The 566623-nt window shown below is 40.0% G+C and overlaps 15 protein-coding genes, 1 long non-coding RNA gene and 1 pseudogene across 24 annotated transcripts; 6 read left to right on the top strand and 11 right to left on the bottom strand.

Moving 5' to 3' along the window:
* Positions 1–12822: 12822 nt before the first annotated feature.
* On the top strand, positions 12823–29424 carry tnnt3a (troponin T type 3a (skeletal, fast)). Of its 4 annotated transcripts, none has more exons than XM_041795548.1 (13): positions 12823–12899; positions 14907–14947; positions 16559–16572; positions 17172–17180; positions 21364–21382; positions 21481–21526; positions 21622–21738; positions 23885–23962; positions 24077–24190; positions 24320–24432; positions 24553–24643; positions 25321–25361; positions 29126–29424. In XM_041795548.1, the coding sequence occupies exons 2-13, from the start codon at positions 14928–14930 to the stop codon at positions 29160–29162; spliced, it is 699 nt and encodes a 232-aa protein (XP_041651482.1). In that variant the 5' UTR covers positions 12823–12899; positions 14907–14927; the 3' UTR covers positions 29163–29424. The 4 variants fall into 4 exon arrangements, with proteins under 4 accessions (XP_041651482.1, XP_041651481.1, XP_041651483.1 ...); XM_041795547.1 differs by lacking the exon at positions 17172–17180 and adding an exon at positions 17674–17832 and having other exon boundaries at positions 12833–12899; XM_041795546.1 differs by lacking the exon at positions 12823–12899 and adding an exon at positions 17674–17832 and having other exon boundaries at positions 14913–14947.
* A 5539-nt stretch (positions 29425–34963) lies between these two features.
* Positions 34964–40606, bottom strand: myod1 (myogenic differentiation 1). 2 transcript variants are annotated; one of them, XM_041794607.1, is made up of 4 exons: positions 39736–40606; positions 37471–37552; positions 36134–36391; positions 34964–35394 (listed from the first exon to the last, which is right to left on the bottom strand). In XM_041794607.1, the coding sequence occupies exons 1-3, from the start codon at positions 40324–40326 to the stop codon at positions 36171–36173; spliced, it is 894 nt and encodes a 297-aa protein (XP_041650541.1). In that variant the 5' UTR covers positions 40327–40606; the 3' UTR covers positions 34964–35394; positions 36134–36170. The 2 variants fall into 2 exon arrangements, with proteins under 2 accessions (XP_041650541.1, XP_041650540.1); XM_041794606.1 differs by having other exon boundaries at positions 34964–36391.
* Positions 40607–161766: 121160 nt separating this feature from the next.
* LOC121515292 (voltage-dependent calcium channel subunit alpha-2/delta-4-like) lies at positions 161767–256076 on the top strand. Its single transcript, XM_041795985.1, has 40 exons — positions 161767–161875; positions 170327–170408; positions 173553–173669; positions 175551–175610; positions 179766–179928; positions 180008–180139; positions 180861–180921; positions 184465–184615; positions 186729–186803; positions 187228–187317; positions 187465–187578; positions 189693–189771; positions 190112–190245; positions 190413–190430; positions 190634–190711; positions 190987–191067; positions 192808–192882; positions 192993–193079; positions 193360–193431; positions 193529–193590; positions 195198–195265; positions 195700–195745; positions 196451–196548; positions 196735–196825; positions 199284–199376; positions 199483–199604; positions 199796–199864; positions 230173–230234; positions 236917–236931; positions 238890–238934; positions 239028–239090; positions 251482–251552; positions 251682–251757; positions 253398–253450; positions 253758–253813; positions 254060–254080; positions 254170–254287; positions 254582–254697; positions 255590–255672; positions 255855–256076. Exons 1-40 carry the CDS (start codon positions 161775–161777, stop codon positions 255954–255956), a joined length of 3300 nt encoding a protein of 1099 aa, XP_041651919.1. The 5' UTR covers positions 161767–161774; the 3' UTR covers positions 255957–256076.
* LOC121515293 (leucine-rich repeat and transmembrane domain-containing protein 2-like) lies at positions 202303–223581 on the bottom strand. The gene is made up of 4 exons (XM_041795986.1): positions 223523–223581; positions 203893–204032; positions 203057–203740; positions 202303–202784 (listed from the first exon to the last, which is right to left on the bottom strand). Exons 2-4 carry the CDS (start codon positions 203936–203938, stop codon positions 202303–202305), a joined length of 1212 nt encoding a protein of 403 aa, XP_041651920.1. The 5' UTR covers positions 203939–204032; positions 223523–223581.
* A 5282-nt stretch (positions 256077–261358) lies between the features above and the next one.
* Positions 261359–264881, top strand: LOC121515638 (kinesin heavy chain-like). The gene is made up of 4 exons (XM_041796513.1): positions 261359–261610; positions 261696–261772; positions 261853–261962; positions 264666–264881. The coding sequence occupies exons 1-4, from the start codon at positions 261448–261450 to the stop codon at positions 264682–264684; spliced, it is 369 nt and encodes a 122-aa protein (XP_041652447.1). The 5' UTR covers positions 261359–261447; the 3' UTR covers positions 264685–264881.
* Positions 264882–267242: 2361 nt separating this feature from the next.
* afg3l1 (AFG3-like AAA ATPase 1) lies at positions 267243–283010 on the bottom strand. Its single transcript, XM_041796045.1, has 16 exons — positions 282657–283010; positions 280059–280143; positions 279649–279743; positions 279250–279399; positions 278845–278916; positions 278218–278342; positions 277862–278132; positions 276811–276948; positions 275541–275694; positions 274479–274586; positions 274130–274255; positions 271852–271962; positions 271601–271716; positions 271188–271388; positions 270912–271106; positions 267243–268918 (listed from the first exon to the last, which is right to left on the bottom strand). The coding sequence occupies exons 1-16, from the start codon at positions 282786–282788 to the stop codon at positions 268691–268693; spliced, it is 2307 nt and encodes a 768-aa protein (XP_041651979.1). The 5' UTR covers positions 282789–283010; the 3' UTR covers positions 267243–268690.
* A 2191-nt stretch (positions 283011–285201) lies between these two features.
* On the bottom strand, positions 285202–289982 carry LOC121515459 (5-hydroxyisourate hydrolase-like). 2 transcript variants are annotated; one of them, XM_041796242.1, is made up of 4 exons: positions 289911–289982; positions 287787–287920; positions 287342–287477; positions 285202–285443 (listed from the first exon to the last, which is right to left on the bottom strand). In XM_041796242.1, exons 2-4 carry the CDS (start codon positions 287918–287920, stop codon positions 285354–285356), a joined length of 360 nt encoding a protein of 119 aa, XP_041652176.1. In that variant the 5' UTR covers positions 289911–289982; the 3' UTR covers positions 285202–285353. The 2 variants fall into 2 exon arrangements, with proteins under 2 accessions (XP_041652176.1, XP_041652177.1); XM_041796243.1 differs by having other exon boundaries at positions 287787–287923; positions 289911–289961.
* Positions 289983–293732: 3750 nt separating this feature from the next.
* LOC121515787 (RNA-binding Raly-like protein) lies at positions 293733–364411 on the bottom strand. The gene is made up of 9 exons (XM_041796766.1): positions 364335–364411; positions 353716–353931; positions 345158–345230; positions 329431–329481; positions 317970–318157; positions 302142–302255; positions 299087–299226; positions 296675–296726; positions 293733–294761 (listed from the first exon to the last, which is right to left on the bottom strand). The coding sequence occupies exons 2-8, from the start codon at positions 353750–353752 to the stop codon at positions 296688–296690; spliced, it is 642 nt and encodes a 213-aa protein (XP_041652700.1). The 5' UTR covers positions 353753–353931; positions 364335–364411; the 3' UTR covers positions 293733–294761; positions 296675–296687.
* LOC121515786 (E3 ubiquitin-protein ligase TRIM39-like) lies at positions 310382–313543 on the top strand. Its single transcript, XM_041796765.1, has 2 exons — positions 310382–310516; positions 310626–313543. Exons 1-2 carry the CDS (start codon positions 310419–310421, stop codon positions 311956–311958), a joined length of 1431 nt encoding a protein of 476 aa, XP_041652699.1. The 5' UTR covers positions 310382–310418; the 3' UTR covers positions 311959–313543.
* On the top strand, positions 360444–369826 carry LOC121515646 (fibulin-7-like). Its single transcript, XM_041796527.1, has 7 exons — positions 360444–360527; positions 364310–364508; positions 364957–365127; positions 365388–365642; positions 365752–365889; positions 365973–366108; positions 369399–369826. The coding sequence occupies exons 1-7, from the start codon at positions 360444–360446 to the stop codon at positions 369757–369759; spliced, it is 1344 nt and encodes a 447-aa protein (XP_041652461.1). The 3' UTR covers positions 369760–369826.
* Positions 369827–383277: 13451 nt separating this feature from the next.
* Positions 383278–446689, bottom strand: glg1a (golgi glycoprotein 1a). 3 transcript variants are annotated; one of them, XM_041795282.1, is made up of 27 exons: positions 446327–446689; positions 414736–414765; positions 413118–413204; positions 410172–410387; positions 404521–404724; positions 404042–404113; positions 403101–403287; positions 402408–402622; positions 401325–401446; positions 400648–400749; positions 399283–399436; positions 398928–398969; positions 398148–398372; positions 397686–397748; positions 396036–396149; positions 395537–395625; positions 395249–395366; positions 394853–394945; positions 394533–394670; positions 393125–393248; positions 392218–392360; positions 390805–390906; positions 390616–390723; positions 388975–389095; positions 388371–388477; positions 388033–388196; positions 383278–387940 (listed from the first exon to the last, which is right to left on the bottom strand). In XM_041795282.1, the coding sequence occupies exons 1-27, from the start codon at positions 446657–446659 to the stop codon at positions 387871–387873; spliced, it is 3543 nt and encodes a 1180-aa protein (XP_041651216.1). In that variant the 5' UTR covers positions 446660–446689; the 3' UTR covers positions 383278–387870. The 3 variants fall into 3 exon arrangements, with proteins under 3 accessions (XP_041651216.1, XP_041651218.1, XP_041651217.1); XM_041795284.1 differs by having other exon boundaries at positions 383278–388196; XM_041795283.1 differs by lacking the exon at positions 398928–398969.
* Positions 446690–451777: 5088 nt separating this feature from the next.
* On the bottom strand, positions 451778–488195 carry LOC121515642 (annotated as a pseudogene).
* Positions 488196–494835: 6640 nt separating this feature from the next.
* Positions 494836–514963, bottom strand: rfwd3 (ring finger and WD repeat domain 3). The gene is made up of 13 exons (XM_041794565.1): positions 514752–514963; positions 510794–511089; positions 507187–507455; positions 504950–505005; positions 504588–504788; positions 504398–504489; positions 503557–503671; positions 503162–503405; positions 500266–500416; positions 499930–500106; positions 499641–499855; positions 498341–498555; positions 494836–495028 (listed from the first exon to the last, which is right to left on the bottom strand). The coding sequence occupies exons 2-13, from the start codon at positions 511087–511089 to the stop codon at positions 494885–494887; spliced, it is 2175 nt and encodes a 724-aa protein (XP_041650499.1). The 5' UTR covers positions 514752–514963; the 3' UTR covers positions 494836–494884.
* Positions 514964–515304: 341 nt separating this feature from the next.
* On the bottom strand, positions 515305–518132 carry LOC121514654 (nuclear factor 7, brain-like). The gene is made up of 2 exons (XM_041794870.1): positions 517677–518132; positions 515305–517553 (listed from the first exon to the last, which is right to left on the bottom strand). Exon 2 carries the CDS (start codon positions 517550–517552, stop codon positions 516164–516166), a length of 1389 nt encoding a protein of 462 aa, XP_041650804.1. The 5' UTR covers position 517553; positions 517677–518132; the 3' UTR covers positions 515305–516163.
* Positions 518128–522125, top strand: LOC121514656. Its single transcript, XR_005992319.1, has 4 exons — positions 518128–518206; positions 518484–518555; positions 521204–521324; positions 521408–522125. It is a non-coding gene; the product is annotated as an uncharacterized LOC121514656 (long non-coding RNA).
* A 1928-nt stretch (positions 522126–524053) lies between these two features.
* LOC121514548 (E3 ubiquitin-protein ligase TRIM39-like) lies at positions 524054–529064 on the bottom strand. Its single transcript, XM_041794697.1, has 2 exons — positions 528975–529064; positions 524054–528885 (listed from the first exon to the last, which is right to left on the bottom strand). Exon 2 carries the CDS (start codon positions 528878–528880, stop codon positions 527477–527479), a length of 1404 nt encoding a protein of 467 aa, XP_041650631.1. The 5' UTR covers positions 528881–528885; positions 528975–529064; the 3' UTR covers positions 524054–527476.
* Positions 529065–530145: 1081 nt separating this feature from the next.
* On the bottom strand, positions 530146–543669 carry LOC121514682 (mixed lineage kinase domain-like protein). 2 transcript variants are annotated; one of them, XM_041794911.1, is made up of 12 exons: positions 543564–543669; positions 539886–540339; positions 539695–539793; positions 535772–535949; positions 534449–534508; positions 533088–533188; positions 532866–533001; positions 532438–532522; positions 532207–532349; positions 531932–531981; positions 531612–531752; positions 530146–530526 (listed from the first exon to the last, which is right to left on the bottom strand). In XM_041794911.1, the coding sequence occupies exons 2-12, from the start codon at positions 540331–540333 to the stop codon at positions 530477–530479; spliced, it is 1491 nt and encodes a 496-aa protein (XP_041650845.1). In that variant the 5' UTR covers positions 540334–540339; positions 543564–543669; the 3' UTR covers positions 530146–530476. The 2 variants fall into 2 exon arrangements, with proteins under 2 accessions (XP_041650845.1, XP_041650846.1); XM_041794912.1 differs by lacking the exon at positions 534449–534508.
* Positions 543670–566623: the final 22954 nt, after the last annotated feature.

Raw genomic sequence — 566623 nt, 5'->3', positions numbered from 1 at the left:
TGCTGCTGCTCGTCTTTAAACAGGCATGCATAATAATGAACACATGCCCCCAGTCCTGGCGTCCCTACACTGGCCCCCTGTTCATTTTAGAATTCATTCTGAAATTTTATTGTTTTCCTTTTTAGGTCTTTAAAAGATCAGCACTCCAGTACATTGCTGACCCCTTAAATGTCTACATCCCCTCACGGTCCTTTGGGTCTGCTGATCAGCTTTACCTCGTCGACCCTAAAACCAGATTAAAAACCTAAGGGGATCGAGAATTCTCTGCAGCAGCTCCCAAATTGTAGACCAAACTGCCACCGGAATTAACAATTTCTAACTGTTACTAGAAAAAAGAAAGCCCTCCTCAAGGCTCAAGAGCAGACAGTCTTAAGGAAAGGAGAGTGAGCCAGACTATAGGTCCTGAGAAATCCTTTACAACCAATAATAAATAAATTCATGAAGCATTGTAAGGTGTGGAGAAAAAAGGTGGTGCACTCTATATGCCAAGCATCACCTGCAGCCCCTGGGGCTAAGCCCCCCTCCGTCTTTCAGTCCTAGTGATGTCCCTGCCAGTGCACAAAAAATCTAGATAAGTGTTTCTCAAGCTTTTTCCTTTTTGAGGCACTCTTTAAAATTTAAAAAAAATCTCAGTGAAAAGGTAATAAACATCCATTCCCTCTGACTGCTGAGGGATCCATGTTGTAAAAAAATTAACAAGATAAATGAAGACATTTCCTCAGAATGAACTGAGTGTGTTTTATCTATGATGTATTTTGCTGATATACAGAATAAATTTCAGGGTGGGGGGAGTGGTGGTGTGGGGGCGGGGTTAAAGGGTTGAGTAGAGTGGGTTAGGGTCATATTTCCCTTTATCTCCTTTAATTTATCTGTTCAGATAACACTGTGTGCTACACTGTCTTGTATGAAAAAAGCTATATAACTAAAGTTTGACTGACTGATAAACAATTTCTCGTAACAATGGTCATGAACACATTAAAGACTCTGTAAAGTGAAATTGAAAGTTTGTGTCTTAACACTCTAGAAATGTTGGAATCTGGTTGCTGTAAACATGTGAAAACACTGAGGTCTACATGTGATTGAATTCTGGATTTTCCTGGCTGGGTTTCATGTGGGCGGGGCCAATATGTGGGCTGATGATGTCATGAGCCCACAGTGGGGAATGACCCCGCCCTTCTAACAGTACAATATAAAATCACAGAGCAGTTCATCTCAGTCCAGTCTGTTGTTAGCTGCCTTTATTGAAAGTTAACAGTCAGTGAAATGCGTTTTTTTTGTTCATTGTGAGGTAAATTTACCAAATCTAGCAGCCACAGTGGTCTATGGATCATTTAAAGCATCAGAACAGAGATTTGAGACAGAAAACAGACTTTGTCTCTTCTCTGGACCAGAGCCAGGCAGGTCAACATTCAGATTGTGAGGTTTTTTAAATTTGAGAGGATGGTATTTCTCCTGAGTGGGCGTGGCTTCTGTTCATTCAACAGACACGCCCACACCATCCTGGAGCAGATTTTACTCATTTTTCATGATTTTGAAGCTTAATTTTACAAACTTAGAGAGGTTTTATTTGACTGAAATTTGACCTAGGGGTTCATAACACAGTGACCTGTCATAAAACAAACCTAAATACAGATTAATTTCCACTTTACAGGCTCTTTAAAGGGTGAATAAATCCTAGAGCTTTAGCTGAGGTGGAATAAAATAAATATATATATATATATATATATAAAAGCCATAACAACATAAACATTTAATGTAGATGTACCACATGCTACCTGAGGGTTAAACGATAATATCTGGTCAAAAAGGGAAAAGAGCTTCAGATGTTCTTGAACTCATTTTAAGAAAAAAATGGTTTATTTGGGATCTCGGCCAAAAGCACTACACTATCCACAATCCTTATGTGGCACAGCAATGCCTCCGATTGGCTGATCCTGCTTTTCTGGATTAGTTGTGTAGCTCTGGAGGGAGTTTTAGAGATTAATGTACTCTTAAAGTGATGAAAAAAGAAATCTGTATTTTATGTATTTCATGTTACAAACTACTTTGTTACGAACCCCCAAGCAAAATTTTAGTCATGAAAAACATCACTAAATTTATGAATCTAAGCTTCAAAATCATGAAAAATGAGGCAGTAAAATCTGCTCCAGGATGGTGTGGGAGTGTCTGTTGAATGAGCTGAAGCCACGCCCACTCAGGAGAAATACAATCCGCTCACAAAAAAAAAAAAGAATAAATGAAAAGAATGCTACAACCTGATAGGAGGAATCATCTGCCTGCTATGCTGGACCTGTCAGCTCTAAACCTACTTCTTTAATCATCCAGGACTAAAGACAAGTGAAGCATGGATTAAAACACGACTTCAGATGTTTGTTCCTGCTGCGCCTGGTTCAAGGGAAAAAGAGACAGGCACTCCAGCAATTAGCCTTCCCCCTGACCTTAGGGTGCCAGAGCAGCGGGAAAGAAGTCTGTTTTCTGGTACGAATCTCTCTGTTATGATGCGTTTAATGACCCGTAGGCCACTGTAGCTGTAGATCTGGGAAATTAACCTCACAATGAGGAAAAACACAGCATTTATCTGAGGGCAGTGGCATCAGCTAACAGCACACTGTATTGAGATGAACTGCTTTGGGATTTTATATCGTTGCAGCCCTGGGGGGCGGGGTCATGGCGTGGTGCTATTTTAGCCCTGCCCAAATTAAACCAAGCTAAGAGAGTGGTGAACAACTTTCTAACAGTCACACATTGATCTCAGTGTTTTCACATTTTTACAGCAACCTTATTCCAACATATCGAGTGTGTTTAGACACATATTTTGGATTTCAGTTTACAGGGACTTTAAATAACCCAGATATCTTCAGGGTTTTTTGCAATAAGGAAAAGTAGGAAATATTCAGGACCTTGTGCTCCAAAGGAACACCAAGATATTGTCATTATAGGTGTGTGTCAAAGAAAGCACATGTCTAAATTACTTTTAGTGGTAGAGAAGTGTACTGTGAATGTAAATAAAGGACCAAGAGTAAATAAAACAGCATCAAAATAGGTTTCATGATTTAAAAAAGTCCTGAGGAGAATCCCTGCTCCCTGCAAGGTCCAAGCTCCTTCATATCAAGCTTCATATCATCAGATAGACCCCTATGGACATGAGGAATAATACATTGGTGGATTACTGCGTGACATATATTTTTAAAAAGTGCCTGATTTGTGTGAAAAGAAGGGATGCGTCAATAGAAAGCATATATTTGTATTTTCCCAAGTACTAGGATGTGTGGAGTTATAATAGGAGCTGATAAAGGATTGTGTCTGGTGTTTGCATACTTCCTGGAGTCCTCTGACTTTTTTATTAAAAATACATGCTTCTTAATAATTTTAACACTGCTTTCACATAAATGTGGAAGTGCCTCAGGTTTGTCTTTGTCCTTGTTCTTCAAATGATTAAAATCGCCGCTGCAAACTGTGCAGGATCCGTGGGATCCAGCAGGATTATAATCTGTGAAATGACATCAGACAGCAGCTTTTAGATCATGCCTGGTACCCATGTTAATAAAGTTATGAGACAATAAGGTATTATTCCCTACCAAGGTGACGACAGTGCGGTCTTCTTCATAATACTGAGGTCAAAAACTAATTATTTCTGTGGTGTGTTAAAATGTCGTCTCTACATTTACACCATGGACGGGTCAGGCCAGCTGTAAATCAGAAACAGAATCAAACAGGAGGTCCTTGGCCTCTCCGTGACACAGAAACATTCGACACTCCCCCCTTCAGGCCTCCACATTCTCCTCTGGCATTCCAGCGCCCCCTAGAGGACATTAGAGCTCATTCAGGATCACTGAGTCACAGAGGGAGTGTAAATCAAGCCCAGGAGTCTGATGAATGATAAGGCTGCGGCTCGCCAAGGCTTAGAGATAAACGGGAGACATTTGGAACGGATCATAATGGCTCTGCCTGGGAATTTTAAGGAAGAGATGTTTGGCACAGAAAATAAAGGCCTTCAGTGACAATTATCAGCCCAGGCATGAACATCTCAGCCATTCCTGCAGCAGCAGACGGCTGCAGATCAATGAGTCTGGCTCTGTTAAAGAGGGTCTCTCCTCCCCACCATTCCTAATCTCTCTCTCTAACACAGTGATACTCAACGCGGGGCACCTGAGCCACATGTGGCCCTTTTGTGATGATTTGTGGCTCTTTTATGTTTTCATTTGAAATATTATCCCCCAGAAAACCTCATAAAGGTCCACTTTGACCTCGGAAGTTATCCATTGCAAGTCACATTAATCAGTTTGTTTCCCACACTTCTACAGTTGGCTTTAATTGCCAACCCTTATTTTTGTCTGTATATTTCCATTTCCCCTATTTGCAATTTTACCCCTTTTTTGCCAATTTTTTTTTACTGCTTTTTTAACCGAAGTTTACCACTTCATTTTGCTCTTTTTTATCCTGCTGTTTGCTCAGTTTTTTTTTTTTTTTTGGCCATGTTTTGCCCCGTCTCACCCATTTTAGCTGCCTTTTTCCATTGAATGCCACTTTTTCAATTTTTGCCAATTTTGCCCATTTAAGTGTCTTTTTGCCAAATTTTTACATTTTTTTCCCCAATTTTAACTAATTTTTAATCTGTTTTTGCCTCCTTTATCCTGCTTTTGCTCAATTTAGTCTCTTTTCTCTCATTTTACCACATTTTTACTGTTGTATTTTCCTTTTTTGCCACTTTTAATCCATTTTTTAATCAGTTTTTGCCTTTTTTATCCTGCTTCTGTTCATTTGAATCCCTTTTCACTCATTTTTACATTTTTTGACCATTTTTGCCACCTGTAACTCATTTTTGACAATTTTTGCCACATTTTCTCCCAGTTTTTGCCACTTCTTTGCCGCTTTTTGAACGTTTTGCCTCTTCAACTTATTTTTTTTAATTGCCACTTTTCTGCTTTTTCACCACTTAGATTGTGGCTCTTGCAAATGTATTTTTCAACAATCTGGCTCTTTGGTTGAGCAGGATTTAGTAACACTGCTCTAACACAGCACAGATGATTTTACCTGACGGAGCAGGGCTTCAGCTTCTCCATCACCAACGAATCTGCTAATTATTTCCATGTTTAACAAAGTGGTCCTTTAACACTTTAAAACTGTTGTTTTCTGATTTTTTATCCTGTTGAACTCTGAGCTAAACTCCAAGACCTTTCATTTATAAAGAAGTATATTAAAGAAGAAAAGCAGCAGTTCCTTAGGTCACGTGAAAAATCAGTGACATCAGTGATCAATTAACAAATGCAGAAGGATTAAATTTCTTTTAAAAAATTATTAAAACACATGCTGATCTGCTGAGACAGATATAGAGTTAATCAGAGGGTTTTAAAGCTAGAATTATTAATTTACTTAAATCTAAAATGTAATTAAGGAGAAAAGTTCTGTTATCTATTGACTATTGATTGGTATTTGCACATTTGATCTTTATCTTGTTTTTTCTGATGCTGGAAGTTTCTATCTTGTTTTCTATCATTAAAAACAAACTGTTGTTGTTCTCTTTGGTTGGCTCTGTTTGACTCGTGAAGTTCTTAGCCAGCCTAGGTAGACAGGGCTCCACTTTTAAGTCAGATTCTGTTCATGGTTTCTGCATGCCACTTTTCCCCCAGTGTTTGCCCCCCCCAAAAAAACCTGAAACCTTGAAACCAATCATTGACCTCCAGCGCTCAAATAAATGTTTTTGAATATTTTCAGGCTTAAATAAACACTGATGATGACAACAAGTCCGTGTTTAGACATTTTGGTCATAAATAAAGGTTAAATAAATAAAAAATGAAGATATTTATGTAAGTCTTCCAAATACTTTTTCTAGTTTCATGATTGTTTAAAAGCGTTAGTGTTTTATTCTAACATATTTTACTACATGACATGTTTTGTGGCATGCATGCAGTAAACAGCCCTGACATCTGTTTTACAATGGCTTCTTTAAGCCATCTTCTTTATTTTTTGCAAACCAGCACATCAAAGAAAACATAAAATCTGAAGAAATTATAAATAACAATTAAAGATTTTTTGCATTAATAATCTGAAAGGACCGTATTGTTTGTATTTGTTTTTTGGAGGATTGTATTTCTACTACATAAAAGATGCAGGCTAGATTTCTTAGGGTTGTGAATATTGGCCTAAACTGACTAAATATTGGCCTGTAAATATCAGCTATGAATATTGGCCTATAACTGCAGTAAATATTGGCCTATAACTGCAGTAAATATTGGCCTATAACTGCAGTAAATATTGGCCTATAACTGCAGTAAATATTGGCCTATAACTGCAGTAAATATTGGCCTATAACTGCAGTAAATATTGGCCTAAACTGACTAGATATTGGCCTGTAAATATCAGCTATGAATATTGGACTATAACTGCAGTAAATATTGGCCTATAACTGCAGTAAATATTGGCCTATGACTGCAGTAAATATTGGCCAATAACTGCAGTAAATATTGGCCTATAACTGCAGTAAATAATGGCCTATAGCTGCAGTAAATATTGGCCTATAGCTGCAGTAAATATTGGCCTATAACTGCAGTAAATATTGGCCTATAACTGCAGTAAATATTGGCCTATAACTGCAGTAAATATTGGCCTATAACTGCAGTAAATATTGGCCTATATCTGCAGTAAATATTGGCCTATAGCTGCAGTAAATATTGGCCTATAACTGCAGTAAATATTGGCCTATAACTGCAGTAAATATTGGCCTATAGCTGCAGTAACTATTGGCCTATAGCTGCAGTAACTATTGGCTTATAACTGCAGTAAATATTGGCCAATAACTGCAGTAAATATTGGCCTATAACTGCAGTAAATATTGGCCTATAGCTGCAGTAAATATTGGCCTATAACTGCAGTAAATATTGGCCTATAACTGCAGTAAATATTGGCCTATATCTGCAGTAAATATTGGCCTATAGCTGCAGTAAATATTGACCTATAACTGCAGTAAATATTGGCCTATAACTGCAGTAAATATTGGCCTATATCTGCAGTAAATATTGGCCTATAACTGCAGTAAATATTGGCCTATAGCTGCAGTAAATATTGACCTATAACTGCAGTAAATATTGGCCTATAACTGCAGTAAATATTGGCCTATATCTGCAGTAAATATTGGTCTATAGCTGCAGTAAATATTGGCCTATAACTGCAGTAAATATTGGCCTATAACTGCAGTAAATATTGGCCTATAACTGCAGTAAATATTGGCCTATAACTGCAGTAAATATTGGCCTATATCTGCAGTAAATATTGGCCTATAGCTGCAGTAAATATTGGCCTATAACTGCAGTAAATATTGGCCTATAACTGCAGTAAATATTGGCCTATAACTGCAGTAAATATTGGCCTATAGCTGCAGTAACTATTGGCTTATAACTGCAGTAAATATCGGCCTATAACTGCAGTAAATATTGGCCTATAACTGCAGTAAATATTGGCCTATAACTGCAGTAAATATTGGCCTATAACTGTAGTAAATATTGGCCTATAGCTGCAGTAAATATTGGCCTATAGCTGCAGTAAATATTGGCCTATAACTGCAGTAAATATTGGCCTATAACTGCAGTAAATATTGGCTTATAACTGCAGTAAATATTGGCCTATAGCTGCAGTAAATATTGGCCTATAACTGCAGTAAATATTGGCCTATAGCTGCAGTAAATATCGGCCTATAACTGCAGTAAATATTGGCCTATAACTGCAGTAAATATTGGCCTATAGCTGCAGTAAATATTGGCCTATAACTGCAGTAAATATTGGCCAATAGCTACAGTAAATATTGGCCTATAACTGCAGTAAATATTGGCCTATAACTGCAGTAAATATTGGCCAATAGCTGCAGTAAATATTGGCCTATAACTGCAGTAAATATTGGCCTATAGCTGCAGTAAATATTGGCCTATAACTGCAGTAAATATTGGCCAATAGCTGCAGTAAATATTGGCCTATAACTGCAGTAAATATTGGCCTATAACTGCAGTAAATATTGGCCTATGACTGCAGTAAATATTGGCCTATAACTGCAGTAAATATTGGCTTATAGCTGCAGCAAATATTGGCCTATAGCTGCAGTAAATATTGGTTTATAGCTGCAGTAAATATTGGCCTATAGCTGCAGTAAATATTGGCCTATAGCTGCAGTAAATATTGGCCTATAACTGCAGTAACTATTGGCCTATAACTGCAGTAAATATTAGCCTATAGATGAAGAAAATATTGGCCTATAACTGCAGTAAATATTGGCCTATAACTGCAGTAAATATTGGCCTATAGCTGCAGTAAATATAAGCCTATAACTGCAGTAAATATTGGCCTATAGCTGCAGTAAATATTGGCCTATAGCTGCAGTAAATATTGGCCTATAGCTGCAGTAAATATTGGCCTATAACTGCAGTAAATATTGGCCTATAACTGCAGTAAATATTGGCTTATAACTGCAGTAAATATTGGCCTATAGCTGCAGTAAATATTGGCCTATAACTGCAGTAAATATTGGCTTATAACTGCAGTAAATATTGGCCTATAGCTGCAGTAAATATTGGCCAATAACTGCAGTAAACATTGGCCATATCACTTCAGTAAATATTGGCCTATAGATGAAGTAAATATTGGCCTATAGCTGCATTAAATATTGGCCTATAGCTGCAGTAAATATTGGCCTATAGCTGCAGTAAATATTGGCCTATAACTGCAGTAAATATTGGCCTATAGCTGCAGTAAATATTGGCCTATAACTGCAGTAACTATTGGCCTATAGCTGCAGTAAATATTGGCCTATAGCTGCAGTAAATATTGGCCTATAACTGCAGTAACTATTGGCCTATAGCTGCAGTAAATATTGGCCTATAGCTGCAGTAAATATTGGCCTATAGCTGCAGTAAATATTGGCCTATAACTGCAGTAAATATTGGCCTATAACTGCAGTAAATATTGGCCTATAACTGCAGTAAATATTGGCCTATAACTGCAGTAGATATTGACCTATAACTGCAGTAAATATTGGCCTATAACTGCAGTAAATATTGGCCTATAACTGCAGTAAATATTGGCCTATAACTGCAGTAGATATTGACCTATAACTGCAGTAAATATTGGCCTATAACTGCAGTAAATATTGGCCTATAACTGCAGTAAATATTGGCCTATAACTGCAGTAAATATTGGCCTATAACTGCAGTAAATATTGGCCTATAACTGCAGTAAATATTGGCCTATAACTGCAGTAGATATTGACCTATAACTGCAGTAAATATTGGCCTATAACTGCAGTAAATATTGGCCTATAACTGCAGTAGATATTGGCCTATAACTGCAGTAGATATTGACCTATAACTGCAGTAAATATTGGCCTATAACTGCAGTAAATATTGGCCTATAACTGCAGTAAATATTGGCCTATAACTGCAGTAAATATTGGCCTATAACTGCAGTAGATATTGACCTATAACTGCAGTAAATATTGACCTATAACTGCAGTAAATATTGACCTATAACTGCAGTAAATATTGGCCTATAGATGAAGTAAATATTGATCATAACTGCAGCAAATATTGGCCTATAACTGCAGTAAATATTGGCCTATAGATGAAGTAAATATTGGCCTATATTGGCTGTTGTTATTTAACCTATACAGACTGTGAATATTGGCCAATATCAGCTGTAAAATCAGACTTTACTTGCTGTATAAATTTGCTGTTAAAGGCTCTATGCACGGCAGGATGTGACGTGTTTCTGGTAGAATATGGGCACTATACAACTTCCGCCCAATGGTACATGCTAAGCCAAAACAGAATGTCTTGTCTTTTTTTTTTGTATGTTTGTTTCGTTTGTTGTTTGTGGTTACTCTATCATACTGACATCCAAACGTGCTAAAATGATGATTCAGAAACAGGTTAACAGCACTTCTGGATATCATTGCCGTGTGCTGCAATGTACATCTTCAGCTGAATTTAAAGGTCACATATTTTAGCCCTTTAAGACAAGTTTATATGGGTCTCAGAGGTCCTCAAAACATGCTTGTGAAGTTTGTTGCTGTAAAAACCTCCATTATATGATTTTTGCATGTCTAAAAACCCCTCTGTTTCAGCCCTGTTCAGAATGAGCTGTTTCTGTGTCTGTGGCTTTAAATGGAGCTTTTGATGCTCCAAGCTCATGGAACAAACTCCAACAAACTCTTAAGATTGAAGTCCTACCCTCTCTTGCAGAGTGTAAGACCTTGGTTTCCAGTCATTTTGTTTCCAGTTGTGATTGTTTTAAATTAATATCTGCTGGTTATGACTGATTGTATTTGAATGTTGTTTTTCCTGCTTGTCCTGATGTGCTTGTAATCTCGACGACATTGGAAATGAGGGAAACCTCAATGTCCTTTCGAGAATAAATAAAGGTTTGAAATAAAATGAAATGAAAATGTTACTGTGCTGTCTGACTCTACCCTCCCAGGGAATGGATGTGGCTTAATGGATGAGGAACTCCTGATCCTGATCTCAGCAGCCGGGGGTGGGGTGGGGTGGGGGGGTCTGATTCTTAGGGGGGGTTGTGGACAGGCTAGGGGCCTGAAAAACGCCTGAAAAAGTGAGTTTTGCATAATATGTCCCCTTTATCTCATCTCTAGTTTCTCTGGTGAAAAACCCTGGCCCTGATAGCAAAGTCCAAGGGTCTCATAAAGTCCCAACATGTCTGTGATGAAATAGACGGGCTCTGTATGATAAGTTAAAGGATTTAGTAAAAAAGTGACATGATCTGACAAAAATCAGTCACCAGTGTAGGCAGATGGCTAGCATTTTGTTGAGTTCTGTCCAAGTTTCTGCACCAGCATTACTCAACCTGGTGCAACCAAAGAGCCAAAATCTAAGTGGTGAAAAGCGGCAATGAAAGTAAGTTAAAGGTGGCAAAAGTGGTCAGAAAACAACAAACACTGGGAGAAAATTGGCGATAAAGGGCAGAATGTGGCAAAAATTGGTGGGAAGTGACCAAAAAATAAGTTGAAGGTGCCAAAAATTGTCAAAAAGTTGCAAAAATAAAAAAAAAGTGGGAAAATGGGCAAAAAGTGGCATTTAACTGCAGTAGGCAGCTCAAATGGGCGTGAAGTGGCAAAAAGGCAAAAAGTGGAAAACACTGGGGGAAACGTGGCAAAAATGGCAGCAAGTGGCAAAAATGGGTGAGAAGTGGCAAAAATGGTCCAAAAGTGGCAAAAAATGAGATCAAGTGACTAAAATGGGTAAAAATAAGAAAAAAGGTGAAAAATGGGAATTTAGTGGAATTTAACTGCAATAGGCAGCTTATATGGGCAAGAAGTGGCAAAAATAGGCAAAAAGGGGCAAAAAATGGCAAAAAGCAAGATGAAAGTGTCAAGAATGGGTGAAAAATGACAAAAGTAAGTGGCAAAAATGGGCTAAAAGCAGCAAAACCATGGCAAAAAATGAGTGCAAAGTGACTAAAATGGGCAAAAATCAGCTAAAAGGTTGGAAAATGGGCAAAACACATCAAAGAGTGGCAAAGTGGGAAATAGGTGCCATTAAATTGCAAAAGGAAGATTAAATGGGAAAAAAAGGGTCAAAAAAAGGCAAAAAAGGGGCAAAAATAGCAAAAAGTGTCAAAAAGAAGTGTCAAAAATGGGAAGAATGTTTCAAATTAAGACATAAAGAGCCACAAATCATCACAAAAGAGCCACACGTTGAGTATCACTGTTCTACAGGATTTAAGAAAGTATTCCTTCTCTTTATGCTCCTAGAGTGGTTATCAGTCTGGTACCTGTATAACCAGCACAATCTACAATAGTAATATTTATACAGCTTCTGAAGCGCCTCACAGAGAAATCTTAATCGACTTGCGTTGATCCAGGAGGTTTGAGGGATTCTAGGTGAGCCCTGCTGTAAGCATGACAGACTTTTATAATTCCTGGTGATGGAGAGCGGTGATTGCTTTCAGCTAAAGGGGGTTGGGCCTCCTGATGGTCTTTGCCTCCTCATTTCTAAAACTGCCTCCGTCATCGCACAGTCATTTATTTACATGCCATTTCTATTACTCAATAACCAAGATAAGGGTGCTATTTTTTTGAGCAATGGTACGACAGCTCTAAAACTCATGCAATATGCAATATTTCTCCTTTCAGAACAGTTGCAGTTTTTAAAAGTTTAAGATACTGTCATTCTATCTAAAACTACAAACTGAAAGCTGATGATTTTCTTGATATCCCTTCTTTTCAGCTGTAACTACAAGTATATAAATGCATAGATTTAACTATCAGGGCAGTTTTAATGATGGTTTTGCAGGATTCAAAGTGTCTGATTTTGTCTCTGTAGATACTTCTCTCCCCTCCTGGTTGATTCCTGCAAACCAGAGTGTCAAAGAAAACATGCAACCTGAGTAAAACCTGGATCCACGTTCAGGCTTTACAGCTTGTATAGACACATTATGGGCGTTCTTGTCCTCCGATGACCACGCCGCCGTGTACATTGTGTTTGTGTGTTTTCTCTGAGACGTTCAGGATCACCACCTGCCTCCCGGCCCTGACGTCCTGCTCTCTTCTCACCCTCACATGAAATTTGCTTGCCTAATGCAGCCGCCCCAGAATAGCATCCTGGGGGCGTCTTGGCTGCCCCCTTCTCCAAACTTGAGCCTCCCTCCTTAGCCCTCGACCCTTCCATCTCCTTATTGAGTGCCAGCGGAGGGAGGGTGGGAGGGCGAGGGGGACCGGAGTCGCTGAACCCTGCCCCGTCCAGGGTCCTGGCCTCGCCTACGAGCCGGGCCGACCGTCCAATGGGGAGGCCGAGCGGATCATGTGTCACTATAACAGAAGGACATAATCAGCGCGGTAAGTTTGCAGAACCTTACAGCCTGTCTTGGCCAGCAGGGAGCTCGCTTCTGTCAGCTTTTCTGAGGTAAGAATGACCTGGAGAGAGTGTGAGTGTGAGTGTGGGAGTGGAAGATCAAGTGCAATGTTCACAAACATCACATGCAGAAGATCAGCTCAGTCCACATGTTAAAATCACTGACATGACTCTGGAAATTCTGAGAGATTTATGGCAGTCTGATGCTTCTTAAATCCAGCTTTTGTTGTACTTTACTGCCTGTAAAGCTTTATTTAAAAGTTTACTTTTTATCTCCAAAATAAGCCTAGAAATGTGAGCCATCGTTGGCATTTCTCACTGTGCAAACCTTCAAAAAAGGCTGAATTTGAAGCTCTGAGTGTTGTTGAGATTTTGCTTAATCAGCTGCTGTGTTGTTGTTTTTGTGCCTGCTTTGGTTCGAGTCCAGCCACCCGGCCGACTTTCATACTTTGGGGATTTACAGATGGCTTAAAAGCCTTTGAAGCAGCTCTCCGCTCTGGGAGACACTAATGAGTTATGCAACATCTCGCCAACAGAGGCGAGGAATTGTGTTGTTATTTTTGATATTTTAATCATAGGATGATGCTGCGGGTTTTTCTCTGGGTTTTCTCCACTTGCACTTTTAATTTTAAGCCAATTAGAGATGCTGTAAATGGGCGTGGCATGCGTTATCATTAATACCTTGAGGATAAACACTTTAACATGTTGAAAAGGAGCCAGGAGCATCCACACTGGATGTAAATAATAATTTTGAATGTTTGTGCCACAAATTAAGACTCAAGAATTTACACGATTCAAATAGAAACAAGCAGGCATGAGACCTTTTGGCCTTAACGCCCCAGGGTTCAAGGTTTATTTTAATTCTCGAGCAAAGTGTCCCCAGTCAGCAGGGAGCTTTTAGGGAGGGATGATTGAAGGAACCACATGAGAGCGGGACGTCCAGAAAAGGACATGAAGGTGGAATTATGGTCGCTGGAACCCAATCTTCAGCGGCTGAAACCGGAGCTGTGGAGACGCGCAGCTGTCCGATGGAAATAGTTTTGATGTCGGGACGCCTTCATGGTGGCCCCTCGCTAATGAGGCTAATGTGCAACTAATCCCATGTCTAATCACTTTTAGATTCAATTATGAACACATTTAGGTCATCTTTACGGTTTTAAATATTTGTACGGAAAAGTCAAGAAAGTTCGACTGACAGTTTCACATTTCTGATGAATCAAAGAGCCCAACACTGAAATATTCTTCATTTATCAGCCGCAACAGTGGAGAAAAGCAGCTACTTCTCATAACGTATGTTTAAAGCTTAAATATACCTGAACCAGGAAATCAATCAGAAAACAGAGGGGTGCTGATTGTCTCCTGAATAGCTGGTGAGTTGTGAAACTGCTGCAGCTCTAAAAGGGCTTAAGTGGGAGGTTATAGAGTGTAAACATCCATTAACATGCCATTTATACCACCTTTTCTCCCCACTTGAAATTAAGATGACTTAAAGCACTTAAAGTAAACCCCTGTGCATCCAATTTCAACCTTTATGACACATTTTTATTCTAATTTAAGAGGATTTTTAGTGTTTCTCTAAAGATAAAACATCTTTGCATGAGCAGAAAGTTGACCTTTCTGTATTTCTCACTTCCAGCCACGACATCAATCTCCTCCTTCAGCTGTCAGAAACAGACTTTGGCATAAATCTAAGTTTGGCTTCCTTCTCATTTATCATCAGAGAAGCAGATTCAGGTCTGAGGCTCCGATTTCAGTCTAATTATAAAAGCAAAGATGTGACAGATTTTGTTTAGATTAAAAAAAAAAACATTAAAATGTTTAATGCAAGGAGCCAAATCCTTGAAATCAATCTTCCTAAAAGAGTAATTTTCTAGTTCTTCAAGGTGGTTGTGAAATATGCACAGGCAGGGAGCAGGTGTGGTTTGAAGGGTGGGGTGGGCGGCAGAAATTTAAGACATTTGCAACTTAATCCTGAGCTATAAATACAGCAGGACGCTTGAGTCGCTCCTTGCAGACTGACTTTAACATTCCTCTTTCCTCTTTTTTTTTTGCCTCCAGGTTGCAAAGTCCACTGTCACCATGTCTGACACTGAGGAAGTGTAAGTCTCATTCAAGTTTTACGCACAACTTCAAACCTAAATCCACTTTTAAAGACAAGTTTGATGAATTCAAGTCAATTTAAGGGGATTGCATTAGCCAATAATTTTATAGTTGTGACCTTATAGTCGTAGCCCTTAACTGGTTATAATTAACTTCCTGTTTGGATACATTTTATTTTGAAAGAATACAAGGAACTAAAGAATAGGACATTAACTTAACCATGGAAAAAGGAGCTTGTTATGGATTATAAAGGAAGTAATTCAACAGTAAAAAGGCAAATGTTTGATATGACAAGGTGCATATGAGCTTTGACTGGTCCGCTTTAGCACACTTGACCACAGAGTGTGCTGCAAAGGACAAAAAAAAAAGCATGCAATTAAAACATTAATGCTCTATTACAAACCTAAATCAAGAATGTAGTCATAATTTCTTTTAAAAATGAAATATAATACAGCTCTAATCTTAATTTAAAACATATTTTTCCATTATTCTTTACTGGCACCTGGTTTTCACGCTGTAATAAAGCCAGACTGTGGCTGTAGAGCCTCTTAAACCTGACACAGCTGACCTAAACAACAACCTTCACTTCACTTAACTCAAGAAAAGATCCATCTTAATTAGGGCTGTCAAGATTAATCTCATTAACTGGTCCACAATTAGTGCACTAATTGTTTTTATTGCAATTAATCTCATGCTTTATTGCCCCTTCAGGCACACTTTGATTGACCCATGCCAGCATCACAGTGATGTTAAATATGTCCACCTCTGCTCCTTACTGGCTCATTTTACTTTAAAAATTCACAGACAGCTCAGTGGACAAGTAAGAAGGCATCTGCACCTTATGATATCAAACATTTACCTCTTAAAGTTCAATTATTTCCTTTTCAATCAATGAAAAGTTCCTTTTTCCATGGTTAAAATCATGTTAAATCTTCAGTCAACCTATAGCAGCAAGTCCAGACAGGAAGTAGGTTAAACTTTAAGACAGTAAGAAAATCCAAAATGATAGAGGCATTTAAAAATACAGTGAAAAGGATGCGATTAATTCTGATAAACTATAGAAATTCAGAGATGTTTTTTTTTTTTTTTTTTGCTTTGACGGCATTCATTTATATGTACATGATCAATTTGCACCAGATGACTAAAGTTAGTAATGTCTAGTAAAATAGACTTTTTCTTTATTTATGATCAGCACGAGCAATGCTTAATCTGGTAGCCCATAAATGGCAATTACCATTATGTGTTAGCATCAAGCTAACAACCCAGATGTGCATCCTAAACCATCTCTTAAAATCTTCAGATTGTTACAACCTTGAGTGTTTTAAATGTTATTTTCTTGAAATGCACATCTCCTTCTGCCAACATGTATGGCAGACAACGTGTTTGTAAATATTTGCAGAAATCTTCATATCTGCTGGTACTGATTAGTAAGTTTTTATGCCGATATGATGCAGACAGTATTGCGCAATCCTAATTTGCACACTTGTGCAAGCTCTAGAGAAAGCTTCAGTGCACCAAATGTATACATCCTTTTCAAGCATTGATTGTCAAACTGTAGCTATTTTGAAAGCTTCATCTGAATTTCTCCCTTCTTTCCTCTTGTTTTGCAGTGATCAGGTCGAGGGTAAGTACCACCATTTTTCCATTTTAACAAACAAATAAACTCTCCCTAAGTAGGTCCAGGTACAGCCCGGAGCTCCATGCTGAATCCAAGTATCTTTTCTGAATCTTGCCTAACTGATTTTCCATCCTCTTCAGAGAGTTATTTGCACTGGATAAATTTCGTACGTTTGCAGGTTTGGCTTGACTCCTCCAGATTCATCTTGTGCAATAATGCCCTCTCTCTCATTAAAGCAAATCTGCACATTTATTATCCTGCTGCTGTAGCATGGCTGCAGGCCACACTGTTGGCATCAGGACAGTGTAAAAACATGCTCTGTGAAATCCAAAATTATTCACTGAAGCCTTGCACTGACCTGTTGGCAACAAGTCCTGCAGCTCTGCATGATCATCTGCACCTGCACCGTCCTCCTAAGCTGAAACAGAAAGAGAGATTTGTCACATTAAATGTCACTTTTTATCAGCCTAAGAGGACTGTGCTGTGTATGCTTAGCATGGATCCCCAATGTACCCAGATTTTGCATTATATTCTGTAAAAATGGGTACAAATGGGATCTTTTGATAATGTTCTTCTGCTCCTTTCTTTCTCGGGCGGACGTGAAGAATACGATGGTAAGACGCAGCCCGCAGACTCCGGATGAACTCATGTCATTGATACTAATTTGTCGGTCACTTTTGGACACGTGTGCTTTTACTTCCATCTGTACTTCTTTTGTGGCATGCTGGTTAACACTAACGTTATCTGAGATGAATACAGAGGCACAGGTTCAAACAGCAGATCACGTCAGAGCAGATTATCTCTCTTTGCAGTGAGTTGAAGTGCAGGTATCCTCAGGAACCAATCACCTTTCATCCATCAATGACTGACCATCAATGACTTACCTTTTCCCTCTTGTTAACCGCTTGCTGTCTCACTTGCTTTAGCGCCAGCTGGTGGCAGTTCCCCCAAACTGCCCTGCAGTGAACCTCCTCATTTCTCACATTACCCCTCTCGTCTAATCCCCCCGACCATCTCCACCTCCTCCCCTCTTCCCTTTCTCCCGCTTCCATTAACCCTCTCACCGCCCTTCCTCTCCCCCCTGGTGACTCGCTGCATGTCGTGTAGCTGTAGAAGAGGAGGTAGTAGAGGAAGTAGAGGTGGCCCCAGAGGCGGCCCCTGAGCCAGAGCCAGAGCCAGAACCAGAACCAGAGCCAGAACCAGAGCCAGTGGTAGAACCAGAGCCAGAACCAGAACCAGAGCCAGAGCCTGAGCCTGAGCCTGAAGGTATGTGGCATGGACGGGGGATGGGGGTATTCTATCATCCTTTCCCAGGCGACAGGTGCGCTCCACCGGCTGCAGCCAGCCAGACAGACCCCGCTAATCCTGATATGCACACATGTCCACCATGTCTGCTAATGCTAACGCTACCTTCCTTTCACCTCTGCGCAAGATAAAGCCCGCTGCTGCAGCACTCAAAGGGCAAAAGTACAATAATATCTATTAATATAAAATACATTTACAAAATCTTACCCAAAGCATTTTACAATCACACAACTAATACTAAAAGGCCGGTATTTTGCACTAAAGCTCATGTTTTAGGCTGAAATAAAGAGCCAAAGTCTTGACTAAAGTCTATGTTAGCTTCCTTTTAAACCGCTTTCACTCGCTAAAAAGTTAGTATGAATAAAGTACCTTTACATAGTCTCTATCTGCTGTAGAAACACCTGCCATGCTAACAGGTTAACATACAGTTTAGCTAATCAATTCTAAAAAGTTTTTAGAAACATAAAATATAAATATTACAAAGGGAAAGTTTATAAAAATTGAACATTTAGATTCACAAGCTCTTAAAATATCAAACTAAAGTTTAAAACATTAGCCTCCTAGCTAAGCTAGTATTAGCTTATTCGCAATAACTGAAAGCCAAAGCTTAGCTTTCTTGCTAATTGAACTTACTGTCGGGGGAAAAACATCAAACAACTTTCAGTGTTCACTAAATATATAAATATATAATAAACATCTAAATATAAGCAGATTGCAGCTTAATGAAAACATAGCCAGTATTACTGGAATGCTAAATGGTTCTTTTGTGGTAAACTGGCATCACACACTTTAATTTGCAATAAATAAAACATTTAAATTTAGTCTCTATGCAGCAGAACCCCTTCATGCTAACAGTTTAGCTTTTAATAATTACAAAGTAATGAGAAAGCTCTCAGTGTCAAAAATAGGGTATTGATCCTCTGTAAGAAAATATAATTTTTAACCTCATGTCATTTTTAGCATTTTGATTTAAAAAAAACAACAAAAAAACAAATCTAACTACCAAACTTTAGCTTCCTGGTTTCCTTACTTAGCTGGTTTGGCTAAAACTGTAATTTCCTAGCTAGCATAACTTTCAAACCTTAGCTGGTCTCTTTTACAAGTTAAAGATAAAATGCGCGTTGTGCTAACAGCCTAGCTCAGCTATGGCAGCATAATTAGTTAATGACTATATTACTATAATCTAGCCTGCTCAGCCTTAGCTTGCTAGCCAATGCTACATACGTCTGTTTTCCTGTAAGCTCAAAATATTGCTTGCTTTCTAACTCAATATAAATAAACAAAGAAATAAAACAAATAAGTACATTTAGTATTTAAAAAGGGTGACTTTAATTAATGTGTGACCCACAAGTAGCTTAGCTGATACAACTACGTAAAGAAAGAAATACAATTTAAGCTAGTCTACATAGAAACCACTCTTTTGCTAACATATTAGCATCCAATAGGATATAACCACATTCTTTGGATAGTTTTCAGTATAACGCCATATATTTCCTTTTAGAATAATAATTTAAATGACAGAAATTTAAAGAATTTAGATCCGCAGCTTTTAAAACACACAGGACTCATCTTAAAAGCATTAGCTTCCTAGCTAGTGTTCGCTTCTTCCTTGTTAGCTGTAAGGTAAAATTTTAACTTCTTAGCTAACGTAACTTACTTTATACGTTAAAACAAACAAACAAACAAGCAAAAACAGCCCAGCATTCTAACAACTTATTTTTCCATCACTTTGTTAGCATTTGTTTCTAACAACAACCTTAAAACAGGCCCATATTTGTAGTTAATTAACAACTTTTCTTTATGCTAAAATGTTAGCATTCGTTTGGCTAATCAAGCTGGTTTTTATCAATATAAGACACTTTAAGGGCTCTTATTAAAAGAATAGAGATATTGGCCTTTTTTCAGTCTAACGCTCTTTATACTACTGTTCCACATGTACCCTAAATATCAGTTTATTTAGTGTACATGGTTGTTTTTTATTATTTTAATATCTGATGACATTAAACATCATATCCAACATATGGTGTTTCTTTAGCTGCTCCTTAAAGTGAACGGCATTGACTGCTAGTGTGAAAAAAAACAAAACATGTAAACCCAGAATCAAACATTTTCATGCTCTTTTCCTCCAAACAGATGAAGCATTCACGTGCCGTTTGTTGAAAAAATTAAAACTAAATGTCCAATTTAGGCTAAATTTGCTAATTTATAACTTCATAGCAGCCTTAGGCTGGTGTTAAGCTTAATATTTATTCAAATTTAGCCTTTCCAAATTCTCTGCATGCTTCAACTCCTTGAATTTTGCCTCAACAACGTCACGTAAATGCAGGGTTTAATGTTCATACTTGCTGTATACCTTCTGTAACCAGCAGTAAATTCTCAAATACTTACTGTAATCACGAATGGGTTGCAGAGACCCTTATTTTTGAGTAGATTTTGCAGCATTTTGCTGTTTTTGCACTTTAAGCTAACGAAAAAATTAAGATAGTTTTCAAAGTGCAAAGAATTCAAACCAAGCTATTCAATGATGCTGGGGACAGATAATTAAGACATGGCATTTATTTGAGAATTTACACCTGTTGAAGCAGCTCTAGGTTGATCATTTCTCTGTGTTTAGCTTATGAGATGTTCCGTTAGCTGCTCTTAGCGTGCCTGCTAACGCCTTTGTCTGTTCTGCTCTTGTTTTGGATGCTTGCTGCATGCAGAGGCCTATGAAGAGGAAGGTATGTTCATTTAAAAATTTAATCTAAAATCTGTCATTCTGGTTTTGGGGAGGGACCACAATGTCCAGGTCTGACGTCTGTACTCGAGAGAACAAACGCCTGCTGTCTGTCCAAAATTTTATCTGTCTGTCACAAAAATAAAGGAGCGCTGCCCAATTGGCACAGAAAGACTGAAACTGGCACAAAGAAAAGACACAATTTTAAGCACTTGTTGATGAAATTTTGGGAAAAGCTAAAGTGGAGAAAAAGGGTGAAAGAATATGAAATGCTAACACGTGCTACACTGCGCAGCGACCCCACCGTTACTCTTGCTATACCCCTCGTCATCTGCATGGCATGAGCCGCCAGAATCTGGGTTGTAGAAAAGAAAGAAAATCGGGGATTTTACTCGGTCTTTGCCTGTGTAAAATGATTTTGGGGTCAAGCCAAAAGAATCATGACACTTGCTGTAGGTACTGCACATTAACGTAGAACAAAGAAGCCTTTCTAAGATGTCACTTTCTGCTGAAATACTACACTGCGTTAACATTTTAGATACAGCACGATGGTTCTCATGAAAATCATGAAACTTCTTAATCTTTTCTTTAAAACTTCTCTATTGTTTGTTCTTACAGTATTTACCTCTTGATCTAACTCTTACTTAACTTTTTGACATGTAACGTAGACAAAACCATGCATTTTAACCATGAAATGCCTGAGAGAATTGGAATACTCTGCTCTGTTTCTAACCCCATGACATGTACTTGTCCCCTCTTCATTTCCTAACCCACAGAGGAGAAGCCAAAGTTCAAGTAAGTTTCTCCTTCTTACTGTTTGGTAGTAATTACTGCTTGATATCACCTATAGAATCAGCACAGTGAACTTAAAACCTAATTCTTTGTCCCTGTAGGCCCAGCGCTCCCAAAATCCCTGATGGTGAGAAAGTGGACTTTGATGTAAGTGAGAAAAAAGTTTTTAAAAAGTCTCATTTCTGATCATTTTAGAGAGTTCTGTTTGGCTGATTTTTGTTTTCTGTTCTTACCTTATGCAGGACATCCAAAAGAAACGTCAGAACAAGGATCTGATCGAGCTGCAGGCCCTGATCGATCAGCACTTTGAGTGCAGGAAGAAGGAGGAGGAGGAGCTGATCGCCCTCAAGGAGAGGATTGTAAGTGGCACAACTGGCGTTCGCATTTTCTTAATTCCTTTTAATCTTAGCCACCATATCCCTGTGATATCCTACGTGGGAGAGACTTCCAGAGTCTTCTGTCAAACTGGCGTTTTCTATAGTAATGAGACGCTTAACCTGATTATTGAAGATATTTAACTAAACATCAATATTCAATAAAAATGTGGAAAAAAAAACACTTGTCAAACCACAAAAATATTTGAAAAATTTCAAAAACTTTCACAAAACAATTCAAGTCATTCTATTTTATGAAATATCAATGTATTCTTTGGAATTTTTTTTGGTTTAATGAACATTTTTTCATTGAATAATTGTGTAGTTTCATAAAATATTGTATGTTTCATGAAATACCTGCACCTTAAACTAGTGTCACTCAACCCTGATCAACCAAAGAGCCAAATAGTTGAAAAATACCTTTGCAAGAGCAACAATCAAAGTGGTGAAAAGTGGTTTAAAAAAGATAAAAGTGGCAATAGAAATCAAGTAAAGGTGGCAAAAATAGCCACAAAGTGACAAAAATGGGTTTAAATGGGCACAATGGGGATAAAATGGCAAAAACTGGGTGAAAAGTGGCAAAAATGGATGAGAAGTGACAAAAAAATAAGTATGGGTGGCAAAAATGGTCAAAAAACAGCAAAAACATAGGAAAAAAATTAATGAAAAGTTACTAAATGGGCCAAAAGCAGCAAAGAGCACCGACAAAGGGGAGAAAAGTAGCTTTAAATGGGCAAAAAATGGCAAATAAAGGGGGAAAATTGCAAAAGCAGGATAAACATTGCAAAAATGAAATGAAAGCAGCGAAAATGGAATAAAAGTGGGGAAAAAAGGAAAAAGGGGAAGGTTTCAGGTCTTCTGGGGGAATAATATTTCAAATAAAGACAGAAGAACCACAAATCATCACAAAAGAGCCATATGTAGCTCCAGATCCACGCATTGAGTATCACTTTAAACGAAACAATTTTTGCACTTTCTGATTATTTCTATAAAATGTTGATGCACTCAGTGAATTAATTTATGCTTTTGCATTTCTGAAATTTATGGAATATTTATGCTCTTAAATACCAGTTTTTGTTTTTCAAGAATAATTTTCCATTTTCATTTAAGGCTCGGCAATTCATAGAGATTAAGATTAAATCACAATATAGTTTATTTCTCTAAAATGTGTGTCAAAATTCCAGTTTATTATTTTTTTCCAGCAGACATGATATGCTTTATGCTTTATGCATACATTCCCGTCAATTTTTCCCAAAATAGTTTTAAAAAATTTCGAATTGCCTTGTTCCCTTCAACTCAGAAATTCCCATTGCATTTGCAATGTGAGTCAGTAAGTAATTATAATTGGATTTTTTATCCCAAAAATCATTCAGCCTTGTTTATTTACTTCTGTGACTGAAATAGATAAATAAAGATATTTCAATTATTGATTATTATTATTATTCAATTATTAAGCCTAGCTTTCATGAAGAAACAGTTTACGTTTAATCAAATACTGTGTTCGTTATGATAAAGAATAATTTATTGGTCACTTGAAAAAAAAAAATATAAATACATATATATATATTTATATATATACATATGATGGGATTTTTTGTTTACTAATGAAATTTTTTTTTTTAAAAAGTAAAAAGAAAATAATCGCAATCATATTTTTTCCTGAATCGTTCAAAGTTTCACTTAACTTTTAAGAATGTTTTACATAATTATTATTATTATTATTATTATTATTTGCTTTCTGATCGTTTTTGCATTTTATTAATTTTTTGGGCATATAGTAAAAATTATGCTTAATATATTTTTTGCATATTTTGACTCTGCATTTTATATCAATGAAATATTTCTGCATTTACAAAAATGTATTTTTTAAAATTTTTTTCTAATTAAGAAATACTTTAATGTTTTGTTGGACATTTAATTTTTTTTTATTGTACATTTATTTTTTGTATTTAGTGAAATATTTTTGCTGTTGACCTTCTAGGGCCTCCGTAGTCATAGGGATTTTTATGTGTATTTCTACTAGATTTAGTTTAAACAAAATCTTAAGAGTAAAGACCAGAGCAGAAGTGACATGTCATCAGATTATGCAGATTAAAGTGTGTGTAACGTCGTGTTTGTTTGCCGCCTGCAGGAGAAGCGTCGTGCTGAGAGGGCCGAGCAGCAGAGGATCCGCGCTGAGAAGGAGAAGGAGCGCCAGGCCAGACGTGAGGTGCGAGAGCTGCCTGAAAACCAACTACCTGTGCATTTATGTAAATATCACTGTGACCTGTGTTACTTGGACATGACTGTGAGGTCTCACTCTGATCTTTTTTTCGGAAACCAGGAGGAGAGGCGGATCAGGGAGGAGCAGGATGCCAAGAAGAAGGCTGATGAGGATGCAAAGAAGAAGTCAGCTCTGTCCAGCATGGGCTCCAGCTACAGCAGCCATCTGCAGAGAGTCAGTAGAACAACAACTAGGTTTTATTTACCTTATTTAACCAGGAAAATCTTCTGTAATCAAGTCAGGCTTCATGTGTTTGCTGCTGGTATGAGCTTTTTTTTAAATGTGTGTTGTGTCACTGAACAGGCTGACCAGAAGAGAGGAGGCAAGAAAGAGACTGAGAGAGAGAAGAAGAAGAAGATCCTCGCTGCCAGGCGCAAGCAGCTCAACATCGACCATCTGAATGAGGACAAGCTGAAGTATGCAGCAGCGCTTTAACTCGCAGACTTGTTCACCTGTGTTTATGTACCTGCTATGCCAGGGTTTGTCAGAGCTGAATCAGCCTCATGAAAACGGCCTGGTGTTTGTTCTTCCTGCAGGGATAAGATCAATGAGCTGTACGAATGGATGAAGCAGCTGGAGTCTGAGAAGTTCGACCACATGGAGAGACTGAAGAAGCAGAAATACGAGGTGAGTCAATATGTTCCTCCATACGATCAAAGATCATTTTAAACTTTAATATGATTCTAGTCAGAAAAACAACAATCCTGATACCTATGTCAATAATTCAGCGACACACAAAAGCCATAGACACTTAGTATTAAGTATTTTTATGCTAATTACCTAAAATATAAGGCAAATAAAATGCTGACAATGCATTTGTGCGGCTTAGAAAGTATGCAGCAGCAACAACCTTTTTGGATCTAAAAGTTTAGCATTTGGATATTATGTCTTGGTATTTTGTAGTTGAAATAATATTCTGTAAGATTTAGATCAGATTTTGTATTAATGCAGTATTTTATGGGCTAAATAAGCCTTTATTTCTGATACTTTTATGTATTACATTACCCTTAAATGTCTTAACTGTAAGTATCTTTATTCACAGGTTTGTCTTTTGCACGTCAAAGATTTCTGCAAATTTTAAACAGACTTTGCAGCTTTTTTTCCTTTAAACAAAACTGTCTGAGCCCCCTTTCAGCTTGTGGTGATTCAAGTTTGGATTTAGCATCTGAAAACCTTTAAATCCACATTTTCCTTTAAACTGTAGCAGCTCCACTCTGCTGTTGTTTGTTGTTGATGTCCGAGTGTTGAGCGTGGACCCGAGCGTTCGGACTCAAACCTTGGCTGTGCTCTTTGATTCCCTCCAGGTTACAACCCTGCGTAAGAGAGTTGAGGAGCTCAGTAAATTGTAAGTAGAGCTGAGCAGGGTGTTTGCCTGTTAGCTTCAGGCTAGCTGCATGTTAGCATGGAGGAAGGCCGGAGCACTGGGGCGCCACCAGGTGGAAGAAGAAGGAGATGACACAACACCTAGACGATAAAACTTGATCAAACGAAGAGTTTGATACAAAAATGGTCAGCTGTTTGAAGAAAATAGGATTTTATGATACAGAACACTATATTGGATCAACTAGGCCACTAGAACGCCCAAAACACCACAGTTGTTTTTTCTATTTTATTCCAAATATCAGATTTTCTGTTGGAGATAGAAGCATGGTCCTATGAGTCTTTAGTAGATCTCCCCAAGCTGCATCTACTCACCAGATTTCATGAATCTAGGTAAAACTGCTTTTTGACAGTGGTCTGTAAAAGAACCAAAGGTGGAGATTAGGTGCCTGCCAATTTTTATGGGTTCAGGTGAAATTCCCCAAAAATGGGCGAGAGTGGGAGAAAAACAAGAACACCTATGATTACAACAGGGCTCTAGTATCCATTGTCAGGCCCTAATAATAATAATAATAATAATAATAATAATAATATAGATAATAATAATAATTCAGAAAAATAAGCAACAAAGAGCCACATATAGCAAACATTAGATTAAATCACAAAACTTCCTACTGCAGTTTTCAAATTGCAGATGGTGCAACTTTTCTTTAACCCTGAAGTGTTTCTCAAAATAACATTTTAATTCAATTTCTTTTCAACAGAGCTGTTATGTTCTATATATTCTGCAAAGATTTAAGTGTCAATGTTGAACTGAGCAGTATTTGGATGCATTTATGCCATAAATCTATTAATAATAAAGAGGAAAACAATATTTAAAAACCAACTTTAAAAGTGAAAGAAAGGCAGGAATAACATCTAGCACCTCTAAAGACTGATAACTTCCCTATGTTATTATAGCTAAGCTCTAAATGTTTGTTTTTCCCTGAACTGCCATTTTTGAATCAAACTCTTCACTTGTCAATCGATAAATGATCTAAAGTGGACGTAAAGGTGGTGTTGATGATGACTGAGCTCCTCCACATCCTGTCCTGGATGCTCTAGCTTTCAGCATCTCAGGTATTCAGCCAGGTGTGTGAGTGAGCGGTCAAACAGGTAAGTATGAGCCTGAGGAGCTGAGTCTTTCCTAAATGTCCAGGTTCTTAGGGGAAACCAAAACGAGGAACATGGTGCTTCTTCTTCTGTGGTTTCTGCTGCAGTGGGAGATCAACAAACACCTCAAAGTTTAAATTATCATCGTCGTTTAGATCAAACCTAACGACATGACAGTATGCATGACCTCGTCTTGGTTTCCCATGATGCCTCAGTCTGCAGCTTCAGCTCATGGATCGTCCTCAGGAGAGCAGAGAGGAGTCGTGGTTCTCCTCGGAGGTAAAGGTGTCCAGGTGTGTGCTAAAGCTGCTGCTGCTGTGTCGCTCTGCTTTCAGGTGCTCACGTACAGGAACCGCATTGACCTGTTACAGAAGCAGTAAGTAGAGCTGGTCACGGTGCATTCACTGACAATCTGACAACCCTTCCCTTTCAAAACTACTTAACCTTTTAGATAGTTCATGGCAGGAAAAAGACTTTCACGGGCGTAGATGTGTCCTTTCTTTAATAAATATAAAGCAGGGATGTGGTTTTGGTAACTGAAGTAGGTTTCAGTGTCTTTAGTCTTCTTAGCTCTTATTTTTGTAAATTTTTTTCACAAAGAAGCAGCTTGAACCAGAATTTCTGACAGACTCATTTTTATTTTTGGCCAACTCTTATATGCATTTGTGATTTTTGGGTGGAATTGTTGAGCCTAAACAGCCATAAATCAAAATTCCTCACTTTCATGAACTGTGGACATTCAGGCATGATGTTGGCTTCTGAAGAAAATGTTTTTGAGTTAATTTTTGGTCATCTTGATTTAGCGTTTCATGTTTTAAAGTGCTATCAACGCAAATTTAAATTCACATTTTTTTTTATTTGTTGTCTGAGGTGTTTTATTTTTCCGATTTTAAAATTCCCCCTTTTTTGCCTTAACGATTATTATCAAGATCAAACCTGATCAAACATATCAAATATTGATTAATTATTAGGAATTCAACCCTTTAAATGCTGATTTAAGTGAAAAATTTATTTAAATGTAAAAACACAAAAATGAAATATTTTTCATATACTACAAGCAAATTGGATTTTTAAAGGGATTATAACAGACTTGAATATGTTAATAATGAGCAACAACTCTGATATTTATGCTTTTTTTTAACATGTTAATAAAGTTTTACACGCATGATGTAAGTGGCAAAAAATGGTTGCCGTACATAAAAGGCAACAAAAATACTATACATGTTTAAAATGTCCCCTTTTTTGCATGCATTTTTTTGATCAAGATCAGACCTGATTATAAATATTAAATAGTAATTCATTCTTAGGAATTTAACCCTTTAAACCTCAGTTTAAGGGTAAAAACCGGATTTTTGTCACGTAAAAAAACACCAAAAATGAAATATTTTTTCTATTATATTTTCTTTGAATTTTAACATTTTGTTGCACTGAGCCCTGATGGGAAACCGAGAGAAAGCATCCTGCCAAATATGTGAAAATGGCGGACGTTTAAAAACTAGCAGGGAAAACTGCAAATTTGAAGCAATGACTCCAGAATGAAATATCATAAAATGCATGTTTTTACTGTGATGGCTGGAGGATCAAAATTTTAGTTTTAATGGGACATTTTTGGTCCCCAACAGCCCAAGTGATACAAAAAGTCTACAGAGTTTATTATTGGCCTGTTCCAGGTTCTGATCTTCAAGTTTCAAATTTCTATTAAAGAAAAAAATGTCCCCTCCGTAATGTATGTTGCTAGCATTAACACAGAATAATCAAAAAAGAGAAAATGACCAAAACAGACACAAAACAGCCGAAACACCCTCTAAGGGTTAACAGTCGAGTTTAGCTGTAAAGCTAACAGCTAAAAGTTTGTTTTTATCAAATCTGCCCTTGATGTTTTCCTCTAAACCCCAGTTTAATTCACTCACAAAAACAGTTACATGCATAAATTTGTGGACTAAACCTGATATTTCAATAATAGAGAAATACATTTACTAACGTTACAACACCAGTAAGGATAGTAAGACGATTGGTTGCTCTTGGACCTAATTCTTCTGATCAGGTAAGTTCTGCATGAGCCTGCCGTCAGATATTCAGCTCCTGGACATTTAAGAAGTGAAATACTGCTGCATGTAGCCCTAAATCTGCTGTGAACATTTAATATATGAAACGTTGTTGTGTTTTATTTGGTTTCCCATAACCTAAAGAGTCAGTCTTTGCAAAATCCACTTGGAAAACATACATTTTCTCTTCTTTTTGGCTGCTTTGTTGGCTCTATTTGTCCATTTTTAGATAAGATTTTATACTTCACTTACTTTAGAAATTGGTTCTCACAGGAAAATGCTTTATAAAGAAGAAAGAGGATTATAAAGGGTTAGCTGTGAAGGTCTTTTAGTTCAGTTATAGAAACACTTTTAATGCAACAGCAAAGAAAGCTAAACATTTAATATTTTAGCAGTTTGATTGGACTTTTGGGCTAAAAATAATATTACTATGATGTTTTTCATATTAATCAGCATCTATGAAGCAAATGCCTCAAATTAAAGCTCATTACTGAGGTTAAAGTCAGTGCTCTCAGCAGCTTTTGCATCTTTAATTTTGAAAAATGGCCAAATTTCTGACGTGTTTCCACACTTTGTGTTTTCCATACTACAGCAGCAAGAAGGGAGCTGCCGCCCGCCGCAGAAAGTAGACTGGCACGCCCCGCCGCTGCTCAGAAGCCAAACTGCAATCGTCTCGGACACACGCCTGATGAAACTACACACAATGAGGCGAAGGTCGTAGCTCAGAAGAAGCCAGTAACGCTGAGGTTAACTCTACGGTTATCCACACTCGTCCTGAAACATGCAACCAGGAGCCTTTAGCTGCTACTTTGAACCCTGATCGCCATCTCGCTTCCTCGCCCTCCACTGTTTGGTTCTCAGTATTTTTGTAAATAAAGTGTGACTCTTCAACCATGTCTGTAGATCTGTTCTCATTCAGAAATCAATAAAGTTCCGTATTTTTAGCCGTGTAATTTTAAAGTCGTTTGTTCAACACTGTGTTTTCTACTGCAGAGTTGAATTTAACTTTGATTAACAAAGTTATTAGGATACGGAGGCTCTGCAGTGTCACCACCAGCTAAATAAATGTCAATTTTTCCCTTTTATTTAAACACTAACTCCAAATATTTCACATTATTAAATCAACAGAGGATCCTGTGCAGGGAAAAGCCACAAAGAAGAGTTTAAACCACCTTTTAGGTTTTTATTGTCATCTTTAATGTCTAAATGATGTTGATGGGATCCAAAAAAATAAAAGTTTATAAATGTCCTAACTTTAAAGGTTTAGCATGAGCTTACTGAGCATCCAGTATGAACGAGCTGTTGGCTTAAACGGCTTTTAGAAAAGTTGAGGAGGTACGTTTAAGCACCAGTCATTTATGAAGCAATTTAAAGTTCCTAACAGAGTATAAGGAGGCAAGACCTAAACGTCTAAAGACAAGAAATAGATTTAATTCATAGAAAATGTTTGAAATAATCAAAATGCATTGAATCTTAAAACAGGTCACTAGCTAAGCCAATTCAACATTGAAAAAAATATTAATTGAATCAAATATGATCAAAGTCATTGGTTCTTGGCCAAAAATATCAGATTAGAATAATGAGGGTCGTTTTTAATCCGGTCTGAAGGTGAACCAGCTGATTAACACAATAAGAGACAGGTGTGGTGGTTGATTATGAGCACCTGTGTGAGCAGGTGTGTGAGCAGGTGTGTGAGCAGGTGTGTGAGCAGGGAGACGTCTAGAAAGGTGAGCAGGATTCAGACACCTGAGGAGAGTCTGGAAATGTTTATTCAGGCTCGTATTTAACCAGGAGAAAACCTCGAGATTAAAAATGTCCTGGCCAAGACTGCAGCAGTGAACAGAGTTTCAGACATACATAGAAACAGTCATACAACAAAATACAACATATGCAGTCCATATGCAGAGAAAAAAAACATACACACAAGAATTTAAGCAGCAGCTATTTACCAGAATCAGCCAGAATTAGGAATTAATTAAAGCATCTGCATCCAGATGTGTCTGCCTCCAAGTCTTTCAGCTTTCTCTTCAAAGTGTCCAACGAGATCAGTTCATTGAGTTTCAACTCTTTGTAAATCATTCCAGGCAGAGGGAGCAGCAGATTTAAACGCCTTTTTCCCCAGTTCAGTTCTGACCTTTGGGACGGACAGTGAATAAAGATCCTGGGACTGAAGATTATAAGTTTCTGTACTCTTCTGAATGATGTAGGTCTGAAGGTAGGAGGGAAGAAGGCCAAGATTATCCTCATAGAGAACAATATGCCAGTGTTTTAGTCTATGTCAGCGTTACTCAACCCTACTCCACCAAAGAGCCAAATTGTTGAAAAATACCTTCGCAAGAGCCACAATCTAAGTGGTGAAAGTGGCAAAAACAGCTTTGAGTAGCAATAAAAATATGTTGAAGGTGGCAAAAATGGGTGAAAATGGGTGTAGATGGGGAGGAAAGGGGTCAGAAAGAAGCAAAAATGGGTGAGAAGTGACAACAAAATGAGTTACAGGTAGCAAAAAATGGTCCAAAATTGGCAAAAAATGAGTGAAAAGTGACTAAAATGGGCAAAAAGCAGTCAAGAGTGGCAAAAACGGGCAAAGAGTAAGAAAAAAGTGGTATTTAATGGCAAAAGGTAGCTTAAATGGGCAAAAAGGGGTTAAAAAAATGATGGATAAAAGTGGCAAAAAGAAGTGGCTAAAATGGGCAAAGACTAGGAAAAAAGTGGTATTTCCATCCCACATCCCACACGGTTGACAACAGGCAGAGATGAGTGAGCGATTTAAAGTCAGGGATGAACCTCAGAGCTCCTTGATACATGGTGTTAGAGCATGTAAGCTCTGAGACGATGCATTTATGTACAAAACATCACCATCCAACACTGACATTAAAGTGGCACTAACAAGTTTCTTTCTAGATTCAACAGACAGCCAGGATTTGATCCTAAAATCAAAACCAGCTTCAGTTTCAGCCTTTCTACCAGCTCCTGAATGTGAGGAGTAAAAGTCAAGTACATAAGGACGAGGAATAGAATAAACTGGCTGAAACGTTTAAGATAAAAAACAGAGTGCTGACGATTAAATCCACACTTTTAAACCTTTATTTCCACAAGATATTAAAAATCTCTTCTCCTGCTTTTCTCCTGGTGGGTTTACTGAAGACATGATCTGATGTCAGTGTGATATTTCAGTTTTTTATTTTTACCACTTTGTTATGATTGAGTTCTGCATGCAGATTATTGAGAATAAAAATGATTTTTTTCACTCAAGCATGAGGCTGAAACAACATTTAAAGGAAATAAGGGGGTCTGAACGCTTCCTGGATGAAATGATGTTGAAGCTGCAGTTCTAGAGGGTGATCACAGGGTGGCGCTGCTGCTCTATAAGTCTTAAATGACAGACTGAAGTTTGATGGTCTCTTTTTTTCTGGTGTCTTAAACATAATAAAGTTAGAGAGTATAATATTATAAAGGTGACTAATTATCATGTTTAGTTAGAGGATGACCAAAATTCTGTTTTTTAAAGCTTAAAATAAAATTCCTAACACAATCAGGTGTTTCAAAGCCTTACTTATAAAATTTTAAAAAATGTGAATAATGCAGTCGAGTGTAGTTAATGCAGAGAAAATTGAAATGAATGAAGAGGAATGTTTAATATTTTTTTTTTGTATGTTCAGGGGGAATAACACAATAAACCTGCAGCTCTTTCAGTTACGTTTATAATCATGCTCTTTTTTTTCTTTAAAAACACAAATAAAAGCCAGAAAATTCAATTTTTTTGGAACTGAAATGTTTATTTAACCTTCGACTGAAATCCAAAAAAGAAAAAAAAAATCATAAAATGTAACATCTATTTTTTTTGTGTCACATTTGATTTACTAGGCATTCTGGCCACTGATAATCCATTTTAGAACATTTTTTAAATCATTTATCTGATTGTATTCAAAAGCTTTGTGAGTAATTTATTGATCATATTGATTAGATGGAGGCGCCATAAAAGTAGGTATCAAATACGACACAACAGCCTTTAAGGGGTTAACCCATAAAGACCCACTGAGGTGTCACATGACCTTTAAATGTCCCGTAAGAGACCTTGCATAGCTTTTTTCTTGTCTTTCTTGATTGGTTGAATAACTTTAAGGTGGGAAAATATGAAAAAGGTGTAGGAAAAAGTGGCATAACTTGTGAAAGCAGTGGTGAAAACAGTTTAAAAGAGGCAACAACAGGATTAAAACTGCAAAAAATGTTTGTATACATAAGCAACAAGAGAAAAAATTGTGAAGAAAATTTTGAAAAGTGGTTAAAAGCAACAAAAATGGGCTTAAGAGGCAAAAACAGGTAAAAAAAAAAAAAAAGTCAGATAGGCTGTTTTCGAATTCGCCTACTATACTAGCAGTGCGTACTGATTTGCCCAAAATGTATGCAGTATGCAAACAAATGTGAAAGTTGCAGTATACCAAAAATACCTGGATGACGTACTGATTTGGGAAAATTTCACAGTATTCATCGGACCAGTCTGCTTCACCTACTGTTACCCACAATGCAAAGCGCCGGGTCAGAGTTCGTAATGGCAGAGAGCGGTGAAACTTTCACTGGAGTGGCTGACAGTTACAAAAAGTGCCATTACCTTTTATCTTTATCTTTTTAACATGTACTATAGCGAAATAAGTTGTAGTAAGGTCACTGTTGCTTTTGTTTTGCCGTTACGGCTCGTAACGGCTGAAAAGTCGCTGTCAAGTGTGTCCTTTCACTGAGCTATACATGCTAACCTAAAAACAACGGCTATAAAAATCTCCAACAATCACATAAAAATACTTCCCAGATATTTTTCTGGACATAAATGGATTGAAAACACTATAGCGTCATTTAATATTGACCAGGGTATGACGTACTTCTGTACACCGGAAACCAGCTAAACCGGGCCAAGCGTACTACACAACAACGTCTGACTGGCAGCCATACTGCATACTACTGTCGAATGCAGTATGCAGTGCCCAATACGTACTGCATACTGCATTTGGCAGTAGGCTGATTTGAAAACAGCCATAAACTTGTAAAAACAGGTCAAAAGGGGAAAAATAGCTAAAAGCTTTTTTTTAAAATAGGCAAAAATTGGGAAAAGTGTCAAAAGTGGGTTACAGAAATGCAAAAAGGGTGCCAAAATAGGAGGAAAATGGTGAAAAGTTGTTAAAAAGTGGCAAAAAGGGTATGACGTGGAAAAATCTTGCAAAAATTTGCTAGATGGAGTAGGAAAATGGTGTTCAAAATTGAATTAAAAGTGGAAAAAAATTGGCATAGAGTGGGAAAAAGTGGCAGAAATGAACAGAAACAGTGGTGAAAAGGGGTTAAAAAGCACCTATTTCACTGATCCAGCACACATGCATTGACGTCATCAATAAATCATGACTGTGGAGGGCCCATTCACCAGGTTTATGTTGAAAAAAGCCCCTGAAAATGTATTTTGTTGTTAAGTCTAATAGATTTTGACTTACAGAGCCTAACAAATGTATTAGACCACCCTAACCCTAACCAAAGTAAGGTTTATGCCACAGCTGTCCTAAATTAACAGCATTGGTAATTACCAAAATCATTTCTTATGTTTCTGCAATGGTTAATACACCAATATGTAGAAGCTCTTTAACCCAAATGATATTTTTAATGCTAAAATAGAATTATTATTGTTAACCATGAATTATCAAATTTACTGATTTACAAAAAAGCAGAAAAAATAGTAAAGCACATTAATATTTCTTGATTAATATGTCAAATTATAGTTATTTACTGTCATTCCTGAACAGAAAAATGAGTTTTAGTGGTTGAATGTTATGCTTGATTCATTTCTGACTTCTCAGAGAAGCCCAGTGAGCCGGCTCAGATTTGGGTATAAAAAGGTGAATTCAGTTTGAAATTCCTCATTCCTGTTCAAAATGGTAAAACGTGGAGAGCTGACTGAAAATGAAAGAGTCCGCATTAAAGCACTTCATGATGCTGGATGGTCTCTGAGACAAATGTAACAGGTGGTCTAATACATTTGTTAAGCACTGTTCATCTAATTATGACAGCGTCGGGAGGCAGAGTGCTTCGCCTGAGATCTTTGCCGCCCGCCCGCGGGGTCCTGGACCCCAGGTTGGAAACCACTGCTGTCCAGGCCTCTGTTTCACTACGCTGACTCAGACAGGAATAAAAGATGTCGTTTTTGTTAAGTCTGACAGTTTGTGAAGAAACTCCAGAGCGTTGCCTCTCTAAAAAAATCCTCATTTGTGCTTGAACTACAAACAGAGTGTTCACTTTAATATGGATATTCCCGAACAGGAGTTAATCACTGATTTTACCCAGAATTCTGAGGGGTTAGTGAGCACAGAGTAAAAATGCTCTTGTGGATTTTGACATCATAAATGAAAGGATAAATCTGAGTCGTGCTTAAGTATAAATAAGTTCATTTATTTGACCGTCACTCTGTTTTCAGATGTATAAATATAAAGTTTAACATTTTCACAACAAACAAAAGCACATACAGACGGAACATTAAATACATAATTAATACTTTCACTTGGAACAAATCCGCTCTTATTTACATGAATATGTACACAAAGAGAAAAGTGGTCCTCCGCTGCAGTGAGTGAAAACTCCACCGGCATTTTTAAGTTTGACTTGGAGGTCTCGGCATTAACGCAGGTTTTTAGTGAAATATTTTTGTAGGTTTTTTTTGTCCTTTGGGAATTGAACAGCTGGGGCATCTCAGGCTTCAGATGGACGAACGTGGAGGAATGTAAATGGATGATTTTCTTTGTTTTGGGCCTCCGTCCTTCATCGAATCAACGAACATCACCAACGGGAAGAAAAATCCATCTGAACCGCTCAAAATCGGACTTTTCTTAACTTAAAAAAACAGATAAAACAAGAGTTGAGCTGATTTAGATCCTGTAGTAGTTCTGTTACAGTGTAGCCTAACTACATTTCCCAGCATTCCAGTGGCTTTGTCCAAAATATACAAATACAGCAGGAAAAAAGGAGAATTCAGCAAAGCTATGGAAGCTCAGTCATGCCAGGGGAAAAAAATACGACAACTTTTGAATGGTAAATAATTATCTGTTAATTATTTCTTAAACTAACAAACTAACTTGATTGGGTAAATTTAAAAAAATGCATTTTTGAGTATTTATTTATATCACAATTTAATCAAATTTGCCTATTTTTGTTGCTTTTAAAGCTGATGACTTAAGACTAAAAATATTAAGAAACTGCAATTTAACAATAAACATTAAAACATATTTTATTCTGTATTTACAAAAAAATAATTTTTTATGTTTTATAGTTCCACAAAAAGTCTCTAAAGAAGGTTGAAAATGGTTTAAAAAAATTAATAATAATAATAAAAAAAACTTTTGGGACATTTGATTTTTGTAAGTCAATTTTTCTCCTGGCAGGATTGACCCTCCGTACTTTCAGCTTGAATCAATAAAATTAGGCAAGAAAGTCATTTTAGATCATTGGTTTTAAATAAAATAACACTGTCTGATGAAAAAAGGAAGTAAATTCTCAGTCCAGCCCACAATCTTTCAACAATACCTTTAAAAATGTTTAAAAATGTCGTGTTTCTGTGTTTTAATGACTGTACAGTGTGTCGTTGGTGTAAATGTCCCGGCTCTGAGGGTCTATAGGACTTGGTAGATGATGTTGGGGTCCTGGCTGGCGGTCGGGGAGGGGATCTGGACGGAGCCGGGGGCCGCTGCCTCCGCGGCGGGCTCTGTGGGCGGGGACCCGGGGCCGTCGGCGGGGGGCAGGAGGCTGCTGTTGTCGGTGGAGATCCGCTCGACAATGCTGGACAGACAGTCGAGGCTGGAGACCACCGAGCTCCTCTCGCTCTTCAGACCGCCTGAATGACAGAAAACAGAAACATTTATAATATGATAGAGAACATATGAATTAGATATATTTCTGATTCTTTTTTATTTAAATAGTAAGCCTGAAACTAAAAGTCAAGACTGTTTGCTTTGAAAACACTTAAATAAAGGACCAAAAATCTGATCTTTGATGTTTTTTTCTTCTTAAACTTACAGCCACAAATAAATTTCACTCTGCCACACTCTTTTGCATAGTTTAATTTAATTTAATCTAATTTAATCTAATTTAATTTAATCTTATTTAGATTCATCTTTAATTCAGCCAAAGTTTGAAGCTTTGTTAAAACTTCTTTGATAAAATAAAATTGGCTGTGATTTCCTGAGCCTTTGCTGGATTTTTGGCTTCACTTCTGTGATTTTTTTTGTTTTGTTTTGTTTTAATTGTGAATTTAAGATTAAATACACCCATAAATGTCAACAAATGAACAACAAAATGTGGAGTTTATTTTTTCTTAAACTTATGGCCACAAATAAACCTCACCCTGTCACACTCTTTTGCATAATTTAATTTAATTTAATTTAATTTAATTTAATTTAATTTAATTTCAACTTTAATTTGGAAAAAGTTTGAAGCTTTTATTTAAACTTCTTTGAAAAAATAAAATTGGCTGTGATTTCCTGAGCCTTTGCTGGATTTTTGGCGTCACTTGTTTGATTTTTTTTATTTTAAATTGTGAATTTAAGAGAAAATACGCCCATAAATGTCAACAAATGAACAGCAACATGTGGAGTTTGTTTCAAGATGAAGTGAAATTAACCAAAGTTGGCAAAAAAAAAAAAATCCTCTAAAAATACTTTTTAAAAAATCTTGTAAAATAGTGTAATATAATGAATAATAATTTACCAGATTAAATCACTGCACTGTTTTCTTAAACAGTTCTGGTTTCCTGTTTTTATTGGCCTCATTTGTTTCTTTTACTGCCTTTCTTTGACTGTCAGGCAGAATAAACATCACTCCCAGCTCCACTGCTGTCCTGATTGGCCTGTTGGCACCTGGTGTTAATAAATAAAGTCACTTTTGTCCCTTTAGCTGTCCTTCTGGTTTTCTTACCGTTTGGAGTCTCGTTGAAATAAGAGCTGCTGTCGTAGCTTCCTCTTCTGTTTGTCTGACAGCTCGGTCCGTTAAAATCCGCCTAAACAGAGAAAAAAAACAAACTATTTAATTTAAATATTTCATATTAAAGCAGGAGAAGTGTGTTTTTTGTTGTGTTTTATATTATTTGTCATTGTTGTGTGTCTTTGGTGACAGACCCCATCTCAGAGTGTGAATGACAGACTCTGTCCATTGCTCTGCTGTCTGGCACCTTTTCTAGCGATTGTTTCTGTGTTGTTGATATTGTTCAATGTTTTCATGTGAAAATTCAATAAATATATTTGTTTAAAAAAAAACAGGAGGAATGTCATTTAGTTCATGTTCATTTTTGATCCGTTTATTTGCCTGTAAATTATGTTAAAGGGAAATAATCCATAAAAAGGCAGTTAATTGGGCCAGTTTCAAGTTTAGAATAAACAAGTAAAGCTCATAAACTGTGTCAGAATTTGTTATTTCCAGGATAAACGTTGTGGAAAGAAATTATTTTAAAAAGGCCCAAATCAAAACCAAGAGTGTCCTGCGTCAAATTACGCATGAACTTATCCACTCCACTTTACTTTTATCCTTTTTAAAGCAAGCTTTCAATTTTTCCTGGACGCCTCATTTTTTTAAATAAACATCTTTATTTAAAGTATTGACATCGACATTTCTTCAGGCCCGGACTGAAGCGAAGAAACGACTGAACGAACTCCAGGCTCCAGCGCAGACGAGAGGAGTCTGGACGACTGAATTAAAGCTGATATATTTTTATTTTCATGCTGCAGCTTTTAACAAATAACTGCTGAGACTTCTGTGCGTAAAAATGTCTGAAACTGTTGAGAGTGAAAGAGCTTTAACTGAAACCTTCACCGCGAAAATAATTTTAAAAAGATTTTAAAGAATCCTGGTAGATTTTTGTTTGGTGTTTATTTATGATATCGATGAAGATAAAAAAAAAAAATTAAAGGATCCCAGACTCACACAGGACAAGATCTGGAGTCGAGTCAAGTCTTTTCTGTGCGTAAAAGCGCACTGGGACGAACTTTAAATGCGTAAAAATGACTGTGACGCATTTGGCACACCAAGATGGATTTTTTATTATCGATTCACCTGGTATAAAGAAGTGCCACAACATGAAATTACGCGGGAATTTATGTGAAGCACATTAATAAAGCTCCATGAATCCGCTTCTCATCACTTTGTCCTTTAAAATGAGGAAAATCAAACTTTAAAACTTTAAAACCGAAGAATTTTACTCGACAAGCATTTTTACTTTAATCATGAACATCGATTTTCCTGCTCCAGGCCTCAACGAAAGGGAGGAGGAATGAATAAAGTTTGAGTTTACACGAAGAAAAAAAACTGAAGTTAATATAAAGTGGCCTTTATGTTTTTGTTTTGTCCATTTGCCTCTTTGACACATGATTCCATTAGCTCAGGACTGGCTGACACATTTTAAACAAAGAAAAACTTTTTGTATCTCCCAAAGAAAGGCCCAAAAATATTAAACAAAGCGTGAACGACCCTTTTCAGAAACAAATAAAGGGAAAAAGTGTGCGTAAATAAATGAATCTGGAATTATAAATGGAACAGGCCCAGATTTGGAGTTGGTAAAGATCTTTTCCGTGCGTAAAAGCGCACTGGGACGAACTTTAAACGCGTAAAAATGACTGCTTCACATTTAGCACTCAAAGATGGATTTATATTATCCAATCACTTGATAAAATCACAACATGAAATTACGCGGGAATGTATGTGAACCACGTTCATAAAGCTCCATGTATCCGCTTCTCATCGTTTTGTCTTTCAAAATGAGGAAAATAAATCTTTAAAGTTTGAGTCTACAGGAAGAAAAAAACTCAAGTTTAGTTAAAGTGGTCTGTATGTTTTTGTTTTGTCCATTTGCCTCTTTAAAAAATAATTTCACTCGCTCAGGACTGGCTGAAACATTTTAAAGCAAGAAAAATCAACTGAAAACGCCATTTAAACTTTTTGTATCGTCCAAAGTCAGGCCCAAAAATATCAAACAGAGTGAACGACCTTTTTCAGAAACAACATAGAGGGAGAAGAGTGTGTGTAAATAAATGAATCTGGAATTATATATGGAACAGGCCCAGATTTGGAGTTGGTAAAGACCTTTTCCGTGCGTAAAAGCGCACGGGAGACATTTGGACACATAAAAACGTCAGTCTGAGGGCACACACAGCCTCCCCTCCTCCAACATCTGTCCGTCCGTGAACTCACCATGCCGTCGGAGCAGTTGGACCGGGGACTGGAGGCGTCCGAGTCCCCGCTGTAGTGCTCCAGGACCGGGTAGAACCCGTCCTCGTGGCCTCCTCTCAGCAGCGCCTGCAGAGACTCGATGTAGCTGATGGCGTTGCGGAGGATCTCCACCTTGGGCAGCCTCTGGTTGGGGTTGGCGGTGGTGCAGCGCTTCAGGGTCTCGAAGGCGTCGTTGACCTTGCTGAGCCGCCGCCTCTCGCGCATCGTGGCCGCCTTCCTCCGGTCCGCGTTGGTGGTTTTCCTCTTACAGGCCTTGCAGGCCCACAGCAGGCAGCGGCCCGCCGCGTGGTGGCCGCTGGGAGCGCGGACGTGCTCGTCGTCCTCCACCTCGGCGTGCTGATGGAGGTGGAGGAGGGAGGATGGAGAGGAGGAAGAGGAGGAGGACGGAGAGGGCGAGGATGAAGAGGAGGAGTCGTCCGGCTTCAGGAGGCTCACGTGGACCAACCTGGGGTCCAGGTCCTCGAAGAAGTGCATGTCGCTGGTGTTGAAGCAGGGGTCGTCATAGAAATCATCTGCTGCTGGGAGGGGGAAAGAGATATCCGACAGCTCCATGGTCCAGTCCAGAAAACAACAACCAGGCCCGGAGGAACAAATCCAGAGAGAGGAAGAGGAGGCTCAGAGCAGAAGAAGAAGAAAACAACACTTTTATGGAGAGGAGAAGAAGAGTGGAGGAGAGATCAGGGGGAATGTAGAGTCCTGTCACTAACTGTTCTGCCCTCTCAGCTGTTGACCTGGATCTTTTTATACCTGGGACCACGCTGGGGGGCGGGGACATGTCCCTGATGTCCAGTGAGAGCTGACCAATCATGGCGCAGCAGGAGGGGTTTACAACTTCACGGTAATTAGTGTACAATTACCCCTAACAGAGCAGTAAGAGCAGGGTGATATAGAGCCGCTCACAGCAGGGTGTGTGTGTGTGTGTGTGTGTGTGTGTGTGGACACATGGAGGCACTCACCGGGCTGTTCCATCAGAGAGAGAGAGGATAAACATGCTTTTCTGTTTCTCTTCACATATTTTCTTCTTCTCTGATGTTCTAATCAGACTTGTTACTAAAACATAAACGGTGGGATGTCAGAAGACTAAAATCCTTCATCCTCCAATCCTGACTTCCTGTTTGGAAGGAGCTGCTTTTAAAGTTTAAGATTTTAAAATCAACTTATTTAAGACAAAAGGAACTTATGATGGATAGAAAAGGCAATAAGGGAACGCTTAAAGGGTCAAAGGTTGCTCCAGTGGAGCTAGGAGACAGCTTCAGAGTTCTTATTCTGTCAGATGTGCTCTTCAACATCTTTAACCCTCCTACAGCCTTTCACGGCTGTTTAATTGTATTTTTTGCTCTTACTTTGGCAGTTTTCATGCTAAGATGATGATATCGGACCAAGATGTTCATTTTTTAATGAATTTTTGAAATTTCACTGTCAACGCTGTGTTGACAGGATTTTCCCTGCTAAAGCCCTTTTAGGCCTCACTGACTACCATTCAAACCTCTGGTTTTCATTTTACTGCCACTGCAATACAGAAATAAGAAATCCTGTTAGTTCCTCTGTCACTCTGTCATTCAGAGGTAAAAATATTTGCTCACAAAAAAATGTTGCCAATTTTCAGTGTTTGCAGAGAGGCATTGTGGGAGATAATGGCCTTGTTTGAACTGATCAGATATAACAGTGGGGAGACTGAAGTTTTTCATTCATTTTAATACTTTTAAATATATCCGATGTCCTAAAAGGGCTTTAAGAGGAAGAGTGTGATGATTTTAAAGGAGAGTGTGAGGATTAAACATGAGGGCATACGCTGGAGCGCATGTACAAAATGACTCACATCCAATGACCCTCAGTTAATCTGAGGAGTTCATGTTTAGCTGCTTTCTCTCTGTGATGAATCCACTCAAAATAAAAAAAATGAAGCTGCAGTAAACCCTCTTTGTTCTGCTTTTATTTTAAAATTTGTTCTGTTTTAAGATGAACAAACTGCACTTCCTGTTTAGATGAAAATTATTTTATTTTACAAGAAAATTTGAAGCTCCTGTAGATCAGAAGAAATGTTTGCAAATGAAAATATTTAAATTAATTGATAAAATAAAAATAGAAACAAATCAATACAAAAGGGTAAAAAATCCACCTGAACAGAGAAAAGGAGACAAAGTTTTTCATTTAAATGTTTCATATTAAGACATGAAAAACGTAATTTAGTTCATGTGCATTTTAAATCAGTTTATTTGATTGTAAATTAATTTAAAGGGAAATAATCCATAAAAACAGTTAGCTGGGCTAATAAGGCAGATTTAAATTTAGAATAAAGAAAGCAGCTAAATGTTTGATTACGCAGCATGCAGATGACTCCCTCCTTTAACAGGAAGTCATGCAGGAGTGCATGTACAAAATGACTCACTGGCATCTAATGATCCCTGGTAAATAAGGCAGCATATACACCTTTCAGGAGTTCATGTTTTGCTGATTTCTCTGTGTAGGTTATACAGTTAGGATTATAGAAAGGGACTTCCTGTTTGGATTTTCAAAAGCTGCTTTTATTTTGAAAGAAAATAGGGAGCTTCTTTTAGAGCAAGAGTAACAACATATGTAAAATTCAGCTACAGATCGGAAAGTATAACAATAAATAAATAAATAAATGAAAAAACAAATAGTAACAACTTTGTAAAAAATAAAAAAAGTTTTACTTTGGGGCTTTTTGTCTTCTATTTAGAGGTGAATGGAGCCGGACACAGAGATGAGAGAGTGGGGAACGACATACGAACGGACCTGAACCAGGGCCGCCCACATACATGGGGGACAACCAATCCTGTAGACCATCTGCAGATGACTCCCTGCTTCAGAGGCAGCAGACAGCTTCAGAGGGTTTATTCTGTCAAATATGCTGTTTAACATCAGGAGCGCATGTACAAAATGACTCCGACATCCAGTGATCCCAGTTAATGTGGCATTCAAACTTTTCAGGAGTTCATGTTGATTTCTCTGTAGAACAGTTAGGATTAATAAAAGGTTCTTAACTTCCTGTTTGGACAAGAAACAAAAACAGAAACGCATCCAAAGATTTATTTCTAACAGTGATAACTGGTCAATTAACAAGTTACCTCAATACTCTAAGTCTTTTATCTCCTTTTATACCATAAAAATAATTCCCCATGATAATGAGGTAACTCCTTAATTCTCTGGAAAATTGGCATAAAGGACACTGCAACTGTTTTATTAAATAAACCTGCATCCTTGACCATTCTGGGATTTGAGTGGGGATTCGTCATTTAAGAGGCTGGTGGGTCTGAGGTAGAACCAGTGTCCTAAATATAATATAAAGAGAAATAAAAACCTGGTTCCATAAGGCCTGTTGGGCCTTTCAGCTAGGCCGCCTTTAACTGGTGGAAAAGGGAGAACCAATCACATGAGGGGGCCCTGCAGGTCAGTCAGAGTCAGGCTGTGAGGACCATCTTTTATTGTTCACCTTAATAAACATCTACACAGCAAAAATACACATTTATTTACTGCTGCTCCTGTAAAATATAACCTGTTTGAAAATATGGACCCTCGTTTTCTTTAAAATGCCTTTTCAACCGTTTGGCCGGATATGTCAGACGCCATGAACGCAGCACTAAAAGAGAAGAAACAGGAGAAACTTTTAGGGAACCTGGTAATAATTTAAGACACACTTCAGCACCCAAAGGAGATGAATGTTAGCCAGGAGGTTAGCACCAACCCGACTGATCCAGCACACATGCAATAGCATGACTAGACCAGGTCTGGGGAGGCCCCATTTACTGTGGTCAGGCCTGCTATCAGCTCCAAAGGCCCTGTGGACCAGGGCCGAAGATTCAAAGGTAAAAAGAGGATGAAATAAATCCAGATGATTTTATAAATAAAGTTTAAGCAAAAAAAAGTGCTTTACAGTCCAGTTGAGGTTTTATTTCTACACATTAAAACATAAAAAAAATGCAAAAAATGAGAGAGAAAATCAGTGAGCCAGTGACTAAACACAGTTTAAATGTAGCAGAATAAGAGAAACATATGAAACAGCAGAAAGAATATTTAAAACCATAATAAAACAAAAGTTTTCCTAGATACAAGTCGGGGCATGGGTGCAGCACAAGGGTAAAAAGGGTACTGATTACCACAGTAGGAGGGGCCCTGAGAAGCCCTGATTGAGGATTCTGCAATAAAAAGTGTTTAAACTTATTTTTCTTTGTAATTCGTGTCATTATTGAATCCAAAACCACTTAAATGAATCAGTCAAAAGACTGAAATTTGTATTAAACAGAGTCAAATAAAATCCTGGGGGGCTCCTCCCTTAAAAATGTCCACCTGGTTTAGTACAGTGCTGTGAAATAATGCAAGTACATTGAATTTAACCTTAGTAAAATATTGCTCATAAATGAAGAAGTAATGGTTAAAAAATACATCAAAATGCAGAGATGTTTGTACGGTTATGGTTCAGGGGGGTCCTGTGTAATATCCTTTCTGGGGGCCTGAGCTACGCCCCTGAGTAGGGGGCTCAACGGGAAAAAAAATTAGGACCCACTGATTTAACAAACCTCAGAAAGCTTTATTAAACCAGTTTAAACATTTGATACAAAACTGAATTCTTAAGTTATTGTAAAAAATATAAGACGCTACAGCTCTGACTTCATTCTGTCTGGTAAACCCCCACAAAAGAAGAAAATTAAAAAGTCTAATTCTTGAGTTATTTTATGATTCTTACATCCAAACTGGGAGAAAAAAACTCCATAGATGGCTGATTTTAACCTCTTATCCTGTCCTCAGACAGTTCTTTAGATCAAGAAATCCTGAGAGGTCACGGTGATGATGTTAGAGGTCACAGAGTCAGAGCCAAACTCCTGCCTGTTTTTATTCAGAACATTAAACTGGAAACCAAGAACATAAAAATGTATGGTTTTTCTCATTCTTAGAGCTATATGAGATGTTAAACATCCAAAATCAGCCAAAATGACCTCTGATTGGGCGTGATTTTATCATATATTACTGTTAATGATCACTTTAAAGACTTTAAGTCAAACATGTGGGGGTCATGTTCGTGATAAAGTTCATTATTAAGTTTTTTTTATTAAATAAAAGCTGATATTTCCTGATTTTTAAATTATGGTAACAAAAAAAAAACATAAGCATTGGAAGCACTTTGAGGTATTTCACAAACCAAATAACAAAAATAGACTTTTTTTCAGCTCTCATTTCCATGTTTTACTCCAAAGCCAGTGAAGAGAGTTTAAATCCTGCATTCAGTCATGAGTGAGCATTCTGGACATCATTTACAGCAACAAGGACCAAAAAATATACAGAAACCTTCAGGCAAATCTCTTTGGGAGCTTTTTATGAAATGTTGCATACACAATGTCCAAAAAAGATAAATCAATCAATCTGTAACTCTGATGAAGACTACGTTTAAGGCTGGACATCATGCATGAGGAGAAGCATGCATGGTAAATCTCATTAAGTTTATTTATAAGTATTTATGGTAATGGCTGTATTAAAAATGTTTTTTCTTGGTCCAACACCATTTTTAAAGAACTGACATCATGCATGACAGAGAAATCTTAAAGTTAAACATCTGTAGAGTTTACTCTACCCTGCTCTTTCTTCCTTTACTGTCTCAATAGAGACACTAATTCACTCTAAATATCAAAATGAACTTTAGTAAACCATGCAGAGGTGTCTCTGTTCCGGTGTAGTACACCGGTGTTACAGCTGGAGGGCGCTGCAGAGCAAATCCTGCATCATACAGCTCCATAACTCTCCTGCAGAGCTGTCATGTGTTGTCTGTGCCCTGAGCTGAGTCTCACAGGCTGAGAATAAGGGCTGTTCCCGCTCTGCCTGCAGCTGGTTCAAAGCTGTGGATGCTTTAAGGAAATATTCCAACCCTCCAATCTCACAGGATTAGCACCATCAGTCCAGAAGTGACTGACAGCTCTTTAAATGAAAGGATGAATCCTCGACAACGACTCAGAATAAACAGTTTAGACTGGAAATAAAGCCTAAATCATCCTGGAAGAATCAGAGCATGTCAAAGTTTTTTTTACTATGAAACAAGGTGCTGAAAAAAACTTTGTACTGCTTTATTTTTTAAGACTATTTGGACTTTTGCCTTTATTTTGAAAGGACAGCAGAAGAGAGCCAGGAAACACAGGAGAGGCAAAAGTATGCTCTAAAGTTCCATGCTAACATAGGAGCCCTTCTTTGATATCACCTTCACTATTCTTGTGTTTATTGAACTTGTGGGTTTTTGGAGAGTTTCTGCTTGAATTTGAGAAGGCACGGTTCTTCTTTTTGTACCATGGAAGAAAGTGGCCAGTCAGAAACTCTAGAGACTTTGCCGAGGTCGTTTTCACACCTTCAGGGACCCTAAAGGGGCCTACCAGCTCTCTCCCCATGACTCTGGGACTATTTATGACCCCGCCCCCTCTTTGCTGATGTCACAGCCTTGTTGGAACATGGTGGCCGTCCACCAACCATCAACTACTTCATCCATCTGCAACCGTTTCTGCTTGTGAGCATTGGTTAGGGCGGGCTGAATAGTAGGTTTATGCACGACTGCAAGCCTCTGGAGGATCCTACACCTTGAGGTTGGTGGGACTCAAGAGGCACCAGCAGCTTCAAATACCTGTTGGCTGCTTTGTAATGACATTTTAGCAGCTGCTCTCTTAATCCAATAAAAATGTCTGTCAGAAACCTTCCTCATTATGCCTTTATCTGCAGGAACCAGTCTGAGCTCTGTTTATATTCTTTCTAGGATGAACAGCTTCATGTGTTGTAGTCAGAGTCATAGCAGAAAAGCAGGACTAACTTTAAACTCCTAAAACTGAAACCTCTCAGTCAAACTCCACTGAGCGGTGAAGGACTCGGTTTGTCGTCTCCGCCGTCCACGACACTTGAGAGACGATAACAAGGTGTCCCAAACTGCTGCTGACTGGGCCTGAGGCCTCGGCCCTGGAGCGATTTTACACGACTCATAAACCCGGGCCGGCGGTCCGAGGCCACGCTGCGACGCGCCAATGCCACCGCTGACCATCTGGAAACGCCATCAGCAGCACCGTCCCTCTGCCACAGCATTAATCTCGCCAATTTTCCGGAACTCAGGGGGGGAAATGTACACCGTGAGCGGCTTTAGGCCAAGTCTCCGGGGCTTTAACCTCCCTCCTCTCCTCAGTCTCCCGCTCCCCCCCTGCCTTCCTATCGCCAATGCCTGGCACAAATGAAGAGCTTCTTCACAAAATGAGATCTCTTCCAGCTTGAAAAAAGAAACAGAGACACCTGCTCTGACAAAATGAAGGATGGCACAGGAGGGGAATAAATCGTGGAGGTTTTTCTGGCAGAGTAAACGGAGAACGCTGTTACACACTGAAGCGTCTCTGTCCCACAGATAAAGTTCAGATCGTAAATTTAGTTTCAAAATGGATCCACAAAGCAAGTCTTCATACCGGATCATCTGAACGACCCCCGAGACCCCGGAGGATCCACCAGAGGAGCAAGGTTCAAAACAAGAGCCCCCACCAGGCCTGAGGAGGGCTTAGAACGACAAATGCTCTTGACCCTGAACTGTGGCTGACTCCTCAGAGTCTCTGATGAAGAATGACTCTGATTTTCGCACTTTAAGACTCTTTCTGACGACTGTTCTGTTCCACTGATAAACCTTCCTCTACCTTAGATCCTCTGTTGAAAGTTTGTTCTCTCAGGCCTCAGATTCAGCAGCTCCTGAAGAAGTTCAAGTTGAAGCTGGGTTTTAGTTTCAGAAACAAGTCTGATTTCTCTCTGCTGTAAAAAGGAGACTCATTTCTGTGACCTTAATGCCTCTGATCACCTATAGTTTAGTTTTATTAGGTTTATCAGTCATATGCTTTTCTATCCTTATAGACGCACCATAGTTGAGCTATGGTGACCAGGCAAAGCCCCAAAACCCTGGCGAAATGGGCAGAAAGAGTGGTGGAAAGGGTTTAAAAGTGGCAAAAATGGCTTCAAAGTGGTAAAAATACTTTCAGAAAGTGGTCAAAAGTGGCAAAAATGGCTTAAAAGTGGTGTCAATATTTGGATCAACAAAAGCAGCAATAGGTGGAGAGAGGGAAAAATGACTGAAAGTGTGCGGAAAGGTGGTGAAACAGGATAAAAATAATGGATTTAAAGTTGCAAAAATGGGCAGAAAAGTTGGTGGAGAGGGTATAAATGTGGTTAGAATGGCTCATAAGCTGGCAAAAATGTGAAGAAGAGGTGGTGAAATGGGATCGAAAAGTTGCAAAAATAGATTTACAGTTGCAAAAATGGTTAAAATTGATCAGTTGGGCTAAAGATGAGGTGGAGAGGGTTTGAAAGTGGCAAAAATGTGTTGATGGGTCTAACATTGGCAAAATGGCCTGAAAGTGGCAGTTGATAGTGGCAAAAGTTGGTGGGAAAAGCTGTTAAAAGTGGCACTCATAAATAATTTCAACATCAGGACCCAATGACAGCTTGACACTCTAAAATGGGGGAACTGTTAGCCAGAGAGCTTGCTAGCATCAATGCTAGTGGTAGAACAGTCATAGTTTCAGGGGCCCAGCAGAACTGGTAGTGAGATCGTAGCTATGATACTCATGTCAGCGTCTCTCTGCTGTCACAGAGGTGTAACTAAACTCCTGAAAGTCTACAAGCTCTCACATTAACCAGAGATCACCAGGGAGTCATTTTGTACATGCACTCCTGCATATTTCTTCATGTGTGTCGGTGGTAAACAGACAGAATAAGCTCTATGAAGCTGACTCCTGACATCAAAATGTTAGAGGATGTAGATCTTTGACTCATGACAGTCTGCTCTGGCTCCGCCTCCAGAGCCTTCACTGTTCTTAATCTGACCTCAGAAATTAAGTTTACATTTTCTGCTTTTAGACTCTTATATGTTTTATAATTCACTGACAGTCACGCTGCAGACGGACGTATCAGAGGCCCCCTCGGCCTCCTGCGGCTTCCTGTAATCCTTCTCTGGTCCAGGTGATTACTGAGGTGTCTGAGGGTCGGGTCAAGGGTGCGAGTCTCTGCGACCCCGGGGTTTCTCCGGGATGAGAGTGGCTCTTTCTTCTCTCCTGGACCAGCTGACCCCCCTGCAGAGCGAGCAGCCCCTCCCGTCACTCATCCAGAGCTGAAACAGGAGAGGAGGAAAGACCAGGAGGTCGCCTGAGAACGAGGGGAGACGACTGATGACGGTCAGCTGATCAGAGCTCAACATCACCTCAGAGCTTTGGGACGACACGGTCCAGACAACAGAAGAGTTAGAAACCGAGGGTCGCTGTTATTGGGCCAGAATTCAGAGAAACCGACAACATTTACGCGCACAGCTTTCATGTTGTTGTCCTTTATGTGATGTTTTCCAGTCTGATCCAGCTTCATGTCATTCTTATCCATTTTTAACACAAATATAAAAAGTTTTAATGATTCTATTGTATAATATCTAAGTTTAACCTTTTTGCTTTGTCATGTGTCTAGGTGGCTGTTTTACTGGTGGACACAGCTTGCAGTCTTTATTTCTAGCATTATTTTAGCATTTTTTTAACCCTTTATTTTCCTGTTTCACCACTTTTTTAATGTCCCTTTTTGTGATCTGCTGTTGTGGGTGAATCATGTCTGTTAGAAGTTGTCTACCACAGAGTACTGACAGCAGAGGTGTCTGCCTTCACACCTGCTGCCTGCTGTAAACCAGTAACAACACTAAACACAACCATTACACTGTCCTGAACAGACTGGGAGCACTGGGAGATTTACAGCTCAGTAGGGCGGTTTGTTGTTGAGACCAAATAAACGTCTCAGACTGAATTCTAACACGTCATAATGTTGATGTCAGAGCGGATGGAGGGTAAACTCTGACATTGTTGGTTTAAATTGAGCTCATCATAGCTAATCCTTCTTTATCATCAACATTAACTTTGGAAAAATCACAACCAGGACAGTAAAATTCAGCTTAACCCTGTAAAAATAAATCTGAATGAACTACTGAGAGTCAGAGCCAACACTTTTCCCACTTATGTCGTGTTTTATTTTCCATATTCATGGAGCAGCCGCTGAATTTCTGTTTACCAAGCTAACACAACAAATATGATCACGCCTTATAACAATATAACCCCGTTCAGACCAAGCTGTGACAAAATGACTTTTGTTCTAATATGCCTTAACTAGCCTATTAGCTCAAAATCCCCCTGAGACCTGAGCCTGCGTAAGGAGAGCATCTTTAGTTTCTCCCACTTATTTGGCATAAGTACTGTATGATAAGTTAAAACATCAGCCTTGTCTTTGAACAGGAATTTCTTGGACATTTTCTTTTCCAAAACCCAAACTCAGTAAAAAATTTTTTAAAATTACATAAAATTTATCTGAAAATTCTTAAACATGTTTTCAAAGTATCCCATGAAAAGAACCCAAATATTTCTTTAGATAGTCCACAAATATTTCAATGAAACTTCCTCATAAGGCCTTAAAATTACCCCCAAATTCCATGCACATTACTAAAAATATTCAAGCATATATATATATATATATATATATATATATTTTTTTTTTTTTTTTTTTTTTTTTTTTTTTCTTTTTCCCGGGGAGATCATAAACATTTCAAAGACAAACCCAAAACCCAAAATCCCAATCCAGTTCCCCCAAAATTTGGTAATAAATTTCCCATATTCCCCTGGAAATGCAAAACAAAAGAAAAAACAAAACAAAACAAAACAAAACAAAACAAAACAAACAAAAAAAAACTTTCAAGAAAAAAATTCCTAAAATATCCAAACAGAAAATTATCCCAGGATTTCAAGCAGATCCCTTAAGCTTATCTCATCATTTCTAATACTAAAAATGATTACTATTATGTGGAGAAGAGAAATGCTATGTCCCCATATGTGGACGCAGGGTCTTAGGAGGATATAGGACTCCTCTACACTCTTGACTCCCTTCATCTTGAGGGTTTGGGATTTGATCACCTTCACACCAGGTAAATAGTGGACAAAAATCACCATTTTTTAAAGTGTGAGGATAAAAGCCAGAGCATTTAATAATTTTCTGATGATAACTGCAGTCTACAGGTCCGTTTAGAGCTGTAAAGTACTAACTTTCCTCCCTCACATTAATGGCTGTCCACCACTTCCTGACCCAAAAAGACATTCGCACATCATCAGAACCACATGACTGCAAAGACCTAAACCAATTAAAGTGGAGTGTTGCAGGCCTCTGTGGGTGTTCCACAACTTTCCCAGTCTTTTCTCATGCCCCTGTCCCATCTTTTTTGGAACATGGCATCAAATGAAGGGCAAAATAATAAGTAGGAGTTATCAGTTTGATCATTAAACATCTCATCTTTGTGCAGGATTCAGTTGAACAAAGGTCTAAAAGTATAAAAGTAGTAGGAGTATTTTTCAAATCATCAGCCGTTAGAGCATAATTCAAAAGTTTTCAAACAAACTTCATAATGATAATCATTATTTAAAAAATAAAACCCTCAAAATGCACTGTTCCACATTATTAAGCACAACAGAGCTTTAAAAGATTTTTTGGGTTGTAAAGAACTGAAAATGGTCATTTGTTGAATGTGCAGCATTAGGAGGTCATATTTACTGAAATCAAAGCTATTTCAATCAAAAACATCTGAACAGGCCATGCTCCATGTTAACATAGGAGCCCTTCTCTGATATCACCTTCACTATTCTTGCATCCATTGAACTTGTGAGTTTTTGGAGAGTTTCTGCTTGAATTTCTCTGCAGGATGTCAGAATATCCTCCCAGAGCTGCTGTTTTGATGTGAACTGCCTCCCACCCTCATAGATCTTTAGCTTGAGGATGCTCCAAAGGTTCTCAACAGGGTTGAGGTCAGGGGAGGATGGGGGCCACACCATGAGTGTCTCTCCTTTTATGCCCATAGCAGCCAATGACACAGAGGGATTCTCTGCACCATGAGATGGAGCATTATCATGCATGAAGATCATTTTGCTACAGAAGACACTGTTGTTCTTTTTGTACCATGGAAGAAAGTGGTCAGTCAGAAACTCTAGAGACTTTGCCGAGGTCATTCTCACAACCTCAGGGACCCTAAAGGGGTCTACCAGCTCTCTCCTCATGAATCTGGCCCAGAACATGACTCTGCCCTCTCCTTGCTGATGTCACAGCCTTGTTGGGACATGGTGGCCATCCACCAACCATCCACTACTCCTCCATCTGGACCATCCAGGGTTGCCAGCACTCATCAGTCAACAAGACTGTTTGAAAATGAGTCTTCATGTATTTCTGGGCCCACTGCAACCATTTCTGCTTGTGAGCATTGGTTAGGGGGGCTGAATAGTAGGTTTATGCATGACTGCAAGCCTCTGGAGGATCCTACACCTTAAAGCTGGTGGGACCCCAGAGGCACCAGCAGCTTCAAATACCTGTTTGCTGTTTTGTAATGGCATTTTAGCATCTGCTCTCTTAATCCGATGAATTTGTCTGTCAGAAACCTTCCTCATTATGCCTTTATCTGCAGAAACCCGTCTGTGCTCTGAATCAGCCACAAATTTCTTCACAGTACGATGATCACGATGAATTTTTCATGAAATATCTCATGTTTTTATTCCTTGTCCAAGGCATTACACTATTTGACACTTTTCAGCAGCAGAGAGATCCTTTTTCTTTCCCATATTGCTGAAACCTGTGGCCTGCTTAATAATGTGGAACAGGGCACTTTGAGGTTTTAATTAAAAAAAAAATTGTTATCATTATGAAGTTTGTTTTAAGACATTTGAATTATGCTCTAACGGCTGATGACTTGAAAAATATTCTGTCATTTGCATTAATTTTTAGGAAAATAAGAGAAAAATGTCATTTGCATAATAATGTGGAACGGGGTGTATACTGTTTATATTCACATTTTACACAACATCCCAACTTTTTTGGAGTTAGAGTTTATGGATCAAACATGTCATGCTGTACTTAAGCTTCTATATGGCTGGGATATACCAAAGGAAGTTGTTGAATGCCATCAGCAGGTGTTCAAAAACAAGACATTATTTTCTAACTGTTTCCTAGCTCATAGCTAAACCAGGGGTTCCCAATAGGAGGCTCGGGGTCCCTAAAAGGGGCCTGAAGTCAAGACTCTAATGGGGCAAGGACAAATAAATCTATGCACAACATTCAGCATGGTTATCAAAGCATTGCAATTGTTTTTGTTCAGTTTTAAGAACATATGCGTGGCTTCACCGGCACGACAGGGGTCAGTGAAAAACCACACTGCTTCTTTAAGTGTGTATCGATGCATGCAAACGGGCCTGGCATAAAAGTACAGGAACCAGCGAGGCTGGAGCAGGGTCGGACGGGGAGTCTGAAGTATTTGGTCCTCCTGTTGAGCATGTTTGTGTTTGAAAGAAGCTGCTGCAGGAGATCAGACCAGCTCCGTAGTCATTATGCATTCCTGTCTCTCATCGCACCACTCGGTGTATAAATGTGGGCTCATGTCGGCCTCATGTCTTTAGGCTTCAGACAGAACAGCTGGTGAAGCAAACAGAACAAAAACAGGATCGTCTGATGCCTGTAGGGAGAAGAAGAGGCTGCTGAGGATCTGATGTTTACAGCACTCATCTCATCATCCTCAACTCTGAAAACCTAAAATACCATCAGGTTTATGTTGTGGATTGTTTTAGGACTTTGAGTCTGGAGCATGTGACCTTTGTTTTAGCTCAGTAGCTCATTTAAAGAGAATAATCTTCATATACTTCAGATCCTAAGCAGACAATCGTCTATTTAACGTTAATGACACGATAAGAGCGTTTGCGGGGCCTGCAGCAGGTCACAGCTGTCAAACTGTTCAGCAGGACGTCTCTTTACACCAAACCAACAGCTGTCCAATAAGAATCCTCTGGATCGTCATCAGCAGCGTTCTCCTCATTCACAGCTCGCCTCATTACCACCCTTAATGGAGGGAAGACAGAGACAAGGTAAATACAATTACTGATCAGAGTATGGAGCCTGCTGCAGCGCCCTGAGTCTGCCTCGTTACCGCGACCATAACCCCATCACAGCACCGCTCCGGACTTCATGAGCGCCCCCGTTCTTCAGTTGTAGAGGCTCAGAGTTAGGATGAAGGATGTTGTTGCCCTCTGAGAAGTGAATCTGAGTTTGGACGCCGAGGCCCGCTGAGTCCCCACAGATGCCTCTTGTGCCAGACGCTGTGATTACCCAGAAGCCTCTGGAATGCCCCCTCCTCATTACAGAGCCAAATATAGCTCGGTGTGGTCCAGGAGGGATGGGGGTAAAAGGATGCTGCAGTGTTATGTGGCAGAAATTAAACAATGATGAATGATGACGCTCAGAGGCGGGAGAGATGAAGACAACCACTGTTTCCAGAGATGGCAGAAACACGCTCTTTATGCATGTGAAGCGTTCAGTGTCTGTGGGAAATCAGACCGCCATGAAAGAGGTGAGTCCTCAAAATATATGAATATTACAAACCACCAGAAAAAGGGACATATAAGACAGAAATGCTGACCTTCTGGAAAATTCTATTCATGTATGCACTCAGTACTTGGTCAGGGCTTCTTTTCCATCAATTAAAACATCAGTGTAACATGGCATGGAGCCTGAATATGAACATGCTTTAATACAGCACTCAGAGAACAGTCTGCACTTTCACCAGCGACTCTTTGTGGCTAACTCTCCATAAATATGCCTTGAAACAGCAATCAGATTACAGTCTAGTCTTTCAGCATTTATCCATTGTGGCTTACCCTCTATGAAAATGCTTAGATACAGCACTCTGAGAACAGCCTGCCCTTTCACCAGTGACCTCCTGCGGCTTACCCTCCATAAAAATACAGCACTCTGGGAAAAAGGTACCATTGTACCAACCTTCTGTTGCTTACCCTCCATGAATATGCCTTGAAACAGAACTCTTAGAACAGCCACCAATGACCTTCTGTGGCTAACCCTCTATGAAAATGCTTAAATACAGCACTCTGAGAACAGCCTGCCCTGTCACCAGTCACCTTCTGTGGCTTACCCTCCATGAATATGCCTTGAAACAGGATACAAAACTCTGAGAACAGTCTAGTCCTCTAGCAATGACCTATTGTGGCTTACCCTTTATAAATATGCACTCTGAGAACAGGGTGACGTTGAATACTGACCTTCTGTGGCTTACCTTCCTTTAATATACTTTGATAAAGTACTCTGAGAACAGTCTGGTCTTGCACTATTACCCTCTGTGGCTTACCCTCTATGAATATAATTGATGCAGCTCTCAGAGAACAGTCTGCACTTTCACCAGTGACCCTTTGTGGCTAACTCTCCATAAATTTGCTTGGGTACAGCAATCAGAGAACAGTCTAGTCTTTCAGCAGTGACCTATTGTGGCTTACCCTTCTGCTGCACTCTGAGAGCAGCCTGCCTTTTCACCAGTGACCTTCTGTGGCTTACCTTTCACAAATAGGCTTTGATAGAACACTCTGAGAACAGCCTGCTCTTGTACCATTACCTTCTGTGGCTTAACCTCCATGAATATAATTGATGCAGCACTCAGAAAACAGTCTGCACTTTCACCAGTGACCTTCTGTGGCTGACTCTCCATAAATCTGCTTGGACACAGCAATCAGAGAACAGTCTAGTCTTTCAGCAGTGACCCATCGAGGCTTACCTTTCTCGAATAATCTTTTATGCAACACTCTGAGAGCACCTGCCTTTTCACCAGTGACCTTCTGTGGCTTACCCTCCTTGTGCAGGATGTCAGTGATTGGACAAATGTCCAGTCAGCAGTAATGATTGCAATTGTGTGTACCGAACCACTAGTAGGCAAGAATATTCTAATATTTTGAGGTCATGAAATTTAGATTTTTGTGAGCTGTCAGCTGTAATCATTAAGATTAAACTAGTTTTTAAATATTTTATTTTGTATGAGACAAATCTAGAGAATATGGAAGTTTCACTTTTTGACTTAAATTACAGACTAAAGTGAGCTCTTTTTGTGAAACTCTTTGTGTTACATGCTAATGAATTTAAAGAAATAAAGGTTTACACAGTGGTAGAGTTCATCATCGATGTAATATTACACAGTATGTGCTGTGATAGCTGTTAATGCTGAGCCCTACAGAGCTGAGCTTCTCCTGTTTCTGTGAATAGTGATGATGACCCAGATATCATGTTAGAGATGATCGCTGTGATTCTGACTGCTGCTGTTCCTCTCTGACTCACTCTGACTGCAGCAGATGAAATATCAACACCTTTGACTAAACTGGGCTTCAGTCTGATGCCTACAACATGCATTTTACTTCACTGACAGTCTTTTTAAAGGTGCAATGAGAAGTTTATAAATGAAGCAGTGAGATGAAGTCTGCACCCCCTGATGTGCCATCGTAGGTGGAGACAGAGTAAGCAGCACCAGAAAAGACATTTCAATGCTCTGTAGTTGGAGACATCTGCATCCACAGGTAGACATATGAAGGACAGAGTAGACCGTGTTGAAATAGTGACTCCTAACAACAACAGTCTGCTGATCAGAGCAGCTCTGGTTGGTTTCTGTGTTTGCTGTGACTGTTTAAAGAGATTTGCAGGTAGCAGTAAACCCAGCGAGCGGTCATTACACAGCACTTCATGTTGTGATGAGCAGGGAGCAGATCACTCTCTCACTAATGAGACTCACGTTACACTCGCTCTGTTAGTGTGTGGCCGGCCTCTCCTCCCCTCTCTGTGTGGTCCGTCACCCTTCAACCCAGCGGCCGTCTGAGTCAACACCCCGCTGCTGCTGCTCTTCACACATTAGACACACGTCATCATCACCATCATCATCATCACTACCTTCATTATCATCACCATCACTATCACGCTCACACTGGACGTTTATATTTAAGCATTTTAGACTGTTTGCAGGAGTCTGCCTGCATTTTTGACAACTGGGAACAAGAAACTACTTTTGATTCTATATCTATAGCAGGGGTCTTCATGTACATTTGCACAACGGCCAGATTTAGTCTTGGCAGAAGCTCTGGAGCCAGACTTTCAAATAAATAAAAAATAGATAAATATTTTGGTCTCATTAAAAATATTATTGTGCAGCAGGCCACAAGGAGACAGGCCTGCTCACAGAAAGGGCTGGGCCCCTGAAAGTCCTACAGAATGGGCCCTCCCCAGTAGTGATTTAGCACCAGTATTAACTCATTTTTGATGCTTTTTGCCTCTTAAACCCATTTCTTGACATTCTTTAACATCTTTGAACCACTTTTCCTGCATGTTTTATCCACTTTGTGTCACTCTTTTATACAATTTTTGACACTTTTCTTCTATTTTTGCCACTTTTTAACCCCTTTTCATTACTTTTTTTGCATCATTTTTGCCACTTTTAAACCATTTTTTTCCACTTTTTACCTTCTGGCCCCTCTTCAACCCCTGTTTTTTGCAACTTTCTTGCTAATTGTCGCCCTTGTGTGCCTCTCTTTAACACCTTTTCACTACTTTGTCAGGCTATTTGTGCTGTATTTCTGCCCCTTTTTGATAGATTAACTAATTTTTTTCCCCATTATTTAACCCCTTTTAAATCACTTTTCTTGCATGTTCTATCCCCTTTGTGCCACTCTTTTATCCATTTCTGCAACTTTCCTTGTCTTTTTACAAGTTTTTAACCCATTTTCATTGCTTTTTAGCACTTTTTTGCCACTTTTAACCCTTTTTTATTTCTTTCCCCCTTTCACCAGTTTTTTTACCCATTTTAATCTCTTTTCACCACTTCTCCTGTCAATTTTTTGTTCCTCTGTGCCACTCTGCAACACATTTTGCCATTCTCTAACCCCTTTTCAACATGTCTGCCAACTTCAACCCTATTTTTTAAAATGTTTTTATTTTTTTTACTAATTTATTAATTATGGCTGGCAAGTACATTTCTATAGAAAATGATCACATATTAAGTCATTCTAAAACTATTTTAATTTTCACCCTAAAGATGAGTCAGTTAAAACCAATCAGCATAACTGTGATTTAGTTATCCTGCCTCGTAGGTCTGATTTAGTCTTTCTGTTGCCAGAGCTGACTGCAGTGTGCCCCCCAGTCTACAGACCCCCTCCAGCTCCCCCCTGCAGGACTCCAGCAGACCTCAGCTAAGATCACAGCAGCTCCACGTTTACCTTCACCACCGCTCGTTTGATTCTCCGCGTCCTCTCTGACTTCCCGCTGGGCTCCTGGGGGGTTTGAGGCTCTCGGAGCGAGGTAGCCCCCGGATGGCTCTGACTGGCCCAGCAGCTGATCAAAACCCAAACACAGTCAGAGGATGGTCCTCTGGATCCTAACGACGGCTCAGAGTCAGCCTGGTGGTCTAAACACTTTGTTACATTCTGCTTTAGTCCAAATGGTGAAGTATCCGTGGAACATCGACGCCTCAGCAGGGCCAAATGATGAGCCGACACGTGGACCAAACAGTCCTGAGGTGGTTAGACAAACTCAAGTTTCCACCAAACTTTAACAGAGACCTTTGAGACCAAGACCAGAAAGACTGGGACAGGGACCACACAGAGAAACTGGTGAATATTCCTCCAAATCAGCTGATGTCACAAAAGCTGCTTATAAACCCTGAATTTAACTTCCAGAAAACACCATGAAAGTCACCAGATTAGACCTGACGTAGTTTCTCACACCAAGAGTGCCGCACAGTTAAAGCAAGAGTTCTCAAACTTTCCAGCCCAAAAATAAAGACACCAGAGACCAGAGACCCCCTCTGTACCTGAAGTTGGTGGAACAGCCATGAACATTGTAGAATAGTCATGTGTAGACAAGGCTGACCTTAAGGGGGATAAAGGGGAGAGCTTTCAGGGGCCCAGACAAAATGGGGGTCAGAAAAACATGATCAAATCAATATTTATTTTTAGTTACCTAAATAAAAACAATTTTATAAAAGCAACAAATATCATTATATATTCATTTATGCAGTATAGCGCTCATACAATGTAAATCCCTTTTCCTGAAAACAGAATTAAAATGAGTTAAGAATGGCAAAATTGGCTTAAAAGCGGTGAAATGGGACTTAAAAAGTGGCAGAAATGGGTTAAAGTGGTAAAAATGGGCATAAAAAGTGTTAAAAGCGTTTAAAAGTGGTAGTGTTGGCTAAAATTGGTGCAAACGGTGGTGGAATGGGAATGAAAAGAGGGAAACATTTGCTGGCAAAAAATGGGCAAGACACTGAAATGTGGTTAAAATGGCCAAAAAAAGGGAGTAAATGTGGTGAAGAGGTTAATACTGGCAATGTTGAGAGGCAACAACAGGTCAAAATGTCAAGAACTGGTTAAGAGAAGATGGAAAGGGGTTTAAAAGTCACAAAAATCACTTAAAAGCGGCAGAAATGGGTTCAAAGTGGCTAAAATTGGTGGAAAAAGTGATGAAACAGTTTAAATGTGGCAAAATTGATGTAAAGAGGCAACAATGGCTGAGAAAAAGTGCCAGATATTAACCCTAACCCTAACCCTAACCCTTGTGCCCTCCTTGGGCATTTTTGGCCATTTTTCTTGACTTTTTTTTTAAATTTGTGATCATTTTGTTAATTTTACAGCTTGTGGCATGAATTCTTACAGGAACTTTTTTTTCTAGTTAAATTTTTGAAGTCCAACATGTTTTTACTCTTAAATGTCATTCATACTCTCTCAGTGACTTTTGTACCTTCAAAAATGTACACGTACAAAAAAACTGCCATTAAATCAGCATACATCAATGGTTTTTTCTACTTTTTTTTTCATAAATCTCTTAAACAACTTAAGACCTGCTCAAAACTACCAAACATTCAATAATTTCAAGATTTTAACCATTTAAATGCCAGTTTGATTATTTGAAATGTTTTATTTTTTACTAAAAACAGAAAAAGTGAAGTTTTTTCCATAAAATAAATAGAGGAAAGATGAGGTTTTGGTGCTGATGAGAGTCTTGGATGGGTCAAAGATTAGCAACAAAATTGATTTCATTGCACTTGTATTCTTTTATGTAGCACCAGCTTTAACATGAGGGCTCCCTCTGGACACCTTTGAGGCAAAATGTACATGTTAAAAAAAACTGCCATTAAATCAGCATACGTCAATATTTTTTCTACTTTTTTTTCATAAATCTCTTTAACAACTTCAGGCTTGCTTAAAACTACCAAACATTCAATAATTATCAGAATTTTAACCCTTTTAAACTTACACAAACTCTCCATAATAAAACTGGCAAAAATACAAGAATGTGGTGCATGGTCCTACAATGAGTAAATGGTTGAATCTGGTGGAATACGGTAAAAATGTCAAATTTCACTAGACTTCTTTACATTGAAATGCTGACATTAAAGAATGCATGATTTTATACTGCAATGAAAGTGAGATTAAAAAACATGATTTTAATGGAAGTCAATGGGGGCATTTTTGCCCCAAAGATGTCAAGAGGGTATTTCTGACATTATGTAAAAAATACAAATGCAGTCAAATCATTTGGTTGCTAATCTTTGACCCATCCAAGACTCTCATCACCCCCAAAGCTCCATCTTTCTATTTTTTATTAGATGGAAAATAATTCACTTTTTGTGTTTTTTTGCGGTAAAAAATGAAATATTTCAAATAATCAAACTGGCATTAAGAGGGTTACAATTCTAAGAGTCCAGTCAGTTTGAGGTGGACCCCAACCAAGGTGTAGAAATATCTCAGCATTTTCATTTATAATACAAACATTGCAAACATTTCTGAAATTGAGTTTTTACTTTGTCCTGATGGGGTACTGAGTGTAGATGAATGAGAATAAAAATGAATCTGACTGGAGCATCAGGCAGCAACATAATAAAACTGATAAGTGAAGGTGGTCTGAATACTTTATAAATGCTCTGTAGTTCTAGTTAAATGACATATTAAGAGAATTCTCTGTTTTTATTTTCTCTGTATAAGTAGCAGCAGTGTGGAGCAGCATTTCCTCGACCAACAGGAGTCAAACTGTGCCTGAATTGCTGCAATCAGGACTCGTCACACCTCCAAACTTCCAGGGTTGTTTTCCTGTTTCACACTTCCACGCCACGGCGGTCGTTTCCAGAGAGACCACCATCAGAACCTGCACCATGGAGGGTAGTCAGTGAAATGAGCGATCATAGACGTCTGATTTCTGACAAAAAAAAGCAACTTCAGTAGCTCTTTTAGAAAACAACAACTATAAAAAACAGTCAAACAGATCAGACATGCTCTCTCCGTTTTTCATCCATGCTGGAACAACTGCAGCGACCATTCCCATCTCCAGGACAGCATCCATGTTTAGGAAATAAAGTCCTGCAGACTCAGACATGAAGCTGAGGGGCTAGTATAAATGTAGGTGGGCATTTCTGAAAACAAGTACACCCATTTTCAGAAATAATCCCATCCAGACATGCTTGTTCTCAAATAAATCTTTGTCCTCAGACAATGCAGAACCGTGACGAAGGAGTGTGTGCACAGCCGACATGTTAGAGCTGGCAGCATCCAGAGTGTTTCAGAGTGTCTCTAGCATTTATTGCTGCTTGTTAAAGGGGCTCTATGTAAGATTTTTGCTTTAAAACTTCCCACTTTTGAGTATATAACGGTGTGCACTTTATCCCAATGTGAAGAATGAGGCTCTTTATGTCTTCCTTGTTTGCCTGTATAAGCCTGTGGAGTCATTTCTCTGTGAAGAATCCGGGACGAATTTTCCGTGATATCTCAACGGAAGTGACGTCGGGTACTACGTAACGTGTGCACCCCCTTGCTCTGTTTATACCAGTGGTGTGTTGAATGGAGAAGGCTGCGAGTAAATGACCGGCTAGCTCAGCCCAAACACCCACACAAACTCTGCAATGACATAAAAAGCTAAGATAGTTTTATCTGCTGAAGCCCGTCAAGCTAAAAGAGTGTGACCGACGCAGGGGGAAATCGAGGGTAAATATCGGTGGAGCATTTGAGAAATGGAGGGAGCTTAGCTCGGTGCTCGGGATAAATACCGATCCAAAAATGGCCGTCTTTCTGTGGAAAAGGTAAGGCATCACTCCTGACCATGAAACACAATGTAGTGTTTTATGTTGCATAAACCATATGCTACATCACGTTAGCTTGCTTACGAAGATGCTATCCAAACAACGAGAATGTCACATTACTCATTTAGTGTTTTAGGGATAATATTTCATCTTTTTCTTGCTTCCTGGCACTGGACTCAACTTACTGAGTTTATTTTTTGATACTTAGTTCGTAAATTATCTTCAACACATAATGTCAGCTATCTGATATCTGCGGTCGTGAAACCATTATCAGAGCTAAGCAATGTTGGCCCTGTTGTTTCTGCTCTAAAACGCGTCTCATTCAATACACTTTACACATTACACACGTAAAAAAGACAATAAAAATGGTCAATGCTGCACTAAGTCGCGAAGTTGTTCATTTATAGAAATGGTCTCAAAAATATCGTCCTTTTTTAGTCGCCTTATATGAACCAATATATAATTTTGTGCCGTGTCCGTACTAGAGGTTCAAATATACTTTATTCATTTTCATTTTTAGTTAGTGGAACTTTGAAGTGTTACTTCACTTACCTCCTCTGTGTACATGATGCCAGTGAATCACCTTGGTCTGCGTGTGTATCAGCTGATAAACCAGAGGCTCGTTCATGAGCAAGGAGCACAACAACACAATGTTGTTGTAGTTCGCCTAATAGCCAGCGGTGAGATTACACACTGCTATTTTTCTAAATCTTGCATAGAGCCCCTTTAAGTTTACTTGCGCTCCTCACAGCAGTATCTGTAAAGTCTGTTTGAAAAAGCTCAGCGTGTTTTACGTTCTCTTTATTTAAAAGTGAAAACATGAAAAATGTAGAGGACTCTTGACTCGGCTTTAGGAGCAGCTGTGGGTATTTATACCCTCAAAAAGACTAATCAGGTCAGTATTTCCTCAGGCAGGGGTATTACACCATTACACCATTACACCAGCAGGGACTGTGATGACATTGTATTCAAATCCATGGACTTAAATTTAAAGCTGGCCTCACTTTTGCAGCTCTAACAGCCTCCACTCTTCTGTGAAGGCTCTCCGCAACATTTTGGAGTATAGAGCATTTATGAGGTCAGGCACTGATGTTGGATGAGATGGCTGGCTCACAATCTCCGTTCCAGTTCATCCCAAAAGGGCAGGATGGAGTGGAGGTCAGACCTCTGTGTGGGCCAGTCAAGTTCTTCCACACTGAACTCATCAAACCATGTCTTTATAGTCCTTCTTTGTGCTCTGAAGTACAGTCATACTGGAAAAGAAAAGGGCCTTCCCCAAACTGTTGCCACACAGTTGGAAGCATAGCATTGTCCAGAATGTCTTGGTCTGCTGAAGCATTAAGATTGGCCTTCACTGGAGATAAAGGGGCTAAAAGCAGCCCCATACTATTAAACTTCACAGTCAGGCAGGTACCGTTCTCTTAGCATCCTCCAAACCCAGACTCACCGATCTGACTGCCAAACAGAGAGGCGTGATTCATTCCTCCACAGAACACGTTTCCACTGCTCCACAGTCACTCCATTGATGCTTTCATTGGACTTGGTGATGTGAGGCTTGCATGCAGCTGCTCAGCCATGGAAACCCGTTCATGAAGCTACAGAGCGTTGATGACTTTTACGCAGCATAGTCCTTAGCAGTCGTTGTCTTGGATTTTACATGGTTTTCTGCATCCTGGCTGAGCTGCTGTTATTCCTAAACTCTTCCACTTTCTAATAATATCACTTACAGTGGAATATCCAGCAGGGAGGAACTTTCACAAACTGTCTTATTACAAAGGTGTCCTCCATCACAGTAGCCCGCTTTAAGTCACTGAGCTCTTCTGAACGACCCGTTTAGGATCAGAAAGGGAGACTGCATGGCTAGGTGATGATTTTAAACACCTGGATTCAATGTTAACAGGTGTATTTGTCCACAAAGTGTGTCTTGGCATTAAACTAAGTTTCTGAGTTTAGTTCAGCAGGTTAAATTTCAGATCTCAAAAATGTCAAACGTGATCATCTGCAGAGCGCTGTGTCCTCTCATCTCTCAGTGAGTGGGACGTGCGAGTCAGCAGAGCTGTTTATAATCTTTTACACGGCTGAAGAATGTCCTCAGTCATGGAAACTGAAGCCGAGCCTGATCCTGCTTCCTGCCCTCCTCTTCTTCTTCTTCTTCTTCTTCTTTCCTCAGTGCAGCAGCGGCCTGCAGCGTGGCTGTGACAAAAGCAGAGGAATGTTTCGGCTGGCTGCAGTAAAAAGCCGTCCACGCTCGGGCCTCGAAGCTGTAACTAAAGCACGCTGCCCATAAACGCTGGCGAGGGCGAGGGAGGCCCCCAGGAACCAACAACGATCGGGTTTCAGCATGTGCACCATGAAGAATTCTACATAACCAGATCCACAAACCGAGACACAAACTGCTGTTAACAGCAAATAAAGCTGCAGAACAGAGACTCTGGACAACAACGGCGTCTGAGAACAGTTATTGATCAGATTTGATCAGAGATTTCACCCACTGGAGGAGGCGAAAGAAATACTGAGCAATAGAAGAAATAAATCTAAATCTAAAGAGCTGCAGCCTGCGTGTAATCACTACAGAGCGTGCACATAAATGCATAGAAAACAAGCACAAAAATGCGTGTGGAAAAACGCAACCCAAAGTCCGAAAAGGTTAATAAATGCATCGTAAAATGTTAATAACAGAATGCAAATACAGATACATAATATACATATACATATATTATATACATAATACATAATAATACATAATACATATACATTTTCCTCAAATTGTGCCATAATTTTTAGAAACACTTTTTCCTCTGATGTTTTTTTTTTTTTTTTTTTTTGCTGTTGCTGACCTGTTGATAGTGAACGTACCTTGCAAAGCTCCAGTCTACGTTTGTGCCTAACCGATCAGCATCATTTGAGAAGACTGAGGCAGTAGCTACGAGTTCAGCTGTACTGTAATATGCTTGCAAAGGCTGCCTCCAGTGTGGCGATTTACTAGGGTGTAGCCACAGGGTAGCAGCAGTTTTATTAGAATAGACCACTTTTCTTCATCCAAACAAGAGAAAAGAGCCACAATATAGGCCTAAACATACTTGGGCGGAATGTACGCCGAACGGATGCCGCGGAGGTCCGCGCGGACTCAAAGCAGATGTCTGCAAGGCCCGTGCGTGAAAAGCTCAAATTTTACGACCGCACGGACTCCACTCTGCGTACTGGTGTCACACAAAACACTGCTCAGCATGTATTTTTCACAATGACCTGCATTAAATGTGACACTGACCTGCAGTTCACTCTTATTTTTCCACGTCAATACTTTGCATGTCCTTCACCAACATGGCAAACTCCCCTTCCTCATCTCATGTGGCATTTAATAGCCGTACATACCGCCGTCTCTTAATTTTATTGCTTTGCAAAGCCAGCAGGCAGAGCAGCTCCTCTTCCTCGTCGTCAGTGTAGGACGCCATGACAGAAAAATGTAAACAACGCCCAAGGATTGTGGGATACAACGGAGTATTAGGTTCACAGAAAGAGAAAAAAAAGAGAATAATTTTATATATATATATATATATATATATATATGTATATAGATAATAGGAATAAAGTCATAATATTACAATAAAAAAGTCATAATATTACGAGAATAAAATATTACAAGAATGATATTCTGCCGCGGCGCCGTAGATCTACAACGGAGCATTGTCCTGATTCTGATAATAAGTTGATGCTGATGTGTCAAAAGATGAAGTATTTCCTTATTTGTGAAACTGATACTAAAGTATAGCTTCACAACATGCTCAACATTGCTCATTTTCACAGAGGTGGCTCCCCGGCAGACTTTCTTTCTTGTAATATTTCATTCTCATAGTATTACGACTTTATTCTTGTAATATTACTATTTCTTTTCTCGTAATATTATGACTTTATGACTTTTCTTTTATTTTTTTTCTCTTCTTGTGGCCCTAATACTCCGTCGTAGTAGGAAATGTAGGATTTCACAGAAATTTCACAGGAAACTACTACGTGGCAGTGCACTCGACTATGAAAGCTCTGATGACTGTGGACATTCTGAGCAGAGTTCGCTCCGCTCACAGTACGCTCGAGTATGTTCAGGCCTTAAAGCTTCTCTTAGCAGAAAAGATGTTTTTGCGTATCTCCTGATAGGCTTCGGCATGAATTTTAACTGGCATCATCGCTAAAAGTAGCGCTAGCCTGAATGGATCAGATCAGCAATGGCGCTGTGCATGTCTGCTACCTTGTTTTGATTGGCTTATCATGAATGTGACAGACAGAAAGTTTGTCCAAGCACCTTATTGAAATTTTTTGACAAGTCCTGCCCTTCCCACACACTTTCTCTGGGAGCTTTCCCAGAAGGAATGTGGAATAAATCCATGACATGAAGATATGAAACCGTCCATCTGGTGTCGCAGGTTGCCCGTCCCTACTTTTTTGAGATGTGTCAATGCCATCAAACTCAAAATGAGCTAATATGTTCCATGAAATGGTAAAATGTCTCAGTCTCAACATCTGATATGTTGTTTGTGTCCCATTGTGAATAAAATCTGGGTTTATGAGATTTGAAAATCATTGCATTCTGTTTTTGTTTACATTTTACACAGCGCCCCAACTTTTTGGGAATTTGAGTTGTATTTTGATGCTCTTTAATTTTCAGTGATGCATATTTGGTGCACACCTTTACCAGCTATATCTTGACTCTATCCTTGGAGCATGAGGCCTCAGGCAGCTCTCCAGTGATCAGCAGCCAAGCCCAGAGTATGACAACCACAGCACACATGACAGAATCTGACCAGCTTTGTTGTCTTGATGCTCTGATTATTTTTAAATGAGTTGACGTGTACTTATTTTAACACTTGGTACATCTTCAACAGTTCCTCCTTGAAGCACCTTGCAGTAGCGTCCATGCAGATCTCTGCAGCTCCAGTGGGAATCAAACCCTCAGTCATCGGCGTGCCTTGCTCGTCCAGTGGAGCTGCACAGGACACATGATCCCCGTCATATCTGAGGGTTTAAATGGGTTTAAATGAGGGCTCAGGGGAGCAGTGGGGGGAGAGAGGAGATGAATGGCTGCCGTTGGGGAACAGCAGAGGGGCATTCTGGGAAACAGTCACACTGAGGCCTTCCTTATGGCTCTGAATGAGAAATGGAGAGAGTGTGAGAGGAGCCAAATGGAGCTGACAGCCAACTGCTTTGACTTCCTGTCAGATCTCTCCCACTTCCACTCCCTGTTTCTGCTCTGGTCCATAATTTTGTTTTGGAAAAACACCAGCTCGTGTTTCGTCTCTCTGAGAGCCACCAGCGCTCTCAAACTTTCATGTGTCCGTCCCGCTCTGACGATCCGCTACTTAAAGACCTTTGTTTGGCCGCTGCGGGGCCCGAGGGCAGAGTTTGGCAGGCGGGCAGGTGCTGATAGGGACAGACACCATAACGCAGGGAGGGACGGAGCCAAGAGGCTAATGGTAGCTGAAAAAAAACCACATAACCCAGAGGAGCAGTGTTTGAGTGTTGGTTCTGTTGAGTCTGCCAACGGAAAAATATCCTCTGATGAGCTCATGTTAGAGTTGTTTCCTCTCTGGTCGGCACTCACAGGTTAAACTAGAATAATGAGGAGTTACAGACACAGAGGGGGTTTTAAATCAGCTGTTGCTCTAAACAAACATCATCAGAAACTGCTCTTAAACTCCTGAGAACGCCGGTTTTTCACAACAACAGTGGATAGGAATCAGGAAGTAGACGTAGCCACCTTCAGCTCACATATTCACTGTCATGTTTGACCTTTTATAATGGTGCTCTATGGAGAGGAACTCACTTTGAAGCGAGCCTCTAGTGGACACTCAGAGAACTGCAGCATTTTACATTTTCAAGTCAGTTTTTGGATCTTGAGGAGACGATGTGTGCACTGAAGGATGGAGCAGGAGGGAAAAGATGGGTGAGCGCAGTGTTTTTCAAAGTGTGGGTCCTGGCCCCTCAGAGGTCCCCAGAGAGCTCAAGAGTGGTCCTAGAAACTTGGAGACAAGAGAGACAAAAGAAGAAGGAAAATAAAAATCAACTTTTGAGATAAATGATTTATTTTCAAATATAGAATAAGAATGTTTGCATGTGATAAATGATAAAAGGAAATGTCTTTTAAATTACATATACAGAATAAATGTTCATTTAAGTCATATTTGCTATTGCAGTGAACGAGCTAAAGGCTAAAGATCTAGCTGTCATTCTCAGACACATGTTTTGGATGTAATCCAATCAAAAACATCCTGAATCAAACCTTGCGCACTGAATCCGATGCGTCCGTGTTCTGCAAAGATGTGCAAGAGATCCTGGCTGCAGACGGCAGACTTCTACAAATGCATGCACGTTTGGACCTCCTAAACCTAAATTCCACCAGATACTCGTTCAGTCCGTCTCAGTTTTGTCCTGTAATGGAGCAGATAAGTTTCAGTTTTAGTCAACGAGTGTGCTTCCACCAGCGTCACTGCCTCTTAGTGCCTTTTGCAGCAGATACACAGGGGGGTTTCATTTTTGCTGGATGTTTAGCACAGAGAAGATTGGGTGAGGCAGAATGTTTTTCCAAAACCAAATCAAAACTAGAAAAGCACTCGGAGAGCACAGACCTCTGCCATTAGCCCTATCTCCCAATAGTGAGGAATCCTTGAAAAATTCCTGGATTCGTCCCCATGTGCCCCCCACCACGGCATTCGCCGATTACTCTACCCCCAGTGGGGTGGAAACACGGTGAGGCAAAGCATTGGCTTCTCTACAGGTGGACTGTCATGGTGGACGCATTGCCTGCCGGTGCCAACAGATGCACTGACAGTCTCACCCATGGTCTCACCGGACAACTGGAAGTCATGGCAGAGGGTGAATATTCCTCTATTCCTCCCAGCATTGTGAGTATTCTTGCTACAATTCGCTGTCTTTCTCTCTGTTACGCTTACGTTAAACTCCAAAACTGAATGGAAGCACACCCAAACATATTGCTGGGATTGGAGTTACTCATGTCCGCCATCTCCTGGTGAAAAGTGGTAACAGCGCAGACCTCCACCATTAGCTCTATCTCCCAATAGTACAGAATCATTTAAAAAATTCCTGGATCCAGATGGTGATCTGGATCAGTTCCAAAATCTGATCAGTTCTTCCTTATGCCATTTCTGACATTTCCTGGAGATTTCATCAAAATCCTTCCACAATTTTTGAAGTTATGTTGCTAACAAACGAACAAACCCACCCAATCACATCACCTCCTTGGCGGAGGGAATAATTGTTTAAATTTCATAATAAAATACTGTGTGTTTAATCAAGCATCATGATGGCGTAGTCAAGCCTGGAGTCAACCGGTCAGAGGGACGAGAAGAACTGGTAAAGTAAATCTGATTCATACTCCTCGAACACATATCATTAAAATGCTTCGGTGCATATATTTATGGATAAGTTACTAACCTCAGGTAAAAACATAACAATCCAAATGAAAGGACAAAAAGAGAGACAAATCCAAGCAAGTCTACTCTTCTCTGACCCTGCAGTTCAGAACAACAGCTTCACGTGTGTTTGAGTTTTTACAGAACTTCAGTATTTTCCCTCATGGCCAGGTATGATTCTTTATTAACCCTGTGAACTCTTCCGGGGTCTCTCCGTACCACCCACTCAAAATACCGTCAGTGGATATGGACAGATGGGGCATGCAGACAAACTTTTAACCTGTTTTAGAGGGAACAGTTTATTAAAAATCACTTTTTCAGGCTTCTCTAACAAAAACATGTCTCCTGGTCTGTCCACAATCCCCCCAAGTACCAGCCATTTTCCCCTTTTTGACCTGTGTTTACAATTCTGTTTATTTATTTTTTTACCTGTTTTTGCCCCTTAAGCCCATTTTGTCACTTTTAACTACTTTTCAAAATTTTCTTCATATTTTTCTCTTGTTTTTTGGCCATTTTAATCCCATCGTTAACTCTTTTGAACCCTTTTCACCATTGCATTCATAAGTTATGACACTTTTTTCTACACCTATTTCATTTTTTCCCCCTTTTAACTTATTCAACCAATCACATGACCATATCAGAAAGTTCACTGTGTTTCAATCAGGGACTTTATTAGTTTAGGTTGAGCAAAAAGCTCTGCAAGGTCTCTTACAGGTCATTTAAAGGTCATGTGACACCTGTGTTACAGTGGGTCCGTATAGGTTAATTTTCAACAACTCTTTCAGATGTTTGCATTTCTTCACCAACTTTATTCAGGATCATTGAACAGTATTTTGTATCTTCAAGCTAGAAAAGCCTCCTTTTTCCTCTCTGTTTGCATCAGTCTCTTGCTTTCTGCTTAAAACACCCCCCCCCCCCCCCTCGCTATTATTCCTCTGAAAGCTGCTGCACAGACTCTGCAGGAGCATGCACCAATAGAAGTCAACTACGTGTGTGTTTATGGACGTCAAATATCTGTAGACAGGAGCTTCTTATATTTTACAGTATGAAGAAAAATATTCTTGCACTGCTGTTTCACTCTTGAGAAGGACAAACAAGACAGTGGCAGCTGTCTTCATACAGGTTATATGCCTGAGCTTGTACATCACGGCGTTGTTTCAAGTTAGAGCAAGAGCGCAGTTTTTCTCTTCTGTCTGTTATGAAGCTGTGAGCAGAAATTTTAGCTTTGATCCATCATGATAAACCGTTAATGTCCATGTAAGACAGTGGCAGAGCTCAGAGTTTAAAGCTAAAGGTCAGAGTGAGTGGGTGGGTTAGGGAGAGAGAGAGAAAGGGAGCTGCTCTGATGTGACAGTAACGCATTTAAATGACTTGGATGCATGCAAAAAGAAAAATCAAACCTGCTCTGAGAAGAAAATAATGACAGAGTTTGTGTGCAAACATGGTTAATACAGCATGAGGATGCATTTCTGATTGTAGAGGCCTCAAGGCCACATTAGGTTCCTTGGTTTGGTCCTGTATGATCTAAGACTGAGCAGATTCTGAGCTACATGTAAGTTTGCTAATAATGTGTCTCTCACTTGAACTGATGTGTTGTTATTTTAAGGACAACATAAAGTCCACAGAGTTCGAGGGACGTGACACCTGCTCAGATTTGTCTCTAAAGACAAAGCATAGATAATTTGTCTTATATTTACTGGACAAATCTCATAGAGGCTCCAACATTGCAACCACGTCCCTGAGGTTAAAGTTCAGTGACTGAACAGAGAGCTGGCAGCTTCCACCTGCAGACAAACATTACATTTTCTCCTTCTCTTCATTGGAGTGTCTTTATGACTAATTTCCATCCATGATTTCTGTATCAAAACAAGGTCAGCCTCGGTGCAGCGGTACATCAACTGTTTATATCATTAAAATGTTTGAGTTTCAGCCTCATAAAGCTCCACCTGCTGCAGTCAGTGCCCGCCGCTCTGCTCTCGGGCCAGCTGAATACCTCAAACGTTGGGTAATCACACATCAGCTCCGAAAACCACACTGAGAGCTTTTCTTTTCCCCGGCTCTCTGGATTTAGACAAACCACAGGATATAATCCCACTTTTTTCACTTTCAGACGGAGCTGTGAACCCCCAAAATTTTGTGCTCTAAGTAGTGGAGGCGCCGATCTGGCCTCTGCAGCCCGGCACTCTGCCAGGATGGAGGGTGGGGGGTCCTGGGTCTGAACCAACCAGGAGAGAGGAAAGAGTTGGGGGGGGGGGGGGGTAGGGTGGGGTCCAAACGATGAAAGAGATGAAGAAGCTGCAGAGGGAGTTTGGAAAACTAGAACTAAATTTCTGTTGCTTTTAACTTCATGTTGATAAGAGTTAAAAACTGAAGGATAACCTGATTTCTGTGGTTGAGAACAGGTGGGGTCTGATGTGTTTCACAGTCTCGTCCTTTTATACAAACACTCCGGATGTTACGACCACCAGCCGGTTTCAGGTTTAATATCAAACCTGCTGAAGCTCACATTCACAGCACCTCGGGGAGTCACAGACTGGGCGGGGGGGATGCTGGGTACAGGAGGGGGTAACATGAGTGGGCGTGGAGAATCAGGCTGCATGCTCAGGTGTGTTTACACCATGATTCAGGTTTCTGTAGACCTCCTTTTGCTCTGAATATTCCTCCATGGTGAGAGAAACCATCATACATACAGTGCCTGTAAAAAGTATTTACCCCCCTTGAATGTTTTACCCCTTTATTGATTTTATAAAGCAATTATGGTCCATATAATTTGGCTTTTCTGTCAAAAAATGTATAAATAATCTCTCAACCTCAGCAGAGGTTCAGCCAACTGGTGCTAGTAGTCTCACAATTAGTAAAACCAGGATCACCTAAGGTCAGCGAATGTGTCGCAGTGATTGTAGTAAATACACCTGTGTCTGGAAGGTCCAGTCACTGGTTCATCAGTATTCCTCGCTGCCATTACACCATGAAGACAGAAAGAACACTCTGAGCAACTTAGAGAAAAAGATATTGAAAAGTATTAGTCAGGGGAACACCAGAACAGAACACCAGAAGTATCGCAAGACCACTGCACGGGTTCTCAACACTCTAACTCCTCGAAAGTTTGCTCAATCTAAAAAATTCCAACACTGACAGAGAGCTGAGAATCTGTGCTTTCCGGCAATATATGATGTGTGGTATATATATTACGGTAATGTCGAACAGCTCTGCGAAAATGACAGCTTTGGCAGAAGATGAGTGAGAAAGGAGAGTGAAGAAAGAGAGTAAAAGGAGAGCAAGCAAGAGCGGCGTTTTGTTTTCAAAAAATAGCGTTAGTGGCATTTGTGCGTGTCTGTCATGTGCAATAATGTTACTTGAGAATGTTGAGAATGCATTTTTCCACCTTTATTTGCACTAATTGCACTAAGAGTCCTAGACAAAAAAAAAAATGACTGGTGATTGTTCTAAACATGTATAGGTTCACATTTCAAATGTCAAATCAAAACTTCATGAGCAATAACAACATTTCTTCTCATAAAAGTTATGAAAAACAAATCAGTTTTTGTGTTTTTCCTCTTTTAAACTGCTGACAATGCCATATAATGTGCAATAATCATTAACCAGATGTTGAAAAGTCAAATTCAAGTACTCCTGGGAAAAGGGACCAAAGCTCTCAGACGTAGGGCATTTCCAGACTATTTTACAACCATAATAACTAAATATGTCCAAATTTTTAGACTCAGTAGGTAAAGGGTTAAACTATAAAAAAAGGTGCAAAAAGGGGCAGAAATATAGCAAAACTAGCCTGACAAAGTAGTAAAAAGGTGTTAAAGAGAAGCACACATGGGCAATAATTAGCAAGAAAGTTGCAAAAAAGGGGTTGAAGAGGGGCCAAAGGGTGAAAAGTGGAAAAAATTGGTTTGAAAGTGGCAAAAATGATGCCAAGAAAGTAATGAAAAGGGGTGAAAAGTTGCAAAAATAGAAGAAAAGTGGCAAAAACTGATGAAACAGTGACACAAAGGGGATGAAACATGCAGGAAAAGTGGTTTAAAAGATGTTAAAGAACGTCAAGAAATGGGTTTAAGAGGCAAAAAGCATCAAAAATGAGTTAATACTGGTGCTAAATCACTACTGGGGAGGGCCCATTCTGTAGGATTTTCAGGGGCCCAGCCCCTTTCTGTGGGCAGGCCTGTCTCCTTGTGGCCTGCTGCACAAAAATATGTTAATCAGACCAAAATATTTATCTAATTTTATTTAATTGAAAGTCCAGCTCCAGAGTTTCTGCAAAGACTAAATCTGGCCCTTGTGCAAATGTACTTGAAGACCCCTGTTATAATGTTTTTGGAAATAATGGCTATTGGATCAACTGGGCTGAAGAGATTGCTATCATAGTTCTAAAGCCAGCATTTGTGATGGTGTCGGGGTGTATTAGTGCCCATAGGTCACTTGCACATCTGTGAAGGCTCCATTAAAACAACATGTTTTTCAGAGATGTCCTTGTTTATTTCAGCGAGACGATGCCAGCTGCAATCTGCATGAGTTGCAACAGTATGGCTTCACAATGCACAGATGTAGACTGACCTGCATGCAGTCCAGACCTGTCTCCCACTGAAAATGAAGCTCATTATGAAGCTCAACATTCAAAAAAACAGAAAACTCTGTGCTATTGAGCAAATTAAGATTAATTCCATTTTCAGTACTTTGACATTCAGTGTCTTCAGTCTCCAGATGTCATTAGAAGAAAAGACAAAAACAAAGGTTTATCAGTCTGAACATTAACGATCATCGCTGTGCTCTATTAAGCTTAATATATGTTTATAATCCCTGTACTCAGATTCAATTATCTGTTTTTATACACATGAATGATGTCATTGTCCCAACTTTTTTGGAATTTAGGTTTGTAAGAGCAGTGGCCCCACTTGTTTTCTCTTTTTTTTAAATTCCAGTTTTATCCCGTCTTATTTAACATATCGTATTCTTCATGTATTTTAGTTTTCAGTATTTCTAATGTGGTACAGATTTTCTGATTCCCTCTGTTTTGATTTGTTTACATGTAAATGTCCTAAAACTTCCTGGGTCTTTTTCCTGCAGTATATCCTGTGGTTTTGACCCGGGACCATACAGACTCTCCCTCGTACTTCGTGCTTGTTTCTGGTTCCCATGGAGGCTGCGCAGAGATTGGTCTACCATATTGAGTCTGATGTAGAAAACAAGACTTCCAGGTCGCGGCGTCCCGTTCCATAACATGGCAGGATCGTTTGTCCCCTCCTCCCCATGTGAGAGTGTCCCCCCTGGACTCTTCCCTCTGGTCTCTAGGCTGGCTGCAGTCCCCTCAGAGCCCCCCACCCTGCAGAGTCCCGGCCTGCAGCCTGCGGGGGGTGCAGGGTGGAGGCAGAGTCAGAGGTGGGAGTGGATGAAGTTTCCAGATGCTCCTCCTGCTGACGGTGCAGCTCCGGTCTCCCTCTGAGCACTTTAGTCCAAGATTTACGATTTATTGTGCTGGTGTGACTCCAGGACGACATCGTTCACGTCTTTATTTTCATCCTGGACTCACCTGTTCATCCAGACCTTTCTAAACGTAGTCTGAGCCCGGGTGTTCACAAAGTTCCCTCTGTTCTAGAATGATCTAAATGTGAAAATCACCTCTGCAGGTTTACAGCTCACTTTTTAGGTTGTTTCCAGATTAAACCAATTTATTCAACCAACTTTGACTTTAAAAAACAAATATCCACCGGGACTAAAGATCCTCGGGATACCTTCAAGTAATAAAGTCTGTGTTTGGCATAGGTTATTTGGTGGACTGTTTAATGTGGGGGAAAAAAATCCTTTTTCATGACCATAAAGGCTGCGATACAGCGGTATATATCATAAAATGATCTGACGCAACACAACACAATACAGCAGGATACTTACCATACAAAACAATACTTACAATACGAAATGATACAATGATACGATACTTCTGATGCAGTAGGTTACAATATATGATACGATAGGACGGTGGTATCCCCTACCTGCATCTAAGACAGCTAAGACTCCCTGGACCCACTTTAAAAAGTACACATCCCTTATAACTGTTTTCATTGACAAAATCCTGACATAGCAGTCCTGCACAGGCTGGTTCTCCACTAAAAATCTATGTCCAAACCATCCAGGATTATGGCAGTGTATCAGGGCCACTCTAGGAAAAATAAATGCTCATCTAAAGAAAGAAAAACTAAAAATTTTCAAGTTTAAAAAGTTAATCTTTGAGATTTTTTTTTTTTTTTTATGACTTTAACGGCAGTAAATGTGCCTAAACCCTGGATTAGACTTTCTGAGATTAAAAAGCCCAAAAGTCAAAACCTGAACACTGTTTTCAGTTTGGTTTCTTGTAAATTTTTGCAGGGTTGTAAAAAAATGATTAATAAAACTCAAAATTTTAGAGTTTCTAATGTCAGAATTTAGGCCTTTTTACAGTCTAAAATGTTGATTTTTTTCTTGTAAATTCCTGACTTTTAAACTCTGAAATGTTGTAAATATAAGATTTTTTTATCTAAATAATATGCAGTTTTTTCACCCAAATTTTGACCTTTTTGGTCAAAAATCAACAGATTCTCTTATATTTTAGTCTTTTAGGTTGGCTTCATTACACATTACCTTTCTAATCATGATCTTTTTTTCTTTTTTTCTTTTAAATGTGAACATTTAATTTGTCCTGGACAGGAACTGTGGGCAGCACTTGACTTCTCACTCACCACTTTTTCTTTCATTTTCTCCCCCTCTTATCCTCTTCCTGTCCCGTTTCTTCCCCAAAGGGGAGCAAGGTTTGGGTAAATGTCTTCATCTCTGTGAACATAATAATCACCCCTCTGTCCACAGCGGTATTATACTGACAACGTTAACATTTATTTCATTCAAGTGAAACCAACATCAGTTACGTGACATCAATATAATTTAACGTTAACGTTACGTTGTCAGCACATTTTGGACGGATCAGATGATGTTTATCTGGGGTGGGAATAACGTTAAATGTAAAGTGAACTTCTATTGCGTTACCTTTGCTGGACTCTGTTGTGGCGGTCTGTACATTAGAAATCAGGACGAATCTGGAGGGTTTTTGAGGCAGCCCACCCACAAACCACTGTGATGACCAAAGATCATATACTTACGAGAGGATGATCCACCGCACAGTGATGTAGAGGCGCAAGTGATGTCCGACACAAAGTATATTTGCAGTCAGTTATATCACCTGCTTTTTGTCACTTGAAAAAAATACAGAGGACATGACCTCGGTGTCCTCAATGGTAGTTACGGCCATGTTCCTCGGTAGCTGCACACGCGCAGCTCGATAGAGGCTACATCCTTTTGTTGCTCTGATTGGCCCGTAGAGATGTGACAGACAGAACATTCATCCAATCACACTCTGAGTTTTTTTTTCAAAGCCTTTGCCTTTTCTCAAACGTTTCCTATTGAAGCTTTCCCAGATGGACGTGTGAAATAAATCCATCTGGTCTGTCAGGTTAAGGATTCTATACAATACAATAGAATTTGATATGACGGTACAGTAGATTATAGGGGTGGGCATTAATTTTCATTATGATTATTATTTTAGCCTCTCATGATCATAATATGAAGCCAAATGGGAGTAAATGCTAACTGTGCCTCATGCTCTCCTCATGTGTGGTAAACGGAGCATGCACACTGTCCCTTTAAAGCTCAGCAAACACTTGCAGTGTCATGAATGCAAAATGTTCAGTTTACACGTAATCAGAGGGAGCATGAGCATTACAACACTATTTCCAAAAAGTTGGGCCGCTGTTCACAATGCACAATGCAACATGGGGGCACGCCGGTAGTCGAGTGGCCAAAGCGCTCACCATGTACGCAGAGGGCCAGGGTTCGAATCCGCCCTGAGGCCCCTGGCCGCATGTCTCTCCCCCACTCCTGTCCCCATTTCTGAATCCACTGTCCTCCTCCATCTAATAAAAGCATGAAAGGCCCAAAATCAAATCTAAGAAAAAAAGCAATAATGAGCAAATCTACTAAACCTTTATTTAGTTCAAGTGGCACTAATGAAAAACAGCTGGAGGAGCATTTTGCAACTAACTATGTTGATCAGCAAAAGGTCAGTATCATGACTGGGTGTAAAAGGAGCGTTTTAGGGGGGTAGAGTCCCTCAGAAGTAAAGGACGGCCAAAGGTTCACAAATATGAGAAAAACTGTGTCTAAAACTGTGGAGCAACTTCAGAGAAATGTTCCTCAACATTAAATAGTGAAGACTTCGAATCTCCCACCATCTACAGTCCATAATATCATCAACAGATTCAGAGAATCTGGAGAAATCTCTGAGCAAGGCTGAAGGGGCCCTCAGGGGCCACTGCATTAAAAACAGGCATGATTCTGTACTGAAATCACTGCATGGGCTCAGGAACACTCCAGAAATCATTGTCTGTCGACACAGTTGGCCGTGCCATCCACCAATGACAGTTAAAGCTGGATCATGGAGAAAGAAGCCATATGTGAACAGGATCCAGAAACACCGCCGTCTCCTCTGGGCCAAAGATCATTTAACATGGACTGTGGCTACATGGAAAACTGTTCTGTGGTCAGAGTAAACCACAGACGCCGTGTCCTGTGGACTAAAGAGGAGAGGGAGCATCCAGCTTGTTCTCCTGGCTCAGCTCTAAAGCCTGCATCTCTGATGGTATGGGGTTGCATTAGTGCCTATGGCGTGGGCAGCTCTAACATCTGGAAAGAAATTATCAATGTTGGCAAGACAATGTAGCCTCTTTCACAACAGCATGGCTTCACAGGACAAGAGTCCAGGTCCTGAACTGGTCTGCCGCAGTCCAGACCTTTCACCAGTAGAAAACATTGGGAGAATTATAAAACTAGGAAGACCAGGCACTGTTCAGCAGCTAGAATCCTACATCAGACAAGAATGGGACAACATTCCTCTCCAAAACCCCCAAATGTCCCAGAAATGTTCAGACTGTTGTTAAAGGAAGAAGAGATGCTACACAATGGTAAACATGGCCCTGTCCCTACTTTTTTGAGATGTGTTGCTGCCATCAAATTTAAATGTATTAAAATGTATTCATATTTTTAAAGAAAAGGTAAAATGTCTCAGTTTGTGTTGTTTATTTTCTGTTGTGAATAAAATATGGTTTTATGAGATTTGATAATCATTGACTTCTGTTTTTTACATTTCAGCGCCCCAGCTTTTTTGGACCTGGGATTGTACAAGCTGGGATGAGGGATATGAGATGTGTGCTTAGATTTATATTTAGGTTTAGTTTGGGGTTGTTTTGCTGTCAAAGCCACATTAGTAATAAAATGAAGCAGTTTCATTGATCCTCATTTATCCTCATCGCTGCTGCTTTAAGTCTTGAAGATTAAATTCAACTGAATTTTAACCCTGAAGAAAAAGTCACTGTCTGAAACTGTGAAATGTTCACAGACTTGTAACGTTGCTTATGAGTAAATAATGTTAATCTGACATAAAACCTACTAAATATTCATATAATGGGTCTATTTACCTTGTATTCTATATTTACCCCCCATAAGTGGAACAGTGTTTGTGTCCCTTTGACCTCTGACCTCCTGACTGTGGGTCATTGTCTCAGTACAACAGGTGTTTGTCCATCTGTGAAACCCATAACAGCTCAGAGACTGTTACAACATCAGCTCAGACTCAGTGGCTCAGATCAGGGGTTTTCAGCTGGTCTGCCTCAGACCACCACCAACTCCTTCATGAGAAATCTAGACCCAGTAAATCCCTCCATGTTGTCCCGGGTCAATTTAGACCACTTTTTAAAAGTCTGTAATTTTTTTTTTTTTGTCTTTGACGATTTTCTCAGTCTAACTGCCCAGACATCATGGTTGGTTTCCTCTCACACCCTTTACAAAAGCTCTTCATAATCAGTACTTTGAATGAATTATGGGAGCTTTATAAAAATGTAAACTCTTTGTTTTCTTGGCGGTTCAGGAATCATAACTACAGCCAAAATAATTCACAATAACTGATTCTAAAACTAGGTGTAAGGTTTCAGTTGTGCTGCCTCTCCTGTCAGGCTCCATCACTGATCAGTCTCAGACAGGTGTGCTCATTAGTTTACCAGGTGAGTCGAATTAAAGGAGAATGACTGAAGGAGGATGATCCACATTATTAACTAAGTCCCAGGTTTCATGCAACATGGGGAAAAGGAAAGATCTTTCTGCAGGTGAAAAGCCTGAAATAGTGCGGCATCCTGGTAAAGATATGAAAACACTGAATATTTCAGGAAAAATCAAGAGAGATCTCTGTACTGTGAAAAGATTTGTAAGTGATTCAAAGCACAGACGGGTTCGTTCAGATAAAGGTTGATTAAGGAAAGTCCCTGTAATGCTGGGCTTACTCCAAAAGATTTTCACAGTCACAGACTAAAAACGGAAAGTCTTTGGTAAATTTTAGGAGTCTTACTGGAGTCACAGCGCACTCCTGTCATCTCTATCGTCAAGTTTAAGGTGGTAATCTGTGCTGTTTTATGTCAGTCTTTTCCTAGTCTTGGACTTGTGATCATATCAAACATGTTTGATATGATCACAAGTCGCAGTGACGTAACACTATCAACAACCAATAGATGAGCTCTGACAACAGGAGACAGGAAACCTGCCAGTCAAAACAACCACAAAAGCGGCAGAGCGGGAAACAAGAAACACGGGCAGCGAAACGTCAAAGGTCCCGACCAGTATGGACCGTCCAGAAAGAGGAGTCAGGAGTAGTAGTCTTGTAAATAGTGGCCCTGCAAGATTCAGTCTTTGTAAAATCTCAGTCTGAGACTAGGCTGTGACTAAAAACTCTAAAAACTTGTCTTTAGATGTGAGCAGGTGTGAACTGATAGTTTTCCAAGAGTCTTTTTCAAATCTTTTCAAAGTCTTCTGATGTATGGGTAGCTTTAGGCAGGATCCTTCCAGAGGCTTGCTGATGTGTGTAGAGCTGTATTTCAGCCACCCTTAACCAATGCCCACAAGGAGAAACAATTGCAGTGGGCTCAGAAATTCATGAAGACTTATTTTTAAACATTTCTATTCTCTGATGAATGCCGTGCAACCCTGGATGGTCCAGATGGATGGGGTTCTAGATGGTTGGTGGATGGTCACCATGTCCCAACGACGTCAGCAAGGAGGGGGCGGAGTCATGTTTTGGGCTGGAATCATAGGACGTGAGCTGGAAGGCCCCTTTAAGGTGCCTGAAGGTGTCAGAGTGACCTCAGCTAAATAGGTGGAGCTCCTACTGCCCATTTCCTGCCATGGTATAAAAAGAAGAACCATGCCTCTGGAGTAGAAACTATTGAGTGTTTTTAAACTTGTTTAGAAGAATAATTTGGAAAACTGCATTTTAATTTATTTTGCAAAAAAAATGTCATTGTCATCTTTGGTAATTTGTCAAAGTAAAATCCAGATTACTACAGAATTGCTGAGGAATGAAAAATCATATAAACTGCCAGTTCTATAGACTATTTAGGATAAAATGAACAAAACTGTATATGCATAACAACTTGGAGCAGGGTTAAAAACAAAAAGGAGGAGTAGAAATGGTGTTAATTATAGAAGAAAGCTGTTAAAATGTGAGTGATGAATTATATATGCTCTTTAAAAAGAAACACGGATTAAGGCAACATGGCGGCGACATCGGCGTCCAGCCAGTCAGCCAGTCTCCTGTTGCATATTATGTCTGTGCTCAGTGATACGTGAATTTGGATCATAAATCAATTTATTAAAATTAATGTAACATTATTGCTGTGCTTGTTAGTCTGAAAACTTGCATATTTTTTGTCTACTTGTATTTCCTTATGTGGCGGACTTTCCTCTATTAACGTGGCGGCAATGCACGAAGAAAACAACGAAGAAGACGTTCAGTTCAAGTGACTTCCGGTATTAGAGGACGAGATGTGGCGGCGAATTTCCAACTTTCGATGTGAGGTGGAGGTCCTCGGCTGCATCCAGGTACTCTTGGAAATATTCAACTAATATATGGCTGTGATAAAGAAACTGATCTCGCTGTTCAAGCCTGAAAAATTTCTTTCATTTGAAAGAAAATAAAATATGTCTATACGTCAATTTTTTTTAAATTCTGAAGTTTTTTTGAGGGTTCGTCCCCTTAAAGAGCGTGATAAGGACAAAAGCTGTCCCTTGTATGAATGTAGTTGTGTACCTGTGGTTTGTCTGTCATCACCTGTTATGTTTAGATCTTATACAGTGCATTCATGAAGTATTCAGACCTGCATCACTTTTTTTACACTTGTTAAAATGTGTTTTTTCTATCTAATCTACTCAGTGCTTCAACATGACAAAGGGAAAACAGAAGTTTAGAAATGATTGCAAATGTATTAAAAAATAAAAACTGAAATACCACACTGACATAAGACCTTTAGAAACACTGTAAATGTAGCTCAGGTTCCTCCCATTCTTCTGATCTCTGCTGAGATGTTTCTACATCTTGACTGGAGTGTGCTAAATTAACCTGATTGGACATGATTTAGAAAGGCTCACACCTCTCTGTGGAAGGCCTCGTAGCTGACAATGATATCAGAAGACATGAGGTCAGAAGAGCTGCAGAGCTCAGAGACAGGACTGTTGACAGGCACAGATCTGGGAAAGACTACAGGAACATTTCTGCTGCTCTGAAGGTTCTAAGAGAACAGTGGCCTCCAGGATTCTCAAATAGAAGTTTGGAGCAACCAGGAATCTTTTTAAGAGCTGGTCATCCAGGCAAACTGAGCAATCAGGGGAGAGGGGCCTTAGTGAGAGAGGAGACCAAGAATCTGCTGGTCACTCTGAGCCCCAGAGATCCTGAGTGGAGATGGGACAAAGTTCCAGAAGGACAACCATCACTGCAGCTGATCTGGGCTTTATGGCAGAGTGGCTAGTCAGAAACCTCTCCTCAGTCTAAATTTGAATGAAAACATATAAAGCATCATGCTGCAACAGATGAAAACAGAAGAAAGTTAAGGGGTCTGAATCCTTTCTAAGTTTAACCTGATACTTGGGAATCAGAAAGTCACTCTGGGCCCCTTTCTCAGAGTCCTTGGCCAAAGGTAAGACCTTCATTTTGTTAGAGAGAGACAGGCAGACCCTTATTAGAGTCAGAGACCTCAAATTATTGTGTTTAAAACAAATAATTAACCAGCGATCCGAGCTAAAGTGAAGGTGTGTTCAGACTCTTAACACCTTCTCTGACCTGGACCTGAGCCCAGTTTGACACTGTGATAATTGGGGAGAATTACAGCTGTTTCCCCCTAAAAGCACTTTATTCTGGAGGGCCGGGGGCCACAGGAAGTAACCTGTAACTTAAGGTCTGACCCCCCAATGGTAGCAGGACAGAGCAGAGACAAAACATCATCAGAGTATGATTTACAATGTTAAATGTGGAAACGGCGTGTCTCAGTGATGGAGATTAATGAGCGGTGGTGAGAAACACGACTTTAGCAGGGGAGTGTGTTCACTGATGGATCATTAATGGAGCTCAGAGGGGTTTAAAGGCACAGAGACAAGGGGGACGACTAAATACAGACTAGAGTTAGTCAATCTGCATCCACCAAAGTTTGTAACAGGCCGCTGATATGTTTACTGCATCCATCACCAACATCAGGAGTAAGCAGGTCTACGGTTGGACTCTCGCTGCCTTTAAAACAGATATGACAAATATTCCCGGGTCTCCGCTCGGTCCAACACTGCTATGAAGAAACCGCCAATTAACCGAAGTGTAAATTCCTGCAGATAGAAGCTCCGTGGCCTCAGAACGTCTCTCTTCTCACAGCACGCTATTTTAAGGTTGAATCTGGTCCTGGGGCTTAGAGGGCGTCCATAGCTCACATTCCCAACCAGAGGCACTGAAGTCTTTGGACTTTATTTTAGGAACATCCAGTTACCCTGACTCCTCTTTGCTCAGATCTGAGTCCTGGTTCAGAGAAGTTCTCCCTCACTTCCTCCTCTTATGTCATGTAGGGTCTGAGGTTGATAAAAACCTTATTTCTCTCACACAAAAGTAAAGCTAAGGAGGATACTTTAGGCTTATTTCATTAACATCAGTGTTAGTATGAGACTGCCAGACTAACTCAGACAAACCAGATCAGCTTTAGTGGAGGATCATATTGAAAAATGGATGGTCTTTAATTGACCGTTAAGTTTGCATGAAGTTGAATCATAACGAGGCTGCATGGTGGAGAAGTGGTTAGCGCTGCTGCCTCACAGTAAAAGGTTCCTGGTTTGAATCTGTTGTGGAGTTTGATGCTCTCCCTGTGCACGCATGGATTCTATTTGGGTCCTTCCACTTGTTAGATCAGATGATGTCTCTAAATTGCCCGTAGGTGAGTGTGTGTCACACCCCTGAAAAAGGGGAAAAATAATCACACGATTATTGTGCTTCTGTGCTGTTTCTTCATCAAGAGCTTTTAGAAGAATGAGGAAAAGACCACGTATCCCCCTAGCATTTCCGTGAAAAGCAAAAGCAATCGATCACAGATGATTGCAGCGCAGCCTACTGAGTAGAGCAAAGATAAACATTACCAAATCTCACTTTTAACATTAAAGAACGAGGTGAATAATTTATCTTTAACCCTCTTTTAGTGCTTAAACTATTTCTCCTTACATCAAACTGGTTTTAAAAGTATTTTTAATGTTTTTAATGTTTTTAGTGAACTGTTTTTGTGCATATATCATGCTCTTGAACTAAATCAACTTTTTAAATAGTCTTGCAGATCATTAACTTGTTTTTATCCTAACTTATTTATGCATAACTTTTCACCTTGTCACATGAGCAGTAATGTTTGTTTCTGTATTTCAGCCCTGTGATTGGCTAGCCATTAGTCCAGGGTGTACCCACCGCTTAACCAGTAACGGCTAGGATTAGCTCCAGTCCCCCACAACCAGGACAGGATAAAGAGATCGGATCTGTATGATTATATAGGGATGCACAAATGTATCAGTTTAACATTGGTATCAGCTGATGTCAGCCATGTTTGGAAACACTGGCTATTAGCAAAACGATGTGGTATGAAAAGATGCCACTTACCAACGTTTATCTGTTGTGGCCAATCACTTTTACAGTGCATTCCAAATTATTATGCAAATTATATTTTTCCCAGATTTTCCTAAATAGTCGATGCAAATGACAGACAGTATAATTTTTCAAGTATTCAACCGTTAGAGCAGGGATTTTCAAAGTGTCAGAGAGTGAGCCTCCCCCAAGAAGAAGTTATTGATTGAGAGGCATCTGGATGCAGCCCTCGGGCAGACCTCTACGCTGGGGCGTTGGGTTGGAGACCTCTACGCTGGGGCAAAACCTCTCCGCCCCAGATTCAACCCTGACCCCTAACCCTAACCCTAACCCCTAACCCTAACCCCTAACCCTAACCCTAACCCCTAACCCTACCCTAACCCTACCCTAACCCTAACCCGCTGGGGCGTGACGTATATTGCCCGAGCCGAAATTTCAGCTCTATCCGCTTGCCGACAGGCCGACCCTAAACCTAACCAGTCGGACTTTAATGCCTAAACCTAACCAGTCGGGGTTTAATAGTGTGGACCCATACGCTGGGGCAAACCAGCGTATGGGTCGGCGTCTGCTACTGCAGCATACAGGTAGGCGTCTGCACGGTCCAGCGTAGACCACTATGCTGGGGCGAAGCCCCAGCGTAGGGGTGTGTTGCTGCATGCCCAAATATAGTATGGTTCTGGTTTATGGTTCCGCGTCTCCGTGTACTTTTCCACATTATAACAGTTTCAGAACATTTTATAGGTTGTGAAGAACTGAAAATGGTCATTTGTTGAATTTGCAGCATCAGGAGGTCATATTTACTGAAATCAAAGCTATTTCAATCAAAAACATCTTAACGGCCAAGTTCCATGTTAACATAGGAGCCCTTCTTTGATATCACCTTCACTATTCTTGCATCCATTGAACTTGTGAGTTTTTGGAGAGTTTCTGCTTGATTTTCTTTGCAGGATGTCAGAATATCCTCCCAGAGCTGCTGTTTTGATGTGAACGGCCTCCCACCCTCATAGATCTTTAGCTTGAGGATGCTCCAGAGGTTCTCAGTCGGGTTAAAGGTCAGGGGAGGATGGGGGCCACACCATGAGTTTCTCTCCTTTTATGCCCATAGCAGCCAATGACACAGAGGGATTCTTTGCATCATGAAGATCATTTTGCTATGGAAGGCACAGTTCTTCTTTTTGTACCATGGAAGAAAGTGGTCAGTCAGAAACTCTATATACTTTGCCGAGATCATTCTCACACCTTCAGGGACCCTAAAGGGGCCTACCAGCTCTCTCCTCTTGATTCTGGGACAAAACAAGACTCCGCCCCCTCCTTGCTGACATCACAGCCTTGTTGGGACATGCTGGCCATCCACCAACCATCCACTACTCCTCCATCTGGACCATCCAGGGTTGCACGGTTTGAAAATGGACTGAGGATAATTGCCTAATTTGGCTGAAGTGTGTCTACTAAAGGCTGAGAGCTTTTCTGTCACCTCTGTGTCGTCTCAGGACAACATTACTGCCCTCATCATAAACAGAGGTCTGACCAAAACCTGAGAATACCTGCAGGGCTGTGTGCTCATGGTCCAGCAGGTTAAAAGTGGGACTAAAGAATATTTATTGTCAGAGCGTTTATGTCTCACTTACGTCTGTAGATGTTCTCTATGTTCAGAATGCAGCCTCCTTTCCTCACCTTCACAAACATCTTCCTCTGACGCTGTAGCTGCAGTCTGCACGGAAAATAGCTCACTATTGAGGAACAGGATCAGGGTTTTTCTCCTCTGGCCCTACAGGATTAGAGTTTACCTCCTCTGGTTCTACGGGATCAGGGTTTACCTCCTCTGGTCCTACGGGATCAGAGTTTACCTCCTCTGGTCCTACGGGATCAGGGTTTACCTCCTCTAGTCCTGCGGGATCAGAGTTTACCTCCTCTGGTCCTACGGGATCAGGGTTTACCTCCTCTGGTCCTACGGGATCAGAGTTTACCTCCTCTGGTCCTACGGGATCAGGTTTTACCTCCTCTGGTCCTACGGGATCAGAGTTTACCTCCTCTGGTCCTACGGGATCAGGGTTTACCTCCTCTGGTCCTACGGGATCAGAGTTTACCTCCTCTGGTCCTACGGGATCAGGTTTTACCTCCTCTGGTCCTACGGGATCAGAGTTTACCTCCTCTGGTCCTACGGGATCAGGTTTTACCTCCTCTGGTCCTACGGGATCAGAGTTTACCTCCTCTGGTCCTACGGGATCAGAGTTTACCTCCTCTGGTACTACAGGGTCAGAGTTTAGAGCAGGGGTGTCAAATTCAAGGCCCAGGGCAAAACCCAGCCCGCATGATCATATCTTATTTTTATTATAACTGATCCGTTGGTATGAGGTCTACAGATTCCCTCCACAATAAAAATGTAACTTTAACTCCAATGATTTCAAATATCCCTGTGAAGTCATGAAAAATTGAAAATGTAGAGAGTAAAAATTGTTGGATAAAAAGTCAGGAATATGTGTGTGTGTGTGTGTGTGTGTGTTGGGGGGGGGGGGTAATATCATTTCATATTTTCAATTTTGCATCTCAGAATTATGACTTAAACCTCGGATTTTGACTTTTTATTTAATATCTTAACCTTTTCAATCCATAATTTTCACTTTTATCACATATTTCAACTGTTTTTGGATTCTAACTGTTAAATTAAAAATCATATTTTGAACTTTTAACTAAATATTTCAAATTTAATCTCGTTTTTTGACCTTTTAACTTCTAACTTGACTTTTAAGACTTATTTTTACCTTTTGGACTCAAAATGTATAATTTGAACTGATGTTTTGACATTTTAATCTCATAATTTTGACTTTCTATCTCAAAGATTTTCTTTTTTAAAACTTTTTTTTTTTAACTTTTAAAAATGTATTTTGACCTTTTGAACACATACATTTATTTATTTTTCATCTCCGAGTTTGAGATCATCATTTTGACCTTTTTAATCTCATTTTTTTCCTCTCTATTTTTTTTTCTTTTGCCCATAATTTATCACCGGTGAAAATGAGGTCAGCAGTTTATGGTTGAATGTGGACCCTGTTAGGCCTTCAGGTTAAACCTAAATTCAGAATTCGGCCCCTGCTGGGACTGAGTTTGACACCCCTGGTTTAGAGGATCAGAGTTTCCTCCTCTGGTCCTGGATCAGAATTTACCTTCTCTGGTCCTACAGGATCAGAGTTTAGATCAGGGGTGTCAAACTCAATCACAGAAGGGCCCGGATTCTGGATTAAAGTCTAACCTGAGGGCCTAACACTCAGCAAATTCAGGTCACTGGAATAAACTCTGTGTGAGTTAAAATCAACTCAATCTGAGCGTACATGTGAGACCATCAAATAAACTCTGGAGCCGAGTTAGAGTAACTCTTTTCTGGGAGCTGATTTTTAACTCTTATCAGGAGTTAAAATAAACTCTTAGGAGAGTTAAAATACTACTTTCACTCAGAGTAAAATGAACTCCCATCTTGAGTTACGTGAACTCTTCCTCAGTGTGTGTAGTTAATACTTCACAGTGTTATATATTTTCATGTCCAGAGTTATATTACAGACTGCTTTAAACACCACCAGATGAAGCTCTACCATGCCACTAAAACCTGCCAGTTCCCAGTGGTCATTGTGGCTAAGCTGGAGCTCTCTGGTCAGGATAGGGCGACATGACAAAACGCTTATCATTCCTAGTAAAGGGGCAGTCAATGCCACGTGTGGGAAGTGTATGACTCCATGGACAGTGTCACTCATGGTGCAGATGTGTCTAATAGCAAAATCAACAATAGTCCACCAGAAACATGAGCCAATGAAACACAGCAGTGATAACAGTACAACAGGCAACATCTAAATACATCTAGACACACATAAATACATCTAAACACACATAAATACATTTAAATACATCTAAACACACATAAATACATCCAAACACACATAAATACATCTAAACACACATAAATACATCTAAACACACATAAATACATCTAAACACACATAAATACATCTAAACACACATAAATACATCTAAACACATATAAATACATTTAAATACATCTAAACACAAATAAATACATCTAAACACAAATAAATACATCTAAACACACATAAATACATCTAAACACATATAAATACATTTAAATACATCTAAACACACATAAATACATCTAAACAAACATAAATACATCTAAACACACATAAATACATCTAAACACATATAAATACATTTAAATACATCTAAACACAAATAAATACATCTAAACAAACATAAATACATCTAAACACATATAAATATATCTAAACACACAAATACATCTAAACACATATAAATACATCTAAACACACATAAATACATCTAAACACATATAAATACATTTAAATACATCTAAACACACATAAATACATCTAAACACATATAAATACATCTAAACACAAATAAATACATCTAAACACACATAAATACATCTAAACACATATAAATACATCTAAATACATCTAAACACACATAAATACATCTAAACACACATAAATACATCTAAACACATATAAATACATTTAAATACATCTAAACACACATAAATACATCTAAACACATATAAATACATCTAAACACAAATAAATACATCTAAACACATATAAATACATCTAAACACATATAAATACATCTAAACACATATAAATACATTTAAATACATCTAAACACATATAAATACATCTAAACACATATAAATACATCTAAACACAAATAAATACATCTAAACACACATAAATACATCTAAACACATATAAATACATCTAAACACACATAAATACATCTAAACAGACATAAATACATCTAAACACACATAGATACATCTAAACACACATAAATACATTTAAATACATCTAAACACACATAAATACATCTAAACACACATAAATACATCTAAACACATAAATACATCTAAACACATCTAAACACATATAAATACATCTAAACAGACATAATTACATCTAAACACACATAAATACATCTAAACACATATAAATACATCTAAACACATATAAATACATCTAAACACATATAAATACATCTAAACACATATAAATACATCTAAACACATATAAATACATCTAAACACACATAAATACATCTAAACACATAAATACATCTAAACACATCTAAACACATATAAATACATCTAAACACAAATAAATACATCTAAACACATATAAATACATCTAAACACAAATAAATACATCTAAACACACATAAATACATCTAAACACATATAAATACATCTAAACACATATAAATACATCTAAACACATATAAATACATCTAAACACATATAAATACATCTAAACACATATAAATACATCTAAACACACATAAATACATCTAAACACATATAAATACATCTAAACACATATAAATACATCTAAACACACATAAATACATTTAAATACATCTAAACAGACATAAATACATCTAAACAGACATAAATACATCTAAACACACATAAATACATCTAAACACACATAAATACATCTAAACATAAATACATCTAAACACATCTAAACACATATAAATACATCTAAACAGACATAAATACATCTAAACACACATAAATACATCTAAACACATATAAATACATCTAAACACAAATAAATACATCTAAACACATATAAATACATCTAAACAGACATAAATACATCTAAACACACATAAATACATCTAAACACATATAAATACATCTAAACACATATAAATACATCTAAACACATATAAATACATCTAAACACACATAAATACATTTAAATACATCTAAACAGACATAAATACATCTAAACACACATAAATACATCTAAACACACATAAATACATCTAAACATAAATACATCTAAACACATCTAAACACATATAAATACATTTAAATACATCTAAACAGACATAAATACATCTAAACACACATAAATACATCTAAACACAAATAAATACATCTAAACACATATAAATACATCTAAACAGACATAAATACATCTAAACACACATAAATACATCTAAACACACATAAATACATCTAAACACATATAAATACATTTAAATACATCTAAACACACATAAATACATCTAAACACATATAAATACATTTAAATACATCTAAACACACAATGCATGATGGGAAAACTCCACTCCCAGATTTGAAGTGGCAGTGTAGGTGTGGCAACAAAGCTGTTAGGAATGAACTCAGGAACAGTGTTGATTCTCTGCTCTCAACACTGAAAATGAACTTTGTTTTTTTTTAACACTGCCCAGGAGCATCACTGAACTCTAGCTGGAGTCTAAGAGCGTGAATGTACCCTGAAAATCTAACTCTTTCACTCTTTTTTGTGTAACTCCCAATTTTTTCCCTCTGGGAATTTGCTGTGCAGGATCCACATTTAACCGAACTGTCAGCCTCATTTTTTGCCAGTTAAATATTATGGGGAAAAAATTAGCTTTGATGATAAATGATTATGAGATTTAAAAAGTCCAAATGATGAGTTAAAAGGCATAAAATCTGAGATCTGAGGGGCATTTAAAAGGTCAAAATATGATATAAAGTTGGAAATAATGAATTGGAAAGGTCAAAATATTGCATAAAAAGTCAAAATAATTAATTGAAAAGGTCAAAATTTGAGATAAAGTCAAAATTTTGAATTTAAAAGGTTAAGATATGAAATAAAAAGTCAAAACAATCAATTGAAAATGGTCAAAATATGAAACAAAAGTCCAAATACTAGACTGAAGTCATAATTGTCATAATTGTGCAATGCCAAATTGAAAATATGAAATGAAAACACAGATTAATTTGTTGCTCCATATTTCTTTTTATTTAGTATTTTTACTCTTTATTTTTTCACATTTATATGAATTAAGGATATTTCATATCATCAAGGTAAAGTTTACATTTTTATACTGAAGGAAATCTGCAGACCTCGTATTTTAGGGCCAGTTATAATAAGATTATGAGCTGATTGTGAGGGCCGGATGTAGCTGTACCACAGGCCGGATTCGGCCCCAAGACCTTGAGTTTGACACCCCTGGTTTAGAGGATTAGAGTTTAGAGGGTCAGAGTTTACTCCTCTGGTCATGTCTGTGGTTAACCCATGTCTCTCAGGGTGCAGAGACAGGAAGCAGAGCTGCTCCACTGATTTAAACTCAGCAGTCATCTTACCAGCCCTCACCTCTCTTATAAACTTGACCATGAACAAAGAAGTCCAGTTCAGGGTTCCCTTACATGCCACACACTGCCACAGAAAATCCTCCAAGATGGCCGACCTGTCATCGAGCAGTCGGCCTGCTCTCTGAGTGCTCTGAGCTGTAAGAGGAGAGAAGTCGACCCCCTCCTCGATGAAAAGCTCATTTAAAGCTCCGGCCTGCCGTACATATGGCCGCTCCATTTTTAAGAATCTCTCTTTTAACACTTGGCAGAGAAGTGCAGGAGACTGCAGCTAGGAGTCGGGTTATAAATGACTCCCAGGGGCCCGCTCCTATCTGATGAGGTCCAAACTCTGCAGAAGGGGGCCGCTGGTCAGTCTGGAGGGGGCACCCAGGGGACGGAGTGGTACGAGCTGCAGGATTCAGGATGGTGAAGAGCTGAAACCCAAGCATCATTGAACATTTCAGCGGGCGTGCGGAGAGCCACCGCTGTTTTGGAAATGTGATAGTTTAGTGTCAAACAGAGGACTAAAGACGTGCAGGAGGACGCCAAGTTCAATGTCAAAGCAGACCAGCAGGGAAACGAGCTTATAGAGGATTCTACGACTGAGGAAGACCTCTGAGGAACCACGGAGGAAGCTGGTCTTTAAGTTTAGGGTCTGGATCTTACAAATGATGCAGAACTCATGCAGCTTCTCAGAGTCATCCTCTTATTTTTATGCCCTTTTAATCCTGATGACAGTGGATCACAACCTCACACACAACAGTCTCTAAACCAGCGATACTCAACCTGTGGCTCTGGAGCCACATGTGGCTCTTTTTTGTCTTCATTTTAAATATTATTCACCCAGAAAACCTTAAAAAAGGAAACGTTGATGCCACTTTTCACCAATTTTAGCTACTTTTTGACATTAAGTATCACTTGTTTTAAGTCTTATTATTGAATATTATTATATATTTAAATACCACTATTTTTCCCCCCATTTTTCCACTTCTTTCTGCCACTTTTATCCAATTTCTCCCTTTTTTACCATTTTTTTCCGGCCACTTTTCACCCATTTAAGCTACCTTTTCGCAAATAAATACTCCTTTTCCCTTTTTGGCCAGGCTTGCTTCTTCTTTTTGCCACTTTTTTTTCCCAATTTCTTGCCCATTTTCCCCCATTTAAGTTACTTTCTACCATTAAATAACACTTGTTTCCTATTTTTCCCCGTTTTTCACTTCTTTTTGCCACTTTTATCAAATTCTTTCCCTTTTCACCATTTTTTGCCACTTTTTATCCGTTTAAGATTCCTTCTGGTATTAAATACCCCTTGTTTTTACCACTTTTTTCCCAATTTTGCCACTTGTATCACATTTTTTGCCCATTGTTACCAGTTTTTGCCAATTTCCGTCCAATTAAGCAACCTTTTGCCATTAAATACCACTTGCTGTCTATTTTTCGCTTATTTTCTGCCAAGCTTAACTGCTTTTTGCCCATTTTAGTCACTTAGCACTCTTTTTTTGCTTTGTTTTTGCCACTTTTTGCCACCTATAACTCATTTTTTGTCAATTCTCACCCATTTTTTTTACTTTTGACCCTTTTCCCACTTTTTCCTCATCATTTTCACCCATTTTTGCTGCTTTTAGACCACATTAGCCACATTTAACTTATTTTTATTGCTACTTAAAGCCATTTTTGCTACTTTTCACCACCTAGATCGTGGCCCTTGCAAAGGTATTTTTTTCAACAGTTTGGCTCTCTGGTGCAGCAGGGTTGAGTAACACTGCTCTAAACCAACGACCAATGAAAACGACCTTTGCTTCTCAGCCTTCTGTTTTCAGATCACTCCTTAATAAACATGTTATTTTAAACTGTATTTGGCTGTAGTTTTATGGCTTTATTATATCTAAAGATAGTCTGCACTAAAGTTTTGTTTTGCCTGGTTAGAGTAGAGCTGCATCGCCTGAAAAGGAGCCAGAAACATTCACCATCCAGTCAGAATAACAGCAAACCAGGCCTGAAACAAACGTTTACGACACTGGACTTAGACTGTCTTTTCAATCATTATCAAACTTCCAGTATAGTTAGAAAACAACCAAGATTTGAAGTTTTCACAGTATCAAACTGACCTCACCCTGGCTAGATAGCGATCGTGCTGAGAGGTCATACTGACGGTTTGACTTCCTGTCAGGCTCAGACCAGCTGAACAGCAGAGCAGCTTGTTGACGCGCTCAGAAACCCCGAATCTCTCCTCGGCGTCCGTGACCTTCTGAGTGGACATGTATCCGACGGCTGAAAGGTCGTGACCTCTCTGACCATTTCCTCTGTTTGGCTTTGAAGAGTTGATACTTCAGGGCCAGCTGGGAATTCAGAAACACAAACACTTCAATCTGCTGACCCGACGGACTCTCTGAGAGAGAACGAAAACACCTCAAAGAGAAGAGGACGAGATTTTATCAGACGTGGACGAAGATCTGGAACACAGTTTGGAAATGTTTCTCCCTTCAACGGCTCATTACTAACTGGTGTTTCTGTTTTCCCTGACCTTAAACACAACATTTTAAAGAACAGCAGAGGTCTGACCCACTGTGTATAGGGGAGAGTGGGGTGATTTGTGCCAGGGGGGAAGTAGTGCCACCCCTTGTTTATAGAAAACCATAGAAGAAATTGGTCATGTGACCACATATTTTAGACACATTTTACTCATCCTGCATAAAAGAGAGACAAATGGCATGAGAGGGAAGCACATTTTAGCTCAAAAACTGTTTTTTGCCTTTCAAAGTAAAATTTCTATGATCAAGCTTTCTTGATTGTTGTGTCTGAACAATTATAGATAAATTTGGAAACATTTCACATGCTTTAGTGCTTCAGTAGGCTACACAGTGAGTCTATACAGTTAGCATGATGTTAGCTCTAAGCTGCTGGATCATGCTAGTTTGTCAAAATAGTGGGGCTGGGGTGATTTGTGCCAAAGGGCCTGGGTTAAGTTATGCTACACCCACAAACCCAGACACACCCAAACCCCGACACCCACACAACCAGACCCAAATACCCACAAATCCAGACCCACACACCCAGACACACATCCGCCCTTACAAATCCACACAACCACACACCGAGACCTACACACCTAGAACCCAGCGAAGAAGGGCCAAGAACAGCTGGAGAAGTGAGGAGCTGGGCCTCATCAGTGTTTGATTAACCTGCCATTTGTTTAATTTAGCTAACACTGATTTCAGTTTAGAGGTTGCACTGTTAAAGAGCAGTTTTATTCAGGTTTTAAGTGGCCTAAGCCACTATGGGATGTTCAGAAACTGCACTAAATCATTTTATTCATATATGTTACATAATTGACAGACAGCGTTCTATGTATGTCAACAAGCATCTATTGCCAAAGCCTTTTTGCCTGAAATAATTCACAAATATCATATATTGTGTATTGAAGTTTTTGTGTTTTCCCATAAAACTAGAAAATTCGACTTATGCCATTAGTTTAATAGGGTGACGATATCTAAATAAACCTTCAGTGAGTAATTTTGTATTGAATTGGTCTTGCTTTTATATAACATTACAGTTTATGAGATTAAAATGATCTGTTTTACTTCAATAATCTTCAATAATCACTGGCACAACTTACCCCGCAGCGGGACTTACTGTAAAAACAAATGGAGAAGATCAACATGGAGATCCATAGTATGATGGAGATGGGTAAAGCTTTATTGATAACACAGCTGGTTTCCATCAATGTGTGATGATGAGCAGCAATCAGGTGGCGTCTCATTTCTTAATGAACTGATTGTTTAATTGTTTAAGGTGGAATTTAATATCTCTACAAGATTAATCTCTCAACTAGATAGTTCCATATCCAAATCTAAATTTTAATATTTTAAATATTTATGATTCAGATAAAAACCGTGCACGGCTGCTGTGTTCACAAAGAAACAATGAGGTAAACTCTAGTTCATCTTTAAGACTGACACGTTTGTGTTATATTATTAAAAATGCATGCTCATATCTGTGTTCTTTAGTTTGTCTGAATCAGACCAACAGATCAGGCTTGGTCCATTATTTGGGGGGACAGTTCAGGTCCAGCAGGTCACAGACTGACCTGCAGAGAAAGCCCCTCTCTCAGACACCAGATCTCATTATCATCAGAGAGCAGACATAAACACGTCCTCATCGTCTGTCTGACAGAAAGGACGACCTTTTTAGTTTCAGATCCGTCTCCGTCTGATACCTGAGTGCTGGACCAGGACTCGGCCTCTGTTTACCCCGAGCTGAGCCCAGCAGCCGCTCTGAAAGCGATACCATCCCTGATGTTTACTCAACTGCTGCGTCCTAACCTCAGTACCTTTGCTGGCTCCCGACATGATCCACCTTAATACTGACAAATGACTTTCTGACCAGGAAGTCCCACAAACAGAGGGGGGTAATGGGTAATCGATCCGTGAGGAGGATGATGAAGGTTTGGGAGAGTTTCACTGTGAAGTTGAAGTTCAGCTGATAATGAGGAAGCTGGTCTGATCAGGATTAACCCTCAGAGAAACTCATTTACTTCATGGAGAATCAGCTGATCCCTGCAGGGTCCATAAAACTCTGCACATTTCTCTATCAGAGATTTATCACTTTGATACATGCACGATCGCTATTCACACTATATGGACAAAAGTATGTGGCCACCTGACCGTTACACCAGCAGGGACTGTGATGAGATTGTATTCAAATATTAAAATGGAGTTGACCCCTTTCTGCAGCTCTAACAGGCTCCACTCTTCTTGGAAGGTTTGCTGCAACATTCAGGAGTATTTCTACAGAAACTTGTACACTTTCATTCTGTAGAGCATCAATGAGTTCAGGAGTCCTAGCTCACAATCTCTGTTCCAGTAAATTCAGCCAATTCAAAAGAGAAACTACTTTTTGTGAGCGCTTTGCTCTGCTCTTTCTCCTGATATCTGGACCTTGGCCTTGACCCCATCTTGACCCCCCTCCTCTGACTAGTTAGTGTCGGGTTTCTCTGTCCAGCCACAGCAAAGCATGCTGGGACAGCAGAGGAGGACCAGGTGGACCTTTTCATGGAGCAGTTAAGGAGTGATTCAGAGTAGAATGAACTCCTCTGAGCTTTTAAATGTGTTCAGTGAATTCTGACCGGGCCTTTTAAACCAGGCGATGATGCAGAGCGTTCACATGTTGGCAGGTGTTGTTAAGGATCTGCTCTGTGACCCTGTGGTGAAAAAATAAAGAAAATATGAGAAAATCAGGCTTTATTTCAATGAGAAGTCAGACAGCATCCCCATACTGCAGAGTTTGAACATTTTTGTTTGGTTTGTCTTTAAGACAGGTGTTTGTGGATCTGTTTATATTTCTGTGTAAAAAAGACAAACAAAAGCTCCATGAAAATATCACTTTGTACAGGTTTGAGAAGTTGAGGGTTCCAGCAGGGCCGTCCATAAGGGGGATAACAAGGGGAGATTTCTGGGGCCCAGCCAAACTGGGGGACCATGGAGGTCAGCAAAACCATGGTCCATTATAAAGTTAAGCTGTGATAATGATATTTTATTTTCAGCCTGAATAACGACTAATGTTAATGATGTGCATGGGCAAACTGAACGAACATATTTGGAAAATAATGTCAGACTTCAGACCTAAGTCATGATGGACATAAACAGCAGGATGGCAGAGAATAAAGAAGAGCGAGTGAAATAACTTTAAGTGGAAAATGATGAAATAATTGGGGGGGAAATGCAAAAATGGGCCAAGAGACGAAAAACGTGTGAAAAGGGCGAAAGAAATTTGAAAATAATGGAAAGAGGTTTAAAAGTGGCTAAAATGGGATATGGGTGGGAAAACCTGATCAAGAAGGGCAAAAGTATGTGGGAAATGGTGAAAAGTTGCAAAAAATTGCAACAAAAGAGGCAAAAATTTGTGGAAAATGGTGGCAAGTGATTAAAAATGGTAATATGGGTTTAAAAGAGGCAAAAATGGGTCAAGAAAGGTAAAAAGGGGCAAAAAATTGGAGAGAAAAAGGTGAAAAGTTGAAAAAAATGGTTAAAAGGTCACAAAAGGGACAAATTTGAAGCAAAAATGATAAAAAGCAGTTAAAAAGTGGCAAGAAAAGGTTAAAAGATGCAAAAATGGGTCAAGAAAGGTTAAAAAAGGGGCAACAAATATAGAGAAAAAGGTGAAAAGTTGAAAAATTGGTTAAAAGGGCACAAAAGGGACAAAATTTAAAGCAAAAATGATGAAAAGCGGTTAAAAATGCCAAAAAAAAAAAGGTAAAACGAGGCAAAAAAGGGTCCAAAAAAGGCAAAAGGGGGCAAAAAATGGAAAGGAAATGGTGAAAAGTGGCAAAAAGTGTGGTGTATTCAGACCGTGAGTTTTATTTTGTATTTTATTTTGATGATACTTCCGGTCGTCGACTTCCGGCGTCCGTTGTTTTGCTGGGTAACTTGCCAGTGCTTCTTCTGAGGTTCACCATCCCCCACGGCGCTGCAGAGAAGGATCACACCTGCTACTAATCATCCAATCTGGACTACCTACAAGAGGCTGCTCGTGATTCTCTGCAGTGCCAGAGTTTTGCTCTTACTCACCTGTGGTAAACCTCCAGCGCTCGGCCTTCTTACCTTCGTGCATTATTGTATGATTCCAGTACCTACCTGTTGGCTGTTTTCTAATGTGTCTCTCTGTTCTTTTCCAGTGCCTCACTCCACGCTCACCTGCAGCTTTGTACAGCACTCTCTCCCACAACAATTCACTCCCTGGACCATTCCCCTGTATCAATAAAACCTTTAAAACTGCTTCATCATCCGCATTTTGGGTTCTAACTCCACTCACACATCACAAAAGAAGTCAAAAAAGGGTAAAGGAAAGCAAAAACGGGAAAAATTGGAAGGCAAAATGATGGAGAGTGTTTAAAAAGTGGGCAAATGGGATAAAAGTGGAAAAATGGGCCAAGAAGGCATAAAAGGGGAAAAATGGTTGAAAAAATGGTGAAAAGTGGTTAAAAAGTGTGGGAGTATTTGTGACTGAAGTGTGGGAACATCAGAATCCGTCTCAGAGTCTAGTTTTAGTCCAGCCTTAGCAGCAGAGGAAACAAAGGTCAACCTATCAGTTCATAAACTGTAGTTGTAGTTTTATTTCCATCAGTATGAAAGTGAGGAGTGTTAGAGAATCATTAGAAACTCCACACAGACGAGCCGCCATCAGACACCTGTCTGTCAACCTTGAGAACACATCAGCCGTGGCCCTCCACCTCTTTCTGATCACATCAGCACTTTTTCCGGCAAGAGGTTACGACTCGATTGGACACCGTGTTCAGAGGTGTCGGGTCACTTCCTGAAGAGCAGAGGTCACAGCCTGTCAGTGCAGCATCTGGACAATCACTCCGTGTTCTTCATTCATTCACCTGGTTGAAGGTGAGAGAATGAAGGTTAACCAGACGGTTTTAGCTCCACCTGTCTGCTCAGGTCTCAGGTCTCAGGTCCCAGGTCTCAGGTCTCAGGTCCCAGGTCCATGGAGGATTCATCTCCACAGCAGCAGCTGCCATCTAAGACTTCACATCCACAGGATTTCTCAGCTGATATCTATCACCAAATGGTCTTCAGATTTTAGTCGTCTTTTCTTCAGTGATGTTTGTTGGACTGTGATCGATGGATTAATGTTGAAAAATGAAGCAGTGAGCCTACATGGTAGATTTATGCCAGAGGGGTCTCTCTCTGCTTCTGTGAAAACTAATCTTAAAAACCGTGAGGTGATTTTTGACCAGGCAGTGCTTCCTCATCAACATATCAAAGTCATTAACTTTTTTTTGTTTTTGAGATTTTCATTAAATTAAATCTGTTGTCTCCCACTGAGTTAGAAGTGTGAAGATCCATGTTTTCATTATAACGCCTTAGATTAGAAGAATCAAATTCACAGCCTGGGGCCCAAATCCGGCCCCTGGTACAGTTAAACCCGCACCACAAGATCATATTGTCCTTTTATTATAACTGACCCACTAGGATGAGGTCTGCAGATTGAGTGATGTAGCATATCTACAGTCCTGGTGTAGCTGAGTGATGAAGCATATCTACAGTCCTGGGGTAGCTGTGTGATGTAGCATATCTACAGTCCTGCTGTAGCTGTGTGATGTAGCATATTTACAGTCCTGCTGTAGCTGAGTAATGTAGCATATTTACAGTCCTGGTGTAGCTGAGTGATGTAGCATATCTACAGTTTTGCTGTAGCTGAGTGATGTAGCATATCTACAGTTTTGCTGTAGCTGAGTGATATAGCATATATACAGTCCTGGTGTAGCTGTGTGATGTAGCATATTTACAGTCCTGCTGTAGCTGAGTGATGTAGCATATCTACAGTCCTGGTGTAGCTGAGTGATATAGCGTATCTACAGTCCTGCTGTAGCTGAGTGATGTAGCATATCTACAGTTTTGCCGTAGCTGAGTGATGTAGCATATCTACAGTTTTGCCGTAGCTGAGTGATGTAGCATATCTACAGACCTGGTGTAGCTGAGTGATGTAGCGTATCTACAGTCCTGCTGTAGCTGAGTGATGTAGCATATCTACAGTTTTGCCGTAGCTGAGTGATGTAGCATATCTACAGACCTGGTGTAGCTGAGTGATGTAGCATATCTACAGTCCTGGTGTAGCTGAGTGATGTATCATATCTACAGTTTTGCCATAGCTGAGTGATGTAGCATATCTACAGACCTAGTGTAGCTGTGTGATGTAGCATATTTACAGTCCTGCTATAGCTTGGTGATGTAGCAGACATACAGTCCTGCTACAGCTGTGTGATGTAGCATATCTACTGTAGCTCAGTTTGTTTGTACACATCAGTAGAAACAGCCTGTTGGAGTGGCGGTCAGGCGTGCGTGCTGACTGTAAGTTTACACCGTTTAAGCGAACGCTGCGTCTCGTCCCTTCAGGCCCTTCACACGTCCAGCTGCTAACTGCACCATCACACTCTGAATTATGTTCCCTTGTTGTTGGAGCACCATGGAGTCTTTTCTTCTGCCTCAGAGGGGCTGGAGGAATGGTGTTTACTGTTCAGAGCCAACTGGACTGGAGCGCAGCACACACAGGCTGAATACACACTGTGAACACACACACAGATACACACTCTGAACACAGACTGAATACACACTGAAGCGCACATTCAAACACTCATGCAATCACAGGCTGTGCTTTGCTTCATGTTCTCGTCCAGGTCTTTATTCCATGTTCTCATTATTTATTCCTCTGTATTTATTTACACCTTAAACCGACTCTACTGATCCCAGCCACTCGATACCACCAAAGCTACACTCACACTAACGCAGGCCGACTCCCCCTCCCCTACCCGGCCCACCCACTCCCTCATTGGCCGATTGTGTCGTCACGGAGACAACAGCTGTCTCCAGGATGAAGAAGCTACTTTGAGGGTGCCAGCCAGTCTGCAGGCCTGCAACTGGAGAGTCCCATGGGTCTGTTCTGGCCTTCAAACCACACAGTGAGCCAAGCACAAACACACACAAGCACACACTGGTCCTAAAGCAGGATTAGCGCCCCCTAGAGACAGCCAGGGGGATTTCCTCTGCAGGGAACATTGTGTTCGTCCTTCGTGTCTGTCCTCAGCGGAGGGCGAAGGTCTGGGCAGGTCTGAGCACGCACAGTCACAGCGTTAGTCAGATCATTTTATAGAGTATGGTACAGAGGTTTAATGTTGATATACAACAGCTGACATCATCACAACAGGACAAGTTTCACACAAATAAAATAATCTGTGCTGCTAATGGAGGTAAATGTTTATGCACAGGAAGAGATTTACTGCTAACACAAGAGGAAACACCTAAACCCAAAGGCTGTGCAAAGTAACCAATTTTTCTTCATACTTTCACCCAAAGTGAAGCCAAGGCCGCCAATGATGGGGGTAGAGGAGAGCTTTCTGGGGCCAGACTGGGGGCCATACTGGGGCCCATGGAGGTCAGCAAAATCAGGGTCCATTATAAAGTTCAGCTGTGATATCCATATTTTATTTTTTATATTTAACCTGAATAATAACAACTATGATCAAAGCCACTAAAATAGATTTTATTTGTTCTGTAGTACAATAAAGCTATTTTTTTAAAAAAACATAAACCCCTTTTCTTAAAACAGAATTATGTTTTTATAGTTAACAGGGTGGACGGGCACACTGAAATAAACGATTAAGAAACTAACGTCAGACCTCACAGCTCCGCCATGATGTGCACAAACATCAGGATACCAGAGGGAAAAATACAGGAAACTGAGAGAAATTTAATTAATATAATAACATAAATGTGAAAAGAGGCAAAAAAAACCTGTAACAATGGGTTAAAAGTGCATAAAGAAGTGGTAGACATGGGTGAAAATAGGAAAAAAGACAAAGAAAAATAGTAAACAGAAGCAAAAATGGATTAATTTGGCAAAACTGGACAAAAAGTAGCAAAATGGGTTCAACGTGGCAAAAATATTTGGAAAAAAGAAGCAAAAAGGGTAAAAAGACACATTATTGTGGCGAAAACATGGACATAACAAGGAAAACGGGTGGGAAAGGATTGTAAAAATGGATAAAAAAATGTTCAAATGGGGCCTTAAGTGGAAATAACAGTCATGAAAAGGGGAGCAAAGCTGAAAAAATAGGACCAAAGTGCTAAAATTAAGAAGCAAAATTTGTTACAGTGGAAAAAAGTGGTAAAAAAAAAAATGGGCAAAAAGTAGCAAATTGGGTTACAAGTGGCAAAATATTAGAAAAAATAATAGTTTTCTGTGTTATTTGCCTGAATCACTTACTGGGTTGCTCTTACGTCTCATTTTTACTTTACAGAATTTCAAAAGATACTTGAATTGAAAAATGTTGATGTAGAACAGAGATGATCGAGAGATAACAGCATTATTTTATTTTATTCTTCCTTTTTTCTTTTGGATTGTCTTGTCTTCCTTTGGCATTAAGAACATATTTTTTGTATGATGACTGCCGTTTGCTCTCTTGTCTTTGTTTGAGCCATAAAAAGCTCTTGAATGTTGTCAGACTGAGTTTGGGAATGTGCAGCAACCCTGACTCACTGCTGATTGTGCTGACAGTTTAAAAAATGCTGACAGTTATCATACTTGCCATCCTGGTTGTGATTTCAGTAGAAACATTGAGATGTATGGTCTACAAATATGGACTGGTTTTAAGTTTAATGGTTTAGTTTTGACATGGATTTAGACTGGGGCTGCACGGTGGTGCAGGGGTTGGCACTGTTGCCCCACAGCAAGAAGGTCCCTAGTTTGCTTCCTGGTCAGGGCCTTTCTGTGTGGAGTTTGCATGTTCTCCCCCTGCATGTGTGGGTTCTCTCTGGGTACTCCGGCTTACTCCCACCACCAAAAACATGCTTGATAGGTTGACAGAAATCTATTTGCCCATATTGTGTATATTTCACTTATTTTTAGGCTTTAGGAAGTTCAGTTTTAAGCAATCTCAGCTTTCTGCTTGTTTTAAGTCTTTTGAAGGGTTCTGTTGGCTTACTTACTTCTAGATTTAACAATGTTATTTCAAGATATCTTAAGTCAAATTATCTTGGTGCATTGGCTGATAATTTCATTTTGAGTCCCTTTCTTCTCAGATTTAGTGTTTTTATCTCATATCAGGGCACCCATACTTTGCAGTGCAGCCTTTTAATTTCATTGTATGCCGTCTGGAGGCTGTAGTTTCTTATAAGAATCATTCTCGGTCTTCCTAGAGTTCAAGTTTCTAGGTTGTGGTTTAGTTTGCCCTTTGTCTCAGCTGTGAAGAACACTGACTTGTTTTGTGTGTTCCTTCTTTCTCTATGAATCGTAGCCATTGTGGAGGATTTTAAAATACCCAGGTCCACAGTCGTGTCTCCTCCTGACATTTTGGTTGCTGCATGGGGTTGGTGATGTCGCGATGCAACAAGAAGATCCACGTTTTAGCAGGATTCAGGAATATGAATGCTCTTTCTGTAGTTCTTTCACACAAATGTTCTTAGAAAGGCTGCTTTGTAAGGAGTGATTTGAAAAATGTCCAAACCATTATGTTATAAAGTTTACATCAGGTAAGCATGAAAACTCCAGTAATGTCTGAACATGAGGGAAGTGTCAAAGGTCAGTATTGATGCCACAGTGCTGACTCAGTGAAGGAGCGCTCTGTGCTGCATGTGTTGTTTTGGGTCGACTGCAACTGTCGGGACAGCGAGCGTCTAATCTGCACCTGCCACTGACACAGCAAATGTCCGTCTGCACTCACACAAGCACACAGAGACGGAGCCGAGCCTCCGGCTGCAAAGCATGCTGGGAAACTGTTTATCTTTCTGTAAATAACCGGTGTTCAGCTCATCTTAAAAGTGCATTTTATACCCTGTCTGCGTTTTCTTCTCAGTCACTTCCTGTGCTCCTTTACCCCCTCCGCTCACCTCCTTTCTCTCTCAGTGTCTCTCAGTTTTTTCTCTGCACAGCCCAGTTAAACTTTGACTTTTAACAGACTGAAGTTTAGGTCTGACTACATTTATAAACCCATTTTGGCTAAAGTGAAAGAAGATCATGAAGCTAAAAGAACCAAAGTTCTCCTGTTAGTTTGCTTCTGCCTCCTCATTCATAAAACTCTCCTGCTCTGACTGTAAGCACACACTGGAGGCTGGACAGTGATTGACAGGCGGGGCAGGTGTGGCCGGTCTGCTGCAGCGCCCCACCTGTTGAATCGACCCCCTCTGCACCCTCCAAACACTCACAGAGTCCTTACTCCACCCCCTCCACCCCTGACCCTGTGACCAACTTCCTATTCCCGGGGGCCCGGTAACGACCGCCCCCCCCCTCTCCTCCCGGTCGCCCCCGTCCGTGCCTGCAGCTTCATAAATAAAAGCCAGGCCGTACCTGCCCGCTGAAGCCCACCACTGCTGTTTACTGCCTCTACGTCACCCATGACCTTTGACGTCTGCTGGGGGCTCACCCCCACACCGACACCCTGAGGAGACAGAGACAGAGCTGCGGTACAGTCAGACCTTTATCCTGTAAGGAGCGGGACGACCCCTTCAGCTCAGTTTAGAGCTAAACAGTCTAACTAGGCCTCTAGAACGGGGATAACCTGGCTAAACACAGGTTAAACAAAAGCTGGCATACCAGTTTCAGGTCTCTACTCTGGGCCTGCCTACAGAGTGAGTCCTAAAACCCCAAAGAATGGCCCTCCTCAGTTATGATTATGTATGCCTATGTGTGTGTTTTATCATTAGCATTGGTGCTAGCATGCTAGCTAACAGCTCCTTCACTCTGGAGCTAAAAAGTCTGTCAAGTTATGATTGGGCCTGATCACTTTTTAACAGCTTTTCACCACTTTTACGCCCATTTTTGCCATTTTCACCATGTTTTTGTCATGTGTTTGCCTCTTTTAAACCTCTGTTTGCAACTTTTCATGGTCCTTTGCAACAAACATTTTTGCTACCTATCAGGACTTCCAATGCATTTTGCTGTTTTTTTGCACCTCTTCCCATTTGCCACTTTGAATCCATTTTCTGGCACTTACAATCAATTTTTGCTATTTTGACCAATTTCCACCACTGTTGCCATTTCTAACCCCTTTCACCACTTTTTGCCTGTTTTTTTTTTAACAATTTTCAGCAGTTTTAACTCATTTCTGTCAACATTTTTGACACTTTCAATCCATTTTGCCACTTCTTTACAACTTTCAAAACCCTTTTACCAGTTATGCCATTTTAACCAGTTACCCCCTTTTTGCCAGTGAAAACCCATTTACACCACTTTTGCCTTTTTTTCCCCATTCGAACCATTTTGAAGGCCGTTGTGATTTTAACCCTTTTCACCACCTTTTCATAATTTCTACCAATTTCCAACACTTTTAACCCATTTCACCCACTTTTGCCTCTTTTAATCCATTTTTGCCACATCAACCCATTTACACAATTTTTGACATTTTTTGCCCATTTTAACCCGTTTTCACCTCTTTGCCAATTTCAAACCATTTTTTAAAATCATTTTTGCCATTTGTAATCTCTTTGTTACAACTTTTAACCTGTTTTTGCTACTTTGTGTCCCCTCCTTTTTTTAATAACCTTTTGACTATTTCAATCCAATTTGCCACTTTTGCAACTTTTAACCTATTGTTGGCCACTTTTAGCCCATTTTCACCTACTTTTTGCTTCTTGTAACCTTTTCTTTGTGGTTAATTTTTAATCCATTTCTACCCCTTTATGCTACTTTTAACCTACTTTTGTGATCCCCTTTTCACCACTTTTTCATCTATTGGGACCTCCAATGCATTTTGCTGTTTTTTGCTATTATACTATTCCCATTTTCCCATTTTAATCCATTTTCTTTTGACACCTCTGCCTTTTTAACCAATGTTTGCAATTTTCTTTGCCTTTGTAAACACATTTTGGCCTTTTTTGCCCTTTTAAACACATTTTGACTTTTTTTAACCACTTTTAAACCATTTTTTAGCAACTATTGCAAGTTTTTATCTGTTTTGCCACTTTTTTTTGCCATTTTTGTCACCTTTTGACAATTTCAATCCATTTTGCTACTTCTTTGCAACTTTTAACTGTTAAGCCCATTTCCTTTTTGTCACCTTTGCACTTGTTTTCAGAACTTTTTGCTTCTTTTAACACATTTTTGCAGGGTTTGTCAACTTTTAACTAATTTCCACATCTTTCTTACACCTCTAGCCCATTTTTGACACTTTTGACCTATATTTGCATTTGTTACTTATTTGCCAGTATTAGCCCAGTTTTGCCCATTTAAACCTCTTTTTTCACCCCTTCCTGCTAATTTTTGCCTCTTTTGTACCTCTTTCAACCCCCTTTTACCACTTTCTGCAACTTCTAACCAATTTTCACAACTTTTTCCCTCTTTTCTTATAGCACTTTTAACCCCTTTGGGCCACTTGTATCCCATTTTTGAGTCATTTTGCAATAATTTAATTATTTTTTCCACTAAAGTTCTCTAACTTTCTTCTTTTTTTATCCTGACATCTGGCATTAGCTCTCCACGTTATCATTACCTAAGAAAAAGCATTTTTATTAAGAAAGTGGTTATTATCTTTAAAATGCCTTCTGCAATAATAAATAAAATTCATTTTTGTTTTTGATGAGACTGGTTTATCCCCCTTATGGACGGCCTGGCTCATCCCTAGAGTTAATCTGCTAACATTGATGGGGGTGGAGCTTATGACTCTGCAGCCAGTCAGAAGAGGGAGCACCAGGAGTTTTGGCGTCACTTCTAGGACGCTGTCACGTCGTCCATCTTTTCACAAAGTCTATTCTCTTTTAATGATAAATTTCAGGCAGAGTGTAATGTTGGATAGGAGGTTTAATATAACTCTAACCCTGCTGACACATGTTTGAAGCCACAGATTAATGCAGATCAGTGCCAAACATGGAGGCTGTCTCCACCACAGGCCCTCGGAGCAGCTTTAACGCTCCTTGTCCTGGATTTAAAGTCCCAGGAGGACTGAACAGAGTCGTTACCCTCCAGCTCAGAGAGGATTGTCTCCGTGTTCGGGCCCTGAGCTGCTGTCCTCAGCAGGCTCTTTACCGTCCCGGCAGTAAAGTGGAAAGAATGTCTCTGTCGGAGCGTCCGTTCGGCCTCTTTACCGTGCAGAATCGGTGAGGTAATCGGCATTTTTTACAGCCGCTGACTGCACTCTGAAAGCATGAGGGAGTTTTCACAGTGATGAGTCGTAACTGCAGAGGAAGACAAACTGCTGGAGAATATTAATCTCCAGAGTCTCTCATTCAGGAGGATTCATGTGCCGAGACTGATGGACATGCTCACATTTACTGTGCATCCATTTCACATGCAGCTCTTTGCATAAAATCCACCAGGGGGCGTCATGTTGGGGGAATCCCTGGGCTCACATTCTCTAAAACGTTTTCTTTAACCCGGCTACTGGTTTTTATATTTAATATCACATATTCTCCCCTTTCTCTGTCTGCACTTTCACCAGTTTTCCACCACTTGTAACCCATTTTCAAAAACTTTATTTGCCATTTTCACCCCTTTTTTTGTCTTGAAACTTTTTGGCTGTTTTGTAGCCACTGCTAACGCATTTTTGCCATTGCATTTTTCCGGACACCTCTATTGTAGCTACTTTTAATCCATTTTAATCCTGTTTTTAAGAAAAGGGATTTATAATTTTCAGAAGGCTATACTGTATTAAAAAAATCAATCTGGTGCTGTGATAACAGAGGTGTCAAAAGTATTCACATTCATCACTCAGGTAGAAGTATAGATACTAGGGTTTAAAAAGACTTCTGTAGAAGTTGAAGTATCAACTCAAGCTTTTTACTCAAGTAAAAGTGTAAAAGTTCTGGTTTCAAAACTACTTAAAGTATAAAAGTAAAAGTAATGTAAGGGGAAAAATGCCATTAAGGACAAAAGTTTATGCTGTGCCACAGGGGCCTATAGAGCACTACCCCACCTCCCCAAAAAACATTCTTCTAAAGGCCATAATGACTATAATGTTACATTAAAATATTAATGCTGAAACATTTGGGATGCACCTGTTTTGGGTGTTTTTAGTACAATGTAAATTCATTCAAGAACCATACGTGTGTACTACCAACCTCCTTGCTGGTGATTGGTTGGGACATTTCGCTCCAGTTCTCTTGAGTCTCTGCCACGGACATCTTCGTACTAGGCTACATACGTCTGCTATTTCCTTGCTGGAGTGTGACGTGATTTGTGTCGTGCGCAGGTGCAATGGATCGCGTACAAACCAACAGGGTGTCAGAATGGTATTATGTTTATACTCTCATCGAACCACAATCAAATTATGCTGTAAATGCTGGTTCTTTCAGTTTGGCCACGCCCACTGCTGCGCTACATCTCTGAGCTGATTGGAGCTCACAGGCTGACAGAAAAACCTCATGATTCATGAAGTTTTTGATGATTCATTATGTCCCATGAATGGAACTCCCATCAAAACAGGCTTTAAAATCTGTTATTATCAGTCTCAGGGCATGTTTGGTAAAAAAGGACCGTGACACCACCGTTTGGCTGAGTCCTGAGTCTGGAAGCTTTTTTCCTACGTCTGTCAGCCCACGGTGCTCCACAGAAAACACTTGGAGGCACAAACTGCATTTGTATCTTTACTCACTTTCACTGCTGCTGTCCGACCAGGTGTTTAATTCTCCCGTTCACTTCTGTATGTATATAATCGCTCCGGCTGGAAGTGTTTGAAGCAAAGAGCAGCCCCGCCTTCCTCTGCCTCTGATTGGCTCTAAGTCTTAGCTGCCCAATCCAACTGACAAATGCAGCGGGTATTAACCAATCAGTGGCAGAGTAGGACGTTAAGGGTGAAAATACGGAACAAATTTAATCCGTGATGCCTTAAAACGGGACATTGCATTTAATTGTCAAATACGGGACGGTTGGCAACCCTAACAAGCCAGAATGAAAACAAGCTGAAATGAAATAGGAGTAACGAGGCTATTTTTAAAATGTAAGGAGTAGAAGTAAAAACTCAGCTGAAAAATAATTACTCCAGTAAAGAACAGATACCCCAAATTTCTACTTAAGTAAGGTAATGAAGTATTTGTACTTCAATACTTGACACCTCTGTTTGATAAGAGTGGTTGTTATTTGGGTAAAAATAAAATATTATTATCACAGTTTAACCTTATGGACCGTGGTTTTTGGCACCAGAAAGCTCTCCCCTTTCTCCCCCCTTATGGACGGCCATGTCTGCACATGGTTATTCTTGAATGTGCATGGCTGTGTTCAACCATCCTCAGGTACAGTGGGGAGCCCTGGTCGCTGCCCCTGTTATCTTGGGGGTCCCAGGCTGAAAAGTTTGAGGACCTTTGCAGTAGAGAGGTAAAACCGTCTTGGATCAGAACCAGACTTGGATGTTCTCAGACTGATGTCTTTCTCATGTTAGGGTTATTTTTCCTGCGGCTCTAAGTTGTTGCTCATGCCGACAGTCATCCAACCCTCTCTAAGAAAAGCTCCTGGAAATGTCGGCTGAAGTTTCGCCACAAAACTAAAAAGTACCCAGAATGCCGAGTGCTCTTCACCTTGGCTTTCATGGGTTTTTTTGTGTTGTGACCATCTTGGCCTGGCACGCCGCGGCCCCGACGACCCGCAGGCGCTCAGCCCGCGAGGGATTATCCAGCCACGCCCGGAAAAGACGTGTGAAATTGTGACGGGCACGAAAATGAAATGACAAAGTTTGCAAGGCTGTGCGTGGAGGAGCGTGTTAGCTGTTGGCACGCACAGCGCTGTGTAAGCCGATATGTATGCATGCGTCTGTGCTGGTGTGTTTTTGGTGTGTGGGTGCCCCGCTAGTGGACGGGCCAACTGTGGGGCCGCTGTGAGTCAGAGCGAGCTGTGATCACGGCTGCTAGCAGGTGCTCTGAGTGGGAAACTCGATCGCCTCCACACACTGCCGCTGTACGCTTTAATTGATTAGAGTGAGTTTTATGACAGTCAGGCCTCAGGCATGCAGCACCACCGACAATCAGACAGAAGCTCGACGTATCAACACTTCAGCCCCAAAACATCCCAGACAAACAGCGAGCTCATTCTGAAACAACAGAACATGGAACGTCTGAGAATTACAGGACATCATCAGCGAGGTTACGCTCAGGATTAGGAGATTAACCAGAATCGATGTTGTTATTCACCTCTGAAAGGTTAAAGCAAGAGCTGCTTAAAAAATCACCAAAGAAAAATCAAAATTAGAACTTTACAGCTCTTAATGGACCTCTATGCTCCTTTATCATCAGATCAAATCTATGCACACTTAATATGATCCCTACACTTTACAAGAAAGGGATTTTTTTTCAGAAACACCACAAAGCTTCAGCATTTTGAGTGTTTCTCTGTGCAGAAATCACTTCCTGCCCCCCATCTGGAGTTCTTCACTGATCTGACATTATCTGCAAACAGTCTGATACAAGGATGCATGAAGTATTTAGAGCTCACAACAGTGTAGACCCAGTAACTGATAACTTCAAGTTTATATGACAACCCTGCATGTTTCCTGTGATTAGAATCAGAAAACTTTGTCAGGTATTCGAGCATTGATTACTGCAGGAAACAGTTTAGTGAAACGTGCCGAGTCGCTGTCTCTTTAACGCTTTACCTACTGACCCTCGCGGCGCTGTGTTTTATATGTCTGGAGTATTATTACCGTAACTCTTTCAAAGTTTGTCCGACCAGAAAACTTCCAACAGTGTTGGAAAGCTCAGAATTGTGGGCATGTGCACATATATGGTTCATTACAGTACTCACAACCATAAGACGTGGGCATTCATAGCAAAACACCAGAAGTATCATGAGACCACTACACAGATTCTCAACACTGTAACTCCTCGACAGTTTGCTCAATCTAAAAAATTCCAATGCAGACAGAAAGCTGAGAATCTGTGCTTTCCAGCAATATATGATGTGTGGTATATATATTACGGTAATGTTGAACAGCACCACGAAAACAGCAGCTTTGGCAGAAGACGAGTGAGAAAGGAGAGTGAAGAAAGAGAGCAAAAGGAGAGCGAGGGAGAGTGGCGTTTTGTTTAAAAAAAAATAGCGATAGTGGCATTTGTGCCTGTCTGTCATGTGCAATAACAATATGTTATTTGTGAATGTTGAGAATGCATTTTTTCCACCTTTATTTGCACTAATTGTTGCCTATGTATACACAGTAGTTATCTTTTGCACACCCAGGGTCCTAGACTCCAAAAATGACTGCTGATTGTTCTAAACATGTATAGGTTCACATTTCTAATGTCAAATCAAAACCTTATGAGCAATAACAACATTTCTTCTCATCAAAGCCACGAAAAACAAATCAGTTTTTGTGTTTTTCTTCTTTTAAACTGCTGACAATTCCATATAATGTGCAATAATCATTAACCAGATGTTGAAAAGTCAAGTTCAAGTACTCCTGGGAAAAGGGACCAAAGCTCTCAGACGTAGGGCATTTTCTGACTATTTCACAGCCATAATAACAAAATATGTCCAAATCGGCATTTTTAGACTCAGTAGGTAAAGGGTTATACCAGCGGTTTAACCTCGGGGTTGAAACCCCTTTGGGGTTGCAAGAGACTAAGAGGGGGTCTCCATAGGGATGCACCAACTTTTTTTCAGTTCTGATCCGATTCTGAGAAATATGTGCCGATACCGATACTGATTCCGATTTTTTTTTACAATTATTATTGTTGTCGGTATAACGTGTGAGGTTACATGAGGCTGTAGTAAACCACCCAGCTCCTCTTATTAAAAAGCAAAAAAAAAAAGAACTGAATTTAAATGTATTCCAAACAAATGTATTTGAACTACTACTGAGTATAAGTTATAAATGCCTGTCTCTACTGTCTTTAATGAACCTCCTGCCACTAGAGACCGCTGTAGCTTCAGTTAATGGCCGCAGACTTCCTCTCTGACTCTACCCAGATGTAAACAATGAGAATCTCGGCAGTGGCTAACCTGTTAGCGTATAGTAGGAAGACCGCGGCACGACAGTTTTCCAAAGTAGTAAATGGAAATAAAGCGGTATGTGGGCTGTCGAGGGTTAAACTCACGTATGACTACTCACTGAAGTGAAAAGAGGCCAAATATCAAAGCAGGATATTAATCTGCAAAGAGGAACGAAGGCGGACGGTGCTAGCTTTCAATGCTAGCCATGCTGTAGAGAGTATATCAGGCTAACGTCACACCAACTCTTCTTTGTGTTTTCTCGTCTTTAGACTAGTTTTGACTATTCTAAATATAGATTTACGTTTAATCTACTGGGTAATTTTACCACTTTGAACATCCCTAACTAATACCAGCTCAGTTACACACAGACCGTCTCCTGTTAGACTGCGGTGCGTTCATGGTCTACCACAAACTGTAGGATGGATTTCAGTCAGATATCCGATCTATTAATTACGTCCATATCGGACCCGGTACCGATATTGGATCAGATTGGTCCAATCCCTAGGTTTCCAGATTCCCTTAAAAAAACTAGGAGTATTTTTAGAATTTCACTGTTGCCACTTTACTCCAATTTTTCCAAATGTTAACCAGTTTTCATCATTTCTTCCCACAAATTTTAACACATTTTTGCCATTCTAAACCCTTTCCACCACCTGTGCCTGCTTTTGCCACTGCTAAACCAGTTCTTGCCATAAAACCCAAATGTTTTCTCTGTTAACCCATTATTGCCACTATTAACCTCATTTTACCACTTTTTATGTCCCATTTGTCCCATTTTAATCACATTTCACTTTCTGATATGCTCAATTTTGCCAGTTTTGCCAGTTTGACCCATTTCTGCCCATGTCTGCCTGTTTTTCTTTCTCAGTTAGCAATGTATTGATAATTTATATTGATTTTCTTCCCATTTCACCAGATTGCCACCCATTTTGCCAATTTAAAGCCTTTTCAGCCACTTTTAAATTCCCTTTTACCACTATTTTTGCCCATTTTTTCCACTGTAACCCATTTTTGCCTTTTTTTTATTTTTTGCCACTTCCAGCCCATTTCTGCTACTTTTTAGTTCCAACTTCACCATCTTTTCCACCATTTTTTGCCTTTATTAACCAGTTTTTTCAATTTTTAATTATTTTTTTTTTTACAAAATAGATTTACATTTTAAGAAGGCTATATAGTACACAAATGATTTAAAAAAGAGATTTTTCAATGATAAGACGGTTTATTTTTTCAGGTTACATATAAAATAAGGATATTGCAGCTTAACTTTACAATAGACCATGGTTTTGCTGACTTCCATGGGCCACAGTTTGACTGGACCCCAGAAAGCTCTCCCCTTCATCCCCCTTGTCTCCACATGACTGTTCTTGAATGTGCATGGCTGTTCATCCACCTTCAGGCACAGTGGGGGTCCCTGGTCTCTGGCACCTTTATTTTGGGGGTCATGGGCTGAAAAGATTGAGAACCCCTGCTTTAAACAACGCTGGTATGAAAATAAAATCTTCATCTGGTCGGAGATATGAATGACACTAGCAGAACAGAAACCAGTGTAGTCCACCACACAGACAGGTGTTTACATGCCCACTGACCTCATGGCTCTGTTGATGCGGTCATTGTCCTGGTTGGTCAAACAGAGATGGAGCTATGACCACATGAATTCCTGGATCAGGGCTGGGAAATGAATCCTCATCATAGCCTCGATATCAGAACAATGAGTCACAGCATGGCAGAATTACCCATCAGGTTTCAGGGGCTTCACGGTGTCGTCACTTCACTGTGAGTCATCTCTTATACACAGATATGGTTTCACTTCTATGGGCTGTTTTTCTCTGAGAGTCTGAAATGTTTCTACATGTCAGAGGAAGGTCAAAGGTCACAAACAGGTGGCTGCAACCTAAAAGTTAAAGACAGTCTCCTAATTGAGTAGAAGTTTCTCAAAGCCAATGCATGAATAAAACTTTAGCCATTAATATGATAGTAATTTCAAAAAAGACAGAAATATTGGAAACATTTTTCATGTCATTTAATTAACTAACCTTTATGAAATTTGTAGGAATCAGAAACAAACATTTATTTACTAAAATTGACTAGTTCCCACATTTTTTCACTAATAATCTAAAGACCCTGTTTTGGTCGGGTGAGTCAGTCCACATTTTGTTATGTTTGAATGAACAATCCGGGTACAAACCCGGGTAGTGGCAGTGATACGAATCAAAACAACTTAGGTGTCAGCCCTCATGCTTGCAGAACGGTATATTCATGTCAACTGGTGTGATTCTATGACTGTATTTAAGTTTAGATTACCCTTTCAAATCTTTAAACTCTGAGTGTTCCCACAACATCAGAAATGATAAAAGAAGTGGTGAAAACTTCAAGAGGGGTCTGGCTACAGACCCTAACTCTCGTTACTGTGAGATGGCTCACCTATCAGAACAGAAATGCACACAAAAACCTTCAGAATAAACTTCCACTTATGTTAAGGGTTGAGGTAAGGGTAAGCTTACCTAAAGTTACAAGTTAAAAAATGGACCTTGCAATACCTGATTACAAAACTTTTAAAAGTAAAGAGTCTGTCCTTCTCTAGCATGTTTTAACCATTTTGTCTCACCTGGACTTTTTGTCTTAAAAAGCTTGTAAAACGTCCATCCTGTGGTGCACAGTCAAGCTCTAAACAGCCTGATTTTCAGGACAACCTGGGCTTTAAGTGTGGTGCAGTAATGCCACTCTATGGGACTATGAAGACAAAAGAAAGAAAAAAGAAATTAAAATCAAAGAACATAACAGGTTTCTTTTTTGCACACACTCATTCCCCCATCACTTGGGAACCAAAAAATGAAAAAAAAAATTCTGTGGCAAAAAAAGTCTTCAAAATATTCACATATTTACTAAAAGTAGCCCTTTTGGGAATTTGAGTCATCAACCCTGTCTGCAGAAACACAGACGGCCACACCACAGCCTTAAGTGTTTACACATGCACTGCTCAGCAAAATATAACATGACCACAGAACAGCCTGTCATTGGCTGTCATAGCTCAATCACTATGCACTGTGGGTAACAAGCAGAGAATATGGCAGACAGTATTAGCCTCTAACTGCAGGAACCATCAAAAAAATGGACAGACGTTAAATGTGGAGTTACTGTTGTGGATTTAATCTTTACAGATCCTGGAAAGTCACTCATGTTCCTGTCTCGCTAGAAAACCTTCAGTAAAAGCTAGAAAGGCATGGATCATGACATTAGAAAGGCACACCAGAGGGCTTTCAGAAGATAAGAACAAGTAAGCGGCTATGATTAGTGGTTCAAAAGTTATCTAACTTTGAATAACACCTGTCTCCTCTGAGCCCAGCTTTGTCGTGTGGGCTCAGGAAATTAAAACACTCCATCACAGCCAACAAAGTTTGATGATTGTGTGTTACACTCATTTTATTTTGTTGGACTTTGTTTCCAGTGTTGCTGCTGCTTGTCACCTTTACTTTCTCCCAGAGGCTGCTCCCTTCCTCCACAGCGCTGAAGCTGATTGATCACACCTGTGGCTGCTCTGCAGTCATTCACCCTACATGACTGCTGCAGACTCATGCCTCAGCGCCAGAGTATTGTTTGCTCCAGTCAGCAGTACAACGGCTCTCCTTCGAGACTCTCTAGTGAACCTTTTGTAAGATTGCAAATTTTACCTGTGCTTTTTGAACCCGTTTTTGACCCCGTGTGTCTCTCCTTTTTTCCAGTGCCTCACTCCTCGTCTCACATCAGCCCCTAAACCCAGCACACTCTCAAGAAGCCTCTCAGTGCCTCTCACTCCTGTTGGATGTCCTCACCCCCCTGGACCTGTGGATTCCTCTCTGATTGCACTATTCATCTAATAAATCTGTTAAAACTTTTCCAGTCTGGTTTGCGTTCTGGGTCCTCGATACAAAACCATCATACATAGCTTAGCTATGTAGATAGTGGAGCTAAAGCTAAAGCTCATAAAGCTCATGGATATCTGTGCAAACAAAGCTACAAAGCTAATGTTAGCCTCATAGCACCATTATCAAGGTAACTTATGTAGCCATGTTAGCTTTAACTAGCTGCTAAAGCTCACATTGCTAAAGCTTACATAGCTACATTGGCTTACATAGTAACATTATGTCGTTAGAGTAGCTGTTAGTGTTAGCTAATGCTACAAAGCTAAAGGTAGCCACTGTTAACGTTTCTATTTCTAGAATGGGTCAGTATATCATTTTCCCCAGTTAAGACCTCATTTATAAAATGTTGTTCGGTCTGTAATGTTAGAAATTTAGTTATTTATGGATGTCACTGCCAGACTTTGATGTTAGAATACAATTTCATTCATAAACAATCTAAAATTGGAAATTCTGGAAAACTGCAGCACTGCCATTCCGACAGAGACGGCGTCCCACATCAGTGTCCGATATCTCCATATCGCTCTCATTCTGTTCCTCTTTTTTTCTTTCGATGCAACTTCTTTGCCAGGACAGCCAGCTGGTTCTGTTGAAGCTGGTTCTCATCTCCACAGCTCCACTCTGCAGGTGTTCAGCTCTTCACACATCATCTCTGACCTTTGACCCTCCATCTTGCCTCTGCTTATCCCCTCCTAATGAAGCAGTTCTCTCCTCAGCGGCTGACAACCAGCAGATTTAGGGTGATAGCTCTTTCCTCCTGCGCTCGGTCTCTTCATACCACCGACATCTTTTTCCTCTCAGAGAGCCAATTAGAGGAGGCGAGGAGGACAAACGGCGTTCTGGGACTGGGCTGGACGTGTCAACAGGTCTGTTTTGATCAGGGGATGAGAGTGTCTTGGTCGCCGAGCTTAAAGGATTGGTGAAGAATGTAAATTCAGCTCCGGTGAGGGGTCAGCGAGGACAAAAGGGGAGGGGACGCGCAGGGCTAAGGTTACTGAGAGAAGAAAGGACCAAAGTCAAGGGTAAAGACTGAGACTGAGACAGATGTTGACTGTGATCCTTTCAGCTCTTAGTCCAGTAGATCAACAATCAGACAGAGATGACCAGGGCTAAGGTTTTTATACTTTGATTTAACTTTATCTATACCTGATTAGATACCACAAGTAAAAATCAAGAATTCATTGAGTTATTTCTTTATTTTGCTTGACCAGGACTGCAGGAAAAAACCTGCACTTGCACAAACATGTGGGCTAATGTTTTACTACCGATCATGTATGAGCAGTTTAGACCATGCTACTGCTGTCCTGGAAGCTTTTGGTTCAAATTGCAGCAGTGTGATTTTTATGTCAGTTCCTGGTTCCGCCGCCCAGGGCCGTAGCTAGGCCCCAGAAAGAGTATTACACAGTCCCCCCTTAACCAGCTGGGCAACCAACAAATGTTGCATAATGTCTCGCAAATATCTTTGCATTTTAATGTATTTTTTAACCATAATTTTGCCATTTATGAGCACTATTTTTACTGGACTGATTCATTCAGTCGCTTTTGATTCAATAATGACACTAACTACTAAGAAAAGATAAATAAAAACTCTCTTTTCATTGCAGGCTTTTCAATGGCCCCTCCCTACTTTGGGCCCAGGTAATCACCTGGTAATCATCTTTTTGTCCCCTGTGCTACACCCATGCCACCATCAGGTTTCCTGCTTGTTTGCACACAGGAATGGCCACTAAAATCAGCATGTTATGTTGGAGTTGGAGCTGACCATGTCTGATCATTAGGTGATTATTCTGCAATCATTGCAGAGAAGAAAAGAGAGGAGACATCAGAGGAGACATCAGAGGAGACATCAGAGGAGACGGAAAGCATGGCTGCTGAATCAGCTGAGGCAGAGGATGGGGAATGTTTTTGCACTCATTCAGCCCAAGCGGCAACCTCCGGTCCTGAATAATGAAGCCAATGCGGAAGTGCAAAAAAATGCTATACCGTGAGTGTCCACTTGAGGCTGACTGCAGGATCACTGGAAGTCCCGTCTGCACACGTGTTAAACAGCCGGTTTTGACACACAAAATAAATTGGTTTACAGCCTGGTTCAAACACCAAACGTCTTTCATTAGCTAGTGTCTTATTGTGCTCCCACTGTATGGGGGGTGAATTTTTTGGTACCACTATCGTTTGAGTTATATTTAGGATGAAAGCTGACTGGCCCATCTCATTTGATTGACAGATAGCTCGGCAGGCAGAGGCTCCGTTTCTGTCAACCGGAATGCTAGCTAGCAGGCTGACAGGAAGTTGTGCTTAGTGGGTGGGCCGTTAGGTTAACCCAAAGTTCGGTTGAGACCACGATTTCAATGTGGAAGCCTCCACGGATTGGCTTTAAGAGCCGTTTGAGTCTACCTATACTAAGTAGACGACTGACGTCATATGGGGTTTGTCCAATTCTTTCTACAGTCTATGTTCAGCCACTGAGAGAGACACGAATGAGGAAATGCATGTCTGATTTTTCTGCGAGTACATTTGTATCACTGTCTGCATCCATTTATCTCACATCAGAGCTCATTACTCAGAGACTGATGTCAGGCAGCAGAAGTAGACTTTTTAAGTATCACTTAAAATGCATGCTTTTATGATTGTTTTTTAGTGTTTTATCGGTGTTTATATTTCAAGCCATTTATTTATGCATGATTTTATGTCAAAATTGGTTTTAATCTACTTCTGGCCACAGTAACTGGACTGTTTTAAATTATTGCCCACACCTGCAGACATGCTGCCACTCTTGATTGACAGTTTGAGGAGCCAACGACAGGGGGAGCAGGGACCACTGCAGCCAATGGCAGCTCAGGGCTGCCCTTTTCAGGAAGTGAGGAGCGACATGGAGCAACGTCGAGGGCAGCGGGGTCGAGCATCAAGAGAGAAAGGAAAAGAAACACACGGCGGCAAGGTACCGACAGGGCGGCAGGACGCGCGCAGGGGAGGACACGTTCGAGGGATCCCAGGAAATCCAAATGTTATGACGCGACATTACGACTGCAGCAGAGCGAGGAGCTCTGCCTGGTGCGTAGGTACCACCTAGTAACACCTTGGAAAAAGTAGAGAGTGGACCACGAGTGTTTGTTGCCTGTCTTCCCCCACTGCCACTGTGATCTGTGTTCCCTCAGGGCAGACCGGGGTGCCACCGAGGGGAGCGCGGGCGACGAGTCCTAAGAGGAAGAAGATTCCTGCCTACTTGCACTTTTGGATTTTAGTTGCTCTTAAGACTGTTTTTATAGTTTTACCAGACATTTTAGAAAACCAGATTTTTAAACAGGCACTGCTTCGTTGTCCAGATTATTCTAAATAAATTCTCCCTGGTTGCACCTTACTTACTGTTTCCTCATTGGTTTTAACAAGTTTGCTCACTCCTTGATTTTCAGAACCATAGCACCTTTTAAAAATAATTTTCTGGTTTTAATTAATTAAAAAAATCCCAACCTACCCCCCTTTTACACTGGCAATCATCAGTGCAACCTAGCCGACCAATCACAGGGCTTGTTGTCCACAGTAAATCAATGCATCGTTCCATTTTTGTACAGGTGCATGTTGGCTATGAATGCTGGCCTCTGCTTGGGTTCAGGGCAAAGATTTGTGAGTCAAACAGTTTTAAAGCTGTCAAAAAATGCATTAACTGCAATAGATCAAGATACAGAATTAGTGCGTTAGTTTATAGTTGTTTTCATTGCATGCTTCTCTTTAGAGTTCTGTGGGGGTTCAATTTTGCAAACCTACATCCCTTTGCACCCCGAGAGCTCAGAACCGAGACCCAACCCGTGATTGACCAAACTATTTAAAAACCATACCCATACATAATACCTTTTTACTACTGCTTTTCTCTTATTTAAGTGGTACGTTTTATCAGTTCTAAGTCTTACTTTTCCCCTGCTAATACCTTGTTCCCCTCTTCCTCTAATGAAGCTGCTGTGCAGGTTGTTGATCCTCAAAGAGGCTGTCAGCATCTTAAGCTTCTCCTTCAGGACATCTGCTCTATATCAAACACACTCCTCTGTCCTCATCCTCTCTCTGCTCTCCTTTCAGCAGCTCTCGGATCAGAAATGTGCTCTGCTCTCCAGCTGCTGCTGAGGACTTTTACTTTGAAAGGTGACACGGCTGCAGAGATGTTTGCATTCAGCTAGCAGAGGAACATGGAGGACCTTAATTATGAGGCAGGGATCGACAGGCGTCCCCAGAGAGCGGCACTTCCTGTTTGGTGCTTAGCTCTTAACCTTCTCAGTGAACCTGTGAAGTGGATCACACTCTACACGAGGCCTCAGAGGAGTCCAGCTACACCTGGACTTAGTTTTCTGACCTGCTGCACAGGTTGATGGTAGACTACTGATGTTTATTAAACCAACAAGTGGCTGGTAGCAGACTTAGACCATCAAGAAACAAAATCACTGTCTTAAATAACAGTGTTCTTATCATCAGTGCCCAGCCTACCTGACTCACTGTCACTTCTTCATGACACCTAACAGCAGCTCCAGTAAATGGGGTTAAACATAGAGGTGAACATGAAGCTAATCAGTGAAAAAGTCAGCAGTGGGACCAAACAGAGGAAGAAGACCACAGGCTAACATCAGCTGTGAAAAACAAATATAGATATAAAGTGTGAAAAGAGGTAAAAGTGTAACCACACTGTGGAACTACTGGCAGCTTTCAGGCCTTTGGGACATCCAAAGCCCGACAATGGCCTTATCGCAACCCCACAACCCACCTGGACCCTAGGCCAGGGGTGTCCAGACTTTTTCCACTGAGGTCCTCATACTGAAAGTTCTAAGGTTGGTGTGGCCACTTTCATACCCCTCACCTTTATGCTGCTGAAGTCAGAAAATCCAGTCTAATTTAGGTAAAGATGGGCTTAGTGATTGGTTATGCTTAAATCTAGTTATTAGCTAACAGTGCAAATAGCCAGTCAGTTCAAGGATTTTAAAAGAGCCTATCAGATTTCAGTCAAGCCTTGGTTGGCCCTAACCTTGCAAAGCAGATGGACAGGCCTGTTTCTGTGTTTCTCACCAGTGAATCCATCTTGCAAAGCTCCTGTCTGAACCGTTTGGGCCTGGTTAAAAAGTGACAGGACCAAACAGCGTTGAGGTAACCTGACACATGGAAAAGCTTCAATAGGAAACATTTGAGAAAAGGCAGAGGCTTTGAAAAAACTGAGAGTGTGATTGGGTGAATGTTCTGTCTAGCAACAAAACACGTGACATAGCCACTATCAAGCTGCGCATGCACAGGTACTGAAGATAACGCGAAACATGGCGACTATAGACATGTAAGTACTCGACTTTTGTCATTTTTGAAAAAAAAAAACAACTCACTGCTGTTCTTTGTTCTTCTTTTATTGAAGAAATGTTGTCAAGTTTTGATAAAACTGGCTCTTTAGCAGCATCCACGCTAATCTCCTCCTCCATAACAGCACCAGTTCTTGCTGCCGCTTGTTAACGACTGCTGCGCCTGAAAGTACTGCCCCTCGATATTGATTGGTCCTGTTACTTTCTAACTGGGCCCAAACGGTTCAGATGGGAGCTTTGCAAGATGGATTCACCAGTGAGAAACAAGGAAACGGGCGTATCCATCTGCTTTGCAAGGTTAGCATCGAGGGGCAGTATTTCGGGCACAGCAGAGTAGTGGCGTAAGCAAGCAGCAACAAGAGGCCGATGCAATAATGGCAGGGAAGGGGAAGGGGAAGGGGGAAGAGCCAACAGCCTCATCTACTCTTACCGCAGTCAGGTGCCTGGTCCACTCTGTATAAGGTGTGGCCTGCTAGCTCCAAAGCTAGGTCTGGAATGTTTTCGTGCAGCCAGGTTTTTGCTCTTATCAAGACACAGTCAACCAAGCCATGGTTAGAAATCCCCAGCCTTATGTTGTTCATCTTGTTGGTGGGGGAGCGGGCATTTGCGAGAAAGATGTTCAGTACGGCAGGTTTGTGTGGGGCTGCTCTTAGCCTAGCCTGCAGCCCATCTCGCACAATGCCGTCTCTGCCTTCGCCCCACCCAGCTGTTGGTGTCCTGCTGCCTCCATGATCTCCTCCTTTCAGTCTCTGAGCACCCTGTTCTCTGGATAATCTCTGTCAGGGAAAGATGCAAACTCTGCGGGCACGCTTCCTTTGCAGTAGTCAAACATGCGGTCCCTTATACACAGAATGTCAGTTCTGGTATGAGTGTAGGGCTTTGTTTTGCTGCTAGTGATGGCTGCTGCCTGAGTGTGCACCTAAATAGGTAGGATGCAGGATAAGAATGACCCTCTATGTATCAGAGAATTTACAGCAGAGGTCATCAAGTACATTTGCACAAGTGCCAGGTTTGGTCTTGACAGAATCTCTGAGGGCCAGACTTACAAATAAGGAAAAACTAAATTGATATTTTGTTCTGATTAACATAATATTTTATTAGTATTTTTATTTTCTTTCAAAACACAGGACATTTTAGGCATTATCAGTGAGATCTACCCTTATCTGTAATGCCGTAGACCACAAGGAGACAGGCCTGCCCACAGAATTGGCCACGCTTCTGAAAATCCAAGAGAATGGACCCTCATAATTGGGATTTAGCACCGATAAGAACTCATGTTTCACACTTTCCACCACTTCACTGCTTCATTCTGCCATTTCTACGACATTTTGTGCCATTTTTAACCCATTTCTGCCACTTTATGCTATTTTTTCACTCTCTAACCCACTTTGGTGCCTTTTCACTACTTTGCCATTGGCTTTTTTTGCACCATTTTGCCACTTTTAACCCATTTTTGATACTTTTTGCACTTTTTTGCCTCTTCAATCTGATTTTTGCCATTTTTTAACTCCTTTTAACCACTGTTCTTGCCTGTGTTATCCCTCATTTATCCATTTTTGCCATTTTTTATCCATTTTGCCACTTTCATTTCTTTATTCTCAATTTTTACCACTTTTAAACCATTTTTGATATACTTTTTGCCCCTTTTTTCCTTTAATACTAATGTTTCACCTATCCTGCAAGTTTGTGTCCCTTTGTGCCACTCCACAACCCCTTTGGATGCTTATTGCCCATTTTTGCAACTCTCTAACCCCTTTTCATCACTCCATCTGGCCATTGTTGCCAGTTTTAAAATGTTTTTAATATCTACTAATAATGTCTGACAAGTGAATTTCTGTGAAAACAGATCAAATGTGAAGTCATTCTTAAACTATTTGAATATTTATTGCTTTTGGGGTGGATTTATCAGCTGCAGACATTTAAAGCCAAAGATACTCTTATGGCCACAACATTTTCTTTTCCTGCTTTTCTGACTTTAATGATCTTCTGGGGGCCAGACAGGAAGCTTTGGGGGACCTGATTTGGCCCCCGGGCCACCAGTTGATGATCAGTGATTTACAGTGTTGTCTCAGTTTAAGTCCTGAGTCCATTTTTCTGTTACTGTCCCAGATGAGCCCCCAAGGTAACACAAAACTACTCTCATCATTCAGTAAGAAAACAGATCAGATGTACACTACAGTCAAGCTTGAGCTTCTAATGTGGGCCATATTTCATTTTTGTTATAGAATTTGCTGCGGGCCAAATTTGGCCCTGTGCCAATTTTACTGGACAGTCCTGCCCTGGGCCAGTGCATACTGGCCACATCCATCCCCTGTCAGAAGGCACTGACATTTCTATTCTTCAGCATATTGTTTTCCCATGCCCCTGCAAGGACATCCAGAGCATTACCAGGGTTGTGTCAGTCCTCTCCACCTGATGGTGCCCCTGTGTGAACTCTAATGAACTTAAAAACACAAATGACTGGCTCAGTGTAAAGTTGACCGGCAGATTAATCAGCAGAGAGTATTTTAATCATCCACAGCTGCAGCTGGCTCCTCATGAACACTTCTAAAGTTTGATTTCTGTTTCTGAGAAAAGTCTCTCTGATGTTTTTAGCCAGTGTGGACTGATGTTTGGTTTGTGCTCCAGCAGTGCCAAGGTACCAGAGTCACATCCCTCCTCCTCCTCCTCCACCTCCTCTTCCTCTTCGTCTCATTATCCCGTGCAGATGTTCAGCGCCCGGGCCCTCGCCGTATCAGGTGACCTCAAATCTAATTGATATCAAAACTGTGGCGGGGGAAGCCTAAGCCCCTCTGTGCTCTCAGGTTTCGTCCTGTTATAAGCCCAGCCCGACTTCTGACAGCCACTTTGAGGAAACATGCACTGTCCTCACTTCAAAGAGGGCTGACTTGGAGAAAAACCGGCCCAGTACCACCTAGGACGAGCCTGAAAGATCCTGGCCGTGCCTGTTTCCAGTGATCAGATCACGCCTCAGACTGGATCTACCCCAGCGGAGAGCATTTGTTTTGGCACGGCGAAACAAAAGCATTAATAAGCTCATCGTCAAACAGTGAGTTTAATAGGGGAAAGTGATCCTCGGTGGAATTACAATGCAGCTGAGAGGGGGAATTGGAAGCTTAAGGAGAGGATGTGATGGTAATGACTTTAAGGCGCCATAATCCTCCCCATCTGGGCCGGGCGATTGTTTGATATTTATGCCTGATGATCAGCACTAATAGGTTTGTTATTGTCTTATGGGCAGAATATGAATGAGGGGGGCATGGGAAGAGGCTCCGCATTTGTTTAGTTTTCATTTTGTTTTGAGTCCAGACCACAGATCAGTTTCAGACCCAGACGGGTCTGGTCTTAGCCAGACTTTTCTCATACTGGATGGTCTTAGAGCTCAGACTGGAGGTTTTTCTGTCAGAAGAGATTAAAATGGGTCTGAAGGACAGAGTGATGTAACAGGATCTGATTTCTACCACAGTGAAGCAGCAATGATCAGATCTCTACTGATGTCTGCTGCAGCAGACTTAAACTCTTCAGAGTCTCAGTAGCTGGTCCAGCTCAGTCATTTAGCTGCCAGTACTGAGGGTAAGTAAACGAAACTTCACATTACCGTAAAGTCCAGAATAGAGGTCCTAACAGATTATGGGGATCTGTCAGAGGAAAACTGCGAGGTGTTTATGCCCCTGTGAGATATACAGATGCTAGACAATGATGCAGACTTGGGGGACAAGAGTATGGGAGAATGTGGTCGGTTTCTAAGGAGGAGTGGAAATGTGTGCAAAGTTTGAAGACAATCTCTCAAAGCATCCATGAGATATCTTGACCTCGACAGAGAGACTCCAGTAGTGACAACAACCTGAGAATAGAAATAGGGAGACATTTTAAAAATTCCGACAATTCAAAATAATTAGGTATAATAAAAGGTATCAGAGTCGGAGCTGAAATTTGTGCAAAGCAGAAGACAGGCCCATTACAGGGGGGTGGAGCCTATCCCAGCTGTCATCGGGTGAAAGGTGAGGTACACCCTGGACTGGCTGCTGGTCAATCACAGGGCTGACATACAGACGGATAACCGGGCATGCTCACACTCACACCTACGGCCAATTTAGAGTCACCAATTAACCTAATGAGCATGTCTTTGGTGGTCGGGGGAAGCCAGAGAGAACCCACGCATGCACAGGGAGAACATGGAAACTCTGCATAGAAAGACCTTTACCGGAAAGCAAACCAGGAACCTTCTTGCTTTGAGGCAACAACACTAACCCCTGCGCTGCCATGCAGCCCCACTAAAACCATATAAATTTTAACTGACCAGGTTTGCTTTTATTGATGCATTTTGGTAAATACAGTGTTACAGAAACAACTGCAGCTGACTGCAGTCACACACAAGTTTTAGGCACGTAGGCTCTTAAGGATATCCCTTGATATACCACAACTTGAGCCTGGAGAGGGGCTGCAGCCAAGGTCAAGCTCGATGGCATCTTTTTTTGTCCTGGCCCTTTCACCCCTGGTAATATGCCCGGAGACTGCTGGCAGTTTTTGGACCTTTGGAACTTCCACAGTATGACCAGGAGTTTGTGGCATCCCTACTACCAGTGTTAATTTTGGCATCTATTTTTGATTTTAGTCTTGAGATGAAATGTATTTTTGTTTTAGTCACTTTTTAGTCAATTCTACCCTTTTGAGTTTTAGTTGACGAGAACTCAAACACATTTTAGTCTAGTTTTAGTCCATAAAAAGTCCTCACATTGTAGTATTTAGTGTTACTCCAAGCATTTATTCTCGAGCCCAAAGGTACAAAGTCATGGTAGTGAGTTCTCTGCACGCTGCCAAACCTGTGGTCCCTGCTTTTCTACAGCTGAGAGACAGAACAACCACAGATGCATTGTATGTTTACAGATTTACTCACAGTGGAGAAAATATCACAGATTTTGAATGTCTGACAAAAACTATATTACATTTGAGTCTACTTTTAGTAGTCTTGATGAAAACTAAACTTAGTTTTTGTCAGTTTTAGTCATCACAGATCTATTTTTGTTAGTCTTAGTCTGGTTTTTGTCATGGAAAAAAAGGCTGTCGACAAACATTTTTAGTCATAGTTTTAGTCAACAAAATTAACGCTGCCTACTACCCTTCCAGACAGTACCCTATGCCATGCTTAGTCACCACATCCACCTCTTATTAAGCCTCAAAGGTGTGGACGCTGTTATTTTTTCATCATTATTTTCCTATGCTCTGGTAATATGCAAGGACAGCCAGACCATGACCAGGGTTGTGTCAGTCCTACTTCCAGCCCAATGGAGCCTTCAGGCGGCTTACTCACCACAGCTATGCTTTATTTCAGCCTCAGTATATGTCCCTACAAGTTCTACCCGGTACTGTTCATCTACAGGTCTCTTGCAAAGAACTAATCATAAAACAGTGAGAAGAGGAATGTTTCGAAGTTGCAGGGCTTCATGGCAAGTTTAGTCTTTTTTTCATGTTTGTGAATCATGGGTGAAGGCCTGCATGTTCATGTGTCATCAGATGGCATCTCAGCCTTTAATACTGGTATTCTGACAGTCTGGTGTATGGGACGCCTGCAGAAGTGCGTCCTATAGGGGCACTGATGGCCCAGTGGTTAGTCCTATAGGGGCATTGATGGCCCAGTGGTTAGTCCTATAGGGGCACTGATGGCCCAGTGGTTAGTCCTATAGGGGCACTGATGGCCCAGTGGTTAGTCCTATAGGGGCACTGATGGCCCAGTGGTTAGTCCTATAGGGGCACTGATGGCCCAGTGGTTAGTCCTATAGGGGCACTGATGGCCCAGTGGTTAGTCCTGTAGGGGCACTGATGGCCCAGTGGTTAGTCCTATAGGGGCACTGATGGCCCAGTGGTTAGTCCTATAGGGGCACCGATGGCCCTGTGGTTAGTCCTATAGGGGCACCGATGGCCCAGTGGTTAGTCCTATAGGGGCACTGATGGCCCAGTGGTTAGTCCTATAGGGGCACTGATGGCCCTGTGGTTAGTCCTATAGGGGCATTGATGGCCCAGTGGTTAGTCCTATAGGGGCACTGATGGCCCCTTAATCTCAAATGAGCTGAACTGGGCAAATCTTACAGTGTGCAGAAAACAAATAAGATCTAAAAAAGAAGCAAATTTACCATTGTTAAAACTGTAATTTATCCTTTAAATTTATTTTCTAACTAGGTTTCGTGTACCAAAAGAGAAAACATCTTCTGAAGGTGCTGCGTGACTCAGACCCTGCTCTCTGCCTCTCTGGAGGAGGGAGAATTAAACTGGTATGAAAGTTTAGGATTGGAAAAAGACGAGTCCAGTGGAAGATTCTGGACCTCACCCCTCGTTAAAGCTCTGCATGCTCAACATGATCCGTGGATTCATTAAAGCGGCCCTGACGCACGCTGTCCCGTAAAGACATACCCACAGAAAGGTCTCATGCCCTGGGCACGGGCGGCCTGGCCCTCTGTGACGCTCCAGACTAAAAATAGTGCCATAAAGTCATCCATCAAACAAGTGGGCCAAGGGTCAGTCCCCACAACGGGAAGGTCCCAGAATACTCCAGAATTCACAGCCAACAATATTTAGACTGTAAAGTGATTTTCCTTCCTTCCTTTTCTGTTTTATTTCTGTAAAGGTCACAGCGTCTGAGTCTGCACATCGATAATTAAAAACGGTTATGGCTGCATTATTTAGAGCCCAGGGCTGATGTGGCTGCAAGCACAGATCGCTTCAGACCTCGTCTTCATCCTGCATGCAAGCACATGCAAATTTAAATTTATTCATGGCTGTAAGAGCAAAATCTACCAATTATTCTTACAGGCTTAATTTGCCTTTTTTTAACTAAAGCATCATAAAGACTCATTTTTAGTAGACCCTTCATATCTTTTTAAGAAAAATATGATTTAATTTGCCTCTATTATTCTTATCAGAATGTTATATTTTGAGAAGTGTCAGCTCTGCAGTGAACTTTTCTTTCGTGCAAATTGGAAATTTAAAAAAGTATAAGGCTAAATTAACCCTCTGAGCCCTGAGTTATTTTTAACTCTTGTGTCTCTCCTGGACAGACTATAAAGGCAAAAGAAAAAAATAAACAGGAATTAAATTTCAAAGATTTTTACATGTAACCCTAAAAAATAATGACTTTTTTCACAAACTTGTCCTCCTGTCTCTCTGGGACCAAAAAGTGATAACTAACCATTCTGTGACCAAAAAAAGTCTTCAAAATATTCACACTCTTAAAAAAAAAAGGAATTTTGCTTCTTTGTATTGGCTGTTTTTGTGCCATCACTAACAGTGGTTTCTGTCTGCAGAGACACATCACAGCCTCTCTGTGTCTCTTTCTCTTTTATGAGCTCTTTAGGCCACATCCTGCATGATCTGCCCAGTTTGACATTTGCAGTTTGGCAAAGCATGGTGCAACGACATCACAGCCTGCTTTTGGTTGTCACAGCCCATTCTACGAAGCAATATGGTGGGTTAGCATGCTAAACTAGCAGCAGAAATGATCAAAAATGGATAGAAAAGACATTCATTATCAGAGCTACTTGGTTGGATTTAATCTTTAAGACCCCAGAATGTCACCAAAGTTTCAGGCTTACTAGAAAAACCTCCTTTAGGGCTCCAGAGGATGAATAGCGTCATTAGAACGGCACACAAGTAGGCTGCAAGAGAAAAGAAAGTAAGTGGATATATGGTTTAAAAGTTATTTGACCTGTGTCTCTTCTTGAAACTTCTGTCTCAGAGGGTTTAGCAGTTTGGATTGTCCAGGAGGTCATTGTTTGTTGCTGTGGTATCAAGCAACAACATGATCTGCTGGCAAACCGCGGAGAAAATCGTTTCCTCTCTAGTCAATCTGAGCACTTCCAGTGCCTGCGCTCCAGTCCAGCACCGGCGGGTCCCTGAATCGACACTCTGCTGCGTTTTGCTGGGGATACTCTGCAGGTCTATATTCAGCGCCAGCTGCTGCCAAACCATGTCACTTCCCTTTAACCAGAAAGCTCAAGACAGGAAGTTAAAAGTGTGGAGAATCCAATACTTTCAAAATACAACACAATGCACGAACTCCTGATTGTAAATCATCACTATATCAACATTACGTCTCATCCTGCAGCGAGAGCGAAGGGTCACCAGGAGGTCAGTGAGTCACAGAGCTATAACGGTGCCACTGAAGAGGAAAGTTGACTTTTGTGGAAATCTCTGCCCACTGACCGGGGCTGTGAGTGGTGGCCAAGCACTCTAGAGGGCGAGGGCATTCGCGTTCTATCGAAGCAAAACTGTGGAGCTGCGGAGCACAGCACAGCCGTTGTATGTGTAAACTGTGGGTAATGATGCATTCTATTAGCAGCAAGATATCGATACCAGCAGATCTGAACATTTCTGCCACTATTCACAGATGATGTATCGGCAGTATAAATCTTAATCGGCCTTAAATATTTTTAAAATGTTCCACTGTGCCATCAGGTTGGGGTGGTTGCTTAAGACAGGAGTTCAACCTTTTCAGCCCATGACCCCCAAAATAAAGGTGCCAGAGACCGGGGACCCCCACTGTACCTGAAGGTGGCTGAACACAGCCATGCACATTCTAGAATAGTCAGGTGGAGACAAGGCTGTACATTAGGGGGGGAAATGGGAGAGCTCTCTGGAGCCCAGCCAAACTGGGGCAAAATCATGGTCTTTGTAAAGTTAAGCTAAGTTATTTTATACGTAACCAGAAAAATAACCACTCTTACCAAAGGAACAAATTTTAAGTCATTTTTGTAGTAAGTAGTCCTCTTAAAAGCAATCCTTTTGTTAAAAACAGGATTAAAATATTTAAAAAAAAAAAAAAAAAAACTAAAATGAGTTAATAATGGCAAAAAATGGTGGGAAAGGTGGAGAAATTAGATTGTAAAAGCAGCAGCAATGGGTTAGACGTGCTAAAAATTAGGGTTAGGTTTAAAAATTAGATAAAAGTGGCAATAAAATAACCCAGAAATGACAAGAACGGTTTAAAGTTGCAAAAAAGAGCATATAAATGGTAAAAAGGGATTCAAAAGTGACTGAAATGGCATTAAAGTGGCAAAAATAGGTGGAAAATTTTGGCGAAATAGGATGAAAATTGATTAAAAACTGGCAAAAAGGGTGAGTTGAGGCAGAAAAAGTCATAAACTGGCAAAAATGGGCATATCAAACTGTGAAATGTAGCTTTAAAAGTGGTGAAAATGTCAATTATGTGTCAACAGAGCCAACAATAGGCAGAGAGTTGTAACATTTGGTTTAGAAGTGGCAAAAACAGGCGAAAGGGTTTAAAATTGACAAAAATGGGTTTTAAGTTGCAAAAATATGTTAAAATTGGTAAAATTAGTTGGAGAAAGTGATGAAGACGTGTTATAATTGCTTAAAATTGGTGGAAAGTGGCAACAGTGTTATTTAAAAATGTTCTTAGTTTTTCTTAAGGCATCTGGAGATCTTGCAATGCCCAGTGGGGTCCCGACCCCAATGTCTAGAACCTCTGGCTTAAGGTGCGACACACAAGAGGGCCACTGTGAGCTCTGAAGATTCAGAATAAACCTCCAAACCTAAAACCAGACTGTCTGCTTCCCCATTCTCTCAGCTCAGATCGACTCTGTTTGCTCAGGAGACACTTGAAGTTCTTCACTGTAATATGCACATCAGATTTCAGCAGTTTCACTTGATTTTATCTGGTATCAAATTAAATTTAAAATTCTGGTACTGTGACAACTGAACTGGGCGATATTTTAATCTGAAAATGATTTACAGGAAATCTTTTAATGGGTATCGATCTGCATTTCCTGGATTGTTTACCTTCCATATCCTGATATATTATATCAGCTGCATCAGAGGCTGCTGCTGACTCTGATGTTGGAGGAATTCCTTCATACAGCTTGCATCGCTTTCATTTCTCTTCTGCCACTCACACAACAGGTAGCATTCAGACGTTTGGTGTTACAGGGTCAGATTCCAGAGAGATCTGTGAGCTTCTCATTCATGATTTCCCTCACAGCTGCGGAGACGACGATACTTTCTGCTCCTCTTTATTCCTCCCTGTGCTAAAACAGTTTCTGCTCTATACAGGGAGAGACAAATCCAGGATAAGATTCAACATGACATGTGCTTCCACGATTCTCCAGAGCCGTTTCAGATGAGGAGAGTCAGCGAAATGCCTGAAATGTAAAATGAGAGAGCCAACTCTGAGCGTCATCAATCATCAGTACGAGAGACGTTCAGGTGCTGCTCGTACTGCAGGACGCCGGCGTGTTTGTGTAGGATGTGGTTACAGGAATGGCAGACACTTTTTGTGGAAATCTTGATAAAATAAAAAGACGAATTTCTTTGATTTAAGAGTGTGATTAAATTTTGAGCTGAGGAGGTTCAAAGGAGATTTGACACCTTCACACCATTTTGGACTAACACTATCGTTGAACCCTAAAAGTTTAAATCCTCGTTAAGAAAAAGACACATAACCTTTTTTTCTGTGTCTGACATTAAATCAGACTAAACTTTTCCTGTCGTAGGTCAGATTACTATGCCTTTGAACGATTTGGGAAAGCCCAGATGATGATGTCATGGCTGTGGAAGCTTCTGATAGGTTAATTGACAACATCTGAGTTAACTGGAGGCCCACCTGGATGTATTTTAAGGTGCACCTCAAACACATTGGACAAGAAACCAGGAAGAGAACTGTGGATCTCCACAAGTCTGGTCCATCCATAGGTACAATAATCAGCTGCCTGTAGTCGTCATGTTCAGCCATCACATCGCTCAGGAAGGAGGCGGGTTCTGGTGCAGAACGTGCGTATCAACCCTAGAACCAGAGCTAAAGATCTTGTGAAGATGCTGCTGAGGCTGGTCAGAGAGTGTGATTATCCACAGTGAAACCAGTCCTGGACCCACATGGACTTAAAGGCCACTCAGCCAGGAAGAAGCCATCAGTCCAAAAGCAACATAAAAAATCCAGATTACAGTTTGCAGATGCACACAAGGACAAAGAGCTGAATTTCTGGAGACATGTAATAGACTGATGAAACTTAGCTGAACAGTTTGGTCAGAACAACCTGAGAACACCATCCCAACTGTGAAGTAAGGGTTGGCAGCATCATGCTGTGGGGGTGTTTCAGTGCACTTCCCAAAATAGACGTCATCATGACGAAAGAACATGATGTTGAAATGTTGAAGCAACATCTCAAAACATCAGCCAGGAAGTTGAAGCTTGGGAACAAATAGGTCTTCAAATGTACAATGTCAGTAACAAAGTGGCTCAAGAATTTGGAGCGGCCACCACAAAGCCCTGATCTCACTCCTAGAGAAAGTTTGTGGGCAGAGCTGAAGGGGCTTAAAAACCTGATTCAGTTAGACCGGTTCTGTGAGGAGGAATGGACGAAATTCCAGCAAACTCTTCTGAGAAGCTTGTGGAAGGATACCCAGAATGCTTGACCCCAGTCATACAGTTTAAAGGCAGTGCTGCTAAGGAGATGTATGCAAACTTCTGACTTTGAAGAAAGTCATAAAAAAGTTCTCTCTCACACAATTCTGGCATTTAGCGAATAGAAATGATGTTTGTAATCCTAACTGACCTACAACAGAACAGTTTAGTCTGACTTCATGTCAGACAGAGAGAGAGAAAAAAAGGTTATGTGTGTTTTTATGAGAGGTTACACACATGCGCAGCTCCAATACAAATGCTGTTGGAGTTAATGTATGAAAAATGAAACATGATGTGGATCAAACTTATGCCAAGGCCGTGGCACGGCTCTGATAAAACTGCCGCTGTGGCTACATACGAGCTAACTGCTACACAAGCAGCCATTGTACAGACTGACCCCCATGCAGTTAACCCTTGGAGCTCACCCTTTGTAACATCCCTTTGTAAATTGCTTGGTAACTTTCGAACTGTAAGTCGTAGACACTAGGTCGTTCTTTTCTTGTGAAAGCTCTGTGTTTTGACTGTCTAAATATGTTCTTCATGCATTCATAGCTCTTACAGAACATTTTCTAGTGAGCCTGGAACTTGGCTGGCTTGGCAGCAAGAAGTGACACAGTTTAGGAAACTTTTGATAACTTTTGAACCATAAGTCACACACTCTTACTCTTTTTTTCCCTGAAAGCTGACCATTTTGCCAATCATTTGCTACTCTCGATGACTCTGTAGCCCTTAAGGACGCCGTTTTAGCGAGCCCAGAACTTTGGTGACTTTTCAGGGTCTTTAAAGATGAAATCACCAGCATGAGATCCAATAAAAAAGCATCTTTTTGTCAATTTTTAATCCATTTTCGATCATGTACTTTGGCTTTCTTCGGTGGGTAGCACCATATTTGTTGAGGGCAATGATTACATGCAATGCATTGTGGGAGGGGCTGTCCTCCAAAAGCAAGATGTTGCGTCTCTACTGCTTAAAGGAATGGCACAAATGAATCTAACTGCACAAAAGCATATGAACTTTTTTTGAATATATGTAGATATTTTGAAAAGTCAAAGAATGTTTATTTTTTCACTATTTGTCCCCAAAAGATGAGAACAAGTCTGTGCAAAGAAAAGGCTTACTCACTATTGTTAACTGTGTGTTATCAGTACAAATCTTTGAGTTTCAACTTCCGATTTGTTTTTTCCTTTTGTCTTTAGAGTGCTATAACTTTTTCAAAATTCAAGTGAAATTGCTGTGGTAGATATATTCTTAAAGCCCAGGTTGTCCTGATAAAAAGGATGTATAGAGCTTGACTGTGCACCACAGGGTTGATGTTTTACAAGCCTTTTAAGACAAAAAGTCCAGACGAGGCATGATGGTGAAAAAAATAGCTGTGAGCTCCAAGGGTTGAAGCGTTGCTAAGGATTGCTTTGTGCTCCTTTCGTTAGGCCATGCTGCCCCCTGTTGGAGGTCCCAGTACACTGCAGAGCTAAGTAGACTGACCAACCACTAAACCAGCTGATATGAACACATGTGATCAGTGTCAGTAGCTCTCACTGCTATAGGGGCCTCAAACAGACAAAAGAGCATTTCCAGGGTACAGTCCTCCCTCTTCTCCAGTGAGATGGATCTCTGATGCAAAACACAAAACAAAGATGGCAAAAATACTAAAGTCAAGTCCTTGGAGTATCCTAAACCAGCTGGTGCTCTCACAGTAGCTATATAAACCTTCTATATTCAGACTATTGTAGCGTATGCTGTATGACGTGTTTGTCACAGTATGTATGATTAAAAATACCTCATTGACATCAAGGGATCTCATCAGAGTTATTTATAGACGTTCCTGCAGATCAGGAGGGTCTTTTAGAACCAAACATGACAAAAACCCACCAGTCAAAGAGAGGAGGTTTATCTCTCATCCTCAAGCCTCATATAACACAATTTTTACAAAGAAAACTAACTTTATTTGTTTAATAGAAAGTTATCTCCACGTGGACTCTGTCAGCTCTCTGTCCCCCCCATGAGGCCCAGAATGACGCTGCAGCCTGGCTCCTCAGCCATGTGGTATGTTGGTTAATGTGTCGTCTAATGCTCAGTAAGACCACGGACACGCTGGGAATGTAGGACACACACTCACACACTCCAGGTTTCATTTAGAGCTCAGAAAAGCTTGGAGGAAACTAAAAGTGAAAAGGTAATTCTGCTCAAACATGTGAAGAATCCTGCAGAGGTGACTACCACAAATTAAACCAACGATGACCACTTTGTTTTTTATTCTGGTAGCTGTGCTCTGTTCACCAGTGTGACCAGTATCCCAGTGTAAGATGCTGGCATGCTGTTACAACAGCCACCACCATTGCACACTGGTGGGAGTGGGCAGTAACGGTCAGAAATCCAGAGGTAGTGGGCATGGGCGTAGCACAGGGGGGTAAAAGGGTACTGAATACCCGGGCCCACAGCAGGGAGGGTCCATGAGACGCCTGTATGGAAGCCCATTTCCACCAAATAAAAAAGCAAACGTGAAAGTACGGCAGTTCTTGAAAAAAATGCTATGTCATCATTATGAGAAAAAAAGTCAAAATTATGAGTTAAAAATTCTTAATTAGGAGATAAAATTATGAGATGAACAGTGAGAAAAAGGCATAATTGACAAAATGACTTATCTTATATTTTTTTACTTTTTGTCTTATAATTATTATTTTTTTAATCAAACTTTTTATCTCATACTTTTCCTTTTTTTCATTATGACTTTTGTCTTATAATAATAATTTTAACCCACATATTTGACTTTTTATATCATAATTTTGACTTTTTCCCTTATAATTATAACTTTTATCTTATAATTATGAATTTTTAACTTATTATTTTGACTTTTATCTCATACTTTAGTCTTTTTTCTTATAATTTTGAATTTTTGTAAAAATTAAGATTTTTTAACTCATAATTCTGACTTTTATCTCATGATTTTGTCTTTTTCTCTCATAATTTTAACTTATATCTTTTAATTATGACTTTTTAACTCATTATTTTGAATTTCATCTCATACTTTAGTCTTTTTATCTTATATTTTGACTTTTTGTTATAATTAACATTTTTTAATTCATAATTTTGACTTTTTATGTTATAATTAAGATTTTTTTTAACTCATAATTTTGACTTTTTCTCGTGATTTTGACTTTTTATCTCATAATAATGACTTAGGATTTATTTGTCAAGAATTGCTGTTCATTCACATTTAAAAAGTCATAATTATGAGATTAAAAATTCATAAATGACTAAATGACTTTTTATCTCTTAACTTTCACTTTTTGTCTAATAATTTTGACTTTTTATCTCAAAATTATGACTTAGGATTCTTTTTTGTAAATGTCATTACTTCCACATTTTTCTTTTTCAAGTGGCAGAAATGGGCTTCCATATGCCTGCAGTAAAAGTGTGTTTTTATTGAATTTTTCTTAATAATTAGTGTCATTACTGACTAAATGAATCAGTCAACAGACTGAAATTTCAATCAAATAGAGTCAAATAAAATCCTGGGGGGCTCCTACCTTAAAAATGTCCAAATGGTACAGTCCAGCTCTGCAAAAAAATGCAAGTAAATTTAGTTTAACCACAGTAAAAATATTGCTCAAAATTTGGGAAGTAATGGTTAAAAAATTCATCAAAATGCATTGATATTAGTAAAAAAGATGCAACATTTGCTGCTTTGCTAGCCGGCTAAGAGGAGCCCTGTGTAATATTCTTTTTGGGGGCCCTAAATCCCCAGCTACACCCCTGGTAGTGGGACTAAGAAAAGAGTCCCAGGCAGGGTTGATTTTCCAGCCCTAGATGCTGTTTCTTAAGAACAATATCATCCAAAATGCACAAATGCATCAGGTCTCTAAAGCACGTCTGGTCTTAAAGGTCTTAAAGGTCTACACATGCAAATCTTGCATGTTTTCTGAATGGGTTCAATGCTGGTGTGGCTTCTACTCCAGATTTTATGGTAGCATGCTGATTTTTTAATTGATTAAATGCTGATCATATAAACGTGGTAGCTCATTTATTCGTCAGCAGTCATACGACTTCATCCCTCAGTGTCGGTTTACTCCACGCCACACGACCTCGTCAACCCCGTCCACACCCACGCTTACACAACCACAACACCACACACTGCTCTCTGTGCTATCCAACCTCTGCAGCCCCCCCCCCCCCCCCACTACACATCATACCATGGCTGTGTATGTTGCTCTGTGTTTCTGCGAGCTTCAGGACGCCATCTTGACTTTTCATTTGCCGTGCTCCGTGACATTTGTTCCTGCAGCTGAACATGTGCGGGACAATTTCTCGATTCTTCCAGCAGCGGACAGCTGCGGCGTGAATTACACTAAAGCCGCTGCTTTTGGGGGGGGATTAGCCCGCTGAAGAGTGTGCGCCTGTCTTCTGGGACGTGTTAACCTCCTGCAGTCAGAGGTCGACCATGTTCTGGACTAAGATCTGAACCTTTACTGTCTCTGGTTGGGACTCCAAACTTTGCTTTAATCTTTCTGCCAAACTGATTAAAAAACAGAGTCAGGAAGGACTCAGACATCTTCATCTAAAGCAGTGTAGAAGTGGGAAATGTGTTCCACAAACTGACGGTTTGATTATTTTAAAGTGGAGCAGAAAAGTTAGAGATGAGCCTAATTAGCATAACAACAGTCAGATCTGTCAACCAGCACCAGAATTAGAACAGAAAACAGTCAAAAGTCAGCACAGTTTGGTAGAAACAACCTCATGGTTAGGTCTCTCCTCATGTACACAGGCAGCTCTGGTTGGGGTCCAGCCTTCACTGGCTCCTTTCTCACATGTCATTCCCCACTCCCTCAGCTCCGGTTATCTGCTGTCATCCTCTGAAATTAAGGCATAACAGACCCAAAATAACCCTCAACAAGACTAGGTTAAAACTTAGTATATGGCTGACTGAATCTATCTGGGATGCCTGCTGAAAATCCTGACTGAATGGTGTGTTCCAGAAGTTTCAAGCATAAAGCCCTAGCTAACCTCACACACACCAGATCGACTCATATCCATCGCATGAATATGAAATTCATCTGGAAAACCTCTCATAGACAGTGTTTGGGAAAGGGCAGAGCCTTTGAAAAAAAACTTGGAGGGTGATTAGATGAGCGTTCTGTCTGTCACATCTTTACAAGCCAATCAGAGCAACAAAACATGTGACATCATAGCCCCAAACCAGATAATAAACTCCGTAGAGAAATGCATAACGTGAACCATGGCGACTGTAGACATGTCAGTATACGAATTTTGTCATTTTTGAAAAGAAAACAACTCACTGCTGTTCTCTGTTCTTCTTTTAATGAAGAAATGTTGTCAAGTTCTGATAAAACTGGCGCTTTAGCAGCATCCACGCTGATCTCTTCCTCCATAATTGCACCGGCCTCCTGCTGCTGCTTGCTTACGTCACGACTCCGCCACGAAAGTGCTGCCCCTCGTCGCTGATTGCTCCTGTCACTGTCTAACTGGGCCCAAATGGTTCAGATGGGAACTTTGCAAGATGGATTCACCAGTGAGAAACACGGAAACGGGTGTATCCATCTGCTTTGAAAGTTTAGAAAAGAGCCACAATGAAAGCATCTCTCCCAACAAGAATCAGCATGAGTTTTATCCACCAATAAGTTGTTAATAAACTTTTGCCACACCTGTCTGTCGAGCTCAGGTTACTAAAGGAGCTGTACATTTGTCTTGTTGCTCTGGTCAGCCTAAAATGCATGCCACAAATAGAACATTCCTTCCTTCTGTGTGTTTTTTAAAAGCCCTGCCCTTCCTAAACCCTTTTAATGGGAGCTTTCCCAGATGAATGTGAAAAATATCCATAAAGTGGAGATATGGGATACTCTGTCCGGGGTGTCAGGTTAATTTAACGCAGAAAGTCTGGGATTTGTTTTAACGCTGTGTGACTTGCTCTGCATGTCTAATTTAATGGAAAAGATTTGCCTGTTGCCTCGGCTTCCTTGCAGGAGATTTTCTCTCTAGTACTGAAGAGGAGCTACTGAGCATGTGCAGATGACAACAACAATCAGAAAGTTTTTACATTTCATTCAGTGGTCTCAGGATCTGTCCTCTACTCCTGCAGTATAAGTTGATATATGAGACATTTAAAGAGACAGTGTATGGAGCAGTGAATATCTGAGTCTAGGCACTGACAGTTCAAATTTTTGTTCTTTATTTACCGCTGACTGGCTCTGCTTCCTGTCCAGGATTACAGTAGTACCTTCTAGAAAATCTCTGCTGGTATCCCATGTCTACACAGAGAAGTCAAAGTCAGTGGACTTCCTGCTGTCCGGGTGTTTCAGGGTTAATCTGAAGGTCCCGGGACGAGCACTTTGAAGAGCGTCCTGTCAGCAGCAGCGGCGGGGGGCCGCTGAGCTCAGGATTGGCTCTGGTCTGTGAATCGTTTTCTACCACAGAGAATTTATTGATTTCCACAGGAAGACGCTAAAACCCCTGAAATTGTGCTGGGTAAGAGGACACCGAGAGGCAGAGAGGGGATTTCTGCCGCTCTGAGAGCCTGTTGTGTGTTAATCATGGGTTTAATCTGCAGAATCTGAGCGCCATGCCAACATGCGATCCTTTTATTGGTAGTTTGCAGAGGCAGAGGTGGAGGCTGAGGCTGGGCCAGAGGTTTGAGGCTCAGTTTGGTTTGGAGTTAGGGTTATATTCTGCAGGAAGTGACCCTTTGTACAAAGGTCAAGGTAGATGCTTTTTTTCTTCATTGATGATGTTTAGTGGCTGAAGCCCGACTGGCAGGAAGTTACTCAACGGTGGCTGGAGATCAGCTCACATCAGAAAGATCTGGAGCATTAAGATGCCTCCTCTCTGCTGGTCACTCAAAACATTGTCAGTTGAATTCAAACTGTCTTGCAGCGACTACCTAACCCTTAGCAGTGGGCGGGGTTTCCTTAGCCATCCTCACTGTCAGCTCATCAGGTCAAGCATCTGAGGACGGCCATGTTTGTTTATCTTCTGGAGAAATGCAGCCTCTATAGTGACGTTAAACTCAATACACGAGGTCTGTACGGTTGAGTTCTTGGTGCTCATGTCCAGGATACTGGATCCTGAGATTGTTCAGATGTTTGTTATGCACTGCATATTGCAACAAACTAAAATTAAAGTGGACTATTTAGCAGCATGAGTGGCATCAGCTGCATTGACATTGAAAAATGTCTGAGGAGGTTCATGACTAATGTGAGGCATCTCACCTTCATCATTACATTAAAGAGAGGAATGTAAAGCTGCTCCTCTGTCCTGCTCTCTCTCTGCACACCTATGAACACTAAACCTCAACATGTAAACTGAGGAGAGCAGGAGAGGATCAGACATGACTTTACTAATCATGGATGGCAGGCAGATAAAAAAGTCTGATCTAAAGGCTAAGCTCGGCTACAGGGTTGTCTACAGTAAATTCTGATAAACAGTGTAGGCGAGCTACATAATGTAACTGTCACGTGCAACATGCAAAGTGTAAATATCCTTCTTAAAGGGGTTTAAGAAGAATAATGTGCTGTGCAACTTTGATTGCTGCAGCCATGCATTGCTTTAACATTGAAAATCAAAAATGTCCGTTAATTTAAGAAGATTAGGTAATTCTTTATTGATTCACAGAAGGGAACCTGCAGCAAACAAGACAACAAAGAAGATGAAAATACAGTAGAATTCAAATTAAGGAGGACAATAATAATATTAATTTATGAAGAATATGGATGCCTGGATTGGGGGATTTTCTGCCATTCTTCTAAAATCCTCTCAGGCTCAGTCAGATTCAATGTGAACCGTTGGTGGACAGACATTTTCAGGTCTCCAGAGATGTTGATAGGGTTCAGGTCAGGGCTCTGGCTGGTCCAGTCCAGGACATTTACAGAATCGTCCCTGAGCCACTCCTGTGCCGTCCTGGCTGTAGTCTTAGGGTCACCTGAAAGTCCGGGCCAAGGTCCGTGTTTTTGTTACACTGTATACATTTGGTTCGGTCTGTTTGGGTTTCACACTGTCATTATTGCAACCGGACTAACAGACTTTACATGACCTACGTGATATCGTCATCAACTACGAGATTTGCGTGTCTCTGTAGTTTACAGTGATTGGTCATTTGGTCGGTGGGCGTCTGACGTCAACACGTTGAATAATGCAAGTCTTGAATGTTGTAACAATGAATGAAATCGTCATTCCTACCATCATATTATTGTTGATTTTCTACTACCAAAAGCGACAGCTTGAAGAGCTGTAAATAAGGCTGGTCCAAGTTCATCTTATGAGTTTAATCATTAGACGACAACTTTATCGTCATCGACAGGAAAGGAAGAAAGTATGCAATCCTGCGAGCCACTGCAACACCGACTCAGGAGACAAGGTACGTGTTGTAAAACTCTTGAAAAGATGAGCTGTCGATAGTGAGGTGTAACTTTATCTACAATTTTATGAAATTTTCCGTGCTTGGACATTTTAACATAATAACGGACATTTCTACTCTTTACGTAACGTAAAGCAGCTACCGTTAGCCCACCCTGTCCAGGCTTAAATTAAAGTCCTTGAGATTGTTGCGGGCTCTTCTGCGGCTCTTTTTGTTATGGTGATGGATTTCCTTTCATTGATGCGAACGTCCGAACCTTTCAAAATAGTGCTTTCAGACCAATAGTGGTCAGACCAAGGTCCGGCTGTTTGGTCTGGACCACGGTCCAGGGGAGGTTTCACACCTATCATTTTGGTTCGGACCAAACGACGTAGGTGTGAAAGCCCCCTTAGGGTCATTGTTATGTTCGAGGTTGAACTTTCCGCCCAGTCTGAGGTCTTTCCCTCAAACCTAACCAGTCTAACAGATCCCAGCTCCCCACATCTGGGTCTAAGACTACGCTTATGTAGGGCACCAATGCATTAAGATAGTCTAGAACAACTTTAAAAGGTAAATATTTCTATCTTGCCCCCTTGATTTGGTTGATTTGGTAGCACGCAATGGACTTTGCATATAAAAACTTAAGAAGTATATTTTATTTAAATGCAACTTTGACCATATCTTGGTTTGAATCTTGTTTGGGTTTTAGCAGGAACTATCCATAGACTGGTCCTGTCGAGCTACAAGTCTTTCTGGGTCTTGCATTTTCTGTGTCATTTAGTCGTATTCAACTCTGTGTCAAACAGAAAAATTACTCAAACTTCACAAAAACTCTCTGGTCTCCCACAGACAGATAGTTCCCCAGTCCTAATTCTAACTGTTTCTTTTTCTTTGCTGTTGTTGTTTCTTTCTCGCTTTCCTCCATGTTTCTTCATGCTGTTTGTTGGTGGTGGGCGGGCCCTTAACCTGCCGCATCCCAGTTTGATTGACGTGATCACACGGCCCACCCCCATCTACAGGCAGGCCTCGCTGCTTTCTCCACACTTTTGATGAATGCCATGCACACTTCACAATCCATGTAAAAAGTAATGAAAATGCAGGACTATCAAAGCGGGGCATCTGGTCACCCCCACAGCATGATGCTGCCACCACCATGCTTCACTGTTGCGAGTGTAATGGGCAGGTGATGAGTGGTGCCTGGTTTTCTCCAGACATAACATTTAGAACTCAGGCCAAACAGTTCAATCTTGGTTTAATCAAACTGGAGAATTTTGTTTCTCAGTCTGAGAGTCCTTCAGGAGCTTTTTTGCAGCTTTCATGTGTTTTTATCCCAGATCAGTGGAGGGCTGCTGTGATGGTTGTCCTTCTGGGACTTTGTCCCATCTCCACTCAGGATCTCTGGAGCTCAGAGTGACCATCAGGTTCTTGGTCTCCATTCTTGCTAAGGCCCTTCTCCCCTGGTTGCTCACTTTGGCCGGATGACCAGCTCTTGAAGAGTCCTGGTTGGTCCAAACTTCTTCCATGTGAGAATTCTGGAGGCAGCTGTGCTCTTGGGAACCTTCGGCAGCAGATATGTTTTTCTAGCCCTCCCCAGATCTTCTATAGAGAGGTGAGAGCCTTTCCAAATCATGTCCAATCAGTTTAATCTAGCACAGGTGGACTCCATCAAACATGTCAGCAGAGATCAGGAGAAACGGGAGGATTCTAAACTACATTTACAGGGTCTTATCAAAGGGTCTGAAAATGTTTGTCAGCTGGATATTTCAGATATTTTTATAAATTTTCAAACATTTCCAAATCTCTGTTTTCACTTTGTCATGACAGGATACTCAGAGTAGATCCAGGTTAAACTAAACCATGTAAATAGTTCTTAAGAACCGCTGGAGTCTGTTTTTCACATCGAGTCTCTGACAAACCCCAGAAACATTTTTACTGTGACTCTGAATCATCAGGTCGGACTAACTGAGCTCTGATTCAGACCTACCTGCTGTAAAAACACATGTGGTCAGAGACTTCTGCCTCTTTACTGTTCAAAACCACACAGCTTTATTTCAGCCGACAAACAAACAACCACACGTCGGCCTCTTAGACCTCCACTCCTCTAACTTCTATTAAAATCAAACACCACAGAAGAAGAGTGGCGCTGTAAAGACAGTATGTGACCCGACTGTAACTCAAGCCGGCCCTTTACTTCCTTTAACAGGTGAATGAAACTACATCTGCAGCCGGAGCTCTTTGTGTTTCTGAGATTGTTTATCTGAAGTAGAAAACCATCTGCACGTGTTTGTGAGCAGAGCGCCACGCCGCCCAAAGATAACAGGCTCTTTAATGAGCGCTTTTACGCGATAGGCAAGTGGTAGCGCCACGGGCCGCCACGAGGACGAGTTTACGGGGGACCTCACAGGGAGACGGAGGGCCAGCGGCCCCGGTTTGATGGAGGGCCCCCGATCTTTACTGGGAGTCTGTTTGGAGGCTTTATGAAGGCGATATGAGGATCAGGTAGACAGAGCGAGGAGGAGCTGGCGTCTCTGTGATGATGTTTGAGCTTTAACAGAGGAACAACTGCAGCATGTTAAAACTCATCCAACAGTCAGAGCAGGATTGACCGACAAATCCTCCAAAACAAACTAGAACCAGGACGGATTCAGCGACTCAATAAAGGACTGTCCTTAGAATGTTTAAACCCAAATCTTTCAGCAGAAAACAAGTTGATTAGACCCAAAACAAACTTTTGTTCTTGTCCTGGTTTCCCCAAATCAAGCCATGAACTAAAAAGTCAGACTGGTTTTTCTTTCATTGTTCCACTGGGACATTTATGATGCACCAAATTTCCCTAAAACTTGTAAAAAAAAAAAAAAGTGCAAAAAAACTCCCTGAGTTCAAGCCTGTTAAACTACTATACCCAGGGTCTGAAGACAAAGAGTTTCCAGTTGAAGTAATTCTGTTTTGTAGGTCAAAGTTCATTGGGCCTCATGTCCATCCTTTGCTTGTGGCATCTCAAGAAAGCTTTGAGGCATTTTCATGAAACTATACACCAATATTCGCCCTGACTCAAGGATGAAGCCAGCAGACTTTAGAGGTCAGAGGTCAAAAGAAGTGAATAATGTTTGGGGGAAGTTATTACAGCATGGGTCTGGATGCTTTTAGAAACAATGACCTACCCAATCATGGCCGACTGTTCCTCCAACCCCACTGTGGTTTAGAGTCAGATAGATGGTGGGTAGGTAGGCAGCCACCTGTGAAAATGTGAGTTTACCTAAGTATTTCCCAGAGCAACAGAGCAAAGAATTTCCAAACATCCTAGGTTTATTTTGGATGCTAACATTATTTTACTTTGCACACAGAATCTAAATTACTTCTACCAGGGTCTAAACGATGATCTCCTGATGCTGACAGTCGTGTCTCCTTGTTGCTGGATAACAGCCTGCAGTCGTTTGTTGTAGTTTTAGTCTCAGACTCGTCTCCTGAGGAATCCCAGCCCAGTCTTCTTTGGCCAGTCTCTCTCTATGGATGAACACAAGTTGGAGTCAGTGAGAGGAGGTGCAAAGGCAATAAAAGTCTCCTGTCACCTCAAAAACTGCTGTATCTGTGCAGAGCGAATAAATTTTACTTGAAGCTAAACAAAAAGCAGCAGACTAGCTGGCTAATGTTGCTGCTGCTGCTGTTAGCAGCCTGTATGATCCATCAGGAGAAGGTTTAGTTGGAAGTTAAACTCAAAGTGACTCTGAGACTTTTTAACCACAATGCTGACCTACACTGAGAGATCTGAAAGTTTCATTTTGACTGAAAAAGGCCAAACTAAGAGTGAAAGTCTCTGCAGCCTGTAGAGATCAGCTCGTCCTGTCTTCAGCCTCACGCCACGGCGGTTTGGTGAAGTGACAGCTCCAGGTGGCCGCTCAGAGAGGACAAGAGGCCGAAGAGCAACTGTTGGCCCACCGCCGTCAGATAAATAATAAACCAACTGTGAGCGCAGCGCCGCTCTGCAGCCAGCACAGAGAACAAGACGTGATGCAGCGGGAGGAGGAGGAGGGCGACCGTTTAAACCTCTGCACTTGTGGTTTGGCGCAGATCGATGAGGATTTTTAATTGAGCAGATGTCACCGCGAATATTTCAACTTTTGAGCAATGCGATACAGACGGGGGTGATGTAATACGTGGAGGGATCAGCCAATAAGCCGAGGAGCACGTGCAGAAGGCCAGCGACCACGGCTACGCGACTGAAGAGGGAGAACAGGGAGACGCTTCCTCTGCTGGTTCTGATACTTCTCTAGGTTCTCCTGCTACTCAGTCACATTTTTAAACATCCACCTATCAGGATGTTTTAGAGACAAAAGAGAATTAAAATGCCTCACTGTAGAGTTTCCAACAGATTTGCAAAGTTAGAGATGTTTGCGTTGGTTTTCAGAAGGTCATTTTCCTCATAGACGATGTTTGATAGGTAGCAGTCTGCTGCAGGTCTACAGCTTAGATTTGGCTGTTTTTCACTTATTAGTGGTTGACTTATGAATAACCAGAGATGAGCAGCTGCTTCATGAAATGTCAGTGCAGAAACATCTCAGCAAAGATCAGAGGAATGGAGGAACCTGAGCTATATTTACAGAGCTGTAGCCAAACATCTAAATACTCATGTCAATGTGATATTTTAGATTTCTATTTAATAAATCTGCAACTTTTCCTAAAGTTCTGTTGTTACCGTGCTGAGGTACTGAGTGTAGATTAATGACAATAAAATGATTTTTGTTTCATCAGTATCATCAGACTGAAACATAAAATTAAGAGAAAATGATGAGGGTCTGAATCCGTTGGTGCTGTTTAGTTTGTGACCATTTTAGGGTCACTGACAAACAAATGATTACTAATAGTAATTTTTGAGCTAGTTAATTCTGCAACAACAAAAACAAAGAGGTTAAAATAAAGGCAGTTTTAAGAATTTTATCCAGACTTAAATGGTGATGTCTCCTGCTGAGATTGAGTGTTTTTAGATGCACTAATGTACATTTATGTTCTGTGGGGTGGAAAGGTTGTCATATCCAGAGAACCTGGGTCTGTCGTGGCCCATGGTTGTGGTGGTATTTTATTCCTTTTAGATCTATCAAACACTTTTAATCTCCACTGTTTCTTGTATCTGATGTTTCTCTTCTCTTGAACTGTGGTTTGTTGTTCGCTCCTCTCTGTTTCGTCACTCTGATTACTCCTTTAAATAAACTGGACTCAACCTGACTCCTCAGTTATTTTGGTCTCTAACCTCAGTGAAGCTGTACGTAAGAGCGCAGGGCAAATCCAGTCAGGAACCAGTCTGGACAGGATTAAGAGCCCAGTGACCCAGAGCTCATGGTTTAACTGGTTTAATGGTTTAAGGTTTCCTTGGTGTAACCATACACAAACACCACATGTTTGTTTCTAACATTTAGGATTCAATCAACAAATAAAACACTTTCAAATTGTCTTTCTGCTGCTTCCTGAAATGTTTTAGTATCAATGAAACACTCTGTCAGTGATTCTTCAACCTATCTGAAAAATGAACCACCACTGTTGTGATTTTGGAGAAAAGAAGTCATTCTTTTCGTATTATGATTCTACTACTGCTGCTGCTGCTAAGAATAATAATAATCATAATAATAATAGTAATAATAACAATGATAATAATATTAATAGTAAAAAAAAATAAAATAAAAAAAATAATAATAATAATTATGATGATAATAGTGAAAATTATAATAATAGTAATAATAATAATAATATAATAATAATAATAATAATAATGATAATAATTATGATAATAAAAGTGAAAATTATAATTATAATAACAGTGATAATAATAATAATAATAATAATAATAATAATAATAATAACCATAAAATTTATAATAAATTTATAAAAGTAATAGTACAAGATTTCATAAAAATAATAGTAAAAATAATAAAAATAAATTATAATAATAGTGATAATAATAATAATAATAATAATAATAATAATAGCAGTAAAAATAATAACTATATTAATAGTAATATAATAATAATAATAATAGTAAAAATAATGATAATAATAATAGTAATAATAATAATAATAATAAAAGTTATAATAATAATAATAATAAAATATTATTATTATTATTATTATTATTATTAACAATAATATTAATATGGTGAAACTACTACTTCTACCACTACTACTGTTATTAATAATAATAACAGTAATATATATTTTAAAATGATCACTTTGATTATTATTATGATTATTAATTATCATTATCATTTTTATTATTAGTAGTAGAAGTAGTAGTTTCATTATTATTATCATTATTTTTTAGTTTGGTCATGTTTTGTGCACTTGGAAAAGGCTTATATCGGGGCTCTGGGACGTTTTTTCTCAGCAAAAGTTCTCGGTGTGTTGGGCTCCTCCAGGGCTGTCCCTTATCCCTGATTCTGTCTGCAATCATCGTAGACCGGATCTTTAGGTGAGCTGGGAGGAGGAGGGTTTCCCGTTCAGGAACCTCAGGATTTCACCTCTGCTTTTTGCAGATGATGTGGTTCAGTTGGCTTCAGCTGGGGGCCTCCAGCAGGACCAGGGGCGGTTTCTGGCTGAGCGGTAAGTGTTTGGGATGAAGTTCAGAGGCCATGGTTCTCTGCCAGAAAACTGTGATTGGTCCCTCTAGGTGGGGAATGATCCTCGTCCTCAGGTGAAGGAGTCATCCGGAGAGAAGTGGGAGTAGAGCTGCCTAACTATGGATGGTGGTCTATGGATGGATAGATGTTTGAAACAATTTGGTTAGAAATGGCTACTGTTTTCTAAACCTTCAGGGTGCATAAAAATATTCATCTGCATAATTGTAATTCTAGATACAGAGAGCTAGAGCAGCATTTTAAAGACTCCTCATGTTAGCTGATGTTTTCATGTCAGCTACTGAGGACGTTTGCAGTGTTTCCTGAAACCGAGCTGGTGGCTCGTCTACTTTGCGGTAAAGATTGACAGCTGCTGGTTTCGACGACAGATCGAGCGTGAGCGGCGTAAACGGCGCTCTAACCGTGACACGTTCCGTCTTAACGGGGCATCAGAGGGCGAAGCAGCTGGGTGACACGCAGCCCAGGGGTTAGAGAGGGAGGGGTGGCGTTCTGGATGTGTTACGGTGGTGGTCACTGGCCCCCCTCCTCTCATCGGACCCCTCCAGATGCCCCATGATGACAGAGGCCCCCGCCATCAGCCTCACCAGGACACTTGGCCCCGACGTGAGCTGTGGGTTCTCCCCGAGGCCGGAGCGTGCCAGGCGACAGCTGCACGGCTCAGGGTCTCCACGCAGAACAACCGCCCCCCTCAAAAAACAGCCTTTCAGCCCCCCCACCCCAAAACCCTCCATAACCCCCCGTCCACACCAGGCCACGCGGGGCAGCATCCTCCTCAATGCGACCATTGTTGAGCTCCGGGCCAGTTAAGCCCTCCATATCACTCTGACAGAGCCGTGGTCATGCGTGTGCTGGCGTGTTAACGTGGAGCTGAAGATGATGGACTGGACTCTGAGAGATCAGCAGCTGTTTGCTCTGCAGAGAAAATTCACCGTTCAGGAGGAACAAAACAGCACAGAGGAAGAGAAAACACAGGAACAGGAAGCATGAAAGCCGTCAGTGTGCTCACGAGGGTTGTGCAAAAAATCAGTCGTTGTTTTTGACTTCACAATTAAAGCATGGCTGAAATCTGAATTTATGTTAAAAGGTGTTACTCTTACTCAGCATGCAAATCTATGGTGGCATATTAGGGCCACAAGCAAATAAAGAGGATCCTCAAATTTTCAAGAAAAAAAAACAAAATTTTTGAGATTAAAAAGTCACAAAACTGAAAGAAAAAAATGTTTAAAATTTTAGTTTAAAAAGTTGTAAATTTAACAAGAAAGATATAAACTCTCTGAGACCAACAAGAATGGACACATGTTACTGAAAGATCAATAATTTTTAAATCATAAATCGCAGCCACGTTTTTTTTTTTTTTTGTCTTTTTTCATTGTGCCGTTCTAATGTCGCCAACCACACATCTGCAGCTCCAAATGAAGGTTTTCTAGTGAGCCTTGAACTTGGCTGATTTTCTGGGGTCTTTAAAGATGAAACCCACACTAGTAATTCTGATATTGGACGTTTTTTTTTAGGGCTATCAAAATTTAATGCGTTAATGTGGATTAATCCATCATCATGGTTAATCTGATTACAATTTTTAATGCAGTTAACCCATCTACAGCGCAGATTGACTCAAAATCCCTGAAATATCTCAGCCACCAGAAAATTTATAAATGCAGAGAAAAAATATGTTATCTTTAAATCCATACAGCTATTGAAACAACCCCAAAACTACTGAGACTGAAACAAATTTTATTACTTAACATTTTAGTTAAATTCCTGTCAGTCAATAATAAGCACTTATGACGCTTGACCATCTCATACTAGCCCGTCCATCCTTGGTTAAAACTGCAGTTTTCTGCATTAATTTTCGGACTTAGAACCACTAGGAGTGTGATTCTTTTCTTGCCTGAGAATCAAAATTAAAGGTCAGTTACTTGCACATTTTTTTTCACCAATCACAACACAGCATCTTAGCATCAAACCCAATGATGGCCAACATGACAGTCCCAGAAATACAGAACCAGAATATCTCAATCACCACCTCATGTCTCACTGAACCGGCAACCTGACTGATCTCACTGCTAAAAGATTATTGATGCACATTTGGAAGAAAATACAAATATTTAAACATAAAAACGTTGATTAGACTAAAATGTTTGTTTTAGTTTATTTAAAGTTCGGCCCCTAAAGTGTCTGTCAAGGAAAAATCCGGCCCTTGTACAAATGTTGCTGAGTTACATCTGAAAATTGTTCATTTTTTAAAGTTGTTAATTTATGAGTTATAAGAAAAGGATGCAAATGTTGAGTTTAAAAGGCTGCAGATTCATGAGAAGTGATATTTAAATCTCAGAGATTTGAATGCTATACATTTGCAAGAAAACCTTGATTGTTTTTACCTGATATGCCAGACGGATGTGTGAAACGTTTGGGGAAAAGCAGAGGCTTTGAAAAAAAACTTGGAGTGTGATTAGATGAACGTGCTTTCACATCTCTACAGGCCAATCAGAGCAACAAAAGACATGACATAGCAGCTATCAAGGAATCATGTGAAACATGGCGACTATAGACATGGAAGTACCTGACTTTAGTCGTTTTTGAAAAGAAAACAACTCACTGCTGTTCTTTGTTCTTCTTTTAACAAAGAAATGTCATTAAGTTCTGATAAAACTGGCGCTTTAGCAGCATCCACACAAATCTCTTCCTCCATAAATGCACCGGCCTCCTGCTGCTGCTTGTTAACGTCACTACTCCACTGCACCAGAAAGTACTGCCCCTCGTCACTGATTGGTCCTGTCACTTTCTGACCGGGCCCAAACGGTTCAGATGGGAGCTTTGCAAGATGGATTCACCAGTGAGAAACAAGGAAATGGGCGTATCCATCTGCTTTGCAAGATTGTTTTGAATTTTTAAATTTTTCAAGTCATAAAAAGAAGCTGAAACTGTTGAGTTTGAAAAGTTACAGATTCACAAACAAATCTTAAAATTTGTTCTTTTAAAAGTTTTAAATTTGAAAGAAAAGCTTGATGTTTTGAATTTCATTTCAAGTGCATAGGTTTTAAAAGAAAAATAATAAAATACTGAGTTAAAACAAATGCATTTTCACAATGAAAATATTAAAAATGGAGTTTAAAAAGATGAAAATTTATAATAAAAACGCTTAAATTCATGAAATTTTCAGGAAATGTCAGAAATGGCATAAGGAAGAACTGATTAGATTTTAGTACTGATCGGGATCACCGTCTGGATCCAGGAATTTTTTAAATGATTCTGTTCCACTGGGAGACAGGGCTAATGGCCGAGGTCTGCGCTGTTACCACTTTACACCAGGAGATGGTAGACATGAGTAACTTCAATCCCAGCAGCCTTTGTGGGTGTGTTTCTATCCAAAGTTTTGGAGTTTATAGAGGTAGGAAGACACACGTCCGTTCAAAGAGACGACTTGGAGCATAATAGAGAGAAAGACAGCGAACTGTAGCAAGAATACTCACAATGCTGGGAGGAATAGAGGAATATTCACCCTCTGCCATGACTTCCACACGTAGCGAAGCCAATGCTTTGCCTCACCGTGACTCCACCCCACCGGGGAGGGATTAATCAGCGAATTAGATCCGGATCAGCGTCTGGATCCAGGAATTTTTTTAAAGGATTCTTCACTATTGGGGGATAGGGCTGATGGCGGAGGTCTGTGCTCTCTAAGTGCTTTTCTAGTTAATTTAGTTTTAGTTATAGTCTTTTCCCAAAAATATCTTTTAGTTTGAGTCATAATTTAGGCATCTAAATTGTTTTAGTTTTAGTCTAGTTTTAGATGATGAAACTTCCCAACATTTTAGTTGACATAATTTTAAGTAAATTTAGTCGACTGATTGGATCTCTCCCCAACTTACACCGCCACCACGCAGCAAAAGCAGTTATGATTGGATCTCCCCATATCTCATCCCACCTTTCCACACAGCCAAAGTAGCTGTGATTGGATGTACGCCTCACCTGCCCCTACTTTCTACATGACGAAATGAGGTCTGATTGGATGAAGTCTCTGTCAAACATTTTCCTCTCGTTTTTATTTGTTGACTTATGTGTCAGTTAATTTTGTTTTATTTTTTGTGCATGTGCACTTGTTTTTATTAGTTACTGTCTCGTTTTCATCAGGGGAAAAGGCTATACACAAAAACTATAACGAAAATAATTAGTTGACAAAATTAACACTGGAACAAACGTCAGTAATCAGCTGATCATCAGAGCAGAAGAGAGAATCCATGTGAACTTGATCTGAGCTTCAGTCCTGCTCCTATCACAAGTTTATTAATTTTAAAACGTTTTAACCCTTTCACTAACACTGATTTTTAGTGTTTACTGAAAGTGAGAGCAGCGCCACTGTGTGAAGATGTTATATAACCAGCATGTTTCTCTGGACACAGCATGACCTTTGACCTCAGGGTGGGGGTGAAGAGAAGGCCATATAATGATCCTTCATGCCAAACTGTGTGTCACATAACTCAGGTGTCACAGTTATGTACAACTGAGAGGGCGGGGAGGTGTACTGAGCATGTGCAGAAGACGCTTACACAACCAGAGAACAAGCTGGAAACCAGAGAAGTTCACATGTTCTTACTCAGCTTTACAGAAGCAGGTCAGAGTCATGAGAGGAGGATGAATCTGATGATGATGGAGGAGTTTACAACAGAAACACAAGGACTGAATCTGTAGTATAGAGCGGATTTATTCTAGGGATTCATGTTAGTCAGCTTTAACCCTTTCAGACCTGATGAAGAGTTCACATGAGCACACCTTTAAGTCCTGATGGAACCCAGACCTGACTGTACGTGTCTCCACCTTTCTCTTCGTGTGATATCATCTAAGAATGAGGAGTAATCATCTGAGCATGTGCAAAGAAACAGACTGATTTGAACAGTTTTTACTCCAGAGCAGACGTGTAAAAGGAAAGTTGGTGTTTTTGTGATAGTGTTGAATGAGGAAGTCGTCAGTGGTGAGTAATAAAGTCCAGATCACTGACGTGGACTTTGCTGATCATGCTGTGATCCTTGCAGAGACTGTTGAGGTCCTCATGTGGTCTCTGAACCTGCAGAGTGAGCCTGAAGCTTTGGGAATGCACGTCTCCTGGACCAAAACAAAGATCCTGGTAGTCAGGGATGCCTCGGATGCTGAGTCTGTGAATGGAGGTTGCAGAGCAGTTACCTTGGCAACGTAATCCATGGATCTGCTGACTGCGAGGCTGATAACAACCACAGATGTGGACCCGTGCATGAGGTGATGGGTTCACTGAGAAGACTGTGGTCTACCCGGTATCTGAGTCTTCTACTGGTCTTACTGGGACTGAACTTCTCTCTGGCACATCGTTGGGTATCGCTGGCAAGACAAGGATGGCAGGGGTCAGCCGCCTGATACAGGTGCGCTTTTACATGCACCCAGTGGGCTGGTCCAGACGGGATGCATCGTGAAGGGGGATATCTGCAGAGATGGGGCCTGGTGCAGGCCTGGATGATGGACACAGGGGTGTAGCACAGGGGGGACAAAGGATACTGATTACCCGGGCCCACAGTAGGGAGGGGTCCTTTGGACGCCTGCAATGAAAAGTGTATTTTGATTTATTTTTTCTTAGTAATAAGTGACATTATTAAATCAAAAGTGACTAAAGCAGTGATCCTCAATGCTCATTTAAGCTGCCTTGTGCAGTTAAATGCCACTTTTTGCCAATTTTCTCAGCTTTTTTTATGATTTTTGCCCAGTTAAGTCACTTTTTACTCATTTCTGTCATTTTTTTTGTCACTTTGGGATCATTTTTGCCACCGTTAACTAATTTTTTTGGTCACTTCCCACTCATTTTTGCCACTTTCTGGCCTTTTTGTCATTTTTCTCCCATTGCTTGCTGCTTTTAGCCCATTTCTGCCACTTCTTTTTGTCACTTTTGCCCATTTTTGACACTTTTATCCTGCTTTTGCAGTTTTTGTCACTTCTTGCCTATTAAAGCTGCCTTTTGCTATTAAATGCCACTTTTTGCCCATTTTTCCCACTTTTTATGTTTTTTTGCCCAGTTAAGTCATTTTTCACTCTTTTTTTGCCACATTTTTGTCACTTAAGGACCATTTTTGCCACTCTTAACTAATTTTTTGGTCACTTCCCACCCATTTTTGCCACTTTCTGCCCTTTTTTGTCATTTTTCTCCCAGTGTTTGCCACTTTCAGCCCATTTTTGCTACCTTTAACCTATCTTAATTTCCACTTTTCACCACTCAGATTGTGGCTCTTGCAAAGGCATTTTTCAATAGTTTGGCTCTTTGTTTGAGTAACACTAGACTAAACGAATCGGTCAACAGACTGAAATCTGCATAAAAAAAGAGTAAAATATAATACTGCTCCTCCCTTAAAAATGTCCAAATGGTATGGTCCAGCGCTGTGAAATATTGCAAGTAAATTTAATTTAACTATAGAAAAATGTTGCTCACAAATGAGGGAATTATGTTTCAAAAACGTATTAAAATGCAGAGATATTTGAAAAAAAAGAAAAGAAAAAAAGAGAGAGAGAGAGACTCTATGTTGCTTGTCTCACCAGTTGTGTAAATTCTTTCTAGGGGCCCAAAATCCCTAGCTACACCCCTGGATGGACAGCAGGAAGCCTGAGCAGAACAGGACCAAGGTTGACTCTGTGAAGTGTTATTGTTGCTTTGATGCCATTATTTTCTAATCTTTAGAAGTAGTAGAGATATTGTTACTTAAATTCCTGTCTGCATAATCACAAAGTTCTGGAGCCAAAGGGGGTCAAACTAGGACGAGCGATCACATGATTTTACTTTTTTATTTATGCAGACCAGATTATGAAAGTGGAGACCAGATCAGGCCTACATGGAAATACTTAGGGAGCAGTGCTCTGAACCGTCTTCATGATGTTTTCCTGAGAACCACTTCTCAGCACAATTACATGAAGGCTGCTTTTACATGTGTTTGATGCTATTCCAGATTAAATTCCAGATTAAACCAGAAAAACATGCAAACCCACAAACTGAATCAAACTGGAGCAGAGTCAGCTGAAGCGTGCATGTGTGGTATGGTGGGCGTGTCAGTGATTTACTCTCCACTCTGACACTGAAACCATCGTGTTACCAGATCCTCCATGACACCGGGAGTACCTGGAACCCACCTCATCAGCACCTCACGCCTCACACCGAGTTCTGAGAAGTCAGCGTGGAGAATGTGCCGCTGCGAGGATTCAGTCAAAGATGATCGGAAAAGTCAGGAAATCCAGTTTGTGCTTTAGATTCTGCAGCTCTGACACACAGAGGTCGACATCAGACTGCTGCATGAGGCTGCTGTCAGATAAATCCACATTTCAAAGATCTAGATTTCTCCAAAATAAGAGCACAAAATCAACAGTCCAACCACAGAGCATCAAGTGCAACAGGGATGAGATTTTTAGTTTATTGTCTTGTATTCTAGTGCTTTATTGTGCAGGATCCTGTAGTAGATTTATCTGTACGGCAGATTTAAAAACAGTCCATGTTGACTCAAAGTATGGAGCAACTAAAAGAGAAAATATTATTTAAGGAATTTCACAATAAGATAATTTGTGTAGGGGTGCTGGTTTATGGATTTTTTTTTCATTTTTGCTATTTTGATTTTGTCATTGTCCTACCTTGTATTCCCAGTGTTTCCTATAGGTGTCTGTATTTTATTCATACTAAATAAAATACTGTGCTATTTTGTCATTTTCTTCTTCTTCCTGTCTTCTTTACGTGCATAAAGTTTGCAAGTTTGGTTTCTCTCCTTTGCTGCATGCTGTCATTGTCCTTCTTAATCTTATTTTATTTTGAAGTTTCTGTCACTTTTTATAAAGTCTGGATTTCCTTCCTTGTGTTTCCCTCCACAGAGATTGCATAATGAGTGTCACCTGAGTGCATTAGTGCAAGGCTTTGTCCACAGATGGGTGGAATTTTTAAAAATGGAGGGATTTTTCTGAGCCTTTTGTAAACACAAACAGCCTTATAGGTAACTGAGAACCTGCTCCCTTGCAGAAACTCCTTTACAGATTGCACCAGGTCCTCTGCTGTTAGTTGGCGCTCAGATGGACTACAGAGGTCTCTGCTGCTTTATACAACACTGAAGACTGAAGAATGAAGACGACCAGCTCAGGTTGGTGGAACAACTACAGCTGCATCTCAGAAAATTAGAATATCATGAAAAAGTTCAATATTTTTTGTCACTCTTTTCTGAAAGTGAAACCCATATATTATATAGACTTGTTACACATAGAGTGAAATATTTCAAGCCTTTATTTCTTGAAATGTTAATGATTATGGCTTACAGATAAGAAAATCCAAAATTTCAGTGTCTCAAAAAATTTGAATGTTACATAAGATCAATAAAAAAGGATATTTTCAACAGAAATGTCAGGCTTCTGAAAAGTACGTTCATTTCTATGCCTTCAGTACTTGGTTGGGCCTCCTTTTGCATGAATTACTGCATCAATGCGGCGTGGCATGGAGGCGATCAGCCTGTGGCACTGCTCAGGTGTAATGGAAGCCCAGGTTGCTTTGATAGCGGCCTTCAGGTCATCTGCATTGTTGGGTCTGGTGTCTCTCATCTTCCATGGATTCTCTATGGGGTTCAGGTCAGAATCCAGCACAGTAACACCATGGTCATTGAACCAGCTTTTGGCACCTTTGGCAGTGTGGGCAGATGCCAAGTCCTGCTAGAAAATAAAATCAGCATCTCCATAAAGCTTGTCAGCAGAAGGAAGCATGAAGGTCTCTAAAATGTCCTGGTAGATGGCTGTGTTGACTGTAGACTTCAGAAAACACAGTGGACCAACACCAGCAGATGCCATTGCAGCCCAAATCATCACTGACTGTGGAAACTTCACACTGGACTTCAAGCGTTGTGGATTTTGTGCCTCTCCACTCTTCTAGGTCCCAGAGTCTGGAGGAGGAGTCTGGAGGAGGTCCCAGAGTCTGGAGGAGACCATTCTGATCCACTAGCTTGATAGTTACTCACTGGTTGGTATTTCTCTCTGTCTTTTTCTCCCGTCACTCTACAACCCATGATAAAGAAACACGCTGTGGTCAGAGCTCCACAAAGGTCTCCTCTATCTCATCTGACAACACCTCCATCACTCTTTTCAGCTTTACCGTTTGGTTTGTTTACATCTGTGACTGCAGAGTGCCCTGTACTTTAATGGTTGACTTCTGTGACAAAACAAGAAACACAAAGCTATCTTTAAGGCCTACAGGATCCCTACGACTTTATCAGGCTATAATTATGCTGAAAACATGCAGTCTGACCTCGGCTATAGTCTCTTTAGTTGCACGTCTTTCCTTTTCTTTGGAGACTTTGCTCTGTGATTTTCTGAGAGGTCTCACATCTTGCTTTTTTGTTTCTCAGTCTATTTTGTACAACTTTGTTCAGCAAGTTTCCTATTTAGTCTTTTATACAAATATTTTCTTCCTCTTTTTTTAAATGCTTCTTTTGTTGTTATAAGTAATATTTAATTCAATTTAATTTAGAATAATATAATTTAATTTAGTTTGATTTAGAATAATATAAAAAAATATAACATAATATAATATAATTTAGAAAAATATAATATAATATCATGTAATATAATTTATTATAATATAGAAACATATAATATAATATAATATAATATAATATAATATAATATAATATAATATAATGATAAAACAACTAAGAGCAAAGAAAAAACCTCAAGGGCAGAATAAAACACCAGCTTTAGTGAAAAAAATAAATAGAATGCACTGATATTTGATTTAAAAATGCTCATCTAAAGCAGAAATAGTGAAACCTGTTTAGTTTAAGTTTTTAAAAATGTCTGTAAAGACATTTTTATAAAAGTTCACAGTTTGTCCACACATAAAGACCTCTCTAGTATCTATTATGTCCACTAGGAGACAGCAGAGATGTTTTTTAATTCTCCACACATCCTTCAGCTGCAGGTGGCAGCTGTGATCCCTGCGTTTGTCCACTAGAGGGAGCTGTTGATTAATAAGTGGTTTCCTCTGTTGCGTCTGCCTCTACACTAAGGCTGTTTAAAATGTCTTTATCACATCTTTTCTCACTGTTAGGATGATTTAGAAACCCAGAATACCACAGGAAGTCTTTCTCACATTACAAGTCTTTTCTGCTGCAGGAGAAATGAAGAAAAACATTTATAAAGAACATTTTTTCATAGAAAATGGAGACTGAGCCACATGTTGATTATGTGCAGTAATGGCTTTCTCATTTTGTGCTCTATTGTCTTGTTTCATGTAAAATATCAGATTTACCGTTTAAATGTGTTTTCAGTGTTTGAATATGATGTGAGGTAGTCCTTCTCCATGTTAAGGTTACACATGAGTACAGCCGTGGTCAGTGTTTCTTTCCATCCCTGTTCCTACCATGTGAACTGTCCTAAAGAGGAAGAGTCCCACTCCTCCTCATCATACCAGTGAAAGGGTTCAGTATCAACGCAGCGTGGTCGATCAGAGCGGTGCAGGATCAGATCTTCTCTGATTGATCGATCACGCCGTGGTTATTCTGGTGACTCTGATCAATAATTCATGAAGTGTGTGAGACCTTCAGACTGCTGTTCACTTTGACTTCAGGTGGATTTTAACTCTGTGGGGGCCCCGGGACCCAACTGGATCCTTTTATATATATTAAACGTAAAAATAGATAACAACTTTATAGTTCTGATTAGGGCTGAAGCTCGTTTAAAGAATACAGCGTTTGGGTTTCAAGGGTCCTAAGGGTGAGTTTTTGTTACAAACCTGAACAGCTAAGGAAATAATAATGCAACAAAATAAGTGTTTTTATGTTTTATTGACAAAAGCAAGGCTCTAAAAACTTCACCCCTAACATTCCACTCTGCAATTCATCACTTACAGTTTGAAATAGGAGGTGCTATGATGACGAAATGACATAAAATGTAAAATATATGTCAAAAATGAATAAAAACTTTAAAGTTTTAATTAGGGCTGATGCTGAGTAAAAGATTTCAGCTTTAAAAGTGAAAAATATGAATTTATGTGATTTTTATAGCATTTTTTTCTGAAGGAACCCATCAGGGCCCCAGGGTCCCAAGTGTGAGTTTTTCTGAAGGACCCCATCAGGGCCCCAGGGTCCCAAGTGTGAGTTTTTCTGAAGGACCCCAGAGGGTTAAAGTTCTCAGAGCCAGATTTTTTGATGTCAGACACATTTGCATCATGAGTGAAGTTATCCACTGAGTTAGGGATCCAACTTGTGACTCTTAAGTGACCTTGAAGGGATACTTCAACATTTTTCCAACTCCAAAATGCTCTCATGGACAAGTTGTGACCTGCACATTCACCACACTATGAAATAATCATGGAACATTACGAGACTAAGTTGTTTTAGAGTGAAATGCAAAGCCAGAACCACACTCCAGGCATGGCTGCTGGGGGGAGTGATTTCAAAAGCGTACATTTGGTGCAGGTACTTCCATCAACAAAACTTGAGAAGAAGCCGTTTCTGCTACGTCCAGCCAATGATACTCCAGCTGAAACCAAGTAACTACGGCACTGCCTGAGGTGCGCACTGTGTCACTCCGCCCAGTGGTTACTCAAGAAATAGTTCAGAGTATTTGCTTCATGTGTCGTAATGTTACATAATTATACGTTATTATTTCATAGTGTGGTGAATGTACAGGTCACAACTTGTCCCCGAGAGCGTTTTGGAGTTGTTGGATTGTGTATTTGATGAGTTTGATGAGGGAAAGCCGGAATATCATAGGTCTCCACAGCGTTAGCTGAGCAGCTGGCATATCAGCCCCCAGATCTAAAAACAGCTTGCACCAACAACTAAAGGTAACAAACCTATTACTAAGAGTATAGGAATTATAGCAATGGGCGAATTTGCCAAAATGTTGAAGTATCTCTTTAACACCAGAACTGCCAATGGGTGAAATTTACCCAAGGCTGTTCTTCAGTTGTATCTTACTTGGTGTGTGTACAATGTTAAAGAAGGTCAGGTTTTTACTTTTCTAAAAGTTAATTTTATAGCATCTGGTGTCATAAAAAAATTGTTGCTTCAACACAAATTTTGTTAATAGACATTTACATCTAGAACCACCATGCAGGTCAAATTTACCCCATTTGAAATCCCTGATAATCCCACTGTTTTATTTCACACCAGCAATGAATAGATGGCGTAATGGAAATACATTCTCTCTATTGCAATAATACCTAATCAGAAGTCAACAGACTAACCTTCAACAGTACAGCAGGGGAAACAACAGTGATCTGGTTGGCTGTCTGTGGTTAATCAGCTGTTCTATGTCAGCAGTTAAATAACAGTCCTTGTGAAAATCAAGGCACTTTAATGACAGGTAATGGTGAGGCAAAGCATTGGCTTCACACGGGTGCCAACAGATACAGTCTCAGCCATGGTCTCACTGGATGACTGGAAGTCATGGCAGAGGGTGAATATTCCTCTATTCCTCCCAGCATTGTGAGTATTCTTCTTCTGTTACGCTCCAACTTGTCTCCTCGACCAGGCGTGTGTCTTTCAAACTCTATAAACTCCAAAACTTTGAATAGAAACACACCAAAAACATGCTGCTGGGATTGACGTTACTCATGTCCGCCATCTCCTGGTGTAAAGTGGTAACAGCACAGACCTCCGCCATTAGCCCTATCTCCGAATAGTAAAGAATCCTTTAAAACATTCCTGGATCCAGACAGTGATCCAGATCACTCCCAAAGTCTAATCAGTTCTTCCATATGCCATTTCTGACATTTCCTGAAAATTTCATCAAAATCCATGCATGACTTTTTGAGTTATGTTGCTAACAAACTAACAAACCCTGTCGATCACATAACCTCCTTGGCGGAGGTAAAAAGTTGGGACAGGAGCCTGTTCACCACTGTGTCCCGTCTTCTAACACTCTGCAAACATCTGTGGTTGAATTGTTGAAGCACTGAAGGTGGAATATTTTACCATCATTGCTAGTTTACATCTGAAGGTGCTCAACAGTGCAGGGTTTCCATTCTGGTCATAAAGCATTTTACATTTTCAGGGCCATTCTAGGCCCCGCCCTCTTCCACTGTGAAGCCAGGCTGTTGTAACTCCTGCAGAATGTGGCAGGGTAATATCTCATTGCAATAAGACGGGACATCCCCAGAAAAGACGTCATCAGTGGAGCCTTCACAGAAGTGTCAGTGACCCGTGCCATCGGCACTGATACACCCCCACACTGCCACAGATGCTGGCTTTGAACTTTGACAACAATCTGGATGGATCTTTTTCTCTTTAGCTTCTGAAATGTGGACTCTCCAGATCACAGCAGTCCGTCTCAGACGAGCTCAGGTCTAGAGGAGCGAGGTCGTCGATGGCTTCGCCTTGCAGGTCACAGTCTTAGCGTATTTCTGGGTGCAGTGGCGTGCTGTGTCCCTCTGAGTCCGTGGATGATTTATGGACTTTAAACGACTGAATCTCTCAGTGCATTTCACTGTGATTGAGCCAATTCTCCCTTTACTCTCCTCAAAATATATGCAGTAGAAAAATGTCAGCATTTACAGCATCATTTTATCTAAAAATGGGTGCCAATCTTGTCCTGAAAACAGCAGTCAGTCATGTTTTCTTTTTAATTCTTGTGTAATGGAAACTCTGTGGAGGCCTGCTGATCACTGACCATTTTCTCATCACTGAAGTCAAAGATCACTGAGGTCTGGACCGTCCGTGTCTCAGGGCATCGTATCACTGTCTGCCCCCCTCTCTTTCAAACCTGAGAGTTCCTTCTCCTCCTCCGCCTGCTCTGATTGGTCAGAGAGGAGTCTGTCTCCACAAATCACTCTAATCCTCTTAGATAAAACCAAGCCCTAGTCCAATCCTGCTCCAATCCCTCCCTCTGGCTCTCTCTCTCTCCCCCTCTCTTTCTCTCTTTCCATGGGGAAGAGCAGTTTTTAATCCAAGTGGATTACGTTGCAAATTGGGTGACAGTGGAGGCGAGTGGCTGCAAAATCTGCTGCAGACTGCCGGCATTATGTCCTCCTGAACGCCTGCAAGGTGGAGAAATTAACCCACTTACTAGTCCTGGATTCATGAGAGACAACTTGGAAAAATCTGGAAAACTTTGAAAAGGCTGAAAGAACCTGGAGGAATCTTCTCTGCGTTTTAAGGACTAATTATCATCTGGAATAGTCAGTTTTTCTTCATTTCTTTGTTTTTAAAGCCAAATAGATCTGAAGTTTCCTTAAAGACGATGAGGAGTTAAAACCCTGAGGTGGAGAGAAGATGTCGGCAGCAGGACGGTTTTATCAGGACATGAAGAAGAACACTGATGATCTGAAGCCCACCCTCCCAGCCACCGTTCTCCTCAGCTCTATAGCCAACATGAGGAAACCTTTCCCTACAAGCCCTCTATGATCCCTGTACTCTGTCAGAGCTGATCCCAGTTTGGTAGAGATTTTAGACTCTGGGGGATGTTGGGAGCTGGCTGCAGGATGGGGGGCAGGACGCTGGGAACGCGGACCCTCCTGAGGATTCTGGGCTTCCTGGCCCTGTGGATTACAGCTGAGGCTCAGATGAAGATCCCACTGGAGACGTAAGTATCTTCACTGCTGATACTGGATCTCTGAATCAGCCACCTGCTGCACAGGAGACTTATCACATGAGCTGGTAAACTGATTTAACCCCGTTATATGCAGATGTCACTGCAGGAGTCTACCATCAGGGCAGCAAGATGGAGAGAGCCAAGAAACGCTGGGACACTCAGCATTTCTCTCTGCATGAGATTTTTTAAACATTTGTGTGTGACAGTTTGGGATGTTTCTGATGTTTACTTCTCTTTTTCTGAACATAAATCCAGACACGTCAACGACTCTAACTGTAAGAAAACTCTCAGAAAACAGCCAAAATCCAGCAGAACACAGCTAAACACAGTCAAAAACCATATCATAACTCATGTTACTGGCTTTGGAAACAGTTCATCACATTCTACAATAACCTGTTAAACACTCAGGCATCACTTTGATTTACTGCCCTTTAAGGCCATTAAGGACAAAAATGTCCACTTCCAGAAAAATGCTATAAACTTTACAGATTGATATTTTTTCTGCTTTTTTGTTGCATAGATCTCTTAAACATCTTCAGCTGTGCTCAAAACTACCAAACATTCAATCATTTTGAGGATTTTAACCCTTTAAATACCAGTTTGATTCCTTAAAGATTAAAACATGTGGTTTGAATGGGAGTCAGTGGGACGTTTTTGTCCTTAATGACTCGAAAGGTAGTAAATCTTAAATCAGATGTTACACAAAATCTAATAATGCATCAAAGTCAATATTTTGGCTAATGTTTGACATACCCAGGACTGATTTGAGATTTTGAGATTTTTAAGATTTGCATTTTTAAACATGTCAGGCATGTCTCTGTGTTCAGTCGAGTTTTATTCCATTTAAGGTAAAACTGCAACATTTTTCATGATTTAAAGAAACTGAATTCTTTTTAAGTTTGGGGACGATTACTGATGGGTGGGTCTGGGACTGAATGTGAGGAAACACTCTGAAAACAGCTGTGAGAAAAATCATCACATTCTACGGTAACACATTGGCATTTAGGGTCCTTTAGCGATTTAGTTTGTTTTAACAATTTTTATAAAAACGAGGAGTCACCTCGTCTGAAGCGCTGTCAGTCTGATGAACTATAAGGACACATATCATCATGACCCTGAGACCCCCAGCGGGATAAGTGGTGTAGAAAATGCAGGACTAAAACCACAGGTTTGGAGCTTCATTCCTAAACGACCCAGTTCCAGATAAACTCAGACCACAAACTCCCAGAGTACCTTGTGTTTTCATGGTGATCCTGAGGGAGGGAGTTTGTGTCAGCTGATTGTAGTTTTCCCTCAGGACTGTGAGGCTGAAATCTGCTCTCTGTCCACAGATCAGACACTTTCATGTGCCAGCGTTTCTCCTGCTTTAACCCTTTATACTGCAGGAGAAACAGATATTTTTATTCATGTCATCTGTTCAGTTACACTAAGACTGTTGGCAAGTGCATCATATTCTTAAAATCTTCCAAATCTAGGGTGAGAGGTGATGCAAATTTATGATAACTCATGATAAATCCAAGACTCAGCAACAACTAACAAAGTAGCAGTGGCAAGGAACAGTTCCCTTTTAACGGACAGAATCCTGAATGGAACCAGACTCATGTTTGACAGCCAGAAGCCTCGAGCAGAACCCAAATATTAAAGACCCCGTAAAGTAAAATCCAAAGTTTTTGTCTGAACACTGTAGAAATGTTTGAATCTGGTTGCTGTAAACGTGAAAACACTGAGATCTACATGTGACTAAATTCTGGATTTAGACTGTTAGAAAGTTTTTCACCTCCTTCCTGGCTGGGTTAAATGTGGGCGTGTCTAATATGTGGACTCATGATGTCATCAGCCCACAGTGGGGAATGACCCCGCCCCTCTAACACTACAATCTAAAATCACAGAGCAGTTCATCTCAGTCCAGTCTGTTGTTAGCTGATGTCACTGCCTTTATTGAAAGTTAACAGTCAGTTAGATGATGTTTTTCTGTTCATTGTGAGGTAAATTTATCAAATCTATCAGCCACAGTCGTCTATGGATCATTTAAAGCAGTGTTAATTAACGCGTGGCTCTTTTGTGATGATTTGTGGCTCTTTTATGTCTTAATTTGAAATATTATTCCCCCAGAAAACCTTTAAAAAAAGAAACTCTGACCTCAGAAATGATCCATTGCAAATCATATTAATCATTTTGCTTCCCACACTTGTACAGTAGGCTTTCATTTTGTATTTGCATTGCTCTTATTTGCATTTTTTTGCCACTTTTGATTAATTTTTGCTGTTTTTAGCCCCTTTTGCCACATTTTTTTTGCTACTTTTTCCCATTTTTGCCACTTATATCCTGCTTTTTGCAATTAGCAATTTTATTCCCCCTTTTTAAGCCACTTTTCATCCATTTAAGTTACCGTTTTTTCCCATTTTCCCACCTTTTTGCTGCTTTTTTACCAATTTGCTTCCTGTAACTAATATTTTTGTCATGTCTCACCCACTTTTGCTACTTCTTCCCTTTCTTGCCACTTTTCTCCAGCCAGATTTTGTCAATTTATGCCAATTTTCCCCTTTTGACCATTTTTGCCACCTCTAACTTATTTTTATTGCCACTTTAACCCTTTATTTTAGATTGCGACACTTACAAAAATACTTTTTAATAGTGTGGCTCTTTGGTTGAGTAGCACTGATTTAAAGCATCATAACAGAGATTTGAGTCAGTCTTTGTCTCTTCTCTGGCACAGAGCCAGGCTGCTGTACTCTCATCATAAGGTCAACATTTAGACTGAGCCATTATTAAATCTGAGAGGATTGTATTTCTCCTGAGTGGGCGTGGCTTCAGCTCATTCAACAGGCACGCCCACACCATCCTGGAGCAGATTTTACTGCCTCATTCTTTATGATTTTGAAGCTTAATTTTATAAACCAAGAGATTTTTTATTTGACTGAAATTTGACCTGAAATTTGAGATTTTAGAGATAAGTTTTGGGCAACAAACCTAAAAGACCACCTGTCGGCTGATTTGATCTGCATGATTAAAAAAAAGCATGGCTCTATTCACGTCTATCCGTTCTACAGCCCTAATGAGCAGACCATGAACCAAACTGTTTTTAATGTTATCTCTCCCATAAGTGAAACTACAGCTCCCAGACAGAGCGAGGGATACCGTCGGCTTCCCTCTGATCAAACTCACCCACCCTGATAACCTCGTCATGGTGGAGCTGTGGAGCAGACATCACTTTCTGCAGCCGTGTGCAGGATCAAACTCTCCCTCATCCATCACCATCTGTGACAGCAGCTCAACAGAGCTGGACACGGGCCAACTAACACGCCCACTTGGCTGTTTTAGCCCGGTTAGCCCGGTCACCTCTGACTGTGACCCACATTCATCACCCGACACGCCAATGCATGCCAGAACAGCACCGTGCTACCTGGTCGCACACATACAACCCTCTGATATAAAATTTCCCCCATCGAGAGTCTCTGCGTTCTGATTCATGAATCCACGCTGGAGTTTATGTTCAGGACACTCGACATTTCAAACACTGGCGGAGACTGGACAGAAGTTAAAACAACAGACTGTGTAGTTTAAACCAATGTTTATAGGAGCTATGATAAAGGTATATAATACCAAAAGATACACTATGTGGGCTCATAGAAAGTGGAAGCATTTAGGAACAACAGCAATGCAGACATGAAGCAGAAGATTCTCAGAGTGGGGTCAACGGCTGCTCCATAGCTGAAGAGTTCTGAACTTCCACTGGCATTAATGTAAACATTAAAACTGTAGCAGGAGCTTCATGAATAAGTCTCCAGCTGCAAGCAGCCAAGCCTCAGGGCTTTGAAAGCCCCAGCACTGAATGGCTAACCCCCTGCAGGAACTATCCCATCCAGTATTTGAGAGTTAGTTTATTTTCTCCTTCATTATTTCCTCCTTTCACCGTCTAAGCTGCCTCCTCTGACTCCTTGGTGTCAGACATTTAAATCTTCATACCTGGGGGTCATTTTCTTTGCTTACTGTCTGACCTTCTTTCAGCTGGCTGTAGCTCACAGTTAGATAACAGATGTGTTTCATCCATCTCTGTGTCCAGGTTGGGTCAGATTCTTTAAATCTGCAGCACAGATCAGCCTCACCAACAAACCACTGATTAGATTTAGAGGTGATTTGTTTTGGTGTTTTGAGTTGGAAAAGACACACCAGCTATAAAATTCTAACAAGAGGTTTAATTACTAAAACCAAAACCTTCAAAACACCTCTCTGCATGTAAATTTAGATTATAGTCTACCTTGTAAGTCACAGTGGCAATGGTTTGTGTCTGTGTCTTACCTTGCACGCCACATCCCACTCAGGGTTCAATTTTATTCTGATTTAAAGCTCTCTGTGCAGCTGAGCTTCTTTGTCTGAAAGCTAGGAGACTTAACAACAAATCTGTGGGGAACTGAGGGCCACACGGAAGGATTTATGAACAACTGTTGAAAGAAAGAGAGATTCATAGAAATGACACCAGCAACTGATTTAGTATTATTACTGGCAATGACAATGGTAGAAGTAAAATGGAGCTATTACTGGGGATGAGGACTGAGATACTGATAGAAGACAGAAGGTGTGACTGCATCTTAGAAAGACTTCTCTACACAAAGAGTGACAGAGAGAAAAGATTCAGGCTGTCTGGATAGTAAAACATCATAGAAGAAAACCTCCAGCACACCAAGAATAATAGGTAGACTGACATCATCATCATTTATGACTGGATGGATGGATGGATGGATGGATGGATGGATGGATGGACAGATGGATGGATGGGTGAACTATGGTTTGATGGATGGATGGATGGATGGATGGATGGATGGATTGATGGGTGAGCTATGGTTGGATGGATAGATGGACAGATGAATGGACAGATGGATGGATGGATGGATAGATCATGGATGGATGTATGGACGAATGGGTGAGCTATGGATGGAGGGATGATGGATGGATGGATGGATGGATGGATGGATGGATGGATGGGTGAGCTGTGGTTGGATGATAGAAGGACAGATGAATGGACAGATGGATGAATGGACAAATGGGTGAGCTATGGATGGAGGGATGATGGATGGATGGATGGACGAGTGGGTGAACTATGGACAGACAGACAGACAGATACATACATAGATACATACATAGATACATACATACATACATACATACATACATACATACATACATACATACATACATACATACATACATACATACATACATAGATTCTGACATCAATGACTAAACCTTGTTAACAAACTCAGAAACGTTAGTCTTCTGTCATTCTCAGCCTTAAATGGAGTTAAATGTTATAAATCCTCTCCTCGGTGTTCTGAGCAGCAGCTGAGTCACTGGAACTCTTAGTCAGCGCTCACAGAGCTCTGGTTTTAGGAGGTTAATAGGGGATGGACACAGATGAAGGAACAGATGTTTGACATTTAGGAGCTTATTGTACTGTATATGCTGCAGCACTGATTCTAACACAGTGCCACCAAACTGATTTTTTAAATCAAGGTTATTTTGGGGGTCAGCAGCATCTCTGATGGTATGGGGTTGCATTAGTGTCTATGGCGTGGGCAGCTCTAACATCTGGAAAGGAACTACCAATACTGAAAAGTAGAGAGAGGTTTTAGAGCAACATATGATCCCATCCAGACATCTCTGTCAGGGAAGGCTGCAACTATTTCAGCAAGACTATGCTAAACCACATCCATCCATCACAACAGCATGGCTTCACAGGAGAAGAGTCCGGGTCCTGGACTGGCCTGCCTGCAGTCCAGACCTTTCACCAATGGAAAACATTTGGAGCATCAGAAAATGAAGAAGACCCAGTACTGTTGAGCAGCTAGAATCAGACATCAGACAAGAATGGGACAACATTCTTCTCCCAGACCACTCAGCACCCCAACTTTTTTGGAACTGGGGTTGTAAAAGAGTTTATAGATGTCTAGACTGATCTGTGCCCGACAGACATCACTGCTGCAGCTCTAGCATCATGAACCTTTAGATAACTGCATCATCCCACTCCTGATCGTCTGTCTGTGGCTTTTTACAGTTTTTCTCATTCAAATCAAAAACTTTATTTAAGGCTCTCTACCTCTGAATTCAGGAGTAGTAACCTCAGCCTGCTGACGCGTGTTTGTGTGCAGTTTGCATTTCTGTGTGATTGTAATTTGTGCTGAGCCGACACCTGCGTCTCTCTCTGTGACCCACATGAAGAACAGATTATCTAAATCTCTCCGTCACCGTCATATTGAACAGCCTTTTCTGCTTTTTTTACTCACCACTGCTGTAGATCGTCACTACAGTCAACAAAGCTCAGAGCAGCACATCAAACAGAACCCGAACATTTAATCCAATCAGATTCAAGCTGGGGTTGTCAGGATATCAATATTAGTCTTCATTAAGATTTTAGTAAAAATTCCTGCCATGGGTGTTTCCACATTCTGCATGATTGTTTTGCATTTTGCCCCTGCATGATATTTTGTCAACAGGTTATTTTCCATAAAACCATGCAAAGACATCCAGGGCTCAGCCTGGGTCACGTCAATCCTTCTTACTTAGCACTCCTTACTTCATCCTTCCTAAGAGTTCTGCACAATACTGTACGTCACATGCACTAGGCAGAGACGCCCTGCAGCAGTCTTTCTGTCTTAATTCCTGACTGCACCTGCAGCCTGCAGGTGCAAGAAGGCGAGGGGAGAATGTTTGAAGTGTCCCACTGTTTTTTAGTCAGTTGCAAACAAAACCAAGATGCTGCTCTGACTACTAACGCCATCTTGGCCCGCAAGCTGGAGACCAGAAACTTGGTGCATGATTTTTCTTTACTTGTTGACAGCCTGACACCCCAGATTAACAGTTTCACACATCAGTGGCATGGGATATACTTCATATCAATCTGGGGAACACGCTGTAGACAGTGTGTGGGAATAAACCAGCGTTCATCAAGTACATCTGCACAAGGGCCAGACTTAGTCTCAACAGAAACTCACAAAAATTAAAGCAATATATTGGTCTGACTGAAATATTACCGCAGTAGTATTTGTATTTTTCTTTAAACTACAGGACATTTTCAGTCATTACCAGTGAGATCTATCCCTGTTATCTATTATGCAGCAGGCCACAAGGAAACAGGCCTGACAGCAGGACCCCTGAAAATCCAAGAGAATGAGCCCTCCTTAATTGTGATTTAGCACCAATATTAACCCATTTTGACACTTTTAAGCCCTTTTGATACTTTTTGCCTCTTTAACCCAATTTTTGCATAATTTTAACCCCTTTTAAATCACGTTTCCTGCATGTTTTATCCGCTTTGTGCCACTCTTTTATCCATTTTTGCCACTTTTTAACCCCTTTTATTATTTTTTTTCCACAATTTTTGCAACTTTAAAGCCGTTTATTCCCACGTTTAACCCATTGTTGATACTTTTTGCCTCATTAATCCAGATTTTGAAAGATTTTAACCCCCTTTAAACCACTATTTCTGCATGTTTTATCCCCTTCATGCCACTCTATTATCAATTTTTGCCACTTTTCTTCAATTTTTGCCACTTTTTAACCCTTTTACTTTCTCGTTCTATTTTTTGTCATTTGTGTCAAGTTTTGATACCGTCTGCCCTTTTTCCCCCTTTACCACTTTTTGACATATTTTAACCTCTTTTTAAAACTTTTTTCTGCCAATTTTTGCAACACTTCTGCCAACTTTAACCATTTTTTAAATATCGACTCATTTTGACAGTAAATTTCTATAAAAACAGCTCAAATGTTGAGCTGTTTATGGGATGGATTTAACAGCTGCAGACATTTAAAGCAAAAGGATACTCTTAAAATCTTGTTTTCCTCCTTTTCAGAATTTAATTAAAGTGGCTGAATTGACTTTAAATTGGCAAAGATGGGTGGAAAATGTGGTGAAATTGGATGAAAAATTGATATAAACTGGCACAAAAGGGTTTACTAAGAGAAAAATGGGCAGAAATTGGCAGAACTGGGTTAAACTGGCAAAAATGAGCATATCACAGTGAAGTGTGGTTATAATGGGTGTAAAATATATAAAAAGTGGTTAACAGAGGCAATAATGGATCAACAGAGGTAACAACAGGTGTAAAGTGGCAAGACTTGGTTTAGAAATGGCAGAAACAGGCAGAAAAAAGTGCTGGAAAGGGTTTGAAATGGGAAAAAATGGGTTCTAAGTGGCAAAATTTCGTTAAAATTCGTGTGAAAAAGTGTTAAAAACTGGTTAAAAATAAGCAAAATTGGTGTAAAGTGGCAATAATGTAATTTGAAAATATTCTTAGTTTTTTAGGGCATCTTGCGACCCCCTCTCAGCGTCTCGCGATCCCTATGGAGGTCCTGACCCCAACATTGAGAACCACTGATCTAAATATCATTTCTGTTCCTTTTCACCTGTTTTGCGTGTATTCATCTGTATCTGTTTCTGTGTTTCAGGGTGCAGCAGTGGGCGAATGTGTTCTCTGTTCAGCTCCGAGAGGTCACCACCAAATACTCCGGCTCCCTGCTGCTGCAGAAGGTAAAAGGCAGTGATTCTTTAAAAAGAAGTCAGGGTTCAGAGGAACAGTCAGAGGTCTGTGCCAGTGGAGGGGGTCTGTGCCAGTTACTTTTCCTTGAGCAGTTGGAGAAGAAAGGAGAATTTTAGTTTCAGCATTTAAATTTAGATACGGTCTGTTTTGTAGCTAAATGAGAGCATCGTCTGCATAAAGGCTGATTTTATGGAACAGATTTTCTGTTTACATACCTGGAGAAAAATAAAATAAGGCTCTAGTTATGAGCTGCACGGCGGCCCAGGAACCATCTTGCCTCATAGCAAGAAGGTTCCTGGTTCTCGTTCTGGTCTGGGCCTTTCTGTCCAAAGTTTGGATGTTCTCCACGTGCATGTGTGGGTTCTCTCCAGGTACTCCGGCTTCCTCCCACCACCAAAGACATGCTCTCTGGGTTAGCTGGTGGCTCTAAGTTGGCTGGAGATGTGAGTGTGAGGTTGGTCTCGGTCCAGGGTGTACCCTGCTTCTCGCCCAATGACAGCTGGGATAGGCTCCAGCCCCCCGCGACCCTGAACGGGATAAGCGGTATAGAAAATAGAAGGATGGGTCCAGTTATACATTGCCTTTTTAAAATAAGGTTATAGTAGAGAGAGTGTGTTTGTGACAGTCTATTAATGTGTTTAGCAGGCATACTAGTACACACAGAGACTCACAGACACAGACCCGGATCATGTTAATGCCCAGATTGAGGGCCGAGCCCTCTTTAACAGCGTCAGGATTTGAGGCTTTTTCTGATTTTAGACATTCATCCATTCATCTGTCAGATTTAGATTTAACATGGACCGTCTGCTTTCAAACACACGACCACATCATGGGGAACAAACAACCAGGAAACCTCGCTGTGAGGACAGGAAGTTCACTCTGGGCTTTTATTCATCGGTCTGAAAGGCTGTGGTTGATTTATTAACAGTTTTCTCTCATTTTGGTTGACAGAAATACGCAGACATTACCAAATAAGTTCACTTTGCCTCAGCCAGGAGCTCTTATACTGTCAGGGAGCTCCATCGCTGACAGGGTTTGTATTTATAAATCAATCTGATGCCCAAACACATTTTATTGCTAGTTTTTAATTCACTCCACAGTTGAGCTCCTTTAGACCTTTAAATCCCTGTATGGGGTCCAGCAAAAACTCAGAGGTGACCCATTCTCTCAGTGTCAGACCCTGATCTGTGGAACAATCAGAGGAATAAAGGTTGATGACTCATTTACAACACAAACACACAGCAGACTGTAGGTCTAAAACCACTGGGCTGAACGGTTTGGAAAAATAACATTCATTTGCTTTTATTTTGAATTAAACTGCAAATTTGATATGAATAGTTGCACTGAAGGGAGTGATCACGTTTATGTTGTTCTCATTTTAATGAAGAAAAATCATGCATTTATGAGGAAAGTAGGATTTTTATAAACTACATTATTGAACCTTCTGAAATGACTAACCCAGGTTCTCTGGTCCAGCTCCCACAGCCAATCACAGCTCTTTCTCTAACACCTAATCCTGCAGCTGAATCAACTTTAAGAGACCGTCCTGGGGTTTGCCTGACTTTCTTAGATGCTCTGAAGCGTTCTTACAACAACTGAAGCTCTTGATGATCCTATGAATAGTTGATTTAGGTGGATATTTCATTGAGACAATATCTTTGCCTGTGAAGTCCTTTTTAGTGCAAAGCAATGATGACTGCATGTGTTATTTTAACTCCGTCAGCAGGACGGTGAGATCTCCAGCCTTGTCCTGGTTCACACTCTCTCCTCTAACCAGACGATCACTGCTGCTGCAGCTGGTCTTTCTGTAGCAGAGCTGAAATGCAGTGGAGTTATAAAGTTCATGACAAAGAGGGACTTTGCAATTTAATTGCAATTCTTCTGATCACTCTTCATAACATTCTGGAGTAAATGCAGACAGCACCATAAAAACTGAAGCAGCAGACTTTGTCAACATTCATAGTTGTGTCATTCAGCAGTAAAGCATCTCTGTCCTAAAGTAGTTCCATTGGTGGAGCAAATAAACACTGACCGGGTTGTAAAATGCTTATTTTAACTGTCATTCATTCACTCTGTCAGAGCTCTGTGGTTTCCTTGCATGGTTTATAGATTTTAAAGATGGTCTGTCCTTCACTCCTCTTCTGAGATAACTCTACAGAGATAACTCCTCCTGTTTGGCTCATTAGTAAAGCGGATTGTTTGTTCTAATTAGAATCAAGGTTAATTAATCAAATCAGAGACTGAATAGCCGTAATGACCGTCCGTCCCTCCTCTCTCTCAGCTTCTTCTTCATCTGGAGAAAGCGGCCGGTTACCTCCTAACCTCGCTGTCCACACAGTTAAATATTTGATGCTCTGCTCTGCAAACTTCTGTTTCCCCCCAGTAAAAAGTTGTTTTGCCTTTGTTTTGACGAAAATTCAATCATGGCATTTGATTATTATTGCAACCATCGATGCACAACTGTCTTCACTGTAAAACCAGTTCATTCTGAGTCATAACTGGATGCGACACAAGCGAGTGTGCATCATCGACAAAATCAGCCTCACTACTAGCAAATTCACATCCAGTTCCATCTGTTGGGTTTTACAGCATAATATTTGACTGATGCAATGAATCATAAATAATTGAATGGTAAATCTACTGGTGAATTTATGGATGGTATATTTTCCAGAAAAAAAATGATATGAATAAAAAAGCCTGGACTGCTGCAGGATTTTACTAATCAGAGTCTAATTTCAGCTCATGATTGTGCGGTTTGGTGGAAAGGTTTATTCAAAATTGTGAGGACAAACCAAAAAATATTTCTTATAATGATATAAAACAATTCAACAGTGCATTTACAATTTACATTATTTATTTATTTATTAACTGTACAGAGGAAATAATACTATAATTGCACGGTAAAGAATAGGTGGCTATGCTGGCTTTTAATCTGACATTCAGGCTTTTAATTTGAAATTCATACCTTCCCATTGGGTCCCGTTTCCTGTTGTTCAAGCCTTTTCTTTTCAAAAATGAAAACCTGAATTAAAATAGATTTTTGGAGCTTGTTTCAACCAGGAAATGGAGCAGCCTGAAAGTAGAGCTGTATCTCATTATTTTTGTAATAAAATCTGTTTCCTGTCTCCTCTCAGAAACTGAGGGACGTGGAGCCGATCGTAAAGATCGTGGAGCTGAACGGGGAGGAGTTGGTGAAGGATTACTCGGATGAAATCGAGCGAATGTTGGGAAGCAAGATGAAGTCAGTGAAGGTGAGGATGAAGACGCTTCACTAAGTAGTGAAATCATAATGGCTGATGTTTTCTGTGCCGGCAGTGCCAACAGGCTGTTTCAGGTTTATTATTGTGAGAGTTGACTCTCATTGCAGTGTTTAAAACTGCTCTGAATGTCAACATTTTTCTTTTTTCCTGGAGAAATAACCAAGAAACATAAAAATGTACAGATAACATGCTGGGGCATTAGCGGCAGCTGTAAATTACACTCTCTCAAAGACAAGTCAGACCGGCATTTCCTGTGCCTTTGCTGTTAACAAATCAAGTCATAAGTCCCGCCCCTTCTTGATTTTGATTGGTCAGCGAGGGAGAAGTACCAAAGAGGAGAATTTCACTGTTCTAAAAGCTGAACTGATTTCATGTGAGAGCTCTGGGTTCTCAGAAACAATAAAACAGAACACACTAACCTCCAGTTTCCACACACTTCACCTGCAACAGGACCCACCCACTGCACAAGCTCAAGTCTTTCTCCAGGAGGTCCCAGGAATGCCCACCTTGTCTGAGATACACCAGTTCTATTTACAGTGCTTGCCAACGTCAAACCACATCTATGCAAGTACAGCAGATTGATCCAAACAGCCGGAAAAACGTCCAAAGCATCCAGTCAGCTTACGACGTAATGCTCAGACTCCTGATAGTAAATCATTACTATAACAACAGAACGTCCCATCCTGTGGACCAAGCTAGAGGTCACAGGTCAGTCAGTGGGTAACAGAGCAGCACTGACAAAGAAAAGTGAACCTTTGAGGAGGAAAAAAAAATTTTACATGAAAGCACACATCTGTAGTAGCAAACAAAAATCTTTAAACTTCCAGAGGTACTCATCCGCGGTAGAAGCAAAGATAATACTAAACAATATAAAAAAACATGGCAAATCAACCCCAGAAAGGCTTAATAAACCCCTGCTTACATACTAGTCCTGCATGAACTCATACTTCTCTGATCCTGTGATCTCATGTCTCCAGCTGCTCAGAGCACCACTGCGCAGAGTTCCAGGAATGCTTTCAGTGTGCAAAGTCGCTCTCTGTCAGTCGGAGTAAAGTGCTGCATATGCAGAATGTGGTGAGAGTAATTAAAGCGTCCTGAGTGCTAAAAATGCTAGACTGTATTGGTTCTGTACTGAAAGCAGCGCCGGCAATGCAAAGACCAGCATCTGTGGACACAGACCCTGAAACGTGTGTTGATGCAGAGAGCCAGTCTAGTGATTGAAATGTGCTGATTGTGGGGCTGCATGTTCATATTAGAATAAACATTAAACACATTATTTTTTTCTTATGCATGTATGATTGAATGTGTTTGTCATATATAAAGAAAGAAGAACTCCTATTATGCCTGATGAATGATTCCCTCTTTCTTTTCAAAGGGGACATATAATGCAAAAATCCCTTTTTCAGGCTTCTCTAACAAAACTATGTGCCCCTGGCCTGTCCACAATCCCCTCAAGTACCAGAAAAATCCATCCCCCCTCTATTTCTCCACCTTTTAGAAAATGTGTCCTGAAACAAGCCGATCTCAGATTTTGCCCTCATGATGTCATGTGGGGACATCAAACCAAGAGTAAAGCTTCAGCCTTCAATAGGAACCCCAGTTTTGCTATAATGCTTTGTACATTATAATGGCAAATAAAAACTAGACAAACAATTTCTTGTATTTCCTTGTTTTATTATAGTAACAGTCAACTTATATTTTTGGTATTTCTCTCTGATGATATGTCAGTGGTGTGTTATTTCGTTAAGGTAAGTTTGGTGAAGAAAAAGAAGGCATAGAGTTCAATATGAAGCAATTATCAATGACTAAAATAAGCAGAGAGTCACTGACGTGTTTTTCTGCTGAAGCTTTTGTCTGATCTTCTTGTTTCAGAGATTAGCAGAGGCTGCAGAGGACGCTGACCTCTACCATGAATACAACGCTTCATTAGAGGTACGTCCACCTCTTCTCTCCCTGACTACTCCTACAGGTCATCCAGGAAGTGTTCAGACACCCTTTACCTTTTATAGCTCTGTTATGTTTCAGCCTGGTGCTACGTTCGTTTAGATTCTCTCATTATTCTACACTCAGTGCTCCATCAGGACAGAGTGAAAACACAATTTTAGAATTGTTTGCAAACTTGTGAAAAATAAACAACAGAAATATCACATGACCCTTTCCTTGGTAGTTGAAGCACCTTAAGCAGCGATTACAGCTTCCAGTCTTTTTGAGTATGATAAATGAGCTTTGCACACATGGATCAGGGGATTTTCTGCCATTCTTCTTTGCAAATCCTCTCCAGCTCAGTCAGGTTGGATGGGACTGTCAGTGGACGGACGTTTTCAGGTCTCAGGGATGTTGGATAGGGTTCAGGTCAGGGCTCTGGTAGGGCCCCTCTAGGTCATTCAGCTTTCCCTCTACCCTGACCAGCCTCCCAGTCCCTGCTGCTGAGAAACACCCCCACAGCATGATGCTGCCAGCACCATGCTTCACTGCTGGGATGGTATTGGGCAGGTGATGAGTGGTGCCTGGTTTTCTCCAGACATGATATTTAGAAGTGAGGCCAAACAGCTCAATCTTGGTTTCATCAGAGCAGAGAATCTTGTTTCTCACTGTCTGAGAGTCCAGTGATGGTCGTCCTTCTGGAACTTTGTCCCATTTCAGTTTGGCTGGGCGACCATCTCTCAGAAGAGTCCTAACTGTGCCAAACTTCCTCAATTTGAGAATTCTGTGCCAGATCTGTGCCTGTCAACAATCCTGTCTGGTATTGAGTAAGATAAATGAGGTTAAGAATGAATTTAAATGGCTGTAGCATCAGACTGCAATGAAACTTCTAAGGGGGTCTGAGTACTTTCTGAATGCACTGTATGCACTAGGATAAGTGGAGCTCTTGATGTTTTGGCTTCACTTGCAGCAGCTCTAGTGCCGTCCTTCTTTGTACACAGGCCTCATTCATTAGACACACTGGTCTTTAAAGGACAGTTCCAGCTGTTTTGATTCTTTTTTCGCTGAGCTGTGATTGTTTGTGTCTCTTGGCTCTGATGGTAGACGTATTGGCGTGACAGTGTTGTGAACTGTGGATCAGAGGTAACAGTCGGTCAGTGTGCCGTGGTCTCTGCAGCAGATTGAGGTTTTAAAGCTTCGGCTGACACCTGAAATGAGATCAGATCAAACTTCACTGATCCTGTGAGGAAACTGGGTCGACGCCGCAGCCAAGGAACGGCACACGGGAGAAAATAAACAAAACAAACCAGGAACGCACAGTACTCTCCGTACAAATCCCAGTCCTAAAAAAGCTGGGACGTTGTGTAATATGTAAATAAAAACAGAATGCAGATATTAATACATTATTTCCAACCTATATTTAACTGAATGCAGCATAAAGACAAGGTAGCTGTTGTTCAAACTTTAAAAAAAATATATATCCACAGCATTTTAATTCAATGCCTGCAGCACATACCAAAAAAATTGGGACAGGAGCATGTTTGTCACTTATAACAACACCCTGTAAGCATCTGAAGACACTCATTAAGCATTGAAAGTGAGATTCTTTCTCATTCTTGCTTGATTTTCTTGTGCATTTTGCATTTCATCATGTGCCATATATTTTCAGTGAGAGACAGGTCTGTCGCTTGACGGCCAGTCTAGGCCCTGCCCTCTTTTACTGTGAAGCCATGCTGTTGTAACTCGTTCAGAATGTGTCTTGGAAGTGTCTCGCTGAAATAAGCAGGGACGTCCCTGAAACAGACCTCTTCTGGGTGTAGGCATGTGTTCCAAACCTGTATGTGCCTCTCAGTATTAATACTGCCTTCAAAGATGTGCAAGTAACCAAAGCAGTGGCCACTAATACACCTCTATTACCGATGCTGGCTTCTGAACTTTGTGTCAATAAAATCTGGACGGTCCTTTCCCGCTTAACCCTCTCAGACTGACCTTTTTACACAACAAAGAGAGACCCCGGTTGTAAAAGGTTAAATAAGTTTTCAGCCATAGGTCGTAGCCACTTACTTGTTTTTCCCTGGAAGTGCTCTGTTTTGCTGTTCTGATGATGCTATCCATTCCTTTGTAAACCTTATGGTAGCTTTTCTAGACTGCTTGGAACTTAGGTGACTTTTTAGGGTCTTTAAAGATTAAATCCACACAGTAACTCATATATTGAACAACTTTTTATCCATTTTAATCCGTTTTCGATCATCTCTGCTGTTAACTTAGCATTAGCCACCATCTTAAGCTCCTAAAATAAGTGTCACATGGGCTGTGACAACCAATAGGAGGTTGTGTGCCAAACAGCAAACGTGTATACTCTTAACTGGAGGAGAGAGTCTGAAAGAGTTTTGAATGAGTAAGGCCAGCCCAACACTAGACAAAAAATTTTTAAACCTGAAATGATTTTAAAGACGTGGGAGACCACAGACATAGGGGCAGTTTCTAATGATTTTTTCATCTTTAATCCTCTGAAAGTGCAAACTAAACAACTCAACTCTGATCATTGGAGACCACACATCTACGGACCAGCCAGTGACCTTGCATGATGGCTGGACTGAAAGCACGGTTGTGTTTATGGTTGTGAGCGGTGAAAGTACGTATGATCTGGCTGGTGATGCTATCCAGTCTGCTCGCTCTCACTGGTTGTTGTGGACGCTCTGTCAGAAGTACTCTGACCTAGAATCGTAAATATCAAACATGATTGATATTTGTGATTCAGAATCTGGGAGGATCTGACATGATTTGGAGCAGTAAAATAACCGTGTTGATACCACACACACGAGGATTATTCAGACAAATAATCAGTTGTGATAGGCTACAATCACGATACGCCACCACCATCATCAGGAGGCAAATCTTGCCCAAAACCGGGTTTAAAATCCTGTAGTGTGTGGCCGGTCTAATAGAGAGAAAGAGACACAGAGAGGCTGTGACGTGTCCCTCTGTGTCTTTGCAGACAGGAACTGCTTTGAATAATGGCACAAATAGAGGCAATACAAAGAAGTGCAAATACTTTTTTGTAAAAATGTGACTATTTTGAAGACTTTTTGTCATGGAATGATATTTTTTTTCTCTTTTTGGTCCCCAAGAGATGGGAGAAAAAGTCTTAGTCATTATTGTTGACTGTGTGTCACACATAGGTTTTTAGAGCTTGTCTTTATAGTCCCATGCTTTTTTTTAAATTCCAGTGGCATTACTGCAGCACACATGTTCTTAAAGCCCAGGAAGAAAAGGATGTTTACAGCTTGGCTGTGCACCACAGGGTTGACGTTTTACAAGGTTTTGAAGACAAAAAGTCCAGGAGAGACACAATGGTTCAATAATAGTTTAGGGCTCAGAGGGCTAAGCCCGGAGGACACAACAGTCAAACATGGACTTGTTAGACCACAGCACAACTTTCCACTTTAGATGAGTCCATCTCAGACGAGCTCAGGACCAGAGAAGTTGGGTGTTCTTGATGTTGCTGATGTCTTCGTCTTTGCATGTTGGAGCTTTAACTTACATTCGTAGCTGCTGTGACGTACTGTGTTAACTGGCAGCAGTTTTCTTGAGTGTTCCTGAGTCCACGTTGTATTATCCATCACAGATTCTGGTTTTTAATTCAGCGCCACAAAAGAGGTCAAAGGTCACTGGTAGTCAGTGTTGGACTTCAGCTTTACCCCCATATGCAGAGACTTTCCAAATTCTTTGCATCTTTCAATACAAGGAACCCTGGTCAAATCTCTGAATTTCTTCCAGTTTCATGTTGAGGAACGTTGTTCATAAACTATTGGACTATTTGTCCTCACAGTCTCTCACAAAGTTACTGTTATGAAGGGCAAATAATACAGTTTTGCAGCAGAGCTTGAGCTGTGGTTCAGTGGTACAGTTGATTGTCTCTTAACCAAAAAGGTCAGGGGTTTGATCCACATCCTGCATGCATAAGAGACTGCAGAAGTGTCTGTGGGACAGACATTAACCCCTGAATAGCCCCCGGTGCTGTGCCTAAATGAGTGCATGTGAATGAGAATGAATGGGGTTAGTAAATATTGATGGACACCTAACACACCAGCCTCATCCGCCGTGTGTGAATAAGCTCAGGTCCATTTTCTGATGTTTTTCTAAACTTTATGTGCTCTTTAGTTCGATTACTACAACTCGATGCTGATCAACACGGTGGACGAGGACGGGAACCCTCTGGATCTGGGTGGAGAGTTTCCTCTGGAGGAGAACGAACACTTCAACAATCTGCAGGTGAACACGCAGCAGAGCAACATCCAGGTCCCTACTAACGTCTACAACAAAGGTCAGAGGTCAGGCACTAAGAAAACATGTGAGTATGCTCCCCCTGCTTCACCAGTGATGATTATGACCTCTGTGTGCAGATCCAAACATCCTCAACGCCATCTACAACTCCGAGGCCCTCAACGACGTCTTCATCAGTAACTTCCAGAAGGATCCCACGCTCACCTGGCAGTTCTTTGGCAGCTCCACAGGCTTCTTCAGGATCTACCCCGGTAAATTTAGGAGTCAGAAGCAGTCTAGAGTCAGCCGGCTTTTGTTTGCTAAGATCAAAGTCTTCTAGCACATGTAGGGACTGGGAGAATGAGAGTAAAATCCAGTTTGTCTGACCTCTACAGAGGAGTACTAAGTTCCATTTAGAGCCTTCTTTAAAACTGTGCCCCCATTATGATGATATTTCAGCCATTCAAATCCCTGACCAGCTCTTAAACACTGTGGTAGTTTAAAAAAAAAAACACTGTATGAATATGGAGAACTCACGCTGCTCCATTAGTGTCTGATTATCTAAGCCGAGGTCAGACTATGTGTTGTCTGTTCTGATGGAAACTTGTGCCATGAATCTGACCAACAGACGTGACTACATGTTGGTAGTCAACCAATCATCATGAATGACACACAGGGGGAAGGGGGGTGGGGAATTTGGGGACTCTGAAACACTAGATGATTGTGTTTTGTAAGGGCAGAGCCTTTAAAAAAGCTCAAAGGGTGATTGGATGAATTCTAGGCTAAATTCTCGTGGGACTTTCGATCCTGATGGGAACACCAATATACCTGACCACAGGAACCATTTAGTTCCTTAAAGAAAGGTACCTAGGACTAAAAGTTCTGGGTACTTATGGTTGAAAAGCACATAGATTTTGCAGCCTTGTTTCTTACTGTGTTTGTAAGCCAGAGAGGTAAACTGGATGAACACTGGACTCCTTTTGTCTCTTTCAGGAATCAAATGGACTCCGGACTCAAACGGGGTGGCTGCTTTTGACTGCAGGAACAGAAACTGGTGAGTTATGACTTAAAAAGGGGACATATCATCAATAACCTACCTTTTCAACATTTTTGCACATACAGTTGCAAGAAAAAGTGTGTGAACCCTTTGGGATTTCTTGGATTTCTGCATAAATTGGTCATCAAATGTGTTCTGATCTTCATCTAAGTCACAACAATAGACAAACACAGTCTGCTTAAACTAATACCGCACAAAAAATGATATATTTTCATGTTTATATTGAACAAAACATGTAAAAATTCACAGTGCAGGGTGGATAAAGTATGTGAACCCCTAGGCTAATGACTTCTCCAAGAGCTAATTGGAGCTAGGAGTCAGCCAACCTGGAGTCCAATCAATGTGATGAGATTGGATGTGTTGGTTAAAGCTGCCCTGCACTATAAAAAACACAAACCAGTTTTGAGTTTGCTGTTCTCAAGAAGCATTGCCTGATGTGAACCATGCCTCGCACAAAAGAGCTCTCAGAAGACCTACGATCAAGAATTGTTGACTTACATGAAGTTGGAAAGGGTTACAAAAGTATCTCTAAAAGCCTTGATGTTCATGTGTCCACGGTAAGACAGACTGTCTACAAATGGAGAAAGTTCAACACTGCTACTCTCCCTAGGCATGGTCGTCCTGTAAAGATGACAGCAAGAGCACAGCACAGAATGCTCAATGAGGTGAAGAAGAATCCTAGAGTGTCAGCTAAAGACTTACAGAAGTCTCTGGCACATTCTGACATTTGTGTTGAAAAATCTACAATAAGTAAAACATTAAACAAGAATGGAGTTCATGGGAGGACACCACGGAGGAAGCCACTGCTGTCCAAATAAAACATTGCTGCACGTTTGAAGTTTACAAAAGAGCACCTGGATGTTCCACAGCACTACTGGCTAAATATCCTGTGGACAGATGAAACTAAAATTGAGTTGTTTGGAAGGAGCACACAACGCTATGTGTGGAGAAAAAAGGCACAGCACACCAACATCAAAACCTCATCCCAACTGTGAAATATGGTGGAGGGGCCATCATGGTGTGGGGCTGCTTTGCTGTCTCAGGGCCTGGACGGATCGCTGTCATTGATGGAAAAATGAATTCCCAAGTTTATCAAGACATTTTGAAGGAAAACTTAAGACCATCTGTCCACTAACTGAAGCTCAACAGAGGATGGGTGATGCAACAGGACAACGACCCAAAGCATAGAAGTAAATCAACAACAGAACGGCTTCAACAGAAGAAAATATGCCTTCTGGAGTGGCCCAGTCAGAGTCCTGACCTCAACCCGATTGAGATGCTGTGGCATGACCTCAAGAGAGCGATTCACACCAGACATCCCAAGAATATTGCTGCACTGAAACAGTTTTGTAAAGAGGAATGGTCCAAAATTCCTCCTGACCGTTGTGCAGGTCTGATCTGCAACTACAGGAAACGTTTGGTTGAGGTTATTGCTGCCAAAGGAGGGTAAAACAGTCATTAGTCTAGGGGTTCACATACTTTATTCACCCTGCACTGTGAATTTTTACATGTTTTGTTCAAAATCACATGAAAACATATCATTTTTTGTGCAGTATTACTTCAAGCAGACTGTGTTTGTCTATTGTTGTGATGTAGATGAAGATCAGAACACATTTTATGACCAATTTATGCAGAAATCCAAGGAATCCCAAAGGGTTCACACACTTTTTCTTGCAACTGTATATTACGGTGTCTGATGGTCCATTCAGAAACATCACGTATTTATCCCTGTACCACCAAGCCAGTTCCAGAGATGATTCACAGCCGGTGCTAAAGCAAATATCAGCTCTTTGTTTTCCAAAGACACGGCTCCGGGAGAGAAGACAGCATGGCACCAACCTCCTCACTTGCCAGGATAATGATTTGGTTCGCATGATAATACCTGCCCTGAATCTGGTATCTCCACTCACACTCATGGAAGCACGTGTGTGAACTTCAGGTCCCTTAGATGATCTTTCCTCTGTCGAACTGGAAGTCATTTCTGACCCCACACCTTGAGGACTGTCCCAAAGCTCTTAAACCACCCGGAGGACACGCGAGAGCAGGCTTCCTGGAAATCTTTTTCTTTTCTACAAGATGCGTCACTTTATTGGATACTGCTAATGTTAATAATAGTAATAAGAGGGATGATCGTGTCGAATAAGGACCATCAGGATGTTTTTAGTCAAATGTGAGACGAGCCTTTGTGTTCTTTTTTGTCAGCAGTGGTTTTGGCCTTGAAACTCTCCCATGATGCCATTGTTGCCCAGTCTCTTTCTTATAGCTGAGTTATGAAGTTTGACCTTAACTGAGTCAGTGGGGCCTGCAGGTCTTTAGATATTGTTCTGGGTCCTTCTGGGACCTCCTGGATCAGTCGTCCATGCGGTCTTGGAGTCATTTTGATAGGCCCGCCACTCCTAGGAAGTTTCACCACTGTTCACAGTTTCCTCCATTTGTGGGCAATGGCTCTCAGCATAGTTGGCTGCATTTGTTGGAGATTTTATAGCCTGCTTCACTTTGTCAGACCAATTCTATTTCAGGGATTTCTTGATTCACCAGGTCTGGCAGTAATCAGGCCTTGGTGTGGACAGTGAAATTGAACTTAGTTTTCAAAAAAAAATGTGGTTAATCACACTTATTCTTGATCTAAAATGGGGGAATGGCTTTTTTACATAGGTCCAGGTAGGTTTGGAGTCTGTTTACCCTTGTTAAATGAAATTGTCATTTAAAAACGGACTTTTGCAAACTGCATTCAAAGGTTTGCGTGCGTCACAAAAGCTGCACCATTTAAAGGATTTAAAGTCTTTTCAAATGCATGGTAACTGTTTGTGCAAAGAGGAGCAGGGATTATAAGCCAACCCTAACAAACCGAGTAAAAAGCATTCCATGGGATGTTTTATTAACTACAACCTCCCTGCATATAAACCCAGAAATGATCATTTAATTGGGTCAGTAATGATGCTGTCAGGATACTTAACTCAAATGATATTAGACTTTGGATTAGCATTGTTAAAGAGATATTTTTCACTCTCCTAAGAAAAGAAACTAAACAAACCCAGCGTGGGCCCGTCTGAGTCTGGCGCTCTGCTGGATGTGTGTCGGCTGAGCAGCAGCCAGCCACAGTCCTGATCCTCTGGAAAGACGATAAGCTGCTCCTTAGCCGGGTCACTGCTGCCCACATGGCACCATATGTGTCTGCTTATGCATTTGTAAATAATACCAGAGAGCTCTGGATGTCCCTGAACGCATCGTCATGCTGCATTACTGCAGCTGAGCTGGAAAATTTCTGTATGCATCCTCTGAGAGAAAATACTGCATATAGACACAAAATCTTTATCCTATGAATAATATAGAGAAACAGGACCATACTGGCAAGTCTGATCTGTTTACAGCAGCAAACAACTCAATTAGCTGTATCTACTGTATTAACTTACAAAGTCTGATGATGCATTTGAATCATGCAGAGATCTCTTCATAATGCATTTAAAATGTCTTATATGTTTGGTATTTTCATGGTTGTCTGTGCATGCTTGTATAAATAAATGCCTGCTGCATGTTCAGGTACATCCAGGCCGCCACGTCTCCCAAAGACATCATCATCATGGTGGACATCAGCGGCAGCATGAAGGGGCTGAAGATGACCATCGCCAAACACACCATCAACACCATCCTGGACACGCTGGGGGAGAACGACTTCGTCAACGTCATCGCAGTGAGAAAAACACTCATGTACTAATTAGGCTGTCGGGTTATACCATGTCCAGGAGGATCTAAAGACAGGAACATGCACTCATTAGGCTTCAGTGCTGCCTAATGAGTGCATGTTTATAATAACTGCCGTAACAGCGAGTGTCTGTTTCCAGCAGCAGCACCAGGAGAGAAATCCTGACAATGATGTTGGCCTCATTCATCAAATAACATACCTGTAAAATATCTTTATCAGTTTAGAAGCACACAAAACATGACTTCACATTTCTACACCCTGACTGATGATAGCGTTTTATTTATTTTCTCTTAAATAATCCAGAAATAGAGTGCATAAACACACCAGTGAGCAGTGAAAAGAGACCAAACTTGATCCTCGGTCCTGATGGAGCTCAGGGAACCTGTGAAGTGTGGAAAAGAGGTTTTCAAGAAGGACTGAATGAAACACACATGGGGGTTTGCACGCTGCTCATCATGCATGCATGCACACTGGTCTGACCCGCCTCTATTGTGTTTTTTTAAAAGAACACTTAGGGCTGATAATAAATACTAAGGGAAAATTTGGTGTAAGAGTATTAAAGGTTGGATAACACCCAGCACTATCATTATTAACAAAACACAGAGGAACACTTTATAAGTTATGGAACAAGCAGAGGGTTTAACATAAAAACTAACATTATTATTTTACAAAAGCTGAAAATGTCAGTCCTTCTGCTCTTAGTTTTTTTAAATATTTCTGCTCTTAAAAGAGCTAATAGCTCCAAAAGTGGTGGAGCCAGGATGTTAGGAGGGCAGGGGCAAAAATAATTTAAAAAAGGGCACCTCTGTCTGTGATTGGACAACAGTGCACTAAATTAGAACATAGAAATAAAACAGCTGTAAGACCTGCTTTAGAGGGCAGTTTACACATTCTGTCCATTAAGAGGGCCCCAAAGAGGGCAAATCTTTAAATATTTTCCACTGTGAGGGCAGTTTCTCTCTGTTTTTTTTTCTGAATTTAAAGGGTATCAAAAAGGGCAAATCATCAAAACTACACTAATTAAAGGGCTCTGAATAGAGAATAGCATGAAATTTTGTCCATTTAGAAGCAATTTGTTGAATTTTGTCCATTAAGAGAGCACCAAAGGGGACAATTTGTTTCTGCTATAAGATGTTTCATAGAGAGCAAATCATTTACAGGACAATTTCTTCAGCTTTGTTAATTAGGAGGCTGTCCAGGTGGACAATCAAGTCAAATTCAAATATCAAATTTTGTCCATTTAGATGGCATCAAAGAGGGCAATTTATGAAATATTGTCCATGTAGAGGGCATCATAAAAGACAAATAGTATCTGCCATTAGATGCGTCGTAGAGGCCAGTTAACACACTCCGTCCACTAACAGGGCCACGTCTTCAGTTTTGTTAAAGAGGATGCCCAAAAGGACAAATTGTCAAATTTAGTTCATTTCAAGGGCTCTAAATAGGGAACATTATCAAATTAATCAATTTAGATGACAGAAAGAGAACAAATTGTTGGGTTTTTAGAGGGCACCAGAGGGTAATCCATCAAATTGATTGATTAAGAGGGCAAATCTTCAGGTTTTTTCCTTTTAGAGGCAGCACAGAGAGCCAACTTTGAACACTTTAAAGTCAACAGAAAGGCATCAAAAGGGCTCTTTTGTCATATTCTTTAAACAAGACCACATCAGGAGGGGCGGTTGCCCCCCTCACCCCCTCTCTGAGTCCACCAGTGAGCTCCAAAACCATTTAAAGTGCTTTGGTGGATTTCTTCAGTCAGCACAGTAGCTGAAAAGGTAAGACCCTATAAAAAAAAGAGCAGATTTACCCTTTAGGCAGGCCTGTCCACAAAGATGGCTGGGCCCCTGAAAACCCAGAGCACAGACCCTCACAAGATGTGATTCAATAATTGTTTTGAGAAAAATGGCCTCATGATTAATCTCTGACAGCCAATCACAGTTAATCTTTATTGTTTGTTTTTTTTGTAAACACAGGAGTTGAGTAAGCATTCTCTCCATCATGAAATGAAATGAAAGGTTGTTATCCAGATGGAGTGACAGTTTGAAGGTTTCTGTGCTATCCTTGTTTCTTGGATCTAACCCAGACTCTCCTCTCTGTGCAGTACACAGACTACGTTCGCTACGTGGAACCATGTTTCAGAGGGACTCTGGTCCAGGCCGACTTGGACAACAGAGAGGTAAGACCATTATCTGCTTCAGCCAGGCTTTAAGAGCTGAACAGGAGCATTAGTGGCCAGCACATGAACACTCAGAACTCACACAGACTCAGCTGAACCCTGGACCGCTGCCGATCAGCTGGCTGGCCCACATTCTGGAGTGACATCAGCGTGTGTCGCCACTTTTGGTTTTAAAGATACGATTCGAGCATGTTTAGGGGCGTGGCTGATATGACTACAACCGAGCACGGTGTAGCTGTTTCTAATGTTTGATATACTGGTCACATGACTCACACACTTAGATCTGAGCCACAAGACTCTCCAACTTTGGGGCATTTCTCCCTTTGGGCATCGTCTTAAATCACCATGGAAACAGCTGGAATGCCTCCCTTTAAACCTTCTCCATGTTGCTGATGTCATAAATCTCTTCACCTTTCTCTGTCAGCACTTTAAGACCCTGGTGGATGAGCTGCACGTCAAAGGAGAAGCAAAGATCAAGAACGCCATGAAGGAATCCTTTAAAATCCTCAATGAGGTTTGTGTCCCTTTAGTGGTTTGCAGAGCCAAAAGTATTAAATTATTTTTCTTTCACTGCTGCTGCCCAGATCCACTGGAGTCATTAGAACTTGTGTACATCCTGTTTTCTCCACGTTTGCGTGATGTTTCATATTTCTGTGTGCAGGCGAGGGCCAACGGTCAGGGCAGCATGTGTAACCAGGCCATCATGCTGATCACAGACGGAGCCATGGAGGACTTTGAGTCCGTCTTTGAGGAGTTCAACTGGCCTGAGCGCAGGGTGAGAATGAGGCTGAGGCCAGCCCACTTAAAATCATTGAGCCAAACAGCATTACTCCTCTTTTCCATGTTGTTTCATCATCATAAGCTGGAGCTCTGCAGGTCCATCAGAGACTCACAGCTGTCCTTTAGTCGGTCCGCTCCATGAATCAGCGTTAAAACTGAAGATTTGTTTGAAAGTCCCACAGGGTCTGTGGAATCCTCCTAATGCATCCCTCAGACTCAAACCATACAACAGAATCTAATACAGTATTATATTATCAGTGCTGTAACATAATGTGACTTACATAACATTATGTTACATTGCATTGCTTTACAATATGTTGTTACTTTACATTATGTGACCCCACGACACGACACAACATGATACATTACTTTACGTTACGTTACTGCATAGCTGGACACAACACAAAAACATTATTAAATGTTATGTTTAATTTAATTAGATTCGTTATGTTACTGATATATTTATACAGTATCATGCAGTTAAAGACAAAACGTTATGATACATTGCATTACGTTATTTTGCATTATCTTAAGTCATGGTGTCTTCAGTGACATAATGTTACATTGGACGTAACTACAAAATACAGTATAGTAGAGGATGAAACATTACTATACAGCACGTTACACTACGGTGCCTTACTCTGGGTCATGATACATTTCTTTACAACATGATATATAATGGCATGTTTTATGTTCTTTTATTTTACATGGTATTAAGTTATGTAATTTAACGTTATGTAACGTTACATTATGTTTTGTCACATTACATTATGTTATGTCATATTTCGATATGGTAACAATATTGGATTTGTTATGTTACAGTACATTACAATATGTAACAATACAGTTCGTTACAACAGGATACGACAGGAAATAATACATCATGATACAATACAATACGTTATGTTACATTACATTGTTCTATTTTATTGTGTAACATGGCAGCAGGTTACGTTATGTTATGTAATGTTAAGTTATGTAATGTTATGTTATGTTATGTTATGTGACATTACAATACTACACAAGATGATGCAATGCTATACTACACATACCATAATGTAACATTACATTACATTATGCTGAATAATGTTATGTTACAATATGATACAAAATGATATAATACCACACCACACTACACCATACCATAACGTAACGTAATGTAACGTTATACTACTGACTGTTGCATTAAGTTGTGCTATGCTGTTACGGTGCATTACGTTACAAAATTTGTTATGTTATATTACATAACATTATGATGTGATACGATACAAGATAACATAATACCATACTGTACCATACCATAATGCAATGTAGTGTAAAAATTAGGTAACATTACTTAACATTGCATTTTGTTATGTTGTGCCAAGTTAAATAATGTTGCATTACTTTGCTTTATATTATGTTACATTACATCCAGAACGTTATGTTATGGTACATTATGTTATTTTACATTATGTTGTTACATTACGTTATGTTACATTGTGTTATGTTCCGTAACATAATGTAACATCAGTACATGACATTATTTTACATTATGTTGTCTTTTGTTATGTTACATTATTCTACATTACATCAGTAAATAACGCTATGTTACATTATTTTATGTTACATTACGTTACATCCAGAACATTAGGTCATGTTACATTATGTTATAATACGTTATGTAACATTACATCCAGTGCGTTATGTTATGTCCAGTACATTATGTTATGTTGCATTATGATAAGATACCATATTATTCCATGCTAAAAAATACAATTATATGCAGTACAATTGCAATGGGATATGATGTGATTGAATCTGATGCGATACAACACAAGCAAACTGTATTAAGGCATCATGCCAGAGTCCATTAAAGAGCTGTCTCAAGCATAATTCAAGTTTACTCTGGTGTTTTTTTATTAACAACCTGGAAATATTTATCAACACACTGAGAAAAAGGATGAGGCATGATTGTTGAGTCATTAAGTATGCTGTTAATCTCAGCTTTTTCATAGAAATCAGTGAATTTTCCTGAAAATTTATGTTTGAAAAGAATAAAGGCATCAGTAATAAAAAAAACAAGGACCAAATCCATCAGACAGATGTAACCCAGTTTTTTGTGTTCAGGTGAGAGTCTTCACCTACCTGATCGGCAGAGAGATGACCTTCGCTCAGAACACAAAGTGGATCGCCTGCAACAACAAAGGTCAGAGATCTGGGAGTGTGGATATTTAGGATATAATTAGGCATGAATATGGAGCTAAGGGAGGATATTTGACCTCTGTTACCACTATATTCAGGCCTAAAGTGATGTAGAATTAAGGGGTTCAGATACTTATCTCAACCTCTTGGCTTTGTTTGTGCTGTTGGAGCCTTCTTGTGATTTTTCCATGTGAACATCAGACATGTATCTGTTTTACTGTGAGCTTACCAATGCTAACAGACTGTCCACCAAGCCTTAGCTGCAGTTTTTATATGCTAGACATCCTGGGCTGCAGTGTTTAATGTTTTCCCCTGGTTTATGATCTATTTCTGTGTGATTCCAGGTTACTACACACACATCTCCACTCTAGCTGACGTGCAGGAGAATGTCATGGAGTACCTGCACGTGCTCAGTCGACCAATGGTCATCAACCACGACCATGACATCATCTGGACGGAGGCCTACATGGACACAGTGGTGAGAGGAGACAGCCAATCAGAGTGGATTACATCATCCTTCATAATAATATCATTATCAATGCAATCCTTTATCATCTTCATCATCATCTTCATCTGTATGTCTGCTTCCTCTCTGTGTTCATTCTCCCATGATCCTCTGGGCCTTGTCCTCCATTCATTCTGCAGCTCCCCAACACAAAGGAGGTAAATGAGAAGCAATTGTAGTTGCGGCCGCTGTGAAGTGTAGCAGACTTCTGTTTCTGTCTTTAGATGTAGTCTGAGAGACGTTAGAAACACCAGAAGACAACAAGGATGTTATAAGTTCATCATTTTAAGGATAAAAGCTGAAACCCTGGTTATGGGGACACTTCTCTAAATATAACCCCACTGTTTGGACTGTTTCTCAGCTTTTCAACACCAAAGCTCAGAGTCTGCTGCTGATGACGTCTGTGGCCATGCCGGTGTTCAGCAAGAAGAAGGAAACGGTCAGTGTTTGACGCTCGGATATACAGGGTTGGAAACCTGATTACTATTACTGATTTTGAGGCTATATTATGAAATAAATGAAAACAATAACGCTTTACTTAAACTCCTCCAAAGTCATCTAACTTTAAAAAAGACAAAGTCCCTGAGTCCAGTTTTGACTTTCAGATAAGGAGGACTCAGACCAGCAGCCACACCATGGTCTATTTTCCATATAAAAATACTGCTTTAAAGTCTATTTATAGTGTCTATTCTGAACTTGCTTTTGTCTCTCCAGCTGTCCCATGGGATCCTGCTTGGCGTTGTGGGCTCAGACGTCCCGCTGATGGAGGTGATGAAGCTGGCACCCAGATACATGGTGAGTTCAGGATCATTTCACTGTGCAGGAAGTCCATTAGTCTGTGTAATAGCCTCCAAAAATAAAAGCTCAGACTGTGGAGAAAAAGACTCATGAAGATGAGACAAAAGACTAACAATTAGCACACAAGCTCTATTTTAAATATTCACTTCAATTCAAACAACGTTATTAATCCCTCAATCCAACAAATTCAGATATAAACTAGAAAAGCACTCAGAGAGTGGAGACCTCCACCATTAGCCCTATCTCCCAATAGTGAAGAATCCTTTAAAAAATTCCCGGATCTGTCCCCGTGTGCCCCCCCACCACGACATTTGCCGATTACTCCCTCCCCGGTGGGGTGGAAACATAATGAAAAAAAGTATAGGCTTTGCTATGGGTGCCAACAGATGCATTGACAGTCTCACACATGGTCTCACCGGACGACTGGAAGTCATGGCAGAGGGTGAATATTCCTCTATCCCTCCCAGCATTGTGAGTATTCTCGCTAAAATTCGCTGTCTTTCTCTCTGATACGCTCCGACTCGTCTCCTCGACCAGAGGTGCGTCTTTCAAACTCTACAAATTCCAACACTTTGAATAGAAAAACACCTAAAATGCTGCTGGGATTGAAGTTACTCATGGCTGCCATCTCCTGGTGTAAAGTGGTAACAGCGCAGACTTCCACCATTAGCCCTATCTCCCAATAGTACAGAACCCTTTAAAAACTTCCTGGATCCAGACGGTGATCCAGATCACTCCCAAAATCTGATCAGTTCTTCCTTATGCCATTTCTGACAATTCCCGAAAATTTCATCAAAATCCGTCCACAACTTTTTGAGTTATGTTGTTAATAAACAAACAAACCCACCTAATCACATAAACTCCTTGGTTAAAAATCAAGCATATCACGTTAACTTAGGTAGGCAACGGAGTTCAGTGCTGCCATATAATTGAAATCAGCTGATCTCACACAAGCCCTCATCAGCTGACGGCCAGCTGATTTGCTTCTAAGCACGCTATTGTTAGTCACACCCAGTCTGTCTTATCTAAAGTGCTCGAGCCTGCCTACTCTTTGCTGCTCCCCCTGCAACCCTCCTCCACCCCAGCTCCTCCTTTATTCTGCATCTGACTGAGCCAGTGTCATTCTATTGTCACTGATGCCTGCTCTGCTCTGGGGTTTTTTGCTGCTTCTCTCACTGCATCAGGTTATCCTTGTAGGCACAAGAAATGCAGGAACATGATGCAGAATGCCAAATATAGACAATGGTAATAAATGCAGTTAGTAACTGCTCATGAAGAAAAATGCTGACTAAAAGTCATGTGTGTTCTTGACCTGAAATCCACATAGGATAACGGCTTTCTAAAGTAAGAAACAAAATAAATGGTTTAAAAATCTGCACGATAGATAAGGAAGTAGGAAGACGGTCTTTGATGATGTCTTACAAATAATAAAAACATCCATAGAAGCAGGATGGACTCTATTTTCCACACAGGTTAGAACAATTGTTGCCATGGTTACCTGTTTTTCTTTCTTCTGGGCTGATTTGAAAACTATAAGTGCACAGCGCCCCCTTCTGTACCAGACTGCTTACACACACTAATGTGCTCTGTGATGGACCCATACATTACTGATGTAAAAGCAGACCAGCAAAGGAGAAGGCAGCACAGAGCGCTGTACTTGAGCCCAGGATAAAACCATTGTGCCTAATGGGAAAGCATCCTGTACCACTTGATCATCTCCTTTTCCTCTTTCCTCAGCTGGGAGCTCACGGTTACGCCTTCCTTGTCACAAATAACGGCTACATCCTTGCTCACCCTGACCTTCGACCTCTGGTGAGTTCTTCATTTCTGCAGCAGCTTTAACTTTTTAATCTTTCATAAAAATGCAAACATGAAGGCAGAAATCAAGAGTGTCATTATTCGGTGTGACCTCTGTCCTGCAGTATAAAGATGGAAAGAAACTGAAGCCGAAGCCGAACTACAACAGCGTGGATCTGTCAGAGGTGGAGTGGGAGGACACGGACGAGACGGTAACTTTTGCAGACAAAATTATAAATGCATGATTGTTTATCATTATTTATTATTTTAGGCTTTCAGTTTCAGTCTGGTCTAGAATATTGTGTTTATTTTTGATTAACCAAGCACCCACTACCGTGACTTTAGCTCTCCCACCATCCAGTAGCGGGTAGAAAGTCTTGTTTTGTGTTTTGTTATGGTTGGGAAGATAAGTGTGAGCAGCATTAACATATCCTACAGACTTTATGCATTGAGGTAATCTGGGTATTAAACGTGTTTTTGTTTCCTCTTTAGCTGAGGACTGCCATGGTGAAAGGAGAGACAGGAACCTGCAGCCTGAGCATCAGAGCATCGGTGGATAAAGGGGTGAGGAATCCAATCATTGTAAAATTACTGTTTTTCCATACAGGTCAACAATCACTTCAGTCTTTGGATTTTAAAAACGTTCATTCCTCTCTGACAGAAACGGCCTCTGTACCTCATCAATGACTACTTCTACACAAACATCGACGAGACACCTTTCAGGTAAATCTGCTGCTTTATCATCTGATCATTTTTATATGCACCGTTAAATCTACTTTTACAGATGTTTTACTTCACCTCTGCTTGCTCAAAAGATCATACACTCACAGCCACTTTATTAGGTACACCTAATGCTCCTAAAACAGGGTTTAATAATGCAGGCTTTCATGATGTCTAATCTAAATTCTGATGCTACAGTCTGGATGTCACAGCAGGAATGAGAGCATTCCTTATAAAGGTGTACCTAATAAAGTGGCTAAAAGCATTTACTAACATTTACTAGACCACTATCTAGGCCAGTGTTACTCAACTCTGCTCAACCAAAGAGCCAAATTTTTGAAAAATACTTTTACAAGAGCCACAATCTAAGTGGTGAAAGTGGCAAAAACAGCTTGAAGTAGCAATGAAAATAAGTTAAAGGTGGCGAAAATGGTCAAAAAGCAGCAAAAATGGGTGAAGAGGGGTGAAAATTGGGAGAAAACGTGGAAAAAGGATAAGAAAGTAGCAAAAACAGGTAGGAAGTGACAAAAAACAAGTTAGGTGGCATAAAAATGGTCCAAAAGTGGCACAAACCTGGCAAAAAAGTAAGAAGAGTGACCAAAATGGGCAAAAAGCAGTCAAGAGCAGCAAAACAGGGCAAAAAATAGGAAACAAGTGATATTGAATGGCAAAAGGTAGCTTAAATGGTGAAAAGGGGTGGAATGTGGATAAAAGTGGCGAAAAGAAGTTGCAAAAAATGGGCAAAAGAGAAGAAAAAAGTGGTATTTAATGGCAAAACGTAGCTAAAATGGGCCAAAATGGAGAGAAAAGGGGCAACAATTGTATATAAGTGGCAAAAAATAGTGAAAAATGGCAAAAATGGGATAGAAGTTGCAAAAAGAAGTCGCAAAAATGGGCATCAAAGAAGGAAAAAAGTGGTAATTAATGGCAAAAGGTAGTTTAAATGGGCAAAAAGTGTTGAAAAAGGGCAAAAATTTGATAAAGGTGGCAAAAAGAGGTGGCAAAAAAGATGAAACAGGTAGTATTTAATTGTAAAAGGTAGTTTAAATGGGCAAAAAGTGTTGAAAAAGGGCAAAAATTTGATAAAAGTGGCAAAAAGAGGTGGCAAAAAAGATGAAACAAGTAGTATTTAACTGTAAAAGGTAGCTTAAATGGGCAAAAAGTGGCCAAAAAAAAATGGTCTTAAAGGGCAAAAATGGGACTAAAGTGGCAGAAATTGGAAACAAGTGGCAAAAAGAAGTGGTTTAAATGGATAAAAAAAGGTGTATTTAATTGCAAAAGGTAACTTAAATGGGTGAAAAGTGGTAAAAAAAAAAATGTTGAAAAGGGCAAAAAGTTTTCCTCTTTTAACGTTTTCTTAGGGAATAATATTTAAAATCAAGACATTAAAAAGTTACAAATAAACACAAAAGAGCCACATGTGGAGTATCACTGGTCTAGGCTCTGCTGTCATTCTCTAATAATACATTTAAACAGAGGAGCACTCCACCCCGACTCATTCAGTTGTACCTGTGAGGTCCAACCACCAGGGGGCAGCATTCCGCCTCTTTTTACTCTAATGCACCAGTCCACTTCATGTCCTGAAGTCCTTCTGTCGTCTGTCTCTGCAGCTTCGGCATGGTGCTGACCAAAGGTCACGGCAGGCTCATGTTCATGGGAAACGTGTCGGTGGAGGAAGGTACGATTTCCCATAATGCCCTACTGTAAATGCACAGCTGTGTCTGTGCTGTGGTTGGTTAGAGAAATATTATGACAATAAGTGTTTGAAGCCATGGCTGCCATTTGTTTAGGCTGATAAGATACGGTCATATACTATAGGATTTTTTTTTAATTTGTGTATTTTACATCTAAAACGTTGACCACACCTCGGTTTAAGACCCCAGGTTGGGAACCAGTGCTGCAGATGATACTATGGACTGGAGATCAGGCAGTAGTGTTTGGGAATGTAGTCCAGGTTTTGTTGAAATTGGCTGTTTCATGACAGAGAGAGGAGGCCAGTTTTCCATGGAAATTTGTTCAATCAATTTCATTGATGAAATTCAAGCATAGAAATCTGGATTTTAAGTTTGTTTGTGTATATATATCGAATGACTCTGATTTTTGTCTCTGCAGGCCTGCACGATCTCACCTCCCCAGACCTCTTCATCGCTGAGGAATGGTACGTCCAATAGTATTCATCATCTGTTTAAATCCTGACATTTGAAGAGAGAAAACATCCATGTAGGCCCAGGATTTGATCCAGGGATTACTGAAGTGGGGCCTGTTTGGGGGTAGGGGTGTAGCTATCATATTCCAAATGATATTACACAGCCCCCCTCCCTTAACCGGCTAGCCAAGTAAAAAATGTTGCATCATGTTTTACATATATCTATGTATTTTAATTTATGTTTATAACCATAATTTCCTCTATATAAGCAGTATTTTTACCATGGTTAAACTCAATTTATTTGCATTATTTCACAGTACTGGAGGAGCAGACACTCCCCAATATTTTATTTTACTCTATCTGATTCAAATTTCAGTCTGTGGACCGATTCATTTAGTCGCTTTTGATTCAGTAATGACACTAATTACCAAGAAAAAATAAATAAAAACCCACTTTTCATTGCAGGCCTCTCAAGGGCCCCTCCTTACTGTGGGCCTGGGTGATCAGTGACCCGATCTACGCCCATGTTGGGGACATAATGCTGGCAACCTAAACAGAATCTGCTGTGCATTGTTGGACTACTTAAACTTGTAGTAATGAGAGAACCAAACTCCTGCTTTTAGCTGCATCCTTCCTGCCAGTGATGTTTGGATGTAAAATAAAATGACAACTTTAAGCTGTCAGGTGTTAACATCTCTAGCCTTTCCTTTTTTTCAGGACTTACTGTGAAACGGACATTGACCCCGCCCACAGGAAATACTCCCAGCTTCAGGCCGCCATCCGCTACCTTCTGGGAAAGGAACCTGACCTGGAGTGTAAGTTTGTCTCACCTTTACAAAATAAATGTTTTCATTTTAACCTCTGTAAAAAGTTGGATACGAATGGCACTTCTCAGTCATAAACACCAGTGTAAAGTCTGTCTTTGATATCTGGGAGATTATGAAGTAATGCATGTTTCATTTAAGATCATCTGTAAGTCACTGAACCTGTCTGTTACCTAGGCGACGAGGTGTTGCTCCAGCAGACGCTGTTTGATGCCGTGGTAACAGCTCCTCTGGAGGCCTACTGGAACGCCCTGATGCTCAGTGACAAGTAAGACCTGGTTATTCAGCACATTTATGCTCCACAATATCAGTAATTAAAGGGACAGTTCAGCCAAATATACAAGATTAAACAGCTAAGGTATTCATAAAAGAACTGTCTATTATAAATCCAAATAATAATAAACAGTATAAGCAGTTCAACAAAAAATGTGCTGAATCAAGACAACAAAAAAGGCCTAGTCCATAAGAACTAGGGCCACAAGCAGCACCAAAGAGCCCTCGCTCCCTGGCACATTCGGGTTGTGTCACAACGGCGGGAGCGTGGAAATAACTGGGCGTAAGCAACCCGTGCTCCTCCTCCTACAACTGTTATTTATTATATATAAGGAGATACTGAAATGCTCACTATCACCAGTGAGACATCCTTCAATGAAGCATCTCTGTGTTGTAGGCAATTATTGAGAGCTGTCTTTCAAAATCAGAGCTCAATAAGAGGAATGAAGATGTGACCTATTTGTGTCACTTCCAGTTGCCAGTAGGGGGCGCTATGATGAGATGTTTGCGTGTGAGCATGTTCAGTGCCATGCTGTTGTCTTGCAAAGAGAGCAGAAGGCCACAGAACATTGTTTGCTAAAGTTAGAATGGGTCAAAGTCATTTGGCACCATCAAAAATCCCTTATTTTGAAACTGAGATGAAGCTCATGGACTTCCTGTTGGGATTTGGGTATGGGTCCCAGAGACTTTTTTATGGGTCTTATGATGACCCACATGCAGACCAAAAATCATAAGTCTGGGCTGAATGGTGTGCAGGGGCTGGATTTTTTTAAAAGGAAAGTTTTTCAAAAAACAGAGGTGTGAATTTTCAATTGCCATTAGGGGGCACTGTGACAAAGTAATATTGATAAATGTATGTATTTTGGATCAAAGTGTGATCATCCATGTGAAGTTTAGTGATGATTTACAGCAGCATTAAAAGTTATATGGAATTATTGGTGCATTTTCAATGCAAAAAATGTACAATAAGGACGTTAAAGGGTGGGCTCCAGTCATGACACCGCCCTATGATTAAAAACTCAAAATTGCATAACTTTACATCTTCAGGTTGTCTAGTATGACCATAAAAATTCTGGAGTCAATCAGATAAAATCCCTCAGACTAGTTTGTGAAAATAGGAAATTTGTCAATCGCCCAAAAACACCAAAATTTGACATTTAGCTGTTTGTAGTGCACTTCCTGTACATTTTAGAGGATGGCTCCTGAGACTTTTTCCTTCGTCTAATCATGATGCATAAGTGTACCAATTTTCATGCATGTAGCTTTTTTCCAGTCCCCATCTCACATCTGGGGACCCTGTGGGGTCTTTGCTTGATGGACTTCCTCAGTTACACCAATTTCCTGTGAAGTTTGTGAGCATGTTAAAGCCCCAAAGTAGCGGCTCTGCGGACAGAAAATAATGCATAAAGATATAATAGTGTCCTAGCTGTGCTCCGGCCCTAATTAATGTTCTTCGCTTTAAGCACCTAACCTGATATGCCAGATGGATTTGTTTCACACATCCATCTAGGAAAGCTTCAATAGGAAACGTTTGAAAAAAGGCAGAGGCTTTGAAAAAAACTCGGAGTGTGATTGGGTGAACGTTCTTTCCGTCACATCTCTACGGGCCAGTCAGAGCAACAAAAAACGCCACACAGACGCTATTGAGCTGTGCGTGCACAGCTACTGAGGAATAACACGAAACATGGCGACTATAGACATGTAAGTACACGACTTTTGTCATTTTGAAAAGAAAACAACTCACTGCTGTTCTTTGTTCTTCTTTAAATGAAGAATTGTCGTCAAGTTCTGATAAAACTGGCGCTTTAGCAGCTTTCACGTTAATCTCTTCCTCCATAACTGCACCAGCTCTTGCTGCTGCTTGTTTACATCACAACTCTGCTGTGCCTGAAAGTACTGCCCCTCGTTGCTGATTGGTCCTGTCACTTTCTGACCAGGCCAAACGGTTCAGATGGGAGCTTTGCAAGATGGATTCGCCAGTGAAAAACAAACGGGTGTATTCATCTGCTTTGCAAGGTTAATAAGCACCATCATTTGCTTGAGATTCGCACCCACTATTACCTCCTTTTTGCACAATATCCACAAAAGAATGTGCACTTATCATGCCAGTGCTAACACAAGGTTTGCCATCTGAGTGCCCCTAGCACTACTTTGCCACAGACCAAGAGGAACGCCATCAGCTTTGATCTAAAGATCTGCAACACTGCAATGACAGAGTGTGACAGAAAAGGAAAGAAATTAGTTTGTGCAGATAAATACACGCATGTCGGCACATTAGAGGATCATGTACATGTGCAAACTGTATTTGAAAATGTGCCTGGCAATGAAACTCCTTTCTAATTCTGATGATTCATCTCCAAACATGAGAAGATGAGTGAAATGACCACATAATGAACCTCTTTTTTATTTCTGGTATTTGTTTCCTTGGTTCACGTTTGTGTTTGTGTGTGCAGGGTGGAGCCTGGGATCGAGACGGCCTTCCTGGGTACCCGTGCCGGCCTGATGAGACTCATCAGATACGCTGGAGTGGAAAAACGGGTGGCAAAGTAAGATCGAGTTCCTGCAGCCGGGTTCAAATCTCAGTTTGTAGATTTAGATAGCCGTGATGCTTTTATAAGGAGATGGATGTGACATTTAATGTCCTCTTAACAGGAGGTTTCTGACTCCGTCTGATAAAGATAACCTCTTCACTATCGATCACTTCCCCCTGTGGTATCGTCTCGCTGTGGAGAACACTCCTGGAAGCTTCTTCTACTACCCCGTCAATGACAAAGGTCTGACTGCATCCAGTGAAATACACTTTTCTTCTTATTTTAATTTATATAACATTAATTTTTTGATTACTCTGAATGATTTTAAGTCCTTGCTGAAATCCTTTTCGCAAGCTGTGTGTTTCTTAAACTAAAAAAAAAAAACCTGGCTGATTAAAGGTCAAATAAGTGAAATCATGTCTTACTCTTTTCAGGAATACAGTACGTGATAGCGACGACGTCAGTGATAGTTTCATCAGGAGGAAAGATGGCCGTGGCTGGAGGTGAGTCTCTGAAATATTTAAGCCGTCGAGTCTTTGAAATCTGGCACCATGTCCAAACAGCATGCACACATTCGACATCACAACCCCCTGCATAAATGGAGCTCTCACTGTCCACACTGCATATGTTTAAAATCTTCTTATCTATGGTTGTCAGTGTTTCTCTTGTTTAAAATGTGACATCTGGCCCTTTCATTTTGAAAGCAGGCAAACAGAAGTTGCTGCTTTGAGCTTTCGGCAGCTTTGAGCTGAATGCTTTTGTCTTTGTGCTGGCACAGGTCAGAGCATTATACATTTATATAAGCACAGAAATAGAAGTAATTTATATTATTAACAACTAAACAACTAACAAAATAAGCTTTTAAAATGTTGAATATTTATGTAAGTATTTCTTCCGCTTTAAATGAGTCAGACTTTTAAAACTACTTCAGCCTGAAATATTTATATGATATTAATTCTATTTGGGGGATTTTAACCTTTTAAAGGTGAATGTGTTCACACAACTCAGCTGTTTTTAAGAGAACAAATCACAAAAACTCAAATACACACACACACCATTATGCAGCATCAATAGTGACACACACTTAGGTAAGTAGCAAGACTCGCTTGCAGAACACAGTAAAAAGTATGACATTATGCAGCATGCTCTAAAAGGGGAAAAGGAGCGCCATCTGGTGGACAATTATAAAACTAGAAAAGTACTCGGAGAGCGCAGACCTCCGCCATCAGCCCATCTCCCAATAGTGGAGAATCCTTTAAAAAATTCCTGAATCCAGACGGTGATCCGGATCACTCCCAAAATCGAATCAGTTCTTCCTTATGCCATTTCTGACATTTCCTGAAAATTTCATCAAAATCCGTCCTCAACTTTTTGAGTTATGTTGCTAACAAACTAACAAATGAACCCTGCCGATCACATAACCTCCTTGGTGGAGGTAAAAAAAAAAACAGCAAAAAATGAGAAATTCATGCATTATTAAAGCAAAACACTGGTGGGCAACCTGCAGCCCTTCCCCTGACTCAGTCTGGGAAGGAGGAAGTCTGTTTCAAAGATCAGGAAAGATCCAGCAACACGTGTAGTTCAGAGAACACCTTTAAGCCAAAACACAGTAACCCTGATGAATTTTCTAGAACTTTCATGGAAAATACATTTGTTTGGATGTTTGGGGGAAATTCTTGGACGTTTTCAGGCATTTCTCACATTTCATAAAAATGTGGGAAATTCATATATAGTTTTTATATACAGTATATAACTTTATTTTATTTTTTATTTAATTGGGATTTTTTTGGGGTTCCTTTAAAAAAATATTATGGAAATTTCAGGAAATTCATTTGGATTTTTGGGGAAATTTGATTTAATTTTTATCTGAAAACTTAATGGATTTTTTTGTCATTTTTTTATGGGACTGTTTAAGCTTCATGATGAAATTTCACAGCTCAGGTCTCAGGAGATTAAGGGATGAAAGTGGTATTTACTCTATTTATTGTTGCTCTGAGATCGACCTTGGGCAAACGTTCAGTTCTCTGTCATGTGACCTGTCGTCTCTGTAGTTCTGAAGTCGTGGCGTGCCTTTATGAATAAAACAACCCTCTTAGATAAATATAGTTTATTATCTTCAGCATGATTAACAGTCCTTGAGTTGAAATTGAAAGGTCTAATGTGCTTATCACAGAAAATAAAGAGAACATAAAAGTAAAGACATGGAGGATACAGTAGATTTCACTCTATGTCATACTTTGCTATATTTGGGATAACTGTTGTCTTGGCTGTTTGTGCTGAGTTGAAGCCGTTGTAGCTCAAAGCCTGCCCTCTAGGTGGCAGCACAGCTGTAGTATTGTTTGATTGCAGTTGTACCTCAGTGTTGAAGCTTGAAGCAGCATTTCCCTGAAAGCAGCAGGAGTCTAACCTCGCCTAAAGTGACTGAAAATCGACAGGGACTTAAGAGGGCATCAACCAAAGAGAGGTTAAAAACATTTCTGAATGTCGGGAGTTAAAGATAACATAGAAACACAAAAGTGACCAAGTCAGAACAAAGGAGATGTCACATTTCACATTATCACAGACGTTTGTACTCTTGTGCTTGTCGGACTCAGGAACAAAGAAACTCAGAAGGAAGTTTCATATTTCTACAGAGGAAGAAACTAAACACATAAAGATGAAGGGAGAGTCAAGGTGCAGAAGTGCCAAACAGCAGCTTCACAGGAGTTTAAGGGCTGGCTGTGTGATGCAGCGCGGGGAATAACAATTCACAGAGCATCCATACATTAAAAGAAGTGCCGCAGCATTCACTGAATCTAGTCCGGTCCATTAGCCCAACAATACACCCGGAGATTTCCAGCACAATCACAGCACTGTAGAAATCCTCTCTGCAGACGTCGTCTCATCACAGAGGAGAGCCGAGGAGCAGCCAGAGCGTCTCAGAGGATCTAAAACCCGCCGCTCAGAAGCTGCTGATTCGATACCCGTGTACAATGCCGCAGGCCTCTTTTGGTGGCGACTCCTCCGGCGAGGTCGGTGATGACATCTGCCCGTCCTCGGCATCAGTGTCAGCTCCTGACTCAGCCATCAGAGGCTGACCACGTCGCTTCATTTGCCTTTGATACCGCGCCATCAGAGAGGCGTAGACGCAGCCGTACGTGGCTGCGACCACCATCATGACGCACACCGTGCCGCAGATTACACCTGCCACGATCTGAGTGCCGTGAGCTCGACGGACGCTGACAGGCCTGTAGCGCTGGCGGACGCACTCCTCGTTGCTGTTGATCCGGCCGGGCGGACAGGGGGGCCGGGTGGCGTAACCCGGCACGCCCTCTTTTGTGGGACTCTGAAGACAGTAGTTGAACATCTCGGCCGGCACGCTGCGGATGTCCCTGGCCTTCAGATCCACGGGGAGGCTGCACTGCATCGCGTCTACCTGCCCATCTATAACAGAGAGGAGAGAGGGGAGGGATGAAGGAGTGGGGAGCAAACAAGGAGAGACGGGGAGGATTGAGAGAGATGGGGGTCATTATATTCTTAGATGTCTTTGCTGAGCACACATCCATCCTGCAGAGCCCAGATTAATTGTTTCGATTAGACGGCTTTTGAAGTACAGACACAAAATACAAAGCGATTTGCTCTGCTACGGCTCAAAGCCGACTGCCAAAAACTATCAGCTGTGAGACATGGAGAGGCCTGCTAGCAGCTCTGCTCACCCCTGTAAATCAACCACTCCATCCAGTGTTTAAAGTCCCTCAGCTTGCAGTCGCACTCCCAGGGATTCCCCGCCAACTGGAGCATCTGCAGCGCCACCAACGGCTCGAATGTGACTCTATCGAGGGCCACTAAGCGGTTTCTGGCTAAGGAGAGCCAGGAGAGTCTTGGAAGTGCATCAAGCAGACCTTTTGGAAGCGATAGAAGGCCGTTTGAGGACAAGTCAAGCCCCCGCAGACGCCACAGCCCCTGGAAAGCCTCCTTACACAGACCGACGCTCCCCTGACTTCCATTGAAACCCTGAGAAACCTCAGAGCCGTTGTTGGAGTCAGAGTTCGCCAGGCGCACCCCGAGGTAGTTAGCAGAGAGGTTAAGCCAGCGTAGCCCGCTCAGGCCGGAGAAAGCACCAGGCGGCAGGGTGGAGAAGTGGTTCTGGGACAGATCAAGGAGCTCCAGGCTGCTGAGGTTGGACAGCTCGGTCGTTCCCAGGGAGGACAGGTTGTTCTGGGGCAGACGGAGGATCAGAGAGTCGTGGTCCACCAGGGCGAGGATGGGCATCAGAGAGACGAGGCCGACGGCAGAGCAGTCAGTGGTGTTACCGTAACAGCTGCAAACACCGGGACAGCCGTAGACCGAGCCCAGGAGTCCCAGGAGAACCAACACCAGACCAGACAGGGCTGACCAGACTGAAAGAGGCAGAAACAGAAGGGGAAAAACTCAGTGAGTGAACCTGAACCTTAGGTTCTATGAAAGATGGACAACATAACAACTCCCTGAAAGGGAGGCTGCAACACTTGGACTTCCCCTAGATAGATAAAAACCATCCATTCAGACTCACCCAGACTCTCCAGGTGACTTCGTCCATGCTGGTCCAAGGTCTTCATGTCTGTCACCTCGACTCTCCCGTAGCTTCAGGCTCTCATCCGGCTGTCTTTGTTTTCTGCTGGTTCACACCAACATCCAGTTAAAGAGGAAGTCCTGGAAGACACAAAACAGAGAGAAGATGGGTATTTAGTTCAACAGTTCTGGAGTTGGATCATAAAAAACAGATATTGTTACAGAAATGTTTAACCTTGGAAAGCCAAGGATTGACCAGACTCCATGTCTGTCAGGCAAATCCATCTTGCAAAGATCTTATCTGCAACATTTGTGGCGAACCAATCAGCATCATTTGAGGAGAATGAGGTGGTAGTTAGGGGCGGGGTTTCGTTGGACTGTGAACCGGCAGCAACTTCCATGTTATTCACGGTTAGCCTGGTGGAGTATAGTGTCAGTTTATCAAAACTGGACCAAATTTCTTTATACAATAAAGAGAAAGAAAAAGCACTGAAAGCCTTTCATGGTGGAAAAGAGGTTCCCCTTTTTTCTTCTGACCTGTTCTGGCGTGAGTTTGCAAGAGTTACAGGGGAAGGGGACGTAGCTTGGGTCTGTATATGGGTGCTGGTGGAGCGGTTAACTCGGCTGTAGCATTGGTACAACGTCGGTTTAATCAGAGCTGGACTACATTTCTTTATTAATACAATAGCAGAGAGGTACGATGTAAGTTCCTCTTGGCAGAGAAGATGTTTTTGCAGTGGTTAATCTGCATCGTAATCAACAGTGCCTAAACTATAGTAGCGTTTAGCGGTACGTTTGTTGCAAAGCTGCGCATGCATGCTACTGCGTCACATGTTTTGTCATTTTGATTGGCCCGTCATGAATGTGACGGACAGAGCATTCATCCATTCACCTTCCGAGAATTTTCAGAAAAGTCCTGCCTTTCCCAAATGCTTTCATAGCAAGCTTTCCCAGATGAATGTGAAATATCCTTGCAATGGATATATGAAACCGTCAGGCGTGCACCACTTTGCAAACTTGCATTTGAAAATTTCATTTCTAAAATATCTTTTATTTCCTCTGCAGAGAAATCAGAGATCCTCTGAGTAATCTCATGAAACTTTAAGATGATGCATTGGAGCTTGCCTGCCTTTGATGCAAAAATAGAGGAAAGACAGGAAATTTGAACAGTAGGGGATGAAACGGTATCAGGACCAAGAACCAACCCTGCACCTAGGGACAAGGACTGCAGCCTTGCAGCCTTAGTTTTCAAACTTCCAAAATCGTATGCATAAAAGAACAGCTGATGGCTTTAGGCTTGCTATACCTGTGAGTGTTTTAAGGGGCAAGGACTTCGGTTCAACACGTAGTTTTGAATTTGTTTAAACCAACTGGTTCTTTGCAGATGAAGCAGCACAGAACTCCTGCTGGGGGGCAAGAAGTGATTTCAGCATAGTATCTCTAACAAAAAAGCAATGTTTAATCAGTTTACGGCTAGGGCTGGGCAATTAATCGCAAATTAGATTAAATCCCAATATGACCTGCTGCAATTTACAAATCGCTTAAGTTGCAACATTTATTAACCTTGAAACGTGTCATGATTCCAGTTTCATACTTTTTTGCAGCAGAGATTTTAATGCATATTATGCAAGCATTCAAGTTTTTTAGTATAACAATCCTTGTTTTACCGATGAATATGTTTTTCTTATTTAAAATAAGATTGACATAAAATTGATCATCTTCTGCAGTACAGCAATTTATATCAAATTTGCAATATGAGCAAAAGTAACTGCATTTGGATTTATTTTTTTTTCCCCAGTATATTCTATCTAATATTGTTTCGGTTATAATAAAGAATAATGTATTTCTTGTCTTTATTGGAAAATATGTAAGATGAGTAACCTAAAAATAATTACATATTAAATCGCATCTGTAATATTGGGGAAAAATATCACAATTAGGTTATTTTCGCAAATCATTCAGCCCTATTTATGACTATGCCAAGTGTTCAAGTGTGAAAATAAAAATATTCTTAATTCTTAAGCTGCTTTTGTGTCCTGAAAGATTTATAAAACCCATGGTGAACAGCAGCAGGCAGGACTTGAAGAATTCCTCAGTCCAAAGCCTGGATGAATGTTTGGTCCATTTCCACAAAGCGCTTGTCCTGCAAGACCTAAGATTTATTTTTGAGCACAAACATGGGTTTAATGGAAAGCTTAAAGAAAAATTGGTGCCCAAAATCAACAAATCTTGCTCTCAGAATGTAATGAGCTGGTGAATTTTGCAACAATAATGACCTCATACATTTGGTAAATCAAACTCTTGCTGAAGCCGGTCAAGAGAAGAGCAAAAGTGTCTTTTCTGTCAAGAAAATCACTCATTGTGGTTGTTTGGTCTTCTTTAATGAAGGCATGTCCAGTTCTCATCAAACTGCCGCTATAACTACATGCATGTTTATGGGTGCAGCAGCAGCAGACAGTGTTTTTACAGGCTTGCAGTGCAGCTAAACCAGGCCTATGGCTGCTGGGCCTTTCTCCATAAATAGGGCTGAATGGTCCATCTTTTACTCAGACAGGGAACGAGTCTGGAGTCTGGATAACCGACGGCTTTGTAAGGTTATCTCTAAATTAAAATAAGGACTAATTCAAGAGCCAAAATTTTAGTTTACTTGGCATCATCTTGACTCAAAATCTTCCCCTTTTCCTCTATAAACCATTTGCTTCAGATCTTTAAAATGCAGCTCTGACTTTGCAATTTTAATTTTGCCTTCCTGAAAAAGCAGTGATGTAAAATGTTCTCTGAGTGGAACGTTCGCTTCTTTGTCCTCCACCTGCATTGTCATTTGGGCTGTTTTTTTAATGTCATTTGTGGCCTGAAGGCACCTTCCCGCCTCACGCAGACCGCAGTGGAGTGACTGGCATCATTGTGCCAACTTAACAAAAGAAAGACCTGCAACAAAAGGAAGACCTTGAGGCAGCATTTCTCTGGCTCTTTATAGCAGCTGCGTGATGGAGTGACAGCACTCTGCAGCTTTATCTCTCATGCACACTCTCCTCCTGCATATCTGAGTGCCCCAAACTCCTGGAGACATCTAGGGAAGCAAGCGAAAGAAATAAAAGTGAATGATGATGAGGAAGTACAAACATTTCCCTTGATTGTACGTGTAAAACAACGCTGACGCTGTACTATATCTGCAGAACAGCGTGTGGGCGTTGAGAGGAGAAAGTTGGCGTTGACTTTTCCTCCGGTGTTCTCAGGCAGGATTATTTCTCTTCATCGTGAGCCTCCTTGTGTGTTCTCTGAAGAATGAAAAAGGATTGAGGACAAGCGAAACGCAGAGAAATACAGCCCAGCTCCACCTGGTAATGCCAATATACAGTAGATCAGCTCTGCCAGAAGCTAAGCTGTTGATGTTTTTTAATCAGAGCACTCGAAATACTCCACTTAATCTCAGTATCCAGTTGCACTCTTCATGGTGGCTGAGAGCTTTGAGAATAGAACGAAATCATCTGCTTGGATCCACGGAGCAGATGGAGGAGCAGAGAGTGAATGAGAAAATCTTTTGTCTGATAGCGACCAGATGAATGAAAGCAGAGATGTAGAAAGCTGAAAGAGAACAAAGTAAACAGAAAAAAAACAGCTCTGAGAGGATTATCCTTTACAGTGGAAGTTCTGCTGTAAAATGTCTAACTCCTCGTCTATCCAGGTCACAAAGTAGAATTATTTATCTCTACTGGAAGGAGTGTAATACCAGAGAACATTCCTCTTTACTGTGCTCCTCTGCAGAGCATTGAATTATTATCAGAGCCATTTTTCACCAGAGCTGAGGATATGCGAGAAATCTATTCAGGACAGCTCTGTACGGACAGTTAGAGTTCAGAGTGGGGTCAGGACAAAGAGATGGGATGGTTTCTGTGGTAGGAGGATTAGGACGAATCTTGTTTCTCTTAATATTGCGGTTAAAAATGTCTGCATGTCGGGGCACGCACTATGTACGCGGGCAGCCCGGGTTCGAATCCAGCCTGTGGCCCTTTGCCGGATGTCTCTCCCCCACTCTCTTCCCTGTTTCCGAGTCTATCCACTATCCTCTGCTATCCAATAAAGGCCCAAAAATAAATCTTTAAAAAACAAAAATAATAAAAATGTCTGCACGTCTCCACAGTTGGGGTAAGCTTCCTTAACTTACTGCCAAAACTTAACTTGGCATTTAACTTTTGTCCACCAAGAGTTGCATCAATATTATGCTCACAATAGAGGGATTTATTATGAATCAGAATCCCCTTCAGCTACCAAATTTAAAGGAATTTAAAGGAATTTAAATTTAAAACTTTTCCGCCTTGGCGTGCTTAAGATTCAGACTTTACAAAACTAGGACAAGAATAATCACCAGGATTCTTTGGCAGTGTAAAGTTAATTTATCGTTTAGTTTAGAAATGCTGTCACCTCTCCACAGCTGGATTGTGCTTTCTTTTTGAGGCAAGGAACCATTTATGGTCACGTCAGTCGACTTTCTTCAACTTTCAGCCAATCATAGAAAGTGACATCACACCATGTGACCAATCAGCAGTGGCCCAGAGCATCTCAAACTTTCCATTTTCCTTCAGAACTCGAAAAATGCGGTTTTAAGTCTCTTTTGGGGTGACACAAATAGCTCTAAATTCATAGCTAACATGTGAAGTTGATAAAGTGTATACATCTTAGAGGAGGATAGTAGTGCTGAAGATCATGATTGGTTTTGTTTGTGTAGGATTTCCAGCAATTACTGAAATTTTAGTGTGAAAAATGGAGGAACCATATTTGGTCATTCACCCGTTTAGGGGGGTATAACATTTATATTAGAAACATGGCCATTTCATCTATTAGCTAAGGGTAATTACTTCACAAAGTACTTTTTATAATGTATGATAATAGGACTCTATAGCAGCGATTTTCAAACACCATGTTTAAATCCATCCAAAATCACCTCTTTAACATGTCATCTTTGCCTGATGTTTAGTTGTAGTGATAATGCATGGTTGATCAAATTCACAATACACAACTAGACATGCTTTGCTACACTATTTGGGAACAACTGATTTAAACAAATGCATGCTAAAATGTATGTTTTTTCAGCATTCATCTCAGCTGTGTCAGCCGTATTCACAGCTGTTAATTGAAGCAATCTACTATTGAAAATTTAAAAAGTTTTTGTACCTATTTGGTAATTTTAACACTGAATTATCCAAAATATGTTCTTATAAAACAAACGCTCAGTTAGAAAATACCAGAAATCAAGCAAAAGAAAGTTTTAAAAGACATCCATGTATTTATACTTTGATTTAATTTGATATTGCAAGTTTTAAAACAACATTATAGCCTTAAAAAATATCTGTGAAAACATCTGCAAGAGTACCTTTAGTTTTTGTATTATTGTAGTTGTCAAGCATGGTTGTACAAATTTGCAAGGCACACCAAGACATGCCTCAGGGTCCACTGGTGTCCTTTCCACACCATTTAAGAACCTCTGCTATATTGTCTAGTGATCCAGTGGTACATTTTACTAATTTAATGATATTTCCAATGTATAAATAGAAAAGTAGGTTTGGGTATTGGCCAGTTTTTTAACCTTCTAACAGTTTCATTATAATTATTTGAGCACTATATAACTGCAGGAGTTGCTTAGACATCCTCTTCATAAAATGGGATTTATTCCTGACCACTTTGACCTTGTAATACCAAATTTGAGACAGTGTGTCCTCAAGTCCCAGTGGACATTCATGCTAAATTTGAAGTGATTTCCTTTAGGCATTTCTAAAATGTAGTGCTTTCAAGAAAGGGACATTAGTGATGGCAGAAAGCATGTTTTTTCCCAAGACACAGCAGAGTGAAGTTTATCTTTGACAATTTGCGTTAAAAAATGTCAGCACTTCTCCTCAACTTCTAGCCAAAACTGTTGACTTGACTTTTTGACCTCTGAACATAAAAATCAATCCAAGACTGGCATGGATGTTGTGTTCAGCAAAAAGTGGATTTATTTGAGATCTAAATGACTTTCTGCCACAAAATTTAACAGAACTTTTTCACGGGTCCCAGTGAGCATTTGTGCCAAATTTGAATCTATTCTTTACTGGCATGCTTGAGATGTAGACTTTACAAAAATGGGACAAGAATAATCACCAGAAAGGAGTTTTTTTTCCCAATTACCATGGCAGAGTAAAGTTTATTTTACCATTTGGCTAAATAAGTGTCATCATCTCTCCACAGTTTGGTCATGTTTCTTCATTTATTGCCAAAACTGCTGACTTGATTTTAGGACCTTTGACCTTCAAAATTCCAAGAGTTCCTTGGATGTTGTGATTTTATAGCTGATAATTAACCACTGATGTATCTATCTATATGATAGATGTCAGCTTGCTCTCAGTTCTTTAGCTGCTTGTTTAGATTTCCTGCTCTTAGACTAAAGGCCCCATCCACACGGAAACGAATTCAGTTGTATACGCCAAAGTTTTTTGTCAGATCGGCATTTCATTCACACAGAAATGGCATTTCGGGGGACTGTAAACAATACTTTTTGAAAACGGGTCCCAGAGTGCATAAATCCGTAAACAACTATCGTTTCGTCTCCATGTGAACGGCTATCCGCATCTTTCCTGAAACGATTACGCCACACAGCATAGCTCTTTTACGACGCCTGCGTGGGTCCGACTAAGACAACAGTGGCTGAATACAGGGTTGTGTTTGTGCTGCAGAAGCTACTGAGCTTGTTATGGATTGTTTAGCAAAATCTGATGCTCCTTTACCACCACCAGGAAACGCATACACCATATGTTCTTAAATCCAACGCGGAGAACAACCAGAAGGGCAACTAGAAGAAAGTTTGTGTCAGTTTTCTGTGATCTTCTTCTCTCATTTAGGGAATGTCCGTGGCAGTGTTACAGCGCCACGGACAGGCTTGGCATATGCACTACAGCATTTTTCAGAGGTTCCGTGCTTGCGCGGATATTTCCTGAAACGATTCCGTCTTTACGGAATACTTTTTCAAAATGAAACAGCAATATATCGTTTTCGTCTCTGTGTGGACGGGGCCTAAAACCATCCTCCTCTCATTAAAGTTGCCTCTGCTTGTTTGTGAAACCGCCACTCTGGTTTTTCTTTGTGTGCACAGCAGAATCCCAGTGAACTGATGCCTATCATTAAAGCCTCTGCGCTGGCAATGACAAAATGCACAGCTGATGTCAGAGAATAATTGTAGCCAATCACAAGTAAGCAGCAGAAAACATGAATGAGGTACAGCAACAGAGCGGCACCTTAAAGTAGCAGAGATAAACAGGGTGTCTGTTATGATAGCATGGTGTTGTCTTGTCCTGTTCTAATGTTATTTCACAAGCAAGGACCACACCACAACGGAATGCGTTTAAAGGTTTAATCGAGATTGATAAGAATGTGCAGCGAGACTGTTGTCTGTTGAGATGAAGATGAGGGATGTTGGTAAGTAGTTTTAGTCTAGTCTGGGAGATGCATGGAGGCTCGGCAGAGGGAGACTCAGGATGGGGGTTCCGTCTCAGGCGTTGTTCTGCCCGAGCTGATCTCAACCCAGACTGTAACTGGAATTAGACGAGTCTTGGGTGAAGCAAATAGATAAAGTAGGAGATTGTTGAGTTAGAGAAGGGAGGGTGGGTTGTAGACCCTCAGACAGGCAGCGTGACGTAGGTTGGGTATGTTTAAGTAGGCTAATCAGGTGATTGAGGGTGTGGTTTTGGTGTGGCCCTGCTCCTGAACTTAAGTTAATATATTAACTGCATTTATCATCATTATGATTTTCATTATTTGCAATTCTGCTACACGGCTCTCTTCTTTACGCTTCAAAGCTGTGATGTTTGCAGGTGTTGCTGTGAGATGTTTGTTTGGCTGTTCTGTTGTTTTTTCCTCTGACCCGTAAGGATTTGCTTCAAATATCCACACGTTCATTTCTAATCCGCCTCCTTACAAGAATCTCTTCTGACCTGTCGAGTTGTTCTCTCCGAGTCTTTGCAGCAGTTTTCCTCCACATGCTTCCCTTAAATCCTGCAGAGACGCTTCCTCTGTTGTGCTCCTTTGCAGAACTATAAACACTGGTTTGTAATTTTGAAGTCTCAAAAGAACCAGTAGGTTTTCTTAGACGATGGTTGCTGTTGTCACACATGAACTCCTGCACATTTCTAGAACATTTCTGACAGTCACATTTTCCTGGGTTATTGCTCACATATGGACCTCACAGTGGGACGCTTTCTCAGCTCGATGGGAAAGAGGGGTTTCAGGAGGACACGGCACAAAAACGATGCAGCAGTGTTACTGACAAAGGCAGTCTGGCCTTTCTGGGTGAAAACATTCCATCTAAATGAATGGTGGTAAAAGGAAAAGAGGAGACTTTAGGTATTTAGATCAAATGATGAAAACCTAACAGGTTAAGGGTTTTAAGGAGCCCAAATCCAACAGCCAATGTGTTAAACTAAATCCAATAGCTTTTCTAAGAATTGTCCTAACATTATGAAACCAATAAGTGTACGTGCTCAGATTCTTTCCTTCAGCATAATGAATGACCCCCTGTTATAACCAGAGATGCCAAACACTGGTCTCACATGTCTTGTGTGTTTTAACCGTGTCAAATGTGCTGATCTAAACTGTTAGTCGTTGTTCAGCTTTAGTCAATGTGAGAATTTTTTAAAGGCCAGCTGACCGCTGTCACAGACACAGCGATCACTGGCTTTAAACCTTTTTACTCCTCTCAAGTTTCAGTCCAAAGCCACAGAGCTCTTCCTTTTCTCTCATTTTCTCTTAGAATATGAAAACATGTCCTACAACTGTGGTGGAAGATATTGCATGGACGCTGCGCCAGTTTTAACAGAACTTGATGACATTTCTTCATTAAAAGAAGAACAAAGAACAGCACTGACATCTTTTTAAAAACAACAATAATCGTATTTACTGAATACAAAAATAATAGCAGCTTTTTATGCGATTACAGCTTGGCATTACAATTGCATGCTAGATTTATTGTGCAGCGCTATTTAAGGGCCGACAGATACTGATTTATCAGGGACGATACACATTATAGGTAGAGACGAGAGGATGAGTGCTGCAGGGGTCAAAAATGTTTTTAAATGTAAAAAATTTAACCTTTATGTTTCTTCATTGTTATTATAGCATTATCTTAAAATGTTTATGTTTCCATTCATTTTTTCCCTTATTGCATGTGAAGAAGATGTAGTTAAAAAAAAGTGTAATAATTGTGATCTCAGCAGTCAAAATTATCATGATTGTGATTATGCTCATAACTGGGCAGTCCTAAACTTGCAGTAGAACTAAACCACACCTGTAGCTGCTGCCTCATACTCTTCAGATGATGCTGATTGGTCCATCGGCTCTCAGAGCTGGTACGGTGATTTCAGCTTGAATCTATGTAAGATAGATCTGCCTGATGACAGATTCTAGACAGTGCAACAGCTTTGCAACGTTAGAAACATAGACACAAAGATGTGCAGTTTATAATTGTAAAATAAAGTGTCAATACAGCACTATCCAGGTATCAGAGATCGGCTCTAAAAATGGGCCGGGACCACCCCTAGTTTACATTTCAACGTAGAGCCCACCCTGAATATTTTGGAAAATATCTAAGAATGTGTAAAGAAAACACCACTGGAACATACTGGGAGGAGCTTTCATGTCATCTTGAGACAGTGCCTATCTGAAGTGAAGTGATGATTTTAAGTTTTTACATTCAACCTAAATGGTGACTAAAAACTGTCTTCATAAAATCTTGGGATGCCGCCTGCCTTTTAGATGGAGAAATAGGTTTTAAAGTGCTTTTATGTATCAGATTTAACAGCATTGGGAATGCATAGGTGTTATAATAACTAAATACGTCCCTGGCATTATGGGAATGAGGCTGACATTTGATTAAAGAAAAATAGAAATCAAAAATCCCTGCAGCCTTGATAAGTCAAAGGAGACGATGACAGACAGCCGGCCACACCATTATGTCTAATACTGTGGGCTGTAAGAGGATGAGCGGAGTCTTGATCGGGGTATAAAGGGTCCTATGGAGATGAAGAGTGCTGACCTTCCTCCCTGATTCTTGTAACAGCAGATGGATGATGAATCATGTCACATCTTTAAAATATTAGGAGGGATTTTCTGAGAAAAAAAACGATCTTTTCCTTTATAATCCTGCAGACAGGATGAGACAATAAAAGCAGAGTCCTCTGTGACGTCTACGTTTAGACTCTTGTACTTTGACGTTAATGTGCAGCCATGAAAAATCCCCCCTCACCCACCCACCTCTGCATGCTTGTGCACACCATTAAACTCAGAGCGCTTAAAGACGAGGAGCCAAACAAAGCGAATGAATGTCATCTTCACTTCATCAGAGCTGGAGTTGCTCCTGGCGTCTCTCTTTCTCTTCAGCGTCTCCCTCTCTCCTCGATCGTTTGTCTCTGCAGCTCTTTCTTCAGACTCGTGACTTTTAAGGACAGCGCAGAGAGCTCGGCCGCTGCTGGGTGTAGGTCGACGAGATGCCAGATTCACCTAAACTCAAACTTGACCCAGTAGGAGTTTCAGAGAAAGTCTTCCCACGGTGTGAGGCTGAGGAAAGTCACAGAGTTCTGAATCTTAGTCCTGAACACGTTATAAAATCAGACTTCAAGATGGAGAGGGATCTGCAGCAACATCCAGCTTAGATTTCTTTGAGAAAGGTGCTGATGCAAAGCCTAAAAGATGCATTTTCCTGCTCTGGATCCAGAGTTAAAGGTATTAGATGCTTGTCTTAGGGTTTGATTCTCCACCTGAAGCTCGGGTGGAAATACAGTATCCTGGGTTATTTAATAAAACCTCAGTATCCCTTTGATTAGGGCCATGAAAACACCAGTGGTGTGATGCACTCATGTTTATAATAAATGCCTTAAAAGTGTGTCTGTTTCCAGCAGCAGTACCATTATCTGTGTGTGAAAACGCTATAAAGTCAAGTGTAGAGCATTAGTTTAGGCAGGCCATGGGGTCAAGCGCTTCTGAGATCAGCTGATCTCATGCAATCCCTCATCAGCTGACAGTCAGCTGATTTGCCCCTAAGCATTCTATTGACTAATCACACTCATGCTGCCGTATTTAGCCTTGCTACTCCTTGCTGCTCCCTCTGCAAGCCGTTTTTTTGCAACCGTCCTCCACCCCAGCTCCTCCTTAATTGTACATCTGTTGTCACTGATGCTCTGCTCTGGGTTTTTTGCTGCTTCTTTCCCTGCTCAAGGCTTTCCCTATCCACACAGGAAGGGCAGGAACATGTGCTGTTCTTGCTTGCTTAATGCAAGTGTCGGCTCGGTGAAGGGAAGGGGGATCCCAGAACGTCACACCGCCAAATATAAATAAAAGCAGTAAAGAAAATTATTTACAACAACAAACCATGTGGTTCTGACTGAAATAATAAAAGAGCACTTTGTCAAATAATGAACCATAAAAAACAGCTGACTCATCATTTAGATCTGCCCATACTGGCGTGTTACATGATGGTGTTTTTCTCTAAAGTCACGCAGTAGCATGTACAGCTCATAGCTATGTAATCTATGTTAATGTTTGGTTTAAAAATGCTTTAATTCTCTTTTCTGGAGCCAACACATATCAACACAGATGTGCTGGACACAGTCCAGTGTCTATTACATAAGAACCAACAGAACATAGCTGTTATGATCAAGCAGCGAGCAATGACCCAATACAGCAGACCCTGCCTGATTTACAGCACATTACTGACATGATCAGATCCTGTGAGATTGTAGTTTTGATTATTGTGGACAACAATTCAGCCAGAGTGACAGAAGATATGAAAACAGAGGGAGAGGACAAAAGAGACGGCGGCTCTAGTAGATCATCTGTCCTGATGTAACTGTGTTCACTACTGAGGTGTGTGAACAACACTGCAACTATAAATCACTGCATGCACTCTGTGAAAAATGCTGCCAAGTGTTTGTGTTTTAGACTTAGCCTGAAAGTGCTGGCAAGTACTTGGTCTGACCTTCTTCTTGTGATTTTTAATCGCAGTGTAACACCATATCATTTCTATGCATTATATTTTCTTCTTTCATAATTCCTCTGATTGTAAATACTTAGTCTAGCTGTCACTCAGACATCTTTATCCCCACCCTCTCTATATCTGAATGTTCTTGTTAGTTTTCATTCTTAAATTGGTCTCCAGCTCGGTGAAGGACTCTGTTAAATCTTATATCAGTGGGCTCAGCCGCTCTGATTATGTCACCAAATCAATCACTCTGAACATCACGTTACAGTCATAAACCCTGGGAATAAAACTGGCTTTCAATGCGGTGATAACTGAAGACGTCACCAAGTTTTAACTCAGAAAGCGTTTATGTTGGGCTCTGTTTGTGCTACGTTTGGTGTTAGCATCTTAGCTAAACGTTAGCTCTGCCATCTCAACAGTAGAGGCTGACGTGCCAAACGTACATATGGACGAATATTTTGAAAGTTATCCTTCCTTCATAAATAAAGTCCACATCTCTGAGGGAAACAACTGTGACTGTAAGACATTTCAATGATGCTAACTGCAAAATATCCAGGTACCTAGCAAGCACCGAGGGCTTAACTCTGGTTTAAAGGTAAAAGGTCACGGTGAATTGCATATGATTGAAGACACTGTGACAAAGCATGGCGAACTGAGTAATGATAACGAGCTGATCTCTTATGCTGAAACTGATGCATCGTCTGATTCATATTACACTTTTACTGATCCAGGGCTCCACAGACGGATGCACTCTGACCTTTGACATTAAGATCTGTCAATCCAGATCGGTATATCTTAACACCACTACCAAATATCTGGAGGATTTCGAGGAGCTCCCAGTCCAGATGGGATATAACCCCTCAAGCGAGTGCTGGGTCTGCCTCTGAGTCTATTCCCAGTTGGGCGTGCCTGGAAGACCTCCACAGAAAGGCACCCAGGAGAACTGATCAGATGCCTCAACTGGCTCCTTTCGACGTGAAGGAGCAGCAGCTCTACTTCAAGATCCTTCTGGATGTCGGAGCTCCTTACCCTATTTCTAAGACTGAGCCCAGACACCCTCCTGAAGAATCTTGTTTCGACTGCTTGGACCTGCAATCTCGTTCTTTTGGTCATTACCCAGAGTTCATGACCATAGGTGAGGGCTGGGACATAGATCGACTGGTAAATCAAAAACTTTGCCTGCCGGCTCAGCTCCCTCACCATAACGGTACGGTGCGGTGCGGTGCCTGCAAAACTGCTGATGCTGCACCAATCTGCCAGTCGGTCCATTCTACCCTCACTTGTGAACAAGACCCTGAGATACTTGAACTCCTTCACTTGGGGCAAAGACTCCCCACTTGGAGGGAGCGACTAACTGTTTTCTGGTGGAGGACCATGGCCTCAGACTTGGAGGTGCTTAGGGAAAGTAGGCATCAGTTACAACAGAATGACACTGATTTAGTCAGATGCACAGTAAAGGAGGAGCTGAGGTGGAGGACGGTTGCAAAAAGGCAGCTTGCGGGAAGAGCGACAAAGAGTAGGTATTACACCTAGCTGTTTGTCTTGGGTGCTATGTCTGGAGAAAAAGCAAAGTTATTGGTACTTACTGCTAGAGATGTATTTTTTTGTACGACAGAGCGCTGAGTTTTTAAATCCCTGCAGCTCTCCCAGTCAGACATGGTTGCCTTCAAAAGATTCCCTTCTAATAGAGCTGTTTCCTGTCAGTTAGGTGTCCTTTATTCTGGTTTTAACTCGTCTTCATTGTGGACTTGGCTTTCTCTCAAGTCTTGGAGTTCAGTTTCTTTCTCCTCTTTAAGAATCAGGGAGGATCCTCTTGTTATAGTAGAAAAGACGAATAAAAATATAAAGCTATGAGGCCTTTAGCAGCCTCTGAAACAGCTTGTCAAAAGCACCATCAGCAGGATTAGACCCCGCCCACACAGCAGCAGCGGCGGGCCACAGATTAAAAATGTGTTTTCAATTCCTGAGTGAGGACAGATGCCTGTTAGCAAGTCCAGATGGTGTCAGAACGATCAATCCTGTCCCAGCTCCTCATGATAGTTGTAACTGTTGTGTCATCATTACACAGCTGCTGCTGTGACATCATCATCATAGAACACACCTGTGTGACCTCATCATCACTGAAGAACACACCTGTGTGACATTATCATCATAGAACACACCTGTGTAACCTCACCATCACTGAAGAACACACCTGTGTGACCTCACCATCATAGAAGAACACACCTGTGTGACCTCACCATCATAGAAGAACACACCTGTGTGACCTCACCATCACTGAAGAACACACCAGTGTGACCTCACCATCACAGAAGAACACACCAGTGTGACCTCACCATCATAGAAGAACACACCAGTGTGACCTCACCATCACTGAAGAACACACCTGTGTGACCTCACCATCATAGAAGAACACACCTGTGTGACCTCACCATCATAGAAGAACACACCTGTGTGACCTCACCATCACTGAAGAACACACCTGTGTGACCTCACCATCACTGAAGAACACACCTGTGTGACCTCACCATCATAGAAGAACACACCAGTGTGACCTCACCATCACTGAAGAACACACCTGTGTGACCTCAACATCATAGAAGAACACACCTGTGTGACCTCACCATCATAGAAGAACACACCAGTGTGACCTCACCATCATAGAAGAACACACCAGTGTGACCTCACCATCACTGAAGAACACACCTGTGTGACCTCACCATCATAGAAGAACACACCAGTGTGACCTCACCATCATAGAAGAACACACCTGTGTGACCTTGACATGATCTTTTCATGTTTCTATCTCTATCATGATTACCTCTTTTAGCAGCTATAAAAGCCTCTACCTATTATGGAAGGCTTTCCACAAGATTTTGAATGTTTCTCAGAGAATTTGTTTCCATTCATTCTGCAGAGCATTTATGAGGTCAGGCACTGATGTTGGACCAGAAGGCCTGGCTCACAATCTCTGTTCCACTTCATCCCAAAGGTGCTGGATGGGGCTGAGGTCAGGACTCTGACTGGGACAGTCAAGTTAATCCACATCAAACCATGACTTTATAGTCCATGCTCTGCGCACTGAGGCACAGTCATGTTGGAATAGAAAAGGGCCTTCCCCCAAACTGTTGCTGCAGAGTTGGAAGCATAGCATTGTCCAGAATGTCTTGGCATGGTTGCACGGCTCTAGAAACCCATTCATGTGTGTTTGCATTAGTTCCAGTCGAAGTTCAGAACTCCTGAGCCATGGAATCAGCAGAGACTTAGAGACCTATACACACCATGCTCCTTAGCAGTCGTTGACCCCGTTCCATGATGCTACATGGTCTTCAGCTTCATGGCTGAGTTGCTGTTGTTCCTAAATGCTTCCACTTTCTAATAATATCTCTTACAGTTGACTGTGGAATAGCTAACCTTAACCGTCTTTTTGCAAAGGCTGCATCCATCACAGTGCACGCTTGAAGTCACTAAGCTCTTCAGAATTACCCATTTAGGATCCCAAATGTTTGCGAATGATGACTGCCAAGCACCATGGGAAAATCCATCTATTGATGGAGGTTTGTTTAACTCTGCTGCAGAAGGTGGGGATATGCCTCCATTAAGCTAGCTAGATTTGAACTACTAAACAAGTTTGCAAGTTGAAGACTGGTTTTATGTCTCTCAGTGAAAACAGCTGTGCATACATCCTACTCTGTACTTTGCTTTTTTTCAAATGAGATTGCATGCTTTCTTTCCTGCTTATGGTACACCACACATTTATGCCAGATGCTCAAAGCGCCTTTGGAAACAAAGAGCTGCTGCTGTCATTTGATAAAGGACTTCTACAGCTATACACCAGCTCCAGGTTTCCTGGAGGTTTAGAGATTCAAACCAGCAGCACTCTCCCTGGGTTCACTTTCTCAGCAACAACAATCTGAATTTAAAACTCTGCTCTTTAGATTTGTGTTATTGAAGTCCTGCGGTCTGTGATGCTCACTGCTTCATCTGCAGTGCATCTCTCTACTCCTCTGAGCTCTAACGTGGCGTCCTGCCGGCTGCCTAATGGCCTCTGACAGGCAGACCACCCACCCCTCAGCCCCCTCAGCGGCTGCACTTTTCCTTCGCACAGCCCGAGAACGAGTCAGCTTGGCGATTAGACCCACAGGCCGAGAGCACGGATCCACTGCAGCATCCTCACCAAGAAGTAAACATCACATACACACAAACACAGGAGATCACTCCTACATGCTTTTAGACTCGATCTCTATTAAAAGAACCAACATGAGCATGTACAGAACACAGCCAAAAATATACGGACATCTGAAGAAACCAACCCTAAATGGAAGTGAAATACATCTCTCTCAAAATAACAAGCATTGATAGGTCGATGTATTTTCATTCTCCTGCTTTTCTGATGCTTTAACATTTTCAGGGATCTGTTCCCAGTCAGGCTGGGATCACACTGCTGCAGTTTCATTCAGAATGAAAAACTTTTGCTCTCTTAGCATTGAGCATTCAGGTTTCACTGGACAAAGTCAATTCAAAAAGGATACTTTATGACATGCTGACTAGTTCATTTTAGCTTGAGCCTGGAAGAAAGGGAGCTTTTGGGATAGGGATGGGAATGGCATCGTCATGACGATGAGACGATCCGATACAACACACTAGAACACTGCACAATATGTAACCAGGGCTGGGCATTTCCTACAGCTTCACAATACGATGTCCATCACAATACAGAGGCCATGATGTGATATGTGTCACGATAGATGTTGATTTTGAATGATAAACATTAGAAGAAAATAGAATTCCCCACATCAGCTGCTCTTTATCATAGAGGATAAAAACGGCAATAAAGTTTTAATGATCCTACGACTAAAAACACTTAGATTCAGATCTTCAGAGATCCATCAAGCACATAAAAGTATGATTTATAATTACTGAGATATTTATAAATGCAAACACAATTATATTTAACTTTTTAACCCTGAAATGGCCCTTACTGTTCTTAGCCATGCAAAGCCAATGACTGTCCAGATTCCACTTCTGTCATCTGTTACCTTGCAAAGGCTTTAGGCACACATTAGACACACGGTCTAACAATGATACCCAAGAGAAGAGCCCAGCCTGTACTTCTTGCCATCAGTCAGCATCCAGAGCTCAGGAGAGTACAGTAACACCAGAAGAACCCAAGTTTCCCTGATGAATCCATGCAGTGTTACAGAGTGATGTACATCTGAGAGGTAGACTGGTGCTCATGGCGTTAAGGACCTTGCCCAAGGTTCCATACTGGATGCTGATTGTTATTAAGATCTGGTACTGGCATGGTACCAATAATAACACATCAGACTGAATCACAACCAGATATCCCTGCTTCATTTCAATACCCTGCCATCCCAAATGAAAGGCAAGAAATACAATGTGAAATTTGTGCATTTTATGTGTTAAGTTACATTGATTTCATTTTCTTATTCCATGTTTATCTGGCATCTTATGGAGATAATTCAGCAAATCATTCACGATTCCCCAGCTCACTTTCAACACACTCTTCTTCTCTCAAAAGTACCGATTTAGGCATTGTTTAGACATCGGCACTGTATCAGAAAAAACCCAAACAATACCCAACCTGATTGGCTGTGTCCAGACTAAGGCCCCATTTACACAACCTTTGGCTTCGTTTTCCGTTTTCGGTTCCAAAAAGTTCCATGTTCAGACGGCAACCTTTTTCAAAATGATCTCCATTCACACAAGACTGCGGGAAACACCAAACACGATGTAGTATACATGCCAGGCCAGTAGATGGCGGTGTGATTTTGCAATGTCCAATATCGCCTTTGGGCTGCCCTTCGACGGCATATGGGTCAAGTCGGAATCTGGTGCAGGCACGAAATACGTCTTCGCTGATCCAAATGATGGTGAAGTAAATCAACACTTTGTTGGAGAAGTACAGTTAAATTCAAAACACTAAGGAGCACGAACAGTACACTGGTGTTGGCCATCTTTGTTTTGTTTTGGGCTGGCGCATGCGTTATAAGCCTACTCACGCATGGATATTTACTGCAGCCGCAGTGCGCATGTCCCATTTTTAGAAAGTGTCAGTTTCCCTGTTTACACGGAGACGGAGGCGTTTTAAAAAACTTCCACCCTGGAGCCCGTTTTCAGGCACCAAAACACCGTTGCCGTGTAAACGGACAGCCAAAATGCTACAAAACTTCTGCGTTTTCACTCGAAAACGTTGCCGTGTAAACGGGGCCTAAGACTCGTACCCCCAATCTCAAGGCTCTGCTGTTGAGTGCCACTTTCCTTTCCTCCATCTTTTGTCGTTATTTAATCCACATTTAATCCAAATGAATTTCCCGTCTCAATGAGAGAGACAGGACAGACATCAGCCAAGGAGGCACGAGTTTAATGAGTTAAATGATGACAAGGCTGTGGAAACAGACATGCACAAGCATTGTGTGACACTGCTTGTGGGAGCTTTTTTAATTCCTGCCAGCTGTTTCTCTGTGAGTCTTAAACCTATTTTTCGCACTCATATTTCACTACTTTCAGGACACTAAAGTAGCTTGTGAATTAAGGGTGTTTTTTATGCACTTTGAATGCTTGGCAGGGTCTTTAACAGCTCAAAACATGGCCTTTTTGTAGAGTTTTTCTACGCAGGAATCACTACTTGCCCCCCAGCGGGAGCTCTCTGCTGCTGCGTGGCGTCACCTGCAAAGAACCATTGTGTGGCTCATGGTAATGATAGTTTTAAGAAACAGCCAGACTGGGATAATAATAATTAAAAGGATATTGTGACACAGGAGGATGGTTTGAGCCTTTTTCACCTTGAGGGATGCCAAAAAACAGACTGCATCCTATAAACTTAGGAACTTATTTCCTGGATTTTATGGTATTTTAATGGTAACTTGATATGCATTTTCATGCATGAGGATATGGTGCTTAAAGTTTTCCTGATCAAAGATTTCTCTGGTTTTAACACCATTTATTGATTTGAAAAGGCAAACCATTATTTGTGAGGTCTGACATTGATTTGGGTGATCAGATCTGGCTTTATGTTGGGATTCTTTTGCAAAAAGTAAAAGTTTTTTACCTGAAAATCACTAAAATAAACTCTTTTATAGAGTTGGACTTCTGCACTGGAGGGCTGATTCGATTGTATGTTCTGTAAAGCGATCTAGCGCAACATCCAGTGCATTTACAAGACTAATAGGCAAATAATTCTGCAAATATTTTTGAAAATGAGTCACCTGTCTGAGTCCGTTTTCGCATGTTTTAAACTTTTGTTCACAAAGTAAAGGAAACTAGAAAATGATACAGAATACCCAAATGTTTTTTTGATATTTACCGGACAAAGCAACTCTTTAAAGATCAGGAAAAACAATGAAAATTGTGTATTTGTAGCACTTGTGCAGAAGTTTTCTTCAGTTGCAGGTTCACTATGAGGTTGCATGATGATTTTTAGCTTTAACAAAGATCCAAATGAGTAAACCAGACCAAACTAAAGTGTTTCACAGGAGCATCCTTGTACTACTGGCCCTGTATTGTTCGTGCACTCACTTTAAGTTGCAGCACTAAAGCACGCTCTCTCCCTCACTTTAGAGGCACATGCCCATTACTGTGCATTCAGTATCCTCACATTCACACCGCTCACCATCTGCTCTGCTGCTTCAGCCTCCAAACAGAAACGGGGAACACGAACTGCTCTTCTTCTGCTTCATCTGCAGCCGCCACCAAAAGAGACCAAAAATATGAACTCACGCTGCACCAGAGCTCCTCTTTCACAAAACAAAAAACTGGATTTGTCTTTGGATATGAGCCCAGGAAGAGGACTTGTCTTCAAGGACAGAGTCACAGAATCTTCTCTTAGAAAACAGGAAATGTCTTCAGAGTTTTATTCCTGATCTGAGCCGCTCGTTGTCCTCTCCATCCTCGGCTCCCTCTGAGCTCCATCCAACACACCCAGCTTACCGACTGAGGGCGAGCAAGCCTCTGTGTGTGTTTAAGAGGGAGAGAGAGAGAGAGAGAGAGAGAGAGAGAGAGAAGCCACATGCTGCTACTAATGGTGTGTGAGTGTGTGCTCTCTCTGTGTAAAGGCATTAGAGCAGTTTGACAGAAATAGTAACAGCAGAGCTGCTGCTGCTGCAGGCTGAGCTCTGCATGAATGAAAACAGACAATACCGTATTAAAGAGAGACCTATGTAGCATTCATGACTGTCATGCACCAGCCTGAGCTCAGGAGAGACACCTGGGAGAGGGAGCTGTGAAATGCAACTAATGGAGTAAAACCATGATTCCAAAAAAGTTGGGGCACTGTGTAAAACATAAATAAAAAGAGAAGTCAGTGGTTGTCAAATCTCATGAACCAAGATTTAATTCACAATAAAATGTAAACAACATGCCAGATGTTGATCTGAGACATTTTAACATTTCATGGAAAAGATAAGCTCATTTGGAATCTGATGGCAGCTCAAAAAAGCAGGGACAGGACCATGCTTGTGTAGCACCCCCTCTTCTTCTGTAAACATCTGGGGAGTGAGGAGACCAGTTGCTGGAAGAGGATTGCTGTCCCATTCTCATCTGATGTAGGATTCTAGCTGCTCAACATACCTGGGTCTTTAAAAAATTCCTGAATCCATCCCCATGTGCCCCCCACCACGGCATTCGCCGATTACTCCCTCCAACTCGCGATGAGGCAAAGCATTGGCTTTGCTACGGGTGGACTGTCATGGTGGAAGCATTGCCTGCCAGTCCCAACAGATGCACTGACAGTCTCACCCATGGTCACAGCAGAATACTGGAAGTCATGGCAGAGGGTGAATATTCCTCTGTTCCTCCCAGCATTGTGAGTATTCTCGCTACAATTCGCTTTCTTTCTCTCTCTTATGCTCAAACTTGTCTCCTCGACCGTGCGTGCGTCTTCCAAACTCTATAAACTCCAAAACTTTGAATAGAAACACACCCACAAATGCTGCTGAGATTGAAGTTACTGATGTACGCCATCTCCCGGTGTTAAGTGGTAACAGCGCAGACCTCCACCATTAGTTCCATATTCCAATAGTACAGAATCCTTAAAAAAAATTCCTGGATCCAGACGGTGATCCGGATCACTCCCAAGATCTAATCAGTTCTTCCTTACGACATTTCTGACATTTCCTGAAAATTTCATCAAAATCTGTCCATGACATTTTGAGTAATGTTGCTAACAAACTAACAAACCCACCCGATCACATATAACCTCCTTGGCGGGGGTAAAACATCTGGGTTGCATGTAGGCAGGCCGCCCTGGTTTAAGTCCACCATGTGGCTCCTCCACCTCATCATCCTCCACTATCTTATCCCTGTTTCAGGCTATCTACTGTCCTATCTCTATCTGATGAAGGCAAAAAGCTGAAAAAATATCTAAAAAAAAGAAAAAGCAAACACATCAATGACGTTAGCTCACCTGAGCACAAAGACAGCTCAGCAGACCTTTCTTCTTTCTATTTGGGCTTTTCCACTACCACATATGGATGCACCAATCCAAACCAAACCAAGCCATGCTAATTTACCTTTTCATCACCAGTTTGGCCATGCCGGGCTATGCCAAGCTGTACCCAGAATGGTCCTGCTCTGGATCAGGGTCCAAGCGGGCCTGCCCTGTCTCCAAATCTGCTTCGATAAGTAGCAACTGCTGCACCAAATCTTGAAATACCTGCCGGATTACCAATAAAAGAAGAAGAAACTTAATTTACATTTTACACAGTGCCCCAACATTTTTGGAACTGGGGTTGTAGATATACCAGTGTGTAAATCACTGGTGCTTAGTTCTAGCTTTGACATTTATGATTTTAGTGATTTGAATAGTGTCCCTGTGCTGTATAAGGGTCAAATGTGAAAAAAAACTAAAAGGGGCTGTAGCTCCTCATAGTGGTCAAAGGTAGCTGCTCAGCTTTGAATATAGTATCAAGTAATTAACAGAACATAGGCGTCTTTGTAATAATGAACACTTGCAGAAACCAAAGCATGAAAATAATCAGCGCATTTTGGTTTTGAAGTTTGCCTGTGTCTCATTTGTTAACATGGAGGAGGCGGGGTTTACTGCAGCATGTCAGAAGAAGAGGCTCTAAATCTTTGGCTTTTACAGACTCAGGGTATTTCTCTGTCCATTCTTGACATTGTCTGTGGTAAACTGTGGAAAAGTGATGGTAATCTCATGCTTAAAGTTTAATATCTTAGTTCTGCTTTTGAAAAGAGTTGCATCATCTGAGAGAATTTGGATGTAAAAGTAGAGTTCAGTGCACTCTGGTAGAATAAAAATGCTGCTGCAGAGTCTGTAACTTTGACATCAGTAACATCCATGCAGGGACTTTAATCCTGAGAGCGCCAACACCATGAAGTTTTATCAACATCAGAATAAATGTATCGCGGATGTTTTGTTCCATCTTGGACCTGTTCTTGTTAGGGAGTGCAGACTGCAGCACAGGCGATGCAGCTGCAGCGCTGAAGGGTGGCGATAAGGACGCTGCTGACAGGAAAGGAGAAAAAAACACAGAAATGAAATCAAACAGAGAAGCAAAGCTGCAGACCACTGAGTCTGCAGAGGATGCTCTGAAAAAAAGAGGAGGGATTTCTTGGAGGTTTAGAGGACCCAAAGGTCACAGCACTGAAGACTAAATGCAGCATTTCTTTGCTCTAGTACATCCTGCTCCAAATGCACATGGCTGGTAGACACCTCTTTGTTTAAAAGGCTCAGTCTTTAATTAATGATAGTCTTTTATTATGCAATCAGATTTCTATCACTGGCATCAAGGGCATCAAGGAACAGGCAGTGCTTAACCCATCCATTCAAATAAACCAAAATGCTCATCATTTATCAGTCTGAATAAGTTGTGAATTCAATGATAAGAATTTTTTTTTCTGGTGCACTGAGTTGTGTTTTTCTAACTTCAGAAATATGGGGCAGAAACAGTCGTGGTGGGCAGCCTCTCGTTTTGACTGAGACTGTGATCAGTTGAAAGCTTTTTAGCTTTCCATAAATTTAATACAAGTACGGCCTAGGCCTGCTCTTTTAAGTTAGTGTTATTAATTGATGCTATACAAAAAAAAATAATTGATTGATCGATTGTGCATCTCTGAGCTTCTTAGCGGTGCTTTTATATTTCGCTTTGGAGGCAAAATAGTGGAATGAAATCTTTGAAAAGCTTTTATTTTGATGTGTTTTGTGCAAACACAAGGAGCTCAAGGAAACAGATGAACTAATAAAAGCTGGTTAGATCTAAATATCCTCTAAACTTTCAGTAAAAGTGTTTGATTTAAATAACGGAAATGTTCTCTGTAGTAATCATAGTAGGGAAAAGTTTCTGTTGTTGAATTGGTTGCTTTTAAACTCGTACAAACCATAAAAAGGCGGCGGTAGTTCCTCTGTTCTGCAGCAGTAAAAGGAATCTGCAGTGCATGAAATGTTCAATAACCAGAAACAACCTGAAATCACAGCTTTTACAGCCGCTCTGCTTTCCAATATCACCGGCTGCACGTGTCACCTCCTATCATTCATTACTCCGTGTTTCTGTGTGAGGCCCCAGAGCCGCTGCCTCTATGAAGAAGAGTTTTCATTAGTGAAGTGACAAACACTGGAGCAGATATTATGTTGGTCTGAGTGGAAACGGCCCCCGCCGGTCCTCTAACGCTCGCTGAATGATGGGTGGGAGGCTGCTGAGGAGGAACGTCTTCGTATCTCTGCAGGAGGATTGTGTTTTTAAATGAAAAGCTCATTCAAGAGTTTAAAAACCCAATAACGAGTGAAGTGGTGGAATAAGATGAACGGGATGTAAAAGGGATGAGAGCAGAACTGCTCAGCTCACCCTCAGTTCTGCTGTTTAGGACCCTGACCCGTTCGCATGGCTGTCTGCACACATGCTACATCAACAATGTAATGTGAAGAGCCAAACAAAAAATCTGCTTAAATTGTTTTTTACAAATTCAATTGAAACTAAAACTTCAAACAAGCTATTTCTGTCACTACTGAGTTAGTGCTGTCACTACTGGAACATTGCACCTTTCTCAAACATAAAATTTAGAGAAATTAACACATGAACTGCCACAGACAGTCTGGCTGTAGATCTTGCTATTTGCCAGAACAGGAATATATGCTAAAACTGACAAAAGAAGACTTCCAGTTAAGGCTGGGGTAAGGGTTAAGGTAAGGGTTAGGATACCAAAAGTTAAAGTCAAAACTCTGACTCTAAATAAAGCTGAGCAACACATCTGGTTACAGGAAAAAAGATGACATTTTTAAGAAGCTAATGTAGCTAAGTTGAAAGCTAAGAAAGCTACTTTTTCTACATAGATAATGTTGTTATGTAGCTAAATCTAAAGCTAAAACTCTAAATAAACTACTTAAGCTAGGCAGGTAGAGTCTCTAAATAACTAACATAGCTAAAGCTAAAGTAAACAAAGCTACCTTAGCTTTGTAGGTTAAATTGCTGCGTTGTCAAATCTTAAGCTAACAAAGCTACATTGCTTTCTTAAGATACAAAGGTAACGTGGCTGCATAATTAATGTAGCTAAAGCAAAAGCAAACAAAGCTAGCATAGCTATCTAAGCTACATAGGTTTCATTTCTATGTAGATAAATCATAAGCTAATAAAGCAATGTGCTATACAAGCTACATATGTGCTGTAGGTTGCATTGCTACATAGCTAAATCTAAACGCTCTGTGCTGTATAAACTATATAGGCAATGTAGCTACATAACTGGTGTAGCTAAAACTATCAAAGCTGCATTACCTATATAAGCTTCATAGGTAACTTAGCTACATAATTAACAAAGCTAAAGCCAATGAAGCTACATCAGCTATATAAGATACTTTGGAAACTTAGTTACATAACTAACATAGCTAAATATAAAGATAAAGCTACCTTAGCTTTGTAAGCTATACCCGTAACTTAGCTATGTAACTAATGGTAAAGCAAACAAAGTCTCATTAGCTACATTAGATTATGCTGCTATTGCTTACGCTAGGCCCATTTTAGAAATAGTTATGTGAAAGGTGGCTTGCTTTAGCTACATTAACTTTATTTTCAGCTAATATAGCTACATCGGCTTTCGTGTTACATAATCACTTGAACTATATATCTAAGGAAGCTATGTTAGCTTTAGCCCAAGCGGTCTGTAAACAGACCCCTCTCAAACCACCAGGGATCTCTCTATACCTAAAACAGCCAGCAGGTAGAACTGACCCGTCACTAGAGTGCATTGGTTTTTACAAAGAGCACTGATTATTTTAGGGATTGTTTGACTTAAGTCAGATAGGACCGCCGAAATAAAATCAGGAAACATAGAGAGAGAGTGGTGGAAGATAAACAGTACCAGTCCTGTTACCAGTATAAGAGGACTCTAGCTTCTGTATACGGGTGCCTGCTCTATAAACTCAGCTAAATCAGGGCATCAGAGTTACTGTTAGAGTTTCAAAACATTATCGTTTGTAGTCAAACGACACCAGGTGAAGTGGTTAAACCAGTGTATTCATTTACATGATAGTTCAGGGATTTCCTGCAGGCTTTGCTTTGTGCCTTTCTTTGAAATAAACAAACTGTAAAAGTCAGAAAACTTGATTTCCAGCCACACATCCTTTGTGTCTTTGGTTAAATGTAGACTCTCCTTTGAATCCAGATGTCCTGATTTAAGCAGATATTGTCTGTTTTACTCCTGTTTACCTCTCGGCTTGGTCAGTCAGAGGGGGGGCGTGTCCCGCTGTAGGAGTGACGTCAGTGTAAACCTTTTCTTTACACTGTGTACTTTCATTTTTGCTTTTAGAGCATTAGAAAAAGACGTCACCTTTTAACTATGTTTACCACTCTGCTCAGCTGTGATTGGACGGTTGCTGTGCATCGCTTGTGCTAAACAAACTTCCTGTCGGCTGTCAGAGACACATCAACACGTCTGACGTCTGCAGCTCTCGTCTTCCTTCTGATTGTCAACAGATTATCGGCTCGCTCCTTAATGCTTACTGTGGGAGTCACTGTGATGCTGCTGGTAATAAAGCTGCTGCAGTGCATTATGGGGGGACCGGGGGTGTCATTACGCAGGCTGCAGGGAACAAACGCACCATCAGGCTCATCAGTGTTTACATCCCTTCATTAGAGCCGGGACGGCACAGAGGTGAAGCCAGGGTTGAATCGATTTCCCATCCTCCTCCTCCTCCTCCTCCTCCTCCTCCTCCTCCTCCTCCTCCTCTGTTCAGTGTTCAGCAGCATCTGCAGAGTTCATCTCGTCCTGCGTCTGTCTCTAATACTTCTCTCTGTGTCTCTTTTCTATTTTTAGCCATCGGGCTGCAGCTGTCCTTGGATTGGCTGGAAAAGAGGTTCTGGGCCATCACCAAGCAGGTGAGCGGATGACTCACTGTCTCACATGTTGAATGTCACTTTTAAAGACTTCTATTTTGCTTTTGTTGATTTCAAAACAACTTTGACCGAAATCTACCTGTAAACACTTTTCTCAAACTTTAATCTTAATCACGAAGACTAGTGATGCACAGTAGTATCGGCACGATGATCCTTAAACTTGAAGTAGATATTTCTGGCACAAATCCACCAACTTCCAAGGTGCATAGAGGATGGAAAAAGTCTTGAAGCAAACAAAAAGTTCCAGAAACACTTTTACACATTACGACATTATTAGACCAAGGTGGATTTGTTTAAGTAAAGGTAAGAGTTAAGGTCCTTGCACACCTAATGGAGTTTTTTTAAGCAAATAATTCATGCAAAAAAAAGAGCAGCGGGTCAGTGCAAACTTTTACACCAGCACCCTAATTTCGCCATGCAAAATTGCACCAGATATTTCTTTGAACCATGGCTGAGTTTTTAAAGTTTCACTCCTGACGAGCACATGTTGGACCAATCAAAACATCTAGCCAGTGCTGAGTTATCTTTGTTTTTAATCTGATATTAATGTAGCCTGGTAGACAAGCAGCAGGCAGCTTGGCCCATCCATCCATTCATCCATCTGTTTTGCACTGTTGTTGAAATTTTTCTCTGTTGCTGGTGAACAAAGGAAAAATTAGACATCTGCCAGCCGACAAAAGGTTTATTCTTGCAAGAAGGTCAATCAGCACACATACACGATCAGTATGCAGCAAAAGACAGAGAGAGAAAAGAGAGAGAGAAGAGAGAACAAGAGCCTGAACATGGGGAGACTAGAACATTTTATGCTTGAGCAACACCCCCTCCCCAAGGTATGCTTGACACCCCTCAAGGAAGAATCCTCACCCAGACAGGGCTTTGTTTCCAGGCGGTCTGGACATCACAATTTAAAATGCAAAAGGACCTTCTGATTCAGTGGTGGGCTCCAGGTTTCACACCTCGTCAGGAACTGGCCCAGTCACCCTTTGTTGCTTTGTATTTACATATGCAGTAAAGTCGACACCTTCCTAGCCCTATTGTTTTCCCATGTCTGTGGCGTAAGCTCCATAGAAAAGAGAACAGTGCTAAATGCTAAAACCCCATTACAGCACTTATCTGGGGTCAGGTCAGTGAAAGCAGGCAAAGCAAGTCAGCCCAGACATCCTTCTCTCCAGCGAAATTTTACATTTCTTCCTTTGGGATTCTGAGGCATTCCCAGGCCAAATGAGATATATAATCCCTCCAGCAAGTCCCGGGTCTACCCTGGGGGTCTTCTCCCAGATGGCCCAGAAGACCTCCACAGGGAGGCATCCTAAACAGAAGCCCAGAACACCTCAACTGGCTCCTTTTGAGACGAAGGAGCTGCAGCTCTGCATCGAGCTCCCTCGGATGTCTGAGCTGCTCTCCCTCATCTCTAAGGCTGAGCCCAGACATCCTCCAGGCAGGCACACATCCATGTGAATGTAAATGCATTATCTGCACTGCTGGAGCTGTTTCCTCTTAGCTCAGACATATGGCTAATCAGTGCACCCTAATATTACGAGTAATGTTTTTTAGTTTCTAGACTGAATGAAAAGTCAGTCCCTCCTCCCAGCTATCGTTGCCAATAAGAGGGAGCAGTGCAGTGAATAAAACAGTGAATAAAATGACCCTGACCTCCCACCTATGTATAGATGTCAGTCATTTAATTTACCAGGTTAATGAACACTCTATGCTTTAATTCTGCAGACCAGTTGTTTTTAAACACTTTTCAGACGTGTGTCAGTCTAAGAGTTTATTTATGGACTTTATTTCTGACCTGCGGTGATGAATTTTAAAAGTCATGATTTTTGTTTACTGCTCCTGATAGTCTGTCGCTGTCTTGGTTGTTTCCAGCTGAGTGTGCTTATTTAGCGCAAGGGTCCTCAGACTTTTTCAGCCCATGACCTCCAAAATAAAGGTGCCAGAGAACTCTACCTGAAGTTGGTTGAACAGCCAAGGATGGCAAGGCTGCCCATAAGGGGGGAAATGAGGCCCAGACAAACTGGGGGCCCATGGAGGTCTGGAAAACCATGATAAAACCAATATTTCAGTTTTAACCTGATTAATAACCTCCATTATAAAAACAACAAATATCTTTATTCATTCATTTCTGCTGTAGTATATGGACTTATTAAAAATGTAAATCTATTTTCCTGAACACAGAATTAAAATGGGTTAAAAATGGTCAGAATGGTTAAAATGACCAAAATGGTTCAAAAATGGGTAACATGGCTGAAATTGTCAAATGGGTAGAAAATGACAAAAATTGGTTAAAAATGGCTCAAATGGTTAAAATTCTTTAAAAAATTGGTTAAAAAAGCTAAAATGTGTCAAATGGCTAAAATATGTTATAATTAAAAAACTGGCTCAAATGTGTCAAAAATGGTTAAAATGGGTAAAAAATGGCTGAAATGGTTCAAATGAGTAGAAAATGGAAAAAAAAAAAAGGTTAAACATGACTTAAATGGCTAAAATGGTTGAAAATGTTTTTTAAAATGGGTTGAATGCTTAAAGTTATTATAATGGTTCAAATATTGCTGAAATGGGTTAAAAATGGCAAAAATTACCTTAAAAGTGTTCAAATGGGAATTCAAAGTTTGTCGAAATGGGTTAAAGTGGCAAAATTTGCATAAATAATTGGTAAAAGGGTTAAAAAGTGGAAAATTTGGCTTAAAGGTGGCAGAAAGTGGCGGAAAAGGTGGTAAAATGGGTATAAACAGTGGAAATAATTTGCTGGGAATAATGTGCAAACCAGTGAAATTTGGTTAAAAAGTGGTGAAAAGAGATTAATAGTGACAATATCGGGTCAACAGAGGCAACAACAGGTGGAAAGTGTCAAAAATGTGTTTACAAGTGGGGGTATGGGTGTGAGAGAGACAAACATCACTTAAAAGTGGAAGAAATGGGCAGAAATGTGACATTGAATTGAACGTGTCAGAAACCGTATCAAAGTGGCAAAAATTAGTGGAAAAGGTGATGAAATGGGACTGAAAAGTGGGGAAAATGTTTAAACTTGAAAAAATGGACAAAACAATGAAGTTCAGTTAAAATGCCCCCAAAAAAAAGTGGAAATTTTGAGTCAACAGAGGGTGGAAAGTGTCAAGACTTGCTTAAGAGCTGATGGAACGGATTTAAAAGTGACAAAAATCAGTTTAAAGTGGCACAAAGAAAATGTGATAAAATTGGATTAAAAAATGGGAGAAATTGGTTAAAATGTGGCAAATTTGTGTAAAGAGGCAAAAATAGCTGCTAAAACGTGAAATATTAACCTTAATGTTAAACTTAAAGTGGCCGAGAAAAGTGGTTTAAGAGTGGCACAAATAAATACTTTTGACATTAGAGCCCAGCAATAGTTAGACTCACCTTCCTGCTTTATAGAGAGCTGTTAGCCAGGATGCTAGCATCAATGCTACTGCATGAATGACCCTGTTTTTATTTTACATTTGACTAATTTTATGAGCATATTTTCATAAAAATGGGTAAAATATACAGTTTGAAATCATTTAAAAATATTCATGATGTTTTTAAGGCATCTGCCCACTTTTCAGTGTCTTGTGACCCCCAAGGGGGTCCCGACCCTCACACTGAGAACCACTGACTTAGAGCATTGGTTCCCAACCTGGGGTCTGTGACCTGGGGTGCCAAAGGTCTTGGGGGGGCTTTGTCTGCTCTGAGCTGCTAAAATTAGGTCTGCAAAGATTGACTTAAACGGTGATAAAGCAGTTATTAAGTAGTTTATGCAGGTCTCTAGGTAAGAGAAGCATGCAGAGGCATTTTTTAGGGTTTTATCAATGAAAGAATTAAAATCTGTGGATTTTTGGTGGCAGTGTTTTACTTTTTCTCGTCCCTTGGGTTCTGGAGGGGCTCTGCTTTCCTTAGGCACATGTTGGGGGGGCTCCTTGGAAAACTGGTTGGCAAACACTGACTTAGAGGATGGATACTCAAACCGTCTCTGTCCTCGTCTCTGTTTGATAACAGTCTGAGCCTGTTGGTGCTTAGATGCTGATAGGATTCTAACATTCTCCTTTATTGTGAGCATAAACCCTCTGTAAACAGATGAGTCATGGTCTGAGGTCATCATGGAGTGAACGGTTAGTAAATGTGCTCTCAGTGTTTCTCTGAAGTCCAAGGACAAACTTTTTCAGCGTCCGGTCCTAATCCTCCACATTCAGAGGTCATTTTTAAATTTCCTTTTCTTCATTAAAGAACAGAGCCCAGTAATTACATCCTCAAGTCCTTTTGACTTTTTAAATGAAGATTAAAGTGGAAAGCCTTCATAATGAGCTCCATTAAAACCTATACCAACAGGATGTAACCCTAAAGAGAGCAGAGAGATGATGGATGTTTCTAACGCTCATTAGTCTGATCTCAGTGTCACAGAGAAGAAGAAGGCTGAGGAGTTAAGATGCTAAATCATCAATCTTCCTCTCTGTAGTTAAAGCGTGGCCCCCTCTCAGACAGAAACACGCTGCCGGGTCCCTAAATCTGCTCTAAGCCCTCATACCTTTAAGATCAGGCTTTCTAATCAGTCTGATCAGAAGCTTGTCCTCTCTGCACGCCACAGACAGACATGTATGTTTACTCACTTTAGTCCTTCTGTCCTTCCTAACCTCCTTATTTCATTCCCTTATTACTCACTTTTTACCCTGGTTCCATCCTTCCTTCCTTCAACACTTTTCTACCTTACATACTGCTTTTTACCTTTCCTATTTCCTCACTTACATTTACGTAATACCTGTTTCTTTCACTTCCCCCCTCTTCTCAGTTATGACTTCTTTCTTCCTTTCTTCCTTAATAAATCACTTTACTCCTTACTTCCTTGATGACTTGCTTTTGTCTTTCTTCCCTTTTTCCTTGATTTATTAATTCCACACTTCCTTCCTTCCTTTCTTTGTCCTGTCTCTCCTTCCATATTTCCTTCTTTCCCTTCCATCCTTCCTTCCATATCTTTCCCTCTATCTTTCCTTCCATGCTTACTTCTGCCCTTCCTTCCATACTTCCTTCCATGCTTCCTTCCTTCTGTCCTTCCTTCCTCCCTCCCTACCTTCCATCATTCCTCTATTCCATTTTTCCTTTTTTCTCTTTCTTTTTCTACCCTTCCTTCATTCCAGTTGTCTTCCTTCCATACTTCCCTCCTTCCATACTTTCTTCCTTCCACACTTTCTTCCTTCCATCAGATCTTCATTCCTTCCATACCTTCTTCCATACTGTCCTTTCTGCTGTCCTTTCTTCCTTGTGTCCATCCATACTCCCTTCCATATTTCCTTCCATGCTTCCTTCCTTCCTTCTGTCCTTCCTTCCTCCCTTCCTACCTTTTATCCTTTTCTTTCTTCTATTTTTCCTTTTTCCCTTTCTTTTTCCACCGTTACTTCCAGCCTGTCCTTCAATCCTTCAGATGTTCATTCCTTCCATTCTTCCTTCCATACTTCCTTCTGTCCTCCCTGCCATACTTCCTTCCCTCCATCCTTCCTTCCATTCATACTTCCCTCCTCTTGTCCACCCTTCCACTGTCCTTACACACTTCCTTCCTTCCTTCTGTCCTCCCTTCCATACTTCCCTTCTCCTGTCATTCCTTCCTGCCCTTCTTTCTTTCCTTCCTTTCCTTCCTTTGTCTTTCTAACCTTATTTTCTTCGTAAAGAAGTCTACGTAGAATCAAACTTTTTCTTTAACTCAGCTTTTTTGTTTGCTTCCTTCCTGCATTCCTTCCATCCTTCTTTCCTTTCCTTTACTTTCCTTTAGCCTATTTTTTCTTTGCTGTCCAGTCATTAATAAACTTTGACGTTATAACTGTAATTTGGTTTTATTCTCATTTTTTTAATTGTGATCTCTCATTTTCCCTCTTGTTTTCATCCAACTCTTTTAAAAAGTTAAATTTCCATTTTAATTGAGAACAGGATCCTTCCTACAGATTTCTCTGAATGCATCGTCTACTAGTTGGTTGTCAGAGGTCGTAGTTTGACTGCAGGCTTTAAATCATGCTGCAGGACTCGTCCCAGCCCTGATATAATTCAGAACACCCTCCCTCTCTCTCTCTCTCTCTCTCTCTCGCCCATCCATGTTCAGAGTTTTGACCTTGCGAGCGTCTCGTGCAGCTCAGTGGAGCAGAAGGCGAGCTGCAGATGTGCTGTAGAGGTTGACGGTGCAGATAACATTATTAATGAGAGCTGACAGCTGTGACAGACTGCTTTAATATATTCACTGCTCACATTAGCTCGGCCACTCACCGCACACACAGCGGCCTGCTCTCATTCACACATTCAGACTTTTAGATCACGTCTCTGCTCCTCAGTAAAAACACAGGTGTGGTTTCTTTTCGTCTGCTGGGCCTCAAACAGATGCATCCGTTGATCTGTGAGCATTTTTAGACTCGTCATTAAAGCACAAGTGTTTAAAACGGTAGAGGCCTCATCTGATCACACACGCCTCATTAGCCATCATCATTCTCTCTGTTTGATTTCTCATCGAGCACTAGAAAGGTTTTTCTGTTCATATTAACCCCTGAGTTACACCAGCCTTCCATACATTCAGTCATAGCTTAGATAAAATTACTAACCTATGACGATGGTGGAATTAGAGCTCAGTAAATTTAACCTTTAACCTCATTTTAATTTCTCTCCTGTTTTCTCTCTCTGCATCCTTCTCCAGCCTCCGGACACAGACGTGAGTACTCTCTCATTATTGATCACTGATTTAGATTATAGGCATTCATTTCCTACATTTTATATCATGTTAGAGTATTTCTGGCAGCTGTTTGGAGCCACATTCACCTTAAATGTCGTTATAAACGTACTTATCTTATTTTTAAATGTAAAGCACAGTAGAAGGCTGGGTTTCTTCTAACTGGTTGCAAATGCAGCATGCAAAATTTGTTTTTGTTTTTGTTTTTTTTTTTTACTTTCCTGAGATAAAACAAAACATCTTCTGTACATTTTCTTAATAAGCACATTTTTCTTGCATGCTGCATTGGCATCTACACATGTTTTTAAACTTTATTTTTGGGGCTTTAAGCATGTTTTGGAATTATCAAGTGAAAAGGCCTGGTGTTTAGAATAAAGACATATTTTTTACTTAATGCACTTACTTGGATTTGAGTTTTTGGCTAAATAAATGTGATTTAAAATTGACCCTTGCACACAAAATCTTCAGATTTTTATTTGACAGTTGGGACTTTTTTCTCATAAATCTTATTTTTATATCATTTTTCATGACTTCATGATTTTATCTAATATTTTTCCCTTTTTATATCCTATGATTAAGACTAAAAATTCATCGTTATTATGAGTTATACATTTGACATTTTTAGCTCATATTTTTGACTTTATTTTCTTGCAATTATAACTTGTTATTTCATAATTGTCCCTTTTTATCTAGTTATTTTGACCTTTTACTAATTTAAATAAATGTATTAAATAATTGGGACCTTTTGTCTCATAATTCAGATTGTTTTTAATTCCATGATAAGGAATTTTACCATCATTATTATGAATTTATGACTTGAATCTTATTATTTTGATTTTTTTTAATCTTATACCGGTGGCTTTTCATCCCATAATAAGGACTTTTCTATGATTACTATAAATGTATGACTTTCTAGCTTATTACTCTCACTTTTTATCTGATTTTTTTAATCTCTCATTTTAAATAGGTAATTCTGGATTTTTATCCCTTAATAAAAAAGTCCTATCTTTATCATGACTATGTGACTTTTTATCTCAATATTTTGTCTTTATATCCGATTCTTAGATTTTTTTTTTCTTTTTTGATAATTAGGACTTATTTCTCATAATTCTGATTTTTTTTTGTGTGTCATTTTTTTAATTTTATGACTTTTTATTTAGAAATTCTGTCATTTTTTTATCTTGTTATTATGACTCATTATAAATATTTGTCATTATTATGACCTACAACTTTGACTTTTTATCTCGTATTTCTTACTTTTTTCCAGGCAATTCTAACTTTTTATTTCATAATTTTTTCCTTTTGATTATTTTAATGAATTTATCTAATAATTAGGAATTTTTGTCCCATAATTCTGTTTGTTTTTTCCCATAATTGTTACTTTTTCACTTCTTATCTTGTAATTGTAACTTTTTATCTAATAAGAATGGCTTTATGACTTTTTCATCCTGTAATTTTAACATTTTTCCAGGTAATTCTAACTTTTTATTTCATAATTTTGACTTTTTAATTTAATTATTTTGACCTTTTACTCTTGTAAACAACTTTATTCCAATATTAAGACTTTTTGTCTCATAATTCTGTTTTTTAATCCCATAATTGTGACTTTTTCACTTTTTATCTTGTAAATGTGACTTTTTATCTCATAAGAAGGACTTCATGACTTTTTTGTCCTGTAATGTTGACTTTTTATTTCATTATTTCAACTCTAGATTTACCCTCTTATGAGTTCAGCCGTTTTTTAAATAAAACCTTAATTTCATATATTTTCTTTGTAAAATGAGCTTCCATCCTGCAGACTTCAGGCCCAGATATCACATTCATTTCTCTGTTAAAGTCTGATTTTCCTGTTTTCTTCCTCATCGTTGGTTGTGAATGCATGTGGATCAGTGAGGTTAAGTCAGCGTCTTCATGTCTCCTTTTCTTTGTCATCCTTTCAGTGTTCAGACGTGGAGGGTGTCTGTCCTCTCAGCTGTGAGAGTTTTGTAAGTACTGCTGCTCTGTTCCCTCCTCTTCATCATCATCATCATCATCATCATCAGTCCTTCATGTTAAACTTCCTCCTTCCGTCTCCTCAGGATCTCAACTGCTTCCTGGTCGACAACAACGGCTTCATCGTGCTGTCCAAAGAACGCAGCGAGGTACGATACCAGCACAGTGAAAATGATATTTTTACTCTCACTCAGCTGTGGGTCAGAGAGGCATTGGGGGTCATCAGAGTTCAGTCTGTGCTACAGAATGGGAGTGGTGGGACTGGTTTGAGAACAGCCGTCAGACCTCTTTACAGAGTTTCCTTCTTCTGGACATCAAACATGATAAAAGTTACCGTAACAGTCAGTTACAGTCCAGGTGAGATCTGTGTATGCTCTGCAAATCTGCCAAAAAGAAGCAAACATAGCAGCTTTCTGCATGGATTTTTATTTTTGCAGCATGTGCATGACTATGGAGTCTGTCCTGCAGGTTCTTGTAGATGTTTTTATCCTCGACCCTCCTCCGCCTCAGGTCTACTGTGGATCTCGGAGGATGAAACGGCCAGTGCTGCATGCTTGTGTCTACGCTATTTAAATAAACCAGACTTGGGGGTCACGTCCACTCTGATCCAGGCCTGAGTCCCTAATGTGAAACCTCCCTGAGACCCCTATATATCAGCTCCTGAAACCTCAGACTCTGTCCTCCGCGTATGCACGCTCTGCTTCTGGGAAACATTTTTCATTCTCCACGTTTTCAGACATTTCAGTCTGAATAATTCATCGATTTATCAATAATGAAAATAATCATTAAAGGCAGCTCACTCTGGTGGCTGACACCAACCTTTAATGGTCCTGTCTGGCTTCTCTACCTTTACTTCGACTTCTCCATGGATCAGGCGTCACTAGATCTGTATCAAAAAGCTGCTGCTGTGGGCTGGGAGTGTGATATAGATAGATATAGATAGAATATTCCTAGGTACTGTTTAACTTTGCATCTAAATTACTGTATCTCTCTGACATCTCATTTAGTTTTTAGACATTTTTTTCTGTTTTCTTTTTTTTTTTACCGTTTGCTTTCACTTTCACATCAAGTCAACGTCACGTTTGTGGCGAAATGACATTCTTGTGTGATTCTTCTCTTGTTCTTACTGATAAATATGAGAATAAAGAGCCACAGTGCAGTAGATTTAAAAATTAAACATACAAAAATCAACCCTGGATGGTCCAGATGGAGGAGTAGTGGATGGTTGGTTGATGGCCACCATGTCCCAACAAGGCTGCGACATCCAGCATGGAGGGGGCAGAGTCATGTTTTGGGTTAGAATCATGGAGAGAGAGCTGGTAGGCCCCTTTAGGGTCCCCTAAGGTGTGAAAATGACCTCAGCAAAGTATGTAGAGTTTCTGACTGACCACTTTCTTCCAGGGTAAAAAAAGAAGAATCGTGCCTTCTGCAGCAAAATTTTCTTCATGCATGACAATGCACCATCTCATGCTGCAAAGAATCCCTCTGTGTCATTGGCTGCTATGGGCATAAAAGGAGAGAAACTCATGGTGTGCCCCCATCCTCCCCTGACCTTTAACCCTACTGAGAACCTTTGGAGCATCCTCAAGCTAAAGATCTATGAGGGTGGGAGGAAGTTCACATCAAAACAGCAGCTCTGGGAGGATATTCTGACATCCTGCAAAGAAATTCAAGCAGAAACTCTCCAAAAACTCAAAAGTTCAATGGATGCAAGAATAGTGAAGGTGATATCAAAGAAGGGCTCCTATGTTAACATGGAACTTGGCCTGTTAAGATGTTTTTGATTTAAATAGCTTTGATTTCAGTAAATGTGACCTCCTAATGCTGCAAATTCAACAAATGGCCATTTTCACTTTTTACGACCTATAAAATGAATGTTTCAAAGTGCACCGAAGTCTTAAAACCGAATGAGAACACCTTGTCCTGGCAGAATAAGCCTCTCTGAATCCTTCAGGATGAGTTCAGGCATCAGACTCTGAGGGTTTTCCGCCTCAGGCTGCTCCGTGGATCATTTAATGTGCTCATAAACAACATCTGGATGCCTCACAGGATTTGACTCTTAATCTGTATGCCCTGCATTAGCAGAGAAATATATAACAGCTGCTGCACCTGCTGACCTCACTGAGCGTGGGCGGGGCTTCAACACAGCGTTTTTTTTTTAAGTAACTTAGACGGGAACTTCAGTGACATTCAAATAAGCTCCAGTATTGAGAATCACCCTCTGGAGATGGAGCTTGCTTATAGAAATATCAGCTAATCATCATCGAACATGCTGAATCTACCATTGTCTCTATCAAATACTGATGACAGTACTTTATATTTTCACTTCTTTTATCTAGCGGTCTTATTAGACTCTGCTCAGTAGTGCCTTTGGTTGTTAATCAGTCTGAAGGGTTTTGCACATCTGTGAAGGCAGCATCAATACTGAGAGGTTCTTCTTCGCCATCCAGATGACGTTTTTTTCAGGGACACCCCAACTTATTTTAGGGAGACAAAGCCAAACCATACTCTCACAATAAAAGAGAGCAGGGCCTGGACCTGTCCCCCATTGAGAATGTGCAGAGCATTATGTGTTAAAATGGAAACTCTGCACTGTTGAACAACTTAAGATGGACATTCAGCAAGAGTGGGAAAAATTTCCCTTTTTATACTTCATTATTCAGTGTCTTGAGTCTCCAGGTTACAGAGTTGTTGGAAGAAAAGGTGATGGAAAAGAGTGAAAGCATGCTCCTGTCCTGACTTTTTTGGAATGTGTTGATGAAATAAAAACACTTATATTTATCAGTTAACCCTTTAAGTGCCAAAGTCGCAAAATTGCAACAAGCAATATTGCTGAATTAAACAGGCTGTAGCTGCAAATGTGGTGCCTAATGTTGTTACCACTTTACACCAGGAGATGGCGGACAAGAGTAACTTCAATCCCAGCAGCATTTGTGGGCGTGTTTTGGAGAGAGAGAGTTTGATAGATGCACCGCCAGTCGAGGAGACGAGGAAATAGTAGTAGTGGTTGTAGTCGGTGCGTAAAACAGAGAAAGAGAATGAATTGTAGCAAGAATACTCACAATGCCGGGAGGAATAGTGGAATATTCACCCCTGTGATGATGTTGTTCAGTCGTCCACTGAGACCGAGACTGCCAGTGTGTCGGAGCCACAGCCACTCCGTGCGCCATGAGAGTCCACAAGAAGCGCATACCGAAGCTGATACTTTTCCTTATGTTAGCCGGGGTGGGGACATGGTGGGGGTTGCAGGGGCGGTCAAAACACGAATATTGACGGAGGTAGCGGGAATAAAAAAACACAGCGGAGGTAGGGGCAGAGGTGATAGAAGCCGTGGCTGTGGAGGCCACTTGGTGATGTCAAAATATGCAAATTAGATGAGTGAATTTACTCCCACCACAAACTTTGGGTCATACTGAAGATTTTTCTCATTTACAGTACGCCTTTATCTCTAACCACCTTCAAGCTACAGCCTCTTGAAATCTTGGTATCAAATCTGTACATTTACTTGAGAAAACTGTGGCACCCAAAGGGTTAAATACATTAAATATCTTTCTTTGTGCTGTTTTCAGTTGAATTTAGATTTTAAACTAGATAAAAATTGCAATTTCATCTGAAATTGCGCGGAGATGCTGAGAGCTGAATTGTGGGAAAACTAGTGAAAATAGCCAAAAGCACAAAAATAGCTGAAAATAGCATAAAAATAGCATAAAATAGCACAAAAGTATCTGAAAATGGCATTCAATAGCTCAAAAAAGGATAAAAATAGCTAAAAGTAGCCTTAAAAACAAAAAGCTGAAAATAGCATAAAAATAGCTATATTTTAAAAATTATAAAAGTTAGAAATGAGAAAAGTCATAGCAGTCGAATGACGAAGAAACTGAATTTTTTAAAGTTTAAATGGTGGCGATACAACAAAGTATGAAGGAGGCGATAGCCAGCACGGAAGAAGAAGAATAAACAAAATGGCCGACGCAAATATCAATAGTGTGGATGCTCAGCATCCCCACTAAAATATTTGTAAATCACTGTTCTGTTTACATTCACATCTTATGAGATGTCCCAACTTTTGTAGAACTGGGGTGTGGAAAAATGCATTAAAATACAAACTCAAAGTATTTTTACCCACTGCTAAATTGTTTCATTCCAACATTGCTCCCTCATAAGCCACATCTCCTCTTCAGGAACAAATATTTATTTACTTTTAATCTGCTTTCAGCTTTCTGATCTCAGCAGGCTTCCATACATTTAAGATCTCATTTTATAGCCCTTTAAAGCTACCATGTGTATTTGTGTGTGTGTATTTGTGTGCCTGCTGTCCATCTGACAGCTGCTCGTTAGCTCTGGATTAACTGGTCCTGTTAAGAGCCATATTACTGAGGATTAATCCGAGCCCACCATGTTACCACAAACACACAGCTGAGCAGCCATACTCACCGTGGCCCCGCCTCCTCCTCTGCTGACATCTTCACTTCTATTTTTAGTTGTTTAATCTTTCTCCGGAGCCTCAGCGTGGCGTACGGTTCAGGTGTCGTTACCTGGACTCGGACCTTTTCATTAAGATTAATGCTCAGTGTCTGCATGCAGCCAGCTGTGCAGCAGCAGGTCGCTCCTTTGAGGCCAGATGAGGCTTAACGTGACCCTGTGACATCAGAAACCAGGTCAGGGTCAGAGGGACGGAGCAGCTGAGAGAATGTCAGCAAGTTAGAAACACAGACTCGTCAGATAAAGCAGCTACAGCTGCTTAAAGATGATGACTGAGGCAGCTCACTGGAATAAAGGTTGAAGATTATGTTTTATACACTTCTGCACTTCTTTAAAGATGTCTGGACTAAAAACAATATTAAAGCAACATTATGTAGGAATTCAGCTGAATTGTCTGGCATATGCACCAAACAGTGGATTGTTGGTGGAACTGCACTGTCACAAGGCAAATGGTTCACACACCAGTCTTCTGCTAAAAAGAAGCTAGTTACAGTGAGTGGATCGGTCTCAATCAGGCTTGCACATTTGCAAAAGTGCTCAAGCTCTGTCAGGGTGCACGGGGATCAGGTGTGCACAGCCCTTTCCAAGTCCAGACACAAATCCTCTATCAGATTGAGGTCTGTGCTTTGACTCGGCCACCAGTAAGTCTACAGAGTTCCTGACTGACCACTTTCTTTTCTGGTACAAAAAGAAGAACTGTACCTTCCCAAGAAAAATTATTTTCATCTATGACAATGCACCATCTCATGCTGCAAAGAATTCCTCTGTGTCAGTGGCTGCTATGGACATCGGTGTAGCACAGGGGGTAAAAAGGGTACTGATTAACCGGGCCCACAGTAGGGAGGGTCCCCGAGACGCCTGTATGGAAGCCCATTTCCACCAAGTAAAAAAGCAAAAATGCGAAAATAGGGCCATTCTTGAAAAAAATCGTAAGTCATTATTATGAGAAAAAAGTCAAAATTATGAGTTAAAAATTCTTAATTAGGAGATAAAATTATGAGATGAAAATGAGAAAAAGGCATTACAGACTAAATGACTTATCTCATATTTTTGTAATTTTTTTTCTTATAATTATTATTTTTTAATCATAATTTTAACTTTTTATCTAATAATTATAACTTTTTGTCTCATAATTTTGACTTTTGTCTAATAATTTTGACTTTTTTTCTCATAATTTTGACTTTTTGTCTCATGATTTTGTCTTTATGTCATAATTTTGACTTAATCTCATGATTTTGTCTTTTTTGTCTCATAACTTTGACTTTTGTCTAATAATTTTGACTTTTTTTCTCATAATTTTGACTTTTTGTCTCATGATTTTGACTTTTTTTCTCATAACTTTGACTTTTGGTCTCATGATTTTGTCTTTTTCTCTCATAATTTTGACTTTTTGTCTTATAATTTTGTCTTTTTCTCTCATGATTTTGACTTTCATCTCATAATTTTTACTTTTTCATCTCATAATTATGACTTTTTGTCTCATGATTTTGATGTTTTATCTCATAACTTTGACTTTTGTCTAATAATTTTGACTTTTTATCTCAAAATTATGACGTAGGATTCCTTTTTGTAAATGTCTTAACTTCCACAGTTTTCTTTTTCAAGAGGCGGAAATGGGCTTCCATATGCCTTTAGTAAAAAGTGTGTTTTTATTTAGTTTTTCTTCATAATTAGTGTCATTACTGACTAAATGAATCAGTCAACAGACTGAAATGGGGCTCCTCCCTTAAAAATGTCCAAGTGGTACGGTCCAGCTCTGCAAAATAATGCAAGTAAATTTAATTTAACCACAGTGAAAATATTGCTCTAAAAGTAGGAAATAATGGTTAAAAATTTATCAACATGCATGGTTTTAGTAAAAAAAAGATGCAACATTTGCTGCTTTGCTAGCCGGCTAAGAGGAGCCCTGTGTAATATTCTTTATGGGGGCCCTAAATCCCTAGCTACTCCCCTGGCTATGGGCATAAAAAGAGATAAACTCACAGCCCTTTCCAAGTCCAGCCACAAATCCTCTGTTAGATTGAGGTCTGTGCTTTGACTCGGCCACCAGTTAACCATTTCTTTGCAGCTCTCTCTGGATGCTTTGGCTCATTGTCTTGCTGGAAAATAAATCTTCAATAAAAGTGTACTCCAGGATTTTCTTACATTTTGGCACATTCATTTAACCCTCTACCTTTACAAGCCTCCCAGTGCCGTCTGCTGAGAAGCATCCCCACAGCATGATGCTGCCACCACCGTGCTCCACAGAGGGGATGGTGTGTTTGTTTTTACTTCTATGCAAGTAAATGCAAAGCTGTTCTAACTATTTTTATTTTAAAAAGTGTAATGAAGTTATTTTGCCAGATTTAATAACAGCCTCAGGAGGAAGACTTTATCGTCTTTATTTAATTCCCATTTCTTTGTTAATTATTTCAACACCAAGAATAAGTGGTGGTGAAATGTGTTTTAAAGTTATAAACAATTAAATGAGAAGTAGGATCAAAATCAAATTAAATCCCCCATACACAGCAGTAAAATGTTCTGCTGTAAAATAACCTTAAACTAAGAATAATTTCCTGCTGCAGCTCATTTTTCATGATTTGCATGTGTGCTGCATTCCCAGCAGCCTTACTAAGCAGATATTATGATGAAGTGCTTCCTCCCCGTTTCTGCTGAGCTCGGGACTTTACCGGAGGTTTGTGGAAACACCCAGAATCCCCCCTGGTGTTGACGCTGCTGTGGTGTGAAGGTGCGTTGCAGGGCGCGGTAAATATTTAATCAGCGGAGAAACGAAGCCGGAGCTGACTCAAAGAAACGGGTCAGGGACAGGAAGCTCAGGGAGCAGGGTGACGGAGCAAAACGCAGGGATTGTTGTTGTTGGTGTTCGATGTGAGCAGTGGAAATGTCGGTTTGATCAATGAGGCTGCTGCAGGAGGCTACTGTTCCTCCCCAGGGCTGAACAAGGTTAGACTGATAGAAAAAACCCTATAATGTCCTGAAATTAACAAAAGGTACAGCCACCCAAGAAGAACTGTGAGAAAGGCGCAGCTGCAAAATAAAGGACTGTATCCTTTCTTTCTACATACGAGCTCATGTCTGCACAGGAAAGATGCATTTTTATACAACTGAGGATTTTATCGTCTGGTTGGCTCAGACTTTTAGACTTGACTTAGACTTGACTTTTAGATTTGAACAGGAATCTCTACTGTTAAAATAAGAAAGTCAGAGTGCAAAAAACTGCAGTTCCTTAAGTGTCCACTTGAGGCTGTTTCCAAAAGTGACTCATTCCCCAGTGACTCCCATATTAAAATGTCTACTTTAACATAGGAATTAAACATGTTTACAACCTGGTAAAAAGACCATTTTTGTCTGAATAACTCATTTCTAACCTGCAGTTTCTGGATTAGCACAGATCAGTGTCCACAGGGTGCCATCTGCACCATGGTTTTTCTCTAACCAACGACACAACCACGCCTACAGGGTCTGTTTCTGAAGTGGTGTGGAGAACAGCATAATACTGTTATTTTTACTCAGTACAGGACTTTGATTCACTTTTTATATCTGGGAAAAAGATTAGAATATTGACTTGTCTGACAAAGGTTTAATTTAAGCCCAAGACTCGTCCAACTTGGCCCAGCGTGGCCTAACACGGCCCAACCTGGCCAGATGTGGTCTGACATGACCTGATGTGGCCCAGCATGGCCAGATCAGGCCTGATTTTGCCTAGTGGGGCCTGGCATGGCCAAACCTGGTCTGATGGGGCCCAAAAGTGGTCCCACATGGCCTTACGTGTCCACACATGGCCTTACGTGGTCCATTGTGGCCTGTCTTGGCCCTGTATGGTCTGAGGTGGTCCAACTTGGCCAGGCATAGCCTGACTCAACCTGATGTGGCCCAACATGGCAGGACATGGCCCAGCTTGGCCTAACATGGTCTGATTATGCCCAATGTGTTGTGTTGGGCTTTAGGGGAGACAAAGACATCCTGTGGGACATGGCTGCATAACTACAGTTTATCCTTGATTTTTTTAGGTTTTTGCAGACCCACTGCACACTTCAGCACAGATCCATGTCCTTAGGATGCTTTCGTCACCAGGGTTAATTTCTAAATGGTGTGGAGAACAACACAGTGAAGTTTCACTCAGAACAGGGCTTGCATTTTACTTCTTATATGTTGGAAAAAGATAAGAATCTTGTAAGACTGTGGTCTATATCAAGTCCAGTAAAGGTTTGATGTAAGCCCAAGATTTGCCCAGTGTGGCCAGGCGTAGCAGGATGTGATCTGATGTGGGCTGACGTGGCCAAATGTGGTTAAACGTGGCATGACTTGTCAGAACTTTGCTCAACTTGGCCTTAATTTGCATGATGTTGTCAGACATGGCCAGACAGGGCCGGGCCTGGCAAGATGTGGCTAGAACGAGGTCAGGCCAGGATACCTACCCCTACCCTCAGGCCTGAACTGGGTTGGGCTTGAGGGGAGACAAAGACATCCTGTCAGTCATGGCAGCTTTACTATTGTTTACTAGGTTTTTGCAGGCCCACTGCACATGTTATGAGACATGCTGCCCCGGTCTACTGCTCTTATTTCTCAATTTAAGTAGTCTGTTGAAAAATACACACAAAGGGCTTTATTAACTAAGATTATATCATATGTTTTTGGCAAAATGTAGGAGAAAGGCTGTTAAAAAGTGGTACTTCACCTCATGAGCACACTATGAAGTAGCAAGACAGTCTAGCTGCAGATTTCAGACACCTCCTCTTTCAGACCAGTACTGTAAGATGCCACCTCTATCAGGATAGAAATACATGCTAAATCTTCCAGAATGATCCAGTAAGGGTTTGGATGCTCAGAGTTTAAAGTTAAACTCCTGATCAGCAAGACCTAATCACGAAATGTTTAACAAAGCCAACAAATTTGTCTGCTAACAGAAAAATGCATAATCCACATGAAAACACTTTAACACAGTTAACGTAGCTAAGGCTGAAGCTAACAAAACTACATCGGCTTATGAGTAACATTGACTACGTAGCTAGTGTAGCTAAAGCTAATTTACCTACTCTTAGAGCTAATCACTTGGCAGCGTTTGAACTGTAAGTCATAGGCACTAACTTGTTTTTTCCTGTGAAAGCTCTCCTTTGTGCCTTTCTAATCATGTCCACCATGCATTCGTAGCTCTTACAGAAAATTCTCTAGTGAGCCTGGAACTTGGCTGACTATCCGGGGTCTCTGAGGACAGCATTGTCGTATACAACAATAAGTGACACAGTTTATTAAAACAATAACTTTTGAAGCACAAGTCATAGAATTTTTTTTTTTTTCCTCTGAAAGCTGACCATTTTGCCATTTGTTTGCTACCACTGATGTCTCCGTAGCTCTAAAAAACGCTGTTGTAGCAGGCCCTAAACTTTGGTGACTTTTTCAGGGTCTTTGGACATTAAATCCACAGCGTTACATCGGATAATAAGCGTCTTTTTATCCATCTTGAATCCATTTTTGATCATGTACTTTGCCTTTCTTCAGTGGACAGCGTCATATTTGTTGACATGCAATGCATTGTGGGAGTTGTAGTCAACCAGTTGAGTCTACTGCATAGAGGAGTGGCACAAATGAATCTAACTGCAACACATAGACTTTTTTCTTTGTATATTTGTAGATTTTTTGAAAACCGTTTGTTTATTTTTTCACTATTTGTCCCCAAGAGATGTGAGAGCAAGTCTGTGCAAAGAAAAGGCTTAGTCACTATTCTTACTGTGTGTTATCAATAAGAATCTGTAAGTTTGAAATTCTGATTCGTTATTTCTTTTGTCTTTAGAGTCCTATAACTTTTTATAAATTCAAGTAACATTACTTTTGTAGATATATTCTTAAAGCCCAGGTTGTCCTGAAAAAAAGGATGTATAGAGCTTGACTGTGCACCACAGGGTTGATGTTTTAAATGCTTTTGAAGACAAAAAGTCCAGATGAGACATGATGGTGGAAAAAATAGCTGTGAGCTCTAAGGGTTAAAGCAGGCCATCGTTCATGAAACTACTTCTAAAATGTGACATATCTTGCACGGGCAAATTGGTAATATCAGAGGTGGTGTCTCACAGTAGTGGTCTGCGGGGGGGGTCTGAGAGCTGCAGTCTGCAGCTACACCTCTCTCGAAAATGTATCATCTGTTTTTCAGTCAGTAGCACTCTTGTCATACATTTAACCATTTTATTACCTCCGCCAAGGAGGTTATGTAATCGGGTGGGTTTGATCGTTTGATCATTTGTTTGTTTGTTAGCAACATAACTCAAAAAGTTGTGGATGGATTTTGATGAAATTTTCAGGAAATGTCAGAAATGGTATAAGGAAGAGCTGATTAGATGTTGGGAGTGATCCAGATCACCATCTGGATTTAAGATTTTTTTAAGGATTCTGTACCACTGGGAGATAGGGCTAATGGTGGAGGTCTGTGCTGTTACCACTTAACACCAGGAGATGGCGGACATGAGTAACTTCAATCCCAGCTGCATTTGTGGGTGTGTCTCTGTTCAAAGTTTTGGAGTCTATAGAGTTTGAAAGACGCACGCCTGGTCAAGGAGACAAGTCGGAGTGTAACAGAGAAAGACAGCGAATTATAGTGAGAATACTCACAATGCTGGGAGGAACAGAGGAATATTCACGCTCTGCCATGACTTCCAGTCGTCTGGTGAGACCATGGGTGAGACTGTCAGTGTGTCTGTTGGCACCGGCAGGCAATGCTTCCACCATGACAGTCCACCCGTAGCGAAGCTAATGCTTTGCCTCACTGTGTTTCCACCCCTCTGGGGAGGGAGTAATCGGTGAATGTCGTGGTGGGGGGCACATGGGGAGGGATCCAGGAATGTTTTAAAGGATTCTTCACTACTGGGAGATAGGGCTTAAGGTGGAGGTCTGCGGTCTCCGAGTGCTTTTCTAGTTACAAAATGGATCTACAGTTTAACTTGATGGAGAAGGCTCTGCTCAAAAGATGCCCCCTCTGTAAGTCAAGCAGCAGTTTACATGGAGTGCATAGCTAGCAACCTCCCATATAGAGAGATACATTTATGACAATGGGTATTGAATACAATACCATTAGCTCAGAAGCAATTAATCTATAGCAGCATGAATCTGAATGTGAGGGTGCAACAGCTTTATGCTATAAAGGAGGAGGCTGGGGTGGAGGCAGCGTGGTGCATCAGCGTTAATAAAGGCAGGGATTAGTGACATTCCTATCCTGTAATCCTTGAAGTTAAATTGAGTAAAACTGCAGCCGATCACGTCTGATTTGATGAGTCCTTACAAGCAGCAGAACTCTGAGGTTTCTACTGCAGTGGTGATTCTCAGCTCTGTTCCCGTCTTCCTCCAGCCTGAGAGCAGAAATAAAGGTGTTCATCTGCCGCAGAGCTCCTGGCAGCAGTTTGTCTCTCTGGCTCTGTTACTGCTTTATTTTTGTTTATTCCAGCACGTTTACCCTCTGCTGATGCTGCTGCAGAGTAAACAGAAGGTCAGATTTCGGTGTAAGCAGCATCCGAATGCTCACGCTCAGCAACCCATCAGCCCTCCGAGGCTGCTGGGAAAATCCCGTCCAGGTGGAGAAGCAGTGTGGGCAGAGATCAGCTTGTAAACAGGAGCAGAGCAGCTGAGACAAAACGCTCTGAATAATTCAGAGACTCTGCTGCTGCTGCTGAGGGCCAGAGACGATGCACGCTCTGCAGAAGCACTGAAGTGACTTTAAATCACAGTTTTACTCTCACTGCATCTTCCTCTGCTGCTGCAAACACGACGTACCTCTACCTCATCAACCAGACCTTTGTCCTCTCTCTAAATGGGCTGTTTTTAATCCTTTCCTTAGGTAGTAGAGAACAGGAGAAATGCTTGAAACGAACTCTGCAGAAGTTCAGTAAACTGCAGTGAGGATCATAAAATAACGACTGTAGATTTTTCTCTTTGGGGGCAGCAGTGACTTTTCTAGCTGCTCTCCTCAGCTTCATTAGTATCATGAGGTTTGTCTGTTAATCAGTGTAAAATTCACCTGCTCTTTTTAAATTGTCATTAATGTAAAGGCTTTATCTGTGTTGTCTCTTCCAGGTGGGTCGATTCTTTGGCGAGGTGGATGGCTCTGTAATGGCGTCGCTGGTCAAGATGGGAATGTATAAGAAGTAAGAATTTCTCTGCATAATACTTTCCTCTCCACTCTAAAGCCTCTCTTTTTTATTTTTACCATTTTAACCAGTGTAAATCAGGGTTATTTATGTGGTTATAAGCTTATTTTTCTCTCTTTTTTGCAGGGTGTCGTTATTTGACTACCAGGCGATGTGTAAGAACAGTCACCATCACGCCAGCAGCGCCCGACCTCTGCTCAGCGTGAGTCTCTGCACTTTATAATAACACTATCTGATAAAACTATCAAGGCTGTCCATGAGGGGGGTTAAAGGGGAGAGCTTTCTGGGGCCCAGCCAAAACGGGGGACCATGGGACCATAAATGGTTTATTGTAAAGTTAAGCTGTGATAACCATATTTTATTGGTTTACCTGAATATTTTTTTTTCATTCTTTATAATTCATGCAGTTGTATATAGTCTTTATAAGAATGTAAACCCCTTTCTTGAAACAGAATAAAGATGGGTTAAAAGTGGGAAAAAAATGGGTTAAAAGGGGCAAAAGTGGGCACAAGGAGTAATTAAAAGGGGTTATAAGCAGGAAAAATTGGTTAACGTGAGCAAAAACTGGAGGAGAGCAGAAAATATGGGTTTAAAGTGGAAAAAAATTACATAACATAGAGTGAAATAAAATTAACATTGTCAAAGACGAGGTCAGTGGGACGAAAATGGGTTAAAAGTGGCAAAAACCTGCAGAAAAACATGTTGAAAAGAGTCAAATAAAATTAAAACGTGGTAATAAGGTGTTTAAAGTGGCAATAATGGGCATAATTAAGATTTAATGTGGTTAAACCGGGCATAAATGTGCACATGAGGTAATGAATAGGGGTTAATAGTGGCAAAAAATGGGTTAAAAGTGGTAATCACCTGCAGAAAAAGTTATGGAAAGAGTTGAGTAAGTGGTATACTGGCTATAAAGTAGCAATAATGGGCTGAAAAGGCAGTAAAATAGATTTAAAACATGGCAATAAGGTGTTTAAAGAGGCAGTAATGGGTGTAATAAAGAGTTAAATGGGTTTAAAGTTGGTAAAATTTTGCATAGTAAGTAATCAAAAGTGGTCAATAGTAGCAAAAATGGGTTTAAAGTGGAAACAAAGGACATAACATACAGTGAAATGAGATTAAAACTGTCAAAGAAGAGGTCAAAAGGGGATAATTGTGGCAAAATGGTTTACCAAAGGCAAGAAATGGCAAAAAGTGGGTAAAAAGGGTTAAAAGTGGCAAAAAACAGCAGAGAAAGTGGTGGAAAGAGTTGAATAAGTGGTATATTGGCTTTAAAGTGGCAAAAAGGTAGTAAAAAACATAAATAAAGGGTGGCAATAATGTGTTCAAAGAGGCATGAGTGGGTGTATTAAAGAGTTAAATGGGGTTGAAACTGGTAAAATTGTACACAAAAAACAGTGAAAAGAGGTTAATAGCAGCAGAAATGAGTTAGCATCAGTAAAAATAGGCAGAAAGAGGTGAAAATGGGTTAAAAACGATGAAAACTAGGAGAAAGAGTGGTGGAAAGGGTTTAGTAAGTGGTTTACTGGCTTAAAAGTGGCAACAATGGCCTTAATATGGGCAAAAATTGGCAGAAAGTGGTGAAAATGGGTTTAAAGGGCCAAAACCACAGATGATTTCAACCTTCCCACCCCCCCGGTCCTGCATCTTGACTCCCCTGCTGTGCGGTCACTGTAGACTCGCTGTAGACGTTAGATGCTAAAGTGTGGAATATCCAACCAGTTTAATCATCTCTCCACAGTCAACAATATAAAGAATCAGAGAGTCTGAGCTGGTGACAAAGAATAATATTAAAATGGTTATTATTTGTTGTAACGTCTTGTCTCCGGTTTCTCCCTGCAGCCGTTCTACGGCATCGCGGCGTTGCTGAGATGGTTCTTCTCCAACGCTTTGATGTGAGTTTAACCTCAAGATTTCTTTTTGTAGTTTGTTACATTTTACACAGCGCCCCATCTTTTTTGGAAGTAGCATGCTCTTCACATCATGCAAACATTCAAGTGGCAATTTTTTTAACAGTTTGCAAAAAACCTACTCCATGCCCATTCCCTACAAGACAGTTCATATCAAACTTGCAATATGAGTAAATAATGATAAGAATATTCTATTTTTGAAAATTGTGCAGCAGTAAGGCTGTAGAGATGCTGTGCTGATTGTGTGAATTTACTCTGAACATTTTCTAACATGACTTTCGTCTTCTTTCAGGTTCTTGTTGGACTTTAACCTCTGCGGTCTCTGGCACTCAGATTATTTTGTGGACGGTAAGAAGTCCAATAAGCACATAAAATTTGTCACACAACCAGTGAAATCTCCAGGAAATAAGCAGATCTGAAAATGGATAAACAAAGATCAGGGACAAACAGATTTAGTAGATATTTGTCTCATTCACAAAAATCTGTGTCATATATGTGGGGCCACATCTTCATCATCACCTCCATCACCATCACTATCATCATCATCATCATCACCTGGGTGTGTTTTCACTGTGATCATCTTCATCCGTTCAGCCAAGGCTGGATATCACACCAGTGAGTACCACACGTCTCTATCTGTGTGTTTGTGCTAAAACTGTCAACTTCATTAAAGCCTGTAATAAACTCGGTTTGTTTTTTCTCAGGTCACAAAACGAAGAAGGTGGAAGCGCTGCAGCCGTGTGACACGGCGTACCCCGGCTTCATGTACGACCCGTCCATCAGAGAAGCAAACAGCCTCATCAAGTGTGGACGCTGTCAGAAGTAAGAGACAGAAAATGGAACTTTAAGAGAATATCACCTTTACCTGAATTAAAAAGCAGAACAGCACTAACAGAAGACTGAGTAATGGTGGAATGGTCCTTTAAATTACACCAACAATACTGTAAATCTGGGAAATCTTTTCTGGAGGTTACAAACAGCTCTAAGAGAAACAAGAAGAAGGAAACAGAACTCAGTAAAAAGATAAAAATATGCTGCATTATTATCACCCTAGTGGCTGTAAACCAATTGATTATTGATTATTGGTTTCTATTGGATCTTTTTGTTGTGCCTCAGGATGTTCGTGGTCCAGGCGATCCCCAACAGTAACCTGGTGTTCGTGGTCACTCAGGCCGACTGTGACTGTTCCCGTCAGTACGGACCCATGCTGCTGGCCCCCAAAGAGATCAAATATATCCTTCATATACTGCACAACAGTGAAATAACACCGCCCCCTGCTGGACACAGCCAGAGAAGGTGCAGCAGGAACTAACCCCCCCCCCCCGCCCAAAATTCAAATCAAATTCCTAAAAATGTCTTACTGCAATTATTTTGTCCTATATTGCAAATTTGATATGAATTGTAATGAAGGGAGTGATGATTTTATTGATTTCTTATTTTGAAAAAGACAAAAATATACAAAAACAAGTACAGTAGGAACTTTTGTCAATTATTCTAGAAAATATTGTTTAAAAAAATGTATTAAACTGGTATTTCAAAACACATTTCAGGTCAAAGAAATATTGCACCCTCTGCGACTTGAAAACTGCAGTAGGTCACATTGTGATTTAATCTACATTTCAATTAATTGCCCAGCCCTGTTTGAATCCCATGAAGGTTTGCAGTCACTTCCACTAAACCACACCCATAGCACCAGACCCACTGATTGCAGCCTGCATTGTTTAATTTCCAAATGTAAATACTGCACAGTCTGTGCAGACTTTGTGTTAACTTATTCATATGTTTCCAGTTTCTGTAGAGGTCACAGCTATGAAGCAATCAGAATTTAATGTCTTATTACTCTACATCACCTCTGCATGCTCTCTCTCTCTCTCTCTATGTGATTGAAGCTCATTGACTAACTTATCCAAAGATAAAATAATACATGGTTAAAGTTTTAAAATATGCATTTCATTATCTACATTCAGGGCAGCTCACTCGCAGAATCAAAGAAAATCGATTATAAAGTAACACATGAATGCCATGTAAACGCTTCATGGTTTCTGAACTGGTTTGAAAACTTTTATTGGTTCATATTTTAACTTCTCAGCGCAGAGTTTTCTATTTTCCTTGACGGCAGTGAACATAACGCCACGGTGAAGTGTAACAGGATGAAGTCCCAGAAGGTTCGACGGCGTCCGGAGTCGTGCCACTCATACCATCCAAAGGTGAGCTTCCTGTCTGCAACCAGACGTCCAATCAATAATCAATCACCTTTAAATTAAAGATGATGTCAGGGATGAACTGGATTATACTCTTCTAAGCAGTTTGTTCAGCTCACAGCCAAGATATTATCAGTAAAATCAGAAAATAATCAACATTTACACGTTTATCTGAATTTCTCCAACAGGAAAACGCCAAGGAGTGTGGCGGGGCGGCGGCCATCTTCCTCTCACTCTCTCTCTTCTCGTCCTCGCTGCTCGTCTCTTCTCTCCTCCACTGCTGGACATAAACCAGAATCAGCCAATCAGGACGCCCCAAAGGTGGGGACAGGGATGTAAAGCAGGAACCAAAAATGAGACTAGTCCAAGGATTTTACCTGCCAGACGAGAGAGAAACGGACTCCTAGAGGGTTTCCTCTGAGGATTAAAGGGCTATTTCACCTTATATCTTTGTTTTCTACTTGAATTTAGACTCCGCTCTCTCTGGAATAAAGCGAAGACTTTTGGAAGTAGCTGCAGGACGAGATGAGACTTATAAATGGGACAGCTTGAGGAGAAACGCTGCCATCACTCTAAGAGAATGTAGAGACTTTTTGATACAGAAATAGTCCGTTTTTCATTCAGTAATTTTCTATTTAAAAAAAAGGAGTGAAGCTTTAGCTTTAAACTCTGAGGATCTCATCTTTTTATGAGGGGTCGAAGTAAAAGAGCAAACAGAAGCCAAATGTTAAAAGAAGAGTAGTTTATGTAAAGACTGAGGAGCCTGACTGAATTATGAATGTGACGAATGACGAGTGGAAACTCTGGAGGAAGATTCAGACAGCAGGAACTTTGAAGAACCGAAGGATCAACTCTGTTTGTTTCCACTTTAAGACTTTTCAGCCTCCAAAAAAATCCCAAAGGAACGTTTCATGTTCAGTTTCAGGAGGATTTTATTTAATGATCATGTACCAACATTTTAAAAAATGTCAGCATCGCAGCTGTTTTTTTATCTATGTGCTCAAACACAGACAAGTAGGGAGAAATACGGAAGCCCTTAGAGGACATTAAGGCTGTGCACCTTCACTCTTCCATTCAGTTTGATTTCAGGGTGCATCAGGATGTTTTGCATCGTTAAAGACATTCAGTCAGATAAATATGAACTCAGGTTTTATTACTTAGAGAGAAATCAGTGTCGACATAAACGACTTTGCATTTAAATCAGAATAAAGGAAGGAGTTTGGTCGTGAATGGAAAATCTACGAGAAACATCAACACACATTCACAGATGATTCTGTCTCTGCAGCCATGCAGAACCGTCTGTATCAGGATGCATTCACCCAAGAGAACATGCATCCATGTTTTTTATTTTGCACCATTTTCCCATGTGATCAGCTAAATTTAGGTTGTTTTCTTAACATCCTGACTAGTGCATCTTGTACTCTGGCTGTTCTTCAATGAGTGAATTCTTGTAGTTTTCTAGAACACTGGTTCTCAGTTTTCCACAGCAGAAAGGACAGAACCTCCTCTGAATTATTCAGGAATTTTACAATAACTTTATCTGAAATCTTTGAGGATTTTTTTTTCTGTTCAGCTTTTTTGGAAACTTAAAGTAATTTCCCTCATCTTTGGGGATTCTTCTGTGAGCATTTTTGCAGAAAGGAGCTGCATGGCGGCGAAGAGGTTAGGACTGTTGCCTCACAGCAAGAAGATTCCTGGTCAGGGCCTTTCTGAGTGGAGTTTGCATGTTTTAGGTTAGCTGGTGATGCTAAATTGCCCATAGATGTGAGTGTGAGTGGGCCTCTGTCTCTATATGTCAGCCCTGTGATTGAATTGCCAAGGAACAGGATAAGCAGGGTAGAAAATGGATGGATTTTCCCAAAAAACTTCTGGAAATATTCTCTGCGACTTTCCAAGTAAGTTTAAAGAAAGTCTGCAAGGCAGCGGGGACTTTGGGGAATTTTCAACAGTAATTATTAAGATTTTGTGCAGTACTTTTCAGCGGTCTTTTCATAGAAATTTCCAGGAACATTTCAGGAATTTTCACAGGAAAAAACTAGAACATTTGGAATCCGTCCTGTTAATTTTTTGAATTTTGATCTGGACTAAGTCTCAGGGAATTTTCTAAAACACTTTTTGGAAACTTTGAGGTATTTTTTTCTGTCTTTGTTCTATTCGATGAGAGGTCCAAACACTGTGTTTCATGAAATAACAAATTGAAAAAATGTTTGAAATTTGGGTCGCAGTAGCTCACTGAGGAGTTAGTCGTGGATCCTGAAGCTTAAATGGTTGAGAACCACCATTCAAGAGATCTCCAGAAATCACTTTATCATCAGGGGGATGAGCTTTATCATCCTCAGATAAATGTGATAAGATTAATAGCAACAGATTTAAAAAGGAAAACCAACATATCTCTGTGACTGAGGAGAATCAGCTTTGTTATCCTGACATAAAGTAAATAAAAACAAGTTTAAACATGCCAAAAATGTCTCTGTGTGGTGACCGTGAGTTTTATTTTGTATTTTATTTTGATGATACTTCTGGTCGCCGACTTCCGGCGTCCGTTGTTTTGTTGGGTAACTTGTCAGTGCTTCTCCTGAGGTTCACCATCCCCCACGGCGCTGCAGAGAAGGATCACACCTGCTACTAATCATCCAATCTCGACTACCTACAAGAGGCTGCCCGTGATTCTCTGCAGTGCCAGAGTTTTGCTCTTACTCACCTGTGGTAAACCTCCAGCGCTCGGCCTTCTTACCTTTGTGCATTATTGTATGATTCCAGTACCTACCTGTTGGCTGTTTTCTAACGTGTCTCCCTGTTCTTTTCCAGTGCCTCACTCCACGCTCACCTGCAGCTTTGTACAGCACTCTCTCCCACAACGATTCACTCCCTGGACCCATTCCCCTGTATCAATAAAACCTTTAAAACTGCTTCATCGTCTGCATTTTGGGTTCAAACACCACTCACACGCAACACTCTGTTACTGTGGGAATACAACTTTGTCATCCTCTAAACAGCTTTTTATCCTGAGATATTAAAATTTAGAGGACAATATTTGAAGAGAACATCCAAAGAGGGTCTGTTCCTACCAGGAACCCAGAGTTTCTGTTATTATGGGATGACCAGCTTTGTTTTCCAAAGACATTAAGAAAAAATAGGTACAGATTAAGAAAAGCAAAATGATCCGTGTCCGTGGGAAAACCAGCTTTTTCAATCTAAGATGATGAGATGAAAGCCAAAAGATCTTAAAGGGATACTTCAACATTTTGGCAAATTCGCCCATTGTCATAATCCCTATAGTCTTAGTAACAGCTTCGTTAGTTGTCGGTGCAAGCTATTTTCAGATTGCCGCTGCCGAGTTAAGAGCTTCTGTGCCAACTCAATGGAGTCTTAAGGTATTCCGGCTTTCCCTCATCAAACTCATCAAATACACAATCCAACAGGATTAAAAAAGTAGGGGCATGGCAACAAAAGCCTGGAAAAGTAAGTGGTAGGGCTGAATGACTTGCAAAATTAATCGAATTGCAATTTTTTTTCCCCAATGTTGTGATTACGATTTAATATGCGATTATTATTGGGTTAATCTTATGTAATTTTTAACAAAATCGAGCAATAGAAAATTTCATAAATAAGTCCATGTGTATTGAAAACAATGAAATTATTTCAGAAGCATTTAATCCATAGTAGCATGAATCTAAGTATGGGGCTGCAACAAGCTTGAAGCTATAGGAGGCGGCTGGGGTGGAGGAGGTGGAGCTGGCTAGCAGCTGATCACAGCTGGGGTTTGACTTTGGTGAAGTTACGTTAGGCTTCATCAGTTTTGTTTAAATGAGCAAACTATTTTTGCTTGTCTTGCAAATGTGATGCCATTTGCTTTTTTAAAGGGTATTATCATTTTATGTCACTCATTTTGATTTAAAAAAAAACATGCTTAAAACATAAAAAGGAGCATTTTTGTAAACCATTTTTAAAAAATGATACTTGAATGTTTGCTTAAAGTGCATAAAATCTCTGCTGCTTCAAATAAATATTTGTAAACTACTTCTTGACACATTTCAAGTTAAAGAAATATTGCAACTTCTGCAATTTGAAAATTGCAGCAGGCCATGTTGTGATTGAATCTAATTTGGGATTAATTTCCAAGCTCTAGTAAGTGGTACTAATGAAAAACAGCTGGAGGAGCATTTTGAAGCTACCTGAGCTAATGTGAGCTGGTATTTTCATGGAATGGTAAAATGTCTCAGTTTCATTATCTGATATGTTGTTTATTTTCTATTGTGAATCAAATATGGGTTTATGAGATTTGGAAATCATTGACGTCTTTTTTTTTTTTTTTTTTTACATTTTCACACAGTGCCCCAACTTTTTTGGACTTGGGGTTGTATGACTTCATGGGAAAAACACAGGAAATACATATATGGACTTTTTTTCCTGGGGGATTGAACTCACTTCTTTTTTTTTTTTTTTTTTTTTTTTGTAGTATTACAGTAAAGACATTGAAAGTGGCCGTATTCATTTTATTTGAATTTAGCATCTTTTTGACTTGAAATGTGTTTATTTCTAGTCAAACCGTCCTGCTGGTTCAGATACAGCTGCATTAAAGCATTAAAGTTACAGTAAGGACGCCCCCTGCTGGACAGAGGAAACAATTACCACACTCAGCATAGCTGAAGTTGAGTAATCCTCCAGTACAGTAGATGTTTTTACTTTATAAATGTTAACACTGCAATACTTTTTATCATTCACACTTTTAATCCTTTCTATTTTTTCTTTTTGCAAATATTTAATACTGTGTTAATCAGGAGTCTTTAAACCTAAAATTAGGGCTGAACAATTTGGGAAAATAATTTAATTGTGATTTTTTTTTCCCCCAGTATTGCAATTGGGATTTGATATGTAATTATTTCTCAAGTTCTTTATATACCAACTAATGGATGCATGATGCATGGATGGATGGATGGATGGATGGATGGATGCATGGGAGGATGGATGGATGGATGCTCTATAAATCCTGAGAGCTCTTAAATTTCCAGTATCTCAGTATTTTAATCAGAAAGTCTCTGACCAGATGGCGTCATTATTTTTCTTTTTTATTCATTTACTCAGCGATGGGGCAATTCATGATATTTACGGTGTCATTTATGGCAGTTTTTGCATTTTCATTTACAAACCACAAAGGAAGAGAGCTGCAGGAGGTGATGGGTAAATAAAAGTACTAGGAATCAGTGTTTAGGATAAAATATACAGAGAATAGTCGGAAGAGGTGAGGTGAGGTGCAAAAAAAATCATTTTTATTTCAGTATAAAAATGGTGTGACACTTGATTTGCCGAAAGCCTGAAACAAGGAAGATAATTCTGTTAAATCATTTATTTTAAAGTGGACAAATCCATATCTTAACACTTTTCATGTTTAATGTTATAATCTGACAGAAACTTCTCCTTTACTCCACAGGATGATGAGATCAACCAACACAGCCAGCTGGCAGAGCAACTCAAGGAGCAGATGTTGGACCAGGAAGAGGTTTGTCTTCTAACCTTTGAAATACATTAAAACTATGAATATTTTCTTTTAAAGAGGATCTATGAGGGTCAGATCCACTAAAGTGCCCGAAACTGCTGTAGTATGCATGCCAGGCCAGTAGTTGGCAGTGTGACTGACAATGAAACACATGCATGCACACCTTTCCTTCCTCCTGGTGGTGTCAACAGACAAACATGGCTGACACAAATGTTTGTGTAGACAGATGAAGTCAGGTTGCTTCCTAGTGACAGTCAACAACAAAATAAATAGATATTTAAAAAATGGGAACATATAAACATTGGCAGGAAGTGAGCACTACAAACAAACAGCACATGTATGTGTCGTCTGTGCAGCACGAGGCCAAGATCATGGAGCAGAAGAAGAGACAGCTGGAGGAGAGCCAGGATGCTCTGACCGAGGAGCTCGCTAAGCTGCAGGCTCACGGTTCACACATTTATATTAATCATTAAAACATCTTAGCTCAAGTAAAATCAGGTTAACTTGATTCTTCATCTTTGTTTTTCATCAGAGAAAAGACACGAGATGTCAGGAGAGCAGAAGGAGAAGGAGGACATCGGCAGACACGATGGGGACGGGGACATAAAGGTGAGGAGGAAACACGTCACTGAGAATCTCTGTTACAGAAATGTGAAATAGCTGAAGTTTTTTGTGTCTGTGTGGCACAGAAAACTCTGGAGGAGCAGCTGGAGAACCACAGAGAGGCTCACCACAAACAGCTGAGCCCACTGAGAGACCAGATCCAAGACAAGCAGAGGATGCTGGACCAGCTCACAGAGTAAGTCTGACTGTTTTAAATCAAACTACATTTTTAATGATATTAGAGACCACAGACATCAGAAGAAACACATGGCATGAGATATTTGAATCAAAGTCTGCAGTAAAATAAGAATACTAATTATTTAGACCAGTGTTACTGAAAACTGCTCACCCAAAGAGCCAAACTGTTGAAAAATACCTTTTCAATAGCCAAATTTTAAGTGGTGAACAGAATGGTCAGAAAGCAGCAAAAAATTGTGCTAAAAATAGTAAAAAGTGACTAAAAAGCGGAATCAGAGTTGGTGAAAAGGCAAAAATAGGCATTAAATGGCAAAAACTAGGTGACAAGTAGCAAAAATGGGTGAGAGGCAACATAAAAAAGGAATAATGGATGATAAAAATGGTCAGAAAGCGGCAAAAATGTGGTAAAAAATGGTGAAAAGTGACTGAAATGGGCAAAAAGTGGCAAAATGGGCTAAAGAATTATGTGAAAAGTGACTTAAATGGGCAAAAAGTGGCAAAATGGGCTAAAGTGACTAAAATTGTAAAAAGCGGCAAATATTAGGTGAAAAAGATTGTAAAAAATTGAGTAAAATAGTCAAAAAGTGGTAAATTATTGGTGAAAAGTGACTAAATGGGCAAAATGCTGCAAAGGGTGACAAAAACGTAAAAGTGTCATTTAATGGCAAAAAGCAGCTTAAATTGGGTGAAATATGGACAAAAAATTGCCACAAAGGGAAAAGAATTGCAAATAGCAAAAAGAAGGATGAAAGTGGCAAAAACTAGTACAAAATTGGCAAGAAGAAGTGGCACAAATGGGCTAAAAGCAGCAAAAATTGATTAAAAGTGGCAAAAAAAGGAAAAAAGGGAGAAGAATTACAAATAAGGGTAATGAAAAAACTAAGAAAAAAAACTAGAAAAGCACTCAGAGAGCACAGACCTACGCCATTAGCCCTGTCTCCCAACAGTGAAGAATCCTTTAAAAAATTCCTGGATCCGGATCACTCCTAAAATCTAATCAGTTCTTTCTTATGCCATTTCTGACATTTCCTGAAAATTTCATCAAAACCTGTCTATAACTTTTTGAGTTATGTTGCTGACAAACTAACAAACAAACTAACAAACCCTGCCGATCACAGAGCCTCCTTGGCAGAGGTAATAAAGGTTGGCATTAAAGCCCCCTGTATAAGAGTGGAAACAAACTGATTAATGTTACTTGATATGGATCATTCCTGAGGTGAAAGGTTTTTAAGGTTTTCTGAGGAAAAATATTTGAAAATTAAGACATAAAAGAACCAAAAAACATCCCAATGAAGCCAAACTTTGAGTATTACTAATTTAGACTATTAACTGTTTGTGACGAGACTTGAACTGGATCAGGAATTTAGTCTAATATTGTCTAAACAGGGCCTAAAATTTTTACTTCAAGTCCACAGAGACGAATGAAGCACTAGAAAAATAAATAAACATTCATGTTTGATGTTTTTTAGATCTAGGATATTTCCACAGATTTGATTGGTTCTCGTTGAACCACTTTATGCTGGTTTAAATGATCCTAAAGTTTGTTTTTGTTGGTTTTTCAGACCAAAGTACTGACAGTCATTACAACTGTCTACTGTGTGTGATCCTCATGAGGAAGGATGTAAAATCCTCGTACCACTCCTCTTTACTGAGCCAGGAAGTTTTAGCTGCACACGACTGTAGTCTGGCTTTACAGTGGCTCTAAAAGTCGACACACACCTGTTACATTGTTGTCATGTGAAGTATTTGTTGGGGGGGGTCGCCTATAATGAACTTTTATTTATAGAGTCATGATTCAAAATGTAATGTATTAGAGCCCTCTAAAAGGTCTAACAAAATAAAGAGGATCTGTACATTTCTTGGAAAAAGGTGACATTTAAAAGTACATTTTTGAGATTATACAGTCGTATTTTTTCAGGAAGCTGGACTCAGAATTTTCTAGTTCAAAAGTCCTAAATTATTACATCATGCACTTTAAAATTTCAAGTTTGTAATGTCAGAATTTAACCTTCTACACTAGTGAATTTACAAGGATCCAAACTGAAAACAGAGAATAGAAACGTCTCTTCAGAGTCTGAGGAATGATAATACTGTGATCATTCTTGGATCATTTCCTCACTGATCAATCCTACTAAGAAAAATCTCCTGATTAGGCGATCAACTGTAGGACTTATGGAAGGAAAACAGCTTTTTCTCTTGTCATTTTCTTTTTCCACGGCTCTTTTGGATTTTATAATGTCAAAAAATTCTACTTTTAGTTGACATAAATTTCCAATTTTCTTTTTCTGGTAAATTTATGACTTGTTAAATTTGAAATGTTTGAGATTTTACTTAAAAATTGACTGAACCTTCTCATTTCGTATTCTTATTGTGGCTCTAAATGCCGGTGTAATGATGGATAGTTTATACACAGATATTTATGAAGAACTCGTTTATGTAGGCCTGTTATGCTGGGATTTAGTCAATTAAACAATTAAAAATGATGTTTAATTTTTCAGAGATTGTCCTGGGGGGCTTTAGAGTGTTTAGAGTAGAGGGACCCCAAAGAAAAAAGGTTGGGACCTACTGATGTAAAGGTCTATCATTTCAGAAATGTTCTACCTTGTACCATTTTGAAGCCAAATAACTGTTTGGAGAAATTTCCAGAAACCAGATGAATAAAATGAATCTATGTTGATGTGATTTGTTGGCATTTTTCCAGACAGGTACTCTGCCGTTAAAAAGCGCCCAATCAGAGCTTAGCGAGCGTCTCCTCTCAGTCTGAACCAGGGTCTGCTGCTGGAGCAGGAGAGGCTGATGTCAGACTAGGACAAACTGAAGACTGAAGAGCAGGAGAAGGACGCCAAGCTGCAGAAACTCATGTGAGTAAAGGACTCATCCGTACGTTTATTTAAGTGGAATGTGAGTTAATGTGGTTTTTGTTTGCAGGCTGCTGAATGAGCAGAGAGAGCAGGCCAGAGAGGACCTGACGGGCCTGGAGGGTCAGGGTACCAAAGTATCATTTATTTTGAAAGGGCATTTGAACGTACAGAAATCAAGAAAACAGACAACTTCACTGGTTTTTCGATTCTGGACACAAATCGAAAAATGAGTGAAGTTGTCCATTTTCTTGATTTCCGTACGTTCAAATGCCCTTTCAAAATAAATGATACTTTGGTACCCTGACCCTGGAGGAGAGCATGGTAAGTATTTCCTGTTTGTACAGCGGAGGAGATGAAGTCCCCATGAGGGGCTCATTGATCATCCTAGCAAATAAAGACTCCATCCTGTAAAACTCCAGCTGTGTCTGCGTTTTTGTTGCATAACCCCCTACTTACATCTGTGACGGCTCCCCAGGGGGGCGCCGCGCCGCGTCCCCCCTTCTCCATCTGGCATGCCTTGATCCAGGTACCGGCCACAGTGGGGTTTGAACCCCAGCATCCCCTGCAGAACTGGTCTAGTCCAGTCCTCTGTGCCGTCGCCGCCATACCTTTCACACCACCATCTCTTCTCCTGGCGCATTTATCCTCTTTGTTCAGGATGTGGCTTTAAAATTCACTGAGACCAAGATGGGAGTTGAACCTGGAACCTCCAGCCTCTGAGTCAGTCCACTGTCTCTTTAGGCTACAGAGCCAGACATGCAGCAGAGCGTCAGAGGGGCTTTTCCTTCTTTATTTGGACTCAAATCTTGAAAACTTAAAGACACTGGTTAGATTTGAAAGGCCAACTCTTGTCCAGGTCTGCTAAAGTCTAAATGTGGACTCAGACTTTTAAAGTAGATGAACCCATGGTAAGATTTGAACCTGTGAACTCCTGATTTACAGTCATTTGGCTTTCCACTAATCCACAGAAACACACACCTGTTCATGTTTCTCAGAGGATTTGATCTCTGCTTTTGGGGACTGGACTTAAAAAATCACCAAGAATCAAACCCACAACCTTCAAACTCTATGGCAGTCCTCTTTACTCCTGAGTTAGCGATTTACACCAGTAGCTTAAAAAATCTGCAGTGCAAAAAGATGTGAACCATCAACCTCATGATTCCGAGGCAGATACCTGTCCAACTGAGCTAACACACAGGCTAAATGTAGCTGCAGTTTCACATCTTGAGTAGAACATTGCTATGATTGACAATCTTTGCTGCTGAAGACCATTTCCAAATCTTGAGTTGCATATCTCCATAAGTGGTAATCTTTGCTGCTGGAGACTATTTTCACATCTTGAGTTGCACATCTCCATTAGCGGTAATCTTTGCTGTGACTGAAGATCAGTTTACATCTTGAGTTGCACATCTCCATAAGTGATGATCTTTGCTGCTGATGACCTTTTTTTTTACATCTTGAGTTGTACATCTCCATGGGTGATAATCTTTGCTGTTGAAGCCCATTTTCATACTTGAGTTGCACATCTCCATGAGTGATGATCTTTGCTGCTGAAGACCATATTCATACTTGAGTTGCACATCTCCATAAGTGATGATCTTTGCTGCTGATGACCATATTCATACATGACTTGCACATCTCCATGAGTGATGATCTTTGCTGCTGATGACCATATTCATACATGACTTGCACATCTCCATAAGTGATGATCTTTGCTGCTGAAGACCTTTTTTCCACATCTTGAGTTGCACATCTCCATGAGTGGTAATCTTTGCTGATGAAGACCATTTTCACATCTTGAGTTGCACATCTCCATGAGTGATGATCTTTGCTGCTGGAGACCATATTCATACATGAGTTGCACATCTCCATGAGTGATGATCTTTGCTGCTGGAGACCATATTCATACATGAGTTGCACATCTCCATGAGTGGTAATTTTTGCTGCTGAAGACCTTTTTTTCACATCTTCAGGTGCACATCTCCATGAGTGGTAATCTTTGCTGCTGAAGACCTTTTTTTCACATCTTCAGGTGCACATCTCCATGAGTGGTAATCTTTGCTGCTGAAGACCATATTCATACAATTAACCCTAAATTCATGTAAATTCTACCATCAGGGGCTCTCAATCGAAACAATTACAAAAGATGACATCAGGGCCTGTAGGAAGTCATGGGAGTGATTCCCAACAAAGAAAATGAACTATGGGGTCATACTAAAGACAAACTCTTCTTATGACAGATTCACTCAATAATCATGGTTCATCACAAGTAAGCAGCACTAAACATGAACGAGGTACAGCAACAGAACAGAAGCTTGCTCTAGCACTCTGTAAAGCAGAATCCATGTTGTCATGGCTGACCGATAAGACTCATAAGTTTAGAAATGAAGGATTTCCATAAATACAACATAGGAGTAGTAATTCTTTAATATATGAAGACATTTCAATGCAAAAAATCAACATATTGTACCTTTAATAAGGGAAACTTCTCACCAAATGCAGTAGTTTATCTCAATACATGTTTTTGCTCCATAAATGTAAAACCTGATAAAAGGAAAGTCTAATTCCCTGAAGTCACCACTAATGACTTCAGTTTCTGTATTTCAGGGTAATTTTCACTAAAAATACATCAGAGATCCCCCAGAGAAAATATGAAATATTTCTTGTGGAGATATGAGGTGGTGAAGTAGCAGCTTTCTGTTCAGTTATTAAAACTAAATGTTTACATTCCTCTGCATGTTTTTACAGCATCAGTGGTGAAATGAATCCACGCTGGGTAAAATCTCAGCCAATCCTGCAGTAACTTTACAAAAACAGCTGCAGGAATCGAAATAACATCACATCATAAAATTTAAAATCCTAAAACATGATAAAACACTTCAGTTTTGCTGCTGAAAGCTCTTCTAGAGACTCTTTCCTCTTCTCAAGTCTTCAGTCAGAGAGCAAATCTCCCTTTTTATCAAATAAATAAAAGGATAAAATCAGTCTGTAGACGCACAGAGGGAAAATGTGCATCATTAATACAGAAATATTAAAAAGCTAGTCCACTGATGTTGGTCTCCTGTTTAAGGCAGCAATGAGGATCGACTTTCTACAGAGCCTGATGGGTCTCATTTATGATCCCACAGTCCCAGAGTTAGTGATTCATCTGAACGTCTTCTGAAAGTTTAAATAAAATACTTTATTCCCGCTCAGGGGCAGATTTAGTAATTTGGAGAAATTTTAATTTTAATTTTTAAATTTCTAAGGGTACTGATAGGGCCAAAAAATACATATCCTAAACACAGAACAGTTGGCAATCTTTTGTTTTTGATCAAAGAAAGAAGGAAAATGCAGAAAAACCCCATGCACGGTCTCAATTGGATGTAATTGAAAATGATCAAATCTCCATTATTTTAGTGATGGATGGTATCAAAGTAGACAAACTTTGTGATCTTCACTTATTTTTAACCAGACAAGAAAGACAGCAGTCTAAATTACCAAAATAATTTGGCAGCATTTGGAGAAGTGGGTGGATGTGGTGGGAAACAAGAGCTTCAGAATGTTGCTAATGCGCTCTCTTCGACTCTATCCACTGTTCTTTCAGAATAAAGCCATAAAAGCCCAAAAACTGAACCTAAATCCTTGTGTAATGATAGCCTGTGTTTGATGTCTCAATTGTAAATAAAAATAGGGCCTGTGTTTAAATATTTGAGTTGTTTTTAAAGGAGATATAGTGGGTAAACCTGAGAAGTTATTAAGTTAGACAAAGTGGATTTTAACTGAGTGTACCAAAGAACAAAGAGGGTCTACATTACTAATTTAAGGGAAACCCTTCAGGCTCTGTAAAAACTGTCTTCCTCTGTGCAGAGTTTGTTGTTCGTCTCTACATGGCCTGCTGTTTGTCCTGAATTTGGTTCGTCTCCTCCGTCTCCCCCCCTCTCTCCTGGTTCCAGTCTCTGAGGCCCTCCGGCAGACTCGTGTCCTCCTCGAAGCTCCCCGTCCCCTCCACGAACTCCTCGTACGTCGACTTCTCCTCAAATGGCCGTGGGCCCAGAAGCTCCAACATGTCCGCTTTATCCAGTACCTCCTTCTGCAGGAGACGCTGCCCCACCTGAGGAGGAGAGCAGAGATGAATGCTGGGAAAATCTGCTACACTCATACCAATTTTCACTTTCTAATACAATAATTGCCGAGATCTATTTTCATGTCTTAATTAAAGATGAGTCAGAACTAAAGGACAGAGAGTGGGGGCAGGAACCAAAGGTCAGGTTTGACCAGTTTGAGGATAACAGCTTCTGTCCATGTGACAAACTAACCGTTAGGCCATCAGTACCCTCCATACCAGGACTTTCAAGGACTTTTCTAATGCATACTCATCTTGGATGAAGTGATCACATATTTATGACAAGTATGAGTGCAGAGAGAAAGAACGGGAGTTTGCTCCTCTCTTATAGAACCATTCTTCTCACTCCTCTAAAAGGTGCCCCACACAATTTAAAGAGTCGAATCAACTCACTCTTTGAAACTGAGGGCAGCTAAAATGTTCTTTTTAGATAATTGTTGCATTTTTCTGTATTTGATACGTTTTTTTTTTCCAGATGAACATTTTACATAAATGGGCACTATTACTTATAAAAGAGGAAAGTTTACTTGCTGAAAACACAAAATAAGTTTTTTTTTTATAACGTTTGAGGAATGTTTTTAACCCTAGCAGGAGGTTGTGTGCATTTTACACGCCTTTAATTATTCCTTTTTTGATAATTTTGTCTGTGTTCATGTATATTGGATTGTTTATTTTTATATGATCCTGTTATTTCCAGCTCAGCTCCTACAGTAGGTTTACAAGCAAGGCTTACACTCGTGCTGTTAATAGCAAAAAATGCTCCATTGAAACCCATTCAAACTGACATTTTTGGTCTCACTTCCATTAAGGCATAAAACATGCATTTTATTCTATCTGGGTCTCAATCTAGGCTTTTACCTTGGAATTGATCATTTTTATTCCTCTCCACCAGATGGCATCATTTTGACCATATTTGACAAATGGAGAAAAAACATGCTAAACACGCACAAATAATGCATAAAAACAGTGTAGCTGCTAATCATAAATTAAACAAAAATTACTTTGCATGTAGTATATTGAAAATAAATAATGTCTTTGTTTGTTTGTTTTTCTTCATAAAAAACAATGTGGCATCTTACAAAAAAACCTGTAATTCAAAGGGTTAAAAAATGAAATTAAATTAATATTTGATATCAATAATTAGGTCAATTGAATGTGAAAAAAAATAACTCAATAAAAGTAGAAAAAATATTAATGTATTTTTTTTTATAACTATTGAATAAAAAGTGCACTTTTTTGCATTTTAGCAGCTTAAGAGTCAGTGTTTGACATTGCACAAAAAGAAGATTATACATAAAAATCAATGTCACTGCTAATCATGACATCAAACACAAAAATACTTTACATGTAGTATACTGAAAAAAAGGAATGATTTTCTGTTTTTATTTAAAAAAAAAAAAAAAAAAACATGGTGGCATAAAGGGTTAAAATCTTTAAAAAAATAATTATTATTTGATAACAATACTTTGGTCAGTTGTAGGTGAAAAAAATAGCCCAATGAAAGTAGAATAAAATATTAACGTGTAATATGTTTTATAGCTACTGTATGAAAAATGCATTTTTGCACTTAGCAGCTGCAGAGTCAGTTTTTGACATTGCACAAAAATAATAATGCATAAAAATATGTGTTGCTGCTAATCATTGACATTTTCCAGGCTGTAATAATTCAACACAAAAAAATATTTTGCATGTATTATACTGAATATAATTCATTTGTCTTTTTTTTTTTTTTATCAAAAATCAGGGTGGCTTCATGCATGAGAAAGAACTGGGACTCAAAGGGTTAAAATCTTTGAAAATTAATCAATATTTGATATCAATAATTAGGTCAGCTGTGGGTGAAAAATAACAGCTCAGTGAAAGTAGAATGAAATATTAATGTAGAATATATTTTCAGCTACCTTATGAAAAGTGCATTTTGCACTCAGCAGCTTGAGTGTGACTAACATGAAAACAATCCCTCAGGGTTTAAGGATCTCACCATCTCCACCAGCTCCTTCTTCTCCTCGATGAGCTGCATGGTCCTCTGGTACGCTCGCTCCACCAGCTCCCTGACCTCCTCGTCGATCAGCTCAGCCGTCGCCTCGCTGTACGGCTTCTCCATCACCATCTCGCCCTGCCGGGGCAGATCGAACGACACCTGTCCCACCTTCTCACTCATCCCAAACTGCACCACCTGAGAGAGGAAAAGGAGTGAGATTAAAGAGAGGACTCTTTTCTTAAATCAGACTCTTAAGGTGAGTGGTAGGCTGCGTACCTGGGCGTAGGCAGACTGTGTGACCTTCTTCAGGTCGTCCTGAGCTCCTGTGGTGATCCTGCCGAAGAAAGTCTGCTCAGCCACGCGGCCCCCGAGCATCATACACATCCTGTCGAAGAGCTGCTCTCTGCTGTACAGGTACTGCTCTCTGGGCAGGTACTGAGCGTAGCCTAGACCTTTACCACGAGGGATGATGGACACCTAGAAAAACACAGAGGCAGTTAGACCCCAGTTAGACATCAGTGAGTTGGATATTGAGATACTGACTGATAATCCCAGGCTTTATTCTGACCTATGGCTCCTTTTTTCCATGTCTCTCTCTCTGATTTCCTACTCTGTCAGCACTGTCGTCTCCAAAACGAAGGAAAAAATTAATCTGATTTTTAAAAAGTGATGTTGTAGAGAAGGCATACCTTTAAAAGCGGGTCAGCATACTCCAGGAACCAGCCTACGATGGCGTGACCCGCCTCATGGTAGGCGACCGTCTTCTTCTCTGTGGGCTGCAGGACCTGAGTCTTCTTCTCCAGACCTCAAACAAACAAAACCCTGATGGTTCACTGACTGCTCTTTCTGAACTTTAGTCTGTTGTTTCACTGAAGGTCTGTTGTTGTTAATATCATCCAGAGAAAAAATAGAAGCACATTCATCTTTAAACTCCGCCTACCTCCGATGACGCGGTCGATGGCCTGCTCAAAGTGTTTGGCGTTGACGGACTCGTTCAGGTGTCTGGCAGCGATCAGAGCGGCCTCGTTACAGACGTTTGCGATGTCGGCTCCTGATTGATTTAAGGAAAAAAACAAGTTTATAATCCTGACCAGTGATTCCCAGTCTCAACCTCAGAGTCCAGATCCCTGCATGTGCCCGAGGATTCATTCTGGGGCTCGTCAGATGTTAAATAAATTCACATACCTGTAACACTGATAAAATCTGAGAGGCTGTTTTAACCCTTAGAGAGGATGTTGAGGCCATTTTGCACCTTTTTTTGTTGTTTTCCGTTTCCCGTTCGGAAATTTTTTTTAATTGTTAATTTAAACATCTATTTTGGATGGAAACTGCATGCTTTTTTCCTGGTTTCACATCAGGTTACTGTTGTAAAAAGTAACTAAGGTCTTCAAAAGAAAAATGATAACATCAGTAGCTGCTGATTATAAACATTTTCAAGGTTGTGGTAATCCCTTTCAGGGAAATTCAATTTGCTTGTAGTATTAAATATTTGAGTTTTGTAGGGTTGTTTTGGTGTTTTAAAAAAACAGTGTAGTATTTTTATCACTATTTTTGCATGGTTTGGCTGTTAACATCCAGAGTGTAACAATTTATCAAAATCTTGAAATCTAAAAAAGTTAAATTGCATAAAAATCAAAGTATATATGTATATGTATATATGTATATGTAGTATATAGTGTTCTTCCATTTTTTGTGTTCTTTCAATAAAAAACAAGTTCTTTAGGCTTTAACTGGCATTTTAAAGGGACGAATTCCTGAAAATCAATCATTATGTGATATTTATGATGAGGTCTGATCTTTTGAAAAAAAGCTTGATGTACAAAAGTTGAATTTTCTTTTAAAATTTGTTGCTCTTTATTTAAGGCATAAACAATCTCAGTGTAATAATTTATAAAACCCTAAGATTTGAAAAAGTTCCATACAAATTAAAGTTGTTGGTCATTTTTAACATAAAAGGGTTGAATTCTCAAGAAATGTATGATAAGGTCTGATATTGACTGAAAAGAAATATGCAGAAAAATATGTTTTTATTGTTTAGTATTGTATTGATATTTGTATCAATAGAAAAATTAAACTCTGAGTGTGACAATTAACTATAAATGTTAAAATTAAGAGAAAAAAAATAATGCATAATATCTTAAGTAGCTGTTCATTGATAACCACTTCAGAGAAATTCATTTGTCATGTAGTACTAATTTTTTTGTGTTTTTTATATTACAAAGATCTTTATTTTGCACTTATACTGGCATTGAAAGGGTAAAAATCCCAAGAATTAATAAGTATTCAATAATGATGATCAGATCTGATCCTGTTAAAAAAAACAATGCAAAATAGTGGGTTTTTTAAAGAAACTGTAAGGTATTTTTATTGCTATTTATGTATGGTGGCCATTTTAAGATCATTACACCCTGAGTGTTAAAAATTAATAAAATCTTAAAATTACAAAAAATGAAAAGTCAAATTTGTTCTCATTATTAGCATATTCAAGGCTGTGATAACCTTAGAAAAATCAGATTTTCATGTAGCATCCAAAATAATTTGGATTTTATTTTTTTCTACTTTACATACATTAGGGTTTTTTATGGAATTTAATTTATGGGGTTAAATTCCCCAAAAATTTTCAATAGTTGATATTTATGATCTGGGCTGGTCATGATTAAAAATCAATGCAAAAGAAGTAAAAAAAAAATCTTACTGTAAATCATTTTTATTGTCATTTATGTATGCTACCATTTTTTTGTCATGAACACCCTGAGTGGAACAATTTCTTCACATTGAGGGCTTTTATGACTAAGAGCTGGTGCCATGATGTTTGATGCACACCCTCATGGTAGATAAACCCTGCTCACTGTCTGAATGGCTGCTGTGGGTTTTTTTATATGTTCTATGTGAATCACAACCACAAACTACATATCAGTACAATTACATGTCTTTTAAAGCATCACAAGAATTAATTCAGCTGAAGAGGTATGTGATCTAGGGATGCATGATTTTAGATTTTTGCAGATATCTGATATTTCCACTATGTGGATAAATACACACCTTTTTATAGAGAACACCAGGTGTCTCCAAAGAGAGTCTGAGTCAATCATAGTATTCACTGTTCTCTCCCTATGAGCATTTAATGGTGCCTACGTTAAATTAAGGTACTCCACATGCCTTTAACAGTTTTCATTAAAAACCTTCACATCAGAATAAAAGCTAAAGATGTAACTAACCGGTAAATCCCGGCGTGGCGGCGGCCATCTTCCTGGCCAGGATGTCTTTGTCCATGTTGGGGTCGAGTTTGATTGGTCTCAGGTGGACTTTAAAGATGGACGCTCGGCCTTTGATATCAGGAGGGCCTGAGAGGAGACAGGAAGTTGCTTTAGAGACTGCATGTCTATGGTTTTTGTGCTGTTGGTGGGACAGAATAGAAAAATGGCAATGCCACAAAGGGCCTGGAAAAATGTAGTTTCTGAGGTTCTTAAGAAGAAGCGAGTCGAAGTAATCTGGAAACCCATTCAAGTACAGTAATCACTCTATAAACCAAAGGAATCGTTAAGCGTCAGATCAGTTAAACTTTACCGATGTAGATCTGTCTGTCGAAGCGCCCCGGTCTCATCAGAGCTGGATCCAGGATGTCGGGTCTGTTGGTTCCAGCCAGCACCACCACGTTGGTCGCCGTGTTAAAGCCTGAAGGTTAGATTAAAATTAGTGGTGGGACTCAATTAAAAAAAAAATAATCTAATTAATTAGAGGCTTTGTAATAAATTAATCTCAATTAATCACATATCAATATTTGACACAAGAAGCAACATTTTTAAATTGAAATGGATTTTGGTATATGACTGAATCAATGAATAGACACATAAATGAGCTTAAACAACAAAATCGTGTTTACTTTCATCACTGAGTGTTAACATAAAGTGCAATATGAATAAGGAATATTATGAATGGATTGTTTGAAATTTTCTTTCTGCATGGCAGTTCATAATTTGGGTCAGAGGAAGCTATCTGTAGCACCGCTTCTAGCCCCTTATTTTCTACCAGCGAGAGTGGTCGACAGTCCACTGCAATCCATTTCACCAGTGAGTTTGTTAATTTTTCAGTCATGGACTGACTCATTTTGGCTCTGAACCACGTCATCTTGTTGAGTGCAGATTGGCGACACTGCCTGCTTGAACTAGGAACGTTGTCTGTGCTAGCTGCAGCATGTTTGGCATTGAGGTGGTAGCGGTGGCTAGAAGAGCTTCAGTGATAGGCAAATTCTTTCTTGCACTATTTGCACACAACTGTACTTTTATCCAGGTGTCCATCGGGTTTTTAAAACTAAATTTTCCACCCACCAAACCCAGCAACAACTTCTGATTGGTTTCCATGGTGTTTCTCCTGTTGTGTCCTGTGCATCAGTATTACGGGTATACCGGGAACTCGTGCAATGAGAAATGTTCCGCGCTGTTCGGAGTGCAAAAATGAATTGCGATTAAATGCGTTATTTTTTGTCGCGTTATTTTTTGTCGCATTATTTTTTCTGTAATTAATTATTCTTAATTAATGCAATGAAGTCCCAGCCCTAATTAAAATCTTTAAAAACAAATCATAATTTGACCTAACACATTTAGAATCATCCGTTTATCTCAGGCGTACCGTCCATCTCCACCAGCAGCTGGTTCAGCGTGTTTTCCTGCTCGCTCTGACCTCCAAAGTTCCCGCCTCCTCTCTTCCTCCCCACGGCGTCGATCTCATCGATGAAGAGGATGCAAGGAGCGTTCTTCCTCGCCATGGCAAACATGTCTCTCACCTGTGGAAGACAGCAAAACAGGTGTTCTTCAAGCCATGGAGGATGTTGAGGGCATTTTTCTATTAGCATTTTGTTTGTGCTAATGCTAACAGCCTAGATATAGGGTATGTAGAGGGTACGCTTTTTTTCAATAGAATGTTTTCATTTTTATACCAGAACCTGTAGCGGGTCAATAATAATCTCTGTAGACGATTGTATCACTCAGGCTGTTGGTGACCAAAAATGCCCCATCTAAACCACAATTTTTGATCCTTCAGTATCACAGTAAAAAAACATGCATTTATGATACTAGGCTTTCATTCTGGACTCATCGCTTCACATTAACAGTTTTTCCTATTTGTCAACAAATATCAGCCAATTTCCATATTAAACATGAGGGGAAACTGCATGTTTTTTTTCCATAGTTTTCTATAAGGGGCATTATTTCAACAGTTTATTAAAATCTTAAAATAAAAAAAATAATAATAAATAAAAATTAAAGTCTGTGATAATCCCCTTCAACGAAATCCAACTTTGCATGTAGTATAAAAAATATTTTATTTTATTGTGTAGGTTTTTTTTGCACTTAAACTGGCATTTAAAGGGTTAAATTGCCAAAAATTAATTAATATTTGATATTTATGATCAGGTCTGATCTTGATTAAAAATGGATGCAAGCGAAGTTGAAATTATTTTTTAAATATAAAGGTTTTTTTTTAAATAATTTATGTATGACATCCATTTTTGGTTTACTCTTAAAATAATTTAAAAAAAAAACAACAATAGTAATAATGTATAAAAACCAAAGTTGTTGCTCATTATTCGCAGATCCAAGGCTATGATAATCATAACGCTGTTTACATTACAAACAACAGGGATCTTTTGCATTTAAAAACTTGCATCTAAAGATTAAATCCCTAAAATGTAATTAATATTTGATATTTATGATCAGGTCTAATCTTGCAGAGAATAAAATGTAAAAGAAGTTGGAAAAAATATTAATTAATATTTTTTAGTTGTTCTATATGAATGCTGGAATGTTTGGACACTAACGCTGTGAGTTAATTTATTTTGCTCCATATAAGTGTGAAAAAAATTCAGATTTCTTATATTTTTACCAAATTCAAGCATACTTACCCTGGCTGGACCGACACCCACAAACATCTCCAGGAATTCAGAGCCGTTGACAGTGATAAACGGGACGTTTGCCTCGCCAGCTGTGGCTTTAGCCAGCAGAGTTTTCCCCGTCCCCGGAGGTCCAGACAACACAGCACCCTGAAAGGGCAAAAAGACACAATAAATGCATTTAACTACTAATAGAAGTGTTATTATTGATCATATTTTATTATCTAATTCAGCTGTCCCTAATCACCGGGACATGGACTGGTACCAGCCACACAACAGGAATTAACAACTTATTTTATTCTTATTTTATTGACTATCAGAGTCTGAAAGATGTTTTATTTTGAAAAAACATTGGATAATCTTCCCTTACATTACCTGTCTGTGCCTTTTGACACAGTGTCAAGACACTCGTCTCAGTCACGATACCCAAAAATAAATCCTACAAGCTAAAATAAGTACAAGCAAATGTCATACAGAGGACAGCCTATGACTGCCAAGAAAAAGAAAGCTGCATTTTAATGAGTTTTATTTAAAATACAGGTTTATTTTTCTGGACATCCTCTGTCTCTAAGCTGTTTGTATTATTTTATTTTGGTATATTTATCCCCCACACATTGATAGCCGGTCCATGAAAACACTATCCTCATGGAAACGGTCTTGGGAGCAAGAAAATGTTGGGGACCGCTGATCTAATCGGTTAAATTGTTGTTTGTTAATTAATTTGTTGTTGTTGTTGTTCTTTTTATTATCAAAGGTTGCAGGCAGACTCTGATCCACTGTAAATTGAACAATAATTTGGCAGTATTTCAGTACATTTTGTGCAGGAATTTACCTGCAATTTTTGTTCATTAAAAACAAGAAATGACCCTATATTGTTTGATTTTTATTAAGATATTATCAAAGCTTAAAATCTAGTTTCTTGACCTCAGAATCATAAGGTTTTCTCCTCCTAACAGTTTCTCTTTTACTCATTTATCTGCAGTAATTTAAAGGCATTTTTCTGAATTCCCTGCTTCTATCAGGACCCTGCCATGATGCTGTTTGGGCGTTTGGGTCCTTGTACCTTTGGGATCTTGGCGCCGAGGTCCTGGTACTGCTGAGGATTCTTCAGGAAGTTGACAAACTCCAGGATCTCCAGTTTGGCCTCCTCACAGCCGGCCACGTCCTTGAACTTCACATCGATGTTGTCCTTCATCATCTTCGCCGTGGACTCGCTCATACTGAAGGGCCCGCCCCTGCCGCCTCCAGCGCCTCCTCCCATTGGTCCTCGCCGCAGTGTGAAGAGCAGGAAGCCGATGAGGAGCAGAGTGGGGATCATGCTCATCATGAAGGATCTGAGGGGGAAGAATCATCAGTGAAAGAGGGAAGAGTTTGTTTAAATCCATGAGAAAATCAGGCGTGTTTTCATGTTAGACTCACCCGTCACTCTCTGTGCTGTACACGACAGCGGGTCGGTGTGACGGCTCCAGACCGAGCTCCATGTGCGCCGCTTCCAAGTTCCTCTCGAAGGTGTCGACGCTGCCGATGTTGAACCAAACGTAGCTCTGAGTGTCAGATGTGAAGTCATTTAAATGACAAATAGAAATTTAACCTGCTACTCCATCATGCTGCAGCTTTTCAGGCCGTTTAATATCCCAACACCAACCATGTAAATATACGTATATTTATATATATATATACAAAAATATATGTAAAGATCCTGACTGTGTTGGCCAAGACTGAACCGTCTGTCTGAAAGTTACATTCTGCATCTTTTCAGCAAACATTTACAAAATATAGATATAAAAAAACTTTGAAATTCAACTGTTTAGCTTCCGTTTAATTAGGCTTAAGTTTTGATAAGCAGCGTATTTTACATGATAGGAAAAAAAATAAAAATGCCAGAATATATTAAGTGAGAAACCTATCCCTCTCCTCTTTGGGCATCATTTAGAGATCGAGGACATCTCTCATGTGTTTACTGTAGCTGATTTTAAAAAGTAGGAATCAACTGAGGGCAATCTTGTGAACAACGCCGATATATCACCAAAGGCTGTTTGCTCTCACCGCATCAGCATCAGCTCCGGGCACCAGGATGACTCGGACAAACTGTTTGTTGACGACCTCTAACCGTTCCACCTGCACAGATTAAAAACAAACTTTAAATACATTTTCACACAAACAGAAGCATTCAGAGAGCAGAGCAGTGCACCAGATATAACTGCACATATTTATAAACTACAGTTTACAATGAAGTGAAGCAATGCCTACTTATCTGTTTGCTGTAACACCAGTACATGTTCTTAGCACCATTAGAGATGTAGCCTCTTTATCTCTGCATTACACTAGCTTACTTAAAAGGAAAGCTCATTTATCTCTCAATGGTTACATAGACACAAACATGACGTTAGTTGTACTTCTTCCCTGAGAATTTAAGTGAGATTTGATTATAAAAGTTTAAATTCTGCTCACTATTCCTCTGCCCACGTAGCGGTGAACAAAGTCCTTCCAGCTGATCTCTCGGCCGTTGTCTCTGAAGTAAAAGTACAGCAGAGCTGAGCCGACTCCGGCCACGGTCACCGCCAGATAACGGAAATCCTTCTCATCCCAGGGGATGTCTCCCTGCAGAGCGTCAGCAAGATGTGAACAGAACTCTCAGATGGCCATCACATGAATATCCACTTGAGCCAAAACCTTTAAATGACTGGGGATAATCTGAACCTCTTGTTGTGAACACAAGCCTGAATTTACGGATATTCATGTCAGACTTTTTCACACCTTCAAGCCCCTGCAGATGCCCGTAATAACAGAGGATTTGATTTAAACCTCTTATGTTCAATTTGGAGGTTTGTGTTTGGAAATCTGACTTACCTTTTGTAATCGACTCCACCAGTCTTTCCCTCCTCCTCCTCTCTTGCCTCCACCTGATCTTCCCCCTCCTCCTCCTGCTGCTCCTCCTTTTCCATCTGAAACCAGCAGAGAACTCTTAATTTAACATCTTCAACATGGCTCTGCTTTTAGTGAAATCATACATTCATGGAGGTATGCTTTCTGGTTCTGCCTTTCATAAGTCAGTGGTGTTTTAGGCCTCATATCATCTCCTAACAGCACTTTAGAGCAGTCAGTTTCTGTTCATATAAGGCCTGAATTTGTTCTGGAGCTGAAAAGAAAAAAAATCCAGCAAAAATTGTAGAGGTTTCCAAGTTTGAAGAACCGCCTTTTATCCTCCTGGTGTGCACCACACTGTTTGCTCTTCTCGGGGTAAAGAACATCCCGTTTACCTTTGGGCTCAGAGGAGTAGAGCCGTCTCTGAAGGGTCTGAAATCTTCGACAGGAGAGGAAGTTCACTGGAGTCCGAGAGATGTTCTGAAAAAGACATAGAGGAACTTCTAGTAACTAAAACACAAGCAGGTTTTTAGTACACACAGAACATCTCATGACCTTAAACAAGGTTAACAAACTCATGAAGAGGATAATTTGATTAAAAACTCCTGACTTGTGAAGGTTAACGCAACAGACTTTGGAGGAATGTCTCTAGCTTGTCTCCAATCTTTTTGATTTAAAGGATGTTAAAGTCCAGATACTTTCCTTTATACCAATGGTTCTTCACTGGTTGAGTCACAAGACCGATCATCAACTCCTCAAGGAGAATTATGACCCAAATTTTGGAGATCTTTTTGGTCAATCAGATACATTTGTTAAAAAAAAAAAAAAGTAGAGCTTGGGCCTTAGATGGTACAAAAAGTACGACAAAACAACGGAACAGGACAAATCATGCATGTTTTATAGAGTCTCAAAGAAAATTTGGTGCAATTTTTTTTCTCCATGACCCACTTTTGGTTCCAAACCCACCAGTTGAGAACCACTGCTCTATACAGCTGTTTATAAAAACAATCTGTTAATTTTTGGTGATCAATAGAATCAAAAAATAATTAAGTTTAATAAGAGCGAGAACTATCTACAACCCCAATTCCAAAAAAGCTGGGGCGCTGTTTAAGATGTAAATAAAAACAGAAGTCAATGATTGTCAAATCTCATAAACCCATATTTGATTCACATAAACAACATATCACATGTTGAGACTGAGACATTTTACCATTGCATGAAAAATATTAGCTCAATTTGAATTTGATGGCAGCAACACATGTCAAAAACGTAGGGGCAGGGTCATGTTTACCATTGTGTAGCATCCCCTCTTCTTATTAACAACAGTCTGTTACCGTCTACGAAGTGAGGAGACCAGCTGATGGAGTTTTGGGAGAGGAATGTGTGTCTTCCCCTTTGTTTTTTTATTTCACTCCCTACAGTCTTACCCAATGTTCCGCCCGCCACACTTTCCATGTGGCTTAACGTCACACAACCATCAGCCAATCAACAATGAGGCTTGGGGACACTGACACTGGGAGTGTACAGCATCACTTCCTGATTTCCTGCTGTTACTGTGTTGCTCTGTGCCGTTTCTCATGTTGACAGAGATAATGCTAAATTGTTTATTTTCCTGAATTTCTAAGTTACAGTTTTACTTTTGCCATGTTAAGTACATTTTTTCCATCATAACGAATGCATATCTCTTCCAAATGTTTGTTATTCGTCATGCACTACTAATAATTTCTAGTATCATATTAGTTATCGCTTATTTTTCATAAATATGTTCATTTATTAGTAGTTATTAACTCGCGCTCTTTGCTGTTATTTATATTTGATTTTGTGGCTGTTCTGGGATCCACCTGACACTGATTGAGTCAGAAGCAGAACAAAGGAGGAGCTGGGGTGGAGGAAGGTTGCAGTCTTTCACTGATTGGTGAACTTCTGCCATCTTTACTCCTGAGAGACTCTGTTTCTATAAAATGCTCCTTTCGTATCCAGTCATGTTACTGACCAGATTACAATTTACCCAATTAGTTTCAAAATGCTCCTCCAGCTGTTTTTCATCAATACCACTTACTTTTCCAACCTTTTGTGGCCCCGTCTGTACTTTTTGTGTTGCTGCCATCAATTAAAAATGAGCAAAAAATTTTCCATGAAACGGTAAAACGTCTCAGCGTTCAACATCTGAAAGGTTTTTATGTTCTGTTGGGAACAGAGTACGGGTTTATGGGATTTGAGAGTCACTACATTCTGTTTTTCATTTACATTTAACAAAACTGAAATCAGGGTTGAAAACTGCACACACAAATTGCCAACATAATTGTGCAATTTAGACAGAAGGAGGAGCAGCAGTTTGCCTGCATTTTTTGTGAATGAAAATCAAGAAATATTCAATACCAGATGCCCAGGACTCTGATTTTAGTTGCCATGGTAACAGAGCAGGTACATTTGGAATCACTATGATTGTACTGGGTAACCTTTCCCTTTATGGGCTCCTACTGTCAGGTATCTATCCAGTCATTCCAGGGGGGGCCCTGAATCAAACCGTCTTTCTTGGTCAGAACTTGTTCTATTGTTATAGTTTTTAGTAATATACAGCTTTGGTAATCACTACAGATCTTATGCAAGATGTCAGGATACCAGAAGGTGATTGGATACCACGTGTTTGGCAAGAATACAATCTCTGTTATTTGAGAAATTACTTCAATACTACGTCACAGACGGAAGGAAAAAGCTTTTATTTTTAACATGGATTGGGTTTTCTTTTAGACAGAATCAATGCCGAATCAAAAAGTACATCAAAGTTGTTCACACTGGTTATTAACATCAGTTTTACAGAGTGCATAACACAAATTATGCCTGAAAATTAGATTTTTCAATGAGGTTTGGTATCTAAGCGGACTATATCTACCCTCAAACCAACACTAACTGTGATTTTAGTGTAACAGGGTCACTGACGGGCTCTTATTTATTTCTCTTTTACCACTGAACCCCCTTACACCTCCACTCACCGGGACAGCCGAGCTCCGGTATCCGGCTGTGAAGAGCCGAGCAGCAGACACCGAGGAGAGCCGAGCGCGGGCTGCTCCAGCCCGGCAGAGAGGCAGGACGGCCCCCGAGAGAAGCCTCAGAACCTGAGACATCCTCCCAGTGCCGTGTGCCCCGTGTTAAAGTCCGAGATAAAGTGTAATGAGTTAATTTCCTCTTGTTATCTTCATCATGATGAACCAGTGACTGTTATTGAATAAGAGCTACGGCATGAAATGTCAACGAAGAGAGGTTTAAAGACCCGGCAGACCTTCTCTTCAAACGCCTGCTATAAATTTACGTACAGAAAATTAAACACTTATATCTTCACACAATAATGGTCATCGGATAATCACTAATGTTAACAAAAAATACGTGATTCACTTTATTTTACCCTGAGACTTGTAAAATTAACTTAAGATTGGTTTATTTCATTCAGGAATCATAAAAGTCAACTCCGGGTCCTCACAGCACACCTTCCCTCTGATTGGCTGAGACAGAGGAGCTCTTTTTTCCATGTAACGTTTGGTGTTACCAAAACATGCATGACAGCGCGTTTTTATAGATTACATCAGCAAAATTAAATTACATCAGACTATTTCACAACATTTTAAACAGTTTAAAAGCCTTACAACTGTATCTAAGTTCAATAGAAGGGTTGAGGTCAAAGTTCAATGGTTGTTTAGCAAAACCCAACATAATAGCAATTATCATCATAATGAAAATTAGCGTCAAATAACCAGAGGTGTAAACGCTCTTAACTGCTGTTCTTAAGTGTTATAGTTTAAGTATATTCAATAAAGTATTGTCAATTGTGTATTATCAATTATGTATTATCAATCAAACATCAAAAAGCATTATCAATAAGCATTATCATTTAAGTTTTGTAAATTAAATATCAGCGAAGTATTATAGATTTAGTATTATAAATTAAGACTATCAATCAAGCATTATAAATAGTAATTACAGAACATTTCAGCGATTCTGTATAACCAATAAGTATTATTAATTAAGTATTGTAAATGAACTATTATGAAAAAGTATTGTCTATTAAATATAGTCAAAAAGTGTCAACTATAAAGTATTACTAATTAGGTTTTATCAGTAAAGTATTACAAACAGGTATTATCAATATAGTGTCACAAATAACAAATTATCTAAATTATTATCAAAGATGAATATTATCAATTAAGTATTATCAAAAAGTATAAGCAATAAGTATAACCAATTAAATATTATCAATTAAGAAGTTTCACAAACTATCTAAAATCAGAATTACCAATTAAGTATTGACAATAAAGTATGATCAATTAATCATCAATAAGGCATTATCAATTAATATTTCAAATAAGCATTTTTAATTAAGTTTTGTAAATTCAATAACATCAATAGAGTATTATAGATTTAGTATTATAAATTAAGCATTATATATAAGTAATTACAATAAGTATTGGCAATTACATCTAACCAATAGGTTTTATCTATTAAGTAGAATAAATTAAAGAAGCAGTGAACGATTTAACATTTTGTTTTAGCTGTTTACTGAAGAATCTGACTGAACTATGATATAACACACCAATGTTGGTGTTATTTCTGACACTTGCACCGTCCTTTTTCCAAACTGCCCAATTTCTTTCTTGAAATCCTGAAGTGGGCAGAGTTAGCTTTAAGCTGGGGGTTCACTTACACTTTAACTGTCATCAAAAAAGGTATATCACAAAGTATTATCCATTAAGTATTGTCAAAAGGTATCAAGAAAAAGTATTACCAATGAAGGGCTGCACGGTGGTGCAGGGGTTAGCGCTGTTGCCTCACAGCAAGAGTTTGCATGTTCTCCCCGTGCACAGGTGGGTTCTTTCCGGGTTCTCCGGCTTCCTCCCACCACCAAATACATGCTCATCAGGTTAACTGGTGGCTCTAAATTGGCTGTAAGTGTGAGTGTGCCTCATGGGTACCTTGGTGCTATAGTAGCACCAAACTTTTTATTCCGAAAACTTGCACAATCCTTGTCCAATGTTATGAATTACGTAGCAGACTTGCCTCTGGCAACATGGTGGCGTCGCCAGCTAATCTCACATCGCATATCACACCTGTGCACAGTGACATGTGAATTTGGATCATAAATCGATTCATTAAAATTAATGCGACAATATCGCTGTGCTTGTTGACACCAAAACTTGCAGAGCCTGCTGAGGATACAGTGATTGCCAGAGTTTAAAACGTGGCACAAATAAGTAATTTGAACATCAGAACCCAATAATGCTTTATGCACTTTTCAACTCCAAAATGAGGTAACTGTTAGCCAGGATGTTAGCACCAATATTATTGATCCAACACACATGCACTGATATAATCAACAAATCCCAACTGGGTTTGTTCTGCAGCACACAGATTCTTAAAGCACAGTTTGTCCTGGAAAAAGGGTGTTTACAGCTTGGCTGTGACCCACAGGGTTGATGTTTTACAAACTTTTTAAGACAGAAAGTCCAGGAGAGACAATGGTTCAGAAATAGCTCAGGGCCCAGAGGGTAAAATAAACTATAGTTTAATAAAAGCCATAAATTATGATTTAAATCAAGTCAGGAAGTGTAACACAAATCTGCCACATGGCCACAGAGCTCATAACAGGTCTAAGATATCTTCTTCTCTCTCCTATGAGCGGTTGGTTGTCCTCGCAGCTCTCAGCTTCCTCTGTAGGTGCTGTAGGAGAATCGACTCATCAGCAGAGGGAGGTGGAACCTCTGCTCCGGGTCACTGATGGTAAACACAACCTGGAAACACACAAACATCCCAAAAACTTTGGTTACATCATTTTTCCAATCACTCACAAAACTCATAAATAGGCATTTATTACAAAGAGACTGATAAATAACTGCTGGTGTCAGCATTCATGTGCATATTTATGAGGATTTTTGAACTTAACTGCATCTTTCATACACAGTAAAGGCATAAAAATACATGCTTTTAAATTTGCTAAAGACTCTTGGGTTCTAAAATTATTTTGGGAATTTAAACTAAAGTAAACTGTTCATTTGTCTGAATATTACCAGTCGATGTAAAACAGGGTGTTTATCCTTTCACATGTTTGCTTTTCTATTCTTTTATCATTTTTATGAAGAAATAACCAGATGAACAAAAGCTCCTCTCTTTTTTAGAACAGAAAAGAAAAATAATCTTAGCACACAAAGTACATAAATTTGTGCTTGGTAGATTATCTCTTTGTTGTGGCGATTCTTCCTGTCAATAAATCTTAAACCGCTGTAAAGCCTGTTTATTCCCCTTATAAATGGAGTAAGGAACATGCATTTGTGGGATGAGCAGCAGAGCTGAGGAAAAAGGGTGCACCCATGACAAATTCGCTAAATCTGTGGGGGACTGCTGGCAGGTCATTCCATCCTCTCCACTCCCAGATTCTGGAGGTAGTCTCTGATAAACCCCGCTCTGTGGGGGCCAGCTACGTCATCTTGGATAGAGTCCCGTCCTAGACTGTGGAGATATGGGATCATCACTGGTTCACTGGTGAATCTCATCTTGATATCTCTCTATTGAGATTGCCTGCAAAGATGTTAAGCCTCATTTTTCCAGTGAGGGAGACGCCAGCCCACACTGTCACAATAGCTCCACCTAAAGATGTTACTCTGAGTTCAGCAATCAGCAGGACTCCTGGCAGGCCGATGAGAGCAGAGATTGGCTGTGTGCAGTCTGCTCTGGATTGTCTGGGCCGTCAGCCATATTGTCCCTTAATCCTTGAATGCAAATTTGTAGAGGACAGCCTACGGTACCTAAGTGCTTACAGGGTGAGGAAACAGTCTTCTGGGGATGCCCACTTAGCCACCTGTCTCTGACGTCCCCCGTTATGTGGAACGTTAGCCTTCAGAGTCGAGATGGTTCTAGGGCTCGCTCCAAATAATGCTGCAACTTGATTTTTTGCAACACCGGCTTGAAGTTGACTTATCGCACGGATCCTATCCGGATCAGTCAAATGTGACATGCCTGTTCTTGGAGTAGACACCTACTGACCACTGTAACAGGGTCCATGCTCACAGGTGCCAGAGCAGGGGTACCAGGAGCTCAATACAAGTGAATAGCAACAGCAGAATAAGCTGTTGGGCATTGGAGAAGATCTGCCAAATTTTCATCATTGCAACCCACATACTCAGCTCTGCTGCTCAACCCCTTAAATGCACGTTCCTTACAAATGTGGCACCATTTAAAAGGGAAATAAACAGGCTTTCTAACAAAATAAATTTAATTATCCAGGAAGCAAGGAAATAATCTACCAAACACATATTTACTTATTTTTTGTGCCAACATTGTTTATATGCATGCAAAGCCAGATCTTCTTTTCTTTGACTAGAATGAAACACAACAAATACACAAAAAAAGATGGAAAACAGACAATAAAACTGCATTACAGCCAGGCTCTTCATGACAAGGATGTTAAATAGCAGTAATAAAATAAAGTGAAGTCTATAGTATGAGGCTCCAGTTGATAAAAATCTTCTCTAGAATCTAGGACAAACATTTCTATAAATATTTTCTTTGTATTGTGAACATTTAGTCCTGCAGGCGTCCAGACAGCAGTGTTTTTACTCCTCTGAACATTTGTTTAACCTCCTGGTTTGTTTGACATTCAGACTCTCCTCTATAACAGCTGAGTGGAGCTCACCTCTACGTAGGGGTAAAACGAGGCCTGACCCCGGCTGTCCCAGTATGAACCTGTCTCAAAACGCAGCTTGTACATCCCAGGGCTGAAGGCTGCTCGGCTGATCAGTCCCGGACAGCGGCCATCTTCATTTGTAGTCCTAAAAATCAACAAACAGGCAAGTTTTATAGCTGAAAAAAGCTGTGACCTCTGGAACTCTCACTATAATTTATCCCTAAACTTTGGCACAGTTAGAAAGAAAAGATCGTCTAAATAGCCCAGTGTTCCAGTACCAAAATAATTACCAACATGTTTGTGTCATCCAGGTAGCAACTAGGAGTCTGAGTTCAATGTCTGATGACTGAAGAAAGGAAGTGACCCAGGACTGGCTGTCCCAGACTTCTGCTTTTGTTGCTGTGGTATCAAACATCATTGGAATCATATCAAAGTCCACAGGTCTGGTCCTTACCCGACACTCAGCATGTTCCAGATCTTCAGGTTGGAGTCGAGGCGGTGCAGGCTGAGGGCCATCCGGGCTGCTGGGACGCCGTCTCCCGTGTTCAGGACATGCGTGGTCAGAGGGCTGGAATCTGCTGATGCCATCTGCTGGACAGGTGAGGTAAAATCAGCTTCAGCTAATCAATATTTAGTCATCTGTCGGATGAGATAGCTAATGATTGGGTTTCTAGACTGCTCATGATTAAATCCTTATAAAAGGAAATAAACTGGGTTTAAAAATGGGTTTAAAATGGCAAAAATGGTTTAAAGCGGCAGAAAATGGGTAAAAAGGGGTGAAAGGGGTTATTGGCAACACAAATGAGTGAACTGAGGCAACAAAAGGTGGAAAGTTGCAAATTTGCTTAAAAGTGACAAAAATGTGATAAAAAGGTGGAAAAATGGTTTGAAAAAGTGGCAAAAAGGGTAAACACTAACAAAATTGGTTCAAAGTGGCAAAACAAATAGTTTAAAGCTACACAAAAAGACCTAACAAAGAGTAAAATGTGATGAGTGGCAAAAAGGAATAAACAAAGCCAAGATTAAGAAGAAAGGTGGCAAAAATGGATGAAAAAAAAAACAAAAATGTACAGGGAAATCGTGGTGGAAAGGTTTCAGAAGTGGAAAAAATGGTTAAAAAGTGGTAGAAATGGGGAGAAAAAGTGGTCAAATTGGGTTTTAAAAAAAGGCTATTATGGGTAAAAACTTGCAAAAATAGGTTTAAAGTGAAAAAAAAGGGAGAAAAAGTGTCCGAAAGGCATTGAAAAGTGGCAAAAAAGCTTGAAAGTTGCAAAAATGGGATGAAAAACAAACAGAAATGCGTAAAAACTGGAAAAAATTGATTTAAAGTGGCAAAAATTGACAAAAATTGTGAAAATAGTTAAAACTGGCAAAAATTGCCACGTAAAGTGGTGAAAAGAGATTAATACTGACAAAAAATGGGTCAACAGTGGAAACAAAAGGTGGAAAGTGGCAAAAATGGGAAGAAAAAGTGTTAAAAGTGATTTAAGAGGTAAAAAAAGGACAAAGCAAAGAGCTAAATGCAGCAATAAGTGACAAAAATGGATCAACAAAGCTAAGAATAAGAAGAAAGTGGCAAAAATGGGCAGAAAAAGAGGCAGAAATTTTTTAAAAGTGAAATAAATGGGTAAAAAAGTAGGAAAAAATTACCTTAAATGGCAAAACATGGCAGAAAGAAAGTGATGAAGAGGGGTTAATGTGACAAAAATGAGTGGCAAAAATAGGCAAACGTTACAAAAGGTGTTTACAGCCGCAAACACTGACAGAAAAAGGGAAAAAAGTGGTTACATGCTGCAAGAATGGGATTTGAGTGACAAAAACTTGTAATAGGTGCAAAATGGGTGAAAATTTCATAAAATTTATATTTAAAAAGCGGCAAATAAATAAGACAAAAATGAGTAGGAAAAGTGACGAAAATTGGTTAGACACACTTTTCAGTTCAGAATGTGCTAACTGTTAGCAAGGATGCTAGCACCAATTCTACTAATCAAACACTGGTGCACTGATAGGATCAAAACTCATAACTGAGTAGGGCCCATTCTCTGGGGCCCGGCTGTTTCTGTGGGCAGGCCCGATTCTACATCTGATATTTTTCTATTAATTCAACAAAATAAATCATTTTTGTTGATCATCTTTCATTAAGGATTGTGTTCAGAGCTGCTCTGCATACAGCGCTCCTTTGAGGGTCAGAGTAAAAGCTAAAAAATGAGAAGAGGAACTGAAAAAAGATCCAAGTTTTAGAAAAAAGAGAATTGTTCTACTATGCTGGCCACAGACCTGCAAACTTGTTTTAGTTGTAAATAAAAAGTTTAAATAAAAACTGAAACTACAGTCACTGACGTGACCTTTCCTGCTGTTCTAGGAGAGAACATGAGAAGAACCAACACCAGAGACTGGAGATAGCTCCAGTGAAGACAAAACACTAAAACAAGCAGTAAAAAGGAACAGAAAAGTTAGAAAAGTGAAATCTTGAAGAGTTGATTATTTAGGATGAAACTGAAACCAGTTAACATGCTGAAGTGGATATAAATAATCTTAAATCTACAGAGCCTCAGTCAGGTAAACCTCAGAGTCTTACCTCTTTGTGCTGCTGTTCATTCAGCTCCCAAACTCAGCCGACCTGCTGAACCATCACTGCACTCAGAGCCACTTACCCAGCATGCACTGCAAACAGCCGTGGTGTCAAAGGTTGTTCCTGCTGGGATAAATCATTAAAACAAGCTGAGAGAGAGTCAACAGCACCATCAGCTTCTGTTTGATTCTCAGAGCTGTTTATATGTGATAAGGTTCGGCTGATTTAATTAAAATAACGTCCATGTTTGCTCTTTTTTATGGCGTCGTCTCATATCTCAGCTTTTTCAAACATAATGTGTACCGTTACGTCTGCTCTAATATTAAAATGTATGCTATTAATTTTCAAAACTTTGTTTTGTAAGATTTAGGAAATCTGTAAGTATTCGTGCAAGCTTTATTCATGCATTAGTGCAGCATTTTTAACCCTAACCACACCCCTTTACAAATGCTAGACTACAGCATCAGTTAAGCATTTATCATTGCATAAACTTGATATAAATTGGTGAATAATACTTTAATAAAGAGTAACTACACCCTCAGACCACTGTTTTTCAGATGAAGACCTCTGTATCTGTGTATTTAGCATCAGTCAGGGTCAAGATTTTCACATTTTAGCATAAAATATCTAAATTCTACATTTTGTGTTAAAAATGTGTATAGTGACTGCCCCTTCAGGTTGAAACCATCTACTACAACTGAATTTTTCTATTGGCTGAGCTCTGTGGAGCCGTCTGTCATCACCAGAGAGCTCAATAGTTACCCACTTTATCCATGACCGTTCACTCATAGCAGCTGACAGTCTAAATTTGTAGATCTGCCAATCAGAGATGTCGCTGTGGCACTCTAGGATTGTGGGTAATATAGTGCTGTTGCCTGAAACTGTGAAATAAACCATGTTTCCCTTCAAATGAAGTGGATAAACAAACTAATTTGATCAGTATTCTGTTCACAAGTAGAGGTGAGATCAACCAATCAGAAACGCCACTGGGACACTTCAGGATTTTGGGTAATGTAGTGCTGTTTCTTAAATTGAAGACTATGTGTGGTAAGTCTACTTTGAATGGCTCTGACATTATGGCTAATGTATAAAACAGCAAAGACTGGATGATGTGGCTGATGAGGGACAGTAGGAAGGAGGGAGTGGGAGTGTCTTTTCCCCTCTCTTTCCTAGTCCTCTCCATGATATTCTAAAGATATTTTTTTTAATTCCAGGGTAGATCAAACTCAGCTGAAACTCTAAAGCCTAAAACACACTAGGGCAGTCAGATGTGTGTCAAAATGATTGCTCCCGTTGTTTTCTAAAAACAAACTTAACCCGGCACGGCCAGATGGACTGGGCATATGGCCATGGCTGGCGGAGTATTTATCCTTGGAGAACAGCTGTTTTGTCCATCTCAGCTGCTGTAGTAGTAGCTCTGAGCACAGACACAGAAATTCAGCGCCATCTTTTGTTTGATTTGTAAAATAAATGGGAGGGCGCTGGTGAAATACCAGCACTCCTGTTGTTTATTTACTGATCTGTGCGGTGGGCAGGAGAGCCCTGAGCAGGCTTTAGGCTCTGGTATCAAGAATGGCAATTAAGGCACAACATGACGCAACAGTCCGGTCCCGTGTTGTTTGGGTTTAAAGGGGACATATTTCACCCCTCGAAGACAAGTTTATATTGGTCTCAGAGGTCCCCAAAATATGCCTGTGAAGTCTTTTGCTGAAAAAACACTCCAGTATAGAATTTTTACATGTCTAAAAATCCCTCTGTTTCAGCCCTGCTCAGAACGAGCTGTTTCTGTGAGTGTGGCTTTAAATGTTATTGAGCTGTCTCCTCTCCTGTGGAAGCCTCCTCTCCTGAGCTGAGAGGAAGAGGAGTGGAGGGCGGAACATTCTTCCAAGCAGGGAGGGCCAACTGAACCTGGGGGCGGAGCTAACTCTCCACATGACATCATGAGGGGAGAATTTTAGAACAGCTTGTTTCAGCACACATTTTCTGTGTGAAAAAGAAGGGGGGAGGGACTGGATTTTTCTGATTCTTTGGGGGATTGGGGACAGGCCAGGGGCACATATTTTAGTTAGAAAAGTCTGAAAAAATGTTTTTGTTTTTTTTTTCACAACATGTCCCCTTTTAGAGTGCAGATTCAGAAATCTTTACACTACTGTTTTTCCTGGTGTGTTGTCTATACGAGGACTTAAAGAAAACTAGAGATGCAAGGACTGTGAAAATAAAACCTCAAACACGTATTTTTTATAAAAAAAACTTTACTACACTGAAATAAAACACACATATGACAAACACAAGCACCAACAGCTCAGACTACCATTTAAATGAAGCTTTTCAAACGTCTCTTTACATTACAGGATTTTATATTAAAACATTTTATCATCTTTTTTAAAAGTTTAAATAGAGTTAAAGTACAAAGACAAGCCTCTACTGTACACGTAACGATTCCCAAGAGTTTCTTTTAACCAGCTAATAATTTACAGGAAAACTTTTTACATATTTACATTCAGTTACAGTCGTCTGTATCGCTCTGCCGGGTAAACGTGCTAGAAATCTTGATTAGCTCTCCTTCAGAACAGTCATTGAAAATCTGATTGAATAAACATGTCAAGATTACACAGACCACACTGTGTCCCTACAGCTGCGGTTTTCAAGTTTTATGACTCATAAGTTGTGCTGACAATTACATAATTTGTTATGCAGGTTATAGGGGGACACAATGGCCGACCATGACCTGACCAGCTGCTCCTGATTGGTGGAACTGATTTCTGACATGTTTGATGTTTTGGCTATATCACGGCAGACACAGTGAGGATAGAGCCACCAGCAGAATCCTCAACTTTGGGGCGTTTTTTTCCTTCATAACCTGGTAGGTTGAGCAGATGGTGTGGTGTGTGAATAAAGCTGTGTGTCATCAGCGCAGGAATGAAAGCTGAGACCATGTTTGCAGATTTTACGACCAAGGAGGAGCATGTAAATGAAAAAAAGAAGCGGTCCAAGGACAGAGCCTTGAGGCATGCCTTGGTTTACTGGGGGAGAGAGGGACTTGGCTTTCTGATGCTGCATGTGAGAGAGATGGTTAGAGTGGATCGATCGATCCATTCTCTTCTCTTATCAAAAGCCAGGTTGAGGTGGCAGCAGGCTAAGCAAGTCCATGCATCCCTCCACCTAGCAACATTTTCCAGCAAGGTATACCTCAGGATCTCCTTGCTGTTGGAGATGCCTGAAAGACCTCCACAGGAAGGCGACCAGGAGGCATCCTGATCGGATGCCTGGACCAACTCAACAGGCTCCTTTTGAGGTAAGAAGCAGGGGTCTACTCTTAGCTCCCTCTGAATGTCTGAGCTGCTTAGCCTGTCACTGAGGCTGAGCCGAGACACCCTCCCAAATAATCCCATTTCAACTGATCTCATTCTTTTGGTCCTTACCCAGAGTCCATGACCATACGTGAGGGTTGGAAAGATCAACCACTACATTTAGAGTTTTGCCTCATAGCTCAGCTCCATCTTCACCCCAACAGTACGGTATAACGCCTGCAATACAGCCTATAATGCACCAAACCGGGCTTCTACCCTCAGTTGTCAACAAGACCCCAAGACACTAGAACTCCTTCACTTGGGGCAGAGACATCCTCCCTATCCACTTCTTGTCGTTAGTAGCAGTTTGGAGCATTAAAACACAGTAGTGTAAGAACTCGGGTCATGCTGGACCGTTGGATTGTGCAGTTTGAGCACATAAACCGGTCCTGCGTCATCCATACCTTATTTGAGAGCAAACGAGCTGCAGATTCGGGTATGACTACATTTAATTTTTTAAAAACCTCCATCACTGGGAATCTAAAGGAAAACTGTGCAAGGTGGAAAATCTGAGGGAGACACTTTGCTCTTTTATAGCGTAGGATAGGAACCATGCTGTCAAACCAGAACAGTTTAGCTGATAAATTGAACTGGTGTGAAATTATTGTTTCACTGTGGAATAATCCAGTCTTCCCACTATATGCAAGTTTTATTAGGATTAAAATCACGTTTAGGGAACTGTCAGAGTCAGTTTATATAATTTATGACACATTTACTCACTGAATTAGGCTGTAATTCTCCAGGAGAGTCATAAAAGCGTGTTCACTGAGCCTTCAACACAGAACCATATGATGTTTCTGTTCACATCTGCAGACATAATGAGAGGAGAGCTGATGAAAATAAAGGGTGTGATAAGGAGCTACCAGCTGCTGCCATGCTGACTTTATTTACATAAATCAGAGAGGAGTTAAACATGGGAGGAGGTGAGGGTGATAAATGGATTTAATACTGGCCTACCTCGTCTTATAAGGGGTTTTGTCTTCTTTAATTTGGGTTCAGAGGATAATGTGATAAAAGAAGCAAAGAGCATAAAAGACTGCCAAACATAGTTCATAAATAATGTGCTTCTTGATGGCAGAGCTGTTTATTTTCAAGTTGCAGAATAGAACCACTAAAGAGGGTAAAAAAAAGAATAGCTGCTTTTCTTTTTCAGGTCTGACGAAAGTGACTGCAGATCATTTGGGTTTTGTTCTGAAAAGGCTGAATGAAATGCATCTCAAACTTGACAAATCCATGTTCAGGTTCTGGATAAAAACACAGAATTTCAACAGTAATGTCCAATGTAGGAATATGTTAGAACTGACACCAGGTCTGTGACTGATCAGGAGTAGAAACCTGGTTTTCCTAAATCTGCAGTAAGAAGTCAGAGCAGGAGTTTGTGCAGAAAATCAGAGGTGAAATGAGACGGATTCAGGGATGGAGGAGAGTCAGACCAATACAGTTCATGTTGCCACAAACTTCTTGACCAATCTTCCAACCGAGCTGCAACTGATCCAAGCTCCAGATTCTGCAATGATGAGAGAGAGAGAGAGAGAGAGAGAGAGAGAGAGAGAGAGGACAATGTTCTGAATCTTTTTTTTTATTTTAATGTATTTCCAACAGATACTAAGAAAACCGTTGGAACTGAACCCAGCCGCGGCCCAATCTCGCTTTTCCTTGGTCTTTCAAATGTACATGTCACCTACAAATGCTGCCTTTCTGTGCATCAAAAAATGTAAAACTTGCCTGGATTTTCCCCTAAGACTCTTCACTCTTTGGTTTGACCTCAGGTAATACTGGCCATATGGTCCATTCTTAGAATACCTACATGTGCATCTTTAAAATTAGAGTAGCATTAAAGTTTGCTCTACCTGCAGTTCAGAATAAAATATTAAACTTCCACATATTCTAGATTCCTTACACAAAATCTGAAAATGTTCATTTGTTCTAATCTTGATTATTACAGCTCACAAAAATTCCAAACTGCAGAAAAGCCAAATTTCTTGTCAGATATTTTTCTCACTCTGGGTCAGTACACACAATTATAATCATGGAGAAGACTGCTGAATTCAGAGTTGTCCTGGAGACAATCAATGACACTCTTCACCAGGAGGGTAAGCCACTGCAGTTCAGTGGTAAATGTAAATAATGTTCTAAGAGGCTGTAGTACAGCATATTTAAGGAGGGTAAGCCACAGAAAATCATTGGTGAGTGCTGGCTTTTCTCAGAGTGCTGTATTAAAACATATTCAAGGAGCCAAAGACTTCCACTGTTGAAAGTACAAACTATTCTCAGTGCTGTATCAGGTTTATTCATGGTGGGTAAGCCACAGAAGGTCACAGGTAAATGCAAATGATGTTCTAAGAGGCTGTATTACAGCATATTCAAGGAGGGTAAGCCACAGAAGCTTACTGGTGAAAGGGCAGTTTTTCTCAGAGTGCTGTTTCAAGCATATTTATGGTGGTTAACCACAGAAGGTCACTTGAAAGGGCAGGCTGTTCGTTTCCACATGGAAACGAATTCAGGCGTACACGCAAAGGTTTTTTGTCGTATTGGCGTTTCATCCACACCGAAACAGCATTTCGGGTGACTGTAAATGATACCTTTTGAAAACGGGTCCCAGAGTGCACAAATCCACAAATGATTACCGTTTCATCTCTGTGTGGACGGTTACGTCACACATAGCGTAGCTCTCTTAAGGTGCCTGCGCAGGTCCAGCCAAAACAATCCTCTTCTCTCTTTTCGTGCATATCCGTGGCAGCGTTACAGCGTCACTTACAGGCTTGGCATATGCACCACATCGTTTTCAGTCGTTTTCAGTGGTTCCATGTTTACATGGATATTTCCTGAAACGATTCCGTCTTTACGAAAACTTTTTCAAAACAAAACGGCAATATATATCGTTTTTGTCCCCGTGTGGACGGGGCCCCAGAGTGCTGTATGAAAGCATATTTATGGGGTAGGCCAAAGAAGGTTGCTGGTGAAAGGGCAGGTTGCTTTAAGATTGCTGTCAAAAAATATTTAGTCCATATATATTTTAATAATAATAATCCCAATTATGAGGTAGCAGATTTTTTATTTCAGTGAGCTATAGGCCATAATAATCAACATTAAAACAAAAAGTCAAAAAATGTTTCACTTTGTTTGAGATTAACATCGAATAAATGGAATTTTAACTATTTGAATTAGATTAATGGAAAAATTTACATTTTCATGACATTCTAATTTTTAAGTTGCACCTGTATGAGGCCAACCACTATTGAGTTTTACCACCTTTAAATTGCTGAATGTTTAAAACAGCCAGTCTTCTCTTAGTGTCCTTTTTCAGTTATGTTATAGAAATAGAGCATAATAACTCCAGATCATCTAACAGGCTAAAAACACTAAAAACCAGTAGTATTGTTCTTTAAAGTGTGTAATTGTGATGTGTTGTTATTTTACCTGTGTAGCAGAATCACAGATCGTCCTCGAGGTCAGACTGATGTTCTTTTATCTGGAAACACAGAGAGAGGATGCAGCTCTAAACCAATCTGCAGTTCACCCAAATGATCACAGCTTTTCTCTATTATCTTCATCATCATCACCATTGATTTATCCACTGCACCACTGCTGTCTTTAAAGAAGACATGCATGTTTTAAAGTCATGTACGCCCACAGGGAACAAAGGATCTCTCGTCCTTATTAACACACTTTGTTTCACAAATAAAGCAGCAGATTAGGGGCTGCCGTGTTCCCCGCCTGCGCTCAGATTAATGAAGGTGCCTCGCTCCGTCAGGCAGGTAGAAACCCTCGGGCTGGTTCTGTACCATTATGTTTCCCTGTAAAGAAACAGAGAAAGAACCGCTCCTACGCTCGGCTGATCTGCTTCAATAACAATAAAAAGAGGGGACAGCGAACGCCTCGTACTACACTGATTATGCAAATGGCCTCTTTGTAGAGGGGAGCAATGAGGCAGACTTTAGTGTATTTTTGAGGAAGATGAAGGAGAAAGGTTTTCTACAGGGCAGAGAAAGTGCAGGTTAAAAACATGTCTACTATCAACACTATAAGGCTGTTAATCCACCTCTGTTAAATACTGAAAAAAAAATTACTTCACTTATTCTGATTTTTGTTGTTTATTAAAATACTTGTGCTTGAGGTTTGGATACTTAGAAATTTAGGTGTTACTTTCACTTCTTACATTTTAAATTGTATAAACCATCTGATAAACCCAGGTTAGTATCTATGCTAGTAACACATAATCCACTAGATGGCAGACTTACATTATCAGATCAAGCAATGTTTCTCACCTGGTCTACAGTTAGAACCCACCAACACCTCCTTAACGACAAATACCCTTCACTTCAGAAAATTTTCAATTGTAGCACAATGATTTAAAAAAATAGTGTGCAGTTTGGGTTTGAGATGGGAAAAAAGGTGAGCACCAGAGATCCTGTATGGAGATGGGACAAGGTTCCAGAAGACCACCATCACTGCAGCTCTCCATCAGTCTGGGCTTTAAGGCAGGGTGGCTAGTTTTAGGGGTATAGATGTAAATATTTACCCTGTGGAGGTAGTTTTAGGGGAATAGATGTAAATATTAACCCTGTGGGGGTAGTTTTAGGGGTACATATGTACATATTTACTCTGTGGTGGTAGTTTAAGGGGTATAGGTTTATGTATTTACCCTGTGGGGGTAGTTTTAGGGGTTTAGATGTATGTATATATTTACCCTGTGGGGGTAGTTTTAGGGGTACAGATGTATGTATATATTTATCATGTGAGGGTGGTTTTAGGGGTATAGATATAAATATTTACCCTGTGGGGGTAGTTTTAGGGGTACAGATGTACATATTTACACTACGTGGGTAGTTTTAGGGGTATAGATGTAAATATTTACCCTGTGGGGATAGTTTTAGGGGTACAGATGTACATATTTACCCTTTATGTGTAGTTTAGGGGTACAGATGTATGTATTTACTCTTTGTGGGTAGTTTTAGGGGTTTAGATGTATGTATATATTTACCCTGTGGGGGTAGTTTTAGGGGTACAGATGTATGTATATATTTATCATGTGAGGGTGGTTTTAGGGGTATAGATATAAATATTTACCCTGTGGGGGTAGTTTTAGGGGTACAGATGTACATATTTACACTACGTGGGTAGTTTTAGGGGTATAGATGTAAATATTTACCCTGTGGGGATAGTTTTAGGGGTACAGATGTACATATTTACCCTTTATGTGTAGTTTAGGGGTACAGATGTATGTATTTACTCTTTGTGGGTAGTTTTAGGGGTATAGATGTATGTACTTACTTTGTGGGGGTAGTTTTAGAGGGATAGATGTAAATATTTACCCTGTGGGGGTAGTTTTTGGGGTTAACGTGTATATATTTACCCAGCCACGGTAGTTTTAGGGGTATAGATGTATGTACTTACTTTGTGGGGGTAGTTTTAGAGGGATAGATGTACATATTTACTCTGTGGGGGTAGTTTTAGGGGTATAGATGTATGTACTTACTCTGTTGGGGTAGCTCTAGAGGTACAGATGTACATATTTACTCTGTGGGAGTGGGTATAGATATAAATATTTATCCTGTGGGGGTAGTTTTAGGAGTAAAGGTGTATATATTTACTCTGTGGGGGTAGTTTTAGGGGTACAGGTGTATATATTTACTCTGTGGGGGTAGTTTTAGGGGTATAGATGTATGTACTTACTCTGTGGGGGTAGTTTTAGAGGTACAGATGTACATATTTACTCTGTGGGAGTGGGTATAGATATAAATATTTATCCTGTGGGGGTAGTTTTAGGGGTAAAGGTGTATATATTTACTCTGTGGGGGTAGTTTTAGGGGTTCAGGTGTATATATTTACCCTGTGGGAGTAGTTGTGGGGGTAGTAGTGGTTGTAGTTCAGAGGTTCCTCCTCGCTGGCCTCTCCTGGTTCTGGACTTTCTCTCTCCAGGCTGCTGACTGAACCTCTATGAGGAGAGTCACACACACTCTGAATACACTCTGACACACACACAGACACAGAAGAGCTACAGTTAGTGCTGGTCATTTAGCTTGATGCTAACACTCAATGGAAATTACCATTAAGAAGCTAACAGAGTCAGCATTTTGATCATGGCAATTGTAACAGAAGAAATGCTTATAATCTAAAGATTCTTAAAGACACCAGTGTTTGAGGTAATGCTCTCAGTTATTCTGATAATCTCTTATATAGATTAAAATGCAGACATGTGGGTTAAGATTAGGTTGTAGCATAGATAATTTCTACAGCTTTAATAAAGTTTTAATAAACATGTAATCTACCAGTGCCTCCCTTGTCCCTTTTTTACTAGAAGCAGTGAAGGCATCATTCATAAATCTGACTGTGGTTTAAATCCACCCAGTGATCAGCTGACATCTCAACCTAACTATTCTGACGTCTGATGATCAGCGATGGGCCGGCTGTGCAGAGAGAGCTGGTTTGTTTACCTTCAGATGTGATCGGCTATCGTGCTGCATCTGTGAGGAATGGTTCAATGACAGAACTGCCTCCAGCAGAGCGTGGATTATGACAGGGAGGTAAACAGCGATAAACGCCGGCCTCATAACCTTTCATAAGCTCCCCTTCAGCGCTCACGAGTTATCTCGTCCCTAAACAACGCTGTGTGTGTGTGTGGCTGTGAGGTTTTATTTCCTCACGAGGATGAAAAAGATGAGGAAATTATCCAAAGTGACATGTTGACACTTTCACCGTCTTTAGATTATTTTCCAACATTAACGTTTGGAAACTTCTCTACCTCCCAGCAGAGCACGAGGCAGCAAAACTTTAGAAGTCATGGCTGGAATGTAAGCTAGACCCAACCTTTGGTCTTTAAGTCTATATGTCAGGGTCTTACACCTCAGTTAGACAGGGATTTATATCCATTTTTGGCATTCACAAACCAAGCGGTAATCCTTGATGCTCTGTGTTAGTTGACCTAAATTCATAAAGAACACTGTCAGATATCTGACTGCTCATACTTCATCCTGATTGGACTGGCAAACCAGTACCTGACCTGATCTGTGGTTTGTGTTCCATGGTGGCAAAAACATTTTCCTTAAAGTACGTCCACTGTGACCAACTCCCATGTTCTGTGAAGTAAAATTGCTGTCTTAAAGTCTAATTATCTTCAAAGAGAGTAATGTTACAGCAGTTTATAGATGAAAATACAGGATACTGCCTTGAAAAAACTCATCTACAGTGCATTTGCCCTCTTCCTGATGAGAAAGAAAGTCTATCAGTCAGGAAAGATTTACAAAGACATTTTCAAGACTTAAAGATGGTGAGAGCCATTATCCACAAATGGAGAAAACTTGGAACAGTAGTGAACCATCTGAGAAGGGGCTGGCCTACCAAAACAACTCCAAGATACGCATCAATGACTCATCCAGGAGGTCCCAAAAGAACCCAGGACATCTGAAGACCTGCAGGCATCACTTGACTCAGCTGACTAGACTCAGGAATTTTGACCCACTCTCCTTTGATTTTAATTCAGCCACATTGGAGGGTTTTCCAGTATGGATGGCTACTTTAAGGTCATGCCACAGCATCTCGATCAGATTTAAGTCCTGATTTTGACTAGGCCACTCCAAAATCTTCATTATTTATTTTTCTTAAGCCATTCAGAGGTGGACTTGCTGGTGTGTTTGGGATAATTTTCCTGCTGCATAACCCAAGTGTGCTTGAGCCTTAAGTCACAAACTGAGGGCTGGACATTTTCCCTCAGGATTTTCTGGTAGAGGGCAGAATCCACAGTTCCATCAATTACAGCAAGTCGTTCAGGACCTGAGGCAGAAACGCAGCCCCAGACTATCACACTACCACCGTGTTTGACTGTTGGTCTGATGTTCTTACGATAAAATGCTTAGTTTTACTCCAGATGGAACGGGATACTCACCTTCCAAAACTTCTGTCAGGTCGAGTCTTGAGGATCATCAAGATGTTTTAGTCAAATGTAAGACAAGTCTCTTTGGCCTTGGAACTCTTCCATGACACCATTGTTGCCCAGTCTCTTTTTGTTGAATCATGAACTCTGACCTTAACTGAGTCAGTGAAGCCTGCAGGTCTTTAGATGTTGTTCTGGGATCTTCTGGGGCCTCCTGGATGAGTCGTCGTTGCACTCTTGGAGTCATTCTGGTAGGCCGGCCACTCCTGGGAAGGTTCACCATTGTTCACAGTTTTCTCCATTTGTGGGTAATGGCTCTCAGCATGGTTGTCTAGAGTCTAAAACCTTAGAACTATCTTTGTAACACTTTCCAGATTGATAGATATCAATGACTTTGTTTCTCATCTGTTCTTGAATTTCTTTAGACGGTGCCATGATATGTTGGAGATCTTTAAGCCTAGTTCACTTTGTCAGACAGGTTCTATTTAAGGGATTTCTTGATTCAACAGGTCTGGCAGTAGTCAGGCCAGGGTGTGGACAGAGAAGGACCAGGTAGGTTTGAATGTCTTTTTTCCCTTGATAGATTAAATGATCATTTATTTTGTCCAACATAAAGATTTGCTTGATGTTCTGAAACATATACAGCCCTGTATCTTTGTAGAGATCCTCTGCAATGTTTTCAGAAGCACAGAGTCAAAGTCTGAGCCTTTCAGTGATTAAAACGTCAACCTTCAGTGGATCTATTTTGATCCAGCATATTCCCTTTCAAGGATTATGTTATAGTCAGTCATTACAGCTGAGTCATGCCAGAGAATGGGGGTTTCAGGGTCACCTGGACCCAAACAGTCTGAATTAAAACACCAAAACTTGTTTAGCTAGGGCCCAAATTTGACAAATATCCCTATAATTCACATTTTATATCTTTGGTACAAGCGTGTGAATGTCTGCCACCTTTTATAAGACTTTAAACAGAGTTAGGGGACAGGGAGATGTAAAACAGATTTCTGTCCCTACCTGTGCAGTCCTTCCTCTGTCTGTCCATCTTGTCTACACAGTCCAACAGGCCGTCGATCTGCACCTTTATCACTGTCAGCTCCCTCTTTATGGCGAGGAGCTCTGCCATCTTCACTGAGGAGACACAGAACGAGAGAGAAGAGGAGAAACAGGGTCAATATGGAAGTTTGTGATGGTTACAGTGCCTTTAAATAAAACAGAGATGTTTTACCATTTTAATGGTTTTATAAATCAGTTATGGTCAATATAATTTGGCTTTTTGACCCCAAAAAACCTTTAAATGACAAAATGAAAATAGATTTCTTAATCTGGCTTGTACATTTTGACTCTGTAATTTTACTCCATTCTTCTTTGCTAAACTGATCAAGCTCTGTCAGGTTGCACATGGACTGGTTGTGAACAGCCCTTTCCAAGTCTGGCCAAAATTCCTGTATTGGATTGAGGTCTGGGCTTTGACCCGGCCACTCCAGAACATTCCCCTTGTTGTCTTTAAACCATGTCTGTGTAGCTTTTGTTGTATGCTTCAGCTCATTGTTCTACTGGAAAATAAATCTCCCAAGCTGTAGTTCTCTTGCAGACTGAGTAAGATTGCCCTCCAGGGTTTTCCTGAATTTTGCTGCATTCATGTTACTTTCTGTCTTTACAAGACTTCCAGAGCCAGCTGCTTTGAAGCATCCCCACAGCATGATGCTGCCACCACCGTGCTCCACAGTGGGGATGGTGTGTTCGTGGTGTGTCAGTGTTTGGCATCTTGTCCATTCTGGTCTCATCAGACCAAAGAACTTTCTCCCTCTTGACCATGGAGTCTCCCACATGCCTTGTGGTGAACTCTAGTCCATACTGAATCTGAGTTTTCTTCAACAGTGTCTTTCTCTTTGCCACTCTCCCATAAAGCTCTGACTGGTGAAGAACCCGGCCAACAGTTGTTGTCGGCAGAGTCTCTCCCATCTCAGCTGCTGAAGCTTGGAACTCCTTCAGAGTAGTCATGGGTGTCTTGGTGGACTCTCTCACTAGTTTCCTTCTTGCACGCCCACTCAGTTTGTGAGGACGGTCTGATCTAGGCAGATTTACACGTGACATATTCCTTCATTTCTTCATGATGGGTTTAACTGAACTCTGGGGGAAATGTTTTGTACCCACCCCCTGACTTATACTTTTCGATATCTTTTTCTCTGAGTTGCTTGGAGTGTTCTTTTGTCTTCATGGTGTAATGGTTGCCAGGAATACTGATTAACCAATGACTGGACCTTCCACATAGAAGCTGGGGGCAAACCCCCAACTGTCTACATGAAGGCAGACTCCCACTACCCACTGAGCCACAGTCACCAAAGATTTTAATAAAGCAACATGAGTCCTACATATTAGGACAGATTTTGCTTTTATACTGAACCTCATATAATTGGGTGTATTACAGTATAAAACAAGAAAATGAAGAGTGCATAAAGATCACATTAGTTGAATTCCTGCACTATTCCCACATCAGATCTTGCAGATAATTTAAAAGTGAACTGGCAAGAAAAATTCTGGGCAAAACCAGGATAAAAATTTAGACCGTATGTGTTCACACATGCTGCCACAGATAATTTTTGGAAATGATCAGGAGTCAGGTGTGAAAACCTTTTAAGGTATGATGCGTGCATCTGATTTGTTCTTATCCATAGGAGAAACCTACACCCATGTACAGACCGTGTTTAAAGTGTTGATTTCTTTTAGATTTAATCTCCGCTTCATAAATTCAACACTCTCTTTAAAATCAGAGTGGCTCCATGCAGATCTAAATGTCATCCAGTGATCCCTGCAGCTATCAACCCTGTAGTCCTGCTCCACAAATTACTCTAAGCGCTGCACTCCCACCTCCCTCCTTGGCCTCTTCGTGCTCTTAAAGGACCGCCCTCGCTGGCAACGACTTGCCAAACGACCCTGAAAACTCTCTCCCTCCTAAAGCTCCTCGACCTCTGGAGCTGGCAAAGGCAATCTAATCTCTCAGTGATGGGGCGAAGTAAAAACTATTAAGGCTTGTAATAAACTAGTATAAACAATTCTGATTTGCCACGCACTATTAACCCGCTCTAATTGCATGTGCTGATAGGCTCGGCTTGGTTATAGCAGGAAGGAGAGCCCTGCGGTACAGAAGCTTTTAATGAAGAGACCATCTGGCGCGCCCCCCCGCCCGCCTTCCCTGCAGCACCCCGGGGCCCTAACATCGAGACGAGCCATCACACAGGCAGGATGATAACATGAACAAGCCCCCTAGATAGAGAGATATTTAAACAGCGGACTATGATGGTCACAACGAGGAGCAGGCAGGCCGAGGCTCCTGAGAGAGTTCTGAATTTAAAAGCGTTTAATTGGAGGAGGTCGAGGCGTTAAACACTCCTGTTTCGACCTCCGCTGTCAGCAGGGTGTCGATGTCTCTGCCCTCTCTGCTTAAAAGCTTTTTAACATTCAAACTGACAACACGGGAGCGTGAACCGTCTCTGACACGTTCACTCTGGCTCAGTACTTCCTCTCATCACTGCACTGAGCAGAGTCACGGTCATCACCCCTGTTATGAGGAATTCTGAGGAATAATGCGGTTCTTTGATTGTGGAAACTACAAAGCTGCACTAAAACTTTTAAAAGCAGAGGACAGATCTGAATCATCTCAGTGAAATGGTCAGAAAGTGACAGGATGAAACACAAATTAACATGTAGTTTAGCAGATATTACAAAGAGGTAAAGGCTATAAGACCATCTCCAAGCAGCTCCATGTTCCTGTGACTACAGTTTACCAGATTATTCAGAAGTTTAGGGTCCACGGGACTGTAGCCAACCTCCCTGGACAAAGAGACGGATAATATGAATGGTAACCAAAGAGCCCAGAACAACTCCCACAGAGATTAGAGGTCAACTCCAAGGTCAAGGTACATCAGTGTCAGACACACCACCCATCGCTGTTTTAGCCAAAGTGGACTTAATGGAAGACGACAGAGGAAGACTCAACTGCTGAGAGACGATCATAAAAAAGTCAGACAGGAATTTACCAGAATGCATTTTGACAAGCCACAAAGCTTCTGGGAGAATGTTCTTCAGACAGACGAGACAAAACTGGAGCTTTTTTGGACAGTCACATCAGCTCTATGATCACAGACGCAGAAATGAAGCACCCAAAGAAAAGAAGACTGTAGCTACTGTGAAACATGGAAGAGTTCTATGTTCTGGAGCTGTTTTGCTGCATCTGGCACAGGGGGCCAGAATCTGTACAGGGCCCAATGAAATCTCAAGACTATTGAGGCATTCTGGAGCCAAATGTGCTGCCCTGTATCAGAAAGCTTGGTCTCAGTCTCAGATCATGGGTCTTCCAACAGGATAATGAGCCCAAACACAGAGCTGAAAACAGACAAGAATAGCTAAGAGCCAAACACTGGACTATTCTGAAGAGGCCTTCTACTTGGACTTTTCCATTACATAGCGTGGCTTTGCTTGACTTGGCATGGCAGCCCAGCACAGCATGGGGCTTGCTTTTCCACCACAACTGAGCTACCTGTTTGAGGGCATGTCTTATGCAACATTTTGAGCCCTCCTCGATCTCTCTTCACTGTCTGGTCTGAATGACTTTACATCGCACTAAACTATGACAGTGCTGCAAGCTGCTCTTTTCACATTCTCTCTCCCCGTCTCTCTTTTCCTCTCTCTGTCCACGATCAGTAAACAAACCATAGTTCACGCTTATCATCAAAGGAGAGAATTTTCCTGCCTTTAAGTTGAAGAATAGTCTCCTTATTATTGATTTGTGGGTCTCTAAAGAGCAGATAATGAACACAATCATATTTTTGGATTGGGCAGTGAGAAATGCATGTTTTACTCGCGCCAGTAAATGAATTAAAGACAGACTCCGTCATGGGCAAAATGTTACTAACATCTACTGAATTTTAGTTTTTAAAAGTCTAGAATTCATTATTGTATAAGAGGGGGAAAGGCTCAAACTTTTGTTATTAGTAGGTGCAGAAAAAGGTGTATTCCTGGATCTGTGCCTGGTCCTTCCTGATCTCATCCATCAGAGTGATCAAGCTATCCTGCTTGAGCGCGACTCGGTGTGGCTCAGCGCAGCCAAACTGTTGATGGAAATGCAAATCAGCACGGCTTGGATTGGCTCGGCACGGCCTAAAGCCATTGTTGAAAAGCCCCATATGAGCCATGATCTAAATCCTAGTGAACATCTGTGGAAGAAGCTGAAACAGTCTGGAGAAGGCATCTTTCAGACCTGAGACAGCTGGAGCAGTTTGATCACAAGGATGGGCCAAAATACCTGGGACAGGTACAGAACTCTCACTGAGTTACAGAAACTGCTTGATTGCAGTGATTGTCTCTAAAGGCTGTCAACAAAATCTTAAGTTAAGGGTACCATCATTGTAGTCCAGGCCAGTTTCATTTGTTTTTTTGAATGATTCTGTTGAACCAGAATTCAAAAGCAATGTCTGATTTTCATTAGTTAATTTTAGGTAAATTTCATAAATTTCTTTTGTCAGTTTTAATTTATTTCATTGACTATTGTGTGTTTTTCTTTCTTTAACGGTAGGGTACCACGATTTTGTTGTTGTGCAAATTTAGATTTTATATATATAACAGACATGCACTGGTTGGTGACTGAAGACGATCCTGTATTTCCATTTTCTCAGGCTTAGAAAGAGAGAAAAAGATTTTATCTATTTTTTTATTTATATGTTTTTATTTAATTTATAACTTAATTTTTGGACAGAATTATAAGTTTACAGTGTGAGGAGGATGATAATTTTAACATACTTGACTGACCAAAGTTTCATTGTGAAGCATTTGGTCTTTTTGGACAGAAAACTACGGTGCTGTCTCTCCTGAAAGAGTATGAAGTTGGATGTTTTTAGGTCTAGAAACTTCTTTGTATTGGATCGAAAGTTAACTACCTTCAAACCCTGAAGTAATTCTGCTCATTGGTTGTGCCACGGTTCATTTACAGAGTGAATAAGAAGCACCACTCCTCTGTGGTCTGATCAAGATAAGCACCTGGCAGCACACAGCCATCTCCACAGAGCAGACAGACTTAAAATAGATAATGTGGGCAGTTTCATAATGAACATAAAAAGCTCTGACCTCTCACTCAGTTTCACTCAAAAATAAATAAATAAATAAACTAATCTAAACAGGGTATTGCTTCACCTCATTCAGAACAGACATACAGAGAAAACCACAGACTAAAGCCTGATTTATGCCTTTATCTGATATATTTCCATGACTGATATCATGGAAAGTACAGTGTTAAAGCGAGTTTTCAGAGAGAGAGAGAGAGAGAGAGAGAGAGAGAGAGAGAGGAGGGTCGGGTGGGGGTGAGCGAGCAAGCGAGAATAAACCAAGAGGCGCTGATCTGAATCATCATTCACCCATCTCCTTTTTGTTATATTTCCATGGTTGAAATCCACATGATAAATGAGCAAACTTTGGTGTTTAAAGTGAGGTTTCAGGGGTGAGCAAGCAAGGTGGAAGCAGCGGGAACTGTTTTAAATCATCGGTCACCTTGGACACATACGAAATTTCGCATAAAATCGAACCTGTTACGAAAAAACAGGAAATAAAACGACAATTTTGGCATCAGTGTGCAGACATGATTAGAACAACATGAAACAGGCTCATTGTGCAAAGGCCTTAACACAGTACTGAGACACCTGCAGGCTGCTGCAGCCTCTCTGTGCGCTGTCAGCACGGAGACCGATGCGCTTTCATTAATCTATGATGTCGAGGTCAGTGATAGAGCCCACTGGCTACAAGATTTTAATAGATTAAATAACCTCCTTGATAGTCCATGTGTCCAAAATGGAAAGGTCTATGCATCTGTCTGCGTGTGTGCACTGAAATGCAGGTGCATCCTCATCATTCCAGTCCATCAAAATGAAGGACAGCCTTCAAAACTCTCCGTCATCCTTCAAAAAAATCTGTCAATGATGGAGAATATTTGGTTAACGCGACCACTGCAAACATAACCGATGATGTAGCATTGCGATATGTGTGCTAATAACAGGAAGAAAGACAAGAAAAAGCAACTGCTGGAAATGACGTTTTGAGAGGACCAATCACAGCCCTTGCAGTCCGCGTCGCCGCGACGCATAGTTAGAATTTTTTGGAGGTGCGTGTCAACGCAGAGGGCTACACGTAGCTATGACATTGACGTGATGCAGAAGTATAAATCAGGCTTAAAACAGCAGAAGAGAATACTGGTAATACTGAAATACTGGGAATGCTTCAACTCTAATCAGGTGCTGAATCCATCAGCTGAAGAAGACTTTAAAAGAACTCAAAACCACAGTGAAAGAAACTTTCAGGGACAGAAAGTGACTCCCTGTTTATCTGCTGTGTCTTCTGCTTCACTCTGAGACAGAATGGCGTCCAAGTCAGACGATCATCTGAGCTGTCCACTCAGCCAGGACATCTTCAAAGACCCTGTCATCCTGTCCTGCAGCCACAACTTCTGTAGAGTGTGTATGGAGAACTTCTGGAAAAAGAGGGAGAACAAGGAGTGTCCTGTTTGTAGGATGAGAGCTTCAGAGAAATTAAAACCAAACTTGGCTTTAGAGAATCTGAGTGAGACTTTTCTGCAGGAGAGAGACCAGAGATCTTCAGAGGATCTCTGCAGTCTGCAGCATTGAGATTAGAAATCTCTTTTACAAGAGAGACCTGGCCAAGGTAGCAGCCATGCAAAGTCAAAAGTGATATAAAACAGATACAAATACTAGAATAATTGAGTTAATAAATAAATAATAATTATAAAAACTTTTAATTTAGTATTTTTGTTAAGATTTCAAAAGAGTGAGAAATATATATTTACTGTAAAAGCCTAAATTTAAATAATTATTTAATAATTTCTACAATTAAAAAACTCATAGTTAAATATTCACTTTTGTTTGGATTCATTTCACTGATTTAACTTTACTGTGATTTATTTACCTGAAAATGGTGACTCCAGCTAGAACTAAGTATTAGATTTTATCATTTGAACATCTAGGTTTTTTTTTAGCAGGTTTATTTTTTTACCGAATTGTGTAAATTAACATTTTGCTATTTCTATTTTTTCTGGTTTTCTGATTGGAAACAATTATTTGAAATAAATGGAATAAAAGGAAGAAAAGTTGTCCTGGCTCTTCTTTGCCACCGTCACCTTTCAAGTTCAGGAAAACCTGCATTAACCTCCTGACTCTGCATCCTCATATGAGGACATTGTAGTGTGGCTTTCCCACAACAGTTTCTACTATTAGAGTATTTGAGATAATCGACTGGAAGTAGTGTTGTAGTACTTGAGAACAGTCTTGGTCTTGAGACCGGTATCGAGACCACATTTTGCATGTGGAATGACTCCAGAGCATCTTTACACGGTCCTGTCTCGGTCTCAGACTGGCCGGACTCAGGATTTTCCTTCAAGACTGATGAAACCAGCACTGATCTGCTATTCTTTGACTTCATTAATGTGATAATAAGGAGAAGCACTTGCTAAAACAACAAATAGCTACACCTGCAAAAACTTGGACATCAGTCCATCTTATTTCTAGTCAGATATACCTCTGAATACTTACTTAAGGCCTCATTCACCTGACAAATCTAGATAAAAGTCTCATTTTCAGATATTTAAAATAATCCTGGACTTGTTAGTGGCTTTTAAATACATCAAGGATTTATTTTTTACAAGAGGTTAGTCGAACAAATTTGTTAAGATATGAGATTTTTTGTTCAAACTTGGCATGTTTTTTAAAATTGATTTTTATGGTCTTGGTCTTGACTCGGTCTTGACCCCCAAAAGTCTTGGCCTTGTTTTGGTCTAGGATAGTGTGGTCTTGAGGACAACACTACCTGAAAGGTCCAGTGTTATTTAAATGTAAACTGTAAATTTAAATTTAAATTTACTTGTATACTGGGAGAATTAGCAATAAAATCTTCATGAATTTTCACAGATAATTTGGGGAATATGTCTGGTATGTTTTATTTCTAGTATGTTTTTGAGCTGGATGAAAAATAAAGTACCATCAAACTCTGAACTAATTCTGCTCATTGGTTGTGCCACAGGTCATCTACACCACCCCTCTGTGGTCTGCTTTAGATAAACGTGTCTACTTCTGATAAAGCCACTGGCAGCCCGGGACCATGTACACAGAGCCAATAGGCCAACGACACACAGAGTATGTGGTCAGTCTCATGATAAATTTAAGAAGCTCCGCCCTCTAACTCTGTTTACCTCAGAAAAACAGAAAACACGCTGTTAGTTCACCTCACTCAGAGGAGATGGACAGAGAAAACCACAGACCAAGACCAGCAGGGCTTCCACTGAGACAGGACAGCTGGTTATCTGGGGATACTGGGAATGCTTCCTCTTTAACCAGGTACTGAATCCTTTATCTGAACCAGACTTTGGAAGAACTTAGAACCAAAGTGTAAGTAGTTTTCAGGGACAGGGAGTGACCTCCTGTTTTCTGCTTTACTCTGAAACAGAATGGCGTCCAAGTTAGAGGAGGATCTGAGCTGTCCGGTCTGCCAGGACATCTTTAAAGACCCCGTCATCCTGTCCTGCAGCCACAGCTTCTGTAGAGCATGTGTGGAGAACTTTTGGAAGGAGAAGGAGAACAAGGACTTTCCTGTTTGTAAGAGGAGATTGTCAAAGGATGTAATGCCAAACTTTGCTTTAAAGAGTCTGAGTGAGACTTTCCTGCAGGAGAGAGATCAGAGATCTTCAGAGGATCTCTGCGGTCTCCATCATGAGAAGCTCACACTCTTCTGTCTGGACCATCAGGAGCCGGTGTGTCACATCTGCAGAGATTCAGAAAATCACACTGAGCACCGATTCAGAGCCATGGATGAAGCTGCAGAAGAACACAAGAAGAACCTTGAGGAAACTCTGCAGCCCTTACAGGAGAAGTTAGAGGCTCTCAAAGAAGTCAAAGTGAAGTTTGATCAAACAGAAGCTCACATGGAGGTCCAGGCCAAAGACACGGAGAGGCAGATTAAGGAGCAGTTCAAGCAGCTTCATCAGTTTCTAGCAGAGGAAGAGGAGGCCAGGCTGCGTGCACTGAGGGAGGAAGAGGAGCAGAAGAGGCAGAGGATGAGGGAGCAGACGGAGGCTCTGAGTGCACAGATAGCAGCTGTTTCAGACACAGTCAGAGTCACAGAGGATGAGCTGACAGCCCAGGACGTCCCGTTCCTGAAAAACTACAAGGCTGCAGTGGAAAGAGTCCAGCAGTGCACCCTGCTGGAGGAGCCACAGCTGCCCTCAGGAGCTCTGATAGACCAGGCCAAACACCTGGGCAACCTGGGCTTCAACATCTGGATCAAGATGAAGGACATGGTCTACCTCACACCCGTCTTTCTAGACCCAAATACGGCTCATCCAGACCTCATCCTATCTGAAGATCTGACTGGAATGAGACAAGGAGAGGAGCAGCAGCTTCCTGATAATCCAGAGAGGTTTAATGAATACTGCGCTGTCCTGGGCTCTGAGGGATTTAGCTCAGGGACTCACAGCTGGGACGTCCGGGTTGGAGACAGTCCATACTGGTCATTGGGAGTGTTAGCAGAGTCTGCCCAGAGGAAGGGAGATATAAAGTCTGAATTATGGAGGGTGTATCATCATTATGGTAAATACAGAGCATCCCCACCATCACCTCCACCCACTGATCTGTCAATGGAGATGAGACCAAAGAGGATCAGAGTGAATCTGGACTTTAACAGAGGAGAGCTGTCATTCCGTGATCTTGATTCTAACGCTCTCATTCACACCTTCACTCACTCACACCTTTACTGGCAGGATGTTTCCATACTTTGTTACTGAGTTTGACCCCCCACTGACAGTTTTACCAAAGAAGATCTCTGCTACCCTGCGACAAAACTAAAACCTCATTTAGCTTTAAAGAAAAAGTTTTTTATTAATATACTTTGGTTTAGAAACCTCAGTAAAGATCTTTGCACACAGGGTGCACTATGTTTCAGATGTTTGTTTGTTTGTTTGTTTTTTCCAAGAAACATCACTCACTCAAACCTTGCACGTTGAGTCTGTTGAAATGTAATTGTAGAGAATCTTTGCAGATGACTTCACACAGCAGTGGAGAACTCCCCTTGGGGGGGGGCAAGAAGGGATTTCTGCAGAATAATCCGCAGATGGGTCATGTTTGAGCTGTTTATGACTATGCCAAGCTTTCACAGTGCTAAAATATAAACATTCTTAATTCCTAAGCTACTTTTGTGTCCCAATAGTTGTGAAATATTCAGGCAAAAAACTTCAAAAAGATTGAAAAAGTTGTGAAATGGCAAAAGCCAGGAATTGAAAAAGAAAAAAATTAAATAATTATTTACAATGTATGTAGACATTTTCTGATAACAACCTGTGGCAGGCTGGTTCCTACTAGGACAAAAATAAGCAATGAAGATGAGCCTCACAGTGGGTTCATCCACCAGCTCTCATGGCACTGTGACCAGTGGGAGACATGAAGACCAGTTTTTAAATTCAGTCTCTGATACGTGGCTGTGAGTACAAACTTCTGCCTTTATCTGATATAAACCATGGTTGAGATCCACACTCAGGCAAATAATGACGAGGGAGAAGGAAGCTGCTGGCGCTGCTCTGATAAGACCTAAATGACTTGGCAGACGTGAAAAACTAACGTTTCAGCGTCAGTGTGCAAACATCATGAAAACAACATGAGATGGATTTTCTTTCTTAATGTGCAAAAAATGTAGATGAAAAAAAAAACACACTCAGTGTGCAAAGGCCTTAACTCTGACTGCAGCGTGCTAACTCTTCTCTCTCTGCATCAGTGACTGGTTTTAAAGTTCTTTAAATGATTTGTGTTGTTTTTGCTGTTCATTTATTAAGCCACTCTAGAACATTATTTAGTGTTGTTTATTATTTGATGTGTGTTTTGAATAGATTCATATACTGTTAGTTTATTAGTAGGCATACTCACCTGGTGTCTGGTTCTTCACCTGCATGAACTGTTGTTTATTTTCACTGCTGGACAAAAGATGGCAGAGCTGAGATGGTTAAAGGCAGTGAGGTTCAGTGAACAGGTGAACGGGAACACGGTTGGTTTAATGAACAGAAGCAGCAACAAGCTGCAGGAGCGGGTTACAGAGGAGACGCCATTGCTCTGTTTTGTTTGTTTCAAATATTATAAAGTCTTTTTTAATAATACACAGATGTACAATTTAATACAAGAGTGTGTGCATAAGGCTGTTCATTTAACTTCTGATGTGTGTGTTAGTTTCTGTGGTTTGTGGCTACATTGTGTTTGATGTGATTTAGATAAAGTCTTATTTCTGTGATTTGACTAAAACCCTCTGAGGATTCTAATTATTAGAGTGAATTAAGTAAATGTTTTGATGTATTAATGCAATTTCTCCCTTTTCAGTTTAAATAAATTAAGATACAATATCTAACAACAAAAATATATAAAAATGATTATTATTAGAACTAAAAATTAAAAGAATTGAAAAATAAAACTGAAATAACTGAATATATAAAAAATATAAATAATTATTATAAAGATATAAAACCTAACAATGAAAAGATAAAAATAACTCATGTTAGAATTAAAAATGTAAACAATTGAAAAATAAAATTAGAACATAATTGAGAATCTAAATGTAAATCATTATTACAAACATACAATATCCAACAACAAATTAATTGGAAAATTATTATGATTAGAATTAAAAACTGAAATAAAAAAAATAAAATAATTGAGAACATAAATATAAATAAATATTATAAAGATACAATACCTAAATGAAAAGATGATTCTTATTAGAATTAAGAAACTTAAATAATTGAACATAAAATAATAAAATAACCAAGTGTATAAATGTAAATAATTATCATAAAGGCTTTTGATAAAGTACTTATTGTTGAGATTAAAATACCTTACATAAAAATTGAACAATCAATCAAAAATACTCAAAATAATTTAAACCAAAAAGACTAAAAACTATCCTTCTACTGTAAAGGCCTAAATTTAAAGAATAATTTTAAAAAATGCATACAATTAAAAATCATGCCAATATAATCACTTCTGTTTTTATTAAACTGTACATATTTAACTTAACTGCTGTTTATTTCTCCCGACAATTGTGATTTAATTAGAACCAGACAATTTCCACAAGCGGAAATCCCGAGAGGGGTTCGGGGGGCCGTGCCAGTTTTATCGCAACTGTCATTTATGACAATAGACCCGACTTGTCATTACAAAGTCATGTCCAAGTCCAGGCTGAAGCAGCATGTATCTGGACAATGACATGGTAAAAGGGTTGAGAAACACTGTACATGACAGGAGACTTTATTCATGTGTTTTAGTCATGTGTGGCCTGATTAGCTGATGCTGATTACCTGTCACCTGAGCTTCAGCTGTCTTCTTGATATACCTGGTGGTGTTGGCCCTCCCTATGAGCTGAGGTAATATTATGACTACAAATGGACGTGGCTGTGGTACAAAGAAACAATGAAATCAATCTAATGAAACAGTGTGTCTGTCTCTCTTACTCACGTGGCCTGGTCATAGTTTAATAGCAGTTACTGGAACATGAGGCTGAGAAGTTTGTGCAGATTCACACATGCATGTAACTTTTGCACACACACACAACCACACACACATGCGCGCTTCGTGTGCCAACACACAAGCAAACACACAATCTCTCCCATTCTCTTCATATGGGATATATGTGTGGCTGTCTTTGGCGACTGACATCGCCAAAGACTTTATGGGGGACTGTATGTGGATGAGAAGCCACCCACAGTGTCCCTCCATCCTGTTAAAGCAGTGTTACTCAACCAAAGAGCCAAACTGTTGAAAAATACCTTTGCAAGAGCCACAATCTAAGAGGTGAAAATTGGCAAAAACAGCTTAAAGTAGCAATAACAATAAGTCAAAGGTGGCAAAAATGGTCAAAAAGCAACAAATATGGGTGAAAATGGGAAGGAAAAGGGTCAGAAAATAGCAAAAATGGGTAAGAAGTGACAAAAACATCAGTTACAGGTAGGAAAAAATGAGTGAAATGTGCAAAAAACAGTCATGAGTGGCAAAAAATAGGTATAAAGAAGTATTTATTGACAAAATGTAAATCAGATGGGTGAAAATGGGGAGATAAAACTAAAAAAGGGCAATAATAGGATGAAATGATAAAAAATGGGTTAAAAGTTGCAAAAAAAACTCAAAATGGGAAAAATGCAGGGAAAAAATGTTTTCTTATTGGCAAAAAGAAGCTTAAATGGGCAAAAAGTAGGAAAAAAGTGGTATTTAATGACAAAACATTGCTTAAGTAGATGAAAAAAGGCAAAAAATTGTGAGAAATGGCAAAAAAAGTACTTTTTTAAGGTTTTCTGGGGGAATAACATTTAAATTAAGACATAAAAGAGCCACAAATACTCACAAAAGAGCTACATGTGGCTCCAGAGCCACAGGTTGAGTACCACTGTGTTAAAGCATTGTTTAAATGGGCTGCTTATTTGAAACACCTCCATGTGTGTGCGTGATCAGAGCTCATTGAGGGCTGTATGTGTGTTAATCAGCAATGACATCATCAAAGGACCATAGCTGCAGTTGCCATGGGGATATGCCCCACCAGCGACAAACTGGTCTGAAAGACCTGATTTCTGCCTCTGAGAGGCTCCTGAATAAATGTTAATTACAGGAAAACTGTAAATGATAGGTGAAAAGTAAAATGATCATGAGCTTTGGACAGTTCTGGGGAAGGGGAAGACGTAATTTTTTTTAAGATACTGTGAGAAATGACTGAGTTATAGCAGTGTAAAAACAGTCAGTTCAACAGGGGAAAAAAATAAGTTCACATTGGCTTTTATGGGACAAAATCAAGGACCACTGCCTAAACAGCTGGCTGTCATTTCGGTTTAAAAAGAGGTAGGGCTTCAAAAATGGGTTTATATGAGTCCCAGGAGCTGTGACCACATTCTGTGAAAAAATCATTCACCTCCTATGTATGGTTTGGCTGTAAGGGCGAGTTGTTCGCAACATGTTCAGTTCGTGTGTCGGCTCTCTCAGCCTCTAGGGTGATGACATCACCCACTCTAGCAGGGCGATTTTTAATCATTTTCACTCAACGCACAGGAGTTTGGAAGACTCGCCTATCGAAAACCGTAAACCCCATTGTCATACCAAAGACATTCCTGAAGACAGGACAAAAATACCTGCGTTTTAAAGTTTGAATGATCCGTGTAGGTGAAAGTATGGCGAAGCAGTAGGGGTGGTGAAAACCCCTATTTTTGTGGTTTCTTCGTCCCTCTCCCCATTCATTTCAAATGGGACTTTTTTCGCAGTTTTTTGCGAATAACTTTGCGAAAAATTGGCAAATCTCTTAGAAAAGACATAGCACACCGATCGGGAACAAACCACACGTTTTGATGTATAATTTGCAGGGGTTTTCTCAAAGCCCTAGGAGGAATAGCGTGGTGAAATTTTGTCCCGAAGATGAAGAAAAAAAGAAAAAAAAGAAAAAAGAAACGCACGGAAGAACAATAGTGGCTCGTGTCATTGCCCCAAGCCCCTAACTAATCATTTTATTGATGTTTTTACTTCATAGGTCTTGAATGGTTTTTTTACCATTTTTGTAATAAATTGTGTAAATGAACATGATCTAATTTCTGATATATTTGCTCTGAATTTCTGTGCTGAAAATTTTTAATAAATGAAACTAAATTTAAAGGGTAGTTGTAAAGCGTCTTCTTTGTCACCTTCAGCCTTTCGAGTTCAGACAAACCTGCATCAAATCTTAGAGAAAGTGACAATTATCAGTATACTGTGTTCATTACTTGATCGCGGTGATGTGTTGGCAGTACGTCAGAGTTTTGCTTTAACATGTTAGAATGCTGATTACATGAGGTTGCTATTTTCTCTTAAACCAAACAAGCCATGGTATATATTCATGAGTAAAACTTAGCTTTTTACTAAAAGGACAAAAAAAACTCTTCAATGTCAAAGTTAAAAGAGATTTCTACAAAGTAATGTCAGTCAAATAAAAATCTATAATGTAATAAAAGTGACAGCATAAATATTCACCCCTAAGTCTCAATCAGGCTCAAACATCTGGACTCTGGAATTTTACTCCATTCTTCTTTGCTAAACTGCTCAAGCTCTGTCAGGTTGCACATGGAACAGGTGCGAACAGTCCTTTTTAAGTCCGGACACTAATCCTCTCTTGGATTGAGGTCTGGGCTTTGACTCGGGCACTCCAGAACATTCATCGTCTTGTCTTTGAACCATTTCTATGGAGCTTTCTCTGTATGCTGCGGCTCATTGTCCTGTTGGAAAATAATTTACTTACAAGCTGTAGGTCTCTCTCAGGAAAAAGATTGTCCTCCAGGAATGTCCAGTATTTTGCTGCATTCATTCCACCCTCTGCTGCCTTTTTTTTTTTTTTTTTTTTAAGCTGTCTGGGGTGTTCTTTTGTCTTCATGGTGTAATGGTAGCCAGGAATACTGATAAACCAGGGACTGGATCACCATTTCACTAACTGTGGGACTACTAGCACTGATTGGCTAGAATTCTGTTGAATGAGATAAGTCACCTTAACATTTTCCTCCACATTTGAATTCAACAGTCCTGGTGTTTCAGTTTGATTAGTGTCCGTGTTAATTGGTGACTTTCAACCATCTGTAAATGTCTGTAACAGCAGCTAAAGACAGAATGTGTTTTTTTGTGTTTTTCATTATAATGTCAAAATAGACTTTTCAGATTGAATTTAATCTAAAAAAACTAAATAAATAGAAACAGACCAATGTTGAATTACTGTGTGTTGATGAAGCTGTACAAACAGGTGAAGGCGTGTTTCTCTTACATTTGCTGTCAGAGGAGGAGGAGGAGCCGTGCATGTTGTTGCTCCTGCTGGACGCTCTGCTGCTCTTCCTCCTCAGAGCCGCCGTGGACGAGGAGGAGGAGGAGGAGGAGGAGGAAGGGCGGGACCGTTTGACTGGACTGGGATCCACGGGGACCGAGGAGGGGACACGCTGGTAGTCATACACCCTGCTAACACACAAACACAGCACAGGTAAAGTCCCATGATGCACCAGTGCCTGAGGCTTTTGTCAAAAACATGCTCCTTAGTTTAACTGTTTTATCGCCGTAATAGAGCAGAAGCTATAACACATTTTATTGTTATTTATAAAAACTGAAGAGCTGCTCTGCCTGGTTGTGTTATTGACATGTTTAGAGGAAATGCAGAGTGTGGACGTACAAACTGAAGTGCAGTCAGAAGGATGCTGAAAGCTCAACACATTGTTAAACCTAGGTAAATGAATGCCAGTGATCCTGGCGTCTCATTCTGAAGGATTTTCTCTCAGCTAACCTGCTCACCTTGAAGAAAATCTCCTTAATTCTTATAAAAGTATTACAATGATCTATAAGAACATTAATTAAGAATGAAAGCGCTAATATTCTGATGTAGCTGCAGCTCAAAGTCAGCTCAAAGTGAATTTGGTCTTAAACCTGCAGCACAGCTGTTCCTGGTACCTGCTGGAGGTGAGCTCAAACTTCCTGAAGGACAGGATCATTTATCTTATAAAAACCTGCTCTGATTTCATTTCATCACATAATCCCATGTTTCTTCCTTTCAGCTTCTCCTGCTCTGCCTTCTCCTCCTCACAGCCGCCGCTGTTGTCGTCGTCGTTGTTGTTGTTGTGTGTGGTTGTTACGCTCCGATAGAGTATGCCGTGCTGTGGTGAGAGCTGACTGACAGCTCCAATTTGATGCAGAGAGCGATAGAGGAGGCGATGAGGAGGACGAGGAGCAGCCCTTCCTCTCCCTGCCAACCTCTGCTGTCTATCACAACATCCATCTACTGCTGGAGGAGGGCGGACTGAACACACCGAAGCTCTACACCATCTCACCAACAGTTCCTTTCAGATGCAGCCTCAGTGGCACAGAGAAGTGGAGCGTATTTACACTTTAAAAGGCATGACGAAAGATGATCCGTGTGCCATGAAAACAGTCAGAAATGTAAGAGAAAGACTGTTGTGTTTGAGCTGAAATTAACCGCTTCACACCTGAGCGCAAAGACGATGGAAAATAAATATTTCTCTTCAACCAGAAACTGCTCCATGCATCACTCCCTTCAAACACCAAACTCTGCTGAGGAAATAAGTCATTGCAAAAGGGAAATGTTATTTAAAATGCTGCACTTCTATTCAGCAGGTGCTTTTGTCCAACGCAGTGTATATCTGAGAGTACAAATAACACAAGCATGGACACAGAGAGGAGGAAACAGCATCAGTTTAGTGCAGATCTGACACAGGTGCTGACTGCACAGAGGAAATACCAGAGGGAGTAAGGCAGATTCATTTTTTACTTATCAACAACTTCATCAAAAGCTGCCCCCCCCCCCCAAACACACAAACGCCCACATTCATTCTAGGCTTGCATGATATATAATGCAAAAATCACACAGCAGGACGTGCAATGCTAGTCATGTGATCTGAAGCATACCATGATGCCATTTCTGAGTTGTTTTCAGAGGAAAAAAAGTCTGAATTTTCTCATTTTTATGACTAATCTCTATTAAAATCCCATCTGACAGCCTATGAGTCAGTGTCTGCAGTACACTCAGGCTACAGGTGACCCTGCTGCTGTCACAGATACACCAGTATGACTTCCAGGCAGATGCTGGATTACACAAGGCCAGTAATGCTGGGCGTACATTGTGCAAATTTCAGACTCAGCCACAAATTTTGAGTCACACAACTTGCTTGGAAGTTGCAACGGGGGGGTGTCGTTTGTCATGCTGTTTACAGGGGGATATGACTGCCTACAACACTGATCATCAACTGGTGGCCAGAGGGCCATATCAGGCCCCCCAAAGCTTCCTGGCCGGCCCCCAGAAGATCATTAAATCCAGAAAAGGAGGAAAAGAAGATGTTCTGGTTTAAGAGTATCGTTGGGATTAAAATGTCTGCAGCTGATGTTAAAAGTGGCAACAATGCTGCAAAAAAAGTACTGAAAACTGATTAAAAAGTAGCAAAAATAGATTAATAGTGGCAAAAATGGATAAAAGAGTGGCATAAAGGGGATAAAACATGCAGGAAAAGTGGTTTAAACAGGTTAAAGAGAGGCAAAAATTGGGTTATAGAGGCATAGTCCATCCTGACTTCAATTGTACAGTGTGAGCACATAAATCGTGCACGATGGTCGTGAATCATTACGGAACGGTATGAGTTGACATTTTGCCATGACAGTCTTATGGTCGGCTTGAAATCGCACAGTGTGTGCCCGGCTTAAGAGAAGGTATTCATGTTATCAGCAGCACCTTGTTCTGCTTTGGTTGCATTAATATATGGTGAACAGGGAAAATGTTTCATACATTGCAGGGCTCCAAAAATCTAAGTAATTACAGCTCCAAAGTGGGGATAAAGTCTGATAAAGTCTGAAGAAGAGCCCTGCAGTGAGAGTCGTTTTTCTGTTTGCTTCTTTTCTATCAGCCTGCAGCCTGTCCACTTAAGTTTGGATGTGTGCATGAAGACTTTCCTGCAAACTGCATTAATATGTGGTCTGTTAACAGCAAAGGCATGCAGATTGCTCTTGTTAAAACTCTGTGTGTACTGCTGTGTGTTTGAGCTCGACACAGAAAGTTTTATTTTAAGCTTGTTGTCTCAGTCGAAGCTCACACACCAAACAGCTGATCAAGAGATGAAGGTGGAAGAACACATAGCTGAAAGTTGCATCGTACAATAGTGCCAAACACAGAGGCTTTTAAGGGGAAATTAAATTCAGAGTTTTAGGACATAGCATACATTAGAGTCAACATGTTTTCTGGTACAATTTGACCTAAATCTAACTAAATTCTTCAGAGAAACCATACCCAGCTGAAGTGCTTTATAGTCTAGCCTGCCTGAATCTCAATCTCCTCCCTAAACCCTAAACCCTGAGCCATTATGGACTTAACTGACTACACCTGGAAAGTGATTGAAAGCATGAAGCTGCTAGAGCTGGAAGTGGTAGAAACAGGAATGGCTCATCCCTTTTAATCTTGAGTCGGCATCTTGCAGAGATTAAAAAAAAAAAAAAAAAAACAAGCATGCCTCGCCTTTAGACCTATCCTCAGTGAATGGAGGCTGTTTTATATAATAAACTAAGAGGAAAATTTCTTCTTATTTTGCAGCATCAATGCTGATTGCACCTTTCTTTTTTTTTTTTTTTTGTTTACCATTTTGCTCTTTTCACTTTTATGGCTTCCCCAGGGAATCCCTGTCAAACCATTATGGCATCACTAATGCCATTGACGCTGCCAAGTACCTTTAACTGTACCTTTCACTCATCATCTGTCCAACACCAACCCAACAGTGAAGCATGGTGGTGGCAGTATCATGCTGTGGGGGTGTTTTTGAGCAGCAGGGAGTGAAAGGCTGGTAAGGAGCAAAGTACAGAGATATCCTCAATGAAAACCTTCTCATGATTCCTATCCAACATCTCTAAAGAGACCTGAAAATGTCTGTCCACTGTCGGTCCCCCATCCAACCTCACTGAGCTTGACAGGATTTGCAAAGAAAAATGACAGAAAATCCCCAAATCCAGCATGCAAAGCTTGTTGGGCATATTCAAAAAGACCGGAGGCTGTAATCGCTGCCAAAGGTGCTTCAACTAAGTACTGAGTGCATTTGCTTTATATTATTCATTTTTAAATCTCCTAAAAAGCATCAATTGTCAAGAAGAGTTAGAAAACAAAGGTAACTTCATTTCCATGAATAAGAAGTCTTAGAGAAGCTGTTTTCGAGGCATGTAAGCAGCTAAATACAGAAACTTCTCATCCAAAGAGAACAGAAGTTTGTCGTTCTCAGCCTGCAGCTCTGAATCTTTCCTCTCTTAGACAGACTTTATTTTTATCTCCGTCTGAAAGAGTTTGTGTTTTTGTGTCGGTCTGCGAAGCTCTTTGTGCTCTCTGCTCGGAGTTTACTGCAGCAACAGAAAAAGAAAGACAGCAGCACAGCAGAGGATTAACATATCATCAGCAACTTTTTAGATTTGAGCCGCAGTGATCACAAACACACACACAGACCTCCTGCTGTTTGTCCCTGCAGCCTCACAAACATCAGGATAACACCAGTCAGTGTGTTGGTGGAGGAGGAGGGCTACTGTACCTCTCTAAGCTGATAATCCTCCGCCCGGCAGATAAACACCTGTAAATATTTACAGGACGGCCGTGTTGACACCGGCAGAGTTTCCCTCACACGCAGAAGCAGAGTTATTCTGCAGGAAAAAATTAAACACTCTGGATCGCTCCTGCAGGATTTTCAGACGAGATGAAGTACAGGAAATATTGTCCTGCTGCCGGCTGGAGGAGTCAAATCCTCTGATACAACCCGACGGAGGCTGCTCACGTGTTTTACATTAAATAAGAGTGAAAGAGGCTCACAGTGACAGAATTTCATTAAGTCTGACATCCTCTAATCCCACTGGGCTCCTCTAGCACAGGACCACAGACACACGGAAACAGACCGTTGTCAAGTAAAGACAACCAGGGTCTATTTGTTCACTACTTTATAGGTTGCTGCATTTAACTTGAGCTGCACAGAGAACATCCACGTCTCTGTGAAAGTTAAGATAGAGCAATCAGCATAGAGGTCTGGTTTCTGGAGAGGTCCCAGTTCTCTTTCTGAGCCCTGCTGAGGTGCACGTGAGCAGGTAAAGAAACCTAAAAAGTTAGGATGCCGTGTAAATTGTGAATAAAAAAAGAAGAGTGATTTGTAAATCCTTTTCAACCCATATCCATCTGATATAAGCAAGACTAGGACAGCATGGAAGGCTAATCTTTACCTGTTTAGAAGCCCATCGAACATTACTTAGCATTCTAAGATACTGTAAGATAATATTTCTGAACTATTATTTTCATATTTCCTCCTACTACTACTAAAGGATTAGATAGCAGAGAAGCTAATACGCAGAGGAATTCAGAGAAAGAGGAAGACAGAGGATCATTTTATCCTGATGTTACTCTGCTTACCTGAAAGGTGCAAAAAAATACTTCAACTATGAATCACTCCCATCACCTCTGTAATCAATGTGGTTTTTTTCCCTTAGACTCGAAGCATTTTGTCACAGGATTAAATGAAGCACCTGCAGAGGCGCAAGCATGGTGTTTTGTCGATTTCTGCTACCTCTTGAAATGTGCTACTTTGCATTTGCTCAAAATGCAAAACTGTACCAAACCGCATGAAAAGGAACACACTGTTGGGCATGTTTGAGCTTGAAAATCTTCTATGAGAGTTGCTTTGTAATTCTGAGCTGGAGACAGAGCAGATTTTGGATTTAAAGTAGTTCAAATCTATTCCTTGTGATACCCCTCTGTGGGCAGTACACTCAAATTACTATGTCAGATCACACAACCTTTCCTATGTTGTTTATCTGACGATAAAACACGGGTGAGTCTTATTTAAAAGGTAGAAAACCCTGGCATAATCTTCCAGTGGTGAGTACATACCACCCATAACTCTGTCTGGCTGAAAAACTTCAGAGTTCTGTCATTCATGTATATGATGTTCTTGTGTTTGGGAACCTAAAGAAGATAAGAGAAGAAATGATGGAGGAAGAGACAAGAGGATGAAGCAGATGAGAGAACAGAGGGAGGGAGAGCATTAGTCTGAACAGCTGCCAGCTCTTTCCTTTTTCATGCTGTCAGCCTCTTTTCTTCTTACACTCATCTGTTCTCTCCATCTTCTTCTTCAGTGGTGCTCTACAGCCATCATTCAGCTTCCTCTTTCATTTCCTCCTCCTTTTCCTCCATCATTTAGTAACTACAGGTATTCCTCTCCTAGTTAAGATTATTTTCTAGTATTTTATAACTACTTTGAATAAGTCTGACCGTAAACCAAGCTTCCAGCCTGTTCTTTGAGCTCAGGTGTGTTCAGAGCCGCTGACAGAGAGATGATTTATAACAAACTGCTTTCACTGAATTTGTCGACTCCTTCACACTAAGTTGCCATAGTGGCACATTTCCCCCCACCCAGCACCCGTCCCGGCGGCGTGTTTGTTGTTTTTTCTCTGTTGTCATGAATTTGCTGAGTCCTCTGTGTGCGTGAATAAAAGCCGAGTCACCTTCAGAGCTGTCAGCCGCTTTTAAAGACCGAGGAGATGCAGCACAGCTCAGAGAAAAACCTGTTCACAGCTCAGCACATCACTGCTCAGGCCTGAGTCTGATGTTCACTGAGAATTATACGCTTAACCTGAGCTACATTTAGGCTAATGGAGGTAATGATGGGAAGGCATCATAATAAAATAAAGAGAAACACTTTACCTTGCTAAACATATGTATTTTTTATTGGCTTCAAATGTAAAGCTACATTTTGCAGGAGTGTACTGTAAGCTGAAGTAGAAAAATGCTGTTAGACTGTCCTCCGTCTCTGTAGGTTATAATCAACAGGAGCAGTGAGCAGACTTTTCCTAATCACCACATCAAAGATTGGGATCCAAATATGACCATCTTTAACATTACAGCACCAGAACACTGACTGACAGCTGAGAGTGATCATCAGGATATCCTCTAACACAGTGGTTTTAAAACGGTGTGCCTTGAGTCAAGTCTACGTATGTGTGCCTTGGGAACTTGTCTAACTATACATTATTACTACAACTGTGCAACAACTAAAGACAATATAACCAATGTCCTTAGCGCATGCAAGCCTCAGACACTGCATTGCATCATGCAACATCGCACCATGCAACATTGCATCACGCAGCACTGAATCATACAACCTTGCATCATGCAAGGTGAAGTAAACATCAGAGATGCTTTCCCACAAGCTGCAACTGCAGGAACTATGCGAACTATGGTGATGCAGATCTTTTTCCAAGATGGTATTCCTTGGAGCACCCACATTGTTAGAAACCCTTCTGCATCATCAGCAGGGATCTCAGGTTCACAGGTGTTTCACCCCTTCACCTGTAAACCTTGCCTGAGTGGGGCAGCAAAGACTGACTAGCCTTCATCTGCAGAAGGGTTCCAACTGGGGGCTCTCTTCAGCCAGAGCCATCTTGAGCTGGTCTCGGCTGCTGCGGCTATGTCCCTGGTGGTTTTCTTCAGCTGTTTGAGCTCCAGCCCAACCCTTTGGAGGAAATAGCGCACAGAACTTGCTGGGAATCCACGGCAGCCCACTCAATGGGGAAGATGGTTGTGTGCCACCCTTTTAAAAGAGCTTTGTTGATCAAGTCCTGATACTTCGACTTTTTCTGTTGGTGAGACATGGCTAGCCTCTCTTCCCAGGGCACCGTGAGCTCGGCAACTATGATAGTTTTCGTGCTCCTGAATAGCAGGACCATGTCTGGTCGGAGGGAGGTCACTGCCACGTCCTAGGGAAAACAAGTTTCTTTTTTAGGTCTACACACAGCTTCCAGTCGAAGGCGGGTTGCAAGGTAAACGGCGGGTTCTTGGCTGCCGTGCTAGTCTTAGGAGCCTTGTTCCCAACATTACACCATGCAACATTGCATGCTCACTGTCTATCTGTTGTCTGTTAAAAATGTAATTGTCTCCCCTGAAAATTGACTGTTTTCCACATATAAAAATCCAACATCTCCTGCTTTTACTCAGAAAATGGAGAATCAGAGGTGTGGTGCCTTGTATTGACTAATCTCTAACGGCTGTGAGTCACATAGTTTGGTCTCCATGTCGGCACAAGTCAGACCATAACATCTCATAAATGGATATGGACAATATCCATGCGTCAAAATTTCCACTTTGTAAAATAAGATAAGTTTTGGGAGTGAGACAAGTGGAAGAAAATTAGAATCTCTTCTGGTAGGACACTCCTGGTGCCTTGTCATCCTCTGTGCATCCTCTTTCTTTGTTACTTGTCCATCTAAATGCGAGCGACACAAAGGAAAATAGGAACAGAGTGTCTGGGGATAAGCCTTGCACCATTACTCACAGGCTGTCAGGATATGACAAAAGGAAACTCTGACACCAGACTGATTTTGGAGCTGGCGCTCGCTCACATTGCATGCAGTTTGGACGTGTTGTGACACATGTAAAGGTGCTATTTTAAAAGGACATGAATATGGTGTGCCTTGAGTCTTCAGCTTGATTTTTTGGTGTGCCATAGGCAACAAAAAGCTGCTCTAATAAACACTCCTCTATGCTTTAATGATGAAGAATTTCCTGCCCTCTCTTTTCAAACAGCAGCATAACCGACCCAAAGACATCATAAATACATCAAACTGTTCATATTTTTGTAGACTTTCATAGCGTTGTAAGGAGAAGGACTCTCCTCCACAGCAGATACACCAGTATAAAATTTCACTGAAGCTAAGTTCCGGCTGGGACGTCTCTGATTTTAGTGAATAAAAATGGGCCCCCTCCTTTTACTGTTTTATTTTAACAAAAAAAGAGTAAACAAGGGAATTAATCGAAAAGACAAATTAAGTAAATTAAACTGAATGAAACCAGTGTATGAACCCAACAAGAATTAATAACAGACGCACTTCTAATCTACCATTTTCTGCAGCAACTTTGAATGTAATCAGTTTGTCTGCAGTGTTATTTCTCTCTTTAAGTGTTTTTAGGGTCTTTTTCCTGCTATAGAGCTGTGAACTCATTAAACTGATGAGAAAGCTCTTAGAAACCTTTTCCATCCTCCTCTTCTACCTTCAACATTTGGTCTATTTTTTGTAAATTTCTGCACCATCTCTCTTCATTTATCTCCTTCTCCTTCTCTCTTTCCTCCCACAGAATCTCTTTATTTCAGTCTCAATCTCATATTCTCCATCTCCCTTTAATCTTCATAATCTGATTTAATCTCCTGGACTCATTGCTGTATTTTCCCACCCTCTCTGATGTTTTCAATCATTGCACGTGTATCTTCTTCATATGATCGTCATGTAGAATGATCAGAGCTAGCAGCTGTTCTTAAGCACCTCTCTAACCGTCTGAGAGCTGAAAACAAAAAGGTCAAACGTGGCTCCTCTCGTAGTTTTCATCTTCACGGAGCCGTAGACATCTCTGAGAGGAGGAGGAGATGTTCGTTTTTTAACCTCCAAGTCGGCAGTGCGCTGCCACCAAACAGGAAGTGGGTGTTCCTCGGTAGTTTTCAGACACAAATGGAGAGCAGAAGTTCATCTGCTCTGAGAGGATGACAATTTCCTCCTCTCAGCTGAAAATGAGCAGCAGGAGTCACCCAGGAAACACTTTTAGATGCTCTTCAGACTCAGAGTTTAAGGAGACACGTGAGGTCGACCAGAGGAGATCAGGAGCAAATATACAGGAGAAATTCAGCTTTTATCAACAACACTACGGGATTACTGAGCACATTTTCCTTCAGATATCAGACAGAAACCTCAATGCTGATTTGGAAAAAGACATGAATAATCCATCTCTTTGATTCAGCCCTCAGACAGCCAGGACTATACTGGGTTTTAAATACGCTACTGTGCTCTCTCCTGTTAGGGGTTCAGGTCAGAATCAAACTCAGTAACACCATGGTCCGTAAACCCGTTTCTAGTAGTTCTGGTTTCACTGTGGGCAGGAGAAAAGGAAATCAGAATCTCCACAAAGCTCCTTAGCAGATGGATGGGCTCTAAATCTTCTGGTAGATGGCTGACAGCATTGACTCTAGACTCGATAAAGACCAGTGGACCAACAGCAGCAGATGACACAGAGCCTGCCACTGAGACCACAACAGTCCAGTTCGGTTTTTCCTTAGCCCACTCCAAGCGGGTCCTGAAAAATGAAGCCAATACAGAAGTACAAAACATTGCAATATGGCGAGTGTCTCCTTGAGGCTGGCTGCAGGAACACTTGAAGTCCTGTCTGAACACCTGTTAAAAAGACCTTTTTACACTAGAAATAAACTGGTTTACAGCCTGGTTTAAAAACCCATGTGTCTCATTAGCTAGTGTCTTCTTGTGCTCTCACTGTACAGGGGGTGATTTTTTTGTACCACAATGATTTAGATCAGATTTAGAAAAAAACTCACAACGCAGGCCGTTAGGTTGATCCAAAGTTGGATTGAGACTGCGATTTCAAAATGGAAGCTGCTGCGGATTGGCTTCAAAAGCTGTTTGAGTCCGCCTATTGTAAGCAGACGTCTGACGTCACACAGGGTTTGTCCAATTCTTTCAACAGTCTATGGCCCACTCTGATGATGTCTGTGGTTCAGGATTGGCTTAACATCAGGAACACGACACTTGTAGTCCATTTCCTGGACCCGTCTGTGTGGTGGTTCTCGATCCACTGACTCCAGTCTCAGTCCAGTCCTTGTGAAACTCCCCTAAGTTCTTGAATCTGCTTTGTTTGACGATCCTCTGAAGGCTGAGCTCATCCCTGTTTGTCTTACCACATTGTTCCTTTCAGCCAACTTTCCATAACCTTGCAAAGCAGATGGATACGGCCGTTTCCTTGTTTCTCACTGGTAAATCCATCTTGCAAAGCTCCCGTCTGAACCGTTTGGGCCCGGCTAGGAAGGGACAGGACCAATCAGCAACGAGGGGCAGTACTTTCAGGCATGGCAGAGTTGTGACGTAAACAAGCAGCAGCAAGAGCTGGTGCAGTTATGGAGGAAGAGATTAGCGTGGATGCTGTAAAGTGCCAGTTTTATCAGAACTTGACAATATGTCTTCGTTAAAAGAAGAACAAAGAACAGCAGTGAGTTGTTTTCTTTTAAAAAAAAAGTCAAGTACTGACATGTCTATAGTTGCCATGGTTCACGTTATTCCTCAGTAGCTGCACACGCGCAGCTCGATAGCGGCTATGTCATGTGTTTTGTTGCTCTGATTGGCCCGTAGAGATAAGACAGACAGAATGTTCACCCAATCACACTCCGAGTTTTTTCAAAGCCTCTGCCTTTTCTCAAACGATTCTTATTGAAGCTTTCCCAGATGGATGTGACGAATCCATCTGGTGTGTCAGGTTAAACTTTCCTTGAAACTGCTTTGATACAGCCTCTGAGAACAGGCTGACCTGTCAGCAGTGACCTTCTGTGGCTTACCCTCCTTCAGGAGGATGTCAACGATTTGCTACTGGTTACTGTCAAGTCTTTTCTATGATCAGGGTTGTGTGAATGAGAGAAATGAAAGCTCAGGAAATCTTGGCAAATTTTCCATAATATTCTCATATTTAGATAGTGGGTTTTGATTTTTGTAAGCTGTATTCATCAGATTCAAACAAAAAGGCTTGAGATATTTAATTTTGCATGAATGAATACATATACATTAGATTTTCTGAAGTAAATCACAGGAAAAAATGAACTTTTCAGGATATTCTAATTTTTTGAGGAGCCCCTGTTAAAGCAATGACATGATTACTAGAGTGGGTAGATGATTGGTACCTGCTGTAGTGGTCTTCAGGATATCTGTCAAACTCCACCTCATAGTCCGATCTGAGGAGAGGAAAGGAGAGAAAAGTTAGACGAAGGGCAGTCTTGACAAGTCTAGATCAGTGTCTGTCGTACTAACAAGGTGCTTTTACACTGATAGACGTTGTTGTGATTCACATGATAAAACTATTCATTGCTGTAGTTTTCCCTTGGCTCATTTCATGTTCACACTGCACACTGATAAGTTAATTGATAGGGGTGTGCCACAAGGTTCCATTCTGGGCCCTTCGCTCTTTTCTATTTATATTAATGACACTGAGAAATGGGGATCAGCTGAGTGCAGTGAATGTGTCTCAACTGACTGTACTATAAAGACACGTGTCTGGAAGATTCAGTCACTGATAAATCAGTGTTCATGGCTGTCATCACACCATGAAGACAAAAGAACACTCCAAGCAACTCAGAGAAAAGGTTACTGAAAAGTCTAAGTCAGAGGGCTGATACGAAAACATTTCCAAAGCTTTGAACATCCCCAAAAGTTCAGTTAAATCCATCATGAAGGACTGAAAGAATATGTCACGTGTAAATCTGCCTAGATCAGGCCGTCCTCACAAACTGAGTGAGCGTGCAAGAAGGAGACTAGTGAGAAAGGCCACCAAGACACCTATGACTACTCTGAAGGAGCTTCAAGCTTCAGCAGCTGAGATGGGAGAGACTCTGCAGACAACAACTGTTGGCCGGGTTCTTCACCAGTCAGAGCTTTATGGGAGAGTGGCAAAGAGAAAGACACTTCTGAAGGACCAAAATTGAGCTTTTTGACCATCAGAGAAGACGCCAAACACTGACATCATCACAAACACGCCAATCCCACTGTGAAACACGGTAGTGGCAGCATCGTGCTGTGGGGATGCTTCTCAGCAGTTGGCACTGGATGGCTTGTAAAGGTAGAGGGTAAAATGAATGTGCCAAAATATAGGAGAATCCTGGAGGACAATCTTATTCAGTTTACAAGAGAACTGTGGCTTTGGAGAAGATTTACTTTCCAGTTAGACAAGAAGCTAGTACAGAGAAGCTACACAGAAATGGTTCAAAGACAACAAGGAGAATGTTCTGAAGTGCCCAGGTCAAAGCCCAGACCTCAGTCCAGTAGAAAATTTGTGGCTGGACTTGATAAAGGCTGTTCATGCCTGATCCCTACACAACCTGACAGAGTTTGAGCAGTTTAGGAAAGAAGAATGGAGTAAAATGGTCCAGATGTTTGAGGCTGACTGAGACCTATCCACACGGACTCAAAGCTGTGATTCCAGCCAAAGGTGACTCTAAAGATTTTAGAACATTAAAAAAGAATGAATTTAAAAAGCAAAAAAAAAAAAAAAGTGATAATGAGCAGTAGATAAACCATGACTACAATGAAATTAATCAGGATATAATGTTGAGTTTATCACTCTGTTGATTTAGATGTGTATTCATCAAACTAACAAAAAGAAGTAGATTAGTGAAGACAATGAGACATGACTGTTTGAGTAGATAATCACTGTTATAATGAAGAATATAATCAAATTAAATCCTCTGTCACTCTGCAGCAGGCTGCTGTCTCTGGAGCAGCTCCACAGGCTCGAGCTGGACCAGGCAGATGGCATTCAGAGTGACGGATCAGGGTGCCAAAGAGCCTGTGGGCAAGGCAGCAAGCAGGGACAGAATCTGCACCCATTCTGGCAACTCAGCTCCCCGAGACGCCGTTTAACTGGGTCAGTAAAAGCACAGAGAGCTGCAGAGAGATCTCAGCTCTCACTTATAGACTCTAGGGCACCTAAAAACAGACCTGGTCACGTGTTAGAGAGGAAGAGGCAGACGATAGAAGGTCTACTGACACACTTACCAACGTTTAAAAAAGAGAGAAACATGCTGCAAAGATGTGCTGACTGGTACCCTGAAATAGTCGCTGAGGGGAGCGTTATGACAGCTGCAGAAGTGAATCTTGATGCAGACTCAATGGTACCTAAAAACAACCCAAACTATTTATTGCCACCACACTGACAAGGGCAGAGACTGGAGGCTTATGTTCAGGTTGTCTATTCATACATCTTTCAGTCTAAGCCAGGGGTGGGCAACTTTGGTTACCAAGAGGGCCACATTAATTTTATTCTAATGCCAGAGGGCTAAACTGTTATAAACTATCAGATATTAGCAATTTAACCACTGTAGTAGCTAACGATTTCATGAAATAAAAAATATTTAGCTTTCATGAGAACTCATTACACCAACATTTACTTTTTTAACTCAAGTGCAAATGGAAAATCTTATATGAGCTTAACCCCTAGATACATAAGTGGGTTTTGATTTTTTGTAGATTTTTTGAAATTCTAGTTTTTGTATTACTACCCCACTCTTTCATAAGTGGGTCAAAAATGACCCGTATTCACTTCCTATGGAATTACATTGGAACCTTTGATTCTTAACACTTAACTGTGACTGTCAGGAACATATATTTTGTGGACCACACAGACTAAACTGTAAGTGCCAGCCCTCAAGAAGATTACTTTATACTGCAAGATCTGATACATGTACCTATTATCTTAATTTTTTAGCTGAGAAATGTGTGTGCAGTGTGGCATTCAAGACTAGTGAGTAAAAGAATATATCTTATTATCATGTATCAACAAATTAACACTAGCTCTTTGGGGTTTAATACGCTCAAGGAAATGATCCATATCCCCTTGATTTCCCACCGTCACAAAACCGTCAATCAAGCCCTTTGATATGTGTCGTTCTAACAATCCCCCCACCTGCTGATTTAACAAACTGCAAAGACGGCATTCCTTTTAAGATGTTATAGGGATTTTTAAATTAGGCGAATAGAATTTGCAGCTGTACATGGAAATAAATGTTTATAAAATACTGATAATGTAAATTTGAAAAAAAAATCAATCATGTGTTGCTGAATAGTTGTAAATATGACTTATAGTAGCAAAAAATCTCACGGCACACCTAGACTCACCTCAAGGCACACCATTTGAGAACCACTGCCCTAGGCTATACTTAAGAGCCACATCTACCCATAACTCCGCCCTAAAGCTGTAGTTTTGTTTTGTTTTGATCAGATTATTTTCCCATGCCCTTGGTAATGTACAAAGATATCCAGAGCATGACCGGGGTTGTGTCAATCCTCCTTCCTGCCCAATGGGGCCCTCAAGTGGGCGTACTCTCTATTACATGCCTAACTTCAGCCTCAAATTTCTGACCAAACATGCATAAAACTTCTGCACAGTACATAGGCCTTTTTTAGGGTTTTATCAGTGAAATAATCAAAATCAATGTGGATTTTTGATGGCAGTGTACCACTTCTTCTTCTCTCTTGGGTCCTGGGGGGCTCTGCTTTTCTTAGGTACATGGGGAGGGCTCCATGGAAAAATGGTTGGGAAGCACTGATCTAATGTTAGCTAGTTAGTTTTGCAAACTATAAAATAGACAAATTTGATGACAGATGATTAGAAACACATACTCTTTCACGCAACAATCTGTTGCATTTTATTTGTATCCACTGTAAAAATTAGTGTAATGTGGCAAACTGTTTTGTACTGTGATGAAAATAAGCAGTGGGGATGAGCCTTTGGCTCTGTCACGCCTGAAAAAAATCACACTGGATCCATCCATCCCAACAGAGCTTCATATGGCACTAGGTCTTACATCACAGCTGAGCTAAGTTGGGGGGATGGAGAGCAACTTTTAATTCAGTCTTTGATAGGTGGCTGTGAGAACAAACTTATGCCTTTATCTGTGATATTCCCATGGTTCCTCTCCATATAATACAGAGGCAAACAATGGATTTTAAAATGAGGTTTGGGTGTGAAAGAGGAAGAGAGCAAGCGATAGAGAAGGAAGCAGCAGGTGCTGATCTGAATCATTAATCACCCATTTAAATGGCTTAGACTGATGCGAAAATTTGCATAAAATCAAACCTGTTCCAGAAAAAATAATTCAGACAAAAAATTGATTATTTTCCAATTTCCAATTTTTTTAAATGTTTAAAAAAAAGCAAAAAATGTTTAAAAAAAGCAAAAAATAACAAGATTTCACTCATGAAATCATTCTTGTGTGGACCAAAATAAAACACAAAACACATTACAAATGTTTATTCTTAACCAAAAATCACAGAAGTGGCATGAAAACACATTAATTCTAACACGGGTCATTTTTGACCCACTTATGGAAGAGTGTATGGTCCAGTCACTCGTGCATCTAAGGGTTAACAGAATTAAATCATTTTCAAGGGTGAACAGAGAACATAATAGTAACTGATAATTCCTATATTTTATTAGCATAGCTTTTTTCATACATGCATTTAGTGATGCATATTTAAAAAGTTCTACATGAAAAATTACAGGCAAATATATCTTCTATTTTTTTTGCAAAGCATGTGTCATAAACTGGTTATTAATGATTGTAAGAGAAATGTTTCCATAACTGAAGAACCCCTTACAGGATCTTCAAACTTTGCACAAATGTCCACTCAGACTCAAGAATGAACTGAAAACATTCTGGAGGTCAAAGGTCAAGGTCATCAGGGCTCATGTTCATCTCTTGCCTAAAGGAATTTTACAATTTAAATTTTTTCCACCACCAGTCCAGTGTCAGCTGGCCAAGGTCACTCAGACATTTGTCTTCCCAACGATATTGTCCGGCTCCTTTTTTACAATTAAACAAAACAGTCAACTTCACATTCACGCTTTCTGTAAGGGCAAAGGTTTCAGACTCTGTTGATCTGTCTTCTTTTATGGTAAAATAACAACCAAAAAAGGTCTGATACTATCACAGTACTCTGTAGGAGTGTAACTAGAGGAGGGCAGTGAACTGGTACATATACTAAAACCAGTTAAATTTCTGCTACTGAAAGGATTTTTTTAACACCATCATCACCAGTTTAAATGTCTGTGCTGTGTTAAAGTGCACATGCACCACTGGTGAAGGCCACGCCACACCAAGTCACACCACACCACATCACGTCACGTCACATCACGCACACCATGCCACATCACAACCTACCAGACCACATCACGCCAAGTCATGCCACGCCATGCCACATCACATCACATTCCATCACGCCATGCCACACCCTACCACATGCCACCACATCACACCACGCCACGTCATGCTGCATCACATCACCTCACACTACATCACCACATCACACTACAGAACGCCATGTCACATCCCGCCACATCATATCACGTCACGTCACACCATGTAACATCACGTCACGTCAGGTCAGGTCAGGTCATATCAGGTCATGTCCCCATCAGGTCACCATCACACCACGCCATGTCACCATCACGCCATGCCATGTCACATCAGGCTACGCTGCATCACGGCACATCACGTCACACCATGTCCTGTCACGTCACCTCACGCCAGGTTACCTCATGCTACACCACATCACAACAAGTCAGGCAACACTCTGCCCCACCACGTGACATCATGTGACGTGACATAATGTCACGTTGCATCACGTGATGTCATGTCGCATCACATCACTCCATGCCACCAGCTGTTAGTTTTAGCAGTAGAAGAAAGCAAATCAAGACATCTTGACTTTAAAAGAACACCTTTGACCTCAGCCTGATGTCCCCTGACTTCATTCAAATTTAAATGAGATCTTTGAGGACAAACATCCAAAGAAGAAGAAGAAGAAGAAGAAGAGGAAGAGAGCCACAGAGATTAGAAAAGAGAGATGAAGCCTGAACTCCTAAACGTAGAAGCATTTATCTACTGAGGAGAAAAATCAATAACCAACTAAGACACACAAAGATCGACTTCAGCGGCTGATCTCTAACTGGCCTAATGAAGAGGGTACAGAGAAATAAAGGCAGAGATGAATTTGAAACAGGAGACCAGTCTGGTTAGAAAAACAGCTGATTTGGTGCCATATTTCATTTCTGGCTGTTTTCTAAACACCAGTATCCTCTCATTCATCTTCATCAGCCTGGGCGTGTATTAAACAGTGCTTATCAGCGGTATTGATTCAGGGTTTCAGCTCAGCCCGTGTTTGTGTGTAGGAGCAGACCTTTAACATGACTATTGATCCTCTAAATTACTCTTCATGGCTCTCACTGCTGCTGTTCTGTGTAATTAGGTATGACAGTACAGCAGCACCGGAGCGGACTCGCCTCAAAGTGGTCAGAAAACCCGCTGAAAACGTCCTTCTGTGTGGTTTGTTATAAAACAATCTGATTCATATCCATGGTGCTGCGTTCAGAGGGATGAATACTGCCTCATTCTTAAAGGTTACTCTTCTTCATTGCTGTTAAAAGCTGCTGGAACACTTCACAAATCAATTTCTTTCAATCCACCTGGCTAATTTACCATCAGCTCTACAAGCTTTTAAAGGACCTTCTGTTAAAAGAATTCAATAAAAACCATGAATATGAACCTTCTTCAGTGAGTAAATATGGGTTTTAAAACACATTTTCTTTTCAGAAACACTTGGAAAATGTTGAAGATCACAGCTAATCTCAGAGCGGGTCATGAACTCCAACACCATTGTGTTTAGGATAGACTGTATACAAAGATGGACGCCGGCTTCTTAAGAACAAACAGCAACACAAATTTTCCAATCAGAGCCAAATGTTACTGATCAGCGGGTCAGTTTGGACTTGAAATGGAACAAAATATGTGACAGAACAGGGAGGGTAGATGTGGAAACTGTGAGCCCATGAACCTGGAGAGCTATGGATGTCAGAAGTGGGACTTAACACTTTGTCAGGACATTTCTGATCAGAAGACAGCGGCTCACAGACATACAGCCTGCTTAAAGGAGCAGCGAACACTGAAATCTATGGAGGTTAATGCCACTACTATTGCCTCATATCCCTGTAACACCCACACTCAGGTTTGCAGCTGAAGACGTGGTCTGAGGGTTTAGTTTCCTTCTAATTAAACAGGAGTGTAGAATCCAGAGTACTTATCTGTGCCGTTGTGTCAGAGTCGTTCTCGGTGTAGAAACCCTTAAGGTGCCAATAAAGCTTTTAATTTGCAGAGCGCTCCTGCTGCAGACTCTAATGGAGTTATTAGAGAGCTCAGCGGCTGTTCTCCTGATGGGAATAATTACACCACAGCGAAGAACGTCGATAAACAGCAGAGACTAACACGTTTACAGAGAGCGCTAACAATCGATGAGTTGTTCAAACATCCTTTACAGAAGTGATATGAGGAGTCTGCTGCTACTGTGGTGTGGGTTTACCGAAGGATAACGGGGAGAAGGAGGGGAGCAAACAAACATGGCTGAACTGAACCCAAAAACAGCAACATGAGAGGAGACGCGGCGAGGAAATGAAGAGGAATTTGCATTTATATAGCTGCTGCTTAACGCTAACCCCCATCAGACACTAATGATAGCATTCAGCACCAATAACCCCCCAGCACACACACACATGCACACACCTGCTCCCTACATCAATGTTTGTGTGTTCATCCATATTCATGTGGCGGCCGGTGAGAGCACGCCGAGCTGTTTGGTTTGTGTATTTCTTTTCTACACACTCTCCTCCTCCACCTCCATTTATTCTGATTTACCGCTCACCCTCGCCAGCCCGCTGCAGTGTCATAAATCAGCAGCAGCGTACTGTAGCATGGCGTGGTGAGACAGCGGTTAATGGGCCGTTCAGCCACGTTCCTGCCTCCTCAGTGCGCTCGGCTCGGACCCAAAGGCGGGCCTGGTCAGTTCAGGTGACCTCAGGCTGCAGCGAGCTCTAAGAACCTCGCAGATAACGGAGACACAGTTCTGAGAACATGGTTCTGATGTTTTTAATTGTTTTAGGTTTGACAAAGCAGTTGTAATTACCACTTTTAGGAGACTTTTCACCACAGAACTGGACGCTGTATTTCAGCAAAAGTCTGCTGTCTAAGATATTAACTGCCAGATTTGGAGGGGTTCTCCTTCCTGCAAAATTTCCAAAACACCTGGAACTCCAACCTAGCCAGATTCCGTGTCTGTCAGACAGATCCATCTTGCAAAGCTCCAAACGTTTTGCCTTGTTTAAAAATTTATGAGACGAGTGCAGCCAACCTTGAGCAGAGATCCTGCATGGAGATGGGACAAAGTTCCAGAAGGACAACCATCACTGATCTGGGCTTTAAGGCAGAGTGGCTAGACCAGTGTTTCGCAACCCTGCTCAGCCAAAGAGCCAAACTGTTGAAAAATACCTCTGCAAGAGCCACAATCTAACAGTGAAAAGTGGCAAAAACGGCTTGAAGTAGAAATAAAAATAAGTTAAAGATGGCAAAAATGGTCAAAATGCAGCAAAAATGGATGAAGAGGGGCAACAATGCACGAAAAGGGGCAAAAATGGGGAGAAAAGGTGGAAAGAGTCAGAAAGTAGCAAAAATGGGTGATAACTTAAAAAAATGAGTTACTGGTGGCAAAAAAAGGTCCAAAAGTGACAAAAACAAGGCAAAAAAAAAAGTGAAAAGTGAATAAAATGGGCAAAAAGCAGTCAAGATTGGCAAAAATGGGCAAAAAATAGGAAAAAGTGGTATTTAATGGCAAAAGGATGCTTAAACAGGCAAAAATGGTGAAAATGGCAAAAATGAGATAAAAGTGGCTACAAGAAGTGGCAAAAATGGGCAAAAAATAGGAAACTAGTAGTATTTAATGGTAAAAGGTAGCTTTAATGGGCAAAAAGTGGCAAAACATGGTGAAAACAGGCAAAAATGGGGAAAAATGGCAAAATGAAGAGGCAAAAATGGGGGGAAAAGGAACAACAAACAAGTCGTATTTAATGGCAAAAGGTAGCTTAAGTGGATGAAAAGTGGTTAAAAAAAAAAAAAAGATGGTAGAAAGGGGCAAAAAGGTTTCCCTTTTTCAAGGTTTTCGAGGGGAATAATTTTTAAAATTAAGACATAAAAGAGCCACAAAATATCACAAAAGAGCCACATGTTGAATATCACTGGGTTAGACAGAAGACTCTCAGTGCAAAACACATGAAAGCCTGCTTGGAGTTTTCAAAAAAAAAAAAAAAACCCTGAAAGATTGTCAAACTGTGAGAAAGAAGATTCTCTGGTCTGAAGAAGCCCAGATTGAACTGTTTGGCCTTAATCCTTGACATTATTTCTGGAGGAAACCAGGTAAATGGTTAAATGGACTTGTACTTTTACTTGTACTTGTTTTCTAGTCATCCAACCACTCAAAGCGCTTTTACACTGCAGGTCACACCTCCTCATTGGCTCACACTTTCATTCACTGATGACAGAGGTTGCTATGGAGAACTGGCCATCAGTATTAGCTAATTGCATTCGCACACTTTCATATCCACTTACACGCCACTGACACAGCAGTGGGAGCAGATTGGTTTTAAGAGTCCTGCACCTCACATCACCTGCGCAACACCATCCCTATAGTGAAGCATCGTGGTGGCAGCGTCATGCTGTGGGGGTGATTATAAGCAGCAGGGACAGTACAGAGACATAGATATATCCTCAATAAAAATCTGTTCCACAGCATTCAGGACTAAGGCTGTTGGAAAGAATTTCAGGGTTCGAATATAATTAGAATATTTAAAAACACATTAATATTCAAAAGTTGAAGTTACTATTCAAGCGTGCTTTTTTAAATATTTCTGCTGTTTATAATAGTTCTCGAGCCTCTTCCCTGTCTCCTTGGCCTCCACTTCCCCCATATGTAGGTGTAGGAACCAAATGTTTCGTCACATGACATGATGAACAATAAAGTTTTCACACCAAAACACAGAGGCGCAGCAATGGCCGCCATTGGGGATGTTTATCGCCAAGGTGGTGCACACGCTGGTGGTGATTTGGCAAGTGAGGCTTCGCTACATCAAGAGGTGCTGATGTACGAGAGTAAAACCACGCTGCCAGCCGACAGTAACCCGCTGTCGTGGTGGAAAACGTTCCAGTCAGCGAAAGTTCAAGGAGGAAGACCGTTTCTGCTCATTCTTCAGTCACCACTTATTCACGTTGCTCCCTTTTCCATTTTTTCTCTCTTCCCGCTCTGGCGATCATCTCATTATGGGCATTCACTCTCCTAAGTACTCAGCTAATCAGAGTCTGCCACAACCTTGTTTGACCAATCATCATGCACCTTTTAAATCTGTCACTCTCTCTTTCACAGTCAGCAAGATGTTCTGTGCATACGCTGCAACCCTCCTCCACCCCAGCCACCTCCATTCAGGGAATCAGCATCTAGTCCAGATCCTCACAGGTCTCCTGCTTATTCTGCATCAGTCTCTTCCTCCATGCCACCTCATTGGTCTAGACTCCATGGGGGGTAACCTAATCTTGTTGTTTGTGTCACTACCCCGTCCAATACATTAAATCCTCAGAGTGGAGTCTAATCGCCAAGGACTTTGCACAATTCTTTCATTTAGTTTGTGAAATAAACCGTTGTTAAACTCGTATTAAGTCTCTCCTGATTGAAATGAGTGTAGCATCAGACTGAAACATATAAGAAAGTGAAGTGGGTCTGAGTACCAATAAAAGAAAAGACAACAACAAAGAAAAATACACAGGAAAGTTAGAAATTAAAAGTCCACTTTCCAACTCCTGTATTAGAAATGTTAGAATAAAAACCTGACATGAAAATAAAATGCCCTCCACTTTTCTCTGAACTCCAAATGAGAGCCAGAAGAGCACATGGCGGTGTTTCTGCTGGCCTTTCTTTATCTGCATTATAATCTTAATTAAATTTAAATTGAATTGTTTTGTCAGCGTGTAAACACGTTCAGAGCTGATGAGCTGAAACAGGAAGAAAACAATCAGACAAAGACATTTAAATTTAAACAAGGAGGCTGTTTGGCTCCTCCATTTATCCTCCTCCCTGTGTTTGTGTGAGCGGGGTTAAATGGTTTTTGTTGTCTTGTTTTTCTATCGTGCAGCCTCTTTATCGAGCTGTTATTTTTCTCCTCAAAGGAAACGCTGATTCATCACTTTGCTCTAAACGCTCATCTCAGCAGGGCGATCGAGGGACAACAAGACATAATTACAGTGTTCAGCTCTACGCTCGCGCTCTCTCTCCCTTTTGATTTTCCCATCTCCCTCCCCGCTGCGTATCTGTGAAGTTAATCGGACGGTGGTGAAATCACAGTCCCCCTCTAACAAACCTACAGATCAATGCGAAAACTGTACAAACTCAAACCTGCAGGGCCTTTTGGAAGCTTCTATATCATGTCATTAAACACACCATCAGATGGACAACCAGCACGGTTCCCAGCATGCCGAGCGAGTCAGAGTGGTTATTTTTCTCATCCTTGACTTGACATTAAGGAAACAAGACTTACAAATGTGATTTTAAACTCATCATGTGACAAAAATCAATCTTGGTGAGCTCATATTAAAGAACAACAGCATTAAAACCATCCAACCCTGCAGGCACACACACAGAAAAAAACTACCAGTATCCCCACAACCCAGACGTGTTTAAATCACAGGAACCCAGAGCACTGGATCAGTAGTCCCTGCCCCGTAAACGTCCCTCCTTTGCCCGACTTTAATCAGCTTTTGTTGGGGAAAAATACAGAAACTAACTCTGTAAGTATTTAATGTTTGCTCATCAATTCTTGATTTCACGATACACAATTTTCTTAGCCTCCCTGAGCTCTGGATGAGGCTGGCCCCACAAAGCTTCTCCCTATTCCCTTCTTACAGGGCCTGTAAAAGGGATTCACCCCCTTTGATTTCTATCCTTTTGTTTATTTCATAAATCAATCATAGTCAATGTAATTTGGCTTTTTAGCCAAAAATAAATCCTCTTTAATGTCAAAGGGAAAACAGATTTCTACAACGCAATGTCAATAAAATAAATGAAAGTAATTCTTATACCTTTACAAGCCCTCCAGGACCAGCTGCTGAGAAGCATCCCCACAGCATGATGCTGCCACCACCATGCTCCACATTGAGGATGGTGTGTTCGTGGTGATTTCAGTGTTTGGCGTCTTGTCTGATGGTCAAAAAGCTCCACTTTGGTCTCATCAGACCAAAGAACTTTCTCCCTCTTGACCATGGAGTCTCCCACATGCCTTCTGGTGAACTCTAGTCCAGATTGAAGCTTGGAACTCCTTCAGAGTAGTCATAGGTGTCTTGGTGTCCTCTCTCACTAGTCTCCTTCTTGTACGCTCACTCAGGTTGTGAGGATGGTCTGATCTAGGCAGATTTACATATGTGACATATTCCTTCATTTACTCATGATGGATTTAACTGAGCTCTGGGGATGTTCAGAGCCTTGGGAATGTTTTCATATCCATCCCCTGACTTCTACTTTTAAATAACATTATCCCTGAGTTTCTTGGACTGTTCCTTTGTCTTCATGGTGTAATGGGGCCAGGAATACTGTTTAATTAGTGAATATCTATCCAGTCACTTATTTTAAATGAAGTATTTTTATTTTATTGACATTACCTTGTAAAAAAATCTGTCTTCATTTTGACATTATAGAGCTTTTTTTTGTAAATGTATTTATCAAAAAGCCAAATTATTTTGATCATGATTGGTTTATAAAATCAATAAAAGGATAAAACATCCAAGGGGGTGGAATACTTTTTTATGCACTGTAGTTTTGTTGTTTTGTGAACCAACCACATGCATACCACCACCTACAGTATTGGACAGTGTACATTTTGCTCAGGCATTAAACAATGCCATTAATGTGAAAGCAGAGCAGCAGGAGAGACAGAGCAATCATGATGTGAAAACTCAGAAAAAAACAGATTTTAAAATCAAGGCTGAAAGCACGTAGAGTTAAATCATCCTCCTCGTCTCATCAACAACAATCTGATCAATTAACAAACATCACGCTGCCTGCAGAAGCTCTAATCAATCAGTGAAGACAGACAGACTGGAGAGAGCTGCTTTATTTCACATCAGCGGAGCAGTAACAAATGAAACCAGCTCCCACACAGCTCTGTTTCCTCCACCTCAGGGTTTCTTTCCTCAAAGTCTCTAAGTCTCACTGAAGCTCGGGGAAGCAGGCGATGCTTTAAAAAGCTTCTCTTTTAAACATTAAAGGGCTTTCACTGAGAAACGTTTAAAAACGCGAGGATGGAGCGACGGCAGGATCTCTGAGGGAAACGTCCCCAGAGACGAAGCTGTGAGGGAAAAAAGGAATCCAAAGGAAAACCATGATGTTATCTAGATATGCAGTCTGTATCATTGTGAAGGTGTTTCTGCAGCATGCTTTTACACCACTAGACTAAATGTGAGTAGCTGGAGACAAAAACAGAAATGCATTTTTAAAAAGAAACTCCAACTGCTGTGTTCATGCTGTGAAGTAGTGCAGGAAATGTAAATTGTGCGTCTATTTCCTGTGGTGTGAACACAGCAGGTTGTGTTCCAGATGGGTTCAGCCTCCTTTTCTGTCTGCTAATCAAAACTAACGACAGTAAAGCGTCTCTGAACAGCTGAGGAGATGTAGGAAAACATCCTGGAGTTCAGAGAGGATCCAGCATTTATCAATGACAAAGATCTACAAGGAAAACTTCAACGTGCTGTCAGAAGTTTCAGAAGAGTTTCATCTCTGAGAGTTTACTAGAGGAGAAATATGTCGACTACCTTTATTAACCTTTGACCTTTATTTCAATTTGGGATGTTTAGAAAAGAGCTGAAGTTGGTTTAATCCTCACAGAGCTGAATTCAGTCTAAACTCTGATGAGACTGAACTCTTCCTCTCTCTCTCTCTCTGGATGTCTGGCTCTAAATCTCAGATCTGGACGGCGCTGAGTCGTGTTCGGCCCGGTTTTAATCCGTCCAGCGGCGGACGGCGGTGGGATTTGGAGGACAGTTTGGCTTCAGTTTCCATGTAAACAGAAAATGAGGTGAAGGCTGGGGACAGCTGGATCGTCACTCACTGTCACAGTTTCACACAAACGCACAACAGAGACAAAAATACACAATCTACAACGGCTGAGAGTACTGAGAGAAAGTCTATCTGATGGATTTATAATTAACACAAACATGTTTCTGTATACAAGAAACACCTACTGAGCTTTTTTATTCACTATGATGACATTAAAATCTAATCAGTTAAGAGCTCACTGTGAGCCATAACATAGATCTTAATCACTAATGCTAGGCCACATTATTGATCCAAATTATTATGAAAATGATACTTTTCTCTGATTTTCTCTGACTGAAAATCATCAACCATTAATTCAAATTTGATTGAACAAACCCAATGATAACTATTTTTTTCTAAAAATAAAAACCTCAAAATGCACTGTTCCACATTATTATGCACAACAGAGTTTTAAAACATTTTATAGGTTGTAAAGAACTTAAAATGGTCATTTGTTGAATTTGCAGCATAAGGAGATCATATTTACTGAAATCAAAGCTATTTCAATCAAAAACATCTTAACAGGACAAGTTCCATGTTAACATAGGAGCCCTTCTTTGATATCACCTTCACTATTCTTGCATCCATTGAACTTGTGAGTTTTTGGAGAGTTTCTGCTCGAATTTCTCTGCAGGATGTCAGAATATCCTCCCAGAGCTGCTGTTTTGATGTGAACTGCCTCCCACCCTCATAGATCTTTATCTTGAGGATGCTCCAAAGGTTCTCAGTAGGGTTGAGGTCAGGGGAGGATGGGGGCCACACCATGAGTTTCTCTCCTTTTATGCCCATAGCAGCCAATGACACAGGAGTATTCTTTGCAGCATGAGATGGTGCTTTGTCATGCATGAAGATCATTTTGCTACAGAAGACATGGTTCTTCTCTTTGTGTCATGGAAGAAAGTGGTCAGTCAGAAACTCTATATACTTCACCGAGGTCATTTTCACACCTTCAGGGACCCTAAAGAAACCTACAAGCTCTCTCCCCATGATTCTAGCCAAAAACATGACTCCGCCCCCTCCTCGCTGACGCCACAGCCTTGTTGGGACATGGTGGCCATCCACCAACCATCCACTACTCCTCCATCTGGACCATCCAGGGTTGCACGGCACTCATCAGTCAACAAGACTGTTTTAAAATGAGTCTTCATGTATTTCTGGGCCCACTTCAACTGTTTCTGCTTGTGAGCACTGGTTAGGGGTGGCTGAATAGTAGGTTTATACACGACTACAAGCTTCTGGAGGATCCTACACCTTGAGGTTGTTGGGACTCCAGAGGCACCAGCAGCTTCAAATACCTGTCTGCTGCTTTGTAAAGGTATTTTAGCAGCTGCTCTCTTAATCCCATGAATTTGTCTGGCAGAAACCTTCCTCATTATGCCTTCATCTGCACGAACCCGTCTGTGCTCTGAATCAGCCACAAATTTCTTCACAGTACGATGCTCATGCTTAAGATTTCCTGAAATACCTAATGTTTTCATACCTTGTCCAAGGCATTGCACTATTTGAGGCTTTTCAGCAGCAGAGATCCTTTTTCTTCCCCATATTGCTGAAATCTGTGGCCCGCTTAATAATGTGGAACGTCCTTCTTAAGGAGTTCTCCTTTAATTGGGCTCATCTGGAACACTAATGATCAGAGGTGTCTGAGATTGATTTCAGTGACCCACAGAGCGCTGAGACACAACACCATCCATGAGTTTCATTGAAAAACAAAAATATGAATGTGGTGTAATCCTGGTATAAAATTGTACGTGACAAAAGAGTTTCAGTGATACAGCCCATTGCCAAATGCAGGTAGTAGGGGTGTAACTGTACAAAAAATTTACTTCAGTTTTAAAAACATGATCCAGTATGTTGTTGTAATCAAAGCAAAAAAAAAAAAAAAACACAATTTATTTTGTTTACCTGTCGGGGGCGCTGTTTCCTCTCTTCGCTGTCATGTTGCGACCAACTCTCAGCTCACCGTTCATCCCCACGTCTAGAAACAAAATACAAGCTGTCAGACGAAGCGAGACACTGAGAGATGGATGTTTAAGGGTAACGATAGAAAAATACCCCATAAAGATGATGCATTCACAGGAATTTAGATACAGAGTGGTAATCTTGCATGCGGTTTGATATCTGATAGCTCAGACTGCATACAGAGGTGGTCTGGGATGTCTTTATCTGGACTGGATAAGTTGTGTACTCTCAGTACTGGCACATCCATTTTAAAGATCTGGAGTATTCATCTCTGTCAAGGAATAAGAGCTGGTCTTTAGGAAAAGCAGACACACCTTAAAAAGGACCATAATAACACATGAGCGCACTGCAGTGATACCCACTCTCTCCCCCGCCCTCACACAGACATGCACAGACCCAGCAGGCTCAGCCGGCCACCTTAACGAGCTTCCTGAGAGTCTAATTGGCCTCCATCTGTCAGATGGAAATTTATCTTGACTCACATTCATGAAGCTTCTCTGACTTCACCCAAAAAACAAACATGTTACTGTCAGTCAGGGAGACAAGGCAGGGGTTTAAAGGTATAATACATAGAGTTTCTACAATGAGATGTCAATATTCATCTAAAATGTGACCTATCCTATGCTATATCTTTAGAACTGAGGTTTTACAGTACCTCGAATACACTAGATAGACAACATTAAACAGAACTCTTCAGCAATGGAATAAGCAGTGTGTTCAAGGCTCTGTGATTTTATGTGATCTTCCACTTTGAAGTTGAGCTGCTGTTGTTCCTGAATGCTTCCACCCAGACGTACGTATGCAGGCAGAGACGGATGTATCATTAAAGCTCAGGATATTTTCAAATGTAAAGGGAGTATAAATTAACCTTAATGAGAGAGAAAAGCTGTTAAAAGTTGTCTTCACCTCGGCGCGCCGGTAGTCGAGTGGTTAAGGCGCATGCCATATACGCAGGCGACCCAGGTTCGAATCCGGCCCGTGGCACTATTTCCTGCATGTCTCTCCCCGCTCTCTCCCCCATTTCCGACTCTATCTACTGTCCTATCAAATAAAGGCAAAAAGGCCAAAAATACATTTAAAAAAAAAAAAAGTTGTCTTCACCTGAGTGGTTAATGGGACTCGCAAAGCAATTTAGGAATGTTGTGGTGCTAACCAAGAAAGCAAATCTCCCCAAAGAACTGTTAATATGAGTGCAAGGTAATCCATCCTTATGTGCCTGGACACCAAAGTTTCAATCGTTGAGCCCAGAGAGATGAAACTAGTTCTCATGTAGTTATAAACTTTAGGTTTGAGTGATCAGACACTAGTTTTGCCTTTGCTGGGGTCAAAAAAAGTTTCCTTGTAGACAAAAATAAACTTCCAGCCCTCTGTTTCCCTCCACCTCGTCCCTGGTCGGCTGAGTCTCTGTTTGGATTCTGTAATTGAAAGCCGAGAGCGTTCTGTCTCTCCCTGACCTCCATCAGAGCTGGGTGCACAGCTCTGAGGACCCCCCACATGTCAGGCCGTGTTCTCCCCCCCTCTGCACACCCACGGTGCCCGCTGACAGCCAGCAGCAGGGTTGTTTACGGCCTCCTCGGCGGCTGCAGCTTGTAGGACATTAGTCTTTGAGAGCAGGGTTTATGAGCGCCGTCACTCTCCATCTGTTAACTGCCGGGGCGCCTTTAATCGTCCCCCCTCAGAGATCGATAAGGCTGCCAGGTCGCAGCGTCTCCCGCGGCGTGCAGAGCGGTTGATTGTGCATCATCGACTGAGTGATTACAGCTATTTGCTTGCTTATTGCCTGGCATTGTTTGGACGACACATCAGCTTTGGAGAGGTGGGGAAAGATGGAGGGGAAAATGAGAGAGGAGGAGAGGAAAAAGAGTGATGACAGGACAATTTCACACCCTCACGGTTATTGGGTTTTAGGGACAGGCTATTCTGAGTTTGGCAGAAAATCAGCGCTGAGGACACAACAACCATTTCTGTCTGTTTCTGTTTGTCTGCCAGGTGATATCTGTTTGCTGTAAAGCCAAGATGATCTCTGCCTTTAACAGGTTTGTGTCTATTTCAAAGTTTGGAGACAACAAAAAGGCTCAACAGTTGTCAGATATAATCAAAATCAACCTGCCAAATCAAGTTTCCTGCTGAATTTCCTCTCCATTAAATCAGAAACAACAATCAGAGCAGCACTTTCAGTTTGTGATCCAGTTTTCTTGGGAAATTATTAAGATGTTTGACTCACTGCTCCTGATTTTAACCCCTTAAAGCCTGTTGTCTCATATTTGATACATACTTTTATGATACCTCTATCTAATCAATACGATCATAAATGACAAAAAAACCTTCTGAATACAATCTGATAAATGATAAAAATGCCCTCAAGTGGATTATCAGTTACCAAAAACACCTAATGTATCAAATGAGATTAAAAAAAATCATATATGTTAAATTCTATGGAAATTTAGATTTTTGGGGATTTCATTAGCAAGTGAAATAAACATTTCAGTTCCAAAAAATTAGAATTTTTGGCTATAATTTGTGTTTTCAGGCTTCAATGGGTTAAGATTCATCTTCAAGGAAAAATCGATCAAATCCCAGCAGACTCTTATGATTTTATAACCTTAAAACTATCAGGAACATCTACAAAGTAATGACAATTAAATAAAAAAAATATGTAGTGTAAAATAAATGAATTCATAAATTTTCACCCCCTTTAAAGTGACTGAATGTGTCTCAAGTCATTGCAGTGCACACGTGTGCAGCCACTGGTTGATCAGTATTCATTGCTACCATTACACCATGAAGACAAAAGAACACTCCAAGCAACTCAGAGAAAAGATTACTGAAAAATCTAAGTCAGAGGATGGAGACAGAAACATTTCCAAGGCTCTGAACATTCAGAAGAAAGTTCAGTTAAATCCATCATGGAGAAATGAAGGAATATGTCACATGTGTAAATCTGCCTAGATCAGACCGTCCTCACAAACTGAGTGAGCGTGCAAGAAGGAGACTAGTGAGAGAGGACACCAAGACACCTATGACTACTCTGAAGGAGCTCCAAGCTTCAGCAGCTGAGATGGGAGAGACTCTGCAGACAACAACTGTTGGCCGGGTTCTTCACCCGTCAAAGCTTTATGGGAGAGTGGCAAAGAGAAAGCCACTGTTGAAGAAAACTCAAATTCAATCTGGACTAGAGCTCACCAAAAGGCATGTGGGAGACTCCATGGTCAAGAGGAAGAAAGTTCTTTGGTCTGATGAGACTAAGGGTGCTTTCACACTAGGAGCCCAGTCCTGGATCCGAGTGCACTTGAGTCCAAAGTCCGGTTTGTTTTGGTATTGAGAATGCAAGCGAACTGGGCCCTGGCCCGCTTGGGGAGGTGGTCTCGGGCACGATTGAAGTGGACTCTGGAACGGTTCAGATGAGATGTGAATGCAACCGCGCTCGGATATGGGACAGAGTGTTGTATCAGCTTTGTGACGTCACTGCAAAAACTAAACTTCTTTTGACAGCACGGCAGTTTGTTCATTTTTCCACGAACACACCATCCCCACTGTGGAGCACGGTGGTGGCAGCATCATGCTGTGGGAATGCTTCTCAGCAGCCAGCCCTGGAAGGCTTGTAAAGGTAGAGGGTAAATTGAATACAGCAAAATAGAGGAGGACAATCTTATTCAGCCTCAGAGAACTACGGCTTGGGAGAAGATTTATTTTCCAGTCAGACAATGAGCCGAAGCATACAGAGAAAGCTACACAGAAATGGTTTAAAGACAATGAGGGGTATGTTCTGGAGTGGCCAAGCCAAAACCCAGACCTCAATCTCATAGAGAATTTGTGGCTGGACTTGAAAAGGGCTGTTCACGCAGGATCCTTGTAGCAGGAGAGGAGCCTGACTGAGACCTATCCACACAGACTCAGAGCTGTGATTGCGGCCAAGGGTGACTCTGAATACTGACTTGAATGGGGTGAGTATTTATGTAGTCACTTATTTTACATTACAGATTTTTATTCAAATGACATTACTTTGTAGAAATCCGTTTTCACTTTGACATTAAAGAGGGTTTTTAGATGTTTTTTTTTTAAGCCAAATTATATTGACCAAGATTGAATTATAAAATGAATAGAAGGGTACAACATCCAAGGGGGTGACTACTTCTTACAAGCACTCTATGATAGATAGAGGAAGTGCATTATTTTGGATTATACATGCATATATCTTGGCAAGCCTCCAAATATAAGGCTGTGATATTATCAAGGGGAGTTTATCGGGGACAGGATGGGAAATTCAGAAACTTCTTTCTCACCTGCAGATAATAAAAAAGTAAAATCAAGGAGGGTTACATTTTTTGATTGCTGAGAGAAGCTTTCAGAGATATCATGAAAGTATAAGAGTTCCAAACTACTGAGAGGATGATGTCTGATTAAGACGTCCTATCTTTAAGTGAGGGCTCTTCTTAGGCTGAAACACAAACTTAAACTGCCGGTGTTACATTCTACCAGCTCCTGTTCTGTCTACATAGTTTCTTCTGTTTTCCTCCTCAGTGTTCCTCGTTCTCACAGCAGTAAAATGACAAATTGCAGTTTCATGGTCGGTTATTCACAGCCTGATGATCACAGCCTGTGCAGAAATGTTAGCAGCCACATTCACAGCACTTTAACAAACTGATGATATCCCTCGTCTGTGACCGCGGACGGTGGTGAGGATGTGAGCGCTGACATTTCCATGATTTTATGGATGAATAAACAGAACCTTGAACTCGACTCTCGGGTAATGAGTGTGGAGGCTGATCTTTATCGAGGTTGGCACTGTTTTCATCAGAGAAAAGACCGGAGAGTCATCAGAGATAAAGGCTTTAAAGACTCGAGGATGATACAATAAACACACTGAGGAGAGAGCTGATAAGAGGCTAATGACTGGGAATTTAAGGAAGGCTTTAAATGGACAAATTCTACTAGAACGATGACATCAGGTAAACCTTTCAGATTAAAATGAGCTACTACACACCAGCCCGCTTTACATTTAAAGGCAGCCCCTGATAGGAAACCTGGCGAGCTGCAGAACAAAGTCCAGGTGAATGGATTCAAATGGTTCAAATGTTTGCAGTTCACATTTGCATCCCAACAGGACAAAATCAGGACGTTTTTAGGATGCAGGCATGCAGACGGGGCTCCTGTTAAAAATATTTTCAACTGGAAATGCCCTTCCAGGCCCGTGAACTCCTTAGTTGTTTTGGCAGTGTGTTTTGAGACATTATCTTGCTGCAGGATGAAGAATCTTCCATCGTTTTTTAATTTTATTTTTAATTCAGTTTAAACTGCCTGGCAGGGCCAAAGACAGAAATCTGAGTATCATTTGTTCAGCTGATATTTGATAATTGAATAAAAAAATAACTGAAAAAAATGGCCTATTTTCAGTTATTCTACATCGTTTATTACCGCTAGCTCAAATGCTAACCGCTACATTGTGTGCTCTTTGTGAGGGTCTGTCAGCAAGCAGGCTGTTCTATAATCACATCATGCTGCCTGAATTGAACATAGTATAGAGAGAGCCTGTGATGCAGCCCTCTGTATTATTGTTTTATTATTTATCAGTAAAACTCAATAATCAGCAGAAAAACAACTTTAGGCTCACAGAGATGCTGAACATTATGATTCTATTTGTTGAGCCATGTTCTGAGTCAAATATAGATCTGAAATAATTTACTAGTCCGCACAGTCAGTCCAGAAAGTTCACGCTGGTATCAGATCAGTACTCGCTATTGGCTGACACCCAAACGTAGGTATTTGAATTGTATCGGGAAGGATAAAATGGTATCGGAACGTCTGTAGTTATAGCCACATTAACACATTTCCTTATGTTTGATTGCGTGTGAGCTACTAAGTGCAGCACACATTACAACCACTGAGAACAACCAGAATAAACCACCGATATGGTCGCCTCTGCCTAAACTCAGTAACTGAACATACTAATTATAACAGCGTTAGATGAAATTTTGAGCTTCCCAGTGATGGGCACGTGATTCTTGGAATGCTTTTCTGAGCACAACACCTGCACCAAGTTAGGCAAATGAATAATGAAATCCAACTGACTGCTCATGGACGTTTTTTCATATTCCATTCTTTAATCCCAACACCAATATCAAAAATAAAAAGACAAACTGTTTCTTGATCATTTGTTTTTGTCTTAGAAATGAAAATGAGCATATTTTTTTTTCATTATTTGATTTAATTTTAGAAACAAATAAATGAAATACAAGGCATTTTTCATTTACTTGTTTTCAAACAAATATCAACTAAACAAAAAAAACACAGATTGATATATTATTCATATTTTGTTTTCTTATTTTTAAACAGGAATAGGAAACAGCTTGTTTCCTATTCCTGTTTCCTGGATTTCTCATTTCAAATTAAAAATCCATTGGCTGTGATAAACACTGACCAGCTCTACATGGTGTTCATACACATAAACACCCAGTAACATCGGAGTAAAATCACGGGAATCTTGCCAAAGTCGCAGCTCTCTCCCGTTGTCTCAGTCCTTACGTGTAAGGTAGACAGAAGACTCGATTTTAGCTGTTTTAAGGCGGTCTTTCTCCAGTCTTGGCGTTAAGATAATATCAAACATGTTTGATATTGTCATAAGTCTTTAGTCTGGTTGTATGCAAATTGTGTTTTTCAGTGACGCAAACATCGTCTAGAACCAATGGGAGCTGGTGTTGTGTGTAAACATACAAATTCACTTCATTCTTCAAAGTTTAGATCATTCTAGAGCCGCTGAATGTCCGCTTAGAACTCAAGAGATTGAAAAACTTTTCTGCTCAGCGCTGCAGTCAGATCTCAGCACCGCTGTTTGCCAATTAACTCCAGGCTGACATGACAGGTAAAATAAACCTCCACTGGAATTTTCAAAGTAAAAGCTCCATCAGTTTGTTTCCGTGGTGAGATGGCTCGCCTTTTCGTGCAGTACTTTTATTCAGAAGTGTTTCCGGGATAGTTCCTCGGTTGTTGCAGTAATGTGCAAAGTTGCTTCTGTGTTTAACTTTCCTTTTGTTTCTTCTCGATGTAAATGATTTAAAAACATCGGGTTATAAGAGATATTAAGTCAAATGAGAGCTCCCTCTCCTTCAACATCTTGTTCTCTGCCCAAAAAATATTGTAGTGAATATCCACCGGATGCATGATGGGAAATAATCTATAAAGGAATCATATTCTAGCAATGTAGTTAGTGGCCCACAGTCTTTGCAAAATCTTAGTTTGAGACTAACATTGCATTTCTTCTAAATCATTTAAATGTGTGACAACTCAGACTGCTCCTCTCTCTCTCACACACCGAAACTCCATTTTAAACACTGTGCTTTTCCAGTGTATCATGTGGGTTTCAGCCATCAGTTATCATAGATGACGGCCAAAGTTTGTACTCACAGCCACGCAACAAAGGAGCTGAATTAAAAAGCTGCACTTTATCCAAGTATGCACAGTATGCACATGAGCTCATGCAAATACCCATATGACCCTGTTTAGGACAGACCCAGTGTTTTTCTTCTCATGGAGATAAAGAACCACAGAATCAACTCCACTTCTTTTTGCCTGTTCTGCAAATTTTCAGAACAAAGACAAAAATAAGCAGATTGGAAATCAGACGTTTTCAATCAGATTTCGAACCAAAAAATGCACCCAAAAATAACTGATTCATAGACCTTTACCAAGTAAGAGCAGGTTTGGATCTTTCTGCTTCCTCACATAAACTAAAAGACAGTGGGTAAACCAAATACCAATCATTGTTGCTCCTGCACCTGCAATGTAAGTCAGAGGCTCACTGGAGCCAAATAAAGGTTAGAAAATGTCACAGCTTTCTCAGACTTCCCTTATCTTCCCTCCATGGCTGATACACATGGCACAGGTAAATTTAAGTCATGAAAATTGCATTAATTATCAGGGTTGTGAACTATGTATGGAATCGCCTTGCATTGATTGTCAGATTGTCACATCATATCACGAGTTACCTGGAAAATTCTGTCCCACTGTAGACTTCTCTTTGTCTTGGCCTTCTTCTTAAGCTTTTGAAACACCATCTGCTCAATCCAATCCTTGGTGGATGGATGTGTTTTTATGGAGTTGTTCCCCAAAGGCATTCACAAATTGCGTTTCATTCATTCTCTCTCACGCTGCAGGGACGTAACAACATAGGGAGATATTTCACTCCACTTACACAAACTTAAATTTGATTATTTAGGGACTGATCCTGAAGCTCAAACTAGTCCTTAAGAAGACAAAAACTGAACAAGAAGATCTGCACAAACACCTGAAAAGTCCAAAGTTAAATCCCCTCATTCTGTGCTAAAAGTAAATGAGTGTTATTGCAAATTTGCACCTCTATGCCTTATTTAAGTGGCTTTGATATTCACTATTTGCCTCACCATATTACAATAAAACTACAAGATTTAAGTTGAATTTCCTTTGGTGAACTTAGGCTTAAAAAAAACAGAATTTACTGGATGTGGAAGTGCGTCTGAGGTACTCACATCTGTCTCTGTGGCAGTCGCTCCTGAAATGGGTCATAACAAGAGAAGAAGATGAAGAGGAAGAGGAGGAGGAGGAGAGATAAACCCCGGTGCTTCTGAATGTAGGACTGATGCTGAATCCTCACTGAGAGAGAAAGAGGTGACCGCTGAGTAAGGCAGCGGGTCGTACCATCTCATGCTCCACAGTGGGGGGAGGAGGAGGGATGAATCATTTACCTGTGGGGAGGGGAGAAGCAGGAGAGGGATGAGAGATGGCAGCAGTGATAAATGTGGTGTAGGCAAAGTAAAGTAAGAAGGATAGATACCACTTTTTTATTTTACTATAAATGTCTGTCCCCGGGTATCTCAATCAAAACAGCAGCAAAAGATGACATCAAGGGAAGCAGAGGATCACGGGAGTGACTTCCTGCAACTCAACCTCTCACTATCTGATGAAAATGAGCTCTGAATGGACCACAGCTGTCATGAACGGGAGGAGCTTAAGAGCCAGAAAACACAGCTGATAGAGAATAATCATGGTCCAAGAAACATGAAATTAGCAATAAACATGAGAGAGATACAGCAACAGAACAGCAGCTTCTAGTAGCGGGTCACACTTCATTATGGAGTGGTCTTTGGTGCAATAATTTCATTACTTTCTTTGTTTTAATCCTGATGAATCTTAAACCCACTATCTTTAAATATTAGCATATCATAAATGTTGATCTTCTGGAAAATCCTGCTAACTTATGCACTCAGTACTTGGTTTGAGCCCTTTTTACACAAATTACTGCATCTCTGCTCCTGTCATGGAAGCGATCAGTCCGTGGTCCTGCTGGGGAGTTATGAAGCCCAGGTGGCTCTGATAGCAGCCTTCAGCTTGTCTGGATTGTTGAGTCTGGTGTCTCTCATCTTCCAGAGAATCTCTTTGGGGTTCAGGTCAGAAGCAAACACAGTAACACTAGAGTCAGTAAACCAGTTTCTGGTAGTTCTGGCTTCACTCTGGGCAGGTGGAAAGGAAATCAGGAGCTCCACAAAGCTTCACAGCAGATGGAAGCATGAAGGGCTCTAAAATCTGCTGGTAGACTTGAACATGCACCTTGGATCCTGAGCCTCTCTGATCTTCCTCCAGACTCTGGGACCTGGACTTACAAATGAAATGCCAAATTTACTTTCATCTGAAAACACGACTTTGGACCACGGCGCTACTCCTTAGCCCAGGTGGGATGCTGATGATGTCTGTGGTTCAGGATTGGCTCCACACTAAGAACACCACACTTGTAGTCCATCTAGTCTAGTCCTGGATCAGTCTGTGTGGTGGTTTTTGATCCACTGACTCCAGTTTCAGTCCAGTCCTTGTGAAGCTCCCCTAAGTTCTTGACTGTGCTTTGTTTGACATTCCTCTGAAGGCAGAGATCATCCCTGTTGTTCTTACCACACGTGTCCCTTCACTCAACGTTGATCCAGCCTCAGAGAACAGCCTGACCTCTCAGCAGCGACCTTCTGTGGCTTACCCTCCCTGTAGAGGGTGTCAGTGATTGTCTTCTGTTGAGTCAGCAGTCTTCCCTATGATAATGGTTGTGTGTACTAAACCAGGGTGAGTGAATAAAGGTTCAGGAAACCTTTGCAAATTGGACTTTCCTGATAATTCTAATATTTTGAGACATTTCAGTGTAAAAATACTATATATAGCAGGTTTAAACTAGTGTAAAAAAGGTGAGTTGTATTACAAATACAGCTCATAAGACACTGTAATCAGTGGCTGTCCATCGAGATTCTTAAAGAGGCTCATAATTAAACTAAAACAGATCACACGTGGAAGAAAATAAGACTAAAACAAAAATTAATCATCCATAAAGATTTTCTAGTTGGAGTTTTTTTAAATAAAGGACATTGCTGGAGTGATTCCTGGTAAAATAGCGTCAAAGGAACAACTAAATGAGCCTGTGTTTAACTGTACCTACAAATAGGAAAAATATGGTGATGCATTTTTATTTGTAGCCAGAAATCTCAGAGAAACATAAAAGAAAGCATAAAAGTTTTCACTTAAAGATTCTCTTCTTTCATTTTCAGGATTAAAACATCTCAAGTAGATAAAACTTTTGCCGCATGATTTCATAATATTCTTAAGGAAAATAGACTGAAAGCTTCCAGAACTTGTGAAGCTCTGATTGGCTGATAAAAAAAACTTTAATCAGAGTTTATAAATTGGCCCGGGTCAGAGAGAGGGGGGCTCTGCCTGCCTCGATCAGCGGGCCGTCATCTAGCTCTGTTTTAATTATAAAATCCATTAAATGAGTTCACTTTAATTAACGCTGTCCTATCTCATTAAGATATGATGATGAGGAGAGCCAGGGCGTCTCCTGGGCTTCTCTGTTTATCTTTGAGTTAACCTCGGTCAGCAGCTGGCCAACATACTCCCAGCATGCATTTCAATGAGGGTTTATCTTCAGACTGTAGGGTCAGAACAACACACATCTTAAGGTTTAAAACACTTGATTCACTCATTTCTTTTACAGCATTTAAGGCTGAGCAAGTGTCTTATTATTTACTGATCATCTCTGGCTGTAAACACAAATATAAGTATGAGGATTTACTCCTTCTTTCACAACACAGAATTTATTTCAAAGCATAATGCATCAAAACATCCAGAATTTCCCCTCTGAGGATCAATAAAGTCTTATCTTATCTTAATGTCCTGACATCTTATTCTTATTTGCCTGTGTTCATTCTCATTGTATTTTTCTACCTTTATCTTCCATTTCCTTCTCATTATTATCATATTTTCATTCTCCTTTGTCTTTGTGATCATTTCCATCTTCACAAGAGGAAAAATTTCATTGTTTATTCTTTAAATGTTAGTTTCAAAAGTAGGTTGCAGCACCCTCTAGTGGACACCTGGCCTACTACATCAACAAAAAAGAACATAACTAGATATAATTCTATGTGACAGCTTTTCAAGCTGACTTCACTTGATAGTTAACAGTTCATCTTTCTTAACTGTCTAGCCATTGGCTATTTAGCAGTTAGGTGCACTGGATGCCAGATAGCTCACTGATTGGGCTTGCTATCAATAAATGTTTTTATTTTGGAACATGATGAATTTCCTCCATATTGTCCCTCTTCTTTTCTTTTCATTTCCTCATATGTGAACATTTTCAGTAGCATGTTAACTCGTTGCTTGAACTAGATGTTGTTAAACTAATAGGTTGTTTGTAACCACGTGATCCTGAATGTCTGTTGGGGGTCAGGAAGTGGGGGACAGTCATCAGGAATGAATGGGAACAGAGGAACGTTAGAACTTCACAGCTCTAAATGAACCTGAACGTTGCAGTTATCATCAGAAAAATTCTTCATACACTGAGTACAAGCCCTACACTTTACAAAAAAGTGTTTCTTTTTTATTGCTATTATTTTTTTGCCTTTATTTAGATAGGCTAGCTGAAGAGAGAGGAAATATGGGGGCAGAGAGAGTGGGAGGAAGACATGAAGAGTAGCAAGACCAGGAACCGGTCCAGTACGTTCATGGCCTCTTTCTGTGGGTGCCTGCTCTACCCACTGAGCCACACCGGTGCCTCAATAACATTACCAGGTACTTGAACTGATTTGCCTGGCATGAAGCTGATCAATATCACAAACAACGCAGTTCTGCAGACATCCTAGCATTATCTATCCAGATGTAGGGAGACGAGAGTCTACAGTAGTCTGGTACTGAGCCAAGAGGCTAGCTGAGCTCCTTTAATGTATAACTGCTCTTAATTGAAACCCTGATGTACTATCAACTGAATAAACCTTGTGGGGTGAGTGGCAGAGTAATGATGGGCTGTTCACGAAGGAGCCTGTTCTATAAAAAAACCTCTTTTATGTGAACCACAGCAGCGGGGCTGTTTGAGTGCCAGTTTCTTTTCCTCCTTTGTCGTTGTTTAATCCACATTTAAAACGCCAAACCAACTCTACTGAACTGAGCCACATGATCCAGATCTCTGAAAAGAGGCGGATTTCAGATGTTTTGTGATTTTTATTGATTATTAATGTTATCACTGTATGTAACTCTACAAACACAAAGAATGAGAATGTACACAATCTTATTTTTATATTAAAAAAACAGATTTATTTTTTATTATACACTGATTAATTGTGGAATTATTTAATATGTTGATTAGATGATGTGTAAATATGTAATGCCATTTTTAAAATTCTGTTTGCTGCTTTGGCAGTAACAGATCTGTTCATGCCAATAAAGCAAATTTGAACTGATAAATTAAAAAAAAAAAACATAGTTCTTCAGTTGAAATTAAAAGATAAAAGCAGATAAGTCGAAATTTTGAGATTAAGTAAGAAATAACTGAGAAAAAAAGTCACAATTAAGAGATTAAAAAATAAAAAACAATGAGACCAAAAAGTCAGAATTCTGTGATTAAAAAAATACACAAAAAATTGAGATTAAAAGAAAAAATTATGAGATAATAAAATTAAAAATGGATCAAAAAATCCAAATAATAAGATAATAAAATGCAAAATTCTGATATCAGAAAGTTTAAAATTTGAGACTAAAAAGTTAAAATAGGATGCAAAAAATCAAACTAATGACATTAAAAACCCAAAAGTCATGAGATTAGAAGATCAAATTGTGAAATTAAAAAAATCAAAATTATTGGATTCAAAAGTCAAAATTGTTATTAATAAATCAAAAATTATGAGATAAAAAAAATCAAAATTATGTAAATAAATCAAAAATTATGAGTTAAAAAAAATCAAAATTATGTTAATAAATCAAAACTATGAGATTAAAAAGTCAAAATTATGTTGTTAATAAATCAAAAATTGAGGTTAAAAGAAAACATTATGTTATTAATAAATCAAAAATGACAAGAATAAAAAGTCATAATTATGTTATTAATAAATTTAAAAAACTATGAGTTAAAAAATCCAAATTATGTTGTTAATAAATCAAAAATTAGGAGCATAAAAATTCAAAATTATGTTCTAAATAAATCAAAAATTATGAGATAAAAAATAAAAAATATGTTATTAATAACTCAGAAATTATGAGATAAAGATATACAAATTGAGACTAAAAAAAATAATTAATTAAGAGATGAAAAAATCAGGATCACCTGTCCCAGATGTAAGCCGCTTTGGATAAAAGCATCTGCTTAATGACATTGTAAACTGTTAAAGCTAAATTCATTAGGATGATTAGTTATAACTGTGAAATTCTGAGATAAAAAGTAACTATTTACTTATTTTAGGGACTACAAACTAGCCTCATATCTAATAATTATGAGTCTCTCATGATTTCTTAATTCTGACTTTTTTTTCCCATACTTTGACTTTTTGTACACCATAATTTTGACTTTCTCTTATTTTTGCCTTTATTTTCACATAATTTTGGCTGTCTTATAATAATGCATTTTACCTCATAATCATGAATTTTTAATCTCACAAATATGTCTGTTTTCATGATAACTTTTAATACCATAATTTGAAATTCGACTTTGCTTTTCTTTCATAACTCCAATACTGTGTCTCATATTTTTTAGTAAATTCATACCTATTTAATACTGTTTGCTTTAATTAGTTTATCCAGCCTGAACAGGATAAGATGCTAATGTTGTCTTTATTTATTTTATAGGTTTTGTTTAATCTTGAAGTACGATCAGATTCTCTCTGAATTTTAACCACACACTGTCTCGTCACTTCCCCAAAAAAAACTTTTACTCTTTAGCCTTTTTTCTAATGCCAACTTTTGCTTGCAGTTCTTAAACTACTAGCAATATCAATCATGGACACAGACGTTTTTAGTGCTTGTCTACGTTAATCTATTATTAGCTGAAATATAATTCTTTAAAGTGTGGATGTGTCGTTTTAATGTGTAAACATACTAAACTACAGTGACCTCAAATGAGGACAATGGGGTTTATTTAAACACAATGATGCCTTGCAGAAGCAGACTACAATGGCACCATCTGTGGTCGTAGGTTCATTGAAGGATAAAGCATAAATATATAGCAGCTTACTCACTGCACATTAAATCCAAGGAGATCTTCAATGACTTCCAAGGCCCTGTTTGAAACAGCAGTAACCCTGAGATCCTTTTCTGTATGTTAAAACCACCGCTGGTATATTTTTGTTTCTCTGATGTTAAACGAGCCTCTTCTGAGAGATTAGAGAGCATGTTTTACACTCTGCCATTATCATACTTTCTATAAGAGTTTAAACGAGTCAAAGCTTTGACTTAAAACAGATTTTAGGGTCTTTTCCATGCTCCCTGCAGCTCTCTCTCTGATGGGGGATAATGTAGGCCATGCTATCAGCAGATATGGCTGCCTTGTCATTTAGCAGCCACCACATTATCCTGAGAGACTGCAGGTTTAGAGTTTCAAACAAAAACGGTCAAATGAGGCTTTATGATCTGTGTAATTGGAGCAGAAGTCACATTCCTGAGCAGGGAAGTGAATCTGAAAGAACATGAAGCTGCTTTGTTGAGGATGATTAAAAGACGCCACAGCCAGCTGACCTCTCCTTCTAATTTCAGCCTCTATTTCTGGAGGATGCTGACGGATCAAGAAGTGAAAGTGTGCTCCAGATGTGGGAGGAGGAGGAGGAGGAGGAGGAGGAAGAGGAGGAGGGTTCATTGTGACTGAGCGGAGGAGAAATTTGGCATGTTCCCTCGAAAAGAACCTTGAGCAGTGGAGATGGTTCAGTTTAGGAGAGGCAGTCTGAGGAGACGGAGCTGAGAGTTCAGGATGGAGCTTGTGTTCAGGATGAAGATGGTCTGGGTTCTGATATCCATGCTGGGTCTACATTACCTGACCTTTACGTCTGCTCAGGTGAGTACAAATGACACCAACGTTAAAGAGCTTTGTTTCACTCTGTGGAGGAAGTTCTGTGATTGTGTTTTATCTTTAGAATCTAAGAAATATTAAGAGCAGTGTTTCAATACCTAAAGGTGCTGATGAGACACAGCAGTGCTTCCTAGTCTTTTAACTACAATTAAGAGTAGTTTATTGAATTTCTCCAATAACAGAACTTATCCATATGCATTTATCATGGAGAATTTTTTAGAGTAAATTCTTGGAATGAATTAGGTGGGCTCTTGTCTTGTTTTACATTCAACACAGTAAATTTAACTAGTAAAATTTACTCAGTTTGAATAAAATTGTTCTCTGAAAAATATAAAATTTGTTCTCTGGTGATACAGAGTTAAACTTACTCTACTTGTAGAGTAATTTTTCTTAGATAAACTTACTCTAAAAAGTGTTTTTATGAACCCTCAATTATGATTCTGTCCATGATGAAAAATTTAAAACCCTACAACAGTTTTACTCAATACAGAGTAAAAGAGAACATAGTTTACTGAAACAGATTTCTACAAAGTAATGTTGATTAAATAAAAACACGTAATGATTGTTGCTTCATTTATTTTCCCCTCTACATTTACGAGCCCTCCAGAGCCAGCTGCTGAGAAGCATCCCCACAGCATGATGCTGCCACCACCATGCTCCACAGTGGGGATGGTGTGTTTGTGGTGATGTCAGTGTTTGGCGTCTTGTCCATTCTGGTCTCATCACACCAAAGAACTTTCTTCCTCTTGACCATGGAGCCTCCCACAGGTCTTTTGGTGAACTCTAGTCCAGATTGAATCTGAGTTTTCTTCATCAGTGTCTTTCTCTTTGCCACTCTCCCATAAAGCTCTGACTGGTGAAGAACCAGTCCAACAGTTGTTGTCTGCAGAGTCTCTCCCATCTCAGCTGCTGAAGCTTGGAACTCCTTCAGAGTAGTCATAGGTGTCTTGGTGTCCTCTCTCACTAGTCTCCTTCTTGCACACTCACTCAGTTTGTGAGGATGGTCTGATCTAGGCAGATTTATACATGTGACATATTCCTTCATGATTTATTTAATTGGCCTCTGAGGGATGTTCAGAGCCTTGGAAATGTTCTTGTATCCATCCCCTGTCTTATAGTTTTCAATAACCTTTTCTCTGAGTTGCTTAGAGTGTTCTTTTGTCTTCATGGTATAATGGCAGCCAGAAATACTGATTAACATTCCACACAGTGCTGTCTTTCAACTACAACTACTTATTTTACATTACATATTTGTATTTAATTGGTATTACTTTGTAGAAACCAGTTTTCACTTTTACATTTAAGAGGGTTTTTGCAGTTTTTTAGTCATATAAGATCAATTAAATTGACCATGACTGATCTATAAAATCCAAGGGGGTGAGTGCTCTTTATAGGCATTTAAAAGTTATCCCTGCAAATGTAATGTCGCCTGCCTTTTCTGGTCCCAGTGAGTAACCTTACTTTAAACAAGGTAAACTTCTGATCAATGCAAAGAAGCTCATCTTAATAAAGTAACACATTTGGAGAAGACCTGTACAAACTTACGTTTTATTCTTTGCAGTTATCTCTCTCAATTCTGATCGTTTAATATACTTTCAAGATTTGCTTCAGGTTAAAAATATTTAATTGCTGTTTTTTTTCAAGTAAAAGAAGGTCTAGAAGAAGTGATTTTATAAAAATTAAAGTAAAGGGAAGACGAACATCGGAATAAAAATTTAAATGCCCCTGATTAATTTTAAAGCTATAGCTTTTTTTGGCTGAGACTTTGACCTCTATGATATTAAAATTTTTTAAACTCTGGCACCATGACGACCCTCTTCATAACAAGTAATCAAGTTGCAATTTTCTTTAGGAGAAGGCATCAAATATAAATTTTACAGTTGGAAATTTGCTCGTTTCTTCTGTATAAATCAGGTTAAATGTAGTGATGTGACTGAATTCTGCACTCTGAAATAACTTAGTGCAGCTATGTTGGTATCTTTCTTTCATTTTCCAGTCTCAAACATTATACGAGCGGATGCTTCTCATGCTTTTTCACTCTGACATGTTGAACTCGACTTCACCCTCCTCCGTCTCTCAAACCGGGTCAAGCTGCCTGAAACAAACCTCAGAGAGGCGCCTCCAAACCCACAGCTTCATAATGTGGCACTAGCGCTGTGTTGTGTTACTGCGTGAGTCATGTTTTAGCCGCCAGTGGAAGGTCAACGGTGGGCTCAGGTCCAATTTTCACCCAGGTGTGACTGCAGCAAGCCGCGGCTCTGAAAACCTCACCTCTATGTATAGACCTCACACCTGAAAGAAGCACTCAGGACCGCAGACAGCAGACTCATGTAGTCTTTATCAGAACGGCAGAGAAATGCAGACACAGACACATGCTCAACAGGTTTCTCTTTGTTTGGAAAGGACAGATTCTGTGGTTTGAGACAAGAGGAGGACATTTAGACAGCTGTTATCTTTCAGAGATTTTGGAGATCTTTCTAAATGTCAGCTGAGGAGGTGGCTGTCAATTTATTTTATCTATTCAAATTAATTTATCCAGGAAAACCACTTAAAGATTAAGAATTAAATTAAAACAGCGTCCAGGCCAAGACAGGCAGCAGCACAAAATGAGAATCACAGAAAAAAACAAATCCTGAGTCAAAGAGCACAAAGTCATCAGTCAAAACATCTAAAACGTGATACCTCTTCTTCTACTGCCTTCAAAAAGATCAGTGTCAAACAGACGATGATTGCTGATGATTTGTTTTCTGATCATCTTGAGGTGAAAACTTGCATGGGTAGCAGAAGGGAACAGAACTGCTGCCCTGTGTTCTCTGGAAACAGTTTAAACCTTCAGAGATCATGGGGACATTTTCTGCCATTCACTTATTGTTTTTATTTTGAAGCTATTTAGGCTGTGTTGAATGAATACAGCTCAAATTTTCCAGAGGATATTCATCTTTAAATTGTTTTTAGAATTATCATCTAATTCCTTAAGTAGCCTAAAATGGCTAAGCTACACAAAAATCGACACATTTGTTCCTAAAGACAAAAAATGTTCCCATTGAAAATCACAGAAAATGCCATTTTTTTTAAACCCAAATTTATCCTAACAGAAACTATTGCATTCCTCTATGTTCATATTTCATTTCTGACTATATTTTCCACTAGATGGCATGTGTTCCCATTCAAAGCATGCTGCAAATTTTCACACTTTTTTGTGTTTTCTGCAAAGGTGTCTGATACTGAAATAATAATTGTGTGTCGCTATTGATGTTGGCTAATGGTGTGTATAAAAAAAGGCTGTGTGTGTATTTGAGCTTTTGTGAATTTGTTCTCTTCAAAACAGTGGAGTTGTGTAAACATAATGGCCTTTAAAGGATTAAAGTCTCCAAAATAGGGTTCATATTCGATGTTTAATTTTCAGGCTGAAGAAGTTTAAGAAGACTGACTCATTTAAAGAGAAAAATATATATATATAATATTTTTACAGCTCATCTTAGGGAACTGTCCAAAAATATAATTAATATTTGATATTAAGTGGTTTTAAAAGACTGACTCGTTTAGAGTGGAAAAAATATTAATATATATTATTTTTACAGCAGTTTGTCAGAAGGTGACATTTTTTGTCCAGAGGGTCAAATGTATTAGGATATTAAAGGAACTCTTAAGGGTTGAGCCACATTCCCCCTTCATTCTGGTTTTAGAACACCAGACTAGCCTGGAAGTTGGTTAGTTTAAATAATGCACAGAGATCACACATAATCCTTTGTCATGCTCCTATGCAGCTTCAGACTTTATCCTCTTACTTACTGCCCTCTTCCCCTCTACAGGAGTGTCCCTCCATCGCTGACTTGCTGAACTCCCTGCGTCAGGTGGAGAAGATGTTGGCAGTCCATGAGGCATCCTACCAGCAAGGTCTTCGCTCCCTGAAGAAGAAGATGAGCGCCCTGCACAACAGCACCATGGCCATCTTCAAGAGTGGAGGTGATAAATCCACGTTGTTAAGATCTTCACCTGAAAATAAAAAGAACCAAATGCACTGGAAAAGCAGCTCAGACTACTGAAATCAATGCATGTCTCGATCCGCCATGATTGAAGTGTTATTAGTTAAAATTTACACCTGGTTCATGTTCATTTTGTAAACTGTGCCATTGGTGTGCAGTGAAGAAGTTGTTCTGAAGTTCTAAAAAATAGACAAAGTCTAGGGTGAAAATACAATTATGCTGCTATGTCAGACAGGATGTCTTTAAATCCCTTTACCCTCCTACTTCAGCCTGCAGTCATGAAACAATGGTTTCAATAAAATCCTTGATCAGATGGTCACAGAGATTTAGGGAACAAATCTTGAAATGACTGCCTCAGATCTGGAGTATTAGTGCTACTTTATTTCAGGGCTTGGAGGTTAAGTGTCTGCTTCTCCATCTCCACCCAGCTACGTGTCCCAAACCAGAGCCCCCTCCTTATGGCCGCAGACTTGGCCGGGTGTTTGGCGTCGGACATGAGGTCCACTTCCTGTGCAAGCCTGGCTATGAGCTGATTGGTCCACGGACCCGAGTCTGTCTGGATTCTCTGAGGTGGAGCGGGCAGCAGCCAATGTGCCGACGTGAGAGCTGAGACTAAAACACAATCTGATCCTGGTTCAGTCTAGAGTTAACTTTGGCAGATATTTAAAATTTAGGCTTAGATAAAATGTTCTTTGGGTTTAGTTGCATTTTAGTTGAGCCTGTTTTTAGCAAGTCTTAATCCAGTCTTCTCATGGAAAAAAGTCATTGACAAACATTTTTAGTCATAGTTTTAGTTGATATTAACACTGGTTCAGTACTTGTTCAGTATTTCCAACATCACGTTTTCTTTGGTTTTCAGGTCTTAATGAAACAGGAAACACCCTCGCCTCCTTCTCCCCTGCTGCTCCTTCCTCCTCCTTTTCAGGCTCTGCTGCTCTCTCAGCCTCCTCCTCTTTATCTTCTTCACCTCCTTCTTACTCCTCTTTATCTCCTACCACCTCCTCCCCCTCCGCCTCGGTCCGTCCGTCTCACTGCACTCACTTCCTGGGTTCAACCCGCTGCACCTGCGACGTTGGATTCACCATCTCAGGCCGGGACAACAACATCTGCACAGGTAAGAAAACATTTACGATACGATACATTATGATACGATATGCTTTATCATAACCGACCATAAATCCATACGTCTCTAACCTCTGCTGACAGCCCTGTTTGTGTTTCAGACATCGATGAGTGTCGACTCTTTCCTCTGAGTCAGCCTGGTCAGCTCTGCGCCCATCAGTGCGTCAACACTCCCGGAAGCTTCCACTGCTTCTGTCCTCCAGGGTATAACCTCGCCAGAGACGGCCACAGCTGCACAGGTCAGCGCTCGTCTTCTCTGCTCAGAGGAAATGTTTACACACAAGTTGGTAACTCACTCCTCTGTCTGCTCTTCTTTGTTAAGACATCGACGAGTGTGAAAACATAATGCACGACTGCACAGCAGAGCAGGTGTGTGTGAACACCTACGGAGGCTTCCAGTGCGTGTCTGTAGAGTGCCCCCTTATGAGAAACGCCACGTACATCAAGACGTCACCAATGTAAGAGCAAAACACCTTCTTCAGTCCCATCCAGCCTCATTTTAATAGTCTTCATTTAAAGCTGGCAATCTCTTCTGTATGTTTTCTACCAAACAATGCTGAGCATAGCAAATAAATGAAAAAAAAAGCCCCAACATACTCCGGATACATTAAACATTTCAAAGATCTTCCATTTCTGAAAAAAGTTTTCTTCTTTTCTGCATCTCCTTTCCGTACTTTCTGCATCTTTCTCTTCTCTCTTCCTGCATCTCCCTCTAATGTCTTTTTGCATCTTCCTGTACTTTTATGAATCTCCCTCTTTTCTTCTTCTGCCTGATCCTCTTATATCTTTCTGCATCTCCCTGTTTCTGCATCTTCCTCTTCTATCTTTTTGCATCTCCCTCTTCTTTCTGCATCTCCCTCTGTCTGCATCTTACTCTTCTATCTTTCTGCATCTTCTTCTTCTCTTTTGGCATCTCTCTCATCCCTCTTTTTGCATCTCCTTCTTCTCTATTCCTGTATTGCTGTCTTCTCTGTCTGCATCTCCCTCTAATGTCTTTCTGCATCTTCCTATACTTTTATGCATCTTCCTTCTCTACTTCTTCTGCCCAATCCCCCTGTCCCTTTCTGCATCTCCCTCTTCCCTCATCTTCCTTCTCTCTGTTCCTTAATCTCCCTTTCTTTCTGTATCTTCCTTGTCTATCTTTCTGCATCTCCCTCTTCCGTCTTTCTGCATGATGAACTACTTAACTTTTTTAGGTATGAGGTCAAAGGACAAAAACTACTCCTCTCTTCTTCTTGACCATCACTGAACTTTACTCTCACAGTTCTACACATGAGGGTAGTCCTAGTTCCACCTTGAAATGGTCTTAGAATAAGAAAGTAATAAAATCAGATATTTTAAATGATTTGTAATTTGTACCTTTAAATATGTATCTCCACATATAAGAGAGTAAAACAAACTATGTTACGGATTTTAAAAAGAACAAACAAAAAAATCTGGATGTCCAAGTACAGCTGTGGCAAAGCATTCGTGTTTGATAACCTTTGATTATTGCGACTGGCACTAGAAACTATGCATAAGTCTTCAAAACATTTCAGACCGATTGCATAAGGACACCTTATTCTGTTAACTAAACAACGCCATTACAAGAGGATGTTCTTTAGAAAAAGTCAAGAGAAATTACATTTATATATTTTAACTAACCAAAGAGCCACAAAACACTGTAAGAAAGTTACCAAAGTAGCAGCTAACAGACTGAAGGCCTTATAATAAGGTGAGACAATAAAACTGCAAACAAAGTGAGCAGAGAGGAAATGAAAACTGTGCAGAGGAGACAGAGAAAAACCACAAAGCCCTCTCACCTCCAGAGACAGAGACTCTGCTTTAATGTTAATTACAGGGACAGTGACGGAGGGACAATAGAGAACAATGGCTCTACCTCCATGTCTCCCACTTCCTCTCTCCACCCAACAGTTAGCGTCCGTCCTCTGACAGCAGTCGGGCTCAAAGTCAGACTGAGGTTTGGCTTCAGACGCCCCACTGAGGTTAGTCAGATGCCAGATCATGCTGATTCAGAGGCGTGAAGCTTGTTTGTGAACTTTTATAGAGTTCTGATTTATCGCTGCAGCTGAATTATAATTGAATGCTTGAGAAGTGAAGGGAGGACAGTGTCGTGGTGTTAAGATTCTGCTGGGGGGGTTAGCAAAGGCACGGTTAGCTCAAGTGATTGTTTATAACTGCTTCTGAGAATCTCAGGACACAACAAGGGTCAAAATAAAGTCAGGGGGTGTCGCTGTTTGGACAAAAGTCTTTATATATATAATAAACCACAACAAAGGCACTGAAGGGTAAAGAAAGTATGTAAGTGTGTGGGTCGTAAAGTGCTTCATAACCACAAAAATTAAAGCATTTGGCCACACCCTCAAGCGTGGTACTGTGACCTTTACAATAAGACTGTTTGTGACATTTCATCACTGCTGGATATTCCGCAATCACCTGTTAGTGATATTATTAGAAATTGGAAGAGTTTAGGAACAACAGCAGATCAGGCAAAAAAAGTGGAAGAAAAATCATAGAGCCAGGTCAAGACTGCTAAGGCGCATGACGCAAAAAAGTCAGCAACGCTCTGTGCAGGCCAGTCAAGTTCTTCCACACTGAACTCATCAAACCATGTCATTATAGTCTTTCTTTGTGCTCTGAGGCTCAGTCATGCTGGAATAGAAAAGGGCCTTCCCCAACCTGTTGGCACACAGTTGGAAGCATATCATTGTCCAGAATGTCTTGGTATGCTGAAGCATTAAGATTAGCCTTCACTAGAGATAAGGGGCCTAAAAAACATCCCCATACATTACCCCTCCCCCACCAAACTTCACAGTCAGACAGGTAACATTCTCTTAGATAGGCAACACTAATGCCCAAAACACACCGGCACCAAACCAACGCGTTATTTGACATGCATCACCTGCTGACCCTAGCACACACCAGCAGAAGTGCATCAACGGTCAAATTCCCCATCAGCCACTGCTGGGACAGGTACCTGAAACCAGACCTGAGAGCCTGGGAACTGGGTCAGTGAAAAATCATAGGAGCAGTGGTTTTTATCACAGCAGCCTAGGCTTCCTAGGCACCTTCGAACACCAAGTGCAGGCAAAAAAATCATTGTCAAAACACTGCCATTGATCTGTACCGCAAAGAATGAAATAAAAATAATATGCATGATAGATTGTTGTAGTGAAAGACAGGCAGTAAAACATCATATTTAAGGAGGATATGTTTATAGGAGATGATGATTTGTTCAGGCGGAGGAGGGTTTAGTGTTGTTGAATGCTCTATTGTGTTCTCAACAAAAACACGGAGTCCCTGGAGAACAGAGATTCATATCGAGTGAACAGTTACTATTCAGTGCTAAAGGAGACAACTGAGGAGGAAACATCCACTCAGACCACAGCATAAATCTTAGCACCAAGTGTTTCTATAACAGCACCAATTAGCAGGCTTCACTGGAGCAACCACGGTGTTATTCTGAACACAGTGGATTCCTCTTAACATGCCTCCAACCACAGAAAAATCTGACTAGATTACCTTTAGGACCATGAGGACTTTTCCATGGGGTGTCAGAAGGAGAATCAGACCCCAAATCAGCCTGATTATACCAGCTTGAGCCCTGACAGACTGGCTATTGCTCTGAGGTTATATTTTGATCAGTTCAAGGCTGATGGGATTTAAAATAAGGTGACAGAGCAAACACAAAGAAAACCTACGATTATAAAAATGAGACTTAATATGAACGTACTCTGTGCTTCCCCAGGCGCTGTGAGAGGAACCCGTGCATGCTGGGAGACAAAGATTGCACCCAGGCTCCCAGCTCCATCTCCTTCCACTTCCTCTCCATCGTGTCCAACATGTCGGCCCCCCGCGTCCTCTTCAGGGTGTCGGCGGCTCGCGTCTTGGGCGACACCCTGAGATTCGGCCTGGCTGGGGGTCGTGGGCGAGGTCATTTCAGCGTGCAGCGCTCTGGGCGTCAGACAGGCACCCTCCTCCTGGTTCAGCCAATCAAAGGTCCGGCCATGCTAGAGGCCGAGGTGGAGATGAGCGAGCTGGAGCGGAACTCTTTACTGGGACGCTACCTCACCAAGGTCACGCTGTTTGTGTCACCGTATGAGTTTTAAGGAGAGGACCGATGGCTTCATGGAGGTTCGACTCTGGTTGGCCAGTTTTTGAGTTATTTCTACTCCAGAAGACCTTAAAGGAAGAAGAATCACAAACATTGACAGATATGCAGGAAAATAATGTCTTTTTACCACAAACTCTTTTTGGTGTTTTATAATGTATTTTACGGTGTCTTTCTTACAGGAGAAAGCAGATAATCTTTGTAAACATAAAGCTTTTATCATAGTCATTGAGCCATTGAGAGCCAGTGTCTTCTACATCACTTTAAACCAGTGTTACTCAACCAAAGAGCAAAATTGTTGAAAAATACCTTCGCAAAAGCCACAATGTAAGTGGTGAAAAGTGGGTGAAAGTGGCAATACAAATAAGTTAAAGCTGGCAAAAAAACAGGTCAAAAAGCAAAAAAGTGGCAAAAAAGGGGTAAAAGTGACAAAAAGTGTGGAGAAAAAGTGGCAGAAATGGGCGAGACGTGACAAAAATGACTTATGGGTGGCAATAATGGTAAGAAAAAAAAGTGGCCAAAACATGGTAAAAAAAATTTATGAAAAGTGACTAAAATTGGCAAAAAGCAGCAAAAAGGTGGAGAAAAATGGAAAAAGTGACATTTAATGGCAAGAGGCACCTTAAATGGGCAAAAAGTGGCAAAAAAGGGAAAAATGGGCAAAAAATTGCAAATAAGGGCAATGAAAATATACAGACAAAAAAAAGGTTGACAATTAAATTTGATGATTAAGCCTACTGTATAAGTGTGAGACAGACATTGCAATGGATAATTCTGAGGTGAAAGTTTCCCTTTTTAATGGTTTTCCAGGGGAATGAATTCAAATTTAGACATAAAAGAGCCACATGTGGCTCTAGAGCCACGCGTTGAGTATCACTGCTTTAAACCTAAATATATAATATTATAATGCCATTAATTCTGTTACTTTAAGTCTTGTAAACATGCCTATAGTTCTATATCACTTTAAAGCTTAATGCAATGTAAAAGCCCCTAATTCTACTTCACTTTAAACACTGATAAGAGAGCTAAAACCAGCTGCATTTTTATAAAAATTCACCCTGTACAATTGTTATCAATGGGAGGAATTATTTATTAAATCTATTTAGCTTGGAAAACCTCACTGAGATTAAAATCTTATTTACAAGACTTTCCTGACCAAAACAGGCAGCATCCCACTGAACAACATAAAAACACTACAAACACAGATCAACCAAATCCTGATCACAGAACAGAAAGACATCAGTCCAAACGTCTGCAACCTGATGCATCTTCCTCTAAGACCTCTAACTTACTTCTAAAACCATGCAGAGATCAGCCAACCCAGACGTTTATTTTCCTCCAGAAGATTCCAAGCTGCAGAAGCAACATATCTGAAACTCCTTTTACACATTTCAAGACGAACTTTGGGCACCAATTGCAAAAATAAATCTAGTGACTGAGTCACAGAGTGAAGCCTGTAGCTTCTAGAACTTTTCACATGAATAAAATCACACAAGCATGATGGAAGCAGATTAAGTACAGCCTTAGAAATAAAGATATGCCAATGACGTAGCGTACGAGTCATCAATGAAGGCCAACCAACTCAGTCATACAGAATGCAATGATGAGTTAAGGACTTTAGATTGGTTATAAACCTCTGGGCCCTGGGTTACACAGTATCTAAAGATTTAAGGTACTGTGAAGAGGCATGCATATTTAAAATATCACGTAACCAATCAGAGGCATAAAAGTGGCAGAAACAACACTTTTCTTTGCAGCAAAAGAAAAACGAGACTTATTTCTGAAATAAAAACCCAGACGCAACCTAAAATTACAAGTTGTTCAATTTGACGCTTAAAAGTCAATGAATTATCCCTCAAAAACCCAAGATATTTATGAGAAAACACACACTCAATCATGTCACCCTTGGATGTAGAGATAAAGGACGGCCTCTGCTTTTTGTTTAAGTTTGTAATCATCATGAGTTAGGTTTCAGGACTCAGCAGTATATGACAGTGTCATCAGCATATAAATGAAAATAAGCATTGGTACGTTTTTACTGATACTGTTGATGTAAGTGTAAATAACAGCGGTCCCAAGACTGAACCCTGAGGTACGCCATTTTTAACTTCAAGGCACTCAGAAGCAAAGCCTTTAAACGCTGTTCTCTCTGATAAATTGTTGTCAAACCCCCAGCCTGACTGGCCAGAAGAACAACACAGCAGTCTTTCCCCCAAAATGACGTTGTCCACAGTATCGAAGGCCTTGGTCAAGTCAATGGAAAGAGCCACAGTGTTCCTTATTGTCATGGACTCAGTAAAATCACTGACTACTTTTAAATCATCTGTGGCAGTGTTGTGCTTTTTTCTAAAGCCTGACTGATAATCACATAAAATACTGTTGATCAATAAAAATTCCTGAAGTTGATCCATCGCAATAAAAATAAAAAAATCTAGGCTAAAATGGAAAATTGTGAAATCAGCCCATAATTATTTAAAAGTGTAGGTTCTCATCATTTTAACAGAGGAGGCAGGAAGTCAGATTTCTAGACAAGATGAATTTTGTTAGTGTCGAAAGACAGAGTAAAGGTTCAGCGATAAAATCAGCTGACAACTCCAGACAATAAGGTTCTAAAATATCTGAGCCAGGCAGTTCCCTTGTAGTTAAACGTCTGAGGGCGTCATGAGAGAAAAAAATGTCTAAAAAAACATTTCTGTACCAGGCTGTGACAGCGTATTTCTGCTGTAAAGATTTTAACATGGCACTCTATGGGCATCCACTTGTGTAAAAGTATGTAGAAAAATATGGACAAAAGAATGTCAGATCGGTTGGATCTGAGAGAAATATTTGAGATATGTGTGAAATGTTTAAAAGCAGGAGACAAAACTGTGCAAAAGCTTTTGGTCTTACTTTTGATGGTGTCCTCTTTTATGTTAAATATAATCTGTGCTTGTTATATCTATTTTTCTTTTTTAAAGCAATCATCGTTGACATGTTTGATATTTTAAGGGAAGGTTTCAGCATTATTAGAACACATAAACAAGCTGGTGCCTCTACACTAGAATGAGGAGCAAAGCCCACTTTAACATCTTAGCTGGGCTGAAACATGACTCGACTGTAGCATGGGTATAAACGCACAGACTGAGGTGTTTCTGCTGTAGGATGCTAAATGCTTGAAAGACTGAACTGTGTTGGTTTTATTTTGAAAATGGTGCTGTGGGGTAAAAGCGTTAATGGATGCAGGCGTCTTGGAATTTTGTGCGATAGAACAACAGACTTCAAACTTGTGCAACACTTACAGACCTTTCTTTTATTTTACTGTTTAAATATCTAATAGAGGGATGGACAATCGTTATGTGGTTATCTATGATTTCAGCTTTATCACCAATATAAAATAGCTAGGTCATGCTTGTTTTCCTTTGGAAATGTTGACTGTTTCTGAGATGAATGCAGCAGCTGATATTATCACCATCTATTAGAGCCTAAACTCCTCAAGTGTGAAACTAAAACAGTTTGATGGTATTTTAGTTTATCACAGCTTTATTTTCCTTCAAATGCATTCACTTCCTACATGCACATACAGGGCGTCATAATTTGGCCTACAACATAGTAATAACATTAGCTGTTAAACATTTTTAAGATAACCATCAAAATGGACATTGAAGAAATCTGCTTTGAAATATGGTGGAATACACATTAAAATCTGAGGAATTAACATGGAAATTTGGGGAAATTCTTTGGACATTTTAGGGAATTTGCTTTGGAATTTTTGAAAAGTTACATGAAAAATTTGGGAAATTTTTTTGTAAATGTTTTTGAAAATTTTAATGAACATTTTGGGGGAAATTTACTTTTAAATGTTTTGCTTTTTGGTTGGAATCTGTTTGGGAATTTTCAGGCATTTTCATGGAAATGTGTGAATGTGATTGTAATTTTGGAGAATTTGATCTTAATTTTGGGGAGAATTTGTTTTGTAATTTTGAGGCATTGACATGAAACTTTAATGCTTTTTGATTAGAATTTTTTTGGGGGGCCATGGAATTTATTTGGATGTTTGGGAGGATTTCTTTGGATAATTTGAGGAAGTTTAAACTATTTTTATGTAAATTTGCTTGTAAATGTTGGGGAGTTTCTTTGAAAATTGTTGAGTAAAGTTTTTTTTTGTATTTTTGGCTTTTTCGTTGGAATTTTTGGGAAGTTTCTTTGGAATTTTTCAGGCATTAGCGTTAGAATTTGAGAAATGAAGTTGTAATTGTGGGAAATGTGGAATTTACATTTACATAAGGGAATTTCTTTGTAAATTTCGGGGAATTTGCTTGGGAATTTTAAGAGAGATTCACTGCTTGGAGAGATTCATTAGGAGTTTTTAGGAAGTTTACCTAGAAATTTTTGACTTTTGTTGGAATTTGGGTGATTTGTTTGGATGTTTTGGGGAAATTTCCATCATTACAGTTTTTGGAATTCAGTAAGAAATTGAAGGGGGATTAGCTTTGAAAATGTTGAGGAATTTACATGAAATTTTTGGGTCAATTTCTGATCGGAAAAGAACATTTCCGTGAAATCCAGAGCTCTCATGGGAAAAAAAATGATCAAATATTACCTCAAAATAAATCATACATGATAGGAATGTTGTTGTCAGTACAAAGTGTAACAGCCTTTATGATATTTTTTCATTCTGACATAAAGGTTCTATATTTACAGAAAAGTTTAATGTTTAATGCTAAAGGGGAAAACTAATGGCTTCTATCACCTGGACATGAAACTGGGCTGAAATTCATAATGCAATTCTGAATGAAAGTGTTGTTTTTCATCAAATTCAGGTCTTAAATTCATGTGGTTTTATAAAATAAGCCTTTGAAACGTTTGCAAAAACAGGAAGATTAAAGTTATTTTCAGAAAGGGAGGTTCATGTTGTTCTAAAATGTAATTTTCATATTACTGTATAAAGGGACAAACTGTCTCAGTATAAATCCGTCTTTTTTCCAGTGGAGGATTTTCTGATATCTCTCTCTGTACCTCGTCTTTCTGATTTGATTCCTCCAGACATAATAAACATGTTTATCCCGTGTTCAGGTTTACTGTCTGCTATGTTTGAAGCTTTCAACCTCCAGGAGAAAAACTTTTGGATGTTTGGAGACATTTGAGCCGTAAACTGAAGGAAAGCAGCGAGCTGGACGTGTTTTGGAGTGAAGAATTTAACACAGATCTGACAGACAGAGCAAAGCCTCCACGCAGCAGACAGACGCAGACGTACAGCCTGTCTACATTTAATGTCTCACACACACGTAGAAGACAGAAAACACACAGATGAACGCTGACATGCCGACCACACAGAGTCGTACATCTCTGTGCGATTCAGGGGGTGACGTCGGCTTCGTTCTCATTTTATGTTCACACCTCACTGAGGAGTCAACACACGGGTTTATACTCTCCGTCTGCTAATTTTAGAAGCACCACTTCATGACCTTTAACATAGGAACAGCATGGACACCAGATATCACTGAGTCCTTGTTCATAATATCCATGTAGAACTTCGTATACCAGGGGCTCCAACATAGCTCCTCCTCTGGAGGAGAACCCCTTTTGCAGAATTTCTTAAATTCACTGAACATCATGATAACATATCATAAATTACACCTGTAAGCCTGGCCCGCTGCCAGCAACCACGGCACATTTTATGTCCCCTAAATACTCATTCAGACCCTCAGCTCCAAATCCAGTACATCACCTTGACTATGTCTCCATGCCTCAATGGACAGACTGCTGCCATGTGATTGGCTGTTGAAATATGTGTGCCAGTTTACCAGGTATACCTAATGACGAGTGTTAACTCTGGCAAAATAAGACACTGAACACTAAATATGGAGAGAATCATGGGAGACAATCCCCACAGGGTTTACGCTTATGGGGAAAAAGGCTTTGATACAATTTGCTGGTGGAGATAAGTTTAAGTTAAAACTAAATAATCCAAAAAAATCTTTATCACCAGGTCAGACAAGGAAAAAAACTGCAATCGGCCAATCAAATTACAGTATAATCAGTAAAACTCTGACTGAATCACTACAAGAGAAAGCTGTTTGAAGAGAACAGCCTTTCCATAGAAGAAGCCCCCTCAGCTGTCCTATCAAAATAAAAGCCCCCAAAAATAACCTCTTTAGAAAGAAAGAACACAAGTGAAGCAGTTTACCTTCTTTGCTTTGACTCCTTCATTTCCAGCGTGCTTGAATACGGCTGAAACGGTCTGTGATCCAACTTTAGGAGTGTGTGTGGTCTGAAAACAATAATTACAAAAGAATCAAACACTGCTACGCTGTTGCTAATAATAAAAAGTGATTTAACACACCATTGTCTTAAGGTAGTTTGTCATAGCAAAACAGAACACAAATTACACCCGCAGTTAGCCAAACAAACATTTTTACTGTCAACACAACAATGACAAAGGAGGATGTTAAATCACATGTTACATGTACAAGAATGGCACTGAGCTCACTTTGGAGCAACTGTTGAAGATTCTCTTAATAACAGAGGAAAATACAGTTCAGATCAGAAGCGCTGGACTCTCTCAGCCCCGTACTGATAACGTCATCTACATGACATGTTAGCGTGTTCACATACAGTGTTTAACAAATGTATTAGACCACCTAACCCTAACCAAAGTAAGGTTTATGCCACAGCTGCCCTAAATTAACAGCATTGGTAATTACCAGAATCACTTTTTATGTTTCTGCAATGGTTAATACACCAATATGTAGAAGCTCTTTAATCCAAATGATAATTTTAATGCTAAAACATAATTATTATTGTTATCCATGAATTTTCAAATGTATTGATTTACAAAAAAACTGAAAAATTAGTAAAGCACATTATTATTTCTTGATTAATATGTCAAATTATAGTTGTTTACTTGCATTCCTGAACAGAAAAATTAGTTTTAGTGGTTGAATGTTATGCTTGATTCATTTCTGACTTCTCAGAGAAGCCCAGGGAGCCGGCTCAAATTTGGGTATAAAAAGGTGAATTCAGTTTGAAATCCCTCATTCCTGTTCAAAATGGTAAAATGTGGAAAATGAAAGAGTCCGCATTAAAGAACTTCATGATGCTAAATGGTCTCTGAGACAAATAGGGAAAGACATAAAGTGTTCTCACAGTGTGGTCAAGTATGCTTTGGAGTCAATGGGCGAGACTGGTACTTGCAAAATGCGCCAAGGAAGAGGCAGGAAACCAAAGTTAACTGAAGCAGATGTCAGACACCTCAAGATTTGAAGTGTTAGAGACAGAAGGAAGACCACTGCTGACCTTCAGGCAGAGATGAATGCTTCTAGATCAGAGTCTGAGAAAGTCTCCAGAATGACCATAAGCAGACGACTGACAGAACAAGGCTTAAAGGGAAGAATAGCTGCTAAGAAGCCATTATTGAGGCCTGCAAACATCCAGAAACACCTCAGATTTGCCAGGGAGCACAAACACTGGACTGTTGATGACTGGAAGAAGGTACTCTGGATGGATGAGTCCAAGTTTGAACTCTTGGGTCAGCATGGTCGTGTTTATGTCCGCAGAAAAGCTGGAGAACGTTTTGATGCCAGATGCACCCACAGTGAAACAAGGTGGAGATTCCATTATAGTATGGGGTTCCATTTGTGGATACGGCGTGGGCAAATGAGTGAAAATGGACGGTATCATGAACAAGAACGTCTACCACAACATCTTAGTGCATCATGGAATCCCTTCTGGACTGAATCTGATTGGTCGTGGGTTCATATACCAACAAGACAATGACCCCAAGCATACTTCAAAGCTGTGCAGAGACTATCTGACCAAGAAAAGGGAATCTGGAGTACTGGAACTGATGGACTGGCCCAGTCAAAGTCCGGATTTGAAACCTATTGAACAAATTTGGGATTAAATAGATTCAAAGATTGATCACACAAAAGTTACAGCTAAAGCAAGTCTGTGGGAACAGCTGGAACTATTTGGAAGTCAATGACAAAAGAGACTGTGGAAAAGTCCATAAAAACAATGGCAGCAAAAATGCAAGCTGTTATCAAAGCCAAAGGAGGCCATACAAAATATAAAGTTTTTTGGTTATTATGTGTGAAGGACTATTTAGTTGTTTCAGTTTGTTATTTGCCAAATAAATAACAATAACATTGTTAGTTTTAAACAAGTTTTTGAAAGATTTCTAAAACATTTATGTTTTCTCGTTTTCATGACAGGTGGTCTAATACATCTGTTAAGCACTGTATATTACTTTACATCAGGCCTATCCAGTTAGCGGCCCAGAACCAACCCCCAAGTGGCCCAGCCTGTGGTCATGCAAGAGATGCAGAGGGCAACCTGTTCCACAAGTTTTCATAAATTCCCATGGTATTTCAGACCATGAATGCAACACTCTGCATAGCCTAGCAACAGCCCAGCTAAAATACCCTGGACAATCACGCACAAACATGTCGTTTTCAACTGTAGCTACGGCTGTGCAGAGTTGAGGTATGTCTGGGTAAGATGGGACCAAAATGATCATTTACACAGTTTCATTTTATCTTTATTCACTTGGAAACAACCTTTCTACTGCTTCAAGTTATGTTCAAATACAGCTCTGTTGTTGTGTTTTTAAGCCTGTGCCTTTGTCATGTTGCCAAATTCAAAAGGGAGACTGTGAATAAAAAGAGCTTTTTTTTTTTTCATCAAATTGATCTGCACTGATCCAAAATCTGACATTACCAGCTGCTTACTGGGTGCTGAACACGTCTGGCCCGGCTACATTTCTTGATTTTAAAATTTGGCCCAGTTGAATTAGTAATGAACAGCCCTGCTTTACAAATTTACTCCATGAGCAGCAAAGAACAACAACAATAACACGGCAATGACATACATTTCCTTTGGAAATCCACAAAAAAATTACCATCTGCATTCCAGATAAACAGTTAAAGTTTCATTCTCTGCTCTTATAGCATTTAGAAATGGAAATAACTTTTTTTGTCTAAGTAGTTATCATTATCAGTACTTGCATGAATATTGATCATAGAGTATACAACGATTATTTACATAATGTGAAAATTTGTGTTTTTTATATTAGAAACTCACATATTCCTGTCTACTTCTACTGCCTTACAAAGCAGACTGACCAGGCGATGTTTTCATCTCTATGTCTGTGATTACACCTTCACTAGTTGCTAATCTAGTATTAGCATGCTAATAGCGTTTAGCATCATGTTAGCTTTTATTATTTAACTCAAAATTCCTCTACTTAGTCATGCCCATTTTGGTTCTAAGTAAACATAGTGATGTTCTGCAGTGACTGATTACATAAAATAGAGTTTATTCATTCAACTGACTTTTTAGTTTGAGTCAGAAAAGACCAAGAGGAACTTTAGTGAGTTTGCTAGTAGTAGCTAGTAGCTAGAGTTGTTAATTAACTCACACAGCAGTCAAATGTAAGGTCTCTACCGGCTCTAAATACAGGCTGAAACTTTCCTCCACTTAACTACTACCGGTAATTTCTGTCACTGTGATACCAGAATGATGTTTAAGCTCATCTTACCTGTTAATAACACTTCGGTTAAGAACAGAAGTCCCCTATTTTATTGCGTACTTGAACTCTCTCACCGCTGCTGGTAACTTCCTCTGCTGGTGCGTTTTCTCCTACCCTGTGCATAGAGCGCCATCTGCTGACCCTTCTGTTAAGCAGGAACACAAAATTGACTTTAGGGGTTAACAGTACAGCAAATCTAACGGTAATAACATAAAATAGGCAAGCGACTGAGTAAGGAAGTTTTCTTTTGGACAAATAAATAGATAATATAAAAGGGGGTTATGTTTTCTTGTCTTTTTCAGCCCACAGTGCCAACTTTCATAGTGGATGGTACCGTAACAAGGTGCCAATACTACACCACACTATATGACTACTGTGGTACCATAGTATAACCATCATGGCATTAAGGTAAAAGACCACAGTGTATACCAGTGGTTCTCAACTGGTCAGGCATCAGGACCCACCAAGTCAAAGTTTAAATAAAATAATAATTAATTGCACGAATGTTGGTAAATCAGTTGTCACTGGTTAGTCGGTATTCCTGGCTACCATTACACCATGAAGGCATAAGAACACACCAAAAAATGTTGATGTTTGGATTCTAAATGGCAAAAACGTACTGAACTAAGAGACGGAACAAACACATTAGAAAAGCACATAAATACTAAAGGATTTGCATGCGTACGTCTGATTTTACTCCATTTTCCAGAGATAGCATAGAAGTTTGGTCATTTCTCTTAAGAATTTCCTTGTTATCTTGGGTAAACTAGCTTTATTTCCCAACAAAAAGGAGATAAATAGGTAGATATCTTGAGAAAAATTACAGAATTTTACTCGTAATCATAGGAAAACATAAAAACACATGTATCAAACTACTGTATGTCCACTTAGGGCTTCCTTAGAGTTTTGTGCATTTTTTTCCCTAGCATACATTCGTGACCCACTTTTGGGTCTTGACCCACCAGTTGAGATCCACTGGTGTAAACTGTATATCATTGTATATGCACACAGACCAGATCATTGTAATGCTAAAATGTCCATGCAACATTCTGATAGAAAATATTTGTGCTGTACCTCCCAAACCTACTGTAGACAAGTCATTTATCTGGAAAACGATGGGCAAAGGCATATAAGATGTTTATGATAATACTTTAATGATAACACTTTATTGATATAAAATCCATTATCCCTAGAGGGTAAATTCTCGATAAAGGATATACAAAACAATAGAACACAATTGAATAAGACTGTCCTCCAGGATTTTCCTGTTTTGCTGCATTCATTTTGCCTTAAAGTGAGCTCTAGTCCAGATTGAATCTGAGTTTTCTTCAACAGTGTCTTCTTCTTTGCCACTCTCCCATAAAGCTCTTACTGGTGAAGAAACCGGCCAACAGTTGTGGTCTGCAGAGTCTCTCCCATCTCAGCTGCTGAAGCTTGGAGCTCCTTCAGAGTAGTCATAGGTGTCTTGGTGGTCTCTCTCACTAGTCTCCTTCTTGCACGCCCACTCAGTTTGTGAGGACGGTCTGATCTAGGCAGATTTACAAGTGACATATTCCTTCATTTCTTCATGATGGATTTAACTGAACTCTGGGGGATGTTCAGAGACTTGGAAATATTTTTGAATCCATCCTCTGACTTAGACTTTTAAGAACCTTTTTTCTAAGTTGCTTGGAGTGTTCTTTTGTCTTCATGGTGTAATGGTAGCTAGAAATACTGATTAGCCAGGCTAGACCTTCCAGACACAGGAAATTTTATGCTACAATCACAGACAGATTCACTGCTCTCATGTGATCTCTATTTCACTGACTGTGAGACTACTAGCACCAGTTGGATGGACCTCTGCTGAATTTGGTTTGGTTTGTTCTTTCATAAAAAAAGCCAAATTATATTGATCATGACTGATTTATAAAATCAATAAAAGGGTAAAACATCCAAGGGGGTGAACACTTTTTATGGGCGCTGTATCTGGATAAACTCAGTTTGTTTTTGTGATTTTTAAGGAATTAATGAAAAGGAGAAATTGTTAGTGTGAAATGAAGAGCCTAGACGACAGGATAGAAACCTTGCAGACTTTATTATTATTAACAAACTGTCCAATTTTCATCTGTACAGAACAACAAAAAGAAACCCAAAACAAAACAGGGAAAATAACAAATCAGATGATCAGGAGCTCCATGGATTCAGACACAAAACATCGCTTACAAAAAGATCTTTAATCATCACAAACTTAAAATCAAAATGTTCAAGTCATCATCGTTCAGGACGACGAGAACAGCGAGGAACCGAGCGGAGATCGCACAGCATCTGTGGGCGGCACACACAAACACGCTCACGTTATCAGCCACTCTCACACTCTCACAGGCCCACGTGCTCCTCTGCCGGGTGGTCTGTACAGCGGGATCCCTCGGTGGGACGGCGAGTAGGCACGCTTTGATGACGTCAGATGGAGAAAAAAAAAATGTAAAGGCATTTTAACAAATCAGAATGTCTCATTTACAAGCAGGAGGGCAGCGCTCACCACAGCAAGCTTCCACAGTTAGAAAACAAAGAAACTGCACGTACGTCGTTTTTTACAGTATGTCATCACTCAGTATAGTACACATGTACACGGGGTCGAGCCAGGGGGAGGGGGTCAGCACCCTCTAGTGTACAGGGGAAGTTTTCAGCCTTCACGCAGAGAATAAAAAACACAATTCTCTGATTTAGAATAAAACCTTCAACAGCTTTTACCTCCGGCAAAGACCTGCAGGCCGACCATCAACACATCCAACTAAACCAAGAGACAAACCAGAGATAACACACTGCAAAAACTCTAATCTTAAGGAGTGTATTTGACTCACGTTTTTGTAAAAATATCTCAGTACACTCATTATAAGTCACATTCACATGACAAGTGCTCTACTTTCTATGTGAGTTACTTAAAAGGTCATTTTGAGACACTTAAGAGAAGCACTTGCTGCAAGATTATCATTTTGGATTCTCCCCTTTAGACCAAAGTCTGACTCCGATGGCTGTAAAGATTATCTTGACAGATTTCCTGTGGTGGAAGGTGTGTGAGAGTAATTCCTTCCTCCCTGATCTGTTCAGAAGATGATCAGAGCAACGCTGATTTGAGATCATGATAATTAAGAATGTTCAATATTTACAATCAGAAATCCCGTTATTTGATGGGGTACACTGCAGACAGCTGAGCATGCACCATGTGGATTGTTATGGGGGATGAAGCTAGAGCCAATCAGGAAGCATGCTGGCTCAAGGAGGAAGCACAACAAACACAGCCATGGAGATGACAGTAAACATGAGGCATAAAGCTACATGGACATCAGAAATGGAGGACCAACTTCCTGATTTTTGGCGACAACACAAGTTTTTAAAACAGTGTTAAATTAAGCAGCCATCTCAAATTAAGTCTCAGTCTTCAGATTTAAATGCTTTTTTGTTTTAGTCACATTTTAGTCAATTTTAGCCTTCATAGTTTTAGTCAACGAGGAGCAACTTCTTGATTTGTGGTGACAACATACAGCGTGTCCTCTAAAAGCCTTGTTTCTCAACTGATGGGTTGCAAAGTAATTTTCAGTGGGTTGCAAATGTGCGTCTGCAGCAGTGTTAATTTCGTCGACTAAAACTATGACTAAAAATGTTCGTCAACAGCCTTTTATTCCATGACAAAAACTAGACTGAGACTAACAAAAATAGATCTGTGAGGACTAAAATTGACAACAACAAGGTTTAGCTTTCATCAAGATGACTAAAACTACACTGAAAAGTAATGGAAGTTTTTGTCAGACATTCAAAATCTGTGATATTTCTCCACTGTGAGTAAATCCATCAAAAAACAATGCAGCGGTAGCTATTCTCCCTCTCAGCTGTAGAAAGCAGGAACCCCAGGTTTGACAGAGTGCAGAGAACACACTACCATGATTTGGTACCAAATTTAAGCAGGAAAATAAATGCTTGGACTAAAAGTAATACTAAAATGTGAGGACTTTATCTGGACTAAAACTAGACTAAATGTTTTGAGTTTTCGTCAACTAAAACTAGACCAAATCTAAAAAGGATAGAAATGACTAAAGTGTGACTAAAAACTAAAATGCATTTCATTTAAAGACTAAAACTAAGACTAAAATTAATAGCTGCCAAATTAAAACCAGTCTGCAGTGTTAATTTTGGCAGCTGTCTTGAATCTAGTCTCAGTCTTTAGCTTAAAATGCTTTTAAGGTTTAGTCGACTTGTTTTAGGTGATGAAATTAAAAACATTTAGTCCAGTTTTGGTCAATAAAACATCTAATTTTAATCTAGAAACTACACAAATACACTCACTAAGATTGATGCTTTTGCAGTGCAGAAATCCATTTCAAGTTTCAGCTAAATAAGAAAATTTTAGGTGCATTTACAATCACAATACTGCAAAGTGTTTGCACTAACAGTACCCATACATCAAAACATTTCTCTCCCAATCCTGCCTCTGTAGCAGAATATTATCTGCAAAGCGTGCTGCATAGATGTAGAAACTAGGAAGTTTTAGTCACAGCATTTTTAGTTTTACTCATCTTAAATAAAACTCAATTAAAGATGATTAAGAGGTGGGTTGAAATGTTAGCAAAAATGCTCAGTAGCATTATCAAGAAAAGCATGAAGAAGACGAAGAATAAAAAATGAAATGTTGCCAACGTCTTCTTCTGGATTTGCAAACTGAAGATCCAGATGATACTTTGAATGCAAATTTCAGGTCACACAGTGTTTACACAACAGGAATATCTGAGTAAGATGTGCAGACAGAGAATGCACCCGGAGAAAAATAACCAGCTATTAATTTGTGGTTAAACTTACCACAAATATTGTCAGATTTCTCAATATCTTGTCAACACAATGAAAACACCTTCTTCAAAAGACAGCCATCAAAACTTCCAAGCAACTTCTGCACAAATCCAAAGCTTTCATTCTTTAGATTTAAACACTCAGACTGAATGACCAGCATAGACATTTGGAGGGTTAAATAGAGCTGAGGACTGCAGACGCTACTGTTGACCACCTCGTGGAGCTGCAGCACCGGATATTTAATTCTCTAACAACACATTTTTAAACCAGAGATACTCATTTAAACTGAAAGTTTTTGTCACTTTGGTTACTTCTACATCACAGGGATACTGTCTAAATCACTAAAATCAGAAAGTCCCAGCCAGGAATTAGCTTTAGTGATGTTTACATACCGGTATAACCACAGTAAAGAATCCTTCTCCTTACACTGCAGAGACAGTGGGGTGTATTTAGTGTTTGGGTCAATAATGCTGCTGTCAGGGGAGATAACAGTCTCCATCATTAACACATAGGTGAGAGCATATTAGAAAACATCAGCTAGTTAATAGGGGCACAAGGGTAGCGTTCATTTTTCAGTACTGAAGACAGGAGTGTCTTAATACAGCCGTGGACATGCAACATTTCAGACAACAGGTCTTTAGGGTAAAAAGTGTTTTGTTTTTTGTTTTTTTTTAAGTGAAACAAAGCAAAGGGAAGTAGGAACTACAGTAGGCATCAGCCCGTGTTTGCCCATCATACTTGGCGAGGGAGAAAGTTTTTGAGATTATAGAGGCTCCAACGATGAGGTATTATCGTACCGTGAGATTCTGATACCCTTACATTCCTACTAGTAGACATTAGCTAATGCTGCTCTGAAGATGACTATCAGCTGTAAGTCAGTGTTCTGGTGCTGTAATGTTAAAAAACAGTCATACTTTGATGAAGCTAACATTTGATGCAGGATTAGGAGAAGTCAGAAGAACCTACAGATACAGAGGAGCATCTAACAGCTGTTATTCACTCCTCTTTGGGTTCTTGGGTTTTTGTTGAAGTATAAGCTCTCCTCATCAGTTAGCACATCCAGTTGGGCAATAACTCCGTGAGAAAGCTATGAATACATGGGCGGTGTTTTATAAGACCGTGTGCAGAAGTTTGCCTGCAGTTTTTTTGACAATTAATACAAGAAATTATCCCGCACATGGTGCTGTGTTATCACTACTGTTTGGCTTTTACTAGTTCCACACTCAGACACCAATCTGGCCGGATTCATATCGCCACATCAATGTGATAACAGTTGATCAAATGTTCCGTTAACGTCCGTGCATAAAAACTTCCGCGTAGCAGGTCGTTGCTCAGAGGAGGCTGAACTTTCTCTGCCTACACCCCCTCCCCAACCCTCCTCCGACAGGAAAGAGGGACGCTCGCTTGCTGAAGAAAAAGGCAACCAGAGAACATTCAAATCATAGAAAAAAAGACTTTGACCATTAGTAAACAAATAAATAAGGCTATGACAAAACAATATATATATATTTATAGATATAAAAAAAGAACCAAAAATGTGCAATGATTCCAGTATCATCTTTACACAAAAATGTTCACATCTCTATAATAATCTAGAATCTTTTCATTTCTGTTATTTGTTTTTTTTTCTCTCCTGCATTGTTTGAGCTTTAACGTACCAACCAGCCTGAAAACAGCCTCTCTAGGTTAGAAAAATTTTTTAAAAAACAGCATGACGGGAAACAGCAAGATGGCGAGTGTTACGCCTTTAAGAGTGGTGTGTTTATGGCACAGGTTGGAAACTGCATAAAAATAATGAGAGAGAAGAGGAAAGATGACATGATAAGAATACTAAAATAGCTCCCATGTGGGAAAAGATGGAGACCGTTCAGCTTTGACACCCTTACTGATACTGCTCAACAACCTGAGACCTTATCCATACTGCTATCAACACTTCGGAGCAACTTTTCAGAGGTTTAAATGGCCATAGATAAAACAACAATGGCTGCTGTTTTTCTGTGCTGGCACCGCCCGCAACTTTATTTTCAGGGCGCAACTCACCAGCGTTTATTGCTGCTAGGTTGCGAAAGTTGACTTCCACTTTTCTCGGCAGTGACCGCAATTTTTTGCACTTTATATTTTCTGTCTGTCCAGGAAATATCACCAAGAAATCAGTGTAAAGGAATCCTGTCCTGGTATAAGCAGAAGTGGGGGAAAGCAATTAGAAATGAATGGGAACGGAGCTCTAAATGGACCTGCACACTGCAGTTACCATCAGAAAATTTCTACAAAACCGGGTACAATCCCTACACTAAATAAAACAGGATTTTTTATACAGTAAAAAACAGGATTTACCTGAAATGGAGGTGATCAAGACCTCATTTTATTCCGTCCTGTAGACCTCCTTGAGTCTGGTGTTGTCTATCCAGATGAAGGGAGACAAGAGTCTTGTTCTGAGTAAAGAGGTTAGCTGACCTCAAAGGTAAATTCAAAGGTAATGTACTATCAACTGAATAAACCTTGTGGGGTAAGAGACGAAGGGATGAAGAGAGTTTCACAGACTAGCCTGTGCTAGGCTCTTTTATTTTAGCCCCGAAGCTAGCCGCCGTTTGAGTGCCAGTTTCCTTTCCTCCATACTTTGCTGTTATTTAATCCACATTTAAAGCCAAACTGGAACCAAATGAAGAACAATCAGCTGTATCGAGATCAACCAAATGATCTGAATCTCTTAACAGAGACAGATTTCTGGTCACAACAGAGGCTGAAGGTTGGTGAGACAGACATCAGCTGAGGAAGCACGGCTAAGATCAGGGTTTAATGAGCTAAACCAGGACAAAACTGGACTGGACAAAACTGGACTGAACCAAACCTGACCACTTTGTGGATAGCAGTGTGTCATCTCTTATCCAGGTTTTGGACGGAGGGTTTTTTACATTCCTGCCTCTTGCCGTTTCTATGTGAGTTTTTAAAACCCTCTTTATTTTGCCTGAATATTTCACTACTTTCAGGGCACAAAAGTAACTTAAGAGTCAAGTATTTTGTTGCACTTTGAACACTTGGCATAGTTGTTAACAGCTAAAGCATGTCATTTTTGGTTGTTTCTTATGTAGAAATTACTTCTTGGCCTCCAAAGGGAGTTCTCCACAGTTGAGTCTGCCACCATGTGCAAGGAACTTTAGATAGCAGTATCGATAAACACAAATCTTGATTTTCAGGCTTTTAGAACCCGCTTATTGTTGAACCGGGTTTCGATCTCCATCCCTACTTGACGTGCAGAGCTTTCTGGGAGTGTTTGTGTTTGTGGAGCGGAGGGCTGGCTGGTTGGCACCGCCCGCCTGGCAGTCCCATGGCGATAAAATCAAACACACATCAGCAACAAAAAACGAAGCATATATCCAGAGTCAAACGAACCCTTGAAAACCGCTTTAGCAGGAGGACAAACGAGACAGTAAGGTGGTAGAAAGATAGATCACACTCGCATTCACCCTCTCACTCGCTCGCTCACTCACTCACGTTGTCATCATTCAAATACTGGAGTCATTAAACCGCTCTATACATGAGCATTTCCCCTCCCATTTCTACACATTTACACTTTAGAAGCTCTCATTTTCCTCCCTCGTCTCCCCCCTTTGTTTACCTTTGACCCCCAAAAACCTCACCGGCCCTCCGCCTTCCTCCCCTCTCCTCACAGCGGGGGGCAGAGAGGGTAAAAGGCAGAAAAGTACTGCATCTGCATCTGATGAGTGTTGGTAAAACAGCAGGAGGAGAAGAAAAAGAAATGAAGAAGAAAAGTGGGCAGATGAGTCACTGGTAAAGCCCACCTCCTCCTGCAAGACTGTGGGTAATGTCATTCCGGCGTTGGGGGGGACGTGTTCTATGAGGAGAGGGGAGGAGAATCAGACCATGGGGGAGGTTTTTCTTTGTCAGCTGTGGTCGTGTCCTGACCCTGGAGTTGGTGGGGTCTACCTGTCCTTCAGCTCCTGAGTGACACGTTTGGTGAATCTGCCGCAGAGCAGCCCCATCAGGAAGAGCAGTGCCACGCCCGCTCCAATCACAGTCAGGATGTAGTTCTTGGACGGTGACGTCATCACCTGTGCAGCAAGATCCGAGAACCCCTCAGCAGGAGCAACCTGACGGGACAAGAGATGGGAGAGACTTTAGTCGAAACACTTTAGCTGACACTCCTCCTCGGGTGGAGACTGATCTGATCTGTGAGTTCAGCGCTTGTCCCCTCTGTGGTTTCCCTCTGTGTTCAGGTTTTTTTTTTTTTTATCTGACAGGTGTTGATGTTGTGGTCGACGTACCCTGGCAGCATAGCTCCACATGTCGATGCGATCCTGAAGTCTCTTCTTGCACTCCGGCTGCAGGCGAACACGTTTATCCTGCAGAGCTTCCATCAGACATGACATCTCTGAGGAGACAAAACAACACGAGTGAAAATCATTTTCAATGTTTGCATGAAATGGTTGTCTACTGTCTTAAAACATTAAAACAAAGCATTATATACCACTCAAAGAAAAAAACGGGGCTGCTGTGCACTTTTTAAATTGGCTCAGGCATTTTAAGACACAATCAAAGTGAAACTAACACCAGTTTTTGCAAAGCATTGGTGCTTGTTAGATTTAAAGTGGGGCTTAACCACCTCAAATCTGACTAGGCTAGGTATAAAATTGTTTTTTAATATATTAAAAGCTGTCTTATTTGTTTGTCCCTGATATTTATTCGCTGTATTTCTAATTTTGAAGCCACATTTACTTTGACTTGCAATCCTTTCTTCCCTGTGAAAACCTGCTGTTCTGACACATGAAGAAGCAGATCCAGAGAGAACTACGGCTGCAAGCAGCACTGATAATCACACCCAACTATCCCACCCCTGAAGAAGTTTCTTTAACGTAAACACAAACTTACGGCGCCCCCTGCCAGGTGGGATGGCTGCACACTGGTGTTTGATGTCCAGAGCGCAGGCTGTGTGGAGGACAGGGTCGACAAAGATGTCTGCTTTACTCTCCTTCAGCATGTTCAGGACCTCCTATAGGGTGAGGAGAAGATGAGAATCAGAGTCTGCTTTATTAAGTGGGTATGCTCACACAATGGAGGAGTTAGGCTCTGGTTAGCTTTGCTCTCAGTGGACAGGCCTGTGTCACTCATGGTGGAGTTGCACAGAGAAGGAGGATGCTGTGAGAGGGATTAATTCTGTAAAGGTGCCTTTAGTTAGACAGGACAGCTTACATTCAAACAATGCAAAGGTGCATATGAGGTAAAAGGTTGTTGAACTATAACTTTTCTTTACAGTAAAACTATTTAAAGTAAAAGTGAGTTAAAAAGACAGCTTAAAGGCATTTTTACATAAACATTAACATTTCAAAGGGTGGAAATACAGAGAAGAAGGATATGGTCAGGCAAAGAGGACAGAAGGGGGGGCAAAAGAAGGCAATGATGATACAAAGCAGGAAGTAGAACGAGACATTGTTAAGGCGTTTATACTGGAAAAATCCATGCCTATGTCAAGAGATGAGTGAAATATTGTAAAGTACGTCTGCCGGTTTTCTGCACACTTTTTACAGTTAAATTGAAATCTTTTGAGACCATTTTAAAACAGAATTAAAAAAAAATCTAAATCCTTTCGCATCACTTTTCAGATTTTGAGTTCACCTCCACAGCTTTTTTTTTCTCTTAATCCCTGATTTTACAGATAAAAAGCTTTCTTGCCTTTAAACAGTCTCATAATCTTTGTTTGCACCTTTTCCTGTATTCTTTATTTTGTACCCACGAAGATCCTACATGTACATATGAGGACATTACATTTTGGTTTTTCTACAACAGCGTAATACTTTCTGCTATTTCACTTTCTGAGATATTGCTCAGAATGTTAAGTGAAGGTAAAGAAATTTGCTTCAAATGGTGGGAGACTTCACAGTTAAATTTTCAGGCCTTTAACAGGAATTAAACACTATTTGCTTAGAAATTTCCAAGAATATCATGAGAACTTTGGAAAAATGTTTGCATATTTTGGAGAGTCTGTTTAAAAGTTTGGGGGGAATTTTTTGTTGATTTTTTATCCACCTTTTCTTTTGCATTTTCTTGGAAACTTTGAAAGTTTTTTGGATATTTTGGAGGAATTTGCCATTCAGTGTTCATGGAAATTTCAGTGAATTTGTTTTACTGGAGATATTTTCTGTAAGTTTCATTGAATTGTTGGGAAGGTTTTGAGAAAGAGAATGTAAATAATGATAATTCATAAATGGCATGAACCGTCTCATTCATTCACACGACTCAGACTTAATTTGAGGCCTTCAAAAGTTAAATATCTAAAATATCAGACTTTAGTTTACCTTCAGTTTTAAAAATCAAATTTAAATATTTTAAGAAGTCACTGGATCCTTAATTCACTATCTTCTTTTTAATGCAAACTTCTCTTTATTTGAACTCGGATTAAATTATTTGGCTGCAACTGAAAGAAAACTACAGTGTAGTAGAATTAATCTCAATCAGCAGCTGTACAGATGTAAATCCAGGATATTTGATCCCCTCAGCAGTGACTTTGTTTACCTTCTTACAAGCTTCCTGTTTGATCTTCAGCAGGTTCACCTTCAGACACTCCTCCACCTGACCGGTCTGCTCCTGAGCCGCCGCCTCCTCAGGACACAGCGTGGAAATCTAAACACAAACACAGTTGGTTCATTCTCATTCTCACAGTGATGAAGGGGCAGTTTAGTGATAAAGCAGAAATGTTCTGACCTCCTGAGTGCAGTGGAGCTGCAGCTGAGGGTCCAGTCTGTAGTCGAGCGCTGACTCCTGCAGGATGACCCGGATCTGATCCTCGCAGTCTGGAGACAAACGCTGTCACAACACAGATGCAGAAAAAGGCTTGAAAACAACTTCCAAAGACTCAAGCCTCATATCCAGACACCAATGGACTTGAAGCTTCTACACATGTGAGATTGTTGTGCAGCACAAGTAGAAGAAAGTCAAAAAGATGACCAAAATCAAACATCAACATCAATTCAAAAAGAAAATGTCAATAAAACTGATCTGAAATGATGTCAAAGCCAAAAATTGAGCATGGTCAACATTTACACCCAATAATACTGATCCAATTCATGTTACTCTTTGGATCCTTGTGATCTTCTACATTCCTAACCCCAAGTGGGGGTCATATCCCCGCCTAGTGGGCTGTAAAGGTAAAGCATGTGGGCTGCAAGAAGTTCTCCTCAATTACATTTTGTTTGTCAATTTTAAAGGAATGATACCAGTCAAAAAGACATTTTTGAATTCATATGTGCAGCTAAAATTCAAGAAAGGAGCTTTTAAAAAATATAGTACTGTAAATAAGAAAAACTGCACAAGAAAAAAATAGAACTGTAAATGCAAATAGAGCCGCGCAAGTTAAAAATGTAAAGATAAGAGAGCTGTGCAGCTAATAAAATAAATGCATGAAAAAACTGTGCACATTAAATTGATTAGCACAAATGTAAGTAAAATGGTACATTTTGAAAGAAATTAACACTATTAATGTTCAAAGGCTGCATAAGTTAAATCATCATATCACAAATTTTCTCCAGAGGGTGGCTCGGCTCAGCCTTAGAGATAGGGTATGGAGCTCAGACAACTGGAAGGATCTCGAAGTAGAGCCTCTGCTCCTTCACATTGAAAGGAGCCAGTTGAGGTGGTTCGGGTATCTGATCAGGATGCCCCTTGGACACCCCCGGAGGTATTCCAGGCACATCCATCTGGGAGGAGACCTCGGGGAAGACCCAGAATGCGCTGGAGGGATTATATATCCTGTCTGGTCTGAGAGTGCCTTGGGATCCCCCAGAAGGAAGTGTCGCTGGGGAAAGGGACGTATGGGTGGACTTGCTTAACCTGCTACCCCGCAACCCAGCCCCGGATAAGCGAAAGATGGATGGATGGATGGATGGATGCACAATATCATGAATAAAGAAAATCTACACAGTTTTAAATATAGTATCAGTGTTCAGTACTTGTTCAAACAGAAACGCTGGTCCAAAATTAAATGAAGTCTGGATCCTAATGGGACATCTTGACCGTACACCACATGGAGAATAAAAGATTCTGAGGTCTAACTCTCTTCACTAACACGCTGTCAGTGTATCAGATTGTATGACAGCTGGGATGCTCACTGAGTCTCACCTGGTCAGCGTATTTGAGTTTAAGGCAGGCGATGACCTGACCCTCCAGCTCGCTGTCCGCTGTCGCCTTGTTCAGGATCTGCTGACAGAACTTTGGGATGTCGGCTTTGCACGCCTTCCTTAGGACCGGGTTTAACCTGTAGTCTGGACACAGAGACATGAGGACAGGTAAACATGTGGCAGTGCTGTCAAATCTTTAGTGCTGTCACAACACCAGAATTTTAAATTTAGATAAAAAGTAAAAATCACATTATACCAGTAACTGGCATGTTAACATTGCAACAAAAACAAAAATCCTAGATAGCCATTCATCTGTTTTCATTCTTCTCTTTGTTTTATCTCCACTGATGTGACATTTTACATTTTTCTTACATAGCAATGACAGAAACCCATGACAATGTGTACTGAATACAATAAATTACCTCAAAGGCAATTAATCCGTAGTAGCATGAATCTGATTATGAGGGTGCATCAGCTTTATGCTATAAAGGAGGAGGCTGGGGTGGAGGAGGTGAAGCTTTGCCAGCAGCAGTGAGAAGTATGTCATATTTAAATACAGGGCTGTGTTGACAGAAAGACCTGTGATTGGCTGTGGGAGCTGGGAGGTGATAATTGGGATCAGCTGATCACAGCTGGACATATGACCATGTGTCCTGCATGAATCAACACTGAGCTTCATTAACTTATAACTTTAACTACCTTATCAAACAAATGTTTCTTTTTAATTCCTAAATTGAATCTTGTCTGCACATTTGGTGCTTGCCTTCCTGTTCTTGTACTGAACATCTCCTCTGTTTAACCTGAACCAATGTTGCTTTATTGTTAGCAGAGGTAAGATGTCACAGGGGTAAATACCTGGGGTTTAAACATCACTGGACCTGTGAATGCATGAATGCATGTTATGTTACCTGTGTTCTGTGTGATCTGCCTCTTGGTGATCATCTGTTTACATTTAGGGTCCATCAGCTCGCTGTTCTTGTTCTGTTTCAGACACTGAAGGATGTTCTTCCCCTCCGACTCTGTGCAGAAACGCTGAAAAACACAGACAGATGTACAAACATGAGCAAACATGACACTGTAGAGCTGCACACGCTTAACATCAGACTAAGAGAACTTTCATCATTTCTGGAATTAAAACAAAGAAAATAAAATCTCCACGTCTTATTTCTAAAAAGTCTAGAATTTAGTTGTCTAGAAGAAGGGAAATAGTTTAAATGTTGTATAAGTGGGTACAGATAAAGTCATAATCCTGTTGCTACATCTGGTCCCACCTGATTTCAGTCGTCAGTGTGAGAACTCAGGCCGACAATCGGACCACAGTGTGAGCACATAAATGTCAAGTGAGACTGCAATTGTCAGTAAATTTTCAATCAACAGCTTTGACATTTTTTGTCTTGACTGAGACAAGCAGAAAAACCTCTCACACTGGTAGGAAGTTGCAAAAGGGAGCAGTGTGGCCAGGACTCTCCTGCAAAGCAGGGGTACTCCAATCCAAGATGCAGACAGGGCCTTGGACTAGAACCACAACTGCATGGTTGAATCTGATGTGACATCAATGAATTGCACCTGTTGCTGGTGTTGCATAGCCTTGCTGTGCCACGCCCCCTTGGGGGGCCCATGGCCCACTTTGAGAACCACTGCTAACGTTTCAGTCACACAGTGAATGCTGACATTAGACCACTGAAGTCAGTCCAGGCAGAGGTACCCCTAAAGAAACCCTCCCCCAGGATGAAAATTTATCAGAAGCACCCTGTGAGCCGCTTCGACGTCACTCCAGAGCCAGAGCATTCTTGGTGCAGTCTTGCCTGGCGCGGCTGATGATGGAAATGTAAATCAGCCTGAAATGGTTTTGCTCTGCGCAGCCTAAAGTCACTGTGGAAAAGCCCAAACAGTATGTTATCTGGCAGGCTGGTTCAGGCAGTTTCATGACTTTAATTTACCTCACTTAACCACCATACAATATCCCAGTTTTTCTGAATTTGGGGTTTGTTCATTTTGAAAAGTAGCTAAGCCATATCAGGACTTTTTGAAGACATGTATCCACCACAGCATCATAGTTTTGCACCTAGAATATTTCAGGCATAAACACCGAGTACAAAAACTCTCTGTATCCAAGATTGGAACTTCAATGCTCAGGTTAAGAGGAAATTCACGTCTCCATGACAACCAAACAATGACACAAACTAACAAACCACCTGGTCCACAGGTGGGGTTTGGTTCAGGAACTTCAGATAAACTTTAGCGTAGCTGTGCAGCAGACCTCTGATCAGATATTGATAAAAAGGTGGTCATGTGATGCTGGTTCTATCAGCCTACCCGGATCATGTGCTTGCACACTCTCATCAGCTGGTAGTCCAGTTCAGGATCAACCATCTCCACCTCCTGCAGCTTGAAGATCCTCTGGTGGCAGCGCTGAGTCAGATGCTGTTTGTTCTCCTTCAGACACTCGATCACCTACAAACACAGAGATAAGAACAAAATAAACGTCTGTGAAGCAGAAAATATTATTCAAACCAAAGTGAAACCACTGTCGCAAAAGCAAATCCATATTTACAAATGTAAACAGCTTTTGCACTGAAAGCAGCTTGTGAAGCTGAAATCTGCCCTTTTCATCGTATTTTTGTGAAAATGCTGACCTGTGCGTTTCCAAAGGCCACGTTTTGGCACAGCCTGTTGATGTCCTGCTTACACGAGTCGTACAGCTCGGGCTCCAGGCGGATGTCCTCCGACTGCAGAGATTCAGGAAGGATTAGGTGGATTTACAGAGTGCAGAGAAAACTTTTTAATCCGTGCAGGCGAGAAAGAATAAACTCAGAGAGACTAAGAGGGGAGATAAAACATCTGAGCTCAGATAAGAAGAGGGGAGGCCTTTGCTGATTGGATGCTGAGGTTTTACAAAATTAAAGATACGTTAATCACTCTGCTGTTTGCAGGGTTTTTACATCAAGTATACTGACTCCAACTAAACAATTAATCTGATATAGAAACAGAATCTGTTTTTTCATTCTGTGACTCTTTATGTCTTGGCGTACCATCTCCACCTCCTCGACTCTCAGCTGCTTGCGACACTTGACGGACACTCGCTGCTCCTTGGCATCCTGCAAGGTGTCGTTCCTCACTGTGGTGCTGAGGCAGATCACGACATCGACCCTGAGAGACAGAAAGACCAGAAGTTACTCACCCTGTCTGATTTTATCCCTACAGAAGTCTGTTTGTTGATGAAACAGAAGTGTTTTCTTTCATAACCACAGTATGTGACCCTTAAATGAATCCAGGGAGAATATTTTGCCTTCAGCTGTCTGTGATTATGTGTGGCTTACTTCTTCTTGATGTTTGGACACAGCTTGAGGACGTCCTCCTTACAGGCCGTCTTAAACTTGTAGGAGAAACGGAAATCTTTGATCTGGATCTGAAGGCAGGAAGACAAATAGAGCAGCTGGTTAGTAAAGCTTTCAGAATATTTTCAGGTTTCATGTTCACTGCAAGCGTGTCTTAATGGCACCTGATGCAAGAAATAGTCAATTTCAACATCAGCTTGATTGCACTAATTCCTGTTGTGGTATCCTGACAGTCGGTGAGCTACACAGCTCAATGCAGCACAACGTGACTCCCTGTTTTATGCAATATGGAATATGCAAAACTATTCAGTTCAAAGGAGCACACTTCTGTTAACTGCTTTTAAAATAAAAGCACGAGATGTCATGTTTTTTAAAGCTGGTGCCTTAAATTCACAGGGCAGAGAATTAAACATTTAACTGATGTAGAAATTGAGCATGTGATGCAGCCAGGACACGGTGTTATTTGTGTTTTTCTTCTCACCAGCTGGAAGTGTGTCACTCCCACTAAACATTTCTCGTTCATCTCTTTCTGATGTTTGTTCTGAACCAAACACTCCATCAGATCACCGGTGTCGATCTGATTATCAGCAACCTCCTAAGAGACAAAAAAAGAGGGGGAAAGGGAAACTAAGGGTTAATGTAGGACATTCTAAGTAAAGAGAAAAGTGGAGGGACACCATCGTCTCAGGGTTTGTTGTGAAAGCTGCTGCCACTGTTGAGTCACCAGTGTTTCGGGGTGCAAAACGCATTAATTATACCTGGTTATTCTCAGTATAAAAATATTTATTCGTATAAGCTGTTTGCAGGTGGCGTGACATCACGGCAAAGAAATGCAAATCAAGGCATAGAGGAGTGATATCAAAATACCTAATTTGTCAAACTTCCAAATCTAAGATACTATACTTGGACTGCACAACTAAGATCCTTAACAATACGGATTCAAGATCTCTCCAGAGCATGCCTCAGGATAGGAATAAAAAGTAAAAGCAGCAAGCCCCTAAGGCCTTGCCTTTCACTGAATTTCAGCTTCCTCATACAGATATAATTTTTAGGCTTTAACAGTTAAGGACCTTTTAAACAAAACAAAAAGAATGGAGTGCAGTTTTGGAGCCCATATCAATTGAGAATTTTTTAATAAAAATGCAAAAAACACAATGTGGGTAAGAGAACTATTTGCCAATTTTACTATGAATTTCCCAGCATGCATTTAAACGCTGGAGAAACTAAAGTACACAAAAATGCTACCACACTGTGACAAACAAGACTCTCTGATCTGATGGAACCAAGATTGAACTGTCTGGCCTTAATTCTAAACATTTTGTCTGAAGGACAACCATCCCATCAGTGAAGTACGGTGGTGGCAGCATCATGATGTGGGGTGCTTCTCAGCAGCAGCGTAAACCAGTGGTGACTGGTCAGGGTTGAGGCAAAGCTGAATGGAGCGAGGTACATAGACATCATGAGGTCTGCTTATTGTCAAAGCACTTTGTAAATCTTTGTTTTGAAAGTCGCTATACAAATAAAGTTATTATTATTAGTATTACTATTACTAAATTATTATTGTTAGTATTTTAATGTCTGTAGCATATGACTGTGCCAAAGGTTCATCTTCAGAGTTTGAGAGGATTGACCAAGAAGGATGGCAGAAAATCCCCCAATCCAGGTGTGCAAAGCTTGCAGCATCATATTCATCAAGACTTGAGGTTGTAATTGCTGCCAAAGGCAGTCTGAATGCTTATTTATTTTCAATAAATTTGCACAAATTTCTAAAAATTCTGTCATCACAAGGTCCTGATAGGGTACTGAGTGTAGCTTAATGAGAGAAAAATGAATTTAAATGTCTGCAGAATCAGGCTGTAAAACCAAAAATAAGCCGAGAAATATTTGAAATTCTTCCATTATTTCTGGTCAGACTGTATTTTTTTTTTTTTGTAGAATAATTCTTATTTGGAAATACACAAGCACAGAGTTTCAATATGCTTACAGTACACATTTCCAGTGTTTCTTTTAAATTGAACGAAAGAGAAACCCCCCCACCCCCCAAAAACAACGGAACAAGGACACATAGCTCCATGTATAAAGTTTACTATAAAATGTCAAACTGTATTTTAATCTCTCAGTGCAGACTTACGTGGCAGTGGGACTGGATGACGGGCTCACAGGCTCTCATCAGCAGCGCTTCGATCTGAATATCCTAAAAGCAGTGCAGACAATTTTAGTACAAAAAATTAAGTTCAATTAGTTTTTTTATCATTCTTTATTAGGATCCACATTAGAACTAGCACAAGCATTGGCTATTGAATCTTAGAAAATCTACAGATGAAACCCCTAAGAAGCAGAGAAAAACATAAATTAGAATATTGTTTGAAATGTTAAACAGAATAATTTTTTAATATTTCTTAACATTACATGAGTCATATTCCTTGAAAATCTTTTAACGAGTCGTCTTGACACTCTGATATTCTCTGCATGTCGCTCTATTTTTGGCGCCTTATATAGTTAAAAAGAAATCTAAAATCCATGATTTTGGTCCTTGTAGACCAATTCTAAAGTGTTGCATTCTGGGTAGCATTAACAGCAGGTGTGGTGTTACCTCCGACTCCAGCTCGGTCAGGTTCCCCACCACGTCTCTGCAGTCTGACACCAGATCCTCCAGGTGATCCTGCAGACACTCCAGCTCCTGGCCTGCCTCCGTCTTCTCGCTGCACCACTTTCCCAGGTCAGTCATGCAGCGTCTCTGCAGCTCAGGGTCCAGCTTCACGTCCAGTGCCCTCTGGTGGAGAATCCTCTGCACCTCCACTTTACAGTCTCTGGAGAGCTGCAGGGCAGGAATGTAAACACCTTAACTATTAATGGTCAGAATCAGACCTTTAGCTGATACTTCACTTTGGATTCTCATGTTTAGCCATTCATTAACAGCTCTGATTGATGTGATTTACAGTAGGGAGGAAGAGGGGTAAATCAAAGTGCATTAACATTTTATCTGAAGTCTGTTTTCTCACAAACATGCCAATAGTATATCAGTTACCTTAAATGAAGGATGAACTTTGCAAACAAAGCTAACTTTAGCATGAGCAGAAACTTACAAAAGGAAGATTTTGGTGGAGTATCAGCTTCAGGACAACAAAATCTGAATTTACAGAGATCTTAATTTCACTCCAGTTGATCAACATTTATTATCATTTTCGTTTCACGCTGATTCTTGGCATCACTTCTTTTCATAGATTACTCTTCAATTATTTCCCACATGCATCAATAAAATAAGAATTACTGTCAGCAATCATTTGTCCCTTGAACCAACGGTCACAGTGACAGATATGTTGTGTTTTTGATCATCAGGATCATCGTGAGCTCAGCAGCAGGACATACTCACAGTCACTCGCTGGTTTTCTGCTGAGGACGCTCCACCGGGGAGCTGCGAGGATATTTTTTAGTGAGAACAACAGTGGATTGTGCTCTGGCTCAGCAGAAACTCAGTTTTAAAGGGATCATCATTTACACCCTGGTAGTTTTTGGGTTTATGTGAAATTATCTAAATAATACCAGGTGGTATCTATGTATTCATATCCTCGGTGTTTTACAGTCTAGATGTTGTGAGCTACAAATAATGCTAATCCAGACAGTGGAGGTTTAAATGCATCAATTCTTTAGGAGTTTAGACATCCGATTACAAATATTCCAGGGATGGAGAGTAAAAGTGTCAGGTTGGTAAATTCAGAGACACTCACCCTCCGTCCCTGCTCCACAGAGCGGTAGGCGTGCCGGTACAGGCAGGAGAAAATGGCGCCAGGCGGCATCATCTCACTCGTCTCGTTCCAGCCGTGGGTGTGGCAGAGCCGCGCGGCGTCGCCCTGACATTTTTTATACAAGATGGGGTCCAACCTGTGGAACAACAAGAGCCCCTGTTACTACCTGCAGATTTCAGTAACCCCAGAGATGATGGAGAGATTCTACACGATTCATCTAAAAACATTAACTCTACTACGTTCATGTCACATTTTAAGTCTGCTAGTCTAAACAAAAAAGGAGTTAGCTCCTCAGAGAGGAAGAAACAGAAATGAAACCGACAAACATTTCAATATTTTTATTATAGTCAAGGACTATTTTCTTTTAAAGGGACATTGTTTGAAAAAGGGCAAAGAAGGGAAGAAGGAACAAGATCAAGGAAGTTTAAAAGGAATAATGAATGTGAATCAATTACTCTTTAAAGTCAGATAAAGTCAGGCTCTTCTTGGTTGGTGTTCTAATTTGGACTTCAAGGGAAAATTCCAGTCTTTCCAATCTTTTTTTTTTTTTTGTTGTAATTTATTTTTATCAGAAGTGGGCAGGTCAGATTTATTTTCTTAAAACAGTTATTTTTTTCCACACAAGTTTTACAAAACATTTCAACAAGAATGCAGCATAGTACGATGAACTGGTTCTACTGTGATTAGGCTAAAAGTTGAGGTTTTGACAGCTATTAATGTTTTCCTTTTAAACTTAGTAACAGAAGACTGAAGGATTAGAATAAAGCAGCTTTGACTCCTTTACCTTGTATATCTCTAATACATGGATATATTTCGCATTCATCTGGGAAACCTCCCAAAGAAAGTGTTTGGGAAAGGCTGGACTTTTCAAAACTTGGACAAATGTCCAGTCACATTCACTCGGGGCCAATCAGAGCGACTAGAAAAAGAAGGTAGTGAAGTATGCGCAGCTGCAGTTGAAATCTGAGCCCTAACGGCATGTGAAGGGCAGAGCTTCTCCGTGAGTAAAGCTCAAGCTGGTTAGGATATGTGCAAAGACATCTTTTCTGCCAAGACAAGCTTTCAGTGTGGCTCTCTGCTCTTGTTTTAATAAAGAAATCTGGTCTAGTTCTGATAAAACTGTTGCTATACTCCAGCTACATCCCAGCTAATCGCTGCACTGGCAGCAGCCATCGCTAACGGCATTCAGTATGACTAAACCCACCCGTAGCTACTACCTTGTGTCCTCAGGTGACACCAAATGGTCTGAACCTTTTTCAGTTCAGCACCAATGCAAATCAGAGCTTTGCAAGATAGATTTTCCTGGCCACAGATGGTCAAATCTATCTGCTTTGCAAGGCTACTTACTTCCAGTCTCTGGCAATGAAGTACTGCAGCTCCAGCAGTCTGTGCTCACAGTCCTCCACCATCTTCTCTGTGTACAGATGCTCCATCAGACACGACAGGATCCTACAGAAGATAAATCATCACATACACAGACATTTTTATCATATAGAGTTATAATAAAGTTGTATGATTAAGAGATAACAAGAGAGAAGTTTAACTTTAGCTGAGAGAAGTTAAGATGCTACAGAGGAAAGATCTTTACATTTACTTTTTTACTTTAGAAAAACTGCATCCAAGTTCCTGAAATTTCAGATTTTGGCCTTTGAATCAATAAATAAATCAGGATATGAGAACAAAAATAAGTTTAGACTCTAAATGAGATAGCCATTACCTGAAAACAAGCCAAATACAAATCAGAATTACAGTCGAAACGTCTTAATATATATAATCAAACACCTGCATCGTAATGAGCCTCAACCACTGCTGTCAAAAGTAAAGTTGTAAATATCATCAGCCCAAACTTCTACACCTTTGAAACTCTAATTTGTAAAAGTTTGGAGAATTTTTAAAGTCTGCTTTAACGATATTCTGTCAGGTTGTCTACAGTCTGTTATGAAAGTTTCAGTTTTAGAAACCAGAACAAAAATCTGGGATAGTTCTGTACTAAAATAGAAACCCCGATCACAGGAAGGACTCACATGGGGTCTCCGTTGCGGATGTGTTTGCAGGCGGTCTGGATGACGGACTCACAGGCCTCATTGAGCGCTCGGTCGATGCGGTAGTCGGCTCCAGGGTCGGCCTCCTGGATCAGAGTCTGGAGCTGAGGGTGGAAAAACAAACAGAATAAACAAAACAGAAAGTTCAGCTTTAGCTTCAGGTGCTGCTCCACGACTCAGAATTTGATCTCAAGTTTTAAAAACCTGGAAGTACGGGTGCAGATCGCCTAGTGTTTAAGGCGTGCCCCATGTACCCAGTTCAACCCAGTTCGACCCAGTTCAAGTCTGGTTACTTTCTCCCCTACTCTCTTATCCCTGTGTCTGGCTCTACCCCATGTCCTCCTTGATGACTAAAGGGATAAATGCCCCATAAATATGCAGGAGAAGAACCAGAAAGAATGTTCTCTTCCTGGTCAGGGTCTCTCTGTGGACTTTATGGGGCCTTATGAACATTACTGTGCATAAGTTTTAGGCATGTTTGAGACAAAAGTTGCGGGCAAAGATGTAGCAGGTAAGCTGCCAAAAGAGGACTATCAGAGGGGAAGGAGGATTAACACAACCCCAGCCGTGCTCTGGATGTCCTTGCGTATTACTAGGGGCATGGGTAATCTGTTGAAAAAATGAAGCCCACACGTATATGGGAAGAGCAAGGGGTGGATGTAGGGATAAAGCTAACCTGGAGTACTGTCAGTACGGGTAGCAGGGTCGTGCTGTGGATGTCTCTGAAAATCATTGGCTGTCTCGGGGGAATCACCAGGGTTAAAAAAGCAGGGACAGACAAGATGCTGTCATGCCTTCCCTTGGCTGTCGACATGTTTCATGTTTTAAGCTCGACTCTGAAGTGAAAAACCTGGGTAGTAGTGTTACAGAGACTACATTTCATAAACATAATGTCAGAATATCTGTTTCCAGCCTCATTTCGTGTTTCTTAAAAGAGTTATAATAAAAAGGACAGAATTTTTAAGATGCTGCTTTAACATACACACTGTTTGGTTTTCTTTCTCAGTTACAGGGAATAAAAAGAGGAGAGCTGCATGCCCTGAGCCTGCCCTCCCGCTGACTCACCGCCTTCTGACAGTTGGGGTCGATGGCTCCCATGTCTCCTCGGCCGACCCTCATCAGGCAGTGCAGCGTGCGTCCTTTGCGGTGCAGACCGGAGCAGTGACCTTCGATCTCGCTGCGACAGTGCAGCACGATCTCCGGACTCAGAGAGAAATCCTCCATCAGCATCCGCCTGTAGTCCATCATCTCGCCCTGACACTCGCCGCTCACCACACGACCTGAAACACACGTTGAAGAGGAACTTAAAGTGACGCGACCCACATGAGACGTCACATTTACAAACTCTCCTATCTTTGAACTGTAAAATCTCTGCATCTTTATGGTGTATTTATTGATAATAAATCATAAGTATTGAAAACTCAATTGCAGCAGTAAATCAGCCTGGCCCACTTTATTAAGCTTCTAGAAGCGTTAAAAGCAACCCATTGCAGCAACTTAATTGCCTCTTTCCCCGAATTATCTCCATTAGAAGCTGCGGTCCAGCCTTCTGTTAGAACAGACTAAACTGAGACTCTAAATCTGATTGGTCCGTGTGACTGCCAGGTGGAGTGTTCATTGTTCTAAGTCATCAATAAATTACTGATGGGAGAGCTGAGTCACAGATAATCCACTTTACGGCTCACTCGTATCTCAGTGGAGGACAGGCTTTAGTGTGTGGAGCGTTCTGAGGATTGACTGTGAGGTGGATGTGCTCACCTCTGTGGACGGCCGACTCTAAACACAGCAGCAGGTACGACAGACGAGCTTCTCGGGCTCGGGGCATGTTGGAGTCGGCGCTGCAGCGGTACTTCCTCAGGTCCGACTTGCAGGCTTTGGCCAGTGAGTAGCTGACCTTGTAGTCCTGAGCGATCAGTTTCTGCCTGGTGGTCAACGCCTCGCGACACTGAGGACAAAGAGAAGATGGAGTCAAAGTGGGTGAGGTGTGACGTGGAGGGCTGTTCAACTCCAGGGTGGCAGAACAACACAGTTAAAGAAATAAGAGGGAAATTAAAGCTAAAATTTAGGATGAATCATGCATGGTTGTAAAAAAAAAAAAAAAAAGTATCAGTAATCTTTTCTTTAGGCCTACTCATTAGGAATTCTCAGGTGATATTTAGGGCTTTTCAGAACTCTTTCAGCAAAGAGTTAACCATCAGAAAGACGCTTTAAGGGGAAGTGAAAAAGAAATGTTTTTCAAAAAAAACCCAGTCTGATTTAAACTGATCCTCTGCAGTTGAAGCCTAAGGAACAAATTATGATGTCCTTTCTCCCAAGTAAATTTATTCAACAAAACTTCTACATCTAGCTTAAATAAGGACAAAAATGCTGATTGACCTTAATGTCATAGAGAAACAAAAAGAAACCTTGAGTTAAAACTAACAGAGAAGAAACCATGAGTCCTGATTAAAGCACGGTCAACTTCCGCCTCTAGTGGACAACATCAGTATTACAACAACAAATACGGAAATAGAGGCTGCAGGATTTTTGTTTCTCTTTAAGCATGACAAAACGACTCCATCAACTTTATCCCACAAATCAATATTTTAATCTCATAACCACAGGAAATGAATAAATACCTGTTGGTGCCAAAGATTGCAGGATTTATGAGAAATTACGAAAAAAAAAAAAACATCTACAGATGGAGTGAAGGGACTCACCCTCTCAGACATGGCTTCCTCAAACTTGTGGTTGAAGAGACATTTGTAAACTCGCCCTTCTCCGGCCAGAGTCTGAAAATAAAACACAGAAGCATTAAAAACCTTTTTTTTTTTTAACATAATAAAAAAGTCTCTTCCTCCTTCAATAATGTAATAAGTAAGAGCCATGACAGTCAGATTTAGCTTTGGATGTTGAAGGCACTGATTTGCCTGATCACAATTTTCTTGTTTGACCTTTAAAAGACAGTTACATCAGAGGAGAACACTAATAAGGAACAAAACTTCTGCTTTAATATGATGGTTACAAGCTAATAAAAAAATCAATTCTGGTCTGTATTTAATGGATATTAACCTAAACTGTCTTGTTAAAACTCTCTAAAAATTGACATTGCTTTAGTTAGATTCTTGACTGTTCCTATCCACAGTTCCCTAAATGAAACCCTTCCACGGCTTTGTTTAACCCTGATCCAAATTCTTACACTTTCACAGAAGCGTTCTCGGTCTTCTCTGCAGGCAAAGTACAGGTAGCGGTCCAGGTGGAAGTCGTCTGAGGAGAGCTCTGCTACTCTCATGATGGATTTCTTACAGTCCTCTTTGATTTGGTGAGCCCCCGGCTGACCCTCGGCCTCCCGAACCAAACCTTTCTCCAGACAGGCAATCACTTCGCCCTGGGAGTGAATGTCCTGCAGAGAGACGCAGAGTCATGAAGTTACCGGTGGGAAATATCAGGAAGGATAACTAGTTATCTTAATAAAAAGATGAGGGAATAAAAGAGCTCTAGCCCAGTGACAAATCTGAATCCTTTCAGTATTTTTCACATATTATGGGCCCTGAATGGCTCAAAAAGTACATTTTTACTTTAACTTACAGCTGTGAAACATAACAGTTGCACTGTTGTCGTATAGAGACAGTATAATGCTGATCCAAACGAAATTTAAAGTGCTGCTTATAATAATAAAAAAGGCACAATAAATACAACTTTCCCAAAAAATAATTTATCTCTATCACTATTATGATGAGCCAATCAGAGCAACAAGACACAATGAGGTAGTAGACACACATAGCATCATGGGTTTTGATAAAAACAAAAAGTCCAGTTGTGATAAAAGTGCCACGATACTAAACTTCATCTGAGCTAAACGCTACACTGGGGGCAGCCATTACTACCAGCTTTGAGCACAGCTAAACCCAGCTGTAGCTGCTGTGTTGTACTGTGTTGACGCTGATTAGTTGGTCCATTCTCAACCATTTCAAATGTGAGCTTTGCAAGATGGATTTGACTAATGACACACATGGAATCTGGCTAATCTGTCTGCTTTTGAGGATATCAGACCCTAACTGCTGTGAAACAACCAGAAAATCGTATTTCTTATCTCAAATCTTTGTTGTAGCTGTCAGCACTCAGCCATCCCCATCTCTCCCTCTCTCAGCTTACAGCAGCTTTGAGTAGAAAATACAAAAGTAAATCTGTTTTTTTTCTGAAAAACTTAGTCACTTTCATTTCTATGAAACATAAAAAATAACAGGTGTTGTATCATTAAAGCACATGGTATTGATAAAGTGTAAAATGATGAAAAACTCTGACAGCCTCACCACCCACTGGGTCGGCCATCATGGCTTTTGCAGAATACCTAGTCTGTATTTGCTGTTTCTGGAGCTCTCTCTGCTGGAAATTCATTATTTATCCCACCAAATGTTTCTTAGCTATTCAGCCCTCATACAATGGCGACTAATGGCTAATAATGAAAAGCTTTCACGGAGGAATCACACTTAAAAATGAGTCATCGCTCCATATTCAGGTAGAAGAAAAAGGGAATGGAAATGCTAACTCTTCTTCAGAGAGGAAAAACAAAACAATTTTTGGAATATTTGAAATGCAAATGTTCCCAGTTTAAGAGTAATGAGAATTTGAATTATGAGCCCACTAATCCCACACAGATCGGGCTTTCCTTTCACTGCTGAAATCACGCTGTCGTGGTGTGTTTTCTGTTTTTTATTTCAGCGTGATGAAGAGTAAACATGGTCAGTCTAATCTGCACTGGGAGCAGCTCCGTCACATTAAAATGAGCCGCCATGACAGACTCCCGATAATGAAACAGACCTCCCTTCTCTCTGACGAAGAGATGATTTGCTTCGAGTTCTAATTGTGGCGCTGAACATCCCATAATAACCGCATGTCTAAGGGGTTTATGAGTTTTGGGGCTCAGCTCAGCAGCAGGAAAAGACGTTCAGAGCGGATCAATTCGCCGTGCCGGCTGACAAACGCCCATCAGACGTCTCTCTTCTCATTCCAGCTGAGTCAGGCCTGAACCGTTTCTGGGTTTATTAGATTACATGTCAGCAGAGATGGAGGTCATAAGATCTGCAAATATGGGAGAAAATCAGGGAAATTACAGCTGTAAGGAAACTATGTCACCATGATTTATGGAAGCCCTGAGTGGACAAACATCCACAATTTGATCTCATCATATTTCTGAGTATAGTTAGAATTTCAAACTTGTTTTATTGAGTTCTGGATTATTTCATTTCTTAATCTTAGATTTAGGTTTCTTAATTATCACAGTACAAAAACATAGGTAAAAATGCATATTTTAAGACTTTTTAAGACCCAAACTGAGGAAGTTTAATACCACTTTTTGCATGCCAAAGGTGTCAGATTTCTCGGTACTCTGAGCCAGGGGTGAATTTTCTGATTTAATGCAATGTTTCTAAAATGATATCAACATTTTGCTCTAATTAACATATTACTGTATTAGTATTTATTTCAAAGTGTTTGCAGTTTTTATAACAGTTACATAATTATCAGCTCCTACTGCAGCCGCACATGTAAGCCACATGTCTGTGGCTGTCATGTTGTCTGTCACTGGGTTTGATACTAAAACCCTTTGTTGTGATAGGTTAAAAGTAACGCAGGAAATTGACCTTTTGTCTGCATTTTAAATGGAAAGCTGCAAATTTAATGGGGTCTTGATTGCAGAGTATCTGTTTATCATAATTCATATTTCCTGACAAAGGCCAACAGGTGGATTTCTGTAAAACAGGTCAAATGTTAAGTCACTAATGCTAAAGTAGGGCTGCAAGCAGCACTGAAGGGCCCTCGCACCCCAGCGCACGTCAGGATGTGGGCCATCGGCCCCTGTGTTGTTATAGTGGGGTGTAAGCAAACTGGTGCAGTGAGTTACTACCCAACTTTCAATTGAAATAATCAAGAAACCCCCTGTTACCACTGACTCATTCCACCTTAGAGGGATAGTTGGACACCCCACAATATATCTGGCGCAGTAACAAGGCAAACTGATGTAAGATTTCAAAATAAAAGCCTTTGCAAATATGCCATATTCATTGTGCAACTGCCTTACTTTAAAGTGAAATAATTAAGAAAATAACTGCCAAATTTTCAATTGAAATATTTAAGAAACCCCCTGTTACCACTGATTAAAACGCCTTCTCAAATATGCCATATTCATTGTGCAGCAGAGCCTTCTCTACCCAGTATAACTGGAGATCCATTTTGCAATAAAATGGTTAAATGTACTGTATAATGAGCGTGTTCCTGACTGAATGTAGGTTATGTTATAGAACAATTTATTGCTTGAATTTGTTGAAAAATCCATGAGATGAGGAGCCTAAGAATAATTGCATATTGAATCTGAATTGCAATACTGGGGGAAAAAAATCTCAATTAGATTATTTTTGCACATCGTTCAGCCCTGACATTTTCTGAAATGATTCATCTTTTGGGGGTAGGATGGGAAGCTATGAGGATCCTGATCTGGGCCTTAGGCTATCATTTGATATACACTGACCTAGTGCAATGCTCGTCATTAACCACTCAGAGTTCGGGGCGAAATGAGTCAAAAGCTCCTATCCAGGAACACCAAAAGCTGCGTTTGAGCCTTCCGGAGTTCAAGCACAAACAAGGAGTCTTTAGAAAGGTAACATACCGAAGTTTCTTCACAAACTGTCAGACTCTCTGGAGCTGCTACTTGGATTAAGTAATACAACAAAAATTAAGTATTTATCCTGTCTGAGTTTCTATAGTGACACAGAGGTCTGTAGACGACTGTAGCTGTAAGGGATTAGCTTGAAAAGTCATCTGGACTAAAGCATGAAGCCTCAGCTAGTCCAAGTTCAAAGTTGAGAACAATAGGACAGAAAATGAGGATTTAACTACTGTGTTTATGAGGAAATGTCGAAGAGTTTATAACTGGAGACTAGGGCTGGGCAACTAATCAAAAATTAGATTAAATCGCAATATTGCCTGCCGCAATTTTCACATCACAGAAGGTGCAATATTTCCTTATCCTGAAATTTGTGTCAAAATAGCAGTTTGAAACTTATTTTTGTGCCATTTTTTTTAAAGATTAGTCTGTAAAAAAAATCCTACTTTCATTTTTGTACTTTTTTCTTATTAAATATGAGAACGACAAAATCCCTTCAATGCAACAATTCATATCCAATTTGCAATACGAGTCAAAATCATCAGAATCAGACACTTTTAAAGAATTGTTCAGTCCTTGTTTAGGAATAAAAGAGAGCTGGGAAATAATCACATTTCAAATCACAATCGTAATATTGGGAAAAAAAAAAAATCTGCAATCAGATTATTTGCCAAAATCGTTCAGTCCTACTGGAGACTCCAAAACGGATCAAGGTTGGCAGATATTTTTCTACAAAGCGTTGGGGCTGTCACTTTTTAATTTGAAATTCAAACATTCATTCAAAGCTGTGAGTCAAAGTTCATACTCGAACTGTAATGATCCGTTACAGTCAAAATACACAATCTATCAGTGCACCATGACGGCTGAAGTAGTTTGCCATTCAATCCAGCAGAGGGCGCTCTAAGCACCATTGTTTGCCCTCTTGACCTCAGTAAATAAAGACAGTTGATGCAGTAAGTTAAACAAAGATGGAGCATCGCAACAATCTGTATTCTACTCTGTGACTGGTAAAACAAAAAACACTGGGGTGCGGTTCAAGAGATGCAAACGTACATGAAGGAGACTCCTCTCTCTGGCGACAGCAAATGGCTGCTCTGGTGGAGAGGTAGGGTGCACTAGAAGTCGGCCGCTCTCCAAGCTGGCTTGCAAACATTTGTGCAAACTGGCACCCTCTGTGTGCTCTGAGGGTGTGTTCTCGTCTGCAGGTACTACTGTAAATAAAATGATCGCAGCACTTGATTCCAACTAGTTATTACAGCATAGACAGTGGACTACTGAGAACAACAGGAAGTTTGAAATTATCTAAAATTATTCAGAACCAGTCCATGGATATTTCTGGATGTAATCCTGTTTCTGGACTCAGATCTGACTGAATTTTTCTGTTTTTGATGGAATATTCTGATCAGGAGAGCTTCTAATGGTGTGCTGTGTCAGTTTTATTATCACTTGTTCATTTGTAGTCTGACAAATGCGTTTATTGTGTCTGCTGTTGTGGTTTTATGCTGGAATGGTTTACATCATCAGGATCCTGAGAATCTTAGCTTTCTGCTGGTGCATAACATGTTAGAATTACATTTAAGAAAAAACAGAGTAGTCGCACAAATCTCTGCTGGTCCGCCGCTGGGCCCTTAACAGTTTTCATGACATCAGAGATTTGAGAGCTAGGGACGGCAGGAAATTTGCTGGAGGGGGCCTTCTCTTAGTTTTATATGCAAGAAAAACCCATGGCCATGGTGCTAAATATCAATAAATTGGACATCAAGGCACACTGGCTGGCAGAGAGAAGCAGAGCTGCAGACAAGAGGAAGTGAATGTAAACATACAGACAGAGAAATCTACTCCTACTGTTCTGCTGTTTTCTTGAGGAGCCTTTAATAAGCCTGTCTGTGTGTTTAAAAACATTTCTTTTTCTTTTCTCATATTAATTTAATATCTCTTTTTGTATTGGCAGCACTGCAGTAAATGCAGTTAACTATAATATAGTCAAACATGCACAAAAAACAAATATGTAATGTGCCGTCTACAATGTAAGACCTCTCAGTGGTAAAAATAAGACTTTTCACTACCTTTTATTACATTTCTAAGACTTTCCAGGGATCCACAGAAACCTGGTCTACACGTAACCCTTACAAAAAAAACAAACACCAATCAGAGCAGAGCTCAGGTCGCGCTCTTTGTCCCTGCCTCACCTTCTCTCCGGTGCTGATGCTGCCACAGTGTAGAGTGTTGATGTCCTCCCTGCACTTGTCCATGAAGCCACAGATCAGCCGGTAGTCGCTGAAGATGATGGTGGTCATCTTGGTGATGTACTGGTTGCACTGGTAGTCGCTGATGTTGCCACGGTGATCCACCAGACAGGACACCAGGTAGCCCTTCCCGAGCTCCTCCGCTGCACATTCTTTAATCTGGAGGAAGAGCAGGAGCAGAGTTATGTCTTTGAGCAATAACATGAAGAGCTTGTTGATTTAGAGATTACGCTGCCCAGATATGAACAGAAACAGTTATGTGGGAAATAAACAACTAAAAACATCCGTCAACAACTTCTAAGGAGCAGACAATAGCCTCAGGGTTTCTAAATCATCGGTCTCTCCTCTATATGATCTTCATCTTTGGACCTCTCCTCTTTAACGTGGTTTATCAGAGCATGTCTGTTAAAATCAGCTGTCTGGTGAAAACAAGGTGAACATATTAACACATATCTTAACACCGAAACTCAAACAGTTCATGTGTGAAACCACAGCTAGCAGCTAAAAGATGCTAACACGTACTGTAGAGATGAGTGATAACTGTCTTTCACACTTTGTTTCTTTACGCTGCATGTTTTTAATTCTGCTCAGTCTCTTTGTGTCTGAGCCTGAATAAAAGAACCAATCAGTGCTTTTAAAACCAAACTAAGTCTTAATCTCTTCACCTGTGAGGGGAATGAATGATCAGAAACTCATCGCACCAGTGCCCTGGTTTTTATTTGTTAGCTAAATATGATCTTAAGCAGTCAGAGCCGATAATACACCAAAAAAATCCTCAGTGGTTGGAGGAAGGACTGTCTCAAAACAACAATATAAATACGGCTGGTTGATGTTAGTTTAGAGGGGAGCTTCTAGAAGCTCTGTGGTTTCTGGAGGCTTTCAAAGCCAAACAGATGTCTTGATGCTCGATTAGGACGTCCTGGTCTCAAATATGTCTTCCTGTTTTTAAAAATCTGGTGTAAACAAGTCATCTTTGTTTTAATTCCCCATACCACTCTATACACCCTCTGAGCTGCAGCTCAAAATTATGTCTTTAACTGGCAGACACATGTGAGAAAATAATACATTTAAAAGGAAGAAACTGGATATTCAGATAACTGAGCAGCCCTTTAAATACCCTGAAACAGACTCAGTAAATAATAAAAGGCATGTCTGTTTTTCCTCGTCTGTCGTTTTGCACTGAGAGGAATCCAAAGAAGTGTCTGGGAGGTTTGGGGAAGAGGAGCACGATTGTTTTTGTAAAACCACCACAGCTGCTGTGAGTGTGCTGTCAACAAACAAAGGGGCTGCATGGAGGCTGAGGTGAGATAACAGAGAGGAGATTACCCATAATTCCTCTACATCTCCAAGAAATACCCAACAGAAACAGGATCAACTCATATCCCCAGGGTTCACCTTATCACTTGCTGCTTAATTTAGGTTTTCTGTGAGATAAAACTAAACTCTTCTACATGAATATGGATTCAGGACACTGCTTTCAAATACTGATTATTTACTCTTACATGTAAACACCTCAGTCGAACCTAAACTCGCCATATGTATTCTGAGCATGCTCAACAGCCTCAGCGTTGACCTTTGACCCAGAATTCAAACAGCATAAATATTAAGCATAAAAGAAAATGTGCTGTTGTCTTTCTTCAGTTATCACTAAAGACCAGAGGGATAAAGGACATCGGATTTGAACCAAAAGGAAAGTATTGAGTGCATGCAAAATAAAAAGCATGCTAACTGAAACTGAAAGACGCTCAGTTACTAGCACGAGACAAACTCACATCAATAAAAGGACTTTCCTCTGGTGCTTGCATCCAGATCCAAGGACAGTCCAGTTCAGTGTGTCCTACATCCATCTATTATACTAACCCTGCATGTAAAACTACTGACAGAGCATGAAGCTCTGGATGTTTGGTGTTAGTGACATGGATTAGATGGTATTTATTTTTTAATACCATCACGCTCTCCCCAAGTTTACCGGTATATATATGTGGTATTACAGCAAGGTGTTTTAAAACCACATTTTATAAGCGCTTGCTGCATCGTGCCTCTACAGGTGCTTCATTCATACCTCTGAACAAATGCTACAAGTCCAAAAACAATGTTTATGAGGCAAAGTGTGCACGATGGAAGTGATTTAAACTTTAAAACTGAGGTAAAAAGAGCAACAATGGGGCAGAGGATCAAATTAAGTTTCTCTCTTCTTCTTCTCCATCAACAGCACAGGTGTGCTCTCTTTACTTCCCTCACTTCCTCCCTGAGGTGAGAAATAAAGATCAACTACTATCATACAGGATCTGGGAATGTGAAGTAATATTCAGTGCTAATAAACAAATAAAACTTGGATCTGAATATCATTTACTTGTCGTGCCTCGACGGCAAGCTCTGTCTGCAAACTGGACTTTATACAGGAAGCATATAAAAGGGCGCAGCATCCGTTGATATTAATAATAAACCTTGTCACTTTTCATCACTGATCTACACCCCGACAGAAGAATTGAAGTGTTTTCAAACTCCCATTGCCGTGGATCATGCTACAGCCAGCGGTCAACGTTTATCAGCCTGACCTTATAGAGTACCTGAGTGCGGTGCCAGAGCGGTGCCAGGCCATGGCACACAAGTATAAATGCACTGGTGTATGTGTGCACTCATAGCTCCCCAAATTAGCCTGACATCATCATCATCAGGAGTTCTGCCATCACTTTTAAAGCATCTTCAAATACAGTCAGAGGTGCTGCTGGTGAGAATGAGCACATACTCTAGAGGAATCTATGATAAATATTCCCTCATCACACAGCACTGTCTTACTGGTGGTAATTAAACCAACACCATGGCCATCTTTTAATACCCCAGTATATGGTATTACTGTATTATCGCTCATTCCTGTTAGTGACTGACCTCAGAGATCGTGGTCTTGCAGACTTCCACAGCTACGGACTCGAACTTTGGGTCTGTAGTCAGATTCAGCTTGTAGTTCCACAACAGCTGGAAGATGGAGGATACAGAAATACAGTTAACACACTTACAGATACACACTGAGTCTACCTACACATCTGTTTAATTTAATAAATAATGTGTATTGTAACAATCTTTTCTATGCTTTATATGTTTCTACTAGAACTGTATATGTTTTACTTTCTGATTTAACTTTTTTTTGGGTTTTTTTTTGTGTTTAAAATTCAACTGGGTCCAACTTCATTTTAGAAAAAGGTTAGATGTGGGTTTTGCACTTTAACTGGAATTTTAAGGGTTACATACCGCAAAATTAATCAGTATTTGATTTTTATGATCAGGTCTGTTCTTGATTAAAATATATTTGCAAAAAAGTTGGAACAATTTTATTAATCTATATCATTTTTTGTGATATATGTATGCAAACTCCCTAAATATTTAGGCTGGGCAATTCATCAAAAATTAGATTAAATCGCAATATGGCCTGCTGGAAATTTCAAATTGCAAAAGGTGAAATATCTCTTTAACCTGAAATTTGTGTCAAAATAACAGCTTAAAACTTATTTTTGCAGCAGAGATGTTTTGCATTACATATCATGCAATCATCCACAGGCAATTTCTTTTAGAATAGTCCAGAAAAATAATTCCTTTGTGTATGTTTTTCTTTTAACTATGAGAATGTCATAAAAAAGATCATTCCCTTCAATACACCAATTCCTGTCAAATTTGTAATATGAGTTAAAATCATCCCAATAAGATATTTTTCAAAACTGTTCAGCTCTAGTTTTATCTAAGATTGTGTTGGTTATAATATAGAATCATTTATTGATTGTGTTTATTGGTAAAAAACAGAATGTAAGGAACTCAAGAAATAATCACACATCAAATTGCAATACTGGGGGAAAAAAAAAGACTGATTATTTTCCCAAATTGTTCAGCCCGACTAAGTGTAACAATTTATCTTACACCCTCAATTCACATTCACAATTTGGCTCAAGATTGTTTCATGAATGAATGAATGGATAAATGTTTTTATTTCAGTTATAAACATGTCGATTAAAAAAAGTATCAAATAAGATCATTTTCACATAAAATTTGTCAACCAGCAACTAACAAAATGACTTAAATGTAAGGACTTCATGTTACCTCAAACTGGACCTACATGTTATTCAGTTTTCATCAACTGAAAACTAGGCAAAAACTTGTAAAATGTGGCTTGAACCAATGAGTATTTCAATTTAAAGGCTAAGACATACTTTAAAGTAGCTTCCAAAATAAGTACAGCTCTGCAAATTCTTTGCCTGATGAAGATTTAGTACTGAAACACTGCAAATAAATAACTGTTAATAAAAAGTTAATGAGCAGGAGTTTCCCATCATAAGAAAATAAACACCAAGCTTTGGGAAGACAGTAAAACTAGTTCAGCTTTCTCAGGAAAGATCATCTGAGTTTAAAGCCAACAGACATGTCTCGGTTAAAACTAGTTAATATTACACAGGATTACAAGATAACATGATGCATGCTGGGAAGTGATGTTTTAGGAAGAAGATTTTTTAAAACTTACATGGTTGCATTCTGCTGCGATCTCAGTTTCCTGAAAGAGAAGAAGAGAAAGAAGAGGTTAGAGCGTAAAACTGGAGATGATTCTTAGACGGAAAGATGTGCATTGTAAAAGAGAACAGCTGCAACATCATCTTTGTGGTAAAAACGTCCCATTAGAGTATGTCTGCAAAACTGCATGTTTTTTCTAACAGGCTTAGACAGTTATTCCTAGTCTCTGACATTACAGGAAGGATCCCTACTGAAAAGAAGAGGATTTTAAGAGCAGAAGCTGATGTTTCAAAGCAGACATCCTCCATCGTCAAAAACAGTCATGTGAGATCTGCAGAGACTCATCGCTCTGTCCCTGACTCAATTTTTTCGTCACTTTTTGTTTGAGATATTGATTTTGATTATTTATGATCCAACACAATATTTATGGAGAGCAAAAACACATAAAACAAAAACTTCTTTGACCTGCAGAGAAATTACTGGTTTTGTTAGTGGAATATGGCAGATTTAAAAGCAGCTTAGAGGAGGCTGCTTCTCGTTTGAAAAACAGATGTTTTCATATAAGAGGTCCATCTCTGGTTTTCAAAAAACTTTTGCACAGCACACACCTAAGGTCAAGCCAAAATCTCAAGGACCACCACATTTATGTACGTATCAAAGAGCCTCTTTAAGACACGTTTTAGCATCTTAAGTTGTTTTACAGCTGTAGTAATAACGTCTAGTTTTACAGGTTCCTCACATACAACTAAACCAGTGTGCCTATTCACACAATTCCAGAGAACTGCTCTAAAGAACTTCAAACACTTTGACACCTCCACACAGACATGCAGGAAACAGTAGGATTGTGTTTAATAGCTGCAGATTTGGTGCTGTTTTCTACCCTCTGCTTTGGACTCACAGAACGTCACAGATTAATTCAGTGATCGACAAGTAAGTCCCTTCAGTGTCTCCTACATGGGCGTGTTAGAGTCTGTCACGTACACATAAAGCACAAAGGAGAGAGACAGTGATGCCTCCTGGTCCATAAAAATTTCCATTTATGACCCAACCTGCAGACCAATAAAACCCTCACAGCCCTGCACAAACTCCGACACCTATAAGGTGACCTAAATAAGACAAAAGGATAGAAAATGCAGAGAAGAATCACTGCAGACACTTCAGAAGAAATACTTTATTCTAGGTGGACCCTAAACATTTTCTAAATAAAAACCTTACATGTTTGCATTTCATTTCCATAAATCCGCTGTATAATCTCGGTATTTGTTTACTGGCCCTTCCTAAGATGCAAGTTGGAAACCAAAAATGGCTAAATCAGCTAGATATGGATATCCAGGAGGTTTCTGTTGCTACAGTATTAAAGCAGATATTGATGCTGTTTGATCTTTACTTGTTTCAAAAGTCATAAATTCTAGTATTGTGACACTTTAAGGCAATGGTAATATTACATATGGGTGCAACCCTGTACATTAGACATTTAAAAACGATCTAACAAATACAAGATCTGAATGTTTGATATGATGTTAGAGAAAATCAAATCATGTTGATTTCAATTTTGATCCTCAGAAACAAAAAATATAAAACACCAAATAACACCAAACACTAGATTGTTCCTTGTTTTGAATTAAACTCTTGCACAAACTCACTAGCACTATTTCTGCAGTGAAACACCACTGAAGTACAGTATTTGTGGTATTTAGGCAACGCAGTTTTTTTTTTTTCAGCTGAAAATAGAAATCAAGATTCCAAGTTTTTCAAAAAGCCTCAAAACATCTTTTATGAACCTACATGAGTGAAAAATGTTTAAAAATGACCGAAATTCCTGTTTAAACCTCAGCAGACTCTTACATAAAGAGGAGAAGTCGTTCAGGTCGACTGGCTCTCACAAGGCCACACCTTCATAGGTGGCCCCCGTCCAATAAGCCGGCCCCTGACTCAGGACACGGATTCTGGGGCCAAAGTGTGGCCACCGAGTTATTTTCCCGCTGTGCTGACCTGAAGTGACCCGTCTGACTTCCTGCCTGGACGGGCAGCCTAACGCCTGCACACCAACAGCCGCCCCCTCCCTCCAGCCAGAGAAACCCTATCACTGCTGTATTCCCAACGGAGGAATGCGTGAGTGGAATCACAGCTCTACAGATGGACGGAGAGTTTCTGACTGTTTTCCACATGGCAGCCGCAGCGTGGGCCAGGAATAGGCCGTCTGTGTGACTCTGAATATTCATGTGTGTGTTCTATTTACAGTATACTTTACACACAAGTCTCACAATCCCCTGAACACAGACGTAAAACTCAGAGTGAAGAGGAGGGCTGACAGATGTTAGAACCAGCTCTGTGCTGACTCACGGGTCTGCTGGGGGGGAAGAAAAATAAAGAAACAGTTGTGGAAACGAGACCCAGATGAACCTGCCAGAGCTGACACCAGGACAGAAAACAGTCCTATACGGCCTCTTATTTTCTCTGTTTTATCCATAAAAATATTCAAGAGCGGTGGTTCTCAAGTGGGGGATCGGGACAATAAAGTGGGTCGCTCTTTCCAGTGGGTACCCAGGAAAAAAAAAAAAAAAAAAAAAAGGTGGTGAGAAGTATGTAAGTAATGAACATCCATACTTTTTAATTTACTGACTTTTCCCATGACAAATGCATTTCAGTCTCCAATCTCATTTTCTTACAATTTCCACTTATAAATCTGATTTTCTTGGATATCAAAGATGTTTTTCAAAGATAACGAGGTAATTCCTCACAAATTCACTAAAACTGCATGCTGTCCAGGGAAAAGGGAGTCAAAATAAAATGTATGAATGCATTTTTGTATCTATGAACTTTTTAACATGTTTGGGTTGTCCTGTCTCTTTGTTCAGACATGTTTTGTTCTGTTTAAGGTCCAAACTGCAATTTTTTCTATAAATAAATTATAGCAATAGAATTTAAAAAAAAAAAATTGGGTCATGATTTCTTATTCGTCCTGATGCCCGACCAGTTGAGAACCACTGATTTAGAGTATTTCAGGAGGATTTCTGGGCATGAAACAGTGAATTTAAAAACAGCGCATATTGCATTTCTATTATCACTTTTATATATGTCATATATCTTTATTTTCACTGCAATTGTTTTTGCTAATGCTAGAATTAGAGTGATCATTGTGCCATCTTGTGACATCATTCTTACTTGCATAATCATTACTAGAACAGTTTCACTGAATTTCAAATATGGCTGGGCAATTAATCACAAATTAGATTAAATCGCAATATGGCCTGCTGCAATTTACAAATCGCAGAAGGTGCAATATTCCTTTAACCTGAAATTTGAGTCAAAATACCAGTTTAAAACTTTTTTTTGTAGCAGAGACGTTATGCATCACATATCATGCAATCATTCAAGACCCATTTTTTAGAATAGTCTGCAAAAAATCTTACTTTCTTCTTTTTTGGACATTTTTTCTGATTAAATATGAAGACGAAATGAAAATAATCATTCCTTTTAATACAATAATTCATATTCATATTTGCAATATGAGTCAGAATCATCAGAATCACATGTTTTTTTAAACTTACTTTTGAGATGTTATGCATGACATATGCAACATCCACAGGCAATTTCTTTTAGAATAGTCTACAAAAATACTTCTTTTTTGTACGTTTTTATTTTAACTACGAGAATGACATAAAAATAATCATTCCCTTTAATACAACAATTCCTGTCCAATTCGCAATACGAGTCAAAATCATCCCAATTAGATATTTGTTTCAAAATTGTTCAGCTCTAGTTTTATCTAATATTGTGTTGGTTATAATATAGAATGATTTATTGCTTGTGTTTGTTGGAAAAAAAACTTAAGATGAAGAACTAAGGAATAATCGCGTATCAAATTGCAATACTGGCGAAAAAAAAATACAATTAGATTATTTTTCCAAATCGTTCAGCCCTAATTTTAAAGATAAGAATTAAAAATATAGATATAAATGACAAGCTTTTGAAATTTGTTTGCAAAACTTGCAGCCACATTAATTACATAAGAAACAGCTAAATCACCCCCAAAGTAATCTATAGATTTATCGAAGCAATAATCAACAGATTACCCAATAAGACACAAATACTGAGTCACATGATTCACTTGGAAGTCACGCAAACTTTCAGTATGACTGTGCGTTGTTTGTTGTGATGTGTACAGGCCCCCCACAACCTGACCAGCAGCTCCTGATTGGTCGGCTGGATTTCTGACATGTTTCATATTTTGGTCAAATGACTCCAGACACTGTCACAGAGAGAGCAGAGCTAGCAGCACAATCCTCAACAATGGGGTATTTTTTCCTCTGTGAACTGTCAGACAGCATTTTAAATCATCATGACAACAGCAGGGATGACTCTAATGTCCTGGTAGTTTATGTGTGCTGTGTAATAAATTTGTAAGTAATTTTCAGTTTATAATGCTTACTTATAGCTTGATCAGATGAAGCATAATATATGTTTAACCAAAATAAATATCTGAACTTACTGATACAAATATCTACATTTTTAGCAGTATTGGCTGTATTTCCAATACTGGTGTTGGAATCTGAAATACTATAGTTTTAAATCCATTATATCTTTTGAAAGGGTAATTTTAGGATATAATTCTGTTACTGCAAACAGAAAAAAAGAAGGTCACATTGCCCAGCCCTACTGATCAGAGTTGCTGTTCCACTTCCACTGTTACATCAAAATGTTGATTTTATATGAGATGGTATCAGCATATGATTCAAACCACCATTGTTTGCTGGGAACTCTTAAACAAATATTAAAGAATTATAGTCTGAGACAGTTGAAAAAGCTCAGTGATCACATGATGTGAACTGTTCCATACAGCACTTGTTATATTCAAAGTAAAAGCAGTTTCTCTGACAATGTTTATTGAGGTTTGGACACTCATCTGCAAACAGAAGACAAATACTCCCAGTTACCTACCCAGTTACCTATCATATCTTCTGCACCTGTTAGTTCTGTTTGTCAAGAGGGCCATCCTGTAATTTTAGAGCTCCTGACTTCACAGGAAAGCAGGATTCTGTTTGTTTTCAAAGTTCATACAACGTCCATGTTTCAGTGTCAGCAGAATGAGGAATAGAGAGGATGAACGAAAGCTGATGGAGGAGGCTACCCTTCATACAGACGGTCAGTCAAACAGCAGGACCAGGAGATATTTAGAGAAGGGCTGTCAAAGTCAACGCACTAATAAAACGTTAACTCAAATTTATTTTAACGCCACGTTATTTTTTTGTCACACGGTTTACACACAGGCGTTCTTTATGACCCTCCACCCATCCTGTAGTTTGTGAGATCAGGAAGCGGTGCCGTAGTGATGCGGTACAACGGAACATAAACGGATCAAGGAGAATTCTGAATGACAGGTTCAGCTTTAAGATCATGCCAGATAAGACTTACTTGAACTTTCTGTCAACGTGAACCGAGTTACCCAGAGCTCGTAAAGTCTGAAATACCCTGCATCATTCGCTGGCACTGCCAATGCAGAGATTAATCAAAATTAAAAATCTTAGAGGGAGACCAGTTCAACCAAAATCAAGGGAAACAATCATATTTCTCCCTCAAGTCTAGATCTGCAATGTTTAACAGCTGTTTATGTTCAGATTTTTTTTCTTCTTCTTTTTCCTGCAGCAGAGTTCAAGAGAATTGTCAGAAAATTATTTGAAGTGCATTTTACATTACCATACTTAGATTTAGCCTTCAGCCATGTTTACTTTGTATGAACCTGAGGATAAAGCTGCCAAGAATTTTGGCATGAAATCATTTCCTAATGAATGTCTTATGAGGGCTCCTTAGGCAATGACATGTCAGAAAATGGTGAAATAAATCCATGAAATCACAGTCAAATCTTCAGATTGCTTACCTAGTAATATCCATGTCAATTTTAGTCAGATTTTCAAAAATCTATTATAAAAAGTCTTCTTAAGTGAGAATTTCTTTGCCCCTATCTGACAGTAAAGTCTGGATGCAGACAGACAAGACATTTAGGACGTCGTCTCAAGCTTCTGAAAACAGAATTTTCTGACACTTCATGTCCAAATTTCAGCCATACAGCCTGCCACATTTGTTCCATTTTATTTCTGTGTTCTTGGACAAAGAAGCATCTCTGCACATGCTCAGTCCACCCCTGGCCTGCACACCCAAAGATCACATCACAGAGCTGCAGAGCACAGTGACTCATGTGGGCGTCGATCCACTCTTTGTCACAGAATCTGCATGGCCAAAAGATCTCATCGTCTTTAATCATCTTAATCCAAAGCTAATAAATAAAATACAGAGCAGACCGGTCTGGTTCTGACCAGCTTTGAGGGGGTTGCTGTTATCGGTGTTAACTTCTGCAGTTATTTTAACATTTTTGGGTCAAACAGGTACAAAGCAAAATGGGATTGTTGCTATTGGTTGTTCCATCCATTGCTGTGAAGCAAACCTTTGGGGATACTGCTCAAGATCAAAGTTCATCCATTAAAGGTGGTTGTTTATGTCACTAACATGTCCATAATGTTATTCTAAGGGTGGTAGGGTATCTGGATGAAGTCGTCCCCAAAGTCTGGTTCATTAGATCAGTCCGACCAGTAGCGTGCCAAACTCAGGCACCATGCTGGAGTCTACATATAGAGCTGGTCTCAGGCATGATTCATGGGTACTCAGGCATGGTCTGACCTTACAAAGATGATGGATTGTCCAGATTCCATGTCTGTCATCAGACATATCAGTCTGGCAAAGCTCCAATCTGACACCACTGTTCTGGTCTGGGAACAGACGGATCATTCAGCATCATTTAAGAGGAATGAGGCGGTAATACCAGAATTTTTAATTTGGATGTGATACTGGAAAAAGTAATGATATCAGGCCATTTTTACATCACAGACACTAAGCTGAAAGCCCTGCATACTGAATGTTGGGTTATTTCTTCTTTTTAAAGCCAGACATTGTATGCAAACTTCTGCAGAATGTCTACATTTTACAAAAACAAAACCTCTGCAACTTTTTGGTCCTGAAATGTTACCAGTGTTTTCAAGCAAATGAGACATTCAGCAGGAGTTTACCTGCTGTATTTGATGGATTCATCCCTCTCCTAGGCACCTCACTCATGAACAGTTGTAGTTTTTAAACTTCAGGTACTACTCCATCCATTTACACATTTTTTTCTTTTCCATAATGATTAAAAAAACTGTGTAACATAAAGTGAAGGCAAAAGAAATCTACTGAGGCAGCAGATGAGCAGCTCCTCTTATGATCAGTTAGGGCTGGGAAATTAGATTCAATCACAATATGGCCTGCTGTAACATACAAATCGCAAAAGTGGCAATATTTCTTTAATACTTTTTGCAGCAGAGATGTTGTGCACATAATGCAAACATTCACATCTTTTAGAATAAAAATCCTCACATTACTAAATGTGTATGTTTTTCTTATTTAAAATGTGATTGACATAAAAATGATTATCCTCTTCAATACAGCAATTTATATCAGATTTGCAATAGTGCCAAAATAATCACAATTATATTTGCTTTAAATAATTTTCCCTAGAATAATATATCTCAAATTGTGTGCATAATAATTTAGAATAATTTCTTGTCTGTATTTACTGAAAAATAAATAAGATGAGGAACCTAAAAGTAATCACATATTAAATTGCAATCGCCATATTGGGGAAAAAAATCGCAATTAGATTATTTTTGCAAATGGTTTAGCCCTATGATCAGTGATGTTAAACTGGTGGTTTTTTTTATGGAGTTTGGCAGCAGTTAAAAAAATGTACATTTCTGGCTGTTCCTTGCCAAATAAGGATGCTACTCTTCCTCAATAAGGTCCCTTGTTGGTACAGATCCTCTTTGCAGTGTTTTCAGATAATAATTACAATAATCAGCACCTCTGCGTTGCAGAAAGGCTCTTTTGGGTTGCACTAAGACATGAATATTTGAAAGCATAGAAACCTGTTTCACAGCTGCTGGCTGAAGTAATCCACTGGAGCAAATTCAAAACTTTCTGTACCCTGCAGGCCAAAATATTTAAAAACAGAATCCATGTTTAAAAATACCTAAAATCCACTTGTACAAAGGCCTAAAAGTGCACACGGTATGAACTCTTCAGGTGAAATCAGGTGAAAGTGTTGGATTAAACTGACGCTGAGTCTGTATGCGTGTCAGACCGGCTGTGACCGGCCAGCGGGACAGAAATGTAACACAACAGCCGGGAATAAACCCAACGCGGCCGCCACACCCATCCACATACTTTGGTCAGACTCAAACATTCAGCCTGTTTCTGCTCTGTTCTCTATCAGAGAAAAACCTCCATCTCAGTTAATAGCTGCAGCTAAATTCAACTTAATCAGCTCTCCTCACCGTGTCTGGGGGGAAAACTGCAGTGAGGCTGAGCTATAATTGGATGTGGGTGAGAGGAAGAGATGGAGAGAGAAAATGACACATGAAGTGATAGAAGGAGGACAGGATCGAGAGGAAAGCCACTCGATTTATAACACCCTGTCCTAGTGGAGTGTTCGGGTTAATCAGCGCAGTGTGAGACGTTTTTAAAGATCAGGGCCACCCACAGAAACTGCTGGGACCCTCACAGGCCCAATTAAAGAGCCCATCCTAGGTCTGAGTCAATAATATCAAAACATGGATTTGCTGGCTGCTATTTGCCTTCAAGACCAGACTCAGATCTACTTCAAATCTGACTGAAAAAATAAGTTCTACCATGACCTTACTTAATATGCCAATCCCACTGCGATCTTTACCCTCCACCCCATCAAACAGTATTGATAACAGTTTAGATAACGCTTCCACAAAACAGAAGTCCTAGCACCCAACACTGGGTAATACTGCAGACTAAAAACCACAAAGATGCTCTAACCGACACCTGCAGTGAGTCAGCGGGTCAGCGACCAAACCCTCAACAGGATGTAGCTGCAGTATCAATCAGCCAATCGCTGCTCTATCCTGATGAACTTCCATGTCAGCAGAGCATCAATGTGAAACCACACAGATGAGCAGGTTCTCTGCACACTGTTTAATTTAAACCCTACACCCACAGAACATGCGTGCTTTTCTTTCTCAGCTAACAGCTGGCAGGGCAGATCTCAGGTCAGCTGTGGGCCAGATGTTTTCACAGATGCTTACGACACAAAGAGAAGACGGCAAACAGCTTGTGACGTGGACATGGCGTCAAGCTGTGAACCCAAGCTGAGGGCTGCACATGATCACATACATAGGCTCTCTGCATTAAGGCTTACAGGCTAGAACTAGAGCAGGTTTTAACTTTTACTCAATTTCAGTGAGAATCAAAAAGTATGAATACCCATGGTGTTCCTAAAACTCAGCAAATTAGAACTGAGTTTCATTGATAAGTCACATGTAAAAAAAAAACTCTACTACTACTACTACTATAAAGATGGTAGTGGTTAACAATGTGGATGAGGTTTCCTGAATGTGGCTAACATTAGCATTTCTCCTGTTGCAAACCGTCAGTCCTCTTTGCAGGCTAACGTCTACTAAGTTTACAAAGCCTTCATACAACTTTATCCCCATATTCTACACCAGTGGTTCTCAAATGGAGTGGCAAGGCACGCTAGTGTTCCTAAAGGCAAGTCTAGGTGTGCCGTGGGAATTTTTACCCTATGTTATTACTACAACTTTATGGCAAGTACTGTCACCAGGCCTGCCCACAGATCTGGACCCCTGAAAGACCCCAGAGAATGGGACATCCCCAGTTGGGATTTATTGATGATATCAGTGCATGATTGATGGATCAGTAGCATCAGTGCTAGCATCCTGGCTAACAGTTACCTCATTAAGAGCTGTAAAGCATGGCAAGCTGTTACTGGGTTGAAATTGTTGAAATTGGTGTTGAAATTATTAATTCATGCTATTTTTGTCACTTCGTTTGACAACTTATACCATTTTGCTGATTTTTTTTTGCATTTTTGCCACTTCTTATTTCTACTTTGACCCACTTTTGCCACTTTTTCTCATATTTAATCCATTTTGCTATCTTTTTGCCACTTTTTGCCCAATTTTGCTATTGTTTAGCCATTTTTACCATTTTCCAATCACTTTTAACCCCTTTGAAGCACACTGTAGTAGCTTTAACTGTTTTTTGCCACTTTTCTGCCACTTGTGATCTATTTTGCCAACTTTTTTTTTGACACTTTCAACCCATTTATGCCACCTTTTTGCCCACTTTTGCCCACTTTTACCTGTTTGACCACTTTTTTTGCCAAATTTTGCCCTTTTTCATTACTTTAAACCCATTTTTTTATCATCTTTTTACAACTTTTAATCCTTTTAGACCAGTTGTTACCCATTTTTGCCGCTATTTTGACACTTTCAACATGTGTTTGCCGATTTCAACCCATTGTTTGGCCACTGGTTTGTTTTGTTTTGTTTTTTACCGATTTTCGCCCATTTCTGACTTTGTTTTGCCACTTTTTGCCCAGTTTTCCATCACTTTTAACCCATTTTTGCTACCTTTTGCCCACTTTTGCCATCTCCATGATCCCCCAGTTTGCTGGGCCCCAGAAAGCTCTCCCCTTTATATCCCCTTATAGGCCACCTTGACTGTAACGTTATTTAAAAAGTCTATTTTGTATCGATTTAAATATGGTGTGCCTTGAGATTTTGGCTTAACCTTGGGTGTGCCTTGGGCAATAAAAGTTTAAAAACCACTGTTGTAGATCATAACAGTGCCAAATCACACCGTTTCTACAAGATGCTGTTGATGCTATCATCCATGGTTGTTTACATCCAGTTAAAAGGCTTTTTCGCACAATGGTAGTTCACATTAACAGGAACTACATTGTTTACTAGTGGCTCCATCATGATTGGGATTGTGGAACTGAGCTGGTAGAAAAATGTAAGGATTTAGGTTGCCCAACTACTAATTCTAACACCGACTGGCGTTTAGACCACTAACTGCACACATCCCTTGATTAATAACTGTTTTGGTGGCAGAAAAATAGTCCAACAAACACAATTTGGGTTGCAAAATTGTCCAAAATATAAAATTTTGTTTGAAAACAATACAATATCTGTTATTTTAATGTTTTAACAGCATCTAAACTAAAAAAAAAAACACAAATCTTAACAGAGAGATGTATAGAAGAAGATGGAATATATCATACATTACAGGCAAACTCTTGCATAACGTCGAACTTGCAGGAAAACTTCAGCAACTTCTCAGTGCCAAAAAGAAGCCAGTGTTTTTCAGACATTCTGCAGGAGTTTGCCTACAATTCATAATATTTAAAACAATGAATTACCCAATACTGAGCACCTAGAGCTTTAATTTTTGTCGCTGTAATAGAAAAAGGGCTAATCTCATTTAACTCTCCAGTATGCATCCCAATTAAAATTCTGGTATTGTGACAACCCTATTGGCTAGCGTTTTTGTTTTTAAATGCCACATACTGGAGGCAAACTCCTGCACAGCGTCTTAATTGCACAAATACACTGGCAAGATTCTTTTACCAAATGGCTGCCTACACATTTGTGCAATTTAGACAGAGCTCTGTTTTCCATTATGACAGCTTTTGGTTTAAATTATAACTAAAGAACTGGAGGTTTTTAAAGCACTGCTACATTTTGGTATGATCAGTCATTACATCTGAAAGACTGTATTTTAAAAGACTTTTTCAACCCTTCAGACAACCTTAAAGCTCTCATGTACAGTCTCATGTGACTCTCGTTTACCTAAAATCCACATGTCAGAGAGGTTGGCACAGCCACATGTGTGTTTAACTTCAGGTTGATATTTCTAAAAGCAAATTTATTATTATTCAATTTAATTATTTACCTTTTTGGTTGTTGTATTAAGGTGCATTAAGGTGATAATTAAGTCTTAATGGTTGGGAATGCTGCAGTTAAAGTAACACAGGATCAAACCTGCAGGCCGTGCCCAGGATTTTTAGTCTGTTTAGATTTGGCTGATCCACTTGAAGTAACTGGTGTACACCCCCCCCCAAAAGTACTGGAACAGTGGGGCCAATTACTTTATCTTGCTCTAGACCAAAACATTTGGGTTTGACATCAAAAGATGAATATAAGACAAGAGATCAACATTTCAGCTTTTATTTCCAGGTATTTCCAGCAGGATCTGATACACAACTTAGAAGATGGAATTATTTGTAAAGGAACACCAAATTTTTCATGTGAGCAAAAGTATTGGAACATGTGACTGACAGGTGTGTCCTATTACATTGCTATTCCAACAATGAATAGTGCTAAATGTCCACACTCAGTTTCAGATTTGGGTTTGGCCTGTGCAAACTGTATTTACAGTTAGAGGTGTAACCAACATGTAAAACAAAGAGCTGTCTTTAGGTGAAAAACAAGCTATTGTGAAGCTTAGAAAAGACTGAAAATCAATCAGAGCCATTGCACAGACATTGGCCATAGCCAGGACAACCATTTGAAAAGTCCTAAAAAAAAGAAAGAAACCACCACTGGTCAGTAACAGATGTTGAATAGGTACACCAAGGAAAACAGCATCAGTTGATGATAGAAACATCGCGAGAGCTGTACATCAGCAACAAGAGAGCTGACATCAGCAACAACCTCCAGAGGACAGGAGTGAAGGTATCACCATCTACTGTTAGTGACATCAGCAACAACCTCCAGAGGACAGGAGTGAAGGTATCACCATCTACTGTTAGTGACATCAGCAACAACCTCCAGAGGACAGGAGTGAAGGTATCACCATCTACTGTTAGTGACATCAGCAACAACCTCCAGAGGACAGGAGTGAAGGTATCACCATCTACTGTTAGTGACATCAGCTACAACCTCCAGAGGACAGGAGTGAAGGTATCACCATCTACTGTTAGTGACATCAGCAACAACCTCCAGAGGACAGGAGTGAAGGTATCACCATCTACTGTTAGTGACATCAACAACAACCTCCAGAGGACAGGAGTGAAGGTATCACCATCTACTGTTAGTGACATCAGCTACAACCTCCAGAGGACAGGAGTGAAGGTATCACCATCTACTGTTAGTGACATCAGCTACAACCTCCAGAGGACAGGAGTGAAGGTATCACCATCTACTGTTAGTGACATCAGCTACAACCTCCAGAGGACAGGAGTGAAGGTATCACCATCTACTGTTAGTGACATCAACAACAACCTCCAGAGGACAGGAGTGAAGGTATCACCATCTACTGTTAGTGACATCAGCTACAACCTCCAGAGGACAGGAGTGAAGGTATCACCATCTACTGTTAGTGACATCAGCTACAACCTCCAGAGGACAGGAGTGAAGGTATCACCATCTACTGTTAGTGACATCAGCAACAACCTCCAGAGGACAGGAGTGAAGGTATCACCATCTACTGTTAGTGACATCAGCTACAACCTCCAGAGGACAGGAGTGAAGGTATCACCATCTACTGTTAGTGACATCAACAACAACCTCCAGAGGACAGGAGTGAAGGTATCACCATCTAGTACAGAGGTCACACCAGAAGATTCAAACCACTCATTAGCAAGAAGAACAGGAAGGCCAGGCTGGAATTTGCCAAAAAGTACAGAGACTAACCTCAAAAATCCTGGGAAAAAGTTTTATGGACTGATGAGATAAAGATGAATCTTTACCAAAGTGACGTGAAACACAGTGGAGGTAATTTCATGGCTTGGGCATGCATGGCTTCTTCCGGTGTTAACACATAATGGCAGCAAAATGAATCCAGAAGTCTACAGGTACACTTTTTCTGCCAATTTAAAGAAAGACGCAAGAATGGATTGGTAGATTCTTCATCATGCAGTAAGATAATGACCCAAACGCACAGCTAATACAACAAAGGAGTTTATCAGGGGCAAGAAGTGGAAGGTTTTAGACTGGCCAAGTCAACCTCAAGACTTAAACCCTACAACCCCCTAAAACAAACAACAACTGAAAGAGGCTGCAGTGAAAGCCTGGAAAGGCATCACAAATGAAGAAGGTGAAAGTTTGGTGATGTCAGTGGGTCACAGGCTTGATGCAGTTCTTGCAAGCGAAGAATTTATAACAAAAATTAAGTCCTATTCTCTTTAATCTAGTTTAAGTGTCTCTGTTCCAATACTTTTGCTCACCTAAGAATTTGGTGTTCTGTTACAAATAAAGCTATCTTCTAAGTTGTGTATCAGATCCAGATGTAAATACCTGGAAATAAAAGCTGAAATGCTGATCTCTTGCCTCATATTCATTTTTTCATGAGGAGGAATCAAAAGGAACTGGCCTCACTGTTCCCGGGTGCTCTTTAATGTGTCGTATATTGTCTCTGTTTCCACAGGCACGTGGCAGCATCAGCGCTGCACTAACAAGAACACTTTCAGGTAAATGTCAACAGCGAGCCTGAGTGATCCGTCAGACAAACATTGGATGCTGGGAGGACACAAAGGGGGGTTGCTTAGCAGCCAGGAACATTTATCTTTTCCTTGGCTGAGTATCAGGATAAAATCATCAAAAACAACTAAAAGCTGCTCTCTTTGATAAGCCCGCTGTAAACGGAGACTGTATGAGATAAAGATGACTTATGAGGGTTTATGAGGGAGAGATGCTTCCATGTTCCTGTTGTTTCCTCAGCATTAAGGCTGTGATTGTCAATATACCACAATTTAAACTTAAATATATTCTAGTAAATCAAACAATATCAATACATGTTTCAGTACCACATCAACAAACACAACCATTCTTCATAGAATATTCCTAATATTCCTGTCTCTCTGTCTGTTATTTCACATCGCATTGCTCTGTGTCCTAACAGCATGTGGGCTTCAGACGCTGTGTTGCAGCATCCCATGCAAGCTGTCCACACTGCATCCATTAAAACTGTAATTCCCCGCTGGACTTCCAAACATTCATTTTAACCAGGAATATGGAAATTATTAATGCACAACTATCTTCACTTTGTAAAGCAAGCTAACAAGCTCTCTGAGTGAAAGAAAACTGGGCACCAGTTTAGCTTAGCTGGTAGAGCTGGAGCCCATAAACTGTACTGGTTGCAGGATTGAATCCTGACCCCGACACGTTTGATGCATGTCTTTCCCAAACTCTGTCCCCATATTTCAGGTCCCTCTTCAGCTGCCCTTTTAAGATAAAAAACCCCAAATAATCATCTAAAAAACGAAAATGAAAGAAAGCAAGGACTTCTGTCCGACACTCCTGATGCCTGGTCATTACCATCTTTCCATTGCTTCCTGTCCTTCTCAATGTGAGCAACAGGGAGAAAAATGGGAACAAGACGATGGAGGAATAATGTGTCACATTAGATGGCCCTTCATGGCTTGCATGCTGTCAGGATACTACAACAGGAAATTAAATCAGGCTGATTTTGCCGCTAATACACAATGTTACTGTGATACAGAAGCACAAGAGAGAGCAGCACTGCTAGAACTCCTCTACACAGCACTGTGCTCCCTGCTGGCTGAACCAATCCTGTCTCACATCTGTAATCCCACTGATCCCATTAAAAGGAATTAATATCCAGTTTGGGCATCCAGAAACCCAGTGGTAGTCGTTAATGTTGTGTGGATACACCTCAGCGCATGCTGAAAACAGTGTGACGTCTGATATCTCAGAAGGCAGAGGTCGTCTGGGGTGCCTACATCCAGACTGGGTTGGACGTGCAGATGCAATGAGTTCTGGCACACATTTAACCGCCTACGACCCTGCATGCACATATGAAGACATTACATCCTGTCTTTGCCACAACATACCATTGTAAAACTTTCTACTGTTAGAATTTATGAAAAAAATTGTCCTGACTGTCCATTAAAGTATTAGTAATTCACATTCGGGTAGAATTTGCAATGATAATTTCAATGATTTCCATGGACAGCTTTGGGATTATTTTGTAGAAATCTGAGTAGAATTTTTTTGTATCATTTTGTATATTTTTTAGGGTTTGATTGGAAGTTTTATTGCAGCAAAATTTTTGAATATCTGCATGAAAATTTTGGATTTTCTTATGTTTGGGTGATATTGGGTGGGGGGGTCATTTTGTGTTAATTTGACAAATGTGTATTTTGGGGGAATCTTATTTGAATTTTTTGGGAAATATTTGCTTTGAAATTTTTAGGTATGCTCACAGAAACTTGGGATTTTTTTAAATTTTGGGAATAGTATTGTGAATGTGAAGGCAGGTATCCTTTGACATTCTTAGAATGTAATGAACTTTTGTTGGCATGTTTAGGGGAATTTTCCATCATTTTCATGGAAGCTTGGGAATATATATTTTTTCAAGGGGAAATTGCTTTGGGATTTTTCTTTTAATTTTCAGGAATTTTAAAAGGAATTTTCTAATTAAAATTTAGGCTTTACAATAAAGTTTCACTGAAACATTTGAGGAAAACTTGAAGAAATTTTGGCTACTTTTTATGGCACATTTAAAAAATATGATTAATAACTTTTCACACAAAGTTTGGTAGTTTCTTTGGAATTTTAGTGAATTGTGTTGATATTGTCTCTGACAAAAGTAATCACTGTTAAAAGACAAGGTTGTGCTTTCCAAACTTATCAGGTCCAAATTATCCCGAGTGGAAAAAACTAAAATGCATACCAAACAAAAGCTCAGGTCTCAGGAGGTTAAGACTGCCCCATAGACTGATGTGATCTGCAGTATTCTAAGGAACAAAAGCATGGCTTTATTTACTGTGCAATCAAGATTGTAAGTCATCCCCGGTTCGTAAGCTACAGTCTGGTTTCAAGTCTCCAGAAGGGACATGAGGTGTTTTCTTCCTTGTTTGATCATCTCAATTCCCGTCACCTGTTGTCCTTCCTGAGGAGTGTTCTCAGATCCACACAGTTTGTTTACTCAACAGCATTCTCCTTATTTTCTTTAAAATGGACATTAATGACCTAACAAGGAAGAAAAGCTGTTAAAAAGAAGCACCAAGGGCCGCAGGTGGCCTAGTGGTTTAAGGCGTGCCCTATGTACGCGGATGGCCCGGTCTCGAATCTGGTCTGAGGCCCTTTCCTGCATGTCTCTCCCCCGCTTTCATCCACGTTTCCTCCTCTATCCACTGTCCTCCTCCATCTAATAAAGGCTCAAAAAATGCCCAAAAGTAAATCTAAAAAGAAGCACCAACCCCACTGGTGTGGCGTGTGTCATCAAATAGTCCAGCACGTTCTGAGCAGTGAGGCCAAAACTCAATGAATGGGATGAATTCTCAATCCCAAGATCTGTGCAGTGTGACCGTGGACTACTTCGATAAAAATGTCAACAGTCTTACAGGGCTGAACCATCCTCAAAAAAAATTATTTCATAGTTGTTTTTTGTATATAGAATTTTTCTGATGATAACTGCAGAGTAAAGGTCCATTTAGAGCTTTAAAGTACTAACTTTTATTCATTCCCATTCATTTTTAATGGCTGTCCTCCACTTCCTGACCCCAGCGGGCATTTGAATCATTTGACTGCAAAAAGTCTGTACTAGTTATAATAATCAGGCTAGAAGGATGCTGACACAACTATATAATACTGCAGATTTGTAAAAAGTATGAATGCATGATTTTATTTGGGCGGTGTGATGAGAAATAAATGCTAGAATGCTTGTTTTGTGAAGGGAGTTTGAATCCGCCAATGTTTTGGGAGCCTTTATTGCCTTTATTTGATACGATAGATGCAGAGAGGCAGGAAATAAGGGCAGAGAGTATGGAAGACATGCATCAGACAGCACCAGGACTGGAGTTTGATCCTGTGACCAGTGTTTCCAGGGCCGACGCCTCTGCACATGAACCCTTGCTCTACTGATAGAGCTAAACCAAGGCTCAGAATAAGCAACCTTTGATGCAATCTCAGGAGAATCCTGTGCAATAAAGTGTCGCATGAATTTACTCGAGCTGAAGTGTTTGTTCATGTCTTTCATGCTTTAATAAAGTTGCATGATGTTTTTTTGTTTGAAGACAGGGTTAACTCTGCACCTGTCAGAGAAACATCTGATCTATTCTTGGCAATGAGACAAAAGTGAGGATGAAAGCTTTAACTAGCACTACTGTGGCAGTAAACAAGCTTCCACTGCCATGGTATAAGTGTTACATTTATTATATGCCTCACGTTGCTCAACAGGTGCATTCAATTTACAAGTTCCCAGTCTGATAATGAGCATCTATCAAACTCAGTAGAAGTTAGAGACAGAGACAGACCTAAGGAGGCCAAAGAGAAACCTTCAATCTTGAAGCCTCCTCCCTCTGGACTTGAAGGCTCTGCACCACGTACACAAAACCACAGCCACCAGCAGGACTGACAGAGGGCGGGCCGGAGACACACAAAAATGCTCAGTGTCTAAAAGCAGCTCTTAATGTCACCCACGAACCAGAAAACAGCAGCAGCAGAGTGCCAGCGGGGCAGCTCGAGGCCTCCACGCCAAAGGTGGAGGAGCTCCACGGTAGCTGCTGTAAGAGAGAAAGAAGCTGTGATCGCCCGGCATGAAGATGCAGACATGTCGTCATGTTACAACAGAGGAATACAAGATTTAAGCAGGAAAATACAGCTCCAAAGGCATGACTGATGTCTCTGATTACCATGGTCAAAAACCTCTGAGCAAACAAGATCTCAACCGCTTGTATTTTTGACATTGGCTGCATGTAAATTTGTCTCTCAGTTTGAGAAATCAGCCTGAGATGCTGCAGACATAAAGGAGTAGATGTTTAGGTCTTGTCCACAAACTTCAGGGCAATCTCAGAGAAAAAAAGGCTGCTCTTCGGATGTTTTCTGTAGTTTTGTGCATGTGTGAACTGAGTTAAAATCTCTACACTCTCCGCCGAGCCAACAGTGGAAAACAAAAAAACTAACTGATATTTTCGTAGGTGCTTTCATTGTCATTTCAGATCAGCGGTGACCTTAAACGTCTCTTTCAGAGGCCTGAAAAGGTCTTTAAAGGTCTTGATAAACATCTGGCAGAAACATGCAGCTGGCACAGATCAGATGCCAGTTTGCAGACAAGATAAACCTGCTCAGGTGATACGAGAGGAACGAGGAAATTCAAACAATAGAAAACTCAACATTGACTCATGCAGGTGATTAATAGCTCCTGTGTTTCAGCCTAACCCTTAAATGCCAAGTAATTACAGCACAAGTATACATTCAAATGTGGCATTTAGTGTTCTGTTAATGTTTAAAACTTTCACTACAAGAGAGGAACTCTTCTCAATACTTGGTGAATCTACAGGGTCAGCTACCTGTACCTATTCCATGATTATTTCCAATTAAGCTTCAGCAGTATACAATGGCTGCTAGTGGACTGATTAGCTCAGACTTAGCCGCAGGGCCAGTTTTGTCAAAACGGGACGTCTTTATAAAAACAAGGCTAGAGAGCAGCACTGAAAGCTTTCCGTGACACACTGACTGCTTCAGCATGTGTCTGTGACCGTTACGGGTGGGTTCTGCTGGTGTATCCGATGGATGCTCCCATGGTAGCTCTGATGTAGCTGTAGTAAAGCGGCAGTTTAATCGGAACTGGACCACAGTTCTTTTTAAAACAAGAGCAGAGAACCACATTAAAGGCTTGTCTCAGCAGAGAAGATGTTTTTGCATGTCTCCTGACCGGCCTTGGCATCCCAGGTGAATGGGAAATATATTCATGCCCCATTTTAATTTTTAAGTCATATTTTGACATTTTAAACTCATGAATTAGAATTTTATCTTACATTTGGAAATTTTGAACTCCTAACTTTGAATTTTAATGCCAAATATTACCCTTTGACTTAAAATCCTATATTTTTATCTCATCTTTGGACCTTTATATCTCAGTATTTTTAATTTTATCTCATATATGACATTAAAATCTGATTTTGAATTGTGTCTTATGTTTTCACCTTTAAACTTTTGATTTAGTTTTTTTCCTCATATCTTGACCTATTCAGCTCCTAATTATAACTTTTAATCCCAAACATTGACCTTTTCGTTTCAAATTGTTAAACCTTTTATCTCATATTTTGGCTTTTTAAACTGTTTTTAATTTAATCTCATATTTTGACCTTTAAAACTCATGATTTTATAATTTTATCTCATATGTTGACCTTTAAAACTCATGATTTTATAATTTTATCTCATATTTTGACCTTTAAAACTCATGATTTTATAATTTTATCTCATATGTTGACCTTTAAAACTCATGATTTTATAATTTTATCTCATATTTTGACCTTTAAAACTCATGATTTTATAATTTTATCTCAAATGTTGACCTTTAAACTCATGATTTTATAATTTTATCTCAATTTTGACATTGAAAACTCATGATTTTATAATTTTATCATATTTTGACCTTTAAAACTCATGATTTTATAATTTTATCTCAATTTTGACATTGAAAACTCATGATTTTATCATTTTATCTCATATTTTGACTTAGAAAACTCATGATTTTATAATTTTATCTCAATTTTGACATTGAAAACTCATGATTTTATAATTTTATCTCAATTTTGACATTGAAAACTCATGATTTTATAATTTTATCATATTTTGACCTTTAAAACTCATGATTTTATAATTTTATCTCAATTTTGACATTGAAAACTCATGATTTTATAATTTTATCATATTTTGACCTTTAAAACTCATGATTTTATAATTTTATCTCATATTTTGACTTAGAAAACTCATGATTTTATAATTTTATCATATTTTGACCTTTAAAACTCATGATTTTATAATTATATCTCAATTTTGACATTGAAACTCATGATTTTATAATTTTATCATATTTTGACCTTTAAAACTCATGATTTTATAATTTTATCTCAATTTTGACATTGAAAACTCATGATTTTATAATTTTATCTCATATTTTGACTTAGAAAACTCATGATTTTATAATTTTATCTCAATTTTGACATTGAAAACTCATGATTTTATAATTTTATCTCAATTTTGACATTGAAAACTCATGATTTTATAACTTTATCTCATATTTTGACCTTTAAAACTCATGATTTTATAATTTTATCTAAATTTTGACATTGAAACTAATGATTTTATAATTTTATCATATTTTGACCTTTAAAACTCATGATTCATGATTTTATAATTTTATCTCATATTTTGACATTGAAAACTCATGACTGTGAATTTTATCTCATATTTTGACTTAGAAAACTCATGATTTTATAATTTTATCTCAATTTTGACATTGAAAACTCATGATTTTATAATTTTATCTCATATTTTGACTTAGAAAACTCATGATTTTATAATTTTATCATATTTTGACCTTTAAAACTCATGATTTTATAATTATATCTCAATTTTGACATTGAAACTCATGATTTTATAATTTTATCATATTTTGACCTTTAAAACTCATGATTTTATAATTTTATCTCAATTTTGACATTGAAAACTCATGATTTTATAATTTTATCTCATATTTTGACTTAGAAAACTCATGATTTTATAATTTTATCTCAATTTTGACATTGAAAACTCATGATTTTATAATTTTATCTCAATTTTGACATTGAAAACTCATGATTTTATAATTTTATCTCAAATTTTGAATTGTAAAAAAATTGATTTTAAAATTTAAACATATTTTGACCTTTAAAACTCATGATTTTATAATTTTATCTCAATTTTGACATTGAAAACTCATGATTTTATAACTTTATCTCATATTTTGACTTAGAAAACTCATGATTTTATAATTTTATCATATTTTGACCTTTAAAACTCATGATTTTATAATTTTATCTCATATTTTGACTTAGAAAACTCATGATTTTATAATTTTATCATATTTTGACCTTTAAAACTCATGATTTTATAATTATATCTCAATTTTGACATTGAAACTCATGATTTTATAATTTTATCATATTTTGACCTTTAAAACTCATGATTTTATAATTTTATCTCAATTTTGACATTGAAAACTCATGATTTTATAATTTTATCTCATATTTTGACTTAGAAAACTCATGATTTTATAATTTTATCTCAATTTTGACATTGAAAACTCATGATTTTATAATTTTATCTCAATTTTGACATTGAAAACTCATGATTTTATAACTTTATCTCATATTTTGACTTAGAAAACTCATGATTTTATAATTTTATCATATTTTGACCTTTAAAACTCATGATTTTATAATTTTATCTCAATTTTGACATTGAAAACTCATGATTTTATAACTTTATCTCATATTTTGACTTAGAAAACTCATGATTTTATAATTTTATCTCATATTTTGAACTCTGAAACTCATAATTTCGAATTTTATTTGGTACTTTAACAGTTAAAAATCCTGAATTTATCTTTTGACTTTTTTTTTTTATCTCAAAATCATTTATCATCAATGTTACGTTTTTTCCCTTTAATTCTTTAGCGGTGAAGATGAGGTTGACAGTTTATGGGAATTCTGACCCAGTGAGGCCCTCAGGTTAGACCCAGATTCAGGTTTCGGCCCCTGCTCTGATTGAGAATGACATCCCTGATCTAGTGTGTGGTCACATGTAACTCCAATTCTAATGAAATCTATCTGAAGTTATGATCATTTTTGGCAGAAACATATATTTACTGTGGGTCTTGAGGTGGCTCAGTTTTGCACAGATACAACTTAAGAGGCTCTTTTAAAAATGCCTGTTTGGTATATGAAACAAAAAGGGGGATAATCCAAGAGGCCCAAGACATGCAGCCCAGTGTGGACTCAAACGCTTGTTATTACCACTTTCTATCTTAATTTTCCTACATTAGTCACTGTCCTGTCTCACAAATAAAGGAATACAATCCACAAAATATATATTCAAAAGGCTTAGTCAGAGAATGTTGACTTTTTTGTGTAAAAAACTGCCTCAAATGATTCAGTAAATTATCAAAGTATTCAGAAACCTCTCCTTTAGCGGACAGAAAAGCAGCAAATCCTGACATGTGTAAAAAGTGGAGCATTTGAAGCTAAGTTTGATAATAATTACCACATCCTGTTAGTGATTTCTTCATTCCTGTACTCATTACTGCTCTGATAATCTTCATAACAAACAGAGGAACCAGGAATCTCTGCTGCCTTGTGTTTGATTTTCAGCTCCCCTTCTGTGATGGTTTATGCTTCAGAAAGGTCTTTTACCATCACACCTTCATCCACACTCCTTTAAACGCGTCTCTCAGCCTTCTTTTAGCAGCAGCAGCAGCTCGTTGTGCCACAGGAGAGGAGGCAGTCTTGTGATTTTCAGTAAGCTGATAATGGGCACAAACCGAGGATTGTCTCAGCCGCTGTAAGCTCCTGTTGTAGCGTATAGAGATCTCTCAGTCTGCTGCCGTTCTACTCTTGCCAAAGCGGCTAATGAGCTTAAAGAAGTGAGTGAGCAGTCAGCCGCCGCCACCCAGACAGAAACAGACAGGACGCACCTGAGTGAGCCTAAAGGTCACTGCAGGAACCCGGTGACCTAAAAAAACACCAGACCAACCACTGACAGACCAGCCAGAGAATGTTTTCTACTGAGAGAGAGCTAATGAAACGGCTATCTGTGAACTTCAGGGCTAAGGGATAGAGGCAAAGAGAGGCACTGTGATATCGGTTCTTCTGCTGGTTTGTTTAGGAGCCTACCATCAACATTGTTAGTTTAAGCACTGATTTAACACATTGGAAGAAAAGAAGCAGTTTTCCAAATTTAACCACAAAAACATTGCTGCATTTTAAAGCAAAGCAATCAAAGACCTACATTTCAAGAGAGCTGCAGGCGACTCAGACATCTTTGAGTTCAGGCTGCTCTTAGTTTTATGATGAATTTAACGCGACATGTCAGATTTCTGTCAGTATATCACAAAGACTTTCAACGGCAGACTTTGAGCCGCAGAGACCTGATCAGACTTTATCATCAGTCCCTGCTGTTGAGAAACACCCCCACAGCATGATGCTGCCACCACCATGCTTCACTGTTGGGATGGTTTTGGGCAGGGGATGAGCTGTGCCTGGTTTCCTTCAGACCTAAAGGTAGGAACTGAGGCCAAACAGTTCAACATCGGCTTCATCAGATCAGAGTCTTGTTTCTCACAGTCTGAGAGTCCTTCAGGGGCCTTTTATGCAAACTCCAGGCAGGCTTTCATGTGTTCTACACTGTTTAGCTACTTTGCCATAAAGCCAAGATCAGTGAAGGGCTGCAGTGAAGGTTGAACTTTGTCACATCTCTACAGGATCTCTAGAGCTCAGTCAGAGTGACCATCAGGTTCTTGGCCTCCTCTCTCACAAAGGCCCTTCTCCCCCAATTGCTCAGTTTGGTCTGACGGCCAGCTCTAGAAGAGTCCTGGTTGGTCCAAACTTATTCCATGAGAGAATTCTGGAGGCCACTGTTCTCTTTGGAACCTTCAGAGCAGCAGAAATATTTCTGTAGCCTTCCTCAGATCTGCGTCAACAATACTGTCTCTGAGCTCTGCAGCTCCTTTCACCTGATGGCTTGGTTTTTGCTCTGATATCAGCTTTTCCAAATCATGTCCAATCAGTTTAATTTACCACAGGTGAACTCCAATCAAGGTGTAGAAACATCTCAACAAAGATCAGAGGAATGGGAGGAACCTGAGCTACATTTACAGTGCTGCTGCAAAGGCTCTGAATATTTATGTCAGCGTGTTTTGTCGGCTTTTTCTTTTTCGTAAATTTGCAAAAATGTCATGACAGAGAACTGAGTGTAGATGAGAGAGACATGAATTTAAGCAACAGTAGCATCAGGCTGCAACATAATAAAATTGAAAAAACAAAAAATAGAAGTGGTCTGAATACTTTCTAAATGTCCTGTATTTTGATTTGCTAATGGCGATTAACAAACAGCTTTCTGAACACTACAGCCAATGCCTGTTAGTAAAACCAGGAAACAGCATGAAAAAATATTTTAAAATTAGGATGATAGTTCCACGAAGTCATCAATTAAACATAAATTTACTGTCCAAAATACTGTGGCCTATCCCTAAGGTTATCTGCAGCATGTAGCTCACAATCAAAAATAAACCAAGCACTTTTTAACCACCACATTTGCACCAGCTCCTCTGATGGCTAACTTTAGTTTCATCTGACAGAAAGAAAGTGGGTTAAAAGCATTTAAAATATTTACAGAGCATTGCATGAATAATAATCTTAATTTATTAGGATATATTCAGACTCTGGGATGTGTTTATTGTGGAAACTTAAACTGTGATATTGATAAAACTTGCTTAGCTGTGCAGTTCCACTTGTCATAATAGTGGGATTTTAATCTTAAATATAACAGTAGTAAAAATTAAACAGTAATGTCTCTTCTAATAACATACCAACAAAATTAGAAGTTCTTGGCACTCATAAAAACTGGAAAGTTTCAGTTTAAGTTATCAAAAGTTGCAGCAAAACTCCTACCTAATATCTAAATTGCAGAAAAACAAGTTTCATAAGCAAGTGTGCACAAGTTTGCTGCAGTTTTTGATGATTCATTTCTTTCCTGTGCATTCGTCTTATGAAACCAATGTAATCTGTCCTCTCTGTTCCTCGTGATACTATCAATTACTTCAGTGACAAACTTTGAATTGTTAAAAAAACGTGGGTTAAAAACTCTGTCAGAAATCATGTCAAAGACTAAGAGTGCACAGCCTTCCCTCCAGCCAAAAAATAGCTGCTTTTTCAGCTTCTGATTAAATTTTAACATCTAAAAATGACTGTAGAGTCGTCACAGGATGAGACCAGGTGGTAAAGAGATTTCTACAAGATTTAAGTCAGAACGATGACGAACTTCAGACCGTTTCATCCAGTCTGGATCGATCGGGCAGAGCTCAGGTAGAAACAGCAACAACACTGTTGTTTCACCTGCTCTCAGCTACAAGTTCACCCTCACAGAAGGAAGAGACTTCCTCTGTACAGGAGTTTTAAAATTTAGAGAAATCAGAAAAGAGAAGAGGTATTGCTCCAACAATGGTGACACAACTGTTGATCTAAAAAAGGATGTTAATTTTAAGGATTATAGTTGAATAGTGACAAAAAACACTTGAGCAGAGCTCTTCTGTCTGCTAGAGGTTTTGGGTAACAATATCAGGATGACGCTGCTCTTTAAGCAGAAATGGTTTTGATTTCTGTTGTTAATTAGCAGGTTTGTTTGTCTCAGAGAGCAGAAGAGCAGTTAGGAGTTCACACCCTGACATCCTGTTACAGTGATTTTTAACTAGAGAGGGTTTGATTTAGAAGAACAAGATGAAGAAGATGGCGGAGAAGAAGAGGAAGAAGAAGAGGGAAAATATGAGGAAGAAGAAGAGGATGAAGACAGACAAAGACGGTGAGAACCAAGATGAAGACGCTGAAGCAAAGGAAGAAGAAAATAAAGACAAAGAAGAAAACGGAGTCTGAGACGATGAAGAGGAGGACGAAAAAGGGCCAAAAAAAGAGGATGAGGAAAAAGACAAGTGGAGAAGAGGATGAAGAAGAAAAGGATTTATGAAGAGGACAGAGAAGAGAAGGAAAAGCAGAAGAGGAAGAGGACAAAGCAGATCAGGCAAAGTACGGAGAAACAGAAAGTCAAAGCAGAAGACGAAGAAGAAGAGGACAAAGAAGACACGGATCCAAAAAGTAAGAGGAAAAACAAAAGGATAGAGAAGAAGGTGAAGACAGAGGAAGGAGGAGGAGGAGAATATGAGAGGATGAAGATGAAGCGAGCAGTAACTGATCTCTTCATGCCAATAAAGCAAACTGAAATTGAAAAAAAAATGAATCGACTTCCTCTGAAATACTAAAAAACCCTCTTCTGTGAGTCAGCAGTTTTTAATTGATAAAACCCCACAGATAAACCTCAGATATTAGTTCATGCTGGATTATTCACAGATGAGCTGGCGTCTGTCAAAGGGCTGATATTTACATCAGTTTTAGTCATTAAGAACAATAAATAGACCAATATCAGATCCATAAGACTTATATCTGTGACTCCATGGTAGTGGTTTCTTTTTTATTGGTGTCATAAATTATTCAAGTCCTGGGATCCTGACATCCCTAGAAGACTGATGAGTAGGAAACATGTAGCAGCCCTGTGTTGAATTTAAGAGTTTGTCCCTGCTGATAAAGAAACTAAATAACATCTGATATGATAACAGTTTGGTTAAAGAGCAGAAATACATGAAACAGCTGCAGTAATTATTTTAAATCTGTAAATACAGCTAGAATAGCCTAGAAAACTGAGTAGATTAAGTCTACCAGCATGTCAGAGTGTGTGGTTAAAAGTGAGGAGGACAGTTTTATCTCTTATCACTCTGAAACGAAGTGTTGCCTAAACATGTCAGGAGAACAGTCAACAGCCCTAAAACCTCAGTGAGTCCTCGTCCTGGTTCTGCCCCGGGCTGTGTGGGAGGCCGCCGCCAACCTTTCCCAGGGGAAAGGAGACAAAACACGTTTAACTGTTCTCACTTACTATCATTAACTTCCAGCTAACTGTAAGCTCCAGACAACACCACACACAGTCAACTATCACTTCACTCAGCCCTCAATGATACGAGCCTGTTACTGAGTCATGACCTGGAATTTTAAAAAAACACTGCCATTACATCTGTTAGACAAAGCAAAAGAAGCTTACAGGCTGTCAGGGTTATCTGGGTCAGCATCACGCTGATGCTGCTGAGTGAGAAAGCAAAGTTAGCCATGTTAATAAATGATAAACTAGTTTGTCTAAGTATGACCCCTGGAAAGAGCCCAAAATACTCACATTTTGGCTCAAATTGGTGGATTTCCTGTTGGAGACTTTTCTGCAGATCTCCCCAGATCGCATCAACCCTTGAAATTTCATATCTCTAGGTGAAAGACACTTTCTGGGCTGTTCCATAGAATAACACTGAGCCAAGACCCCTCACCTGTTTCTGAAAGTGAATATCATCCTTGCATTTATCAGAGTGTGCTTGTCTGTGCCAATTTGAGCATGTTCAATGCCTCAAACATGGGGCATATGAAGATAATAGCAAAGACCTTGAGCGATTACAATAAGGCTTTTGCCTGGGTATTGCTCTGTGGGTTTTTGCAACCTGGCCACGCAGATTGCTCCCTCCTTTCTTGCTGGTCTGCTTTCACAACATCATTCTGTGGCTGAGCACGCTCACATACACAGTCAGATACAGCAGAAGCTGGTTTGCAGAAGTTGAAAAGAAATGTGCACATCAATGACAGTGACTCAGGTCAACATTTGTTTATGCTCCGTGCAGGCGATGAAGTCCTTCCTGCTACTGTGGGTGTTATTATTTTCCAGACTCCAACAATGACCTGCTTCCTACTTCAACATCTACGACGTGCAGCTCAGAGGATGGAAAAGGCCTGCAGCGTGAGGATATGACTGTTTGAGGAGACAGGAAGCATCCAGAATTGACTAAAAAACTGAATACTTGTGCTCAAGTCCACATGAATCATCAATTCCAAACTCATTTCAGTCAATACCAATGCATACATTGCTTATTATAAATAATGCCAAGTGTCTCATGTGCAAAGAGAGGCTGAGTCAATCAGAGCTGAGAGAGGAGCGGTGAACAAGACAGTCTGGTAGTTTTATGTTTGGATGTTCTTTTAAAATGTTCAGGGCTCACAGTGGGCATAAATACTGCTAACATATCTGGTATATTTCTGTAAATACTGGCATAAATGTTTATTTTTACCAATATTTTTGACAGCTATCCAAAACAAGTTCAGTTGACATGTAGCACCTATCTGTTACACCTTTAAGTTACTGGATTATATCATTATTTTGATATATTTATGTTTTTACTTTTTTTTGGCTTTTTTAAAAGTGCCTTAGTTTGATATATATCAGACTTTGGGGTCAAGAACATCCTGATCCAGGCCATGTTACTCGGGATGCATCCAGTATGTTTGTCTAATATCTATCCATCCATTTTCTACACTGCTTATCCCGTTCACAGCCATTGGTGGCTGGAGCCAATCCCAGCTGCTTTTAGGAAAGAGGTAAGGACACCTGGACTGGTCACAAGTCAAATGTAGGGTGGACATGTAGGGACAGATATCCAGAGACACTCACACCCAAAGGCAATTTAGAGTCAAGAGTTAACCTAACAAGTAAGCCTGAGCTCAAATAAATCAATACCACAACATATTGATACAGATGTTACAGAATCAGTACGGTCATAATTGCTGTCACAGCTGTTTTAACCAGTGTTAATATCCTCGACTAAAACTATTCATCAACAGCCTTTTCTCCCATGACAAAAACTAGACTAAAACTAACAAAAATAGATCTGTGATGACTAAAACTGAAAAAAAACTAAGTTTAGTTTTCATCAAGATGACTAAAACTAGACTAAAATGAAATATAATTTTCCATGATATTTCTCCACTGTGGGTAGATCTGTCAAAAAACAATGCAGCTGTATCTCTTCTGCCTCTCAGCTGAAGAAACCAGGGGCCCCAGGTTTGGCAGAGTGCACTACTTTTAATTTCAGTCGTCGTCTTATTCTTTAGACAAAATGTCTTTTAGTTTAGTCCCATTTTAGTCCTTTCTACCCATTTTTAGTTTTAGTCAATGAAAACTCATGACATTTTAGTCTAGTTTTAGTCCATAAAAAGTCCTCACATTTTAGTATTTACTTTTAGTCCAAGCATATATTTTCTTGCCTTAATCTGGAACCAAGTCATGGTAGTGTGTTCTCTGCAATCTGCTAAACCTGGGGTCCCTGCTTTCTACAGCTGAGAGGCAGAATAGATACAGATGTATTGTTTTTTGACAGATTTACCCACAGTGGAAAAATATCACAGATTTAGAATGTCCGACGAAAACTCCATTACATTTTAGTCTAGTTTTAGTCATCTTGACACAAACTGAACTTACTTTTTGTGAGTTTTGGTCATCAAAGATCTATTTTTGTTAGTCTCAGTCTAGTTTTTGTCATGGAAAAAAAGGCTGTTGACAAATAGTTTGTTGACAAAATTAACACTGAGAAGCCAGCGTACCCAGAGTGGAGCCATATATGCACAGGGAGCATGCAAACTCCATGAAGTCCACAAAAAGGATTCGAACCAGGAACCTGGGTTTGCCACCTGCTGTGGGGCAACAGCATCAACCCCTTGGCCGTGCAGGCCATAAGGCCAGCATATCTGTTGATACCGCCAGAAATTTTCCTGTCTGCCTATACTGATAGTATGGTGCATCTCTGATCTAACCCCTAGTAAGTCCACATTCAAGGCATCCTCTACACTAGGGATGCACAACACTGGATGTTGGCTTATATATGATATGCCAATATTTACAAAATAATTTTAGCCAATACCGATACTGATACTTAAAAGTAGCTCACACTTAGAATTTCAGTCCTTAAAACATACATTTTAAAGTCAATCCTTTCAGTCCTTCAAACAGACTTTAACATGTAAGGAATGATCACATACAAAGAAGAGACTTTAGCTGATGTAGATCTGTTGGTCCAGCCTAAAACTCCACTAACTTATCTGTTCGTACAGCCTATAATTACAGCTGACATAGGCAAATTTTTATAGACAAAATGTCAGTTGTGAATACCAGCATGTTTTGCATGATACTGGTGCCATGGGAGTATACTATGGTGGCTGTAAATGCAAATGAATCACACATTTTTTTGTTGTTGGAGCTAACGGTTCAAGACATGGCAACCAACTGAGAAACGTTTTAGCAACATGGAAATTTAAAAAAAAAAAACCAGCTGCACAAGTAATGTTTTTTAAATGTTTTGCAGTTATTTTCCTGATAATCAAGATAATTCTGCTCCATTTTAAGTGTGGCCACAATGGTCAATAGTAGAAATATTTCATGATCCTTACATATATCGCATGAGCCAGAAGATATTTACCTAAATGCAATACTATTTTATGAAAAACAGCAAAACTATTTCACCTTCTGGAAAACAGTTTACCATGTGCATAAATGTTTAGCCTCTATTGAAATTATCAGCAGAAGATGAAACATTTTTACGAAGTGAAATGTTTGCCGTCTTTCATTGAATATTTTTGTATGAAGTTCAATGTCTTTGATATCTGGTGAAATATATTTAACTTAATATGAAATATTTGTATAGTGAAACTTCAGGGTCACTGTAGTAATGACAGTGTTGGTGAATTTGTTGGAAATTCAGCTGCTAGCTAGTTTACATGAAGACGTCCTGTCAGTGCCAATCCTTATAAATAAAACCTCATTTTTTTGGTTATCATGGCTAATTGTTAAACACAAGACCATCAGTTAGGAACATATTTGTGTTCAGTTTGACACAGAAATGTCCTGTGGTGAATTCGGCTTCACTAACTACAGGTTTTTTTCAGTGTTTTCAGTCTTTATCCTATAATGAAGGTAACGCTGCTCCATTTTTTTTGGTACGTTGGTTCTGACGTTTATGACAAGAAATGTGAGGCGACACGATTTAAAAACTCGCCTGTCGTTAAGAAAGTCTGGAATATTCGGTAAAATACATTACCCCGAACTGAAGCGTGGGTCGTTATGATTCAGTTTATGTATTATAAGCTGTTGAAGTAACTGTGTCATGTTTGATATTAACCCAAATGTAAAACCTGCTATTTTCCAAACAGAGTTTGGTGTGACGTTCTCCCACTACGACGGCTAACAGTGGCTAACAGCTAACGTTAGCAGTTCCGTTAATCAGGCACACCCAGCTTCTTTCCCAGAAAACAGAACCATCTCCTGCTTATTTACCTCCTTTCTGTCCTGTAGACACTCCAGCACAGCCAGGTTGTTGTTCCAGGAATGTCTAGGGCAAAGCCGGGTCAGGTCCTCCCTGCACACCGCCTCCTCAGCCAACTTCCAGCCGGTAGAGCGCCTCCGAGGCAGCGAGGCCCCGCCGCCCGGGCTCCTCTCAGCGGCTCCCTGGTTGACCACAGCCGGGCCTGGACCTCCGGCTGGGATCTGTGGGTTTTCAGCTTTAGCGGCGAGTTTAGCGACAGCGTTGATATCTCCTTGAATTGGATGCAAAAACGACAAGATGCAGATGAAAAGCAGGAGCAGAGGAACACGTATACAGTCCGCCATCTTCACGGAGCCAGTCAGCCTGATGCTGCATTCAGGGGCTGTCGAAAATATGGGCACTCGGAGTAAAGTTGCAGGCGATTTTTTTTCTCTCATGAATAATTAATGAGCGCGTGTAGCTTCATGCTCTGAGTCATCTAACCACACGATCACCATGGAAACATGTATTACCAGTGGACCCTAATGGCAGAAAGTCCTCAATACTAAGCTCCATGGTACAAATGCGTGTAAAAACGGGGCTACTCCTGCTTTCAAGGAAATCCGAAGAAATCCCCGTAAAACTTCTCCAAAACAGGAACAATCCAAGTGTTGACAGCCTGGAGCCAAAGCTGAGATCTGGCCTTAGACGGACCTCCTCTGTTGAAATTTGATTTAAAAAAGATAAGTTAAATGGAAAAGGCAGGTTTTGAAGGTTTTGAAGAGGTTTAGGGCACTGTGGAATTCGGGAGCATTTTTCCCTAATTCTTAGAAAAAAATTAAAAATAATTTTATATAAGAATAAAGTCCGAATTTTGGGGGTAAGAAACAAAAACATAAAACTGACTTAATTTCAGAATTCGGACTCTCAGAATTCTGACTTAAATCTCTGAGTTTTGACTTCCGCTGAGAATCCTTCTTGAAAAATCCAAATTCTGACTTTGATTTTAGAGTTCTGACTTAAATCTCAGAATTCTGACTTTGATTTCTGAGTTCTGATCTCATAAGTCTGATCTATATCTCAAAGTTTTTAATTTAATCTTAGAATTCTGAATTAAAAATCAGAATCCTGACTTTGATTTCAGTAGCCTATTCTGAATCAATTTCAGAGTTCTGACTGATCTCAGAATTCTGACTTTGATTAAAAAATCAGACTTTGATTTCAGAATTCAGACTTTGATCTCAAAATTTAGACTTTGCAAAAATATGAATTTAACTCAGAATTATTTCAAAATTCTGGCTTTTATCTCAGAACTCTGACGATCTCAGAAACATGAGAACATGAATTCTCAGATTAATCAATGAGACACCATTGTTGTTTATATGTTTGTTTTGTATAATTGTCGAAAAACAATAAAAAGACCTTGACTTAAAAAAAGAATTCTGAGATTAAAATCAGCATTCTGACTTTGATCTAAAAAACCTGACTGCATTCACTGAATTTAGTTTCAGAACTCTAAATTCATCCTCAGAATTCTTAGTTTAAACCTGGAATTCTGCCTTTTTATACTCAAACATTTGATTTTAATCGAAGAATTGATGGGGAAAAAAAATCTGTATTTTAACAGCACAAAGGGTCAATTAAATCATTAGTTTTATTTTTTTTCATATTAATATTTTTAATTATTACCATTATTGGAACATTTATATTTTTAGATGTGTAAATCTGCTTAACTAGAAAGGATTTTTAGTTCTTTCTCTGGTTTCATTCAAATTTTACCTCCTTATTCAGGACAAATATGTCCACTGTTAAATAATGGACAATAATTAAAATTTATTTAAAAATAGGTTTCCACAATTTTGTCGACTTCAGTCCTGACAAAGAACTTTATTAGTATTTTGGGGATTTAAGCCTTTAAATGCCAGTTTGACTAAAATAAAGTCCTGACTTTATGAATAAGAAAATAACAAACAATTATTGGCCCAAGAGTTATTTAAAAAAAAAAAAAAAAAAAAAAAAAAAGCTGTTTGGGGATTTTTTCATGTTTAGTCCTGGAAATATCAAAGATCTGCAACAAAACTGATGTTGATGCGGTATTTCTTTTTGATCTGAGTCAAGTTTAAAAGTTTGTACCTTAATAAGTCATTCATGAACACAGACTGCTTTGGAATATTATACATCGGGCACAGATGGTCTCATGGTGAGGCTGTGGCTCTTTCACCTCATGTCATTCCTGTTTCTGGCTCTAACCACTGTCCCGTCTCGCTCCAGTAAAGGAAAATAAACACTACATTCATTTTTTTACACCTTTTTGGCTTTAATTTTTCAGTCTACTTCAATCTTGTTTAAAATGACCCAATATTCTGTTATTTTCAAAATTTTAACCCTTTCAGTGCCAGTTTGAACACATGGGGTCACTGTTACTTAAATCACACACAAAAAAAACGAATTGTTTTTGATTTAAAATATAACAGGGACTGCAATGTTTTTCATTGTAGTCTAGGATTTGTCAATGATTAGCAATAAAATAGATTTTGATGCATGATTAGTGTTTTTGTAGTGTCCAATTTAAAATTTCTTACACACCTCAGCCATTCATGGAAAATATGATTCTAGAGCCATGAAGCCTAAAAAATAAACCAAAGTATTGAAAAAAGTTTAAAACAGTGAAGAGTCCACTCAGAAAGCTGTAGGTAAAAATAACTCATGATTTTTATTAACTTTGAAGTCGTACACAAACACTTTGTAGCAAATATACATATATACAACTTCCTTTAGAAAGAGAACGAGGACATTTACAGTCAGTACAGGGTCTTTTGGCACTTAACGTTGGTGCGCATAAAGTTTAAATGAGTCAAAAGAGAAAAAATGATATAAATGAACTGTGGTGAGGGACCATGACAATGAAAAATGTTCTAAATGAGGCTAAAACATGGCTGAATTTTCCCAAAACAGTCACCAATAAATCTAAGTTAAAGCTACCAAACTCGACTGACAGAGGCAGTGATTAAACCTCACAGATCACATTATTTAGCTGATGAGTTTGTTGTTTTGTCTGATTTGAAGGTTTTAAATGCTTTCTGCTCTGATAAAATATCAGAGTGATAAATGCTTCATGAGTTAGATCGAGGTAGAATAAGACTCCTTTTGTCTGTGTGGCATAAATCACTGCTTTAACAGTGGAGTCTGGTCGTTAACAAAGACGAACTGTGGTTGGTTTTTAATAAAATCTCTTTAACAACAGGTCTGTTTATGAAGCCTTTCTCTAATGTTTTCAGACTTGAGTTATCACTCTCAGTTAATTTTAAATGGGATCGTTGTGAAGCTGAACTTTGCTATATGGATCTGATTTCTCCGATAATCCCAGACCAGACCGGCTTTGTTTGGCGTTGTGTGAAGGCTGAAGGTCGCTGGATGCTAGTTTGTTTGGTTTAAAAAAGAAAAAGAAACTAAACGTGGTCGCTGACATTCTTCAAGCATCACTCCTCTTCGTCGTTTTTTGCGTCTGAGTCGATAAAAGTCGAGCAGCAATTATTTTCCCACGGCTCCACACAGACTCGCCGTCTGTGGGCGGGGTTTTGTTTTCAGTTTCTGGTTGGAGGATCAGACACGGATTAAGTCATCCTCTTTCACTCCCACTTGTAGATTTTCAGCATCTTCTCCGTGAGCGATGCCAGGAAGTGCTCGCCGTTCACCGTGAACGGGCTGATGTCCAACACAGGAAGGTCGGCTGGGAGCTTCTGCAGTAGGGAGCCGCTGCCTGCGTCCCACACCTGAAGACGAGGAGGAGAGGGACAAAAAGGGTTAGGAAGGAAAAGAAAAGGGAGGAACAAAAACACAAGGAGAAAGGCAAGATTTAGAGCAGGGAACAAATAGACATGATTTAAGCTCTTTCAAAATAAAACAAGAAACAAAGCTGAACAGTGGCTTGGAAAAACACTCAGAAATATTGGACTGGCACACTACAAAGACTCAGTCTTTTCAAATGTATCCCTAGAAAGTGTTAAGAAGGCTTATATTTTGTAAAAATTACTGAAAATCAGCAACAATTTATGAAAATGAAAAACAAAAATCTCTTAAACATGCTTATGAACTTGTGTTTTTTTTAAAAGACATAAAAACAACCAGATAAACAATGACATTTCTCTACATTATAAACATGGATGATCAAAAAACAGTATTAACAGCCAAAAATGAGGGTATTTCAGTTTCCTTAAAGAGTGAGTAAATCCTCAGACCTGTATTTCAGATGAAAACTTGTGTTTGTAGAGTTTATGGTGTTCTAATGGCATTGTTTTAAATTCCAGGGTTGATGCACACCTGCTGCATGGAGATCAGGTATGAACAGCCCTTTTCAAGTCCAACCACAAATTCTCTATTGTATTGAGGCCTGGGCTTTGACTCGGCACCTCCAGAACATTCTCCTTGTCGTCTTTAAACCATTTCTGTGTAGCTTTCTCTGTACGCTTCGGCTCATTGTCTTACTGGAAAATAAATCTTCTCTAAGCCGTAGGTGTCTTGCAGACTGAATAAGATTTTCCTAAATTTTGCTACATTAATTTTACCTTCTACCTTTACAAGCCTTCCAGGGCTGGCTGCTGAGAAGCATCCCCACAGCATGATGCTGCCACCACCGTGCTCCACAGTGGGGATGGTGTGTTTGTGGTGATGTCAGTGTTTGCCCTCTTGTCTGATGGTCAAAAAGCTCCATTTTGGTCTCATCAGACCAAAGAACTTTCTCCCTCTTGACCATGGAGTCTCCCACAGTCCTTTTGGTGAACTCTAGTCCAGATTGAATCTGAGTTTTCTTCAACAGTGTCTTCCTCTTTGCCACTCTCCCATAAAGCTCTGACTGGTGAAGAATCCGGCCAACAGTTGTGGTCTGCAGAGTCTCTCCATCTCAGCTGATGAAGCTTGGAGCTCCTTCAGAGTAGTCATAGGTGTCTTGGTGTCCTCTCTCACTAGTCTCCTTCTTGCACACTCACTCAGTTTGTGAGGACGGTCTGATCAGGCAGATTTACATGTGACATATTTCTTTAATTTCTTCATGATGGATTTAACTGAACTCTGGAGGATGTTCAGAACCTTGGAAGTGTTTTTGTATCCATCCCCTGACTCATGGTATCTAATAACCTTTTCTATGAATGTTCTTTTGTCTCCATGGTGTAATGGTAGCCAGGAATTCTGGTCAGTCAGTGGCTGAACCTTCCAAACACAGGTGTCATTATACTGCAATCACAGACACATTCACTGCACTCAGGTGATCGCCATTGCAATAAAAGTGAGACTACTAGCAGCAACTCCCCGGACCTCTGTTGAATTAGGTCAGTCACTTTAAAGGGGTGAACATCATTATTTCACATTAAATATTTTAATCTAATTGACATTACTTTGTAGAAATCTGTTTTACTTTGACATTAAAGACGTCATCATCTAACCCCTGCTTCATATAAAACAAGCATGATGTCTGTCTGAGAAATATCAACATGTCTTTTGTAGGTTTGAAAAGCCTCTCACTCCTGCCTTGTTCTGCTGTCTTTAATTATGGAGTCCATTGCAGACAATTTCAAGCATAAACAGGCAAGCACAAAAACTCTCCGTATCCAAGATTGGAACTTCAATGCTCTGGTTAAGAGGAAATTCACGTCTCCATGACAACCAAACAATGACACAAACTAACAAACCACCTAGTCTACAGGCGGGGTTTGGTTCAGGAACTTCAGATAAACTTTAGCGTAGCTGTGCAGCAGACCTCTGATCAGATATTGATAAAAAGGTGGTCATGTGATGCTGGTTCTATCAGCCTGCCCGGATCATGTGCTTGCAGACTCTCATCAGCTGGTAGTCCAGTTCAGGATCGACCATCTCCACCTCCTGCAGCTTGAAGATCCTCTGGTGGCAGCGCTGAGTCAGATGCTGTTTGTTCTCCTTCAGACACTCGATCACCTACAAACACAGAGATAAGAACAAAATAAACGTCTGTGAAGCAGAAAATATTATTCAAACCAAAGTGAAACCACTGTCGCAAAAGCAAATCCATATCTAAAAATGTAAACAGCTTTTGCACTGAAAGCAGCTTGTGAAGCTGAAATCTGCCCTTTTCATCGTATTTTTGTGAAAATGCTGACCTGTGCGTTTCCAAAGGCCATGTTTTGGCACAGCCTGTTGATGTCCTGCTTACAAGAGTATTTGTGTTTTTCTTCTCACCAACTGGAAGTGCGTCACTCCCACTACACATTTCTCGTTCATCTCTTTCTGATGTTTGTTTTGAACCAAACACTCCATCAGATCACCGGTGTCGATCTGATTATCAGCGACCTCCTAGGAGACAAAAAAAGAGAGGGGGAAAGGGGAAACGAAGGGTTAATGTAAGTAAAGAGAAAAGTGGAGGGACACCATCGTCTGAGGTTTGTTGTGAAAGCTGCTGCTGCTGTTGAGTCACCAGTGTTTCTGGGTGCAAAATGTATTAATTATACCTGGTTATTCTCAGTATAAAAAAATTTTTTTTCGTGTAAGTTGTTTGCAGGTGGCGTGACATCACAGCAAAGAACTGCAAATCACCCTAACCCAAAGGCATAGAGGAGTGATATCAAAAAACCTAATTTTTCAAACTTCCAAATCAAAGATCCTACACTTGAACTGCACAACTAAGACCCTTAACAGCATGGATTCAAGATCTCTCTGGTACACGTTGCCTCAGGATAGGAATAAAAAGTTAAAGCAGCAAGCCTCTGAAGGCCTTGCCTTTCACTGAATTTCAGCTTTCTCATACAGATATTTTTTAGGCTTTTACAGTTAAGTTAAGGACAAAAACAAAAAGAATGGAGTGCAGTTTTGGAGCCCATATCAATTGAGAATTTTTTAATAAAAATTCAAAAAACGCAATGTAGGTAAGATAACTATTTGCCAATTTTACTATGAATTTCCCAGCATGCATTTAAACGCTGGAGAAACTAAAGTACACAAATATACCACCAGACTGTGACAAACAAGACTCTCTGATCTGATGGAACCAAGATTGAACTGTCTGGCCTTAATTCTAAACATTTTGTCTGAAGGAAATGAGACACTGCTCAGCACCATCCAATTAGTGAAATATGTTGGTGGCAGCATCATGCTGTGGGGTGCTTCTCAGCAGCAGAATCAACCAGTGGTGACTGGTCAGGGTTGAGGGGAAGCTGAAGGGAGTAAGGTACATAGACATCATGAGGTCTGCTTATTTTCAAAGCACTTTGTAACTCTTTGTTTTGAAAGTCGCTATACAAATGAAGTTATTATTATTAGTATAACTATTATTATTACTAAATTATTATTGTTATAATATATATCCTTAATGTCTGTAGCATATGACTGTGCCGAAGGTTCATCTTCAGAGTTTGAGAGGATTGACCAAGAAGGATGGCAGAAAATCCCTAAATCCAGGTGTGCAAAGCTTGCAGCATCATATTCAAAATGACTTGAGGCTGTAGTTGCTGCCAAAGGCAGTCTGAATACTTAGTATAATACTACTTTCAATATATTTGCACAAATTTCTAAAATTCTGTTTTCACAAGGTCCTGATATATATATATATATATATATATATAAAATATTGAATTTCCCTTCGGGGATAAATAAAGTTCTTGTATTGTATTGTATTATTGTATTGATAGGGTACTGAGTGTAGATTAATGAGAGAAAAATGAATTTAAGCATCTGCAGCATCAGGCTGAAACATAAATGGAAAAAGTGAAGATTGTGTATGTACATATATGTATATATAAAGCATTGATTTCCTAGCAGTAAGTGTAGGCCAGCTTTTGTTCCTGAAATATTCATTGTTTTGAGAGCTGGATTTGATGAGTCTGTATAACCAAAAATAAGCCGAGAAATATTTAAAATTCTTCCATTATTTCTGGTCAAACTGGATTTTAATCTCTCAGTGCAGACTTATGTGGCAGTGGGACTGGATGACTGGCTCATAGGCTCTCATCAGCAGCGCTTCAATCTGAACATCCTGAAAACAGAACAGACAGACAATTTTATTACAAAAAAGTCAGTTTAATTTCTTTTTATCATTCTTTATTAGGATCCACATTAGAACTAGCACAAGCATTGGCTATTGAATCTTAGAAAACTTACAAATGAAACCCCTAAGAAGCAGGAAAAAAATAAATAAGGATATTTATTGAAATGTTTAACAGAATAATTTTTGAATATTTCTCAACATTACATGAGCCATATTCCTTAACAATCCTTTAACGAGGGGTGCAGGTGGCCGAGTGGTTAAGGCGTGCGCGCCCACGTGTGTGGACAGCCTGGGTTCGAATCCGGCCTGAGGCCCTCTACCGCATGTCTCTCCCCTACTCTCATCCCTGTTTCCGACTCTATCCACTATCCTCCTCTATCAAATAAAGGCACAGAAATACCCAAAATAAACCTTAAAAAAAATCCTTTAATGAGTTGTCTTGACACTCAGACATTCTCTGCATGTTGCCTTATGTAGTAAAAAAAAAATAAATTCTAAAATTCATGACTCTGGTCATCTCAGACCAAATCTGAAGTGTTGCATTCTGGGTAGCATTAACAGCAGATGTGGTGTTACCTCCGACTCCAGCTCGGTCAGGTTCCCCACCACGTCTCAGCAGTCTGACACCAGATCCTCCAGGTGATCCTGCAGACACTCCAGCTCCTGGCCTGCCTCAGTCTTCTCGCTGCACCATTTTCCCAAGTCAGTCATGCAGCGTCTCTGAAGCTCAGGATCCAACTTCACATCCAGCGCCCTCTGGTGGAGAATCCTCTGCACCTCCACTTTACAGTCTCTGGAGAGCTGCAGGGCAGGAATATAAACACCTTTAGCTGATACTCCACTTTAGATTCTCATGTTTAGCCCTTCATTAACAGCTCTGATTGATGTGATTAGGGTTGAGCTCTGGCTCAACAAAAAGGTGGGTTCTAAAGGGGATCATCATTTAGACCCTGGTAGTTTTTGTTTTTTTGTGAAATGATCTACGTATTCATATCCCTGGTGTTTTACAGTCTAGATGTTGTGAGCTACAAACAAAGCTAATCCAGACAGAGGGGGTTTAAATGGATCAAGATTTAGGAGTTCAGACATCAGATTAAAAATATTCCGGGGATGGAGAGTAAAAGAGTCAGGGTTGGTAAATTCAGAGACACTCACCCTCCGTCCCTGCTCCACAGAATAATGAAGCCTTATGAACACTACTGTGCATAAGTTTTAGGGATGTTTGGGACAAAAGTTGAGGGCAAAGATGTAGCAAGTTAGCTGCCAAAGAGGACCATCAGTGGGGAAGGAGGATCAGCACAATCCCAGCCGTGCACTGGATGTCCTTGCGTATTACCAGGTGCCATCCAGTTGTATTTTCAGAGGGGTTAGACCCCCTCACTCCCCTGGGTGTCACTGTCTCTTTCACGCACCTCTCCAGGTTGTCCAATGTCTCCTGCATTTGTTGGATTCTTGAGTTATGCTCTGCTATGACTGTCACACTCCTGGAAGTACTCTTCTCGTTGCTGCCTTCTAGCTGCATCTTCTGCGGCTCCCTGGTATTCTGGGAGACCAGTATCTGCTGGTGTGCTTGTACATTGGAGCTGCCTCCGGCTCCTCTCCTGCTCCTCCTTTAGTTTGGCTACCTCCTCCTCATAACGTCTCAAGCAAGCCTCCTGTTCCTCTAGTTCGCGCTTTTAAAACTGTGGGTAAATCATTTTATTTCCAGCATGTGATGCTCATTTAAGCTCACCTGTGCCAAGTAACAGGTGCTGGCAATCTAGAAATCACACCTGAAGCCAGTTAGAATGTCTAAAAGTTGACTCAACCTTTGTGTTGTGTGCCTGTGTGTGTCACACCAAGCATGGAGAAGAGAAAGAGGAGCCAAGAATTGTCTGAGGACTTGAGAAGCAAAATTGTGGAAAAATATGAACAATCTTAAGGTTACAAGACCATCTCCAGAGATCTAGAAATTCCTTTGTCCACTGTGTGTAATATAATCAAGAAGTTTATAACCCATGGAACTGTGGCTAATCTCCCTGGACGTGGACAGAAGAAAGAAACTGACAAAAGAAGGCAACACAGGATAGTTGGAATGGTGGATAAACATCCTCAGTCATCTTCCACACAAATTCAGACTGTCCTGCAGACTCAGGGTGCAAAAGTGTCATATCAAACCATACATCGTAATCTGAATGAGATGAAGCACTATGGCAGGAGGCCAAGGGGAACCTCACTGCTGACAAAGAGGCATAAAAAAGCCAGACTGGAGTTTGCAAAAATGTACCTGAGTAAGCCTCAATCCTTCTGGGAGAACATTTTGTGGACAGATGAGACTAAGGTAGAGCTTTTTGGAAAACCACGTCATTCCACTGTTTACAGAAAACGAATGAGGCCTACAAAGAAAAGAACACAGTACCTACAGTCAAACATGGTGGAGGTTCAAGGATGTTTTGGGGTTGTTTTGCTGCCTCTGGCACTGGGTGCCTTGACTGTCTGCAAGGAATCATGAAATCTGGAGACTATCAAAAAATTTTGGGCCGCAATGTAGGGCCTAATGTCAGAAAGTTGGGTCTGCATCAGAGGTCATTGGTGTTCCAGCAGGACAATGACCCCAAACATACTTCAAAAAGCACTAAGAAATGGTTGGAGACAAAGCGCTGGAGAGTTCTGAAGTGGCCAGCAATGAGTCCAGATCTAAATCCCATTGAACACCAATGGAGAGATTTCAAAACTGCTGTTGCAAGAAGCACCCTTCAAATCTGAGAGACCTGGAGCAGTTTGCAAAAGAAGAGTGGTCCAAAATTCCAGTTGAGAGGTGCAAGAAGCTTGTTGATGGTTATAGGAAGCGATTGGTTTCCGTTATTATTTCCCAAGGGTGTGCAACCAAATATTAGGTTGAGGATGCCAACAATTTTGTCCAGCCCGTTTTTTGAGTTTTGTGTAAAATTATGTCAATCTTGTCTTTTTCCTTCAATATCACCCTCAGTTGGATAATGTTCTGGGGAGTAATCCTCTTCTTCACTGCTGCCCATTCACCCCTTTAATTAACTGATATTTTATCTACTTCTAGCTGTCCCCTTCTTTACTTAAGTTTTAATTAACTATTCTGTTATTTTATTCTCTTTTAACCTCACACAATATCAAAAACTGTACCCTATGTGCTACTTTTAATTTTTTCTACAACATTAATATCAAACACAGTTTAGATTTTACACATTGGTATACAGACAACAATCTCTCTACATTAACCCTAATAAATGTTGTATTTATACTGGTTCACATACAATATTGAAACAACCACATACAATTAATCCTTATTTACAATAACTTAGGTACAATACAAAGCCTTTTTCACTTTGAACTCAAAATGCACACAGCAACCTCCTCTCCTGGGAGATGCTCTTCTTTAAGCTACAATCTGTCCATACAGATCTCCAATACCCTGGGGCTCCCAGTACCTACTGGGCCCCCAGTACAGAGCAGTACCTACCGTGTGCTTCTTATTCTCTTTTATCTCAACTTATATACAACTTAGTTTTGTATTCCTATAGGAAAACTCCAATCAACTTATTCCTATAAGTGCTTTAAACACAACTCACTGTCTTTTATACTCAATGTTTTACTCTGCTTTCTTCTGCAAAGCTAACCAAGTCATCCCACCTGCAAACATTAGACAGACAACAAGCCAACATACAATACAGACATGCAGTAGTACATCATCTGTATTATAATCATGCTCATTGTTTGAATGTACATTCACAAGCTTTGCATCAGAATCTTTAGCTGAGGATGCTGTTATTGTTATCTTTGATTGATCACCCAATTTGTCTGACACTTTTAGCATTTAGCTCAAAAAAGGTTCTTTTGGAAGGAGTGAGGAACTTAGTACCTGCTCTGCTTACCTTTAAGTTTTTGGCCAAACGTTCTGTTGTTGAGCTCAGGGTCCCCAAGACAGGCATCTCTCCATCCTCCTGGCTGAAGCCACGCCAACTGTAGTGGGTATTTGGGTTGGTCAGACTGGATTCAGTTGAAGAGTTGTCCAAAAATGTCAAAGTCAAAAAATCAGGCAAAGAACTGCTTAGCAGACAAAGATTTCTGATGCAAATAGAGTTTATTTAATACTCAGGTGAGTACAGGCAATAAAGTCTGAGTGGTGGCGCCAACCAACTGAAGAAATGCCTTTCTGCATTGCCTTTTATATGCTTTGGGTTGCCTAGACCCTCCTCTCAGAGGGGTAGAGCTCCTGCCCCTGTTTTCTTTAAAATTCCCATATTTGGGGCTGTTCATAATGGTGGCTTTTTTGCTCCTCCCTGACCACCATTATAAACCAGCCAAGGAAACCTTAATTAAAAAAAAAATACATTTAATTGTATACCTAATACATGTTCCTTGATCTTTTACTCATTGCAGATTCATCAGATGGTTGTTTGTATGTCTGGCTTGTTGTTTCTCCCGCATAAATGCAATCAGAGGGTTATACAGTATATATTCATGGATACATTCAATACACAGTACCATTTGTTGTAAGTCACAATAAAAGTAAATGATTGAGACATAACTTGTGTTCAAACATGATACCATAAATGTTAAGACATAATGCTGATAGTTGATTCTTCCTTGGCTCACCCAGCACACACCTTAGCAGTTTAGCAGTTCCCCTGGGAATGTACATGTTGTTTGCATACTAGCGAGAGTGGGTGCCTCGCTGTGCCTGGTGCAGGTGAGCATCCATCTTCTCCTGCACCTGGCTTCATAAATCCCAATGTAAATATTTTGGAGATAATGGTCACTTGTTGATTTTAAAGAGGGACTAGTGTCAGGCAGTAAGTGTTTCTGCACCGTGGGCAGAAAAGACTGATAGTATAAGGCTGCAGCTGTACATACCATACATATGAGGCGGTACTTGGTGAGAGCTGAAGACAGCAGCCTGTATTTTCTTTAGGTTGTTTTTGGCCTTAACTTTTCACTGTCCCTCAGGATGTCTCCTATTTGATCATTACACCAAATATGCTCAGTTTTATATTTAAACATGTACTCTAGGTGTAAACCTATATTGATCATGTTTTTAATTCTCATCAGGAGTAAGCCAACCTAGAGTACTGTCAGGACGGGTCACGCTGTGGATGTCTCTGAAAATCATTGGCTGTCTCGGGGGAATCACCAGAGTTGAAAAGCCAGGACAGATGAGATGCTCTCAAGTTTTCCCTTGGCTGTCAACATGTTTCATGTTTTAAGCTCGACTCTAAAGTGAAAAAGCTGGGTAGGAGTGTTACAGAGACTACATTTCATAAACATAATGTCAGAATATCTGTTTCCAGCCTCGTTTCGTGTTTCTTAAAAGAGTAATATTAAAACGGACAGCATTTTTAAGTTGCTGCTTAAACATACATTTGGTTGGTTTTCTTTCTCAGTTACAGGGAATAAAATAAGGAGCGCTGCACGCCCTGAGCCTGCCCTCCCGCAGACTCACTGCCTTCTGACAGCTGGGGTCGATGGCTCCCATGTCTCCTCAGCCGACCCTCATCAGGCAGCGCAGCGTGCGTCCTTTGCGGTGCAGACTGGAGCAGGGACCTTCAATCTTGCTGCAGCATCCGCCTGTAGTCCATCATCTCGCCCTGACACTCGCTGCTCACCACGTGACCTGAAACACACATTGAAGAAGAACTTAAAGCGATGTGACCCACATGAGACGTCACATTTACAAACTCTTCTATCTTTGAACTGTAAAATCTTTGCATCTTTATGGTGTATTTATCGATAACAAATTCCATTTATTGAAAACTACACTGTGAACCACGCTGATTTACTGCTGCAATTAAGCTTCTAGAAGCATTAAAAGCAACCCATTGTAGCAACTTAATTGCCTCTTTCCCCGAATTATCTCCACTAGAAGCTGCAGTCCAGTCTTCTGTTAGAAGACGCTAAACTGAGACTCTAAAGCCATTTGATTGGCAGGTGGAGAGTTCATTGTTCTAAGTCATCAATAAATTACTGATGGGAGAGCTGAGTCACAGATAATCCACTTGACGGCTCCCTCGTATCTCAGTGGAGGACACGCTTTAGTGTGTGGAGCGTTCTGAGGATTGTGGATGTGCTCACCTCTGTGGACGGCCGACTCTAAACACAGCAGCAGGTACGACAGACGAGTTTCTCGGGCTCGGGGCATGTTGGAGTCGGTGCTGCAGCGGTACTTCCTCAGGTCCGACTTGCAGGCTTTGGCCAGCGAGTAGCTGACCTTGTAGTCCTGAGCGATCAGTTTTTGTCTGGTGGTCAACGCCTCACGACACTGAGGATGAAGAGAACAGGAAGTCAAAAAGAGTGACGTGAGACGTGGAGGGCTGGTCAACTCCAGGGTGGCAGAACAACACAGTTAAAGAAATAAGAGAGAAATTGAAGTTAAAATTTAGGATGAATCCTCTCTGACTCTTGCAGAACATGCAGTATTTTTGCACTTGTATTTTTCTTAAGCGCACGCTTTTTAAACTTAAATAAGATTATTTTCCTGAGATCTGTAGAATAAATCAACCTCCTAAGACCCTGCATGCCCAGATCAGGACACATTTAGGCTTTTCTGCAACATAATAACAATTCCTGCTGTTAGAATTTTTTTAAAGAATTGTCCAAAATGTCCATTGAAGTTGAAGTAATTTGCTTAAAATTTTAGAGTGATTTGCTAGGAAATTTTCAGAAAATTAGAACTTTCACGGGAATTTTAAGTATTTGTTTGAATGTTTGTGTTAAATGTATTTTCATGGAAATTTGGGAAACTTAATTGTATTTATTTTTTTGTAAATTTGCAGTGGGGGCTATCATTTGAATTAAGAATTGTCAGGAATTTTAATGGAAATGTGAAGGAATTTTTTTGATATTTTGGGGAATTTGCTGATATTTTTCAAGTATTTTCAAGGGAACTTTTGGGATGCATTTGTATATTTTGAAGAGTTTCATTGGAGAATATCTAAAGAAAAATGAGAACTTTCATGGAAATTTGAGAAATCTGTTTGAATGTTTCGGGGACCTCGCTTTGGAAAATCTGAATGTATCTTCATGGAAATTCAGGCTATCCTTTGAATTAAGAAATAAATTAAAGGGAGTTTGGATTTTTATGGGAATATGTGAAATATTTATAGGTATTTTAATTTCAAGTTTTTATTTTAGTAATTAGAAAATATATTTGCAAATGTTGAGGAATTTCAGAGGGAATTTTAGGAGGATGGTGTCCTGTGAAATTGAAAAAGAAAAATCTGATATTTTAGTGAATTTGTTGAAAAGGTTTTAACCCATTGCTGTGAGGTTTGATAACAGCCTGTTAAATGAGATCATGCTTTACTGACTTGCATTTACTTTAATCTAGATGAACATACATCTTGTCTCTCTTCCTTCTAAAGAAAAATTAAAAAGTTAAAGAAATTATAAAAATTATGATAAAAAGCTCCGACTGCCTTCAAGAATCTGAATGATTCACTGAGGTCTAAATATTTGAAATCCACGCACAGAAGCAGATGTTAAATCAGTTTATTTTCATTATCTCAGGATAATTCATGATTCTGATTTTTGTGATTATCAAGCAGCTCTAATGCGCGCTCTGCATCCTGGTCTGTTGTGGACTGATTTGATCACTGCATGTCTTTAACAAGGTTTGTCCACAGGCAGCTCCCCTAAAACTACACATAAGACTCCCAAAAAACATTTGACAGAATATAATTTACACCCAAACAGGAGATTTAGTTAACTTGTGTTAATGTTGATAAAAACAAAAACAGCAAGGGGGAAAACAATCATTTTGAAAAGGGTTTGGTTGTAAGCAAAAAATATCAGAAATCTTTTCTTTAGGCCTACTCTTTAGGAATTCTCAGGTAATATTCAAGACTTTTCAGAACTCTTTCAGCAAAGAGCTAACCATCAGAAAGACGCCTTAAGGGGAAGTGAAAAATAAATGTTTTTTTCAAAAAAACTCAGTCTGATCCAAACTGTTTCTCTGCAGTTGAAGACTAAAGAACAAATAATAATGTCTTTTCTCTCAAGTGAATTTAATTTCAACAAAACTTCTACATCTAGCTTAAACAAGGACAAAAATGCTGATTGACCTTAATGTCATAGAGAAACAAAAAGAAACCTTGAGTTAAAACTAACAGAGAAGAAAACATGAGTCCTGATTAAAGCACGGTCAACTTCAGCCTCTAGTGGACAACATCAGTATTACAACAACAATCACAGAAATAAAGGCTGCAGGACTTCTGTTTCTCTTTGTGCATGGCGAAATGACTCCATCACCTTTACCCCACAAATCAATATCTTAATCTCATAACCACAGGAAATAACTAAATACCTGTTGGTGCCAAAGATTGCAGGATTTATGAGAAATAAGAAGAAAAACATCCACATATGGAGTGAAAGGACTCACCCTCTCAGACATGGCTTCCTCAAACTTGTGGTTGAAGAGACATTTGTAAACTCGCCCTTCTCCGGCCAGAGTCTGAAAATAAAACACAGAAGCATTAAAAACCCTTTTTTTAACATAATAAAAAAGTATCTTTCTCCTTCAATAATGTAATAAGTAAGAGCCATGACAGTCAGATTCAGAGTATAGTCAGATTTAGCTTTGGATGTTGAAGGCACTGATTTGCCTGATCACAAATTTTCTGGTTTGACCTTTAAGAGACAGTTACATCAGAGGAGAACACTAATAAGGAACAAAACTTCTCTTTTAATATGGTGGTTAAATAAATCAATTCTGGTCTGTATCGAATGGATTAAGAGTTCAAACATTAACCAAAAAGTCTTGTTGAAACTCTAAAAATTGCCATTGTTTTAGTTAGATTCCTGACTGTTCCTATCCACAGTTCCCTAAATGAAACCCTTCCACGGTTTTGTTTAACCCTGATCTAAATCCTTACACTTTCACAGAAGCGTTTTCGGTCTTCTCTGCAGGCGAAGTACAGGTAGCGGTCCAGGTGGAAGTTGTCTGAGGAGAGCTCTGCTACTCTCATGATGGATTTCTTACAGTCCTCTTTGAATTGGTGAGCCCCTGGCTGACCCTCGGCCTCCCGAACCAAACCTTTCTCCAGACAGGCGATTACCTTGCCCTGGAGGTGGATGTCCTGCAGAGAGACGGCAGAGTCATGAAGTTACAGCGGGAAATATCAGGAAGGATTACAATTTATCTTAAAAAAAGATGAGGGAATAAAAGAGCTCTATCCCAATGACAACTCCGAATCCTTACAGAATTTTTCACATATTATGGGCCCTGAATGGCTCAAAAAGTACTTCAACTTGTGGCTGTGAAAAATAACAGATGCACTGTTGTCAAGAGAGGCAAATATGTCTGATAGGCGTATGACTATAATGGTGATCCATACCAAATTTAAATATAGAAAAGGCAGAGGCTTTGAAAAAAACTCAGAGTGTGATTGGATGAACGTTCTGTCACCTCTCTACGGGCCAATAAGAGCAACAAAACACGCTAAGTAGCCGCTATCGAGCTGCACATGCGCAGCTACGGGGAACAACGCGAATCATGGCAACTATAGACATGTAAGTACTCAACTTTTGCCTTTTTTTGAAAAGGAAAAAACTCACTGCTGTTCTTTGTTCTTCTTTTAACAAAGAAATGTAGTCAAGTTCTGATAAAACTTACAATTTAGCAGCATCCATGCGAAGCTTTTCCACCATAATTGCGCCGGCCTCTTGTTGCTGCTTGTTTACGTCAAAACTCTGCCGCACCTGAAAGTACCTCGTCGCTGACTGGTCCTGTCACTTTCTAACCGGGCCTAAACAGTTCAGATGGGAGCTTTGCAAGATGGATTCACCAGTGAGAAACAAGAAAATGGGCGTATCCATCTGCTTTGCAAGGTTAACAAAATCTGTTATCCTCTGCACATTTTCTGGGGATGGGCAGTTAATTGCAAATTAGATTAAATCGAAATATCGCCTGCTGCATTTTACAAATTGCAGAAATTACACAATTTTTTAAAAGTGTGTTAAAATACCAGCTCAATGTATTCATTTCTTACAGCAGCAGAGATTTTATGCACATTATGCAAACATTCAAAGGTTTTATTCTGGCCTGTTTCATTCTATCTAATACGGATGAAGCTAAGCATTAGCTCAGTAGTTATACACCCAGCCATGATCAGCTGATAAACAGCTGATCTCAATCATTGCCTCCCAGCTCCCACAGCCAATCACAGCTCTTTCTCTCAACGCAGCAGTATATTTAAATATGGCGTACCTCTCACTAATCTCTGCTTGCATCAATGCTGATGCACCACACTGCTGCTGCTGGTGAAGCTTCACCTCCTCCACCCCAGCCTCCTCTTTTATAGCTTAAAGCTTGTTGCACCCTGATAATCAGATTCATGCTACTATGGATTAATTGCTTCTGAAATAATTGTGTTGTTTTCAATGCAATGCACCCCATGGAAAGTCGAAGCATGCTGCTGACCTACCCAGGAAGCAGCTTTACAGCAGAGTTATACCCAGTATAACTGGAGATCCATTTTGCAATAAAATGGTTAAACATATGATGAGAGTGTTCCTGAGTATGTAGGTTGTAGGTTATAATGTAGGTTATAATGTAGAAGGTTTTATTGCTTGAATTTGTTGAAAAATACATTAGATGAGGAACCTAATAATTGCATATTAAATTGGAATTGCAATATTGGGGGGAAAATCTCAATTCTATTATTTTTTGCACATCGTTCAGCCCTGACATTTTCTGAAATGATTCATCTTTTGGGGGTTGGATGGGAAGCTACGAGGGTCCTGATCTGGGCCCTAGGCCACCAGTTGATAATCACTGACCTAGTGCAATGCTTGTTATTAACCACTCAGAGTTCGGGGTGAAATGAGTCAATTGGAGCTGCTACTGGGATTGAGTAATACAACAAAATAAAACATTTTATCCTGTCTGAGTTACTATACTGACACAGAGGTCTGTAGACGACTGTAGCTGAGAGGGATTAGCTGGAAAACTCACCTGGACTAAAGTATGAAGCCTCAGGTAGTCCAGGTTCAAAGTTGAGAACAATAAAAAAAATCCTACTTTCATTTCTGTACTTTTTTCTTATTAAATATGAGAACGACAAAAACCCTTCAATGCAACAATTCATATCCAATTTGCAATACGAGTCAAAATCATCAGAATCAGACACTTTTAAAGAATTGTTCAGTCCTTGTTTAGGAATAAAAGAGAGTTGAGGAATAATCGCATTTCAAATCCCAATCGTAATATTGGAGAAAAAAATTTGCAATCAGATTATTTGCCAAAATTGTTCAGCCCCACTGGAGACTCCAAAACGGATCAAGGTTGGCAGATATTTTTCTACTAAGCATTAGGGCTCTCATTTTTGAAACTCAAACATTCATTGAAAGCTGTGAGTAATGAGCCGTTACAGTCAAAATACACGAGTTAGAAAAGCCCCATGACGGCTGAAGTAGTTTACCATTCAATCCAGCAAAGGGTGCTCTAAGCACCATTGTTTGCCCTCTTGACCTCAGTAAATAAAGACAGATGAAGCAGTAAGTGTAAGTAAGAGAGATAGAGCATCACAACAATCTGTATTCTACTCTGTGACTGGTAAAACAAAAACACTGGGGTGCGGTTCAAGAGATGCAAACGTACATGAAGGAGACTCCTCTCTCTGGCGACAGCAAATGGCTGCTCTGGTGGAGAGGTAGGGTGCACTAGAAGTCGGCTGCTCTCCAAGCTGGCTCGCAAACATTTGTGCAAACTGGCACCCTCTGTGTGCTCTGAGGGTGTGTTCTCGTCTGCAGGTACTACTGTAAATAAAATGATCGCAGCACTTGATTCCAACTAGTTATTACAGCAAAGACAGTGGACTATTGAGAACAACAGGAAGTTTGAAATTATCTAAAATTATTCAGAACCAGTCCATGGATATTTCTGTATGTAATCCTGTTTCTGGACTCAGATCTGACTGAATTTTTCTGTTTTTGATGGAATATTCTGATCAGGAGAGCTTCTAATGGTGTGCTGTGTCAGTTTTATTATCACTTGTTCATTTGTAGTCTGACAAATGCATTAATTGTGTCTACTGTTGTGGTTTTATGCTGGAATGGTTTACATCATCAGAATCCTGAGAATCTTAGCTTTCTGCTGGTGTGTAACATGTTATAATTACATTTGAGAAAAAACTGAGTAGTCACACAAACCTCTGCTGGCCCACCGCTGGGCCCTTAACAGTTTTCATGACATCAGAGATTTGAGAGCTAGGGACGGCAGGAAATTTGCTGGAGACGGCCTTCTCTTAGTTTTATATGCAGGAAAAACCCTCAGCCATGGTGCTAAATATCAATAAATTGGACATCAAGGCACACTGGCTGGCAGAGAGAAGCAGAGCTGCAGACAAGAGGGAGCAAGTACAAACATACAGACAGAGAAATTTTCTGAAACTGCTGTTCTGCTATTTTTCTTGAAGAGCCTTTAATAAGCCTGTCTGTGTGGTAAAACATGTCTTATTCTTTTCTTTTATCAATTTGGTAATATCTCTCTTTGTATAGGAAGCGACTGATAGAGACTCATCTTAGGCAATGTGCCTTCAACAATTTAAGGCCTCTCGCTGCTAAAAGTAAGACTTTTAAGGACTTTTTATGGTCCTAAATGTCAATGGTCCTGTTTAACAATTTCTCAGACTTTCCAGGGATCCACAGAAACCTGGTCTACACGTAACCCTTACAAAAAACCAAACACCAATTAGAGCAGAGTTCAGGTCATACTCTGCATCCCTGCCTCACCTTCTCTCCAATGCTGATGCTGCCGCAGCGTAGAGTGTTGATGTCCTCCCTGCACTTCTCCATGAAGCCACGGACCAGCCGGTAGTCGCTGAAGATGATGGTGGTCATCTTGGTGATGTACTGGTTGCACTGGTAGTCGCTGATGTTGCCACGGTGATCCACCAGGCAGGACACCAGGTAGCCCTTCCCGAGCTCCTCCGCTGCACATTCTTTAATCTGGAGGAAGAGCAGGAGCAGAGTTATGTCTTTGAGCAATAACATGAAGAGCTTGTTGATTTAGAGATTAAGCTGCCCAGATATGAACAGAAACAGTTTTGTCGGAAATAAACAACTAAAAACATCCGTCAACAACTTCTAAGGAGCAGACAATAGCCTCAGGGTTTCTAAATCATCGGTCTCTCCTCTATATGATCTTCATCTTTGGACCTCTTCTCTTTAACGTGGTTTATCAGAGCATGTCTGTTAAAATCAGCTGTCTGGTGAAAACAAGGTGAATATATTAACACATATCTTAACACTGAAACTCAAACAGTTCATGTGTGAAACCACAGCTAGCAGCTAAAAGATGCTAACACGTCCTGTAGAGATGAGTGATAACTGTCTTTCACACTTTGTTTCTTTACGCTGCATGTTTTTAATTCTGCTCAGTCTCTTTGTGTCTGAGCCTGAATAAAAGAACCAATCAGTGCTTTTAAAACCAAACTAAGTCTTAATCTCTTCACCTGTGAGGGGAATGAATGATCAGAAACTCATCGCACCAGTGCCCTGGTTTTTATTTGTTAGCTAAATATGATCTTAAGCAGTCAGAGCCGATAATACACCAAAAAAATCCTCAGTGGTTGGAGGAAGGAATGTCTCAAAACAACAATATAAACACGGCTGGTTGATGTTAGTTTAGAGAGGAGCTTCTAGAAGCTCCGTGGTTTCTGGAGGCTTTCAAAGCCAAACAGATGTCTTGATGCTCGATTAGGACGTCCTGGTCTCAAATATGTCTTCCTGTTTTTAAAAATCTGGTGTAAACAAGTCATCTTTGTTTTAATTCCCCATACCACTCTATACACCCTCTGAGCTGCAGCTCAAAATTATGTCTTTAACTGACAGACACATGTGAGAAAATAATACATTTAAAAGGAAGAAACTGGATATTCAGATAACTGAGCAGCCCTTTAAATACCCTGAAACAGACTCAGTAAATAATAAAAGGCATGTCTGTTTTTCCTCGTCTGTCGTTTTGCACTGAGAGGAATCCAAAGAAGTGTCTGGGAGGTTTGGGGAAGAGGAGCACGATTGTTTTTGTAAAACTACCACAGCTGCTGTGAGTGTGCTGTCAACAAACAAAGGGGCTGCATGGAGGCTGAGGTGAGATAACAGAGAGGAGATTACCCATAATTCCTCTACATCTCCAAGAAATACCCAACAGAAACAGGATCATACCATATCCCCGGGTTCACCACATCACTCGCTGTTTAATTTAGGTTTTCTGTGAGATAAAACTAAACTCTTCTACATTAATATAGATTTAGGACACTGCTATCAAAAAGTGATGATTTACTCTTACATGTAAACACCTCAGTTGAAACTAAACTGGCCATGAGCATTCTGAGCATGCTCAACAGCCTCAGCGTTGACCTTTGACCCAGAATTCAAACAGCATAAATATTAAGCATAAAAGAACATGTGCTGTTGTCTTTCTTCAGTTATCACTAAAGACTAGGGCACTGATCATTAAATTCAGAAAAGAAGATGTTGTGGTTTTAAGAGTATCTTTTGGTTTTAAATCTCTGCAGCTGTTAAATCCATCAAAAACTATTAGTATTTAAACAGTTTTAGAACATTTGATCTGTTCTTACAAAAAAATCACTCGTCATCCATTATTATTAAATATTTTATAGATATATTTTTTAAAAATTGGTTAAGACTGGTGAAAATGTTGCAAAAATGGCCAGATAAAGTGATGAAAAAGGGTTAGAGAGTGGCAAAAAGGCACACAAATTGGCAGGAAAAGTTGTGAAAAGAGGTTAAAATGGTAAAATAGGATAAAATGGGTTAAAAGCAGCAAAAATGGTGGACAAAAAGTAATACAAAAGGGATTAAGAAGTGGCAGAAATGGATTAGAGGGAGGCAAAAGGTGATGAAGCATGAAGGGAAAGAGGTAAATAGGGGTTAAATAATGGCAAAAATTGGGTAAAAGACGCATAATGGGGCAAAAAGTATCAAAAATGTGTTAAAAGTGGCAAAATAGCCTGGTAAAGTAGTGAGAAAGGTTGAAAGAGCAGTACACAGGGGAAATAATTGGCAGGAGAGTGGCTAAAAGAGGTTAAAGAGAGGCAAAATGAGTGAAAAGTGGCAAAATTTGGTTTAAAAGTGGCAAAACTTGTCAAAATGGGTTAGGAATGGCAAAAAAATGTTGCAGAAATGGCCCAATGAAGTAGTGAGAAGGGCTTGAAAGTATAATGATTTAAAGTTTTTAAACTGAAGTAAAATGAGCAACATTGGGGCAGAAGTTTCTCTCTTCTTCTTCTCTATCAACAGCACAGGTGTGCTCTCTTTTCCTCCCTCAGTGAGGGAGGTGAGAAATAAAGATCAACTACCATCAAACAGGATCTGGGAATGTGAAGTAATATTCAGTGCTAATAAACAGATAAAACTTGGAGCTGAATATCATTTCCTCGTTGTGTCTCGACGGCGAGCTCTGTCTGCAAACTGTACTTTATACAGGAAGCTCATAAAAGGGCACAGCATCCATGGATATTAATAATAAACACTGTCACTTTTCATCACTGATCTACACTAGGGGTGGGAATCACAGGGTACCTCACGATACGATACGATATGCGATACATGGTCTACGATACCAATATTATCACGATACAGCGATACTGCGATAATCGATATATTGCAAGAAAATTGTATAACGTTACATCACAAAATATGTCTAACTAGAGAATACAAAATAGTTATAAAAATGGTCAAGTGCAGGATTTCTCAGTTTATTCACAACAATTTAGTATCAATTTCACAGAATTTGACACAGACTGAGCTAAATACTGAATATGAAGTGCGTAAAGTCTATACATATGTGTGTAGTATATATATGTATAACTTATAATGTCATTTTAAGTTAATATCGAATTTAACAATGTAGAATTAAGCTATTTAAAAAATATATAGTCCTGCATCATCTCGCATTTTACCTCTTTGTTCAATCTGAAGATGAGGATTTTCCCCATTTGTTGCACTGAATTAAAATGCTACCGTGATTTTTTTTTTTTAAGGGGAATAAATTATTATAGAGTGAATGTACTCCAATCATTTATATTCCATATTTTATCAGTTTTTTATGTCATCATATAATGTGTTTGTGGAGGGAGATTATGGGAGACGAGCTGATCGTCACGTCCAGCTTTAAGACTGATGTTTGGCGGAGGGCATGACGTGACAGGCCAGTGTTTCTTTCTTGTGTTACCGAAGCCATCATTCTTATCAACACTACACGGGACAGGGTCTTACAAATAATACGACTGTGATTATGGTTGCATGAGTAGAGACCAGCGGTAGCTTCAACGGGCTTGCTTGTTGAGGTTAGCTGTTAGCTGTAGCGCTAACGCGATGATGCCTAACTCGTAGATTCGTTGTGTTGTCTCAGTATTTTACTCTGGCGTGGCATATATTGCAAACGACTGTCTAACTCCTGTCTAAGTTTGTGCTGTCTTTAATGTTTTGGAAGCCAGAATAAGTCAACACATCCACTATGAATGCAGCAGAAGTCGCTCTGCTGGGTAGGTACAAGCAACCGGCTCACGCAGACAGGGAGTCTCGCGTGATCTCGTTGTCTCAAGAGAGAAGAGGCAAGAGTCAACTGCCAGCTAGCGATGCCTGCCGCCAACTAGCGGTCAGGGGGTGAAATTACACCACAAACTACCGCGCCAACAAAGTGAATAATTAGCTAATTAATTAATTATCGATACTGCATTTTAAAATATCGATAAAGTATCACGCCAGGAAGTATTGAAATATTTCAGTGTATCAATTTTTTTGTCCCACCCCTAATCTACACCCAGAAAGAAGAATTTAAGTGCTTTTAAACTCCTGTTGCCGTGGATCACATTACAACCAGCGTCTGACTTCATAGAGTACCTGAGTGCGGTGCCAGAGCGGTGCCAGGCCATGGTGCACGACTATAAATGCACCGGTGTATGTGTGTGCTCATACTTCCCCAAATTAGCCTGACATCATCATCAGGACGCCATCAACTTTTCCTGCCAACGCCGTGGCCATCTTTTAATACCTCAGTATACGGTATTACTGAATTAACACCCATTCCTGTTAGTGACTGACCTCAGAGATCGTGGTCTTGCAGACTTCCACAGCTACGGACTCAAACTTTGGGTCTGTAGTCAGATCCAGCTTGTAGTTCCACAACAGCTGGAGGATGGAGGATACAGAAATACAGTTAACACACTTACAGATACACACTGAGTCTATCTACACATCTGTTTAATTTAATAAATAATGTGTATTGTAACAATCTTTTCTATGCTTTATATGTTTCTACTAGAACTGTATGTGTTTTACTTTCTGATTTAACATTTTATTTTTGTATTTTAAGTGTTTTAAAATTCTACTGGGTCCAACTTCATTGAAGGAAAAAGGTCAGATGTGGGTTTTTCACTTAAACGGGCTTTTTAGGGGTTAAATTTGGCAAAATTAATCAGTATTTCATATTTATGATCAGGTCTGATCTTCATTAAAATTTATATGCAAAAAGGTTGGAACAATGTATATTTATCTATTATTTTTATTGTGATTTATGTATGCAAACTCCCTCATTGTTAGGGCTGGGTAATTAATCAAAAATTAAATTAAATAGCAATATGGCCTGCTGCAAATTTCAAATCGCAGAAGGTGCAATATTTCTTTAACCTGAAATTTATGTCAAAATAACAGTTTAAAACTTAGTTTTGCAGCAGAGATGTTTTGCATTACATATCATGCAATCATCCACAGGCAATTTCTTTTAAAATAGTCTAGAAAATTAATTCTTTTTTGTACGTTTTTCTTTTAACTATGAGAATGTCATAAAAAAGATCATTCCCTTCAATACATCAATTCCTGTCCAATTTGCAATACAAGTCAAAATCATCCCAATTAGATATTTTCAGTACTGTTCAGCATTATTTTTTTATCTAAGATTGTGTTGGTTATAATATAAAATCATTTATTTATTGTGTTTATTGGTAAAAAAACAACAACAACAAAAAATAAAACATAATGTTAGGAACTCAAGAAATTATTGCATATCAAATTCCAATACTGGGGAAAAAAAAATTGCAGTTAGATTATTTTCCCAAATCGTTCAGCCCTACTAAGCGTAACAATTTATTTTACACCCTCAATTCACATTCACATTGGCTCAAGATTGTTTTAATGAATGAATGAATGTTTAATTTCAGTTATGTTGGCTACATGTTGATCAAAAAAGCATCAAATAAGATCATTTTCACATAAAGTTTGTCAACCAGCAACCAAAAAGAAATTGAAAAATGACTAAAATGTAAGGACGTCGTGTTAACTCAAACTGGATTTATATAATATTCAGTTTTCATCACTTAAAACTAGGCAAAAACTTGTAAAATGTGGCTTAAATCAATGAATATTTCAATTTGAAGGCTAAGACGTACTTCAAAGTAGCTTCCAAAATAAGCACAGCTCTGCAAATTCTTTGCCTGATGAAGATTTAGTACTGAAACGCTGCAAATAAATAAATTTGATTGTTTGCAAGTTAATGAGCAGGAGTTTCCAATCATGATAAGTAAATAAACACCAAGCTTTGTGAAGACAGTAAAACTAGTTCAGCTTTCTCAGGAAAGATCATCTGAGTTTAAAGCTAACAGAAGTCGACACGTCTCGGTTAAAACTAGTTAATATTACACAGGATTATAAGATAACATGATGCATGCTGGGAAGTGATGTTTTAGGAAGAAGATTTTTAAAAACTTACATGGTTGCATTCTGCTGTGATCTCAGTTTCCTGAAAGAGAAGAAGAGAAAGAAGAGGTTAGAGCATAAAACTGGAGATGATTCTTAGACGTAGAGATGTGCATTGTAAAAGAGAACAGCTGCAACATCATCTTTGTGGTAAAAACGTCCCGGCTTAGACAGTTATTCCTAGTCTCTGACATTACAGGAAGGATCCCTACTGAAAAGAAGAGGATTTTAAGAGCAGAAGCTGATGTTTCAAAGCAGACATCCTCCGTCGTCAAAAACAGTCATGTGAGATCTGCAGAGGCTCGTCGCTCTGTCCCTGACTCCATTTTTTTGTCACTGATTGAGATATTGATTTTGATTATTTATGATCCAACTCAGCAAAAACACATAAAACAAAAACTTCTTTGGCCTGCAGAGAAATCACTGTTTTTGTTAGTGGAATATGGCAGATTTGAAAGCAGCTTAGAGGAGGCTGCTTCTCGTTTGAAAAACAGATGTTTTCATACAAGAGGTCCAACTCTGGTTTTGAAAAAAACTTTTGCACAGCACACACCTAAGGTCAAGCCAAAATCTCAAGGACCACCACACACAACCTGAAGGCTAATAACACTCTCACAGCCCTGCACAAACTCAGACACCTATAAGGTGACCTAAATAAGACAAAAAAATAAGAATCACTGCAGACACTTCTCCTGGTTTATAAACAATAATTCAGAGGAAATACTTTATTCTAGGTGGACCCTAAACATTTTCTAAATAAAAACCTTACATGTTTGCATTTCATTTCCATAAATCCGCTGTATAATCTCGGTATTTGTTTACTGGCCCTTCCTAAGATGCAAGTTGGAAACCAAAAATGGCTAAATCAGCTAGATATGGATATCTAGGAGGTTTCTGTTGCTACAGTATTAAAGCAGATATTGATGCTGTTCAAAAGTCATAAATTCTAGTATTGTGATACTTTAAGGCAATGGTAATATTACATATGGGTGCAACCCTGTACATTAGACATTTAAAAACGATCTAACAAATACAAGATCTGAATGTTTGATATGATGTTAGAGAAAATCAAATCATGCTGATTTCAATTTTGATCCTCAGAAACAAAAAAATATAAAACACCAAGTAACACCAAACACTAGATTGTTCCTTGTTTTGAATTAAACTCTTGCACAAACTCACTAGCACTATTTCTGCAGTGAGACACCGCTGAAGTACAGTATTTGTGGTATTTAGGCAACGCTGTTTTTTTTTTTCAGCTGAAAACAGAAAGGATTCCAGGTTTTTCAAAAAGCCTAAAAACATCTGAACTTGTATGAACCTACATGAGTGAAAAATGTTTAAAAATTAGGGGTGGGTAAAAATATCGATTAATCAGTGCATCGCAATATTTCCTCCCCCAATTCAATATCGATTCAGCAAATCCTCTGAATCGATTCACCTCCTGGCCAGTGGGGGTCGCTGTGCGTGTGATTCGTGTTGTATGGACGGAGGCTGCACTCGACGTTTTATTGCTCAAAAATGTGAGGTGACTTACCAAATATGTTCACATGGGCATGAAAATAATTATTAAAAAATTGTCAACAGGTTATTTGTGTATTTCTACTTCTTACTGAATCGACATTGAAGCATTTAAATCAATATCGAATTGAATCGATATCGAATCGCAACCTAAAGAATCGAAATCGAATCGAATCATGAGGTTCTTAACAATACCCAGCCCTATTAAAAATGACCAAAATTCCCGTTTAAACCTCAGCAGACTCTTACATAAAGAGGAGAAGTCGTTCAGGTCGACTGGCTCTCACAAGGCCACACCTTCATAGGTGGCCCCCGTCCAATAAGCCGGCCCCTGACTCAGGACACGGATTCTGGGGCCAAAGTGTGGCCACCGAGTTATTTTCCCACTGTGCTGACCTGAAGTGACCCGTCTGACTTCCTGCCTGGACGGGCAGCCAAACGCCTGCACACCAACAGCCGCCCCCTCCCTCCAGCCAGAGAAACCCTATCACTGCTGTATTCCCAACGGAGGAATGCATGAGTGGAATCACAGCTCTACAGATGGACGGAGAGTTTCTGACTGTTTTCCACATGGCAGCCGCAGCGTGGGCCAGGAATAGGCCGTCTGTGTGACTCTGAATATTCATGTGTGTGTTCTATTTACAGTATACTTTACACACAAGTCTCACAATCCCCTGAACACAGACGTAAAACTCAGAGTGAAGAGGAGGGCTGACAGATGTTAGAACCAGCTCTGTGCTGACTCACGGGTCTGCTGGGGGGAAAGAAAAATAAAGAAACAGTTGTGGAAACGTGACCCTGATGAACCTGCCAGAGCTGACACCAGGACAGAAAACAGTCCTATACGGCCTCTTATTTTCTCTGTTTTATCCATAAAAATATTCAAATCTAGAGCAGTGGTTCTCAAGTGGGGGATCGGGACCCAAAAGTGGGTCACCAGGCTCTTTCCAGTGGGTTCCCAGAAGGAAAAATAATGGTTGTGAAAAGTATACAAGTAATGTACATCGATACTTTTTATTTTACTGACTTTTCCTATGAAAAATGCATTTCAGTCTCCAATCTCATTTTCTCAAGATTTCCACTTATAAATCTGATTTTCTTGGATATCAAAGCTGGTTTTTCCAAGATAACCAGGTAATTCCTCACAAATTCACTACAATTGTATGCTGTCCAGGAAAAAGGGAGTAAAAATAAAATGTATGCATACATGCTTTATGAACTTTTTAACATGTGTGAGTTGTCCTGTCTCTTTGTTCAGACATACTTTGTTTGGTTTAAGGTCCAAACTGATTTTTTTTTTTTTTAATAAATAAACGCAATAAAATTTAAAAAAAAAATTTGGGTGATGATTTCTTATTCATCCTGATGCCCGACCAGTTGAGAACCACTGGTCTGAGTGTTTCAGGAGGATTTCTGGACATGAAACAGTGAATTTAAAAACAGCTTATATTGCATTTCTATTATCACTTTTCTATACATTATACATTTTTTATTTTCATTGCAATTATTTTTGCTAATGTTAGAATTAGAGTGATCATTGTGCCGTCTTGTTTCACTGAATTTTAAATAGGGCTGGGAAATTAATCGCAAATTAGATTAAATTGCTGCTGCAAATTTCAAATCACAGAAGTTGCAATATTCCTTTGACCTGAAATTTGAGTTAAAATACCAGTTTAAAACTTTTATGCAGCAGCAGAGACATTATACACTACATATGCAATCATTCAAGACCCATCTTTTAGAATAGAATGAATATGAAATAATCATGGAACATCACAAGACGGAGATGTTTAAAAGCTAGATGCAAAGCCGGAACTACACTCCTGACATGGCTGCTGCACTGTGTCACTCCGCCCAGTGGTTTACTCGGAAAGTAGTTCCGAGTATTTGCTTCATGTGTGGTAATGTTACATAAATATACGTTATTATTTCATAGCGTGGTGAATGTGCAGGTCACAACTTGTCCACGAGTTTCTTTCTTGTATCATCCTGCTGTGAGTCCTCTTGGTGTAAAGCAGTGTAACTCAACTCCGCTCAACTAAAGAGAGTAGATGTTGAAAAATACCTCTGCCACAATCTAAATGATGAAAGGTGGCAAAAATGGTCAATATGCAGCAAGAAAGGGGCAAAAATGGGTGAGAAGTGACAAGAAAATGAGTTAAAGGTGGCACAGATGGTAAAAAAAAAAAGCAGCAAAAACATGGCAAACAAAATGGGCAAGGAGTGGCAAAAATGGGGGGAAAAGTGGCAGTTAAAGGCAAAAAGCAGCTTAAATGGGTGAAAAGTCACAAAAACTTGCAAAAAGCAGGACAAAACAGGCAAAAACTGGTGGAAAGTGGAAAAAAGAAGTGGCAAAAGTGGGCTTAAAGCAGTAAAAATGGATTACAGGTCCCAAAGAATGGGAAAAAGGGGCAAAAATTGCAAATAGTGGCAATGAAAATATAGTGACAAAAATTATTAGTTGGCAATTAAAGCCAACTGTGATATAGTGGGAAACAAACTGATTAATCTGAGTTGCAATGGATAATTTCTGAGGTCAAAGTTTATTTTTTTCCCATGAGAAAGCCACAAATAATCACAAAAGAGCCACATGTGGCTCAAGAGCCATGAGTTGAGTAACCCTGGTGTAAAGGGATGTCTCTGTGAGCCTTTATTTACCCTCATGTGAAGTTAAAATTATTTGCTTTGAGTGTGAAGGATCCAGGAATGATCTTTAAGTGATCTAAACTTAACTAACCATTTTTTTATGTCCATGTGTGATGATGAGATCTGTTGTTCTGTGTTAAGCTGCTGAGAACAGAGGAGTATCTTCTGGAGGTCTAAAGTTGGACTCTACATTGTGGTGTTATTAATAATGGTATATTAAGGCTAGTATCTCGATCCCTTGTCTCTTGTTGGACTTGAGTTTACCATGATATATTCTCAGACGATTTTTGGAGCATTCAGTATCATTGAGATTAATCTAGAGTATTTTTTGACATTATCTGTCATTGTTTTGGGTTGTTGCCATGAACAAACATTTACATAAAGAAAGCAATTTTGTCCACTTGTGTTGACAACGGTATTTCAATCTGGAGAAACATTCCTGTATGGTACATTTAGAACAGACAAAAATGGTGCAATTAAGTTGTGATTAATCACGAATTAACTATGAAAGTTGTGAGATTAATCAAAATCAATAAGTTAGAGAGACCAGTTCAACCAAAATCAAGGGAAACGATCATATTTCTCCCTCAAGTATAGAGCTGCAATGTTTAACAGCTGTTTATGTTCAGATTTATTTTTTCTTCTTTTTCCTGCAGCAGAGTTCAAGAGAGTTATCAGAAAACTGTTTGAAGTGCATTTTACATTAACATACTTAGATTTAGCCTTCAGCCATGTTTACTTTGTATGAACCTGAGGATAAAGCTGCCAAGAATTTTGGCATGAAATCATTTCCTAATGAATGTCTTATGAGGGCTCCTTAGGCAATGACATGTCAGAAAATGGTGAAATAAATCCATGAAATCACAGTCAAATCTTCAGATTGCTTACCTAGTAATATCCATGTCAATTTTAGTCAGATTTTCAAAAATCTATTATAAAAAGTCTTCTTAAGTGAGAATTTCTTTGCCCCTATCTGACAGTAAAGTCTGGATGCAGACAGACAAGACATTTAGGACGTCGTCTCAAGCTTCTGAAAACAGAATTTTCTGACACTTCATGTCCAAATTTCAGCCATACAGCCTGCCACATTTGTTCCATTTTATTTCTGTGTTCTTGGACAAAGAAGCATCTCTGCACATGCTCAGTCCACCCCTGGCCTGCACACCCAAAGATCACATCACAGAGCTGCAGAGCACAGTGACTCATGTGGGCGTCGATCCACTCTTTGTCACAGAATCTGCATGGCCAAAAGATCTCATCGTCTTTAATCACCTGATTCCAAAGCTTGTTTATGTCACTAACATGTCCATAATGTTATTCTAAGGGTGGTAGGGTATCTGGATGAAGTCGTCCCCAAAGTCTGGTTCATTAGATCAGTCCGACCAGTAGCGTGCCAAACTCAGGCACCATGCTGGAGTCTACATATAGAGCTGGTCTCAGGCATGATTCATGGGTACTCAGGCATGGTCTGACCTTACAAAGATGATGGATTGTCCAGATTCCATGTCTGTCATCAGACAGATCAGTCTGGCAAAGCTCCAATCTGACACCACTGTTCTGGTCTGAGAACAGACGGATCATTCAGCATCATTTAAGAGGAATGAGGCGGTAATACCAGAATTTTTAATTTGGATGTGATACTGGAAAAAAGTAATGATATCAGGCCATTTTTACATCACAGACACTAAGCTGAAAGCCCTGCATACTGAATGTTGGGTTATTTCTTCTTTTTAAAGCCAGACATTGTATGCAAACTTCTGCAGAATGTCTACATTTTACAAAAACAAAACCTCTGCAACTTTTTGGTCCTGAAATGTTACCAGTGTTTTCAAGCAAATGAGACATTCAGCAGGAGTTTACCTGCTGTATTTGATGGATTCATCCCTCTCCTAGGCACCTCACTCATGAACAGTTGTAGTTTTTAAACTTCAGGTACTACTCCATCCATTTACACATTTTTTTCTTTTCCATAATGATTAAAAAAACTGTGTAACATAAAGTGAAGGCAAAAGAAATCTACTGAGGCAGCAGATGAGCAGCTCCTCTTATGATCAGTTAGGGCTGGGAAATTAGATTCAATCGCAATATGGCCTGCTCTAACATACAAATCGCAAAAGTGGCAATATTTCTTTAATACTTTTTGCAGCAGAGATGTTGTGCACATAATGCAAACATTCACATCTTTTAGAATAAAAATCCCTGCTTTACTAAATGTGTATGTTTTTCTTATTCAAAATGCGATTGACATAAAAATGATTATCCTCTTCAATATAGCAACTGATATCAAATTTGCAATAGTGCCAGAATAATCACAATTATGTTTGTTTTAAATCATTTTCCCTTGTATATTATAGCTAACATTGTGTACATAATGATTTAGATTAATTCTTTGTTTGTATTTATTGAAAATAAATAAGATGAGGAACCTAAAAGTAATCACATATTAAATTGCAATTGCAATGTTGGGGTAAAAAAATCACAATAATATTATTTTTGCAAATGGTTTAGTCCTGTGATCAGTGATGTTAAACTGGTGTTTTTTTTGTGAATGGAGTTTGGTAGCAGTAAAAAAAGTACATTTCTGGCTGTTCCTTGCCAAATAAGGATGCTACTCTTCCTCAATAAGGTCCCTTATCAGTACGGATCCTCTCTGCAGCGTTTTCAGATAATAATTACAATAATCAGCACCTCTGTGTTGCCGAAAGGCTTTTTTAGGTCGCACTAAGACATGAATATTTGAAATCATAGAAACCTGTTTCACAGCTGCTGGCTGACATAATCCACTGGAGCAAATTCAAAACTTTCTGTACCCTGCAGGCCTCAGCCTCACTGCAGTTTCGCCCCCCAGACACGGTGAGGAGAGCTGATTAAGTTGAATTTAGCTGCAGCTATTAACTGAGATGGAGGTTTTTCTCTGATAGAGAACGAAGCAGAAACAGGCTGAATGTTTGAGTCTGACCAAAGTATGTGGATGGGTGTGGCGGCTGCGTTGGGTTTATTCCTGGCTGTTGTGTTACATTTCTGTCCCGCTGGCCGGTCACAGCCGGTCTGACACGCATACAGACTCAGCGTCAGTTTAATCCAACACTTTCACCTGATTTCACCTGAAGAGTTCATACCGTGTGCACTTTTAGGCTTTCATACAAGTGGATTTTAGGTATTTTTAAACATGGATTCTGTTTTTAAATATTTTTGGCAAGATTCCTTAAGCAAATGGCTGTCTACACATTTGTGCAATTTAGACGGTGCTCTGTTTTTCCTTATGGCAGCTTTTGGTTTATATTATAACTAAAGAACTGGAGGTTTTTAAAGCACTGCTACATTTTGGTATGATCAGTCATTACATCTGAAAAACTGTATTTTAAAAGACTTTATCAACCTTTATATACCCTGATCCACTTGAAGTAACTGGAGTACACCAAGAGATCAACATTTCAGCTTTTGTTTCCAGGTATTTACGTCTGGGTCTGATACACAACTTAGAAAATAGAATTAATTGTAATGGTAGGGATGTCCTGATCAGATTTTTTCACTTCCGACACGATACCGATATTTCAGCCTTGAGTATCGGCCGATACAATATCAGCATGAATCATACATACTTTTATTACTTATTTTGTAGTATGGAATGTTAGAAAAGGCTTGATCAAGTAATAATACTCAGAGAACAAGTCAGCAACAGTAGGTACGAGAAAAACTGACCCATTTATTATTAACCAATGGGTTACATAAATTTTGACCTTAAACATAAGCACATTCTACAATAGAATAAATAAAAAATAAATTAGACAAGCCTGTCTATACTGTGTTTCTTTCTGTGAGCATGAATGTGTGGGGACAGGGTGTGAAAAGCCAAAATGCTTATCTTCTTAAAAAAGAATCTCTACATCATGCTCGGATGGCAGAAAGTGGAGATGGAGGAGTAGGAAGGGTTGTGTTAGGAATTTAGTTAACTGACGGATTATTATTTGTTTTCTGCTCTTGTTATTAGATGAGATGTTTATTTTGAAATTGGAACTGTGGACTCTTAACTTTGAGCAGTTGGACAATAGACAATATTGTGGGGGTTTTCTCCCTGCCCTCAGTTGTTCCCACCATATACTGGCAGTAAAAATAACTGAGGTAAACTTCATTTATTATTTTGCACTTTAAAAGTATTTTTATTGGATTTATTGAGGTCATTTTTCAGGCTTGTCTAATTTATTTTTGATGTATTCTATTCAATTGTAGAATATGCTTATGTTTAAGGTCAAAATTTATGTAACCCATTGGTTAAAAATAGGCTCAAGGTTCAATCAAGCGTTTAAACCCGACATTACTCACCACTGACGGGCTCGTCATCGATCTTTTCTGTTATAGCTAATGCCTTTTTGCCATGCCGTGGGAGTTTAGCACGCTTTCCAAATGTTTCAGACAGCGTCGGTTGTTTGAAGGAGCCAGAGCCTTGTAGTTTCTTTGTGGTCTTGTGAAAATCCTCATGCTGTTTTTTGTGATGCTTCTTCAAATGCCTGATGAGGTTGGTCGTATTAAACTTCCCCGGTTCTTTGCCACCATGGGGAACTTGTGCACGACAAGTTTTGCACTCAGCTGCAATGTCTTTATCTGACTTTAATGAAAAATACTGCGACATGGCCGACATCACTCCTACTCCTTGCTACTGTGTTAGCGGTTAGCACCGGTTAGCACTCAAGGACGTTGTTGTTGTGATCACGTGGGCTCTGCATGCTGGATCCTGCGGCGCTGCTGGATAGAAGTGCTGGAGCGGAGTCTGGAAAGGACTGCTTGTATTGGAGTGCTTAAATCTGAGATTTTAGATGTAATCCGATATAATCCGATAGTCGTTTTTTTGCTGATATCGGACCGATATCCAATATCGGTCCGATATCAGCAATCGGGACACCTCTATGTAATGGAACACCAAATTTTTCATCTGAGCAAAAGTAGTGGAACAAGTGACTAACAGGTGTGTGTTGTTGCCCAGGTGTATCCTATTACATTGTTATTCCAACAATGAATAGCGCTGAATGTCTATACTCAGTTTCACGCTTGGGTTTTGCCTGTGCAGAATAATATTTGAATTTAAGCGTTGGTAGCATCAGGCTGCAACATAACTAAATTGAAAAAAACAGGGGTCTGAATACTTTCTGAATGTCCTGTATTTTAATGCCGATTAACAAACAGCTTTCTGAATGCCACAGCCACTGCCTGTTAGTAAAACCACTTTACAACGAAGTACCAAAGTACAAAAAAAATGGAAAAACACTTTCAAATTAAGATGGTAGTCACATGAAATCATCGATTAAATATAAATTTACTGTTCAAAAAAACTGTGGCCCATCCCTAAGGTTATCTGCAGCATGAAGCTCACAATCAAAAATAAACCAAGCACTTTTTAACCACTACATTTGCACCAGCTCCTCTGATGGCTAACTTTAGTTTCATCTGACAGAATGACAGTGGGTTAAAAGCATTTAAAATATTTACAGAGCACTGCTTGTTTGCATGAATAATAATTCTGATTTATTAGGATATATTCAGACTCTGGGATGTGTTTATTGTGGAGGCTAATGCTGTGATATTGATAAAACTTGCTTAGCTGTGCAGTTCCACTTGTCATAATAGTCGGATTTTAATCTTAAATATAACAGTAGTAAAAATTAAACAGTAATGTCTCTTCAAATAACATACCAACAAAATTAGAAGTTCTTGGCACTCATAAAAACTGGAAAGTTTCAGTTTAAGTTATCAAAAGTTGCAGCAAAACTCCTACCTAATATCTAAATTGCAGAAAAACAGGTTTCATAAGCAAGTGTGCACAAGTTTGCTGCAGTTTTTGATGATTCATTTCTTTCCTGTGCATTCGTCTTATGAAACCAATGTAATCTGTCCTCTCTGTTCCTCGTGAAACTATCAATTACTTCAGTGCCAAACTTTGAATTGTTAAAAACACGTGGGTTAAAAACTCTGTCAGAAATCATGTCAAAGACTAAGAGTGCACAGCCTTCCCTCCAGCCAAAAAATAGCTGCTTTTTCAGCTTCTGATTAAATTTAAACATCTAAAAATGACTGTAGAGTCGTCACAGGATGAGACCAAGTGGTAAAGAGATTTCTACAAGATTTAAGTCAGAACGATGACGAACTTCAGACCGTTTCATCCAGTCTGGATCGATCGGGCAGAGCTCAGGTAGAAACAGCAACAACACTGTTGTTTCACCTGCTCTCAGCTACAAGTTCACCCTCACAGAAGGAAGAGACTTCCTCTGTACAGGAGTTTTAAAATTTAGAGAAATCAGAAAAGAGAAGAGGACAAAGATGTAGAAGAAGAAAGTGAAGGACAAAGACGAAGCTGAAGAGGACAGAGAAGAGAAGGAAAAGCAGAAGAGGAAGAGGACAAAGCAGATCAGGCAAAGTATGGAGAAACAGAAAGTCAAAGCTGAAGATGAAGAAGAGGAGGACAAAGAAGACAAGGATCCAAAGAGTAAGAGGAAAAACAAAAGGACAGAAAAAGGTAAAGACAGAGGAAGGAGGAGGAAAAGAATATGAAAGGATGAAGATGAAGGGAAGGATGAAGGAAAGGAGAACCAAGAAGTGGACAGAGTCAAAAAAGGAAGGAGAGGAGAATGATAAGAGGACGATTAAGGAGAACAAGGGCTGGGCAGTTAATCACAAATTAGACTAAATCACAATCTAGCCTGCTGCAGTTTTCAAATCACAGAAGGTGCAATATTTTTTTATCCTGAAATTTGTGTTTAAATACCAGTTTAGAACTTTTTTTGCATAACAAGCAATCATTCTAGTGCCGTGTTTTTACACTAGTGTCCAAAAAAATCCCATTTTCTGCTGGTCCAGACTAAAACTCCACTAACTTCACCGTTAACATGGACTATATTTACAGCCGATATAGGGAGATTTTTACAGCCAAAATATCAGTTGTAAATATCAGCAGAAATGTTCAAATCTGCTGATATATATGTCGATACTATCGTTCATCTCTATAAAAAGACAAGGAAGAAGAGGATGGAAAAGAAGGAAAAGAGAGCAACAATGTCAGAGAAAAGACTTGGGTGAAGAACACGATCAAAAATAAATAAAAAGGTGCCACGGATGGCTGTGGTGGTTTTAGGTGCATCCCATGTACACGGGTGGCCCGGGTTCGAGTCCAGCCTGTGGCACCACTTCCCCAACATCTCTGCCCCACTCTCTCATCGATGTTTCTGACTCTATCCACTGTTCTCCTTTATCAATAAAGGCATAAAAAGACCCAAAATATATCTTTCAAATATTAAAATAAATAAAAAGATCAAAGCTGAGAAACAAGAGGACGAAGAAGAAGAAAAAGAGGACAAAAAGTTTGAAAAATAGAGCAAAAACTAAAACGAGGAGGACAAAGTCAAAGAGGGAGAAAAAGACAAAGAAGAGGAAGAAGATGTAGAGTAAGGAGAAGAAGCAAAGGCAGAAGAAGAGGGCGAAGATGAAGACAAATTCTGCTTCATTGATTTTCATTGAAGCAGATTCATCCGTGATACGCTGCAGGTCTATAAGCTCCAAACAGGAAGTTACAAATGAGAATATCTGGTTCTTTCAAAATACAGCACAATGCACGGACTCCTGATCGTAAATCATCACTATATCAACATTACGTCTCATGCAGCGAGAGCAAAGGGTCACCGAGAGGTCAGTGGGTCACAGAGCTACAATGGTGCCATTGACGAGGAAAAGTTAACTTTTGAGGACATGTAGCCAAATCCTAATGTCCTCACCCATGGCAGAAGCAATAATATCATGGACTTATATAAGTTGTATCAACTTAAGTTCATTGACCCCTGACTCCCAACGACTCCCACACTGCCAACATGTCACTCATATGACATGAAAGACAACCAATCAGTGTCTTCCCAACAAACACACTGAATTCTATGAATATTTATTTTTACCCACGCTGATGAAGTCGGCAGGGGGTAACGTAAAGGGCTCCGTATCTTTCTATCTGTCTTTCTTTGTTCGTTTGTTTGTGCACAAGATAACTCCAGAACGGAAAGTCGGATCTTCACCAAACTTTCAGGGAATGTTGGGGTAGTGACAGAGAAGAATCAGTTAGATTTTGGTGATGATCTGCGCACCCGTTCAGTTTTTCTCGGACTTCGAAATTTTGAACACCATAGTAATCAATGGGAGCGTCACTTCCTCTGTGGCGCTGCTTAGGCGTGGGTCTGCCACCTCAGACGGCCATTCTAGTTTATTCATTTATTTATATTCCTTATTTTTATTTCTATTATTTTGAGTCTTATTGTTTTATCCAACTTATCAGATTTATTTCATTTTACATTGATTATTTGTAAATGATTTAACATGCAAATTTATATTGTGTGTTAACATTCAATGCATTTTTTTTACACTGTTTTGGCAGTAACTGATCTCTTCATGCCAATAAAGCAAATTGAAATTGAAAAAAAAAAGAATTGACTTCTTCTGAAATACTAAAAAACCCTCTTCTGTGAGTCAGCAGTTTTTTAATAGATAAAACCCCACGGATAAACGTCAGATATTAGTTCATGCTGAGTTATTCACAGATGAGCTGGCGTCTGTCAAAAGGCTGATTTTTACATCAGTGCATCAGTTTTAGTCATTTAGAACAATAACTAGAGCAATATCAGATCCATAAGACTTAAATCTGTGACTCCATGATAGTGGTTTCCTTTTTATTGGTGTCATAAATTATTCAAATCCTGGGATCCTGACATCCCTAGAAGACTGATGAGTAGGAAACATGTAGCAGCCCTGTGTTGAATTTAAGAGTTTGTCCCTGCTGATAAAGAAACTAAATAACACCTGATATGATAACAGTTTGGTTAAAGAGCAGAAGTAAGCTGCAGTAATTATTTTAAATCTGTAAATACAGCTAGAATAGCCTAGAAAACTGAGTAGATTAAGTCTACCAGCATGTCAGAGTATGTGGTTAAAAGTGAGGAGGACAGTTTTATCTCTTATCACTCTGAAACGAAGTGTTGCCTAAACATGTCAGGAGAACAGTCAACGGCCCTAAACCCTCAGTGAGTCCTCGTCCTGGTTCTGCCCCGGGCTGTGTGGGAGGCCGCCGCCAACCTTTCCCAGGGGAAAGGAGACAAAACACGTTTAACTGTTCTCACTTACTATCATTAACTTCCAGCTAACTGTAAGCTCCAGACAACACCACACACAGTCAACTATCACTTCACTCAGCCCTCAATGATACGAGCCTGTTACTGAGTCATGACCTGGAATTATAAAAAAACACTGCCATTACAGCTGTTAGACAAAGCAAAAGAAGCTTACAGGCTGTCAGGGTTATCTGGGTCAGCATCACGCTGATGCTGCTGAGTGAGAAAGCAACGTTAGCCATGTTAATAAATGATAAACTAGTTTGTCTAAGTACGACCCCTGGAAAGAGCCCAAAATACTCACATTTAGGCTCAAATTGGTGGATTTCTTGTTGGAGACTTTTCTGCACATCTCCCAGGTCGTACCAACCCTTCAAATTTCATATCTCTAGGTGAAAGGCACTTTCTGGGCTGTTCCATAGAATAACACTGAGCCAAGACCTCTCGCCTGTTTCTGAAAGTGAATATCAACCTTGCATTTATCCGAGTGTGCCTGTCTGTGCCAATTTGAGCATGTTTAATGCCTCAAACATGGGGCATATAAAGCCTCAGGAAGCATTGTTTAGGAGTTTGATGGAGGTTGGAACAAATGAATTCTTGAAACGGTTAAGTCTGCAGTGAGGGACTCTGTATCGTCTTCCCGAGGGCAGGAGGTCATATTCTGAGTGGAGATGAATCAGTCACTATCCTCTGAGCTTGCCTGAGAACGGTTTGTTCATAAATAGTCTGCAGGGTCGGATACTCACTCTTTTCCATCACCTTCATGGCCGTGTGCACCAGACGAACCAGTTTAGTTTTTAGTTTTGTAGTGAGGTTGCCATACCAAGATGACATCCCATATCTGACTAAGCTCTCTAGTACTGCCTGGTAAAATAAAACCATGATGCTTTTGTCCACCCCAAATGCTCTCAGTCTGCGCAGAAAATATATTCTTTGTTTTAAACGAGTACACAGACTTCCAACATGCACATTCCAGCTAAAAGTGTCATCTAAAAAAAAACCCCAAGATATTTGTATGAGCTGACCTGCTCAATGGGTGAGTCATGTATGATGACAGGGCTGTGGTCCCCTACCGATGTGAGGCGACACGATTTAAAAACTAGCCTGTCGTAAAGAAAGTCTGAAATATTCGGTAAAATACATTACCCCAAACTGAAGAATGATTATGATTCAGTTTATGTATTATAAGCTGTTGAAGTAACTGTGTCATGTTTGATATTAACCCAAATGTAAAACCTGCTATTTTCCAAACAGAGTTTGGTGTGACGTTCTCTCACTACGACGGCTAACAGTGACTAACAGCTAACGTTAGCAGTTCCGTTAATCAGGAACACCCAGCTTCTTTCCCAGAAAACAGAACTATCTCCTGCTTATTTACCTCACTTCTGTCCTGTACACACTCCAGCACAGCCAGGTTGTTGTTCCAGGAATGTCTGGGGCAAAGCCGGGTCAGGTCCTCCCTACACACCGCCTCCTCAACCAACTTCCAGCCGGTAAAGCGCCTCCAAGGCAGCGGGGCTCCGCCGCCCGGGCTCCACTCAGCGGCTCCCTGGTTGACCACAGCCGGGCCTGGACCTCCGGCTGGGATCTGTGGGTTTTCAACTTTAGCGGCGAGTTTAGCGACAGCGTTGATATCTCCTTGAATTGGATGCAAAAACGACAAGATGCAGATGAAAAGCAGGAGCAGAGGAACACGCATACAGATCGTCATCTTCACGGAGCCAGTCAGACTGATGCTGGATTCAGGGAGCTTCTCACTTCTCTTATAATAAGGCTTGAGTCTTTGGCTTGAGTGTTTTCCTTGAGTCTAGTCCCGCCCACCCTTATATGGGTTTCTTTTTTTTAATTGTTTGATTTCTAATACTTATGTACCCTGGCTTTATGTACCCTAACCCTAACTTATTGTCACTATTTTGCTGTAAATGTAAGGCCTTTCTTATTTTCAATTAAAAAAAAAAAAAAACCTAATATGGGACGTCCTTACCTCTGCAGCGTCACTTGAAGCAACATCAGTTTATGATGACGGTGTAGGCTGATCATCAATCAGCTGATCATCAATCAGCTGTCAGGAGGCAGAAACAGCTGATTGTGTCTCCATAAATTAACAGATGTCGGCATCTACAGGGATCAGAAAACCCCTGCATGAAGAGAAACCTGCAGTAAACATCAGAAGTTTTAAAAGGCTCATGAACTGATGGGCTAGGATTTTAAAGTGTTTGAAATAAGCGTTTACAGTGAAATATTGAGAATTTATTTAATTAAATTAAAAATAAAGAGTGAATCAGTATAGAATTTATATTTGATTTGTTTTCTGATTCACCTTCAAACATCAAACATGTTAAAAGCTCATAAAATCAACAGAATCAGATATAAATCTTCCCTTTCCCCCAAAAAACTGACATGATTTAGAGGATTTTTTGTACATTCGGTCCGTCATAACCTTGAATTAAGACAAAAGATAGTCGTAGAAAATTATTAAATTATTCTGTCCACCTGATTTAGTCCAATTTTAGCCCAATAATAGTTAAAAGTACGACCATACAGCGACGTCTTTACAGAGACGTCTTTACAACGACATGAAAATTACATCTTTTCACTTTTCTATTAAATCTAGACGTTGTTTAGACAGAGTGGAGACGTTTTAAACGTTACTGCAACTATTTTTTGATATTAAAAAACATGCGGGCTCTTTCTACCTGCCAATGCTGTTACCAAATTATTAATTATCATAATGTTTCAGTGTGAATGTTGATCAAACCTGACGCTCACTATCAGACTGATTTATTAATACCGCGATGATTTAAACGTGTTTCTCCTTAAAATCAGACCGCTGCAGTCTGATTTTAATTCTCTTCATAATCTAATAAACAGCAATTTCTAAATAGACTATAACACTTTGCAAAAAATACTGGTAAAGACGTAAAAAAACCTCTCCACTCTGTCTAAACAAGTCTAGATTTAATAATCTTAACAACGTCTAGATCATCTGGACCATAAACGGTGAAATGCAGTAAATTTCAGGTCGTTGAAAAGATGTCTCTATAAAGACCTCTCTATAAAGACGTGGCTGTAATATTGTCATTTTTTAATGACTATTATTGGGCTAAATTTGTACTAAATCAGACGGACAAAACATGGCTCACTTTCCTACGACTATCTTTTGTCTAAATTAAGGCTATTGACTGAATGTAGAAAAAAATCCTCTAAATGTTGTCGGTGTTTGGTGGGAAAGGAAGATTTATATCTGAATCTTTAGATTTTATGAGCTTTTAACACGTTTTATGTTTGAAGGTGAATCAGAAAACTAATCAAATATTAAAGCTGCAAGCTGCATTGGTCGGGTCCTTGCTCTGTCGCACGTCCCTCATGCCCGTTTGACCCCCACTTTGAGAGCTTCATCCCTTTTTGACCCTTTGACCTCTTCAAAGTTAGACTGAGGTGTGTACCTGCAGCTCTGACAGGAGCCCCAGACTTTATCACTAGAGAATGCAATTTCTGAAGAAACTGCGCTGTGAATGCTGATCTGCTGAACGGCTGCGCCAAACTGCTAATGCTGGTTTGGAAGGATCCCTGAATGAAGTTTAATGAATTCTTGAATGGCTGACGCTAATGGTGGGTTGAAAAATCTGAGAAAGAACCTAAAGGTTATCTTGAATGGCTGGCACTGAACAATTAAAGTGGGTAAGAATAATCTTACAATGAAGCTCAATGTAATCTTGGATGACTGACGCCAAACTGCTAAGAATGGGTGTGAAACATCTCAGAAAGAAGCTAAATGTAATGTTGAATGGCTAATGCCAAATTGCTAATAGTGGGAATGAAGTTTGTAGGGCAGAAGCTTATTGTAATGTTCAAAAAACCTGCATCTGTCAGACACACAAACACACTCATGCACCATCTCTCCCATTGGCCCAATCCCAATGTCCACACTCACACACTCACTGACTTTGAGGCGCGCTCTCGCAAAGTCCGTGAGGGCTTAGGGTTGTCCCACTGTCAATTCATAAAGTGCGTGAGGGATCTCTCGCTGACTTTTTGAGCCCTTTATGTACCCTTTCCGTGAGTGGGCATCTCTGCAGACTTAGCGTGAGGGAATTACCCATAATTCATTTCACTGTGACGTATGGCAGGGATTCACGTGGGATGCCCGCCAGTAAACCCTATAAAAGTGAAGTGAAAAGAGCGAAAATGTATACAAAAAACATGGAAGGTGCAAAAAGGGGTGGACGTTGTAAAAAGAAGTATTTTCCTGTAAGTATATTATATAAAACAGCCTTTATCCACTGAGAAAACAAGTCTGTAGGTGAGGCACGCTTGTTTTTATCTTTGTTTTAAGCTCTACAAGATGCAGACTGTCAACAAAAAAAAAAAAACAAAGGGCTGTCCCATTCCTGTTTCTACCTTTCAAGCCCTTGCAGCCTCACTCACTCAATCACTTTCCAGGTGCGGTCAGTTAAGTCAATGAGGGCTCAGGGCTCATGGTTTAGGGAGGAGATTGAGATTCAGCCATTCACTTCATATGGGATATATGTGTGCAACCATCAGCCGTCAAGATGGCGGATCAGAAACTACTTCCGGTTCTAGCGAATCCATAGGATCGAGGACCGATCTAGAAGCGGCCAGGGGCTGTCGAAAATATGGGCAGTAGGAGTAAAGTTGCAGGCGAGTTTTTTTTCACTCATGAATAATTAATGAGCGCGTGTAGCTTCATGCTCTGAGTCGTCTAACCACACGATCACCATGGAAACATGTACCCCGTGAACCCTAATGGCAGATAGTCCCCAATACTGAGCTCCATGATATAAACCCGTGTAAAAACGGAACTACTACTGCTTTCAAGGTGCGAAGAAATCCCCATAAAACTTCTCCAGAACAGGAACAATTCAAGTGTTGACAGCCTGGAGCCAAAGCTGAGATCTGGCCTTAGACAGTTCTCTTCTGTTGAAATTGGGAGCATTTTTCTTTAATTCTTGGAAAAAAAAAAAGGGGGGTACCACGCCTCTGTAAGACGTCCTGCGTGGTACCCGTGCCAAAGACCACGCATCCCAAGGACCCTAGCTGCTACAGGCCAGTGGCCTTAACATCCTACCTCATGAAGACCCTGGAGTGGCTGGTCCTTGACCACCTGCGCCCCCTGGTGAGCTCGTCCATGGCAGTTCGCGTACCAGCCTGGCATCGGAGTGGATGACGCCATCATCTTCCTCCTCCATCGAGCTCTGTCTCACCTGGAGTCGCCTGGGAGCTCTGTTCGGGTCCTCTTCCTGGACCTCAGCAGTGCTTTCAACACCATCAGGCCGGACATCCTGAGGGACAAGCTGGAGCTGTCTGGAGTGAACCAACACCTCACATGCTGGATTGTGGACTACCTCACCAACCGCCCACAGTATTTGAGGACCCGGGACTGTGTGTCAGAGACCATCCTCTGCAGTGTAGGGGCCCCCTAAGGAACAGTGCTGGCGCTGTTCCTCTTCACCCTCTACACTGCTGACTTTTCCCACCTGTCACCCCCCTGCCACCTGCAGAAGGTCTCTGATGACTCTGCCATCGTTGGCCTCATCACAGATGGGGACAGAGGACTCATACAGGACTTTGTGGACTGGTGCCAGCAGAACCACCTCTAGATTAATGCTGGAAAGACCAAGGAGCTGGTTGTGGACTTTCGTAGGCACCTCCACTCCCCCCCATCACCAGTGAACATCCAGGGAAGGGACATTGAGATGGTGATATCTTACAAGTACCTGGGTGTTCATCTGAACCATAAACTGGACTGGACTGATAACACCCCTGCACTTTACATAAACGGACAGAGCAGACTCTATCTGCTTAGGACGCTGAGGTTTTTTGGGGTGTTCGGGGACACTCCTGAAGACCTTCTATGACTCTGTTGTGGCCTCAGCCATCTTCTAAGGCGTGGTCTGCTGGGGGAGCAGCATCGCAGCAGCTGACAGGAAGAGGCTGGACAAACTTATAAAGAAGGCCAGCTCTGTCCTGGGATGCCCTCTAGAACCTGTGGAGGTGGTGGGGGAGAGGACGATGACAGCCAAGCTGTCCTCCATGATGGACAAAGACTCCCACCCCCTCCAACACACACACACTGCACTAAGGAGCTCCATTAGTGACAGGATGACCAACCCGAAGTGTGTGAAGGAGAGGTATTGCAGGTCTTTCCTTCCTGCTGCTGTTAGGCTCTACAACAGAAACTGCTCAAAATAATCAGTGCAATAACTAATTTACATGTATAATCTGTACACATTTTGTATATATTTGTGTGTGTATGTATATATATATATATAAAGAGAAATAATTTTGGTAATTCTAATTGACCAAAAACAGGAAAAGTTTAATCTGAATTAATGTTAGATGGTGAGAAAAAAAAAAATTGTGTGCCTTTTTATATAGTGTATGTAAACTTCTGGTTTCAACTGTATATATGTGTAAACAGGTGTACATATTAATATTTCCACCACACCCAGTCTGTAATACCCAACCTGAACATAACTGTTTGTAAATACTATTTATAATTTCTAAGTTAACGTTCTTATATTCCATATTTTTGTATTTATTTGTGCTCTTGCAATATACCTTTTATTTGTACTATATTTCTATTTTGTTTTCTGTCACCAATGGCCTGCTCTAAGATACTTTTAGCTGTAAATTGGAATTTCCCCTGGACTAATAAAGGAATATCTTATCTCTTATCTCAAAATGTAAAAAGAATTTTATATAAGAATAAAGTCCAACTTTTGAGTGTTAAAAAAAAACAACAAAAAACATAAAGCTGACTTAATTTCAGAATTCGGACTCACAGACTTCCGACTTAAATCTCAGAGTTTTGACTTAATCTCAGAATTCGTACTTAAAAACCCAAATTCTGACTTTGATTTTAGAGTTCTGACCTGATATCTCACAATTCTGACTTTGATTTCGGAGTTCTGATCTCATAAATCTGATATAAATCTCAAAGTTCTGAATTTAATCTTAGAATTCTGAATTAAAAATCTGAATTCTGACTTTAATTTTGGAGTTATGATTTCATAAATCTGATTTAAATCTCAAAGTTCTGAATTTAGTCTTAGGATTCTGAATTAAAAATCTGAATTCTCACTTTGATTTCAATAGCCCATTCTGACTCGATTTCAGAGTTCTGACTGATCTCAGAATTCCTGTTTCTGGCTCTAACCACTGTCCCGTCTCACTCCAGTAAAGGAAAATAAATAATACATTCTTTTGTTTTTCCCCTTTTTGTTTTGCTAAAATTTTTCAGTCTACTTCAGTCTTGTTTAAAATGACCAAATATTCTGTTATTTTCAAGATGTTAGCACCAGTTTGAATACATGGGGTCACTGTTTGTTATTCAAATCACACACAAAAACGAGTTGTTTTCGATTTAAAATATAACAGGGGCTGAAATGTTTTTCATTGTAGTCTAGGATGTGTCAACGATTAGCAATAAAATAGATTTTGATGCATGATTTTTTTTTCTGTAGTGTCAAATTTAAAATTTCTTACACACCTCAGCCATTCATGAAAAATATAATTCTGGAGCCATGAAGCTTAAAAAAATAAACCAAAGTATTGAAAAAAAGTTTAAAACAGTGAAGAGTCCACTCAGAAATCTGTAGGTAAAAATAACTCATAATTTTTATTAACTTTGAAGTCGTACACAAACACTTTGTAGCAAATATACATATATACAACTTCCTTTAGAAAGAGAACGAGGACATTTACAGTCAGTACAGGGTCTTTTGGCACTTAATGTTGGTGCGCATAAAGTTTAAATGAGTCAAAAGAGAAAAAATGATATAAATGAACTGTGGTGAGGGACCATGACAATAAAAAATGTTCTAAATGAGGCTAAAACATGGCTGAATTTTCCCAAAACAGTCGCCAATAAATCTAAGTTAAAGCTACCAAACTCGACTGACAGAGGCAGTGATTAAACCTCACAGATCACATTATTTAGCTGATGAGTTTGTTGTTTTGTCTGATTTGAAGGTTTTAAATGCTTTCTGCTCTGATAAAATATCAGAGTGATAAATGCTTCATGAGTTAGATCGAGGTAGAATAAGACTCCTTTTGTCTGTGTGGCATAAATCACTGCTTTAACAGTGGAGTCTGGTCGTTAACAAAGACGAACTGTGGTTGGTTTTTAATAAAATCTCTTTAACAACAGGTCTGTTTATGAAGCCTTTCTCTAATGTTTTCAGACTTGAGTTATCACTCTCAGTTAATTTTAAATGGGATCGTTGTGAAGCTGAACTTTGCTATATGGATCTGATTTCTCCGATAATCCCAGACCAGACCGGCTTTGTTTGGCGTTGTGTGAAGGCTGAAGGTCGCTGGATGCTAGTTTGTTTGGTTTAAAAAAGAAAAAGAAACTAAACGTGGTCGCTGACATTCTTCAAGCATCACTCCTCTCGTGCTTTTTGCGTCTGAGTCGATAAAAGTCGAGCAGCAATTATTTTCCCACGGCTCCACACAGACTCGCCTGTGGGCGGGTTTTGTTTTCAGTTTCTGGTTGGAGGATCAGACACGGATTAAGTCATCCTCTTTCACTCCCACTTGTAGATTTTCAGCATCTTCTCCGTGAGCGATGCCAGGAAGTGCTCGCCGTTCACCGTGAACGGGCTGATGTCCAACACAGGAAGGTCGGCTGGGAGCTTCTGCAGTAGGGAGCCGCTGCCTGCGTCCCACACCTGAAGACGAGGAGGAGAGGGACAAAAAGGGTTAGGAAGGAAAAGAAAAGGGAGGAACAAAAACACAAGGAGAAAGGCAAGATTTAGAGCAGGGAACAAATAGACATGATTTAAGCTCTTTCAAAATAAAACAAGAAACAAAGCTGAACAGTGGCTTGGAAAAACACTCAGAAATATTTGACTGGCACACTACAAAGACTCAGTCTTTTCAAATGCATCCCTAGAAAGTGTTAAGAAGGCTTATATTTTGTAAAAACTAATGAAAATCAGCAACAATTTATAAAAATGAAATACAAAAATCTCTTAAACATGCTTATGAACTTGTGTTTTTTTAAATGATATAAAAACAACCAGATAAACAATGACATTTCTCTACATTATAAACATGGATGATCAAAAAACAGTATTAACAGCCAAAAATGAGGGTATTTCAGTTTCCTTAAAGAGTGAGTAAATCCTCAGACCTGTATTTCAGATGAAAACTTGTGTTTGTAGAGTTTATGGTGTTCTAATGGCATTTTTTTAAATTCCAGGGTTGATGCACACCTGCTGCATGGAGATCAGGTATGAACAGCCCTTTTCAAGTCCAACCACAAATTCTCTATTGTATTGAGGCCTGGGCTTTGACTCGGCACCTCCAGAACATTCTCCTTGTCACCTTTCAACCATTTCTGTGTAGCTTTCTCTGTACGCTTCGACTCATTGTCTTACTGGAAAATAAATCTCCTCTAAGCCATAGTTGTCTTGCAGACTGAATAAGATTTTCCTCCAGGATTTTCCTACATTTTAGTGCATTCATTTTCCCCTCTACCTCTACAAGCCTTCCAGGCCGGCTGGTGAGAAGCATCCCCACAGCATGATGCTGCCACCACCGTGCTCCACAGTGAGGATGTGTGTTTGTGGTGATGTCAGTGTCTGGCATCTTGTCTGATGGTCAAAAAGCTCCATTTTGGTCTCATCAGACCAAAGAACCTTCTTCCTCTTGACCATGGAGTCTCCCACAGTCCTTCTGGTAAACTCTAGTCCAGATTGAATCTGAGTTTTCTTCAACAGTGTCTTTCTCTTTGCCACTCTCCCATAAAGCTCTGACTGGTGAAGAACCCGGCCAACAGTTGTTGTCTGCAGAGTCTCTCCATCTCAGCTGATGAAGCTTGGAGCTCCTTCAGAGTAGTCATAGGTGTCTTGGTGTCCTCTCTCACTAGTCTCCTTCTTGCATGCTCACTCAGTTTGTGAGGACGGTCTGATGTAGGCAGATTGACACATGTGACATATTCCTTTATTTCTTCATGATGGATTTAACTGAACTCTGGGGGATGTTCAGAGCCTTAGAAATGTTTTTGTATCCATCCCCTGACTCGTGCTATCCAATAACCTTTTCTGTGAGTGTTCTTTTGTCTCCATGGTGTAATGGTAGTCAGGAATTCTGGTTAATCAGTGGCTGAACCTTCCAAACACAGGTGTCATTATAGTGCAATCACAGACACATTCACTGCACTCAGGTGATCGCCATTGCAATAAAAGTGAGACTACATGCAACAACTGCCTGGACCTCTGTTGAATAAGTCAGTCACTTTAAAGGGGTGAACATTATTTTACATTAAATATTTTAATCCTAATTGGCATTACTTTGAAGAAATCTGTTTCACTTTGACATTAAAGAACTCATGTTAAACCCCTGTTTCATATAAAACCAGCATGATGTCTGTGTGAGAAATATCAACATGTCTTTTGTGGGTTTGAAAAGCCCCTCACTCCTGCCTTGTTCCGCTGTCTTTGATTATGGAGTCCATTCAATCAGATTAGCAACTCATGCCTTTATTTTATTTTATTTCTTTTAAGATTTATTTATGGGCCTTTTCATGCCTTTATTTGATAGAGGAAGGACAGTGGATAGATTCAGAAACAGGGAAGAGAGTGGGGAGAGACATGCGGTAAAGGGCCACAGGCCAGATTCGAACCCCGTGCCGCCCGCGTACATGGGTAGCGCCTTAAACCACTTGACCATCTGCGCTCCCCTCATGCCTTTATTTACTAAAATTAGAACACAACAAGTTGGCACTCATAGAGATTCAGCACCTGCAGGGTGAAGACAGCTCTGTCCGACACATCTCAGGGAGTGTTTAGTGGATATTAGTCTGTTAATCAGAGCTCGTCTGCAAAAAATGAATTTCTATTTTATATTTATTTTCATCAATAAATCTGTCAACAAAGCGTGCTGCCATTGTGTCTTACTCGTACATTTTATGACCACTGCTGTGTGTGTTTTCTGTTCATATTACACTCAACGAGTCTGACTTTTTAAACTTACACCTGCTCCATTCCAGGTATAACTCAAACAGAGCACACCCTGGTGCACAGGGTACAACTTCAGGTAATTTGGATGTAATGTTATGCCCAGTCGATGACTAGCTGGTGAATAAAATAAATTAAAATCTAACTGCTTCATTAATCTTTTCTTTGACAAAAGGACATGCAGACATTTATAACATTTGCAAGAAACTTGACAAAGTGTGTTAAATGCATTTTTGCTCCTAAAATATGAAAAATGTCCTCTGATCAGAGTGCAGAACAAATTAAATATAGTCATAAAAGGTCCAAATAAATCAGCTTGCTTGCTGCACAACAATGCAAAGAATAGGAGAGCCCTATAAACTATAAGCAAATGATATGACAGCACTATTCCTGATTAACCTTGCAAAGCAGATGGATACGCCCATTTCCCTGTTTTTCACTGGTGAATCCATCTTGCAAAGCTCCCGTCTGAACCGTTTGGGCCTGGTTAGACAGTGATGGACTAATCAGCGACAAGGGGCAGTACTATCAGGCACAACAGTGTCATTGCATAAACAAACAGCAGCAGGAGCTTGTGCAGTTATGGAGGAAGAGATTAGCGTGGATGCTGCTAAAGCGCCAGTTTTATCAGAACTTGATGAAATGTCTTCATTAAAAGAAGAACAAAGAACAGCAGTGAGTTGTTTTCTTTTCAAAAACGACAAAATTCGAGTACTTACATGTCTATACTCGCCATGTTTCGCGTAATTCCTCACTAGCTGCGCACGCGGAGCTCGATAGCAGCTATGCCACGTGTTTTGTTGCTCTTATTCGCCCGTAGAGATGTGACAGACATACGTTCATCCAATCACACTCAGAGTTTTTCCAAATCCTCTGCCTTTTCTCAAACGTTTCCTATTGAAGCTTTCCCATCTGGCGTGTCAGGTTAATTCCTGATGCAAAGTCCTCACCTTAATAATAACATGTTAAAGTAACGACCCAAACTATCACAGAATTCGCTGATACAAAAGAAGGACTTACAATGGTGGAGTTGGAGGCCTCGTCCCCGGCACAGACTAGCGTCCCCTCCCCGTCCGGGCTCTTGAAAACGGCATTCTTGGTGAGCAGTTTGCAGGATGGCCCGGCATTGAACGTCTGCACCGGAGAGCAGGAGCAGCTGGGCAGCTGACTGGAGTCCTGCTGAGGCGTTCGGTTCAGAGCCATCAGGACGCAGCGAAGGGATGGGTTAGAGCGCCCTGCAGGAGGCAAAACACAATTCAGCAGGACTCGAGTCAGACATGACCTGTTAGTAACACCTCTGTGTTTACACTTCAATACGCTGCACAAACGATGACTCAGCGTTTGGCCCGTTAAAGCTCAGCTTTACTGTTGATCAGAGTATTTTTATAGCAGAGGCTTTTGTGCACAAAGGTTTTGATGTCTGAGGAAACAATTATGCACATGAATTTTAGTTCTTCCTTTCTCAATGTCAACTCTGGAGTCCAGTAAAGCCTTACCAGGCTGCAGGATCAGTCAGCTCCTGACTTGGCAGAAACAGAACTGGAATTATTCAAATCAAATCAGTATCCAGTCTGAACATCTGTGCAGGAAAACTAAAGAATTTAGAGTATTTACATCTTACCCACCATGTCATGCACCTCGTCTAGTCATTAATCCCTAGGGATCATTTTTCCACAGTTTGCATCTTCATTGTGCTTTTTTGCACATCCATTGAATGTTGTAGCAACATAAATGCAATCAAATCTGTGTTGTATTATTATTTTGTACTTTAAGACAGTGGTTCTCAACTGGTGGGTTGGGACCCAAAAGTGGGTTGCAGAGCAGTTTTCAGCTGGCCCCAAATGTGTGTCTGGAAAAAAATTGTGGCAAAAGTCTATGAGGAACATACAACCATACGGTTTATTTTACTCTGTTTTATTGTGATAATGGGTGAATTTAAATGTTTTTTTAATATTTCAACTCATTTACCCACTTTTCATGCCATAAAAGAGCTGTTTTTACCATGTTGATGAAGTAATTTCTCAAGATCTATCAAAAGTTGGCTGAAATTTACACATTATCAGGGGAAAGAGGGGTGTAAAACATGACAGATTTACCCTGTCTCTTGTTCCTATCATAAATTCTGTTTAATCCAAGATATTAAGTGAAACTTTATTTCCTAAACACGCATGGTTGAAATTTTTTGGAAATCTTAGTCGCGATTTAGCATCGAAGATATTGGTGGGTCCTGAGGCTAGACCAGTTGAGAACCACTGCTTTAGGATATTGTTAATAAAGCTTTACATTTGTGTTACGGTTTTTGTGTGAGCCTGGGTCTCACCTGGCCTGTAGGTGACCAGACAGTGTCTGCTCTCTGTCTCCACCTGGATGTCAGTGCAGCCAGAAGCCTCCAGGGGGAGGATGTGCGGCCTGTATGTGGTCTCGTTGACCTGCTCCCAGAAACACGCACCCTCCAGAGATCCGGCAATCAGTCCGCCACAGGGGAAAGAGCTGGACGCCGCACGTGGGATGTAGCACAGAGATGCAACCGGACACCTAAAAACACCTGGAGTTAGCAAGGAGGTTGACTGCTGTTGGAGTATCAGTAGAAGGGTTTTATGTGTGACTACCTGGAGCGCAGGGGCTGCAGCTCCTGCACATGTGTGCTGGTGTCTCTGGTATCGTAGACGAGCACGGAGCCATTGTTCAGTCCGGCGTAGACGTAGTTACTGTTGTCCAAGCACCAGCAGCAGCTCCACACCGGTTTACCTGCGTTATACGTCTGAACCACTGTGTTGGTCAGCAGGCTGCAGCACAAACGGACAAAGAATCACATAAAACCCACTGATATCATCATCTCTGTTTCTTTGATTTAGTGTGAAATGATTTATCCTTTAGAGTCCAGACAAAGGTTTCTATGGAGCCTGATCTTTTCGCATGCCTAGGTGTGCATTGTTAGTGTTCACCTGGTGAGTTTGAGGGTGTTGTCCAGAGCAGCAGACAGCAGCAGACTGTCGTTCTGTCTGTTAAAGGCTAGACCTCGGATCTGTTTGCTGTGGATGGGGACGTACTGACTCGCCTTCATGTTCACCACGCTCACCTTCTTCACGCCGTAACCTGGAGGAGAAGGAGACGCACAGGTGAGCAGAGAGGGAGAGAAGCAGAAAAAAGTCCAGGTAATTATTGGAAAACTTTCATCAAGTACGCTGTTAACAGATTAGGTTAAAAATGTTGTCACTGGGTGCTGATATATCTCAGATAATAAAGCTGGCGTCCACATACTGAGGTTAAAATACTCAACTAACTGGTAGCAGCATCAAATCCAATCCTGGTGCCGTGTACATGTCTTCACTCTTCAGCTGTCCTTTCAAAATAAAGGCAAAAGCCCCCAAAAAATCCTTATTAAAAAAGCTGTATTATAAGACTTCAGCGCTGTATGCTGTGTAAGGACTGTCAGGGATGCACCAACCGTGGCATCAGGTATCAGTCTGATACTGGCCCTGTACACCTTGGGTCATCAGATAGCAAGTGACTGCACTCTTGTGCAAACAGCAGCCCATAAATCATTTCTATGGCTCTCTTACCATGCAGTTTCTCCCCTACTAACCACTTGTGCCTACATGCATCTACGCAATCAATAATGGAACTTGAAAAGTTAAAATAACAGTGTGTAAAACTGCAAATATTTGTGAAGTCTATGTCAGATTCTAGATTGCATTGATTACTCAACCATAACAACCCTCTATGCATGAATAAAAGGTTTACTCTAAGTCAGTGGTTCCCAAACTGGGGGTCGCGAGATGCCTTCCAAGAAACAGAGAGTATTTTTAAACGGTTTGACATTGTATATATATTGCACATTTTTGTAAAAATAAATGCATGAAATTGGTTCAATCAAAAATAAAAACATGGCCATTTGTTGAAATTTATGCTGATATCAAAGCAGTGTTTAAAAACTCTTGCACATGACAATTCTTAAATGTACATGGTTGTGATCAACTATGCCACAACCAATCTTCAGGACAGTGGGGGTCCCTGGTCTTTGTCACCGTTATTTTGGGGGTCGCAGGCTAAGAACTTTGGGAACCTCTGCTCCAAGTTAACAAAGGTAAAACAATGTTAGACATTAAGGGCATTAAACACTAATTTAGACAGAGCTATTTATAAATACCACAGCCCGAACTTGCTGCAGGATTGCGGGAATCACACAAACTATTAAATTCCCATTAGTCTCACTCTCATCTGGCATAAAATTTTTCGACATCACTCTGTCGTATTGTAAACATTTGCATGGTTGAGAAAATGACAAGTTGCAGCAGATGAGCGACACAAGTCTGGATCATGAGAGCCTGAGCCCAAAATAAGTTTCAGAATGCTGTAATATATGTATGCAATATAATGTACTGTAAAATATTCTCACTTATTATGAGCAGGTAATGAAGCATATTTCTTAGAGGATTGTTCCCAAACTACCTTATTTGTTTGATGTTTTTGTTTGCATGGGGATGCAGAGGCAGCAGTTATAGTCTCAGCTACCTGAGAAAAAGAGGTTGGGGTCAAACTGACCAATGACATCAAAAGTTTAAATTATGAACTTTTATTTTGTTGGTTTTGGTGACTCCTGTAGACAAAATTGTGCATCTTTTCCTGTGTCAAGTCAGTGTTCATGTGTCAGAAGTGAAGCTGAACAATTTGTAAAACTAATCTAACTGTGATTTTTTTCCCCCAGTGTTGCGGTTGCAATTTAATATGCAAATACTTTCAGGTTGCACATCTAATGTATTGTTCAACAAACACAAGTAATAAATCATTTTATATTATAAACAGCACAATAGCACTAATTTTGATTTTGGCTCATATAGCAAAGTGGATATCAATTGCTATACTGAGGGTGATGATATTTTTTGGTTATTCTCATTTTGGTTAAGAACATATCCCCCCCCCCCCCAAACCAATGCTACTAGGCTAAATATAACACCCTGTACCCTTTTACCCTCTGGACCCATGACCCATTAAGGGGATTTTTTCAAGCCGTTGTTGTCATTTTCACTTTTTATTTTGCAATTATTTTGGCTGTTCCTGCAATTATCATAATTTTTTTTAGAAAGACCTTTTCTTAACACATTTTCAATCCTGATTAAATTCTTTTTTAGGTTTATAACTCAATGTGAACAAATTTATTAGCTTTTTAGGCCATCAAGGAAAAAATGTCCACTTTCAGAAACATTGATTTAAATGTTTTGCTTCTTTGGGAGCTTTTTGTTTTTTATATAGAGAGGACACAACAGGGAGTAGTGTAGGAAATCAAGGAAAGAGAGAAGTGAGCGGCCCAAGATTCAAACCTGTGCGTGGGAGACAAGCTTCTGCACACGGGGTATGATCCAACCACCAGCCCATCTGCACCCCCAGATTTTGATGAGCATCCCCAGTGATTAAAACTACCAGTATTTAAACTTTTCTTTTTAAATTTGTATGGGTTTCTTAGGATATTTAAATCCTTAAAAAATTCTAGTTTAATTCCTTGATGTCACTGTTGTCTCTAATCAATCTCCATCTGTATAGCACTTTTCCCACAAAACAGTGAGGCACAAAGTGCCTTACGCATGAACAAATAGAGAAAAAAAAAAACACCCCCCCCCCCCCCTCCTTTATTAAAGAAACAAGAGTGTCATCAAACCAGTATTTAGAAGGTTTAAATCCTCAACATTAATAATGAAATATTCATATAGATGTTTTCAGAAGTGGACATTTTTGACCTTAAAGGTAGAAAATGGATAGCAGAGGGTAAATGTATTTAATACAACATCAGGATAGGATACTCCCTCCCTCTAAGAAACCAAGTAAGGAAGGGCGGAGTCTCACCAGGCACCAGCGTGGCATGCTGAGAGAGCTGTGAGGCAAGCAGACAGCTCAGAGGTTCACAATACGATAAAACTCTGGATCCTCCGTTCTGAGACACCAACACGGCCTTCGAGAAGCTGTAGTGGCCCGTCCTGGAGCCATCAGCCCGCTGAGTCGGCCCGAGGAGGAGAGAAGTTGACGCAGAGGAGGAGGAAGAGGACGGGAGGGAGCTCCTACCGGCCTGTGCTAACAGAGCTTTCAGTTCCTGCACAGATGGAGAGAGAAGAGGGACAATTTTAACAAGGATGACAATAAGAGTCTTCACATTATAGAAATATTGATTTTATAAAGCAGACAATAAAGACAGAGCATTGTAACCAAGTTAAATAACTTCAAAAAGTTCTGGTAATCAGCACCTGCAGCTCTTGCTGAGCTTGTCCATACTGGTTTGTGACGACCTGAAGCTTCAGCTTGTACTGAGCTGACTCCAGTTCAGCTTTCCTCCTCAGAGACTGCTCCTGCTCCAGAGACCTGCAAACACAGAGACCCTAATGAATGGCCAAAATCACCAGGGCTGAAGGGACACTGGATCAGGATTTTAAAGAAGACAGATGTAAGAGGAACTTCAAAGAATGCTGCTAACAGAAGGCAATGTTTAGATAAAAGAAATCGGATCGTACTCTGGTCATATGTGCCACTAGGGGGCACTCAGGGTAGGAATGGGTACCGAAGTCGGTACTTTTATAGGTACCGAATTCCGTCAGTACTCCTAAGTACCATTTCACATAAAATCAAACTGTACCATGTTTCAGTACCTAAACGCATCCTTGTGACTGCAAGAGTAGTCAATTTTCCATGCAAAACACAAACGCAGCATTGCACACACATGAGTAATGATGTTGGTAGCAGCGAACTGAATCAACAAAACAAGCATGGCTGATAGGAAGCAGTTGAAGGTAGCACTCCACTTTTCAAAATACGATGCAGATTACACTGCTATATTTGTGACAATCATTTACCGAACCAGGAGGAGGACTTTGATCAGTCAGCAAAAACTTGTAAAAACTCAGGCACACAGGTCCAGAGACGACTCAAGAATCAAGTTAAAACATGTTAACTCAGAACTTTCTTGGTTTTAAACAGAGGATGCTGAAAGAGCTACTAGGCTGCAAAGAAGCTTCACATAAAAACAGACCATGTGCTGTAAACAGGTGTGTGAACTCCAGATTTTACCATAGGCGTGTTTACATCACTCACTTCTTTAAGCTCTCTTGCTCCGAATTGTCGAGCGCCCTCAGCTTCGGCGTGTACAGCAGGAAGATGTCTGACTTCTTTGCTTTCTTGTTACACTGAAGTGAAACAACAGAAACACATCAGACTCCAGATGTTTGATGGCGAACTCTTCATCAGGAACAGGAAACTGGACCGTTTATGTTTCTTCACTGACCTGTGGACACTTGCCGGCCGGGCCCTGAGCCTTCAGCCAGCGCTGGATGCAGGTGTAGCCGAAGACGTGTCCACAGCGCAGAGCTGACAGTCTGTGATCGCCCGCCGTCGTCCATGCCTCAAAGCAGATAGAGCATGTGTCGCCCTCGCCTACCTCTTCTGTGTGTGAGGGCTGGACAGACGCCGAGGCCCCAGGGGCAGACTGGAAGTGACCATGACGAGAGTTTCATACAATAACAACAAAAACTACAGACTTCAAAAGCTCAAGTGATCTGGATTTTACATTTCCATACCTGGTTTTCTTTGAAAAACTGTTATAAAAGACTAATATTATTATTATTCCTCTGAGGGTCTTAATGTTACCTGAACGTTCTGATTGGAAGCTTCTGTTCTCTCAGCATCGACAGCTGGACCAGTACCTGAACAAAAGAAACAAACAAATCAACAAGTTAGTGTCAAACCCTTAATTCTCTGTGATGTAATCCTCTGTGAATCATTTTTAAATAGTTTATAATCTCATTAGAGGTTAAACGATGTTGGTATTCAGAGGCTGATACTGATAGCACTTATTAGTAACTTATGATCTCAATAACCAATATATGAAACATGCATGTGTTAAAAATGAGCCATTAGTTAGTGAGTTTTAGTAATTCTGATGCAACCCCAGTCACTCTTCCTCTTAAGCTCCAGTTTGAAGTCTTCTTCAGTACAACCTGACGTTAATGTTAAAGGAACCCTGCGTGATCAGAGAAGTTCATCTTGTTGGATAGGTTTTTGTATCTCTCTGTGTATTGAACTAAAAGCTCACTAGATGTCTGCATTGTAAGTAATTTGAGTTTATAAACCACCAGGACACAGAACTCCACACTGGCACTGTGACAACGATCTATTTTTTTCTTGCACCAAGAGCGGTTATCGGTCAAACTAGACAGGAAAATGATAAACACAGAGCAATATTTACCTTGTTGTAGCAAATATTTATGTCCACATGGGTAGAATATGTTTGAAATCTGTTTCTTGATGAACCAGATGAAAGCCACGAGCTAAAATTGTCTGTTTAATAAAGTTGTTCCCCAAAATTCGACTATTTATGTAGCTTTGTTTCCACACAGTGCAAAATATTGCAGGTAAAGATAAACACAGTACCAACACACTTCCTGTTAGTGCTATTCAAAGTAAAAGTCCACTTTAGCATTTCTTTGGAGAAACTCCCTTTGTATGTACACAATGCTTTTATTTTGAAAAGCTACCAGCACGTGTCCACTATAGACTGAATCCAGTCACTTGTAGCGAGGTTTTTTAAGGTAAAACTTAGGAGGAATGACAGAGCTTTGACAGCAGGGAGACAAAACCAACACACAGCAAACTCATATCTGATATGAAAGCTGTTACGGCAGCCAACAGCTGCAAGCAGAAAAACATACTCCCAGTCTGAAAAACAGTTACTGTGTAGGAACGGCAAGGAGCGCTAGTGAAGTCACACACTACCACCCAAAACATGGCGGCGTCCTGGCGAGTTTATAAGTTCAGATTTACTCAAAATGCAGATACCGAGTGAGTTTTTTTGTTCAATATACATATGAGAGATACAAATATCTATCCAACAAGATGAACTTTTCTGATCATGCAGGGTTCCTTTTAAAGAATGATGATCCATTTAAAGATAAACAGACCAGAATGGCTGACTGACTGACGGAGACATAAATATCTTATTCAATGTTGGGTTGGACTCAAAGTCACCCCAAGAAGTCAGATGCTCATTTTTCCAGCTGGTACATTTTGTTTAAAAGCAGGAATAAGCAGCCTGATTAATATCACAGGTACTATTGATAAAGGAACTTTTGAACAATCTGAAAACTAATAAGGCTGGCAATAAATCAATTAAATCAATAAATCAGGTTTTTGAAAAATCCAGATTTTGAAAACTGAAAATCCAGATTTTCTATTAAACTTTACAGCAGTAACACAAAAAGAAAAAGCTACTGTAAGAAACTTTAATTCTATGTTAATTCTGGCAACCCTGCAAACAAAATGACACATTTTAATCTTACATATTGCTCAAGTGTTACCACAGTGTTCAAATACAGAAATAATCAATATTCCTCTGATGCTCTTGTTTAATTGCATAGATACTGGAGAGACATCAGCATTACTTTCAGTGTGTTTCTTAAGAAGAGAAAAAAATTTCAGAGCCTGAGTGTTAATGTGAATAACCCTCCATAGTGCACTTTTAAAGACAAGTTTACAGCTACCACTTTGACCTTTAAAGGAACATTCAGTCCAATTTTGTTACATCTGTTTAACAAAAAATAAAAGAATGTTTCTTTTTCATATGAAAACCAAAAGAACTGGTTCAAATCTTAAATTGAGTTTGGTGTGAAAAAAATCAGAGATCCAATTTTTTAAACCGTATCGCCCAGCCCTAGGTAATGATAGCGATGTGATGTGAGTTGTTGTGATCCACCGTCTTTAAAAAAAATTGGTTACTTTTGGCTCCAGGCACAAAACAAATGGTGGGGGGTGAAATACCAGGCTCATCGTCTGTTAACATAACGCTCATTTGACACTGATCTGTGAGAGTAAATGCTGCTCAGACTCACTGGTTGAAGCGTCTTCCTGTGGTTGTGCGTTGTGGGTGGAGGCACTGAGGCGAGGACTTGCAGGTGGGACAGCGTTGGCGGACTCTGCAGCGGCAGGTGCTCCCGCTTCACCTCCCTCTGCCTCCTCTTCTTCGTCGGACTCACTGACCTCAGTGGTGCTGCCCGATTCTGGTTCAGCCACGTTGGCAGCAGGCACTCGCAGCAGGAAGTCTGGGAAGCCTCTGGAGGGCGCTGCAGTCTGGCTTGGGTAGTGCACCCTGAGACCCTGTCTGAAGAAGCACAACAGTGTGATTTCGAGCAGCACAGAGCAATATGACACGACACAGTTTAACCCTGTCGCCCTGCTGTTTTGCATTTACCAACAGTGGGAAGAAAACACCTTAGATTCTGTCTGATGAATACGATTTAAAATGTGCTTTGGTACAGAAAATAAACCCAGGCTTATCAAACATGTCTGCGCAGGTTGTAAGCACATTAGTAGGTAATCAGCGTTGATAATTTCCATGTTCTTAACCAGCAGGCTTGTGCACAATCAGAGACATTAGTATTCAGAAATGCATCCAATAAACCAATCCGTGGTCATAACACACCTCTTTGAATATGGTTACCGCCCCGGAATAGTAACAAAAAGAGAGAAAAGGAAACAGAACAAGCACAGTTAGGTGAGGCTCATATGAAAAGGAGGAAAACAAACATAGCAACTCTTATCTTAGGTGAGCCTAATAAATGATGTATTCATTCACTCAGTGGGGGAATTCTAACAAAAAAAAAAAACATGCTATGGGTGAAGGTGATGAATACTCTCATTTCTGCTGTGTTAGAGCAGTGTTACTCAACGCGTGGCTCTTGAGCCACATGTGGCGCTGTTGTGATGATTTGTGGCTCTTTTACATCTTTATTTGAAACATTTTTCCCCCAGAAAACCTTAAAAAAGGTCAACTTTAACCTCAGAAATGATCCATTGGCTTAAATTGTCAACCTTTATTATTTTTTGTTTGTATATTTCCATTACCCTTATTTGAAATTATTTCCCCTTTTTTGCCACTTTTAATCTATCTTTACAGATTTTTAAGCCCAAGTTTGCCACTTCTTTTGCCCCTTTTTGCCAGTTTTTGCCTTGTATGTTCTCCTTTTTTGCTATTTTTTCCACTTTTTTGCCATGTTTTGCCCCTTCTCACTCATTTGCACTGCCTTTTCCATTGAATGCCACTTTTTCCCCATTTTAGTCTCTTTTCACTCATTTTTTCTTGCAAAATTTTACCCTTTTTACCACCTGTAACACATTTTTTATTCAATTTTGCCACTTTTTCTCCCCATTTTTGCCAATTTTTTGTCCCTATTTGACAGTTTTGCCCATTTTAGTCTCTTTTCACTCATCTTCTGCCATATTTTTCCTGTTTTTTGACCCATTTTGCCACCTGTAACTGGTTTTTTGTTATATTTTTTTGCCATTTTCCACCAGCTTTTGCAACACCCCGTCTTGTTTTGCCCCTTCTTGCATATTACAGCTGCCTTTTTCCATTTTTGCCCATTTGAGTTACTCAAACTTATTTTTTTAATTGAATTTTGCCACTTATTACTCACCATTTTTGCCAACTTTCACCCATTTTTGCAATTTCTTTGCCGCTTTTGGACCATTATACCACTTTAACTTATTTTTTATTGCCTCTTTAACCCATTTTTGCCACTTCTCACCACTTAGATTGCTGCTCTTGCAAAGGTATTTTTAAAATAATTTGGCTCTTTGGTTGAGCAGGGTTAAGTAACACTGGGTTAGAGGAAATAAACACTTTCAGAAATCAAGAAGAGGTTTGATACTAAACTCTTGGCACCAAAAAAAAAAAACACTACAGTGTATATACAGGGAGTATCTGGAATATTAAGACCTCCAAACTGCCACATAATTTCACAATTTTTAAGCCCTGTACAGCCACATTTTCAGCATCACCAGCTCTTTCTCGGATTATATATCAAGAAGTGAAACTCTAAAATGTTCATGGCTTACCAAACCTCTCTGTAAGGCAGGATGAGTCACATCTAGGGATGCACAAAGGCATCATTTTAAATTTGGTGTTGGCCAATATCAGCAGAATGTGAAGCAATGTCAGTGGAAAAATTTACACCACTTTTTGCACAGCAAATGGTCAAAAATGAAAAGGTGGGGGATATCTCAGATCAGAGCTGAATTTTTTGTTTAATGTAATGTTTTTAAAACATCAAATGGTTTAGGGCAAAGACATTTTTTGGCCATGAAAAAAGCAAATTTGATGATTTCTGGCACATTTAATGCCTCTATTCTAGTGATATTTATCATAACAAATTTTTCCTGGTGTGCTGAGGCAATTCTAAACTGAATAATGCTTTTTGTCAATGAAGAACTGTCAAAATAAGGTAAGGCTGTATGTATTTTTAAGTAGGAGAGTTGGTAGTAAAGAGGTTAAAGAAGTGGACGTCAGTCTCCCTGTGCTTCCTCATTGTTTATCGAGGTGGAGTCTGTCGCATGTGTGTATCTACAGCTGATCAGGCAGAGAGGAAGAGGAAGAGGGATGAGTGCCGTTACGGCCCATCTGTTAGTATATGAGTATTTAAGACAGTAACAAACAGCAAATATTGACTGTCTCCACAAAATGCCTTCTATTAATAAACATGTGAAACTATACTCCAGAATGGGATTTAACAGCACAGAGATTCTTTCTCTTTCAACTCATAAACACAGAGTCTAAGATTCGCTGTTTGTAATAGTAAGTTTGGACTTTTTTCCTCATCATTTCAACTTTATTCTCGAAATATTGACTTTATTCTCGAAGTGCTCAGCATTTTTTCTTCACCAGTGTCCCTAATCCACTTCCATAATTTTTAAACAAAAAGAAAATTATTTTCTTTGTAAAGCGTATGTTCTGGTGTGTGTCCTTGTCCACATTCATAAGCACAGATCAGTAAAAATGCACAGCGGAAAACTCATAGCCTTGGAGTGTCTGCCATGAAAATATTCTTGATTTTCCTTTTCTTTTCTCAATCACAGAGCCTGCTTGGTTATTTTGCACAGTGGAGAAAGTGGTCGACCCTTTAGCATGAACGCAATAATAATAATAATAATAATAATTCATCAGACTTATATAGCACTTTTCTAGGAAAACTCAAAGACACTTTACAGAACAAATAAAAACAAAAACACAATAAAAATGGGACAGGAGGAAAAATATGAATGGTTAGGAGTCGTATGCATTGTTAAACAGGTAAGTTTTGAGTGATTGTTTGAAGGTGGGCAGAGAGTGAGAGTTTCTGATATGGAGGGGGATTGGGTTCCAGAGGGTGGGGGCGGCGATGGCAAAGGCTCGATCCCCCAAGGCAATATTATCCATCTTACTGCCTTCAAATGCTGGAGAGTACAAATGCTTCAAAATTCTGTTTCTCCATAACCAGAAAAAAGTGCTACAGCTGTCATAATGTTTGAGAGGAAAACTGATATCTTCAGAGCAGGAAAGTTAATAATTGATGAATGCAGGATGGACAGGGAGCTCAATACCTGACATTCTGCTGGGACAAGATCTAACACATTCAATTACCCTCACCTAAAAAATGCTCTGTTTAAAAAAGTTCTGTATACCTGAGTCTCCTTCGCATAGGTGCCCCCCGAGCTGCTGAAGGTGTGGCTGTAGCTCCGCCCACTGCTCTTTGACTGAATGCCCAGGTGGCAGGAAGCCGGGGCGGAGCAGCTGCTGTCTGTCCTCCCTCATCGTCATCTTCATCCACCTCTGTGCTGCTGCCAGAGTCTGATATGACGTATGGCACGTTGGCGTCCTCAGCTGCTGCTGCTGCTGCTGCTGCTGCAACAACCGGCTGTTCACCACCTCCACCTCTTTCCTGTGGCTCCACAGGGGAGTCCACCTCCATGGCCTCCATCTGTAACAACAGGGCAGCAGAACAAACAAGGTTTGGGTTATTCTTTTAGCTAGGGCTGGGCAATATATGAAGTTTTTAAGACATATTTCCCCCTGGGACTGAGTGATGTCCAGTTTTTATATCATTAAGTTTCCTTGCATAAACACTATTACTACTAAGGATGACCCACTTATGTTGTTTAAAAAAATTATCAGTACTACTATCGAGTCTTAAAGGCTCTGCGATGTAACGCCATTTTATCTCATCACTGGTGTAAAAACATACAGCAGTTACTGAAGTTTTAGGAGAGGAATGTTGTCCCATTCTGAGACTTTAGCTATTCAACAATCCTGAGTCCTCTTTGTTGGATTTTTCCTGCTATGATGCTCCAAATGTTTTCTATTGGTGAAAGGTCTGGACTGCAGGCAGACCAGTTCAGGACCCAAACCCTTCTCCTGTGAAGCCATGCTGTTGTGATGGATGTGGTATGTGGTTTAGCATTATCTTGCTGAAATAGCCCAGGCCTTCCCTGACAGAGACGTTGTCTAGATGGGAGCATATGTTGCTCTAAAAGCTCTCTCTACTTTTCAGCATTGATAGCTCCTTTCCAGATGTTAGAACTGCCCACGCCATAGGCACTAATGCAACCTCATACCATCAGAGATGCAGGCTTTAGAACTGAGCCAGGAGAACAAGTCTACAGAACACAGCGTCTGTGGTTTCCAAATAGAATTTCAACTTTTGATTCATCTGACTACAGAACAGTTTTCCATGTTGCCTCAGTCCATTTTAAATGAGCTTGAGAGAAGACAGCAGAGTCTCTGGATCCTGCTCACATATGGCTTCTTCTTTGCAGGATACAGCTTTAACTTGCGTTTGTGGATGGCACAGCCAACGGTGTTGACGGTACAGAATCATCTCCGTTTTTAATGCAGTGACCCCTGAGGGCCCCAAGATCACCAGCATCCAATAGTGACTGATCTTTAGCCCTGCTCAGAGCATTTTCTCCAGATTCACTGCATCTTTTGATGATATTATGGACTATAGCTAGTGGGGCATTGAAAGTATTTGCAATTTTATGCTGAGTAACATATTTCTGATATTGTTCCACAATTTTTAGACATAGTTTTTGACAGCTGGTGAGCCTCTCTGCCCATTTTTATTTTTTTATATTATTTATTTAGCATTTTAGAGAGACTCTGCCTCTCTAAAATGTTTCTTTTATACCTAGTCATGTTACTGACCTGTTGAAAATTAACCTAAATAGTTGAAAAATTTTCCTTCAGCTGTTTTTCATTAGTACCACTTACTTTTCCAGCCTTGTATTACCCCATCCAGACTATTTTTAGATCTTTTGCTGCCATCAAAGTCAAAATAAGCTTATATTTGTCACGAAATGGTATAACATCTCAGCTTCAACATAAGCCTGTGCGATACGTAGCTTTTATCAATTAATTCAAATTTATTTGTTAGGACGAATTAAAAAATAAAAATATAGATTTTTCCAATATTCCTCCCCGCTCCTCTCTCTCCCCCCGTTTTTTTTTTTTAGCTCAGCACTGCAATGATTCCACTTAAAAAACAGTTTGAAATGTGTCTAAACTCCTGACTCGCTTAATAAATCCATGTTTAGTCCTAGAAGCAGGCTGTGGCGTTAAATGAGACAGATGTATATAAAGATGCAGCTGTAAACGCCGCACTTTGCAGAAAGTCGCCAGTACCGCTGCAGAAACTTAGTTGAACAATGATTAAAAACGCTACCTCCAACATTTCCTTCACAATAGAAGTCTGCAACTGTTAATATTTATTGAGGGCTTTTATTGTGAACGCCCCCAATGGGAAATAAGGTGTATTCAATTAAAGACTGACTCACCTCAGAATAACAAAAGTGAAACCTAAAACTATAGGAGCAGTAACACAATACCAAACATACCGAAATTTAAACCCCCCCCCCCCAAAAAAAAAAAAAAAAAAAATCATGTTATGCTCAGGAATTAATTCTGCATGCCATCACAGGTTTCTGCAAATAACTGCAGCCTTCTGTGTTGAAGTAAACTCTCCTCGCAGTTAAAAAAAAGAGCATTTTTGAGACCAAATTACAGCTTGCTCTTACCCAAGAGGAAAATTCAGTTGGTATTTGTTACATTCAATTCATAAAAATGAAAGAAAAAACATGCTTTTATTAAATTTTTGTCATTTATGTGTTTTTTAAACAAGTATAAGAAAAAAAATAGTTTAAAATCGTAAATCAAATTTTTTTAAGAAAATCAGGGATTAGATTTTTAGGCTATATCGCCCAGGCCTACTTCAACATCTGATATGTTCTTTAAGTTCTAATATAAATAAAATATGCCTTAATGAGATTTACTAATTATTGCTGTTGTTTATAATTTATATTTCAGACAGCACCCCAACTTTTTCGGAATTGGGGTTGTACAACTAAATAACTTTGTATGTTCTAAGTTTTCAACTGAGAAAGGTGCCCCAAAGTTCAGTTATTCTTAAATAAAGACTCTAATAAATGGGTAAATGATGGTCACTGGGTCATGCCCAGGGAAATATTTCAACATAAAATGATAACCTGTTTACTCAAAAAATATAAATTAACATCAAATTATTGTTCATTAGTTGAAACTCCATTTAAACAGAAAAGTAATAAGAGCAATAACCCATGCACCCTACAAAAACATTTCTATATTTTTTGCATTCAAGGTTGGAAGTTAGATAAATGACAGTAAAGGTTGGTAGAAGAGCAAACAGTGGTTCATTCTTCAGGCATGTGTGGAAAGCATGATAGCAGCTGTTTTAACTCTTATCTTATGTACAAGAAAAAGAGGGTGGACATTTAAAATGATATCACTGACAAACATTTAACAACTAATAATTGGTTACTGTAATAGGGTTAAACCTTAGATAATCATGTTTATAAAGGCAAAGGAATTCTGTTTAAAGCTTGCATACCATTCAAACATAAAGCAGATTAAATCGCTATTCAAGTTTTACGTCCTTTATTTCATGATCTGTGAAGCATCATGGCTTCTGGTTTGACAAAATGTGGTACTAAAATGTGAATATTATTATTTTTATAACTGCCGTAGTACATCTTAGATTTACTCATATTAAAGTTCAATAACCTGAGTGTTTACAGTTTAGTTACCTGCTGTCTACTTAGGTCTATACTCCCCGTTACTTACCCCAGAAACAGGTGGTGCGTTCTCAGGCTAAGACTGGCAGCAGATACCGAGGATGTAACCGAGGCCTCCAGACATAACAGAGCTACAGCTGGTTTAGCTGCTTGAATTATATAAGCACTTCAGTAACCTTGGTGTGTGTTTTGCCCTTATGTTACAAATAAAGAATCTCCACAAAATAACAGAAAATGTTAAAATTCCGCTGTTCTAACACCCTGGTAACCACTGAGTCTGAAGCTAAAGTTAGCCAACATAACCGCGGTTACATTGCTTCCAAATGGTCTTTAATGGCTTTATTAAATGTTTCACACTGGTTAATTCATGTTAAGGTAACGCTTTTATTCACTGAGGTGTTGTTGCTGAATTTAAACCGGTTAAATCTAGTCCAGGAGCCACCTTGGTTAGCTCGTTAGCTTATTAGCTTGTTAGGTAACCGACACAGCTCGCCTCTGCTCGGGCAGTAGCATCTACGGCAGCGCGGTGATTTCCTACCTGTATGGAAGTAAAGGATTAACAGCTGCTAATCCCAATCTGCGGCATCAAACAAGGCAACCACATGGCTACGACTATGCACATTAAACAGCTGTGGTTGATGTTATGCGTGTGCGGGTCAGCTCCAGTACATAAGCGGAGCGTTAAAACAGTCTTGACCGCGGTGAAGGCTCGAATCTCCCGGCGCCAGTTCACTTTGCCCGCCCCATCCTGCCGCGACGTCACCGCCGAAGATCGTTTGTTGTGAAGATGGATCATACGCACGTATGCAGGGTGACCCGCTCTTAAGCAGATTTGTCATATTACCACAAGATAAAACTTCGACGTCATATAATAAAGACACGATATTTATAGCCGTTTCGGTACCACGGTATTGGCTGTGAATCGCCTTATATGGAACCCCCTATCTGACTCTACGTCACATCTGAAGATCGTATGCTAGGCAGATGGATCACACGCACCAATAAAAGGGGACTCTAATGTTCTCTCTGCCGTAAGATATTCCTTTATTAGTCATTAGTTAGGGAATATTCCAGAATTTACAGCAGAAAAAATGGTGTAGACAAAGCAGGCCACTGGCGACAAAAATAAAATAGAAACAGGGGACAAATAAAATAGTGTAAACATACAATAGAAAAAGAGGAAAATAAAAATAGTGTAAATATACCTGTTTCCACTTGGATTGTCACAGTTTTTTCATTATAATGCCACTATAAAACATTAAAAACCAAAGAAGATCTTAGAATTTTTTAGAAAAATCTATATTTTTATTTTAAAAAACTCATGAATTTACATAAAACCAAGCTCAGAATTGTAAGAATCCATACATTTCTGGAAAACAAAGAGCCCAAAGTTACAGATAAGTCTCTTTAAGTCCTGATGACAATGTTAAAATGTAAATTCTAGGCTAAAAAAGTGCTTCCATAATGCTCAGCTCCATCCAAAATTTTAATTGATCTCAGTACTCTTAAAAACATTCGCATAATTGTTGCAATTAAATGTTGTAGATCATCAAACAAATATTAGACAGAGATAACCTGAGTAAATACAAAATGCAGTTTTTAAATGATGATTCCATTTAGGTCAAAATTGCCATCCAAAACTTCCTTGCTGGCACTATGTGAAAAAGTCATTTCTAATAAACCTAATAACTGGTTGTTCCACCCTTGGCGGCAACAACTGCAAGCAAGCATTTGGGATAAGTGTCAATGAGTCTTCAGTCCAGGACCTGAAGCAGCAAGGCAGCCCACAACATCACACTGCCACCACCATGTTTGTTAGTCTGATGTTCTTTTGATGAAGATGTGTGTCAGTTTTACTCCAGATGGAACAGGACACACACCTTCCAGAAAGTTCTGCTTCTGTCTAGTCAGTCCACAGAATATTCTCCCAAAAGTCTTGTAAATATGGTTTTAGTGTTGTCCCAGGGTAACAGAGACCTTCTCTGAAAAAACTTTCAGTGGTAAGTTATGCTCAGTAACAAAGTATGGAAACATCCTGTCAGTGAATGCGTGAGTGAAGGTGTGAATAAGAGTGTTAGACTCAAGATCACAAAATGACAGCTCTCCTCTGTTAAAGTCCAGATTCACTCTGATCCTCTCTGGTCTCGTCTCCACTGACAGATCAGTGGGTGGAGGTGATGGTGAGAATGCTCTGTATTTACCAGACCTAAAATACACCGTCCATAATCCAGAATTTATGTCTCCCTTCCTCTGGGCAGACTCTGCTAACACTCCAAGTTCCCAGCATGGACTGTCTCCAACCTGGACGTTCCAGCTGTGAGTCCCGGAGTCAAATCCCTCAGAGCCCAGGACAGCGCAGAGATCATTAAACCTCTCTGGATTATCAGGAAGCTGCTGCTCCTCTCCTTGTCTCATTCCAGTCAGATCTTCAGACAGGATGAGGTCTGGATGAGCCGTGTTTGGGTCTAGAATGACGGGCGTGAAGGAGACCATGTCCTTCATCTTGATCCAGATGTTGAAGCCCAGGTTGCCCAGGTGTTTGGCCTGGCCTATCAGAGCTCCTGAGGGCAGCTGTGCCTCCTCCAGCAGGGTGCACTGCTGGACTCTTTCCTCTGCAGCCTTGTAGTTTTTCAGGAACGGGACGTCCCGGGCTGTCAGCTCATCCTCTGTGGCTCTGACTGTGTCTGAAACAGCTGCTATCTGTGCACTCAGAGCCTCCGTCTGCTCCCTCATCCTCTGCCTCTTCTGCTCCTCTTCCTCTCTCAGTGCATGCAGCCTTGCCTCCTCTTCCTCTGCAAGAAACTGATGAAGCTGCTTGAAATGCTCCTTAATCTGTCTCTCTGTGTCTTTGGCCTGGACCTCCATGTGAGCTTCTGTTTGATCAAACTTCACTTTGACTCCTTTGAGAGCCTCTAACTTCTTCTTTAAGGGCTGCAGAGTTTCCTCAAGGTTCTTCTTGTGCTCTTCTGCAGCTTCATCCATGGCTCTGAATCGGTGCTCTGAGCGTTGTTGTGAATCTCTGCAGATGTGACACACCGGCTCCTGATGGTCCAGACAGAAGAGTGTGAGCTTCTCATTATGGAGACCGCAGAGATCCTCTGAAGATCTCTGATCTCTCTCCTGCAGAAAAGTCTCACACGAATTCTTTAAAGCAAAGTTCGTCTCTAATTCCCTTGACTGTCTCCTCCTACACAGAGGACACTCCTTGTCCTCTTTCTCCTTCCACGAGTTCTCCACACATGCTCTACAGAAGCTGTGGCTGCAGGACAGGGTGACGGGGTCTTTAAAGATGTCCTGGCAGACCGGACAGCTCAGATCTTCCTCAAACTTGGACGCCATTCTGCCTCAGAGTGAAGTAAAAGACACAGCAGATCAAAAGGAAGTCACTCTCTGTCCCTGAAAGTTACTTTCACTTTGGTTCCGAGTTCTTTTAAAGTCTTAGGTCATTTGTTCGATACAATACCTGCTTAAATTGAAAGTATTTCCAGTTTCCCAGAAGAACCAGTCTTCCCAGTAGTCCCTGCTGCTGTCCTGCCTCAGTGCTAGCTTTGGTATGTTGCTCGCTATGCTGGTGTTTCTTCCGTTTGATGTGAACTGACAGCCTGTGTGGTTTTTTCAATTTTTTATTTGAGGTTAAAGTGGAGAAGGGGGTGGACCGTATCTGCTTTAGTTTTTGAAAATAACAATTTCCACAAAGGGAGGAGCCAGATTTCTCAAATTATTTAGATTATTTTACTATTTATCAGATTCTGTTTATTGCCACTCGAAATACTTTCACATTTTTCTAATATCATCACCCAAAGTTCGTTCATCTTTCAGTCAAACGCAGCTGCCTACTATGACGTCTGGCCAATAGCAGGCTACGATACTTACGGTTCGGGCGCCTTTTAGCCAATCACAGAGTGCGTTACATTGAGAACTGGTGCTCACCATCAATGCTCAGAAGCTGTACACAGAAGTTGTGCTGCTGTCCGTATATTTGGCAAGCAAAAGGTAAGTTTGTGTTTTTGCAACCAGTGACGATGAAGTTCCTTTGTTTTTTAAACATGATGTTCAAACGTTTGTCGACTCACTGAGAGAGTAAAGGTAGCGTGAGCTAATGCGAAGCACCGTGAGTAGCATCATAGTAGCTAGCATGATGCTAGCTGGGGTGATGCTGGGATTAATAAAGTATCAAACTGTCTGTATAATGTAGAGGCTTCGACTCATCTGTGTTGATTGTAGAATAATTAAGCAGTCTCTCACTTGCACTTCTCCTTCACTATCACAGGGATGAGGAAGAGGAGGAGAGGGCAGCAACCTCAAGGATCATCTCAGCTGTCAGATTGTCGACATAAACAAAGTATGTTGTTGATGCTTTTTGAGACTAAACTATGGATGGGACTTTTAAAATCTTACCTTTAAAAAATGAAAGTTGTTTGCCCACTCTCTTTGTTTTACTATTTCTTTTGAGACAGTGCTTTAAGTGGGAAACTAAGTGCTGTTTTTCTTAAACACCTGTTGTCAGAGTGTCATACAATCTCAGAACCTATCTGGGTGATATGGAACAAAAATCTTATCTCAGTAGTAAATTAGCTGAATTTCCGTACATGGTTTATATTTGGATACTTTTAACTTAGAAATAACAGAAACAGCCACCTTTAAGTCAAATCCACATGGATCAAATTAGGGCTGGGCAGTTAATCGCAAATTAGATTAAATTGCAATATGGCCTGTTGCAATATTCTAATCGCAGACAGTGCAATATTTCTTCAACCTGAAATGTGTCAGAATACCAGATACAGTTTTTCACAGGAGATATTTAATGCTCTACAGCAGTGTTACTCAACCCTGCTCAACCAAAGAGCCAAACTGTTGAAAAATACCTTTTCAAGAGCCACAATCTAAGCGGTGAAAAGTGACAAAAATGGCACGAAGTACAATCAAAATAAGTTAAAGGTGGCAAAAATAGTCAAAAAGTGGCAAAAATTGATGAAAAGGGGTGGAAATTGGGAAAAAACGTGGAAAATAGTCAGAAAATGGTCCAAAAGTGAGAAAAAATGAGTGAAAAGTGACTAAAATGGGCAAAAAGCAGTCTAGTCTAGTGAAAATTCACAAAAAAAAAATAGGAAACAAGTGGTATGTAATGATAAAAGGTAGCTTAAGTGGGCAAAAAATGACCAAAAAAAGGGGTGAAAATGGGAAGAAAAAGTGGCAAAAAGAAGAGGCAAAAATTTGTGAAGAAGGAAACAAGTGATATTTACTTGCAAAAGGTAGCTTATTTAGACAAAAAGAGGCGAAAAAGGGGAAAAAAGTGGCAAAAAGAAGAAGCAAAAATTTTGGGAACAAATTAAACAAGTGGTATTATATGGCAAAAGGTCGCTTAAATTGGCAAAAAGTGGCAAAAATTTTGAAAAAGGGCAAAAAAGTTGGATTACAGTGGAATAAATGGGGAAAAAGTGGCAAAAGAAGTTGCAAAATGGCCCCTCAAAATGGGGTATTTAATGGCAAAAGATAGCTGAAATGGGTAAAGTTGTAAAAAGTGGTAACAAAAATAATCGCAATTAGATTATTTTGCAAATCGTTCAGCCCTTGATCTAATGTCCCACTGTAACTTTTATTAACGACAGGCTGATCAATGTCAACATAGAAATGGAAAATTACATAAAAATAAACTACATGTTTATGGGGAAACACACTATTAAACAATAAAGCTCCTTAAATGAAATAAGAAAATTAAAATGCTATTTCCCCATTAGACTCAGCATGTGAAATAAATTATTTTGTTGTCAGTAAGCCTATTACTGTGAGTGATTCAGTATTCCTGACTTTCTCTTCATGATTCCCTACACCCTCCACTGTCCTGTCCTCTCCAAATAAAGGCAACAAGCCATAAAACACATCTAAAAAATGAAATAAAAGCGTTAAAAAATAAAACAAAATTATATGCATAAAAAGTAAAAAGGCTCTTAAATTAAATAAAAATGTCTAATACAGTGAATTTATTAGTTTTTCCTTGTCAGCACCAAATGTAGAGAACTCCATGAGCTTTGGTGGGCGGGACTAAGACTCACGCCAGAGACCCAAGCCATACATTAGTCAACCTGGGACACAGCCCCTGAGTCTCTGCTCCGTCTGTGAGCTGACTTTGCCACCGTATATCCAGGCCAGTGAGCCTGGGTTTATTACAGCCCTAGATCCTTTGACCAGCAGTCTGGTTATTCATTTTGTAGCTGGTATTGCACACTATTATTGTTGATGTCCCTTCCAAATTTACAGCAAGAGTGGAATAAACAAAGCACGCAAGAGAGTAAAAAGAGCATTCAATTACTGTGATGAATAAATATTAAATAGGAACTATAGAAATGCAACTTACAAATAAAAAAATTATAAATACTATTTACAGCTGTTACGTACATGTTGAATATATTACTGATTGGATAGTGGAGACATTTATATGTACACCTATATACACATATATGCATACATAATTATACACACTCCTGATCAAAATTTTAAGACCAGTTGAAAAATTGCAAGAATTTGAATTTTGCATCGAGATCCTTGGTGGAGGTAGTACCGCTTGTGTGCTGCATCAGTGTCCAGGAAAGATAATTTATTCTCTGGTTTCCCTCCAACAGTGACTGGTGAGTTCACCTGGATTCATGTACAAAGAAAAACATCACTGTGTACGGCAAGAAGAGCATCACAGAATGCATCTATTTAGATGCTGATATGAATAATCCATTAAAGCTGTCAGCTGTGGAGAGGACAGGAGAGTGTACCGGCAACTGGTGAGATGTGCCGGTATGCTGGAAGAAGTCCTGGTACACCAAAGGGGCAAATTTAGATGTGCAGGTACTGCGTACTGGTGTGTTCCAGCCCACTTACAGCACTGTTTTAAGAGCATATTAACCTGAGACGGACAAGAGCTTCTCTTCAACCACTGTTTCACAAAAGTGCCTGTGCCCATTCACATCTGTCTGATTTGTCATGTTGTTGTTCTGACAGGTAACGTGTAGAATCTCTGTAGCAGCTGGAGTGATGTCAAACTTCTCTGGCCACCAAATCCCTGATTTGTAGAAGCGCATCCTGACTTCTTTCTGGGGCTGCATGGAGCAGCTTTCCTGCAGTGAGTGTTTTCAAACTGAACTGGTTTTTCTTAGATTTCTTTTTTGACTGGGTTTCTCATGTTTGTGTTTTTCTTGTTGGCAGATGGAACGCTTTATTGGAAGAGTGTGTGGATCTTTAGGACTCTGCTGTGAGTGACCACAGGGTTCTCTACTTTGCTGGCATGTCCTCATCCACTGTTGGGAGTGCTGGAGACAAGAAGAGGACAACCTCATTGAGTGTTTACATGGACTTTACTATCACAGTTTGATGGTGTTTTTAAATCTGCTAATATCATTATATACTGATGGAAATAGAGATATACAGTGCTTAGCAAATTTATTAGACCACCATCCAAAGTAAGGTTTATGCCACAGCTGCAATAAATTAACAGCATTGGTAATTACCAAAAAAATGTTATCCATGAATTTTGGAATTTACTGATTTACAAAACAACTGAAAGAATAGTAAAGCACATCAAATTATAGTTATTTACTTGCATTCGTGAACAGAAAAATTTGTTTTAGTGGTTGAATGTTATGCTTGATTCATTGCTGACTTCTCAGAAAAGCCCAGAGAGCCGGCTCAAGTTTGGGTATAAAAAGGTGAATTCGGTTTGAAATTCCTCATTCCTGTTCAAAATGGTAAAACGTCGAGAGCTCACTGAAAATGAAAAAGTCCGCATTAAAGAACTTCATGATGCTAAATGGTCTCTGAGACAAATAGGGAAAGACATAAAGTGTTCTCACAGTGTGGTCAAGTATGCTTTGGAGTCAATGGCCGAGACTGGTACTTACAAAGTGCGCCAAGGAAGAGGCAGGAAACAAAAGTTAACTGAAGCAGATGTCAGACACCTCAAGATTTTAAGTACTAGAGACAGAAAGAAGACCACTGCTGATCTTCAGGCAGAGATGAATGCTTCTAGATCAGAGTCTGAGAAAGTCTCCAGAATGACCATAAGCAGACGACTGACAGAACAAGGCTTAAAGGGAAGAATAGCTGCTAAGAAGCCATTATTGAGGCCTGCAACATCCAGAAACGCCTCAGATTTGCCAGGGAGCACAAACACGGAACTGGAAGAAGGTACTCTGGACGGACAAGTCCAAGTTTGAACTCTTCGGTCAGCATTGTGATGCCAGATGCATTGCACCCACAGTGAAACACGGTGGAGATTCCATTATGGTATCTGGTTCCATTTGTGGATATGGCGTGGGCAAATGAGTGAAAAGGCACGGTATCATGAACAAGAACGTCTACCACAACATCTTAGTGCATCATGGAATCCCTTCTGGACTGAATCTGATTGGTCGTGGGTTCATATACCAACAAGACAATGACCCCAAGCATACTTCAAAGCTGTGCAGGGACTATTTGACCAAGAAAAAGGAATCTGGAGTACTGGAACTGATGGACTGGCCAAGTCAAAGTCCGGATTTGAAACCTATTGAACAAATTTGGGATTTAGTAGATTCAAAGATTGATGGCACAAAAGTTTCATCTAAAGCAAGTCTGTGGGAACAGCTAGGAACGATTTGGAACTCAATAACAAAAGAGACTGTGGAAAAGTCCATAAAAACAATGGCAGCAAGAATGCAAGCTGTTATCAAGGCCAAAGGAGGCCATACAAAATACTAGATCAAAATTGCAATTTCAGCTGAAATTGCGTTGGGATGCTGAGAGCTGAATAGTGGAGGAACTGCTGAAAATTGCTGAAAAAAAGCATATGATAGTTAAATATCATAAAATAGCTCAAAACAGCATAAATATATCTAATAATAGCACAAAATAGCTAAACAGCATGAAAATAGTATAAAAGATCACCTAAAATAGCATAAAATAGCTAAATTGCATAAAAATAGCTGAAAATAGCATGAACAATCTCTAAAAATAGCATGAAATAACTAAACAGCATAAAAATAGCTGAAAATAGCTTAAAAATCTCTAATTATAGCATAAAATAGCTAAACAGCATAAAAAATAGCTGAAAACAACATTTTAAAAAATCCCCAAAAATAGCAAAAACTTGCCAAATGGCATTAAAAACAGCATAAAAATCCCAGAAAATAGCATAAAGAAGCTAAATTGCATAAAATAGCTGAAAATAACCAAAAAATCCCTGAAAATAGCTAAACAGCTCAATAATAGCATATAGAATTCCTCAAAAATAGCATTAAATGGCTAAATTACATACTTACAAAAGCTAAAATAACATAAAATGGCTAAACAGCATGAAAAAAACATAAGAAATCCTCTTAAACAGCATAAAATAGCTAAATTGCATAAAAATAGCTGAAAACACCATAAAAATCCCTGAAAATAGCATAAAATGGCTAAATGGCATAAAATAGCTGCAAAAAGCATAAGAAATCCCTGTGTGAGAAAGCCCTACAGGTCAAGGTCCAACAGCACCATCTGCTGGTAAAAAGCAGAAACGCAGTCTGAATAAGTCAGGACATGCTCAGCTACACTGACAAGCAGCAGACCAGTTAGTGAGCAGACTGTGTGAAGCTGCATGGACTTTATGTGTGTCTCCCATATCATGTGCACGTTCTTGAGGAAATGTAAGTGCTTTAGTTATGGATATTTTATTATTCCAGTTTGTGCTGTTACATGGGAATATGTTGTGTGAGTTCGAGTTAGCTAAGTAACCTGTGTCTCAGTAGTTGTTAGCTCTGCCTCTTGCTAGCACTGCAGTTATATTTGAATGCTTGTGAGGGCTTGATGATGAATATTTAGTTTGTAATGCCAATATTGCAGCTCAGTTTATTGTTGTGATTGTGACCGTGCCTTAAATGTTGAATTATTCACTGTGGTTTACATTTTGATATAACAGCACTCCATGCTGTTAAGCATGCTTTGCCTCTGCTAATGTTATGTTGGAACTTGTACAGTTTGTTCCACCACTGGTATTATATTTCTGTTGTCGTTTTATGCTTAAGTAGCAATTTGCACATACGTTAGGAATATTACTGGTGAATCTTAAAATCATATGCACATATGGCAGCATATTTAGGAATGTTTATTGTTTAACTGCTGAATAATATGCTGAGCATTCTTTTCTGTAATACATTTTATTGCCTTTCTTCATTCTCAGACCACACATATGTTGTACAATGATGTAAAGCCCAACAATCTTCATTAAAGGAAGACAAATGAGATCTCTCTCTACAAGTGCCTTGATTCTCTAACTGGAATCATAGTCCATAGTCCATCATAGTCCGCCACCTCAACCAGCAATCCTTTTCCCAAGGCTCGCCCTCAAACACCCTGAATATAGCATGAAATAGCTAAATAGTGTAAAAATAGCATGAAAATCCCTGAAAATAGCATTAAATAGCTGAAAAAGCATAAACTAGCTAAAAAAATAGCATAACAATAGCTGAAAAGGTAAAAAAATAGCTTAAAATAGCCTACATTAGCTTGAAAACAGCTAAAAATAGTGGATAAATAGCTGAGCATAGCATAAAATTAAATAGAAATAGTATCAAAGCTGAAGAGCACAGTGGTTGTTTTGTGAAAAATGTAAGGATTTACAGATAAGCACATTGTTATATTATAATATGAAGATGAGAGCTTTAAAATTGCTTAATTAAAGCCACTTGTACCTACACTGAATGCTTTGTTTTAAATCCTGATCTCCACTTCATTATCAGTGGAATACTCAGTGAGTGAGTGAGGTGTGTAATGATGCTGTGCTTCTCATCTCATCAGTGGTCACTAACTAGATGCACTAGATGAACTTGGTTGTATGTAGTCCTTTTAAAAATACACAAGTGTGTAAAATTGAAATGATTTATTATTTGATCATAATCATCTTGTTCCAAAAAACAGCTGTTTCAGTTGAGCTGTCTAATATATGTTCACCTGAGAACTGAATAGAAAGCATGTGCTTTAACATTAAGCTACAAAAAAGCAAAAGGTAGTCTAATATATTTTCCTTTGTCTTCTTCAGATTAAAAGCTCAAGGTTTAAGTTGAATTAAAGGTTGGCATACACTCAGTTACTGGAATGTCTGATACTAACCTTGTTTGGCAGTCTCTCTCTGTATAAAAAGCTTCCTTTTCTTTTCTTTTCTGGATTCTTTTTATCCTGGTAATGTTTCTGAAATAGCTGTAGTGATAGCTAGTGTTAGCTGGTATAGCTGCAGGGCCTGCACATCCCCATACAGCCTGAATTTTACCACTGCCTCTTCAGCTAAAACACTCCCTGATGCCAAGTCATTTTAAAGAAAAACAGAATTAATACATTTTCCCCACCCTGGGTCAGTGAGTGGGGTGATGGGTCCATTAGTCTCCACTGTGTGCATACAGCTCTCCAGAAAGAGAAGTGCATGGGTCGTTTTTCACATTTCATAACAATTTTGATTACATATACTAAAAGACAGAAATTAAAAATAGTTTATTTACAAAGGTCACTGGAATCATTGATACAGTGGCTTGCAAAGGCATCAATACCCTTTGAACTTTCCCACATTTCTTCTTGTTACAACCACAAACATGAATATATTTTATTGGGATTTCATATGAGAGATCAACATGAAGTGGCGCATAATTTTGAAGTGAAAGGAAAATTATACATGGCTTTCACATTTGTTTGCCCATTCCTCTTTGCTAAATAGCTCAAGCTCAGTCAGATTTGATGGAGAGCATCTGTGAACAGCAGTTTTCAAGTTTGGCCACAGATTCTCACTGGGATTTAGGTCTGGACTGTGACTGGGCTGTTCTAACACATGAATATGCTTCAATCTAAACCATTCCATTGTAGCTTTGGCTGTAAGTTTAGGGTCGTCCTGCTGGAAGGTCAACCCCCGCCCCAGTCTCAAGTCTTTTGCTGGTTCTAACAGGTTTTCCTTCAAGATTGCCCTGTATTTGGCGCGCCAGTAGTCGAGTGATTAAGGCGCACGCCATGTACGTGGCACTATTTCCTGCATGTCTCTCCCCACTCTCTTCCCTGTTTCCGACTCTATCCACTGTCCTATCTAATAAAGGCAAAAAAGCCAAAAATAAATCTTTAAAAAAAAGGTTGCCCTGTATTTGACTCTGACCAGCTTCCCTGTCCTGACTGAAGAAAAGCATCCCCACAGCATGATGCTGCCCAGGGGCGTAGCTAGGGATTTAGGGCCTCCTTTTACCAGCTAGCCGAGCAGCAAATGTTGCCTCATTTTTACAAATATCTCTGCATTTTAATGTATTTTTGAACCATAATTTCCCCATTTATGAGCAATTTTTTAGGCTTGTATTATTCAGCAGCAATTGACAACATCATTTGGACATTTTTAAGGGAGGAGCAGGGGCCCCCAGTATTGTATTTTACTCTGTTGGATACTAATTTCAGTCTGTTGACTGATTCATTTAGTCACTTTTGATTCAATAATGACACTAAATGCTAAGGAAAAATAAATAAAAACACCATTGCAGGCTCCTTAAGGGCCCCTCTCTACTGTGGGCCCGGGTAATCAGTACCCTTTTCCCCCCTGTGCTACCCCCTGATGCTGCCACCCCCATGTTTCACGGTGGGGATGGTGTGTTCAGGGCACCTTCTTTCACATGTTTGGTGTGTCCCCCACAAAACTTCTCCACAGCTTTTTCTCTGACCTTGGTCTTCATGGTGCTGTTTGTTCACTGATGTTCTCTAACATCCATCTGAGGCCTTCACAGAACAGCTGTATTTAGACTGAGATTAGATTACACACATTATTTACTAATTAGGTGACTTCTGAAGGTGATTGGTTGCACTGGATTGTTTTCATGGGTATCAGACTTCAGGGGCTGAATACTTTTGCACACCACACCACACAGATTTTCATTTGTAAAACATTTTGAAATCCATTTATAATTGTCATTCCACTTCACAATTATTTGCCACTTTGTGCACGTCTATCACGCAAAATCCCAATAAAATATATTTATGTTTGTAGCTGTAACATGAAGAAATGTGGAAAAGTTCTAGGGGTATGAAAACTTTTGCCAGCTGCTGTACTAACTGGAAATCTTTCCAGAAAGTGGATCACAGAATATACTCTAAAGTTCACCTGCTGTCTGCTCAGTCTTCAGAATATTTTCCCAGAAGTCTTGAGGATCATCAGGAGCTTTTTAGTCAAATGTATGATGAACCTCTCAGCTTTTGCCTGGTCGGTCCACAGAATATTCTCCCAAAAGTCTTCTGAATGTGGTTTTAGTTTTGTCGCAGGGTAACAGAGATCTTCTTTGGTAAAACCTTCAGTGCACGGTCATACTCAGTAATAAAGTATGGAAACATCCTGTCAGTGAATGTGTGAGTGAAGGTGTGAATTAGAGTGTTAAAATCAAGATCACAGAATGACAGCTCTCCTCTGTTAAAGTCCAGATTCACTCTGATCCTCTCTGGTCTCGTATCCACTGACAGATCAGAGGATGGAGGTGACGGTGAGAATGCTCTGTATTTGCCAGAATTGAAATACACCGTCCATAATCCAGACTTTATCTCTCCCTTTCTCTGGACAGACTCTGCTAACACTCCCAATGACCAGCATGGACTGTCTCCAACCTGGACGTCCCAGCTGTGAGTCCCTGAGCTAAATCCCTCAGAGCCCAGAACAGCGCAGAGATCATTAAACCTCTCTGGATTATCAGGAAGCTGCTGCCTCTCTTCTTGTCTCATTCCAGTCAGATCTTCAGACAGGATGAGGTCTGGATGAGCCGTGTTTGGGTCTAGAATGACGGGCGTGAAGGAGACCATGTCCTTCATCTTGATCCAGATGTTGAAGCCCAGGTTGCCCAGGTGTTTGGCCTGATCTATCAGAGCTCCTGAGGGCAGCTGTGGCTCCTCCAGCAGGGTGCACTGCTGGACTCTTTCCTCTGCAGCCTTGTAGTTTTTCAGGAACGGGAAGTCCTGGGCTGTGAGCTCGTCCTCTGTGGCTCTGACTGTGTCTGAAACAGCTGCTATCTGTGCACTCAGAGCCTCTGTCTGCTCCCTCACCCTCTGCCTCTTCTGCTCCTCTTCCTCCCTTAGTGCATGCAGCCTTGCCTCCTCTTCCTCTGCAAGAAACTGATGAAGCTGCTTGAAATGCTCCTTGATCTGTCTCTCCGTGTCTTTGGCCTGGACCTCCATGTGAGCTTCTGTTTGATCAAACTTTACTCTGACTTCTTTGAGAGCCTCTAAGTTCTCCTTTAAGGGCTGCAGAGTTTCCTCAAGATTCTTCTTGTGTTCTTCTGCAGCTTCATCCATGGCTCTGAATCGGTGCTCTGTGTGATTTTCTGAATCTCTGCAGATGTAACACACCGGCTCCTGATGGTCCAGACAGAAGAGTGTGAGCTTCTCATGATGGAGACCGCAGAGATCCTCTGAAGATCTCTGATCTCTCTCCAGAAGAGAGAGAGAGAGAAGAAAAGTCTCAGACAGACTCTTTAAAGCAAAGGTCGGCATAAACGTCTTTGGCATTCTCTTCTTACACAGAGGACACTCCTTGTCCTCCTTCTCCTTCCAGAAGTTCTCCACACACGCTCTACAGAAGCTGTGGCTGCAGGACAGGATGACAGGGTCTTTAAAGATGTCCTGACAGAGCAGACAGCTCAGATCCTCCTCAAACTTGGACGCCATTCCATCTCAGAGGGAAGCAGACAAACAGGAAGTCACTCTCTGTCCCTGAATGTTCCTTTCACTTTAAGTCTGGTTCAGATGGTGGATTCAGTACCTGGTTAAAGTGGAAGTACTCCTAGTATCTGAGTAGAACCAGTCTTCCCAGTAATCCTCTTCTGCCGTCCTGTCTCAGTGGAAGTCAGTCAGGATTTGGTCTGTGGCTCGCTCTTATGCTGTGTCTCTTCTGTGTGAGGTGGACTGACAGCCTGTTTTCTTTTATTTGAGGATAAAATGGCCTGAGGGGGCGGGATTTGACCACATACTCTGTGTGTTGTTGGTCTATCTACTCTGTGCAGATGGTCGTGTGTGGCCAGTGGTTTTATCAGAAGTAGACACAGGGCTTACCCTAAGAAGACCAGGGAGGAGTGGTGCATTTTGCATGCTCTGTAGATGAACTGTGGCACAACCAATGAGCAGAATTAGTTCAGAGTTTGATGGTTGTTTTCTTTTGATCTAGCTCAAAGAAAGTCCTCGACTGAAAGACATCCAACCTCATAACACATCTAAAGAGACAGCACAGTAGAGAGCAGAATTCATGGTTCCATCAATCACAGCAAGTGGTCCAGGTCCTGAAGCAGCAAAGCAGCCCCAGACCATCACACTGCCACCACCATGTTTGACTGTTGATGATGTTTGTCTTTTGATGAAAGCAGGAGATCATCAGGATGTTTTTAGTCATATGTGAGACAAGCTTTTATGTTCTTTTTTGTCAGCAGTGGTTTTGGCCTTGGAACTCTCCCATGATGCCATTTTTGCCCAGTGTCTTTCTGGTGGTGAATCATGAACTCTGACCTTAACTGAGTCAGTGAGGCCTGCAGGTCTTTAGATGTTGTTCTGGGCTCTTTTGGGACTTCCTGTATGAGTCATCCATGTGCTACATTAGCTACCTAAATTACGTAGGTAACATAGCTACATAACTAATCTCAATTAATCTTAAGCTTACTGGGCTACGTTGGCTACATAAGTTATGAAAATGACGTAGCTAGATAACTAATGCAGCTAAAAGCTAAAGCAAACAAAGCTATGTTATATAAGCTAGCATAGCTACATAACTAATGCAGCTAACTTAAAGCTAACTAAGCCAGATTAGCGACATAATCTATGAAGGTAACATATCTACATAACTAAAGCAAACGAAAAAACAAAGCTACGTTACATGAGCTGTGTAGGTAACACAGCTACATAACTAACACAGCTAAAACAAATTAATCTACGTTAGGCTTCCATGGTTTCCAAAAACTTGTTTTATTCTGATTTGGATGATAAAGAACATACATTGTGGTGAATACCGTCTATTAGGAGGCTCATACATACGTTCTGCACAAAAACCACAGTGTTGTAACGAACCCAAACTACTTTAGCTCTTTAACACAATCTGTAAAAAACATTTTTAAAGGTCCAGTGTGCCTGGTTTGAAGAGGTACAGTAAACTTCAACACAAACATATGGCTTTCAGTGCCAGTAAACTTCTTTTTGGTGTAGCTTTGAGAATATCACAGACATGTTTAAAGACATGAGAACTTGATTTCTTCTCCTGAGCACTGCTGATGTTGAGTTTCATTGCTCCTCTAACTGTGCCACCACACTACGAAGTTTATCCACCAGCACTGCAAAAAAAAAAAAAAAAAAAAACACAGACAACAACAAGGACAACGATTAGAATTACTGATATTATTTACAGTTTATTTTTCTGAAGTTACTAAAGCATTACAGCACTGTAAAAGCTTCTGTAGGTTAAGTGTTTGTGAGTTTGGTTATGAGTGATTTGTGTTGAAGTTTAAACTGACTAACTTACATTTTCATTGAGGGGAATCAGATAAATTTTCCTGCTAAACTCTCATCTTCACACAAGCATAGCAAAGTTGTTCATTTACAGTAAAACATAAAGAAGATCTAGAATAGGATTCAATGGGGCTTGGTCATCTGGGAAGGGCACTTTATCAGATTCTGTCGGAAGAAAAAGCACCGTGGTGGGCACTGGACTAAGTTCAGTCCACTATAATGGCAGCTTAGAAGGCGGGGCACTCCAGAGGGCACCTTATTATGTTTTGTCTGTTTGAATGGCAACCTAGTGGGCACTTTATCATGTTTTGGCCACTTGAACTGCACCCTAAAGGGCACCTTATCATATTTGTCCATTGGAAGGGCACCCTAGAGGGAACATTTTTATGTTTTGTCCTTTTACATGGCAGCCTAGGGGGTACCTTATGATGTTTTGCCCATTGAAGTGGCACTCTAGAGGACACTCTATCGCATCATGTCAACTGGAATGGCATCCTAGAATGAACTTTTTCATGCTTTGTCCTCTTATGTGGCAGCCTATGGGGCACCTTATCATGTTTTGTCCATTGGAGGGGCACCCTAGAGAGCACTTTATTATGGTGTGTCCACTCGAATGGCACCCTAGTTTGCACTCTACCAAGTTTTTTTTTTTTTTTTTTGGGAAAGGCAAAAAGAAGGCACTTAAGTAAGTTCAGTCCACTGGAAGGACACCCTAGTGGCCACTTTTTGAAGTTGTGTCTAATTGAAAAGCATCCTGGATTAGCGTTTAATGTTTTGTTTACAGGGAGCACCCTTTACACTGCATTTTATCATGTTTCCTGTGCCATAGTGGGCATCCAAAAAGACACTTCTACAGTGTTTGTTTTTTTTTGCCATCCCTGCTCCACCACAGATGTGAAATTTGTTTTACCTCCAGCAGACGGTCTCTGGAAGCTGTCGCTGGCCCGACAGGCATTGATCAAACTTGCCAGTGGTTCGGGACAGTCGTCAGGGAGCGGCTCCATAAACTTCTCTTTGCAAACTTTCTGATAAATGTCCTTACTCGAACAACCTGGGAGAAAATGGGAAAACTTTGAACATGTAAAAGCAGGAGACCTTTTCTTTTAATGAAGACCCTAAAATATTATCTTTATAAATAAGTATCAGCATATCATCAGCATACAGTGTAACCTAAGATAAGAAAAGTAGTGTCTGGAATAAAGTGGACCCGGTTGTTTTGCAACCACACACCATCAAAAGGTTTTTTCCGTGTTGCTATTTCCCACAGCACGATCCCAAAACTGAAAGACAAAAAAGCCACACGAGGGGGACATTTTTATCTGTTCTATAAAATTCATGTCCACTAAAATGTGCGTTCACTTCTGGTGCTTCACTGTGCATTATCTTACCATCACAACACATCATAACTAGTCTGTTATACATTATTTATCCATATAAGCATTAAATCAAATGTTAGGTGCATAAGTCTTGGGAGAGACTGAGGTCTCTGGATGCTGGTATCTGACCTGTACATCTCACACTCTTTGCTGTAGATGTGGTTGATGTTGTCGAGCATCTGAGGAGACGAGTAACACACCGAGCGGATCTCTTTGTCCTTTGAGGCTTTTTTCAGAGATGTCTCCGTTTTAGCCAGCTCAAATCCTCCCAGCTGGAAAACATCAAGACTACATTCACTTCCCCAAAACTCTTAGATTTACCATCAAGTCAGAAATCCCAGCATGCACTGTGCCCAGTACCTTGACGATGTAGCCTTCAGCCACGAGGAACTTGCTGCTGTTGATGCATCCATGAACCTTGGACTTTTTTTCTGTCTGATGCAGTCTGCAAATAATATAACAGGGAGAATTTCCTGATTACAAAGAAGACAAATCATTAAATAAACACTTACGGTTTTTTTTTTTACATTTATATGTGAGTCCAGAGTATCTACTGAGCAACAACATGTAAAAAAAAATGACCCTGTCCTTTATTTGTGATCCATCTATGTCTGAAAAACATGGACTGGAGCCACATGAGGGAGCTTTGATGGTTCATTAGTAATTTTAACGTGGTTCCTGCTTGTGAAAGGCATATTTTGGCTTCATTCTTGCACAATAGTAGGATACAAAGACATGTTATCCATCTTTATATCCAGTCAATAATCCAGACGTGTATTCACTGAGACCTGTAGAGTCCTTGTGCCGCGCCCAGACACATGCTAGCTTTCCTTGTCCACGACAGTCTGCTGGAGGAGTCCAGAACCTGCCGGAGACTCCCCTTCTCACAGTACTCCATGATGATGAGGAACTGAGGCTCTGGTCCTGGTAAAAAGACAGAAAATCACATGTTAAAATAATTACAAAGTGATTATGAGCCTGATGTTTGGTGATTCACAGGGCTCACTCACCCTCCTCGTCCTGGACGCAGATACCAAACATGCGAAGGATGTTGGGCGACTCAAACCGTCGCATGGTCTCTACGTCCTTTTGGAAAACAGAGCGCACCTCCCTGTTTGAGGACAAAACGGCCAGAACATTTAAAAATGAGCATTATATCACACATAACAACACAAATGACAAGAAGGTTTGTGCAAATATGATAACGTGCTCATATTTATCACTCATTTATCACTCCCTGTAGAGGAAGAGGAGATTTAATTTTTCATGCTTATGAAATTAAAACTTCTGTAAATTCTTCTCCTTTGGAGACCTAAAACCTCCAAAATATTTTGAAATGTTTTGGATGGATGGATGGATAGAAGGAAGGATTAATCATGGATGGTTAGTTGGATGGATGGATGGATGGATGGATGACTGAACTGATCATTGATAGATGGATGGATGGATGGATGGATGGATGGATGATAAATTATGAATGGAAGAATAAACGATGGATGGACGAATGGGAGGTTGGATGGATGGATGGATGGATGGACGGACGGACCGACGGATGGATGGATGATAAAATATGGATGATAAATTATGAATGGATGAATAAACAATGGATAGACGGATGGACTGATGATGACTGAATGGATGCGAGATGGATGGATGGATGGATGGATGGATGGATGACTGAATTGATCCAGGATTGATGGATAAATGGATTACGGAAGGATGGATGAATAAACGATGGATGGACGAATGGGAGGTTGGTTGGATGGATGGATGGATGGATGGATGGATGGATGGATCACTAATCACTAAATGATGGATGGATGGATGATGGATGGATCAATAAATGATGGATGGATGGACAAACAATGGATGATAAATTATGAATGGATGGGTGGACTTATATACCATGGATAGACGGATGGATGGATGGATGGATGAATAAACAATGGATGACGGATGGAATGAACTTACTTACCGAAGGAAAAATCCTTTCAAATTTACTCAAATTTGAAGGCTTATGTAAAACATTCAAATATTTCCACCCCAACTTCATTTACCCCCGCTTAGCAGCCCTCTAGAAAATAATCTACAAATTGCTGCATCCTCAGGTGTCTATCTAGTTTGGGCTTACCTTCAAAAGGAAGTCAATCATCACGTTCATATGACAGTGTAATGAAACATGGTTAAAGCTTTTTTTTCTTCTTCAGAAAACAGATAAAAGTAGCAAAAACTATGTGTAGAAATAAAAATATTAAAATCCAGTTTTATTTTCTTTTATTCCTTAAATCCAAATAAAGTTTAGTGTTTTATTTTTAGAATGAGTTTAATGGTGCAGCTGTAAAGGTAGAGCTCGTTTTAATGACTTTCTCACCTCACCTGCAGAGCCAACCAATCGCAGCATGAAGAGTCGGTGACTGTTGTGGTGTCAGTTCTGCAAAGTTACAAATATTGATAGACAACAGCTACTGCTATCCTTCACCAGAACCGCTTCTTAGAAACAAACACACCTTTACAAAGGGTTGATAAGGAAGAGCAAGGTGGAATCAAGCTACACTACACGGACAAAAGTATTCAGTCACCTGGCCATTACACCACAGGGACCGTAATGGCATTGTATTCAAATTCATGTACTTTAATATGGAGCTGGCCTGCCTTTAGCAGAAAAGGGCCTTCCCCAAACTGTTGCCACACAGTTGGAAGCATAGCATTTTCTAAAATGTTTTGTATGCTGAAGCATTAAGATTGGCCTTCACTGGAGATAAGGGGTCTAGCCCAGACCTTGAAAAACAGCCCCATACCATTATCACCCCTCCACCAAACTTCACAGTCAGGCAGGGAATGTTTACATGCTATTTTAGGTTATCAAAGCTTGAGTATTTGGTATCGTTACAGCTCTTTCACATACAATCAAATCCACAGGATTAAGCCACGCCCACTCAAAAATGTATGAACTGGTTGTAAGACACACTTGGCACAGGTATTGTTTGTCTTAGCAGAAGTCAGTTTTCATTGCTGTTAGTTAAACAGGCCATAACTTATCTTAGCTTTACACCCTGTTCACATTTTCTGGGTGAGTGATTGCAAGAACTTAAGGCTTCAATTTTGCATCAATCAATCTTGCTCAAGTTTTTAGAACATTCTGCAAATCTGAAGATCCTTCATATCAGTCTGATCTTGAAAAAAATGCATGTTGCTTATTACAAAGAATTTATTTCAAAGGTTTCTTTTTATGATTACTTTTAATTTAAAGCTCCTCCACTCACCATGTATCAGAAAGGTGAAAATAGAAGGCATTTCATCATACAAGAGGCAGTTCTGATGAAGCATAGAGGCATCTTAAGTGCACAGGACATGCTAGCACATTATAAATGTTTGAATGCTGATTTGGCCTGCAGTTTAGTGAAGGCCAAGTCAGATGCATTTGTGACCCAAAAATGGAGTGTTCACCTACTTTTACAGCATGCAACACCCTTACTCTTTAGACCAACTACCATTAAAAACTCCCCTCAAAGATTAAAACCTTCCCAGGAGAATGTAAAAACCTCAAAAACCAACAGAGGAAGCACCCATCTCCCAGGCAGGCAGTGTTAGTACCAAATCCAGTCCTGACGTCTGCATGCAGATTATTTACTATGTAAAAAAGGACTTTTTCCTGCAGTTTTAGTGCAGTAAAGCTCTGAGATCAGTCACAGACCTGGGGCTGGTGTTCACAGGGTCCGTGTATCTCTTGATGGCGACCTTGAAGCCGTGATATTGTCCTTTGTAGACCTCCGAGGTTGCCGTGGTCATGAAGGGCTTTTTGGGATATTCGTACTTAATCTCCTCTGGTTTGATCATTCGGATGGCTTCATCTGTGGCGCTGGGTTTGTTCACTGAAAAAACACACAGACACAAATTAGTCTTTGGGCTGGCTTTGGCATCCATCAACATCACAATTATAAATATAGTGCCTGTAAAAAGTATTTACCTCCTTTGATGTTTTACCCTTTTATTGATTTTATAAATCAATCATGGTCAATATAATTTTGCTTTTGTTGAACAAAAAATTACAAAAAAAAAACTTTTTAATGTCAAAGTGAAAACAGAGTTCTACAAAGAAATGTCAATTAAATAAAAGTCTGTAATGTAAAATGAGTGACTGCATAAATATTCACCCCCTTCTAGTCACAGCTCTGAGTCTGTGTGGATAGCCGTTGTTCTCTTGCAGACTGAACAAGATTGTCACCCAGGATTTTCCTATATTTTTTGCATTTACTTTACCTTATACCTTTACAAGCCTTCCAGTGTTGGCTGCTGAGAAGCATCCCCACAGCATGATGCTTCCACCACCGTGCTCCGTGGATGGTGTGTTTGTGGTGATGTCAGTGTTTGGTGTCCGAAGCTTCATTCTGGTCTCATCAGACCAAAGAACTCTCTCCCTCTTGACCATGGAGTCTCCCACATGCCGTCTGGTGAACCCTAGTCCAGATTGAATCTGAGTTTTCTTCAACAGTGTCTTTCTCTTTGCCACTCTCCCATAAATCTCTGACTGGTGAAAAACCCGGCCAACAGTTGTTGTCTGCAGAGGCTCTCCCATCTCAGCTGCTGAAGCTTGAAGCTCCTTCAGAGTAGTCATAGGTGTCTTGGTGTCCTCTCTCTCTAGTCTCTTTCTTGCACGCTCACTCAGTTTGCGAGGACGGTCTGATCTAGGTAGATTTACACATGTGACATATTCCTTCATTTCTTCATGATGGGTTTAACTGAACTCTGGGGGATGTTCAGAGCCTTGGGAATGTTTTTGTATCCATCCTCTGACTTAGACTTTTTAATAACCTTTTCTCTGAGTCACTTGGAGTGTTCTTTTGTCTTCATGGTGTAATGGTAGCCAGAAATACTAATTAACCAGTGAATGGACCTTCCAGACACAGGTGTCTTTATACTGCAATCACTGAGACACATTCACTGACCTCAGGTGATCCCAATTTCACTAACTGTGAGACTATGCTTTTACTTTGACATGTAAGAGTTCTTTTTTGCAGTTTTTTGTCATTACAGGTTAAATTATATTGACCTGACTGATTTATAAATCAATAAAAGGGCAAAACATCCACAGAGGTAATACTTTTTATAGACATGGTATCTGTATTATGTTATGGTGGCGTTGGAGGGGACAGAAAAGTCTGTGAAAGATGTTAAAACTTCTCGTCTGAGTCGATACAGGTGTGATTTGTTCTGTATTTTCATCCCTCATGCTCTCGTCGGCCTCTGATTGGTTAATACTTGCTGTCTTTGTTGATTGAATCGGTTTGGTTAGAGCCAAGGACAGACTAGATGGGGTTTTTTTGTCTGTTACAATAGTTATGGAACAGTATGACTGTTAGACTGGGACATAACTGTGCTGAAAACATGTAGTCTAACCTCAGCTTCAGACAAACAGCCAATCAGAGGCAGAGTAGCGCAGGACTGTTCTTTACAGCTTAGTTTTTGAGGCTTTGTTTCCAAAAATAAACAAAGTTGACTTCCTCTTTTTGGTTTTCAAACCAAACAGACACATGGCAACTTTTCTGACTCCCTGAACACAGACGTTTTGAAAGACTGCTGGCTATATCTCAGGTAGAAACCTTCAGAGTCAGAGAGTTCAAAGACTTGAGGAAGCTTTTTTGAGCCAATCTGAGCTTCAGAATCTGGTTCCGAGACAAAGATGCTGAAATAGAAAGGAAGCAGCACTTCAAACCAGGGGGACAGACTCACTCTGTGATCAGCAGGTGGACCAGCTCCAGGGAGGAAAACCATTACAGACATTACTGAACATGTAAACGTGCTTCACAGAGCATCAACAACACAAACGGGTTCAAAGTAGTGATCATCATTCATCTCCTGTCCACATGTAGGCGGCTTTTTCTGAAAACTGAGGTTTTCTGAGCAGTTTGGGGTTTCACTGAAAACACACCTTTGTGACATTTTTAATGTTGGCTAGGGTTTTGTTAGGAGGGCTGCCCAAAGAATTGTCTGGGCCCCTGACCAACCCAGAGAATGGGCCCCTGACCAACCCAGAGAATGGGCCCCTGACCAACCCAGAGAATGGGCCCCTGACCAACCCAGAGAATGGGCCCCTGACCAATCCAGAGAATGGGCCCCTGACCAACCCAGAGAATGGGCCCCTGACCAATCCAGAGAATGACCCCTTAAAAAAAAAAACAAAAAAAAAAACCCAGAGTATGGATTCTGCTTAAGTTGTGTGCTAGCATCCTGGCTAATGTTTTTATGTTGATTATTATTTGGTTCTGATGTTGGAGATCTTTACTCTATTAACTTTAACCACTTTTCTGCCCATTTGTACCACTTCATTTTGCCACTTTTAATATTTTTTATGACATTTGTTGTCCTTTTTGCTATTACTTGCCACTTTTCGCCCATATTTGCCACTTTGCATCTATGTGAGCCACTTCATTTAGATAGTTTTTTTCCATTTTCTCTCATTTTTACTACTTCTTAGCAATTTTGGCCTATTTTCAATGATTTTGGCCACTTATCACACATTTTTGCCACTTCATACCAATTTTTTTTTGCCACTTAACACCCAGTTGAGCCACTTTACACCCATGTTTGCTACTTCTTTTTGGGACTTTTATTAAAAAAAATAAAATTGCCAATTTTGCCAATTCTAAGCAATTTTTGCCCATTTTTGTTCATTTGTACCCTTCCTTTTGACATTTTTATTCAATTTTTGCCACATTTAAGAAATTGTTACCATTTTTCACCCACTTGTAGCCTTTATTTATGGCACTTCAACCCCATTTTTGTTGCTTTTTGCCCATTTTTGCCACTCCTAAGCAATTGTTACTACCCTTTGTCCATTTGTATCCTTCTTTTATTGTACTTTTATCACATTTTTGCCACTTCTAAGCAATTGTTGCCATTTGTTGCCAATTTTACCTTCCATTTGGCACTTTTGATCAATTTTTCCACCCCTTAGAAATTGTTGCAATTTTGAGCCCATTTTTTTCTCCTTTCTTTTGGCATTTTTATCCAGTTTTTGCTCCTTTTTGCCCATGTTTGCCACTTCTAAGATATCATGTTATTGTTTTCAATTTAAGTTGTTAGAGTGTTCTCTGATTTTTTTTCTGGCATCCTGACATTTGTGCACATCATGGCTTAGCTTAGAGATCTGCCATTGCATTCCTAATTGTTTAATGCAGTGTCAACATTGTTAACATGACAAATAAAGCAGCCATTCTGGTTTAATAAAAGGCGTGTACATCTTTAAAAAGGCTATATTATACTACGGAATGAATAGATAAAATTCCTTATTTGTTTTCACTGGTTATCACTGCTTAATCTTATGATGGACCATGATTTTGCTGACCTCCATGTGACCCCAGTTTGGCTGTGCCCCAGAAAGCTCTCCCCTTAATCCCCTTTATAGGGGGCCTTGCCTACAAGAAGTGTTACACTAGGAGGGGTATTTTATAAAACAGCTTTATCCTGAATGGACTATTGTTGACATGGTGTGCTCTATAAGACACAGAAAATTATGCATTTGCATTTCCATGTGGACGATAATGTTTTTGAGAGCCTAAACAGGAGAGAAAATACCCGCGTACATGTGGGCTCTACTTTATACTGATGGGTACTTACACATCTCCATGACCTTCACCACGTTGATTTTGACCAGTTCGAAGTCTTTCAGCATCTTGTCGATTTTCTCCTGCTGGTCCTTCATGTAGGTCTCGAGTGCTGAGGAGACAAAGCACACAGGGTGACAAACTGCCGGTTTAATCAGGACTAAACGTGAAGAACTGCAGGATTTAAATATAGTTGGTTCTCACTTTTCTTCAGCTCTGCGTCGTCGTCCCTCCCGTCCACCTCGTCCTCTTTCTCCCTGGATGTCAGCTCAAACACCTTGTACAGGATGTTCCCCTGCTCCACCTGCAGAGATCCAGACAGGATCTGGAAGGCGTCATTGAGCCGCTCGTTCACGCTGTTGAACTCGTCTCCGTGGCTGCCTGAGTTGATGATGCGTTCCATCCAGGTGGCCGCGGTGTATTTCCTGATGAGCTCCTGAGCGGATGCCAGAGTGATGCAGAGCTCCTGGAGAGCTTTCTCTACGTCTGAGGAGATCTTTCTGGTTTCCCTCTGTTTGATGGACCACACCAGCTCCTCCAGGGCTTTGACTCGCTGAGAGACACGGCGGCAGCGCTTCTTGTTGGCCTTCACATTCTCCACCAGCTGGTAGATCTCTGAGGCCAGAGAGAGGATGGGATCTACAAAATCCATGACCAGCTGGAGACACGGAGATAAAGATGTCAGACAAGTCTTACTAAACTGTGGAGCTTAGCAGGGGTAAATATTTACAAAGTCCTCGTGGAGAGGAGCTCAGAGGGAGGAATCATCAGTGTTTAAGCACGGCCTCCTGTCAAACCATACTGGTGTGAAATCGATGAACTGACTGAGATGATCTGATGCTACAAGCAGAGATAATTTCCCACAGGACTGTCAGAACAAATCCAATCATTGAGGCGTGTAATGCTGAGCCGAGCTTTCAGGTGAGTGAGGAGATCCTGCCTCAATAATTCATGCTGACATGAAGACGGTGTAACATAACGCTGAGTCACCGTTCATCCCTCTAAGGCCAAAGGACAACAGACTAAAGACTACACAGATGATTAAACTCCTCTGTTCTGGCAGAAGGTTTCAGGGTGTCTGCTGGCATCATTTAGAGATTATAACACATAATTATCACTGTAAAGAATGGAACACACTTCAGTATTTTCATAATCTTAGCTGGTTCAGAAAATGTGAGAGACCTCATGACACCAAAAAAGGGGCAGCTGTTTTGTTTTTAAAGTGTGGTGATCAAGAGAGACCACACACCAACAGATTCATTTACCAACAGCCAAAGACTAATCTCACAAACTGGAAACCATATCTGTAGAGTACAAAAGCTAAATGTGGCTAGCTGTTAGCCATCTGCTATATCACGTAATGAGTAAACATGCTAAATGTGGCTAGCTGTTAGCCATCTTCTACATCAATTAATGAGCAAACAAGCTAAAAGTGGCTATCTGTTAGCCATCCACTACATCAAATGATGGGCAAACTAGCTAAATGTGGCTAGCTGTTAGCCATCTGCTACATCACGTAACGAGTAAACAAGCTAATTGTGGCTAGCAGTTAGCTATCTGCAACATCAGGTAATGAGTAGAAAGGCTAAATATGGCTAGCTGTTTGCCATCTGCTACATCATGTAATGATAAAACAAGTCAGATGTGCTACTTTTTAAGTACATGCTACATCCTCAAATGAGTATGCAAGATAGAGTAGCTACCTTTTAGCTATGTGCTACATCAATTAATGAGCAAACAAGCTAAAGTGCAAGGAAATGGATTGATGAACATGAGGTAGGTATGAATGGTCATCTCTGTGACTGTTGAGTTGTCATCAGAGTGACTCTGTGACTGTTGAGTGATCATCAGAGTGACTCTGTGACTGTCGAATGGTCATCAGAGTGACTGACTGTTGAGTGGTCATCAGAGTGACTCTGTGACTGTTGAGTGGTCGTCAGAGTGACTCTGTGACTGTTGAGTGGTCATCAGAGTGACTCTGTGACTGTTGAGTGGTCATCAGAGTGACTCTGTGACTGTTGAGTGATCATCAGAGTGACTCTGTGACTGTCGAATGGTCATCAGAGTGACTGACTGTTGAGTGGTCATCAGAGTGACTCTGTGACTGTTGAGTGGTCGTCAGAGTGACTCTGTGACTGTTGAGTGGTCGTCAGAGTGACTCTGTGACTGTTGAGTGGTCATCAGAGTGACTCTGACTGTTGAGTGGTCATCAGAGTGACTCTGTGACTGTTGAGTGGTCATCAGAGTGACTGACTGTTGAGTGATCATCAGAGTGACGTTCTGATTGTTGTATGGTCATCAGAGTGACTCTGTGACTGTTGAATGGTCATTAGAGTGACACTATGACTGTTGAGTGGTCATCACAGTGACTCTGTGACTGTTGAATGGTCATTAGAGTGACGCTATGACTGTTGAGTGGTCATCAGAGTGACTCTGTGACTGTTGAATGGTCATTAGAGTGGCGCTATGACTGTTGAGTGGTCATTAGAGTGACTCCGTGACTGTTGAATGGTCATCAGAGTGACGCTATGACTGTTGAGTGGTCATTAGAGTGACTCCGTGACTGTTGAATGGTCATCAGAGTGACGCTATGACTGTTGAGTGGTCATTAGAGTGACTCCGTGACTGTTGAATGGTCATCAGAGTGACGCTATGACTGTTGAATGGTCATCAGAGTGACGCTATGACTGTTGAGTGGTCATTAGAGTGACTCCGTGACTGTTGAATGGTCATCAGAGTGACTCTGTGACTGTTGAGTGGTCATCAGAGTCACTCTGTGACTGTCGAATGGCTTTAGTTCAACTCTGTGACTGTTTAATGGAGTTGAAACAGTTTGACCCTGCTGTGTTGTTTTTACAGCAATGTTACCTGTCTGTTTTCTTACCCTTGATCAGTACAAGTCATCATAAGTCTTACAACATGAAAAATACGGAAAGTGATCAAGTAAATTCACTTGAACTCAAAATATGATCTTTTGAAAATGGAAAAATACAGCTGAAATTGTAATTTTGAATTGAACTCAGCTTTTTTAACCAGTTTACTGTGCAGGTCTAATTTGTGTACTGTCACCATCGACTTTTTGCCCAAATAATCCTCCTGTGTACGCTGTCATTACTGTATCTTTACTGCTCACGTTGCCCAGCTGGAGCCTCCAATGGAGTCATAAATATCAAACATGTTCAATAATTACAGATCAGGTTGCCTCCAGTAAAATACCCACAAGCTGCATTGATGTTGTTAAGCTGGCTGCTTTGGAGGTCAGTTTGGGTGAGTTGTAAGGTTTTATTTCTTTTAAAAGTTATGAGAGGCTCTGAAAGTCCTGTTTTGTTGCTTTTTTCCTCATCATATTTAGCCTTTTCATTTGCAGTTTTCCTTGTGCAGGAGTCATATTTCAGTTACAAACTAAACTTTCATAGAACCTCAAACACCATGCAGTATTGCTTTTTTGTATAAATTTGCACCAGATAATCTTGAACTTTACCTCTCTAGATTTGCTTTCTTTCTTCTTTGGCAGGTAAAAACTTGTCCTAATTACTCTGTGGTGTTATCTCTGCCCTAGAGCAGCTGAGGAGGAGCCTCCATCCAAGTTTAAAGACTACACTCAGGTTATTTTCTCTCTCTGATGCCCTGGAGTGAATAACTCGTCTTTGTGTGTTTGTCAGATTTAACCTGGTTCACACAGGGATAGATTTAACACCAGGGTGGGTCTGTGAGAAAAGTTGCTCTTTAAACAATTCAGTGTGACGGCACTGCTTTGTTTACTGAAGTCAAGAAGGCATTCACGGTACACTCTTTGTTAACCTGCTCACATTTATGATGAAGACGCATGCAAAGCTCTAAGTAAGTAAACGTTGTAAAGATAATAAATCATAGATTATTTACCTGTAAGTTGAGTTCAATCACTGTTGTAGTTTCTCAGTGAAACACTGGTGAAAATGAAACTGTCTTCTGTGAGGCGTCCCCTCCTCCCTCTGCTGTTCAACACTTCCTCTTCCTTTCTTCAGTCTGTCCCCTCCTCTCTTTCAGCACTTGGACACACCCAGCAGCTGTTAGTTTTCACCTTGAAGCTGAAGCATAACTCACCTCAGGAGGGCAGCAGCAGAGCTCCATGATGAACTGTCGCTCTGATGATCTGTCTCATGGGAAACTACACTAACCACAGGAGTTATGTAGAATCAGGAGCAGGCCTAAAACATCTCATTTCTCTAATGATGCAGGGAAATTTTGGTATCAAACTGGATCAGGTAGCTAGCTATGAGTATCAGGAAATAATGACATTCGACCTTCAACATCTAAAGAGTTCACTCCTATCATTTCTGAATTAGTGTCTGCTTATCTGTGGTTAATGTGACAGCAGTTACACTTTCAGGAGCTCATGTTTAGTTGCACACACACTAGACATTCCCTGGTTGAGCAGAGACCAGACCAGCTCACAGCATCAGACAGGGAGGCCACTTTTAACAGCTTTTCTCTCTCGTTATGAGAAATCTATCAATGAAACAAAAACAGCTGTTTACTGTTTAGTGATACCACTTATGAGTTTTTAACAAAGAGTCCTCATTTCAAAACAGGAAGTCCACCACAGAGGTGGATGCATCACAGCAGTGCCTGTCTTAAATTCTCCTATTGTTTCAGCTGAGAATCCCCTGAGAGTGGCATTTACTTACTGCACATTGAATAAGTAATGTTGGGTATTTTTTAACTATCTAATAAATCACAGGCTATGTGATGAATTAAATTCAAATAATCACATATTATTGCTATTGTGAGTAGGACTGCATTCATTTCATAATCCTGTTTGTAGTGTATGTATTTAATAAATTATTCTCTATATTTTACTCTGCTGTACACGTCATCCACCCTTGTAAAGAAGAGGGATTTGTCAGTCTGTCTTCAGGCAAATCCATCTTGATAAGCTCGAAACTATGTTAGTGCAAATCAGCGTCATTTGAAGAGAACGAGCTGAAAGCTACAGGCAAGGATTAACTCAACAGTGTAGCTGCTGACAGCTCATAGCAATGGCTGCCGCCAGTGCAGAGGTGAGCTTAGATGTAGCAATAGTGTAGCAGCAGTTTATTAGAACTAGGCCATGTTTCATTATAAAATATAGGCCAAAAACAACACGGAAAGCTTTCCGTGGCAGAAAAGATGCAGCAGAAATGGAATAAAAGTGGCAAAAAAGTTAAAAAATTTTGGCAAAATTTGGAGACAAACAGCAAAAAATGGATAAGTGGCAAAAAGTGTCACAAACTGAAGAGAAGCTGCAAAAAACGTTGGAAAGTGGCCAATAAAAATAGCAAAAACAAAAAATGGATTTATCAGGGTCCATTCTCTGGGTTTATCATGTGTCCATTCTCTGGGTCTATCAGGGTCCATTCTCTGGGTTTATAAGGGTCCATTCTCTGGGTTTATCAGGGTCTATTATCTGGATTTATCAGGGTCCATTCTCTGGGTTTATCAGGGTCCATTCTCTGGGTTTATCAGGGTCCATTCTCTGGGTTTATCAGGGGCCATTCTCTGGGTTTATAAGGGTCCATTCTCTGGGTTTATCAGGGTCCATTCTCTGGGTTTATCAGAGTCTATTATCTGGATTTATCAGGGTCCATTCTCTGGGTTTATCAGGGTCCATTCTCTGGGTTTATCAGGGTCCATTCTCTGGGTTTATCAGGGTCCATTCTCTGGGTTTCTCAGGGTCCATTCTCTGGGTTTATCAGGGTCCATTCTCTGAGTTTATCAGGGTCCATTCTCTGGGTTTATCAGGGTCCATTCTCTGGGTTTATCAGGGTCCATTCTCTGGGTTTATCAGGGGCCATTCTCTGAGTTTATCAGGGTCCATTCTCTGGGTTTATCAGGGGCCATTCTCTGAGTTTATCAGGGTCCATTCTCTGGGTTTATCAGGGGCCATTCTCTGAGTTTATCAGGGTCCATTCTCTGGGTTTATCAGGGGCCATTCTCTGAGTTTATCAGGGGCCATTCTCTGAGTTTATCAGGGTCCATTCTCTGGGTTTATCAGGGTCCATTCTCTGGGTTTATCAGGGTCCATTCTCTGGGTTTATCAGGGTCCATTCTCTGGGTTTATCAGGGGCCATTCTCTGAGTTTATCAGGGGCCATTCTCTGAGTTTATCAGGGTCCATTCTCTGGGTTTATCAGGGGCCATTCTCTGAGTTTATCAGGGTCCATTCTCTGGGTTTATCAGGGTCCATTCTCTGGGTTTATCAGGGGCCATTCTCTGAGTTTATCAGGGTCCATTCTCTGGGTTTATCAGGGTCCATTCTCTGGGTTTATCAGGGTCCATTCTCTGGGTTTATCAGGGTCCATTCTCTGGGTTTATCAGGGTCCATTCTCTGGGTTTATCAGGGTCCATTCTCTGTGTTTCTCAGGGTCCATTCTCTGGGTTTATCAGGGTCCATTCTCTGAGTTTATCAGGGTCCATTCTCTGGGTTTATCAGGGGCCATTCTCAGGGTTTATCGGGGGCCATTCTCTGGGTTTATGAGGGTCCATTCTCTGAGTTTATCAGGGTCCATTCTCTGGATTTATCAGGGGCCCAGCTAAACCTCTGGTCAGGTCCACCTCTGCATAATAGACAGAGCACTTTATATTTAGTTTAATCTTTTGCAAACATCTAAACACACTATAAGCAAATTATAGCACAAATGTATCAGGATTTTTGTTTCGATTATCTCCTTCTCGTCTGATAAAGAAAATCCAGAAACTGCTGAAAGTTTAGAGCTGTTACGAGGAGACAGTGACGTCACTTTGCAGCCTTTATGCTTTTTAATTTTCATTATTTCTTGCGGTAAGGCAGAGAAGAATAAGTCTGTTTAATCTCGATTTTATCTGGGTGGATGTACTGATGCACTTTCGTGATGATAGTTTGATTGCACTATGAAGTCATAAATCTCTGAGTTGTGTAACTGCAGGTCATCGCCAGGGCCACAGTAAAGAACTGAAAGGAGCCAGCTGAGCCAAACACCTTTGAAGACACACCTGTAACGGACAAAGAGCCTGTTTATGATGGCATGGCTGGTGTGTGTTGGAGGGAGGCATTCATTTTCTGTAATCTACATATGGGACGTGACTGGCAAGTCAACATTTATGATGCTTGGAGGAGGGGAAGATAATGTATCAGCATATAATCGGTATGATAAAGAAACAGCCCTTTATTTCACAGACACACACCTGCATTGAGACGGACTGCTCCACTTTACAGTAAGAGATTTTTTATTAGCAATATTTAATTTATACACTCCTCTAAGAGCCAGGGCAAGAAAGAAAGAGAAAGAAATGTTTCAGATCATCAAACAAACTTCAGTATGAGACAAATATTAGACTGAGTAAATTTTTAATGCAGTTTTTAAAGAATGGTTTCATTTACTGAGGAAAAAAAGCCTTATCATTTGTTTTTTAGTTGATCATGGAGATCTACACACCCTTCCGGAACCTCTACTATCTTGTTGAAACGATTAAGAAAAATCAAGAGCGGTGCCCACATGTTTACCAGAGACTCGAGGCTTTGAAGAAACTCACAAGTTTCATCAAAGAAGATACCATGGAACAACTTCCCGAGGATGTGAAAGAAGCCATCGGGAAACTCGACGAAGTTGTGACACGTGCAGATAAGTTGGCCCACAAAGTCAGCGATGCACATGTGTTTAACAAACTGATAAAAGCTGCCAACTATACAGAAGAGCTGGACGACCTGAATAAAAGTCTCACCGATTGCTTCGTCACGCTATCAGCCGCTCTGCATGTTTACCAGGTACAGAAGCTGGAAGAGAAGGAGAGGAAGCTCGCCAAGCAGGACAGGAAGCTGGAGAATCAACAATACAAACTGGAAGAGCAGGAGAAGAAGCTTACCAAGCGGGACAGGGAGCTGGAGACTCAACAAGAAAAGCTGGACGAGCAGGAGAAGAAGATCACCAAGCAGGACAGGAAGCTGGAGACTCAACAAGAAAAGCTGGACGAGCAGGAGGACTTACTGCAGAGAATGGAGACAAGGATGGCAAATGAAAGTAGAGTCTTCTTATGTAATCTGTTGTAAAACAATGATAGAACACATGAATAGCCAGTTATGCCACGTGGATGTAGCAGCTACAAATCTGCATGCACAGAAAACTTAACATAATCTTTTTAGAAACTAAAAATCCCAAATTTGACACAAGATTACTCTTCTGCATTGTACATGTTTACAGAATTAATGAAACACTTTTGTCAAGATGTGCCTTACTGACAGAGCATGATTTCTGCATTTGAACAAATTAAATTCTTCATGCAAATCTGAAATGTGCTGCTATTAATCGAAGGGTCTCTTTGGCATCTCCAGACACTCCTGCCACGAAGGTGTCAGAAAACTTCCCTTTAACAGGCAGAAATTTTGAAAGGAACAACGCTCATGTTAAACAGCTGTCTGCTGAAGACACAAGAAGGATAAGGCTAGAGGAACATTGACAAAAAAGAGGGAGAGGAGGTGCAGAAAGAATGGAATGGGAGATTTAGTAAGCGAGAAGGATGCAGAGAGAGAAGAGGGAGATGCAGAGAGAGAAGATGAGGATGCAGAGAGAAAAGGGAGACGCAGAGAGAGAAGAGGGAGACGCAGAGACAGAAGAGGGAGACGCAGAGAGATGAGAGGGAGATGCAGAGAGAGAAGATGAGGATGCAGAAAGAGAAGAGGGAGATGTAGAAAGAGAAGAGGGAGACGCAGAAAGATGAAAGGGAGATGCAGAGGGGGAAGAGGAAGATGCAGAAAGATGAGAGGGAGATGCAGAGAGAGAAGAGGGAGATGGAGAGAGAGAAGAGGAAGTTGCAGAGAGAAGAGAGGGAGATGCAGAGAGAAGAGGAAGATGCAGAGAGAGAAGAGGAATATGCAGAGAGAGAAGAGGGAGATGAAGAGAGAGAAGAGGGAGATGAAGAAAGATGAGAGGGGGGTGCAGAGAGAGAAGAGGAGGATGCAGAGAGAAGAGGAAGATGCAGAAAGATGAGAGGGAGATGCAGAGAGAGAAGAGGGAGATGCAGAGAGAGAAGATGAGGATGCAGAGAGAAAAGGGAGACGCAGAGAGAGAAGAGGGAGACGCAGAGAGATGAGAGGGAGATGCAGAGAGAGAAGATGAGGATGCAGAAAGAGAAGAGGGAGATGTAGAAAGAGAAGAGGGAGACGCAGAAAGATGAAAGGGAGATGCAGAGGGGGAAGAGGAAGATGCAGAAAGATGAGAGGGAGATGCAGAGAGAGAAGAGGGAGATGGAGAGAGAGAAGAGGAAGTTGCAGAGAGAGAAGAGGAATATGCAGAGAGAGAAGAGGGAGATGAAGAGAGAGAAGAGGGAGATGAAGAAAGATGAAAGGGGGGTGCAGAGAGAGAAGAGGAGGATGCAGAGAGAAGAGGAAGATGCAGAAAGATGAGAGGGAGATGCAGAGAGAGAAGAGGGAGATGCAGAGAGAGAAGAGGAAGCTGCAGGGAGAGAAGAGGAAGATGCAGAGAGAGAAGAAGGAGATGCAGAGAGAGAAGAGGAGGATGCACAGAGAGAAGAGGAAGATGCAGAGAGAAGAGGAAGATGCAGAGAGAGAAGAGGAAGATGCAGAGAGAAGGGAGGGAGATGCAGAGAGAGAAGAGGAAGATGAGAGGGAGATGCAGAGAGAGAAGAGGAGAGAGAAGAGGAAGTTGCAGAGAGAAGAGAGGGAGATGCAGAGAGAGAAGAGGAAGCTGCAGAGAGAGAAGAGGAAGATGCAGAGAGAGAAGAAGGAGATGCAGAGAGAGAAGAGGAGGATGCACAGAGAGAAGAGGAAGATGCAGAGAGAGAAGAGGGAGATTCAGAGAGAGAAGATGAGGATACAGAAAGAGAAGAGGGAGATGGGAGGGAGATGCAGAAAGAGAAGAGGAGAATGCTTAGAGAGAAGAGAGGGAGATAGAGAAAGATGAGAGGGGGACGCAGAAAGATGAAGAAGAAAGAATGCAGAGAGAATACAGGGACATTCAGAAAGAGTGAAAGGAAATGCAGGGTAAGAGAAGAGGGAAATACCAAAAGAGCAAAGGGGGAGATGCAGAAAGAGAGAGGATGGAGCTGCAGACAGAGTGATGTGGGAGATTCAGAGAAAGAATAGAGGAAGACGAGGAGAGAGAGATGCAGCAAAAGAGAGAAAAAGGACATATAGGGAAAGAGAAGAGGGAAACCCCTCATCCCTCCGACTTCTGTGACGCAAAACAGGGAGTCCCTACTTCATAGTGGTTAGAAATTCTTTCACAGACTTTCTTTTTCTCCCCTTCAGTGTCTTGTTAGTTAAAACTGTGTGGTACCAGAATATCCTGATGTTCAGTGCTGTTTGTGAGTCAAATGTGGCTTTGCTGCAAGGGACTGAGTATTGGAGAATTAAAAACTGTTATTTGGATCTCCACAAGATAGTGGTGTGAGCAAGATAAGCAGAGACAGTGTCAGGAATGAAGAAGACAGATACAGTCATCCATTAATACAGTCTCTGAAAATTTACTTTTTAAACTTAAGGAGTCTCGATATTTGGCATAAGAGCACTAATCGACCAAATAAATATAGAAAGGTTAAATAAATAAAATAAAGAATAACAACTATTCAAGTATGGACAAAAAAGAGATTTATTACACAACGGATAAACTTTATTTTTAATTGACTTTTTCCCCTTTAAAGGTTTTTAATACACAATCATTACCTAAACATGATGATCCCTTGTAAACATGCTGGTTCTGATCCATCAGGTATCGAGTACAGGTATCTGACATTAGACATGACACAGGTAAATTCAATATTCGATATATACCAGAGGATAGAGGCCTCAGTAATATATTTGAGGGTGCACTCACACCAGGATCAGTAGTCACTGATAAATGTGTTGGCTGAAAACGAACTTAATTTGACTGACACTCCCCTGAATATTCACAGTTCAACCGGCCTCACCTCCAGAATTTAAAACATGGAGGTTAGTAAGACTGCAAGGTGAATTCTGATGCCGTATAAATGCTTAACTGCAAGTATTCCTACCCAGTACTGTGCTGAAGCCTCCCAAGTCCTCAAGTCCTTGCCATGTGCCCATACTTGTGTGTGTGAGTAAGTCAAATAAACTAGACTTTGGGGGTCAAGTGTGCTCGGGCACAGTGAGAGTAGACCCTAAAATAAGTATTCAAGTTTGGAGTTAATGAATCAAACTAACACCATTAGTTGATGATTAATAGATTGCGTTATTGGTGCAGAGCTCTGATCCACTCGCTGAGGAGAGTTAGTAGGAATGTCCGGTTTGAGAGAGACCCTCAGAGAGGATTTAGTGGCATAAATAGCTGGGAAATTACGTGATTTCTCAAAGCATATTCTTGTTTCAATAGTAATACGACCTGCTGTAGGCGTAAGCTGTCAAAGGCGTGTTTGTCGGAAAGATCATGTTGGTAAACGGTGCAATGGCACTTAATGAAGCATTGGAGGAGACGTTTATAATACTGGTGACTGAGGTTGGTGTGCAGACGGCGTTGTTGGGGTAAGTGACATAGGGCTGGAATCCAGGTGGGTATGGGGTCAGTGCTGGGTTCACCACAGGACTGAAGAGATCAGGGTTCAAGCCCAGTGGGTAATTGGTTAGTCCAGGTAGAGGCATGGAGGTCATGGTGGAGTTAGACGGTAATATTTCTGTGCCGCTCGGCGTCGGACTCGGGGGATTAAATGAAGGGAGAGGCATGTGACTTTGTGACGTTTCCCTTTGTGCAATGCTGTCGTATACTCTGTTCAGCCTGTCCCCCTGCTCCACCTGAAGAGCCACCGACAGCACACTGAAGTTCTCTGACAGTCTTTTGTCCAACTTGTTGAACTTCTCCTCATGGCTGCCGGATTTAATGAAGCTCATGAAACGTTTGGTTTGGTAGAATTTGGCCATCCATGCTTTGACGGACTCCAGAGTGCTGTAGAGATCCATCAGAGCGTCCTGTACCGAGACTGAGATTTGGCCTGGACCTCTTTGTTGAATGGTCTGAACCAGTCTCTCTATGGACTTGACTCTCTGGGCGATGTCTGTGCAGCGCTCCTTGTTGGCCTTCACGTTCATAGCCATACAGTAGATGGTCTTGAATAAGGAGAAGACATGCTCGAGGACGGAAGCGACAACCTGTGAGGACAGAAAGGCGGTTAGTTTATGAGAGAAATGAAAGGATGCAAAAGGCAAAGACAAATCTTACTAATCTACTTACTGTACTAATAACTAATTTAATCTATTCACTGTAACTCAAATCTGTAAGAGAGCTCTCTGAGGGAAAATGCCACACCTCGCATGCATATTTGCTCAAATTAAACCGTTAATCTGTGTGGCTCCTGTTGAAGGAAATGAAGCCCAGATGTGAAGAGGAATCATATTATTCTAAATAAAAGTAATACATCAGAACCTCAAGGATATTATATAAATAAAACTAATATTTTTTAGATACATTATATTTGCAGATGATACAAATTTACTGTGCTCTGGTAAGAATTTAAAGGTCACATATTTAACCCTTTTAAGAAAGGTTTAAAATCGGTCTCAGAGGTCCCCAAATCATGCCTGTGAAGTTTGCTGCTAAAAAGCACTCCAGTATTGTTTTTTTTTTTCATGTCTAAAAACCCTTCTGTTTCAGGCCTGCTCAGAACGAACTGTTTCTGTGTCTGTGGCTTTAAATGTTACTGAGCTATCTGACTCCGCCCCTGACCACACCCCTCTCTGGAAATGGATGTGATTTAATGGCTGTGGCTCTCCTGATGGAGGAAGATTAGGAGAGGAGGGCTGAACTTTCTTCCTAGTGGGGAGGGCCAACCGAACCTGGGGGCGGGGCTAACTATCCACATGACATCATGAGGGGAAAATCTGAGAACAGCTTGTTTTAGCACACATTTTCTGAAAGGTGGAGAAGGGGTGTGCGTGTGGGGGGGAGGGGGTTGTCTGATTCTTGGGGGGATTGTGGACAGGCCAGGTGAAAATATTTTTGTTAGAAACGCCTGAAAAAGTGCATTTTACATGATATGTGACCTTTGAAGGAACTTTTGTGTGGTGCAGAAACGTAGTTTTCCAGTTTGTGTTTTTTAGGGAATCAAAAGGAAAGGGGTGGTAAAATTAGATTAAAAATCTGAAATGTTGACACTGAAATTCCTTTGGGTTGTGATTGATCATAAGTTAACATGGAAATAACATACTGAATACATTAAAGGGACCATTTCTAAGTCAGTAGCAATTCTGTATAAATCCAGTAATATTTTAAATTCTAAAGCTTTGCATTTAATCTACTATTGACTGATTGTTGCCTCCATATCTTATCGTGTGGAATTGTGGGGATAAAACAACCAGGAATCCAATAATAAAACAGCAAAAATGAGCCATGCAGCTTGTTTTTGCACTTTGTATTATGATTGAACTAAAACTAAACTAAACAAACAGAAGGGCTGCACGTGTGGATCTGATAAAGCTTTTTCTTTTTTACAGTCAAATAACATACATTTCCTTCACTGAGCTGTATAGATGCTATAGAAAATACTAGTAATGGTAATGTTAACTTTATTTACTCAGCACCATCAAAAACAGAGGTTTATGGGCTAAAAGAGCCTGAAACCCAGGACTGAGCCCTTACCTCTGGATTTGCTTTGTCCATCTTCAGTCCACTTATGGCAGCGGAGCTTCTCCTCTGCAGGTCAGGTCTGGGAGATGAAGAGGAGGATGAAGGTCAGAGGTGAGGGTCAGGAGGCTGAAGTGGTAGATCACTGATGATACTCAGAGAACTGGATCAAATCAGGCAGTAGTCAGTGTTTTAGTCATGGACTCTAAATAGGAGCAAAAAAATCAACACTGTTACAATACAACAGCAATAAAACTAGAAATGCTTGACACTATTTTATCATTTCTAGTTTTTAATAACAAAAACTGCAGGCAAACACCTGCACAGAGTCTAAATAGAGCAAGAGCACCTGCATTGTTTCAGATCAGACGTTTGCCTCTGTGCAGTCACGGTAACTCCTAAAGACATGGAGAATCGTGGACTTAGTGTATCAGATTTTCTTTAACCCTGTAGAATTAACATGAGTCAAAAACTTCTATCTAGAAATACTCACCTTAAACTGACTGCTGTGTGTGAGCCATCTGGAGTTCAATCACAAACCAGGAGTCTTGACAAAGGTAACGCTCCGAAGTTTCTCTCCTCTACTCGTATTGAGTAATACAACCAAAAATAACAGATTTTATTCCGATGAACTAGTATAGTGCAGCATTATTTTCGTCGACTAAAACTATTACTAGAAATGTTTGTCAACAGCCTTTTTCCATGACTAAGATTAGACTAAGGCTAATAAGAAAAGATCTGTGATGACAAAAACTAGACTAAAACTAACAAAAATAGATCTGTGGCGACTAAAACTACACTAAGATTAACAAAAATAGATCTGTGATGACTAAAACTAGACTAAAACTAACAAAACTAGATCTGTGATGACTAAAACTAGACTGAGACTAACAAAAATAGATCTGTGATGACTAAAACTAGACTGAGACTAACAAAAATAGATCTGTGATGACTAAAACTAGACTAAAACTAACAAAAATAGATCTGTGGCGACTAAAACTACACTAAGATTAACAAAAATAGATCTGTGATGACAAAAACTAGACTAAAACTAACAAAAATAGATCTGTGATGACTAAAACTACACTAAGATTAACAAAAATAGATCTGTGATGACTAAAACTAGAATTAGACTAACAAAACTAGATCTGTGATGACAAAAACTAGACTAAAACTAACAAAACTAGATCTGTGATGACTAAAACTAGACTGAGACTAACAAAAATAGATCTGTGATGACTAAAACTAGACTGAGACTAACAAAAATAGATCTGTGATGACTAAAACTAGACTAAAACTAACAAAAATAGACCTGTGATGACTAAAACTAGACTGAGACTAACAAAAATAGATCTGTGATGACTAAAACTAGACTGAGACTAACAAAAATAGATCTGTGATGACTAAAACTAGACTGAGACTAACAAAAATAGATCTGTGATGACTAAAACTAGACTGAGACTAACAAAAATAGATCTGTGATGACTAAAACTAGACTGAGACTAACAAAAATAGACCTGTGATGACTAAAACTAGACTGAGACTAACAAAACTAGATCTGTGATGACTAAAACTAGACTGAGACTAACAAAAATAGATCTGTGATGACTAAAACTAGACTGAGACTAACAAAAATAGATCTGTGATGACTAAAACTAGACTAAAACTAACAAAAATAGACCTGTGATGACTAAAACTAGACTAAAACTAACAAAAATAGACCTGTGATGACTAAAACTAGACTGAGACTAACAAAAATAGATCTGTGATGACTAAAACTAGACTGAGACTAACAAAAATAGATCTGTGATGACTAAAACTAGACTGAGACTAACAAAAATAGATCTGTGATGACTAAAACTAGACTAAAACTAACAAAAATAGATCTGTGATGACTGAAACTAGACTGAGACTAACAAAAATAGACCTGTGATGACTAAAACTAGACTGAGACTAACAAAAATAGACCTGTGACGACTAAAACTAGACTGAGACTAACAAAAATAGATCTGTGACGACTAAAACTAGACTGAGACTAACAAAAATAGATCTGTGACGACTAAAACTAGACTGAGACTAACAAAAATAGATCTGTGATGACTAAAACTAGACTGAGACTGACAAAAATAGATCTGTGATGACTAAAACTGACAAAAAGTAAGTCTCGTTCTATGAAGAGAAATGTCAGGGGGCTGCCAGCACATGCCCTGATATTAAAGGAGTTAAACCAGGGGTGCCCAACTTAAGGCCCGGGGGCCACGCCCGGCCCACAACATCATACCATATAGAACTGACCCACCAGTATGAGGTCTGCAGATTTCCGCCAGTATAAAGGCATAAATTTAACTTCTATGATTTAAAATACCCTTATTAAGATATAAAATCTGAAAACCAAAATAGAATCTTTTTTTTCTTAGTTTTACTTTTTCGTCTCACAATTATGACTTAAACGTAGGATTTTGACTTTTGACTATATATTTTGGCACTTTAAAAATCAATCAAGTTTTATCATATTTTGACATTGAAAAACTCATAATTTCAACTTTAATCTCATATTTTGAATTAGAAAACTCATGATTTTATGTTGTATCTCATATTTTGATATTTTAAGCCCTTAATTTTATATTTCATCTCATATTTTGACACTTTCAAACTTATTATTTTTAATTTTATGTCATACATTGACTTTTTTAACTCAAGACTGTGAACTTTATCTCATATTTTGACATTAAAAACATATAATTTGAACTTTATCTCATATTTTGACATTAAAAACATATAATTTGAACTTTATCTCATATTTTGACATTTAAAACATATAATTTGAACTTTATCTCATATTTTGACATTTAAAACATAATTTTGAACTTTATCTCATATTTTGACATTAAAAACATATAATTTGAACTTTATCTCATATTTTGACATTAAAAACATAATTTTGAACTTTATCTCATATTTTGACATTTAAAACATATAATTTGAACTTTATCTCATATTTTGACATTAAAAACATAATTTTGAACTTTATCTCATATTTTGACATTAAAAACATATAATTTGAACTTTATCTCATATTTTGACATTTAAAACATAATTTTGAACTTTATCTCATATTTTGACATTTAAAACATATAATTTGAACTTTATCTCATATTTTGACATTAAAAACATATAATTTGAACTTTATCTCATATTTTGACATTAAAAACATAATTTTGAACTTTATCTCACATTTTGACATTTAAAACATAATTTTGAACTTTATCTCATATTTTGACATTAAAAACATATAATTTGAACTTTATCTCATATTTTGACATTAAAAACATATAATTTGAACTTTATCTCATATTTTGACATTTAAAACATAATTTTGAACTTTATCTCATATTTTGACATTTAAAACATATAATTTGAACTTTATCTCATATTTTGACATTAAAAACATATAATTTGAACTTTATCTCATATTTTGACATTAAAAACATATAATTTGAACTTTATCTCATATTTTGACATTTAAAACATAATTTTGAACTTTATCTCATATTTTGACATTAAAAACATATAATTTGAACTTTATCTCATATTTTGACATTAAAAACATATAATTTGAACTTTATCTCATATTTTGACATTAAAAACATAATTTTGAACTTTATCTCACATTTTGACATTTAAAACATAATTTTGAACTTTATCTCATATTTTGACATTAAAAACATATAATTTGAACTTTATCTCATATTTTGACATTTAAAACATATAATTTGAACTTTATCTCATATTTTGACATTTAAAACATAATTTTGAACTTTATCTCATATTTTGACATTAAAAACATATAATTTGAACTTTATCTCATATTTTGACATTTAAAACATATAATTTGAACTTTATCTCATATTTTGACACTTTCAAACATATAATTTGAACTTTATCTCATATTTTGACATTAAAAACATATAATTTGAACTTTATCTCATATTTTGACATTTAAAACATATAATTTGAACTTTATCTCATATTTTGACATTAAAAACATATAATTTGAACTTTATCTCATATTTTGACATTTAAAACATAATTTTGAACTTTATCTCATATTTTGACATTTAAAACATAATTTTGAACTTTATCTCATATTTTGACATTAAAAACATATAATTTGAACTTTATCTCATATTTTGACATTTAAAGCATATAATTTTGAAAGTTATCTTATATTTTGATCTTTAAACTCAAGATTTTAAATTCTATCAAATTTTGATATTCAAAATGAATAATTTCAAATTTATCTCATATTGTTATTCTAAACCTTTGATTTTGAATTTTATCTGGTATTTTGACTAAGAAAACTCATCATTTAAAATATTATCTCATATTCTGATATTTTAAATGTATAATTTAAAATTTTATCCCATAATTTGATCTTTTCAACTCAAGATTTTAAATTATATCTCAAATTTTGACATTTAAAAAACTAATTTTTCAAATTAATCTTACTTTTGCCTGAGACACCTCATGAGTTTGTATTTTATCTCATATTTTGACCTTTTCAACTTAAGATTTTAAACTCTTTCTCGTATTTTGACATTTAAAACATATAATTTTGAATTAATCTCATATTTTGATATTTTAAACCCTTGATTTTTAATTTTATCTCATATTTTGACTTAGAAAATCATCATTTAAAATCTTATCTCAAGTTTTGACATTTTAAAACTCACTATTTTGAATTAGTCTCATATTTTGACTTAGAAACCTCATGATTTTGTATTTTATCTCATAGTTTAACCATTAAACTCAGGATTTTGAATGCCATCTCATATTTTGACATTTTGTTAGACGGATCATTTATAATTTTATCTCATATTTTGACATTTAAAACTCATTATTTATAATTTTATCTCATATTTTGACATTTAAAACTCATTATTTATAATTTTATCTCATATTTTGACATTTAAAACTAATTATTTATAATTTTAACATAGATTGATATTTTATGCTCAATATTTATTATTTTATCTCATATTTTGACATTTAAAACTCATTGTTTCTAATTTTATCTCATATTTTGATATTTTAAAGTCATGTTGAATTTTATCTTATGTCTTTGAAACCTCATGATTTCTGAATTTTATCCCACTTTTTTGACTTTTTAAACTCATGCTTTTGACTTTCATATAGTTTCCTTTAAAAAGCATTAATTCCATGTTCTGAACTGTTGAACTAATAACTTTTAACTTTTTTTCTCAGATTTTTAGATTCAAACATCTCATTTTTACATATTTCAAATCTCAGAATAATTTTTCATCAGTGCTAAGTCTTTCCCATAATTCCTCACTGCTAAAGATAAGGTTAATGGTTTCTGGTTTAATGTTGACCCTGTTAGACTCTCAGGTTAGACCTGAATCCAGAGCCCGGCCCCAGCTGGGATTGAGTCTGGCACCACTGAGTTAACCCTTTCAGTGGTTGTCTGTTTTCCTCCTCACTGCCTCTTAAAGCTCAGTGACCTCCTCTTTAAGCTGACAGACTTTTGTAACTCCTGTAACTTACATAACTATCGATGTTTACCGTCTATCAGATGGGTAAATGAAATGTTTGTGCCATCCTTATTGTTCTTAGCAGGCTGCCGTAGAAAAACCTGCTGATGATAAACACCGTCTGCTTCTGTGGTTTCAAAGAAGTGACGCTGAATCAGCCTTTCATACTTTCAGACTCATCTCTTATGAAACAAACAGATTCCTCCTCTGTCAGTTATGTCGGCTGTCTATTCACCTTCAGCTTCACTTCTCTGAAAAAAAAAAAAAATTCCCTGTGAACATTTTTAAAAATGAAGGACAATTTCTGCTGACAGTCATATTTAAGTAGACCAACATCTGTGTCACTGCTGTTGAAAATGCTGGGACAGCTGAACCCACCAACAGATTTCCCCTTTACTGCAGTTTTCAGCAGACTTCTGACACCAGTGACCACAAGTCAGGATGTTTAACCTTCCTCTGAACTGAGTGAGCAATTAACTCTAAGGTAAAAACCAAATTTTCATTTTCATGGAGGAATTTCACATATTAGGAGGAGAAAAGTGCTCATGCCTTCCAGACTTATGCAACTCCAAGCTCCCATAATGCTTTGCATTCAGCTCGTATATGCTTGAGGCGCAAGACAAGAAGCATCCGCATTTTAACTACTGTCAAACAGTTAATTTTAAATCAGAATTAATCTGAGAATTTCTGTAGTTAATGATGATTAATCACGCATTTTTATAACATTTTGAAATTCTGCTGTTTTGCATTTTAAAAGTTTTCCTTCCTGTTTGTAGACAGACTCTCCTCAGACAGATAGAAGATGATGACGGTCATTTAGCCATGTAAAAAAGAGCTGGTTCTGGATTAAGAAGGGCATAAATGAACAGTAAAAAGGTAAATGTTTGATATCACAAGGTTCAGATGCCGTCTGTGAGTTTTTAAAGGTAAATGAGACTTTAAGGAGGAGTGGAGGATTTATCTAACATCACTGAGGCTTCAGGTCTTCACTCATTCTCTCCTCAGCTGTCCTCAACAAATAAAACCCAAAAATAAATCTTACAAATGCACTTATTGTGAACATCAGTAAATCATTAAAAAAAAAAAATCTAACGCACTAAATGTGGACCTAAATGAAATGCAATTTAAAAAAAAAAAATCATGCATTAGTTTTGGTCCTAGTTAATCCTTAAAATAAAAAAAATAAATGCACTATATGTTGCTGTAAGCAAATAAAGAAAAATCTGTTCACGGATTGTGGTTGTTATTGAATAAAAGGTTTAAAAATTAAGGCACTAATTATTGAACTCAGTAAATTAGGATTTTATAAACTTAATGCACTAATGCATGTTATTTAATAACACAAATGCTGATTATTATTAAATACACATAATCTAGTGTGATTTTTATTGAAAAGACTCCTCATCTATAAAAGGCAAGTAAGACATAATGGAGGACAGAGCATGAAACTCAGTCCTAACACCTCTTCAGCTCTTCAGTCAACTCTAATCATTATTTGGTAATGACTCCAAATAAAAACAGTAAAACAATGCAAGATCTTTTCATCTGTTTTGACCTTCTCTCTCATGTGACCTTAACAAGGAATATTATTCAACTTCTACATCTTATTATTCTACAGCAGGGGTGTCAAACTCAAGGCCTGGGGGCCAAATCCGGCCTGTGGTACAGGCCCACAAGATCATATCACATTTTAACTCTAACTGGCCCACCAGTATGAGGTCTCAGATTTCCTCCAGTACAAAAATATAAACTAAACCTTGATGATTAAAGATATCCTCAAGTCATCAAATCTGGAGTCAAGAGTAAAAACAATCAGATAAAATTAGTTTGTGTTTTCATTTCCAATTTCAATTTTGCATCTTAAAATTGCAACTTAAACTCAGGATTCAGAATTTTTATTTCATATTTTGACCTTTTCAGTGCATAAAGTTAGTCTTTCGTCTCATATTATGACCTTTTAAGTCATGATTTTGATTTTTTCCCCTCAAATTTTGGCCTTTTAAACTCACAATTTTAAATTTCATCTCATATTTTGCATTTTCATTTCACAAATATTAATTTTACCCCATATTTTGAGCTTTAAAACTCATAATTTGAATTTGATTTCATATTTTGAGCTTTAAAACTCATGATTTTGAAGTTGATCTCATATTTTGAACTTCAAAGCTCATGATTTTGAATTTTATCTCATATTTTGAGCATTAAAGCTCGTGATTTTATTTTTTTCTCATATTTTGAGCTTTAAAACTCATGATTTTGAGTTTTATCTCATATTTTGAGCTTTAAAGCTCATGATTTTAAATTTTATCTCATATTTTGAGCTTTAAAACTCATGATTTTGAATTTTATCTCATATTTTGAGCTTTAAAGCTCATGATTTTGAGTTTTATCTCATATTTTGAGCTTTAAAGCTCCTGATTTTATATTTTTTCTCATATTTTGAGCTTTAAAACTCATGATTTTGAATTCTATCTCATATTTGAGCTTTAAAACTCATGATTTTGAGTTTTATCTCATATTTTGAGCTTCAAAGCTCGTGATTTGGAATTTATCCCATAATTTGAGCTTTAAAGCTTGTGATTTTATTTTTTTCTCATATTTTGAGCTTTAAAACTCATGATTTTGAGTTTTATCTCATAATTTGAGCTTTAAAGCTCATGATTTTATTTTTTTCTCATATTTTGAGCTTTAAAACTCATGATTTTGAGTTTTATCTCACATTTTGAGCTTTTAAGCTCGTGATTTTATATTTTTTTCTCATATTTTGAGCTTTAAAGTTAGTGATTTTGAGTTTTATCTCATATTTTGAGCTTTAAAACCCATGGTTTTGAATTTTATTTCATTTTTTGCTCTTTTAAACTCACAACTTTTAATGTCATATTGTTATATTTCACCTTTTAAATTCACAGTTGTGAATTTTGTCTCATATTTTGATCTTTTACATTCATGATTTTGACCTTCAGTCTCATATTTCTGCCTTATATATTATTTTTTCTTTTTTTTTTCTCTAATTTTGTGTTTTGACCTTTTGAACTAATAACTTTGCCTTTTTACCTCAGATTTTGAGCCTTTAAACTTATAATTTTGACTTTTTTAAATCTAAAAACCTTTTATCATCAGATTTAAGTTGTTTCTTACTTACCCATAATTCGTCACTGCTAAAAATAAGGTTAACCGTTTCTGGTTTAATGTTGACCCTGTTTGGCCCTCGGGTTAGACCTGAATCCAGAATCCGGCCCCAGCTGGGATCGAGTTTGACACCCCTGTTCTACAGCATTGCTATTTAAAGCGACAGCATTGTCTTATAGAAAATGTGGGATGTTTTGACCCTCAGAGTGAGATCCTTGGATAAATCTGAGGTGCAGATGGCCCATGTCTATAGGCAGCCTGGGTTCAAGTCCGACCTGTGACTCCATTCCTGCCTGTCTCTCTCATCCCAGCTCTACCCACCTCATCCTCCTCTCCTCTCCAAGTAAAAAAGCTCAAAAATATGCCATAAAGAAATAAATACATTTGGGAACCCTGTCTTAAACATGGCATTCTGCAGAAGTCCAAAGCAGATAAACAGATTTGATGATCATGTCTTATCAATCGTGTACATTACTGAGAGGTCACTGGATCCAAAATGAGCACAGCAGGAAATCAAAAAAAGAGTCTGAAGTCTAAGGTGGAAGATGGGCTCTAAACACGTTCTGGTGCTGTATAAATCCTCCTAATCTTCTTGTTGCTTTCTCCTTCAGCAACATTGACCAGATAGTTTAAAAAAATAAAATAATACCAGTAATGTCATGAAGATGGAGAACTCTGCAGGTGTTTCTAAACCCATGAAAAATAAATACTTCTAGCATGATTGCTAACATAATTTGAAGTCTCATAACAGAAAATGTTTGCCCTCCTTAAAGTTATTTTAAAATGTAAAGATATGAGATAAATGAGGACAAAATAAACTCACGTTATCATATAAAAGCAGAGAATAAAAGAGAATAATCAATGCATTAAAAGGCATTTACCTCTCTGTAAGCGTCGTCTGCTCAATCGTAGTGACAAAAAGAGAGTGAAAATGAAAATAAGTTTGTGTTTTACCCTCCCTGAACTTACCCATCCCTCTCAGGTGTTTTACCAGAAACATTCCTGTACCTGTGTATGCTTTCCTGCCAGCGGCTAAATCAACAGTAAGAGTTCTCTAATCAGATTCACTACTGTGGTCAGACTAGATTTTCCTGTTTTAGGTTACTGTCTGAGCTCTTATGAGCGTTTATGTCCGGATTAACGGGATGTTTGGAGAATAGAAAGACATAATGACGCTCTGTAAAGTTGGACGAATATCATTACTGGCCCACTTCATACCTAATAAACCAAATGCCCAGTGTGAGAAAGAGTGATCTGCACTGTGGAAAAAAAAATGCAAAAATGGGTTCAAAGTGGGGAAAAGATGAATTATGGCTGAAAAGTGGCAAAAAGAAGCTAAAATGAATAAAAATGTTAAAATCAGGGCAAAACAAGTGGAAAGCAAGGAAGTGGCAGAAATGGACAAAAAATATTGAAGTGGGAAGAGAGAAAAATGGGTTTTAAGTGGCAAAATAGTGGAAGAAATAGAAGAAAAAGGGCAAAAATGGTATTAAAAAGGTGAAAGGGAATGTCAGAAATGAACAAATAGCAGTAAATCAGTGGCAAAAATGAGCAGAAAACAGGAAAAATGGGTAGACAATGTTAAAAATAGGCCAAAAGTGGAAAAATGGGCTAAAAGTGGCAGAAGTGGGTTAAAAGCTTACAAAAAAGTAGCAAAAATGGGCAGAAAAGGTGTAGAAAGGTGTTAGAAATACCTCGTGGGTCCATTTATAAGGGGCCATTCTCTGGGTTTATCACAGTCCATAATCTGGGTTTGTCAGGGGCCATTCTCTGGGATTTTCAGGGGCCATTCTCTGGGTTTATCAGGGTCCATTCTCTGGGTTTATCAGGGGTCCATTCTCTGGGTTTATCAGGGTCCATTCTCTGAGTTTATCAGGGTCCATTCTCTGAGTTTATCAGGGTCCATTCTCTGGGTTTATCAGGGTCCATTCTCTGGGTTTGTCAGGGTCCATTCTCTGGGTTTATCAGGGGCCATTCTCTGGGTTTATCAGGGGCCATTCTCTGGGTTTATCAGGGTCCATTCTCTGAGTTTATCAGGGTCCATTCTCTGAGTTTATCAGGGTCCATTCTCTGGGTTTATCAGGGGTCCATTCTCTGGGTTTATCAGGGTCCATTCTCTGAGTTTATCAGGGTCCATTCTCTGAGTTTATCAGGGTCCATTCTCTGGGTTTATCAGGGTCCATTCTCTGGGTTTATCAGGGTCCATTCTCTGGGTTTATCAGGGGCCATTCTCTGGGTTTATCAGGGGCCATTCTCTGGGTTTGTCAGGGGCCATATTCTGGGTTTATCAGGGTCCATTCTCTGGGTTTATCAGGTTCCAAATTCTAGGTTTATCAGGGTCCATTCTCTGGGTTTATCAGGGTCCATTGTCTGGGTTTGTCAGGGGCCAAATTCTAGGTTTATCAGGGTCCATTCTCTGGGTTTATCAGGGGCCATTCTCTGGGTTTGTCAGGGGCCAAATTCTGGGTTTATCAGGGTCCATTCTCTGGGTTTATCAGGGTCCATTCTCTGGGTTTGTCAGGGTCCATTCTCTGAGTTTATCAGGGGCCATTCTCTGGGTTTATCAGGGGCCATTCTCTGGGTTTATCAGGGGCCATTCTCTGGGTTTGTCAGGGGCCAAATTCTGGGTTTATCAGGGGTCCATTCTCTGGGTTTATCAGGGTCCATTCTCTGGGTTTATCAGGGTCCATTCTCTGGGTTTATCAGGGTCCATTGTCTGGGTTTATCAGTGGCCATTCTCTGGGTTTATCAGGGTCCATTCTCTGGGTTTGTCAGGGTCCATTCTCTGGGTTTATCAGGGTCCATTCTCTGGGTTTATCAGGGGCCATTCTCTGGGTTTATCAGGGGCCATTCTCTGGGTTTGTCAGGGTCCAAATTCTAGGTTTATCAGGGTCCATTCTCTGGGTTTATCAGAGGCCATTCTCTGGGTTTATCAGGGTCCATTCTCTGGGTTTATCAGGGTCCATTCTCTGGGTTTGTCAGGGTCCAAATTCTGGGTTTATCAGGGTCCAAATTCTGGGTTTATCAGGGGCCATTCTCTGGGTTTATCAGGGTCCAAATTCTGGGTTTATCAGGGGTCCATTCTCTGGGATTATCAGGGTCCATTGTCTGGGTTTGTCAGGGTCCATTCTCTGGGTTTATCAGGGTCCATTATCTGGGTTTATCAGGGGCCATTCTCTGGGTTTATCAGGGTCCATTCTCTGGGTTTATCAGGGTCCATTCTCTGGGTTTGTCAGGGTCCATTCTCTGGGTTTGTCAGGGTCCAAATTCTGGGTTTATCAGGGTCCATTCTCTGGGATTATCAGGGGCCATTCTCTGGGTTTATCATGGTCCATTCTCTGGGTTTATCAGGGTCCATTCTCTGGGTTTATCAGGGTCCATTCTCTGGGTTTATCAGGGTCCATTCTCTGGGTTTGTCAGGGTCCATTGTCTGGGTTTGTCAGGGTCCAAATTCTGGGTTTATCAGGGGCCATTCTCTGGGTTTATCAGGGTCCATTCTCTGGGATTATCAGGGGCCATTCTCTGGGTTTATCATGGTCCATTATCTGGGTTTATCAGGGGCCATTCTCTGGGTTTATCAGGGTCCATTCTCTGGGTTTATCAGGGTCCATTCTCTGGGTTTTTCAGGGTCCAAATTCTGGGTTTATCAGGGTCCATTCTCTGGGATTATCAGGGTCCATTCTCTGGGTTTATCAGGGTCCATTATCTGGGTTTATCAGGGTCCATTATCTGGGTTTATCAGGGGCCATTCCCTGGGTTTATCAGGGTCCATTATCTGGGTTTATCAGGGTCCATTATCTGGGTTTATCAGGGGCCATTCCCTGGGTTTATCAGGGTCCATTCTCTGGGATTATCAGGGGTCAGTCTCTGGGTTTATCAGGGGTCTTTGAAATAGAGCCACATTTGTGAGAAACATGCATTTGTGGGATGAGCAGCAGAGCTGAGTATGTTGGCTGCACACATGAAAAATGTGCTTAATCCTCTCTGCCAATGCCAGACTGCTTCTGCTGTTGCTATTCACTCTTGTTTTGATCTGTGGAGCTCAGTCAGAGTTTGTTTGTTGCCAACTTCTTAGCAGTCGTTCAGCAGCAGGAAGCATGCATTCTTTCCTACCAGGGGGGCGGGTCCATGAGTTTGAGGTTTCAAATGAAAGGTGTAAATCGGTGAACATCCAGATACACATAGCTGAAGTTAGGTCAGGGTGTAAAACTAGACGCAAGAAAAATCCTGACATGCCGGTCCTGTCAAGTTTGGGTTATGAGGTGCGCGGTTTTATTATGTCATAGATAAGAGTGTTTCTCATTCTCAGCATTCATGTTGGGACATTTGAGGCTGGTTGATGACAAAGCTATCAGGTCAAAATCTGGCTAGATTCATATCATCTGATCCAGCTTTAAAGAAGACTGAACTCTAACGACTGACAGGATTACACAGTCATGTGTTTCCCCATCAGTTTAAAGCTTTGCCCATGTGTAGTATGAAGACCTAACTTTGTTCTGACACATCTGAAAATATTAAACAGTGTAATACACAAACTGCAAGGATGACATAAAAGTCCCTAATGATGCAAGAGGAGTTTTTCAAAGCATTAGTCACCATGGAAAGAGGCTTTCAGCGAAAGAGGAAATAAACATTTCTATTATGTTAGGAGGGAAATATACTTCATGAAAGATTGTAGT

The sequence above is a fragment of the Cheilinus undulatus genome, linkage group 9 (assembly GCF_018320785.1).
Source record: "Cheilinus undulatus linkage group 9, ASM1832078v1, whole genome shotgun sequence".
NCBI lineage: Eukaryota > Metazoa > Chordata > Actinopteri > Labriformes > Labridae > Cheilinus > Cheilinus undulatus.
Note: the sequence above shows the minus strand (reverse complement) of the source record. Positions and strands in the feature narration are given on the sequence as shown.

Coding starts and splice junctions, on each gene's coding strand:
- LOC121515293 (XM_041795986.1), bottom strand. CDS start 203,938: ATGAAGACCTTGGACCAGCATGGACGAAGTCACCTGGAGAGTCTGG. Junction 203,741..203,892: donor AAGTCACCTGGAGAGTCTGG/GTGAGTCTGAAT, acceptor TGCCTCTTTCAG/TCTGGTCAGCCCTGTCTGGT. Junction 202,785..203,056: donor GGAGTGGTTGATTTACAGGG/GTGAGCAGAGCT, acceptor TCTCTGTTATAG/ATGGGCAGGTAGACGCGATG.
- LOC121515638 (XM_041796513.1), top strand. CDS start 261,448: ATGGGAACATATAAACATTGGCAGGAAGTGAGCACTACAAACAAACAG. Junction 261,611..261,695: donor CGCTAAGCTGCAGGCTCACG/GTTCACACATTT, acceptor GTTTTTCATCAG/AGAAAAGACACGAGATGTCA. Junction 261,773..261,852: donor ATGGGGACGGGGACATAAAG/GTGAGGAGGAAA, acceptor TGTGTGGCACAG/AAAACTCTGGAGGAGCAGCT.
- tnnt3a (XM_041795546.1), top strand. CDS start 14,928: ATGTCTGACACTGAGGAAGT. Junction 23,963..24,076: donor AGCGCCAGGCCAGACGTGAG/GTGCGAGAGCTG, acceptor TTCGGAAACCAG/GAGGAGAGGCGGATCAGGGA. Junction 25,362..29,125: donor GTTGAGGAGCTCAGTAAATT/GTAAGTAGAGCT, acceptor TCCATACTACAG/CAGCAAGAAGGGAGCTGCCG.
- LOC121514682 (XM_041794911.1), bottom strand. CDS start 540,333: ATGGATTTTGTAGATCCCATCCTCTCTCTGGCCTCAGAGATCTACCAG. Junction 532,523..532,865: donor GCGGCACAAGGACTCTACAG/GTCTCAGTGAAT, acceptor TATTATTTGCAG/ACTGCATCAGACAGAAAAAA. Junction 531,982..532,206: donor AAAGAGTGTGAGATGTACAG/GTCAGATACCAG, acceptor TTTGTCTTTCAG/TTTTGGGATCGTGCTGTGGG.
- LOC121514548 (XM_041794697.1), bottom strand. CDS start 528,880: ATGGCGTCCAAGTTTGAGGAGGATCTGAGCTGTCTGCTCTGTCAGGAC.
- rfwd3 (XM_041794565.1), bottom strand. CDS start 511,089: ATGGAGGCCATGGAGGTGGACTCCCCTGTGGAGCCACAGGAAAGAGGT. Junction 504,789..504,949: donor CTTCCAATCAGAACGTTCAG/GTAACATTAAGA, acceptor GGTCACTTCCAG/TCTGCCCCTGGGGCCTCGGC. Junction 500,417..503,161: donor GCATGCCACGCTGGTGCCTG/GTGAGACTCCGC, acceptor CTTCTCCTCCAG/GTTACGGCGTGAAGAAGGTG.
- myod1 (XM_041794606.1), bottom strand. CDS start 40,326: ATGGAGCTGTCGGATATCTCTTTCCCCCTCCCAGCAGCAGATGATTTC. Junction 37,553..39,735: donor CCAACTGCTCCGACGGCATG/GTGAGTTCACGG, acceptor TTCTCTGTTTAG/GCGGATTTTAACGGACCGAG. Junction 36,392..37,470: donor TTTCAACGAGACTCCAAACG/GTAAGAAAACCA, acceptor TCTGTCATTCAG/GCGGTCTGAAGAGCGAGAGG.
- afg3l1 (XM_041796045.1), bottom strand. CDS start 282,788: ATGTCTCAGGTTCTGAGGCTTCTCTCGGGGGCCGTCCTGCCTCTCTGC. Junction 275,695..276,810: donor TGGGTGTCGGTCCAGCCAGG/GTAAGTATGCTT, acceptor TGTCTTCCACAG/GTGAGAGACATGTTTGCCAT. Junction 268,919..270,911: donor AGAAGGAGCTGGTGGAGATG/GTGAGATCCTTA, acceptor TCTCCTCCTCAG/GTGGGGCAGCGTCTCCTGCA.
- LOC121514654 (XM_041794870.1), bottom strand. CDS start 517,552: ATGGCGTCCAAGTTTGAGGAAGATCTGAGCTGTCCGGTCTGCCAGGAC.
- LOC121515646 (XM_041796527.1), top strand. CDS start 360,444: ATGGAGCTTGTGTTCAGGATGAAGATGGTCTGGGTTCTGATATCCATG. Junction 365,643..365,751: donor GGACAACAACATCTGCACAG/GTAAGAAAACAT, acceptor TTTGTGTTTCAG/ACATCGATGAGTGTCGACTC. Junction 365,890..365,972: donor AGACGGCCACAGCTGCACAG/GTCAGCGCTCGT, acceptor TTCTTTGTTAAG/ACATCGACGAGTGTGAAAAC.
- LOC121515786 (XM_041796765.1), top strand. CDS start 310,419: ATGGACAGAGAAAACCACAGACCAAGACCAGCAGGGCTTCCACTGAGA. Junction 310,517..310,625: donor AATGCTTCCTCTTTAACCAG/GTACTGAATCCT, acceptor ACTCTGAAACAG/AATGGCGTCCAAGTTAGAGG.
- LOC121515459 (XM_041796242.1), bottom strand. CDS start 287,920: ATGGCATCAGCAGATTCCAGCCCTCTGACCACGCATGTCCTGAACACG. Junction 287,478..287,786: donor TGGAACATGCTGAGTGTCGG/GTAAGGACCAGA, acceptor GTTGATTTTTAG/GACTACAAATGAAGATGGCC. Junction 285,444..287,341: donor CGTTTTACCCCTACGTAGAG/GTGAGCTCCACT, acceptor GTGTGTTTCCAG/GTTGTGTTTACCATCAGTGA.
- LOC121515292 (XM_041795985.1), top strand. CDS start 161,775: ATGGGGGGCAGGACGCTGGGAACGCGGACCCTCCTGAGGATTCTGGGC. Junction 193,432..193,528: donor GAGCATCGGTGGATAAAGGG/GTGAGGAATCCA, acceptor CCTCTCTGACAG/AAACGGCCTCTGTACCTCAT. Junction 255,673..255,854: donor GCCACTCATACCATCCAAAG/GTGAGCTTCCTG, acceptor TTTCTCCAACAG/GAAAACGCCAAGGAGTGTGG.
- glg1a (XM_041795282.1), bottom strand. CDS start 446,659: ATGGCGGACTGTATACGTGTTCCTCTGCTCCTGCTTTTCATCTGCATC. Junction 395,626..396,035: donor GAGTGACACACTTCCAGCTG/GTGAGAAGAAAA, acceptor TCCTGCCTTCAG/ATCCAGATCAAAGATTTCCG. Junction 395,367..395,536: donor TGTCCAAACATCAAGAAGAA/GTAAGCCACACA, acceptor TCTGTCTCTCAG/GGTCGATGTCGTGATCTGCC.
- LOC121515787 (XM_041796766.1), bottom strand. CDS start 353,752: ATGACCCATTTCAGGAGCGACTGCCACAGAGACAGAT. Junction 345,231..353,715: donor CGACTGCCACAGAGACAGAT/GTGAGTACCTCA, acceptor TTTTGTTTCTAG/ACGTGGGGATGAACGGTGAG. Junction 329,482..345,157: donor GGAAACAGCGCCCCCGACAG/GTAAACAAAATA, acceptor TCCTCTCCTCAG/ATCGGACTATGAGGTGGAGT.